This window comes from Stigmatopora nigra, chromosome 13 (genome assembly GCF_051989575.1).
Source record: "Stigmatopora nigra isolate UIUO_SnigA chromosome 13, RoL_Snig_1.1, whole genome shotgun sequence".
Lineage (NCBI taxonomy): Eukaryota > Metazoa > Chordata > Actinopteri > Syngnathiformes > Syngnathidae > Stigmatopora > Stigmatopora nigra.
In genome coordinates this window covers 2,114,234-2,690,949 of record NC_135520.1, presented here as the reverse complement: position 1 = coordinate 2,690,949, position 576,716 = coordinate 2,114,234, and the positions used below count along the sequence as shown (strand labels likewise).

Here is a 576,716-nt window from a genome sequence, read left to right as displayed (position 1 = left end):
TTATTGCATTGAAAAAGCAAAGAAACATGTATTTTTTAAGTTCGCAATCATTTTCATCTGAAGTTTTGATCTCGTTGTTCTGCAGGACTCCTCCAACTGGGCATTTTAGAAACTGCATGGTTTTGTTTACTCAGAATTTGGACTGCACAGGTCAGTATTAGTTAGCATTTTCGATAAATAATTGAGGTATAGTATTTGCACGATTTAAATGGGAATGCATAACAATTGCATTTATTTATAATAAGTTATAATGTAAATACTTTTATTTCTTGTAAAGTGTGAGAATGTGGGTTGTGTTGTATTCCTTTTACAGCAAAAAATAAAAGAATGTGCATGTGTATTATTGATAAAAGTCCATTTGTGCAGGTAAACGATTTGAAGAATATCTTGCTATTAACGTTCTTGTATTTGCATTAATTCTGAGTATTTATTAAATTCATGTTCAAATGATGTAATTTAATTGGTTTAGATTATTGCCTGTTTGCAGTTATTTTGGATGAGGTTATGTATTTTTAATTGTAGTTATTAGTTTTTAAGACCAAGTTAAAATAGAACTGTTTGACAACATTTTAAAAATTCTACTACTTGCTTGAGTGTGTGTGTGTGTGTGTGTGTGTGTGTGTGTGTGTGTGTGTGTGTGTCGAATGTATAATTCAAATAATGTTGCATTGACTTACAGATAGAGAATTTAATAAATAAATAAAAATGTTTCCATAAATAGAAAATGGTCATGTTTATTTTAAATGTGCTGTTCTAATGATCCACCTAACGTGTGTGTGTGTGTGTGTGTGTGTGTGTGTGTGTTTGTGTGTGTGTGTATTAAATGCTACTCCTAATAGGAGTCAAAATATTCTGTCAATCTAAATAAAAAAGTTTATTGAGCCTTTTCCCTTCCCAAAATTGAAATATAATTTAAAATCCAAATATTTTGCATTACATGTAACTTGGTTTTCATCAAGAACTGTATTATGTTCTTCTTTTCCCACAACCCCTATAAGTATTATATATTAAAATGCCTTTCTTTTAACACAATGTCTGTACAAACCCCATTAAAAAATCCCCACAGTTAAAACGTAATCTGCTATATATAAACCAATACTTACAGCATGTCAATTCCCCCTTTTCTCTTATGTTTCTTCCATACATTTACTTCAAATTTTCATTTGCTACCAAAATTCTTATTAACATTGCCATAATAACACAAAACACAGCCTGAAAAAAAACTTAAGGTCAACACCTGACACCAAAAAGCACCCCTCCCCCCTCCAGTAAATATTGATATTGGTTTAGTGTGACATCCCAGGATTCACTTCTTCTAGTGTAGTTGATCTTTAAATACTATTTAAATTGTCTTCATTGCACGCCATTTCAAAGTATATTAAGTCCTCTATACACACAACAATGCCTTTCCAGAAACCCACATTTTTTTCCAGTACAGTTAACCTTCATACAACTAGTTTAATATCTGCTCGGCCTGTGAATTTGTGTTAAAATGGAGGCTGGAGGACAGCAAGCTGCCTTCTTTTATAGGCCTGAGAGCCACTCTGAACAGCAGAAGCCGTCTAATGAGTTAGTGCAATGGTGCCATGTGAGACATGCCAGCTTTTTACCGGCTTGGGTAATTGCTTGTGACCTTCAATAAACGTATTTCATATGTCGTCATTTTCCCAGCAAGGAGTATACGGCCATTTGGTTTCCACAATCTTAGATTTTAGTAGTCGGGGAAGCATAAACTTGATATTAAGACTTTCCTTTAGTGCAGGGGTAGGGAAACTAGGGCTCGGGAGCCACATGTGGCTCTTTTGATGAGTGCATATGGCTTTTTTTCTAACTTATGAGCTAAAATATGGAAACTGCTGATGACGGAAATGAGATATTACATCTAGAACTGGTTTAATCTTCATTTTTTTTTTTGCAGTAGACTCTTCTGGAATGCAACAGCATAAGAATATTTTGAAAAATATTCATTTTTTTCACTTTAAAAGTGGTGAAATTACAAAAAAATGATAAAGCACTCGTTTACAGGTATTTATTTTGACTTTTAAATTTGTAATATGGCTCACAAGGAATAACATTTAAAAATATGAATTGTTTATGGCTTTTTCCATCAAAAAGGTTCCTGACCCCTTTTTTAGTGGCTCAAAAGTCACCTGCAAGTACAATTTACTTGACTGTCTGCGTATTTTAAACTATTCAATCTACAATCCAAATATTCCCATATTAAAATGATCCAATTTTCCTGAAGGCCTTCTTATAAGTGTTTTTAAAGCACGACTAATTGACTTTTACTGGCATCTGTGCTTTTTGTCTGATCATAATGACATCACACTGTCTGAATAGAGGTTTTTTTTTGCAGTTTGTGGCTAGCTTAAAGCTTAAAGCTTTTTTCCTATTGGCCTGCCCATTTGAATGCAACTGCCTGTTGCTAACTTACAATTGCGTCTGTTGCCAATTAGCAGAGGAACCTAATTACTTGAGGAAAATTCATCCACAGATGTTGCTGATTCACGCTAGAGTCGTCTTTGGATATCCGAATCCGAGACTTGGGGGGGGGTCACACATGGTTGTTGACACAAGCCTTGTACGCCATTTTCATTTTGCATCTGCTCTGATGTTTAATATTAACTTCTGACTCTCGTTTTTCGATATATTTCTCTTTAACTCATCACGCCGTCCTTCACGTGATTCGACACGTTCAATATTGCCGTCAATTCTCCACTTTAAACTGAAAATAAAGGAAATAGTGTCTCACAAATTGTTGCAATTTTGGAGTATGCGGCGCTACCTTCATGTTTAAAGAATGCGGGATCCATTATGGGAGAAGTCTGGAAAAGGCTATTCAAGGACTTCAGTGTGATATTGTTTTCCGCTAAACCAAAAAATCAAGGACTTGAATAGACCTTCTTTATGTCAGGAATACAAGTATTGTATTTACTTTGACAGCAAGTCCTTTTAACATTAATAGCCTTATGAAAACCGGGTGTCTTCTTTTTCAAACTCTGTATCAGTCAGTGGAAGAAAATGAATGTCATAATTGTGTCTGTTTGCGTTGGTTGCAAAGTATAACTATTTTTTTCCATTTTTAAATTCCATACTTGTCTCTAAACGTCATTTTTTAATCTAAAATGTAATGTATTATCCATCCATGTTGGTGCAATCGAGTAAGGTCGTTAAGATTTGACCAAAACTCTGCACAAAATAATTCTTTTGGAGTATAACTAGACATTTTAGGAGTATTTGTGGGGGTAAAGAGACTTTTTAAACAAGTTTGACTGTATAAAAATACAAGTTTGGATGATGTTGATGTGAAAAACATGATTAAATACCCAAAATAAATTGTTAAGCCAAAACTTTCATCTTAGAACAAGTTTTCAACTCCACAGCTTTTACTAACAAAGTATTTTCCCAGTAACAAAAACTACATAATACTATTAATAAGATCTTTTATCCTTTTCAGCCCACAGAAATATGTCCTTGTCCTCAATCAGTACTATAACCTAATTGAAACACATAGCCATATAAATACACTCCCTTATTTCTACTCTTGCCGGTTAGGCCAAAAAAGTAGGTTTGTTTTGGGTGTACTGTGTATTTTCCCGCAATAGCCCATGCTTTTGGGACGTCCTGAATCATGTAGATTATACATTCCCGTGTGTGGTCACCTGCCATGGAGGTATTCTGCTGAAAGCTGCGTAACTTGGCTCCAAACTCTGCATAAAGGACACTTGTTTTCCCCGTTGCCGATGGTTTAATTAACTCTGCGTCTTTCCTCAGTGAATTGTAAAGCTGTTCTGAAGTCTACATTCAACAGAGCCACACCTGTAAATGGACCTTTAAAGTGAGCATGGGCAGCTGACTGATGTTGGAACCTCAAACCCACTTGTTTATATTTTGGTTAAACATTGCCTTTCAGCTTTAATAAAAAAAAATACTATTTTTTTATACTAGAAGCACATATTACAGGAAATCCCCATTTCCCCCAGCATGTAGAGACCAAGCAAGAATAAGGTCAAGGCTGGTTTTTGTATGGGTAATGTTGGGGAATGCGCATGGTGCAATCTATTTAAGGGCGCACTAAAAAAAAATATTTTTTCTATATCAATGTATCCTTTTTATTAGATAAAATTACATTAAATGAAAGAAGAAGACTTATGTTTAGCAGGTATTTGATAAATTTGATGTAAATTTAAGGGCACACTAGAAAAAAACATTTTTATATTAATGTATCCTTTTGTATTTGACAAAAAAATACATTAAATGAAAGAAGAAGATTTCATTTTAGCCTGTATTTGATAAATTTAATGTAATATTGTTTGTAATTTGGGGGTATGAAATGGTTGTCCAGCCAGGTGCAAAATTATCCAGGACCCCCTTTTAAATACTTTATCTTCACGACTATAAGGCGCACTTAACAGTCTTAAATGTTCTCCAAAATAGACAAGGTGCCTTATAATCCAGTGTGCTTTATATATGGAAAAAAAATAAAATGTATCATTCATTGAGCTGCGCCTTATAATGTGGTGCGCCTTATAGTCGTGAAAATACAACTTGTTACTGTGGGGCACGTTTGGAGCCGACGGTGAGCGCAAGGTAAAGATCGGTTGACTCTACTAGGGGAGATGAGCTCACTCATCCTGGTGGTGAAATGTCTGACATGTTTGCACTGTGTTGGGGCAGACAGGTCTGCAACCAAGCCCGGACTTGCAGGCCAAGAAAAAGTCCCTCAATGCTCCCCCATTTTCCCAGGCGGACGAATCCCCTCCCCAGGGTTGCACCTTCCTTCTTTTTTAGCAGCTATCATACACGTCGTGAATAAATTGATGTCTATTGTCTATTGTTTTTAAGCCACCATTGCTCATTTATACTAACTATTTCATGCAATTTAACTATCTATAATTAAGCTATTGAAATTCCAGATGAAAAATTATGACCATATATATGTATATATAAAGTTTTTACTGTTATATAAGTAATTATTGTTATTATGTTAGAAAAAAAATCCAAATAATATTAATGATATAGTAAACTTCAATTGAACTATGTTCTATTGTACATAACTACATAAATATTGTGTCAATGTACCCAAAACTCATTATATTTGTCAAACTATATGGTATACGTATATATATACAGTACTGAAGATATATGATAAAATGTAGTGCCTAATTTTGTGGTAAATGCCCTCTCCTGGCCACAAGTTGTATCACAAAAGGAGGGAATAAAACAGACTCATTGCAAGCTGCTCTACCTTTTTTTCTCCTTTAGTGAACTTGAACCCAAACAAGTTCAAGCAAGACCTGGAGGACAGGTTTGATGGGCTACTGTTAATAGTTTTCGGTTTTCACACTCACACATCCAGCAGACTTCAAGATTGGAGACGATAAGAAAAGCTTTTAAATGCTTTTCCAATGTTAATAGCATGTATTCTCCAAATACGAATGGCGACTACTCACTGTCATACACTTCTTATGGTGACATTTCACTTTTGGTGGCAATTTAGAATTTATGGTCTGCAAACGGAACCCCGGATGACTTTTGGTTCGTCACCTTTTGGCACTGCGGGTCATATCAAGTTCTCAGCTGAGAGAGAATGCTTACATGGTGATAACATCAACAAGATGGAGCGACGTGATGACAAGTGTGCAGAATCCGTCTGCCCGACGAGGCGAGAGGTCACAAGTGATTGGAGTACACTTTATTAGTCAAGCCATGACATTAAAGAAATAACCCGAGTCGTAGTTAGACCGATGGGTGGATTTTTTAAGACATTTGCCAGCATAAACAATAACAAAATGTCATTTGTATGTATTGTATACACCAGGGGTGTCCAAATAATGGCCCGTGGGTTGTCATTTTTATTTTTTTACATATTTTTATATACCAAGTATAGGTTTAAGAGGAAAAACAACAAGTGCAAGCATGAGATTTCCATACCTGAGCAACTCTCTGGTGGATGTTTACATGTAAACATAGAAAGTATGCGGGTGTAACTATGGGCAAAAGTAATATCAATTATATATATATATATATATATATATATATATATATATATATGGGCCAGTGGTGTGAGTGGTTAGTGTGTTGGCCTCACAGCTGGAGGGTCATGGGTTCAAATCCAGTTTCAGTCCACCTGTAAGGAGTTTGCATGTGCAGAATCTTTAATTAAGCATTTTTAGTTACTTTTTGATTTTAGTTAAATTTTTGCTGAATGAAAAGGGGTGTTTCCATTGAATTTTTGTCATATTTTGATGGGGATTTGGTTGGTTGGGTGGCTTTCCTTGTCCTGTTCGTCTAATTGTAAGAGTTTCATCTGATGTGTTTTTATTTGTTTTGGTTCTTCTTCTCTTGAATGACCCAGATGTTTTTGATTGTCACCAACCTCTGTCTGTACTTCAAACCTGTCTTTGTGTACATTGGCCTGGAAGTATTTTCTGTGTATTGTTATAGTATTGCCATTCATCGTTGTGCGCCGCCCCGATCTTTGTCATCCTCCGGTAAGTTTGTATTTTTGTTCATTTTTCCCCAGTTTGGATTCTTTTGTATCCTTGTATTTCCCACTAAAACCTTAAGTTGTGCACTAGCACTTCCCTTTGTTGCGTACTACCTGCTCCAATCCACAGAAAAGAGTCATAATACAAAAATACTCAAACATGGATTTAAAAAAACACGGGTTTTAAATTCACAGACAGGATCTGATGACAATCGCAAAGACCCGGGTTACACAAGACAGCTTCTTTTCCATTTTTTAAAGGAAAGTTTTGGCAATTGTCCTCTACATACTCCAATTGTGTTAGTCACAAATATAAATTAAGGTCATGTCAATCACTCCAGGGACACTGTAAAGAAGGAAGGAATTCAGCAGATGGCAGTATAGGCCCACACATTTCAATGTTCTGTTGGACAATATTCCTTTTCTTGACTTCCTTTGCTCCATTGAATCTACAAAAAAATCCAGTAGGTGTCACTCTATGCTTGATATGTTCAGAAAGCACATCATTTCCTTCCCTAGGATCACTTTCCAGACATTCTCTCTTAATTTGGTGCTCAGTAGTAACTGGTAGTATTCATCTTTTTTACATGCTTCAAGATAATGATGAAACACAAACATTGTTTTACTACTTTCTGCTTCTTTCTGAGTTGCAGGGAATCTTACATGAAAGTGACAAGTGTAAGAATAAAACAAAAGGTAATAAATCAAAGGTTTCAGTCATCAAAAAATTGAAATAGCAAAAAAAAAACCAAAAACATTTGGATGCCTTAAAATTAAGCTGCTACTTCATTTTTAAACCCGCTAAATTACTCATACAATTCTAATAGGTCACTTTTTTCCTATGTGCAATAACTCATAATTGCCAATGTAAGTCTTTAACATGTATATATTATATTATGTATGTATATTTCAGCAAAACGCTTATTCTGTTTATTTATTAGGGATTTATTTATCTCTAAAATGCATTTTCCTCTGCCTGTACTCTACTCTACCCTACTCTACTATTACTCTACTCCTACTGTACTCTACTCCTACTCTACTTCTACTTCTATTCTACTCTACTCTACTCTACTCTACTCCACTCTACTCTACTCTACTCTACTCTACTCTACTCTACTCTACTCTACTCTACTCTACTCTACTCTACTCTACTCTACCCTACTCTACCCTACTCTACCCTACTCTACCCTACTCTACCCTACTCTACCCTACTCTACCCTACTCTACCCTACTCTACTTTACTCCTACTCCTACTCCTACTCTACCCAACTCCTACTCTACCCAACTCCTACTCCTACTCTACCAGGTAAAAATAAAAACAAGTCACGTTCTTTTTGTTTTTCCTCACCCTGCAAAATAAGTGGATTTAGCTGAGCAGGGAATGTAATATCACCATAACACATCTGCACAGGGCTGCAGCAAGAAGTTGAAAAGACACCCTTGATTAATGTGACACTATTAATAAAAGGGGGAAAAATAGCATTGACAGCAAGGCACACATTTCTCATGGAGCCAGGCATTGTCGGCCCCCTTTTTCTTCCCATCCTTCATCCGCTTCCAGCGTGAAAGTCGAACAAATGTGCTGACATTGATCCCGTCCTCACTCCCGGGCCTAATTTCATTTCAACCCGAGAGAGAGAGACGACTATCTGCAAAGGATCTTGACAGACAATTGTATTTACTATTTTCTTTTCACAAGCCAATAAAGGGTGAGCAGTTATTGCATCAGATTATATGAAAAAGCGTTTAATGATTCCAATTTATAACTCTAGACTGAATAATGATACGGCTAAGAGCTGACAGGCTGTGATAAATGAAGCCTCATATAAAACATATTTAGTGTGAAGAATTGCTGAAGATGATTTGCACAGTGATACAAACTCATGATAAAGAATAGTAAGAGCCACTAGAAGACTTGATAATGTGCTATTCATTTTTGAAGTGATTTTTGCTGGTTAATAAAAGGGTGCAAATTAAAAATATATTTATTGTACAAAGATGGGCTGGAATATTGCTTGATATCAATGTAAGTTGAGTCACAATTAAAGTATTACCCTTTATGTTAAAAGGGGAAAAAGGGGACATTTTTTGACTTTAGTTTTTTTTTTTATATTGCGATCATGGAGTGACTTTAATTTGCAAGCAGTTTTTAATATTTTCCTAATTTGTACTCATCACAAAACAACGCCCCCCCCCCCTTCGATCCTCAGGTGGCTTCTAAGATTGACATATCCGAAACACTTGAGAATCCCGCGCCTCCTTTTTTGTTTTCCAGGGTGATGAAGCGCGCCACCCTCAACCATCCCGTTTTAACTCTTCAATTAGAATGATAAAAGTGCCTGGCTGGCTGATGAGGAAATGTAAATGAGGAGGGAGAATATGGCTTTCATTGAACGGTCACAAGCTTACGTGGAGGGAGGCCAATTATCCGAGGGTCGTCATGTTGATGCCTGGAGCGCCCCTGAAACTGAGCCTCATACGTTTCCATCAGTATTCTGCTGGCATTTTAGTGTCATGTGGTCCATCAAAAACATAATTCACATGCGCTAATACATCAAAACTGGGTTTACAATGAGGTTTCAGGCCATTTTTTGGGCCCTTTTGTCATTTTTAGTTTATAAGAAGCAACCTTGTGTTACCCTGCTACTGCCACTAATGTCTTCTATGCCTTTAAAGTTGATCTCCAATGGGATTGGTGGCCTTTTTTAGTGTAAGAAGAAGACAAAAAGACATATTTATGTATGTACATACATAGAGTTATCACTTTGCAACCAATGTTCCCTCTAAAATACGTGCAATTGCACACTAATCTCGTCTTCTCTGCGCAGCAGCAATCATATGGCGCGCAGTAAATAAAATCCAAACTTTTTTATTTTTATTTTTTTTACCCCTTTCCCCATGATAGCGCCGTTTAGGCGTCAGCCAGTGGCAGTAGCTCTATCCACTCTTATGTTTTTCATGTTTTACAGCATGTTTTACATGAAAAATTAGTGGAAACATTGATATGCACCTGCTTATGGCAGGTGTAATACTGGTGTGCCCATAGCGAGCAATGATGATGTCACTCACACTGTTACTCAGTGCGCTTTAGGGAGGTTGTCTTTCTGCCAAAACCAACGAAAAATTAGAGAGAACATTGTTTTTAACAGATCAGAAACTTTTTTGGAAGTTTTTCTGTCCTTAAAAACTGTTTCTTCTCCCATCCCGACAACCCGAATGAGGACATAAAACCGTCCCAAACAAAGTCCATTGTAATGCTGTTGTTGTGATTTACCCGTGTAAAAGCCTCCATCCCCAAAGGCCTCCCACCCAGAACCTAAGTTCTCGCAGAAGACCCCAGGCGATGGTGAACAAGCGGCTTGTGAATGGCCCTAGACTGGCCTTTGTGTGGCCCTACACTGCAGTGTCCTTTTATTTACACAGTCTTTAATGCTGTATGTTTTCTTTCCCTTAATTGCGTTGGCCTTTGGTGGCCTCTGGTCAATCAATACCATCGCTCCAATGACATCACCACCTCTATTCAGTCGGTTTGACCTTGCCAGGTGATGGTGCTGCTTCGTGGGAGAGACTAACAGCTCTGTTTTTTTTTTTTTTCTCTCGGCGCTTAGCTCACCCGCTAACAACAATGTGTCCATTATTGATAAATAACACTACCGGGAAAAGCTCGCCGTAGAAGAAATCATCAGACATTTGCCCTTGGTGAATATTAAAGGAAAACTGTACATTTTTGAATGATCATTTACTTTTGGGAATCATGCTGGTATGAATTAAGTTATGGGAAGACTGTAGTTTGTTAATTAATTGATTGCATTAAGTAACAGTGGTCATAATGATTAAAAAATGCTACCTTATATTTATATACCCTGTCATTAAACCTACCTGCCTACCTACTTATTCTTAAACAGTGCAGGTGTCTCCCTCTATATTAGTGGTATCTATTTATTTTTTAATCTGAGGATGTTAATCGGGTTCAAAATGTATGTTATTTGTTTTTTAATATGTACTGTATTTTCCGAACTATAAGTATCTTTTTTTTGTACTTTGGCTAGGCAGGCAGCTTATATATGTATTTTATGTTTTTCACTCTGACCACCATTTTTGTCAGTTATTCCCTATTTTACTTTAACGTATAAGTATTGCTCACTGACTGGATCACATTATTTTCAGAGGATCGGAATTGGACAAAAAAGATTTTTAAAAATGTTGTTACATTTTTTATGTATTAATTCATTAGCCACCATTTATGGTAAAACGTGATCAATTTCTATGGCAGTCACTGAGTGAATATGAGTAAAATAATTCACAAGTGTAGAGAAAAAAAAACCTATATATATATATATATACATACAGATCATTTTATCATACTATACTATATTAAAAAATATATACAGAATGTTTCATCATACTTTTATATTTACACAATTGAAACTAACATTGCAAAACAAATGTGTGTCTAACTTGACTCACTGTACAAGTATATTTACATGTTTACTATGGTCAATACCCTTAAAGATTTTAACCCCAAAAGCAACCAGGGTTAACTAACCCGAGATATTTTCCTAGCCTTAATGCATCCCTTCTAGCTCTTACAATGTCAACCACGAATTCTCCCCTTAAAAATAACAATAAATACATACTTAAAACCTAATTTCCCACCACACAACAGAATAGTGGCTATACCTAAACCTCCAAAACATCCAAGTCCAGTGAAGAGGAATCAGTATCACCCAAAGAGTTTTCCTGACCTCCCGACACTGTAGATGAGGATGGTAGAAAACCAGTTGACATGCGTCCATGCACGTGTAAGAGCAATCACATTCATCATAAGAGCTCCCTCTCCTGTGTCCAATTCAGCGATGATTCTCTAGTGCAGCACCATGGCAATGTTTAGTCAGAGCGGGACATAATTATCTTTTTGTGTACTTTAATAAGGAGACATCCGAGTGTTCAGATGACAAGAGGAACACAGACACTACAAAAAAAAAACTCCCGTGCTGTGATATTACCTCCTCCATCCAATGTAATTAAAACATAAATAATGAAATGTGCCTTCAACTAAAATAACCGCTATGCAAATTTGAGGATCTAGCGAGTTGATGAACACTTTTTTTTTTTATGCCAAATGGGCGGCATTTAAAGTTGACCTTTGGAAATGTTATTTTGAATGCAATGTGATGGCGCTGTTTAATTTGAAGAGGTGCTTATCTGAAAGTCAACATCTTACTTCTGTTTTCCTGACGCATACTCACTCGCTGTATATTAGGCAGTAGCCTGGCAACCACAAGAGTCGGGTGTAGCAAATGGATATGTTTGCAATATGCCAGGCCCTACCGCACTCCTTACTGCTGACCCCGCCTGCCATTTTGTTTCGGTCCTGTGAAGGTGTCACTGATAAACGTTACCTTGTCTCAGCAGGTGTGCCTGGATGGAGGGCCCCTGCCGTACGGAAGAGGTCATCAACCCCGCGGCGTGTCCCTCTTTTATTTGAATAATGGGCCATTAGGACGGCTGGATGTCCGACGTTAAAGTAGTCGTATGTGTCTCTTAGATAAAAGACATAATTATCTGAAAGAGGGAGGATGTGTTTGTGTAGCCTTTTCCTCAGAATTGATGCGTGGTGTCACCGTTAGGGGGCGACAGAGAGAGGTTTTGAGGAAGGGGGCAGTATAGCCATGACATGCTAGTTGGGGAAAACTCAATGAACTCTTTTGTTTTTAAGTCTAGACTACTCAAACTGAAAATATTTATTTAGAAAATGATTATATAATAATAATACATCTTTAAGGGAAAAACTTCAAACTAATAAGAGGAATTTTGTACATAAAGTAAGAAAAATGCAAGGCTTCATTTAGCATAGGCCTTATTTTTCTTCTTCTGTTGTTTTCTTTTTTTGGACAACAAAATGGCGGCTTTTACTCGATATTAGTTATCGTTTAAGAGCGATTTTCCTTGCAGTCAATTGAAATACAGATAGGACATTTGGAGTGTTATTTATTAAATCCAAAATGGATGCCAATTAAAGATGAGTTCTTTATCATTTATTTGCCCTTGAGGGTTTTATCCACGCATTGCTATCACCTTATAAAAGCTTCATTTTACCCGCAAAGAATAGAATCCCATTTCATGACCTCCTCTTAATGTATTTCAATCCATCTTCACTGCCTGGAAAAAAAAGTTTTCACCTCAACACAAAACATGTTAATTGCTATCGCAGACCTGGGATAAAGAAAATATCTCCATGTTGATTATCTAAATATGTCAGCAACCCATCTGCGGGAAAGCCATTGAAATTACTAAATTGTGTATTCTCCTTTTCGTCTTTCACTTTGAATTCATTCTTAATCAAAAGGCTTCAGAAATGTGCAGATGGGTAATCCTTGTGTCTGCGAGGAACAGCCTGGTTCAAGGTGAATGTTTCACACCCCTAAGCCCTCGTGTTTTGCTCTATTGTCTGGGTTTGGTTCCCTAGATTCACGCTTTACCCAAATGGGGACTTTTGGGGAACACTAACAGACGTCAGGAAAGGCCGTAAGCAACTCCAACCCGGGCGTTCACTATGATGTTGTCAATCCGTTTAACAGGTTTCCTAATATATCAACACTTTAACACAAGTGGTTAAACTTTTTAAACATATTGAGGCATTTAAGGGGCTTGTCTACAAAGTTATGAATCACATTTTAACTTTTTGTGTTCTAATTTGTGTGGTTTTTATACCTGGATAAGCATTGAGTTTTAAGGCCTGGTGCTCATTAACATATTTCTGCACTATAAGTCGCAACTGAGAATACGTTTCTTTCACCAAATAATCAACAATTTAAGGGGGAAATATGTGTATAAGTTGTATTGAAGTATATACATTTCATTTTTGGGGTGTGCACATTTTTTTTAATGACCAGAAATAAGAATAAACATTATAATAATAGTAAAAGATGGAACAACTGAGAAAATGGCACCTGTTCATGTTAAACATATTAATATATATTTTTTACATTAATTATAGCCTAAATAACACAAGATAAGTTGTTGGAGTTCAGAGTTAGAAAATAATTTAAAAATGCAATCACGAGCCATTCAAAAGTACGAAAAAAGTGCGACTTATAGTCCAGAAAACACGGTACTTTCCTTAAATATTCTTAATACTTGCTTTGTTTGTGCATGATTTTTTTTTCTGGAGGCTTGTCATTCAACATTTTTTTATTATAGTTTCATATAAATCAAACAAAGCAGAGAAATATATATTTTATAAACTTTAAATATCATATATGTAACACTAGCTATGACATATCCTCCCCCCCAAAAAATAAGTTTGTGTATCATCCATTTTTTGATTTAAAGCACCCTGTATTTTTCCAGAATTATCTACACAAACCCATCAGAATAGAAATGACCTTCCAATCTCATGTTTTTAATTCACCACATTTCGTCCTTGCCATGTTATTCAAATGTATCAAAATCTTCCCCAGCCGTATTTTACTTTGGACATATACTGCGAAGGTGAAAAAGTCACCGTCTCGTCGAGGCTTTAAAAATATTTCCTGTGAAGATTCTTTGTGTAGAAAAAGGCAAGAACGAGATCTAGCAATAACCCGTCCTTGACTCCTGCTATGATTTATTGTTTTAAAAAAGATGGAAGAAATCTCAGTAGACTGCAGCAATGTGTATTTCTTAAGTTCTCCTTTCATAGCCTGGCTATGAAATCAATTCAACTCAGCCCGTTGATATCTCCTGGCCAAGCTACCTTGAGAGACTGCCCCTACGCCGCCATTGTAGATGAGCCTTTTCTTCACTCCCGGTTCTTCTTTACAACACCATTTGCTTCTCCACCTGTTTCAAAAACCTCTCCAAGGGAGATTGTTAAGGTTGTAGCGGTGATTTGATACCGCTCATCCACTTTCACCTTGGGAGATGGCTATTGTCCACTACGTTAAAGCCGACCTAGCAAAGTGACCTTCTTGATTGATTTGGACAAGAATGCTGGATGGATAGTCCCTGACTTGCAGTTAATTTGCAGCTTTTATGAGTAAAAATCTGCTCCTTTTTTTAACTGAGTATGATTTTTAACTTTGTATACAGTAACTATTGCCAGTTTTGCCTCACTGAAGAAAGGATTTTTATTTTCTAGCTTTCTAGGTTCGAAATATATGACATTAGAATGAAAATATACATTAAAAAACTGAAAAATGTCATGTAAAGATGTTGTTTTGTCACATATTGACCTCTAACCTGAATGTCTTAAGCTCTCAAAGAGGTTTTAGAATAAAAACTGATATTTGTCAAGTATTCAATACCTGAAAATACGACGATGGGATGGCAACATTTGACATTTTCTTCATTTCACAGCATTTGTAACAGCCTCACTTTCTATGTCACCTCTTGAGCGCGTAACGATGGTTCAAAAATGTTAAGACCTGCATACTTGAGATCTCCTTCCGTCTTACAACATGCACGTTGTCATGTAAGACATGCAAATAAATACTCAACAAATACTACCTGTCTCTTGGACAACAGTTCATCTCCTCTCCTTCAGTTTAAAATCTATTGAAGGACCCAAACACCCATTCAGTCGCCCCCTCATGGCGAGGTCTTTGCGTTCTCACACTACTACTAAACCTGGCTAAGTGCCTACATTTGGGGAGGTAAAAAAATTGCCCGACCTTTCCAAAATGGATCGCCTGGGTTATCGAAACGCCCACTTTTTAGTTCGAAACCCTACAAGCGAGCCCTTGGGTTTAATTGAACTTTTTTATACAGGATCTCGGGCCAAAAAACCATCTCGCTTTTCCTAGAGAAGCTCTTCTACTTTTCCCTCATGGAGTGGTCAATACATTAAAACATGAAGCGATTGATTTCGGAAAAAGCCGCGCCATGGGTGTCCTCGCCTTGCCGTTAACTAGGTTTCAAGTGTGCTCATCATCAAGCTTAAGGCCTCGGATTGATAATAGCTTGACCGACAGGGCCTATATCTTGCCCATCCCTTTTCAGGAGGTCTCGCATTTAACGCCCAGGGGCACTTGTGGTGAATCTCAAACAACACAAGAGCAGCTGAGTGGGAAGCTTCTTTCTTATTGGTGTGAAACCTATGAATACATCCCATCTCTAACTAACTCCTTTTGCCTTTATGTGGAATTTCAAACGAGGTATGAGGCCAATTTATTTATTTATTGCTATTCTCAGGGTCTTAGTGGCACCCTTGAACGCAGCCAGCCCTGGCCGGGGCGGATAATCTCGCTCTTTCATTCGTTAAAGTGCCAAAACACAAAAGTACGTCGAAAACACGAACTGGTGAGGGAATGACGATAGGCAACGTCGTTTTATTAGACGTTAAAAATCTAATAATTGTCTTGATTTTGCTTTTATGACCTTAAAATGTGTTCTAATAGCTTAACTTGTGTGTGTGTTATATTAGGGATGTTCAATTTTGTTAAAATATCATGGTTTTATGGTTGGTATTCCATCAAAATCAATGAATTGAATTTAATGAATTAAAATATAATGCGTTAAAGGTGTTTAACATCCTGTTTTATTTTGGTAGCGTCCTTAGTCAACTTTTTCAATCTTGTCTTGTCCAGATCACCTGAGTGATTACACCTGCATGTGAAGATATAAGGTAGGCTGAATTATGAATTTTTTTCCAAAGTATTCAGTTGTGGTTATTTAAGATAAAAATAAATACTGTATTTTCACAACTATAAGGCGCACCCTCAATGAATGACACACTTTATTTTTTTCCATATATAAAGAAAACTGGATTATAAGGCGCACTGTCTATTTTGGAAATACTTTTAAGAGCACCTTATAGTCGTGAAAATATGGTACATATTAAAAGGTTTATACATAGCCTTCTAGATCTGTGGAAAATTAGTATCACTAAATAAATGCAAATTCCAAGTTACAACAGGCATGCACAGTAAAGTTGTATTGGTTGTTTACTCCCTCTCTTGTATTTTTTTTTTTAATTAGAATTACATTCTTGTAGTTTCAGATAAAATTTTTAGATTTTTTAAAGCATTTTTTGGTAGTAATTCTGTTGTCTACCAAATCCCATTTAAAAGAACTAATATATGGATTAGAATCATTAGATTGAAGAAAATGAGCATTTCAATCATTTTAAAAGGTATTTTTTACTATATATTTAATATTCTTGTTTTCAGAATACATTTAGATAAAATATTTTATTTTGACTTGCAATATAAAGTTGCAAAAAGCACTATAAACAACATTAGCAATTTGATGATGAAGATATTTGCTCATATTTAGCTACATACTAAGAGCTGTATAAATGCTTGCCTGCATTCATGGTGAGAGCTGCACCATTCTTCAATGAATTAGTGTGGCCTGCCTGCTCATCAATCATTGTATCAGGGTATCTAATGTCAACGTGGCTGCGAGCTTGATAACATGCCACATCTGCTCTCCCCTCGGTGATTGCTTCTTGGTTACCGAGCCATTTATTAGAGAGCCCTACGCGCACAGGGAATAATGTGAAGATCAACCTGCCACCTCCTTATCTCCTTAACTGTAACATCATTCACCCACGTCGCTTGCAGATGGCCTCAAGAAACAGAGAGAAAATCTGGCCGGGCAGGTCCACGCGCCGCTGTTTGCGCTTCAGTCCGCTTTATGGCCCGATGAACATATGGCCGATATTTCGTCTCACGTCATAGAAGGGAAAGTAAACATTGCGCCATGCCAAAGGGTTTAGCGGGAGCCGATCCTCTCTATGCAAACGCTGTCGGACAATGCGGGGAGAGGAGAGCTTGCTTTCAGGGTATATAAACCGCATCAGTCTTATCTGTGCACGCACTCCTAAGTCTCATTAGGAGATATTTCATGAACCCTGAACGCCGTTGGTGGCGGAGACATCCTCAACCGACTACCTCAGGTGAGCCCGTTTGCAGTATGTGGTTTAGTTTGCAGTACTACCTCGGGGTGGGAAGCTCAGGGTACCTGGAGATGCCATACGATAATGATGATCTCATGATATGGTGATGCTTAGGCCAGGAAATGGTTATATGATAGTCCGTACTAGTACTCATGAAGAGAGTACTAGTTGTTTTTATTGTTCTGATATGGATTGCAATGAGTTGATTACCGTGACCGGACGTTTGGTCGCTGGTCTTTTGGTCGCCGGTCTTTTGGTCGCCGGTCTTTTGGTCGCCGGTCTTTTGGTCGCCGGTCTTTTGGTCGCCGGTCTTTTGGTCGCCGGTCTTTTGGTCGCCGGTCTTTTGGTCGCCGGTCTTTTGGTCGCCGGTCTTTTGGTCGCCGGTCGAATGGTGACAGAGAGTTTACTGTTGAAACCAGCTCTCAAAATTATATTCATGGGAGAAAGTTTAATATCTAAGAGAGAGAGAGAGTTTAATATAAAAGTAGTATATTTAATAGGCAGGCCTTCATATTTGGGATCTAGTCATCCTGTGGAAGAGGAGTTAAATATATATTTATATAATATTGATTTTGGAGGGCCCATTGCTTGGGTGGTTGGCATATTGGCCTCACAGTTCTGGAGTCGAGGGTTTGATCCTCACTGTGTAGAGTTTGCTTGTTATTATTATATGTAACATTCATGCAACAGCAAAAAAACAACCTAATGAACTGGATTTCTGTCGTATTTAAGATTAAGATTTCAAATATATACTTCCCATTATACCTTGCAAATGACAACACCAAATCATGCCTTGTTGCCATTTGTCCAATTTTGGGCTACCTCTTATTTGGGTACCCCCTGTTGTTTCCCAAAAGTGCCGGTAGGGACCGCTAGAGCTCTACAGATGTCAACAGATGTTCTCATTATTGTAACACTCGCCAAACGAGAAGGAACACGCCTTGTCTACATGAGCCTGACACATTTATTTCTTCCCTCTTTTGCTTATGCTCTCCTCCATCTGCTGAAAATTTAAACATTTATTTTAATCCCCCCCCTCTAAAAAAACACTTCATTTCCAATACAATTCTCTTTATAAGTTTTTTTTTTACCATAAGAGCATCTCTTGGAGATTTTTCCTTGCACACACACATAAATAAATGACAAAGAATGACTGTAAATACCATGAAATCCACCGTTACAAATAAACTGCTGCTTTAAACAACTGAAGTCATTCTCTAGGGGGCAAAGCTCTAATCTCACCGTGACATGTTTAATTATCACACCAATAGAGATGAATAAAGAAAGACTTTCCTTTTTGTGCCTGGAAGTGGTGAATTCTGTATTTAAAAATAAATAAATAAAATGAAAATCCACCCTCAAGCAATATGTCTACAGGCCATGGCTTAGCCACCTTTTAAATAGACCATAGCGGATTTACCTGCATATTAGATGTCGTCTTTAATCATAGAGAAGGGAAATCGGGTTTGTCACATTTATCATGAAACCCCGAGGCAGGAATGGTCATTTTTATCAAAGCCTAACTCTTCCCCCGAGGCGTTTAAACACGCTGAATTTCGGCGATTAAGAAGAAGAGAGAACAAACATCATCATTATGGATCGTCCTCAGGCATTTTTTTTTTTGCAGCATTCAATCGAAAGATGTATTAAATCAAAGATATATATTTAAAAAAGCTCTTTATTCTCTTATAAGGGAACAATTGCAGGCGTGTGTTTCTTTAGGGATGGAATTATAATTAAGATCCTTTGGAATATTTAGAGTCATTCTTTAAGGATGTCAATAAAGGGAGAAAGAGGATTTGTGTGGATTTTGCTAAAATTGACATTTAAATGAATTTAAAAAGATTAAATATACATTAATTGACTAATATAAAAATGTTTTGGTCCAATAAATGGTTATTTATAAGGATGGCAAGCTATATAATGTTTTTAAGTGAAATAAATACTGCATATTTTGTATTATATGTTAAGTAAAAGTCATCATGCAGAAAAAAATGATTTATCCATTAAATTGAGGCCCATTTTTTATCTCCCTTCCCCACACACACCCACACACTCACACACACTCATACACACACCAATAAACACCCAATAATTTGAAACACACACCAAAAAATATTTTCCTATCATTTTAATGACAAAAATCCCCACAAAACCCCCAAAAACTAACCATCACATATCAAACCACATTATCAAAATGACCTACAATTAACCAACAAACTTAATCCACCCACTTCCAACAATAACAATAATAATAACAAACAATACAAAGCGAAGAGTCCCTAAAAACAAGTGTTTGCACTCCCATCTTAAAGTAAACAAGTATCAATCTATCTCTCCAAGTGGTTAAATCCACTTAGTGTGCACTTTTACCTTATCCTCCACAACTGATCAAACATACACCAAAAAAAAAAACCCTCCCCAAAAAAACAAAACAAAAGTCCTTGTCCGGTTAACAGCACCTACTTTTTTTGACACCCCCTTGTCACGCTGCCACATACACACAAAAGCAAAGCTCCGTGACATAGGCCGATAAGCCTACACGGTCCAAACACGGACTGATCTTGGCTAAGCACACTTTTTTTAGGGGTTAAGTACGTAACAGTAGAAATATAACGTCCTCCTGCAAAAGGGCCCCGGCTAGTTTGGTCCCCGATGATGTTGCAGCTGCTTTTCTTGGGCCTTTTCCTCAGTGATACCCCCCTAAAAAATGTCTCTGTGCATGGTGTCCCCTTGTCACATGTCGGATTTAGTTGGGTGCGGCATTACTTGGTGGATCAGGTCAGTAACCTCTCTCTCTCTCTCTCTCTTTCTCTCTCTCTCTCTCTCATTGGGGCGTAAGAAGCGGCTGCAGTTCGTCCCTATAACCGGCTTCACTGAATGGAGCCTTTGTGGGATGTAGACATGAGATTAATTCGAGCAAGTCTGCGGAATATAAGGCCTAGATCAGGGGTAGTATAGGGAAGCTATGGCTCGGGAGCCATATGTGGCTTTTTTGGTGGGTGTATATGGCTCTAAGGCCTTTTTAAATCATATTTTCTCTTCATTAGAGTCTTCTGCATGCATTCTATCATTGATTAGAGACTGTGAAATGATGTTATCATAAGACTTGAGACTTTTTTTGACTTGCAAAGTGCTGGAATTAATAATAAATGCTCATATTTTGGTGTATTTTTTTAGTTTTAAATTCAGAGTATGGCTCTTAAGGAATAATGTTTGAAAATATGAATTGTTTATGGCTCTTTCGTCAAAAAGGTTACCGACCCCTGGCCTAGATCTACACACACATGCTAAACACCTCTATAAAATAGACTTGACCTTAATAAAATCAATTCTCATGACATTATAACCATCCCAAATGCATTGAATTAAACACATTTTGAAATATAATTCAATATAATTGGACATTTAGAGAAGAAGAAAAATACCATCCTACTTAGAAGCCTTCATAATATTATGGGATGTAAAATATGTGATATATTTAAATCATATTTACAAGAATAGACAGCTCGTTCCTTAATATCTATGCATAAGTCAAATAAGTTGACACTCCAAAAGTTTTCTTGTCCGTATATGCGCGTGCATGTGTGTGTAAGTGTGTGTATGTGTGTGTGTGTGCGCGCCCCCGAGGACTTTCCTAATACGGTGGGAGGATTGAAAGAAGAGATAGTCCATAGAAAGCAGTTGAATGCCATGACAACTAGGAACAAGCTTAGATTTATTCCAAACAGTTAGAAAGCATTGTACGCGGGGCGTCAATCATCTATTATTTGAGGCCCTGAAATAAATGCAAAAACTGCGGCTGCACAAAAGCTTCCAACAGGAGCCGGACATTTGTCTACATTTCCGCCATTGTCTGCAGCTTAGCAATCGGTTTGTATTTGTGTTTGCCCGGGTTCGACCACCCAGGATGCGTATACTGGGGGGACTTGCTCAAAAAAAAAAAAAACCTGAAACATTGTCACCCACATCACATACTAGAGGGTGGAAAGCAAAAAAAAGCGGCAGAAAGCGTCTTGAAGGGGAGGAAAAGAAAGTATATGAGCAACAATGATAGTCGTCTTTCTTAGTCCAACCCAAAAAAAAAGCTGGTGCCCTTGTAAAGAGGCTTTAAAAACAAATATTAGGATGCGGTGCCAAATTGAGAGTGATACCGGATTGAGGACATTAATAATGGGTTAAAAAGAGGGGTAAAAAACAATATAATAGGAGAAAATATAAGGATATGTTTTAGTTAAATGGTTTAGTCATATGAGTTGAAATAATCCTGATTATTAGGAAGAATACAATGATTATTAACAATGATCTAGTCCCATTTTAATAGCTCTTTGAAACGAGAACAAACAAAGCCCCTACTTCAACCTCTTGTCCTTAAGCCTTGGCCAAAATATTGACTCAGAAGGTTTACATAAATTACCCCTTAATATCTGGACAAAAGCAAACTGCATTGAAAAAAAACCCCAAAAAACAAATGCAAAAAAACACCAAAAAATGCCATTTTTTTACATCCATCCAAAGCGATGATAATTCATTGAATGATTGAACATCCTCGTCTCGGAATAAAGCAACTGTGAGTTTCTTTGTATGTAAATGTCGATGAGAAAAAGGCCCTCCCAGTCTTTGTAATTAATTGACACGTTATACCACTCATCATACGCTGAAGCACCAATGGTAGATGCTCGGATCTCCCCCAAAACCCCCAATTTCACATCTGCAAACACTGTCTTCATCCACTTGACTCCTAAGACCCGCCCACACGTGGCCAACCTTTCGGGTGTTTTAATGCTTTTCCACTGCAGGTTCAGGCGTGCAGTCCAACCTTATATGGTCGCATCGGACAAGGTAATGGCTTATTTGCCTCCTGCGCCTACCACCAGCCTCCACTGCATCCATGAGCCGCGCATCTAGAAGCACTTGAGCCACTTTTTTTTTTGGCATCCCTCCCTTTTGGACCCTCTTTTCCCCGAGCAGAACCGAATCCGAACCCATGCAAGCTCCAGTGTTGACTCCACTTTCCGCAGTGGCTCATCTACCCCTTTTCTCCCCGTGTTTGTTCTCCTAAAAAAAGAAAAACAACAAAAAACAACAATAACAACAACAAAAAACAGCGGATCGACTGACAAGAAGGGAAAAGGTGCCGACCGGGGCTGCAACTTTTCTTTTTTTTTTTTTTTGCTCGCCCCCCCATAGCAGAATATGTCGTTGACCAACACAAAGACGGGCTTCTCTGTTAAGGACATTTTAGACCTTCCGGACACAAATGATGAGGAGGGATCTATCACCGGAGCAGAGGATGACACTGAAGGTTCGGAGAGTGCATCCACGACAAAAAGTGCTGGAGTTTTAGTGAAAAGTCCACTGGAAAATGTGCAGAATCTGCCTATCAAAAACCCCTTTTACGACGCTGCTGACAATCCATATACGCGATGGCTTGCTACTACGGACAGTATTCAGTATTCATGTAAGTATAGCCTTGTTATCTAAAAAAAAACATTTTGTCATAGCTCATTTAAAAAAACGTGCGATTTTTACCAACTAGATTAAACATACTCGCTTTTTTATAGACGTGCGTTTTTTTCGCCGATTTCCGGGTCAATATATGCAAAAAAAAAGTGTATATTTCTTCTTCTTCTCTGGAGCTGGACATAACATTTTGACAGTGTTTCTCCCGTTTCTCGCCGCCGCAGTACACGGCCTCTCCGCCGGTTCCCAAGACTCGGCAAAATCCCCAGAACCATCCGCAGATGACGAATCACCGGACAACGATAAGGAAACATCCAGTAGCGGTGGAAGCGATTCGGGCAAAAAGCGGAAAAGGCGTGTATTATTCTCCAAGGCGCAAACCTACGAGCTGGAACGTCGCTTTCGTCAACAACGTTACCTGTCAGCCCCGGAGAGGGAGCACCTTGCCAGTTTAATCCGCCTCACACCGACCCAAGTCAAGATCTGGTTCCAAAACCACCGATATAAGATGAAGCGAGCTCGGGCCGAGAAAGGTATGGAAGTCAGTCATCTCCCTTCCCCTCGGCGAGTAGCCGTACCCGTTTTAGTACGGGACGGGAAACCTTGTCATGCCCTTAAAGCTCAGGACCTGGCGGCCACTTTTCAGGCCGGGATCCCCTTCACGGCGTATGGGGCACAATCGCTCCAGCATATGCAGTACAATGCGCAGTATGGTGCCGGGGCTACGCCACATTTCCCCACGGCGCATCATTTGGTGCAAACGCAACAGTGGACTTGGTAAGGGAGACAAACAGACAGATAAATTGACAAAAATACACGATAGAGACTTTCTCGTCTTTGGTTCGGTTCGATCCGGTGTGATCCGGTTCGGTTTGGTCGCCCTAGGCGTAAGTTATCGACTTTTTTGGGGCCAAGCCCCCCCACACACACACGCGCAAAAGCCACTTGCGGAAAACTTCATTATGTTCTGCAGTATATATACAGTACATAGTACCGTTTTTTGATCCGGGGCTCATGTGTGCACCGTGTTTACATGTTTTCGTTAAGAGAACTGGTTCCAAAATCGCCTTTGCCCCCCTCTTATAGAATTTATTGAGAATGTCAATGCTCTTCTTGTGAACTTTTTATGTTTTGGGAGGGGGGTAAAAGTATGTTGTGTGTTGGTTGTAGCTATATTTCTCACCCCCCATCCCCTTTCTTGCCCTCGTGTTATTATCAGCACGTACAAACCACTTTATAATTATAGAAATGTTAATTTCTTGCTTCTTTTATGGACCGAAAAATATTTATGGCCATGAATAAACACTGGCAACTTTTCAGATATTTCGCATCTATTTGTTTTTATTCAATGGAACTATTTTTTATTCTGGATTAAAGGCACCAAAAATGTTAAATCTATATTTTAATCGAATATCTAAACACTCCTATTATAATTTGTATACAATTCTGGCATGTGCATACATAGACAATGCATTTTTTTCTATTAAAATAAGCATATCAATCCTTAAAAATAAATAAACTAAAGGAAGACAAACGATTTAGATAGTGTGCCCTTCAGTCAAATTGAATCCAGGATAATATTTCATCTAAATCCAAACGGCCTCGCTAATAAAGCCTGAAGTCACTTGTGAAAAGGGAGCAAAATCCACTCACTTAATAGAAGAGTGCTTCTCAACACAAGAAGCTTTTATGTCAAAGCTCTTTCCTTTTTTTGTCAGCATGCCCGGCCTTGCACACTGCAGCAAAACTAGTTTAATGCAATAAACGTGCATGTTATTCTCTTGCAAAAAAGCTTAAAGTTGCAAATTTAAAAGAAAATCCATTATAAAATATATCAATGTGATATTAAGCATCATTTATACTGTTGCTTTTAATGTTGCAAACATAGATTATCCCACTATGGTCAATATTTAGAGTAAATATGAGTAGAAAAAAATGATATGGCTTAAAACCCACACACCCATGCAGGGAAAATATCCTAACAGATGTCAGGGCCGCCCATATCGTCACTGAACAAACAGCTAAATTAGACAGATTTGCTAATTATTTACCAAACCTTGTCTCAAGGGGGCTACTGCTTTTAAAAAAAAGAAAAAAATGGCCAACAGCATTGGTTAAAACGATTTTAAATCACATTTAAGAAGATAATATTGGATTTTTTGAGTCTTCTTTACATTTTTAATGGATTTTTTTATGGCAAATGCAAGAAAATAAATAAATGTGCAGAAATGCAATGCAAGGGATGCAAAAAAAGAAGATAAAGGAAGGATTTTTGGTTTTTTTTGTGGCGCCTGTCACTCGGTGTCATTGTCATCTTTTACTACACACGTCGTATCCATCCCATATGGGCAGCTGGGCTTTGGGAGTAGAAAAAAAAAGGATCTTTCACAAAACCCAAATTGTGTGGAGCTTTCAAATAAACCATTGTTGTCGCTCCAAGAAAAACGAATTAAAAATTCGTGCTATATCTATTCTGGTGTCTAAAAAGAAGAAGCTCCATTCACAGATAACAGGGAGTCCTTCTTTCTTGATAGAGCTAAGCCAACAAGAGCCCTCTCATTTCAGTCTCCAGTCGTCCTGTTTTGTAAAAGTCAAAGACGGATTATTGTCTATCCGAAGAAGCGTAAAAAAGTATTTTTAAAAACAACCGGACACAGTTCTTCCTTGTTTGCCTTGACTCTTCACTTGCAATTGTGCAAAAAAAATGTCCATTCATTCTAAGGGAATTAAATTAAATGTGTTAATATTGGCCTATGTGGATGAAAAGCATGCAATATAATTTGGATTACTGTTAAAAAGGCATTTTTTGCAGGATTTATGTGTTAATATAAGGTTAGAAAAACATTTTTCAAAGAAAAAAACATTGCCAGCTAAAATTTATGGCTTAAATCTGAGTAATATAACCTTGAGAAATAAAAATACACATTAAATTTAACATTTTAAACCTAATATAATCATGTGAATGCTTATTTTGACATTTTCTGGACTTTTTAAATAAGTACAACTTCTACCCTAGTGGTTCATTCATTTTAAAATATATGTTTTTGTAGTATAATTATTTGCAATGCACATATTTTTATTTTTTAAATGAATTTGTATGGTATTCAAGAAGCATTTTTTTGCATGCAGAGTTTAAACTGCGTGGATAACACTGTGAATGCATGTACTGTTAGTCTACTACAATACTTGAGGAAATACGCACTTAGAAGACAGTGCATCTTCGTCATCGTACCCATTTGAACCGTGACATGAATCTTTTTTTTTTTGCACCCCCTGTCACGCACATCGCCAAATAAACGAGGATATCAAAGCTATATAGACGGGATCTTTTTTTCATTTAAAGGAAGCTATCTGGGTTTTATTGCCTTAAAGGAGATCCAGATTAGATTCGACACAGTACTGATATTAAAAAGAGAGGGAGAGTGATGGAGAGAGGAGGCATGGCATACAAGTGGAAAGGTTTGATACCTATAATGACCACAAGATGGAAGCAGAGGTCTTTATTGGCCTTTATTTGTCTTGCAATGTGCTGTTATAGTATGTATATTTATTTGATTTGGGGGTGCAAATAGTTTTGGGACATGAATATATGCAATTTATATCATTATATATAAGAAGTATTGTTTTAGATTTTAATCCAGGATTCAAAAGGTAGTAGACAAGATAACAAAAGTGAAATGAGCTACAAAAGAAAAGAATGAAAACAAGTGGCAAATAGACATTTCCACAGTGGGGCGCAATAGGATAGGGGACCAAAATGGAGCCGTTTATTTCACTCCAGTGACAGTGAACAATAGTGTTGAAGTGTGGTCCTCTATGGGACGTCTTCAGTCAGCCAGAAAGCATCTCAACAAAGAGGAATTTGAGTCAAATGGCTACAGCAACAGGGGTCGAAGTTACTTAAGATCTCTCTGGTTTCAATTCATTTCTATATCCAACATTTTCACTTAGAAGAGTACAGCTAAACACTCACTTTAAATCCTTTAATATATATATACAGGGTGTCTCAAAAAATATACTCACTTTTAGAATAAAATGTACTCACTAAAGGTTTTCTGGTCATTCTAAAAGTGAGTACATTTTATTCTAGAAGTGAGTACATTTTTTGATACACCCTGTATACATATTATATATATACACACATATACACACATATACACACGTATACACATATATTCACATATACACACATATACACACATATACACACAAATACACACATATACACACATATTCACATATATAAACTTATACACATATATATGCACACACATATACACATATATACACGTATATATACACATATGCACATATATACACACATATACACACATACATATACAAATATATATATACACATATACACGTGTACGTATATACACACATATATACACATACATATACAAATATATATATACACATATACACGTGTACGTATATACACATATATATGGGGTGCTTGTGCCTTGTGATTGGCTGTCCCCCACCTCTAGCTAGAGTCAGGCTCCAGCACCCCCAGCGACCCCTAATGATGATGAAGTGGTGCAGAAAACTAGATGGGATGAGATATATATTTATATATATATATATATATATATATATATATATATATATATATATATATATATATATATATATATATATATATATATATATATATATATATATATGGAATAAAAATTCAGAACTCTTCTTTTGTTATGTTTCTCTGAATTAACACCAAAAGGGGGCCTCATTGAGTTAAAGGTTGCCAGAGCAGAAAGAGATCAAGAAACACCACCATGATGAAAAAGGAACTGACAAGTCTTTATTTGTAAGAGTTCAAATCTTTCTCTGAGGTCGAGAAAGACTGAATAAATATTCAAACTCATCAAAACAGAGGGGCAATACACAAATGTACTTGTGTTCCAGGGTTCCACTTGTCGGGAAAAGTCAACAACTGACTTCAACGATTACAAAGTTTTCAGGTGTAAACACCTCACCTTTCCATACAAAGTGTGGCGTGGACCTTTACAACTTGGACCAGGATTACTTAAATATATAGTAGTGTTGTGTTATATTAAAGGAAAACATAGTTTAACATGAATCAAAGCAGGAATGTGCATTGGAGATGTCTTCGATCAACTGAAACAAAGTTGCACCACTTGAGGTGATGTATTTTTTTATTTTTTCAACTTTTCTTATAATCCTTTCATGCACACTTATGCTACTTTTGAATGGAGAAATGATGGCATCTCATTTAAATGTTGAAAAACTAAGCTGTTGTTGAATTTATTCATGCATCAACGCCAATGCAATCCCATTTGAAGACAAGTCTCTCCTAATTTCACTTTTAGTATATAATAAATCTAAATTATATAAGGTATATGATGATATATATGATGATCTTTGCTAATGTTGATGTGTAGTATGTTTGCCTCTGTCTTTTCTGGTTGATTCTCTGTTAAGAATTGCTTATCTGGCATCCCGAAGGTAAGGGAATGTTGTTTTCCATAATATTTTGACTATAGTTTCAGTGCTATTTGATTTCCAAGCATACATTATGCTCTTTTAAACATTATTTTGTATTTCTTAAAACAATGAGTGGTTGGCATGTTGGCCTCACAGTTCTGGGGTCAAGGGGTCGACCCCCTGTGGAGTTTGGATGTACTTCGAATACTCCGTTTTCCTCCCACATCCCAAAAAATATGTATACTTAGCTAATTGATCACTCTAAATTGCCCTTAGCTCTAAGTAAATAATTTTTTTGCCTCATTATACCTTTTGATTGGCATCCCACCGATTCAGGGTGTCCACCTAGTCCTCATAGTTAGCTGGGATGGTCTCTAGCACCCCCGAAAAGTTGCTTAAGTCCTGTTTTCATACCAGAATTCACAATTCTCACTTTTTTGACAACCTCTACAAAATTTGCATATTTATGTTATTAATCTATCCTCCAAAACCCATTCCAAATTCTTTTGGACATTTTTTTGCTTAATTTTACACAATTCCCTATTATTTAACATGATCATGTCATGTGAAGTTAAAAATGGAAAACTCAAGCCAAACAAACAAGAAAAACTAGAGTCCAGTGCAACAACACTAGTTTGTTGGATCATATATTTCAATAAAGTCAAGATATGACTGAGAAAGACCGCACAAATTCCAACTATGTCCACCGCAATCTTATCTCCACCTACAAAGCCTACTTTTTTTTTAACCGAGGAGGAGATGCTGATGATGCAGTTCCTAAATGACAGCATTACCTGGGGTGGAGGTTTAAGTGCTGCGCATGACTAGCAGGCGGCTTAAAGCTGCTTTTGTGCCAACGGAGTGCATGTCAAGGTTCTTGACTTTGCTAAATGTTGAGATTAGCCAATCAGCAGAGTCTGCAAAGTGCATGGATGTGGATAGGTTGAAAACAAAGAGAAATTAATTTTAATACCCTCTTTCACAATGTGAGATCTATAGAAGTTTATCCTATGGGAATTGGACCCAATCAGGTCATTTTCAGAGGTTGTTTTTTGTCTAAAAGGGATGTTTTTTTTAAATATATTTACATTTTGAAGTATTATCTGCTGACTGTAGTTGGGTGGGTTGAGCTCCAGCACCCCCAAGCCAGCCTTGTGAGCAAAAGCGAGTTTGACAGAATAAAATAGAAAATGTGCATATACATCTCTACTTTATATTGGTGACGTTTTTAAGATTTTTAAAACGTATTTTGTGAAAAAAGGTTATCTTTTAGTGTCAAAGTTGTGAATTCAGCCTTGAGTTTACTTTATATTTCCTTAATATTACTTGTCAGTAGAAAATATATTTCTTTTATTCACACAAAAAACAGTTATGTAGTTAAATTCAAAACGCTAACTTTAATTTCCTGCATTTTTCCCATTAGAGACAAATAACACATTGTTAAACAATTGTTCAAATTTCCCAGTTACAAAATACAAGTTGATTTAACCCAGGTCATATTTTTGGGGGAAATTCATTTTGCTTTGCTGTCAAACGGTACTACTTTAAAAAAAAAGTTGTAATATTTTCTCTTTTGTGCTGCTTTTAAGTGCTTCTGTCACCTTGTTCAAAAACACAGATGCAATCATGCGCTGAGGTTCCCACATTTGAGTGTTTACGCTTCTCATTTAATGGATTGTCTCACCTTCTTCAACAACGGATGAACATGTGGTGCTTCACGAGGCAGAACCTAGAAAAAAAAAGCAACAAAAAAAAAAACAGGGGGGACTTCAGCCTGATAACGAGCAGCCGTCATCTGTTTCCGACACTCTCCATTCAGTTTCAAAAAAAATATACATCTTAAAATTAAACCTCCCTAAACAGCCCTGAATTTTCAGTATCTTCAAATATTAAAGTGTTATATACCGTTTTATTTAAAGATAAATCTCACAATTTTAGTTATCAGTCTTCAGTATTTACGTTGATTTCAATAGAACTTCAGTTCAGTTTATAAGTTTACCAGTTTTAACTAAGTTTAGGACATATAAGTCGACTAAATTGAGGCAAAGTGGAGTTTTTTGCAGGTTTTTTGACTACTTTTTTGTCCAAAATACAGACTTTTGTTCCATTTCTCTCAACTGCTTATCCTCAATCTGATTGGAGGAGAAATTAGTTTGCTCATTGCTCTATTTATAATGTTATTTCATGCCTATGTTTAATAAAATAAGTAGCATCATCCACTTACGGTTGATATTCTTTATCTCTAGCGGGGTGATATTTTTTATATAATCAACTTAACAAGTTTATTCTCAACAGGCCAACCATTGGCTTCCATAACAGTTACTCAATCACAACATGTGTGAGTGACATTTTGAAGGGTCTTGATTCTATGCACCGTGTGTGAATAAAGCCGGGCTTTGAATGTCTCCAAAGCTCTGATTTGTTGTTTACGTAAGTCCCTCTTGGCTTCTTTTGTTTTCCAAGAAGTAAGCGCTTGAAAGCTTTGCGCAATGGCCAGCTACTGTTTTAGTGACCAACGAGCATTTTGAAAAATCATCTGGATTTATTTGTTTAATTCCTTCCTTCTGTTTTGTACTGCAATTGCAGCCCATGACCCTTTCACGTTCAACAACCCGAATATGTTCATCTTGACATATGTGCCAAAAAATCAGAATATCTTGTGTAGAAACGAGTGTCCGGGCGTTTGATCGCTGGTCTTTAGGTCGCCGGTCTTTTGGTCCCTTTTGGTCGCCGGTCTAATGTACTTAGATTTTAAACAGTACTTAGATAGTAAACAATACTCGGATATTAAACAGTACTTAGATATTGAACAGTACTTAGATATTAAACAGCACTTAGATATTAAACAGTACTTGGATATTAAACAGTACTTAGATATTAAACAGTACTGATATATTAAACAGCACTTAGATATTAAACAGTACTTAGATATTAAACAGTTCTTATATATTAAACAGAACTTAGATATTAAACAGTACTTAGATATTAAACAGTACTTAGATATTGAACAGTACTTAGATAATAAACTACTTAGATATTTAACAGTACTTAGATATTAAACAGTACTTGGATATTAAACAGTATTTAGATATTAAACAATACTTAGATATTAAACAGTACTTAGATATTAAACAGTACTTTGAAATTAAACAATACTTAGATATTAAACAGTTCTTAGATATTAAACAGTACTTAGATATTAAACAGTACTTAGATAGTAAACTCTCTCTCATGAACATAATTTTGAGAGCTGGTTTCAACAGTAAACTCTCTGTCACCATTTGACCGGCGACCAAACGTCCGAGCACCTTAGAAAAGTAGTGATTGTTGGATAATACAGTGGTTCACATGCCTGACTTCGATTCAGAGAAGCTCGGTGGAGGTGTGTTTGCAACTCCGAATGGTTTTCTGTCTCTATGTGTCATGCGACTAGGTGGCGACCATTCTCGGGTGTAGTCCACTTGGAGAGGCTCCAGCACCACCCCACAATTGTTTCCGGAACACACACACATGCACACGGCCCATTTCCTGAGTGAATTGAGGTACTGACACGGCAGCTTTAAATCCCTGAGTCAACTTGTTCTTCACTCACATCGAAGGACCTCAAGTAGCATCTCCCAAGTGTTGATGTCATCATTTTTCTCAGAAGAAAAGAGCTCTTCGGCTCCTATTCTCTTTTTATTCCGTCTCTATTCAAAGTCTGCGCTTTGCAGGGTCTTTTTATTATTTTTTTACTTGTCTGGAGAAGTACTTTTTTGCAAAAAAATCTCATTTTGACCCATAAAAACTACAAAGATGAAATTCTTCTTGTTTCTTTTGCATATTTAGCTCCAAATATCTCGTTATCACTTTGAGTAGTTAGCTTAGAGGGAACATTGTTTGCGGGGTTGCTGGAGCCTAACTCTGCCGTCTTTGGCAAAAACCAACTTGTTCTTGAGTTTTCTGCAGATTTAGTTAAATATATTCATTTTTTGGTCTAAGAGGAAGAGACGAGAGAGCCAGCTTGAGTCTTCCATGGCATTTTCCGACAGTTGAAGAGAAGAGGGCAGCGAAGCATGTCAAGTGGCTGAGCAGGTAGTGTAATGATCAGACAGACAGGCAAGATGGAATCAATCCCCCTCAGAAACGGCGGACATGCACGGCGGCGCCAGGTAGCGCTGACTTCTCATTCGTGGGAAAAGATCAACTGGAACATGCATTACTAAAACATACCAAAACAACAAATAGGATAGTCTTAGTTTCAGTTAATGATTGTGATTCTGTGCTCCTGTGTTGAAAAAATTGCCATTTTTGGAGCTGCTTTATCCTCATTAGTGTCGTGGGGGGTCCTAGAGCCAATCCCTAGCTGTGTCCGGGTCACAAACGATGGGACATCCTGAATTTGTGGTCAGCCAATCGGAGGGCAGGATGAGACAAGTAACCATTCAAGCTCATACTAATAACCAGGGGCATGGAGTTTTATTATGGAATAAATTCCAAGAATATTGACTCAAATAAATGAAATATAGGTTTTATGATACTGATGGAGATATGGTAAATTGACAATATTCACTTCTCCTTCTCAGAAATTTTAAAATGATATATGCAATGATTAATCTGATTGAATTAAGTGATTTTGAAGCACTTTGTTTTCCCAGTTTACTCATGAAATCAATTATTTTTAAGTGTTGATTTAAAAAAAAAACACTTGTTTTGACATGTTTCAATTGGTGAAAATGACGCATTGTCTCAAAAATACTTAAAAACAAAGAGTACGCACACAGAATTGGAATTTATACAGTATGTAAAACAGCCTTTATATATCTTAAGTAATATTTACTCCAAATATGACATGGCTCTATTTCTCTGGAGACATTTATATTAACATAATTCACATTCAAGATGATAAGAGTCCAAATATGATGTCGTTGGTAAACAACTTTAATTGATTTTATTGAAAATATACTATTCATGCATAAATATTCCCCCTACAAGAAGAAATGCAATACATAAGTAACCCAAATATGACAAAAACATGATACAGAAATACTTAAAATAGCATTAGATACTATATTTGCAAATTCACAATATAATACATGTTCGATGCACAAAAAAAGTAAATGTGAGTGTTGATCTTTGTTTTCAAATGCCTTTGTACTACGGTCAAGATCAATACAAGTCATTTTGTCACATATTTATGAGAATTTATTCAATAGACATTTTCTAATTGCAAAATAATTCCAATTTGACAAATCCAAAGCACTGGGAAACTTTTTAGGCCTGTCTCTTGACGGCTGAAATAATAAAAAACATACAAATTAGCATCCCAACACAAGCATATTTACCTAAATTTACATATTGTATACAATCACTTAAACACCACAAATGTACTTATTGCAATTTTGGTCCAAGATGCATACAAATTCTGTTTTGGGGGAACCCTATTAGCATCATTTCTTCCATCAAGCCACATTAATTGTGAATGAATGAAAACTCCTGCAGAAGAATAAGATCTTCAAGAGGCCTGTCATATACTTTCTCCACTCGGGAGGACCTTTAACCTACTTAGCCGAGGGACAGAACTGTTTCAAGTAGGCCGGCATGAATGATATGCACCTGCCCCGCTTTTTACTCCCACGTTTCTCAACAGTTTGAGAGGAAAGAAGGGCATTTGAGCTAAACGGGGAGAGGTACGCATAAGGAATTTCCTTACAAAATACTTCTCTTTTTCTAATATTGACGAATTACGGTTGGAGGAAAGCGCTTGGTTTTGCTCCAAAACTGAAATTAAAACATGTTTTTTGTCTTCTGATCATCTATTTCGTCTCAAATTTTAGCTTTTAGGGCCTAAGTATTAACTATAAATGTCTTTTTTTAATCAATATAAACCAGAATTTGCTCCAAAATAGAAATTAAATGTGTTTTTGTCTTCTGCTCGTCCATTATGGCTCAAATTTTAGCTTTTGGAGCCTGTGTATAAGCTATAAATGTCTTTTTGTAATCAATATAAACCAGAATTAGCTCCAAAATAGAAATTAAATGTGTTTTTGTCTTCTGCTCATCTATTATGGCTCAAATTTGAGATTTTAGGGCCTAAATATAAGCTATAAATGTCTTTTTGTTATCAATATAAACCAGAATTGAAGTGTGTTTTTATTTTTTATCAGACTTTAATAGTAATGCATTGAAAAATGTGCATTTTTATATAGTAAATATTTAAAACTTTTGTTTTATTGGCTCTCACTGACACATTGAAAAATAAAATAATGGAACTAAATGCATTTATCATCATTATACAAACCCAGATTCAAAGCTTCACAATAAAATACACAATTAAGTAGTCATAAAAATATGTATATATCACAAAAATAAAAAAAATAAAAACTGCATGTTTACAGCTATGTATGCAATTTACACATATGATCTAATGAAGTCCTCAATCATTTTTTTGCAAAATTAAAACACATAATATCACATATATTGTGATTTAAATCATACAAATCAATATTAAAATAAGATTTTACCTTTTCTAATATGAATATTGCATTAAAATGGCGATTTTTTTCTCCCTTTTGCAATACTATTCTATTAATTGTTGAGAAGAATAAGTAGTCAAGTGTTAAGTTGGGAGTTGAGAGACAAAAGAATGCGTGCGTTTTGTAGACTGGTTTTTGTGGCAGGCAGGTCGGGACCTCGGCTCTTCACTCCTCTCTTAACATCTCTCACGGTATTCAGGACGGAGGACGGCCACGTTTCTTCTACTTGGAGAGGATTCGAAGGTCTAAGAGCACAATTGGATTTATAATGCATATCTCTATTATTTTCCTTCAATTGCACCAAAAACGGCAGGCGAATTCCCTTAAACGCGTAGATGCGCACTTGCTTTTTTTCCATCTTTTCTTTCCATATTTTGCTATTTTAACGATACAATATATGCAGTCATACACCTTTTATGTTGTTTAACATTAGCAACATGGTTATTTTAATGTTATTTTAAAAATAAGGCATTAAATAAGGTGAAATAGACCGCAAAAGTGTGCTTTTCATTATTAAACAGCGTTTCGTGCGTCAGTGACGTTTACAAGAATGCGAATTTCAAAATAATAGCCGTATTTTTATTCTATTTTTTCCCGGAATGCATTGCGATATTTTATTTATTTTGAGTATTTTTCTGCAAGATGTCAAATGGAGAAGCGTGCTGGACTAACCTTGTTCATTCCTGTTGACTTCTGGGAGACATGAAGCCCTTTCAAAATAGTGCTAAAATCAATTGATTACTTGATTTCTTCATGATTTGTGGTAAGAATTGCTCCGAGGAACGTTGTGCATGGAAGCATCCAGATTTTGAGGGCATCCTAATGTGGAGCAGTCGGGTCCTGCTCTCTGACTTGGTGAAGCACAAGGTTGAGAGCTTTACCTCATTTGCATAATATTCCAGTTCTCAACCTCAGGCCTCACATTCTTCTTTTCCCACAGCAAGTTTAACTTTATTTTTTTATTAACTAAGAAATAGCCAAGATTTAAAAGACTTTTTTTTTGTTATTTAGAGAAAAGTCCATCTTGTATGGAAGGAAGTGTATTGCATTGACTTGGAATAAAAGGTCAGTTTTTCTGAGTATTTGGAGTAAGTGTACTTTCATATTCACTTTATTTAAAAGTCACTGTGATTTTCTGAGAAATGTATTTCAGAGGTTGTTGTTTTGAATTGCTGCCCCCCCCCCCCCCCCCATGCCCCAACTTTTGGGTTATGTAAGAAGTTATAATGTTTTTCATAATTATTAGGGGTTTGCTTTTCAGATTTTTTTTCTTTACATTATCTGATTTTTAATTATAATAGATATATGTTTTTAGGAGCTTTGATTTTTTTTCACTGGTAAGTTATCAAGATATATGGAAGTATATATATATACACATATATGTATGTATATTTATATGGATATATATTTATATTTATATGTATATATATTTATATATGTGTATATATATGTATACATATATGTATATTTATATGTATATGCATTTATATATGTACATAAATATGTGTATATGTATGTATATGTGTATATGTGTATATATGTATATGTGTATATATGTATATGTATATGTGTATATATGTATATGTATATATATGTATATGTGTATATATGTATATGTATATATGTATATGTATATTTATATATTATACATACAACATTATTAGTTACATAAAACACCAAAAACAGTTGAAAAAAATATGAATTACAAATATCAACCCCTGCAATAACCTAATCAGACAATTTAAAAAAGAGTCACATGACTAGATTTACACTATATTTCTTGCTAAATCGAATTCTGTCCTTCATTTCAACAATGTAAAATCTACATTTTTACACCAACTTCAGTACATCCAGCAAATAAACCAAAAACAACCCCCAAAATAAGCCACTCCGTAAAAACCATGTTTCTTTTTCACTGCAAATTTTCCATGTGAATCCAATACACATCCCTTTGTGACAAATCCAGCTGTTTTTTTCAAGCAGCAAAGTATTGTGGTGCGTTTGTATCCCCCCCCCCCCTTCCTTCCCCCTGCAAGAGAAAACTCCAAACACTTGACAACAAATCTGATGAGGAAATACGTCTGCAAACCAGATCCGCTCCAATCAGGCGAACCGTAGACGTTTACGCGTTTCTTCAGTCGTCGCCTTAATTGATGGCCGACCATGACACGTCTTCATTTTCTCAATTAGGCTCTGAGGCTCTTTTAGCTGCCCTAAATTGCATTACGAACTCAAATGAAGAAAGAGGCCTGCAATTCTGTCAAATAATCGACACACTACACCTGCGCCTATTTTCTCCAATCTCATTGGTCTCCAACCAGAAGTCTGTGGACCAAAACCGGTCCTCAAGCTACCTAGTCCCGGTCCATCAGAGTCATAAATATTAACGTTTTTAATCTCGTCCTCCTACTTTAGAAAGAAAAAACTTGTTTTAGTAACAATAAATAGTAGCTAGTATGCTCGGGACTTGCTTTTTTTTGCTTTGTTTGTTTTTTTTCGCCATTTTGAACGTCATTCGTGCACTGAGCCCACCCCCACGCAATTTTCCCTTAAGTTGTCGCCATCCCAGTTAGCTGGTCTATAAAAAAAATAGAAAAAAGAGCTTTACCGGTCCATAGTGAGAAAAAGGTCGTGCCATTTTTAAGGGAAAGCAGAAGACACCCGTCCAAGATGTCCGTTTTTCCCGGTAGCCGGATGACGTGGTGGTGATCTCCCCCGGTGTATGTTAGGGGGGTCCCCTTGTTCCGATGGGGGTCCTCCCCTGGCGCCAGTTAGTTTGCTGAGAGATTACAACGTCAGGTCAAGACTGCGAGCAAAGCAAGTGTCATCAACGCATGCTGGCCGGCTAGGCTTAAGAGTGCAAGGATTAAAATGGCTGGTTCCCAAATTGCATTCGCAAAGCCTTTTGGAGTTGTTGCCTGGCGTCGTGTTTATTTTTTTCATTTTGGAATTGAGTTGAAACTTTTGGAATTTAGAGTATTTTTATTGGCAATGCTGGAAAAGGATGTTAATATTTTGTTTCGTCTTGGAATGTTAGCCATGTTTTTAATCAAATGTTGTTAAAATTAATGGCAGAAATGAATATATATGCAACAATACACTAGTTAACTTACTGTTTTGATACTTTTATTTAGTTTGTTTTGATTGCACTAACATTAAAGTCATGTTTTATGACATTTCAGGTAGAAAAGGGTCATTCCAGAAAAAGGATATATAGATATTATATTTAAATACACTCTTAAAATTGAATTGCAGACCTTATATATGACATTTGAAGTAGAAAAGGGTCATTCCAGAAAATGTATATATGTATATTATATTCAAAAATACTCTTAAAGTGAATTACAGACTTGCACTTTATATAAAATACTTATTCCCATTCATTATTAATATTCTTCTTACTGCAAAGCCTGTTGTTCTTTACATTAAATATTTTAATGTTGATGTATTTTAAAACATTTTGGCCATTTTGTAGGTCCGTTATGAAAAAAAAGTGCCATTCCTTTCAATATCATTGTTTCCTAAACACTGACAAGACTGCACAAATAATTAAGTTGAAAGTGTAACAAAAGACAACTGGAATTCTAATTTATTCCAAAAAACATCAAATAATATGAATATAAACCCCAGCAAAGTAATATCTTTACCTTCTGAGCAAATCTAACTTCTAATTTTGTATGTATGCATATATATGTATATATAAGTATACTATATATGTTCCTATATAATCATATTTGTTCACATGACCTTATAACTGCAATTTCATTATACCCAGACATATTATCTACCTCCATATGCCCCCCTCTAATGTTCCTTCAGCATCTCCAAAGTGCTCTCAAAGTTGGTTTCAAACCCATCTAATGATAAACACATCCCATCCTTCCTCATCTCCCACCAAAACAAAAAAACATACATATTATTTCCTTTTGCCTCCCCCCCATCATCCCCCTTTCTACGAAAGTTTAGTGAATTCTTAGCACAAAATGTCAATGACTATTGTTTGCTGCTCAAAGCTGGTAGCTCCGCCCCCCTTGGTGTTTGTCATAAACCTGGCTCCTGGCTCCAATAAACCCGGGCTAAGAGCGCCCTGGGCTCGCCTCCTTCTCCAAGGCGATCAATAGGATCTCAGGCGCACTCCAAGCCCTCTCTTACGTAGACACCCAACAAGGAGAGAGCCGATACAACAACACAACGCTCGATCTGCTCCATCATAGACCCAATAAAAAAAAAAAAAGGAAAAAAAAGGGAAAGAGAAAAAAAAAACTATCCATCTACCTGCTTTCCGAATCATGTCGTTGAGCCCAAAGCACACAACGCCTTTTTCCGTGACAGATATTTTGAGTCCCATCGAGGAGAGCTACAAGAAGTTTAGTGGCATGGATGGCGCGGGGAACCTAAGCTCTCCATTGGGAGCCTACCGACAGCCGCAGGTGTCTCAAGGCGGGATGCAGCAACACTCCATGGGCCACAACGGCGGTGTGACGGCCGCTTACCACATGCCGCACTCTGTGTCCCAGTTCTCCCACGGCGCCATGGGGGGATATTGTAATGGGAGCATTGGTAATATGGGAGAACTGCCGTCCTACCAGGAGAGCATGAGGAATAGCGCTGCAGCAACAGGCTGGTATAGCACCAATCCTGATCCCAGATACTCCACCAGTAAGTGCACTGGAATATAAACTTTACTTTCTCTCTTTCTCTTTTTAATTTTAAACATTTTTTCCTTTTTTTAAATTTTGTTTGCTCTCTTAAAACGAAAAAACTAGAATTTATTAAACACAAGTGGATCTAACCTGTTTAAATTGTAATATTGAAATTGAACACATATAGGGATGGTATTAATGCTACTCTATATTATTGTTATTATTATTATAATTACTATTATTGTCATTATTATTTGAAAGATATTTTTGCATGTGATTTTTAGGAGTTCCTTTTTATAACTAATAATTAGGCAACTATTTTAAAATGTTTATTTTATTTAAATGCTATATAACAATCAAATTCGTCTTTGTTTATCCCAGTTTTGTTAGAAATATTAAATTAAAGAAAAGGCCAAGATGTATTTTTAAATAGAAATTTTGTTATGGCTAAATTTGTTCATTATAATTTTCAATCATATTCAATGGCAGCTTAAATGTATTTTTCTTACTTCAACAATATACTACAACAAAATAATTATAATGGAATTAACTTTGAAAATCATCCCTTTTACAATAAAACGTGATAATTAAAACTAGACAAATTCACACTCCAACTAAAAATAAATCCTCATTCACACAAAATATTACCACTTTATTTAAAATAAACCCACATAACCCACATTATAATTACCCCAAATTAATACCCACCACTATTTCCCACCCAAACTTAACCAAAAAACACCAATAAACCATTATTTTTATCCGCACTTGCGCTTGTATATATTATTCAAATCCCCCGATTGACGACCCCTTCCACAGGTATGAACATGGCCGGCATGGGTGGCCTTGCAGGCATGGCAGACGCCTCCAAATCCATGCCGGTCTTACACGCCGCCCCCAGAAGAAAGCGACGAGTCCTCTTCTCACAAGCTCAAGTCTACGAACTAGAACGACGATTCAAACAACAAAAATACCTGTCGGCACCAGAAAGAGAACACCTAGCCAGTATAATCCACCTAACCCCCACCCAGGTCAAGATCTGGTTCCAAAACCACCGCTACAAAATGAAGCGTCAAGCCAAGGACAAAGCCGCACAACAACTACAACAACAGCAACAACAACAACAACAGGATGGCAACTTATGTCAACAACAACAGTCACAATCCCCAAGGCGTGTTGCCGTTCCGGTTCTGGTTAAGGACGGTAAACCGTGTCAGAATAACTCTAATACGTCTACGCCGAATCAGCAACAACAAAATCAACAAAACCAACAACAAAACGGGTCCGGTGTAGTGCTCGGTCAGCATCAAAATCAACAGGCGGTAAACGACTTGGACCTGGAGGAGATGTCACCAAGTCCCCCTTCGCTGCATAGTCAGCTCAGTATGGCCCAGATAGACACTTCTGCTGTAGATTATACCAGTAATATGGTCAGCTCGAACCTTCTCTACGGCAGAACGTGGTAGGATCCGACAAACGCGGTGTTTTTTCCCCCCTTTTTTTCCACTTTCGGATGACAAGCGTGTTTCTACACGGCCCGTGTGATGCGTTAAAATAAGAGAAAAAGTCAGACATTTTTTTTTGACATCTCTACTGAAAGGAAGTCTATTTTGGGACATGGCTAACCCTTGAAAAAAAGCAATTGAGACGCTTTTGGACACTTTTTTGTATTTTTTTTGGGACCTTTCTTCATGATGTTTGAATTCTAGTCTATGTTTGAGAGATAAAAAAAAAACAAGGATAAGGAATTGAAGTCACCATGCTGGGATTTTTTTTTTGTTATGGATATTGTAAACTAATGTATTCAATTAGAAATTTTAAATGAATTAGGGACTTGTATATTTGGCTAACAAGAATAATTGTATGATAATGGTTATTTGCGTTGACTTTTTTTTTTTTGGTTTCCCTTTTATCTTTTGTAAGTTAAAATGATCAAAAAATGGAGCTGCTGTACATGTTTCAATCCAAGTAAACAATAAGAATAAATAACTTGAAGTGTGAGAGCTATTTTCTGAACACGTTTTTTTCTTTCTCTCTTTAAGGAATCTGTTTTGAAGTGCATTTTCATTATGCTGAGACTGTGACCAAATTGAGAAGGAAAGCAAGGTCGATGAGGAAGCCAGTATTGTTCAGGTGACATTTTGGAGGACTGGATGGCTTTTATACGGGATCCCTGTTTAAAAAAAATAAAAAACAAGAACACAACATCTTAAAAAGTCATTAACAACCATTATTTACAGCAAAAACGCCAATATACTGTAAATCTATGCATATATTTGTTCATTATTAATTTGTTTAATCCTACTTTTCCCACAATTAGACATTTTAATTAACAGCATAAACTCACATAGCCAATTATTAATATAATAGCATAACCCAATTCATTTATTTCAATGACTTTTAAAGTATTTTGAACATAAATTAAATAAAAATATAAAAAATATTACTGAATATGTATATTATTAAGTGCTCAAATTAACCTTACAAAACAAAAAAAGTTTGTAATACAAATGTAAGCCTCCATTCTAAATCCCTATAATTAGTTTTAATATCATTCATAATTTCCAACATTTTCTTAATTATTTCCCCTCCAAAATATCAAAATAACTATTAAAAACCCACATTTCCCTTTACTATCCACACTCTTATCCCTACCAGTATTAATATTTCCTACATTTACCCGATTTATTGACCTCAAGAACACAATCAATCTCTTTTAAAGCCAAATAATTTCCTCCAAGCAACTCCACAGTGTTTAAGCTCATCAGACATGTCCTCCAAAAAAAAAAGCAACAACTAATAATAACATCCAACATTTCATTCCCTCGCGTTCATGTTTGAAAATAACTACCGGAGCCTTTTCCACTGATGACACCCTACGACGACAATGATGATGACTATCAGCGCGTCTCAATGGAGACCTTGGAGAGCCTCCATTTCCCCCCCCCCCAAACCCTTCACATACCTGGCAGCTGTATGTATATGCGCTATCATACCCCGCACTCCAAACCCGATCAGAGCCAATACGCACCTGACATTTGAAATTGGGCGCAACGAGTCCATCTAAAAAAAAGAGTCGGAGAAAAGCATTAAACAAGCAAAAATACATTCCTGGAATGCACTTTGATGCTGGAAGACGTTTCGGGTAGATTTGCTTCGAAAATTGAGGGCATGAATGAGTTGTCAACAAAGCTTTTTGATGGTGGAGCGCATGAAATGAAAGTGGAGGTGAAGCCATTCTTTTCTCTTTTCAATAGCCATAGTTATAGCGCTCTAATAGGCTATGCTTGGTAATCACTGCCTATTGTGTCTGTTGCTTCTGTCACATTATTTTGGGGCCGACCTCTTTTTTTTTTGGGAAGAAAATATGAGTGCGTCTGTCCGTCTGCGTAGCGTAATTGTCGGAAACTTTAGGGGGGTTTCGCCTATGTTTATAATACACACCTTTTGCAATGTTCATGGAATCATACATCTAGTGAAATTGCCTCTATTTATTTCCATAAAGGACAGATAGACCATATCTTCATGCCTTAAATGCCACATTTAGGTTATTATAGAGGCTGATTAGACAATGATAGGCTTTTTTTTCAATCTCTCCACGCATGCAACGGATTTTTTTGTCTATTCTGGGCAGGTAATTGCAGCTCACGCTACATAATGTGCATGCCATTTCTGGAGGCCCCACTCCCCCCCCCACACACTCTTTCCCTTTAGGGCCCCCCTCCCAACTCCCTTCTTTCCCTTTATTCTACTTAATATGTCAGAAGGTCTGATCACAGAGGAACCTTTTCAAGTCCTATTGATGTGTTCCTCAATTGACCACGGCGACCTAGCAACCTAGTGAGCGCTAATTGGACAAGGCTTAACATTATTGGCTGTATAGTTTACCTACCGAAATGCATCCTTGTATTCATACTTTCTTTTTTGGGGGGGCTTTTTGTTTTATATGTGAAGAGCAATGTTTTCTTTTATTGGTCTAAACTGAAAAACACAAACATTGGGAGTAGTTTGACTTAATATTTATAGTTAACATTTTCAGGTGGTCCTCACTGTGTGGAGTTGGCATGTTCTAACCGGGATTGCGTGGTTTTTATCTGGGTACTCTGGTTTTCTCCCACATGTCCAAAACATGCATGCTAGGCAGGCTGATTAAACAATAGATTGACCCCAGTGGTTGTCCATGTGTTTGTGCCTTGTGATTGGCTGGGTGTCCCGCATCTGGTGCCAATAGTTAGCTGGGATAAGCTCCAGCACCCTCTGTGAACCTTGTGAGGATAAGCGGTTCATAAAATGAATGAATGAATTTCTTTAATGATCATGTTTCTTGAAAATGTATACATGTATGTACTGTATATACCATACTTATTTATATATGTACTCTAAGCATATATGTACTGTATATACCATACTCATTTGTATACGTACTCCAAGCATATATGTACTGTATACACAGTACTCTGTACATGTGTATGCATTTATGTATTGTACATACAATACTCTGTGTATATCTACTGTATTTATTCATTCATATACTGTCTACAGTTGATGTATTTTGAGTGATTCATTGACTACTTGTTGGTTTAAAAACTTGGCTCAAAACTTTGAACCATAGTAACCTAATCCCATCTCAGGTCTGGGCTGTTAAAAATATTACATTTAAAGTACAACTCTGGGAGGTTGCCAATTTTTTTAGGGTAAAATAAATGGGAAACCCTTCTAATATGAGCTTGTGTCCTTTTAGATTTCAAAACAAATGTCATATGGTTCCATTTTTACTGTTATTGTTAGTATTGTTATTGGCGGTGGTTGTTGGATTTACCTGTAACTTGAAGGAGGGGCGGGGCCTCCACTAACAGGTGTCACTTGAGATGACGACATGGCGTGGATCACTTGGTTCAGGAGGACTTGCTTTTTTGTCACCAGAATGACACTAATGGTAAGCCACTTTGATATATTTGTTTTTATTTTTTAGTGGATAGGAATAATGTTTTGGCATTATGCTTGGTTTAAAACTGGCTTGCATGATTTTCTTGCTACTTTCTTTGCCACTTTGCTTGTTTGCTGCTTTCAGGAACATCAGTCAAAATGTTTGTTGAAGTTGTACTTATAATTGAACTGCAGAATCACAATAGTGCTCATGGTGGTGTTTGTTTTTTTGGTGAAGCCAAGTGCAGAAGTTAAAGCTATTCTGGTAGAGATTGATAAAATAAACAATTGATGGAAAATGACAAGTACTCAGGTGACAATAGTGTCAATATTTCTACATGGTTTAAGCACTGTTTACTGGTTCATGTTGACATGAATGAAACAGTAAGCTGTGGCTGCTTGATTTTGCTTTAAGTGAGGTGTACTTTTTATGTGAAGTAGTTAAAATGAGCCTCTTCTCTACCACTCAGTCTTTTTTGTTGTTGATATGGAGCACATGGCGTATTTTACGGATAATAAGAGCCAAACAGTGCCTGCCAAAAAATGCAACTTACTATATATAGATATGTATTTTTCTCTTTCATTGTGCATTTGTGGGGGTACTGGGTTCAAAACCAGGTCAGTCCACCTGAATGGAGTTTGTATGTTCTCTCTAGGCTTTTGCGGGTTTTCTTCAGGTACTCTGGTTTCCTCCCACATTCAAATTATAATTTTTTTTAGCTTTACTCAGGTTTTACTTATAGTCCGAACGAGACGGAAATAGTTACCAAACCAGACCCTTGACTTAATTTTCTGCCGTCTTAATTTAAATAAAATAATCTACTCCTTGACTTTTAATAGCAAAGCATTACAATGAATAAAACCCACAAAATATGCTAATATATGAGCTGATTATTTCATCCGAATTTTCCCATGCACCATTTATTATTATTTTATATTAACAAACCCCGCCAAAGGTCATAATTATGGGTTGTATTCGCTAAACTAATTTTCATACAAGTAAATTTCCAATACGGCTAGCTTGTATTCAACATGCCCATCCTTTCCTGAAAATGTTTGAGTCCTAAATATCTTGCAAACGCTTCATCATGCCAACCCTTCCATTTCTCACACTACCAACAACTCCCAGAACCAATTTTTGGACACCAACTCCCAACTGACAAGTATCTATCCTGCAAGAATAAAAGAACTAACTCTTTACTGGGCAGTATATTCCATCCCTGGAAGCATCCCTTATTAGAAAACCATGTCACATTCTCTCCTGACTGGCTCTAATGCCAATAATCCCTCCTCCAAGTCTCCATATGCATGTTTTTCACTTGGCCATAAGTATTTAAAGAAACTGTTTTCAGTTGCCACTAATAACTAGTGACCTCCAGTGACACAGGCCAACAATGGGTTTGTCAGGCCTCAAACGCACAACCAAAGAAGCTGATTAGGAACTGGAGTGGTTTGAAGCAAGAATCAATGGTTGCTCTGTCCCGCCGAGGCGCTTCCAGCATGGCGAGGATGATTGGGGGACCTCCATTAGTTCTGCTTCATTAAGTCGTGCAAACTCTTCTTTAAGATAATTAGTTGGGCCGACGACACCCCCCACCCTGTCCCCCCTGTGTCCCCGTCCAACAAATATCAATTGGGGCTGCACGGCGACCGCTCCTGCTGAGAAGCACGCGTGTTGAGACTGAAAGAAATGATATGGGGTAACTTTGCATTAGAATAGCCGATTGAGATGTGGATGTTTCCTGGATTTGGTTTTAGAGGGTATTCATTTGATTTGATGGTGAAACTGTTGCATTGATTGGTTGCTATTTAGCCTGTGGTGTCCATGTTGTTATTGTTACTTTAATGTATTTGTTTGTTCTTGGATTATGATCAAATTAAAATAAGTTGCTCTACTAAAAATGTGAGACTTTGCAATTTATATATTGTGTATTCTTTGTTTAGTCTGAAAAATGTGGCATTTTATAGTTAGTACTATAATTTGTTTATTTTTGGTCTATGAAAATCCCCCCAAAATTTTACTTAATGCATTCTGCAGTTAAACTGCGTATATATATTTTTTTCGATATTGTGCAACTTGTTTGACTTGTAGTCCAATTTATTTCAATTTTTTAAAGACATTTTATACAGCGCACAGTATATTATTGTTAGCTTACCATTTTAAATAACCATATTATTTTTGATAATTTCATATACTATGTAAGGCTCATATTAATGTAGATCTACAATAACATTTCCCCTTTAATTCTCTATAACTTCATCATAAATCAATGTACCATGCTACATTTGAGTCAAACTAATTCCAAGCAGAAATACACTACAGTTTACACATTCGACCCAATAAAAGCACATTGGCATAACAATTTCTCAAACATCTCCCGCGACTTCAAATCAAACACCGTGATAAAAAAAAGCATGACAGAGTAAAATAGCTATTGACTGTGACCATCACTTTTATTGCACCAAGGACAAGTGTTTCCGCCAGAGATTTGTAATCCATTCAAAACACCTCTTTTGGGGAGCACTACACATGATATAATTACACTCCATCCTTGGAATGGGGGGGCCAAGCTTTCCTAAACAATATGTCGGAAAAATATGAATGAAAGACTTTTAAATGCCAACTTAGATTACCTCAAAATGTTCCATTACAAATGTGAACATTTATAGGGTAGAAGTTCACCACTGTTCCTGTCCTTCACGACACTTTTGAACCACAGTGCCCCCCCCAACCATACTTATGGTTGCCATGGTGATGGCCAGCTGCCAATCTGCAGATTACTAGTTAATAGGGCTGGGCCTGGAGAGTAATGCAATGGATACAATCGGTATATTCTGAATGGGGGTAAAAAAACTTTCAATTTCTTCAGAGTTGCGTTCTAAAAACTTGCTATTTTATTCTCATTTAAAGCAAAAATGACACCAAAGTCAACAGATAACTCAAAGCAATCTCGCCTTGGTGACGCATATCAAATAAACTCCATAAATCCATCATAGTTCCTCCAAAAATACAAATATTTAACCCGTTTAATACAAACTCGCGTCTGTCCCAGTGGACCACCCACTTTCTTTTCAATGATCATCTCGCAGCAACCTGTCTCCACTCCGGCATTGAAGACAAGAAGAGACACTGACGGCTCTCCAGAGGGAATTACAATTAGAGCGCTTCCCTCCAATAAACTTCCAGACTGTAGCAAAAGCACGTGACCCCCCTAACACAAACAGGATTACATCCAAATCCTGCATTTCTTTACTTCTTCCTCCTCGAGAAGCCGCAGTCAGGGGTCAGAGAATTGCAGTGTGTCTATTGAAATCTGCAAATGTATAAATAAATGACTTGAAGTAGAAGAGATGAGTCTGAGAGGCTTCTGCCTTGCAAGCTTTTTTTAAAAATATAGACTATGTTGTTTAAAAACTCGTGTTTTTGGGGAGGATTGTTATTGAAGATGCTGTGAATAGCAAGGGTGTCAAATATAATGCTTGAGGGCTGGATGTGGTTCTTTATGGGGTTCGTTTTCGAGGTTTAATCTGCCAGACAGGTACTTTGTTTTCGTCTTAGGTCGTCAATGGTGGCCAAAAAACTGTAGTATAGATCAGAAACTTTCGTAGTGTAAATTCAGTTTGGGTTTAAGAATAACTTGTCTTTAATTGTATTAATTTAAGTCTTAATAAAATGGAAAGTATGCCTTACTTTTATATGTACAAGAGAAGGGTGAGAGGAAAGTGTTTTCATTGAGAGAAAATATTTTTGTAGTATTTAGGGAATTTTTAAAAACTATTTTACAAACTATTTTCCAACAGTAGCCAAAAACTGGAGTGATTTTTGCTCCTTAAATTAAGACACTTAAAAAAAGTAGTTGACATTATTTTTCCCAGTGATTTTTGTAAACTTTATGATGTAAACGCTTTTACTTTGTTGATCCAATTCAACATTATGCTTTATGATGACAACAATTCATCATTTGTTGGTTTAAAATCCACATTTTAGAGAGTTAGGTATCCATGTAATCTTCTCCCAAGCCAACATTGGCATCGTATTTACTCGTAATTTGTATTTTCTTCTCCATTAAGACCTCATCAGCACTCGCAAACCATTTGCTTGGCCCGCACCAATTAGAGTCCAATCCGCATAGGACAAAAGCTGGTCTTCAGAAGGGAATCACGCAGCAGCCAGAAGATTTGGAGTGTTTATTTGGCCCTCAGGAGCCAGCTGGTCATACCAAGGCACAGAAAGGCTACATTGACTCCACCCCACAGGGGGTAGTGGAGCAACCAAAGAGAAATTGGACTCTTTTTCTGCTTGCCTTTCCACAATGCAGTCCACCCAATCAAAGGCACAGATCCTTTTGTGTAGGTGGTCGCGACTGGACAAGAGGGAGAGGGCGGTAGTGGCTTTAGGCAGGCTGTCCCCCCCCCTCCTAAACCCCCATGTCCCCGTCTTCCCGCCACTGTCCCGTCTGTGTGTCCAGGCCGGCCACACTTCACAGCTAATTAGTGGTCAGATCCAGCGAGTCCTAATCAGCGTGACATGTTAAAACTGCCCTAATCAAGACTAAGCCGGGTTTGGCGTCTGTCTTACTCACACACACCATGGCTTTGCTATACTTACTCAGCTGTATTGATTAAGTCATCATATGATCAATACAGTGAAAATGGGGGTGCTTTTCAGTCTGATTTGGAATGTCAGTCATACAATGTTAGTGAATTCGATCGCTACTTACCGTATTTTGCTGTTTACTATAATAAATGATTTTGTTCTTCTTTGAACCTCCAGTTTGAGCGGCATTTAATATACCCCTGCCGTTTAATATACCCCTGCTGTTTAATATACCTGGGTATATTAAATGGCAACTCAGCTTTTGGGGCAAGATTTGTATGGTGTTCATGAGGGCATAATTATAGATATTTAAGTTCATTAAAATTCCAAGTCAGACTTTATTCAGTAGTAAGTACTTTTAACCTGAACAGTAAGTAGTTTTAGTCTAAAAAAAACGTTGATGCACCCCGTTACGGCATAAAGAGTGCGTAGTGGATGGTACCTTTCCATTTGTGCGCCTATTTAATATACCCTTGCCGTTTGATATACCCGGGTATATTGAATGGGGGGTATATTAAACAGAAAAATATGCAGTTCGATCTTTAACCGGCATTTGCAATCGCATCTTAGAATTTAACGAGGCATATTTTCTGACACTTGTTTATGAATGACCTTCCAAACAATACCTTTTAGCTCCCTAGTAATCTGAAATGATCTTTTGTCCGTTAATTGGGTTTTAATGTTAATGAGGTTTTAATGCAGAGACCCTCAAAGATGGGTATGAATATTAAGGTGTTCTACTTCATGCAGATTATTTTGCGGCCATCCAACCAGCCATGGATACGGCACCCTTGGAGCAAAACGACTACTTAAAACATGTTCAGGATGTTTGTATATTTGTCCCATTTCTGGTCATTGCCATTCCTTTTGATTCCATTGACATACCTGTCAACCTCGAACCATTTGTGATCTTACCAAATTTTGTTTTCGCCCTTACATATATGTATAAATACATGGAAAATCTTACCACTTTACTTTTTTGCAAAACAGACCAGAAACAGCTGATCAAATGAAAGTAAACATAAACAAGGGAACAGGAAACGGAAATCACATGGTGAAAGTGTTACAAAACGAAATGTTTATCATGATCTTTTTTTTTTAGCCAATCAGAGGCGCCGGTACATATATCACTTGGCAGACATGCGTTTCCGGGAAGAAACAATGGCGGATGGTGAAAAATGGCTAGAAAGTGCCTTAATTTATTTTTTTTTCTCAAAATCACCGTTTAGCGTACCATTTTCATGTGTACAGCGTACCAATATAAAAATGGGCTTTCAGTTGTACCAATTACGGCGAGAACGTACCAGTTGACAGGTATGCATTGATTTGGAGATTAATTTGAGATGGCGCTTGAACCAAAAAAAACAAGGTTTTCTACATTGACGGCCTGAATGGAAAAGGTAATTACCATACTTTTCAGTGGTATAAGGCGATAAATTAAAATCTTCAGCAACTTCTTAAGTGACAACTCATCTAATCAGGGGCACAATCATGAAGAGGCTTTGCTGTTTACTGATTGCTCTAATCAAAAATGGCTTCTTCAAACGCAGCTAATTGGTCCGTTTGCTCACCGCGCCGCCAGGCAAATGTTGAGAGGCTACTGTTGTGATTTGAAGGACCCAAATATCTCCCATTTGCATTGAGTGCTAGCAGAATACACTTGACTCCCACAAGTTATCAGCAAACCAGACAATTATTCATCAGGCACAAATTGGCACATCAAAGTCAAATCGGAGGATTACCATTAAGAAGACCTTAAAGCAAAGGCGGAGGAAAGACGACCGTTTCTGATTGACCGTGCTGCCCTTCGCCGTATCGTTGTTTCTTGACTCCTTCAAAAGTTACAAACAAGAAGGGGACGTCTAAAAGACTTTGGACAGGGAAAAGCAAAGGCTTGGAATTTTAACAGTTATGTTATAGATTACAACTGCACTTTGTTCTATTTTCTATCCGCAGTCTCGTTCATATTTTTGGCTTCTGTGGTCAAAATGGCAACCAACGAGTTGACCAGGAACCTTAAAATGCCCCAAAGTGCAACGAAAAGTTACCTGGAAATGCAAAACAATCAGCAGAAAGTGAACAATGATCAGGAAGAAAAAACAATAACAATAACAATAAGAAATGATCATTACTGACATTGACTATGATAAACATCCAATTCACTTAAACTGGCTGTGAATCCTCATCTTTTAGTGCATTTAGATACACTTTTTGGGCCAAAAATAAACTAGCCCACTTTATTTGTTGGACTATAAGTCACACCTGAGAATAATAAGAAAATAAAAAGCACAAAAATTGCATTTATAGGAGAGCAATTTATTATTGGATCAGAAACCAAACATACTTTAAAGTTGAAATAGTTAAATAGACAAAAACAGGCTAAATAGGACTCCTTTCAATCTAAAATTTATATTTTTGGGGGGTAAAAAGAGCCTAAAAAAACTTTTACATGCTTTCGTTGGCCAGAGAGGGAAAAAATATATATAAGTTGCACTTCAGTATTAGTTACAGCCAAACTTATAGTCTGGGAAATGTACTAATTGCCATTAATGTGACCCCTACAATGTAGACAAATCTACAGCTGACTCTACTCGGTGCATGTGTGTTTTTATTATTTTTTAACCCTCTGGTGCTACAGTGTACTTGTGTAATTTACCAGGATGGAAAAAGGTGTCAGTCCTATTTCCATCTTGTGTGTAAGAAATATGAATAGCCCTCCATGAGCCAGTGTAGAGGGAACCCAATTTTTATTGCACTAATTGTCAAAATACCTCTCAAGACTTGAGGGCACTCATTCGCCTCTTGTGCTTGGATGATGCAATAACACCAAACAAGTTTACAACCTCGGCGCAATAGCTTTCATTGTGTGATTTCATGCTTCCATTCATCACTGAGAGCCAACGCATAAACCTCTGAGCCATACCTCTGTGATCTAATATGTGCTTTCTACAAACTGTACACTGTAAAACACATCAAATCAATAAGGTAGCCTGTTCAAATGACTCCAACTCAGATTTCTGTCTAAACTATCTTTCCTAAAGCATGCTGTCCATCTTGAGTACTACTTAAAAAGTATTCTTTGTATTCATAGTTGAGGATGCTGTATTTGATTCACATATTTTCAGAGAGGAATTTTCAAGATATTTCATTGTAATGTTGGATTGGAATTTATTAGAAATGTCATTTTCAGAGGATTTGAATAGGGTAAAAACTTTTTTTTTTGCTTTACATTTTTAGATATGCTCTCAATAGCTGCCATTAATGTCGAGTGGTGTCAAAAATTATTTTTTTTTCAGTTGTGCACCACAAAAATAAGGTTAAAAACAAATTATTTAAATGTATATTATAGAAATAAACCCATAGAGCAAATTAACTTGGTCACCCAATGCGATAATTGAGTTATTTTAGTGGTGATTTATCCGACATTTACTTAATTTACATTGTTTATTCTTGTCAAAACAGTCCATATATCTATATACATTGTTATATTATACTTAGGGATTATTTTCTTACCTTAACCCAATAACTTCCAGCTAAATATAAAACAAAAAACCCAAATAAAACATTTCAATCTGCTAAAAATAGGGTGATCGGGCCCGATTTCCCCAAAAAATTGTATCCGATTATTTTCCCATGTGTTGTGTAGTTACCCCGATACAGTACTCTGAAAAAACCCCATCAATAAACAAACAACGACGGGCATTTAGTCACCTCGCCTCGATCCCTTAAATCAACGCTAATGGCTGACCCCCCCTATTCCCGTTAAGGGCTGGTAAGCATGCCACATCCTAGATAACAAGCAGTGTTAATGACAGGGGTCCCTACAAATCCCCCAGCTGTGTCTTGGGCTAATATGCTTTGATCACCTTTTTGTTAACATCTCTAGCATCAACAGATTGCATCCATCAGTGTCACATGATATTAACGCCACTTCCCGTGACTCAGCGGCATATAGCTTTACTTCTGAGTGGGCGAAGAAAGAAAGGGGAATAAAAAAAAGCAATAAATGCGTATAGATGGAACAGATGATCAGTACAAGCCCACAAAGATACTGCAAGCGCTACCTCACATCATTTAGTATTATTTGTTCGCTCGGGAAAAGATGCAGAGCAGGAAATGTGACTATATCGCGGACGGTCACAGACACGTCTCTAGTGGTAGTGGGAGAGTGTATCATGAATAAATTGTGGCGCGGTTCCCTGGAGATTGCCTTCAATTACAAGGCAGAAGGTGTCAATGCCGCATCCCGAGCGTGTGGAACGTGGAATTATCCTCCGTGCCTTTGCTAACTTGGGCCTACTAGGTTTAGGGGGATCAGAAAATGAAGAGAACGGAGGGCCAATTAAACAGAATGGATGTCCAATTCGGGTTTATCTGTTTTCCTATGCACTTTCAAAGCAAAAAAAAGGCTACCGTATTTTCACGACTATAAAGCGCACCGCATTATAAGGCGCACCCTCAATGAATGACATTTTTTCCATATATAAGGCGCACTGTATTATAAGGCACACTGTTTGTCTATTTTGGAGAAAATTTAAGACCTTTAAGTGCGCCTTATAGTCGTGAAAATACGGTATTTGTCCATTTATGTTTGTTGATTGACCCCCAAAAAATGCAAGCGCATTAAAGCAATTGTTTATCGGGAGTGAATCATGGTGCAGTAATGTATAATGTTGTATACATAAATTGCGAAAACACGAAGGTAGATAACCCTTCCATTACAGGATGCGTTTTGGTAGGCAGGGTTAAAGGATTAGAATACAGTGCATTACATTTAGCAGGTTAGAGAAACGGATTGACTTGAAAAAAGTTTTTTTTTCTAATTTTTGGCATTCTGCTCATATAATCATAAATTTGGAATGAGCCTTTGCCTGCTCCACCTAATCTACAAGGATGTCCCAGTGGAGAAAAATGACTTGCAATAGGACACCAGCATGAATACTAATTGGCCTACTTGGCTTTAACAGCTTTTGCATGCTTGTCTCATAGGACGTTGTAGAACACGGTGTCTTTCCATCTTTTCATATTAATTATCCCAAATGAAAACTGGGACATCAAGAGATGAGCACGAATGTGTGTATGTGTGAGAATCACGGGAATAGCTCTAAACTGGGACTCTTGGCTCTCCCTTCTAAATGTGGTTAATGAAAATGTGATTTGAAGCATCTCAAGCAGGAATCTGGCAATCTACGTTTTGGAGTTCTCTGGGCACGACTTCACTTTGACTCTCTTCATTACGGCTTAGCCTCATGGCCTTTTCCCCCACTACCTGTAATCCCGTATCATCACAAAATAAGACCAGATAGAAATAATAGAGTAGTGATTCATAGACTGTATTTCTGAGGAAGTGTGTTTAGTGTTTTTTTGGGATGTTTTTTGGAAGGGAAAGACAAATATATGACATTTAAATGGAAAGAAGATTCTAAAGTGTATCTTGGGAGAAAAATAATTGTATTTTTATGTTCAATCATAGAAAATCTGTTTTAAAATAATTATAGCATTTGTAGATTCATATAAAAAAACACAGAGAAACCATAGACTGAAATTGACTCATTTCTAATCAAAATTCTTGATTGCATTTTCTTTTAAATAATTTTCTGTGATTGCTAAAGATTAAAGAGGGAATATTACCAATAAATTAATTTCTACATTGCACATGATATCAATTGTTATAAGATAATTTACCATTTTGTGAAGGCATACGTCATTTAAAATAATTTATAGCCTCACATTAACATCTATGTCACATCTGGCGACCAAACGTCCGGTGAACCAAACGTTCGGGCGGCCAAACGTCCCGCGACCAAACATCCGGCCAGGGGCTAAAGTCATGTGACAATCTCTACTAGATGATAGCATGAGCAAAAGTTTGTTCGATGACTGCAGATCCAAGACTGACTCTACTATAATATAACACCTTAGTTTAAAAATACAATATAGTCTATCACAGAAATCGTACAAAACAAGTTTTTCCGATTTAGAGTCTGATTCCTTTTGTTTACGTTGGTAGCGGTCCTGCCTATTGCAACTGGATAATAAGGCTGTAGTCTGAACACATTTTCTCCTGGCCTTTTGTATGGCCGAATCTCACCTGTTTTTAGAGTGGGGGCAGAGGAGAGCCAACCTTCCTGGCCCGACTATGGGGACACAGCCGTTTTCTGTAACCCACTCTCATTCACAAACGTCATTCATATGGAAATCACCCGTGCACCTATTGTTCACCCGCTGCACTTTCAGATACTTGCTGAATCAAGTGATAAATGCAATGGCCCCATAGGAGATGTTCTCCATGTGATGAATAATATAAAACACAATATGTTCCAAATGATTATGCAAATAGGATTTAAATGAATAAACTTTAGCGGTTTTTGTTCTTCTAGGGGAGCTTGTTGTACTTGCTTTTCCATTCTTTAGAATGATGTCAACAGGTTTTTTTTACGGTTTCTCAGCTGACTGTTATTAAAAGGTAACCTCAAGGCATTAAGACATTAAAATACGAAACAAAAATAACATGTTTTATCTATAGCGTAGTGGTAAAATGAGTACATGGCATGGAATAGCTGCTTGAAGTAAATTAAAGGAAGCAAAATGGCGATCAGTTCCAGACACCATTATTCAGTTCCCAAGCATTTAAACTGCATAACCAGAAAAATGAGTTGAGGAATAAATGACTTCAGTTTGGGAGAATTTCATAAGTATTTTCATCCATAATCAAGCTGTGTTCATCTCATTTTATGGCTGATGACTTAGTAAACATCACACAAATTCAGACTTATAAATAAACTGCAAACTTGTGTTCAAATATAGAAAATAATAATACAAAATGTAATCCGAAATATAAAAATGAAGTGAACAAACTCATTACAAAAGTATCTACTGATATACTAATGGCTAACTTTTACATGGCAGTTTTGTTTGAGTATATAGTGGCATTTTGGTTCTTTTTAAATAATAACAAAGTCAACCATGGCTAACCTTAACTGTTCTTCTGTAATAAGATGGAGCATTGGATGGTAACATCAGTACATACAGTCCTATGGAGCTAACTAGCCAAGAGTGCGTTAGGGTAATAGATAGAATACACACCTCAACTGGAGTGTTGTCAAAATGGAACACTTACCCTAGTGACTAGAGACCTTGAACGCATCTTAAGTGGAAACGTCTTAATGATGGGCCATAGAGCAAAATTAAAAAAAAATTAAATGAGAAAATATGAAGCTTATTTGTCAAAAACATGAAATACAAAAATTAGATGCAGGGTTCAAATGGTGAGGAGAAAAATAAAGGCTCATACGGTCCAAAAAATATGGTAAACATATTAATACACGAGTATTTTTATATTTTGAATGTATGGATTGCATGTGTACTTATTTAGAGAGTTTATTTGAAGTTGTTTTTCTAAATGAAGCATTATATTAACTATTACTTTTCAATATGTGGGAAAAAGAAGCGTCTTTTAGTTCAAAAATTACTTTAGTTCACACCAAATTAACGAAATAAAAGTGGATGGTGAAAGTATTTAGTTAAACTGCACTGAATGGTTAAAGTAAGTGTTTTGTTTCAATACTCAAGGTTAAAAATCAAGATTATTTTGGACTAAGAACTGTGCTTATCAGTTGAAAAGAGGAAAAAAAACTGTTTAAGTCTAGTAAAATGTGAGTATATAGCCATTCCTTATCAACCGAGGGAAAAATCCAAGCTTTTATAATTAAAAGCACAGGCTTTTGTCTCTTAAGCACACATTCCAGAGAAGCTGGCGAAGAGGCCACAACAGAATGAATGGATTTTTAATTGAGGCCTATTTAAGCAGGAGATCCAAATGACCTTGCTTCAAATTATTATTTAATGATAAAAAAAATAAAAGAAAGGCAAAAAGAAAATTAAAGCCAGCACACTCAAGATCCTCGGTTTGTCCAACCTAAAGGAAACCTCTCACATGAGAGTAAAACTACAAAAATTAAACTCCTATACAAGTTCTACTCAAAACGGACTTTAACAGAATTTCAGGCTACTTTGTACTTTTTATACTTTTGACTTTAATGATGAGTGATGAGTATGTTAATACTTTAGTCCTTTTTTCAGTTTATGTTTCATATGTACTGTTAACGGATGCACTTTTTTATGTGTATCGTATCTTCTGCTGACCCCCGGCCCATCTGTCAAGTATTTAAAGTCAATGTGGCCCCCGGGCCTAAAAGTTTGCCCACCAATGGTCTAGTTTTGGATTCCGCAACCAAAAATTAGTTAAAAATAGATCTAAGACAACAACAATAACAAAAAAACAACAACTTGTTGCGCAGGATAAGGATGTTTTTATGTATTTAACTTAAAATATCCCGTTTCAGTTTCTTCCAAATCTATTTGTTGGGCTCAAGAAAAGGAATGCAAAGAAACTACATTAAATGTCCAATAACAGCCAATCAGTGAGGCCCATGAAGAGGTGGAATATCATTATGTGTCAAAAGAACCTAAAAATGCAACTTCACATTAGAACAATCTAACTCCACTTCCAATATTAGCAAATATGTTACTTTCAAGTATCTGTTGACATGCTCCTTAACATGAATATTATGTGAGGGTAGCGTTTTAGCAAACTCCAAATTATTCTGCTACAGTCACTTTTTTCGGTGCTGGGTCAGGGCCATCTGATAGCCTTACATTATGAATAATAAATATGCTGTTTTAATATTTACGGGCACCTGAGGCTTACTAATGGAATCCTACTGACATTAAATGCCACAGGCTTTTTTTTATACATCTCAGGAGAATCACACTATGCATAAAAGTAGAATAAAAGCTGCTCAATATATATAGATGATAATATTTATTGGAGAGTTGAATTTTTGAATTTTGGACTGGTGATAACAAATATTTCATAAAATATGTACATTAAATATGGACTTAATTATTCAGGTTCTAAATAAATTATGGAATTAATTAGCGAATAAGATAAAAAAGTTGAAAATATAATATTATAATGTGTTTGGCTTAATAACACATTTAAAAAAGTGCTTACTCTTTAACCTTTGCACATCCATATTCAATAAATGAACTTGTTATAACATTAATAAAAGTCACTTCGGCTCTAAAGCAGAAATCCTACTAAATGATTTATTTTTAATTTTTTTTTAATCATTTCTGTTTAACAGAAAGCAAAGCTATAAAAAAAACCTGTAGTAGAAGCAAGGTTACAAATTAATGTAGTGGTGAAATCAGTAAAGTAATGATTGTATATATAATTTGGACTCACTATTTTGGAGAAAACTGGCTAAAAATTAAATAGTTATCTTAATGTGAATTCAAATTAATTAATGTTAAAAATAAGTGTGTGGATGCTTTTTAATTAAAAATGAATTGAAGCAGTAATCTGTGAATTTTGAATGATTCTCCAGCATTTCATAAACTTTCTGACCTACTTTTAGGACATATAGCTTTTACATGGATTCACACTGGAAATGGATAGAATGTGCCAAATAGGCCAAATCGGTACATGCCAACAAAAACGTTTTTTTAGATCATTAAAGCCTAAAAAAAATAACAATAACCAAATGAGAAGCTGTCACTGGTCCGAAAGAAAATAAAACATTGTAATTAGTTGCAGTCCTAGGCAATGTTTGCAATTGCGCACTACTCATCTTCTCTGCGCAGCAGCAATCGTATGGCGCGCAGTAAATAAAATCCAAACTTTTTATTTTATATTTTTTATCCATTTTCCCCATAATGGCGCCGTTTACGCGGAAGCCAGTGGGAGTAGCTCTGTCCACTCTTATGTTTTTCGTGTTTTACAGCATGTTTTACATGAAAAAATTGAGAGAACATTGACAAGCACCTGCTTATACCAGGTGTGATACTGGAGTGCCCATAGCGACCAATCATGTCACTCACCTTGGTACTCAGTGCGCTCAGGAAGGTTGTCTTTCTGCCCAGACCAATGAAAAATTAGAGGGGACAATGATCCTAGGCAAGATATGAAGAAAAGCGTGGTTTATAATCCGTAAAATACGGTAGTTGATGAATGAGCAGTGTTAATTTGACTATTGTGCTCTTATCAAATATTCTGACTTGTGGTCAGAGTACAAATTGCAGACACCGGGTGTATCCATTAAAATAATCCCCGAGCATTTGCACAATGGGATGGCAGCTGGAAACCTTCAAGGGTGCATTTGGGCTGCGCTAACACTTTGTATTTTTGCGGGGGGTAGGGGGCGCTGGGACGGTCCTCTCTAGACAGTTCAAAGGTCAGGCGGCAGTGTGCCGAGAGGCCATTGTGTTTTGTCATTTAACAGGTGACTCACATCCCTGCACTCGAGCATGCCGGAGGGAGGCAGAGCACTCGCGGAATCAGAATGCATCATTTTCAGCCCTAGTGCAAACAAATCGCTTTAAAAGATCAGTTTAATCTATTTCGAGCTGCTATTATGAGTTGGGAGAGTTGTTCACATGAATAGATTGAAGCAGGGTTAACAGTAAAGTGTTAGGAAACGCTTCATATATACTTCAACCAGTGAGAGTTGTCACTTTTATTTGTTTTTAAGACACCGTTTACAATGGAGCGCGATGAAATCGTCGGTATGTTATAGAATGAGATCCGTCGAGGTGTCTGAATAGATATCTTTTTTTATATAAGTACCGCATTGTCCGGTTTCGTGTCAGCCATAGAAGTCGTCTGAGTCGTCGTCTTTCGTGTCAAAAGGTTGTGGACGTAAAGCTGCTTCGATATCGGAGTTGCTGTCATCTGACTCCTCCCACAATTCTACACAGGATACACATAAACAACAAAAACACGAATGTTTACAGACGTTTCAGATCATCGGCATACTTTTGTTCACCCGCTAAATTGACACTTTATAAGCATGTCAGAATTTGAACACGGTGAAGATAAAATGACCTTGAATTACCACAATGGAATTTTTTTACGGCGCTCCTTTTCATGCAGCCTTGTATGTTTATTTCAATACATTCAATACAATATTTTAAATGAGAATTGGCATGAATAAACAGGTTATACTTTGGTAGCATTCAGGATGGTGGTTGAAAACTGGAGGTTGAAGGAGTTGCTATTTAACAAGTAAAGAGATAGTCATGACACAAATTGCCTAGACACTTTGACTGGATAAAAGTACAGTAAACACTAACAAACCACAGAAACAGAAATCAAAAATCTGTATATATGAGTTTGCCCTTTAGAAAAAGACTTTTAAAATAAACCGAATATATGTTAGGCTGTGACTTGACAAGATAAATACCGTATTTTTCGGACTATAAGTCATTTTTTTTAATAGTTTGGCTGGTGGTGTGATTTATACTTGTATGTGGGAAATTAATCCCACATTATTATATTATTTCACATTTTATTTTTACACTGAACTACAAGAGCCTGCATTGATAATTTCAATTTTTGGGTTATCTTTCACGGGTTGCCATGACGAAACAGCAAACCCGCATTTTTGTTTTCATCCTACAACTTCCAAAGTTGCCTCATTCCACCGACTGTTATTTTCTGAATTTTTCTACTTACCTTTTGAGTGTAGAGCTGAATAAATCTTTGGATTCATCATTTCTTTCCTATAAACACAAAGGCACCCCATTATTGATGGTTTATGAAGAAATATACATAATGATTAGATTTATTTTGATATCACGGATTCTAAAACAAACACTGTCACATGAATTGTGTTTGTATATTTGGAGAGAATCATTTTCTATCTAAAATGATTGTAATTCCTAAATTGTTTTGTCAACCGCTTCAATACAAGCTACAAACCAAGATACAATGATTTAAAAAAATCTATCAATATTTTTTGAATAGCTGCAAGGTTTCAGCAATATAGCAAGGAGGAAATCATTGACTCCTGTTCTAATTGTGGACAAATGACTTCTACAAAGGCCGCCTTTGGGGAAAAAAAATAGTCAAAAGCCAGTGTTGCCAGGATCCATCCCATAGCTCCGCTGATACCGCCATGTAAATGCATGACCTCCTCAAACAGCTTTGATCTAACTTAATGCATATGCAATTAGGTCTCTGGATCCAACTGTAATAGGCCGACTCTTTAAAATTACATCATCAAGAAGCCCATTTATATCCTCAATCTAACTTAATTATCTCGAGCTTAGCATACATATGCAGGTAAAGCCATATGGAAAATTTGTGTGCTTCTACTTTTGTACAATAATTTTGTTTTCAAAAGAATGAAGATTTTAAATCAGGCCCGCTGACGTTGTCCAAATGTTTTTTTCCCCAAAACTTGTTTTTCGTGTTTTACAGCACCTATTTATTTTTAAATGACATATTAATATTTCTTAATACATTCCTTTTTACTTTGCTTTCTACTTTATACTTTTTACTTTAATGATGATTAGTATGTTAATACCTTAGTCCTTTTTTCTGTTTATGTTTCATATGTACTGTTAACGGATGCACTTTTTTATTTGTATCGTATCTTGTGCTGACCCGGCCCATCTGTCAAAATTTTAAAGTCAATGTAGTTCAATGTTATTCCAAAAATTCATACCTATGACAATATTGTTTTAATCCATTCCCACCCCTACCATATACATATATGTCCACCCTATCCACACATTTTTATATACTTTAACCAATTATAAAACTAAGTTAAGCATAAATAATGCTTACAAGGCATTTAACACCTTTTCAAAATGCAGACTGAGTGGCAGAAAAATGCTTTTGTTTACCCTAGTATTATTTTTTTAAGCAGCTCCCACCCACACGCAAATGTTAATAGCTCAACAGCACTTTTACACAGTGCAGCTTGTCTAAAGGTAAAGGTAGACCAATCACCTCATCATTCCCATCAACTCCTACTCCCATCCCGACTCTGACCCCCGCACAAACAATGTTTAGGCTAAGCTTGGATGTACAGTCCTCTAACAGGCCTGAATGGTAGCAGAATGTCAACCTTAGTGGGGGCAAAGAACGAGAGGCAAATGGAGTGCATTGTGAGTGGGCACAGTCTAACATGTGAGTGCTCTCTGCTGGCAATGTGTTTGCATTGCAAGTGAGAGGAAGCAGCATTTATCTTAACACACTCCTGAATGGCATCTAGTGGGGGACTGTATGTGCTGCAGAGATCAACAGTGACATACAATAAAATTACTATGCTTAATGTTCACAGCAATCAAATTAGAGCCTCAAATAAAGCCTGTAAACTCATAAATATTTCCCATTTTTTGATCATCTCAAATTGTGTACGACATATAACAACTTTTGTACGTTTTTTTTGTAAAACCGACCCATTTCGACTCTAATAAGGATTGTCTCAGTCACTTGTAGCAGACAAACCCGACATCGCCAACTTCTAATAATAATTAATAATAGTTTCCTCTTTCACCTGACCGCTTATTTACAATTATAAAGTCAGAAAAACGTATATTTTGTAGAAAATTTCAGATATTTATGTGCGCCCTATATGAGTGATTGTGCCGCCTTACATTTGTACATTTTTTATCGCTTAATAAGGGGAATCACAATAATTAATACAGGGAGCAATTGGGTGAGGTTTTGTAGATATATTCTCTGTCCATGTCTTTATTTTTACTGACAATGATTTATTATGGTAAACAACAATAGACTTATTGTCAGTGCATTTCTTTTTAAAGGCGTATTTTTATTTTTCTATATAACGAGTGCTGCCAATCTAACTGGATTGGATCTATCATTCTTTATTTGCAGCCATTGAGTTAATACATACAAATAGAGAAATACATTTTAACCCAATTATGATGATCGGGCCTGGTTTCTTATCACTTGATCGGATCTGGGACAGATAACACGATAAGTTAGGGCTACAAAAAATAATAATAAGTCAACCAAATAATGTCACCCTTTGCTTTCTCTTAAACGGGTATTGATCTCAACTCTTCCCTATCTCCGAACCTCCCATCAGTTCCTTTCTCTCAACTCTACCATCCTTCCCCAAGCCACAAATCCTCACACACACGTCAACCTACCCTCTCCCGAAAGAGAGCGTTTCTGATTCTACCACTCTGCAATGATTTGAGGTCGAATGTTTGAGCACGTCCCGTTGTCCGAGGCCAAGCTGTAAACCACTAATTGTTGTGTCAAGGTTTTTGTCAAGCAGGCACTAGGCGCAACAATAACACCAGCTGATGATGAGAGGATCTGTTCTTTCGCCAATGTGTGTGTGTGTGTGTGTGTGCTGACGATTGAAAAAAAAAAAAAACGGGAGGAATTTAAGAAAAGGTATTTGAAATGGGCAAATAAAAATAAGGAAGGGGTGGTCTCTCCAGAAAACGTCGTCCATAAGAAAGGAGCACAATGTTTCTTTGCACTAGAGGAAGCAGTGGCATGCACTTGCATACAAAAGGGGAACAAGTGGTCTTTACATAGAGCGCAGCTGCTTAGACTCACTCCTTCGTGCATTATTCCTTTCATCCCCACTCAAGCACAAAGTGATTTTACTTCAGCATTGAAAAAGACAGCCCGAGATTTGCAACGGACAAATCCGTTAATAAATGTCGCGGATCCCAATGTCTGCCCTCCTAGTTGCCATACAATACACACATTTGATATCCTAAAAAGACTATTCTCTCATGGCGAAATGAGCACGTATAAATGTGTTAAGAGTATCTCTTTGCATCTTGTATAGACTGCATGTATTTAATCTGTAAAGCTTATTAAGGCTTTTGGTCATTGCTATGCAAAGCAGCACCCAATGCTTTTTCTCTCGCTTTTCATCCGAGTGCAGTGTTGGGCCAATAGGACTGGCCCCCCGCCTCTCATTCTGCATTCATAACATGCAACATTTGCACAATGTATCTCCCAAAGGCCCTGAATAGAAGGCCTTAATACTCATGTAAACAACTGCAAACCAATTACTTAATGAATCAGTCCCCCACACATAATGAGGAAGCCTCACAAAGAGTTATAAATGCATTTTTTGCACCAAAGCGTTCGCTTTAAACTACAATCCCCTTTACTGTAGTCGTAGCTAAGCTCAGACAAATCATAATTATTGTCTCGGACAACACTGGCGAGGACATTTTTTTGTTTTTTTGTATTACGAGTCCGGCTCGGTGCTTCTTTTGATGTCACTCATCGGCTCGCTGACAAATAAATAAAGCGAATAATGAGGAAGAGGACAGGAGTCGGTTAAAAAAAAAAAGAGGGGGTGGTGGGGGTAAATAAATAAAATACTCAAGGATGGAAAAGAGCGAGAAAAGCGTGCGGACAGACTGTCCTGCAGTGTTACACTTCTCCTTGAGTATGAGGCTTCTGGACCACTTGTAGGTGCATTTAAGTGGAAGAAGCCACGGAAATAAGTGTGCCGCTTAGAGCTAACATCTAGGAGAAGACTGGGGGGTGAAAAAAAGAAAATGAATGACCAGAGGATGCATTTAGGGTGAATGTAGCACTTCTGATCACCGTTTCTAACTTTAAAGAGACGAGAGGGTCAATCATACTAGCGTGCATAAATCAGTGTGATGGACGTTGAATACAATCGACATGTTTGGTATATTTTTTCTTTGGTATTGTGTGAGTTTTGTCTAATATTTTCTGCTTCCCATGTAAATTAATAACACGGGGATAGGAGAGATCTAAGAGGGTCTGGGTCTGAAATTGGCTCATGTTTATTAAAGAGGGTGATCCGGGCGCTGTGGTAGACATCAGCGGCGCCGAGGAGCACAATAGAGTCAGCCCATTAGCCCTTCCCTGGGCTAATAGGAAGACGGAAGTACCGGCTTGCCAAGGCCGGGGGATACGTAGCTCTATAAGCCCCTCGCATCAACGTGCTGGCTAGTAATCACATGAAATCAGAGAAGATTATTCCTCATAACGTTTACGCAGCTATTACAGGAGAGCAAATGGGTTTGGTGGCAGAGAGGTGCTCGGAGGACTCTGATAGGCAATTGTAGATTTGATGAAGATGTGTTGAGATTCAAATGGCGTTCTATTCTGATGTTCTGTTTATCATTAAGCGTTCTTGTGTGGCCCACTTGGAGCTCCTGATTTGAGACGTTTCAATGCATTTGATGGGGGAAATTGAAAAAGACGCCTGTTTTTGTCAACACATTTTTGCAAGGAGATGCCCTTTTTTGGTGGGATGTGTTGGAAAGGAGCACCAAGATGGTGATATTATGGGAGGGAATTATGTTTTTTTGGGGTTGGTGTTTTGATATGGATTGGAGAAATGGGTTTTAGACCCTGTCAACTGGGTGAGAGGGGGGTCTTTTGTCTTTGTGAGTAAGTTAATGGGGGGTTCCCCCCTTGATCTTATGGAAATGAATGGGGAATTATGAGAGCGGCCATGCAAATGTACATCAACCACTTTGGTGTCTGGTGGTCCATTTCCTGTGGCATGTTGAATAACAACAATGTTCTTACCGGGGGTAAGGGTCTTGATGTGAGGAGCGTTTGGCCCGCCCACTGTCCACTTCTGGGCCGTGATTTATTCCTTAAAAGAGCAAACAAGACCAGATTAAAAAATATAAATATATTTTAGAAAAACAAATTAGAAAACATGGGTTGGGATTAAAAAGCAGATTGAAATGTTTTTACAGGGGGAGAAAATATTTTTAGAACTTTAAATATTATCGGCAATTTAAGATGTGTTTGGACTGCAGTTCATAAGGCACCAATTTGATTTAAAAAGAATAATTTGCAATTATTTTCCCATAGTGGCTGTTCAAGTACATTGGTTTAAAACAAGGGTGGGCAAACTTTTCTGCCACATTGATTTTAAAAATTTGACAGATTTGACAGCACAAGAAACGATACACATAAAAAAGTGCATCCGTTAACAGTACGTATGAAACATAAACAGAACAAAAGGACTAAAGTATTAACATACTCATCATTAAAGTAAAGAGTATTAAGTACAAAGTAAAGTAAAATGGAATGTATGAACAAATATTAAAATGTAATTTTAAAAAAGATAGAGGTGCTGGATTAAAAGGCCTAGCGGGCCGGATTTGGCCCGTGGGCCATAGTTTGGTCTAAAATGACGCATGAAAACAAGTAATTTCTTCACCTGTAGCCTAAGCATGATGATTTTATTCACCACCACATTATTCCGCTAATTGTAATCATGTCTTCACGGGACTTATCCAATTAAACGACACATTTTCAAACAAGAAAGAAGTCTCACAGTCGACTATGTAACGCATTCCTTACCTGAGGGCTCATTCACCTCTCCCTCTTCTTCCTCTTCAGAACTCTGCGGTCGTTCTTGCATGGCTGATAGCTTAAGTAACTGATATGCTTTTGTCTCTGTTCAGACACACACACACACACACACACACAAATGCACGTACGTACACACACAGCTCATCAAATATTTGCTTAAAAGCCAGGTTTCCTACTTTCAGAGATTTCTGTGTTTGATGAGCCAACACGCTTCAGTAACTGAGTCTTCAAATCTCAAAATGAGTGGGAGACTACACCATCTTAACTGATGATTGAAGGCAAAATAGCAATATCTCCAAGAGAGTAATTAGAAGTCATATATTTTCAGCAACCCCCACCAGGAAGGTGATGATTAATTTATATTTTGAAAATGTATTACTATCTTTTGGGTACAATATTTATCAGCTATAGAAAAGACACCTGTTCAAATGCAAGGTTTGTGTAAACCTGAACAAGTCCAAGATCAATAAATCCAAAACATTGTGTTCAAAATTAACCTTTTACAATCAAACACAGAAATGTAAAATAATAAATTAAAAAAACTTAAAAGAATTCACCAGTTTTCTGTTAATATGATGTGTTATATGAATATTTACATATGGAAAAAGTAAGAGCAATTTTAGGTAGTGTGGCTGCAATATAACGATAAAGAATGAAAAATTAATGGGGTATGAATACTTTCTATATTGTGGCATTCAACTGCTTATTATCCTAATTGTATGTAATGCCTTAGAAAAGAAATATGTATTGGTCTCATTTTCATCAGAAGAAAAATTAAAAACCGTGCATAAACTCTATAGTGGAATTAATATTGAACCAAAAAATTGACCTCAACGGCTATATAAACCCCCATATTATTACTATTTTTAAAAAGTACCAGTAACACAAATATTAGAAGAGTCACAAAACCCAAGTTTCCATGTTGCAAATCCTCATTGAGTCAGTTTTTGATCATTTTTTGTGTGTGTTATTCTTTGATTAGGCAAAACAAATGGCGTCATTTTTGCCGGTTTTTGCAGCAAAGGGTTGGTTGCTCACACATGAAACACTCAGTGGGAAATCTGTTAGCGGTGGGGAATGTATGCTCACTTTACATTTCAGAGCAGCAGAGGGATTGGCACACCATTTTTCTACTGGATGCCTTCACAGATAGTATTTTTTTTTTGCAAATCCAGCTGCCTTACCGCAACATTATTAGATCAGTATTTCACAACCGGTATGCCGTGCGCTATCCTCGTGTGTGCAATGGGAAATTACATTGTAGTAGTTATACTTCTTATTATATTTAAATCTCAATATTAAGAAATTAAAATTGAGCTATTATGAGTTTAAAATTTAAATGTGAAACAATAGGTTGTACTGTAAAAGATGAAAATTGTAACATTATGATGTTAAAGTCATTTTGTTGCTTATTTTTAATGCAAAGTAAATGGAAAGCACTTTTGTAATTTTTCTATTTTTACGTAAGTTTTGTTTCAGTTGAATCAAATTTTGTTGACGTAAAATCTATGAAAACATTACTTTTTTGCGGAATATTGGGAGAAAAAGTAAAAAATTAAAATAAGGTTGAAAAATTGCATTATTTTGACATCAGTCAAAATTAAAGCTGTTGGAAGACTGCGGATTTAAACTTTAATGACGTTAGATCGCTATGAAAAAAAATACTTTTTAAAGTAATATCACCTAGTGAAGTGTTTTTTTTTTTTTCAATGCAAAAAGTGTACCTCAGCTCAGGTTGCAAAACACTGAGCTAAATAATGAGAACCTTACGATAGATCTCCTACCCTTCCCGCTTTAACAGCTGGATAACTAAAGCAGAGTACTTTATTCCGGAATAATGAACGATCGATTTTCTTTTCTATTTTTTTTTCTCTCTCCATAAGACCTTGGGCTAGGGGGTAAAACCCAGCTTGTATGAGATCATTAGAGAGAACTAGTACTGCTCTTCAGGTGGGACTTTGACCCTAGTTTCACCTTGATCGTGCTACCAGCGGCAATACGTAAAAAAAGGCCCATTATTCACTGCAGTGGGAAGCAAACAAACCAGCGTATAAGGAAAAGTGTGAATGCTGGGATACTGGTGATGCCTTTTTTTTTTACCTCTAATAGGAACACTTTTCACAGGGCTTTCGTCGTGGCTCTCCTCTTCAGCACTTTGTAGTTCTGTAAGAAATGGAAGTGCATACAGAGATGTATTGGTAGGGGGAAAAATAGAGTGGGGATGGAAATGGGAATGCAGGCTCTTTTTTTTTTATTTAGCTCTGAATAGAATAAAGAGCTGTATGAAAACCAGGCCGGCAAAGAGATTCATAAAAAGAGGCTGAAATTGATTTCTTTCATAAAAAAAATGAGAAACTTTTTAGTGCTGTGTAGGGGTCATTTTTCTATGTGTGGAATGGGTAAAAATATTGTCGCTTCGTTATAATCTACATTGCAGTTCAATTAAAGATTTGTTAAAGAGTAAATGTGTCAATATTTCTATTGAATGAAAGCAATAGGAATTTGCTTTAAAGTACTAATATTGCACTTGTACTTTCTAACCAGCCAAGTTAGTGTATTTAAAAAAAATAAATATTGCAAGTTATTACAATTGAGTACGTTCCGAGAATAACAAGAAAGGAGGGACCTTGACGTTTGAGCTCGGTGCTTGTGATTGTTTAATTTCCCAACCGGTCATTTTATCTACTTTTTTGGGCAAAAATGGCCAAACAATCAAATTACTGGACTGTTTTTCTGAGTTTTTTTAAATTACTTTGTTAACAATGCCTTATATATTATATACATATGTTAACAATACCTTATATATTATATACATATGTTAACAATACCTTATATATTATTTACATATGTTAACAATACCTTATATTTTATATATATGTTAACAGTACCTTGATATTATATATATATATATATATATATATATATATATATATATGTTAACAATACCTTATATATTATATATGTGTTAACAATACCTTATATATGTAATATTTATGTTAAAAATACCTTATATTATATATATGTTAACAATACCTTGTATATTATATATACGTGTGTTAACAATACCTTATATATTATATATATATATATGTGTGTGTTAACAATACCTTATATTATATATACATATATTATATAAGTTAAATGAATAAGAATATTAAGCATGCCTTCTTTGTAAAATGAAATGCAGTTGTATTTCTACTTATGCAAATTTTGTTGCTGGAAATTCAAGACCAAAGTACACTTAAATAATCGTGAATTTTATTTTGAAATTGGTTTGATAGACTCAATGTATCGACTATTATAATGACGTTTTTAGTAAAATAGGTTTCTCGTTATTGGATCGATATTTTACCAAACGTAACATAATTTTCAGTCAAGTTGTTTGGGTATTTACATATACAGTGCAATTCTACTTACGAAAAAACATCAGGTTATGAAATCTCTCTTTCCACAAATTAATTTTATCAGTAGAAATACCACTATACTTAACTTTTGGTGCCATTTTCAGTCAAATACAATAGTGCAGTGAATTTGAATGACTTTCCCTGACCTTGAATCTGTTCCTTTTGCCTCCTCATGGCATCACCACCATGAGCCGGGCGAGAAGGAGACCCAGAAGAACAAGTAGAGTCACTCTCCTCATCTGCTGAGGGGCACTCCTCACTGGACCGGGAAAGAAGTGTCCTCAGCAGCACTTTGGCCTGCGAGCCGCACAAATTAAAAGCAAAGCATTAATTGTTCCCATTCAGTGAAGGAAGTGTTAAATTCTCCTCAGACCGATTAGACATTTCATTTACTTTGTCCACGGCTGCTCACACAGAGGTGGTGCAGCTGCAGATTGCGTATAATTAACACCAAGAGAAAATAAAGCCAAATTCTCTCACTCGTTTAAACTGAAAGATTATTTTGCACACTTTTCCTTCCACTCTCGCTCTCAATCACATTTTCTTTTTTTCTTCACACCCTCTCTTCTCATCCATGAGATTAGCCAAACGCCCAAGAATGCAATCATCCTGGTCTTAATGTGCAACACGTTCCGCATATCTTCCCTCTTGGCTTAGAGAATTGAGACAAACTACTCTCTTCCTCCCTCTCCAGTTCAGTTTTTTTTTATAAGCTCTGGGGGATATGAGGGTACACAATTAAGAGCCGCTGTTTCAGGAGGTGTCAGCCACTGACAGACTTATTTCCTACTTCTCATATTGGCCAAATCCAGTAACCACAACCCCCTCTATAATAATCAGCATCTATGTGGAGGCAGTACAATGCTACCAATCAGAATGATTGCAGCCGGTACTAATTTTCCAATGGAAATTCCTATCCTTTTGTGTGATTGAAAATTGTAAATTCTTGAATTTGAAAATGGTAGTGCATTTTTTTTGGACTATTAGTCGCACTAGCCAAAGAATACACAAGGAAGTGGGGAGAAATTCTTGCACTGTAGTCTAAATCGCTTTTTTGGGAGGGTAAATTTGAATTAAAATGGAGAACAACTGGCTAAATTGACATCAGTTAACATTAGATAGTTTACTGTTGAAACTAGCTCTCAAAATTATATTGATAAGAGTTTAATATCTAAGTATTGTTGAAAACAGTAGATATTTAGATATTAATCTCTCTCATGAATATCATTTTGAGAGCTGGTTTCAACAGTACATGGATATTAAACAGTCCTTGGATATTAAACAGTACTTGGATATTAAACAGTACTTGGATATTAAACAGTACTTGGATATTAAACAGTACTTCGATATTAAACAGTACTTCGATATTAAACAGTACATGGATATTAAAAAGTACTTAGATATTAAGCAGTACTTGACTCCTTGATGACTTGTTTGTCTGATTTTGTAGATTTTGTCATGGGCCTAAATATCAAGGATTTTACTGGTTAGAATATTCAAAGAGATTCTGTGAGTGTGTGTACACACAAGTTGCAGGCTTTCCATTTTCCAGAGTGGTAGCGTCGTGTTCCAAGAAGTGAATGGGAAGTGGTGGTTGCCCTCATTTGAGGAAAGTAAGCAGTTTTGAGAGACTACACACACAATTGAATCCAAGAGCCTCTATTGCAGTAAACTGGGCATAGTCAGGTCTACCTTGAAATCCTTTAAATGGCTTTCCAGGCAATTAATTGCAGGTCACAAGGAGGAAGATGACCAAATATTATATATGGTTGTTTCCCTCCTTGTACATATATGTATGTGCGTTTTTATTTTTTTAAAGTAGGCTGTCAGATGGATATGCCGCACAAGATGAAAGAAGACAGGCCAGAGGGTGTAATTTGCCATTAGCACATGGGTCAGGGTTTCCCTTTCGTCTGGGTCAATGTGTGGAGGACGAGGAGGCAGGCAGGCTTTGGCATCAAACACAAAAAGGACCAATCCCCCAAATAAATAAGGACTCGCACCCCCCGCCCCACACAGTGTATCAAAACCACTTGTGTGTACCAATGTGTGTGACTCCAACGCTACCTGGTGGTGGTATGTTGCATGGCGTTCCACCAAGAGCGGCGCGAACAGTTCGACCAAGCGCTCAACGCTGAGGACGCGGCTCTCCTTGAGCAGAAGGGCGTGCTTGAACCAGCGATCCCACAGCCGAGCGGCATCGGGAGGGAGGCTGTGGTGAGTGTGGGGGTTGGACAGATATAAAGAGGAGCCTTCATACTCTTAGATTTCATTTCAACATCATTCATTAGTTCTTACAAAAGGTCAACCGCCATACATTACCAAGTCAAAGTGTGTGTTTTAAAAAGGAAATTGGAAATGTGGTGTCATGGGTGTGTGTGTGGGTGTGTAGCGTTTTTTTCGGACTCTAAGTCACACTTTTTTTTTTAAATAGTTTATCTAGGCCAGTGACTTCTGCTTGTATTTTTTTCTCATTGACCACTGACAGCCTGATTTTCGTAACCGTACGTTTGGCCACCGGTCTTTTGGTACCTTTTGGTCGCCAGTCAAATGTACTTAGATATTAAATAGTACTTAGATATTATACTGTACTTAGATATTAAACAGTACTTAGATATTAAACAGTACATAGATATTAAACAATACTTGGATATTAAACAATACTTAGATATTAAACAGTACATAGATATTAAACAGTACTTAGATATTAAACAGTACTTGGATATTAAACTCTCTCTTAGATAGTAAACTCTCTCTCTCTTAGCTCCAGTAAAAATATACAGTATATATATTAAGGGTGGGAGCCTAATGGTGTAATTTATCTTCCGATTCATTTTGATAGGTATGGTAGAATAGAGAAAATTAGCAGACAATTTGTTGCCGCTTAACTGTTCACCCTTTAAGTGAATTAAGTTTTTACAAAGCAACTATAAATCCGGTAAAAGATGGAATACAATTGCGCTGGTGTTTTCATGAGCCTTACCTGGCTGCCATATGCTCAGTGTTGGACTGGTATGCACTCACGAGCTCAGCCGATAACAGGCAACCCTTCTCTGTGCCGATTGACAGCCTCTGGAGCTCATGAAGCACCACTGCACCGCATGCTTCAAGGTCCTCCTCATTCAAGCCTGCTTCACTTTCACAAAGGCTGTCCGACATACGTTGAGCAGTCAGCCATTGCCAGGTCAGGCGTACATGGAGTAAAATTGACAGCTGTTAACACCTCATAACAACAACACACGTGCCATAAGCATATATGAAGGTTTTCAGATGTATAGAGCCAGAACTGAAGGCTGTGACACAAGACAGCCACTTGATGACTGGAATTGAGAGTATTAGGATAAAAATGAGGAAAAGTAATGGCCTAAAACGCATCAGCATGCGATATACAGTAATTCCTCGAATATTGCGGTTAATCTAGGCCAGATAGAGCCGCGATAATCAAGATTTAAGGCCATATTTCATAGTAAATGTGCATATTTTATTTCCATTGACTGGAAATGTTACTGTCATAGTCGTTAATGGAAGTGAATGAGTTTTTGTGGATGAGATTGGTTAATAGCGATGGCAGTGTAGCGTGAGAATGCCCGTATTTGACGCATGTTGCTAAGCAACTCAAAAAGAATTAACTTAGTATTTTTTTTTACAACCTAATTTGGAGGAATTCTATTTTTTTCTGTATCTATGACATCGTTCCTGAGTCCGAGAGTCCAATTTACTTAAATATTGCATTGATATTGACAATAAGTACAAATTCCTTCATTTTTTCTATGGCACAATCTATTTTTTTGGATAGCATTTGACTTAAATGAAACAAAATTACCTGATAATTCGAGTGAGGTCTTTTTCATCAACTGAAATGTTCCCGTACACTCTTGTTTGTTCACCATGGAGTCGATCCTCAATCGAATCTAGAAGTTTGAAGAACCCATTGAGGGAGAGTCTGGGGGAAAAAAGGCATGCCATTTTTTAATTTAGTCCTATTTTTTGCAGGTTGCTTCTTGGTAAGATTGGCTCGAATCTGCCATTTTAAATACATAACATTTTTTTCTGTGAAATCTGCTAAGGTTTATAAATTGCATTTAGGTTATCACCCTGAGCCTTGAAATAGTCATCTTTCTCTACTTCACTTTGTAGGTGTTGTGTTCTTCGAAGAGTTAGAAAGTGAATGAGTTGTATTTTTCTTGCTAAACCCTCACTCTTATTGTATTGCTAACAGCTTTGGTGTCAAGGTCTTCAACTTGCTTTCATACTGCTGTTTATTGCAGTCGTAGGAAGGGGGTCAGGTTATGTGCTGCAATATCGCTTTATAGGTGTACAGTGCACATTTTGAAGTGAGGGAGGCCTAACTGCTATTGGTGTCAGGGAGGAAGAAGCCATGGTTTAAGAATAGTTGTCCCCATCACATATTTTTACACCCGAGTTTGAGTTCCAGGAGTAGCTTAGTTAAAAATAGAGAAATACATTTGGTTTTTACATAATTCCGATAAGTGGAAAAATTTAATCTGACCCGAATTCCTATCACAAGGTCAGATTTAAAAAAAATATATACCTACTGTATATAGTAATTTAACCACTAAGTCACAGTACTCTTTCCATAGGTGTTTTGAAAAATGAATATATATGTATGAATGTGTGCACATGTATCTATAGGTCTATGTATGTATATGCAGTATATATGTATATGCAGTATATATGTATATGCAGTATATATGTATATGCAGTATATATGTATATGCAGTATAAATATGTATATGCAGTATAAATATGTATATGCAGTATAAATATGTAGATGCAGTATAAATATGTAGATGCAGTATAAATATGTAGATGCAGTATAAATATGTAGATGCAGTATAAATATGTAGATGCAGTATATATGTAGATGCAGTATATATGTAGATGCAGTATATATGTACATGCAGTATATATGTATATGCAGTATATATGTATATGTAGTATATATCTATATGTAGTATATATTTATATGTAGTATATATGTATATGTAGTATATATGTATATGTAGTATATATGTATATGTAGTATATATGTATATGTAGTATATATATGTATATGCAGTATATATATGTATATGCAGTATATATGTATATGCAGTATATATGTATATGTAGTATGTATGTATATGCAGTATGAAGGTATATGCAGTATGAAGGTATATGCAGTATATATGTATATGCAGTATGTATGTATATACACATACATATATTTACACATACATATATATACATATACATACATAAAAATCTCCATTTTCAAGTCAAATAAACAGCAACAGACTCGATATCAAATTGTCTTGCCCGTTGTTAGCAGTCGAGCAAAACCGTCATGAAGTTCAGGCCCGGAAAGTTAGCGAAAAAATTGGCCATTATCTTCATGAAGAAACCTGGAGGATATTTCAAGCAGACACCCTCACTCACCCTGACCATGCAAGAGAAAAAATATAATGGGATAATCTAATGAATTGCCCGGGCTTTTTCCCTGATGCCAATTGAATGGAGGGAGCGATACAAACTCTAACCTCACAGAACAAGGAAGAAAAGCAGCAGAGGATGGAGACTGGATGCTCTGGGAGCTTTACATCAAAGCCTGCGTTTTTTTTTTTTTTCCTCATACACACAAGCCCTCAGAGTTAACAATGAAAGCTGCGGCCCCCACCGTTGTCGCCCCATGCACAGGCGAACTGTGGCGCCTATTGAGGTCACGCTAGAAACAGTACAGCAGACCACACAGAAACAGTTTTGCACCAATAAATACTTTATGCTTGCTGAAAGAAAAATAATGGTGTGCATTTTGTTAAAAATGTAGCAATGAAAATGAACTGTTCTATAGAATGGAAGAAGCAAAATATAGCTCCTCCCAGCAAGGGGGAATATAAAGGGGATATTCTTTGGTTTAATACTAAATGTTTAAAGGTAGAAGTTGCACTGTATAAATATACATTTTATACATATAAATATCTTTAACAAAAAAATGGCTGTGTGTTAAGACACAGACATCTATGTGTATGTATATATGTGCTAATATATATGTGTATATGCATGTGTATGTATATATATATATGCTTATATATGTGTGTATGTATATATGTGCTAATATATATGTATATATGCATGTGTATGTATATATATATGCTTATATATGTGTATGTATATATATGCTTGTATACATGTATATATATATGTATCTGTATGTATATGTATGTATGTGTATGTATATATGTGCTTATATATATGTATATATATGTATGTGTAAGTATGTATATGTATATATGTGCTTATATATGTATGTGTATGTATATATGTGCTTATATATGTGTATGTATATATGTGCTTATATATATGTGTATGTATATGTATAAATGTACGAAATTTCTCGAAAACGGGATGAATTAAGTTATCCAATCCAATCCAATAACGTTTCATTGTGCTGTGACTGACTAGTGACCAGTTCGGTATATAGTCAGGTTTGGAATAGACTTTAGGGCCCTTGGCGACCATTGACCGAATAACTGATGATAAAAATGGATAGTGAGCAGGTTGCACAATGCAACTGTATTTATGTCGGACTACAGGTATGTGGTTTTAAAAAATATCATTGGACTCGAGGCCATAATCACAATAAGGCTCTGCAACTGCAAGTGTTAGCCACATCCCAACCCTCCACAACACTCTGTGGTGCCACAAATTTCCTCCTCCACTGGGGAGTTCCTGAGGTCTCTCAAGCAGAAAATTGCTCTGTTACGGCATTATCATGGATTACGCCAATATGGTTGGCGGCAGGTCCCGAGGTCTCTTTTGTAAGATGCGTCACTGCCACCGCTGGTGCCGTGCTACACGATGCATGGCGGACTATCCACCATGAATCCCACAATGCTCTTGACTGGCTAAGATGAATTGGTATGCTCCTGTCATCAACAGCCCGCTGCAATATTCAGGGCTCTTGTTTTTGGAATATTCCTTGTAAATAACATTGTACAGAATTGGGAATGAATATATAATAAGACCTTGTTTATGGCGGTTAATAGGATCCAAGACCTGTCAAAATTGGTGAATAATTGCAATGTGGGAGTGCTTTTATGGTGTGTTTTTCATATTATATGAACTTTTAAAACCCTGTCTGTGGATACAATTGTCCCAAAACTAACTTTTTGACTTGCGATCTAATACTATTGTTTTTTAAGATGTTTTAAAAGATTGCAAAACCAAATATTACATACATTTGAGTTGTTTTCTTCAAGCTTGAAATGCCACCATGCCATTTTTCTTCAGATCCATTATTCCCAGCAATTTCCTCATCGTCCAGTTCATCATCTCCCGAATCAGATTGCGTAATAGAAATGGACAGATGACTTTCGATGCTCTCCGACAACTGCTCTTCAAAACTAGATTTTAAACTTTCTCTACCTGAATCAAAGAATAGAAGCACATAAAAACATCATTTCAAATCATCACAATACAAAAACAAATGAAATACTTCAATACATAACAGAAAAACACATTTCCAAACCTGAGAGATCTTCCGATTTTCTTGCAGAAGACGGTTGAGGCGTCGAGCAACTAAAACCTCTCCTTGGATTTTCCATTAAAGATGTCTGAGGAGCAATTTCTGCCACATTACCAAGTAGAGCTGAGGGATTCTGGATTGACTCATTGCTGCTACCTTGAGACTGATCCTTCTTTGGACTCTTCAAGGTCATCTGTGGTTTAAGTTCTTGTACATCATCGTTTTCAGAAGACTGAGTCGCAGTTTTAGCAAACTGGAGCACCGCTGACGTCTTCCCGTATTTGTCAGTCGGATGAAGACCATCGGGAGAATGCTTTGGATGTAAAATGTCATCTAATAAATGCAATCGGTCTGTGCAGGCATCCTTTCTGCCAACTGTGAAGTCCTCCAAAGGGCCACTTGGTAGTCGTTTGCACGAGGACAAGCTACGATTGGGCGATCCGTGCAATGCTTGGTCTGAGAGCACACTTGTGATACCCGTCGTGTAGTCTGTAGCTCTGGAGGTTTGACGGCCGACTGAAATGACCGAACATACGTCCGTGAAATCATCTGCTTTGTGAGAGAAGGACTTTTCCTCGAAATGGCTTTGTATGGATTTCAACTGCAAATAACAAAGCGGAATATTTAATAATCAACAATATAGAATGACATGCCTATGTATATTTTTCCCTTGATAAAATACAGTGTTCCCTCGGTCATCGCGGTTAATTGGGACCGGGACGGGGAAGTAGGGATTCCCCTTCAAAAATGCTTAATTTCAATTTAATTCCAAAAAAAAATATTTATAGATTTTAATTTTTTTAATTTTTTTAAATTCTTTATTTATTTATTTATTTTTAATGTTTTTTTACCTCCCTGTATACAGTACACCATACGGGTAGAGAGAGTGGAATTCATGTTATAACAAAAAAACTGTAAAATATGTTGTTTCAATGTAATATTTGTATTATTATTATTTTGTATTTTCCAAAAAAATCTGCAAAGCTCTGAGCCGCAAAGTAGCGAGGGAACACTGTCCAAACATTTGCAAAATAACTTCACTCGAGTTAATGAAGTCTATAGTAGTGCGTATTTTTTTATTTATTTTTTAATCTCAAGTATGTTAAAATATCCACTTTGAAATCTGAATGAGTAGAACGTGTTTTAGGCCAAGGTCAGAATTCTACTTGCTAAATCATTCAAAAAGAATGTCTTGGGATCAATGTTTTAACTTTTAATCGTATTAAAAATCCTTTACACAAGTTTTGATTCATGTCAATGTCACTAAGAGGAAATATAGGAGTCCACAAACCCTCCCTTCTAAACACAATAACAAAAAAAAACATAGCTTCTGTTTCTTTTCTGATAAGCGTCTTAAATACCAAACAGTTAGCTGCTTAATAACATTCACTGTAAACCATGCAGCCCACCCAGTAGATCCACAAAGTAAGTATAAAAAAAAAAAAAAAAAGAGGAAAAGTTAATTTCTTGGCTGAGTGATTCCATCGGTAGCTGCAGGGCAAAGTAGAAAGTGTCTCCCTAAAGTAGCAATTGATTCTTCTATCAATCTGCAGCATGCGTGTGCTCTTCCAAGGAAAGTATTAAATATGAAAATCATATCCCGTTATCATCTGTCTCCAGCTTTCAGCCCGGTAAGCTTCCCTTAATGAATGCTACAGCCTGAGGGACATGCACACTGCCAGCCAATGGCTTGTATGCATAATGGAAGAACGGTACCATTTTGCTCATTATAATATCGACAGAATGAGGAATAGGGGGGTTTTAGGGGGTTTGGGGGGCGTTTTTGCGGTTACAAGTGACTGCTCTAGACAGCATGCTCCATGTTATTACAAGATGTCTTAGACATTTCATCTAAAAAAGAGCTTTAACTGCTTTAAGTGAAAGCAGAAAGCTACGACACCGGCTTGTGCAGATGCTAGCGAGGATTAAATATGTGCCGTGTAGTTCAAATGTAGCAGATTTGCTCCGTTTTTTTAACTATTTATGTTATAAATGAATAAGCAGGGAAAACAGAGGAACTTTGTAAGCATGGATAAAGAAAAGCTCAATGACAAAAGCTTAAAGTACATGATGTTAAGTTCTTCTTATTCATAAATAAAGATGTTATATGAATTTTACCTTTGATTTCTGCTTTGTCTTGGTTTGTTCCAGAAATTTGTCAATTTTAGGAGAAAATTCAGCCTGAAATAGACATATTAGACACTGATAGAGTTCATGTAAAACAGGGAGATTTAATAGTATGCCAAATAAATAAAGAAAATAATAAAATGTGATGCTCATAAAACATCAAGAGGAAATAAACTAACTGCTAAGGGGGGGGGGGGTAGACAAGGACTAAACCTCTGGAGCACTTCAGTCTGTATATTGGCCAATTAACTATGTGAGTCATAATTAGCCAATTTTGTTAATTTGATATTAAATTGTCAAGCGCTGTTGTTGAGTTTTAAGCGATAATCTGACTGGCTCATTGTTTCCCCCCTCATTTGTTCATTTGGTTGTTGTGATAAATTGCACATTTTGAGTGTTTACTATCACATTGTGTGTTGTTGCCCTGTTAAAACTATGTGGATGTTATAGTGTGTTAAATTGCTTTTATGATGATAGTGATGGTAAAGAATATGACATCTTAAAAAATATCAAGTGCTAAGACTAATCAAGGATTGCTTGTTTGGACAAATATTGATGAGAATCAATGTTTTTTCAATGCTGAATATTAAAAAAATTGATGAAAATATGTGTGTGTGTGTGTGTGTGTGTGTGTGTGTGTGTGTGTGTGTGTGTGTGTGAGATTACCTTTTGTTGTTGCAATGCAAAAAGGTTTGGCCTGAATTGTTGCATGCTAATTTGAAGACACTCCACATCTCTCAAAAGCTCAAGGTTTCTCATTTTCGCTTGTGTCTCCCTGACACAGATTTGCTTGAGATAAGCATGCAGTTTGGAACCTTTTATCTGAGGGCTGAAAGCACACACAAGAGCTATTATTCCAAAGAAATTATTATGCAGGGTTCTTGTAAAAATAATAATAAGAGCAAGGTTAAAATTTAAAAAAAAGGTTACGCTCAAGATTTTCTAAATCAAATGCTATTTTCAACCAAGCTTTATTACATCTTCATAGAATCATATCACTAATAGTTTACTATTCATTTAATACACTGTAATTGCTGATTAATTCCATTTATATATATTCCATACTAATTCAATACATGATTAGGAACATTCCTTCAAATGAATAAGGAAAATAGTCAAAATACTCATCCTTACATTGCTTGTTTGTTGGGTTTGGCTTGATTAAAAAGTGCATTTTCCAACTGTAACCTGTGTTTCTCTCTGTAAACACACATACAATAGAATATGTCAACCTTTACACATACTTAACACCATAAATAAGCAATCTACGCAATTTATGAGGCAAAATACTCCAAAAAATGACATGTGATGCTGGCATACAAGATCTTGCCCAGCGTGCTTCAAAACATAGCCTTGATGCAACGTTGAACATTTTACCTGATAACTAATAAAGTGAAATGTGGTAAAAACATAACAATTTTAAATGAAAATCATCCGATGCACTATTTGGGGGTCGCTTTGAGCGTGCCCGGATAGCTTAGCTGCAGGTTAGCATGTGCGTTTTAAGCAAAAAAGGCAATGTTGTTAAAAAATGTAATTAAATGTGCTAAATGTAGCTTACCGTTGATGGATAATAGGTCTAATGGAGGTCATTCTCTCAAAATACTTGTTCTCTAGGGTTAGGGATGATGGACATTTTGAGATGCTTTGTCGCTGATCTGCAGCGGAGCCCCGACTAGCTGGAGGAGAGACGTAAATATTTACAATGGTTGCCATGAGCAACCGTATCCCAGAAGTCCGTGAAGTTAAACGTGGTCACGTGATTCTACTTGCACGAGCTAGAGCCGCGTGGTAAGAACTAATTCGCGTTCGTCAATCTTTTGTTTTTAATGTATATTAATGATTGTTTAAAAACAAAAACAAACAGATCAAACACTTAGTTATTTTATGCGTATTATATTTATGCCGAATACTGAATTTCAGATCGAAGTATTTTGCGAATTCATTCATTCGTGTTGTGTACCATGCATTTTTCTAAAGTTTGCGGGGGTGTTGGAGACAATCCCACCTGATGAGACCCTAGAGTGGTCGGCCTAGGGCATACTTTGTGAATCGGTGGACAAATTGCTCTAAATTGTTGATGAAAAGAACAAATATACTTAAACTTTTACATTCCTATCTAGGTATGTGTTTAAAGTTTTATTGCAATCAATTACATTGGACCAGGTGAGAGGAGCCCAAATTATCATCATATATTGCAAATATCAGTCATTTCCACCAGCAGCTGAGATCTAGGCTGAGCCAGGTATGGCTGAGGAGCCACAAGTTCCCACATTAGCTCAATATAATCACATTTTTCAAATTGATTTCAATAACAAACAAAAATGTAATACGACTAAAAGTAGTGACATCTAAGAATGCCATTGGCAAAATGAATGCCATTATTGTTATTAAACATGATTATTTCTTATAGGATCCATTTTGATAAAGGTCTTATTGGATGCTTTCATTTTATTTATTAAGAAGTGCCAGCTCATACTGACTAGTCTAAATATCAACCATCAAATTATTAATTTGATAACTTTTCCTTTCTATCAGATATTGAACATTGGCAGCATTATCATGTCATCTACTTTTTCATTATCAAAGTTCACCATTGACAGATGTCAAATATTGTATTAGAAGCACAGCAATGTGTCCTTTTATATTTCTTGTTATGGTTTGTCAAGTGCAAATCCAAATCAAGCAAATTCCCCAATTTTTGTCCAATTGAATTACTATTTATCTGCAGAAGTAGCATTTTTGTTGCCCTTTTCTAATGCTAATTTTAAATAAATCCCCCTGTTTGCCCCCTACTTCATTAACATCTGACTTCATTTAATTGAAAATAGTATTAGTAAACTTCTGCATGTATTGGTTAAATGTCAAAATGGACTTGAATATGAACTCTCATTCTCTACATATTTTTCCAACAAGTTGTGTTAAAGGTCAGTGGCAGTATTTGTCTAATGTATTGTTATTATTATTATTTTTTTTACCTCATAGTTAGATAATTTCTCTTTCAAAACAATTTACTCTCTGGTATTTTACAGAATGTTCATTAAACAAAATAATAATTCCATCCTCCAATAATACAGCCTAAATTATGAAAACAACGGTCTGTGTCCAAACATATACTGACACAATTGGTTTTTAATTATAACTGCAATTATTTCTTATGTATTAGAAAAGTTATTACCTGTGACAACAAAACAATTCGTATTTTTGCACACAGATTTGCTTTGTTTGGGCTCATAGGGCAAAGATTACATATGTATGACCATTGATATGCCCTGAGAGAGGTCACAATTCAATAAGAATTAACAGTTAGTAAATTAAATTTATATTCAGTGTGCATCTCTAGTGAATCCTCCAGATGAAAGTAGATACTCCGTTCAGCCCCAGCTAGTCAAAAACATCAGTTAATAATTTGATAGACACTTTACGTACTAAATTAGCATTTTTAGACAATGTATTTTATACTCCAGTGCGACTTATATATATTTTTTACTTTAATTATGCCTTCTTTGGCTAGTACGAGCTAAGGTGCGACTTATAGTGTGAAGAATATAGTAGTATATTCTACTTTTTACTGTCATTATTACTTTACTTTAGATTTCACTTAAAAAAATATAGTGCTATTAGTGGTATGTGTTGAAAATGCTATACTAGTGTTTTATTTTCACGATAGTGTTCATTCTCCCTATACTGTCATTTATTCGTGTCTATGTCTAATGACATTTTAGGCTACAAGAGGAAAGTAATTAGTTAAGAGCCATCGAGTGGATGAAAAGCTGCAACAAATCCCATTTATAATTTCATGCAAAAAGAAAGCTCACAGTTGAAAGGGTTGAAGCTGATGTGTAGTTTTATAAGTGCTTTTTTTTGGTTGTTAGCTTAAAAGAATATGACTGTTTATCAGTGTGACTTTAGAAGTTATTTGTATACATTTTCTATACCATTTATCCTCACAGGGGGTTGTAGATTTTAAATATATTAAATAAAGTTTTATACAATATCATAGAATGACTGCAGAAATATGATGCACCGGAAAATAGGCTTTCAAACAAAGACTAGAATCTAATGACAGTAAGTATTTGGTACCTCTTCTACCTGTTTTGATACTGTTAGTATTAAGTATGATTTAAGCAGATTAGCCTTGCTGTATCAAGGAAATTCATCAAAGCATTGTGCAAAACATTTTTGATTTCAGATAAACATTCCCTGCAGAAAACACAATAGCTGACAAAAGAAAAACGGGAGCTTTCACAGGTATTTTACTTCAAAGTACAGTATTTTCACGACTATAAGGCGCAACCCCAATGAATAACACTTTAAATTTTATTTTCAAATATGAAGCACACTGGATTATAAGACGCCCTGTCTATTTTGGAGAAAAATTAAGACTTTTAAGTGCGCCTTATAGTCATGAAACTCCTTCACAATCAACAAACAATTCCACCCAATCCCCAGAAATCTTAATCATGCATTTGTCTGGATAATATGATAATCCTTAGTACTGCCTTCAATCTTTTCTTATTTAACAAATTATACTTTAAAACCCAACATAAATGCTTGTGCACTCAAGATGAGATTTTTCTCCCATCAAGTACATGTCGCCAAGAATAAACAGCTCATTATATGAGCACTATTCCCCACAAGTCAAAGGCCCCTTTGCGATCCACCTTAGTCAAAAGGCCCCAAAGGGCACCAAGAAACGCACGCAAAGGTATCAGGACATGCTTTTGTTTATTTGTGCCCGGCACATCATCTCCCATCTCCTCGTAGGGTCACGCTCGGTCGACACCGCCGCCGGATGTCATTGCGCTTATACGGGTTTTAGTCTTCCAGGTGAAATTATCCTTCAATTGGAAATGAAAATGGAAACAGCAGAGTCAAGGATCAGCTCTGGCCCAGTCTTTCTCCTCTGTATTAAGCCATCACGGGTGTTGTAAGGCGAAGTCATATAATGAACCCCATCCCCGCCGTCGCCACGCCAATATCCCTGCAGCGCATCGTGCATATTGATTGGCGAATGTGAGTGATGAGGTTACGTATGTGTGCATGATCGCGCAAGCTCACCTATTTTTTTCTTTCTTTCCCCCTTCCAGCAAGGGAATCGTGTTACTCTCGGGCTGATTAGACAGCTCATGCATAGGAAATCACCACCGAGACACTGCTCCCCATCTGCCCGCAGCGCAGGTGAAAACAATTTACACATCGGTCCGCTAATGAAGACATTCATAGGGAGCGCGGGAAGAGAGCTGGCGCCACCAATGGCGGATAGAAAGGAAAAAAAAAGCCAGATCATAATGGGTCCGGGCCAATGCAGGCCACTAGCCTCGGATCACTGGGCCAAGCCAGCAAGCGACATATCAGATAACACATAATCACCAAGGTCGGGCTCTAATGAATGCAGTCACAGCCCACGAGGGCAGGCTTTTGCCCGCGCTAAAGACACTCGTAAACAATTCGGCTGGGTGAAACGCGGCAATAATATGTTGATTCAGCAGATAATGAGGTTCTCCCCTGAATCAATACCCCCAACTAACCCTTTCTCCCCGGCGGGATAGAGGAGAGTGGTGAGCCTCGGGTCGCCCCGGCGTACACCTCTACCGATGACCTTTACGTGGTAGTAAGGACACGAGGCAGTCTGAAGAGGACTGTTCTCGCATTGCACAAGGCGCCGAGTGTTAGAAGTTTCATTCGCGGCAAGCAAATGAACAAGGCAGGCACTGAATGCTAATGAGCGGCAAGCTATTTTCCACCTTTTTTATCTGCACATTATGCTCTTGACTTTGGAGAAGGTGGGAATTAGGTTGGACCTCAGTGTCAGGCTGCCTGATGGCTTCGCTCGGGAAAAAAAAAAAAAAAACCTGGGTAATTGAAGCCGATGGCTGCCGCGGAGGAGGTCTGAATTTGGAAATAAACAGTTTCAAGCACTGCGCGTCATTTCTAGAGAGATGACGGGGGAAATGGAAATGAGCTGTCTGGATCTAATGTGTTTTCACTGTGGTGGAAAAAGTGTGATCTTTCAGACAACAATTCTACTTGTTATGACTCCAGTGTCTCAATAATAACAAGACACTAAGTTGTTAAAATCGGAGATGGCAACTAGGATGTTCTAGCAACCGTGGAAAACTGAGTAAATAGACATTTGAGAAAAGGACAAACAATACTGTGCTGAAGATTAAATATAAGATGTTGGTGGCCAGAGAGAGAGAAAAACAAAACATATATAAGTCGCACTTCAGTATTAGTCGCAGGCAATGTTCCCTCTAATTTTTTGTTGGTCTGGGCGGAAAGACAACCTCCCTAAGCAGGTGCATGTCAATGTTCCCTCTAATTTTTCACGTAAAACATGCTGTAAAACACAAAAAAACATAAGAGTGGACAGAGTTACTGCCACTGGCTGCCACGTAAACAGCGCCATCATGGGAAAAGTTGTTAAAAAAAGTTTGGATTTTATTTACTGCACGCCATATGATTGCTGCTGCGCAAAGAAGACGAGAGTAGTGCGCAACTTCGAGGGAAAATTGGTCGCAGGCCCAACCAAACTATGAAAAAAAATGCGATTTATAGTAAAAGTGTGATTTTTTTGGTCTGGATTATACAGCAGTTTTCACATTTTATACCCTTGTAAATTCTCCAAACTACATCTAATCACTAACATTACAATCTGTTTTGATACACATTCCTCCCGTTCTAGAAATTGGCATCAATAGGTTAACTATTTAAAAGTTTCCAAAATGGCTGCTAGGCTGACCTGTCACCATGTTTGTATACTGTCAGCAAATGACAGCCCCAGATAATCTGGCATGTGCAAAAAATCTGCAACCTTCCACCGATGCGGCACGCAACCTTGATGCAACGTGGCGGGCAAGACCACAGGGGTTTCTTGGGTTCTGATAGCCTTCATGCTCATGAATAAAACAGGGGGTTTAGGGGGCGTCCTATGCAGCTAATTCACAATCTGTTTTTATGGTACTTGGCGCAACAATTTCTCTTCCCCTGCTTCAGGGCTGCTTATTGCACGGAAAGTGGATTCTCTGCACCACCTCATACAGATAGTAATTTGCCATAATCAGTCTGTGTGCACTGGTGAGTTCAATACGAGCGGAGACATATGATATACCGCCGTGTTTCTTCAATTTTATGCAAATAAACAAAGTAGAACAGCTTTGGAAATTGCCCGTCATTTTTGACAGGATATCTACTGGCATTTGCTAGTGGCATTACTTTTAAAAAGATATCAAGTTTTAGGTCTATTATTTGAGCGGACTATTTTTTGAGTTGTTGTTTTTTGCTGGTTTGAGTTACTCACTCAGTACAGACCAAAATATTGGAAGTTGAAGTCATATATAGCTTCTTATTCAAGTTAAAGGGGTTCTGAAGTACAGGCAAAAAGACAGCATATCATTTTATATCAAAATTACTTTGCAGGTACCAAAAATAATTCATTCTTTACTTGTCTCTGACTATTTTTTGGGGGAATCATTTGTAATATTTTTTTAAAAACCATGATGTCTTGCTGTGATTAATCTAATTATAAATTCTGCTTATTAACAGAAAATCCTGCTGGGAAAATGCAGCCATCAGGACCTCAAGCTAAAAGAATGGAATTGAAGATGGTAAGCATTCACAACACAACAGTAAATCAACTTCTTATGTTTTAAAAAACACACACACACATAGAAAATAGTGTTTTGTAGTTGTCAAATTATATTACTCTTTTACAGAAAGGCAGAGTTTTCATCCAAACATGAATTGCTTTAAAAACTGCATTTGATCTTTACTTGGTTTACCCGAAACTAATAATTATTTTTGCTTGACCATGTTTTCCTTGTTACATTTTCCCAAACTGGTCATTCCAATTCCTTTGAAGGGAAGTTGTAGGCATTTTTTTTTTTTTTGCCCGCTCCCCATCCCATTGTTTTCATTTCATACTGTTTCTTACGCACCATAATGCTGTTTAGGCAGGCAGCCTCCCTTGTTATAACTGTCTCAGTGGGGCTGCATCTGAAACTAACTTTCGTTATACTTACAATAACAACAAAACAATCTTTGCAGCTTGTTTTGCTCAACCTAAAAGATAAATATGCATATCAAAGAAAAACGGGAACAAATATATTCCCCTAATACAGTTTACTTCTCTTCATTGTACTGTATTTTAGTCCAAGACTGTACATTTCTTTCACTTATCATTGTTAATCATGAAGTACATAGTTCTAGGCAGAAAGACAACCTCCCTGAGCGCACTCAGTACCAGTTTGAGTGACATCATCATTGCTCGCTATGGGCAAACCAGTATCCCACCTGCCATAAGCAGTTCCCTCTAATTTTTCATGTAAAACATGGTGTAAAACACAAAAAACATAAGAGTAGACAGAGCTACTGCCACTGGCTGCCGGTAAACGGCACCATTATGGGGAAAGAGGTAAAAAAAAAATTTGATTTTATTTACTGCGCGCCATATGATTGCTGCTGCGCAGAGAAGACGAGAGTAGTGCGCAACCTAGTGGGAAAATTTGTCGCAGGCCCAACCAAACTATGAAAAAAGTGTGATTTTTAGTCCGGATTATACAGCAGTTTTAGAGGGAACATTGCAGTTGACTCATATTGACAGCATCTCCAGATCCATCACCAGATGCTGAGAAGTGAAGAGTCTAGGAAAACAAACAACTATAGCATCTTTCACATATCCAATCATGGCCCAATGACACTGTTAAGGACAATATTTGAATGCTTTCATAGCCATTTGTAACCGAATAGTATTCATTTGAATAGATACGGAGATATGGGTTAAATGTGTTGTGGATTTTTGATGCAGCTCATATGTGCTTTACACATGCACCAACAATAGGCAGAAGGGGACCTAATTAAATGCACACGGTTACTGTGTGGACTGCTGTACTGGAGCTGAGTTCCAAGCTGCCACAGCAACAGTTCATCGTGGCCAATTAGATGTGGCATCAAAGCCAGGGCAAGCGTGAAGCAGTGTGGGTTCACAGGCTCCATTGTCGTGTGCGTGGTTAGCAATCAGCCGGGCGCCCCGCTGGGATGTGTCGCTCGCTGTATAAAAACCAAGAAAGAGTCACCTGAAAACGGCTAGTTGAGGAGAGGTCTGTTTCACTTTCAGTTGTTGTGATCTTTCTTGCCTTAATGTAACTGGACCAAAGGATTGTGGGATATGTGAGGTTGAAAGTATCAACAGTTTTTGAATCCCTAATCATTTTTTTAGGTTTATTCATGAATTTTCAATTCAGTTATTTCTTTGTTTATATACCTCAATGCTGTTTATGTTAAAAGTAGTGAGATCCTGATCCGATACTTAGCATATGATGCGACTATTTTGGAGAGAAATGTATGGTAAACTGTTTTTAAGATGAGAATTGTTAGCAGTAAGATGAGATGGGAAGTGAAAAAGTCAAGATCGATACATTCCTAGTAGAAATAATGCAAATCAGTTTGCTACCAAAAGCACGAAAGATATTTAATGGCTTTGTGCCCCGACCTTGTGGCTGGCACTTTCTGATTGAACAACCTTAATTTGCATGGTTAATTTTCATATTGACTTGAGAGAGGCAACTAACTCTGGAAATTGGTATATTTTTTCCCTATCTTGACATTTTTCTGCAGCTGTGTATTCTGTTGCTCTGCAAATTAAACGTTTTGCAGAAAGAAAATTAACAAGGGGACTTTATGTTGAAATAAATTGAGTTAAATCACATTGGGGTCTTGTTCGATAGGTTCAGAGGTGACCTTGCAGGAGTCAGAAAAAAATAAAGCCCTCCATCACCCCTGTAAACTATGCAAGAATGAATGTTTGCTGGTGTGCAAATTTACAGCGCTGTTTACTGACTTTTCCCTCATAGCTAGAGAGGTAGGTTTGATTCAAAAATGGTTTTCATGGATAAGGGAGGCGTCTCTGTTGGAAAGCTGCCATTTTGCTTCTCAGCAGCCAATCTGCGCCTCCCTCATTGGACCTGGGGAGGTTAGAACATTATAAAAAGTGCAACAGAGGCCTCTGGGGAAAGCCTACCTTTTTTAGAAAGGTTGACATTTTTGCATGCAAGCTAAAGGTTACCCCTGTGGCGTTCGTAATTAGCTTGTGTGCCTCCCAGCCACAAAAATTCAGCGTTTGAGTCTTGACCTAGGCTAGATGTGCAGTGTTTTGTTATACATGTAGGTGCATGGGTTTTTCTCTATACTATACTCCAAACTCACCCTGCAAAAGTATTTTGATCTGGACCAAAAAAAACAAAAAAAAACAGGGAGTTGTCTAGGGGGCATCCTAATCCGATGCCCGAGCCACTTCATTAGGCTCCTCTCGGCTCCGAGCCCCCCCGGATGATCGAGTTTCTCACCCTGAGAGCCTGTAGAGAAAACAGGGTAGACTCTAAGAGGGACACAAAACCAGGAGGCATCCTAATCAGATGCCCGAGCCACCTCATCAGGCTCTTCTCGGTTTCGAGCCCCCCGGATTATCGACTTTCTCATCCTGAGAGCCTGTAGAGAAAACAGGGTAGACTCCAAAAGGGACACAAAACCAGGAGGCATCCTAATCAGATGCCCGAGCCACCTCATCAGCCTCCTCTCGGGGACATAGACCTTAAATTATAGAGGTAATGCCAGTCTGTGGTGTGCAAGACAATAGAATATATATTTTTCTTTTTTTCTATCTACAATTCCTAATAACTGATGATGAAATGTTAAGGCCTGATGATTATTGTCCAGTGTTTGAAAGGCTGAATTAGTGAATGATTAGTGTGGAGCAAAAATCTACTTCATTTTAAATTTGGTAATTATTAGTCTATGCAAATTCTAAAAGCAGCAGCGTAGCCACACTCTCAATTACTTGCAGCGGAATTCCATGAAGGCTATATTTTAATTCATATGCTGCAGCTGTTTTTGGGGCTCATGGAACTTATATTTGTAAGAGGTCTAGTGAGGAGTCACTTAACCATCCATTAGGAGTGCAGTGTTTTAGACACATTAATTAGATGAAAAGAGCAGTATTATACAGTTTAATTTCAATTTGATTGACAAAGAGAAAGCTAAGCTCCTTTGGTGTGTGTCATTTGGTTTTCTTTTTAAAGAAAAAAGTGCAATATTTGGAAGGCTATGTAAAGTTAAGATCTTTGAGACTGTTTGCAGTGCAGCGACATCTAGTGTTATTATTATCAATATAAGTTACACATATAAACTAACCAGAAAGCCCCAAAACCCTTCCAAAACTAACTGTAATTACTTATATGAAAATAGTCTCATAATGAAATGCAAATAATGAAACTTAAGACTTCAAAATAATTTGAATGGGTATTTTCAGGTTAAATTAAATAATGAATGCAAATAATGTGCAATATTTTTTTTTAAAACAAACAAAAAATCTACTACTGCATCAAACTATCATAACTTGGGAAAGGTTGCCCCCATCTGGCCAGTCAACCTTAAACGCTGCTGCTGTTTTTGTTCACTGCACATTGCCTCCTCTTTTCCACTGTCATACGTTTAAGATTGTTTATCTACAACTGAATTTTACATAAACTCAGTTTAAATCCTAAAATATAAAATAAATCAACTGGAATAGGTTCTAGCATACCCACATAATGAAAAACATTTTAGAAAATGAATGCATGGATATATATATATATATATATTATATATATATATATATATATATATATATATATATATATATATATATATATATATATATATATATATATATATATATACATACATTTATACATACATTTATATATACACACATATATATACACACACACATATATATATATATATATATATATATATATATATATATATATATATATATATATATATATATATATATATATATATATATATATATATATATATATATATATATATATATATATATATATATATATATATATATATATATATATATATATATATATATATATATATATATATATATATATATATATATATATATATATATATATATATATATATATATATATATATATATATATATATATATATATATATATATATATATATATATATATATATATATATATACACACACATTTATATATACAAACATATATATACACATATATTATATGGCATGTTGAGGCAACTCATATGAATAATATTCCTTGTTTTACTATTCCCCACTACAATAAATCTTCATGATGCGGAAGCTGCCGCATCGCACAACCATAATTCATCATAATACCAATCCAAATATTTGTATTCACATCCAAATGTGTTATGAACAGTTTGCTTCTTTAAAGCACGCCGGTGTCATTTGCAGAATGTCGGAGTAGTCGCCGCTTTTCTGGCGCACGGTCACTCTGGTGCTCATCAGTATGAGACTCGATGAGGTGAAGAAAAAGTGTAATGATGGACACGGAGCGCTGGGAATCAGCTGCTCAGTAAGCCCCCTTAATTGCTTAGCAACAGTCTTTCAGGGTCCCTCATTTAAGATCAAGAGTTTAGTGGACTGAAGGCGCCGCTTTGGAGAAATGGAGCTTGTGCCATTCGATAAGACGTCAGAGAAATGGGCTCTATCTTCCAACTCCTCGGCGCCCTCCTTCCACCCCCCCATTTTTCTCTCTCTCTCTCTTACATTCACTCGCCCACCGCCCCCAACACTTTCCTACAGGGATGATTATGTTACCTTTCAACTGCATGATGTATTCAGTTCTCTAGATTATTTTCTGTCATCGCAGTTAATTGAATTCTGTCCATCATATATAGACGTTTTCACATTTGCATAAAGGTTATAGTGGTGAAGAGTGTCAAACCTCAATTTAGACAATGTCACTCAAACAAATAGTATATCCCCCCCACCACCCTCATTCTCCATCCTTTGCTTTTCCGTAGGTGGAATTTAAATAGATGTATTTCAATCCTTATAGCCTACATAGTGTTAATGTGTATTTTTATATATTTATTTTATTTTTATGGCTCCCTGGCGTTATGTTATTGTGGAATAATCCGCATGGCGACACAGAACGCAGGTAGGAATCGCTGTCCTTCTGCAGAGGCTCATAGCAAACGCTCCCTCCTACTTCCCTACTTGTCGTCAAGTGCTTGTAACACCCAGCCAAACGTCGCCGCGTGAAAACGTCGACCCACAGTGAAGTAGGCGGAGTCTAAAACCTAGCAAATACACCAACATTCACGTGTAACGGACATAAACGGCTGCCCACTGAATTAAAACTCATTTTTCAATGGTAGTGATCCATCCAAGTGACAACACGATAATATGTCACATGTAGAAACATTGTCAAAATGAAGATAGGACTCAAAAATCCTTGACAGACATTTCACTTTTAAAGAATAAGTGTCTCACAATATCCAATTATGGCTACATTGGAGAATTGATTTGTGTGTCTTTAGCAGGCAATTTCCACATTAGGTTCTTTCAAATAAACATCTATTAGGTTTATGTAGCACGCCGGCGTGTGGTGACAGCGTGTAGCCGGAGTAAAAATAAGTCTGTCAGTTAGTCAATAAATGGGAGTGCAAAGGCGACGGTCAGATTAGAGTGCTTATCGCTTTTCATCAACTGTGAATGCTGGCTGAATTTGAAGGTCAATATCTGTGGATTCTTTGAGCCGAGCAGGTGACTGGAGAGTATAGATCGACTCTCGCCTTGCCACTGTCCGTTTTTGTGAGCTCATTTAAAAATTATTACACTTACAAGGACACAATACCATTCATTATACATTATATATATTTTCAAACTTGCAATACACAAACAAGTTGTGATACTGTGTGTCAAAAACCGGGCTTTGTTACTTGTTTACGTTATCAATGTATGTTAGGCTTATTATTTAGAGTAACAAAAAAATATATAGTGTGCTGGTATCAACTGTAGCATAATTTTTATTTGTATTCAAGAAAATATGTGGTCAAAAGCCCAAGCTTTCGAGGCCTAATGTTACAATTGTAAATGAGAAAAATAGGAAAAATACAAGCCAGGTAAAGGGTAAAAAATGTGGCGTTTTTTCAATAGAACCGCCGCCATCTTCAAGGCTGTTCATTATTGATTACATCTCCATGTCTCGTTCCGACAGCACAATCAAAACACAGGCAGATAAAGAACTATTTAAAACTTCCACAGGTAGCACGCAACTCGCTTTCGCTTATCCTCTGTCCCCTTCGGCTCAGTGAATGCGAAGCTTTAGTCGAAAATAGAAATTGAAAGCCTGATAAAGGAGGGTGAATAGGGCAGATGGTGCGCAGCTCATTGCTGCAACTCCCAGTGTTTGTGTTTGAGCTTAGCGAGCTGTACAAACTCTACAATCGCACAAAAGGCGATAGATAAAGCATCATTGGCACTCATGCGGTGTCAGACACGAGTGGATGCGGAACGCATGTGTATGCGCTGCGCAGGTTGCTTTTTCCAGACTGCGGAGGTGGCGCTTGTATATTGAAGGGTCTTGTCCAGTGTGTCAGAGGGTCCTTTCGGCTACTCTCTTCTCAGACAAAGCTTTGGTGAAGGGGCTCACTCTGGCAGTAGCAGGACATGGCTGCTGGGGGGGTGGAGAAGAGCCGCATCGGCACTCCAGACTGACTTGCCTGCAGGAGGAGGCTATCTGGAGCCCAACGTTCCCCTCCTCGGGCGGGCTTATACCTTGCACCAACCACAATCGCTTCCCGGAAGGAAGGCCATATGTACGACCTTATCGCGTAGAGTTGGAAATTCACGTTTGTTTATGTAGCCTTGAATCAAAACAATTGTCAGAAAGGAATGAGAGGAGTTCAGAGGCTTATACAACATTCACTGGTGCTCGGACGTTTGGTCGCCGGTCATTTGATATATAAGAGAGAGAGAGTTTAATATCTAAGTACTGTTTAATATCTAAGTGCTGTTTAATATCCAAGTGCTGTTTAATATCTAAGTACTGTTTAACATCTAAGTGCTGTTTAATATCTAAGTACTGTTTAATGTCCAAGTATTGTTTAATGTCGAAGTACTGTTTAATATCTAAGTACTGTTTAATATCTAAGTAGATTTGACTGGCGACCAAAAGACCGGCGACCAAAAGACAGGCGACCAAACGTCCAGTCATGCATTCACTGACCCGAACCCCAACGAGGGAAATTGAGAAATCTGGGTAATCGCCAGAAGTGGGGGATTGAATCTACAATAGATGTTGAGTGGGCAACATTGTATAAATTGAATAATGGTATATAATCATATGGTATTGTAAAATTAAAATCATTTTGTGGAAAAGTAGCAGTTTTGTGCCGTTTGAGGCAAATCTGCAGCTCTGGGGAACGTTGCCCCAAATGTGATGAAATCCCAAAAATAGTCATGGGAATTTTGCAACCTGAATTTGAACTGGGTCTGCATAGTGATACCCAAATGTGCAAAAAGGAGACAAATTATTAAATGTCTGCTGTAATAGACTTGTCCAAATGAACATGAAATGTGATGCATTTTGGCGCTTCAAGTTAAACCGTTGAAGAAATTGACATTCTGCGCTGAACAAAGCTGACGCATCCAGCGAGAGCTGTAAAGAAATGAACTATTTGTGAATGCATCTGCACTGTTATTGTGACCATTTTTTATTCACGCCGGCAAAGTTGTGAGCTCACCCTCGGCTTTTATTTACACGGTCGTCTTTCATCTGCTCGACGGGAGAGCCTGGCAAGCTGGAGATAGGTCCTTTCAGATACTTACAAAGGCTGCTTCAGCAGCTTTTTGTTGCTCTAAATGCTCCTTTCTTCCTCACATTCCAAATACCCTTGTTTCAAACCTGGTGGCCTTGATGAGCAAGCTTCTATGGAATCAATCAGCTGCGTCTCTGGCGCCAGATCTTAACATGATATATTGTTGGCCTTGCCTCATTGTTCCTATAGATATAAACCTCATCCAACTTATGCCTGAGATCCAATTTTCTTTTATGAGGGTTTTTTTTGTGTAGAGTGGATTTCAGAGAGGCCTCGTCATGGGTGGATGGGGGGGGGGGGGGGGGGGGGGACTATGTCTAGAACCCAACCAAGGCAGAAGAACCATTTAGGTTTTATATATATAGTTCTATGTCTACTAGGTCTCGGTCTAGTCTCGGTCTAGTCTCGGTCTAGTCTCGGTCTAGTATCGGTCTAGTCTCGGTCTAGTCTAGGTCTAGTCTAGGTCTAGTCTAGGTCTAGTCTCGGTCTAGTCTCGGTCTAGTCTCGGTCTAGTCTCGGTCTAGTCTCGGTCTAGTCTCTGTCTAGTCTCTGTCTAGTCTCGGTCTAGTCTCGGTCTAGTCTCGGTCTAGTCTAGGTCTAGTCTAGGTCTAGGCATATTTGTAAATAATCATGAAATAATAATAATACAAAATTAATTATCATTAAATAAGTAATAAGTAAATAAGTAGTTAATTTTTGTTTGTCTCTGTGTGGGTACTCTAGGACTAACTGGCAACCAGTCTGCTGGGATAGCTTTAGCTTTTTTTCAAGGTCCCTGGAGAAATAAGTTTGGACAACCCTGTTGTAGGTTCTAAATCATCTAACTTTTGTTTAGCTCTACCAGTCATTACATCCACCTTTCGTTGTACATCTGAAAGCCTTGTTTGTGAAAGGCAAACATTTATGGTGGACATATGCGCCAAGAACCATCGACAACATCTAGCAGCTTCAGTAAAACAACAACAACATCTGCCCTCCGTCTTTATAGCCTGCAACATATGTCACTTCTTTGGTGACAAAGCTGCTTGCGGCTCTCGTGCTGCTTCTCTCCGCCAGTCCAAACATACATCTTTAGATACCTGTCAGCCTTTATTATTCTGTCCTCTGTTGTGGCTGATAAGTGAAGTTAAAGTTTAATGAAATGCAGCAGCCTGGCTGCAGAAGCCCAGCTTTTATGATTTGTCACAGTCTGGGTGCTGGGAACCCTCTGCTATGTAAACATGGAGGCGCTGGTCACAGTCATTATGCACAAATGACAGAACATGGCAGAAATGTCACTCTGTACAAGCCACTTTTGTTGTTGCCTTTTGGCTGCTCCATCCTGAACCATCAACAAGAAAACAATTTGATTAGTGGGATTTTCCATTTTTCTACACATAGCTGCATGGCATTTTACTCATGGCGGTCATCCTAAAAATATGAACGGCAATATAATTGGCATAAACTTTGACACTTCTACTATTTCCTCATTCACGGTGTATTTTGCTTACTGGCTTGGTTTGGCCCCAGCACCCTTGTGAGGATAGCATATCTGTCATCTTGTATGTTTTTCCAGTATTTTATACTTTTTTGATCCTTTCAAATTGTGTACACTATAAAAACTTTAGTATGGGATTTTTTTAAGTACATTTTTTTGTAAAACTGATCTGGTTTTACCCATTTCGACTCTGATCCGCATTTTCTAGATGAAAACGTCATTGTCGGCTGCTAATATTGTCATGCTTTAAGTATTTTCACTATATAAATATAGCATGTCAGCAAGCAATGTACTCAGTCAAACTGTCATTGTCATACAGCGATATCCACAGAATCCTGAATTTAAGTGCATACTGATTGGGCACATTGTCCATTTTGTAGAAAATTTTAGACTTTTAAGTGTGCCCATTTGTCAGTAAATACATTCCATGTTGCATTTGTACATTTTGTATCTCTTAATAAGGGGAATTGCAATCATTAATAAGCAAAGCAATTAGCCAAAGTTGACAGGTATGGGATTAACTTTGCAGAAGATGACTAAATGAATTTTGCATGTATTTAATACCGAAATGAGCTGCACTTGATGACTGCAGCGGAGATGATTGGCCTTTTGACGGAGATCCGGCTGCACAGTATGACGTGAAATTTGAGGGCCACTGATTTGTTCTGCACTAGAAAAAACTCTAGGAAACTGCTTAGTCTCCCTCTTCACTTTTGAGCTCCTTTTTAGCCTGGACTGCAGGCTAGCTGAGAACAAGGGTCCACAGCTCCTTTGCACGTCCACCATACGCACTTCACTAGATGTCTTAATGCAGACAGGATCTAATTTAGCTGATCCGCTGACGTTTATCCTTTCGGTAAACTGAAGCTCCCCCCGCAACCTCATTTCCCTCACTATATTATGCTTCTGCCAGCAAAGCTATACAGGAATATTTTAGGCTCTTTTATAGTCTGAAGCTTTTCTATTTATTTGTTCCGATGAAAGATTTTTTTAATTTTGTCGAATGGAATATTGGTTTGTAAACAAAATGTTGTTATAGGACTCTAAATATACACTCAAATGTCTTTTTCTGAAACAAAATTCCACTAGAAAATTCAACTTGACCATATTTCAGACTATATATTGCAATTTTCAGGGGCATTTTTTTAAATTGTTCAGAAAACAAAAACATGATATGCTAAAATACCAATAATAATAACATTTTAAATGTTTTTGAATAGCATACAGACAATAACACACTATAATAAATATATAAGTTGCACTTTATTATGAGCCAAACTAAAAAAAAGTGACTTTTTTCCAGAAATATAATATTTGAAGGCACAAATGCATAACATTTAGCCAAAGGTCATCTTTAGTAATATAATAAATAGCTGCAATGTGTTGTTAAAACTGGACAGTAATGTAAAAGTACTACTAATGCTGATTGTAAATTTGACTCTGGTACCCTTGACATATTTCCAGAGGGAGTTTGTGTACAAAAAAAAGTGTACACCATCATCATGGGTCTCTCACTGTGAAGGTATCTGGTGGAAGAGGACTGAGGGACAGAAGCGATAACAGATTGAGCTCCTGATAAATTGTACTCTAATAGGTCTTCTTGTCCTTTTTCCCCTTACTTTTTTTTTGCCACTACCTATTTAGTGTACTTTCACCTGTAGCGGATTAGAACGCCTGATAAGGACGGGCAAACACGGACAGCTCCTCCAAGTAAGTACGAAAGAGGAAAGCATAGATAGAAAGAATGAGGAAAAGAAATGGAAGGATGACAAGCAAGAGAGAGGCAAAGTGGATATTCAAGAACGAGTACTTGTGTATCCATAGTCCCTCAATCCATGGTACACCTCGCTAACCCCAAACAAACATGAACACAACCTTCCACCATCTTTATTTTTGCCTGGTGGGCTCTTGACAATAAGGGAAGTTGTTTTTTTTTTGGTGTGTTCTTATGAGCTTGATGGGTTCAAGTGGTTTGTTGCAAGCAATGTCAAACATGGCCTAATTCTGTGTGGTTAACGGCTCGGCCTGACACGCACAGGACAGTGTAAACATGGATTAGCTTGACATCTCAATCATAGTTTGGCAGACTGACAGGCGGACTGTTAGAAGACTGACAGGAATGGAGTATTTTCAATGGTGCAAATGGGCCTTCAATGCCTATCATATGACGTCGTTTTAGTGGATTTATTTGAAGGAGATTGTCATTGGCAGGTCTTTGAAAAATTGCATTGTTGACGTCAACAATATACTGTATTTTCTGGACTATATGTCAATTTTATTTTGTAGTTTTGCTATACCCGTGACTAATACTTAAATGGCACTTAAGTGTATCTATATAGGTAGAATGCCAAATTACGAGTCCGAAATTAACACTTATTTGGGTCTTTTGCTGAGAAAATGTACCTCATGGAGAATCACTTTTTGTTGTTGATGATGATATATTATATATGTAATATAATATAATATATTTTTATTTCTGACAGCCTTTTGTTTAGTTTTTTCTTAGGCTATAGTTATCTGAAAACTACTTACACGAACAAACGCCTATTTAACTTGTTGTTCTTCATATTATTGTTGTTACTTTAACTTATGGTTGTTTTTGGTTTCTGATCAAATACAAAAAGTATTCTACAACTTTTATATGTATTTATGGATCTTCAATGTATATATATTCTTTGCTAGTGTGACTTATAGCCCAAAAATATTGTAATTGTGGTTATATCTTTGCAACATTGTGAACTATACTAAATTCTAATGTCTTCTCTTTTAGGTACAACCTCTGAACCTGTAAGGATTCTTCCACCAACCTGTTATGGAACCTTTTGGATCATTTAAAACCATTTGGAGGTGAGTCAACAGGTGAAATTGAGTTTTCCCATTTCCATGCACAGACACATGCACACACTGCCCAAAAAAAACACTAATCTGACCCTGTGTGGACTTCAGAAAGCTCATAGCTGGCAACCATGTTTTGCCCTGTAGTCTAATCCATCTACTTTAATTAGTACTGCTGTGATGTAATTAAAAGTTTAGTTTCCAAAGATTGATTGAATAGTAATGAAGCACAATTAATATAAGCATAATATAACCAAGGTAAAATGAGAAATACAAAATGATATATTCTATGAGGACAATTGTTTATGAACAATTTTAATAGCTGCTTTTGTTTGTGTGATTAAAAGAGTGTAATTATCTTCTGGATTGTAATAACAGATTTCTGACAACTCAGAAAACTAATGATTAATTGATGGCTTCAACACAAGGCTATATCTAGTGTTGTGTGATATGCTATTTGCTAAATTGATCCATGAAAAATAATTTGCCTGCAGTGAAAGAACCAAATTCACTTATAATTTACTCTTTTAAGAGAGGTTAAACTTGAAAAATACTGTTGAACTGCACTAATTTCTTTATAGATTATAGAAATTTGGGTCAATAAAGTACCACCCCAACAAAAATAAATTTTATATGACATATTTTTCGGATTAAGTTGCACTATATAAGGAGAAAAATATACAGGAATAAATATTGCTTCATTGGTGGGCATTACATGTAAATACACTTGTTTTTATGTTGAGAAATGCATTAAGTCAATTAATTAAAGGACTTATGGGTACTAAAACTTCCCCCAATAATTGCATTTTAACTTAAAATTCTCCGAGTTGTTAATTATTCAGCAACACATTGTAAAACTTAAGTTCAGATGGACAAAATTAGAATACACATCTATATTATTACATTGTAGAGCCTTAGAAAATCTGATGGTAACAGACATAAAAACCACTCCCACCATTATTATTCTTTATAATATAGTTTGTTTAGGTATGATTTTAGGTATGACCGTAATTGCATTTGATTGTGTGCTTTATTAGAATCTATTGTCACTACATTACTATTTCAATTGGTTCCATTTATTTAGGGACAATATTTTATATAACAATAAATCAGTGGGTGAAATTTGATATCACAGCTACGTTTAGACAACAGTACGCATCTGAGTGTCAGTGAGCAGCTTCTCTCAGATTCCCGCTCTGAAGTCAAGTGCCGCAAACAATATGCACTCACAGCAAGCCGCTACTCAACTCAGGAGACGACAAGCTCCATTGACAGTCCCTTTACTCCAACTATTTGTGATTGACAAAGGCCCGCTAGATAGGACCACGTTACTCAACATCTTGGTTAGCTCACAAACCAGCATATCTGTTTATCTCCTTGCGAGAGCAAAGAAACAAGCGGCAAATGGATTGCTTTTGTTTCCTCTGCAGGTTGTTAATCAAAATAGACAAGTATGCTGTGTTGTGTATGAGAACTCAGGGCTGAATTAATCCAGTCAAAACAATGCAAAAAGCCGCAATACTGTGTGTAAATATGGTTGAAAATTCTAGAGGCAACTACGGACTTCATTAATCAAGTTACTCCAAATAGTATAAAGTGAGGAATCGTCTTTTTTCAATATTAAGTCATTCATTTTCTGCTCTGCTCATGCACGCACGAGTCACAAGGGTGCTGGAGCTTATTCCAGCAACAAACAACCAATCAGACTCAGAGTTAGGGAGAATTTAGAGCACCAGTGTCAAAGTGGCATGTATAGATGTATATTAAATTTCCTGATTTTCCCCCTTTTAAATCAATAATTGTAATTTTCTTCTGTGTTTTTAGTTCAAAAATCATTTAGTAAAATCTAAAAATATATTTAAAAAATCTAATAAATAAAATCAATAAAAAAATGGAATATTCAGGTCTTTTAATCCACTTCATTTAATCCATTTATTAAAAAAAAATCGAAATATTATATCTAGAATGGCCCGGCCCCCAAACCAACCCAAGTCTTGGATTAGGGTCACACCATCAATAGTAACCAATTAATTAAACTTGAAGAATCCATATCCTACAGTGTGTTTTCATAAGGGTAATATCTCTGCTATCGATTAATCAACATTGAATACTATTACAGCAAAAAAATGTGATGTTTATATAGAATGGAAATGTGAAATCTCATATTTGTCCTTCCCACATCTTTGGAAAGAATGCGATTAGATATAAATAGTTTAGTTCTACTACACCCTCATTGACATTATCGCTTGTCCCAAGAGAACAGTAAAGACAGTTCACAGGGAAGCACACTTTCTTTATGATGATGTATATACCCTCTAATGGATGCAATGGATTATAATGAGTTGAAGGACATTGTTCAGTAGTGAATGACCCAGTTATACAAGGTAATAGCTCAGAGCGGAGAAATTAAAAGCCTGCCAGTGCTTTTAACATCCCATCACTAAGGAGCGTTTAGTGTAGTAGCTATTTACATTATGATATTATTTTTTGCACGGAATGGCAAAACTAAGTAACACTCTCTATCCACTTTAGTGGATACTTTGACACAGAATATCAAATGATTGAAGTAGGATGGATAAACATGGAGGAAAAAAAATAGGAAACTAAAACAAATATTATCCATAACATTAAAATGGCCCCTTAAGTCATTACGGTTAGAGAGATTAAATTCATCTCGTCACATATAAAGTATGACAGGTGCCTCAATAGGTTGATGCCAAGCAGCAAGTCAAGAAGATTAGCAGGGCGCTGATATCATTATTTCTGCCTATCAGGTATTCAGCAGGGAGGCAATTGTCATTTCTAGGCTTATTAGTCCACGCTTGTAGGAGAGAAAGTCAAGCGATAACGTTAACTGCGACAGTACAATGTTTCCCATCCCAAAGTGTTTTGGCTGTATTGCCTGTTTTGGTTCCCATGTCATTGACTAGGGAATCCATCCTGAATACTAACCATTCAACACTGTTATATTTTACTGCAGTTTAGCTCACAAAACAACCCAACTCGCTACAAATTTGGTCAAAGTAGTCATGAGGAAAATATTCGGATTAAACCAACGGAATAGAATACTTACTAGTTACTTCTATGTGTGTGTTTAGTTCACAGAGTTCAACATGGGAAAAAATAGATGCTTATTTTTGAGTCGCGTTTGTGTTGTTAACAATTTTGCAATAACATGATTGAATTTATTGGAATAATAATATTTTTATTATTAATATTATAATCAATTTTGACTTGGCGAGAACTGAACAATCTCGCCAAGTCCTTATATGTTTTTTTTCAGCTGAACCATGATAATTCATGAGTTCCAATACAAAACAGGGCAGGTGTAAATCCACCTTAAATTTGTGGTTTGATTCCTGAAAATGAGGCCATTAGAACCTGCCTACAAAATAGTGCCAGCAACAGCTTCTTCCTTGTTCTGCCATATGGCGCCAATTATCTGGACTGGATAAACTAAACAGATGTACAGTGTACAAACAGACTGCGCATAAAGAAAAGATGTTTGAAGTGAAAACCCTGTGGAATAACAGTGATTATAAGGATTCCACGTGCATTAACTCGACATACTTCTTGTACTAAGTAGCCAACATGGTGTTTTATCAAAACCATCCATGTTTAGGAATCACTATATATAATATAGTCATTTTCTGTACCGTTTATCCTCGCAAGGGTAGTTTTTCGTGTTTTACAGCCCTTCTATCTTTATTTAAATGAAATTTTAATATTTCTTAATACATTCCTTTTTATTTGACTTTGTACTTTTTACTTTAATGAAGAGTGATGAGTATGTTAATACTTAAGTCCTTTTTTTCTGTTTATGTTTCATATGTACTGTTAACGGATGCACTTTTTTATTTGTATCGTATCTTGTGCCATAAGAACCAACTGGGGGTTAAATCTTCGATATCAGAATTGTTATATAAAATATGCAATTGATAAAATAGTTGGGTAAAGATGAAAATATCACCACAAAAGCAGAAGCTATATTTTCTTGTGGTATTTATGCACTACTTCGCATTCTGTGTAGCCGTCCTAGAAGCGAATATTATTCTTCCCGACACCGTGTTTTTAATGAGTCTGCTTAAGAACATCATTATTTTTAAGTATCATTTGCTGTTAACAGTGGGCAATCTTGACAATAATCTGTTTTCTTGTTTCGCATCTAAAGTGAAAGCAGTGGGTGCCTCTTTAATACTCACAAAATCATTATATCTCAAAAAAAATCTTTGCAATGATAGAGAGAGAGAAGTAGAAAAAAAATGAAATGAAAACCCATTAATTGCGGGTAATTTGCTTGTTCTTCAGCTCACGTTTTTCCCTTTGCTGTACTAGTTGCTTTATTTGCATCGATGTCCCCCTCGGAAGCAGTTTGCGTCTTGAACAAAGGCGCTGGTGTATGTTAAGTGCTTTTGAAATCACAAGCGTTTTAGCCACAAGGGCCAGTGTTGATGAAAGGGTGTGAAACACAATGTGGAAATTGATTTCATTATCTTCTCATTTGGCCTTGGCAAAGCTCAGTTTTTATGTCAAAGTAGCAGATGTGAGGCTGTCGTCCGTGTTCATGTGTGTACATTTAGTACACTTCATGCAATGAAGGACTTAGAAACAAGAGACACTGGCATTGAGCTTCAGAAATTCATGCAAATTCCAGCAATGCTGGATGGAATACATTATAGGTGTTTGGTCTTGAAATGAGGGGCTTATGAAATTATGGGAAAAATAAAAAGGGACAATAGAGGCATGAAAAGATGATGGCGTACCGCAAGTCTGAGGGCTACAATGGCGTAACCAAAAAAAGGTACTTTTGAGTTACAAAAGGTCAAATGAATGATTTTTACTCCTTCAAAAACACATCTGATTCCACTAGAGACTGTTGTTGTTAAAAATACAAAACAAGTAGGAAAATAGGGACATTTATGTTTTTTTTTTACATTTAGCATCCTTAATTTTTGTCTCTTATAGGAAAAAAAATACTTTTTTTTAAACAGTCACTTCAACGTAAAGCATGAAATCCATCTGGCTAGCCGACTAGTATGCTTGTTCTGTGTCTAGGTTACAAAGCAGCCACAAAAAAATGGGGAATATAACAACAGTGGGGTTGCCATCTGTGGAAATAAGTAAAAAGGGAGTATAGACAATTAAAAACAAGCAAAATTTACACTTTCTCCTCATTTTTTGTCATCAGTGAGAATGATACATCAATATCAACATTAATCACTGCTAATTCAAATCCAAAACTGTGCTTTTCCTGTCCTTTTCATTTTAATGCTTCTTAATACATTCCTTATTACTTGACTTTATACTTTATACTTTTAACTTTAATGATGAGTGACGAGTATGTTAATACTTTAGTCCTTTTTTCTGTTTATGTTTCATATGTACTGTTAACGGATGCACTTTTTTATTTGTATCGTATCTTGTACTGACCCGGCCCATCAGTCAAATTTTTAAAGTCAATATGGCCCCCGGGCTGAAAAGTTTGCCCACCCCTGCACTATAAATACTGCTTTTTAATGTAATACTCCACAATTCGACCTAATACGTCCTGGAATACTTTCAACGCCAAAACAAGGACGTAGTAGATCATGTCAACAATCGTAAAATGTAAAATACCATTCCGAACTTTAGGCTACACCTTGTTGGAATGTCAACTTTATTGGGTGGGTGGGATCTACGCCACTGTCGTTCTGTCTGGCATTGAGCTTGGGAGTCAATTAAAGAAGCTCCAGCTTAACAGGGCTCTGATGTGTAGCCATAACAGTGTTATCACGGCTCTCTCGCTTGAGGTGGCCAGATCTCGTTTGCGACACGAGCCAAGTAAATAAATAGCCAAATGAGGGCACACAAAAGCACCCTACGTTTCCCCGGGCACCCATTATGCCAGGGGCGCAGGGAAAATTATGCCCACAACAAATTGCTAATGATCAGCCAGCGATGTCTTGTTAAGCGACATTGTTTCCCCTTTGTGTCTATGCCCCGTTCTCTATTTAACAAGCCATACCACTAAAGAAAAAAAAAAGCCTCAGAGCGACTCGGCAATGTTTTCCCTTTCTTCTCTGTCCCTCTTCTTTTGCATCCATCCATTTCTTCATCCTCTCTTCCCCCCCATTGCAGTTAATTTGAGTCTTTGCGCCTGTGTTTTTCCTTCCCCTCATATGCACTGCCACTCAGAAGAGCTGATTTGGCACATGAGAACATGCTAGAGAGGGCCCGCTCAGCAGGGAAGAGTCTTTTGATGCAGACCCCCCAGAGAATCCTCTACTGAACCGGCAGTACGTATCACAGATGTGACAGCTTTCATCTAACAGTTAACTTTTCCTAATTAGAGTCCCGAGACTAATCACATACGAGGCTATGTGATATTTCTGAGGTGGTCATAGCGCTTCTAGGGGGCAGAGCCCATCAGAGATCCAAGCATCGGTGATTGGGTGGGTGGGTGCCTGGTTTTATTTTTGGCGTTTTTTTTTATATGTGTGTATGTGTGTGTGTGTGGTTTGTGCCCTGAGTGGGTTATGGGCACACCTGTGCTTGGAGGCTCTGAATGCTAAATGGCAAGGGCTCATCTTATTTGCAAAGAAGCTGCCCCTGAATGTAGATGTGCAATTATAAAGCGGGAAAAGGAAAAACGGTTACGAGGGGGAAAAACATCTCATAATGAATAAGTCAACTCCTAGCACAAGCAATGGAAATTAGTCTTGGTGTAATAAATTAGCCCGCGCATATATTAAATGGGATGAACACCCCCGGGGCCTCATATTTGCCGTTTTGGCTGTTGGCGACGGTGTATTTGAATAAATCAGGAAATCATTTGCTCTAGGATCGAGAATAGACCATTCACCTAAAAAACCTTTAGTTGGGGAGAATTTAAAGCACACTGTGATTTGGGTGTGGTCTCTTTGTCTCATAAAAAGCCAAACGGGTTATTATTACATGCAGTATTCACCAGCCTCCGTGGATTTGCAATCATAGGATATTTTGTATTCTATTTTACACTGATTAGAGTTACCCATTTGTGCCGTTCTATTTCCCTCTAAAGCTGCGAAAGAAATGTGAAATTAGAACCACTGAGCGATGAGCGGGGGAGAAAATTTGCATCAAAATAATACACTACGTTGTTAACAAAATCAGATGGCACGTGAAAAAGTGGGCAAATTGCAACAAATATAAAAATGCAGAAAGTATTTTCGTCACTGTTTTTTTTCAATTGCTATTTTGGTGGGAGGGACTTTGCCAGAATATGAAATGGTTGGTTTTCTTATCCAGATAGCTCGTAGATACATACTTGCCTTCCTGCTTGTTTTATTGTGAAAGTGCCAGAAACGGTTAAAGGCAGATCCTTAAATGACTAGTGAACTCTGACCTTCATATGCATCACTTCACTCCGAAACGAAAGCCAAGCACAGTCAATAGAAAGCCCTAATGGGCCTTTCTTCATGCCAAGTGTGGTCATTACATACTCATTTCCTCCAGAAACCTCTTCAGGAATTTAAACGCTTGGAAGAATTCGCACAGTCTTGTGCGGGAGACCCAACGGGGCTCACGTTTTGCTCGATTCCCGAGCGTTTCCTCAACTTTATCGTGGTGCTCGGACGTTTGGTCGGCGGTCAAGTGGTCACAAGAGAGTTTACTGTTGAAACCAGCTCTCAAAATTATATTCATGAGAGAGAGTTTAATATCTAAGAGAGAGAGAGTTTAATATCTAAGTACTGTTTAATATTCAAGTACTGTTTAATATCCAAGTACTGTTTAATATCCAAGTACTGTTTAATATCCAAGTACTGTTTCATATCCAAGTACTGTTTAATATCCAAGTACTGTTTAATATCCAAGTACTGTTTAATATCTAAGAGTTTAAGATCTAAGTACTGTTTAATATCTAAGTACTGTTTGATATCTAAGTACTGTTTTCAATATCTAAGTACTGTTTTGAATATCTAAGTACTGTTTAATATCTAAGTACTGTTTAATATCTAAATACTGTTTAATATCCAAGTACTGTTTAATATCTAAATACTGTTTAATATCTAAATACTGTTTAATATCCAAGTACTGTTTACTATCTAAGTACATTTGACCGGCGACCAAACATCCGGTCACGCTTTTTCGTGGATCAAATTCGCTTTATGACACGTTTAATGACCGATTTTGCACGATTATCCCTTGCAGCCTTAGCGTCGCCCATTCGAAAACATCCATTCTCTTTGGTCTTATGTTTGTGCCATTACACCAAAACAACAGCTCGCTTGTTGTTTGACAAAAAAACAAAAAAAATGTTGTTTTGGTGAGCCGCTTGTACTCCTCATTAACATTATCGACCAAACCACACTGTTGATGAATAGTATTTTTTAACACCCAGGAGGCAGTGATTTAATTATGCAATTAGTAGCGTGGACGATTAAATGGCTTAATTAATAGCTGCAAAATGAGAATTTGACCAGGGTGTACAATATTTTTACTAGCTGTCTGGTTTGTGTGGATCTCTCAATAATTGGTCTCCGGCTCTTTTGTTCAGTATAATGCAGTGGTATGATGAGCAGGATGATGGCAAGACCGCTATTGAAAGACTTCAATACTCATCAACAGTTGCATTAATTTGGCTCTTGGGAAATTTGATTGACTCCCCCTTTCAGCACAGCATTCTGATGTAATGGCTAATATTTCATGTAATAACTTGCTAACTAGCTAATGACTCTACTTAAGGAATTAATCAATATGAATACGAAATTTTCTCATTAAGTGACAGTGGTTGTGGAGTTACTCTACAGCATATTAAGTAGTTAAATGCATGGTTAGCTATTTTGGAGAATCTGTCAGTAAATATTAATAATAATAATGATGAAAAAAAGAGATGGTGTGCTTGAATGGGTTTTCTAGATATAATATTTAGATTGAATTTTAATAAATGGATTAAATGAACTATATTAAAGGCTCTGAATATGCATTTTTTATAGATCTAAAACAATGTTTATTTGAGCCTTTTGTATATATTTTTAGATTTTATTCTGATTTTTTTTTAACTAAAAACAAAGAAAATATGGATTCAAAAATAGCAATTATCAATTTAAAAGAGGGAAAACCAGGAAATGTAATATAAATCTATACTCTTCATTTTAATTTGATCCTAAAACAGAAAGTCGGCACTCATTATTTACTTTCCCGGGCCATACAAAATGATGCGCCGGGCCAGATTTGGCCCCCGGGCCGGCACTTTGACACATATGGACAGCAAAATACGGTAGCATACAAAAAAGACTTCATCCATCATAAACAACAGCCCATTTTAATGTCAAATTTAAGACAGAGAATATAAGAAGCAGTAACTATCAGTTCTTAGGTCGAACGCATTATCTCCGTTAAGAGTGCCGAGCGCAAAAATGCGCATCGAGTGTCTTTACAAAAAACAAAAAAATATGCATAGAAGTGAAGCAGCAATCTTGAGGATGGCAGGCAAGCAGATCCTCTTGGCAATTTCAAGACATCTGCCGCTCCTGTTTGGGCAGCCGGTCGGTGCCAGCCAACACAGGCCCTAGAAGAGAGCACTGCTCCTCCTAAAGCCCCCGTGTGCTAAAGCCCAGAAGTGTTTGTCAAGCCTAATAAATATTGCACAGCGCTTCCTCTTAATCTCATTAATGTTTGTGCATGCCTGTTAGTGACTGCAGATGTAAACAAGGGATGAACATTAAATCCTTGGCAAAAAGGAAAGCATCATCTATTTTTTCTCCCTTGATATGTAACTGTCATCCTTTCATTTAATGGAGACAACGCCATGTAAAGTCGTCATTATCTACACTAAGTCGGGAACCTTTTTTGATTAAGAGAGCCATAAACAATTCATATTTTCCAATGTTAGTCATTGTGAGCTATACTACAAATTTATAAGTCAAAATACATACTTGTAAATGAGTGCCTTATCAATTTTTTTTGTAATTTCACCACTTTTAAAGTTGAAAAAATGAATATTTTCTAAAAATATTCTTAATCAAATGAGAGGATGCATTCTAGAAGACTCTACTGCCAAAAAAATGACGATTAAAGCAATACTAGATGTAATATCTCAATTCTGTCATCAGCAATTTCCATATTTTAGCTCACAGAGCCAGATTCACTCATCAAAACAGCCACATGTGGCTCTCGACCCATAGGTTCCTACACTATCGCACCTGAGTTCAGTTTTGTAGCGCCCGCCGTCATATTTTCATCCGACAAAGATGTCTGTTTGACAACATGCCCACATAATTACGGCTAATTTGTAGACCAAATATCTGCTTATCGCCGCCACTGTCTGCGACATCTTAATAATCCCTAACCTTCAACGCCTTTATGTATATATGTGTGTGTGTGTGTGTGTGTGTGTGTGTGTGTGTGTGTTAAATAGGGAAAAGGGGAGAACTGTGGGGGGAGCGTGACCAGGACCTTAACATGATTTGTGTGTTTAGATGTCATGGTTTAACAGTTTTATAAGCCAGCTCTGTGATAAGAATCATGTTATTAGGGAGTTACATATTTGACTTTTATTTCTCAATGGAAAGCACATTGGGACTGATTGTATTACAATAATGGTGTTAATAAGGGACCCCAGGGAGAAGTGGGAGGAGGACGGCCATTTGCATTGTCGCTGACTGCTCTATTAAAGTGAATGCCCCCCCACCCTAAGAGATGGACCTCAAGTCATACCTTCATTCTTCAAGGTTACAACCTGAGACCACCAAGGCTTGTAAACATTAGGTTGTTTAAGAATCATAAAAGTGTAGTATAGTTGCTTTTTTATGATAGGAAAGTCAAAGTTGTAAATCAAAAAATATATAAAGGATATATAGGATGTGTGTGTGTATATGTACTGTTGATATGAGTGTATGTGGATTTATTCATGTATTTGTGTTTTATTTATTCTCACCAGGCAAGTTGGATTGGACGTCTATTCCAGTTAATGGCAGTGGAATAAGATGACTTGATGGCAGTCTTATCAGTTGGAATGGATTTGAGATGAAGTGCAGTAAATAAGGTGAGAGCAACAAACCCCTATTGTTAGAAAATTGCATTATAATTAAATTTACAAAATTATTTATAAAAAAAATATTCCAGCTCCGGTAAAAAGTTAGAAAATAACACCCAACATACCTCAATTCATCACATTTAACTATTATTTTTATATATAAACCTTTGCTAATTTAAAACAAAATACTGCAATACTACTTTGTTCGTTTAGTGTGAGTACTTTGTTACCAAATGTGTTTATATGTTTCTTTAATCTAAGTATTTGCCTCTCCTGTTAAAGGGACTAGCTCCCTTTTGTGTTAAATCTAAAAAGTTCAATAGAAGATAAACCCAATTTAAGCTTCTTATGCGTGCTATAGTCAATGATATTTTCATTATTTACTCCCAGCCAATAAAAAAAATCGAGCAGTTGAAGCTCACAATGACTATCTGAAATTCCCATTAAGTCTCCAGTGAAACCAGTCCACTCCAGAGACCCCTAAACGCCACCAGAGACTGTCACGTAATATAATATGAAAAGCAAAAGAGAAAAATCAATACACAATGCAAATGAAAAGCACGCGAGTGGGATCCACTCAGTATGCATATTTGCTGTCAAGTACACTTTCTGACCTGCTGAATGGCGTTCGTCACCGAACTCGCTACTTTTGAAAATTACTGATGATCTCTCATGATGAGCCCTGCCCGCCACTATTTGTGATACGCTTGTGGCGCTACACGTGCGCTGAAAACACGCTGAATGCGAAAGAGTTTGTCCGTGAACTGAGAAGAATGTAGTCGCTTATGCCCTTTTTTGTACGCGCTAAATGGAAATGTTGATAAATACTTCCTCCTATTGAGCACTGGTTTTGTGTGCTGAATACAACAGCACCAGAGAGCTAATTATGAGCCAGGGTGAGGAGCAGGGTGGGCCGTTCGCTACTTATTTGACAGCCTTTCTTTCCATTGCGTAGAGATGTTATTTCTAGGATGTAAACATTTGCGCTTGTATTTGTTTGTGTGTATGGAGAAAAAGCAGCTTCTGAATGTAGTCTATGCTTTCAGCCCAAGAGATAAGTGCTTATAATATAATATATACCAATAGACTACAAGGTCATATTCAATATAGATGAGCAATTCTTTCGAAACCACTTTGCTTGGTTGGATTTGAAATCGTAGCTGGTGAGGTGGTCTTTTTTTATTGTATATGTGTTCATGTTGGGTCTTTATAGGAGTATTTAATTCTTTTTGGAGCTTTTTTCTTTCTGTTTTCAGTATGGATTTATTGTTATGCTGTGCTGGAGTGGAGTATGTGAGAATATTATGTCTGGAAAAGGGGAAAAATATTTAAATCTGTTGATTTGTATGATAACATCTAGGTCAGGGGTGGGCAATTGTTTTTGGCGTGGGGGTTACATTGACTTTAAAAATTTGACAGATGAGCCGGGTTAGGACATGATATGATACATATAAAAAAGTGCATCCGTTAACAGTACTTATGAAACATAAACAGAAAAAAAAGGACTAAAGTATTCACATAATTATCACTCATTGTTAAAGTAAAAAGTATCTTGGGGGAAAAAATAAAACCTTATTTGGACAACGTCGGTGGGCCGGATTATAAAGCCCAAGCACTGAATGATATATATTTTAAGGTTATTTAAACAAACAAATCTATTTTAAAAATTAGATAGAAAGCCATTTTTTGTTGTTTTTAGTTTGTTGCCGTTGACTACATCTTTGTGCTCGGCTACAAATAAACAACAGAAAACTAACTTTGTCCTTGTAGAAATACATATCACTTTATTTTTTTTATACATATGATATAACGTACGCCAGTTAACAAGTAAAATAGCATTCTATCCATAAGAAAACTCAACTTATTCATCACTGTGAAGCTACTGTTTTAAAAAAATCCAAATAAATAAAACAATAACATCATATTACCATTTTAAAAACTCTTCCAGCCCTATGCAATATACATCCTAATATCCATTCTAATAAATTCCGCCCTTCTCGCTTTACTACCCATTTAAACCAATTCGCTTCATCCCTTTCATCATCATTCCACACCATTGATGAGCTCTTATCTAATTAGCCCCTAGCTAAATATCCCTGTAAAAAGTTTCCTTTATTTTACAGCCGCCAACACGCGAGCAATATTACTCACGCTTAACTACATACTCTCTTGTTTTTCCTCTCGCTCCCCCCCTTACGTCCTTTCTCACCCTTTTTTTCCCTTCAGACGCGTTTCTGCAGTGAAGGACATTTGTGAATTTGTTTAAGGTCAGTGGTTATGATGTGAACTCATTATAGGAAAGGTCAGAGCCATACATAAATGTATACAAGGCTATACCGCAAGCGTGGGCCGTCTCCGAGTAGGATCTCAGGATTCTTAAGGAGCTCGCCCTGGGAAGAGAGAAGGGCAGACCTCACAGGAGGTTCACAAGACTGGACTGTCTATCACAGGCCTTTGGGACGACCAATCGGGTGTCTAGAATCGCTGATTATGCACACTTCCGAGACCTCGTTGGAGGTACTCCACGGGGAACGGATTTTTATACTCGTCGTGCCGAAATAATAATGTTGAACAGGGTGCCCGCTCTATTCCCTTCGGTGTTTTTGGTTCACGGCCTCACGCATCCCTCGGTTAAGACTCCTGTCTCTAATGACCCATGTCAAAGACGAGACCGCGTAACCGTAATGACATATCACATCTCATCACTTAGACCCCACACTGACAATTATAATCATGTGTATGGCTTTTCCTGTGGGATCAGGACATTATTATGGAAAAATTTGAAATGCTGATGTCACACATGGAGGCTAGTTCGAAGACAGACAAAAAAAATGGTGCCACATGGGGGGTACATTTACACAACAAGGATAGTTAAAACTGAATTTATTCCTGGTTTTTTTTTTGCTTTCATTTTACAAATGTTTTTATGTCTGGGGGGGGGATTTGGGGGGGTTAAATAATTTTTGTTGGATTAATTCCAACTTGTTAAATGGATTGAAAGGCCTGCAACATGTATACAAGGCCAGTAGTTGGCAACGGTACATCATTTGGATGTCAAAGTCTTATGAATGGCCTTTGCAAGCTGAACCTCGAGCCAGGAACGTTGTTCATTCAAAAAGATGGTGGCGACGGGCCAAAATATTCGCAAATGCAAAGCAATGTTTGCTTTTGTGGTGAATGGGGATAAAAAAAAGACTGATTCAGTTTGATATAGACAAGGATTGCCTTGTTTTTCCCTTTTGAAAAATGAACCGAGCAGTCCTTGCTTTAAAAACTCGGCAGTGATTTTTCTATGATGAATCCACATATTCAAAATACTTATATCGTTACTGTGGTACCTCTACTTACTTATTTGAAGTGGTTTTCTAACTTAAATTTTTCGTAAGTAGTCAAAATGACAATGTAAATGCCCTAATCCGTTCCACAATACAAAAAATATATATATAAATGTATACTAAATTGGAATTTTGATGAAAAGTATAGAATAAAGTTGCATGAGCACACTTGGAAAAACTTAGAAAGGAGACCATCTCAAAAATATAATATCAAATTCTAACAGCATATTTACATTTCAGCTGATGTTTGGATAGTTAACATTTGAATTTCTTTTGTATCTAGAGACAAAACTCTCCCATTGAACCTTAATATTTAAATGTAGAAATATTTATATATAAAGTTACCTCTGTAATAACTAAAAACAACATTTTACAGATATATATACAGTACAGTGGCAACTGCAGTATCAGTGTTCCTTACATCAAGAATTGTCCTTGCTCCTTAAAGAGTCATATCCTGCCGTGATTGGCTAAAGAACGTATGCTGTCTGTATGGGTCCTATGCCTTCCCTCATCTTTCTTACAAAAGGGGGGGATTTAAGACAGCCTCGCTAGATGTGTAAAAAGCCTTCCATCTCTGAAGGGGTTGGGGCACAGACCACCAGCATTCTCGCGAACCCCCCTCGGTCCAAGACGCATCCCGAAACAAAAGTGCATTGAGCGTCTCCCCAGTTTTTTTGTTCCTCGACCTCGATGTAACAACACCCACAAGGCAGTATAGTCGCTTCCTGTGCCTCACTTTGCGATACATTTATTGGCCTGTTCCATCAATGCCGTGTCCTTCAAGTTCCAAGATGGATGTTTACTGAATGGGTTAACCTTCTTTATATCTGACAAGGCGGCTATTGGTGGGCCAACACTTTGAGGGTGATCAACAAAGAGGCTTTTTGTTTTTCGACTTCGCTTTTTTTTTGTCTTCCCTTATGTGTGTTTGTGTGGTTGGGATAGAAAACTTTATTGTAAAAAAAAAAAAAAATAGCCTTTGACTTTCCCATTAGTGCTTTAACTCATTTTTTTTTACAATGTCGTTTTCTATTCTTTTGGTTGAGTTTCTAACCCGATTCCCTAGTCCCCTAGCCCCCAACCTTAGCTTTCCTCCGGCAGATTTAGCTTTTGTTGGCTTGTGTTAATAGGATTAAAATGGGTTACTACCTCAATCACAGAGAGATTCAAACCATCCCAAATGTAAGTATCTCATGGGGGTCGCGGGGTATTGTGGTCCTGTCTTCTTTCCTTTTGGGCTGAAGCTGAAAACCATTGCAAGATGGGGAGGGTGGCAAGGGTTTGGCCTCTAGGAAAATCCGCAGGATTATGTCAGCACTCATTACAATGTACACAAAGACCCCAGGATCACCGCAAGCACAAACGGAGCAGTTAAGTCAAATAGGATGGGCCAGGGGTTTCTTTGCTTCTACCCTGACATTGATTAGCCTTTGTGGTCCAACACTTCTCACATACAGCTTGTTTTTCCCTGACAAAATAGTGCAAAAACTTCAACTTTAAACCTGAAAGCTCCCTTTTAAGTATTTATATACACTGACATTTCACCATCAAGTCAAAAGAGTAAAAAAAAAAAGCACCATCATCCACTAATCGAGTCAGCTTTTGAAGAATACTCGAATATTACACACAGGCCGACTATTCCCCGCACCCATACTTAATTAGCCAGTGGATAAGAATAGAACAGGATCCATGCTGTTAATGTGAGGTCATATTGCTCTCCAACATTCCCGATAATGACCGAGTACAATAGAGTCGTGTCCATTAGGCATGTTGAAGTGTCCAGTTGCATATTTGCAACAACGTGCCACGCAGGCGTTCATCTCGCTCATTTGCATGGAGCTTAAACAAGTGAAAACAGGCAATTACGGGAATAAAACGTCATAAACATGGGAAGGCGATTAATATTCCACTTGTCGTTAGAGCACCACATGCATCCCAGTTGGAGTGTGTGTGTATATATATGTGTGTGTGTGTGTTTTTGACTGTTATGGTACCAAGGCTAGAGACACGAGGTGATATTTGCCAGAAACTGATGTTTGTATTCATTTGAATAGGTACTCAGGAACGGTGTCACACTCCATCTTCAGCACACACTTTTATAGGCAGCAATAACGCAATCGGGGAGAAATGGATGTTTTGTGTGCATTCACACAAACAGGCGCATATTCAACGTCTTTGGCTGCACATGAATGCCTTTGTCTGTGCACACTTGTGTTAAGCTATGCAAAATGCTCACATTCACTATGCACTTGTGCTCCTGCATACTAAAAAGAGCTGATGTACCAGTAGTTTGTTTATTGACTATCGTGATATTATCAGAGGGAATACAAGATACCATTTCTGGAGAAATTGTATGGAGGCTTGCTTTGCTTTGCTTTCTCTCCAATCATTTACGTCTTGGAGATTTATGGGTAATTTTGAGCGGGTATGTTCCTTTCAGTCAAAATGGATTGGATGTCTAGTGCCGGTCAAATGGTGAAAGAGAGTTTACTGTTGAAACCAGCTCTCAAAATTATATTTATGAGAGAGAGTTTAATATCTAAATATCTACTGTTTATTTCATGGGAGAGAGTCTAATATCTAAGTACTGTTGAAAACAGTATATATTTAGATAATAAACTCATGAATATAATTTTGAGAGCTGGTTTCAACAGTACTTGGATATTAAACAGTACTTAGATATTAAACACTACTTAGATATTAAAAAATACTTAGATATTAAACAGTACTTAGATATTAAACAGTACTTAAATATTAAACAGTACTTGGATATTAAACAGTACTTAGATATTAAACAGTACTTAGATATTAAACAGTACTTAGATATTAAAGTACTGGCGGCCAGACATCCGGTCATGCTGTCAATGGCAATGAAAGATGGGCATTCATATCTATATTAGTCGTAGTTTCAATAAATTGTATTTTTATTGTTGTTATTGGTGGTCAATTAGTTTTGGGTCAATTTCTTTTGGTTTTTAGGGTACATATTTCTCAATTGGAGGCATTCAGAGGTTACCTGTATACATTATTAATAATTTCTTGTCAATTTTAGAGGATTTCTGGCTCATTTCTTGATATCTTGGGGGTTATTTTGAGTATTTTTCCTGTTTGGCAACTGCTACACATTCCAAAGGGCAATTTAGATTGTTTAACCAGCTACCCCTGCATGCATGTTTTTGAAATGTGGGAGGAAACCGGAGTACCCGGAGAAAACCCACGCATTCAGGACCCACCTGGGTCACTCGGCCACACATTTTAATCACAACGGTTGAATTTCTTGAAAAAACTGACAGCCCTGCTGCCTTTTTCCATATCTGTTATTATTATTTACCTAAATCTGAAAATGAAATGACAAAATTACCCTAAAATGGCTTTTTGCAAAAATACCCACAGCATATACGTAGATATACCGCATCTATTCTGGCCCCATCCATCCTCTCCGGTCTGCGTATTCATAAATGTTACTGGAAAATGTCTTATTTTAGCAATCCTCCAGATAGCCCAGGCAATTTCCATAGCTTTAAATAATGTCAATCTCGCCAAACCCTGGATTGAAGCCCCTGAGCCGGAAGGCGCAATTTCTCTTTTGCCTACAGTCGGATAATTTTCGAAGCTACTGGCAACTTGGGAATTTTGCAGCCTTATCACTCGGGCTCAGCGAAGTTCACTGCCACTAATCGGCGCCGGGGATCATTCATTCAAGGATAGCATGATCTTTTTTTTTATAGGCACTGACAGCTGTCTGCACAGAAGCATTAGCAATGCAGATGAACTTGCCTAATAGGTTAATGTGTAACACGTGAAAACGAGTTTAATCCCAAACCAAAGAATCCTCCTACTTTACTCCTTCCTTCCATGCTGGAGACTCAATTAGTTGCACTGTGAATCCATGTAAATTTACTTAGGACATGTGCATGTCAGGCAAACCTCGGGGCAGCAATAACGTCACCCTGACAGGACCTCTGCCTGCTTATTTATTCCCGTTACTTACCTCACTGCTCAAATTATCGCTGCTAGCACGTACTAGGCAGAAAGTGAATAGCCTTTAGCCATGCGGATCCTGCGGAGAGGTGATAACTGAAACGATGTGAGCGGTCGCCATCGCGTTCTCAACCTAATTGGAACTAAGTGCCAGACTCATGTGGGAACAAGTATATGTGGCCATTGATATGCATGTTGGGATGTAGTTCTTATTTCACTATAAATTGGACAGTGGGTTTGCCTATTCAATTCCAAATGTGGCGCTCATGTTTCGATTACATCTCGCATCGTGCTCCATGATTACCTGTAATAGGCCCCGCCCATGTGGAGTTGGAAACCCTGTACACTCGATACGTTGATGGCGATCTACCAGTAGATTCACAGCCTACTATTGGTAGATGGTAGGACGGTCTTTTGGTTTCCTAAACCAGGTTATTATAAAGTTGGTTTGTCTTAAGCCAATCAGCTGGCGAGATTGATCCACTGTTATTGGTGGTCTCATTGGTCGACCATAACGTTGTTTGGATTGTATTTTTTTTGGATGAATACTTTTAAAAACTTCAGAATGCACTGAATCTACTAAACAAGTAGTATTGTGGGATTATTTTATATTGGCTCACAGTAGTAGTAGTGTCAGTGACCTGGAAAGAAGGTAGATTCTTAAAAAGAAAGGTTTGGACAATCTTTGTGTACATGATCGGGTAATGGATACAGTGTGTATAGACTTACATTATTCAGTATTAGAGTGTACTTGCAGTATATAACATAGTATGTATCATTTATTGGAGTGAAGATATTCAATTCTATTGGTTTGATTCCATTCACTCGTTTAGGCGAATGACCAAGCAACTGCACACTTCTTGTTTTTTTCTTTTTCTTCCTCTGCCGCTCCATCTGCCGGCTACTTTGTCCACTTTCCCACTTGACCCCATTGCATGCTGCGACTCGAATGACAAAAAGTGATGTTCTTGATACAAGCCGCTGTTTTGCATCTGGGCTTAAATGAGGTCACATAGTTTTGGTAGTATTTTCAATTTAAAAGAACTATTTTGGAGTGTAGTGATTTATAACAAGGCTGTATGATATCAAATAGTACTTTTTATATTGTTTTATCTCAAAAAAGCTAATTTTTAAAAGCCTCAATGAAAAATATATTTAGGTACAATCGTCGACTTGTTTTTATTTCCAATCGGTGTTATTAAAATGCGTAAATGTATTTTTTTTATATATATATGCTTACAGAAATAACACTAGCTGGGTACATAATATATGCAAATGTGTATTTTTTTAATGCAATGACGGTTGGACATTGCTTTGTTATTTAGCTTGTTTTTTCATTGTATTCCAGTCGATTCTATTAAATATTTCACATTGCGCATTGGCACTTTGTTAGAGAATAAAAAGATTTAAGTGAGCAGGGCCGAGGCTGATTTCTCCAAACAGGTAGCAAGTAATGAAAGACACACTCCATTGCCAATTGAGAGCAGAGTGAAATAATCACTGTTTTGGGTTTGGGAAGTGTCAAAACCTACCAATTACCATCCGTGCAACTGTTAACCCTAAAAAAAACAATAATGCAAAGACGGCAAAATCACCGAGAAGACAAACAGAACAATCAACGTCCACAAAGAAGCGGAATATGCAAAAAATGTAAATTCATTCACATGAGCACTGATTTCTACTTTTTTTTGTATAATATCCCAACATCTGTGGCATTAGCGTGGGGTCTTTATGTAAAACCTTGGAAAAAAAGGCACAATGTCCAATCTAGCACGACGTTTTCATCATTAGCGAGCCCCTAACTCGCGACCGCCCTAGTAGGGGAGGGCGAGACACATTGTGTGCCCTGGCTTGCCAAATTAATTCTTGTCTTGACATCTTAATTCTTAGTTCTCGTGTGTGGTCAAATCAGCCTACTATAGAAAAGCAATCAAGCAATTATTCCCAAATTATATTTGCCCAACACACACTGATTGGTTTTTCCTTTCTTATTGAGTAAGCTCATTAATTCTGAGCAGCTTGCTTGTTATGCCTCTGCCATTACTCCTTTCCCCTCTCATCCCCACCCCCCATTCTCACTCACTCTCTCTCTTTTTCACCCCCACACTCCCCCCCCCATACTCTTCAACATGCACGCTCACTCCCAAAGCCTCAACCAGTCAAACACTCCAACAGATGCAGCCTATCTTCCCACCCCAGCCTGCCGATGTTTTTTTGGAGATGACACACACTAGAAAAAAGCCCCGTGATCTGTGGCATTGTCTAGCCCGCCCCAATTACAATTCCCATCTCTGATTAACTTTGATGTGGAACCTAATGAGATAAGGCAAGCTTATCAAGGCAGCTGCCGATGGCTGCTCTCATTTTTTATTCCAGCGCACTCGCAGGCAAGTGACGACTAATGAGAAGGAAATGTCCGGTCGTGGAATTACTCGTTTGTATTTCATCAACCGCCATCTAAAAATGGCGTCAGTGTGTGTAAAAAAAACACTCCACGGAACAATGCGGTGATGGAATAAGAGTTAGCGACATGGTGTATTCCACTTCTCATCCTTTAACGCCTTCCCAACAGCTGCTTTTTTTTCCTTCTTGGGGCTTTAATGGGGCATATAATTGTTCGCCTTGTTTTGCTGAGGGGAAAAGAGGATTTGATTTTAAGAGTGTGAAATAACTCAAACAACGAATGGATTTTAGGAGCTTCACCTGAGTATAAGTCGCACTAGGCATAGAATTTTGAAATAAAAGGGATAAATATTTATATAAGCCGCATTTTTGGGGTGGACAGTTTTTATAATCTATCACAAACATAAAGATATTTAACATTTTTCAATTTATAAATATGTACACCATATTTAGTCCCTAATTTTATAATAGGAAATGAAATTAACCATAAAATAATGTCTAAAAGTCAACTATCAACTAATAACGATGTCCCATTCTACATGATAACCATATTGTTAAATTCATAGCTATCCATCAACTGAACATTTTATAATTTAAATGTTTATTTATTTAGTTCAGCTTCCAATTTCCAACATGAGATAAAATAATACACAATTTTTACCATATCCTATATTATGATTCATAGAAGACCGGGAATCGAACCCCCAATAAGCACAATGCAGAAAAAATGAACCTATTGAACATTAATGTATTTCCCCCTAATAAATCTCCAATTAAAAAATGAATGATATTGCAACCTACTAATTACTTCATTACCAACCCTAACTAAAATTGCTATTTCCTTATCTCTCCTCCACTAAAAAAAATGTAATAATTAATCCCCTTAACAAAGACGCTTGTTCTTATTTTATCACCACCAACAACAACAGCAGGAATCCTCCTTTTATATGAAATAATACTTTGTCTTAAAAGCATTTCATTTCCCCTTTCCCGTAAGTCGAACCGTAAAATTCTACTGCACGGACTCTCGGTTCGAGAGGCAGGAAGTGCGCACCTTTTGATTTGGAGTATAAAAGTAAATAACATTTGTACATCTAACACATACTCGAAGTGAATGAGCAGCCCCCCTGAATGTGGTTCTATGAGCAAGTGGAGAGCTCTACAGACTTTAAAGCCGGGGCCCAATTAAGCCTCGCCTCATCGGGAGAAGGCAGAAGAGCTGAATGTAGAAGATAATACCGTCCGGCTCTCTCACTGTAAAATTAGAGAGCGAGAAAAAGAGAGAAAGACGATAGAAGAAGAAGGGAGGAGAAAAAAAAACATCTTGATGAAGAGAGAAGAAAAAGCAAGGACAAGATAGTAAAAAAAAAAGGAAGAAGACGAGAAGAAGTTCCTTTGGGCAAATTCCCCTTTGAAACCGGTTAACCAAATTCAACTCTTCATTTTCAAGACAATTAATGGCACGCCGGCTCTTTCTTGTTCAGAACGGGCAGCGTGGAAACGAGGGAGAAGAGGATTTTCTTTCCTGGCTCTAAATTGCAGCCAATTGAAGGACAAAAGCCTTCTTCCCCCCCTTCACTTCGCCAGAATAGGAGTCACGCTCATAAAAGAGTGACAGTCGACATCCAAATCTTATTCAAGGACGACGTTTACGCATGCTAATCATAATCTGCAGATGTTGGCTACTGATACACTCATTTATCTATTATTTGTGTAGTGTGTCTGCCTATTTGGACCATTTGTGAAATGTGGACATCTCACAAGAAGACTTTGTATGAGAGCATCTCTATTTTTTTTTATTTATTTGGCTTTTCAAATACGTTTGCTCTCTTTCTATTCGAGTCGGTTTGAACTGAATCGGAAGGAAAAAGAAACACTTGACGGAAAGATCCGTGAAAAGAGGATAGGAAATATTTTCGGGCTATTTTTTTTTGCATGGTCGGTTTGAATGTGTTCGCTGGAGAGGCAAAGAAAAACACTTAGGTGTGTGTGTGTGTGTGAGAGAGGTGTGTGTGTGTGAGGTGTGTGTGTGTGTGTGTGTTTATTTCCCATTCCTCTTTAGAGACGAGGCCACGGCTCACTCATCCTTGTACACAGATACTCAGTGCAGTGAAAGATAAATTGCATGGCGTAATGAATTCTGGGATTGCTAAAGTACAAAGCGGTTTAATATGATTAAATGATTCACACTAAATTGAGGTGGAGCCTAAATCTAAAAAAAATAAAATAAAATGATTAGGATATTTTGCATTAGAGATTGTTCCTATAGGATAATTTTGTGTTGACCCCAAATTGGATGGTAATTTAATCCTTGCATTATTTTTATATGTATTTTAATTAGGGAAGACAGGGGATTTGAAAAGTATGTCCAATTTTGTTATTGATTATAAATTAATTTTAAAAATCTATCAATTGTACAAGTCAGTTGTAGGAAATAACCAAAAACTTTAAAATTGTGTGGATGTTAATCACATTTAAATTCATTTTAAAATACTTTCAACTTTTTTAGCCTTCCCATAGTAATCTTAACTTTTGTTTGCATGCCGGTCAGTATTTAAAATAATTCATATTTCCATGCACGTTTTTTCTGCATAAGAAAATCAGCACACCATACATTATATCTATTGTTAATGAGCAATATTTTCAACTTTTTAGAAATCCGACCAAAAGATTAATTATGCATTTGTCAGTCTCTGACCAAACAATTCAAACATTTAGGAAAAAATGTGTTATGATTTAACAGGACAAAAAAATGTAACAAAATCCCTCCATAATGAAATCATTATGATTTTGCAGCCTATTTCTTTACATACAAATCGTGTTAAAAACTATTGAAAATAACATTAGAGACACATAACTTCTCGAATAATCACTTTAATAATATTACTTCTTAACAGCAGTTTTAATTTACACACAATAAAAACAACAACACCATTATTTTTCCTTCTAGAAAAAAAAAATACACACAAAATCTAACTATCAAACTGATTCCGCCTTGTATAAATTGACATGCTAAAAATCTACAGGTGATCCGACTTCTGGACCATGATTTTGGCTCTTAACAACAAAATGACTGAGCTGACTATTCTTTCCACGAATTTCAATGCCTCTCAAAGGACTGTGAGCGCGTGTATGTCTGCTTGTCTGCTTTTTGAAGGCTATTCCTGGATGTTGTTCATCTGGCTCTCTTTGTTGACTTTGTCCAGCCAAATCTCTCGGCAGCTTCTGTTTGAAACAATGGCTCCTGGCGTCCTTCTCAATGTTAGCTAGGCCAATCAGAAAGCACAGGGAGGCAAACGCCACCGCGCAGCTGTCCTCCAAACAAAATGAAGGACTTCCGAGAGCCGTTGAGAGGGGCCGGGGCATTGGGTATGCCCTGAAGAAGCCCCCTAGCTGTGCTTCCCCCTAGCAAAATCATTCGTCCAACCACCCACTCGTACCTTGGTATATCTATCACTCATTCACCATCAAACGACTTCCACCCACCACCCTTTTTCGTACACGTTCAATATTTTGCTCACCAGGAAAAAATGGACGGAATAGCTTCAGTATCTCTCCTTGACATGCCTCGGTCGGTAGTGTGGCTTAAAGCAGCTCTGCATTTGATTGTCTGCCACTGTACATCCATTCATTAACATTCTATTTAAACACACAATAGAGAATGAAGAGGTTTCTACGGTTCCTTACGATCATGCCTGGTCACTCCGAAAGAAAAATTGAATTGAATTCTACTATACAATCGGATGAAAGAGAGGAAATATAAAAAAAAACGCCTCCGTTCCCATCCAATGGAGCAATTAGGAAGCTAAAGTCTGACATTTTCAACTCCTTACAAGGAAGGGAAATTTATCTACAGGACAAATATTTCAAGTGTTCCTGTTGTTGCAATTGAAAATGGTGGATTTGTTGATTGTTGAGAGAGACACAGTCATGCAGGGGATTTTTTTGTCTTTTAGCTCAGTGGTGGTGGTCCATATTCCTGGAATGATCTAATTATTTTTTAATAACAGTTTGTTATTGACTCCTATACATCCTTAGAGATTTTTTTTTCATATTTAGAACCCTATATTTAAACAGGGTAGGTCTAAAGCAGGTTTGCACTAAAAAACTATGAAAATTATACAAATAACATATGTTGTTTAACACTGAAACATGTTTACTTTAGTAAAATTTCAGACATAAATGTACTTTTATAAGTATTTTCATTCATTTTCTCCATATCAATGTACAAAAATTGCAGCTATCGTCTCAAAATATAGCATCAATATTAATCGTGAATCCTAATACCAATCATATCGCTGGCTATAAATCAATATACACCCCTATTATGCAGTCATGCAGGGTTTTTAAACGTACAAGTATCGCCTGCTATTCCCATGAAAGGTTACCCGCTACGTATTTACATCCTTGCGCATATGGCAACACACACACACTTGGGGTCTGTAGAATAAGTCTCGTTGACCGGTCGATGATGTGATAGGGTGCTTTGACAAAGGCTGAACATGTTGCTAACACGTTCCCTGTCAGCAGAGGGCCTGCATGGGGGCGGAAACAAAGCCTCATTAAAATACATACAGAGGCAGCACTGCTCCAGTGGGTGGGAAAGATGCTCCATCAAGATGTCGTTATAACAAGGCTATCTCCACCCACTGGTATGTATCTCCCTCACACTGTCCTCCCCCACGCCTGGACGGAACAATGGCGGGGCTCCCTTTATAGCCCCGTCCGAGCCGTCCCCCCCCCCCCCCCCCCCCCCCCCCCCTGCGAGGTCAGGGCCTAATCCTATGGGAGTTCTCGCATTGTGTTTCGGCGAACCGGGGTCAAACTGTTTCAAATGAGGTGGTTTAGTTAAACATCTATTAGGCCAGACTAGTGTCGAGTCGTGCTCGATTTATGCGTAAAGCTGTTGTGCTATACCACGCCTTTAGGCTACAAGTTACGTGGTGTCGGTAGGAGTAAATCCTAGGGCTATAAAAAATGGCCTTAAAAAATCCAGGCTGAGCTTCTGAGATGTCTCGGATGGGTTGTGTGTTTTCAGCCCAGTGGATATGTCATCTTCTTTTGCACTGAAAGGCACTGCGCTGGGCAAAAAGGGGGCGGGGTGGGGGGATGGAATTAAAGAGCAAAAAGTTGAAAGTTGGATCTGTGTTGCCGGCGCCACCATGTAAGCACCACGGCCCTGTTAGTGAGGCTGACATTCAAAGAGAGTTGGGATGAGACCACAATCCCACAACCTCCCGCTGTGAGGAGACATTTCCAATGGTGGGCCAAGGCTTTGATTCACATCTTGTGATCCAGGCTGGCGTTATTTTCACAAAACGCACACACACATATACGCCCACGCATGCTTACACTGAGAACTAATGCCCTTAGATGTCATTAAATGGATGGTTATTGGTTAACAAGTCATTTTTATCGCTATGAATTGTATATTCTTATGCATTGTTGACGAAGATTAAGGTATTGCATCCAAGTGATGATGGGATCAGTAGCATGTATTTAGTTTTGTTTTCTTTTGTTTTTTAACATCCAGATTCTTATATCGTGTTTTTTTTTGCCAATTGCTGTCTTTCCACCTGTTGTCAGTCGCAATTGCTCAACAGGGAGTGAAATTGATTCTTAATTGTTTTTGCATACTAAGTCGACAAGCTAATATCCGGAATACACTTTACCGTAATGGCCAGGTTGACTTCTTGAAGGGGGTGTCATCATCTTAGAAAGAAATTGTGCATGCACAATCTGACAAAGCACAATACTAAGGATTTGCTATAACTACTTTGACTGACACTCTAGTACACGGTTTGGCTAGCCTAGTTTACTTTCGAATCCACAACGGCCCGCTACAGATTTGCGTTCACAATTCGTATTGTTCTACGTTCAAACAACACCGTAACTCTGCATGAAAACGTTGTAGTATTCATGCCACACAGTAGGGGACAGTGCAGTTCTCCAACGTGACAGACCTAATACACACTCTTCTAAACGCGGGTTGGTCGTACAGACAACCTAAAATATGAATTTTACGGATAGACAATCAAAACACTGGACCTCAAAACATAATATTAACGTAATAACAAGTATGAGCTACGATAATCGAACTCGACAAATGTCCATGAAGTAGTTGTGTTTTGTATAAAAGGATTTGTGTACATAATACAGAGCCGTTCTAATAGTTTAGTAGTTGGTAGTTGTAATTTTTAAAGGTAGAAGTAGTTGTTTTTAAATGAATCCTGTCTTGTACAATGTCATTCAAAATTGTGCACTATTGCCCGAACTTTAGATGAAACTATTTTATTGCTTAGATTGTGCACCCGTTGAAGTGTCTATCAAGTGGATGTCATTTGTTTGCCGCATTGAAATAACAATATATGTAATGTGAGAAGCTCCAAATGGAAAAACAATACTTCATTTAAGGCTGGTTCAAACAGAAAATCCTTCAAATAATGTATGGCTCTCTACCACCACGAACAATAAGCAGTAATAGAGTTTTGCAAATAGACTAAATCAGTGATGGATGTCAAATATATGGTTCACGGGCCGGCTAGTAGTTCTGACCTGGCTCGAATATTTATTGACGTCTAGTACCGTCAATCATGGCCACTAAGTTAACTTTTTAGACCCAAAATAGACAAGTCCGACCCACAACAGATCAACTTGACCTGAATGTGGCTCGCTAACCCAACTGGCTTTGACACCCTTGTAGTAAAGGCAAGTCACCTCTCCAAATTACTCAAGCACTCTACTTTAATTTTGCTGAGCAAAGGTTATGGAATGGTAGCTTATTATTTCACACTCCCCGCAGCACATGCTTAAGATAATAACCAGTTAGTAGTAATTGGTGCTTACACCTTATATTGTCTATAATTGCGGCTATTGCGCCACCAAATAATCATTGGAATTAACGTCTTTTAGGGGTACAAATATTAGCGTGCAGCATTTTTACTGAAAGAGACTGTTTGAATCAATTGAATTGAATTAAGGTTCTGGGGAATGCCTTTTTAATACCATGTTGTGGTTTCAGTATACTAGCCCATAGACGTTAATGGAGGTACCAAATGGAGCATATTCACAGTCTTGCGTACGTCTACTTGAATAACAGGTCAGGGATTTCCACGCATAATGTTCGTATGTGTGCCTGAGCACGACTTGGAGTGCGTCGGCGAGAGGAGGCAGGTCTTGGATTCAATGCAGATCACGCTCCTCGTGCTTCAGCGGCTCTTCCTTTGTGTCGGCCCTTCCGTCAGCTGTTGACTTCCTAAGTGTCTCGGACAGCCGTCTTTCTGTCCGCTGCCTTGTCCCGCTCACATTTCTGAAGTCCGCTGACTGCTAATGGCCGTGTTCAGACAAAGAGCCCACTCTGTAGCCACTTTGCAGGACCAGGGACAACCAGGACGGGCTTTGGGGGGGGGCTGGGAGGAGCAGACCCCGGTACTGCCTGCCCCTCTATACTCGTGTCACGCTTGTGTGACTGCCACTCCTGTTTGAACTGTCCATCCCAATTAGTGCTAATAAGTCACTTTGTAAGGATGAGCAAGCATTGTGTACCCAAACAACCCCAGTTTCCACATGTAAACAGTTTTGTTATCTAAAATATCCTCCCTAACTGGTTAAAACCACTAAATATAACAGGGTAACTTAATAGTTCGTGTCATTGTTGTTTTCGTTTATGATGACGAATAGGTTTCGTTGACAGACATTTTTTTTATGACGATTACTTAATAAAAACGTTTCTGGGATGGTTGTAACATAACAAGACAAGTCCCAAATGTTAGATAGTTTCGTCATGTTTACCTTTTGTGATATTTGCTAAGCATGTGTACCGTATTTTTCAGAGTAATAGTCACACCTGAGTATAAGTCGCACTCTCCAAAAATGTCCAATAAAAGGGGAAAATAATATATAATATTTTTGGAGGCAGTTTCTTAATTGATCAGGAATCAAAAACAACTATTATAGGTTAAAGTAATAGTAAAATATAGAAAAACAGACAAAATAGGCACCTTTTAGAGAAATATAACCCTATTCGATTGTTAAAAAGTTTCCGTTTTCCAGCTCTGTATTTGTATTTTTTTAAATTATGGGAAATAATTTCTTTTTCCAGCGGGCCTGGGAAGAAGAAGTCGAGAACATTCATTTATGATTCCTCAAAGTAGACGACTTAGTCAAGCTTGGCTGTGCTCGACTGTTTATTGTTGCCGCTTGTTTATTGTCATGCAGAATGCATTAAAGGAAGATTTCGCCCTTATTTTAAAATGTGCTGCCGAAGATTAGAGCGCTTGCCAAACGTTGCGGAAACACTTAATTGATTTCCTTTGGACTGTTTACCTCTACTGTAGCCCTCCAAGAGCCAAGCACGCACTCACACACACACAAACACACACACCTATAGTAAAATTCCGGACTCGTTGACGTGGGTCTGCCAAGAGCCTCATTAGTATTCACAGCGGTGGCATTTGCCAGCCGGAGCGTTGCCGTGGTGATGCTGCCCACACAAGTGATGATAAATGGCGCTTTCAGCTCCTCTGCTTTCCGCAAAGCAGAGCCAGAGCTGAGGAGACGCTGGCTCGAACCCAACGCTTTGGCAAGGCCGCGTCCCATCGCCGCAAATTTTGTAGGTGCCGGGAGGCGGTGACTAAAAGGATTTTGTGGGCTGTTGTGTGTGTTTATGTGTGTGAAGTGTGAGGAGGAGGAGAGGGCAAGTGTTCTTCAACTGTCAGCAGTTAAAGGAAAGTCACCTTCAGTGTTGCAACAGAGTACTAATGAACAATAAGCTCGTCAAAAATCGCCTCAAAAACATGTAGACTGCATTTTACGGACTATAAGTTACACTTTTTTATAGTTTGACCGAGCCTGCGACTTATATATGGTTTTTTATTCATTTATGATAGTTTTTTAGGCTATAGTTATCTGAAAAAAACTGCCACATTAACCAATGCCTATTTTGCATGTTGTTATTGTGACTTTAAAATATGTTTTGACCAACATTTTAAAAAATTACCTTCCAAAAATGCGCCTTATACTCCAGTGTGACTATATCTTTTTATGCTAGTATTATAATTGTAGGTTTTCTTAATTCCACATGTTCCCAATACTGAAAGATCAATTCACCTTAGTCAATAAGAGCAATTATTCTTTGATTGTGCTATAAACGATAGCATCTTACAATCAGAATGTCACTGACTGACCTCTTCCAAGACGACTTCATTGTAATTCACCTCTAACCACCCTGCTCATCTCAGATATCTATTTAGAAGAAAAAAAACAGTGTCTATTCATATGCCATCCTACCAAAACACACACATACACACACACTATCGAAAAGTAACCTTTTGACCAGACAACAACACAACGTTATCATCCCTACCAAGTTTCCCCCTTCATTGTCTCGCTCTCTTCAATTCCCAACGAACCCGTTATGAAATTACAGTCATTCTCCCACCGATTCTAAGCAAGGCAACCCTTCTTAGTCCACCTGGGGGTGGTGAACAATCCCCCCTTCAAATACTAGCCTGACCCATCCAAAATCAAGCCTGATTACCCATCTCTAGGACACTAAGAAGCACCTTACTTCAAAAACGTAGGAAAGCCAATCACGGCTGGACGAACCCTCGTACGGTACGGCCCAGACTCCGTGCTCCCAGCCAGTGTGGGGGGGTTGGGGGGTCGAGGCTATTAAAAGATAAATGTATTTCCCTCTTCCATTATTCATGACGTGGCGAGGTGGGGTAGAGAGCAGGGAGCCAGAGGCTTAGCACAGCGGTGGATCTACCCGTCACAGGGCCGAGGCCCCCTTTTGCTCCCGTGAGCGGTAGAGGACCAAGCCGCATTGGGGATGAGGGGAGGGGGAGTCGGTAGCAGCTGCGATGAGAGAGAAGGAAAGATAGAAAGATAACACAGCAGCATGCCTACAGCCCACACATGCATTAAATGTCATCATAATGAATACATTGTCAAAGGCTGAATATCATATAAAAGGATGGGATAGAGTCGGTGCAATGGAAATAAGCAGGATACTAGTAGGGGGTTTTATATGGTAATTAAATGATTGGATCTTTTTTAAAAGTAGGCAAAAGTAGGGTTAGATAGATCTATAACTAGTGAAAGTGTAGAAAAAATGTATTATGAGTGTTTTGAATAAATAAAGGGGGATTTAATAGTGGTCGATAATTAAATGGGAAAAGTGTATGTAGACTTGTTGTGTTTATCATGTGGTGCAAAATTGAAAATGCGTCAGAACAGGATATAAGTCAGGAAAAACAAGATATTTTAGCGGATAAATTCAAACCGGAGGTTAAATTACCAGAAAAATCATTTTATATAGAAGAGAACTGAGTGTGGCTCATCTAAATCCAATTTCTCAAATTTAGTCAGAAACCCACTGTCTAACTTTTACATAAACATGAGAAATAACATTATTATATTATGATATCTCAAATTTGATCTGTATTTTATGTCTTCAATGTAGTGGGGTCTTCATACCGTTGCTCAATAACCTCTTGGGCGCTTATTAACTAAAGTGTTTGCGCAAATATTTTGGAGACATATAGGACTTCTACGCTAAAGTGATCTTTTGTGTGAGATAATCTGCAAGCCAAGAAGATTAGGATGACCTCAGTGTCACTCATTCGAAGATGAGACCAAGTTAAGAGAAGACAAACACTCAGGAGAGAACAACTATCAAACAAGCCTCCTCAAATGAATATTAATTAACACAAACTGCCAAAATTTTTGATCCAACATATCACAGTACAATTCTTTCTAGCACTAGGAATATCCAAGATCCCAAATTCATCATACAAACATATATTTGATTGACTTTGTGTGCCAGTGTTTATCGAGAATAAAGAATAAATAGGTACTAAAAAGAATAGGGGTGGTCCAAACACATCAGCACTCATGCTGTTTGCACACAAGAGGGCAGAAGGGTGGGTACGAAAGAATAGACGTTACAAAAAGAGTCGGGGGGACGACGTCGTAAGTGCACTTGGACGAACGAGTGTGTCGTATCCGTGTATCTATTTACAGGACGAGCGTGGTCTCTCTACCTTTCCACGCATCCCATCCTGAATTGTAGACAAGAAACAAAGCGCTTCATATTTGCGCTGGCGTGTCAAGGATTACTTGTTCCATTGAATGTGCGCCCCCATTATCTGCTTATCACTCTCTATGCTCTTTAATCTCTTTCTTGTCTCTCCTCAATGGTTTCCTCTCACTGTTTCCAACCCAATCACAAGCCTAGCCTTTCTCCCCTCCTTCTATTTTTTTTAACACTTACCAAAGTGAAAAGGGGAGCGGCCCGCCGCTTTTGGGCCACCTGGAAGTAGCAAACCCAGCTTTCTCCCAGGCCTGGCTCTCCCCCCCGCCACTAGCCAGCTGTAGCATTGTGAACGCCCCATCTCAGTTAATTCCATGCATTGCAATTGTTGCCGGGCCACTGTTTACAGCCGCCTCCCACTCCGCCCCGGCCGGGTAGCCTTGTCGATTGTCCCCGGGGGCCTCCCTTGTTTAATACTGTTTTGCAAGTTATTAAGCCCTGGAAGTCCATTAATCACAGTTCACGGGCTGCGTAAGCCCACACAAGGCAGGCGAGGATGGGGGATGGGGAGGCACACTCGCTCCCCTCAATGGGCTTAGACGGTGGTCCATTCAGATCCCTAACGAGATCATTACCACTAACTAAATACAAACCTGACCCCACGACCCGCTGGGAAATTACGTAGGAGCACCCACCCGGCCGGCTACACAACACCAACACCCGTCCGCCACCGGCGAACCTAACTCCGCCCCTTTTTTGTGTGTTTCGACGACGCCCACCCCCCTCCAAAGTCTTCCCAAAACAAAGTAAGCCCCAGACACCCTCCCCCTAGACTCAATCCCCCCCCTTTTCTATTCTCACTTTCTTGCCAATGGACGGAAAACTAAACCCGTCATCAAAAGAGGGCTAATCACTGCTGTGATTGTGGTAAACCAAGCCTGACAGACATTTCACTGAGGCCTCAATGGCCATCCCACCAGTCTTTCTCTCTCTTTTTAGCGGGTTTTCGTCCAATGAGCGACAAACACTACGGGCTTTTCAGATTACGGGACACACAGTGTCCAGTTTTAGGGGAGGGAAGACCACCTGGTTAGCTCATTTTAATACAAAACCAGTTGAGACTTCTCTACCCTTTTTTTCCCCCTACGACGCTAATTCCGGCTCTCGAATCGAACTACCGCCGTGAATTCCGTCTAATCCAGTGACCCGCACAGAACATTCCTGGTTTAACACTCCTCGGAAGAGGCTGGATTTAGACGGATTACATGCCTCTAGTTCTGCCCGATGCCACCTATAGCTCAAAATGGGTAGAAGAACCCAATGAAAGCCAATTAGAAAGATTCAATTTTTAAAAAGTATGTTTATTCTTGAACAAAATAACTTCGAATTATTTACTTCTCGAGATATCTCGAAGGTCAACGGCCGAACGAGTTGGATAACCAACGTAGGGGGGAGATGAGAAGTTAGTCTTTGTCCTGACTTTCACTTTAGCCCTTCAGCTTATGTTAAGATGTTGTCACTTTCACCATCTCAAGTGTTGCCACTTCAGATGCTGGAGCTTAGCATTTGTGGTGGGCTAGAGGGGGCCAAGAAAGAGCAAGTGTGGGAAGATTTCCATTTTAACAAGCGCAACTTTGTCACACTGTCACCTGATTACCATGCCTGGTCCTATTCAGAGCCTCCCAACTTCCTATTTCCTCCCGACGGCTCTTCAATGTGGTTCTCAAGACCTCTTTAAAGCACTGTTTCCCTCATTTCCTTCCCGTGATCAATTTGATTTTCACAGCTTGTTTCTTTCTTGTTGTGTCTCTTAATTGCTTCATTGCCTTTTGGAGTCATATGTAATTGGACGTGCCGATTTTAAATGAGGTGTTACATCCACCACTTTAATCTCAAGATATCAATGGCAAGCAAATGAAGGCTGAATTAAATCTTACTTCACTTGAATGTTGTTCATATCGCAAATATACCGTATTTTCTGGACTATAAGTCACACTTGTTGGTAGTTTTGGCTAGGCCTGAGATGTATACTCAAGTGCGATTTTTATTTGTTTATAGTTTTGCAAAAATAGGGTTAAACTTGTTACTTTAAAGGTGCCATTTTGTCTGTTGTTCCCAAATTTCCAATTACTTTAAATATTTCCCTTGTTTTTCCTGACTTCTGATAGATTTAAATAAGCGTAGGGAACCTATGGCTAGTAGCCATATCTGGCTCTTTTGATGGGTGTATATGCCTTTTTAAATCATTCTGCATGATTAGCAACATTGAAATAATGTTCTCAAAAGAATTCAGACTTATTTTTTTACTTTCAAAATAGTGAAATGAATCATAAATGCTCACATTTTCATGTATTTTTACATTTAAATTTTTAGTATGGCTCTCAACGAATAATATCTGAAAATATGAATTGTTTATGGTTCTCTTTGTCAAAAAGGTTCCCGAACCCCTGGATTAAAATGTATATAATATTGGATTAATATGTATGTTTTTCTATTTCTGTGAATTCTTTGGTTAGTGTGACTATACACAAAAATGCCACATAGCAGGACAGTGTTAAGAGTGTTATCCCTATGCTGCATTGATTATTATCATAAACTCATGATGACAATCTCTGGCATGATGAGTGATTTTAACCTATCTCCGGGACGCCCCCGAAACAAGTCATAGATCAGCAACCCCCGCGTAAACAAAAACATTGTGAGTGTTCTACATTTAAGAGCATACTAATTGCAGTTATTCGCATTTCAAGTACTTTTGGCTGCAATTTGCTCAAATCACCATAACTGCAAATTTTTCTCATGTAAACAAATCAACTTTACGCAGTGTAAAGATATAATAAATAATAAAATTCATGTCAGAATTCGAATTACGCGAATGAATTTATCTAACTGCATGTTTTGCGTTTCTGTGACACTTATTTCAAATGCTGTAACTTCAATGCGAGTTATAATGAGAACAATAAGAGATAAAAAAAATGAATATGCAATTCAAGGTTAAGTTTGAATTGCATAAAGACAAGTGGCCGCCATCTTTTTGTCTGGTATTCTAAAACCTACGGAATGAACACTTCAATTGCTTGTAAAATCCTACTTAACAAAACTGTTGTCAAAATAGTAATTGGTTACAAAAGTACATGACCTATTCTACTATTCCTACTGCTCTTCTCACAAATAATCTTCCATTTTTTTTGCTTTTTAACTTGGATTACAAGAACAAGTTGCACCATTCCAAAGTCATTTCAACACATTTTTGCCTGCATGAGCTTATTGAGGAATACATTTCACTGAAACTGTCACACAAACGTGGAAGAATTCCGACAAAATAAAACACTGGAGGAGAAACTGTCTACTCCAACATAAAGGACATTTTTTTAATTAAAAAACAACAATTTGGGGAGATTATTATATCACATCTGCTTTAGAAAAACTATCTCTACAAACCAGTTTTCTGTTTTCCACCAGGGACACATTACATTTAATCTGTACGTCCTAATAAAGATTGCAATTGCATTTATGTACTTCTCGATTTCTACTCATCATCCTCTTTATTTTTTTCTATCCGTCTTTTCTAGTAATTGCTCTCCTCGGACCAAAAAAGCGGCAGATCGGCGGTAACAAATAAAGCTAAGTGTCAGCGCAACCTATCTAGGTGAGTGTGTTTCTCCAGTGTTGGAAGGAAATGAAGCAAAAATGATGGAGTGTTTGTTTTCTGACATTTTGTCTCTCTCTCTCTGCAGCCTCATCAGGGCTGAGCCTCACAAACGTCAAGTGTTAATTTAGGGCTCCTACCGAGCGTGAGGCTGTCACGGGCGACGTTTGGAGGAGGGAGGTGAGCTCTTGCAGAAAATGACCCTTCTGCTCTGATTGTCTTCTGGCCCGCAGACTGCCACCAAGGGGAAAAACAAAGGCTGAGTGCTAATGCATCTCACAGCAATTAGAGAAGCTTACCTGGCTGCGTGAGCACAGCACAAAAAGAAACACACACAAATACACACAAAAGGCACACTCAGTACATATACAGTAGATACTAGCTCGTGTCAGCATTGCGTGATGGGAAAAACAAGTACTAATACGCTGAAAATAGTCATTAGATTCATTTTTTCGGCTTATAAAGTGTACCTGAGTATAAGTCGCATTCGAGTATAGGTCGCACCTGAGTATAAGTCGCACTCGAGTATAAGTCGCACCTGAGTATGAATTGCACCTGAGTATAAGTCGCACCTGAGTATAAGTCAAACAATGTAAAACGAAAAATATGGTGGTACCTCTTTTTAGAAAATTAATTGGTTTCAAACAGGTTTCAGAACTTGGATTATTTTGTAAGTAGTTTTCCAAAACTGCCAACTAAGAGTACCTCTACTATGCCAATTTCAAAATAAAATACAGAATTCTACAAGTATTTACATTTCAGGGGATGTTTTTTTAGTGGGGTTTGTAATTTTGTATTTTGAATTCATGACATATCTTGGAACATAAATTAAGCCTTTTGCCAAGTGGAGACATTTGTAAGTAGAGGTACCATTATATGTAAAAATGAAAGTATATAGTGCATTTTTGGTTGGGCAGTTTTTTTAAGTGATCAGAAATCTATGCAAAAATAGGCACCTGATAATGTAATATGAACTGTTCTTTTTGGGCTACAAAATCAACATAACAAAATTAACTTCATCTGAAATAAAAACTTGAACAAAATACCTTCCTAAAGTTAACAAGGTTAATAGTCTATACTAAATATTGGAATGCCATTAAACAGTGTAGTCAATACTATCTCTATGGGCAGGGTATGTTTTTCATATTTGTCTTAAAAGTTTGGTATTCCAAAAGTAACCAATTGTTGTGATGAAGAGCATTTAAAGGCTTGTCCTATTGGAAGTTCATTCTGTAATCACCTTGGTGGTTAAAAAAAAAAGCTCCCAATTTGTTTGTAAATTCTTTTCCATATCCTTTGTTCGCTCCAGTGTAGCGCAATTCAATCACTGGAGTGCTTCTGTCTAGGTTATGCAAATCTGCCATTCTCAGAATGAAGGCGTTTGAATGCCTAGTTCAATTTGTGAACGAAGGTTTTGACAGAAATGGACATTTTTCCATTTCAATGTGACGCTCTTCTACTGCTATCAAGGCTACCTTTTTTTTACTTGCTACTTCTATTAAGTGATTCTGCTTCTTACTATTTATTTTAGCCCAATGTGCAATGTTGCTTGGCTCATTCGATGAATGAAAAAATGAGAGGTCATTGCTTGTGTCTTGTGCTCAAGTGAAGAAAAACTTAATTTTAGAGTTAGGATCATGCACACTGGCATGAAGAAAATGGGATGAAATCGACCACTTGTTAGCCTGTTTTTGAAGGAATTTAGTCTTCAAAATGTGCATGTCTGGCCATTTGTGGCAGATAATATATTTGCACAGAAACAGCAAGATTAACGTATTGTATAGCTTTTTGCATGTATACTTTTTGAACTAAAATAATTGGCTTGGTATTTTATCTTTACAGAACTAATGACGATGCCATTTTTAAAGATTTTCTCACTCATTTTTTCACTTTACTCTCATTTTATCTATTCTTAAGCGCCACTAACACAAATGGAAACTTGTAAATGGCCTCTTAGTTTGTATAACTTTTTGATTTTATACTTTTTAACCAAAAAAATGGCTTGTTTTCCCTTTTTTGTCAATACTGAATTCATTTTTTACCCATAATTATTAATGGTGACATTTTCAAGTATATTTTAAAATCTATATTCGTATTTTACCTGTTCTTAAATGAATGGAAACTTAGAAACAGCCCCTAAATTTGAAGTTCCCACCTCAGAATTAATAATGGCGACATTTCCAAGTATATTTTTAAATGTATATTCGTATTTTACCTGTTAAGTGCCATTGGCATTAATGGAAACTCATAAACAGCCCCTAAATTTGAAGTTTCCACGTTCTTGAGATACATTTTTTTAGTCATCCAACCATCATAAGTTTGCCTAGACTTTGTAACCAGACTTTGATTGACAGCAGACCCTCGTACATCTCAGTCTGGTCTTTGAGAAGTCCAGATTTGGCACTGTGATTTCTACTTATCCCCAGGAGTAGGTCCGGGCAGCTCGTAGCTCGGCAGGAGGCTAATAGACTAACCCAAAGGAGCCCCCCTACCGAAGCTTGATGTATTGTGTCAATGTCTTGTCTACATTAAGGATCACATGCCACAATTTCGCGGTACAGCGGGGCTACTGGGCCCCCAGCCCAGACTCTGATTGGCCAGTTGATGGATGGTGTTGACAGTTACAAGCTGAGTACCAAGTGGAGCAACACAAAGGTCAAGGTTGAGGCTGCCAGTGTGGTCTGATTAAGAATGCGAGGGTCTCCATGGCAGGAAAATGCTGTTTACTACCCGCTAATTATGCCAAGTGCTGACAAAGGCTATAGTCACTTGAAGCTCGTTTTTTTTTAACCACCATTGTACTAATATATTCAACATTTTTGCGTAGAAAATGACTCAAGAACCATAGTATCATGGATTAAAACATCAGAAAATACCGTATTTTCACGACTATAAGGCTCACCGCATTATAAGGTGCACTGTATTATAAGGCGCACTGTCTTTTTTGGGGAAAATGTAAGACTTTTAAGTGCGCCTTATAGTCGTGAAAATACAGTAATTGCTTATTGACTTCCAGGTATGAAGCACTCACTACACAGTCACCTCTAGAGCCAGCCATTGTTGATGTTTTGGATTTTTTTTATATGAAATCTTGCAGTGGGTGGGGAGCTATATGATGGAAGATTTTGTAAACTAAAATGGCATCTCCATATTTAACAGTATTGTTTCAGTTCAGGTGTTTGTGTTTTTTTAATATCTGACAGTGGTGGTTTTTCGTTTTTGGTTTTCTGTTTTTTCCATATATAAGGCGCACTGGATTATAAGGAGCACTGTCTATTTTGGAGAAAATTTCAGACTTTTAAGTGCGCCTTATAGTCGTGAAAATACGCTACTCCAAAAAAACATTTATACCAAAGAAAAAAAACTATTTTTTTTGAAATGAAGTTTTTCATTCCTTCATTTTTTTTAGGCCAGAGTTCAAATCCAGTTACCAATGATGAGATAATGTCAAGTTCCACCAGGACATTCTTTTGTACGACCTGTTAAATAAAACATTTGTTCCCCACTACAGACTCCTGCGGCGAGAACGACTTGACGATGAAGACATTTCTTGTCATTTTCCTTCAGTACTTCAGTGTAATTTCTTTTCTTTTTTTTCTCTCCCCTGCCCTCTATTTTTCCCTCCAGAGCTTGCAGTATGTGGCAGTTGGAATTGTGTGTTATTACCCAGCAGGAGACAATATCATTACCACATATTTGCTGTCAAGGGTCTGCAAAGAATGGTGCTGTCTTGGGCCTCAGTGATCTAACAACCTCACACAGGGCTTCGGAATTACCCACTCCTGGCTGGGGGAAGTCAAACACTACCAGTTAGAGAGAGGAGTGAACAAAACAGAGGTAACCTCTCTTCCCTCTTCAGTCTGTCTGTCTTTCTCTCTCTCTCTCTATGTCGCTCTCTCAACAAGGTAAAATGAGAAGGACCTCCTATGCGCAAAATGGAGGATGTTATTCTCTGGCGGCTTGATCGAGCTAGATGTTTGCATCAAGTGCAGCCACGTAGGTGTAGGCAAGCTCTATATGGCATGATCTTTTCTCTTATTTTTTTTATTATTATTTTGCCTACAAGAGAATAGTTGCATCCCATGTGATGAATCAGTAATGTTGAGCAGAATTACTTATGGCTAATGACTTCTGGTAATCAGATTTTTATGGTTTGCCGATCCCCATTTGTCGCCAAAAAAGAATGCAAAATGGAATGTTCCAAGTAATTGATAAATCACTATGTATTAACATCAAGAAATGCTGTGTTTATGATATGTTACTGTCATAAGTAATGTACCTTCTAAGACTACTCTCGTCTTCTCTGCGTAGCAGTAATCATATGGCGCGCAGTAAATAAAATATATATATATGTATATTTTACCCCTTTCCCCATGATGGCGGCGTTTACGCAGCAGCTAGTGGCAGTAGCTCTGTCCACTCTTTTGTTTTTCATGTTTTACAGCATGATTTACATGAAAAATTAGAGGGAACATTGACATGCACCTGCTTATAGCAGGTGTGATACTGGTGTGCCCATAGCGACCAATCATGTAGCTCACACTGGTACTCAGTGCGCTCAGGGAGGTTGTCTTTCTGCCCAGACCAACGAAAAATTAGAGAGAACATTGGTTATAAGTATCTAAATACGTTTGCCTGATGGTTTATTGCAGCCGAAAATCATAATACAATATTACGTGATGTAAGGACAGTCTTTTTATGGTGTCTTCTTAATATTATTCTGTATTATTGCCAGTGAAAATACCCCCCAATTGTAACTTGCCTTTCTCCCCTATTTCATGCTTATATTGATGTTCCTACACTGTCAACTTTTCATATATAGTTGGCAATCCTCCAAAACTTTTCATATTGTGCACCAATCCCAATAATAAGTATCAAATTGCCACATCATTAACAATTACCAGCCTTTCTATCATGTTTTTTTTCTTCCCCCTGATTAGTTTGACACTGTTTCCACCGCAATAGCAGGTTTGCACAAAATATTTGGAGAGGTTTGAGAATGAAGCTAGCAGATTACGTCTAGAGAAAATAACTTCAGAATGGCCAAAGCTTGCCTTTCAGAAAGACTACTTTTCAGACGACGGCAACAATATCTTTCTTATGAGACAAATAGAATTGCTATCATTTCCGTTGACAGCGTACAACAAACACACGAGCAGTTTATGCATACTGAGTGACACAGCCATCTATTTTTTTTCCTGGAAAAACAGGCAATCCACACTCTTGCAATTGAACCACAAATGAGGAGTGAAAAACTGCCTCTCCATCTGCAATGTATGATTGCGCTTGCATATTTCATCACACTTAAAGAGACGACCCAAACAGACCCATATAGCCCATATACCTATAAGGCGCACCGCAATTATAAGGCGCACCCTCAATGAATGACATTTTTTCCATATATAAGGCTCACTGTATTATAAGGCATACTGTCTATTTTGGAGAAAATTTAAGACTTTTAAGTGCGCCTTATAGTCGTAAAAATACGGTAATTGCTATTGACTTCCAGGTATGAAGCACTCACTACTTTACAGTCACCTCTAGAGCCAGCCATTGTTAATGTTTTGGATTTTTTTGTATAAAATCTTGCAGTGGGGGAGGAGCTATATGATGGAAGATTTTGTAAACTAAGATGGCATCTGCATATTTAACAGTATTGTTTCAGTTCAGGCGTTTTTGTTTTTTTTTAATATCCGACAGTGGTGGTTTTTCGTTTTTGGTTTTCAGTTTTTTCCATATATAAGGCGCACTGGATTATAAGGCGCACTGTCTATTTTGGTGAAAATTTAAGACTTTTAAATGCGCCTTATAGTCGTGAAAATACGGTAGTAAAAAAATGGCCTATATATTATTGTACCTCCATAGTATAGTGGATTTTGTTAAGGAGTAAATGCAATGAAGTGTTTTAGACATTCCATTGAAATTCTAATCACAGGAAAGCCAGAATAAGGTCAAGCAAAAAGAAAAGAGTAGAGGTACTTCCAATTTACTGCTTAAAGTATAAGCTCTTTACAATTTTGCATGTAATTATTGTTCCAGCATTTAAGGAAACGCTAGTAATATCCTAGATCGTGCGTCAGTAAGACACGTTATCTGGTAAGATATGAAATTAGAACACCTTACAAACAGAAAGCACTCAAAGACACGAGCAGATGAGAAGATAGGAAAGCGTTTTCAAATCTTTGCCATTGAATTAACCTGATTCTAATGGAATTTAAGGGAGATAACATGGAACATGACTGTTTTCTTTCAAGGCGATATACAAAATGGAAGCGTTACAGATTGATTTCCATTTCCTTGGCCCCTCCGCGCATATTTTTATAATTTTAGATGATGCGATAAAGCATTTATAGTTCCTATCTTATCTTGTCACTTGTAGCAGTTGTTGGAGAGGATATGATTAGCTGAACAATAGCATGAGTAATGCACTTCATCAAGGCTATCCATTTTTTTTGAAGGTGAAAAGGACCTGGAAGGACCACAAAGAAAATCAAATGGTACCACAGTGTCACCAAAAATTGCCACAGAAGACATTCAAAGTCACGTCAAAGAAATGGCAGCCGCCGGACACGATTGGCAGGTATGTTTTTTTTTAAATCTAACTTTTTTGTGCTCCAACAAATTCCTTGCGCGAGACTATTAAGACTGTCTTTATCCTTCGAGCTGATTGGCTCCAGAAGAGCTAAAATTATAATAGTCTAGAGAAGAAAACCATCTAACCAAATCCGATCTTATTGTCGAGCGATCTACTCATAGTACTTTGCCAATCTACTGTTAGATAATTAATGTATTGAGCACCCCTGGTTTAGAGGTAAACATCCAAAAGTGAAAGCATGGCTCCGAAGTAGAATCTTTAGACTGGTTAGATGCACCATTAAACCCTTTAAAATCAGCTCCTCCCACCACTGACTAAAAACAAACTCTCATGGCGCCACTTATACGAAACAATAGCCCGTTGAGGACCTCTAGTTTCCTCATCATTGAACCTTAAAGATGAATGGCTGACAGATTGGTTTTGGACTCTGAAACCCACAAAAAATCCACATCATTCACATCCAGATAATCTAGGATGCCCAAACAGGTGCTACAACACCCCTCAGTGCACCGAAGTTCATATCTAAGAGAGAGAGTTTTATATCTAAGTACTGTTTAATATCTAAGTACTGTTTAATATCTAAGTACTGTTCAATATCTAAGTACTGTTTAATATCTAAGTACTGTTTAATATCTAAGTACTGTTTAATATCTAAGTACTGTTTAATTTCTAAGTACATTTGAGCCAAAAGGGAGCAAAAGATCGGCGACCAAACGTCCAGTCACGATGGGCATGGCGCTATTAGCCCAAGGGCCTTACTTTACACACCCTTGATTTACATATAGGTAAAATTTCAAAATTGCCACTACAGCGTTCGACCTGAAAACCCTAAAAACGGCACACGGCATATTTTTAAATGAATCCAGGTAGATTCCACGAGCCACACTGTGAGTGTTTGTACTCATGCGACATTTTGTGACAGCAGACCTCCCCGAGGAGCACTAGCAATCACTCCATTTGGCATCTGCCGCCGCACAGCTTATATTGTCATTCCCCAGTTTAAAGGAACCTTGAACAGCTTCAAAGATCTTTTCAAAGCCTTAATCCTAATAGGTCGCGGTTTGTTCTGTCACATCAAAAAAAAAAGGGGGGTGCGAGAGGAGGAGGAGGGAGGCATAATGCATCCGGGCTTGGCAAAGATTCTTAAGGGCAGAAGATTGGCAGAGGATTTGCGGGACTCCAATCGGAAATATCGGCCACAGAATGCCTGCTGTAATAGATATGAAATAGGTCTTCTCAACAGCTTGAAAGGCTGACATTTTCAGAAAGTTTGCCGGGAGAAGGCCCTTTTATTCCCTGCCATCTATCTACGTTTGTACTGCCACCTTGTCTATAGTGCAAGTTTGCAAGTGTCACTCTGACAGGTTACAGAAAAGGATTGGACATTTTCGATTTTTTTCTTCTTTTTTCCTCCCACTTTCCACTTCTTTGCTTTTTTTTTATTGAACGCAACCACTGAGAGACCAATTGAGTCAGAAGCTATTTAAGAAGCCTGTCTAACACCTGGCACTCAAGTTAAAAATATATATATTCAGCACTTCTTTCATAAGCCTATTCTAGCATAAATGAAGTCTGAGGCTTTTTATACAACACTCTTTAGAATTTATAACCCAATATTACTATAAACTATACATAAAATACATTTTTTTCATGGCACTTGTTGCTATAATTACTACTACAAGTATTTTTACTGGAATACCACCAGCAAATATAATGAATATAATATAATCTGGACTTGTTTTAAATGTTCCAGGCTCGAACTGTACATTTTTATGAATTATTATTAAGCATACAGATCTTTTATCTCAAAATAATAGCGTTTTCAAGTGAATTACTGTAAGTTAAAACTAGACACACCCAATTGTCCACGACTGGCATTTTTAGTCATTGATAGATTTAAGAAGGAATATCTTTGGATGCAAATAATGGGGAATAATTAATGAGGCAGCTGTCTGCTAAAATGTCAACCCATCTTGAGATATGTCATTATACGTTAAATGCATTTGGCATCTGTTTGGTGATGCTTTTTATGTGTAAAGTTGATTATGAATATTATTGCTCATATTGTGGCGATAAGGCAGATTTTTTTAATGACAAAAATGATTCGGGCACCATTATTTTTGTCTTCATGATTATTTTTGAATGAATGAATGTGACTGTGGATAAGAAATTGAACAAAATGCAGTAGTACAGTACTCGGACGTTGGGTCGCCAGGACATTTGGTCCCCCGGATGTTTGGTCTTCTGGAGAGTTTATTGTTGAAATCACCTCTCAAAATTATATTAATGAGACAGAGTTTAATATCTAAATATCTACAATGTAAGCTATAAAGTGCTTGTCAGGGAAAACAACTCCATTGGAAAGATAGGACACCCTTTCGGTCTGCTTTTGGTCCACGGGCCATACTTTTGTCACCCCTAGCCTTCTAATTATATTCTTATTTTTCATTATTTACTCCTTTTGTCCACTCATCCGTTTAGCCATCTCTCCTTTGCACTCCAGCAATCGTAATCTCTCTTTTTTTGGACACCCGTTGAATGGATTCCAAACAAGCCAAGAGCTGAATTTCTACTTTTAGTGTATATCAAAAAATCATCCCAGGTATTAACGAGATAAGAAAAAACATTGGCACGGCGCGCCATGTCCGATAAAGTTGAAATCGAGTCTGCCAAAGCATATAGTGAGACGTGCTAGACCATAAGTGTCACTTGTGTGTTTACTCCTCACCTCTCTGACACTTTATCAGCTCTGAAGGTGTCTCTGGTGGATTTGGCCTCATCGACCCGACAGACAAAGAGATCCGCTCTGTGTTTTAACAGCGTACAAGTGTCCGGCTAATTAGGTGCTCATGGGAAAGCCGACATTGATTTTCTGTCTGCAACCCCCAGTAAGAAACAAGGCTGTTTGTCTTTTTCTAATGATGCACAGCGCGCCATTGATAACGGCGATAAAAAGGCCAGAGGTGTAACATAAGTAAAGCTGAATGCACTATACCCGTGGGAACCCATACGTAATGGCGCCATTTTAACTCGATTAGCTTTTCAGGGAATATATCGGCGCTTTTTCTCGCTGGAGTAAACAAAGTTTTAGCTTGGTGTTGTCTGAGAAAAACATATCTTTCCAGGGAGGGAAAACAAACTAACATGAAATCCCTCTTGTGCTTGTTATTTCACAATCCCGGGGCTTTTTTCTGTTTTTTTGGGCTATGAATTACACACAAGACAATGTAGACATACACAAACAGTTTATACCGCTAGAGAGGAAGGGAATTTTACCCCGAGAACTTATTAACGACCTCGTATTTTCCCGAATCGTGGCCCCCGGAATATAAATCCAATTGTAGAAATGGTGGCAACTTATACACGTAGCGTCTCAGACATGGCGTTTTTCTAGAATATAAACTAGCCAAAGATGGCATCGTCTTTCCATAAATTCTACACGAGGTAGGGAACTTGGATTTGCTGGGCAGGCAGAGAATAAATAATGGTTTCAGTATCACGTCGGACACTGTTGCAGCCACCCGCTGATCCAGGCACACAGGTAGAGCCAACGGGGTGATATACGGCCATTCAATCTGCCAGGAAACTAATCAGTGGAAGGGATGAACTCCAAGCTTATCGGAGGGGGTCACGGATGTCGATGGAGGAGGCGGCGGCGTTGGGATAGCGGCTATATTTATTTATTTTTCACACGGCAGAGTGAGACTAACCCCTCGAATGGAAAAATACACCAGTCTCCACGTGTAAGGTTGGGAGAGCGGCAACCTCCGAGAGGTGAAGGAAGCTCAGTGTGAACCACCCACGCATGCAGAGACTGAACTTGCCGGAGTGGGCTCGACTTAACTATGATATCATATCTCGCTCGCCGATGGCGATGTGACAGCTGAAGTATGGGCCAAAGAACGGTGGGAGTTTTGATCGAGAATAATCAGACGATTGGGCATTTGTGCGAATGGTTATTGTATCGTGGAGGGGTTTGTGTTGCCGGGTGATACGATTTGTATTGCGAGGAATCGCATTTTTGGAAATAATAAAAATCAAATTGGATGTAAAACTATATTTATATCAATGTAATACTGAAACCTCATTCCACACTAAAGTATAAATAGGTTTGTTTCATGTCTGAACAATGTTTGGCCCTTATTTTACGAGGTTCGGCATCTGGGTGCTGCCAATGGGTGGATGGGAGTGGAACTGCAGTCATCGTATTGCTTATTTGCACCCAAAACACACGTTTCAAATGGACTTAACGTAATATTACGATATATTGCAGACTCACTTTAGTATAGGTTTGTTCTATGTTTGGACAACCAATGGCCCTTATTTTACGATGTCTGACGTCTGGGTGCTGCCAATGGGTGGATGGGAGTGGAACTGCAGCCATCGTATTGCTTATTTCCACCCAAAACACACGTTTCAGATAGACTTAACGTAATATCACGATATATCGCAGACTCACTTTAGTATCGTGCCAAGAGGTACCCCCCAAACCCCGCCCCCAACAACCAATTCATTCATTTAACAGATAAATGCCGTCTTTGAAACGCAAGGCCGCCGAGCATCGTCCATCTTTAAATTCAAGAATGTCTCAGTGTGTAGACACAATGTTGAATAGAAGCATTATTTCAAGCCCTTAACTGATCACCGTTGGAAACCAGTCGGTATCAGCTTTTAAAGGCACACTGCTGTAATTCAGAAGGTGATGCCACATCTTAACAAAATCCAATTAAAAAGTGCAGGCGTTTCAATTAAACGTCCCCCCGGCTTGCCGCGACGGTGTCGCGCCGCGAGCGAAATTGGAATCAGATTAGGGAGAGAACCTGAAGAACTATTTTTCAGCTTAATATGGATCACACATTTCCAAATGGAGGCTCCTGTCATGCACACTGCAGAAGAAAAATCGCTTTTCTTTGCCAGAACGCCTAGTGTAATTCTCCCGGCCTTATTAATTTCACAGCTGATTACCTGGAAGATACAAAATGCTGTCAGCAGAGAGTTTTAATTAAGTAAAGCATATTCTACACTGAGTACCTTATGTGAAACATTTGCCTTATAATGCTCTTGTTTTAATTACTTCAGAGTGCCCCCTCATTAACCTCCATGGAAATGTGCTCCAATCCCCCCCGTGTGCATTATGAATACGAAGCTTTAGAAATTGCTCCATCTTTTGCACCACATGACATATATGATGATTTACTTTATTAGTATAATTAGGCTATGGAATTATTGTATGTAATGTTGTTTTTATTTAGAGGTTTGGTTAAGTTCTGACAAATTTTTTTTTAGGAAAAAAGAGGTTTGTTAGGATGTTGTTGTTGAATATATTTGATAGATGAAGACACTGTGACGACCCCTGGTGGAAAATTAAAAATAGACTAGATGGGGTTTTGTTTTTGTTTTAATTTGATGGAAGTTGACAGATATTTATTCGTTATTTTTAATTTTCTGGGAGAAAAGAAATATTCCGCTATAGCTATTAATTATATAATCATACAAACTGTTTACTTTGAGTTTTAGGGATGAAGTACTTTTAAAAAACAAAACAAATACGGTTTTATATTATTGTCATTAGCGTTGCATGTTTTTAACATTAATTTAAACACACAGAATAATTTCACTATGTCCAATCAAATTACATTTTTAAATTATCCAAATATATATTAATAAACAATTGTGAAAATTGTTTGCAAGCTTTTCGTGCCACGAGATTGCCTGACAAATTTGCACTATTTTCCATTAGATATAATAATTTAGTTCATCCTCATAATTTTAAAATGATGAAAATAATTAAACACCACTCCAAATTATTCTTATTTTTATAATTTTATCATTATACCTCATTCTAGGTATATGATCAAATATCCCACTGTCCACCCAACACTTCTTTAATGTGGTTTAGCTGGATACATTAGCTTTTAATGGCACTTAATTCTGGAAAAGGGAAATCTATAACCACATAAGGAGAAAAGTCAAGTATTTCCAAGCTCTTTGTAGGAACAATTTAGAGGCGACAAGTGCTTTTCAAACCTTGGATTACACACAGACTGGTGGCTAGAAGACCACTTTACATTTGTGGGCTTGCAGTGCCACCCTTTGGTCACCAGGCATTTAACACCATTAAATCCAAGACCAGTAGTAGAACCACAAAACTGTATTTTTAGTCAATGACTGACCTACTAGTTAATTTCTGTATGCAAGGCCTTGTAAAATACCCCAGTAGTGAATGGTCTATGCCAGGGGTAGTGAACCTATGGCTCGGGAGCCACATATGGCTCTTTTGATGGGTGCATAGGGCTCTCTACTAACCTGTGAGGTAAACTATGGAAACTACTGGTAAGAAAGTGCAGGAATAGGAGTGTTATGTTGATATTATGGCATTGACACTAGCCTCAATGCCTTATAATCATATTTTTTTCATTACACTCTTTTGCATGGAGTTTTTTATTGATACTCATTGATTAGCAACAACATAACAATGTTTTTTTTAAATAATTCAGTCTTTTTGGACATTAAAAGTGGTAAAGTACCTAAAAAAAGGCAGACATTTTCATGTATATTGACTTTTAAAGTCGGAGCATGGCTTTCAAGGATTAATATTTAAGAAATATGAATTGTTTATGGCTTTTTTCCATCAAAAAGGTTCCTGAACCCTGGTTTATGCACATGAAACTGAAACATATGACCCCCTCCTCACATTGTAGTAGATCCAAGAAAAGATTTCATCTCGCTGTTGTTGTTGAAAGATTATCGATGGTCCATGTTATCTCAGATAATAAGCTGCACTTGAACAACAGGGCAGGTTTGCCAAGACTGAGCGATGATTACGGCGGTGATTACTCCTTCCTCAGAATGGCCCACTTCAGATAATGAGTGTCATAGCAAACTGCAGGCCAAAGGCGGATTTCACTCTTTTTACTCTTTAGCATCAGCTTCCTCACAACCTCTTTAGTTTCCTTGGAGCAATCTTTAATTCAAAAAAAAAAGACACAATCACTTCAACAACACTGGCAATGATCAATATTTTTCCAACCTGCACTTAAATCACTTGGTTTTTGCCTTGGTAATCATTTACAGAGTCATAATTTGCCCCTCTTGTTGTAATATTTAGAATGATTGTCACACTGGGTAGTTTTTATTTTTTTTGCAGCGTGGATTTACTTTTTCTTGTTTCAAATGGTTTGAGCGCCCTCCTGTGTTCACTCTAGCCATGCCTTTTAAATAATATATACCCCTCTCTCTCTCTTCCGAGCTGCTTATCCTCACGAGGGTGCGAGGGTGCCGCAGACTATCCCAGCTAAGCATGGGTAAATGGTTGGATAAATTATTAGATGTGACTGGTCAAAATGTATAGACATTTGATTGTTTTGGAGGGGGTTTATATTGAGAATAAAAACCCATTTAGCGATTTTACACAAAAGTACACTAAAGCATGTATTTGTTTACTTCTTAGTGAAGCTTTAAATGTCAATATACTTGTATAATGACAAAAGAAGCATTCAATTCAATTAAGAACATGATTTTTTTGGGTGCAGTTGCTGTTAGAAAGGAATTAATTTTTAAATAGTGCGTGTTGACATCAAAAAAATGAAAAGAGAACACATACAAACGTGCAAAATGTGCATTATGTATGTCAATGCTTTTATTATTTAGGTCTCACGTGACATTCCATTCCAGACCACAAGGCGGTGCTAAAGAGCAGCGATTCGTCAACCTCTAATATGAAACTCATTTTAATATATTTATATAATCAAAAAATCAACGCGTATTGATGGAATCTAGTCCATGATCTACTTTACCTTATTTAATTTGACATTTTATTGAGCAATTGCTGTTCTGATTGAGTGACAGATCTCAGTGTCATACAAAATAATAAGAAAAATAAAATAACACGTCACCCTATTATTTAAGTCCCCATCGTTTCCATATGAATTAACAACTATCGACTGACATTTGCAATCAAGTAGGCGTAACCGTGTAGTCAGACCACTCCTCGTTGCGAGACGCGCTTCCGTGTTTACACTCCAGCCAGAAGGGGGGAAAAAAAGAGGAAAAAACACCGGCGGCTCTCGGGCGAATGTTTACCGAGCAAGCATCGAGTACTGGTGAGGGAAGTGACAGTCACACTGGAGCCTCGGTATATGGTAACAATACAGGTGATCGGCTTCCACATTTGCATTTTACAGCGGGATGTTCACTCGAAGGGGCCATGGAGACGTCAAGAAATCTACACAGAAAGTTTTGGACCCAAAGAAGGATGTTCTGACGCGGCTGAAACACCTGCGCTCTTTGCTGGGTGAGTCAATTGTCATCGCGGTTCTCAATGCTGCACCACCGAGGCTAGATGCTATGCTAGCGAGAAATAGTCAATATTAACCCCGGATGCAAGCGTGTTATAGCCGGGAGCATTTAACCGATCATTGTGACAGGTTTTGCTCGGGTTCAAAATGAGTAGAGTTGCAGGGTGGCGTGATCCATCGCGTCCATCTATTTGGTTTGACGTAACAATAATCCATTGTGATGCAACGTGGATGCTAACCAGGCTGATGATGCTAACGACGGTGGTGTTTCTTTACGGGCATCGCTCTTCGTTTAAGATTTGCTTGACACAACCTTTGTTTTCATTCATTCCTTTGTCCTGGATGATGACATTGGGGGGCTCAAATTGACACAGATCGGGTAAATATGAGGGGATTTAGACTCCAAGATGATATCAAAAATATTGACAGGCAAGGGGAAGAGATACAACTTGGTGAAGAGTACCAAATGAGGTTGTTTTTTAGTGATGGCATACATCCATCAGTCATTCAAAGATGTATTGACACAGATCATAGTCCAACAACTGTCAATCTGTCAAAATCAGTGTGAGATTAATCATTGAAATGCATTTAATAATAAAATACTATTATTAGTTGACAGTGCAGTAAATGCATGATTGATGATGATTATTGATTTGCAGGATTGATCAATAACATATACTAGTGTTGCAATAATATTGAAACCAATTAATACATCCAACTATTTCTAAATAATATTACCTAATGTGATAGTCAATTGCATGCTATGAAATGTAGTATCATCCAAAAAAGACTATGCATTTGTACACGTGCAGTATAATTATAGATTATTTCAACTGAATTTAATATCAGCAATCCAGAGAGACAATTTCGTATAATAACTGTTAACATATGGTGGACTCTAACTATTAACCCTCAACATAGATAAATGTGGGTCAGTGGCAGACTCGGTGTGTATTTGTGAGAAAATGGAGAAAGTAAAATGCAATTACTATCGGGACAAGAAGGACTTTCTATCCCGGATCTCATTAAAACCAAATCATGCTATAATTTATACTTCTCAAGTATTTTGCATTGCAAGAAGCCCTCAATTAAAAGTTAAATTAAAGTTTTGTATAGTGTTTGAGTTCATTTTTGGGTAGTACATAGAAATCACTTGCATATATTTTGACCTGAGTGCTAAAAAAAAACAAAATTTCTTGTCTTTGTTGTCGTAAAAGCAGAATTGTTTGGACATTTTAGGGGGAATGAGGCCATGTACTTTTTTCTATGGAAGAGAAAAAGTAAATCTTCCATGTTTACAAAGCTATTTATTGGCCATGTTTTTCTTCTGCAGAAACGTTAGCGTGGGTTCAAAGTTTTTTAAGAAGTATGCACAGGGTTCTGCATAGCAGGTTATTTAAATCGAACACTAAATAGAAAATATGACCCCAATTTTGTGAGGTTTTTCACTATTCAGACTCACATGCAAACATTTGGGGATTTTTTGTATTGATTTTAAACACTGTAGTATCCAATACATTTGGAATATACTGAAATTCTGCAAGCAGAGTTCAATGTCAAGACTTTTTTTTTTAAACCCAAAGCTAAGGTCACCGTCTAACTTGGTGTTTTTCCTCCTCATGTGTGCAGTTAAAGATATAGCCCGTCTGTTTGTTCAGCAGTTGAGCTTTGCGGCTTGCGTGTTGTTTCCCGCAACACCCAACTATCACTGGTTCCACCGTGTTATTAGTGAAGTTAGGATTTCCTTCTGGTGCTTGCTGCTGGTTCCTGTGTGGACAAGCAACCACTGATGAGCGACACAATATAGCCTGACTAGAATCTGGACTTTTACCACATTTACCGTATTTTCCGAACTATAAGCTGCAGGGTTTTTGTGTAGTTTTGCCAGGGGGTGCGACTTATACTCCAGTGTGTCTTATTTGTGAAATTATCCACCCATTTCTATATAATTTCTTGTTATTTTTACACTTAACCTCAAGAGGGTGGTCTAAACATGTTGATAATTTAAACATTGTAAACTTTTGGCTTAAACTATGAGAAGGGCTTTCCAAAAAAATGTAAAAAAAAATATAGATCCATGTTTTTGCCTCTATTATTTTTCTTATTTTCAGTACTTTTTGATTTTATCAAATTAAATTGCCCCCAAAATGCAACTTATATATTGTTTCCCGTTCGTTTTGCATTTTTGCCTAGTGCGACTTATACTCAGGTGCAACTTATACTCCGAAAAATACGATAAGTGTTATTATTAACACTTTCAGTGCCTGTGACTTATTCTCAGGTGCGACTTATAGTCCAAAAAATACTGTAGGCATTATTATTAACACTTTCATTGCCCGCCATTCATTCTCCCAACACATTATTTAATTGCAATATCCCCATTTTCAATTCCCATACCCCCATAAACCATTAGGCCTTTTATCTTCCCCAGTTTAATTCTTTAAATGACTCTTCTGTGCCCGATTCCAAGATATATTGCCTGGAACTTGCAAGTATTGCTTTGCTTTCCCCCTCGTCTTCATTTTGGCATCAGCTTGGAGCACCTGCAGTGTCCTCTAGCAAAGAGCTACTGCTAATGAGGCCATTCATATCAGGAGCTCTTAGCTTGTGGTTCGAGCATGACATGGCATATCAATAATGCAGGTGGTATAAATGTCTTACACGGTCAGCTTCTACGAAAGTATATAGTATACTTAAAGTGTGTGTGGAAGAAAATGTTGTTTGTATGTGCAAATGAAGTCAAATGGAGATATATGAAGTGTTGACTATTGTGTAAATAGACGGTTGACTTTTTCTTGCACCCTGTAGTAAGTGACCTTCACCCTTTCTACAAACAAGCCCAGTGTGCACACTTCTAAGGCTCATTTATGCATTCTTCTCTAGAGTATTCAGTTCTGTGGCACTAATTATTCCTTACAGGGTTAGTTATTAACAAATGTTGTCATTAAATATGTCCCAGATGTGATTATTATGTGATTGAAAATGGTTTCTAGAGGATTGCAATCAGGTTACAAGGATTGGATCTTTAAAATTTATTTATTTATTTTCTAAAAGTGGTTGTGGTAGAAGTCCAATCATTTTTTATTGGGCAAACCATGATTTTTTTAAAAAACACGGTTATTTATAGGCCATAAAAATTAGGTACTGTATTTTCATGACTATAAGGCGCACTTAAGTGTTAAATTGTCTCTAAAATAGACAGTGCGTCTTATAATCCAGTGTGCTTGATATATGGAACAAATATAATGTGTCATTCATTAAGGGTGCGCCTTATAATGCATTGCGCCTCATAGTCGTGAAAATATGAAAAATTGTCCATTTGTGCAGGCCTGTTTCTATTGCATTGCATTAAGGTGGTATAATACTTTTCTCTTTTACAGATATTATTGACAAGAGCGAGCTGAAGCCATTCTTCGAGAGCAATTGTTCCCAGATTTATTTTATCTTCTATGAAAATTTCATTACACTGGAAAGCAACTTAAAACAAAAAGGTAGGCTCAGCCATTTTTTCCTTACTCAACCGCCGACATTCAATAATTAACTATCCTTGGCACATAATGTGACACAAAAAATGTCCCTTTCTTACTTCCCTCCTAGTGATATGATAAATATGTAAAATTGTTCAAAAGCATAGCCTTACACTTCCTGATTTTCACTACCACCCCGTCCAATCATGTTGAAACTAAAGTGCTTTGTTTTTGTTTGTTTTCAGGTATCAAGTCACAAAGGGAGGAGCTGGACTCTATCCTCTTTATTTTTGAAGTAAGTAGCCTTTACCCATCATTTAAAAACCCCTGTAGAAAAATTAGAGTCCATGAAATACATCTCAATTGTTACAAAAAGATGTAGAAGAAAGAGGGAGCTCGTTCCATTATTTTTGAGCTGTAAATGCCCTTCCCCCTCCTTTACAGAGCAGTTTAGTGCAGGTTAAAGTCCTCCAACTTGTTTCTCTTCCACTACATAGACAGCTTCAGTGTCCAGTACAAATACTTGGCTCTCCAATTGCATTTGCTATACGGGTTGCACAATATCAGATAGTAGTTTCCTATAGTACATTATGGGCTGTTCACTCAATGTTATTGGGAGAGACAGAATGCTCTCAATTGCACGTGGAGGTTTTGTTGTGGAATATATTGTTGAAAACGCTATGAATTTATTATAATTTGCTCATACTTTTTTAAATATTTAGAATTAATTGGTCCTTAAGTGCAATATCATCTTTATCAGATGGTTATTATCAATATATGCAGAGATTTAAGACAAATGTAAGACAATGTAGAGAATATTTTTTTATTATTATTATTTTAGCACCAACATTAGAGCAGAAAAAACATAATTTAGCCACTTTGTTCTAAAATCCACTATTTGAGGGGGGGGGGAGAAAATAATACTCTTCCACAGTACAATAATTGTATGAGAAAACACATTTTCCTACAAAAATGCCATCTGCAGGGGTAAAAATAAGTTATTTTGTTCATTTATTCTAATTAAAACAACAAATACGTAACTTTAACCTATTTGAATGACATTTGGACTTTTCAAAAGCCTTCTCAAACTTTCCAAATTGTCCTTTAATGTTCTTACTACTGCAACAAGATCATCTCTTTGACTATCAGCACGCAGTTTGACCTCTAACAAAACCGTTGATTTTTTTACCTCATGCATATGTATGAGGTCATTTTTTTCAAACAGAACTAATATTGAATACCGCTTAACCCTCATTTGTCCTTTTTTTAGCTCCTATCTGTGCTAACGTGCTTTTTACTTAAGCAGAGAGATAAGCGACTAAAATGATCTAATGTATTAAAAAATAAAAGCAAAGTTTGGGCAAACTTTTCGGCCCGGGGGCCATATTGACTTTAAAAAATTTGACAAATGGGCCGCCGGGTCAGCACAAGATATGATACAAATAAAAAAGTGCATCCGTTAACAGTACATATGAAACATACACAGAAAAAAATAATTTTATCATTAAAATAAATTAATTTACAATTCCCTTTTTCTAAATTTAATTTTATAATAATGATGTAAGCAGACATTGATAAGCAGAATCTAAAAAAACAAATCTCAGCATACTGTTGATATTTTAAACTTGGTGATCAGCTGTTGTCCTGTCACAAGACCAGACTGAACGTCTGTCATAAAAAAATGAAGTCTCCAAGCACGTGGATCTCCAGCATGTTTACACTCCCATGTGCCTGTTCATGACCTTTTCTGCTGACTGTGTAAAAGTAGCTCAAGCCTGCGCCACTATGAACGTGGAACACATAAATCTTGCACAATGACGGATGTTTGGGCCATATCCATTTCCCTGGATTTTTTTTCTTTTCTACAGGATATAACCTTACCATGACCCTTCCAGATTTGACTCAGCATTCTGAATTTCCCTTTGTCGGTTCTTCTAAACTCCTCGTTGAGATTGGGTGCCATTGTTAGGATGATAGAGATTACATTGAGATGATTTGGTCTGAACAAGTGGAGGCGTAATTAACATTGATAGGCAGTTGAATTTTATTTATTATGCTTCTCTCATCTATTGGTTAGTAGTAAAAACACAGTCTTTTGATCATTCTAGTTCTCTATCGCTTCTGACATTTTTTTATATTATATATATTAAACAGGACTTGGATATTAAACAGTACTTAGATATTAAACAATACTTAGATATAAAACAATACTTAGATATAAAACAATATTAAACAGTACTTAGATATAAAGCAGTACTTAGATATTAAACATTACTTAGATATTAAATAGTACTTAAATATTAAACATTACTTAGATATTCAACAGTACTTAGATATTCAACAGTACTTAGATATTAAACAGTACTTAGATATTAAACAGTACTTAGATATTAAACAGTACTTAGTTATTAAACAGTACTTGGATATTAAACAGTACTTGGATATTAAACAGTACTTAGATATTAAACCGTACTTAGATATTAAACAGTACTTAGATATTAAACAGCACCCCAACTTCACATTAGTTTTTCAAAAGAACGGATAGAGCTAATTCATATCCCCTGCCCTACTTTTCATATTCTTTAAGATTGTTATCCTTGTAACAGAAAGTCATTAAAATCAAATCTCATTTTAAAATAACAAAGTCCCAATGCACTTACTCCAATTTTAAAAAGAATAATTTTTACAGTGTTTGGGGTGATGCAAGGTTGTAGTATTTACCATTGTTATTCCCTTTGTTGAGACGCTCGCTTTTCAAAGAATTCTTAATGAGAATTAGCACCCGTGAGCCCATGTTTAACTAAAATCCCAAACACACCACCATTGGGAGAACCGTATTCCTCACCATGTTCGAGGCCCCGCAGCCTGAAACCTAAGCGCGGATCATGTAGATGCGCTTAGTCTGTATTCACGGTGCCGTAATGCTCCCATCTTTATGCTGGCGTATAACCGCAGATTACAGTAAACTCCGCCAACCTTCAGTCAGCCTTCGCCTGGTATCAACCCGTAAATTCTTCATTGTTAGGACCGCCATTCTGGCTCTGTGGGGAGTCTTTTGGAGTGAGCTTCTCTATCCTTTCCCACCCTTTTTTTACTGGAAGTGAGAGAAAGATGGTGCTATTGTGCGCGTGTCCATACATTCACGTTGGTGAAGGCTTAACCACGGCACCCTGCTGTGTTACTGCCTAGGATAATTTGCCCGCCACCCCAAGGAGACAGACTGAGGCTGAAATAGATCTTTCCAGAGTTGACTTAATCCTGTACAGGATCAATAGTGAGGTGTAGATACATGTTTTTTTTAGTATCTCTATTGTTGCCGGTAATGAATGGGATTTAGTTTAGAAGACAAGAGTGAGAAAAGGAAGTTGTTGACGGATGGAGTCACTCTAAACATTTTTTTTCATATTTTAAGTTGTCTATTAGTTCTTCAAGTTTGGATTTGATCGTCTGTCATATCTCATAACACTTGATTTTTCCTACTTTTTAATTTAGAGCAACTATTTAGTGTTTACTGATATTTGAGCTCAGGTTTATTCTTATTTTCTTTGTCTAACTGTATTTTCTGGACTATAAGTCATTGTTTTCATTACTCCATTGTGACCTATTTAATGTTTTATTGTATTTTTGACTAGTGTGAGTTATACTCCTAAAAAAATTGTATTTATCCAACGACTGACTTTATATTCCTTCTCTTAAACAGAAAATTCTACAATTTCTGCCAGAAAAAATCTACAACCGATGGCAGTTTCACAGTATAGGCAAGTACCACTCATTCCTTTTATACAAATGATATGTAAAATATCTTCTCTCTCTATAAATTGTGTATTATACACTACATTTTTATACCCTATTTTCTCCAAAACTAACAATTTCTTGGTTTATTTTCTTTTCAGGCTCTATTCTGAAAAAGATTTTACACACTGGAAATTCTTTCAAGGTAACAGCTATCTTTTTTTCAATATATAAAGATAAATAATACATACTAAGCTATTAGCCTACTGATGCCTAACAATAGGATGAGATCCACCGCCTATTGTTTTCTATAGGCATACTCACACCCCTTTTTTTTAATTCATAGCTAAATATCTTATTTTTTGTTTAATCTAGATCCGTTGTGAGGGGATCCGTCTCTTCCTGCTATGGCTGCAAGCCTTAAGGGACAATTGCGCTGAAGAACAGTTCCTTATATACGCCTGTTTAGTGCCAGGTTTTCCTGCAGTACTCTCATCCAGGGGACCTTGCACCCTCGACACAATCATTTACAATCCTTTCTCCAATCCACTTGACGGTGAGCAAATTAAAAACTAAATTTTTTAAACTAGACATGCTACAATGAGAATCTTTTGTGATGATGAATATAAATATGTGAACAGCTAAGGTGGTGCCTGAAGAGATAACCCCGCTCGTTCCAGCTGTGGTAGGCGAGAAGGTAGCAGATGACCAGACTTGTTTCGTCCTGGAAACTCTTCTTAAGTTCATGGTTACTCAGGTAGATGACACTTTTGCAAGGGACATTAGTTTTCAGATTTTTTTCCACTTCATTGTGTATTCTTTGGCCGGTGCGATTTATACTTGGGTGCGACTTATACTCTGGTGCGACTTATACTCAGGTGCGACTTATATTCAGGTGCGACTTATATTCAGGTGCGACTTATACTCAGGTGCGGCTTATAGTCTGAAAGATAAGGTGATATTAAAGGAATAAACCTATTGATTGTTACGAAAGTTATTTGGATGCTCATTCTTAAAATTCCTTCTACATTTCTACAAATGCATGCTGATTAGAAATGAAAAATCAATCTGTATTGGTTTTGTATTCAAACTATGATCATTTCATCAGTGAGATTTCCAGTTTTTCCATTTTTATTTATTTTTTGCTTCAACCAAACATAATTTTCCCTTTCACATGCTTTTTTTTCAAAGAACAATCCCGTCCATCTTTCATTTGGCAAACAAATTGTCACATATTGAATGATTGTGTATCCAACACCACTCCCTGTAGCCTGACCTTGTCAGTCTTTGTTCTGTCTACCTGCCAGGCATCCAGTTTAGAATGGAGGAACAAAGAATACCAAGAGACAGGCTTCAGGTTTCTCTTCAGCTTGTTCAAAAAGTACTACCTACCACATTTATTCCCTTCTTTCACCAAACTCACCAATCTCTACAAGCCTTTATTAGGTAAGGGTCTATATATTCTAAATGCAGTATTCCACCTCCTCCAGTCTCTTATTGTTTTGTCATTTTCCCATTTTTATATCCTATTTTTTTCCTTCCTATTAGACCTACCACACCATAGACCAAAACCCTTGTACGTGCCAGTAACCAGGAACAACGAGAGCACCTTCTGCACTAGGGACCAATACCTGGCACCTCGTGTGGCTTTTATTACCTGGCTGGTCACATTTTTCCTCAAGAAGAAGTATATCAGTAGTGCTGCAACACTGCAGAATACAAAGAATGGCCCTGAAGTCCTTCCTAAACTCATCCAGGTAAGAACTCTGCCCTCAATTTCCAACCTGACCCAATCACTACTAAAGGTAGTGATTAACTGGCTGTTAATACCCTTAAATGTCAATTTCCAGACTGTCACTGCTGGCAGTAGCGTCCAGGAAAAGGAAAAGGAGAAGACCTCAGATGGAGACACAAATGGGCCCACAGGGGAGCCTGAAAAAAGTCACTCCAACAGCAGTACACTCTCAGATCGACGACCCAGTGATTCCAGTTTATGTAGCATTGAAGAAGAACACCAATATGTCTATGACATGGTGCATGCCATCTTACTATCAACTAGGGACAATGTGAATTTTGTCAATGAAGTCTTCCACCAGGTGAGTTGCCCTGTTATTAATGGATTATATTGCCCTCTGCTGGCATTTGGTTATAAAAATAGAGCAGTTTTTATGTTGAGGAAATGAATTGGTTCCAAAAGTAGTTTTTTTTATGGACTTTTCAAATATGGAGGCAAATTTTACATTTATTTAGAATAACTCTTTAATAGTACCCTCTTAAAGTCTTTACAATTTAATAAGGTATACCAATTTTTGAATGCAATATGTATCCAAATGTATGTTGTGGCAGCTGAGTAAATATACATAAACACGCACGTAGAGGTATAACATAAAGTTATGTTATGAACACTCAGAAAAACTCAGGAAATAACGTTAAAGGCAGTTCAAATTGTGTTTTTCCTCTCTAAGGCTTTCCTGTTACCATCCTGCGAGGCATCGGCAACCAGGAAGGTGATCAAAGTTTACCGAACGTGGATACTACAAGAAAAACCCAGTTTTATGGCAGAGCCGGACAAAACTGCACTAGAAGACGAAGTGGATGATAGTGCTGAACAGACACACAATGTAGAGAATAATAACATGCAAGAACAGGTATTAATGGGCACATTTTGATTGACTCCAAAAAAATATATTGCAAGTTTCTTTCACAGATTGTATAATTCTGTCATCTTCAATGTGAAAATTGATCTTTTTTTTAAGAAGGAGAGTGGCTGTGTCCTTTTCAGATACTTGAGAGTCATGGCCATAAGCGATCATCCAGTTGGGGAAGGACGTACTCTTTCAGCAGCGCAATCAGTCGAGGTTTTCTCACCGAGGAGCAGAATAGGGACGTCAAAGCGGGCATCCAGCCCACATTGCAGGTACATTTGTCTCATAGCAATCATCCCACTTCAGTGCTTTAATAAAATATCTCTCAAATTGAAGGTGTTCCTGACAAACTCTTCCAATGTGTTCCTCCTTGAGCCATGCCAAGATGTACCCAAACTTTTGGAGAATCAGGTCGAAGTGTGCAAGTGTGTTCTGAGTATCTACCGACACATGATTATGGAGCACACAATGGATACACAAACCTGGTCAGTGCAGTGTTTTTTTTCTACCTATTTAACCTTTTTATTTCCACCATTATCCACTCTTTGTTCTATTTTATTCTATACAGGGAGCAGATGCTTCAGGTGTTACTAAGAGTCACTGAAGCAGTAATGAAGAGGCCGTCAGAGAACCAAAGAAAAGACAGCTTCGCCGGAAGTCTGGCATCCATCCTTTTTCGGGTTTGTCATATGTTTTACTTTTTAAAATTGACTTTTTTTTCATAACAAAAAAATATTTCAAAGCAAAGTACTGTAATTTCACGACTATAAGGCGCACCACATTTAAAGACGCAATGAATGACACTTTATTTTTTTCCATATATAAAGCACACTGGATTATAAGGCGCCCTGTCTATTTTGTAGAAAATTTAAGACTTTTAAGTGCGCCTTATAGTCGTGTATTCATATTGTTGTTGTTTTTTCAGACCATCATTGTTGCCTGGGTGCGAGCCAACCTTTGTGTTTACGTCTCTCGGGAGCTATGGGATGAGCTACTTACGGTGTTGTCCTCTCTGACCTACTGGGAGGAGCTGGTGAGCGAGTGGGCTAGCATTATGGACTCCTTGACCGCTGTACTGGCTCGCTCAGTTTATGGCTTAGACATGGCCAACTTACCTCTGGATAAACTCAGTGAACAGAAAGAGAAGAAGCAAAGAGCAAGGGGTGAGAAAGACACATTTATGGTTCATATTCATGCAAGTCACTTGTTAAAATGCAATACCCTATTGGGGAAATATACACTGTATTTTTTATGACTATAAAAAAATAAGAACAAACATGGATTTAAGTAAAAAAGTAAAATGGATCTTTTAACATATGTTTTTCTGTCACAAAATGACAGACTGCATACACACACACACCTCAAGGAAGATATAATAAAATACATCAAAAATCCAGATGATTAAATACCAATATAATGTTGTATTGACTCTTTTCTTATCAGGAGTAATTCAAGACTCCCAGAAAGCAGCCGCAGTGGCACGTTCCTTCTCACTAAGTTGGAGGAACCAAGGAGAACCAGGCGGGGCAGGAGTTCAGGAACCAATGAGGATTCGTTCTGCCACCACATCAGGTGCTCCTGGTGTGGAGAAGGCTCGAAGTATTGTCCGACAGAAAGCTTCTGGTAGGTGCATTTTTTGTCTTTGTAAGCAAAATTGATAAATTTCCTTAGAATGAGCTATTATAAGGTCCTTAAAAAGCATTGAATTAAAACCCATGTCATTAAATTGACTCAAGTTAATGACAGTAAATTTTAATGCCGATAGGAATACAATTGTGTAGATCTATGTACTATAAGTACACTACAAAGGTACAAACTTTCTCCAGAAACCTTTTTTACCATTTTACCATTTTAAATTCCGTAAAATTCCTGTCAATTATTAAGGAGTCACTGATCTTATAGTGAAGTCATTTCCATAATATTGATGTTTAATACTGCTCTAATTGGTCTTAAAGAGGTATTAAAACGCCTTCAATTTCACTTGAGGGCACCTTCTATTATTATTCCTACTTTAGTATCCAGGCCAAAGTCTGTTAGCAAAATTGTTTTAGTCTGTAATAGATCTTTAGTGTGTCTATATTCTTGATCCTCTGCCTTTGTGTAAAAAGCTGATACGACTAAGCTTCCCGCAGCTTCTACATTGAATGCATTTGAGATCTTTTTAACACGAGGACACATACAACAGACCAGGTGCCATTGAAAAGGCCAAAATCTAACGATGGAAAAGCCATGGCAGATGGCTTCCCATTGTCTCCCCTCACCCCCTTACATGTCATTGCACACCGAGACTATTTCCACGTCTTGACAGTATGTCAAAGGCCAGGCTTAGCACGCCCATTGTTAGCAACTCAATCCAGACACAGCAATGGTCCTTATCTGATGAAGATGTGGCAGGCTAATTATAAAATGAGAAGAGTAACTTACTAAAATGCACCATTTTTTTTTTGTTCAGGACCCAATCTTAATAGAAAAGATAAAAGCGAGACAATCCTATTTCTATTCCGCAATTACCCTAATGCTCTAAAATGACGCCCAATATGGAGCATCATTTGTTTCTGAAGGATTTCAGAATTTGTGTGCAGTTTTATTTCTATGTGTGTCATATACAAAAAAAACAAGCGCTTCAAATTCCCTTTCTTTTGGCTTAATTGGATTTCTCTTCCAGCCATCATCAAAGGCTCTTTTCCAAGGAACGGCCATGCATTCATTCATTGCCGAGCACTTTTTGATACTTTCGTTAAGAGTGTAATTAATACTCATTAATATGCATTCATGCCAAACAGTGCGGAGATGTAGAATACACAAAATATCTGTTGAAAGGAATAATTAAAGTGTACAATAGCCAAAGTACAAAATATGAGATACTTATTCAGGTAAATGCAGATTTTTGCTGCTTTGTTAACAAAGATGGCATCACAGTTTAGATTGGACCGTTTTATATATAAATTAATAATATTATAAGATACATTAGTGGTAGGGTGTTAAGATTGTTGTAAATTTGGACTGTAATGAACCTGTAGGTCTTGTTATGCTATATTTCTTAAGATGTATGTACTTAATTAGGACCATAGTGTAATTGAAGTGCAAATAAGGTAAAAAGGTCATTGTGATTATCGTATTTTTTGGAGTATAAGTCGCACTAGGCAAAAAAATCACATTGAAAATGGAGAAAAAATATAATTTATAATTTTGTCCGAAACTAAGAAAAAACATAATATACGTTAGTGTTAATTAAACAGGGAACAAAAAATAGAATGGGCATCAGTTAATGTAATATATTAACATGGTTATTTTTAATTAGAGCCTTAAAACAAATAATAAGACATATGTAACTCGCAAGCCCAGCTAAACTTGGATAAAATTGCATATTATAGTCCAGTACTTTTTCCTGGTGATTGTGGATTAGCTTCAAGTTTGTGTATCAAATTTTCTGGTTCATGAAATCAAGCTATTTTTATAAATGTATGGCTCCCAGAAAACAGCTTGCTACTCTTGTCAGAGTAACAAAAAAAAAGAGAAAACTACCACTTATAGTCCATAAAATCCGGTCTTTCTTTTTGAACCCACTGAACTCAACTCTTATTAAATCCTGTCTTCTTTGTTCTCTTCATTCTTTCCAATTTTTCACCTTGTTTTTCTCGCTTTGGGTGACGGAAGCTAAGCGAAGCCAGTCCATCAGCAACTGTGTTCACCTTTGCGAGGCTTTACCCACTGCTAAAAGTGTTCCTACACTGCTCCACACTGTGAGCTCTTTTTTGCCTGGTATCTCTTCTGGTAATTCTGCTTGCTCTCACAGGCTTTCAGGTAAACTCCATTCTGAGAGCTCAATGTATGCTTGTGACCTCCATCTCTCCTTAAATCATCACCAAGTCCTTTCTTCATCATAAATTGTATTCTATCTCATGACCTAAGTGTTTCCACAGAGAATCTTGGACTTTTGTTTGCATTCCCATCGCATGCGTGCATGTTTTCACTTTGCCCGTATGTTTTTAACTTATCAGGATTGGTATACAGGTGGTCATTTTGTGTTTTTTTCCCTAAAAAATGGCCAGATGTAGAAGAGAGTCAGCTATCAGAATGTGGGGAGGAGCTAGGAGGCGGAGATAGCCCACTTCCACGGAGCAGTAGCACCTCAGATATTACACAACAACTCTCTGACACATTACAAGGTATAAGCATGTCTTTATAAGATTTTAAATTGTAATTGTTTTGCCCAAGCATCATTCTTTCATTCATTCAGTCATTTTCTGAACTCACAATGGTCACCTGGGGGTGCTGGACCCCATCTCAGCTAACTACAGGCCCCTTGAATCAGTGGCCAGCCAATTGCCAAAGCCAAAACTTTGTAAATACCAGATTTGTCAGCATATCTTAAGTCCTAAATCATCTTCTCTCTTAATTCTGCATCCAGCCCAAAAGAGAGACCATTCACCTGCTTCTTGTGGTTCGGATAGTGGAACATCTGAAAGAAGAGAAGCATGTGAACCACCAGTTGTAAGGAAGCAATTCGTACTGTAGCATTTTCTTCATGGCTATCCAAAATAACTGCCTGACAACAACAATGTTTTTTTTCTTCATTTTCTTACCCTTTTAGATCCTGATCCGTCGAAGCAGCAGTCCAGTTGAGACAGAAACTAACGTTGAGGGCTACCATTACTTCGCCAGGGCCAAACTACGAGAGAAAAGTAAATATAAACCTCCCATTTCAGTACTTATCTTAAATATGAATCTCGTAATTACTTATGATTTGACTTTGTGCCGTTCTCAGGTGAAAGTATTAGCAGCGAGACATCAAATGGCTACCTGAACGAAAGCGAGGTCACCTGGCAAGCGTTTGACGAAGACGCTGACAACCAGTCTACCCAGTCAGCCCACATGGATGTAACCACTGACCCACAGAGCCAGGGAAATCTACTGCTAAGTCACCACGAGGCTCTCGCAGGTTACTAAATTGCTTTCTTGGGTTAACTCGGGGTTGGAGAACTCAGTTTAGAAGCCAGCACAGTTTATTTTGGGCTCAAAAAGTGAACTTACTAGAGACAGTTTTAGTGAATTGGACAGCTATTGTTGGGCGCTCGGACGTCAAATGGTGACAGAGAAGTTTACTGTTGAAACCAGCTTTTAAAATTATATTCATGAGAGTTTAATATCTAAGAGAGAGAGAGTTTAATGTCTAAGTACTATTTAATATCTAAGTACTGTTTAATGTGTAAGTACTGTTTAATGTCTAAGTACTGTTTAATATCTCAGTACTGTTTAATATCTAAGTACTGTTTAATATCTAAGTACATTTGACCGGCGAACAAAGGGACCAAAAGAACGGAGGCCAAACGTCCGGTCACGCTATTATTGTCTCCTATAAGTAAAGAGTTAATATCCATCACTTGTCATTTTAGGGGACATACAGGTCACTTCTGGTAAATTTTGAATCCTTTTCTATTGATTTTGGGAACTTTCTGGGTTGCTTATTATACATTTTGCATTATTTCCTATAGGTTTTGGTGGAATTGCCTTACATGTGTACAGTACAGTTTTGTGTTTTTTGTTTGTATGTGATCATCATGATATTTGTGTCTTTTCCATTCTACCTTCCCCAAACCCAATTTTGTTCCTCCTGTCCTTTTGTTTATAGGTCCCAACTGTGCCCTATCTCCCCACTCTCCACCCCCACCCCAATACCTCCTCCACCACCACCACTACTACCACCACTATCCTCAGAACCCCCCCGTGTCCCCAGCCCTCGTGGTGCACGCCGAGTGCCCGCAAGATTGCCCCCTGGAAGACAACATTCATCAGTCTGTCTTACACATGCCACACCACTTGGGTATTACTTCATAACTGCTATTCACACACTCCTGCCATTTTTAGTCTCTTTGCGTACTTTAATCCTCATTCACATTCCTCTTCATCAACAGGTTTAAATCTTTTGTACATTTAATTGTAAATATGCCACATAACCTCCTGTTATTTTACCTGTCTTGCTACATTTAACACTTTTCTTTTTCCCCATCTTCTTCCTCACACACTATCTCCTGTGTCGCCCACTACGTGGCGCTGTCGTCCTACCAAATCCAGAAGAACTCATTTAGTTATTGCTTGTTTCACATTTGGTTATTTTTGTTGTAATTCCCATTCATATTCATGTACCTCAACAGCTTTAAAGTATTAATATTTATTGAATTTAATTGTAAATATTCTTCATACATTACTGTCATTTTACATTTTTTGCTACACTCTAACATTATTTCTTTTCCCCATTATCTTCCTCAGCCACTCTCACTCCTCTGTCTCCCACTACGTGGCGCTGTTGTCATACAAACCAGAAGAACTCAATATTGCATGTTTTACATTTGAATATTTTGTTAGTACTTCAATGGATTTAATCAATTGGTAACAGTATTATAAACATTTTATATGGCTTTTCTGAATGTAACTCAGCATTTATTGATTGAATCCTTTATCTGGCTGACAAAATCTTGGTTATTTTTAATTAAAAGATACCAATTTTCTACTTTATTTCCCCTTTTTAACCACACAGACAGCAGCGAGTGTCTAACTGATGACGTCAGCATCATCGCAGGCGGAACCCTGTCAGGATGGCATGCCGATTCCGCCTTCGTCCTATGGAGGAGAATTTTGGGGATCCTTGGAGATGTTAACAACATCAAATGCCCCAAAATCCACGCTAAAGTCTTTTCTTATCTGTACGATCTCTGGCAAAAACTTGCCAAGGTAAAATGGGTGAAGGACTTGGAATATTTCATCTGAAAAACTCAATAATTTCTTCCAAAAACGCCATTTTTTTATGTTCTCACACAGATCCGAGATAACCTGGCTATCAGCATGGACAACCAGTCTTCTCCTCCACAACCTGCTTTCATTCCTCCCCTCCGTATGCTGGCCTCCTGGCTATTCAGGGTACCAACTTCTAACTACAACACCCCACATCATTAATTATTTGAAAGCAACATGCCAAAAATGCATCAAAAAATATCAACAATTCCTCAATATCTTCCTCAAATACTTTTCTACCTCATAATTAAGCAAAACTCCTACAAAAATACTTACTACTAACACAATTAGATCAACCACTTTTTGTGAGTCTGACTGCACCATTAAAACATCCATTTTTTTCTTGTAAATCGGCTATAAGAACAGCACTATTTACCTTTATGAATGTTTATTTTAATACAATTTCTTTCTAATAACCCACACAGGCTACTACACTACCATCAGAATACAAAGCAGGAAAACTTCAGGCCTATAAACTCATCTGCGAAATGATGACCAGACATCAGGATGTTCTTCCCAACACTGACTTCCTTATTCACCTCTTCCACGTCATGCACACTGGCTTCACTAGCAATGATCAGGTATGACCAGTAGGTAGCACCATCTTGACACCATTCCGTTAAAACTGCTTACCATTTCACTTTCAAACTTCAAATGTCATACCTGCCAGTTCACTATCAAACTGTCATACTGTCAAATGTCATACCTGTCAACTTTGGCCACTTTCACCCCTTATTCCTGATTGCAATTCCCCTTATTAAGTGATATTAAACCATTCAAATGCAACGTACCACATATTTACTCACATAGTGTGCATTTAAAAGTATAGAAAAATCAGTCTGTGCACCTTTTTTATGCACAAAATTCAATATTCTGGCACTGACCGTTTTAATTCCGGGGTACATTGCTTGCTAACACGCTATATTTATATATTAAAAAGGTTTCCACTTTTCTTTTAATGTCTTTAAATAAATAATAGCCAGCCAACAAACTTAATTCAAGAAAATTCTACCCTCTTTTGGCATCTTCCAGCCTTCTTTTAGTCACACCCTTCATCATATTTGAACTGATGTTCTCCTTCCAGACGATCCAGGGTGGAGATGAATGAAAGCCCCCCCACCCTTAAATCCCACCCAACCCACACACACACACACACACACACTACCCCCCAAAACAAAGAACGGGATATTTTGGATACAAGTATGTGTATGTATTTGTAGTTGCCCTTCTGGCTTGGTTTCTATTGCGCCTTGGCTGTGCGACAAGCTTATTAGAATGTTTTCAATATCGTTCAATAATGTTTTGAGCCCCCGCCGTGCATTCGTGATTAATTAAGGATTGACGTCTGTCGCGCTCCGTTAGACTGACAAGTCGGGCCTGAGGCCCAGAGTGGGTTGGCCTTGCTATATAAGTGTGTGTATGTGTGTGTGTGTGTTTTAAGTCTGTGAAGGAGCGGGAGGTCGGCCAGGGGGGGATCCCAGTCTAGAGTGGAGCAATGAGGGGGGCGCGCGCTGAGGAACAAGGCAACATTCTCTGGCTTTTGTTCCTGCTCCGTATAATGCGTCGTGGGGGTGGCAGGTAGGGGGGCCGAGCCATGCTGGCCACTGAGGCGTGCTCAAATTGGCCAGAGAAAAGAGTCCTCACGCCACACAATGGAGGACAGACGCACGCCTGCTTAACATAAGAAAGTGGCTCTTACTAAACCCCTCCTTCGTTCTCCCCCCTCTCCCCCTTTATGCCACACTACCCGTCCGCCCCAAAAGAGGAAAAAGCATATATTTGGATGTGTGTATAAATAGTCTATAGTAGGGTGTCCAAGATCGGAAAATTGCTTTTTTTAGAGGGTCGGAATCGGGTAAAAAAATAATAATGGGGGGTTTAAAATTACATTTTGGATTAACTGCTATTGACGGTGAAGGTCCAATCCGTTTTGAATGGGAGGTTTGACAGTGGTTGAATGATTAATGGTACGGAAATATAATTGATCACTACTTTTTAATGAGTTAAGAAAATAAGTAGCACAATGATTCAAAAGTTTAATGCAAAATGTTATATATAATCAGTGTGTTTTGCAATATTTATTCAAATTTATAATGGCATTTGTTTTTTTTTCGTATTGGCAGTGCTGAAATTCCTCAATGTAATTAGATTAGATTTAAAAGATCATTGGTGATGTAGGATGGAATCCCAGTGTAAATTCTCATCAAATTTACATGAAATGGGAGCAAAATGGACGTTCTCTTAGACCTCAAGTGACAAGTGGGACAAGGTCAGGGCTATTGTCCTGTCCTTATAGTCTATCCTATTCTGCTCTCATAAAGACATGACATGTCATGACAGCAGTAATCCATCCAAGGGGTCAGCTTTCTGCTCTCTAACAAATTAATTAAAAATTGATCTTGGATATTATTTTTCATTACTTGGAATTTTTTAATTTTTTTACTTTGACCCCCTATACTTTGTTGTCTTTTTTTTCTTAGATTTTTTCTGCATAATTTATTTCATAGATTGTATTTGAATTCATTTTTTACATTTTTTTTCATATTTTTCAGCAACTTGAACAGCGAAAAATTCATTATCAGTATAATTTTTTTCATGGCAAATCCGGAATAAAGTAGGATGAACAATAATTGTATTTTCCTAGGTGATGTAATAGCAGAGTGCACGCTGTCAAGCCAAAAGCTAGCAGGTGGACATGGTCTGCTCTCTTTGAAATGAGGTCAAATGAAAAGGTCTGAGGTGGCTCTATTCAGAGACGCATTAATGCATCTTTTGTTGATGCAGGAAAAACTAGGTCTATTCCTTCTGCCAACATAAAGCCACCCACGCGGGCCTCAATTCTCCTCAAAGCCACGCCAGCCCCAAAAACACTTTGCATCCTCTGTTTGCGTTTTCCTCTAAAATCCTCATTTCAGACAATCAAGCGACCGTTTGCTGCTCACTAATTACCTCTGACTGCACCACACATTATGTTTCAGAGTTCAATTACCTACAAAATGAGGCTAAAATGGACCCCCAAAGCTCTCCTTACCAATTTTCTGCAAGCAAACGTGTCCTGTTGGATACACTCGCCGCGTTACATCTTTGTGCGTTTATTCTTCTCTTTTGGATTCAGACGTACCATATTTTCACGACTATAAGGCGCACTTAAAAGTCTTAAGTTTTCGCCAGAATAGACAGTGCGCCTTATAATCCAGTGCGCCTTATATATATATATGGAAAAAAACTGAAAACCAAAAATGAAAAACCACCACTGTCGGATATTTAAAAAAACAAAAACGCCTGAACTGAAACAATACTGTTCAATATGCAGATGCCATCTTAGTTTACAAAATCTTTCATCATATAGCTCCTCTCCCACTGCAAGATTTTATACAAAAAAATCCAAAACATCAACAATGGCTGGCTCTAGAAGTGACTGTGTAGTGAGTGCTTCATACCTGGGATGGGGAAAATGTTCTGTTTTTTTTATGTTTGCTGAGGTGCCCTGCTGGTTGAGCCTAATGTTTGAACGGTGCGATTTGCACAGGTTTATAGCTAAGAGGACAGGTGTTTTCTGCCTGGACAATGTCTTTGTACACACACACACACACACGCATATCCACACACACACACACACACACACACACATGCATGAGCGAATGGAAGATAAGAAAGAACTAAAGACCACAATGCAGGCTTATATATGTCGTGACGACATTTTTTTCTGTTATATTCCAAATTGCAAATAGAATTAGTTTTATTCCGGTTTATTTTATAGTCCTGTTGACTGTTTATTCTTGTTTTACACTCCATATTCATGAAAAAATAGTGCTTTATTTTTTATTTTAATTTCCTTTGGTTTGTCTATAAATAATAATTGCTTTTCACATTTCTTTTTTTTTGATGTCTCGCTAAAGTTATTATTATTTTTTTCTAGGTAAGAAACAGTTTTTCAAGCCAAATTCACAAAGCTACTAAGTGCTTGTTTCTTATTTCTCAAGTATCTTTATCTTAATATATATTCAGTGGTTGTCAGCATTTATTGCTGATCTCGTATTCAAATCTTCTGATGCCATTTCATTTTCTCCAGGATACTTTGAACACCATTGTCCGTTCCTGCTCTCCAAGATTCTTCTTCCTGGGTTTGCCAGGTTTTACCATGTTGATTGGCGACTTCATCACCGCTGCTGCACGCGTTCTCAGTTGTGACTCAACAGAGGTATGCCTAAGCTTCATTGAAATCATGTTCCATACCTTATTAATGATTGCACAGAGTAAAAAAGAAAAAAATGCATGACAATATTAATAGTAGTCGGCAATGACGTTTTTGTCTGCTACCAATGACCGAGGTGATCCGGATTAGAGCCGAAATGGCTGAAACTAGATTGGTTATACAAAAAAATTTACTTTAAAATAAGTTACAAAAGTTCTTATAAGGCATACACAATTTGAAATGATTAAAATATATAAAATACAGTTAAAATGTCTAAGTTGACAGGTATGCAATCCAATTTTGCTACCAAAGTATTCTAAGTATCCTAACCCTAACCCTATTCTACACTATAGCTGTGTGCATCTACTGGCATTAATGTTATAATAAAAATTGTTATATTAGAAATTACTGCTACTTTTGGGTAAGAAGATGTTTTGATGGTTCCATTGCAACTCTATTGAGTAAATTGTGTTCTTGTCACTGATGTTTGAGGGCTTTTAGAGCAAAAAATACGACAAGCAGGGACCACAAGGTAGCAATTTACGACAGGGTAGCAAAATATGACAAAACCAGACCTTTTGGCATTAGACTTCCGCTAGTAAGAAAACAGTCTATTTCATATCGGCATTTTATTTCGTGAGTCATTGTGAGTACATCTGGTTAATATTTTCTTTTTTTCTTTTCTGCGCTAGGCTCCCAGGATGGAGGCTCAAACCATCCTCGGCTCGTTAGTGTGTTTCCCAAACCTTTACGCCCACATTCCGGTCTTACGAAGCGTAGCTGGCTCCGACGAGGTTCACGTTGGGAATGAAGATATTAAAGTAAGTTACTCAGTAAGGACTGTAAATCCTCCAGGGGAAATTATTTTCCTCATTTTACACAATTAGATAGGCTTTCAGACCATGTGTGACTTCAATCCCAAGATGGATATTGTAACCTATGGACTAATTGGGAGCGGAAGGACTATCCTATAATCTGATAATGTATGCCTTTGCACTTTAGGATTATCTTGCCAATATCCTGCTTGAAGCTGCTACAAAGGAACACTGTGAAGGGGCCAGGTATGTTATTTCATAGATTAAGTTATGCGTCTAAGGTTGTTATGCTACCATGTTGGGGTGTGACAATATGGCAAAATGGCGTGACCGGACATTTGGTCGCCGGTCTTTTGGTTGCCTGTCAAATGTACTTGGATATTAAACAGGACTTAGATATTAAACATTACTTAGATATTAAACAGCTCTTAGATAATCAACAGTACTTGGATATTAAACTGTACTTAGATATTAAACAGTACTTGGATATTAAACATTACTTAGATATTAAACAGTTCTTAGATAATCAACAGTACTTAGATATTTAACAGTACTTAGATATTAAACAGTACTTGGAGATTAAACAGTACTTGGAGATTAAACAGTACTTGGAGATTAAACAGTACTTGGATATTAAACAGTACTTGGATATTAAACAGTACTTGGATATTAAACAGTACTTAGATATTAAACTACTTAGATATTAAACTCTCTCTCGTGAATATAATTTTGAGAGCTGGTTTCAACAGTAAACTCTATGTCACCATTTGACCGGCGACCAAACGTCCGAGCACCTTTTGCTAGCAGATTCCAATCAAAAAGTGTATGTTAACTCATTGGCTGCTACCCTTTTAGACATCCAATCCACTTTGACTGGATCAATGCCACTCAAAACAGAGCATTCATATCTAGTCTAGGTTTTGGTGGCATTTACCAGCCCCTCCCTGTTAAATTTAGAGCAGTTATAAGTCATTTTCTGTTGATTTTCAGTCACTTTCTATTGGTTTAGGGACATTCTAATATTATTTTGTCATTGCAGGTGTATTGCTGTGTGCAGCCTGGGTTTGTGGGTATGCGAAGAACTAATGCAAGGGAATATCCATGAACAGGTTAAAGATGCCATCAACGTCTTGGGAGTAACCCTCAAGGTCAGTGACCAATACATGTCAATATTTAAAAAATATCTTCCAATATAGGATTTTTGGTGGAAAAAAAAACCTCAAAAGTAAAGTTGACGACCAAAAAAATGTCAAAAAGTTCATTTTATTATCCATTTATTTCGATGTAACGTTGATTGACAGTTGAAAATAATCCGTAGACTAGTTTTAGTGGCGAGTATTTTATTTTTCTCAGTGCCCTGATTCATTTGACTGAAGAGAACCAGAAAAGTAGTCGAGCCTTTTTTTTCTTTATGGAGAGGAGCTTGTTTGCCACTGTTATTTGGAGACTGTAGATGTGGGCCAATTTAGGCAGCGACAAGTCCCAGCTTCCTGCTCAAGTAAGGCCCCCCCAACAACCCCTCCATTCCATCTCTAATGGAGCAGTAATCACTCCCCTGTACAACTTGACACAGACTCCGCCAGCCCCAAAATAGAGGGTATAGGCAGGGTAAGAGTGTGTTGTAAAAGGGGGGAGGATGGAGGGAGAATGGCAGTGACAGTCTCTTTTCTAAAAGCAGGTGCTGAACTCTCAGGGCCTCTTTTTGTGTTTGGCCATTTCTGCACTCATTGCATTGTCTCGCCTCGTTACATGTTGAGAGGCATTCACCCGAAAGAAATGGCAAATTCTATTTCGGAACAAAGAATTTGGAATGACTGAAGAAATTCGCCTTTCGGGTGGGAGCGGTTCGACGCGCTGGTCTGCGATGAGTCTCTCTGGAGAAAATGAGGAGAGGGTAGAAATGGAAATAGGTTTTTATGCTGATTGGCTGGCAATGTGGTTGCATTGGAGGGTCAAATAGGGATGACAATAATGTGTCACTCAATATTGAATATCAATTGAGAATATTTATTAAGTTTTTTCATTGTTATTTACAATTTACCCTTGTGATCATTGTGAAGGTAAGTGGTATAGGAAATGAATGCATGATTTCATAATTCATGCATTTATTTTTAACACCACTTGTTCTTTTGTGGGTTGTGGGGTGCTGGAGCCTATCCCAGCTAAGGTTGAGATAGACTACAACCTAAATTGACAATTTGCAATCCACCGAGTGGGAATCGAACCCACTCTGGCCATATTGAAGTCAGGCAAAAGGACCACAGAAGGACTGGTGGCTTATTTACAATTCTTTAAAAAAAAATATATTGATAAAAAGTTTTACAAATCACTCTTGAGTATTAATAACTGCCTAATTATGGGGAAAAAGTGCAATATTTTAATTTAATGTGAAATACTGAACATGTTTTTGTTACTGGTATTAAGTGTACTGTTAGTTTTTTGTCTTTAAAAATTTATATTTATAAAACATTTAAAATATCACTCTTGAGTATTAATAACTGCCTAAAACTATTGACACAGATATTTTAATTGATTAGATTTACTGAGCATATTTTTCTCCCTGGTATTAAGTGTTAATTTTTGGAGAAAAAAAGTGCAATATTTTAATTGATTTGATTTACTGAACATGTTTTTCTTACTGCCATTAAGTGTTAATATTTTGTTGTTGTTTTTTGTCCAGTTTGGAAACAAAGCTGTGGCGCAGGTAGCCTGTGATGTGTTCCATCTACTCATCTCTCATTGGGAGCCTCTCCAAAATGTGGATCCAACGCTCCCTAAAAAAATCATTGAGGTACTATTTGCATCCAATACTATGAACTAAAAAAAACATGTATTTATTTCCCAATAATAGTCTAAATTGTACTTGACATATGGCTGCAGTTGCAGGATTTAGTCTGCAATCTTTGTCTCATTTGAAGCCCTTTAAAACCACTCTGATTACGGGCTATAGTATAAATATTGACTTGGCTTTACTTGACTAGTCCCGGAATTACTAGTTAGCTACTATAGGCCACAGCTCAGGGTACTTGGATGGATGCTCACATTTAAAACCACATTTGAAAAGATTTGTTAGAAGAAAAGAAATGCCACATTTGCGTTCTCCTTCCTAATGTCTTTTTTGTCCTCCTTTGCTTTGTCCCTTTGCAGATATTTGTAGCCACAATAGCCTTTTTGTTGCCGAGTGCTGAGCATTCAACGGTGGAAGCTGAGAAAAAGGTACACATTAGAAAAGAAAGGGTGGAAGATCTAAACGATCTATCGTGCTAACACTCATAAAATAACTGTTCTTTTCTGACCTTAGGTTGGCTTTATCCCCATTTTTTTCGTGATGTGATTTCTGTTTGTCATTATTTACATTTGGTATTTTTTTTTCAGATGGTGGTGTCCCTACTACTTTGTCTATTGGACTGGTGCATGGCTGTTCCCTTGAGTCTACTGCTAGAACCTATCACCACGTCTTTTCTGGACAACCATACATCCCATAAAGCCCCACTACTGGACTACATCTACAGGGTGAGTTGTCACACAATTTTAGACTTACCGTTTTTGACCCGAATATAAGACGAGACCCTCTTTTTCAAGACTCAAAGTTGAAAAAAATACTTTTTCAACACCAAATCCCCTTTTATTCACAAAATAATTACAGTACAACTTCTTTTTTTACCATCCAAACCACTAAATAGCCATTTTCAATTTGGGTGTTCTAAAAAATCCGGTTTTGGTTGCCTTTCTGAACAAGGCCGAAGAAAACACCACTGACTTTGTCCCCTTAGTCATTAAACATGATGCTTCCAATGTTCATGCCCTAACTGAAGTACACAAACTTCATATATATCGTGAGCTAAATCCCATTTCCCCCCATAAAAAATCTTTACGACCCTTCCATTGCTGATACATTTGTATTAGATTTGCTTGCATTCATGGCTCACATCCTTCATTTTTGCTCTGACCCTGAGGCCAAAATAAATGACGTATTATTCATTCCCTCCAGCCTAGGCAGATGTGGTCAACGGCAGATCTTTGTAAGGTTGTCAGCCCTGATAAGAAATGGTCCAATTATTCAAACAAGACCCTTTGTCCATTTGATAAGCTCAGACCATAAACGCTTGTCCTGCTGATTTGAATGGAATATGTCTTAATATGCGAATGACTGCAGCTGCTATAAAAGCTAAGACAATTAGCTGTGATTGGTTGTCTGTCAGAAGACAAACAACAAGAACCTTCTGGGTTCCATTGGAGATAATACCATACGTCTAGAAAGGTGTGGCAATATTACTATCATGTTCATAATCTGTGTAACACAGGGTATGCGCCAATTACACCAAAAGACCGCCCCTTTTATTCCAATACTGACAAAAAAAATATGATCACTTTTAAAGGAGTTGCCAGTCCATTTTTTACTATTTCCGTTCTTAAGTTTATTTCAGAATTGGAGAATATTTGGGCCTTGAATTTCCTGAAAATGAAGCCTTAACTTTGATTTCATACTGTTATGCTGTGTGAATACAATTGTAGTAAAACGGAAATCCATTTGCAAAAGCAACAGTGCAATAGTATACCTTTTTTTGGCTTACTGTTGTTCTGCTTAAGCTTCTCCATCTGCTCTTCGTTTCTGCCTCAGCAACCAGCTGCACCACCCCTCAGTGCGACCATGCTAGGTGTACATCTGTCAGGCGAAATTTCACTTGTAAGACTTGACTCTCGTGATAAAAATGCAAATAAGTATACAGTATATTTTATGAACATCCCCTAAGACTGACAGGATAAGTGTCACTCTTATACAAGGGTTTCCCAACTTAGTTTGAGTCACAAACCAGTTTATTTTTCATCCAAAAAAGTTAACTTACTGACCACCATTGAGCATCCACAACCAGTTTGACTGAATTAACCATCCATTGTCGTCAATAGCAACCGAACCAAAGAAAACCAACTATGGATGTCAATACACCTCAACTTAAGGGAACTTTCTCCATCCCCAACATATGTTAATCCAAAGCAACGACCTTCTAAATTGTTGCGCCTTCTACACGTACCTCCATAAACTACAGCGCACCCATTTATCTGGATTAGCCTCCGAAAAACTGTTGCTACGCAAAGCGTAGTCACTTAGTTGTTAAGCACAGACATTGGGTTCCTTTCCCCCGCCTTTTCCTTCTCTGTCTCTCCACCTTTCCTCAGAGGGAAGCTCTTTGGGGGGCTTTGCTGTAGCAGCTGTTTGGTTCAGGTCTTTTCACCATCAAGCTGCCAATCCCTCCCTCCGACCCCCCCATGTGCTCAAAAGGTCTACCCGGGAGATTCATCCACGTACTGTCTACATTGCCGCACACAACGCCGTTTCAGACGAAAGAGTCGGCGGCCCAAGTGAAAGGGATTAGCCTTCACATGGCTTTTTCCCCAAGTTGCTCTACTGTGACCAAACGGGCCCCTCATTTACATACATTAGACATACGATCACCCCCCTCCCTCATGTCCGTTGTCATCGTATAAATTACAGGTGTGTCCAGGATGCCTGTTTGCGGCGGCTGTTAAACACGCAACAGGGAAAAAAAGTCTTAATTAAATCAAAGCGTATAAACCTGTCGGATGGCTCTAATCGACTGCCCCGCTGTGCCTTATCTGGAGCTACCACGGGATGCTCGTCCATCTGTTATGTCGATCGATACCTTCTCACAATACAGGAGAGATGGATTAGAGGCAATAAAAACACCCTTTTTTTGTCCTCCTCCATCACGGCGCTGTAAAAAAAAAGGGATCCTCCCGGGAGGTTTTGTTTTCATCGTAGTCATTTACATTTGTCTTTGTGAAAGGCAGCATAACGGCTATTGATATGTCAGGATTTGGAGAATTATCGGTGGGTATTTTGGCAAGTGACACTTTAACTACCAAACTCTGGATGTGAAACATGTTTAACAGTGAATTTTGAAAGTGATTTAAACAATGATTTTTTTCAATATTGAATCAGGACTAGGTATTGGTAGATCCGCAAAAATATGTGATAGTGACCTACAATGTTTCCTCTAATTTTTTGTTGGTCTGGGCAGAAAGACAACCTTCCTGAGCGCACTGAGTACCAGTGTGAGCGACATGATTGGTCGCTATGGACACACCAGTATTACACCTGCCATAAGCAGGTGCATGTCAATGTTCCCTCTAATTTTTCATGTAAAACATGCTGTAAAACACAAAAAACATAAGAGTGGACAGAGCTAATGCCACTGGCTGCCCCCTAAAGGGCGCCATTATGGGGAAAGTTGTTAAAAAAGTTGGGATTTTATTTACTGCACGCCATATGATTGCTGCTGTGCAGAGAAGACGAGAGTAGTGCGCAATTGGTGACCTATCTGACAATCTTTTTTTTATTCCTTAACCTTAGGTACTTCACTGTTGTGTATCAGGCTCAACCCTCCACACCCAACAAAGCCACTACCTCCTAAGCTTGGCTGACCTGTCCCCTGACTATGACCTCATGTTGGGACAGGTGAAAAGTTTTGATCCACCGCCTTCCCAGATGACCACTAGTGACTTTCGCAGCTTGCTCACTGTAGCAGAGGGTAAAGATCCTTAAATTTTTTACTATTAAGTAATACCAAGTAATTTTTTGTATACATTTTTTGGATGGATTTTTGTCCGTAAAGATCCATAAAAAAATTTACTGTTCAGTAATAACAAGTAATTTTTTGGTACACATTACATTGCGCAAATACACTTGGTTTAATTATGGTCATTTTCTTCCTTAGAAATCTTAAATTGGCCTTTTTGGTAGTCAATTCCTGCAGAGTCCACCTACTTATTTTCACTACCGATGGGTTTTATTGGAGCTAAATACAGAATACTTTAAATCAGTGGACAGCTAGAAAATTTTAGACTTCTAAATAATTGCCGCCTTGCATTTGTACAGTTTTTATCACTTAATAAGCATTGCAATCATTAATAAAGGGAACAATTGGCCAAAGTTGAAATTAAACTGCCTTTTTCTTTCAGGAACACAGGTAGCTAAACTTTAAAAACATATGTATATATGGTCGACATCATCATCAAAAAAACAAATTGAAGAGTAGCCCAAGGATTTATCGCAAGCCTCTTAATGTCTTTATAGTTTACTCTGTATTCCTAGAGATTTTTGAAAGTGGGGGTCATTGAAAAAAAAAATGAAGTCTAAGTAGCCTGTCCATTTGATGCCGCTCAATTAAATGTCAATATCCTATTAAAAATAGAAAAATGGAAAATCATCTATCAGGGAATGTACCATTCGCATTAGTCCTCGTCCTCAAGAAGGCCCATTACAGGGTTCAAATAAAAACGATGCATTTTTCTTTTTTTTCTGACCTTGTGATTCCATTAGGCAAGGTATTTTCTACCTCTCTCTCTCTCTCTCTCTCTCTCTCTGTTATCTGCCCCCACTCCCACTCAGGACCCCCAACTTCTGGAAAAAGTCCCTTTTTGAGCCCAAGTACCGTATTTTCACGATAAGGTGCACTTAAAAGTCTTAAATTTTCTCCAAAATAGACAGTGCCCCTTATAATCCAGTGCGCCTTATATATAGAAAAAAAAACAGAAAACCAAAAACGAAAAACCACCACTGTCGGATATTAAAAAAAACACCAATGCCTGAACTGTGCAGATGCCATCTTAGTTTACAAAATCTTCCATGATATACCCCCCCCCCCCCCCCCACTGCAAGATTTCATACAAAAAAATCCAAAACATCAACAACGGCTGGCTCTAGAGGTGACTGTGTTGTGAGTGCTTCATACCTGGAAGTCAATAGCAATTACTGTATTTTCACGACTAAAAGGCGCACTTAAAAGTCTTAAATTTTCTCCAAATAAGACAGGGCGCCTTATAATACAGTGCGCCTTATATATGGAAAAAATGTCGTTCATTGAGGATGCGCCTTATAATGCAGTGCGCCTTATAGTCGTGAAAATACGGTACATGCAATATTTGAACTGAAACTATTTGAGAATTTTCAACCATAGCATCTGTCTGTGGATTTCTGGCACACAGCTGTGTAGTAGTCTTAGTGGAAATAACAAAACACTATCAAAAGGGCAAACCAAAGAGTGCCGGCCGGCCTAGTTGTATTCATGCCCCCCCCCTCGCCCCACCTCATATTGATCAAGTCACATCAAAGGACTGGCGTATCTCTAATGTAGCTTGGCCTGCTTTCTAAAGAGCTTTTTCCACTTTGATGGGGGATGATGGTATTGATAGCACTGTCACAATGCAAGAGTGCATCTTCTTGTTTTTCTACATGGACGCATAATGAAACCCAGCATGCTTTTTATCACTCCAGCGTAAAAAACCCGCGCCTTTGCGCAAATACGATTCGCCAAGCGGGGTCCCATTCGCTCGCTGGTGAAGATGGAGCTTCTCATTAGCGTTAAGGCTAGTCTAAACACTTGTCCATTATAAGAAGACTCAATGGGCTTTTCAAACTTGTTTCATATGATTAGATGCTATCTACTTAAAGCTATTGTGCCAAATGATGAAAGTACTTTTATTAGTGATCAAATTCTAGATTTGGCTGCACGTTAAGAGGTAATGGAGACAATAGAATCTCTGTACATGAAAAGTAAGCTTTACATGTTCCCTCAAATTCTAGACTGAAAAAAAGGCATTCCCTTAGAGCAGTTTTGGAACAAAAACACTAGTTTTTTTTACTGTAATTTCTAACAAAACGCCTTATATTTTACCCAATATTCCCTTTGGAGTAGCTTTGTTGTTATTGTACAAGTGTTACTTATGTCTAGTATTTTTTTTTTTAGACTTTTCTGGATAGATACTGTATTTTCACAACTATAAGGCACACTTAAAAGTCTTAAATTTTCTCCAAAATAGACAAGGGCGCCTTATAATCCAGTGTACTTTATATATGGAAAAAAAAATAAAATGTGTCATTCATTGACGGTGTGCCTTATAATGCGGTGCGCCTTAAAATGTGGTGCGCCTAATAGTCGTGAAAATACAGTATGTGGTGTTCTATATTGCCAACTAAGAGTTGAAAAAAGAACATTTTACATTTCAAAAAGTTCAGATGGAGTTGTCTTATCTCTTACTGTACATTAAAACAACAAAAACTTTTTAAAAACATTTTATATTCTTCCCATGAAGTAAAGTATCGTAGTTACCTTAATATATGAATAACAAGTAATCTTGTTACCTTTTCAGAGAAGTATTCAAACTGTTTATGTTTCAAAAGTAACTCAAAACTTCACTGCTTTTTGTGTTCATCCCAGAAAAGCGGCGTCGGAGCATGGAACAGATTCCCCTAACGGCGAGGATGGTCATGACACACCTGGTGAACCATCTGGGCAATCATCCTCTAAACGGAGGCCCGGCTCTCCTCCATAGCCTCGTGAGCGAAAATCACGACAACCCGTACGTGGAGTGCTCCGAACTGTCCTCCGAAGTCTTCAAAAGCCCCAATCTTCAGCTCTTTGTTTTCAACGACACCACGCTAGTGTCCTACCTGCAGATTCCGGCAGAGACGCCCGCTTTCGGTCCGCCGTCCTGCCCATCCTCACAAGTGCGCGTTATCGTCCGAGACATTTCGGGTAAATACTCGTGGGATGGAACCATCCTGTTCGCCACCGACCCAGAAGACGGAGAAGTTTTTCATTCTACCGGAAACACAATGGCACACAACAAGTTTTGCCCTACCAAAGGCCCCTCCCACGATCATTTCTCCGTATCCGAATCCATCCCTGAGGACGACGAAGTGGAGGATGTGGATTTCCTGGACAAACTTTTAGAGGAACTCGGTCAAACCAGCCCTGAGTGCCTCCCCAAAGCACAATTCAAACTCAATCGCCCAGCCCACTCGCCCTTAGGCATGAACTTGGATCAAGAACGTGCCATCATTAATGCCATTCTTCACCAGACTCAGCAGGAAGAGGAGCAAGTGAGAAGGTGGGATGGCGACGTGAGTTTTCGGGCATCCTGCCAGAGCGAACCGTCCCACCAGGAACCCAAGGCGCCTTTTTATTATTGTCGACTTCTGCTCAATGACCTCGGCATGAACTCCTGGGATCGAAGGTACATATACACATATACATATACATATACATATACATATACATATACATATACATATACATATACATATACATATACATATACATATACATATACATATACATATACATATACATATACATATACATATACATATACATATACACATGTATACATGTATACATGTATACATATATACATATATACACATACATATACATCCATATTCCTATACATATACTTAGATATTCCTATACATATACATACATATTCCTATACATATATACATATACACATACACATACATATACATACATATTCCTATACATATATACATATACACATACATATACATACATATTCCTATACATATACATATTCCTATAGATATTCCTATACAAATACATATTCCTATAGATATTCCTATACATATACATAAACATATTCCTATACCTATACAAATACGTGTACATACACATTATAATTTATTTTTAGAAACACTTTTATTGAACGATAAATCCTAATATTATCACAGTTTGGATAGATTGTCATACTCTTAGTATATAACATACTATTTCCATTTATGTTATCTTCCATATAGCCGACAAGTAATTCAATTGTTGGCTTATGACTCTTAAGAGAGTCATTCTAAAAGCCTTATTAATCCTCCTCTCCACAGGGTAAAAGTACATAAAGGTCTACCATGCACGGCCACATTTTTATGATGCCACCCGCAAATTAAAAAACTTGCACCTCTTAAATGTGATGGCATAACATGCGCACAGCTTGGGAGATTGCCACTTGCACCTGAGGCTTTTTCAATTAGGCTTAAAGGGAGTAGTTTGAGATTTTTTTTTTTTTTTTTTATCTCCATATTTGATCAAATAGCCATGAATTCTCTATAGTACTTTTTGCATATTTGCAAATACTTTCCCCCTTACAAAAAATACAATTTTGGAATTACGCTAGTGATATTAAGGTTTTATTTTTTTCTTTATTTACTGCACAAAAATAATAAATATGGACTAACTTTGTACTGTTTTTGGCTAAACAGGAAAAACTTTCATTTGCTAAAGAAGAACTCCAAACTTTTAAGGGAACTAAAGAACTTGGATTCTCGACAATGGTGAGTCATTTTTGTCATTTATTATTTATCTATATCAGTAATATTGTTGCTGTACTCTATTTTTCATATTGTGACTAACATATAATCTGTTAAAAATGGAAAATATTGAAAAATGTAGGCCTGATTTCCACTTTGAGTGACTACAATTTGTGTCTCTTTCACTTAAAATGTCTTCTTTTCTTGTCCTTAAGTCGAGAAACTCACAAGATCGCCGTGTTCTACATTGGTGAAGGCCAAGAAGACAAATGCTCCATCTTGTCCAACAGTTCCGGCAGCCAATCTTACGAAGACTTTGTCTCTGGGCTGGGCTGGGAGGTACTTATTAACAGATGTATTTGTATTCATAACAAAGTGGACCTATTTAGTCATGCAAGGTGTTAATCAGAAAATATATATTCATCAGGTGGACCTGGCCACACACTGTGGTTTTATGGGCGGCCTCCAGAGGAACGGCAGCACGGGGTTAACCGCACCTTACTATGCTACTTCCACTGTGGAGGCCATCTTTCATGTCTCGACGCGTATGCCATCTGATTCTGATGATTCACTCACCAAAAAGGTACCTCATAAGTAAAAATGGCAACCTTGGACCATTTTAGATATAATATTTAGATTTTTTTGTTTATAAATGGATTTAAAGAACTGGATTAAAAGCCCTGAATATTCAGTTTTTAATAGATCTAAAACAATGTTTATTTTAGCTTTTTTTAAATACATTTTTAGATTTTACTAAATGATTTTTGAACTAAAAACACAGAAAAAAATGATTAAAAATTTATAATTATTGACTTAAAAGGGGGTAAATCAGGAAATTTAATATACATCTATACTCTTCATTTTAATTTGATCCTAAAACAGAAATTCGGCACTCATAATTTACTTTCCCGGGCCGCACAAAATGATGCAGCGAGCCAGATTTGGCCCCTGAGCCGCCACTTTGACACAAAAGACAAAAAGTCCATTAACTGCAAAAAAATTGCAAAAAAATTACATCCAAGACTGCATTAAAAGAATTATTGACACAAACATAACATTAGACAAAATTCTGAAATTCTACAGTTTCCCACAAAGATCAGAAAATATAAAAACTAATACATAACTTTCTCCATCTAGTGCCAAAGCTAATAGATCCAATTAAATGTAGCCTGAATTGACTCTTCTTTGTAGGCCAATTTGACTTTTGACAGAAAAAGTTTAATGCAGTGAAATGACCACACAGTCCCGCTTGCCTTTATTAGTTGTCCACATAAAGACACATGTCCTTCAGCTTGGTGTTAAGCTGTGATCGGTAGGTGTGACTCCAGAGTGTGACCATTGATTAGTGACCCTGGCAAGCAGGCATGACGAGTCGAGAGTGGCAGCTTTGCGAGTGCATTTGCCGCTGGGGTAATGACTATGATTCTGCTATTCCCCGCCCCCCTCCCTGCGTGCTGTGACCAGGGCCCGGATTCAGCCATTATCTCTGGCCGCTCCAGCGGGCGCCGGACGGATGCCGGCAGGATTCTTTTATCCAATTTCTGCTGCCTCCGCGGGAGCGATCAATTGGCTTCTGCGGTCAGATTCAAGACTGTAGTACACAAGGAACAGTTAGCGCGTAGAAATGAGCCGCAAAGGCCTCTGCCCATGCTACCAATCTTCTCATACGGTACCCTGCTGGGAAGGGAAATTAATCAGGCCTCCCCCAGATCTAACCCTAGTTCAGTCCTGCATGGACCTTGTGCCAAAAAATACCCAACTACAAATTCCAAAACCTATACCGAACTTGTGCTTATTTATGGGTGGGAAATAGGCATTAACTTTTACAATTTAGGGTGTTTTTTTGCTGGGTTTTTTTCTGCATCAGTCTTTAAAAGTGTAATGAAGTCTTAAATCCAACTTTTTATTCTTCAGATTTTAAGTTGAAACAGCCAAATAATACACAATGAAGAGAAAAAAATAGATATAAGTTGGATTTTTTTGCGGCCAGATTTTTATTTAATCAGAAACTAATAACAAACATGAGTTAAAGTAACAATAGACTAAATAGGGTTATGTTAACATAAGCTTTTCGGATAATTATTGCCTTTTAAAAGTTGGTCCGAGTTGGGTTAGGGGGTTTATTAGATATACAAGTCGTACTTAGAGTATTAGTTGCAGACCCAGCCAAACTATGGAAACAAAGTGCGGCTTATAGTCCGGAAAATACGCCACTTGTCAAATAATCCTGGGCCTACAATTTTTCCTAATGTTTTTGGTAAATTGTATTAACCAAGGTCTTCAGAAAAAGCCATAAAAAGTCTTAAATTGTGCTTTTCCAAACCTGAAAAGACCCCCTTTTATCTATCCATTCCACCATAAGAAATACTTGCTTATGCTTTCTTAACCAAACTATATACAACCCATTTTTTTCAGTGCACTTTCAATACTTCCAATGGTTGTTGAAGTAGTAGGAATCCAAAAAGAAATAAAAAAATAGGCTTCATCTCTGCTTGAGTGGGATGTTTTCCATGTCAATTTAAAAATAACGCTTTAGTCCAGCCGTCTTCTACTTTACTGCCTGGGGCCAAAGAGACATACTGGGATGTTCTGTTGGTAAAAAAAAGGAGGATGAGTGGAGGTCAAAGCAAACAACCAAATCAAATGTGAAGAAGAAGGGGGGGGGGGGCACAAATTCCTCAATCCAATTGTGTGTTGTTGCGCAGCACAGACTGCCGCAGTAGCAGCTGGCCTCTGTAATGCATTTATGGAAGCAACTTGCCCAGTTGCGGTCAAACTGCGCATGTAGGTGTGTATGTGCTTGAATGTGTGTGCGTGATAGCCAAAGCTTTTTCAATCTGAAGCTTAAATTGGTAACCGAAGGTTGTTGTTTTAGGTAAAATAAATAGTATGGGTGGAACCCTTTTGGTGGAACAATTTACAATACAAAGCTCACTAAAATGATCTTACGATATAGCGATACAGAAAATATTGGTTCATAGGTCAGGAAATCATTCTGTATTATTGTTAAGTACAACTATTTAACAGGGGAAAAAAGTTTGGTGACTTTATGAGTAACTAATGAGATAGTGTGTTATTTTGTTGGTGGGAAATGGAGCTAGCACCATGGACAGTTCCATCTTTTTCTATATGATACATCCATTCTTGGCGAGAGTTCATCAATTGTGATATATAACTATGGCGATACAGAAATTGTCGGTTCATGGGTCTGTATTATTCTTAAGTACAACTATTTAACAGGGAAAAGAAGTTTTGTAACTTTATGAGTAGCTAATGAGATAATATTGTGTTATTTTGCTGGTGGAAAATGGAGCTAGCACCATGGACAGTTCCATCTTTTTCCTTACGATGCATCCATTCTTGGCTAGAGTATATTAATTGCGATATATATCACTATTTGGACATGTAACACCCATAAACAGGAGTCCTCAGTCTTCTCAGATCCTCTCATATTTTGCATCCATCTTTTATTGAGCCTCAACATGTAGGTGGAAGGTCAAAAGCAGCTAATTGGCTGGCCTCCGACACCCTTTGACTTCACATTCTTTTCATATAAATAAATAACCAAGTCCTATTTCTTTCCCCATTTGCTTAACAAGTAAATAAATTGGAGTATAAGCATCCTAATTAAACTTGTTACTCCTCTCATCCAAATGCTAAATATCTTAACCCAAATTAACACCACATTGCTAATTGTTCGAAGCAAATACATATTCAACATTTCCCTGAAATTATCCTAGTGACTGACTTGGTTTTAATACCTGCGAAGATAGAGAACGGTAATCAACATGCCGTGCGTTTGTTTAAGATTAAAGAATTAGCATAATTAAGGGCTCATAATAGAATGCACTAATTGCATTTTTGGTGGCAAGGGCATGTTTTCTAATGGCTCATTAGTCCCATAGTACATTGGCAGATGTTTTCATCTAAGCAGAGTCTTAATTTTCAGTGTCTATGACACCAAGTCAACAAAAAAAGTTGCTAAATTGTCCGTTTATATGCGATTTAGACTTATTTAGAAGATACAATACATGGTAGCTGTGTTTTTATTTATCTTTGGATGAAGCTCTTTACCTATTTCAAAAAGTAGCGTCAGTCAATTTCCTGCTCTTTTAAGTGTACACTCTTGTCCTGCCTGCTTTTATTTATGTTTCTGAATAGAGTGGTAATGGGAAGCAATTTATTCTACGATGGGTAAGTTAATTGGATTTGAATTATTGGTTTTAAAATGCTCAATTTTCTGCATTTTTGCTTGTCAATTTCAATACACGCTTAAAACACTATAAAAGAGTCAATCCTTAAAGGTAGACCTGTGTTTAATTTGTTTACAAAGTTTGGAAATTAATGATAAATACTGGACTTGTGCTTGTACCTGCTGTATTAGTTATTTTATATTGTTTATTAAAAAGGCTTTCAACCAGAAAAAAACATTTACAGCAACAGGTAAAATGCTGGAGGAAAATTTATTTTGCTTCAAAATAGAACACTGACCGGTTATAAATGACCAATCTACTATATAAAGTTAATAAAGATAGGAAAAATTATTGTCATATTTTTGGAAAGGCATTTTTTTCCACCAAAACATAATATAATCATGCGTTAAAATTTCAAAACACACAAAATAAAATCTAAATACATAGACAACAATAGGCTAAATAGCTATTTGTTAGCTTAACATGTTTTATAGCCTAAATAAAACAAGATAATAGTTTGTCATTGATCAGAAAGAAGAAGAAAAAACATAAGTCGCACTTGAATGTAAGTCGCAAAATAGGAAAAAGTCTTATTTATAGTCCGGAAAATACGGTAAGTCACATCCATATTTCTGTCTACAATTTTGGGTCCTAATAATAAAGCAATTGGATAAATAATTGCCATATCCTACGACATTAATGTTGATTGTCTACATCACTATTACAGGAAAATGAGTGCAGATGCGGTGGTGGCCAATCTCTTGATTAATTTGATTTTGTTTGTTTGGCAGCTTCGTCACCTTGGAAATGATGAGGTACACATTGTGTGGTCAGAGCACACCAGGGATTATCGGCGTGGCATCATTCCAACTGACTTTGGAGATGTTCTGATTGTCATCTATCCCATGGAGAACCACATGTATTTCATCCAAATCATGAAAAAACCACAGGTAAGCAACAGTCTTAGTTTTCTGTGCAACTATTATGCAAACACATTTGTTAAGTAGACTTATCCATGTATATGTATATGTATATGTATATGTATATGTATATGTATATGTATATGTATATGTATATGTATATGTATATGTATATGTATATGTGTATGTGTATGTGTATGTGTATGTGTATATGTATACGTATATGTATATGCATATATATGTTTTATTGTCATTATACAAGTATAATGAGATTTAAAGCTTTCAATACTAAATAGACATCGCTTAACATACTTGAAATGCTTAAAAAAGCATCACAAACTTTACTTAATTCACATTAATTTATTCTGTCTATTATTTCACTCACCCGTAAATCTATTTTACTCAACATTCCTCTTTTTTTTAATTACATTAACTGCTATGCAAAGTGTTGCTATTCAGAATGATATACATGCAAATAAAAGCTCTTGTGGGTAATATTAAACGTTATAGTAGCCTTAGCTTTTAATTAAATGCATTAATTATAAATAAAAAGACACCCTTCCCAAATTAAAAGCCTACCAAAGACCAGAAGCACTTTGTATTTTGAAATAAAATCTTAATTTGATGGTCCCATCATCCCATCTGTCAATGTAGTTTTGTGACCAATCAATTAATAATAATCTACTTTAAGTCCTTTTGTTGTATAATTTGACTTGCTATTATACTCTTTAAATTACCAAGTTGAAGACAGCAGGACCTTTTAGGAGGGACTTTGACATTCCCGTCAACTTCCAGGTCAATGACCATTGGGCCTCAGTGATTAAGGGCCGGCGTGAACAGACGCGTGTGCCCACACACTCGCTAGCCGCTGCTAAAATGCTGATTGTGGCTTTGTGTTTGTTGTGTAGCTCAATATGGGGGCATTGTTAGCTATTGATTGTCATTTTAATTTCATTTACCATACGTTGATTCTCATTCAATACATGCGCCTGTCATGCATAGTTAGACAGCATCCACTTAAGGATTGAAGCGCCTTTAAACAGATGGAAAAACGGTCAGTGTGAATTTTTTAATCAACCTTATTTATGGAATTTACATGGTTTCAGAGGATGGATTAAATTAACTTTAGCTCATCAAGCTATTGGCGTCTTGTTTTAAAAGTATCGACTTTGGTCATAAGATGAATCCGATCCAGTGGTGAAGTGGGTTTTTAGTAAAATCGTGCTTTTCAGGGGCTGTCAATCAAAATGTAAGCACTAGTAACTACCGTATTTTTCAGACTATAAGTCTAATCAGCCCCCTCAAAAAAATCTATCTATATATATATTTTTTTTAATATATAAGTCGCACTGGTGTGTAAGTGGCATTATTGGAAGGGACATTTTTTTATCAGGTCAGAAATCAAGAACAAACATATGTTAAAATAACAATAGTAAATGAACAGGCTCTATAGGCATCCGTTAAGATTACACTTAAGATAGCTTTTAAATAAATTAAAGAAAAAAAACAACATAACATGCTGTCAGAGAGAGAAAAAACTGATATTTGGTTCACTTGAGTCGCAGATAGCCTGGAAAATACAACCATAATAATAACATTAGTCATTTTTGTAACCACAGCATTTCTTTAGAAGGTACCATCAGGGCTCACTTTGATAGTACTATACCGATTATATATATTTTTTGGTCACATATCTTGAAAAAAGTTGAATTGGACTCAAAATTGAGCATGGGAACATCTCTACTTGTCTGTTTTTACATTTTTTTTCTCATGAATTTTCCCAGGTTCCATTCTTTGGGCCTCTTTTTAACGGCGCCATCATCAACGGTAAGCTGCTGCCAAGCTTAGTGCGGGCCACTTGCATCAACGCCAGCAGAGCTGTCAAATCCCGACTCACTCTCTACCAGAGTTTGTATCCTTTTCTTCTTACTGCTCCCTCCATAAACACACATTTTCCTCCCACCAACATAGTATTTTAAAAAACAAACATAAATATCAGTACATTTTCTAAAACCTCTCGATTTACAACCAAAAACAAAATGATATTTTCAGCATAGTCAGCGTCAGGGCAATGTACAGAGACTTGAATCTTGATCTTTATTGGCTGGTCAAATTTGCATACAGCTATTAAGCCTAGGCTGTTGCACAGCCTGAAGCGGCGCGGGGGACTACGTGGACCTGTTTGTCGTACGAGCACAGATAATGTGTCATCATCTATTACTGCCATTTTATAGAGCACAAGGAGGGCCCAAATTAGAGCCACATCTACCAATATTATACACACACACATACACACATACACACACATGTAGAGACCCAACCGTGTTCCGTTAAGGGCCTGACTCCAGCTGTAGTTGTCAGTTGGTTTAAAGGGAATGTAATCACCAATGGAGATAAATTAGCATGTGAATGCCAGCGGCACTGGATTGGGAGGGGAGATTTGAGGTGTGGGTGGGTGTGTGTGTCTATGTATTTGTGTGTGGGGAGTGGGGAGTGGGGGGGTGGATGTAAGAGGCTCCGGATGGCCCCTGGAGGGGGAAACCTGATCTCTCATAACACCCTGCTTCTTCTCGGACAGCATGTACAGCACTGCCTCACCGCAGCCCTTCAGACGGTTGCTATGGTAACTTTACCCCCCCAGTGTAGTTTTGGGGAGAGGGTAGCATCTATTGTTTTTATGTTGGAAAGTCAATGTTTCCTCAAAGTTGAAATTATTCAGTGTATAGTGTGTTTTTAGGCTGATAAGTCGGAGCAGATGAAGATTAGACAAAAATATATATGTTGCACTGGAGGATAAGTTGGATTTTTAATTGATTAGAAGCTAAGAACAAATATTAATATTTTAGTAGTAACATGGAGGACATGGTGAATAGATATGTTAATCTAACTGCTTTTTTTAGATAGATATATCTTAAGAATAACATAAGAGGGTCTGGTCAAAGTGAAGAAAAATATATATACGTACATATTATATGTCGTAGTTGAGTATTATTCAGTACACATTGAAGAAGAAAAATATATAAGTTGCACTAGACTAAAAATATATACATACGTACATATTATAAGTCACAGTTGAGTATTATTTAGTACACAATAAAGAGGAAAAATATATAAGTAGCACTAGACTATTGGCTCTATTTTCAGGAGTTCAGGTTTTTATTTGATAAGAAACCAAGAACAAACATTCATTAAAGTAATAATAGTAACTGCAAAAACAACAGGCTAAATAGGCATCTGTTAACATGTGTTTTTTAGATAGCTTTAACCTTAAAAAATAACCAAAACACAAAAGTCTTTGGCCCTAGTGAAAAAATAAACATTTATTAGTCCCACTACCCCGCCAAACTTTGAAAAAGGTGCGATTCATAGTCCGTAAAATCCGATGAATAACCCCCACGTTGCCTTACAGTCGAATGTGTAAGTATGTATCTGCTGTTGCACATCTTCTGGTCCTCACATTGTCTCCATCAGGCCTTGTGTTTGTATCCCCCGAGGCGTGCTGAGTGACAGATGTCTGTTACCCAACGCCAAGAGAATTAGCCCTGTGTGTCTCTCGGGGCCAAGCGGGGGAGGAGCCAAACGCATAGTTCCCGCCCCTATTAGCCTCGAAAGAAGTGTAGGGATGTTATGAAGAACTTTCCAGGGCCTTGAAATTCTCACCTAGCATTCCTTAGGAGAAACGTAGGCTAGTCAAGTTGGTCTAGAGAAGGGAGTCGATTTTAAGAGTTCTGTTGATAGACTTCCGGGCATTTTGCCGTCTGAGATCCGTGCCGAATGACGTGCCAGGCTCGCCAAACACGCTTGCCAGTATCCGCTTGTCCTTCTGCTGTTTGTCTGAAGTGAAGGTTAAGGGAAGTAATGAATGACTACTTTGGTCTGACCATGTCTATATACAACAAAAAAAATAAGGCTCAAGTCCTTGAAGGCCTTTCAGTCCACAAGCTTTCCCTTTTTTTCCCGACGCCGCTGTGCATTTTTCTATCTTCTTTTTTGATACGCGGCTCTTTTATCTTTCATTGTGGAACAATGGCCGCCGCCACCCATTTCCGGGCGAAATCCTCATCCTTAGTTTACCCCAGCACAATGCTTTAACACTCGGTAGGCTGCTCTCTAGCTGTGAGGCCACTCTCCAAGGTAATTAGTTGAATATTTCTTCAAAGAGAAGCTGTATGACCCCCATGTGTCTTGATAAAAGGCCAGAATGACGCTCCGGCCCCCCTCTCTCGCAACGTATCAAGGCTGGAGAGGACTCCGACAGTCTGTTGTAACACTCCTAGGATCTCTCGGTCTAATAGGATTTGTTGTAGAAAATGACCACCGGCTACATTTTTCCAAAAATACAGGCACGGGAGGGTTTTTTTTACAGATAAATCCTTCCCTACCCTCGACACATAAACTCTATGTACTCTTTTCGTCATATCTTTAGTAGTTCTTTTCTTTATGTGGAATCTTAGCTAGGTTTTTGTATCGTTCAATTTTAATTTACCTAATATCGCCTGTCAAGTGCAATCAATTATCCAACAATAAGCCTCTTACGGGCAACTCGTAATGTATCATTTATTATTTAAGGCGGCTGATGGAAAATGCAGCTGGCCTGGCTTTTTTGGGGTTTGTTTTTTTGCGCATTGTACTCTGTCGTTTTCAATTGCTTTTTAAATGCTTTTGACTGCTAAATGTCTGTTTTCATCCAAACGTATTTCCGTCATTTTATCAGCGACAAAGTGAATGTCATTTGTCGTCTCTTTTAAGGAGCGGCATGTAAAAATGAAGTATGAAGTATTAATGTATTTTCTCACGTTTAAGCCTTATTTGTAACTCAAAAAATGACTGAATCAAATGGTGACAGAGTTTACTGTTGAAACCAGCTCTCAAAATTATATTCATGAGTTTAATATCTAAGTACTCTTGAAAACAGTAGATATTTAGATATTAAACTCATGAATATAATTTTGAGAGCTGGTTTCAACAGTACTTGGATATTAAACAGTACTTAGATATTAAACAGTACTTAGATATTAAACAGTACTTGGATATTGAACAGTACTTAGATATTAAACTGTACTTAGATATTAAACAGTACTTGGATATTAAACAGTACTTGGATATTAAACAGTACTTGGATATTAAACAGTACTTAGATATTAAACAGTACTTAGATATTAAACAGTACTTCGATATTAAACAGTACTTCGATATTAAACAGTACTTAGATATTAAACAGTACTTGGATATTAAACAGTACGCGAGAAAATTTAGTAGTCTAAAAGGGGTGAATAATGTCTTCATTCAGTAGCCAAGATTCATTCCTCTCTTCAACCAGCACTTTCCTTCGCTCAAAATGATATTGTTAAGAGTAAAAAACTGTGTGTTTTAAAGATGACAAATTTCTAATAAGTGCGATAGTACAATGCTGACCTTGATTCGGAGACCTCGCCTTGCTATTGGACGGAATCAATAGTTTTTGAACACCTTCCCCCCAATCCTCGTTTGTGACACACAACCATCTCCAGGCACCGATCAATAACTATAATCTGTTCCTGCCCTTCGCCAGTCATGCGAGCTAGGTTTTTTTTTTGTTTGGATGGGGGGTATATCGTTTGTGGCGCGCGTGTGTGGTCATGAGATTAGGTCTCGTCTTTTCAGAGGAAACTTGAAAAGGGACAAAGTCGGCCATCATCTCTTAGTACCCCTCAATCTGAGTGCAATTTTACAAAAAAAATGGAATCTGGTGTGCATTTTTAGAAGACTTGAACTGGGTAGAAAAATACTTTATATTGAATATTATTTTTAATAGCTACAAGGGAACAAAAAGTATATGTTTTAATATTGAAACCTTTCGGATGGCTACTAAAAATCTGGTCAGCTTCGAACCCGGGCGCGAAAATATGTGATTGGGTCAACTCCAATGGCATTTTCATGCACTTTTTCCCCATTCTTTCCCCTCATCCAATGCATCTTTGTCCATTCTGAATTATCGTCTTTTGTAAGCCATGAAGATTCCTCACCTAACCCAGATGAAAGTGGGCTCCATGCCTGATAGGGTGTCATGAATAGGATCTGTCATGTTAGTGTTGTCTCACATGAATTATTAAGCACCCTTGATCGCTCTAATTTGCCAGCTGTTGTGCCATAACTGTATGCGGTCTCATGGATAATACAAGCCAATTCATATCACTGAGGACTCTGCAGTGCTCCAGCGGGCACAGTCAGATGCCAAACGCTAGTCCATAATACTCTGGGTGTGTTCCATCTTCTCAATTCATGTGTGTAACAAGTGAACTTCCTCCATTTTTTAAAAAAAAGCATCCGCTATAGGACAGAAAACATTACATTATTCAAACACTTGCGTTGCCAGATATGAGGTTGCCATGTTACACTCTATGACCGATATTTTCCCCGATTGCAGTTATTTTGTTACATTAGAGTGTGTGCTTGAAAGTTTATGCCATATTTGAGGAGCCACTGTGTATATGTGTGTGTATTTTGAAAGGGGGGTCTTCTTTTCCCCCACTGAATGTTTTAACCTAATCCTATTATCAGTGTAGCGCACTGCCTCTCGGTTTTTTTTCCCCTCCTTTTACCCTTCCCCCCCGTCTCACCCTTCTCTCCAGCTGACCAGCTGTTCCTGCCGGGACTCATGACAATGTCCGATGTGTTCAGATCACTGAGTACCACCATCGCGCCAACCTATCGGACCCCCTCACACTAATACACAACACAACCAAGTACATCCACTACTACTTCAAACCTTGTCGTAATTGACCGAGGTTGAGATAGTGGCGGTTTTATTTGGCGGAAAACTAGGGAAGCTTTGACAAAATGAAGAAAAAGGGGGGTGGGCTAGCTAGGGTCTGTCAAAGCAAGAGCCCTGACTCAGGAGGCAGTCCAGCTCGGATGGCATATGGCGTCTAGCGTCATACAACATGCAAAAGTATTCTCTCCCCACGCCCCCTCGTATCCACTCCCTCCCTTGTCTGTCTCTCCCCTGCTGCTAATGTAGAATGACTCATAGCATTACTCATTTTTTTTCTTTTTGCTAAACGCCCCCTCCTACACACACATATAAGCACCCGCACCCCAAAATAAAAAGCCCCCGAGGCCAAGCTCAGCTCGTCCTAAGGTTCACGGGTACGCCCCCTTTTTAAATACAGGTAAAGCGGGCGTGGAGCCAGACGGACCAACAGCAGGACGCAGAGCTCTGTTTGTTCACGCCCAAACGAGGCTGGCGTCAAACTGTGCCCTGAAAATGAAGGTGTTTATCATTGTAAAGTCAGCCTAATGCCAATTGGGTTTTTTTCTGGAGATTTGAAATATGACAATATCAAGTGTTCAGTATACTGATGATCTTGAACATCTTTTAGCTCCTCCCCTCCTGTGTCCGTCTGTTATCCATTCATGTCCGACATCTGTCCGTTTGTCCACTGTAAAGTGACAAAGAACAAAGTTGACGGTGTTTTGTTCCACGTTTCTTGCTGCTCGCAATTCACACTATTATGAATATAGATTTTTAAAAAAGGCAGAGTTCACATTATTAACTTCCAATTTGTATATATCGTATTTTTTTGGATTAAAAGTAACTCTTTTTAATAGGTTGGCTGGGCCTGCCACCAATAGTCAAGTTCAACTTGTTTTTTTTTCATCTTTCTGGCGTTTTAATGGCTTCTGTTAAATATATATACACATATATACATATAGATACACATAGATACACATATATACACATAGATACACATAGATACACATAGATATACATAGATACACATCTAAACATATATACACATATATACACATATATACACATATAAACATATATACACATATATACACATATATACACGTATATACACATATATACACATGCACAAACATATACACACATATACACATATACATATATACACATAAGCAAGGGAGCCCCAAAAATGCTCTTGCAAATATTTTATTTTGATATAAGGAAATTATATTAACTATAAATCAATCATTAAATGGCAGTGATCAGGAAACAAAGCAACAAATTATTACCTCTCTACTCCCTGAAATATAAATCATATTTCTCCCAATTATTACCCCAATAATACGTCACATCATTCTTAGACCTAGCCCACTCCTTCGCAGTACTTCAAAGCCAGGACATATCTGTCCGCTTTAAGTGATTAGCATCCAGCTAGCCATTCCATCTGTTCCCCTAGCCTTGTTTAATTAATGAACTTTCTTTCTCCGCCCTGTACGCATCCACCACTAGACTAAAGAAAAAAAAGCTGTTAACCCTCTCAGGTTATACCCCCCACCCCTTCACTCACTCACTCCACACAAACCCCCAATATTCCACATTCTCATTGATTACTTCGGTTTTGTTTTCCTCTCTTTTGTCTCCCCTTCTCGAAGTATGGGTTAATAAGCAGTTTTTGTTGTTGTTTTTCTACACCACAAGTCCTGGACTAGACACCAAGTCCTTATGTCTACCCATCAATGGTCCCCTGGACTATGAATGGCCGCCAGTCGGGGTGTGGTATTACGTTTCATTCCCGCTGGTCCTTTATTCCTCCTCCTCCTCCTAGGCGGGGAGTCTGGAAGACTTGGGAAACATTTGGCTCCGCCGCTATTCATCCACACTTCCAGCCATCCGAACAAACTCTTGTCTTGTCCCCTGTCCTAGCAAGTAAAGTACAACCCTCCCGCCCTTTTATGTCCCTTTTTTTTCTCTTCGGTGTCTCTTGTTACAAGGCAGCGGACAGTCTTTTGTCCGGTTAAAGCTGCCCCCTTTTGTTTGGCCTGCCTTTTTTTATCCTTGTGCTAATCGCCGTGGTCGTGTGCCTGAGTTGGAGCCCATATTTCACACTCGGCTCCCCTTTGTTCCACGCGCCGCCCCATGATAAGAATCCCAATTCCAGGGCCTCTCTGATATTGAAATCCAACAGCGGCGTAGAAAGAGCCTTCAATCATCCATTATCTGCGCTCTAGTGATTACCATTCAATCTCTCCGAGTCCAGCCTCCTCATCACCAGCCACCGAGCGGGGTAACCCACCTCCCCCCTCCTCCGAAAGGCCCACCACGTCCCCCCCAATGTCGCATTTAAACATATCCATAGATATTTCGCCTGGTGGAAATGTCACTGAAATGTCACTCGTCATTCTGCGACGGAATCTTTTGCTCTCTGATGTGGCCTTGGGATTTTTTGGAGGTCACTTTTTTGGTTCGTTTTCTCAAGGGATGAGAATTTTACCGTGCATTTTGCCAAGGCTGTGTTGTTTTAATAGCTTATAATTGGTTCTTTTATATAGGAATGAGTTGATTATTTATAAGTTGTGTGGTAATGCAGGTTTAAAAGGTTCAAAGGCAGAGTCTGCTCTCTGTTTGGCCTTGGACAATTGTTCCCTTTTGCAGTTTGATTGACAGGTCACATTCGAGCAAACTATCTTTATCTTTGGCCCAAAAAAAGGGAATTCGCTGGATATGATTGACGTCCAATCCGTTTTGACTGGAAATGCTTCTCAGTCAAAATGATTGGACCTTTAGTGCATGATGTCAGTACATTTTGTAGCACTTTCTTGTCATTTTAGGGTACTTATAGATCATTAACTATTAGTTTCAGGGGTATTTTCAGGGCGCTTCTTGTTTGTTGGTTACTTTTGAGTGATTTTGGAGTATTTGCTGGTTGCCTACTTTGGTTTTGCAGATTTTTTCAGTTCCTTGTTTTTCAATTGACTTAAACTAGCTCATTTTTCAGTACCATTGACAGCGCTATTTTGATTGATAGGGCCGAATGAAATAACTTATCTATCGTTGTCACTTTCTATAAATTATGGATCATTTCCTTTTGTTTAGTTTTTTGGAGGTGTATTTCTAGACTATACTCCGTTCATAGGTCCTTTTATTGACATTTTTGGGGCATTTCTGGGTTAGTTTTGAACCATTTAAAAGGTTCTTGTTAACAAATTGGCTGTTATTAATGGCGTTTTTACCACAGTGGGTGAAAATCCTGGTCTTACTGTGTTAAAACAAACAAAATCCTCCAATCGGACATTTCAGTCTATTTACATTGCTGTCCAAAATGGAACTTTTCTCATTGCCGGACAATGACATGTCAGACAAAGCAACCGCAAAGACAAAACACCAAAGTATGCATTGCTGCACGTCGCCCGCCCCTTCATCCGGAAATCTACCTTTGATGTGTTAATAGTCGCGGGCTATTTCATTTTCAAGTGGCAGCTCAAGGAGCAGCACGGAGACATATCGACCAAATCTTGTTGTCTCGCCACTGCAGCCGGCGATTGGGATTGATGTCACACAATAAGAACATTTTGTGGTTCGCAGAAGCAAACAGAACACTCATATGAGGTTATTATATCCTGGAATGGTTACATACAAGCAAGCAACTTTTATTGATGTCATCCTAACTGCAAATATTCATTGTTTCAGTGTACAATTTTGATTCTTTTTTAATCCACAATGCTTTTTGCTTACCATCATACTCACCTCTTCATTACTTATGTATAGCCTCTAATTACTATTGATGAGCTTAGCTGATTTGGTTACAAATATACCGCTTTTTTCTTATTCAAATCAGCTTTATTTACACGGGAGATCTCCAAACGAGGGGTCCTTACTATTACCCTTTGTACGAGTTGATATAGCACAAACAGCTAGAGCTACACCCACTTGTTTTTGTATGCACCGACTTTGACAAGATCCACTCATACTCCAAACCCCCCCTTGCCCCCCTACCCCGCATCATCATCACCATCCGTCTGTGTGTGGATGTATGGCACTTCCCGCTTCTCCATCTGTTTTTGTCAAGCCATGAAAAGGTCCATTGTAATCTGCAGGATGCACAGTTGACGTGCCGCAATCTTGGCTCCAGCCAATCAAAGCATTGCACCCAATTTATTCCAAGAGGCCCTAAACTCCTCCCATGGGACCGTCCGTCCATGTTCATATCCCTGGGCTTTCTAGCAGAAATTTTCAACCCAACTATTTTTCTTTTCTTAAACCCCTAGACTCAAATCCTTCTCTTTTCCCCCCAACGTCAACCCAAGTTTGAATAGAACTGTGCCCGTTGGATGATAGCGGGCTCCTGATTAACCCTGGAGTGACTAGCTAATGTCATTGAAGGAGGGCCACCTGGCTATGAGACTGTACAGTCAGCTGCCACTGAAGGGCCAGAATAGGAGACGACCAGGTGTTGGGCTCCGGCCCCCCCCTCTAATTGTTGCCATGTAATAGCCTGCTTGACTGCACAATATAGCCCAGGGGCTAGGATTAAGAAAAGCCCTTGCCAACACACAGCGCTATTTTGCTGCTTTTGCCCAAGGTTTTGTGCGACCATTCCTTCCAAGGACTCTTTTTTTTTGACTATTGATGAGCTTTTTTGTTTTGTTTTTTACACTGTTGACCAACTCACTTATTGTCCATGACATGTAGTTTCAAATGCTTGTGGTGGGTGAGTTGTGGGTGAGGCAGGTGCACCCTAATAGAAGGGTCTTCCATTCTTATAAATATCCCAAAGAATGGGGGGTGGTGGAGTTATTTCAGAGATTTTTGGGAGAATTAAATCGGCAGAGGAGAAATTAATTGTAGGAATTGATGCAGTTAAGTTAATAGATGTTTAATGGGATAAAATTTCTGTATAATATTGTGATATCCTTATGGAAGAAAATCAAAATGTTTGATTTTGGCTGTAGAATTTCAAGGAAATGCAAAAAAAAATGCTTTAATATATATATAATATATAAAAATATGCGTTAATTTCTGAAGTCATTCTTTTCTTGCTAGAATTTAGCAAAAAACATATTTTTTGGGGTCATTACCAGGAAAAATGCCATCTTAGAAAGTGAAATACTAAAACAATTTCACTTTTTTATAAGTAGTGTCCATCCTGAAAATGTTTCCAATTTAATCTCCTTCCATATTTCGTTATATATCACTTCAAAATCCATTCTCAACATTACAAAACTCATGTATTTCACCCTCATTTTCCAACCATGTTCCATGACAAAAGGGAAAATAGTTTTTCCAAGTCAAAGCCTCAGCTTGTCCTCCTCCATTCTTCCGTCTTTGACATTTTATTAAAAGTTCAAGTTGAGATCAGATAGATGTTCCCTTCGCCCTGCCAATATTTCCTCCCAAAAACTTTTCATAATCACCTGTTATAAGCTTGGATGGCAATCATACCCCTGACACAATAATATATCCACTCATTCACGTCCCTATGGTCACCATTTCTGACAAAAGACACTTTCATAGAGAACACTCACCTCACCACTGAGAGAACTGTATCTGTTAATCTTCATCCCTTTTGTAGCTAGCTCATCTTATTATGACTTTCTGTTAAAGCACGTTGGAGGCCCCTGTGAAGCTGTTGGATTATAATAGGCCTGTGTTTGATTAATCATGCCCACCCATTGTACTACACATCTAAGGCTGTCATGTTAATACTCATCAATGGAGACCAGGCTCCTTTGAAAAGGAGATGGATTACAGACGCACTTCATGTAAATGCACACGCTCAGCAGGCTTTGATGGCCGTCGTGTTGCGCGCAATCAAATTGTGTTAAACAAATATTGATGCCCCAGTCGTGTTGGCTCTCTGGGCACATGTAACATATTTACTCGCGTATAAGCCGTATCTGCGTATAAGCCAAACTCTTAAAATTGTTGAATTTTACAATTCGTCCTTGTCATCTTGTAGTTTTGTGCATGTCAAGTTTAATTTGTCCGCATATAAGCCGTACTCTCGATTCAGTCATCTTTTTTAGTGAAAAATACGACTTGTATGCAAGAAAATATGGTCTTTTCTTTTATTTTTTGTCATTTTTGCTTCCTATAAGCAGCCGTCGAAGGTCAAAACCCCAACTTTGTTGTCAGTCTTCTAATTTGTCCGCATATAAGCCATATCCTCGATTAAGTCATCTTTTTTTAGTGACAAATACGACTTATATGCGAGAAAATATGGTCTTGCTTTTTATTTTTCTTGGCATTTTCGACTCCAATAAGCAGCCATCAAAGATCAAAAACCCAACTTTGTTGTCAATCTTCTAATTTGTCCGCATATAAGCCTTACCCTCGATTCAGTCATCTTTTTTAGCGACAAATACGGCTTACATGCAAGAAAATACGGTCTTGCCTTTTATTTTTCTTGTCATTGTCCACTCAAACAGTCGTCAAAGGTCAAAAACCCAACTTTGTTGTCAGTCTTCTGATTTGTTGCTCGACAGGAATCGATTTTTAGTGTTCCCCAGTGGAATGGAGAATTGTCAGTTTTGTTTGAGAGATGCGGTGACGGCTTCTTCTAGCCCGGTCGTAAATAACGTTCCCATGCCAGCTCGCAGGCATCTGTTTTTCCTCCACGTCCGTGGCAAGGCTTTGCAGAATAACCGATGGGCAGCCATGATGTCACAGGTTAGAAGTGATGTCACGGCCATAATGCTCAGTCTCGCTGTCTGACTGCCAGATGGACGGTACAGAGGTGTTGAGGTTGGATCTTGGAAAGTCTTGTTGGGTGAAGCTTACGCCTCAAGAGGTGTAATTAACCCAAGCTCATGATTTGACCTAACTCCTTCGGGGCCACTTAGCTCTACTTTCATGTACCTGCTCCCAATTAGGCAATTGCTTAGCAAGTTTCTAAAGTGCGTAACCATGTCTATGTTCATCCACAAAATGGGGACAAACTGTTCTGCTACTTCATCTTAAGGCGTATTTTCGCCTGCCCTGTTTGGTCCAAACCTAAAAGGTTGCTAGTGTGCAGCTTTTTTGTTGGTTTGAAGCGAACAGCCAATCGTAGAGAGAGGTGAACTCAGTTTGCTTTGTTAGGTTCATCAATAATTATACTTTAATATAATTATAAAACAATACAGGGGGATATCTGATTCAATTATGTATATATTTAATTAAATTAGCATCTTTGATGATATTCTTGCAAGAGAAAATACATTCTGGCATCGCAAAAACAACAATCATCGCATATCATGTATTCAATTATAACAATTAAGGTCGGAACTCAAAAACAACTCCATTGGAAATTAAACAAACAAGCCTCCATTTGGCAAAACAATTCCATAATAAAGCGAAAAGAGCATCACGATTTACGACAATATACGAGTAATCACAAAGGAGCAATTTCTTAAGCGTCCTTCCAGGTCTGCATTCAGGGGTAAAGGTCAGTCATATCAGTCGATCAAGAAGCTGTCATACAAAAATGATAAAATGCACACATATATAATAGTATTACAGAATTAATCCAACACTTTGCGACCGCTCTGTGTTCTGGACCAAAGCTTAAATTATCAATTTCGACGTAACATGATGGCAAATCTTGTTTGATTAAGGCACTTCCTTTCAATATGTTGTTCTTTTCGACTCGTTCGTTTATCGTGACCTCAGTCTTTGGCTCTGGTGCGATGTTCTTCTTCTTCCCAAATGTCTCCCCGTAATCACCTAACACCTCAGAGGGCCTTTGCTGAGACAAGCTTCACACTTTCAGTTCCGCGCTGTGACAACAGGTACCGCTGGCACTCGCCGCTCGGTCTCCCTCCAATCAACACCTGCTCTGCTTTACCCCCTTTCTTGCTTCTTTTTCTTCTTCTCTATTCTCTTTTTCTCCATCATTTTCATGTGGTGCGCCCTCTCTATTCTTCTCATTTTACACTAATTTCTTTAAAACCTCCTTTAGTTCTCATTAGTCCACATCTAATGTACGATATAATTAATTTTTAATGCCTTTAAACACAGTGGTACTTCTACATATGAAATATTCTTGTTACAAAAAGCCTCAATGCGAAAAATACATGAAAAAAATCCAACCTACAAAATGTAAATACACTTTGTATATCCAGTATTTTTTAAAACCTGGCTTAATGTGTAATATAACCTTTTTGTAAATAATTTTCCTTTTTTTAAAATAGAAATGTCATACAAAATTGGTATACTTTATCTTTTCTGAAGGGTTTAATTAGTAGTATTTACCATTATGGAAAAAAATAAGCCAATTCAATGTAAAACATGTTTCTACTTACGAAAATACAAAGTTTCAAAGCCCTTTCTGGAACAAACTAATTTATTACATAGACACACCAATGGTACATCCATAATTTGCCATTGACAATGATAGACGTACACTCATGTAGTTTTTATCCTAAAAATAATAATTCAATCGCTCACACAGGCCCATCTTAAGTAAATACTAAGTAAAATTGCGCTAAAATGTATTGCTGAACCCCTTAAAGTAACATTTTATTAGCCTCAGCATGGTTTTAAACAACATATTACCTAAATTTACGTATTTTTTCTTGTTGTTGTTGGTTTTTCTACCTGGCAAGCCATCACTCGTGAGCACCACTTCCTCGTTGCAGCCTAATTATGTGACTCCTAAAGTCAATGGGACGAGGAGGTACTCGCGAGTTCCTCTTCTCTTCAAGGTCAAGCTGATTGGCCCAGGTTAATGGGCAGATGTGGAGAAGGGAGGTCAAGGACCCGTAGGCACACTCCACCTCGTTTCGAAACTGTCTCTTCACTACAAGAGCTCCTTTTACCGCAAGCGCTTTTACAAACAGGATTAACCTTGGTTGTAGTGTGCAAGTGTAGCTGTTATTTGCGGCCATTTTTGCTCTAGTTTGTGTTTATTCTGTTGGGAACTTTATCTCATTATCTCTTACTCAAGGTTTTATTTCAGTGACTTGACATGAGATCATATCACTTTTATCATGACCAAAATGATTGGGTTTTCTCTAAATTCTGTTCACGACAATCCAAAGCACTTTAAGTCATTTTTCAATTTTTTTAAACTGTTTCTTACATAAAGTCACAATGTTAATCGATGTAGTTTTTGAATGAATTGCAATCATGTTGGCAGGTGAATTGAATTGTCTGGAAAAATAGGTTTTGAAATAGTACATGACTGTCCTACTACTTTGAGTTGAGATTGAATATGAAACAACTACAGAGGATGTCAAAAGTCACTGATGGCGAGAAGCCTTCTGTCACTAGCCTGACTTAGCAACACAAAGACTGAGGGTGGATGGTCAAGACGCTCTCCTGGGAGTCCCCAGATCAGAGGTCAGCATTACGGGTGTGTCTATGTGGGCCTACTTATACACCAACCACTATTTGTGAGCATAGCTAGAAAGGACCGCCACATTGGGTGGGTTGGCCATGGCGCAAAATAGATCCCAATGGACAGTAGTTTTTCAGGACGGCTCCCTATGGAAAGAAGGGGATGTTTTGGCCGATGGGGTCCAGTTGGGACAGAGCAGCCTGCTAATGAAGAGCCATCTGAGGCCTTGATTCACCTTGAACATGGGCCATTGCATCTGCCCTGACCTTGGCTTTGATCCACTCACATGCTTGACCCATGCTTTCCCCAAGAGTTGATCTTCTACCATCTGGGCAGTGCACATCAATATGTATACATACATGCACATACTCAAATGCATATGTATGTGCACGCATGTTGACCCATATGTCTTGGGTGGCTATGGTTCGACCAATCTGTCAGCAATACTATCTTTTAAGCTGCATAATAATGCGTTTGGCTATAATTGACCTTGCACTTAGTTGGAATAACGTTCCAGTCATAAATCATTTCCTTTATTACCATCAGGCTAGTTTTAAAGGTAGCAAGTATATGAATTTTAAAAAAACATTATTATTTGGTCCTTCAGTTTTATATAAGAGCAACATGTATGGTCTGTTGCTGGTGTTTATGGTAATCAATGGCAGCCTCTCCATTCATTTGTTTGTCATTTTATGTTTATATTCGGTCACTAAATAGGAAATGACCAAGGAATGTGTTTAAATCAATGGGAAATGAATACAAAATAACTGCCAATAGACTGTAATTGGCCTAAAATAAATGAGAACTGACCTGTAAATGGCTCTAAAACCTGTAAAACTACAAATAAATACTCTAGTTTCAATACCATCAATCAATTTCAATGCCAAACCCGAAAAGCATAGACCTTAAACCCAAAAGCATAGACCTTTAACACTCAAATCTATACATTACAAAGCCTTTGGGATTAAATTCCCATTCCCTAATTCATCCTCACAAAATTACAGCTAGATTATTTTGACATTTTAGGTCTACAGCAATTATAAATGTCAATGTTTCGCCCCAAAAAATGACTGACAATAGACCCCCTTGATGTAAATATAATCCTTAAATGGCCCTTCTGGGTGTGTTCCCTGATTGATTGCCCTTCGTTAGTACATAAAGGCAGCAAAGACTGAATATGAACACGAACATGCTGTACTCCTAGCTAAGTAATTAGAGATAAGCAGAACGAGGCAGTAGCAGAGAAACAGAACACGGGTGAGTAAAGATTACCCCTTGCTGTGCATCAGGTTTGATTTTTTTTTTTGGCGCTATAGTCTTTTTTTACCCCTTGATAGAATTCTCCATTCACTTAGATGAACTGATAATTCTCGTATTCACACTTCTGGAAAACACCTTTTCTTAATCAACATTAAGTCTTTCGATCAGGGTCATTTTATTTGGTAAAAGTTTCTCCATTAAATCCGATGTAGGGCAGCGGAAGTAAGTGGTATTGGAAAAGAGGCATGTGTCAGAGTGAGAAGAGCGCCTGTTCCAGCTGGAGTCAATATTTGCTCTAGGAATCTCAATAACAGGCCTGCAGTCATCTGCATCTCTGATAATGGATGGCCATATGGCTCTGTTGACCAAACTATGTGCTGAGCCTTGCTGTCTTTCTCCAACATCATTTGTTGGCTTGGCTCTTAACTTCTCTCATTTCTTTTCATTTACTCCTTGTTTCACGTGTTTGTCCGACACTTATCGTTGAAATGGACACATTGTGTGCACTTTTACAAACAAAATTTCCATCTCTTTGTTATCTGTGTAACCCTCTAAATGCAGAGCCGTGGCCTAGGTTACCATGGCAGCAATGCTTGGGATGTCTATATTTTGTTCAATGGTTTATAGCTTGGATAGAAAGCTGTGTGTTATGACTTTAGGACTGATATACTGTGAAACATAATCGTTTTATGTTCAGTTTTCTTGTCTTTTTTCAATAGTCTTAATAGGAGTGGGAACTATTGGGATTTGTATGCGTTTCAATGAGTTTATTACTAGGAGATCTGAACTGGGAGGGTTTAATTTTCATAGAATCAACAAAAATAATCCAATGGATTGGATTTCTTGTGCCATTATTAACACTTTTTGAGTGAAAAATATAACTAGCAACCTGTTGTTTCCTTTCCATTTAACCAGCGACACTTTTTATCACATAATATCGATTCTTAGTCTACCTACCCCGATATATATCAACATTTCAACATGAGTATTTTCTTCCATATGCCGCCATACTGATACTACTACCTTCATCTCAGTTTTCTCTTTCACACTAGCCTTTGTCTTGAATGAACCCACCCCCACCCGGCCGGCCCCCATGTTTCCTTGTGAGCAGCTTGGCCATCTAACCGTTGGCGTGTTGTGGCTCAGCTGCCTGTCAACCCCACTTCACCATGCCTTCCTCAAAGCCTTTGGTCATGGCTGCCTTGGCCCCTGCTGTGGCGGCATGTGCCCAAAGCCGGCCTCCTGCCCACTCACTGTCTCGTTCCTATCTAACCAACCCAGACCGCCGTTTCCCTGCCCTGTCCAATGTATCTCAGCTCAACCTTGGCTTTACCTACACCCTACCCTACCGCATGCTAATGGAAATAGGACTTAGCTATTTGTATGTTTGGTTTTTAATGTCTTATTCTAATGCACTTATTCATTTTTCCCATATTTCAAGCATTTTTTGATCATTTACAATTGTGTACACAGTATAACAACTTTTGTATGGTATTTTTTGTAACGTTTTTTGTAAAACCAAGCTCGTTCTTACCCATTTCGGCTCTAAACCGGATCATCTCGGTCAAAAACGCCATCGTTGACTGCTAATATTGTCATTCTTTTAAATATAACGTGTCAGCAAGCAATGTCAGACCTGTCATCTACACAATCTTTAATTTAGTGCATACTAATTAAGCACCTCGCCCAATTTGGAGAACATTTTAGACTTTTAAGTATTCCCTATATGAGTAAATATGTGCATTCCTCCATTTTTTATCGCATAAAAAGCCTTAAAAATGGCAGAAATTGTCCAAGATTGCCAAATACACACTTTTGATGCACACTACACTGTCAATAGTCAGTCTCAATCCAGCTCTCTGTCGCCATGCCATCAGATAGATATCTTTTATTCAATAGTTTCCTTTAGCATATTTTACCCGGCCGCCGCCTCCATTCCGTAACAGATTTGGTAAGATACATCTTCAATAATAACATGATAATGGCGCTCAGAGCGTATTTCCACCCCCCAGCTGCAGCTATTTTGCAGCTCTGTATTTATTTGGAGTTTTCCCAGAATTTGAAATCCTCCAGTCAGCCTTCATTTCTGGTCGGCCAGGCTGTAGCCGCTGATTTTCAACCCAAATTTCAAATAGCCTCAATTTTCCCCATGATGACATGGAAAAGTGGCCAACAGGAGAGGGTAGTGGTCCACATGCACCATCTTGTTCTACCGTATTTTTCGGCATATCAGTCACACCTGAGTACTAGCCAAATCATAAAAATTGGAGTATAAGTCGCATTTTTGGGGGGCAATTTTTAAATAGACCAGAAACTAAGAAAAACATACGTTAAATAGTAAAATAGGGAACAACAGGCAATATAAGCATCTGAAATTATTATAACATAACAGCTTTTGGGATAACTATAGCCAAATATATACTATATGAATAAATACTATAAGAAGCTGTTTAAAAAAATACCATGTTAGATTTGAATGGACCCTTTTTTTGAACAAAAAACTAAATTTATTACATTTTACTTAGTGTATTATGGTTATATTAGATTTTAACCCTTTGGTAGTGAGAGATGTCCACTATCGCTGTCAATAACATAAAATATATTTGCAATTACACTGTTTAAATTGTGTAATATTCACATGGTTGCTTGACTGTTATTTTAATTACACTAGCAGAAAAGCACTACATTCTTTCACTAGTTTCAATTGTAGAACATATTTTCCTAAAATGCAATACTGTGCACCCAATTTTGTATCCATCAGCGTCTGTTTCCGAGAAAAGCATTTTTTCTTTTGCTATTTTATATTCCTTAATGAGCCTCCAACAGCTATGAAGAGAGAGCCCTCTACCTGGAAGCAATTGTCCAGAATCACCGAGAGGTCATGACGTTTGAAGACTTTGCCTCGCAGGTCTTCTCTCCCTCCCCCGGCTACCCGACGAGTGGGACAGGTGAGAAATGACCGTCGATATGCGTCCTTCCGATCCTTCTCTTCATTTCGTCCCCTCATTTTCTCATCCAACTCGTTCATTTTCCTCCCTCATCTTTAGTTTGGTCGCCGGATGTTTGGTCGCCGGTCAAATGGTGACAGCGAGTTTACTGTTGAAACCAGCTCTCAAGTTTTATAGTTTAGTTTAGAGTTTAATATCTAAGAGAGAGAGTTTAATATCTAAGTACTGTCTGATATATAAGTACTGTTTAATATGTAAGTACTATTTAATATCTAAGTACTGTTGAAACCAGCTCTCAAAATAATTTTCATGAGAGTTTAATATCTAAGAGAGAGAGTTTAATATCTAAGTACTGTCTAATATATAAGTACTGTTTAATATCTAAGTACTATTTAATATCTCAGTACTGTTTAATATCTAAGTAGCTCTCAAAATTATATTCATGAGAGAGTTTAATATCTAAGAGAGTTTAATATCTAAGTACTGTCTAATATCTAAGTACTGTCTAATATCTAAGTACTGTCTAATATCTAAGTACTGTCTAATATCTAAAAACGGTCTAATATCTAAGTACTGTTGAAACCAGCTCTCAAAATTATATTCATGAGAGAGTTTAATATCTAAGAGAGAGTTTAATATCTTAGAGAGAGTTTAATATCTAAGAGAGAGAGTTTAATATCTAAGTACTGTTTAATATCTAAGTAAATTTGACCGACGACCAAAAGTGACCAAACGTCCAGTCACGCACCTGCCGACACTCATCTTCTCCGTCTCTGCTCTTTTTTTCCCCATCTTTACCGTTGAATATCAGACTTGAAAGACAGAACTCCTTAAGCCACTTTGTGCACCGTCTTTACCGCGAATATGAGCAAGTCCTTGTTAAATGGCTCTCGGGCCTCGGCGTGCGCGCCAACGTGCGGGCGCGCACCGCCATGAGATCATTGGCCGACACTTAAGAGATCCATCCGGCAGACGGCGGCTCGCAGATGTCAGCACGGGACTCTTATCACTTCATGATGAATAGAATCCAGTGCGTGCCTTATCTTGTTCTCCCTACTCGTAGCAGCGCTGATCGATCGGCAGCTGCACGGAAATCAATACGCCATTGCACTTTTCTCCTTCGCTTGGTCTCAACGAGTACTCTGGAGGGAGAGCAGGATACAATAGCACACCGCTGGGACTCTTATTTTTTTATACGTGTTCAAATTTAAATTAAAAGACAGATTTGTGGCATTGAGTAGATCATAAAAACACTTGCGGAGGTATGCACGTATCGGTATTTACATAAGGAACTTGCACCATTGTGCCTCTAAAAAACTGGACTCCTAAATTTAGTGCATTGCTTTTTTTAAATTGAATTGAATGCATTTTATTGTCATTATACAAGTATAATGAAATTTCTACCTGGTTTTAATATCAGTCTTTTTGTGATATTTCAATTTAAATGAGGCATATCAGTCATATGTTGCTCTAAAATATGCTTTTTAAAGTTAATATTCCAATATTTATTTGACAGTATATGCAATCCTGGCCAAAAAAAAAATGTTTTTATTCATGATTCAGTTTTACATGGAAAATTATACTGTAATTAATCAATGATAAAAAAAACATGTATACATTGAATTGACTTTAATACTTTTTTGTCATTATACAAGTATAATGAGATTTAAAGCTTTCACCACTTAGTACTCAAATATCAAATTACAACAACAATCAAACAGACAAATAAGGAATCAATAAATATGAAATAAATAAATAATAATAATAGTAATAGACAAATAAGTGCTCAACATAATAAAAAAGTAGTTCAATTAGTAGTCAACATGCTCTTAATCCAGTGATAAATACAATATTCTAATGTTAATAGTCACACTACTTGCCCTTTTCTGTCAGTTTTACACCTCCATCCAGTTTGAACCGGTATTAGCTGAATTAATTTAGTCATTTTTTCCAGTTCTTTATCTCCCATCATGCGTTTATGTCTATCCCTGCTTGTTTTTTTCTGCGTGTCCATCTTTTCGTGCTACTCCGCTTACCATTGCTGCCACTAACATGTCATCCATGCTTCATAACAGCGTGCAGGCGTTGGCCAGGAATGGTTTGGGACATGGAATACCCTTGGGCCAAACTGGACTGTAAGAATTTTGCCTTGCCTCCTTCACCCTCGGCATGATACCCAACCAGTACGCCCACCAACATCCATATGTTCATTTTAGGTCACCCCCAAGCCTCATTCCCATTAATAGATATATCTGGGGGAGATGTAGTTTAGTGGAAGCCCCTGGTAGGGGTCTATTGAAAGTGCATATGCTGCATGATATGTACTCCGTTCCCCCGCAGTGACTTAGTATGTTACTGTGAAGAATACTTCCTTTTTGTTCCATCTGGATGTGTCTGAAACTTCCACTGTCCATCTTGCCCTCACCATGCAGTATAAAATGACATCTTGCATGAATTTAAACATGAAAATTCACCCATTTTACACTTTGGAAATGACTTTTCTACAAGAAAATTCACTGAAAGTGGGAAATCAAAGTTGTAGTTATTGTTATGGAATGTTACTAGCACACCATCGTAATGTCTTAGGTAAATTTGGTTAAAATAATTTATTTGTTCGTAATACGTTCTATCAGTAGGTAAGATTTAAGTGAACCTAAAGTTCTAATAAGCAATTTTTTGCTTTTATTCTTCGTGGAATGGAACTTTTTCAATTGGCTTTTATTTTTCCATCCACAGAATCTCACTGGTGTGTAAAGTCAGTGCCAATTTTGGGCCTGAGACGCTGAAATATTGTCTCGTCATAAAGCGCACTGCTTTCAAGCATATTGTTGCCATCCAAATTTAGGCCAAATCTAAGGCAAATTTAGACCAAATCTAGGTCAAATTTAGGCCAAATCTAGGTCAAATCTACGGCAAGTTTAGGCCAAATTTGGGCCAAATCTTGGGAAAATTTAGGCCAAATATTGTCAAAATTTTACAATTGTACATGGCACTAATTCCAAAACAAAAAATCTTAAGTCACTCCACAACCTCACCACTCATGCCGTCCAACCATCTTCCATTCACTGTATTCACTTGTACCCGTCCACGATTGTCTGATATCATGCTCTCTACTCTCTTTCCCTTTTTTTTTTTTAGATTAAATTTTTCTTAACGGTCCAAAATACTATGTATAACCAAGGTAAGCACCCGGCCGGGTCAGAGCCACGACCTACCTACCTACCCTTCGCTCTTTTCATGCATCCTCGCATTTGTAACTCAATTCCAAACCCCGCCCGCCCCCCTACCCTTCATCTACTACTAACCAATCTTTATTTACTGATCACACTGACAAAGGGAGAGCGAAAACCAAGCTGTTTGTTCATTGGGCGTCCTCCTGTCGAGGCCATGCTAGTAATTGAGAGCGCTGGCGACAATTAGCACCTGACTAAGTAGCAGCATGAACAATACGGCTACACTTCTGGCCCTTGCTTCTGCATGCGGAGTGCCTTTTATCTCCTTTTCTTTTTTTAAAGCCACCTCCCCCCTTCCTCCATGATTTTACTCCCATTTTGAGTTTGCCCGAGGCGACTCGGAGACCAACACCTGCCACACTAGAAGACATCTTTGTCATACGAAGCTTTATTTGAACCGCCACTGAAGGAACCGCTAGGTCACCGACCACAATTTTTCCGGCGTTCCCTCCGCGTCGTAACCTTGGCGATATTTCCACTTCCGAGAAACTCGGTAGAGCTAGATGTGGAAACGACAACGTCAATTTCGACAACTGGCTGGAACTTTCAAGACTTAAAGTCATTCTTACATGAGCAACGGCAATAATTAAGCAATGCGTTCCAAGAGATATTGCAGTTGGTTTGTTTTAATGGGCCACTAAATGGATAGGGAAGCCTTGAGTGGGTGAAGTGGTACCGCAATCACAAACAAATGAGGCGACTTCCTGTCTATCATTTGCCTTGGTGGTAGATTCAATTTTCCCATGTAATGAGTGTTTACTGTAGGAATTAGTGTTGAAGAATACAGGAATGCATTATACGAACTGGAAAACTAAATGAACGTGCCAGCTGACATAAATGGGAGGGTTGGTGACAAATGAATCTTGCCATCCTTTAGTTCAAATGGATTAGCATATCTGGCAACCTCGGTCAATTGAGCCCCTTATTAATGATTGCAGTTCCCCTTATTAAGCAATCAAATGCAACATGGCATGTATTTACTCACATAGGGCGCACTTAAGAGTCTTAAAATTTTCTCCAAATTAGACGGGGTGACCAATCAGTAAGCACTAAATTCAAGATTATGTAGGCTGTCTGGGTACATTGCTTGCTGACACGCTATATGTATACAGTTAAAAGGCAGATTGGTTAAAAGGGAATATGTGTGCATATCATGCTTAAACCATGACAATAATATTATAAAAAGATGACATTTTCGGCTTCCTAACAGTGACTGAGACAATCCGGATTAGAGCCAAAATGGGTAAACCAGATTGGCTTTACAAAAAAAAATCGTCCTAAAATTGTTTTACACTGCAATTTAAAATAATTTTAAAAACGCTTATATATTAACAAGTATTTATTGGACATATATTGTTAAACTCATTGAACTTCAGAGCAGAATAACAACAACAGCTAATTTTTCTGTTTATTTGTTATACTCTAAAATAATTTCCTGACCCACGTATCGAGATATTCTGTACATCGTTATACCCAGAAGTTCCCGCCCCTTAATTCATATGCAAATCAGAGAATGTCCGGACCCCCACCCACCCAAACACATACATACATACGTACACACCTCCCCTCTTCCAGCCCCTGGATGCTACCGGTATCCACTGTGCTGCTGAGTGTCTGTTACTCCAGCCATCTGCCATTCCTTTTAGCCTCTGCAACTCGAGATGTTCCGCAAAAAAAAAATGGCAGCAAATAAAAGGCCAGAGAAAGAAAATAGGCAACCAGATGCTTTCCCAACAAAGCCAAGGAGTTGTTTAAACTCTCCTCATGGGGCAAAGGCGGGCAGGGGGTTACCAGTAGACCGAGTTGGGTTTGATTGTCCTTACCAACATGTTGTGCCCACCACCTCCCTGCCTTTTTCCATAATTCTCCATTGGAAGCTTTTGGGGACAAAGTATTTGACTTGAAGGTCGCACACAAAACAGCTCACAGCAAGACAGAATTGAAAACAGGTGTATAGTTTGACCTGGAATCGTTAATGTCTTGTTTTTTCTCTTGTGAGAATCTGGAACTCTCAATTCTTTATGATTTCCTCAGCATGTGAAACAGCGTAAACTTTCAAAATAAAGGGTTTGTAAGCCAAGTAATGAAACATGAAATTAAATTAAACATCCCCTGTAATGTAAATACACTTCCTATATCCGTTTCTTGGTTTTTTATTTTTTATTATTATCATGATACTGTTGCTTTCCCATTGGCTATCACCCAACACCTCGCTAGCCTCCCATTGGCTAGAAGTTGCGTCTCCATGATGTTGGAACTGAAGTAACTTTTTAGGGCCAAAAATAAACTGGTCTAACCCACATGAGCTCTAGTTGGCATGACGGTGCGCCATCACAATTCCCGAAGCTAGCAACCCAAAGGTTAGCCGTGAACTGTGGCTCAACTGGAGTGTTCTGGCTCGAGGGCAGGACGGCATGTACAGAAAAAAAACACAAAAAACTGCGATAATTAACTTTGTCGTCCATAGTTTTGTTTTATAACTCTTTCTCCCTTTGCAAATTTTTCACCTGCAGGTTCCCTCTCCAGTAGCACCAACACGGAAGTCTCCGGCACCCCGTCCACGGATCCCGTAGACCAGGTTTCCCCCACTATGCCACGGGCCGCCAGAAATCGAGTCTCTGGAAGACTCCGCCGATCGGCGAGCGCCATAAGCAAATCGTCCAATTGAGCTGAAATTCAGACTCCAAAGTCTTATTGGTCGATATTATGTTATTCGCCCGTTAGCTCATTGCTAACGGGCGAATAACATAATTTGTAGCAAAACTGGCAATCGGTCACTTTGCTTCAGCTTTGACTGTGACCAGCACTATTTTTATTTTATTTTTTTTGTGTCCTCTTATGCATTTTGAGGAAAGCAATCCTGTGAAATTTCACCTTATTTTTTGGCAGATTTTTGTCCAAAGGGACGTTTTGTCGTTAAGTAGCAGCAGCTCTCGCTGTTTTTGATACGAGAACGGACAATAGGGAGAGTCCTTTCGAATTGGAAGGCATCTGAACGTTAGTGTATTTTTCTCGTCGTTGTTTTAATCACTTTAATGTTCCTCTGTTTAAACCGATTCAGATAGATTGTGTCATGATTTGATTTATGCAACTCTGCTGGAATGAGAAAAGACTGCGTTCGTAATTGCATTGTGATGTTGTTAACATGGGCTCGTGTCCGGTAATCGAATAAGTTCCTGCTGTCTCTTTCCTCCTCGATTAGTTAGCCTGGCCCGTGACATTGACATTCCAGCATTCAAGCAATTGATTTTTTTTTTAATACCTCCCCATTTTCCTCCCCCTTGACCAACAAACATTGAAACGCTCAAATGTTTATTTCTTTACATTTTACTGTCATTCCAATATCAACATTCCCCTTCTACCCCGTATTTTCCGAACTATAAGTCGCACTTTTTCATAGTTTAGCCAAGCCTCTGACCAATATCTTTTATATTTTTTCTACTCTAACCACCAACAGCATGAATTACGATTTTTTTTTTTTAGGGTAGCTATCCAAAACCACTGTTAACATGCAAACTATTTTGCCTATTTTGACAGTTTTTCCCTATCTACTACTAGTTAAACATATAATATCTGTTTTTGGTTTCTGACCAATTACAAAAATGCACCTTATATCCCGTTGCTCCTCTTTAATATTTTCTCCCTTTCATTTTTTTCCACAGGTGCGACTTATACTCCGAAAAAACACCGTAACTATTTTCCCCGTCTTGTTTTATACTCCTCACGCTAACGACTATCCGCAAAACATCGTCCTCACAGTTCCTACTCTGTCCACTCTTTGTAGACAAACCACCATTACCCTTTACCTTCTCCTTAGCCATCCCTTTATTTTTTTTAGTCCTTATCCCTCGCGACCCACGACAAAACAAAGCCAGATGGATTCAGAATGGCAGCTCCTCTTAATTATAGGCACTACCCTTTTCCCTAATGTCTTTCACCTGCAAATGGCTCCTCCCCTCTCCATTCCCATGACGCTCAAGGGCGACTTTGGCTCGGCATGCCTGAGGTGAACTCTCTGAGGCCTCCGAGCAACAGCCCGGTTGGCGCTCTTACCTCTCCCAGCTACTTTGGTTGCCATGGTAGTCAGGTGTTTTCTGTACACCGTGAACAGCAGAGGTAGCCTCTAAGGGCTCCGCCCTTAGCTGCAGTTTATTCCCATCTGGTACGTGAATATGCCTTACTTTTCCACTCCTATTTATTTATGGATAAAGCAGCTACTTGAAGCTGGAATTGTTTTTTTTTAACTGCTTTTTTTCCCTATTTGCGAAAGGAAAAAAACGCACAAATCCGTCCGTTAAATCACTTGAAAAAAATGTCTAAAGATTGTAGCGTAGCCATGACGTCCGTGCACTTCCAGGTGAACCAGAAATCAAGTGGCTGATTGATTGTTTTTGTGGGTGGCAAATTTTGAGGGCTTTTTGAGCATCTTTGGAAGATAAATAGAGATAGTAAATACTTGTAATATATTATTTGGATATGAGAATAAGAGAGAGAAATCTTGAAGATTTCTTCACTCTTCAAAGTCAGGATGTTTTTAATGATCTTTTATTAGCGTTGTGAAGAAGGTTTCATTAAATGGAATTTAAAATTGGATATTTGCTGTTTTTCTTGAGAAAAATAGGAATACCATATTTTCACGACTATACGGCGCAATGCATTATTAGGCGCACTGCTGACACTTTATTTTTTTTCTATATATAAAGAACACTGGATTATAAGGCGCTAGTGTCTATTTTGTAGAACATTTAAGACTTTTAAGTGCGCCTTATAGTCGTGAAAATACAGTAGTGTGTAGTTTTTTTTGTTTTAAGTCCGGGCTTTGCGACCTAGCCCAGGTCTGGTTAGGAACAGCAGGAGTAACCTGACCCTCCTCCCATCTGTCTCCCCTGCTGTTAAACCTCATTTTTGGAGGAGGCCTGAATAATGGAGGCAGCCTCACTGGGAGGTGCAGGTGCAATAGCTCCAAGCACCTTCGGGTGCCCTGCCTCGCCTTTTTTACCCCCATTAAGTCGCCTGAAAAAAGCACTTGACTGTCATTTTAGAGCCCAAACTTGAGAAAGAAGCCTAATCTTACCTCATTTTCACTCCTTGGCTCTGGAGATTTAGGGCTGCGTGTTCTGGCTCCAAACGAGACATTTTGTTAAGATTTTATGTTACACGTGCAGTCTTGTTAGATTTAGATTTGTATATTTAAATAGGTTATTTTTTTAAGAAGACATTAAATGTCTAGTGAGTTATTTTTTTTTTTAATTTGCATTTAAGAAATTTGATATTTTAGTGTTTTTTAGTTAAATCAAAATGAAAATAAGACAAACGCAACTAAAACCATTTTGTAGAGTTTGTGTTTTTTAGAGCTAAGTATTGTAATTATTTTGTTTTATATCTGCATTATTTCAATAGTTTGATAAATCCAAGACTATAAAAAGTTTTATTTTAAATGCTGTTTTATGCATTACATTCAGTGGACTGACTGGAAAATGTACTAAAAAATCAAACTGTTTGTTTGAGTGCAGTAATGTTAATTATCAAACCTTAATTTAACTATTTTAACAATATACTGCTATTTCACAATCCAAGGTAAGTTTATCTGAGTCTTAACTATGCATGTAAACATTAATTATCCATACCAAAGAAGTAAATTCTAAAATGAATTCAATTATTAAGTGTATTATTCGTCATATTCAGCCTATTAACACAGCATGTATTTTTATGTGCCTTGTGTTAACTGCTAAAGGGAAATCAAGTTTTTCTCTCTTAACATGTTTAATAACAGTAAAACTAAATACATTTACTTTTTAATCCTATTTTTATCAATTCTTGTTGCTCACACTTAGTAATATATGTACAAAATACAGTAATTTCAAATATTCTCATTCCACATCAAATTGAAAGCTCTCAGACACTAAATTGTCCTTTTGAAAATATTTTTTATTATTATTGTTATTATTTCGATAGACAACAACAATATACACATACAATCAAAGCGCTATAAAAGCCAACATTTAGGAAAAAAATAACGTCCTTAAAAAAAGATTGCATCTAAGTTAAGAGCTTTGTGTTTTTTGTTTGTATTTTTTTTTCCTTTTTTTTTTATTTTACAAGAGTGGTAGATATCGATGATTAGAACCCGACCCACCACTCTTGTCATAACTCATAAATTAGTCCAAAAAAAAATTTAATTTGGCTAAACGACATGTAAACTGCCAGAACGATTCACAAAAAGGGGAAATCACAACAAACACATTAATAAGTTACATAAAATCATTCGAATAAATAAATAAATAAACATGATAACCCCCGAAAAAATATTGCAACAATCTTCAATTGTAATAATGATGATAATAATAATAATAAGAATAATATGTGCCAGCATTGTAAAGGAAAAACAATCTATGTTGACTCTTTAAGGCAGTTGTACAGCAAGATTTTGGATGAAATGGAGGCTATTTCGGACTAAACTAAAGGCATTTATGGTTTCTACTTCACGGACAATCCTTCAGTCACACATTTTTTTGAAGACAAACTTGATCATTTTGTCATTCGTAGTCATTTTTTTTTTTGTTTATAGTAAGAACGAAAGAAAGGCTTTGACGGATTTCAGAACAATTCTTAGGTCTAGAAGCTATCGTCGAAATACATGTGCTGTCCTAGAAAAAATACCCTTTAACAGTCAAAACTAAGCTTCTCCGTAAACTAATTTGAGGAAAGATTTTTCAAATAAAGTTGAAATCGAAGGAGAATCGCTCAACAATCATTGATTGGCATGATTGGACTGACTTTTTACCTGTTTTTAACTCATTAGCCAACTTTGACGTCAATAGACGTCCAATCCAACGTGTCCCATTGGATTAAACGTCCAAAATGGCCCTTTATAACCAGGCTTTTCAGTTTAAACGAATTAGACGCCCATTTTTGTACAATTTTAAGACATCAGCTGCCTTTGACAACAATGGACGTCCAATCTGTCCCATTTGATTGAACGTCCATTGCTGTCAATGGCGGCAAAAGACAGTCCTTCACTGTCAAACCTCATGATTTGGACGCCTATCGTTGTCTAGAACTTTCCTTTTTTCATGTTGATGTTCTTCTTCTTCCTCCAGATCCAAAGGCACGAGTTCTGTTTTGTTTTTGTTGTTGTTGTTGTTGTTGTTGTTGTTTTTTCAGCAAGCTGGCCTCACTGGCATTTGGAGAAGGATCACCTGGCGGTTCTCCGAGGGATGGCACTTGTTGATGTGCCTGGTTAGCCCAGGTGAGCTATACAGGGTAGCCGGGCAGTATTTGCACGGGTATGTTTGGGACGAGTGCATGAGACGCAGGTGGCGCTCTTGGCCCGCCCGGCCCGTGAAGCTTTCCCCGCATACGGGACACAGCAGGCGGTCTGCGGGGCTCAGGTTGAGGGGGCTTTGGTTGGAGGCATCCTCCGGAGAAGAGGAGGAGGAGGAGGAGGAAGAGGAAGAAGGGAGCGGTGGTGCCTGATCCGCCGGGAAACCCTGCTCCTCGGCTACTTTCTTCTGCAACACCTGGTGTCCCACGATGTGTTTTCTTAGGTATGCTTGCCGTTTGAACCTCTTCCCGCAGAAGTGACAATCGTACGAGCCGTCATCCGAACCGGACTCGGATAGACTAGGACTCGGGCTGTCTCTATCGCTGATGTCTTTGGCTTCTTCCAGGACGGCTTTCAACCCCGTGGGGGGCATTTTGGTGGCCACTTCGGCTTTGACGGAGGGGGGATTTACCGATGCCGGGACACCGCTGCTTCCTCCGGTTCCCACTGCAACCCCACCACCGCTACGGGGCTTGTGCCAGCGGCGATGTGAAGCCAGATTAGCCGGGCAGCTGAACATCTTATCGCACTCCGGACAACGGTACTCGACACGGACGATACGGGAGCATTTGTGCTGAGCCAGGGAGAAAGGATCGGCGTATGCTTCCTTACAAAGCTGGCAAACAAACTCACCCAGGGGCTTGTTGGATCCGGACGCGTGCGCCCTGGGCTTCGCTTCTACCGGACCCTCTTTGATTTTCAGGCCCAGTACCGGGGAGGTGGTCATCTCGTCTTCAAAGTTAAGTTTTCGGATGGCTTTGGGTTTTTTAGGAGCGCCTTTGGATTTGTCAGACCCTCCTGCTGAGGGTCTCTTGTTGCCGGCGAGGCGGTTACTCGGAGGAGCCGAAGTGGAAGCTGAGGCCGGCCCCGGTCCGCTGGAGCTGCTACTACTGGTGCTGATGCTGATCGTACCGCTCCGGCTACTGTTGCTGGAGCCCATCTTCAAGTCAACCGGTGCGTATAGGAGCTGGTCCATCCCGGAGATAGAGGCAGGAGTCGGGAATGACTCAGCAGAAATAGGCGATCCTAGATTGAAACTACGCTCAAAATACGCCCTGTCGTGCTCTTTGCTGATAGGCCGAGTCGGACTGGATAGGGCTTGGCACGCCGCCTCGGGGTTGCCGAATTGAGCCGGCTTCTCCGCCTTGGGCACCGGCGCGAGATCCGGGGACGTCATCGCTGGTAAGCATGGCTGTAGCCGGCTTGGGAAGCCACTTCGGTTGAGGTGAGGGGGTTCCTGGAAGTCGTCCTCGTCCGGTCGAGTCCTGTACGAAACGTGCGTGCACTTTTTGTTCCTTTTGACTAGGAATCCTTTGGGCATGTTGGCTGGGAGCGGCGAGAAGGCACTTGAAGAATGTAATGTCGAGTATCCAGGGTGCTGGGAACAAGGGATATACACAAAAATCGGGGAATAACACCTAACGATGGTGAGACTTTTTTTTTTTTATCTCCCCTCTCTTCTATCCCGGCTCTTACTGAAATGTTTTCGTCTAGAAGGCATAGCTCCACTCTTTTTATGGCGGAATGATGCTATTGTTCTCGCCCCCCTTGGTCGCAGCATCCCTGGCCAATCAGATGTCTCGTTGATCCCAGTGGAGTGGAGGGTGGGAGGTTGGGAGGTGGGTTGATGGGGATGTGGGAGGTACCCCCCAAAGCCAGGCAGCCATCCAGTCAGGCTGCTTTACTTTGGGTGGATTTCGTTGGAGGCTGTGCAGATAGCTCAGCAGATGCCCTGGCGGTTTATTGCATTAATGTGGCCCCTCCTTGACAGAGGAGGCACACGCCGGGGCCCTCCTCTTTTTACGCTTGGATGGCTCCAGATACACGCACACGCGCCGTGGCTTTTGTGGCTTTCCTTTAGGGGGGGGGGGGGTGCATTTGCACAAGGTAATCTGCAGACTTGACTCAAAATGGCTTGAGAATAGATGAAACCAAAAAGACTTTGGTTGCATGGTATTGGATGACTATTAAGTATTTATACTAGGATGTTTTTTGTTTGTTTGTATTTGTTTTAGCATGCAATGGTAAAAGGTGGGGGAGGTGGGTTTTTTTCTAGGGCACGTGTCTTTCTCGGTAGTTTAACCCCATCTATAAATCAGACATCTTGCTGCATACATAAGTAATAAGAGGACCCTCTGGTCTTTGGGTTGGGTACAATAGTCATGTCTGGCTATCTTGAAGTAGACTTGCCTATTTCTATTGTGATTTGCTTGTGGCTCATTAGTAGTTAAGAAAGGGCAAGAAAAGTGTTGTTTATTTGTACATTTTTATCTCTATTTAACTATTTTTAAAGCTTGTAGGTAATATGACCATGTTTGATCATTTGAAGGGGAAAAAATTGAATCCATAGATGTGGAAATCATATTTTGGGTCATTCAGGTTGTAATATTTATGTTTATTGTGCAAATATGGCTTATATCAGGCACGATTTTGTTATTGGCTTGCAACAAATTCACTTCCAGCTCAAGTATACAGAATTTATAGTATTTTCAGAGTATGTGCTGTGGTAGTAAGCAATCAAAAAATGACTATATTTAAAAAAAACTAATTTCTTAGACATCTAATGATTTAAATGGCAGTTAATGAGCTAAAAAAATTGACCCATAAATTGTTATAGTTGAATTCACCATTCTGTGGAATTCAAACTTTCTATTTGTAAGCTACACTTAAGTTATTTTTATTCATTTTACACATACTTTTGGGCTTTTTCCCCCCTTAGTCTGTCGTGCGCCACTTGGCCCAGAGAGCATTCTTTCCCCCTTTCAGTCAGCAGACCAGGGAGGAATTAATCTACGTCGTCGTACATTGTTCCTCTCATTTACATAAAGCTGCAGTATGACCAAGTCAAATAATTACACAATCGGAGCTGAGCCTAAGGCCTGTGCGCTTTCCTCCTCTCAATGGGGCTATGTGTGTGTGTGTGTGTCTAAGTGTGTATTTGTGCGGGGGAGTGTACTTACGAGTGTGTATCACCTGCCTGCAAGCACACACCTCTTTCTGTACTCCTTAAATTACCTTAAATTGAATTTTTAAGTGTATTTTCCCTATCTCATGTCCAAAATACCACTTTTTTACCCCATATGGTTATTTCAATTTATTTTTAAGCTTTGTTTACATATTATTTTCCCCCCTTAATGGCTTTTTTTTGTATTATTTTTGTCTGGAATGGGAGTTCTCATTTTTTTTTATGTTGATAGTTGGATGGCGTTACAACGAGTTCCTCTTTCTGTCACGCTATGTCATTTTGAGGGAAGCGCGTGGGCCGCTGCAGGCCTCGCAACGTTTGGCGCGTGCTGTCCGGGCTTGTACTGGAAGCCCAAGCCCAGGCCGGGGTTCCTAATTAGCATACAGCTGCAACCAAGAGGCCTCCTCGAGTCTGTTGTCATCCCCCCCACTTTTTCCACCCGCTTTTTTATGGCCTCTCGGAGCGTTCACTTTAATTACTGCACTGCAAGATATGCCTTCTTTAGGTTAAAGCCAGGTTTTCAACAGGTGCCGGTTAAATCTTTATAAAAGCCTAACCCCGCCCACAAAAGTGTGTTCGTTCAAAATGGATATACAACCTAAGAAAAAGGAGCTTTATTTAAGACTTTTAGAAATTGTGGTTCTTGTGAATTCATGCTTTTGTAACATTTAAAAATGTTCTTTTGGATTTGTTGATGTCGGTTTGTGTGATACTTGATCACAAATGTGGTATATTAGACTAAAATGGTGTAAATTAGAATCAAATGTGGTATATTAGACTCAAATGTGGTATATTAGAATCAGATTTGGTATATTAGAATCAAATGTGGTCTATTAGAATCAAATGTGGTATATTAGAATTAAATGTGGTCTAGTAGAATCAAATGTGGTCTATTTGAATCAAAAGTGGTCTACTAGAATCAAATGTGGTCTATTAGAATCAAATTGTGGTATATTATAGTCAAATGTGGTCTATTAGAATCAAATGTGGTATATTAGAGTCAAATGTTGTCTATTAGGATCAAATGTGGTATATTAGAATCAAACGTGTTATATTAGTGCAATTCTGTGTAGGTGGAACAAAAATGCATGACTAATATTAACAGTCATCTGCTACCAGTGACTGAGACAATCCGGTCTAGAGCGGAAATAGGTAAAACAAGACCGGTTTTACAGTAAAACATACCTAAAAAAAATCCTGTACAAAAGTTGTTTTACATATACACAATTTGAAATGCTAAAAAAAAATTCTAAAATACAGGAAAAAAAATATATGTTGCCAGATATGGTTCTATCAAATTAATGACATATTTCTTCCTCGTTCAGGGGTCTTCTGAACCAATTGACGTCCCCGGTTACCAAGTCTTACACTCCATAGAGGAAACCACTCATATCTGCGTCATCACCAAGTGAGAAAATCAATTCACACTGCATCAAAGTCAGGTGAGATACCACACCATCAGATTCCGGTTCAATTTCCCTTCCAGGAATTATAATGAGTTCACTACTTTAAAAAAAGAAACTATCATATCTATACTATTTCCTATGAAAGCCACTTTAGGCTGGCAATCAGCTATTATTTTTCACCATTATCTTCACAAGGGTCTTGGGGGGTGCTGGAGCCCATCCCAGCTAATTGCGAGCGACACCCTGAATCAGAGGCCAGCCAATCAGAGAGCTTTAGAAGACAAAGTACAAGAATTCACACTCATGGGGGCCAATTTAAAGTGTATGTCGTTATCACTTCAATCTAATTTCCACCAAAGCTTGTCTAACATTTTAAGTTGTGGTGATTTCACGTCCACGGGCCTTTATTCCCGCCACAGATGAGTCGAAATGAGCGATGGCCGAGCCAAATTGAAAGTGCAATAGGACAGGGCTCTAATTGGTGCTCCCTGCATGGCTGCCTTCAATGCATTGTCAATCAATTAGTGTAATGGATTAGCTGAGGTCTTGTTCTCGCCGCTCCCCTTCCGTGGAGAGAGAGCTGGCGAGGGGAGCCAGATTTAATAAGGCCGGCCGAGGATGCGGCACAAACACTCCCCTTCAAGCTGAGAGCCAGAGCCGCTAGCGACAAAAAGATAACAAAAGTGATAAAGTGGAATGCTTGCTGTTGCTTTAGTAGACATTTGCCTTGGAGAAAAAGGCCTCCTTTTTATTTGCTTTATGTAGGAAATGGGATGTTTAGAATTGGCAACTTGTGTACATGCTTGTTCTTAAAGTGAGGTGATACTCAATTATGGGTTTCCAAGCGCAGTTGACTACAGCTTTCATTTTTTTTTTGCATGGAAACAGGGCCTCTCTAAAGGTTAAAGGTCAAGACTAGACAAAAAGGTAGAAATCAAAGTAGGAAATTGTAGATTTTCTAAAAGAATTTGCATATATAAATGGAGATTACAAGAAAATACTCCAATGGAAGTAATAGAGCAATGTTGTTTTTTATTTTATTAATTTTTGTGCTGTTGATGGACAATTTCTATTTGTTCAGCTATTTTTTTATATCTTATTATGCCATTTTCTTGCTTTTAGCCCTTCATTTTTTGACTATTTTTCAATATATAAGTGAAAATTGTTTGGCAGCTTAGAAAACATTTAAATACACACATAAACACAAAAAAAACACTTAAATTTATCAATAAAACCTAACTTAACTTGATAGAATAAAAATTAAAAAATAAAATTGCTTAGAAGGGATGTTAGCAAGGTATTGGAATCAATATTATCATACCAATTTCAAAATAAAATACAGGCTACATAAAGTACATTCATGTTTAAATTAGATTTTTTTGGAAATTTTCCATTCCATCACTTAAATTCCTTCCATATCTTCACACTAAATCTCCCATATAGGCCTTTCACAACCCCAAAATTTCCTATTTTCCACTTAAAATCTTTCAAAATGACGCAAATGCATCCAAACGACACATTTTCTCCTCTTCCACAAATTATATCGCTTAAAAAAAAGTCCTATCTGGACTCCCACGGGCACGTTTATCTCTAATTTCCGCATCAGAAACATCAGAGCATCTCTAGATAATCTCTGCGGTCCATCGGTTGTTTGGGGGCGGGGTCCCCTACCAGAAAGCATGCCATGGAATGTTAAACACTAATTCACCTCTGAGCTGCCGAGGCGGATCAAGTGATTGTTCTATCTGGGAGCTGATTAAAACGGTCCCGGCCTTGGCCGACTCCCCCCCTGCGTTCACCTCTGACGTCCGTCGCATTCATTTCTGTATTCATGAGGCGTGTGGGGTGCTCGGAGGCCGTATTATAGATAATAAGGCCAGCGGGCTTCGCATTTGCTGCCACGGGTCCCGGCCGTGGCTCATTCAATTACTCCACGAGAGTTCTCAGAGGCGCAGCTGCACAACGGGGGTGAAGAGCATCATATTGAGGTCCGTGCGTGTAGGCACTCGCACGCCAACGCACGCGGTTGAGGCACTGTATCCAGAGATTGTCGTAGTAGAGATTTGACCTACATTTTTAATATGGCAACCAGAAGATAGCCCCGATTGGTAAAGACTAACATTGAATAAAATGAAAATCTACAGAGTGACAACATTATTTTGGTCAAATTATAATGTCCATTGTTGGCTTTCTTTGGCTGGAATATTCTGCCTCCTTGGACCCCGACCCATGTACTGAAAACCGAATGAAATTTCCCATAATGCAATGTGGGTGTATAATTTTTAGCTTTGGGCCAAACTAGGAATGGTCACTTACACACATGAAGTAAACTACTCGTCTACTCGCTAGCAAACCAAGACTCGGACCGTCTCCTTGGCCATCCCATAGTTAGCTGAGATAGGCTCCAGCACCCCCAGAGACCCTCATGAGGATAAGCAGTTCAGAAAATGAATGAATACATGAATAGTATCTCCTTTTTTTTATATACTAGTGCTGATCCCACACACTGTGTATAGTGACGCTGTCTAGTTGCTGTCCATGGTGCTGAACTTGCTGATTTCAACAAGCATGTTAACCTTAAAATAGATCACATTTCTGATTCTGAGTTGACATTTTTTTAACATTATTTCCAGTTTTGCCAGGTATTTAATGCTGTTTTTCCCCCTTATTCATTTAAAATAAATAGTCAATAGGCAATTTCAATTTTAAGAAGAAATATTTTACACTTAGAAGCTCAAGCATCCCCCAAAAGCCACAACATGTTTATTTGACCTTTTCATTTACAATATTCCAAACAAGGCCTTCCCCCCAGAAAGTGAACACACTCCTCATTAGACAACCTCATTTGCTTTCCCCCGCATAATTGTGCCGTTTCCTTGATTATTAAATGATCACCCTAATTAGGGGAGAATAATAGGGTTAATCAGACTCTGCTCATCACACTTATTGCTCTTCCTTCAAAAAAAATGAAAGGAAAAGATACAGCACTTGATTAATAATATCAGCCTTTTCATCAAATGGACTACACCCATAACCACCCAGCCACCCCCACCCCCCACCAAAATTAATATCACGTTGTAAATGGAAGGAAGGAGCCGGCCGGACACAGACAGATGAAAGATTTCACTCAAATTAATTAAGCGCTAATTATGCGGTAGGAGTTGGGAGCAATTTGCATAATGAACTCTATCAAAAGAGATCAGTGGTGAAGAGCTGTCTTTCTCTGTCGAGTTTCAATGCCGCCTTCAGATGATATGCACAAGGCTGAACTACATTGCATGAAAAGGACGGGGTGCCGGGGTTAAACCGTTTGTCCCAACAACCACTCATTCTATGTTTTTTTGGGGGGTTTCCGGATAAATTGAAGCTTTCCATTCACTGAAATAGGACAAATTGGCCTATGTATTTTCTTCGTACCGTATTTTCTGGACTATAAGGCGCATGATTACATTCATGTTTCGTGTTTATTCTTGGTTTTTGATCAATTAGGAAAAAATGCAACCTATATTCCAGTGTAATTTCTACATAAATATTTGGCTAGTTTGGGATATACTGAAAATTATGGTATTTTTTGGCTGCCAGTGAACACTTTAGACATCCTATCTGTTTTGGATTGGTTTAAAATTGATTGGACATCTGACCAATATGTTTTTATAGATTTCCTGGTGCTAATTTATAGACTTTTCGTTAAAAAAAATAATAATTTTGCCCATTCTGATCCAATGCTGTTACACACCATTAGCAACAACATAATTTAATAGTTATTTCACTATGTATTTTTATTGTGAATTCTTATTGGCTGTTCAATATATGTTATTTTATGTGTATATTTTTGTAGTTTTGACTTTTTCTGGTAGATTTGCCATCTCTTTGTTCCCAATTAGCAGTTTTACTAGTGTTGTTATGAAAATTAAAGTCTTTATTAACCCACCTTCAACAACTTTCCATTGATATTAATTCAAATCATTACTTTATAAAGCAAAGTAGTCCAACTGGGCGCCATTACTAATAAATTCCCTAATCTACCAAGATATAATAAGAAGAGATTCCATCTCTAAATCTGAGCTAATCATGAACAACCTGAATGCCTTCTCCAGGGAGCCTTAAAGACCCCCCCCCAATCACCTCCCACCCCCAATTGTTGCTCTATCATGTTATGACTGATCTGGAGAAAAATCCATCTCTCTCCATCTTCATCGTCATTTAATCGTCATCGGTGTGTTGTGTACGTAGTTGAGTAGGTAGAAGTGATTTGTACCGTAGCGGCAATCATACACATGAAGCCTAATCAAGGTACGCCGCTCGTCGTTGCCCTTCAAGGACCTCGATAGGAATTACAAAGACTATGATTAGTTAATCAAATGAAGAAGCCTATGTCCTTTTATTTGTGTATACACCTTTTTTTTAAATGGAAATTGTATGTTGGTGGTACTTCCACAAGGGCACATCTACATGTGAATGATTCTCGTTGAGACTCGCTAAGATAGCTCAGCTCGCCCAATTATTATCATGTTGCGGTATTGTGGAGATTTGGGGATGTGGGATGGATGTAATCACTATGGATGTGATGGGAAAAAAAGAAGGTCTTAGAGATGATTGTCAAGATAGTGTTATTGGATAGTGGCTTGCTGCAAATATGAATACAAATATGCGATTGGGCCGCTGGTTTGAATCTTTTTGGGGGTATCTGAAGTCACATAATTCATACTGGAGTGAAATAAGGAAATAAATCTAGTGTAAGTATTAGATTCCTATGTTGCTGTTGTTATATATTTGAGGAGAAGAGTTTAAATGTTTACAGAAAGGAGAAAAAATGTGTGATTTTATGGGAATATGTGGAGATATCCAAATAGTAGACTGGTATACACAATACTGTATTTTACAAGTGAGTTGCGTTATGTATGTAAGGCACCAAATGGACCAATGGGTTAGATGACATATATATAGATATATAAATATATACAGATATATACAGATATATACAGATATATACAGATATATACAGATATATACAGATGTATACAGATATATACAGATATATACAGATATATACAGATATACACAGATATATACAGATATATACAGATATATACAGATATATACAGATATATACAGATACATAGAGATACATAGAGTTACATAGAGTTACATAGAGTTACATAGAGTTACATAGAGTTACATAGAATTACATAGAATTACATAGAGTTAAATGTAGATGTATATAAACATCTATAGATATATATATATTTTCTGATTACTGCTAGTAGAGATTGGAAGCCTCTAAAGATCCACTTTCACATTTTTAATAGTACCAGAATTTTCTGTCACATATATAAATTGTATTTTAAAAGTGCAATATCATTATTTGTTCAGAAACCAAGCACAAATATATGTTAAACTAACAATACTAAAATAGACAACAAATGACTAAATAGTCTTCCAATAATATAAGTTTTTCAGATAACTATAGCCTAAAACCAACAGTCTCTCAACATCATAAAAAAAATCATAAGTCTACTTTAAATTTTCATCACAAGCCCAACCAACCTATAAAAAATCGTCCGACTTATCACCCGGAAAATACAATTTTCACTATTCCAAGTGTTTAGACTGACTCCAATCCTATACTGTCATTGTCTCCAGGGCCTAAAGGCAAATCCTAGCACACGTCCGTCTGTCACATGCATTGTGAGCATCATTCCTAAAGAGAAAAGAATTTCTCTCTCTTGTTTTGTCATAACTTCCTTCTAAGGCCACACCAGACTTGACCTACCCACTCCCTTTTTAAATCCGTTCCTATTCTTTGTCCGCAACAGCCGCCCCGCGGATGGCAGGGGCCTCCCCACTAAAGTACAGGGTCGTGGTCTCCCCAATCCATCTCTGTCTGCCCCAAACGATTGATGAGGATTTAGTACTCGATCCCCTGAGTTGGTGGGCTTCCATTTTGATGAGCATTAGGTGGGACCTCTTTGATTTCTTGGCACATGGCGAGTAGAGACCAGACTGCGATTGGACAGCTGCTGGGGGGGGGGGACAGTGGAGTGGCCCTAAGGCAAGGGGGGGGGGATAGGACCTGGGCAATGGGGGGTGTCGCATAGATTTTTTTTGAAGATAAAACGTGTCAAGGTGTCAAAGACCCCCGGACAAAATAAAAGAAAAATCTAGTCTATCTATAGTCCTATCCATCATTGGGCTATCATGACAGTTAATGGCTAATCATTTTATTTTGAAATGGATAAAGGATACGATAATGAGTACTAATCGCCAATGGAAAACCATCTGGGTGATGGATAGTGAGGAATATGAAAAATTAGTTTTATGAGTTGAAAATTTAGAGCGGTATAGTCGTTTCATATAAATGAATTGACATTTTTTTGTATAATTCCTACCCTTTGTGTATAACAATTCATATTTTCCAATGTTATTCCTTGTGAGCCATACTACGAATTTAAAAGTCAAAATACATACATGTAAACGAGTGTCTTTTCAATTTTTTTTGTAATTTCACCACTTTCAAAGTGGAAAAGAGCCAGATTCACTCATCAAAAGAGCCACATATGGCCCCCAAGCCATAGGTTCCCTATCCCTGCATTAGAATATATACATACCATATTTTCACGACTATAAGGCGCACTTTAAAGTCTTTAATTTTCTCTAAAAATAGACAGTGTGCCTTATAATCCAGTGTTCTTTATATATGGAAAACAAATTAAAATCTGTCATTCATTGAGGGTGCGCCTTATAATGAGGTGCGCCTTATAGTTGTGAAAATACGGTGTTTATATATGAGATCAAATACATGTGGTCGCATCGTGTCACCCGTTCTTGAATAGAAGGTCAATCGGCGACCTCATTTGCCACGACATGAGATAAAATGTGGCAAACCCATCTGTCTCATGTAGTATGGCAAAATGATATGCAAAGGTTATGGTTTGGATCATTTCAGGCCATTTCTGTGATCACTAACAAGAACATCCAGAGGCGGTCCTGGCTAATTTTGCTCCCATGGGCGGTCCTAGGTCCCAATATTCCAGCAAAGCTATTTGGAGGCTCAGGAATCCATGACTGAACTCTTCTGTGTGGATATAAAATTACTGGAAATGATCCAAACATTTTGGTTATCAGTATATTGTTCATTATTGTTGACTTGGGTCTTTCCACACACATCTGCTGGGGGGGGGGGGGGGGCATTGCACTGATACGCAGACCTGCCGTCTTTGTTTGAACGGGAGTTAATGGTTAAACGGGAGTGTGTGCATTAGTGTACGGTGGAACCGGTTGGATTCCATGAAATGATTAGACATCCCACTGTGTAACTTTTGACCACTGAATCCACAGTACGCATTGAATTACTAAAATGTAAAAAAATAATACACTAGTGATACCATGATCCCTATTTAGAATATTAGGTTTACATTAAATTTTTCTTTTTCAAAAAATAACTTCCCAGAAATAATAAAAATATGTCACACTGGACTATAAGTCGCATTTTTAGGAGGACTATATTACCAATCAGGAATCAAGAACAAAGATAAGTTAAAGTAACAATAATAAAATGGAGAACAACAGTCAAAATGGGCATTTGTTATCAGATATTTTTCTGATACTTATAACCTACATACTAAAATGGTGCCAGTCAGATTAAAAAGACCAAAAAAACTTAAATATTAGCTCCAGGCTAGGCCAAATTACGAAAAAAGTGCAACTTATAGTCCATAAAATACATCACTGTGGTTAATTCAGGGTCTCCAAGTATACTTAAAATCTTCTATACATTTTTTGCTGGTCTTTGTATGAAATATGACTTAAATTGTCTATGTTACGGTCTTTTAAATGTCTCAAAAAGTCTTGATTTTAGCTTGTTGGAACCTGTTAACACCCTGTTAATATCCATTCCACCAAAACGCTATCTCGTACTAAATGTAAACAAATCTGTGAATTCCCTTAACAAGCTCGTCAACCCGTATACCTTTTTATTTTTCACTCTGGCATAAAAAGAAGGTTTTGAAAGGTTCTTTCACATTGCGTATTCATGCAGACCCGGCACATTATCAGTGACAGGAAGTTGTGTCGACCAGGTGAATGCGTAGCCAGGAACCTGATCTGCTGTTGACAGAACAAGGGACAGGTGCTCCTACCAAACTAATCCATACATGCACGCTTGACTCAGGTCGTCCATTAAGCTAGATTGCTTCAAAGCTTTAAAAGACCACTCTCTGCACTTTACCTTTACTGTTGCCACGATACCAAACTCTAGTAATTCCACCTGGAATGTTCAACATTAGTTTCATTGACATTGCCAACATTTTATCCCTAAATCATCCCACTCCAAAGTTAACAATAAATTCATCCATCTTTATTAACTTGAAAACCGACGTTCAATTTGTTGTTAGCAAACCAACTCCTAGTCGTCCAGATAAAAGTTTACAGGCAGAACGCTGACATCTGATTGGTCGAAAAGGTTCGAGCTCACCTGTTAATCACAGCTCAGTGGATGGTAAACAAGGCTTGGTCGGACCTACGGGGTAGAAAGAAGCCCATCTGGTGGTCCGCATTAACAGCCGCCTCTTTAACAATAGCTTCCAGGAAAAGGAGAAGGGTACAACAGGTCGTATCAGCCAATAAAAAGAGGCTATGCGTGACATTTAGCGCCTGATGTTCGACTTAGTGCGGACAAGGTTACCTATTGGCCGCGGGCAATAAAAAACGAAAGCAATCTGGCCTGGCTTGGAGTACAAACACCTTGTTGCTCTTATAATTTACAATATGCGCTTGGACCGTGTACGTTTTATTTTCAATAATGTAAACAGACTGTCTTCTTCTTTCATTTCTGCTATTTTCCTGCCTAGATGGCTGAAATAGGCTCCAGCACCCCCTATGACTCTTGTAAGGAGAAGTGGTTAAGATGAATGAATGAATATCAACAGTCTGGTTTCATACAGCTTTGGGTAAGAAGTTTTCTTTCATAGTATTAATTGTATTGCATTCCATTGATTGCTTTGAATACTCAACTTTCAGTACCATAGACAGCGCCCAGTCCAAATGGTTGGACATATAGTGCCGTCAATGGTAGAAGCCAATTAAAAAATCTGAATTTGTGCATAGAAGGGTTAAATTACAAATGGGGGGGGGGGTCCCCATTGTTGTAGTATATTGACTCAACAGTGCCACCTCGTGTTTAGTATGTGTGAAAAAGTGACTAAAAAGGAAATATTTACTGTCAATATACAGAATTTAATCATCAATAACTATTTTGCTGACGTCTATTTAAAAAATGCCCCACAAGGCAACAATTCAACATGTCATTAAACAAGTTTATTACCCCACTAACCATTTTTCCTTTTCTTTTGGCCTACTATTGCAGCAATCTAGCATGTCTTAAAAAGAGACGTAAAGAAGACAAATGGGTGGTGGGGTGTGTGTGGGGGGGTGCTTGAGACAAAACAGTAGAAATGGTGGGGTGGAGTTTGAATAGCAAGCAGTGGGCTCTCTACAGCTGCTGGCACTAATGAGCATAATTACCACAGTAATAACATTAGCCTATCTGAGGGAATGGAGGAGAAGCACAAGTGCTTGTATTGATGTGTGTGTGGGTTTTGTATGTGTGTGTGTGTGTAGGTGTGTGTCAGTAGCCGCTGACCATCCCATCTTGCTTGCAGCCTCAATCTCAATATCTCTTTGTTAGCCCACAATAATTGTGTTTGGGCCTCATATCCGCCATATCAGATTGGAGTTTGTACAAGGTAATTAGCAGAGGAAGGGAAGCCTCCACACCAGGAGGACAAATGCCCCTCATGACATCATGGCGTGCAAGTGTGTGTATGTGTGTGTGTGTGTGGGGTGGTCATCCCATCCCATCCCATCCCCACTAACCCCCACCACCATCTTGTCTGCCTCCGATTCATCTTTCATGTCATTAAGTATCGGAAGAAGCGATGGAAAAGGGCAGAAGGGCAGCAAGCCAGTGAAAGTTGATGACATTGAAAGGCTACAGAGTCTGGATTAAGAGTGATGAAGAGAACAAGGGTCTTGAAAGTGATTTGAGATAAAATGGAGAGCCGTGTTGTCGCCGCAGGCCCGTAATCTCCAATCAGCTTTGACTAACAGACGAGCACGGGGGGAAAGTTCTTGGCGTTAATGCAGCTCGCCTTTCAGTGGGAGTCGCTACATCCTGCTGGGAGTCAGGGGGGGGATGAGGATGGGATTAACTGGCACTCTGGTGGAGAGAGATGAAGACAATCAGATGGGGACCCTTCGGACGGTCACACCCTTGCTCCTTCCATCCTTTACTTGTATCCGTTTACTTTTAAAGGTGACTCTCCTTTAAAAAAAGACAGAGACATTTCATTGCACACCACCAAACTAAAAGTTGCCACGATAGGTTTACATCTATATAGTAGAATCCTAAAATATTATACTACTACCATATTTTACAGGCTATAAGTCGCACTTTTTCATAGTTTGGCCCTAACCCCTACATTTCTTATTTTTATAATATGTGCTATAGTTATCCAAGAAACTGTTATATTACTTTAACAGGCACTTATTTTGTCTTTTTCTTTCTATTTTACTTTAACATAATTTTTATTCCTTATTTTTGATCAATTGGAAAACTACCACTGGCTGTAAACTGTGTGCACACGCCATCTACTGGCAAACTTGTAACCTACAAGCAGTACAGGCACTATAAATCCATGTGTTGGACACATACCATCTTCCATCTAACCCGTAACCTAGCAACGTCAGCATCAATATAACCCCAAATAAATCCCACCTGATACAAGATATTAATTAATTTTATAGATAAACATATTCACATATTTCATGAAATAAGTGGCACAGAACTATCAGTCATAAATTTCGCCAGACTAATAAAATAGAGAAATATAATGAATGTGCTACAGCACACTACAGGCTGTGGAAAAGTGCGCGCCTGCCCTCTACTGGCTAACTTGTAACCTACAGCCAACAACAAGTTTGGCATGAATTCTTCAGCCATGACTAGGAATATAAATAATATATTTTCAAGCATTTGGATGGTAGTGTTTATACTTTAAATGTATATTCATGTATGTATTATGCATGCCCCTTCAACAATTTTCTATCAAAATGGATTTTCTAGGTGTCATTTAGTCCAGTATTTACTTCAGTAACAACCAAGTCTACAGAGTGAAACGTGGCACTTTGGTTTTCTTCTTGCCATGTCATCATATTTACAAGTGTATACTGAGTACTCTGTGTATTTACAATCACCTTTCTGTATGAATGGGGAGAAAGGGCGTGGCTTTTCCACGTGTCATCTGACGTAAGGCCCTACTAGAACCAATCTGAGAGGAGACAGTTCAGTGCGTCGTGTCTCAGTCAAGTTTTCAAAATAAAATGTTTTTAAATTATGTATGGAGAACTTTTCATGATCATTCAATAAATCAACATCAAATATTCAAATAAATATAATATATTTTATTTGTATTTTAAGGGTGTGAGTTTTTTTACCCAGTTGTCGTGGTTTACAAATTATTTTTGTTTTACTTTGAAGGTTGTAAAAAGCAAATTACATTTCAATGGTCAACTTTACACCAGTCCAGTTTGTCAGGAAGTGCGATCGTCCGCAAAAGAGCGACACATTACAGATTAAACTCTATACTTTCCATCTCAAATCAACATCAACGGGCTATTATCTAAGTAAGTATACACTAGAAAATGTGCTTTGTTTCATATGATTTGCCGATTAAATTGTGTGACAATCACAATGTTTTTCTTCTGGTGATAAAAATCTACTTTATTTTTTTAAAATATAAAATTAGGGGAATCGAGGAAATTAAAAATATATATACACACTGTAAAGCCTAAACCTAAAAACAATATACAGAAAAGTAAGATTTTACGTCACAAATTTTGCCCTTTAAATGATATTTAGGAAAATATAATGTTCGTTCATTCTGTAATATAACCTAGTGCGTATCCAGGGGCGTAACAACCGTTTACGTGTCCAAAGGTGAAAAGGTCTACATGCCCCCCTCACCCCCCAAATATCTATATTTGCAGATAAATAGTATGTTTACTGAAATGACAGAGTGCTTGTTAAACATACTGTACATCCTGGTTACCCGGAGCAGTTTGTGGATATAATATTTTCATAATAACTTGCAGAGAATGGCAGGGAAGGTACTGGTCACAGGTGGTGCAGGCTACATTGGGAGTCACTGTGTACTGGAGCTAATTGAAGCAGGATATCAACCAATTGTGGTTGATAATTTCAGCAATGCCGTGAAAGGTAAGTTGCATTTAGTTGGTGTAAGTATGTTTTTTTGGGGGGGCTACGTTAATGTCATGTGATCACAATGCATTGTGGATGGAGGAGAAGGGGGCATGCCGGAAAGTATACTTCGGATCGAGAAGTTACTGGACACCAAGATTGAGTTTCATGAACTGGATCTTCTGGACAAAGCTGGTTTGGATGGAATTTTCAAAAAGGTCTTTTAATTTTAACTTTTTCTGTTTCAAGCAATTTTCTTGCATTCCATTTTGTAGAAAATTGAACATAAGACTGAAAATTGGAATTCACAGCATTCTTTCTTGGCGGTGATGCACTTTGCTGGCCTTAAAGCTGTCGGAGAGTCCTTACAACAGCCTTTACGCTACTACAGGGTCAACCTTTCTGCTTCTATGAACCTTCTTGAGGTCAGTTCAACCTAGCTAAATCCACACTCCGACTTGTGGTTACTAATAGTCTGTTAATCTAGCATCATCTAGGCCTTTTAAAGTCAAGTAAACCCTGTCTGGTCACCTGAACTGTCTTTCCACCTGTGATATGACCATGTAAAACCACATTTTCAGGTCATGCAGGCTCATGGAGTCCACAATTTGGTCTTCAGCAGCTCGGCAACGGTTTATGGAGAACCACATCATCTCCCAATTGATGAGGAACACCCGGTTGGTAACTGTACCAACCCTTATGGGAAGACCAAGTACTTCATAGAAGAGATGATCAGGGACCACTGCATCGCAGAGAAGGTATCAACCTGGACGTCACTCGTTTATGGACAATTTTTGCTCATATTTTGATGTGTCAACCACCTGAACAGAATTGGAACGTGGTGTTACTGCGATATTTCAACCCTATCGGTGCTCATTCTTCCGGACTCATTGGAGAAGACCCTCAAGGCATCCCCAATAATTTATTGCCATATGTCGCCCAGGTACATGTGTTTTTTTTTTAATGTTTTTATTAATTGTGGAAGATAACTGCATATTTTTTGGTGTAGGTGGCTGTTGGAAGACGGGAGTGTCTTAGTGTATTTGGAGATGATTATGACACAGTCGATGGGACAGGTATGATCATTTAATAGCTCGAGATATAGCAAAGAACGATATTTTTAGGTAGGTTTTGAATTGGCTACTTTTTACAGAAAAAATGACTTATTGAATCTAATAAAAAAACATTTTTTCTAAGGTGTGCGAGATTATATTCATGTTGTTGACTTGGCAAAGGGACACATAGCATCCCTGAAGAAACTGAAGGAAAACTGCGGGTGTAAGGTAACAGGACACTTACATACAGGGTATATAATATAATATAATGGAATAATGCTTAATATTTTTTAGCCAAGAGGAGTCATCTTGGCTGACATTAATTTGAACTTTAGAACAGCCGTTTTGGCTCCAGTATGATATCTATCCAACGACCTTTCTTTTTGTCATGTGACTTGAATAAATGGGAGTGGCCAATGTTTCTTACCACAGGGAATGGTGGTGAGGTCTCTTTTAAAAAGACCATTCTTCTCCAGAGTTTTTCTATTGTTATTTTAAACAAATTTAGCTAATCTTGACAATATATCTCTGTTTAGCTATGAATATCAATAAAATATAGAGATATTTGGATAGTTTGTGTACATTGAAGGTCCATTCAATGTAAAATACTGCATTAGAACGTAAAGTATGTAAAAGACTGCCTTGAGATAAGGCTTTTTTTCTGTTTTAGATTTACAATTTGGGAACAGGAACAGGCTACTCTGTTCTCCAGATGGTCAATTCCATGAAAAAGGCATCCGGGAAGGAAGTGAGTCACAGAGGAAGTCTTTCCTCTTCAAAATAAAGTCATCCTATGAGTGAAATTTGATACCGGGATCATATGACATTTTTTTAGAGAGTTGAAAGATGCCATCTTTCTTTTCGAGCAGATTCCTTACAAGATTGCTCCACGTCGAGGAGGAGATGCCGCGAGCTGTTACGCCGACCCCAGATTGGCTGAGAAAGAACTCGGTTGGAAGGCAGAATTTGCACTGGAAAGAATGTGTAATTTTCCCGACCACTGTAATCTTAAAAGTCCACATTGGAAAAGTATTGCATGCCAAAACTGATATGGTTTGTCCATTTGTGTGTAGGTGAGGATCTCTGGCGTTGGCAGTCCATGAACCCGACTGGATATTCCAAGGCGAACTCTTCTTGACACCATTCCAGTTTTTAAAAACTTAAATCAAAGGGCCAAAGCAAAAACTTATTTTTTTTCACATCATGTTTAATAATATACTTGGGAAGCAGGATTGTTTTGTGATTGATATTTTTTTAATGGGTGGAAAAGCAACCTCAGAACTGAAGTATACTGTATTTAAAATCAATGTTAGTCATGCAATTATATTTTTAATTAAAATGAAACATGAGCTGTTAATGTGCCAGTGCGAATAAATACACATTCAGGTGGATGCATATAAATGTGTTATACATACTTACTCTCATAACTTTCCTTTTTAAACTGTGCCATTATCAGGATCTGATTGAAAAATATTTTTCATAATCATCAATGTTTGCACTTCTGGTATGATGTACTGTATATTAATATTTCCTCTATCATCTCCAAAACTTGACCATCACAAAAAATAACAATAAAAATAAAGTACCTTTCTGTACCTTACATTAATATTTCCTCTACTCATCTCCAAAACTTGACCATGCCAAATAATAATAATAACAATAAAGTACCTTTCTGAACCTTTTATAATAATATTTCCTCTACTTATCTCCAAAACTTGACCATGACAACAAAAAAAATAATAATAAAGTATATTTCTCTGATCAAAAGCCTGTTTTCACATATATTTTGTCATATACTTCATTGATAAATCTTCCCAGTACATACACACACACCTACATTTTTGCGGGTCACTTTAGTAAATGTATTTTAAAAGGTTGTTTTAACCACCAAAATTGTATTCATTCAACAAATAAATACGATTGCGCATGTCTAAGCGTGGCACTGGGGCTTTAAATGGCTCCTTGAACCCTCGGGCACCCAGTTAATAAAACACCCACGTCAGCACAGCGCTCCAGTCTCTCTCGCCGGGTTTCGGTCTTTAGGGCTGAGCAGGAAGTGGCTGACTGTGGACCCTGATCGAGAGAAGAAAAAAAGGCCGAAGAAAGCCTACGGGGAATCCACAAAAAAAAAAACATGGACATTCTCAGCGACGAGGGGGAGAGCAGACTCTATCGGGCGTCGGGCGAATCCAATCACCAGTGAGTATCGATGGCTTTTTAGCACGGGTATTGCTCCGAGGGGCGTAAGCGGGTCCTGACGACGCCTCACGCCGGGAGAGAGTCGCCTTGGTCGGGTAAGCCAAGCAAATCCTCCCGCTGATCGCCGGACCTCCGATGGGAAGTGCTGGGGTCCACTTGAATAAAAACGGGTGTTTTAGTACGTTAGCCCGTATACGGGTTTACCCTGAAATGAAATGTATGTTCATGTTGGATAACGTTAGGTTCCGATAGGAGGGTTTTTTTTGTCCATTGTGTGCTGGTCGGCGCCTGAAGTGGGCGTCGCTCCAGGACACAGTGGGCTGCCCGCTTTACCCTCGTCGGACTACCGCACTCATACGGTGCTTTGCAGCCTTCTCGTTTGGATTTGATGTTCATTTCAATACGGATACTTCTTTTTTTAATTCCGATTTGCTTTTTATAGGAAGATTTGGGGCACAGTTGGCTAATACGGGCAACGGGCGATGCCATCCTGTCAGGCAGAATCGCATAATTTGAAATGAATGTGTGTCGTAGGCAACATGGGGATGGGAAAATGGGTTACTGTTTAAAAAAAAAGGAGGAAAAAAAGTACAACTGCTGGGCTAGAGTAGGGTTTGGTGGATGTATTTGAAGATTTAAGATATTTTTTTTATTTTCTCGCCCTATTTTCTTTGTAGCCTCCAAAATTTGTCGTCCTCCATTAAGGGTGATTACAGGGATTTGTCACCCGAAGCTCACTGCCTTGTGTCGGGTGTAGCCCGGTAGGTGACGCTCTTTGATGGAGGGTGGCTTTAGCCAATGGGAGGGCAATGTAAGGGCCTATGGGCGGGGCGTCTTTAGTGTCATCCAAGTGCAGAAAAAAGCATTGATTATGATAGGGAAATGCACTCATTTAAAGAATTACTAAATAATATTTAGATGTTATATTGTCAAATAATTTCTCTAATCACTTTATGGTCGTATTATATTGTAGTGATTGTAGTAGATTGTTGTGATTGTGGTGATGCATTTTGACAAACCCCACAATATCAATATGTAATAAACAATGTCTGTCAAACTGCCATAAAACTGATTTGTGTTGGGACATGTTAAAAAAGCAATGCCTAACGCACATAAAAGATCATTTTCCACCAATGTGTCCTTGGTTTTTGGTTCTGACAGCTGATTTTAGCTCATTTTTGGCTGCAGAATCCAAAAACAGATCTGTTTTTTGTCTAGCAATTGTAAAAAAATTGCAATTTACATTGTGAAAAATTGATGCATTTCAGGCAGCCTCAGCGATGGTTCAACACAGCCGACATCACAGCAGCTCACCAAAGCAACCTCCTGAAACAGCTCAACCAACAAAGACGCCAAGAGCTATTCTGTGACTTCAACGTATTGGTCGACGGCCATCTCTTCAGAGCCCACCGCAACGTCCTTTGCGGGAGTAGCGGCTACTTCCGCATGCTTCTAACTCAAGGCCCAGACGGCATGGCGGAATCTGCCAATGCCTCCTTTGACTCTTTCACCCCAGAGATCTTCACCGTCATCCTAGATTTCATCTATTCGGGTCATCTAGACCTCTCAGGTCAAAATGTAATAGAAGTAATGTCAGCAGCAAGTTACCTACAAATGACTAACGTCATCAACTATTGCAAGAATTTCATCAAATCTTCTTTGGACATCAGCGTTAAAGATGAAGACAGCGATCGTTGCCATAGTTTGTCAGAGACGTGTAGCTTTACCAGCACCGCTGGAGAGGAAACCGCCGATCAGCAACCACCACCGCCACCCGAACCGCGATCTGACAGTCCTCCACCTGCACTTTGGACCAGGGACAACTCCAGATCCCAGTCTAGCTTCATGTGCAAGGACTTGGAACAAGATATTTCCCTTTCAGCTGTTAAAACCGAGCCTAGTAGTCCCAGCAATGACCCCAACGCCGATTTAGAGGACCCTGAAGACCCTTTATATACATTGCCGGTACCAGAGAGACGGCGTTCCCGTGGTGCGAATAAGAGGAAGGCTAGCAACAACTCCCACTCGAACCAGCGAGAAGATTCAGATGCTCAAGAGGCCGGCGCCATGAAGGTGGAAAAGGCGGATGACCTTTATGCCAATTTGCCACAGATTGTGGGTATTGTCGCACAGTTTAATGAAAACGGTAAGATGAGAAGTTTGGAGAATATTGCATGAACTGAAAATGTCCATTGACAAAAGTGAACAGCTTTTCCTTTTTTTTTTTTGCAGATTCCAATACTGTTATGCGTTTTAAATGCCCTTATTGTACACATACGGTGAAAAGGAAGGCGGACCTGAAGCGGCACTTACGTTGTCACACTGGGGAGAGACCGTATCCATGTCAGGCTTGTACCAAGCGATTTACTCGCCTGGAGCACCTTCGCAGCCATTTTGAGACGGTATGTTTTTAAAAATTACATAGTATAGTGAGGCTTATTTTCTTTTAAAAACGGTTTAGCATAGTAGGGTTGCTTCTCTGAGTGTGCATAACATAATTTTTAGTTTGTCAAGTAGAGGTACCACTGTATCTGACATTAAATGTTACTACTGTATTAGTATAGTCAATGGAAGCTTGTCTTAAATTGACAATATCTGTGATCCGTTATTCTTCAGATTCACCAAGCCAGGAAACTAGTGTGCAGGAGGTGCAAATGCCCCGTGACGGAAGACTCTGGCCAAGTGGTGTGTGAGGGCACACGTCGTTATCGCATGTGCCCACTTTGTGTCCACGAAGTGGGCCGCGACACCGTACCAATGGATAGCCTGGACGGTAGTAGCGAGGAGCCGGCTCTACTTCTGGGCGTGGATGGCGAAGAGGAGCACAGTAACCAGGCCTGGATGGCAAACGATGAAGACGACTTGGCTGAAGACTCGGGGGCTGACCTCATTATTCAACAAGTGGACGATAGTGATGAAGAGCTGCAGTGAACTTGGACCAAAGTGGGCGTGTCTTTCTTTTTGTGTAAATATTGGGATCCAATTTGTTAATGGCGCCGATGAGTACCATGAGGGGTGCTAACAAAGACTTTTGTGTCAATTGCAATATCTTACCCAAGTTATTAGAGTTATATGCATCATCACATTTGATTTTTAGCCCCTCCCATTGCCCCCTTTAGGCACCTCCCAGTTTTATTTCATGACTTTACTATGATATGCTATGTTAGCCATTTATTGTAATACAACTGGCTGATCGATTATTTTTTTTTACTTTTATGACAAGTTCCTTAAAGTATATGCAGTATTTAAAGCATGCGTATTGAGTATTTTTTTTTGACTGTTTAAATGGCAAACTGTTAAACTCGATGTATATAGAATTTTTTCTTTCATAACTTCTGAAGATTCTCCGTTTTGATAAAAGATGATAGTTGAACAAGAACATATGAAGGACTAAACAAAATATGAATGAAAATGATTTTTCTTTCATTGCTTCCATATAATATGTGCTATGGTATTTAGCCAATTATACATAGTTTTGTTCCTTTTGTTTGTTTACTTTTGGACACATTAAAGATATTTTTGTACACTTCCATGGCTGAAAAGTCTTCCATCTAAAACAGTATCTGAAATAATGCCTCCTTTTTTGAAGAATGTTGAAGATGACTGAGAACTTCAACTTGATTCACGCTAAATCATTTTGCAAACATAGTAAACTGGCTTTAACTTGTAGTACTATTCTCAATTCTATCGGAATAGTACATGAGATTTGCACAATTGGGTTGTGACCGCCAGACGGCGCACGAGAGCTGTTCTACGGCTTCCAAAATTCCCCAGAAGAAGGTGTTCCTAGTAGAAACCGGTCCAATATGGCGGCTGCATGGAGACTTGTAAACAAATGTGTTTTTAGCTCCTCCGCCATGGGACAACATTGTTTCTTGTCATCCAGCTCTGCTGCCAAGGTTAGAACGCCTTTTTGTCGGCTTCACTTTCCATTATGTTGTACCGATCGTCCTTAAAACGTCTACTTTGCGTGATTTGTTCATTCTATTTAAACGCGATCACCTGTATTGACACCATCCACAACATGAGACAATGTTTAAAATAAACACTCTTCTTGCTAAGGTCAGCTTTCGGTTTTTTAAATTTAATGGTGTTCTTCACTGATAAATTACAACGTAGAAGATGTCTATCAAAATTGATCATGTTTATTAGCATGACTCATTGAATTTGACGCACCTGGAAAATATAATGCGCACATTATAGGTAATGTGCAGTATATTTTATCCTTCAACTATTCATAGATAATGTACATTATACATAATTAATGTTCCCAGTAACGATCAGTCATTGTCATTTATGAAAGATCTTCAAATTGCTCACAATTTCAACATTGTAAGACTACATTGTGGTACCTAAAAGGGTTTTTTCACCTCATCTAATTTGATTGCAATTTAAAATGGAAGAAAATCTGAGTGTTCATAGAAAAGATCCTAATTTTAAAAAAAAAATGTAGAATAATGTTGACTTTGCCTTTAAAATGATATTCTTTTACATCTAGGCTAGTGTTGGAGCAGGTCGACCTCTCCCGAAGAGGGTAAAAATAGTTGAGGTGGGACCTAGAGATGGTCTTCAGAATGAAAAGGTAATGTATAATATGACATTATATTTTTAAAAAATCCATCAAATGTTTTTCAACAAAAAAAAAACTTTTTATCATTTCAGACTATCGTTCCAACAGTGACCAAAATCCATTTGATTGATATGCTGTCAGAATCTGGGTTGTCAGTAGTAGAAGCCACCAGCTTTGTTTCCCCCAAATGGGTTCCACAAGTAAGTTTTTTTCTTCTAAAATTATTCATTAGATCTCGTGTAGGCTGGACCATTTTAGATATAATATTTAGATATTTTTTTTTATAAATGGATTAAAAGAACTGGATTAAAATCCCTGAATATTCAGTTTTTTATAGATCTAAAACTGTTTATTTTAGCTTTTTTTAAATATATTTTCAGATTTCACAGAATGATTTTTGAACTAAAAGCACAGAAAAAAATGATTAAAAAATTACAATTATTGATTTAAAAGGGGGAAAACCAGGAAATTTAATATACATCCATAATCTTTATTTGAATTTAATCCTAAAATAGAAAGTTGGCACTCATGATTTACTTACTCGGACCGCAAAAAACGATGCGGCGGGCCAAATTTGGCCCGCGGGCCGCCACTTTGACACCGGTTTCCTAGACACCCATTAACAAGTTTCCATGTTGCTGTTTTAGATGGCAGACCAGGTGGAGGTGATGATGGGGATCTGTAAAAAACCTGGGGTGTCGTACCCTGTCCTCACCCCGAACCTCAAGGGCTTCCAGGCTGCTGTGGGTTTGAATCCCGTCTTCCTTCATCTATTCCTTGATCCTACTTTAAGGTCACCCTGGTTTTTCCCTACTCTGGCTTGACTACAGTTGAAGGCCGGAGCCTCGGAGGTGGCCATATTTGGAGCTGCGTCTGAAATGTTCAGTAAGAAAAATATCAACTGCTCAGTAGACGAAAGTTTACGGCGCTTTGACGAGGTCTTGAAAGCGGCTAAAACGGCGGGTGTGAGAGTAAGAGGGTACGACGACTAGGAGACTCGGAAAAATTATATTTTCTTGTATTGTGTGATTCATTTATCAATGCAACTTTGTTTTTGTTGACCCAACAGATACGTGTCTTGCGTTCTTGGCTGCCCGTACGAAGGCAAGGTCGCGCCGGCAAAAGTTGCACATGTAAGTTTTAAGTTGACCTTAGTTATGAAACACATTACCATTGAAATATAATAGGTCCATTTTTATGTCACAATAGAGTATGGGTGTCAAAGTGGCGGCCCGGGGGCCAAATCTGGACCCGCCGCATCATTTTGTGTGGCCCGGAAAGTAAATCTGACTTTCTGTTTTAGGATAAAATTAAAATCAAGAGTATAGATTTATGTTAAATTTCCTGATTTTCACCCTTTTAAATCAATAATTGTAATTTTTTAATCATTTTTTCTGTGTTTTTAGTTCAAAATAATTTTGTAAAATCTAAAAATATATTTAAAAAAAAAAACCAAAATAAACATTGTATTAGATGTATTAAAAACGGAATATTCAGCGATTCTAATCCAGTTCTTTTAATCGATTTATTAAAAAATAATCTAAATATTATATCTAAAATGGTCCAGCCCACGTGAAATCAAGTTGACCTGAAACTGGCCATTTGTCAGTTAAGTTCATGTAATGAAATACTTAGTACTTAATGATTTTGCTGTGTCTGCAGGTAGCAAAGTGTCTGTACTCCATGGGCTGCTATGAGATTTCGCTGGGCGACACCATTGGAGTTGGCACACCTGGCAGCATGCGGGAAATGCTGACAGCCGTGAGCCGTGAAGTGCCACTCGACGCCCTGGCAGTGCATTGCCACGACACATACGGGCAGGCCCTGGCTAATATTCTTGTGGCTTTGCAGGTGGGTTCATGAAACTACATTCCATAAAGTAAATTCATCACTTATAATACATTTAATTCAACTGAATCAAATTACAGAAGAAACAAGAAAGGTGCAATTATGTCCTCCAAATTTCTCCATATTTTTCCTATTGTTGTTTCATTCTCTTTTGCCTTTAAAGATGGGAGTCAGCGTGGTGGATTCCTCCGTCTCCGGCTTGGGAGGTTGCCCGTATGCACAGGGTGCTTCAGGGAATGTTGCCACGGAAGATGTCGTCTACATGCTTCATGGACTTGGAATTCAAACTGTAAGTACCCACCGATGACTTATTTTTCAATCAAAATTTGACAGAAAACCATGATTAACAGATAACACCATCGTATAATTCACACAGCTGATTTATCATAACATGGATTCATATTTCAGATATTTTTATTTCCTTTTTTTCCCAGGGAGTGGACATCACCAAACTAATGGATGCCGGCACTTTCATTTGTCGAAGTCTCAACAGGAAAACCGGTTCCAAAGTGGCTCAGGCAACCTGCAAGCTGTAGGAAGTCATCTCATTGGTCAGGTCTTCCCCACATTGCACTTTGATCAGTAAACAAAAAGACTTTTTTATGTCCCATATGTCAAAATCTACCAAAATGACTTGTTTTTGCCATAATCCATTCGCTTAAACAGTGCCTTCCATATTTCCAGGCTTGTTAATTTTAACAGAAAAGGCCGGGCTTACATATTTTGTTGTATTTGTATATTTTATAACCTGTCTGACAGGCACGCTTAGATTATTAGCTGCGGATTGGAACATTGTACATACTATAGTATTGGAACCATGTCATTGTGAGAAGTAAGAAAATAAAATGATTTAAAAAAAAAGACCGTGTTTAGTGAGGATTTTATTCTTTTCTTTTAAAAAAAAGTCTGTTTTCCGTATTTCCCTTCTCTATACAACTACATATTTGTTTCTGTGTACTTGTAGTCAAGAGCTTCAAATGGCAATAAAGAAAAGTGTAGCCATATTGGCGTAGTGGTTAACTCACTGGACTCCCATGTGGGAGATCTGGGTTCAAATCCCGTGTGGGACACTTTTTCACATAGTTGTTTCTGTGGATTTCTTGTCATGACACTCAAATGATTACAGAGAAAAGTTTAAGCCTCTTGGTGGCGTAGAGGTTAGAACACTGGGCTTCCGTGTGGGAGACCTGGGTTCGATACCCACTGTTGACCTTTGGCTGATCACCGAATCAAGTAGTCTGGAAAATGGAACGAGAAGGAAAAAAAAAAAAACTTTATAATTTATATTTAACACTTAGTCATACTTTTCAGTAAAAGGTTATATTCCGAACTGCCTTCGGAGAAAAAAAATAGAATCATATTGTACAGATATGTGACCAGCACTCCTAAGGAAGTTATTATTATTATTAAAGCAATGAGGAGACATTGAACAACGCTGTACTATAAACATTTTCTGTAATGAACCTGAAACTGATGAAAGAGTCTACGATAATAAAAATCCTTGATCATTATGTTAAAAAAAAAAGAACAGAGTTATTGTTGGGTTTCTTTTTTTAATAAATTATATCTAAACCACCACCAGATAACTTGTTTTTCTTTCCTGCATAGGAAAAATGGATTTTATCATCCTGATAAAGCTTTGGTTATCAGGGAGTTTTAGATGTAAGTATTTTTGATTGGTATTTTTATTGATGTATAGGGGAATTCCATAGATGAGCAGCAAGATCCTCACTTTACTGTATGAACGTGGTAATTGAAAAATTACGCCACGCCACAGGAGGGCAGTAGTTGTTGGCTGCAACAAAAAAAAAACAGCTATTGTGCGTAGGCCAACCAGCTGTTTAAATTTGGCACATGCGCGGTACCTCATTCTTTCAGGAAGCCATTTCTCTTCCGGCGGTCTAGACACATCCATCCGAACGAGGTAAGTTCTCTTGCGTTTTACGGTCCTAAGTGCGTTTTATCACGCCATCGTGAGACTTTTTAGTAATCGATTGAGCCCAAAACGCCGGTTAATCTGTTACTTTAATGCCAGCTTCAACACACCGTCGACAATTGAAGTTTGAGATCCTTTTCCTATCCAGATGTGTGCCGCATCTGACTAGCTATTTTAGCATTAGTGACACGACGACACTTTTCCTTTGGCTTTAACCGTATTGTCCGTTTTCTGTCCATTATTCCGTCGTGTAGAAATACTTTTAATCTAATCAAACAAAGTCGAGATGTCAATGTAAGTATAGTTAGTTTGATGGTTAGATGACATCCCGTGGCACGACTTGTGTTGTATGTAAACAGATTTCACACTTAACATTATTGATGCAAAATAGTTCTGTCAACTTTCTTATAACTGTTATCGCTACTGTGTATATTTAATCGCCTTATCTGTACTAAACGCCTCAATTTTTAATTGTTCTGATTTCACTCTAAACATTATTGATTCAAAAATAGTCTACTTTCTTCTAACTGTTATTGCTACTGTGTATATTTAATCACTTTGTCTGATAAAGGGAAAAGAAAAGCACAACACGGCGCACTAACTTATTTTCATTTATTAGCTTGATCGTATATTACTAAGTTTTTTTGTTAAATTTATCAACATGAGTATAGTTAGTTTGATGGGTAGATGCTCTCCTTAATTACATCCAGTGGTACAACTAATGTTGTATGAAAAGATAGATTCCACCACGAGTGCCATTTCCAATTTTTAATTGTTCTGAATTCACACTATAAAAAATATTGATACAAAAATGGTTACGTCAACTTTCTTCTAACTGCTACTGTGTATATTTAATCGCCTTGTCTGAAAAGGGAAAAGAATAGCACGTAGCTGTCACTAACTTATTTTCATTCATTATCTTGATTGTATATTATTAAGTTTATTGTAAGATTTCTCCATTTTGCAATAATAGTCTTGCAACTCCCAACTAGTTTGGTTAAATCAAGTTCTCTCTTTTTAGCATCCAGATGCAGTTCTTCCAGATGGCCCAGAACACACGCCCTCGAGGTTAAAGGAGAGGAGATTGGGCCAGGTCAAGGTAAAATTAATTCAAAAGAAAACATTAAGCCTTTTTGGTGAATCTTGATTCTCTATATTAAGTTTTGTTTTCTTCTTTGTACACCTCAGGTCTATGTCACTTGTGACTTATCTGCACTTCAGAGATGACTGGCAGGCTTCTCAAAGGTTAACGTATTTGTTTATTGCAAAGTATCCAAGTCTTCTTCCAAACTAAATAAAAGCTTTAAATATTATAATCTTGTGGAACTCCATGATGTGATATCTGATCTTTATGGTGAGGTTTCACTGAACATAAGTTGGTGTTGTGACCTTTTATATAGGTAAAGTCCACAAGGATATTATTAAAGATTAGAAACTTCATTTGTTAAAGTAGATTTTTCTTAAGTCAATTTCCCAAGTACAAGACTAGTGTTTATTCCCCTTGGTTTAAAAAAAAAAATCCTAAATATATTAATTCTCCAGCTTTTTAAAAAAATATATTCTAAGTGTTAACTGCTCCAACTTTCTTTTAAAATATGGTTTATTCCTTCAGCTATTAAAAAAATGTTAAATTCCCCTTAAAAAAAAATTAAATCCTAAATATTTTATTTCTCCAGCTATTTAAAAAAATATTCTAAGTTATTTGCTCAAACTTTTTTTTAAAATACAGTTTATTTCTTCAACTATTAAAAAAAATAAAATCCTAAATATATTATTTCTCCAGCTTTTTAAAAAATAATTCTAAATGTTTATTGCTCCAACTTTTTAAAAAAGTATTATTCAGGCCCCCAACTTTTAAAGAAAATATATGCTAAATATATAAACCCGTTTTTGGATATTCAATTTATTCTCCCAGATTTTTTTCACCTAAGTGTTTATTCCCCCAGCTTTTTAAAAAATATTTTCTAAGTGTTTATTGCTCATTTTTTTTCTAAGTGTTTATTGCCCTTTTTTTTGGTTCATTTTTTTTTTCTAAGTGTTTATTCCCCTTTTTTTTGTTCATTTTTTTTTCTAAGTGTTTATTGCCCTTTTTTTTGGTTCATTTTTTTTTCTAAGTGTTTATTCCCCTTTTTTTGTTCATTTTTTTTCTAAGTTTTTTTATTTAATTTTTTCTAAGTGTTTTTTCCAAATTTAAAATGTTTACTTGTAAATAAAATATTTTAACTTTGATTGTGACTTGCATCTTTTGTTAAAGACAAAACACATGCATACATTTAAAAGCTTTTATTTTGAAAAACTTGAGCAAAATGAAGTAATTCCTCCAGTCACCAGCAGGAAATACAGGAAATAAAAGCTCCAGCTTTTATTTTGAAAAAGTTTGTAGATTGGTTCCCGTTGTTGGTCCAGCATCGTAAAAAATCGAATCTTCTCCACCCCCTGGTGGAGAAGATTCGAAAATTGAAAAAGGGGGGTTAGTACACAGTTAGTTCAAAAAACAATGAGAAGGGCTCACCTTTTATTTTGAAAAGATGAAGTAGTTCCTCCTGTCACCAGCAGGAAATCCAGAAAATAAAAGCTCCAGCTTTTATTTTGAAAAAGTTTGTAGATTGGTTCCCGTTGTTGGTCCAGCATCGTAAAAAATCGAATCTTCTCCACCCCCTGGTGGAGAAGATTCGAAAATTGAAAAAGGGGGGTTAGTACACAGTTAGTTCAAAAAACAATGAGAAGGGCTCACCTTTTATTTTGAAAAGATGAAGTAGTTCCTCCTGTCACCAGCAGGAAATCCAGAAAATAAAAGCTCCAGCTTTTATTTTGAAAAAGTTTGTAGATTGGTTCCCGTTGTTGGTCCAGCATCGTAAAAAATCGAATCTTCTCCACCCCCTGGTGGAGAAGATTCGAAAATTGAAAAAGGGGGGTTAGTACACAGTTAGTTCAAAAAACAATGAGAAGGGCTTACCTTTTATTTTGAAAAATGTCACTGGTTCACATTGGCCATCCAGCAGAGAAAAAAAATAAGGCACCTGAGCCTATCTGTTCAATGGTGGAATTCTGTAAAACAAGAGAGGGTCAATATATCAAGTTTAGGACAACTTTTATTTTGAAAAATGCATAGAGCAATACTGGCTTTTACACCAACACCAATCTATGCATTTTTCAAAATAAAAGGCAAGACCTTGCATGTGAGGTTTTACCTGACTTGGGTGGAATTCTCCCAATTCAGGTTAAACCTCACTGGCAAATGGTTGAGTAAAAAATATATTCACAAGGTCTTACCTTTTATCTTGAAAAAAAAATACATAGATCAGTGCTGGATGTTACACCAGAATTAATCTACAATTTTTTTTTCCAAAATAAAAGGCAAGACCTTGCAAATGTTTTTTAACTTAACCATTTGCAAGTGAGATTTTACCAGAATCAGGGAGTGGTGTAGTCCATCTCAACTTGGGTGGAATTCTGGAAACAAAAAAAAGGGTCAATATACAAAGTTAAGTGAAAAAATGCATATATCAGTGCTGGATGTTACACCAGAATCAATTTATGCATTTTTTAAAAATACATTCACAAGGAAGGTTTTACCAGAATTGGGGAAATCTTTTATTTTGAAAAAAAATAAAACATTTGGGGCTAAATACTTTTGCCTCGAGTTTTTCAGTCAATAATTTAAAATCTATTCATTCTTAAAATGGTTGTTTTTCTCTTACACCAAGAAAAAAAGTTATTTTACCATACAAGAGTCAAAAATGACCCCTGCACTATGGTTGAATAAATGCCTCACTTAAATTTTGTCAAAACCACATTTAAAACTAAAAGTTAAAAGATCCAAGCCCTGAGGTCTTTAAGAAAGTTAATGGGGTAAAAATACATGATTGTTTTAATCCATCAAATATTAGCGGTTCCACTACATGGCAGATTATTTATTTAAATTCCGAAAAATGTGAAAAGCTACTTCTCTATATGCCACTATAGTATTTATTTTAAAAATTAAATTCAATATGCATAAACCTACTTTAAATTTTTCCTTTATCGCAACATGTCTGGTCTACATTAACCATGATAATTAAGGGATTACCGTTTAGCCTAGAGGTCTTTGAGAAAGTTAAGGGGCTAAAATTATATAATTTATTTAAGTGCTCAGTGCTACTGCATGGCAGACTACTTTTTTAAATTCAGAAAAATGTGAAAAGCCACATTGAAACTCAAGCAGAAGCTACTCTTCACTTGCCACTATAGTATGTTTATTTAAATTAAATTCAATAGGGATGACCCTAATTTAAAATTTTCCTTTATAGCAGCCATGTCTTTTCTACATTAACCACGATAATCAATGGATTACTGTTTAACCCTGAGGTCTTAAAGAAAGTTAAGGGGCTAAAATTATATTATTTATTTAAGTGCCTAGTGCCACTACATGGCATATTACTTTTTTTAAAATCAGAAAAATGTGAAAAGCCACACTGAAACTCAAGCGGAAGCTACCCCACTTGCCACTATAGTATTTTTTTTAATTAAATTCAATTGGGTTGACCCTACTTTACAGTTTTTCCATTTATCACGGTCCACATTAACCGCGATAATCGAGGGATTGCTGTTAATTCCTTTCGCATCCACTAATGCATTTGTGTGGGTGACTCCACAGATTTTTGCAATTAAAAAACGCAAAGTCATTTAGTGATTTCATTCAAAATTTGAATGCATCATGATGAAAAACGAGCCAATTGCGCAAATCCTTGAATACTGAAAGCTTAAGTTTAAATATTAAACGGAGAAAATCGGAACTATTCAAAAGAATACCCCCTTTGTTATGGCGTCGACCAGTTGATCCTTTCTGGTCGTTTCGGCCACATTCTTGATGTTTCCCAGTAGTCGGTGGTGCTCGTTGAGGGACTGAAACACACAAAGAAATGATTAGTTTTAAAACAAAGAGCGATTGGTAACGCAATGCAGCCAATTTGTTTGCAAACATTTTGCTGTCATGGCTGCATCACGCTAACGGAGCATGCTACCGTCAACGATCACTCATAAGATGAGAACCGAGGCTTCGAAATCCCCAAACGACGACATACAACATGTGCAGCAACGTCTTGTGAGAAGTTTGTCAGCCATTCTTCGTCATATTGTCAGCTCTGAGCAGCTCTGCAGTGCACGCCCGTGCAGCCTCAATCGCCATTTTGCTGTATGACATCGACTATTTAAACTCTAACCTCGGCCACGCCCATTAAACATAGACAAACACAAAATAGAACTTGTTTTCATAATAACGTGCATTAGTCAGTGTGTGTGTGTGTAAAAGGTTATATTCCGAACTGCCTTCGGCATAAATCAGTGCTTCTCAAATAGTGGGGCGCGCCCCACTGGGGGGGCGTGGTGCGATACCTGGAGGGGCGCGTGTAACCCTGGGGAACAGGATTTTATTTGGCCGTACTAGTATAAAGTGTAATTGCGCATCCACTCCAGTAGCTGGCAGTGGCGCTCTCATTTATTTTTTATTTCAGGCATTGATGCACTTAAAATCTTTTCTGTTGCAGACTTAAAACAAGATTTAATACTGTTATTCTTTGTAAGTTTGACTATATTTCTTTCTCTTTTCCCTTTCTTTAATGTTAATAAGGATAAAATGTTGTACTTATAACAATTTTATAAAATGATTTTATTTATAGTCACGGTGGGTAGTGGGGGGGATAAAATGTTGTACTTATAACAATTTTATAAAATGATTTTATTTATAGTCACGGTGGGAAGTGGGGGGGGGGCGAATAGTTTTCTTCTTGCTAGGGGGGGCCTAACAGAAAATAATTGAGAAGCACTGGCATAGGTGTTGAAACGTTTTATCCAAGGAAATTGGGTGAAACACTTTTTTGGATAAAATGCTTCATCCACCACTGAATACTTATACACATAAACACTTAGGCATTTTAACTTATTCTTTTTAACTGAATATTTGGAAAATCTTTGCCGGCACTGAGAATTGAACCCAGGACAATATTAAACTGTAGTATTTGTTGCTTTGTCTCTTTTCATACCCAGATCACACTTCGTCATTTATTGTAGAACTTATTCTTTTACCTGAATAATATTGGGAAAATTATTGCATGCACTTGGATTCAAACCCAGGACCACAGATGTGAGAGACTGATGACAGTGATAGTGTAGTCACTTGGTTGGCGCGGAGGTTAGATCACTGGACTCCCATCTGAGAGACCTGGGTTCGATTCCTTCCGTCGTCATTTGGCTGAAAATACTTGGAAAGAAGAAATGGTCAATGGAATAAGAAGGATAAAAAAAAAGAAAATACTTTTTTATTTATATTTAACACTTAGTCATACTTTTCAGTAAAAGGTTATATTCCGAACTGCCTCCAACTCGTGCCCCACTTATACATAGGTGTTGAAACATTTTATCCTAGGAAATGGGGTTAAACACTTTTTACTCAAAATGCTTCTTCCACCACTGAAGACTTATATACTTATACACGTAGAACTTATTCTTTTAACTGAATGATATTTGGAAAATCTTTGCCTGTACTGGGATTTGAACCCAGGACCTCATAGGTGAAACACTGATGACTTAGCCACTGGGCCACCAGCCTGTGGAAGAAAGTAGTAATACTTATACTTTTGTCTCATTCATTTAACTGAATAATATTTTGAAAATCTTTGCAGGCACTGGGATTTGAACCCAGGACCACAGAGGTGAAAGGGTGATGACTTAGCCACTGGGCCACCACCTTGTAAGCAAAAATAGTAATACTTATACTTTTATCTTATTCATTTACCTGAATAATATTGGGAAAATGTTTGCAAACACTTGGATTTGAACCCAAGACCAAAGAAGTAGATGAGTGATGACTTATCCACTGGGCCACCACTCTACAGGATTTCACAGTAGTATTTGTTCTTTTGTCTCTTTTCAATGCGAAACGTGGAGTAGACTTAGAATGTTAAATTATTTTATTATGTATAAAAAAATAAACAACTTAACAAAATGACATATCATTGACATCTAATGGCATTAAACTTTTAGCCAAGTCGAGCACAAACAGCAACATTCCTTTTGACTGATTTAAATCAACAGCAGTTTTGGAGATGGCCACATTGTGTACACAAAGACAAAAATGAGCCAAATTATTTTCCTACTTGTTGACTTTGAGAAGGGAAAGTACTAACTCCAACTTCCCCATCCCTCCCAAAAAGAGCCAGTAAACATACTTTGAGTAGTACTGGCAAGTCCACATTTCAGAAACATGAGTACTCTTCACTTGAACTCTGCTTGCAAATCTTACCAAAACATTGCACTTAAATTGAAAAGCTGGATGAAATGTACAGAGGTGATTTTGGCCATTTCCGGGTTGCTTTTTTGTGGCATTTTGTGGTTCCTTGTAAATTTTCTCTCACAAATGCCCGGTTTTGTTGTGGAAAAATAAAAGTACTATAATGTGTATGTACACAAGATGAATTATCTACAAAGTCCTTGCCAGGCAGAACAACCACTTACCGGGCCGGATAGGACACCCTAGTGGGCCGCTTCTGAACCGGGGGCCATATGTTTGACACCACCTACTCCAGTCTCCTCTGTTTTACTCACAAGGAGTGGGAGTAATGCTTTGAAAGGTGACTTTTGATAAGCTTTAAAAAACGTGATTGTATTTCAAAGCAATTCTGAAAAAAATGAGAATTAAATACTGTGGTACCTCTACTTCCGAAACATTGTGGTTTTGTAATATGGATTGTTTTTCGTTTCCTGGTGAGGCTTTTTGTATCCTTGTGAACCAAACTATGGCCTGCGGGCCACATCCGGCCCGCCAGGCTTTTTAATCCGGCCCACCAACATTGTCCAAATGTTTTTTTTTCCAAGATGGAAGCCAGTGGCAGTAGATCTGTCCACTCTTACTGATTTTTTTGTGTGTTTAACAGCCCCTCTATCTTTTTTTTAAAAGACATTTTATTATTTCTTAATACATTCCTTTTTACTTTACTATGTACTGTATACTTTACTATAATGATGAGTGATGAGTATGTTGATACTTTAGCCCTTGTTTTCTGTTTAAGTTTCATATGTACTCTTAACAGATGCACTTTTTTATATGTATCGTATGTCGTGCTGGCCCATCTGTCAAATTTTTAAAGTCAATGTGGGCCCCGGGCCGAAAGTTTAGCCCACCCCTGTTGTAGTCACATTCCCAGGTCGAGGTACCACTGTATTTTGAATGTGGACATGCAAACAGAAGCTGGTAGGATCTTTAGTTTTGGACACTGGAGAGCTCACACAGCTCACTCCAATGACTAAACATACAGACTACAGTTTGGCCCATAGCTCGTAACATGTCTTAGAATGAGTCATCGCCTGAGCCGACCGAGCAGGGCGCTTTCCACTTTTTCCAGTCTAAGATTTGACTCAACAAGGAGTGGAGAGATTCGGAGCAGAGGCCCGAATCTTGTCCTCCATTTTGAGTCTAGAAAATGCATACTCTGGCTTTTGGGTCAAATTGGAGGTTGGAAGCTTTGGGATAGATTTAAAGGAAGGAGGCTTATCCTTTATATCCACTTTAGTAGGACGTCGGATAGACTGGCTGAAAGCGCCATCCGTAAAGTCGTCCATGGGGATGGTGATGTTTTTGTGACGCCTCTTGTTCTTTTCGACAATTTTCGCAATTCGATTGCCGATGAGGTAAATAATCTCACCGATGTTGAGGATGATGCAAAGCGCTGATGCGCCCACCATGAAGTAGGTGAAGACCTTTTTCTCGGTAGGATGGCCAATATAACAGTCCACCACATTGGGGCATGGCGACACCTCACATTTGACCAAGCTGGGTAGGTAGAAACTATCATAAACGTAGTGGAGAAGGTAGAGAAAAGCCGCCTCAATAGCGGTCTTAACAAAGAGGCTAATTAGATAAGTCCACCATAGGCCACCATGTTTTTTCCCTGTGTTGCGGTAAAGTTTGGCTTGCTCGCCGTGCTTGGCTTTGTATTTACGCTCGCGTTCGTCCCGGTAGGCTACGTGCATGACTACCAGGAAGGACGGGCAGGTGATGAAGATTAATTGTAAGGCCCATAAGCGAGTGTGCGAGATTGGGAAGAAACGATCGTAGCAGACATTGGCACATCCGGGCTGTTTGGTATTGCAGTCAAAGTCCTTCTGTTCGTCGCTCCATACCCGCTCGGCTGCTACCGCGTACACCAATACTCGGAATATGAAGACCACCGAGAGCCAGATGCGCCCAAATGCTGTGGAATATTTGTTGACGCCGCTCAGGAGGCCTTGCAATGTTTTCCAGTCCATGACTTTGCTCTTCGATTAGGTTTTTGGGGTTTTTTTTGGGGTCTTTATGGGTTGGTAGCTGAAACAATGAGAAGACATTTGGACTCGTGAAATGATATACAAGTTGTACCTTCAACAGTATTTCATCAAACTCTCATTATCTCATTTTCTGAACCGCTTTGTCATCATTAATGGAATGTGGGAGGAAATTGGAGTACCCAGAGAAAACCCATGTATGGCTAGGGAGAACATGCAAACTGCACATAGGGGGACTGACCTGGATTTGAACCCAGATCTCACATTGTGAGGCCTAACCACTCAACCAATGGACCGCCGACTAAAATTTATATTATTCAAAAAGTTTGTTTTGGTCATCACAAGTTATAAATAAAAAAGAAATAGTATTTACAAAGTATATCTCTGTCAATGGCAGACAATGAGATAAAAAAAGAAATAATTAAACTTGTGGGGTTACTTATATTACATTAGGAAAGCCCACATTTCATATCAAGAGTACAGAATAATTGATTTTAATTTGTGTATTATAAAGTTTTATGTATAGAAAATCTTTGAATTGTCAGATTTATTCTGGAATAAGATTTGCATGGTAATGATATGAACTACATATTTATATTTCATTAAGTTAATTTAACTACCATCGGTATTGGACACTTAATCAATTTTGACTTTATATTCAATATATTTTGTTTTAATTAACATTTGATGTATTTGTTGATTGAAAAAATATAAACGTTTATTATTAGGAGAAAAAAATGACAAGTATAATGGGGAGCTGGCGTTAACAAATTAAACCCAACATCATTCCATATAGAGTTAACTTTAACTTTATGTCCAAATATAATCACCAAAATGATTAAAAAACGACAGCGATTTCCCGATCTTCCACTTTTATATATTAAACGCCAACTGTATTAAGAACATGTCAATCAAGTCAACAACGCACGCAGTGAATTCTTCGATTCAACCGCACGGATGAACGAACGATAAAAATCGAGCTGTCGTCTTACCCAAAAAAATCTCCGTCATTCCATCTGTGAAAAGAAGATGTTTGAAACGTGTAGTCGACACGATCGTCGACGATTTCAGCGTCCTTTTCCGACAGGTAGACAAACGATCGGCTTGTCTGAGAAACGCGTCTGACCAGGTGGGTGTGGTTATCTACATCCAAAAAAAATGAAGAAGAAGAAGATCAAGAAATAGAAGAAGAAGAAGAAATCAGATGTTCCTCCCCAACCCGATCTGAACCATCCCACCTTTCTCTTTACTTTTAAACATACTTCACTATAAAACCAAAACTTTAAAGAAGCCATTCATCTCTCCCATTTCTTTGGGTTTATACAAATATTAGTTAAAATATCTTTTGTGTCATGCATGTTAAGTTCTTTTATCAAAACTTGTTTCCACTTGCATCACTAAGACACACCCACATTTTTTTTACCTGAGCCAGAAGGTAAGGCTGTTGTGTTAGTTTACCTCTGCGTCATCCATAACTAAGGCTTGGCTCATTTATATTCTGAAGGTTCGCAAGGGGTGCCGGAGCACATCCCAGTCAGCAGGTAGGAGACACCTTGAATCTGTGGACAGCCAATCACAAGACACGAGGAGATTGACAACAAATCATAGACAATGGCAATTATTTTTTTTGTTCTATTTTTGAACCGATTTCCAAGGAAGGCTCGGCTGGGGGTGCCGGAGCACATCCTAGCTGACTGCAACTGAGTATAACTACATGACGACGTCAATGTTTTTGTTACACCTCTAACAATAATTGGACTGAACTGGAAAAAAATACTGGAACAAGTACTGACAAAATCTATTGGCTGAAGCCAACCAGGAAGCTTTTTTGCATGTTTTGGACTCCCCCACATTCCAAAAAAATTCCACCACAGTCACTACTACTCCTACTCATGCTTATACTACTACTAAAGTACACTCTATTTTGGTGAAATCACCTAAAAATGGAAGTTAAAAGAAAATATCAGCCAAAAAAAGCCATCTTTTTTTGCCCAAAAACTACCAAAACAAAGATCGACGAATCAGAAGAAAGCAAGCATGGTCTTGTCCGAGTTGGTTTATGATACTAACCTGCATTACCTGAATTCAGACATAATACACCTGAATCAACCAAACATGTCCGCATTTGTTTTTGGAGATGTTTATCAAATTACTCAGGTACAAGAAACATTTTTTTACTCAACCAAGCCCATAAATTTATGCATCAGTAAAAATGATACTGATGCCACACGGAAATCGGAGTCACTCCCTGTTCCTGACAACAAAAGAACCAGGAAACGGCATCACTTCTAAGAAAATAAGGCATATTTCCTGCAAAAAAAAACACACTATAAAACACCACTGTGAGCTAAAACTCATAAAATATCATTTCCGATGGTTTTATGACAATCGGATAGACTTTAACGATATGAAATAGAGGCCTTTTGCACTCCCAATAATGAAAAACTGGTCTAGTCAGTCTTTTGAGACACACCTGAAGGAATGCACAACCTTACAAAACTTCTTACAGCGTGTTGGAACAAGATCAACCCACACAACAACGTCACTACAAAATGTTGAACTGGAAGACTGAGGACACATAATAAAATAAATTGATACAAAGATACCGGGAAGTCAAATGTTTCATTCCAATTAGCCTCGAAAAACTGCATTGTTTTGTTTTTTTGTTTTTTACATTTGTCATGATGAGACTACTGTATTTTCCGGACTATAAGCCGCCATTTGTCATACTTTGGCTGTACATACAATGACTACACAAGTGAAACATGCCTGTTATGTCAATTTAGGCTAGTTATCTCCAAAAAAATGTCTATTAAATTCGTTATACTGCTTTTCACTCATGTTACTTACTAAAAAAATGTTCTTAGCATCTATTAAAATAAAAAATGAGCCTCCCAAAAATTTACTTTTCATCTGGTGCAACTTATACATTATATGTTAATCCTTAGACAACATAACAGCTTTCTTTTCCTTTTTAAACAAACACACCAGTCTAAATAAAGAGAATAATTGATTGAGAATTCCTTTTCTGGGTGTGCCCACACGTCAGTGAGGATGAATCAAACCAAAGAAACCAGAGTACCGCCCATTTTTTTTCTTTTTCATAGTACCAACTGGCCCAAAGAAGTAGAACCCAAAAGAAAACTTCTAAAAGCAAAGACGGGCTTCAACAAGTGAAAACTAATGCATTTAATAACAATACCTATATAAAACATCAAAACTGTATAAACACAAGCATTTTTCAAACAAAAATGGTCATAAATTACATACAGTGTAAACAATAGACGTAAATTATGGACAAAAATATTGCGAAAAGGCCACTCAGTAGTAAATAAAAGCGGAAACAAAGTACAGTATTACTCTTTACAACACTTTAATACAAAAATAATTCGTTTTACTATGGTTATTCAATCTAAATCTTATTTATGTATAAAAACTTGAAGATTTAGAGGGCGTTAAAGGTCAATCCCAAAAGTTTTATGCTTATAAATGTGTGAGGCAGATGAAAAGACGCCATCAAATAAAATGAAAACATTTGGAGGTTTGGCATGGTCCAGAAAGGAAAATTTTACGCAGAAACCACGTGGGCGTGCATTTGCGACCACATTCTCTCCAAAAAACACGGACTGAGTCATAGTCTCCATGCTGCTTCACCCCCAAATTGCCTCTCAAATTGCCCCTGAAAATGCTACGGGTGTTCAAAAAATAGATTCGGAGTACAACATCTTCTTGGTGGAAATAAACGATACAGTGGGTGCAATTGCACTCCCATCCACTAGTAAGCAGCAATAACTGCAAAGAGAAGTGTTGACCAAATTGTGTTCCGTTAAAAGAATTTAAAGCCAAAAAAACTAATGCTTATAGTTTAAATGTGGTGTTCCACTTATATAATGTTGCATTAATTATGTAACTTGAATAAATTATATATTTTTTGGCCTAATAATAGTTCGTATACCCAAGCTAATGTTATGATCATCGTTTTTTTATGTTTTGAATAACTATCTTTAAACATGTTTTTTTACCTCCATATTTTGAATACTGCATTTAAGCAACTTTTTTGCACTAAAAATGGAGAAAATTCTCATATGATGGTCATATGTTGTTCAAACTCAACAAAAAAAACATGTTTACTTTGTTAGCTTTAAGAAATAAATGGATGTAAATGTATTTTTAAGCCCATTTTGATGTTTTCTTTAAAAATAATATTCAAAAATCGCAATTATCGCCTCAAAAACATATCCTGATGACCTCATCCTATCATAAACAAACCACCAAACTACTTTGTGACCTTATATAAGGCATGTACCTCAAAATTCCAGACCATAAGAGCCAGTACTAGTCTTGTCAAATCTTCACCTGGAAAAATAAAAAAAAACCCAAAAAAACCCAAATAAAGATCAAGACTTGAACTCAATATACGCCGGGGCTGGAGATTGAGGCAGGTTCTCTTTAGTCTTGGACAAATGGTTGGACACCAGCAAGCTGCTCCCACTATTGGGAACAATTTCATGGGGGTGATGACTCCGGGTAAAAATCTCCCGGCAGCGTTTTCCCACCAAGTAGAACATCTCCAAAATGGAGAGAAGGACGCAAGCCAGGCTGGTAACCACCATAAAGATGGTGAAGATCCTTTTCTCAGTTGGCCTAGCGATGAAACAGTCTACCTGGTTAGGGCAAGGTTTTTGCGCACATTTGATGAGTAACGGGAAGTCGTAACCTTCGTAGATGTGGTAGAGAAGGTAAACAAAGGTAGTGTCCACGCAGATTTTGATGAACAGAGTCATGAAATAAGTCCACCAAAGTCCTCCTCGCTTCTTTTCCGTATTCTGGTAGAGTCGGGTGCAGTTTTCACCGCGCTTGAGGCGGTTTTTCCGTTCGCGGTCTTCCCGGTAGGCTACGTGGAGACCCACCATGAACGAAGGGCAGGTGACGAAGATGAGTTGCAAGGCCCAAAGCCTTACGTGGGAGATAGGGAAGAAATGGTCGTAGCAGACGTTGTGGCAACCTGGTTGAAGCGTGTTGCATTTGAAGTCCTTCTGCTCGTCGCCCCAGACCTTTTCGGCAGCTACTACGAAAACTAAAACCCTAAAGACGAAGACTACGGAGAGCCAGACTCGCCCGAATGAGGTGGAGTATTTGTTCGCCCCGATTAGGAGGCCCTGGAGGAAACCCCAGTTCATTTTGAGAAACTTGTTTCTTTATTCCTGAGGAGGGAAATGGAGATACTTTAAGTACTGACAAGAGAATTGTGTTTTTTTGTGGTCCAGTTTTTGGTTGGTAGGTAGGAGTTGGTTTTGTATTATTTCCTTGTAGTTTTAGGGTATTCAAATGTCATTTTATGTAGATTTTGGCTGATTTCCTATTGGTTTTTGGGGAATTTCCAGACTCTTTCTTTGCATTGGTTGCCTTAGGCTAATTTTGGATCATTTCCAGTCAAAATAAATTAGATATCTGGTGTTGCCAATACCAGCCAGTATTCCCGGTTTAATTAATTTTGATATTTATTGATATAAATGGCTAATATTTAAGATTTTTTTACAATCAAAAATAGTCAAAAGTAGTCTAGAGTCAATAGTTGAATGGATGTACCAAATATTATATATAAGATTTTAAAGTCCTTAAACTCACATGTACATATACCTTGGAATTATGGACCAAAACAGACCCCAGATCAGTTTTATTACAATATTGACATGAAAAAAAAATGAATCTATCTTTTAACCATTTAAAACTCACATATTTTACTATAGTTAATGAATTTGTCTATTCTGATCTCCGTACAAAATATACAGTAATCTTAAGATAACTAACAAATAATGAAACTGATTCATAATTGGGGAAATTAGCATAAAAATGTGACCTAAAACTAACAAATCTTTATTTCTATTATAACTCAGTTGCGTTCAGGGAACCCGTTCGTAGTGGTACGAATGAACGAAAACCAAACATTTACACAAAGTAGGCATATTTCGATAGTCGACGCGATTTTCTCGAGCCCACATGAAAGTTTAGGAAACCCAGGACAAAACCATATCAAATCCATTCGTTGTATTAAATATGATTTGCGTACTTACAGTGGAACGCAGAAGAGTAGAAAACCGATGAAGCTCACCGAAGGGGGAATCTGAACGCGCTTGGTAACTGGACCGACGAGTGGGAGGGTGGAGTCGATCCCCGATCCATCGCCGTGTCTTTACCAAAATCCACTACTGTTTAGACTGCTTTCCTGTCCAAGTGTTACATGACTAAACTATTTCACCATGTTACTACGATCTAATATATCTACTTTTTCCATATTCCGTCTCAAAGAGCGCTCCAAAACTGCTCATCCCCTTGTTTTCAACGCAAAAATTACCTCCATTAACAATTCAGGCAAGTTTACAACAACATAAAACACAACTCTTAAGTATTTTTTGTAATACAATGAGAAAAGAAAGTACTATAATGAGGATAATATCAATAAGAAGTCATTCCATAATAATGTTTCCTGGATTCCAATACTCAGGCAGATATTGTAGAGCGAAAAGACGCCCTCCGGTGGAGATTTGTTGTATTACATTATTTTAGAAGATTGGCTCTTGTGATTTTTTTTTAAAGCAAACACTAGTGCAGATTATTCCAATTGAATGCTAAACATGCACAAAATCCTGCACTAGTATATACTTGTCATTCAGTTAATTATGGTTTGTATTTCACTTTATTAATTATACATACATGGCCATCCCATTTTAATCAAGTCAAAATATGTGATGATGACAAGTCTCAATTATATTTAAACTGAATATACAGTAGGGGATTAATATATAACTAATATAATAAACATGTAGTTCTAAGTTCAATTGTTGTGATTTCTTTATTTTGAAAAATAACAAAATATTTACATGGCAAAATATTTGGGGTTGTTTTGTGGCTCCATTCAAACAAACACAAACAAACACAAACTGGAATATAATGTTGTGTTGCATTCAGGTGCATTCTCCACAATCTGAAATTAAAACTTTCTGCTTGGTTTTCCCATCTTTTGTCCCCTGAGCCTGCAAAAAAAAAAAAAACATTTCTTAGGCAAACAATTGCTGCCAACCTTCCGAGTCAAAAAGATTTGGACGTGCATCACTCACCTCCATTGCACGGACCACGTCAATCCCTTCCACCAGTTCTCCAAAAACCACATGTTTACCATCCAGCCAGTCTGTTTTGTCAGTGGTGATGAAAAACTGGGAACCATTGGTGTTGGTTCCAGAATTGGCCATAGAAAGCTGCCCTATAATGACCAGAAAAAAATAAACACTAAAACCACGAGAAGGCCCAACGGATGCGTTTTAAAGGAGAAACCTTTACCTGGAGCGGTGTGTTTGAGGACAAAGTTTTCATCGTCAAACTTGCGGCCGTATATAGACTTGCCGCCAGTGCCATTGTGGTTGGTGAAGTCACCGCCTTGACACATAAACTGTGGAATAATGCGATGGAAGCTGCTGCCTTTGTAGCCAAATCCTTTTTCGTGGGTGCACAGGCAACGGAAATTCTCTGTCGGATAAGTTTAGGTTTAGTTAGGTTCACGATGTGGTCAAAGAAAAATGTTGTGTATAAGCTACATTAGAAAAACTTGGACCGTCAATAGCATGCATGGTGTTTATGCATTTAGTTTTTGGGCAAATTATACAAAAAAGCTGTTAAAATGTTACATTACAGGTGCCTATTTTGCCAGTTATTAATTCCCTATGCTACTATTGCTTTAAATTATAATATTTGTTCAAATTTTCTCATCAATTAAAAAAAAACTGCCACCCAAAAATGCATTTCTTTGCTAGCCTTTACTCGGGTGCGACTTATATACCGAAATACGAATATACAAATTATTTTGGTTGCAGAAAATCCAATTCATTTGTATTGTATTTGTTTGTGATATATTTTGAAGATGTGCCACTTAAAGCTTTGCACATAGCAACAAACAAACCTGCTGTCATGGGAACAATATCAGCCCGAAGTAGGAAACGGAGTCTCCCTGCAGGTTTGTTGCCAATCTTAATGTCCATATAGACTTCTGGATTCATTCTCCCCTTTTTAGCAGGTGGCTCAGCCTGGAACAAAAAAAAAATAATGTTAAATAAGCTTCCATTCTTATTTTGAGACAAGTCATCCAACCTCTGGTGCAGCGGTTTTAGCCGCATCTCCCGTCGCCTCCGTCTCGGCTTCTTCTAAAGTTTTCCCCGAGAACTTTTTCAGCCAGTCGTCATCGGACCACACTAAAGAAAGACAATAAGGATGTAATCCAAAGCAAATCTAAGTTAAAGACAAGAGTCCTGTTTATTATAGTGCACTAACCTGGTCGAGAGGATCCCTCTTTGATTCTCATTGGCTTGGCAATGTTTACACGGACTGTCCGACCAAAAAGTTCTGATTCGTTCTGAAACAGACGGAAGGAATCGTAAAATAGCGTCCTTCTGTCTTGATAAAATGTTAAAATAAACTCACCATATTATCAATAGCTGCAGCTGCATCCTAAAAAACACAACCAAGTGAAAGTCATATTTACTACGAATGTAAACATATCAAAACGCCACATTATTCTGTTTATTTGATAATAAAAGATAACTATAGGACAGATCTGTTGATAAACAAGTGTAAGGACATACCTCTACTAGCTCAAACTCAACAAATGCAAATCCTCTGTGCTTTTCTGCAAATTAAGCATAACTGTAGTTTAGCCACCACAATTAAACTTGCAAACTCATCTAGTACAGAATACTGAATGATAACTATACCTGTCTCATAATCTAATGGTATTTGGATATCTGTGATGTCCCCAAAAGGTATAAAAGCAGCATGTAAGACTTTCTCGTCCACCTCCTCTGCCAGCCCACCTAAAAGTTGTCCAAAGAAGTACACAAATCACAATATTATTACACGAAACTCCTTTAATTTACCACCGATTCAGTGACATTTCCATTTTAAACTGAGACGACCCAATAGTTGATATTAGCTAGTTTCTACGCGATGAGTCTATTTGACGGCAATCCAAAATAATTTTCATCTTACGTGCACCATAAAAGGTTATTTTAATGATATGATCTTGGATTTTAAAAGCCTTAGTTAAAATTACTATGTTAAAATGGAACAAAAACTCACCGACATACAGCACTCGTTTGCTAGCCGCCATGTTGGAAAGGACCTCGCTTAAATTTTGACGCGCGCTCTCATTGGTGGAATGAACCGAATCGTGGTCAGCCAATCAAAAGGCGCTATAGCTTTACACGTAGAGGATAGCCTTGAAAATGAAGGCTAGACGCATATAGCTAGGGTGAACGACGTCAGCAATGCGCGGCCATCTTAAGGCAGACATCTCTGTCATAATAGTGTGTGTATGTGCAATGAATATTACTAAGAATATCACACAATTTTGCAGCCTTTTATCACTTTATTGAGCTTACCCCCAAAAACATAATTAGCCAAACCCCCAATTTCAAATCCATTGGAACACTTTCAATTACAGAAAAATGAAGAGGGCTATTTGAATGTCTTTTCTTGACACTTGCATGACTTCATAATGTTTAGTATGCAGATGATAAGATTTTTTTATAATAAATAATTATCAGTCACTTTCTTACAAATTATTTGAGTTTTTTTAAAAATTATTTTCTCCTTTATTTCTTTATTCTTCATTAAAACTGCTCTAAGCTTGTCTGGTTTTAGTGTAGAATCTCCCCTTCTCCCAAAGCAATTGTGACCTGCAACATACATAGAGCCAATTTGTCAGTATTTTTGGACATTATGGTATCATAACCGTTAAAATTACCTATTCAGGATGTTGTAGCCGGTCCGCTATTGGTCATGGTGCCTACTTTCTGAGTGGCATCTTTCTTTGCCTGGTGGGCCTGAAGTACTGCAACAGCTTCTTCAACCTGTTTCATAAAAACAAACAAAAAACAATTATAAAAGTAATAATAATTAATAGCAGAAACAAATCGCATAGTAGTGAATTCGCGATAATCGAGGGATTACTGTACCTTTGAACGCAACGATTCGTGAGATTCCAGCATGTGTAGCAGTTCCGAGTTGTCAATCTCGAGCAGCATGCCCGTAATCTTTCCCGCAAGGTTAGCGTGCATGGCCTGAATAAGCGGGAATAGACGCTCCCCTATTTGGAACAATGACGCAACATTAGGGAGAATAATCATGTTGAATGGAGAAACTCGGTTGCGTCCAGGTTGTTACCCAGCATCTGCTTCTGCTCCTGTGGCGGCGCGGAAGCCAGCATGGACGCCGTCAAGGGCTCCTGACCCTGAACATGCACGGCTGGTTGAGTCTGGAGTGGACAAATGAAACACAACCACATAAAGAAAAGGCATCACTTGAGATCTGACAGCTGCCAGTTTGGCTTTACCTGCTGTAAAGCGATAGGTTGCACCACCTGGGGATTAGGGTTGCGCACACCTGTGGCGTATTTGTAAGGTGGCATGGACCTGGGGCCCGGTACTCCCATGGAAGGACGGGGACCGACGGGTTGCCCGGAACCTGTCCAAAAAAAAGAAAAAAAAAATATCATTTTATCCATGTATTCTCAGTTGCCACTCAGGGCCAGTTTTAGTATAGGCAATGTGGGCAAGTGCATGGGGTGCTGTCGATTTGGGGGCGCACAAGAGCCATCCAATTTTTTTTTTTTACACATTTAATATATGATAGTACATATATAAGCACATACATATATAAGCACATACATATATAAGCACATATATACATATACATACACATACATATATAAGCACATATATACGTGCACATAGATGTACATGCATTCACAATTTGGCCAAGACCGATTCTGAGCCAAAATAGTCTCTTATTGAGTGGGTCAGTTTACCTCTTGGACCCTGCGTGTTGCTGTTTGGAGACATATGTCTCAGGTTGCCACGAGGACCCGGCTGGCGCAGTGAGTTGGGCATCCCCTGGAAACCGCCTAGGTTGGACCACAAAAACGAAGAAGTGTGATTGGCCCAATTTTACAAGGCTAAACTGGATTGAAAGTACATGTCAAATTCTTAAGATCTGTGTTGTATTATACCCACCTTGGCCCCTACCCCCTTGTTGCCACCGGGGATTGGGTCGCATTTGGGCCATCTGATTTGGTGCGTAGTATGTGGTTCTATTCTGGGCCTATAATTAGTAGAAGAGAATAATGCATAGTGAATTTCAATAGGCCTGCTTTTTTTAAAGGTGTATTCACACCAGGAAAATATCCATAGTTGGCTTTTTTTGGTTTGGAGCAAAATATATCTGGTCCAGTTTTTGTTTATTTTTCATATTGTAATTTTTGGATTGGACAAAATGCAGCATTCAATTCAATACTGTTATCCAAACTACATTTCCCATCATGCCCTTGGTTACAAAAGCCTGTTACGTAAAGAAACAGGTGTGTGATTTCCGCAAATAAAACGTAACATTCAAAATGAATTGGATTTGATGACTTTTCAAAACCTGGTGGATTTCCTTATTATAATTTTGACTTTGATTCTCATACCTGCGGCACAGTTGGCATAAAGTAACCACTGGTGGGCTGGAACTGATTGATGATGGCGTTAGCCGGCATGGCCCTCATGCCGGCTATGCGTTGCATGTACTGGTTGGTCAGATGAGCTTTCCGTTCCTCTTTGCGTTGAGCAAGCGCCACGTAGAGAGGTTTGGACCCGACGATGCGACCGTTCATCTCCGTGACGGCTTTAGTGGCCTCCTCGGGGGAGGAGAAGCAAACAAATCCGAAGCCCTTGGAGCGACCTTCCTCCACCATCACCTGATAAGACATTACTTATTGTAATATATATAAAAAACTATGTTTATTTGAGCTTTTTTTCTTAAAGGAAAACATCTTTTAATCATTTTTTATTTCAAAAGGAAACAAAATATTTTGTATCATGTACAATATTAAAATGGAAAACAGAAATATTATATATTTATTTTTTAGATTTTACAAAATGCTACTTGAACTAAAAATCAACAAATTGGAGTACAAAATTGAAATTATTGATTTAAAAAGGAGAAATTAGGAAATATAATATATACCTATACTCATTAGAGTTTAATCCTAAAACAGAAAGCCAGCATTCATGATATACTTTTTTGGGCCACATAAAATGATGCAGGGGGCCAGATTTGGCCCCCGTGCCGCCACTTTTGACACCAGTTATGTAAACAAAAACAACAACAAAATGAATCTCATCTTACCTTAGCACTCGTAATGGACCCGAATGGTGAAAACTCCTTCCTCAATTTTTCATCATCGATGGTGTCATCCAAATTCTTGATGTAAAGATTGACACCCTGAAAGGTCAAAGGTTAGAAGGCAGGCCATTTTTTTAGGGGGGACTATAAGTAAAATGGCCAACCTGATAGCGGCTAATTCGCTCTTGTTTCAACATCTCGAATTTGCGTTTCAGTTCGGCCTGTCGCTCCATTTTCTTTTGTGCTCGTCCAACAAAAACTGTCTTGCCGTTGAGATCTGAGCCGTTCATTTCCTCCACGGCCTAAAAATGAAGGTATAATCGATGAAAAATACACAACAGATACATTTAACGTAATTCCATGAGGTGAAACTACCTTGTTAGCGTCCTCGTGTTTCTCGTAGCTAACAAATCCAAATCCTCTAGATTTGCCAGAAGGATCTATCATCACCTTCACACTCAATGTTTTGCCTGTAGAAATCAAATCCCATTAATAAAGAACCAAAAAAATACAGTTCTGTATCAATAGTTATTTTTTATTCATTTTTTTTGAAGTATTAGCTCATTGGCTGCCATTGACTGTGTTGGATGTCCAATTTAGTTTAAGTGGGAGGGTTGGCAGTGATTTAATGGTGATTATTTAATGATTATTCAAGGCTGAGAAGAAAAATTACAAGTTTCAAGGACAGCTCAACTATGAAAAAGTGCAACTTATAGTCCAGAAAATACGGTTGCATGATTTTTACAATATTTGGCATGATGACAATATGACATAATCTCTTTTTATTGTCTGGAATAGATTTATAACTAACTTGTAACATGTAAATAAGTGAGAAATACTATTTTATTTTGATGATAAACATAACAGAGTACTATGAGATACATAAAAAAAATATATTCAATAAAGATTAACCCTGCAGCAAAATATGGAAAATAGAAATTAGGTCATAATTTGGCATTTTAAGGCATAAGAACATTCTACATTATTTATTTATGATTAAGATTTGGTTTCATTTACTCCGAAATGCGTGTTTTAGTGTATTCATGAGGTTTGTTTTGAATGTGAAGTCTTAGGTTTCATTTTCTAGTAAAGCCACTATGAGCATGTGGATTATCAAGTGCATCAAAATAATTGTTTTATATGTTTATATGTCCATTTTTTTTAATAAATCGAGATTATCTTGAGGTGTGTAATACATTTATTTTGACTTTACAAGAAATGTTTACTTTTACAATATCCATTATCCTCTTTTCTTTATAATATACATATCCTTTAATATCATTTTAATTAGAAATATGTTGTGCATTTATGACTAAAATCCATACCAATTTTAATGTAAAAATGACAATAGTTAAAGCTCCCCTTTGGAAATGATAAAAACACTTTCAGTTTCATTTTGCAGTAAAAACAACTCATAACTTACCAAGTAAATAATGTCAAAAAGAAGAGTTATTACAAATTAAACATTGTCTATACATTGAATATTGAACTAAATGCTACTTACAATATTTTACACTTTAAGCATATTTATTAATATTAGTTTTAGCATGGAATACAAAGACATACATTTCTGTTTATATTCATGTTTAGGTTTTATAAGATATTCTTTTATTCAGACAAAATATTTCCTCCCATTCAATAAAAGTAAAATGCTCTTACCTTGTTCATAGTTTGTGAAAACTGAAACAACAAACGGTCACGTCTTCTTAGAGTGTTAAAATCAGCTGATTAGGTCAGCAAACCTTCAAAATAAAAGTCCCCACCCACTTGAATGAAGGTTTAAGCTTTCAGCCATCTCTTACTCTTATTTTGGCAGCTGAATTTGATTTAAAAACATATTTTAGTCACTTTTATGGGTGTATTTGTATACTATATATGTTTTGCTATTATTTTAAAGTAACTTAGAGTGTAGAGCCATACTATGAATTTAAAAGTCAAAATATATACATGTAAATGAGTGCCTTTCAATTTTCTTTTTGTAATTTCACCACTTTTAAAGTAGAAAAAAATGAATATTTTTTAAAAATATTCTTATTCTCATGCCAATCAATGAGAGAATTCATTCTAAAAGAGTCTACTACTGCAAAAAATGAAGATTAAAATACTTCTAGATGTAATATCTCAGTTCTGTCATCAGTATTTTCCATATTTTAGCTCACAGGTTAACAAAGAACCAGATTCCCTCATCAAAACAACCACATGTGGCTCCTGAGCCATAAGTTCCCTACCCCTAGTGTATGTAAACAACACTAAATACTACATGGAACTTAAAAAAAACATCTAAAACATCTTACCATATTTATCAAAAAGCTCCTTGAGGTGCTCGTCATTCATTTCATCACCAAAGTTCTTAATGTAGACATTTGTGAATTCTTTGGCTTTGGCGCCAAGCTCGGCCTCGCGTTCCTTGCGAGATTTGAAGCGTCCTACAAACCTGATTGAGAAGAAAGAGCAACAACACTCTTTAAAAACAGCCCGGACATATCTGCTATCGTACCAGGATCCGATCCAATCCTATCAAAACACCTCCACTACACAAGATAAGTCAGCAATGACGAAAACATCCATGGCGGCGCTGTTAATAACATCGAAAACAGGCAAATACGTTGGCATGCTTGACATTGACAAGCACCTGTACCCTCTAGGTCCCCAAATGAGGATGATGATGAGGAATTGGATGAAGAAGGGTTGAGGAAGAGGGTCTGGCATGACAGAGGAAAGCTGAGGAGGACCAAATGTTCTTATATATACCTTGCTATGATGACCTCTCCCACTCTGCCATCCAGTATTGCATTCCTGCATTCGATCCATCACTAAAACACACAAGCGTGGTCATACACACAAACACACAGGCGGCTGACCAGCGGGGGGCCCTGTTGAGGCTGTGTTGGGGCCGTTTTTTGCTATAGGCAATGTGGGAGATCGCACAGGGTGCAATCTACTTGGAGGGTGCACCAAAATTTGAAATTGTACAGGTCCAGTGTAGTCAGGAATCTTTATGATTAATACAAGATATTATTTATCCCAAAATGTTTAAATTGGGAGTGCACTAGCAAGACTATAATATTTAGCACGCTGAATACAATACTGGAGGCTATATGAGGATATATGATTTTTTTTTAGATTTCTAGGTTCATAATTTGGAATTTTTTTTGTATCTAGAGACAAAATTTTCCCATTGAGGCTTATTTTAACCTAAATATTTGTATGTAGGGACATTTGTAAGTAGACATTTGTAAGTAGAGATATTTGTAAGTAGAGGGACCACAGTATATGCAATAAATATGTTATGCGCTTGAGGGATTTAACTTAACGTCAAACAGACTCACTTTTTAATACGCAACTCGATCAAGCACAACTATTTACAGTCGTGGTGGTCCCGCAGTACACCTTATTGGCCACTATAACATCATTAATTTATTATATTCCTGTGTTTGTACATTAAATGTGTAGTGTGTGTGTAAGAAGGTTGCCAGGACTGCTTTTGGCTGCAAAAAAAACAACTTTGCTGGTAGAGATGAGCAATTTAGTCGGTTATCAATTGGCAAAAACAAAGGATGCACTTATTAGTCATATTATTTTGTCACCTACTTTAAAAAAGCAGTAGACTTACTACACACAGATGCTCAACGGAAGCGTTAGGGGTTGCAAATTCCAAACTGAACACACCAGGTCGACGGATGCTACGTCACTCATGTTTTTAGGACACGTAAATTGATAAAAAAAAAAAATGAGACACTCACACCTTGCGGTCATTCAAAAGCATGCCGTTCATTTTCTCAATGGCACGGTCTGCGGCATCTTGCGTCTCAAAGTGGACAAAAGCGTAGCCTTTGGAGCCATTTTCATCACACACCACCTAGTGGAAAATGTCAGGTATTACACATTGGCTTCATATTTTTAAGTGATTTTTTTTTTGTTAACAAATACATTCATTTATCCATTTTTTTAGGAAATCGTTACATTTTGATTGGTTAGACATAATCCACTGTTAGAGAGGTAATTGTTTACCATGATTTTTTTAGCTGCCATTGACAGTAATACATGTCAAATTTGTTTTTTTTGGTTGAAAATGATCAGAATCCATTTTTTATTGTGATTTAGTTTTAGTGAATTTTTTCTACATGTGTGAAATTACTCTACCTTGCAGGATAAGATGTTTCCAAAGGCAGAGAAGGTGTCATACAGCGCTTTGTTATCAATAGACTTGTCAAGATTTTTGATGAAAACGTTGCCCACTCCAGACTTCCTAAGGGAGGGATCTCGTTGGGACCACATGATTCGGATCGGTTTTCCTTTCACCACATCAAAGTTCATGGTGTCCAAGGCTCGTTCAGCTGGTTCGGGGGAGAATAGGGGTACTTGTTTATATAGAAAACACTGGCTTGGGATGGCCACAAAAAAACGTTAGCTTTTTATTTTTAGCTTGGTGCTAACATTAGGATAAAATAATACACAAATACAAAGCTCAAATGTAAATTCAAACAAGAGACATTTTTGTAATTACATGGAAGACAAACCACGACCCAACCACGTTTGGTCGCCGGATGTTTGGTCGCCGGATGTTTGGTCGCCGGACGTTTGGTCGCCGGATGTTTGGTCGCCGGACGTTTGGTCGCCGGACATTAGTCATTTTCCCAAATGACTAAAAAAACTTGAATGTTTACTTTTTTCATGGTCAAACTGGGAAAACATCCAGTCACCCTACCCAGGTTTCTGATAAGACCCACAACCTCCAACTTGTGGTGAGAATCCGACATCTGCTCACATCCAAGACATTTTCTCAAGCCAAAACAGTTTCTGCTGTCCAGAGCTTAATTTTTTTTACTATTTCTGGGATTCCTAATTTGGGACAGTGCCCCAACATCAATGTGGTCGTATGGGCCTAACACGCTTTTGTTCAGTCACTCAACATTAACACGCAGAGGCCAGGCTGTCCAACAAAAAAAAAAGGAAAAGTGTCTGGTAAACAAAACAGGGCTGCCTTGCGTCTGCTGGCATCAGCAGTTTGGCTTCCAATTGTACTTCGCAAGCCGTACGTTCAGCGTGTGATGTCAAACTTGCCCTTTGACACTCCAATCTTACCTTAAAAAATAAAATAACCACTATTAAGGTGACTTGGGGGACAACCATTGAAAGGGAAACCATTATTTTAACCAAAATTCTCTTCAAACTCATTTCATCTCGTTATTTTATGTAACTTATTAAAGCACAGGCACTTTTTTTTGCAGCTTGGAGAGATGTTCTATATTTAGAGAGGGGTCCTCAGAGGTATGTGCTGGCATGGCGTCTGAGTGGAGAATTCTCCACCATTGATGAGGAGAGGCATACAAAAGTGTGTCAGAGAAGTTCCAGGCTGGAATGGCACAAAATTAATGTTAAAAAGCCTAACTATGAGTTTTCCAAGTCCATGTGGGATGGATAGAATGTGTGGCAATAACAACGTGGGTACTAAATTAGAAAATTATATTTATTTGTGTGTTTTTGGTGGAAATAAACAATAAGTGGGTACACTTGCATGCCGTGCAGTAGGTGGCAGCACACTGTCGACTTGTCATGGATTCTGCTGAAATAACTTCACAAAGAAGTGAGATTAAAATTGGGCATTTTGATCAAAAATCAAAAATTCCTTCAATAATTCTAAAGTTAAGACACTTAAAGTTTAAATGTGCAAATAAAAATGAGTGCTCTGCCTGAGTATTGTTATTTTGTTTATTTTTATGTTTGTGTTGCTTTGTAAAAACGACTGTTTTAACCTGCCATTTAAAAAAAAAAGTTAGTTAATGAGTTCTATAGATTTGTTGAGGTGTTTTTTTTTAATGAATGACTGGAAACTGTGTCAAATTTCTGGGATTATTTTTCTATTTTTTAATTTTTTTGTGACACCTCTTAAATTCAACAATTCTAAAGCTCACAAGCCTCCATTTTTCTTCCCCAACGCGCTTTCAAATGGGTCAAAAAGTCATGTTAGCATTTCTTTCCATACAGCAAACATGTGTCACGCAAACACGTGCTGTTTTTGCCTGGATTTGGTCGATGGCCACCACCCCCCATCTCCTATACGCTTGACAACAAATGGTGTCTTCTCAACCAGAGTCTCATCTTACACTCTAAGACCAAAACTTCTGTTCGTAAGCTGGTTGTAAGGGGATGGCTTTACCGCCTTTTGCTTATACAGACTGACTGGAGAGTAGATATGTTGGGACAGGTGTTCCCATGAATTACATGACACAATCTCAACAGTACACACACAATGTGACGACCACCTGACATTGTTGCTCAAGCTGGAATCATGACTGTCATATGATTTAAAAAAACACACATAAACAATTTGAGGGACATATAATATGGATACAGGGAATTGTGATGAATTATTTTAAGAAAAATATAAAAATTTGAGAATGCATTATATGTCTGTATAGGGGAATGAGATACATTATTTTAGAAAAACACACCATAAGAGACTAAGATGAATTATTTTAGGAAAAATAACTGATAATTTGCAGAATACATCATATGTCTATCTTTGTAGGGAATTAGATATATTATTTTATTATTTTAAGAAAAGAAATTAACGATTTGAGAATGCATTATATATCTATATATGGGAGAATGAGATGAATTATTTTTGTAAAACATATGGATATAAGGGACTAATATGAATTATTTTAGGCAAAAACACTAACAATTTGCAGAATACACTATATATCTATAACTTTATAGGAATGAGATCAATTATTTTAGAAGAACAGACAATTTGAGGAATACTGAGATAAAGTATTTTAGAAAAAAATACTACGAATTTAAGGAACATACCATATGGATAAAGGAGAATTTAATGAATTAATTTAGAAAAACACAAACAATTTGCATATTACATCATATGGATACTGTGATTATTTAAAAAAAACACACAAATAATGAAGTGTCAGTGATCTCAAAGCAGCAATATCAGACTTTTTGTGGTCAAAAGTTACATTTTATACAATAATGAGGTCAATGTTTATGTAGGTCAAACTAGTTTTAGAAGGTTATTTTGTTAATGAACTTTAAATGCCTTAGGGATGAAAATTCCACATGTTAATAATGGATGTTAGTTACTGTGTTATTAGACAAGAATGGGGGTGCTTTCTTACCATCAGCCGGTTGAGAGAAGTTGACATAAGCGTATCCCAAAGATCGGCGTGTGATCATGTCTCGGCAGACCCGAATTGACAGAACCGGTCCGGCTGGACTGAATTTCTCGTACAACATCGCCTCGGTGATGTCGGGGTGCAGGTCGCCCACATAAAGAGAAGCCATCGGATAACTCCCAGTCGCTGTGTTCATGTCTCAATTGACCAAATTCAGTGGACGTTTTTTTAGGACGAGCAATACTGGTCCAAAAAAATGAGGGATGGAGCAAGGAACCGCACCGCAAAAAATAAAAATAAAAAATAGGAAAAAATAATATTCTTTTTAAGACCTGTGGTCTTCTTTTTGTTTTTTGTTTTGTAATTTTACGATTTTTTTGTGCTTAATTTTAATACTTGGTTTGTTTTTATGGTTTTGTAATTTTATATTTTTTTAGGTATTTTTCAAAGTTTTTCGAGAAAGGTGAGTTGGACACTCACGGTGGTTTTGTGGCCGTGGAAAGAGAGTGCATGGGGGTAGTGTGGGTACTTTATACGCCGTGAGTCGTGCGTGTGTGGGGGGAAATGGTTGCAGGGTCAAACTTGGGGTAGGAGGAGATATTGATATCATATTGTTGCAACTAGATGCCGAAAGGGGGCGTAAGCGGCATAGGTAAGCAGTACTCATCTTAGAACAGTGAACTTCTCAGGTGTACTCTTTAAATTGAGTGATTATTCTTCACTAAAATACTAAATACTTGATAAAATCTGCAGAGATTTTTAAAATATCTTATCACAACCTGGTTTTAAGTGAATAGGAGTTAGTATGGATTTTTGTGAAATGTGTTCAGCATTCATAACATTTAAATTTATTATGTGTATGAAAAGCTAAGTTGGTTTGGAATTAAAGGCATTTGTATGTATTACAATGTACACGCTTAATTGAAGGGCTTTTGTTAATAACACTGACACAAAATGGCCAACATGTGATAACAGTGTATGGCATTGGATCATAGCTCACATGATACATCTAGCTTTATGTTACAAATGGCAGGGGGCAAAACATAGGCAGCATGTAAATATATATACTTAGAAGTTTACTATAAACATTAGGCCCATTAAAAGAATCTACATCTGACTATTATGATTTGGATGGAATATTTTCATAAAGTGTGCATCGCTATAATCACTGTCAAATAAACAGGTGTTCGAAATAGTGTTTAAAGTAATTACTGCATTAATTTTTTGCTCACATTTCCACAAACCAGTCCAGCAAATGTTAATACAAAGCTTTTTTATTAAAAAAAAAGAAGAAATCAACTTTTGTCACATTGAGAACCAGCCTATGCTGGTTATTATATCTGAATAAGAATACATAGACATTGTCATCTTCAAGATTTTAATTTAGTCTTCTTCGGCTTCCTCCTCACCTTCACCTTCATCCTCAGCAGTGGCGTCCTGATATTGTTGGTACTCAGAAACCAAATCATTCATGTTGCTTTCAGCTTCAGTGAACTCCATCTCGTCCATCCCTTCACCCGTGTACCAATGCAAGAAGGCTTTACGACGCAACATGGCCGTAAACTGCTCGGAAATACGCTTGAACATCTCCTGGATTGCTGTGGTGTTGCCAATGAACGTGACGGCCATTTTAAGGCCACGGGGTGGAATATCGCAGACGGCCGTCTTGACATTGTTGGGAATCCATTCCACAAAATAACTACTGTTCTTATTCTGGACGTTAAGCATTTGCTCGTCCACTTCCTTCATGGACATTCTCCCTCGGAACACTGTAGCGACGGTTAGATAGCGACCTTGACGTGGATCACACGCCGCCATCATGTTTTTAGCATCGAACGCCTGTTGTGTGAGTTCGGGGACGGTCAGGGCACGGTACTGCTGGCTCCCCCTGCTGGTTAAGGGAGCGAATCCGGGCATGAAGAAATGCAAACGTGGGAAAGGAACCATGTTGACGGCTAGCTTGCGGAGATCGGCGTTGAGCTGGCCAGGGAAACGTAAGCAAGTGGTAACCCCGCTCATGGTGGAGGACACTAAGTGGTTTAGGTCTCCGTAAGTGGGCGTGGTCAGTTTGAGAGTGCGGAAACAGATGTCGTAGAGGGCCTCGTTGTCGATGCAGTAGGTTTCGTCTGTATTTTCTACCAGTTGGTGGATGGAGAGGGTGGCGTTGTAGGGTTCTACCACGGTATCGGACACCTGGTGATAAAAACATGTTGTGGAGGTTAAAAAAAAATACATTCTACCATATATCACAATTACAAGTTCAATAGGAACATCATCAGGGACCCATACCACCCTTGGTCATAATCTGTTCCAGCTGCTGCCCTCTGGCAGACGCTATAGGTCTCACAAAGTAAGGACAAATAGGCTTAAGGACAGTTTTTTTCCCACATCTATCGGACTTTTTTTCTGAGAAAATGTACCTTATGGAGAAGCATTACCAATTTTGTCAGTTTCTGGGTATGATGACAATTAAGCTTTTATCGATGTTTTATCAATGATGATGACAAAGCCTATGTCAGATTATTATTATTATTAAATTAGTATGTATACCCCTAATATTTAGCAATACAAATCCATACTGGACCAAGATGGCTTACCTTGGGACTTGGCACGACGCTAAAGGTATTCATAATCCTGTCAGGGTACTCTTCACGGATCTTGCTGATGAGCAACGTGCCCATACCCGATCCGGTTCCGCCACCCAAAGCGTGGGTGAGCTGATACCCTTGCAGACAGTCGCAGTTCTCCGACTCTTTACGTACGACGTCCAGGACGGAATCCACTACTTCGGCTCCCTCGGTGTAGTGACCCTTGGCCCAGTTATTACCAGCACCGCTCTGACCTATTGAGAAATTGGTTAGCAATCAGGCTAACCTCCATTTCAAAGCTAATCACTTACCAAACACAAAATTGTCAGGTCGGAATATTTGTCCAAAGGGTCCGGATCTCACAGAGTCCATGGTGCCGGGTTCCAAGTCCACAAGAACAGCACGTGGCACATATTTGCCACCTTTATGGAAATAATGAAACATGTTAGCGAGATAGAGAAATATATAAGAGGAAAATTGTTAAATATACCTGTTGCCTCATTGTAATAAACATTTATTCTGTCTAACTGCAGTTCACTGTCTCCATGGTACGTCCCTGTTGGGTCAACGCCATGTTCGTCACTGATCACTTCCCAGAACTGGAAATACAAAATGGCAACATTTAAAATAAACATTACTATACTTATTGTAACTATACATTATACTTATTGTAACTAAGAATTGAAAAATTGATCTAATTTCTATATTGTACAACCAGATTGCAGTTGCTTTCCACAACTGAACATGTATTAATGTCTATTAAGTCTAAAAAATATATATTATATTCATAATTAGGCTTAAAAATGTATTATTCATGTGCATAAAAACAGTTTTTGCATGAAAAGGCCATTTTTGAATTAATTTTTCATGCAGTAATTCTCAGCTGTTAGTGATTTAACATTTAAGCGGAATATCAAGTCAATTTCCAAAAAAAATCCCAAAATGCATGCAAAAATATGACCTAAATTACCTTAGCACTAACATTTAAGCAGAATTTAAATGTTAAAAAGTGACAAAATACATTACCTTAGCATCAACAGTTGAGAATAAAAATAAAAAAAGACAAAATAAATTACCTTAGCAACAACATTTAAGCAAAATTAAGTCAATTTTCAATACCCAAATGCATGTAAATGTTTAAAAATGACTAGTAAATACATTACCTTAACACCAACAGTTAAGCAGAATATGAAGTTAATATCAAATACCCAAATGCATGTAAATTTAAAAAAAAACATTACCTTAGCACCAACATTTAAGCAGAATATGACGTCAGTATCAAATACCCAAACAAACAAACTGCCAAAAAAATGCATGTAAAAAATAATACCAATAAAAATAATAATAAAAATTACCTTAGCACCAATCTGGTTTCCACACTGGCCTGCCTGGATGTGAACGATTTCCCTCATTGTAGATAATTTAATATATAATATATATATATATATATAATCTATACAAATGTAACAACGTCTAATACTTGAGAGGATCTGAAATCAAATCCTGTCTTCTCCTCTTCTTCTTGCAGTAAGTATTACTATTTATGATTGCCAATTCTATTCTTTATTTTGACCCAGTGTATATGTTTCCTTACTCCTGCACCCCCAGAAGATCGCGGACCCCGTTGTCTCTGTAATAGAGATGCACGCAAGCACGTATTTGCGTGCACGAAAGTGACGTTTAACGTCGACTCTTTTCATGAACTCATGTCAGAGGCACTTTAAAGTAAGCATCGATCATATGTTTTTTTCGCCATTCATTAATACAGAGGCTAATTAAAACATTACAGCATGCAATTAGTCATCAAACGTCAAACAACGTTGAAATCTGTTTGTCTATGTCATGTATGTCATCAATTAAAAATATCGTGTGTGTGACGTCACATCAGATGAAAACAACCATTACTATTCATTATATCGATAATTACGTTTTCTGCATAAAATAAGTGAAAGTTGAAACCACAGCTGGTATTTTTATATATATAAAATATCCCATAAGTCAAGAATATCCAAAAATGTTCACTAATTTAAGTGAATCTGCCCCTTCTGTGTTGATTTATTTTAAATATGTTTTGTTTAATCATTTAGTGGCTGTGCAATATACATTTCAGGGTATTTTTAACTATAAAAATCAAACATAATCTGCTCTCCACCATCAGATACATAAAAAAAATACCTGGCCTGATTATTTATTAAAATTAGTACACTATTTTAAGCCACTATTACATTTTGCATCGTTTGAATATTAAAAACGTGCCTAAATATAAAAAATACTACTTAAAAATTGATTTACTTGAAATATATTGTTCATAAAACCTAAATAATCGTGTTTTAAGATTAAATGCATGCTTGTAATTGCATATAAAAGTTGATAAAGTAAAAAATATATGACACTGAATCATTTATATTATGATTCTTGTATGTATTGACTAGTTTTTAATGCATTGACTAGTTTATATACTTTACTACACAAAGAAAATGAATGACGTTTTAAAAATAAGTTATTTTTAAAACTTGTTAAATAAAACCTCAATAAAATGCTTCAAGTGTTCAATATCAACATGTATTTCTACTGCAATACTTTATATAGCTGCTGTGATACAATACTAATTATTTTTAGTTAAGTTATGTCAGTGTTATGTCAGCAAAAATGATATATTAGGGACACTCACTTATACCTTTTAGACGTATACTTCAAAAACGTCAAAAATATATTAATACGTCTTCTGGGTAAATACGTTTTGACTTCTTGGGCTTGCCATATAGTATCCATTGAGCGCGTGCACGATTCAAAGCTCGTGCACGTTCCTAGTTTCTAAACTACAAATATACAATAAATCACATTCTGTTTGAATAAAACTATTCCTTACCTGGTTAATAGTCACCAATGGGGATTTTACTTTAAAAATGTGATATATATAAATATATTTATATATTTTTTATTTCGGTGTCAGGGGGCGGGGCTTCTGTTCAGGTTAGGAAATTGTAGGTGAGCCACAGTTGAAGAAAAAAAAAAACAAGTCATCCTCCATAATGCGTCTTTTTAACTAAATGCTGTCAGAAATGATAGCAAAATACTTTTTATTTTCTCATAGTATAAGAGAAGAGGATATTAGTCATGATGAACTGTGGTAGGTTTACCTACTTTTTGTCTTTTACCTGAATTGACGGTGTTACAGTGCTGTTTTAAGGCGTGGCTTTTTCTTTTGTCCTTTTCAAGGCACAAACTGGGTTAAATTGTATTTACTAAATACAACACTTTCAGTGTTTTACTACACAAACGCCCAATGAAAGGCTAAAATGTAAAGATGACCCCAAATGGGCCAAATAATATGTATATATTCAGTATTATTGTGTTAGTACAGTGCAGTATTTGGAGGTTTATGAAGTATTAATGAAGTCTAGTCCATTCCAAATCATCTAGAAGTGCATTTTTTTCTAAGACTTTTGTCTAATCAGCTTTGAAAATTAGTTTGCATGTTCAAGTGTATAATTTTTTGCCTCTGATTTAAAAAAAATGCCAAAAATTTAGGCAAATTATGTGAAAATTAGGGTCAGTTTTTGCTATTGGCAATATGGGCGACCGACTAAGGTGCAATGTATAAAGGGGCGCATGAGACCCTTTGATATTTTTACCCCCCAATTAAATTGCTGGTTGTCTAGAGTCCAGATAAATGTCATTGTATAACAAAATTGTGATGATAGATGATGTATTTGTTTCTATAGGGGTTTGCTGTGCCAATCTCAAAGACAACAAAACCCTGATGAAAATGGGTTTGTCACTGGTGCTGGTGGGCCATGTCAATTTTCTACTGGGGGCACTGGTGCACGGCGCCGTGCTCAGGCACATCAGCGTGCACGCCGAGGCTCGCATTCTGGTCTACTCTGTGACTAATGTTATTGCTATTGTGGCAGGATTGATGGTAAAAAATATAAAAATGCATGTTCTAAATGTGTATTAGGACTGAGAGTTTAAATGTATATTTTCTTGCTTCCCAGGGAATTATTGCTGGAATAATAGCTATTGTTTTGTCCAAAAACAAGAAAAGCAGGATTTTGGTGAGACATGATCACTTCTCTTATCTCATTATTATGATGTCATAACTCAAAATAAAAGCAGACTCATACTTAAAGAGAAAGTACACAATAGTACAACTACAGTTAAATGTCCAAAGCTAAACACAATACTCCCTTCATAAATTCTATTGAAATAAATCATAATGCAACAGTTCCTGCTATAAATTTATGTTATAAATTTATGTAAACATATCTTGACTAAAACTACATTATTGATATTAATTTCAATCAGAAACACTTAACACTTCTCAAAAATAAACAAATATATAGCACTTAATAGCTTTAGTGGTGATTGTGCATAGAAGAGATCAAAGTTGAATCAATTTGTTGTCTATATTATCTTTCTATTACTTAAGAATGACTTTTTATTTTGTGATTTCCCTGCAGAAATGGGTCCTCCTAGTATTTAGCTTCCTCGCAGGCCTCTTAGCTGTTGCTTCCACGTTGGGCCTGTTGGCTTCCGTGGTCACCGCCATTATCCACAAAGGGCGGAGCCTATTGACGCACTGCACTCTCCTCAAGCAGGATTTGGGCTCTTCCAGTATTACCCATGAATGCCCTTTTGACCCCACTCGCATTTATGTAAGGATTTAACATTAGCAATTGAATTATCTGTCCACTGATAAATAAAATGTTTTTTTTTGTTCTACCAATCAGAGCACCACAATTATTTTGTGGGTACCACTCATCCTAATGTCGGTGGTGGAGATGGTGTTCTCTTTCCGCTGCTTTGCTGTTTGTACATCCTTCTTGTATCTGTGCCCATGCAGGCGGAAGCCCACCATTGCAAAAAGGGTAAAAAATAATAATAATAATAATCTTAAAATGTGGGCATTCTCGATTGATTTTGGTTCTGTTTTACAATTGTATTTTTTCAGGTCCGCATTCAACGGGCAGCCATGATTTCAAGTCCGCCTCCATCGGAGCAGCTGACTGAGATTAATCCTGTGAATCCTGTGGAGCAAGATGAGCTCTTGGCAGAGGGTGCTGGAGCAGAGCAAAGCCATTGGCTTTGAGGAAAATGTTCCAGAAAATAAGATGAATTGGCAATTTTATCAAAGTTGAATTTATGCCACATTAAGATTAGAAAACCAATATTTTATGAACAAGACTAAATTTAAGTAATAGTTTCTGAGGATTTTCCAAAATTATGAGTTTTTAAAATGTATGGATTTGAGGAAGGTGGTAACTACTTTTTGACAAGAGTACATTTTAAAACTGCATTTTATACTTGTTAAAAGTGCTATTTTATAGTGAATAATATTGCAATGCATGTGTTTTCATTAAACTGCTTATAGAAAAATACTACATTCTACCTAGGCCAAGTTTTATTGATATAAAATTCATTTGAAGGAGATTAAAATGCATTACTTGAGGAATGTTCTTCATTGGAATACCAAATATACTGTACATTGATTTCCCCCTTTCAAAATGATCAACACTGAATTTTCCACCTTTTTCTTATTTAAACATTTGATACTTTTGCTGGGTTTAAACAAGCAGTACACAAACTAAATACTTGTCAACACATGTACACAAAAAAAAAAACAGGAGGAAAAAGACTACTGAGACAAAAAGTATTATAGAAAAGGCTCTATTATACAAACATGCAAGAACTATACTCTCAAAAAGGCACAGGACATAAACTGGGGACTGAAAAGACAAAATAAAATAAAAATCCAAAAGGGCAAAAAGGGTCAAAGTATCTATGATTTTAAATAAATTAAATTCATGAGATATAAAACCATAACTGCCAAGCCATTAAAAAGTTGTATGACAAATGGCAGGTGTTGGAGCAGAAAAAGTTAAGATAAAAAGCATAAGCACTTATTCTGACTTTAGCTCATAAACAGTAATATTGGAAAAGTGTCCAAAGGGAAGAAAAAAATAATAATAATAACAAAAACAAAATCCTGCCCCATTTAATAACCTATTCCACAGAGGCAACTCCCCCCATTTAACCACAATGTATAAAAAAAGACAATGTTGCTTTAAGAATGTTTCTTCTCAGTGTTTCCATCATTGTGTGGGGACGACTTAAGGTGTCTTCGACTCCTCTTTTGGCCTAAAGGAGCATGTCACATGATTAAAAATGACGTCTTGGACACCATTGTGTGTCAAAATATTTTAGTTTCCTCACTTTGATGTGTCCATTTTCTCGTCCTCTGGTGCTTTTTCTTCATCTTTTATTTCTGTTTTTAAAAAATTAAATATTACCCCATGAAAGATTGATATATTGTTCATAATGTGACAAAAAAATAAAATTTAAAGGAATGAATGACATTTGAATTTTAGAACTGTATTTTCCGGACTATAAGGCGCACTTTTCTTTCAAAAACACGTAAAAGTAACAATAGTACATTTTTCAGATAACTATAGCATTATAAAAAAAAGAAATAAAAACAAAAGCTAGAAAAATAAACAAGTCAGACTTGATTATTAATTGTAGGCCCAACTAAACTATGAAAAACTGCAATCTATCATCCAGAAAATACAGTACTTGCCAACATAATTATGACAATGAGGTTATACTTCCAATACACTGAAATATTTCATACCAATATTTGCAGTGGAAGGCAATGATGAAAAGTAAATAACTTATGAATCGGAGCATGAAATAAAACACAGTGCTAGTCAGCTAAGTGAAATGAGAATGGAAAAAAATGAGTAAATACCTTTTGTTTCCTCCTCACCTTTCTTCTCCTTTTCCTCACTCTCTTTCTCCCCCTCCGTCTTGGCTCGTTTGGCCTTCTTGAAATTGGTGGTGTTCCTGCGCCCTCCCTCACCTTCATCCTCCGAATCGGAGAACTCTTCCTCGCAGGCTATCCTCTTATCGTGAGCACGGACTGAACACAAACATGGCGACATTACATTCAACCTTAGCTAACCCCTTTTTAGCCTCTCATTTAAGATGCATTCATACTGGAGACACGCTTGTTTGGATCTTCCTCTTCTTCATCTCCACTATCCTCCTGTACTGCATCTTCTGGGATGGCCTGCATTTGGACGCCGGGAGCGTGGGGCAACATGCGCAGATTCTCAAACAGACGTTGCCTAAAAAAAAATAATAATAATCATAATGCAGGTTGCACGTTTGGGGTCATTTTTTTCTCATAGGAGTCTACAAATGCTGGTTAAGTAGACTTACTTAATCTTTTCCAGGTAATCGTTGGTGTTTTGGTTGGTCATGTTGGAGGGGCTGATATGCAGCTTGAAGTCTGGTCCAAAGTACTCAAAGTAGTCATTGTATGGGAGTTCTGGGAAGGTGAAAAAGTTGCAAAGAAGCCATTTGTATCCATTAAAACATCCAATACTTATATAATCAACCTACTTTTCAGTGAGCAGAAAGGACATTTTGCAATACACAATAAATTCGCAGATATTTAAAGTCTACACAAGCTAATAATACCATTGTATTCTCACATTCCCCCAAAACAAATCTTGGATGACCACTTACCATTAGGGATGGAAGTATCAAGTGCAACAGCGGTTTCGTACGTCCAGCAGCGAGCTACATTTCGAATGGTGTAGCCGCCTCCTCCCAGCATGAGGAGGGGTAGGTTGAAGCTTTTCATGTACTCCACACACTTGGCATGTCCTAAGAAAACATTTAAAAAGCCATTAGCGAAAGAAACAGTAAGACCACAAAAGCTATTTGACTACCTTTAATGGTGAGGTTAAAGCAGCCCAGTCTATCGCCTGAAAGAGAGTCTGCTCCACACTGCAAAACCACGGCACTGGGCTGGTACATCTCCATCACCTTGGCCATGATCTGCAAATCGGCAGCAGCGACCAGTCACAAACACTTCCTTCAAATCAAAGTGGTGTTTTTCCATTGTGAACTCACAGGCTTGAATATGGCTTCATAAGACTCGTCATCAATTCCGTCTCTCAGAGGATAATTGACGGCGTAGTATTTTCCCTTCCCGGCACCAATGTCCTGCAATGAAGGAGTCAAGTGTCACCAGAGAATTTGGGAGTATTTGTTTGTCGTGTACGTACTCGAAGGTCACCAGTCCCAGGGAAGTACTCGCCATACTTGTGGAATGACACAGTCATGACACGATCTGTGGTATAGAATGCCTCCTCCACGCCATCTCCGTGATGGATGTCAATGTCAATATAGAGAACTCTCTGGTGGTACCTGAAGAAAAAAAAAATACATTAAGAAATGCCATAATTTGCAATTGCAGCTGGTGATTTTCATCTTATTCAATGTTCTGGACGAAAACTGAAAATACACTTTTACCCAACTGATTTTCAAGTTAAAGCTACTGTGTTATCCGGACTATAAGTCGCATTAAGTTAAAGTAACAATAGTAAAATGGAGACAAACAGGCTAAAAAAACATCGTGTCATGTGACTATAGCCTGAAAAAAATAATTAGTTCATAATCGGTATGGAGTTTTTGATGTACTCACTTGAGTAACTCCAATATCGCAAGAACGATATCATTGACGTAGCAAAATCCAGAGGCCTCAGATTTCTTAGCGTGATGCAGACCACCCGCCCAGTTGATGGCGATGTCCGTCTGTTGTTTATTCAACTTGACGGCACCGGCTGAAGTGGAAAAAAAGGTGACCATTCACAACCAGATTTTACCACAATCAAAAAACTAAACATAGAAATAGCTTATACGGTGTAGACTTACCAACAGAGCCACCACCTGAGAGTTGGCAGAACTCAAATAAGCCATCAAACACTGGACAATCTTCTCCTACATTGACTAAGACACACAATAATATAATTGAATGGAGATGACCTTTCTAAAAGGAAAATCAGTGAGCGATAATTCAACTCACATCGCTGCATTTGCTTGCTGTACTCTGACATGTTGTCTGGACGGATGGAGCGCAGGAATTTGATGTAATCGTCGCTATGATACTTGGTCATTTCCTCACCACTGGCTTTGTGTGGACGCTAAAAGACAAGAGAAAATATTAGAAACTCTCAAGACCCCCAAAAAACAACAACTCTGATGGTATTTCAGACCCACATATATCTCCATTTTCCTGTAGAGGCCATAATTGAGCAGCAAGTTGTGAGTCATACGTATGCGATGGGGCTTCATGGGATGACCCTGACCATAGTAATAGTTCCCAACATCACCTGAAAATGAATAAATATAAATAAGTTATTTTCAACATTGATGAGAATTGCATACTTTACACGGATGAGGAAATATATTTCCGTGTGCATTGAAATAAAACCGTTTTTTTTCAAATCAATTTGATTTATAAGTGATTATGCAAAATGGGAATCCATCCGTATAAAATTGTTTGTGTTCAAATCGAATAGTTAATGCAGAAATGTGCTTCCTTCAACGTTGGCTAGATGATCAATGAGCTACATTGACGCTAGCTACGTCTTATGTTGACAATGAATCGCTCGCATCGCCATTGTTAGCTCAAGGAAGAGATCAACTCTCAACAAAATGGATCGAATGTATTTAATATGCACTAATGACATACGCGATGGTATGCTAGTGAAAATTATCATCAAAAACGACGATGTAAGTGTTATCCCGTGTGCCCGAACGTGACAATGAAGTTCGAGGCAGCTAGCTACCTAGCTCGTGTTAGCAAATTAATGAAAGATTTGTCGGCGATAAATCGGCCATTTCGGAAAGCAGTGAGGGATGATCGCAGATCACACGCGCACAATAGAACTTACCATCGTAGTAGTAGCAAACTTTTTTCTTGGTTCCTTGACTAAGCGCCATTTTATTCCTTTTAGCTCGCCTTCGACTGCTCACCCGAGGGAGGCTGCAGCGACAAGAAGAGGACGGACGATTTGTAAAGCGTTCAAACGGATGCGGAATACGCGCAGTGTGGAGGGATCTCGAAGACCTCAATGCGCACGCGCACCCAAAATAAATAAATAAATAACATGCAATCCAGGACTAAACTGTCCGTGAGTGCAAATGTTGTTGTTTTTTTATTTTAATAAAAATCCAATGACTTATTAGTGATACGGAAAATAAATATTAATTATTTTACTGTTCAAATATTCCATAATATACAGAAATTTAAGTTGACAAAGCTCCAATTAAGCCAAAACCGCCCTTTCAAGTAGTTATTCTTTTTCCCATGTTAAGAAACTATTTAAGAAACTATTCTTTGAATAACTCATGTTTAAAAAGATGGAAATTATAACGATAAGGAAAATCTATTGTTTGACGTCATGTGATGAGGTCATTTGGAGACGGCACGCGTTTATGACGTCAGTTAAATGCGCAGTGGTTTCTGCGGAGTAACGACGTACCTGGAACGATGTGGCAAAATAACGGTGTAAAAGTGATCAAAACGTGGGGGATCTTTCTGGAAAGGTATCTTCGGGAATTGTGGAAGATGTTTGTTTACCGGCAATAGTTTTCTGTACAGTGCATGTTTGCAAAAACAAAATTAAAGGATCTTCAAAAACCACCCATTGTTCTAAGGTGTGCATTTAATTGTCACATGTTTATTAAAAGTGGATTGAAATCGCCCGCAATCATCGGAGATCTGTTAATGGGGGAAAAGTTATCGTGTGTGGTGTAGTTTCTATGGTGACTGACGCACCTGCTACCCACACGCGACTCGAACACTCGATTAGCAATGGATTCCTTGCTTTTCTTCTTTTAGTTTCTCCACGTGTCTCGGGAATCGTTACAACCGTTTTATCGAGTTGAAATTGCGTGTTAATGCTGCTAGATGGAGTCGGAAAGCCAGGATGCTGCAGAAAGTACTGAGCAAGAGGGGGACGACAAAAATGCTGGTTAGTAGTACTCCACATCTACAGATACTACTAATGCCAATCTAATACTAGCGTTTTCCATTTAAAGTAGCCACGTTTCTCTATTCAGATTAACTTGATTTTCTTTCTGCTTATGTCTTCTCTCCAGAAACTACTGATGTTTCCAATTCGGAAATAGAAGATGATAGTAAGACTCATGACAATACTCAAGAAAACAATGGTGGCACTGATGAGAACGATGCTGGTTTGTACTTGACATATATTTGCATGAGAAAGTATGTAAGAAAACGATATTTTTTTAACCAAGTGGTATAACAGTAACATTTAAAGTTGATTATCATAGAAATTATATATGATACAGCGAGTGATCATTGGGAAGTTTTTGTGTTGGCCGTTTTCATCGATTCACAAAATATTATTTGCCATGAATAGTGTATTTTTGTAAATGCATTGTGATTGACAGGTGTTTTGTCCATTGACATGCCTGATTTTTTTTCTGCCTTCAATGACCCTGAAACCTGTTTTGTCCACTCATGTTCAGTTCCTAAGCAGGAAAATGAAGATGACACTAAGACCAATGACAACAACCAAGACCCTGATGTTCCTGGTGACGAACCCAAGGAGGGTGATGGTGACGCTGACAAAAACCCAGAAGAAGACAAAAATGTTGACCCTAATAAAGAAGATGTAAACAAAGACGGCAACACAGAAGGCAAGAATGACGAAGAAAATCCTGACGAAGAGAAAATTGACGAGGAAGAGGTTGAAATCGAGGTCATTCCACAAATAGATCCCTTAGTAATTTTACGACGGCTTTGTGAGGTAAAACTATCATTTATTTTAAATTGCAGTTTTTGCTTTTGGTGAATTCCATTTCATCGGATCTGTATTTTTTCACATAGAAATTTATTCGCCGTGTGGATATTTCGGGCATCACCAAAGAATCATGGCAAGAGGAAAATATGAAATCAGTAGAGAAGTTTATTGAGGATACCTCGATCCCTACCTTGGTTGTGTACTTAGACACTAACGAGACACTCCAAGTGGAATACACAATTCCCACTCAGGTAGTGTAGCCAAGTCGCATCATTCACTTTGCTTCCAATTAAATGGTTATTGGTTAAATTGGTAATTTTGTTGAAAATTCCAAAGCCCTATAAATCCAGCCTAAAATCCTATATCCTTATATTTCAGGTGGTGGCGGAGCTGGCCTACTTTATCCGTGAGCCGGGTACTGTATTGACCTCAGAGAATTTCTATGATGAGGTGGAGTGCGGCACGGTACAGGGCGACCCCGCCGAGAGCTTGCTTCACTTTGTGACCAGTTTGCATTCCGATGAAATCGACATCAGCAGTGACTGGGAAACAGGCATTAAGGACAACTACATTAATGGCATGCATAACTATCTAGCCATCCTGACAGGTGAGGGGATGTCCAACATTTTTGATTGAATTGTGTTGAATTGCATTGCATTGCATTGCATTGCATTGCATTGCATTGCATTGCTTTGCATTGCATTGCATTGCATTGCATTGCATTGGATTGCATTGCATTGCATTGAATGCTTTTATTGTCATTATGTACAAGTATTAGTATTATACAAGTATAATGAGATTCAAAGCTTTCCCCACATAGAGCATGAATAACAACAACAAACAGAAAAATAAATAAACACAGGTAATCAATATATTGTAATGATAAATAAATACTCAATAAATAGTCATACATAAATAAGTGATCAACATAATGAATAAGTAGTAGTCATGGGTAGTGGTACAAAGTGACTAAAGTGGGAAAAAAATATGTCTTGAATAGGTCCTAGGTGCAGAACTGAGTATGAGAGTTGAGTATGGCGGCAGCTCTTTGGAAGAAACTGTCCTTGAGTCTGTTTGTCTTTGCTGTTATGGCTCTGTAGTACCTTACAGAGGGCAGCAGGTTAAAGTGGTGGTCTTTTATGGTCTTCATATTGTGTGCAGTTTGTAATACCTAACCCTTTCTCCTCTGAAAAGACCATGTTAGTAGTAAAGAAACTAAGACCGTGCTGTACATCCCAATGGAAGGCCTGATTGACAGTGCCGAGGAGAGCAGCAAGGACACACACTTAGTGCAGAGGATGGAATGTAAGGATTGCATGACAAAAGTTCTTCTTAGCCCAACTGGTTGTGTAATCCCTTCTCTCTCCCTGCGACTTTAGCTGTCTTAATCCACTGGACGGACCAGATCAAGGAGCTGCTGAATGTCCAAGAAACCTCCAGGAGCAACAGCAGAGGTCCAATTCAGGAGATTGCATACTGGGAGAGTCACTCCAAAAAGCTTAGGGATATGAGTAAGCAGCTGCAGAAGCCAGGCGTCAAGCAGATTCAACATATGTTGGAACTGGCCAACTCACTCTATGTCAAGCGCTTCCTAAAACTGGCCATGGAATTACAGGTGGAGTCTCAGTTCTAAGACTCGGGTGTCAAACTTAGTTTGGTTGGCGGGCCTACTAGACCTGCTGGACCAGTTTATTATACTCACAGTGAAAATAGTTCTTCTCCGCTTGATATAAATCCAAAACACTGGAGTTTTAGTCCAAGTTACTTGTCTTCTTGTGGCTATGGGTCCATTGTCTCCGATATTTAAGGGATTACTGGCCCTACGGCTGTAAGTTTGACACCCCTGATCTATGCAGTTTTTATGTTTTTCTAAATAGGACCTACTCATATTATAATTTGTTCCCCAGGATTCGTCCTTGGAGGCACAGTCCAACCTCAACTTCCTGTCCTTATTGTCAGAACCGTGTGAAGAATTGCGTACCGTCCCAATAAATGAACTTGCCCCCAAGTTGCAGCACATTATATATTTAATTCGCATCATTTGGACCAACTCAACCCACTACAACACTAATGAGCGCATCACTGGGCTCTTCCTTAAGGTACACATTAGTATTTTTGTAATTCCTCATCAGAATCATCTTCCACATTGAAAATGCCCTAGAATTTTTTAGTTATTTTCAAAAGGCTAATCATTTTGTGTGTGTATGTAGATGAGTTATGAGATCATCAACCTATGTATCAAAAGCATCTCACTGGACAAGATTTTTGAGGGCTATGTGACTTCCAGCAAGAAAGAACTGAACATTTGCATCCAGTGCTGCATGACTTGGAAGGACATGTACTCGCAAACATCTGAGCTGCACCACGAGTAAGGCAAAAAAACGTCCAATTTGTTAATACTGTTATTATAATACACATCTCCATCCTTTCTGTGTATAAGGAACTCTAAAAAAGGGTGGATGCTGGACCAAACAAACATTTTCGTCCCAATTGATGCCTGCATTCAAAGAATGAAAGACTTGCTGGAGGTAATTTGGGAATGACATCCTTTGAGCTGAATTTGTCCTAATTTATTGTCTTTTTTTTCTTCCTCCAGGTATGTAATACTCAGCAGCAGTTTGCCCGTTGGGAAGATGGGAACCAGAGACCGTTACCTTGCTTCAGTGGTTACCAAGGCCCAGAACTAACCCTCTCCCTCATGAAGATCGAAGCCAAGTTTCAGCAAGGCCTGCAAATGCTACGCTCCATGGATCAGGCCATCCTTGAGGTGGAGAACAATTCATGGCATATTGAGTTCAACAGGTAAGGACAAAGCTATTTCGCACTAGTGTATATGATTGTCCATAAAAATTTTGTGTGTTTGTGCTCAGGTTCCGTGCATTTTTAAAGGATTTAGATGTAATGCTCCAGAACCTGATCACCTCAGTATTCAAGACTGTGAACTCTGTGGAAGAAGGGCTTCGGCTGATGGATATTTTTAAGACTATCTCTGCCAGAAAAGTGAGATTTAGGCTATTTTAGAGACATATAAGAATTCACAATATATGTATGACAAAGCAGAGTTAATCGCACCTTGAAGTAGAAAGAAATAACAAATTCTGAGTGACATCAAGATTCTTAGAGGTTCTTACAATTCTTACCACAGCTTTAAGAAAGAATGCCATGTCTTCCCGGACACTTTTTGTTAGCAGTTAAAGTGGCAGAATTTCTGCCAAGTGAAGTAGTTATGAAATAGTTGTGTTGAAGTTGTTAGGCTGGTTGTATAATCCTCTGCTTGTATGTGTATATAATATCACCATGCATTCTTTGCCACAGTCAATCAAGAGCAAAATCGACGAGATGGTGGATGGAATCTATGCCATCTTCAAAAAGGAGATCAGTGTGACCATGAAACCTATTGATCAGAAGATGGTGTTAATCCCTGACTACTTGCCACCTTTGGCAGGCCAAGCCCATCGAGCAAGGGCTATCAAATTCCACTTAGAGAGCCTTATGGATGTGAGTTTGAACAAATATAATTGCATTGGTGACTTGCCTAGCAATAACCTTTCCGTGACCATCAGGTGATTCAGAAAATCCCCATTCGGGCTGAGTCACACAATTGCAGGCAGGTGAGGGTTCACTACCAGCAATCCATCCAGACTCTGAATGAATTGGTGACACAGAGGTTTGCAGAGTGGCATCAGAGTCTGGAATTGCAATATGTCAAAAAACTGGAGCGCCCACTTTTATTCCATGGCAAGGACAACAGGATTGAGGTCAATTTTGACAAGTAGGGGTCACTTAAAAATTATTACTCTTCATTATACTATAATAATATACACTTCTAGTTTCATGGTTGTTTTTTCTCTCTCCCCAAAAACTGCTTTCTCCTTTTCAGCAACCTTTTGAATCTCTTTAGTGAGATTAAGTTATGGAGTCAGCAAAAGTTTGATGTACCAGATTATGTGTCTGAGATTTATCAGGATCGTGAAGATCTGCGATGCCTGAGAGAAAGAGCGCTGCACTTGGCTCGAGACTATAACAGGTCTGGAGAATCTCAATGAATTTCACCATGTCCTTGTCGCTTTGGGTCATAACTGGGTCACTTTTTTTAATGTGGCAGGATCATTGGAATGCTTACCCCCATTGAGTTAGGGCTGTTTTCCAAGAAAATCCATGACCTGGATAAAAAGATTCAGCCAGGCTTCACCAAACTATTCTGGATGTTTAAAATATCTTCAAACACCTTTGTCAAGGACTGCATCGTACATATTTCCAAGGTCAGAGTTCATTCTGTTTTAACGTTAAAATTGAGATTATGTTAAAAAAATGATAAACAAATATAGTTTCTAGACCAAATTTGAAGGTCTTCACCTCGTCTCAGTTCGAATTCCCAAAAGTCTTGACCTTGTCGATTCAACACTGTCCAGCCGGCCTAATTTGTGGAAAACATTTTTCTAAAGACCAGATTAACTAGAATATTGATAGTGATGGAAGGGATATCAAATTCTGCAATATATTTCCAGGTCCAGGTGATTGTTGACGGTTACAAAGCATCCAATCTGACCATCACCAACCTTTGCCATCAGATTAGCGAAACAATGTTGATTCGTTTAGATGGGAAGACTCTATACAGGTATATCATATTCAAAATCCAGCACATCTCCACCATAACCTTCAGAATCAGTAAGTACACAATGTTTTTTTCCCTACGGTCTTCATTGTTTATCTTCCCTTTTCAGGAATTGGGAGTTTGAAAACGACCAGAGGACTCACCGGCAGAGACAACACGAAATACTACGCACTGCCCTTCAGCGCATTATTGACATCATGACTGATATTCACAACACTTTCGCAAAAGATGGACGTGAGGTATGTGCAGTCATAGTCTTTTGGTTGTCAATGTCTTTGAATAAAGGTGTTTATCTTGGACTTTGTCTTTGGAGTGTATATTGGACTTGGTGTGATAACCCATAAGGAAGTCAGGTTCCAATAAATACTGCCATACTGATACTCTAGGTACAGGAACACTGGGTTACCTACACAGACAATGTAGACCAATTGCTGGAGGATGCTCTACGAAGCAATGTAAAACGCTCCATGCAGAAGCTATCACAGGCTATCAATGGAGACCGCAAGTCCTCACCCACCCCTTTGTTTAAAGTACTGGTATCCCTACGCCAGCCAGATCCCCAAGCGGAACTCAGGGTACATACATTGTTAGCTCTGATTCATAATGGTATTTGCCTATTTTTACTGTATAGAAAAGACTTTCATGCATGGGAACCTGATTTTTTTTCATAGGTTGAGTTCTCACCGTCTCTTCGAGAGTTGTGTCAGATCGTAGACATCCTACCCCAGATAATCAATACCGTCTCCAAATTCAAACGATTACCTGAGCTCCTTTCTGGCCATCCGTCTCACAAGAAACCCATACACGTCAAAATTGGTTTGGGGCATCTTATATTTTCAGTTTTTCACTGTTAACCTACCTTCTTTTTGCTATCTGCCTTTTTAACATTGTGTTTTTTTTATGTTTGAAGAGCATGATCAGGAAATAAAAGCCATACAGTCAGCAGTCGGTGCAGGGATGGCATCCACAGCTGGCCGGCTGAGGGACTATTTAATGACTTGGGACAAATACCGAGACATTTGGGAGACTAACAAGGACTCGTACATAAAACGTTACCAAAAACTCAATCAACCGGTTGCTTCTTTTGATGCAGATATCCACAGGTAACCGCTTTTGTGTTTAGTCAATTCTTGTTTTTATCCTCACACATTTAAAAAAAACACTACAAATCTCAGATATACAGAAATAGAAACAAGTATACAGCAAGAAGAGACAGTGACCAACTTCCAGTTCATTGTATTGGACTGTTCACCACTTAAAACCTCATTGGTACAGCACTGCAGCCAGTGGCAAACCAAGTTCATGCAGCTTCTCCTGCGCATTTCTGCTCACGCCCTCAAAGACATGCATGCCTCTATGAATAGGAATTCCAAGAGGTAGCTCATCAGACCAATGGGTGATATTTTGCTTTGTTTGGTTGAGTTTTATTTGACATATCATCTGTTCTCAGGTTGAACGAACCCAACGAAACTCTGGCGCAACTTAGTCAGAGTATTGGACTGCTGGAGTCCTTCCAACTCAATTCGGCTAAGACAGAGAGTGATATTCTTCTGATCCATGAACAGTTTGCTGTTCTGGACAAATATGGCTTCCCTCTGGATCAGACAGTAAGAATCGTCGTGCTTGGACTAGCGCATTAGGATTCAGATAAGGGAAAATGAATGGGGAACCTGTTATTGACTAAACCTGCTTCAGTTTTTGATTTCTTTTGCCACTACAGGTTCAGGATCTACGAGGGACATTGAACACCAAGTGGGAATGGTTCCAGCAGGTTCTGGTTGACAGTGATGTCATGCTGCAAGGCCAAAAACATAATTTCAAGAGTGGTTTGCTCAACTCATCCGATGAATTAAATGAGAAGGTGTTTGAAGCTGTACAGGAGTTCAACACTACAGGTTACTAGCACTTTCTTTCTGATTCACCAAGTTTGTGTGGTGAATTGGACTTTAATAGTCCCTGTACATGTAAAAAAACAGGATTTACTCATTTGATTGTCCTCTTTAGGTCCATTTGAGTCTACCTATAACACCAATGAGGCTCTGAAGTTAACAGCACAGCACTACAAAAATCTTGAGCTTCTAAAAGAGGAAGACAATCTAATTCTGCAAGGCTTGAGCTTCTTCAAGATAGAACAGGAACCTTCCAAAACTATCCAAGCTCTAGAGAAGGTCTGATATATCAACAAATATATAATTCCAAAACAATAAGGTGTCTAATTTGAACTCTGTGGTGCAGGATATGGACTTCTTGCAGCAAGTCTGGGATATCACGCTGGAGTGGGAGACCAACTGGAATAGCTGGAAAGGGGGCCAGTTCTCAACACTTAGGACTGAGAATATGGAGAATACAGCACAGGACATCTATAAAATCCTTCACAAACTTCAGAGGCAACTCAAGGTCAGAAATTACTTGATTTTAGCTAGAACCCGTTTGGGTTATAGAATAAATTACTCGTACTTTAAGTAGCACTGTGACTTGTAGTACTTGCATCTTTGTTTAGTCAGTTTCAGTACATTCTGGTCTCGGGAAAGTCTAGGTCTTGGTCTGTATCGTCACAAATCTAATGCCAAGGCGGACTCAGTTTTTATTTTGCCCCTGCAGGATAAGAACTGGGAAATTGTAGATTGCTCCAAGAAAAAAGTTGACCAATTCAGACGAATCATGCCTCTTATTGCTGATATGAGAAACCCAGCCATGAGAGAGAGGTAAGTAGAGTGTCTGACTTGACTTGAAGGCTATAACTATGTTTTTTATCAACTGACACATCTCACTTAGACACTGGAAGCAGATTTGTGATGAGGTGCAGAGTACATTTGACCACACAAGTGTTGACTTCACCCTGGAGAAGATCATTGCTCTTGGCTTTGACAAATTCTCAGACAAGATCAGTGACATCTCAGGGGCTGCCAGCAAGGAACTTTCTATAGAACAGGTCTCTCTTATATAGACCATTCTCATAGGGGGGAAGGTATCTACTGGTTGGAAGATCCATAATTTTAACATCATTTCTCTTGAAGGGTTTGCAAGATATTATCCAAACATGGGAAGACTTGATCTTGGATATTATACCATATAAAGAAAAAGGTCACTTTCGTCTAAGGTGAGGCTAAAGGTAGAATTTAGAAGCCGGGGGAACTTGAAGTGACAAATTGTACCTTACAGAGGCACAGAAGATATTTTCCAAGCCTTGGAGGACAACCAGGTGACTTTGTCTACCATGAAAGCTTCTCGATTTGTCAAAGCTTTTGACAAAGAGGTGGACAAGTGGGAACGTCAGCTGTCCCATGTGATGGAAACCATCGAAATGGTCCTGACAGTACAACGCCAATGGCTCTATCTTGAAGTATGAAAAAAACGCCAACTCCTGCCACTTTTGTTTGAATTTCTATCTTTTATTTATGGTATTTATCTTCACATTGTTTCCACTCTTCCAGAATATTTTTCAAGGCAAGGACATCAGGGAGCAGCTTCCCGGAGAATGCAAGGACTTTGAAGCAATCAGTAAAAGTTGGAAGACCATCATGGGACGACTCAATGAAACTGGCAATGCACTAGAGGGAACACACTTTCCTGGTATTTCAAAAGGCTTTTATTTGATTCTGATATTTGGTTAGGAAGTACTGTGTATTTGTTAATATCTGCTGTTTAACTTGTTTCTGGCTTGGAACTGATCAGGCTTGATGGAGACTTTAACCACCATGAATACTAAGCTAGAGGAGATCCAGAAGGCCCTGGATATGTACCTTGAGACCAAGAGACAGATATTCCCGCGATTCTACTTTTTGTCTAATGATGACGTTCTGGAGATCCTGGGCCAATCACAGAACCCAGAGGCCATGCAGCCGCATCTCAAGAAGTGTTTTGACAACATCAAGAGTTTGCGCACAGAAAAGGCAAGTCACCATCTGAGATGAGGCAATTGAATGCATCTTTACAGTGTAATGCTGACATTGTGGCTTTGTATCTTCTGCAGGTATCCAAACGGTTAGACGCTACAGCCATGTACTCATCTGACGGAGAGCTTGTGGAATTTATTAAGGCGGTACCACTGGACAAGCCTGTGGAGGTACAGTAGTCTCGAGAAGGCGGATAAGCAAATACAGAAATGATAGGGAACCGTTGCTTGTATTTTCTATAGATTTGGCTATGTGACATTGAGAAGGCCATGCGCAGTACTCTTAAGAATTCTTTGTACGACTGTATGATGGCACTCAAGAAGATGAAAAACCAGAGGGATAAGTGGACCAAAGACTGGCCAGGACAGGTAATTCCGCCCAAAAAGTAGGAATTCAAATGTTCACTTAACATGCAGCATATCTTTTGCATTTTTAGATGCTCATCACGGCAAGTCAAATTCAGTGGACGACTGATGTTACCCAGTCTTTGGTGTCCTGCAAGGAGCTGGAGGACAAGGGCCCCCTTAAAATCATGATGAAAAAGCAGGTTTGGATTTTGTGCGCAATCTAATGCTATTTTTATATACTAATAGATGGAGTTGCATGGTTGACTGTCTTTCACTTACAGGTGTCTATGTTAAGGCGATATTCTGACATGATCCGTAGCAATCTCGCTAAGGTACTGCGTCTAAAGATCGTTGCCTTGGTTACTGTGGAGGTCCATGCCCGTGATGTCATTGCCAAACTGGCCAAGGCGGGCTGCAACGATGTAAACGCATTTGAGTGGCTGTGCCAGCTTAGACTCTACTGGGAAAAGGTATACTGTAAAAAAAGCACATTATAACCATCTCGGTCAAGGTTGGCAATCCAACTTCTTAGCAAAGAAAATTAAAAACAAATAGATGCAATATTATATCTCCTGAACTATGGTTCTATAGGGTTGAGACAACTATTTAGCAACCTGGAGGTCACAAATGATGAACTTATCCAATGGTTGCTCCAGCATTGACAGTTTTTCATTGGTCTCTCCCCAGGATGTAAACAACTGCATCATCCGACAGACTAACACACATTTTAAGTATGGATACGAGTACTTGGGGAACTCAGGACGCCTTGTCATCACTCCACTTACAGACAGGTAGCTATAGCAATGATAATATCAATCAAACCCTTCAAACAACTGCCATATTTTACAGATGTTACATGACCTTGACCACAGCCCTCCATCTCCATCGGGGTGGTTCTCCCAAAGGGCCTGCTGGCACAGGGAAAACCGAGACCACCAAAGACTTGGGCAAGAGTTTAGGAATGTATGTCATTGTGATTAATTGCTCTGAAGGTTTGGACTACAAGTCCATGGGCCGCATGTTCTCTGGGCTGGCACAGGTAGGAAGAGCAAGAGGTGGTATTGTCTCTCCTCCATGCAAAAAAAGCAATTTCTTGCCTCCTACTCCACCAGACGGGAGCGTGGGGCTGCTTCGACGAGTTTAACCGAATCAACATCGAGGTGTTGTCCGTGGTGGCTCAGCAGATCCTTTCCATCTTGTCTGCCCTATCTGCACTGCAAACTAGATTCCAGTTTGAGGAACACAACATCGCCCTGATGCCCTCATGTGGCGTCTTCATCACAATGAATCCTGGTCAGTTAATAGTTCTAAAAAAGCTTATCTGGAAAGATATTGTATTTCTATGTTTTTTCTAATATTTTCTCAGGCTATGCTGGTCGTTCTGAGCTTCCGGATAACCTCAAGTCCATGTTTCGTCCTATCTCAATGGTCGTACCAGATTCTACTCTCATTGCTGAGATCATATTGTTTGGGGAAGGTTTTAATGACTGCAAGGTACTGTCATTGAAAAACCTGGAAACATTTGAAAAGGAAACGTTTTAACACATGACTTCTTTGGTTTTGGCTTTCAGCTATTGGCAAAGAAGGTGTTTACACTTTATTCTCTGGCCATGCAACAGCTGTCCAAACAGGACCACTACGACTTTGGCCTACGTGCACTCACCTCTTTGCTTCGATATGCCGGCAAAAAGCGACGTGTTTGCCCCAATGTCCCCGGGGAAGAAGTGAGTCTTGCATACATTGAAACTGTGCTTTCCTTCCTATTTTAACCTGCACCATTTCTGTCCCCAGGTCCTGCTCATGGCCATGAAAGATATGAATATTGCTAAATTAACATCAGCTGACCTGCCCTTGTTCAATGGTATTATCCAAGACTTGTTCCCTGATGTGGAAACACCTGTTATAGACTATGGCAAGGTCAGTTAGGCTTCATTCAACCATATTTAAGTGCACGGCTATTCAAAAACTGACACTAAAGCATAAACAGAACAGAAAATTAATATAGTTTGTAAATAAAGTAATAATTAGTGCATGGAAGGGTTTATTAGAAAGTTGGTTAACATAGTGGATATGCTGGTTATTTTTCTTTTAGCTCAAGGACGCCATCCAGGTGGAGCTTCGTCAGAAAGGCCTACAGATCACCCCTTTCACATTGACCAAAGTTATTCAAATGTACGAGACCATGAACTCCCGCCACTCTTCGATGTTGGTGGGAAAGACAGGCTGCGGGAAGACTGTCACCTGGAAAACCTTGAAAAATTCGCTCATTTCCTTGCACAACAAGGAAGAACCTGGCTACGAGCTTGTGCAGGTTGTGGTTTGTTGTCTTTTTATTATTTCTTCTTGGTCTCATGTCTTGAAAGTCTGATGACTATTCTTCTTTTTTTGGTGGACTTGGTTTTTATCACCTAAAAGGATTACCCATTGAACCCCAAATCCATGAGTCTGGGAGAGCTCTATGGTGAAAATGACCTCTCAACCAATGAGTGGTCTGATGGCGTCCTTTCCTCTGTCATGAGAATCGCTTGTGCAGGTAAAGAAGGAGAAAACTTAGCCGTTCTTTTTCAAAACATTGACAAATTCCTTCACAGATGAGAAACCGGACGAGAAGTGGATCGTATTTGACGGGCCGGTGGACACACTGTGGATAGAAAGCATGAACTCCGTCATGGATGACAACAAGGTCCTCACACTAATTAATGGAGAGAGAATTTCCATGCCAGAGCAGGTATCTCTGCTCTTTGAAGTGGAGAACCTGGCACAAGCATCCCCCGCAACAGTGTCCCGCTGTGGAATGGTCTACAATGATTACGTTGACCTCGGGTGGAAGCCTTTTGTTAAGTCCTGGCTGGACCAACGTCATAAGGTGCTCAACTAGGTCCACAAATCTCTTCTAACAAGACCTAAAGTCCAGCTAAACCAATGTTCTGTTTCTCCAGGCCGAGGTAGCACATTTAAAACCTTTGTTTGACAATTTCATTGAAAAAACGCTGCTCTTCAAGAAGAAAAATTGCAAGGAGTTGATCCCCATCACTGAACTCAATGGCATTGTGTCATTATGCCGACTCTACGAGGCTCTGACTGTAAAAAAGGTTAGTCATCGAGAGATGTTTCATCTCATTTGGTAAATGGGGTAAATGTTTGAATCTCATCTCCAGGTTAAAGTCGCCGATAAAGAAAATCTGGCTCGGATCGTCGAGCTTTGGTTTACCTTCAGCCTCATCTGGTCAATCTGTGCCTCGGTTGATGAGGAAGGGCGAAAGAGGATGGATAATTTCTTGCGGGAGGTGGATGGCACGTTTCCTATAAAGGTCTGAGTTAGCCCATGACATCAATACTCAGTTGTATGAATCAATGTTGTTTGTGGATGGAACAAATTAAAGTTAGATCTCATTACCTGTTGTGATTACACAAAACTATTAGTACAAAAATACATTCAATATAGATATCTAAATTGTTAAATTCATCCTGTCAATTTTCTCTCCTAAAGGACACAGTATATGAATACTACGTAAACATGGAGACCAAAGCCTGGGCTCCATTTGAGAATAAACTGCCCAAATCATGGCGCTTTAACATCAAGTGAGTATTAAAATGGTATTCCATAGCAGGAAAACTCCATTTAAAACTTTCCCTCTCCTCCAGCGCCCCATTTTACAAGATTATGGTTCCAACAGTGGACACGGTTCGGTACAACTTCTTGGTAACAGCAATGGTGAATTCTGAGTACCCAGTGCTCCTGACCGGACCAGTTGGCACTGGGAAGACCTCAGTGGTCCATGGGGTCTTGCATAGCCTGGATACTGCCAAGTGGTCCACACTCACAATCAACATGTCTTCACAGGTTAGTGTTGAAGAAATGTCAGTATAAAGGCTTCTCCATTGTATGATTATATGACTCCCTATTTTTGTGTTCAATCAACATCAACAGACCACCTCAAACAACATCCAGGCTATTATTGAAAGCCGTTTAGAGAAGAGGACCAAAGGTGTATACGTCCCCGTTGGGGGCAAAGACATGCTATGTTACCTGGATGACCTCAACATGCCAGCACATGACCAATTTGGCTCACAACCGCCATTAGAGCTGATGCGCCTCTGGATCGACTACGGCTTCTGGTTTGATCGGCAGAAACAGACGACAACTTACGTTAAGGTGAGAAATGGTACATTGTTTGCAAATACAAGAACAAAGAACTACATATGAATGTGATTTTCAGAAAATGTCGCTATTGGCCTCCATGGGACCTCCTGGAGGAGGAAGAACTCATATTTCTGAACGCTTACAAAGCCGTTTCAATCTCATCAACATGACGTTCCCTAACGTAGGTCCCTTGCCACAAGTTTGTAGTCCTTACTCAGGAACTAAATTGAAGTCTATCATTCTGCCAGGACTCCACAATCAAGCGCATCTTCAGCACCATGATTAACCAGAAGCTCCAGATTTTTAAGGAGGACGTCAAGCCTTTCGGAGATCTTCTAACTCAGGCTACTTTGGAGCTATATTATTCCGTTACCACTCGTTTTTTACCCACGCCAGCTAAAACACACTACCTCTTTAACCTCAGGGATATCTCCAAGGTATGTACAAATGTTGGACTGATTTCTACAAGGATTGCAAGCTTTAAAGTTTTCCCCCACTGTATTTTTTAAGGTATTTCAGGGTCTACTGAGAGCCCATCCAGAGTTTCATGATAGTAAAGTCAACATGGTTAGACTATGGATCCATGAGTGCTTCAGGTAATAGACTGACTCATTTTAATGCAAGAGATTAAACTGGCATTGACATCTAATGATATATTTCAGGGTTTTCTCCGACCGACTTATCGATCATAGTGACATGAGTACATTTACTACAATCGTAGGGGAAAAAATGGCCTCCCATTTTGATCTTGTTTTCCACAACGTTTGCCCTGACAAACAGCCTCCAGTATTTGGTGAATGAGTGCAACGTACATACAAACCAAGAGTTAATGTTACCAAAACGTTGACTTGAGACTGTTTGGTTGTGTGCTTAGGTGATTTCCTGACCGATTCGGGGGTTTATGAAGACATTTTGGATATGTCAACTCTCAAGAAGTATATGGAAACCCACCTGGAGGAATATAACCTAACACCCGGTGTCGTGCCCATGAACTTAGTGCTTTTCCGGGACGCCATTGAACACAGTGAGGAAACAGTTAATGCTATGACTAGCCACCATGAGATTTTCTGAAACGTTTTCTTGACCGTATTCGCAGTTACCCGCGTGGTCCGTGTTATCAGCCAGCCGAGGGGCAACATGCTACTGGTGGGCATCGGGGGCTCAGGCCGACAGAGCTTGGGTAGAATGGCGGCCTCCATTTGCGAGTACAAGGTGTTTGAGGTGGAAATCACCAAACAGTACCGCAACATTGAGTTCAGAGATGGTAAGCTGACACAGAAAGGCTATCCTGCCCCTCGCAAATATTGACCAAAGTTTTCTCTCAATGTATTCCAGACGTTAAGAAACTCTACCGTCAGACCGGTGTGGACAACAAACCCACTATGTTCCTGTTCAACGATACCCAGATTGTGGTCGAATCCTTCCTGGAAGATATCAACAATATTTTGAGCTCTGGAGAAGTCCCTAATTTGTATAAGCCCGATGAGTTTGTGGAAATCTGCAACTCCTTGTCCGACGCTGCCAGGAAGGAAAACGTCTTAGAAACACCAAATTCTTTATTCGCCTTTTTAATCGAGCGGGTTAGGAGCAACCTGCACATTGTTCTCTGCATGAGTCCAGTGGGAGACCCCTTTAGGTATCTTCACTTTAAATCTGTCTTTTGTGAACATAGTATTCACTGCCATTGGCCATGCTAGACATTTGTCTTCATCTGTCTCTCAAATTTCAGTGTCTTTGGATTATTTCTTGTTCTTCTCATTTGTTACCACACAGAAACCGTATCCTGCAATATCCGGCTCTTGTCAACTGCACAACTATAGACTGGTTCTGTGAATGGCCCAAGGATGCACTGCTAGAAGTGGCTGAGCGCTATTTGGCAGGATTAGATCTGGGATGTGAGGGGGTGAGGACCACATGTTGAGTCAAAATAATCCCCTCAAGTGTTATGTTCGTTGGCCCAATAAGATATTGATGCCTTGTTCATCACATTGCAGGGCAAAACCAAGGTGGCATCCATCTTTGTGACTACGCACCAGTCGGTGATGACTTGCTCAGAGCGGATGAAGGTGGAACTGAAAAGACATAATTATGTGACGCCCACCAACTACCTGGAACTAGTTTCCGGCTATAAGAAGTAAAGGCCCAAAAATGGAGGCCTTTCTCTTTGAAAGGCTTTCAGACCTGTGAAGCATTGCCTTTCTTGTTTTCAGGCTCTTGGCAGAGAAGCGCTCAGTATTGGGCGACCAAGTGAACAAGTTGAGAAATGGCCTTTTCAAAATCAGTGACACCGGCGAGAAGGTGGCGGCCATGACTGTGGAGTTGGAAGAATCTAACAAGCAGGTGGCCGACTACCAAAAGGAATGCGACGAGTACCTGACCGTCATCGTCCAGCAGACAAGGGAGGCCGACACACAGCAGAAGGTACTGACTGACGGATACCAAATGCAGAGGGGACAAAATACAGATCAGTTTGAGGTCTTTTGTGCATAGACGGTGAGTGCTAAAAAGGAGAAAATTTCAGTAGAGGAGTCTCAATGCAAAGCTCTGGCCAGTGCTGCATTAAAAGAGCTGGATGAAGCTCTGCCAGCCCTGGACGAGGCCACCAAGGTATAGCTGTATGCTGTTTGCACCAGTTCCAAGAATTTCCTTCAAATTAAACCCCTTTCCTCCCCAAAAACAAAGGCTTTGGCGTCCATCAACAAACAGGACATGGTAGAGATTAAGAGCTATACCCGTCCACCTGCCCTGGTAGAGAAAGTAATGCTGGCAGTCTTGACTCTTCTCAACAAGGAGCCAAACTATGCTGAAGCCAAGAAACAACTAGGTGAGGAGGACTGTTGTGTTCTGGCATGTCAATTTGAGAATTAGCAATCACAAAAATGTACAGTTCAGATAACTGGAAATATTTTGTGGCAGCTGATCCCAACTTCCTCAAAACTCTGATCAACTTTGACAAGGACAACATATCCGACCGCATATTAAAGAGGATCGGAAACTATTGCAGGCAGCCCGACTTCATGCCGGAAATCATTGGAAAAGTGTCTCTGGCTGCAAAGTCGCTTTGTATGTGGGTCAGAGCCATGGAGGTACAGCTTTGTAGCCTTCCAGCGATAGTATTGGACGGAACTAAACATTGAGAACCCTTGAAATGTTCCAGGTCTACGGATGTATCTTTAGAGTGGTGGAGCCAAAGCGGGAGCTGCTGCATGCCGCTGAGACCCAACTCGCCGGAAAGCAAGCCGAACTTTTAGACTCTGAGAACAAATTGAAAGAGGTGCTATCCATGGCGTAGAGCATACGTTAAAGAACAGCCAAAGTCAAGCTTGTGCCTTGTGCTTAGGTGGCGGACATGTTGGCGCGGCTGAACAAACAATACGCAGAAAAGGTTGCCACCAAGGAGGAATTGAAGAGGAAGTCAGACGAGATGGAGATCAAACTGGATCGAGCTGACAAGCTGGTGAAAGGTCTGGCTGGGGAGGGTGTCCGATGGGAGGAGACTGTAAAGGTAGGAAGGGTCATTAAGAAGGGTGTGGGGATCGAATTGTGACCTATGATTGGTGATACAAATCATATCGCCAAGATATGAGGGAAATACTTTTAGTTCATGATAGTGTCTGTGTTGCAGGGTCTTGAAAAGAACATGGGCTACCTGGTTGGAGACTGTTTACTCGCAGCATCATTTCTCTCCTATATGGGCCCCTTCCTTTCCAATTATAGGGTGGAATTGCTTGAAATCTGGATGAAAGCAGTAAGAGACACTTTTGATTTGCATGGTTATTGACTATTCCATTTGTACATGTCCATTTTTGACATTCATGATCTTCTAGGTCCAGACGCAAGATATCCAGTGCACCCCAGGCTTTAGTTTTGCCACTTTCCTCTCAGACCCCACAGCAGTGAGGGACTGGAATATTCAAGGCCTGCCCTCTGATGCTTTTTCCACTGAAAACGGCGTCATTGTCACCCGTGGAAACCGGTCAGAACCTAAACAAGAGAAAGATACCTGAACAGGTTTTTTTGTGGTTGTTAAATCATGTCTTTTTTTTGTTGGCGTCAAGATGGCCACTCATGGTAGACCCACAAGGCCAAGCTATGAAATGGATCAAGAAAATGGAAATGGCCAAAGTTAGTCATGACTCACAATGTTGAATACTGCTATAGTTATATGTATATATATAAAAAGATCACATTGACTAATGGAATATTTGTCTGTGAATGTGTACAGGGCTTAAAATTAATAGATTTTCAAATGCCGGACTACATGCTCATAATGGAGAATGCCATACAGTTTGGAAATCCTGTCCTGCTGCAAAATGTGCAAGAGGACTTGGACCCAGCTCTCAACCCAGTTCTCAACAAGTCCCTGTCCCGAATAGGTCAGACACAGACACACACCGTCATATAAAATGAATTGATTCGAGATAAAAGTCAATTTTAAACTCTGTTCTCAGGTGGCAGGCTATTGATGAAATTGGGTGACAAGGAATTGGAATACAGTCCAGAATTCCGTTTCTACATCACCACCAAACTATCAAATCCCCACTACGCCCCAGAAATTTCTACCAAAACCACCATAGTGAATTTTGCTGTCAAAGAACAGGTCTGTGTTTGTCACTCATATTTTACTCTGGTCCTTATTCCTTACCCTATGAATATCTCTGATAGGGACTCGAAGCCCAACTCCTCGGTATTGTGGTACGTAAGGAACGACCAGACCTGGAAGAGCAAAAAGACAACCTGGTGATGAGCATTGCCTCTGGAAAGAGAAGTCTACAAGAGCTGGAGGACGAGATTCTTAGGTTAATTTGCTTGTGTTTCTATTGCTTCTTTCTGTGTGCTAAGTGCTCGTTTTTTTAACATTTCAGGCTGCTGAACGAGGCAAGTGGCTCCTTGCTTGACGACGTGCAGTTGGTGAACACATTGCAAACGTCCAAAGTGACAGCTACTGAGGTGTCGGAGCAGCTGGAGACCAGCGAAGTGACCGAAATCCAGATTGACACTGCTCGAGAGGTCTGACGCAAATCTTTGCACCGAATTTTTCGGACTATAAGTCGCATTAGCCAAAGAATACACAATTAAGTGGGAAAAAAACAATATAAATCGCACTAGAGTATCAGTTTATTCTTTGGGAGGGCCATTTTTTATCTTACCAGAAACCAAAAACTAACATGTGCAGTCCTAGCCAATTTATGTAAATAAGTGCAACCTATAATCCGGAAAATACAGTAATAACGTGAATTAATGTCAGATTTTTGGACTGAATGGATTTTTTTTTCACACAGGGTTACCGTGCTTGTGCTCAGCGGGCCTCCATCCTCTTCTTTATCTTAAATGACATGGGCCGTATCGATCCCATGTACCAGTTCTCACTGGATGCCTATGTCAACCTGTTCAACCTAAGCATTGAGAAAAGCAAGACCAGCTCAAAGCTGGAAGAACGCATTACCAACTTGAACGACTACCACACTTACGCAGTGTACAAGTAAGACCAACAAAGAGCGGTCCGCCAATGAAGCCCACAAAAGCTGCATTCATATATTTGACTTCATTCTTCACAGGTACGCCTGCCGTGGTCTGTTTGAGATGCACAAACTGCTCTTCAGCTTCCAAATGTGTGCCAAAATCCTCGAAGTGGCCGGCACGCTCAACATGGACGAGTATAGCTTCTTCCTCCGTGGTGGAATTGTAAGTAAGCGTGTTTGTGTGGTCTTGGTGCGAGCGTAAAAGCCTACCATTGGTGTTTCCAGGTTCTCGATAAGCGTGCTCAAATGGAAAACCCTTGCGCCAGTTGGCTTGTGGATTCCAGCTGGGACAATATCACAGAATTGGATAAGCTGCCGAACTTTCACGGCATGATGGCCTCATTTGAAAAGTATCCAAGGGACTGGAAGCTTTGGTTCACCAGTGCAGAGCCTGAGAAGGCACCACTACCAGGTTTTAATCCTCATTTTTGACAGTCCATTCATTTCAAGATTTATCGGATTCATTTTCATAATTAGGCTGAAAGTGCATATATACACATACATATATAAGCACATATATACATACATATATAAGCACAGATATACATACACATACATATATAAGCACATGTATACATACACATACATATATAAGCACATATATACACATACATATATAAGCACATACATACACATACATATATAAGCACATATATACATACACATACATATATAAGCACATATATACATACACATACATATATAAGCACATATATACATACACATACATATATAAGCCCATATATACATACACATACATATATAAGCCCATATATACATACACATACATATATAAGCACATATATACATACACATACATATATAAGCACATGTATACATACACATACATATATAAGCACATATATACATACACATACATATATAAGCACATATATACATACACATACATATATAAGCACATATATACATACACATACATATATAAGCACATATATACATACACATACATATATAAGCACATATATACATACACATACATATATAAGCACATATATACGTACACATACATATATAAGCACATATATACATACACATACATATATAAGCACATATTTACATACACATACATATATAAGCACATATATACATACACATACATATATAAGCACATATATACATACACATAGATGTACATGCATGCATAAACTTGTCCATCTCATGCAGGAGACTGGGAGAATAGTTGCAACGAACTCCAAAGGATGCTCATCGTCCGTTCCCTACGCCCAGACCGTGTCTTGTTTTGCGCCACCACCTTCATCATCAACTATCTGGGCCCCCGCTTTGTGGAGCCACCTGTACTCGACATGAAAGCTGTAAGTTTACTCTTGCATATAAAACAAGAAAAAGAAAAATAACAAGTTCACTATTTGATCACTGCCACCCTCTCCCACGCTTCCCATCCCACTAGGTCGTGGACGAATCGACATGCTTGACTCCTCTGGTTTTTGTCTTATCTCCTGGAGTGGACCCCACGGGGGCTCTACTGCAGCTGGCTGAGACAACGGGCATGAGCAAATCATTCCACGCACTCTCCCTTGGTCAAGGCCAAGCACCCATTGCGAAGAAAATGATCGAAGAGGGAGTCAAAAAGGGTATGTCTTTTACAATCTAAACCCATTTTTTCAGTTAGCGTGAGGAGAGTTCTTAAAACTGTCCTAGGTCACTGGGTCTTTCTGGCCAACTGCCACCTTTCCCTCTCCTGGATGCCTGGGTTGGATAAGCTGGTGGAGCAGCTGGAGGTGAAGAAGCCCCACTTAGACTTCCGACTGTGGCTCAGCTCTTCCCCGCATCCAGAGTTTCCCATCAACATTCTCCAGGCAAGCATCAAGATGACCACAGAACCTCCAAAGGTAGAACTTCCGTTGCTGTACGACTACCAAAACGAAGGCCCATAGGCATACACCTGTGTTCGTACTTGGTCGTCCCTCCAGGGAGTAAGAGCCAACATGAAGCGCCTCTACCACTTGGTGACCGAGGCCCAGTTCACCAAATGCGCCAAGCCAGTCATCTACAGGAAGCTGCTCTTCTCCTTATGTTTCTTTCACAGCATTTTGCTCGAAAGAAAGAAGTTCCTTCAATTGGGCTGGAACATCATTTATGGATTCAACAATTCAGACTTTGAGGTAAACAGGGTCAATGGAAGAATGTAAAAAAAATGCTGGTATGCTAGAAATCTTACTTCAACCTGCTTCGGAGCCTAATGTCATTCATTCATTCATAAACCATATTTTTCGGGGGTTCTGGAAACTATCCCAGTTATATACAAGGTACAACCTGAACTGATTGCCACCCAATTATAGACACGATTTAAAATTATGCCCAATGACTGATTACGACAGGTGAGCGAGAATCTTCTCAGCTTGTACCTGAACGAGTATGACGAAATACCCTGGGACGCCCTCAAGTATCTCATCGCGGAGGTCAATTACGGAGGACACGTAACAGACGACTGGGACAGACGACTTCTCACCACCTACATTAATGACTACTTCTGCGAAGCCGCCGTCACTGAGGCTTCTTTCAAGTAAGAACTCTTTTTCTTCGTCCAAAGGCGCAACTCTTCACCTATATTTCCACAACTCTACCCAGGTTGTCCTCTTTAGCCGCTTATTACATCCCCCATGACGGACCCCTGTCCTCCTACAAAGACTTCATCAACATGCTGCCAAGCCACGAGCACCCAGACTTATTTGGCCAGCACCCTAATGCTGACATAGCCAGCCAGATCGCAGAGACCAGGACCCTGTTCGATACCCTTCTCTCACTACAGCCCCAAGTGACTACCGCTAGCACCGCGGGGTCGGGACCCAGCCGAGAAGACAAGGTGACTAGGCTTGTTAGTCTAATTAGAATATGCAATTACCCAGTCAAATACGGTTACAGTTTCAGGCCTTGCCAGGTTTTTTTGTCAACTGTCAATTTGTACCACATCAAGGTATTGGACCTGTTGGCAGACGTCCGCCAGAACATCCCAAAAGTGATCGACTTTGATGGTGCCAGCTCATTGTTTCTTGATCCTTCGCCCCTTGATGTGGTTCTACTGCAAGAGATCCAGCGGTATAATGCACTGCTGACCATGATCAAGTATGGCGTCCGCAGACAGAAAGTTGCAATACGTGCAATGCCAGAGAAGCTTAATGTATCCTATTGAATGTTTGTGTGTTAGGTCATCATTAGTGGAGCTGGAGATGGGAATCAAAGGGTTGGTGGTAATGTCAGCTAGCTTGGAAGAGACCTTCAACTGTATGTACGATGCCAGAGTTCCACCGCTATGGGAAAAGGTACCAAAAAAGTCTGTTTTTCACTGCTCAGATCATGGGTGTCTAACTTAGTTTGGTCATCAAGCCACATTCATGCCAACTAGAGCTCATGTGGGTCGGACCATTTTATTTGTAGCCCAAAAAGTCTTTTGACTGATCTGGTAGAATTGCCGCTTAGCAAAGAAAGATGATGTAGAGCGACCTGTTGTTGTTCCACCAGGCGTACCCTTCGCTCAAGCCCTTGGCGGCGTGGACCCGTGACCTGTGCCAACGGGTTCTTCAGTTTTCACGCTGGGCCGAGCTGGCCACGCCTCCAATCTTGTTCTGGCTTTCCGGCTTCACCTTCCCCAATGGCTTCCTCACTGCCGTCTTGCAGTCTGCTGCCCGGCAAAACAAGGTACATCTAACCAACACTCACTTCTAGCATTATAAAAAATGGTAATTGGTAATAAAAACAAATAATTTATGACCCCTAATAGGGTTATAAATATTCCCTATAGCTAAAGAACAATAGGGGTTCTCTATTAACCTTTAATATTATTATCCAAACTTGTTGGAAATACAAAAGTTGTAATTCTCATTGTTTAGTAAAAAAGTGAACTTAAATATCAGTGGTACTACCATTCTTGAAGGTTGTAAAAAATGAATACCTGTCAAACTCTTGTATAGAGATCTCAAGGCATCACTACACTGTAAATTGGACATGGTCTTTATGCTATTGACTAGATATAGAACTGCAAACTAATGCCGCCTTCCTATATACAGGTATCCGTTGACACACTGTCTTGGGACTTTACAGTCTCCACACTAGAAGAGGCCCATATACAGAATCCACCCAAGGTAACCCAATTTCCATGACTCGTGTCTTCATTCTTTGACTCGATGCCCAACGTTTTGCATGTCGGTTTTCAGGATGGAGTATATGTACGAGGTCTTTTCCTGGAAGGGGCTGCTTGGAATAAAAAAGCCACATGTTTGGTGGAGGCGGCACCCATGCAGATGGTTTGTCCCATTCCCGCCATCAACTTTAAACCCATGGAGAACCGCAAGAAGATGGCTAAGAGTAAGGGAGTATTTCTTTGGATTTTTTTAAAATATTTTTCCTTTCTGAACCATTTCACCTCTGTGGTTTGTAGACACGTACCTTTGCCCTTGCTACTACTTCCCCATTCGATCAGGCGGGGCTGGCAGAGCCTCGTTTGTCATCGCCGTGGAGCTGAAATCAGGTAGCGTGAATCCTGATCACTGGATCAAGAGAGGCGCAGCGCTGTTGATGAGTTTGGACACTTGAAGCACTTGTATACTCAAGTTTTATTGCTTCATATATATTTTCCTTTTGGTGCCTTTATCACTGAGGGATTCATTAGAAATGTGGGTTGTCTAAACTTGTTTAGACTCCTACCATTTTTTTACTAGGCTAAATCCATGGATAATAAGCCATTATATGTCTTATCTTGACAATCAGAAACAAAGAAAAGTAATATCTCATGTCTTTGGAGAGCAGTAGATATTATTTTTGGGGGAAAACCAATGCTTGGTTCCCCAACTGAATGGCATTATACCATTAATGGCAGCCTATGAATCAAAATAGTTCGAGAATTTGAAAGATAATGTATTTGACACGAGAGAAAACCAAAAAAACGTCTTTAATTCTGCTCGTCATAAAAAGATACATTTTATCCGAAGCTTAAGACCAAACAAATGATCAGATCAACAGTTTGCGCTAGGAATGGGAATGTGAGATTCCCAGTCTACAACTGGTACTGACGTTCTGTGGCAATAAAGAAGTCTTCCAACAAATTTCTCAGGTATTCAAAGGTGGGTCTCGTCTCTGGGTTGTCCCTCCAGCAGAAACACATGAGATTATAAAGTCCATCTGAACATTTTTCTGGCTTTGGCATTCTGTAGCCTCCCTCCAAGCTCTCGATCACCTCAGTGTTGGACATCCCTGAAGATGGATAGACGCCCATCATGGATAAACGTGAAGGAATTGGCAAAAGGACTACCAAGACGAGGACTTACCAGGGTATGGTATGCGACCGTAAGTGATTACTTCTGTTAGGAAGATTCCATAAGACCAAATGTCAGACTTTATAGAAAATGTTCCATAATTTATAGCTTCTGGGGCTGTCCACTTGATGGGGAATTTGGCTCCTGTAGACACGAAAGTTAGTTACCGTATTTTCACGACCTTAAGGCGCACTTAAAAGTCTTAAATTTCCTCTAAAATAGACAGTGCGCCTGATATATGGAAAAAACAGAAAACCAAAAATGAAAAACCACCACTGTCGGATATAAAAAAAAAACACAAACTCCTGAACTGAAACAATACTGTTAAATATGCAGATGCAAAAACATCAACAATGGCTGGCTCTAGAGGTGACTGTAAAGTAGTGAGTGCTTCATACCTGGAAGTCAATAGCAATTACTGTATTTTCACGACTATAAGGCGCACTTAAAAGTCTTAAATTTTCTCCAAAATAGACAGTGCGCCTTATAATACAGTGCGCTTTATATATGGAAAAATGTCATTCATTGAGGGTGCGCCTTATAATGCGGTGCACCTTATAGTTGTGAAAATACGGTACATCATAAAGTACTGGCAACTGAGATTGCCAGATATAGGCTATTCAATTTATAAGGAAACTTAAATGGATGTTGTTACCCTCCCTTGCTGTGTAATCGGTGTCCTCGATGAGTCTGGCAAGTCCAAAGTCTGCCACTTTACAGATGAGCTCATGAGACACTAGAATGTTTGCAGCTCGCAGGTCCCTATGAATGTAATTCATCTCCTCAATGTAAGCCATGCCATCTGCTACCTGTAGGGAGCAATACAACATCAGCCAGCGTCAAATCTACTTTTAGCCTTGTGCTACTCTACTCATCTATATAAATATATCAGGCATGCTTGCCTCATGACTTCTGAGATCGAGGGTCCAAACCTCAATCAGTTCTGGCCTTTCCTATGCAGCGTTTACATGGTGTGGATTTTCTCCGGGTATTCCGGTTTCTACCCAAAAACATGCATGCAAAGCTAATTGATCAGTCAAAATTGTCCTTAGCTATGAGTGATTGATTAATTCCGTCCTCTACTGCTGCCTATAGTTGGTTGGGATATGCTACAGCACCCCCTGGGAACCTTCCTCTGAAGGGAACATGGATGAATGTGTGTGTACATCCTGTTAGTGATGAATGAAAGGCAGACTACACCCTGAAGTGGTTGGCAGTTAACAGTAGGAATTTTCACAGGTCAGGTTGAAAAGACTTTTTCATCCATCCTTGACAGCACCTCTTAACGCTACCCATGTCCTCCACCCACAAATGAGACAGCTGAAATCTACCTATACTTGAACTTTACTTAGTTTCTGTCCTTGAAATATACACCCAACATTTATCTGCTTTCAGGCTATTTTTTTCTGACCATATATGCACGATATATAAGAGCTAAAGTCATAAATTCCATAATTTGGGAGGATTGAAAGCATTTGTTTACTTGCTCTACAAGACTGGCAAAGAATGTCTCTCATAGGTGTCTTTTCGGGGAAATACTTGCCAGAAAGACACCATTTAGGAAAGTCTGTTTGTTTAGGATTTTTTGTCATTCACATGACACTACCAGGGCAGTATTATATTCTTATGCCAGTCATTTTCATATGATTTGTCACTTGTTCAGTTGAGTTTATCCAGTTGTAATATTTATATCTCTGCACCAAACTAACGGTTCATGCTTAAAAAAAAATAAAAAGGGTATAAAATAACTTAATGGAGGGAGAAAGAAACATTGTCTTACCTGGGAGGCCATGTCTATCAAAGTTTTCATTGTCAATTTGCTCCCCTGCTTTGTTTTAAGGTAATCCAGCAAGCTACCTGTCAAAAATATAGACATCGTTAATTCACAACTACTTTCTATAGAACATCAACTTATCTTTTTAACACAATTTGGCCTCAAAGGCAATAACAAGTGAGTTAAATTTTGGGAATTCCCATTCTTTTCCAATGGCAAAAACAGGTCAAACATTTTTTAATCCAATTTTTTAATCCAAATTGAGAAAATCATGCCCTAAAAAGTCGCTACCTAAATTTGAGGGGGGAAAAAACCTGTAAAACTCCCTAAAACTACAAGGAAGTACTCCAAAACACCCCAAAAAAGTGACTTAAAAAAACAGGACCTGGCTTGCTCGGATCCTAAAATCCCCCAAAAAGTCATTTAATATGTAAATCATTGCCCACCATTGACAAAAATAGACATCCAATTTATATAAACCTTGACAGCACTCAGCGTCCAATCCTTTTCCAACTGAGCCTAAGTTCCTAATTGGACATCATTGAGTTACCCATCCATTAGGTTAACCAAACCCTAAAATCCCCCAAAAATGAATAGAAAGTGACTAAAAAACCAACATGAATTGATAGAAAAATCTCATTTCATAGCTCTAAAATACATGGACGTACTTGGACCAGAATAGCAATTCCTACTAGGGAACACAACAGCGGAAGGAAGTTTAAAGAGCATCAGTCAATTTGATCCTAAGTCGACACTGTACTTCCTAAGACTTTTTTTGAGGGATTTGGTTAGAAAAGAACAATGCCGTTACGTGCCAGCCTGCCACGTCAACACAAAAGGAAGCAGTTTTTTTTTAAAAAAAGGCAACGGCAGGAAAGAAGAAGCTAACTCTAGCATTGTAAGGCTCTTTGTCAAGGTCGCACAAGGATAAGCCTGTTGTTTTCCGTCTCCCTTGTTGCCCATTGGGCAAGAAAAGGACAATACGGAAAGACGGGAACTGTCCTTTCTCTTCGCGACAGAAGCGGCGATTGTTTCCTGTCTACACGTGGATTTCACACAAAGCCACAATTTAACGGAAAAGACTCAGTTGTTTCACAAGCTAGTCACAAAAGAACGCCATTCAGTTTAGATCTGCGCCGTTGGGGGTGTTTTTGGCGGAAATTAGGGGTAGAATTGGGCCACATTTGATTATAGAGCGAAAATATTTTTTTTACTGTCCTTTGTGTATTCTTTAATTGGTGCATCTTATAGTCCGGAAGATACGGTATGTGTTTTGGGGGCAAAAAAATAAAAATGTGACTAACTGTGTTGACACAGACGGATTAAAATAGTTTTTCCTTGCCAGAGGTCATTCTTTATTAGAGTATTTTCTAATTTAGTTGGAAATAGCACTTTAACAAAGCGGTATTTAACTATTTTGCTGATCTTTGGATCTCATGACGGGTAACATGACTCATGTCGAGATTGTGTTCAAGCATGTGTTCTCCCTTTTTTTTATAGCATAAACTGAAACCCTATCGACATGTTTGATCTTGAATACAGATGACAAAACAATGAGTGTTTGTCTAAAATGGTGAGTGAGAATTTACTTGAATTTTTAAGGTACTGCGTTTCACCTTTTTGGGGGTTTTGGATTCTTCTTCATGGCTTTTTTTTGTAGTCGACGATTGATTTCACCTGTTGTGCTCTCAGCCAATCCCTGCCTCTCATTTCGACTACCTGCTCCTCATTCTCTCTCCTTTGTCAAATCATTTGTTTGTTACATTATATTTTGTTTTTTGAAGGTTTTTCTTACAGAATTCTTAACACATGTCCATACCTGTCAACATGAGGTAAGACTAGAATGTTTTTAAGTCATTTTTTTTTGGAAATACCCTTCAATTTTTTCTTCAGTGATACATTTGTAATTCCCCTTAATGCCAAATTTTGCAAACATACCGTTTTCCATGTACTCTGTCACAATTAAAATTGGTTCATGGCTAACCACTGCAAAAAGTCGGACCAGGCGAGGATGTTGAAGGTTCTTCATCACATCGGCTTCCGCTAAAAAAGCCGTGGTTGACATTGTACCAATTTTAAGACTCTTAATGGCGACTTTACGGTCATTTTTGTAGAGCCCTGAAAATGACAAAAAAATGACATTGTCTTTACAGCTTATATATACTCATAAAACCTATAATGTATATTTTTTAAACACTTTTAGCTTTACATTAGGCATTTTTCAATGGCATTAATATGAACAGAAACTGTAAAAATGTTCATACTTGACCTACTTGATCATTAAATCATTCAATGTCTACAATTATAGACGTCAAATCCAAATTAATGATGATTTTATGACCTACAAGATTTATTACTTGTTTCCAGTTATTTCCTAAGTGCACAAAAAAATCTGTATTTCCAGAAATATTGAACTGACATTTGATTTAATTTGTGTTTTTATCAAAAATAGTTGAGTTGAAGCCGAGGTCATGTGAGGAAAGGAAACAGTCTTCCAATTAATGACGTGACTCAGATTATCTAAATACTGTAAAGGCAATTTAGGCTCAAGTATTTGACCCGTAGGTGAACTGGCACAATGGATGGACACGCTTCTATTGTTTCAAGAGAATTCCTTAAAATGCGGCGTTTCCCTTAGAAAGACAGATTAATGGACGACATGTTTATGCTCTTTTGTAAAGGTCATTTTCTTGCGGTAAAGATCTCAAATGAGAATTTATTACGCATTACTAGCTCAAAGAATATTTCACTTTTTGTTTACCACCATCACAAAAAAATGTTAGGTAAAAACAGCAAGTTTTTGCGACATTTTTTGGGTCATTTTTTTGACACTATACTGAATTTTTTGGAAAAATAAATAAAATAGTCATGTATTTCAAGAGTGAGTCAAATCTGAAAATTCTACAGTAATAAGTATTAAAGTACTATGTTTTACCCCCTTTTTTAATGCGCATATTTATGGATCAGTTAATTGTGATACTATTTTATCACTAAAAAAATTAGTATAAATTCATTTTGGTGGGCTTTTTTTGATCCAAAAGAAACAAAAAACAAACTATACTTCAAATAATAGTAAACTGAGGAACAACAGACAAAACAAACCTGCTAATGTATCATTAACATTTTTTTATAACTACTAAAAAAACAACATAACAAGCTATATGAGTAAAAAAGCCATATAGTATAAGTATAACTTGTGTATAAGTCTCAGGCCTAGCCAAACTAAGAAAAAAGCATGAATAATACTCATATATATAGTATATAAATATAAAATGGAAAATAAAAAACGTACCCATCCAGACTTCTCCAAACTGTCCAAAACCAAGCTTAGTAATCATTTTGAGGGATTCCCGTCTGATCTCCCATTCGTCTCCCCACCACGGTTTCTGTGGAGCTCTGGACTGGCAAGGTCTCGCCAACTTGGTGCACAAACCATCCGCATTACCTACGCCAAACGTTCCAAGGCCATGCTTTTTTTGGAAAACGATTTTTTTTAAAAGCTTTATAGTCAATATCTTACGTACGCGTGTGATGCTGGACCAGCTCCGTTAGCGAACTGAAGGAAATCTTGTTGGTGATGTAGAAGCCACCGCAGTCCAAATTGCGGATTCTGTAGTGCTTCACTACATCGCCGTTGTCTTGGTCAAAGTTCCTGATGGATAAGGAGTAGGAACCTGGAACAAACCAAAAAATGGGATACAATATTTAAGTTCCAATTTCAATAGTAATATTGGTGCTAATATTGAATGGAATGCTCGTATTGTCATTATACACGTACAAAAATTTGATTTAAAGCTTTATCACAAAGTGCACAAATAACAACAAACCAATTTAAATAATCAATCAAAAATGCTAATAAATAAATAAGTCTGAATTAAATAAGTATTGAACTTAATAAGTAGTGGTCAACATAGGTAAGTAAGTGGTCAACATAGGTAAGTAAGTGGTTAACATAAGTGGTCAACATAGGTAAGTAAGTGGTCAACATAAGTGGTCAACATAGGTAAGTAAGTGGTCAACATAAGTGGTCAACATAGGTAAGTAAGTGGTCAACAAAGGTAAGTAATTGGTTAACATAGGTAAGTAAGTGGTCAACATAGGTAAGTGGTCAATATAGGTAAGTAAGTGGTCAACATAAGTAAATAAGTGGTCAACATAGGTAAGTAAGTGGTCAACATAGGTAAGTGGTCAACATAGGTAAGTGGTCAACATAGGTAAGTGGTCAACATAGCGAAGTGGTCAACTTAGGTGGTGGTCTACACTGTAATTAAAACGGCACTTGTATAGTTATATATAAAAAAAAAGGGAAAGATACCGATGATTCGTTATACTACTCCGTTGGGTTTAGTCCAGTGTATTTAATTTTTTTTTTTTTTAAACAAAAAATGCTATGGCTTTTCCACACGTGAGCACGAATCCATCACCTGGTGTTGTCTCACTCTCCCGAATCAAGAAGGAGCCTTTTGTGTTCCCAGGAGCCAACAGGAGCCTCATGGAATCATTTCGTGAAATATTCCGAAAGAACCACCTGTCACATGCAAAAAAGGGCTCAAAATTTGCTGAGGACAAATGACTGGACGTCCCATGTGTAACATACGGTTCCGTCCCCACTATGTTCATGGCGATAAAGTTGTATGGGACGTGGCCTCTCTGTCCTGTGGTCAGGGACTCTGCCAAATACCATTCGGGGTCATCCCTGAATAGAAAAGAAAAAACATAAAACACTAGTTAGATACACCCGTTTTAATATTCAAACCATATCAAGTATTTTCTATGGTGAATATATTTTTTATGAAGATCTGTTTCATAGATTTGCTATAAAAAATAGATTTTTTGTACATTGCTCGATTTTCAGCCCATTTTTATTAAAAATTGGGCCTTTGTGGATATAATAAATTGTTGTTTAAGCCTTCTGATTGGCTGTCAATCAATTCAAATTGTCACTGGCCTACTGCCTATAGTTGGCTGGGGTAGGCTCCGGCACCCCTTGTGAGGATAAACAGTAGGGAAACTGACTTGTAAGTCATTGAAAAGACTGTCTTACTAAAATATGAATGTAGTAGGCAAGTATGACACTTTACTTGAATTGTGAGGTATTTAAAGTATAGTATGGTACTAAAAATTAATCAATACTTTTGATTCTATTGATTATATTAGACCAAAATTAAACATTTTTCTTAGAAATTACTATAAGTTGACATAACCTCAAACATTAGTCGCCAAGTCAGTCTAATGTGGGTAAAGGCTAAAATTATTTGGGTGAGTGCACAACCACACAAAGAACTCCAGCTAAGAGCTTGAAATTCTTCAACTGTTCTTTTTTTTCACCTTTAAATGAGCAAAAACTTCCTTTGCCAGGCCCAGAGAAGCCATTTTTTAAAAAATGCATGACTAAAAGCTTTGAGTTGTTATAAAAACAAGAACTTACCTGTTAATTATCTTAAGTTTTTCTCCTTTCTCAAATCCCAGTTCGCCATCATGGCAGGCTTCGTAACTGTAACAAGCCACTGCCAAGTTTTCTGCAAGAGGATTATCCATTAGTGTTAATTCAAATTTTCCAAATGGCTGACCATGAATGACCGATCAAAGTTTTTTTGATTATTATTTTTTTTATCTTTTAATCTAACTAGCCGAGCATTAATGATTCAAAAGGATTCATACGGCGCACTAATTATAAACATCTCAGTCAAAAATCATTTACCCTTTTTCCAAAAAAATCTTAGGTTGCCATAATATTCATTCATTTTCTGAGCCAATCATCCTCACAAAGGATCGCCAGGGGTGCTGGAGCTTATCCCAACAGACAACCAATCATAGCTAGAGGCTATTTAGAGTCTTCAATTAGCTTAAAATGCATGAGGGAGGAAAATGGAGTCCCCAGAGAAAGCCCACACAAGCCTGGGTAGAACATGCAAACTCCATATAGGAAAATCGACCTGGACTCGAACCCAGGAACCCCGCACTGCGAGGCAGACCCGTAAACCACTTGACCACTGGGTCACAAGAAATTATATAAGTAATTTAATTTGATTTATGGTGAAAATTAGTGACAATGGGCATCTATGATTTTAAAAAGTATTTATAAATTATATAGGCTATGAAATGGGCATAAGTTAATTAACAGTTATATCTGGTTGAATGTTATAAGAGTGAAAATTTTATTTTTACCAGGTAGAGAAGATAAAGATGGCGAATCCTGGGGTGGATTTGGAATGAGCTGCTGGATATACTGGCAAAAGAAAACAAGAAAAGGTACATTGTAGTACTTGAACAATCATTTAATATTGAGTACATAGTGTCAACTTTGTTAAACTTCTCAGCAGAATTTAAACAAATACAATCTCACACTTTTAGGGTTTTCTACTAAACTTTTGGAAACTTTTTTTGAGTGAAATGATGTCAATAGTACACTTAGTTTTTTTCGATTTGAGTTTTGTGGGTTTGCACATCCTGCTTTGCTGCGTGTTTCATTGTCAGGCAATTCAACGACTTGACACAAAAGCTATTGCTTTTATGCTTTTCAGATTGGTGTTGATTTTACCGTAAAAATGGACATTTATGAAGTCAACTTACTGAGTTGCATGATTGTGGAGGGACGGGACAAGTGCAGTGCTCACACATTTCATCACAATTGTCCTCCCATTCGTTGTCTGAGTAGTCGGTACTGCAGTTGCATCCCATATTTTTCTGCAAAATGATTATAAATACAAATAATTGCAGTATTTTGGGCAATTATACTCTAGAACAAACCTAATAATCTACATTATGATGCGATTTGTAGTACTACAATTATGAAGTTAAATATTTTTATACTTAAATCAAATTCTTGCATGAAAATATTGCATTGACTTGTGTTTTATAGCATAAATTCTGATAGTTATTATTCTAACATTTACAATACACGCTTTAGAAATGCCTTTTCATGCAAAAATTCTGACAAAAAAACAACTATCTTATAGTATTAGTTGAATAGTTGTCCATATTAGCGACCACTGGTTAAATAGACAAAACTTTAAGTATTAAGGCCTTAAAATGTGTTTTTATTTGTATTTTTTTCAGTATCACAGAGTTCCTATTGGATTAAAAACAGGTCAGTGGGCCTATTGCAGTATTTGCCCCCCTTCCCTCCCCACAAAATTCTTAAAGTCATGGGAAAACCTTAACCTAAGCTAACCCTTCATGGACTAAGACTCTAAGGAAGAAATCAAAGGACTTTTATCCTACTTATTTTTTCCTTATACTCTAAGCGCAGAGCTTTATTTTTCTATTCTGGGAAAGTCTAAATTTTCCAATGAGGCGCTTCTCTTATGACCTTAAGGTCAAGGTCTTCCAAAACAATTAGAATTTTCTTCTTGGCTGCACGTCCTGATTACATAACCAAAAAAATGTATTAAAATATCAAATATAACCCCCCCCCCCCAATTTGAATAGAACTATTGGATAATTTTAATCATATTTTACCATTTTATACCACTTTTTTAAAAATAATTATGCAGCACTAAAATAAGGTCCCACACATATTCATTAAAAAAGTATTTTACATATACACACTTTCATATAAAATTATAATAAGGTAAGTCACCCAATGTGATGAATTGAATGATATTTTAGTTGTAATTTCTTGACATTTTCTTTTATTTTTTTATGTCGCTATTTTCTGAAAGGTTTGTTTGCATAGTGTAGATACAAATATTATAAACCCAGCTATATGTATATATATATATATATATATATATATATATATATATATATATATATATATATATATATATATATATATATATATATATATATATATATATATATATATATATATATATATATATATATATATATATATATATATATATATATATATATATATATATATATATATATATATATATGTATGTATGTATGTATATCATATATATGTATTTATTGCTATAGTTATTTTACCTTTTTATTTTAACTCATGAGCTGCCATAGAAAGTGATCATATTTCATAAGATTGAGGTCAAAAGATTTGACTATCAAATTGAATCTATCATCATCAATGGCAGTAAAACACAAATTGACATATTATATAACATTCCATCCAGTTTGCACTTTTAGTTTACATACCTTTTCTATCCATATAAGCATTAAAGTAAGATACTCACCTTTTTTGTAGAGGAACATTAGTTGAGTTCAGGTCTCTCCATTGTTGTTTTATATTAAAAAACAATCTTCAACAACCTTTTCTTGCCATTGAAACAGTTTCATCCGTTTGTCTCGAAATGTCAGACAAGTTATTACATAGATGGTGGAGGAGAGTTTCATGAGAACTTCCTGTCGTTGAGAAGATGGGGGTTGTTGCTCTGCAGTTGTTTAACAGGTGCTTATCGTGCAAGCCTTTATTCCATTAACACAACAATTCACTTATGCATTTGACAGTTAAAAAAACTGATTTATTGTGTAAATACTATATATATATACAAAATGACAACTATGCCAAAAAAATAGTTTTTGTCATCTCCCCCCTGTCACTGAAATACACTCAATTAATTCATTTTAACTTCCGTTTATCCTCATGTGGGTCGCGGGGGTGCTGGAGGTTGTTAGGAGGGAACTTTCTGAAGTTGTTGCTAGCCAATGGTAGACCATAATGATCATTTGCTCATCCTTAGGAAACCTTTAGAGAAGCTAATCGACTCCTAAACTACCGCCCATTGCAAATACTGAAAATACTCGTAAAATGTAATTTTTCAATTTTTAGGCTCAAACTACATCTTTATAATAAGAAAAATATACATATACATTATATATACAATAAGTAACAACTTGAATAATTACAAATATAATAGTGATTTGGAAAAAAACACATTTATAAATATTCACTGTGAAAATCCAATATAACAGAAGGCAAAACTACATAGTTTAATAGTACAAAGGATTTTTTTTTTTAAATATATGCACTATTGTGTCTCTAGGCCGCAACTTTGTGGTGAGCATGCCTTAGCAGGAAGTCTTCATCTCATCTGAGACTTAAATGTATTTATTTTCTTTCTAAAATACACCAAAACTACACCTCAACAAGCAAAAAAATCATATACTACAATCTGCTTGCTTTGTTTCATTTTAACAAAGGCAAAAAAACGATTTTGCTCCTGAATGGCACCTCATGTGTACTAAAAAAAGTGGGTCACCAACACATACTGTAAAATAATATCCTACTTCAAAAGTATACTCATTTTCTTCCAAATAAAAGCCGCCTGAGCTCAAGTATCTCACAAAACCCAAATGCGATACTAGCTAGTTAACTTACATCAGATTTTCCGACTTCCGCCTCCCACGTTAGCCAATCGGCATCGGTTTGATAGACCCGAGTTTACCATTCCTTCCTCATAGCGTTATTACCGCATGGCCGCTTTTAATGTGCGTCCTGATGAAAGTGAGTTTCCTGATAGGTTTATCTACCATGTGCTTTATTTCCACTCAAGTATCAGCTTCGGCTCTTAAAGTAACAATGGAAAGATCTGGGGAAAAGGTCAAGGGGAAAATATCTGCGGGGCATATTGGAGTGTCAAGAGAAACATAAGTTGACAGTGTTTTTATTGTAAAAGTACCCAATGTATACAACAGCGTGACCTGGATATATTTTACATAGAGGATTTATTGTACAAAGAGAAACACGTATCACATTCAAATCCTGGTGTATGCCATGTTGTAATTATGTTTTTTTTTGTATGAAATAGGCCACACTCTGATAAAGTATTTTTTTTTGGGGTGGGGGGCCGAGAAAATTGTCTGCCCATGGCGCAAAATTTGCTAGATCCGCCCCTGTAATTTACCATTGAAAAGTGGCCAAAAAAACTAAAAATTGTTGCTTAAAGGGATTTTTTTATTCTGATTTTGCAGACCAAACCAATCACAATTCAGCAATCCTGTGACAATCTGACAATGTATTTGTGGGGGGCTTAATCGAATAGCCCATGGCGCAAAAATTATTAAATCCGCCCCTGTAATTTACCATTGAAAAGTGGCAAAAAACTAAAAATTATTGCTTAAGGGGAATATATATTTTTATCTGACTGTGCAGACCATACTTATTGCAATTCAGCAATCCAGTGACACTGACAATGTATTTTTAGGGGGGCAGGAAATTGTCAGCCCGTTGTGCAAAATTAGCTAGATCCGCCCCTGTAATTTACCATTGAAAAGTGGCAAAAAAACTAAAAAATGTTGCAGAAGAGGAATATTTTTTAATCCGATTTTGCAGACCATACCTATGACAATTCAGAAATCCAGGGAGATAGTGTGTAAGCATTTGCTACACGTATATATGCCACAAGACATGATCCCGCATAGAACAAACAGCTGAGAGAGATGCTCCCTTTTGTTGACAATGTGGACCTCCCAAAAAGTAAACAGGACTCCATCTTTGAAAACTCGGCACTCGTAGGGTAGAAGAAACGAGACGTCAACACATGGAGAAACGTCTAGAGTTCAGGTTCATTTTAGTGAGGCCCAGGTGTTTCAGTGGGGTGGACAATGCAAACGTGGCCTTCATGGGGATGTCGCACAGTAGATCAGATTCCTCACCGCATTCCTCCAGCTCGTAGGTGGCGTCGTCCAGCATTTCCTTGTGACGTTCGCAAACTTGCTCCACTTTCATTTTGTTGATCTCGGAGCGGAGACGGATTAGTTGACGGGCCAGGTGGTTGTCCTGGTCTTGCATCTCCCGCTTGGTATCGAACAGAAACAAGGTGGAAATGAAATACACATTATGGCATCAAAATGCTTTAAATTAGATGAATACATTTGACTTTTGCATGGTCAACGCTTACTGAAAATGTCTGAGAGATATTCATTTAAAAAGTTTATTCATAGGTGGCCCGGTGGAGCAAGTGGTTTGCGTATCGGCCTTACGACTCGCAGGTCGTGGGTTCAAATCCAGGTCAGGTCCACCTATGTGGAGTTTGCATGTGGGTTTCCTCTGGATACTTATTCATATCTATGTTGACTACAACCTATTTATTATGTCAACTAGTACTTATTTATATACGACTTATTGGTTATTTATCTGTTCATTTGTTTGTTGTTGTTTTTTGTGCACTTCCCTACTAATAATTTATGTTCTAACCTTTTCTGAACCGCTTTATCCTCATTAAGGTCACGGGGGTGCTGGAGCCTATCCCAGCTGAATCAGTAGCCAGCTGATCACAGCTTATTTATGTTGTTGACTACTTATTTATTGATTATTTACCTCTTTTTTGTTTCTAGTTATTATTTCAGCACTTCCCTACTTATATTGTTGACTATACTTATTATATAACTATTTATTGATTATTCATTTATCACTCCTTGATTATTTGTTACTTTATTTGTTCCATTCAATTCAAATGTATGGCAAATGTATCTCAATTTTAGCAGGTGCAGAAAACACATAAAAAAACTAAAAAAAAATGTTTTTAACAGACTCACCAGTTCTTTTCTGAGAAACTGCAAAGCATCATCAATAGTGTCGAAACCACAAATGTTCCGAGGAGCGTCCTTAGGTGAAAAAGTGCTCCCCTTGGTGGTCTCCGTCCACGGTTCGCTCTCCAGCCTCTTCTGCCACTCCAGATAGGAAGGTCTCCGGGTCTCCAACTTTAGTTTCTCTGTCAAAGCCTTCACGTTATCCAGATCCAGACTTTCATCTGGAGACGGTTTGGAATCCATGCGATCGTGCAGAGAAAATGTATTTATTCTTATTCTATTATTTTTTTTTTTTTTGCAGGAATTGTGGACGCTGCAACAGGTCTGCACGCCCTTTATAAGCTCTTAACCGTGACCCACTGGACCGCCCCATTTCTTGGTAATAAACAGAGTGAGTATACGCCTATTGAGAGTTTACTTGGAGATTATAAATGATTTTCTTAAATGAAGTTCTATGGAAGCTAAATTTGAGTATTTTGGGGCATTTCATAGAGGTAATATATATTGGTATGTCTGCTCTGATACAGATTTTATAAAGAAATCTGGCAACCTTTTATTAATATTGGACAACAACAACAACAAAATATGACATGGCAACATTCCAAATGTATTCTAAGTTTAAATTATTTTATTTATGATGCAAAATTATTGTGGTATTTTATGAACAATGTGGAACAAAACATTTATCCCAAAGGTAAGTGTGTATACAAATAATACTTGTTGGTGTTATGGTTGAGAGCTTTTTTTTATAATGTTATTTGTGGTGGTCATTTGTTATTTTATATTTTCATCCCCTTTTTTATTAACTCTTCCTTTAGCTTTTAAAACATATATATTAATAAATATTGTGGCATTTGTCATTTTCAAGGTCTATTTTATGAATAATAACCACTTGGTTGTTTAAATATGACTTTAAAACAAATACATAAATGAATACAAATTCTTATTTGTACTTTTGTCGTCACCTAGTGGTTACCACTACAAATTACTATAACATTTTGAGTACATAATACTCTTCTACAATGTGTATTTTGCCTTAATGACGTTTCTTTGCATGCTTTGCATCTTTAAAGAACTAATTTATCTACTTTCAATGATAACATAATGAGTCAATACACTACAATAATAAAAATAATGCAAGTTCTTCATTAAAATATCCCTTGTATTTCTGCAGGTGATCCTCCAAGAACAATCTACACAACTCCTTGACAAAGTGAGTAAATTCTTCTTAATTCTACTCACCTAAATCATGCAACAGCTTGCAACAATACTGAAAACTTTGCATGTTGAGACCTATTCTCAATTTATGTTCTTATCATGAGTCAAACAGAACAGCTGGAGCAAGGGGAGGAGAAAAAGGAGGAGCAGTAGAATAGTTTTCCTTTTTCTTTTTTCTTTTTTTGAGAGCAAGGAAGTGATTTCACTTTTCAAGCATTGCCACTTTCAAACTTTCCTCACGTTCGATTTGCGTCGGATGGAGTTTTCTGAGCACATCAAGACCGCCAACGTTGAAGATGTTGTCCTCCATCAGCCTTTACGCCCCCCCACCAAGGGCACCCTGTGCATCACCGGCCACCACCTGCTGTTCTCCGACAGGGAGGACGACAATGCCCGACCGGTTCTTCTTCTTCTCCTCCGAAACATCGACGCCGTTGAGAAAAGGTCAGGACATCCCTATCGAGTAGTTTTGGAGATGACGTTCTCACACTAAAATGGTTTGGCTTTTAATCCGTACTGGCCTGTAAATTGTGGGTGCTCGGACGTTTGGTCGCTGGTCTTTTGGTCCCTTTAGGTCGCCGGTCAAATGGTGACAGAAAGTTTACTGTTGAAACCAGCTCTCAAAATTATATTCATGAGAGAGAGAGTTTAATATATAAGGGAGAGAGTTTAATATCTAAGTATACTGTTTAATATCTAGGTATACTGTTTAATATCTAAGTATATTGTTTAATATCCAAGTACTGTTTAATATCTAAGTATACTGTTTAATATCTAAGTATACTGTTTAATATCTAAGTATACTGTTTCATATCTAAGTATACTGTTTAATATCCAAGTATACTGTTTAATATCCAAGTATACTGTTTAATATCTAAGTATACAGTTTAATATGTAAGTATACTGTTTAATATCCAAGTACTGTTTAATATCTAAGTATACTGTTTAATATCCAAGTACTGTTTAATATCTAAGTATACTGTTTAATATCTAAGTATACTGTTTCATATCCAAGTACTGTTTAATATCCAAGTACTGTTTAATATCCAAGTACTGTTTAATATCCAAGTACTGTTTAATATCCAAGTACTGTTTGATATCCAAGTACTGTTTAATATCTAAGCACTTTTTATTATCCAAGTACTGTTTAATATCTAAGTACGGTTCAATATCTAAGTACTGTCTAATATCTAAGTACTGTTCAATATCTAAGTACTGTCTAATATCTAAGTACTGTTTAATATCTAAGTACACTTGACCAGCGACCAAAAGACCAGCCACCAATCGTCCGGTCACTGTAAATTGTCACAGTCTCCCATAACTAACAACATTGTTCCTCAAATGTGTTTTAAGCAGTGTGGAAAACATAGTGAACTACATGGGCCTGTTTTCTAACACTGGCCAAAGTGACAGGTTAGAGACTAGTTTTGTTTTGCAATGTGTCAGCAGTTTGTTGCACCTATATAGCGCACAGGAAACATGTTTATCACCGCAAGTCTTCCTCACCCACGTTATTTCAGCTTCCTACTATACTAACTACTCTTACTTGTCCTCTGCCGCAAAGTTGTGCAAGTCCACATTCTGTGCTAAACTAAATATGGGGAAGCGGTTATATATATCGACTTATGTTGGTACTCTTTTGTGTTTAGGGGTACAGACTCTTCAGGGACCCTCATCATCAAGTGTAAAGATCTACGGGTGATCCAGTTGGACATCCCAGGCATGGAGCAATGTCTTAATATCGCAAAATCTATTGAGGTAGATTGAACCGTTGGCTTTTGATAACATCATTATCAGAATTATGACATTGTCTTCTTCTTTTTTTGTTTTCCTTCAGACCTTGTCCTGTCTGGACTGTGTGGTGGAGATGTACCCCTTTTTTTACTGTCCCCCAGATGCCAATCTCAAGGAAAAGTGGGGTCTCTCAAGCTCTGGAAGGCATTTTGCTGAAATGGAGGAGATTGTAAGAGTGAAAATACTCACACACTATGTTTTACTGGCATTTTTTTTCGTAACTGTCGTGTAATGGTCACATGACAGGAAAATGGCAAGGAAACAGAAGGTGGTTAGGGTAAAAAAAAAAGCTTATCCGCTGTTTTAAACATTTACCCACCAGCAATAACATACAGTAATCCACTGGTGTCAAAGTTGCGGTCTGGGGGCCGAATCTGGCCCACCAAATCATTTTTTGTGGCCCGAGAAAGTAAACATAAATGCCGACTTTCTGTTTTAGGATCAAATTAAAAAGAAGAGTATAGATATATATTATATTTTCTGATTTTTCCCCTTTTAAATCAATAATTGTAACTTTTTACTCGTTTTTTTCTGTAGGCAAACTAAAGTTTTTTTTTTACTTCTCACAAAAATCTCTGTTTTCAGCATGAAAGGTGGAGACTGACCACTGTGAACCAAGACTACTCAGTCTGTCCTTCTTACCCACCGGCTGTCATCGTCCCCAAAGCGATCAACGACGACGCCATTAAAAAACTAGCAAAATTCAGACAAGGTGGACGCTTCCCTGTCCTCTGCTACTACCACAAGAAAAACCACATGGTGAGTTCTAGCTCAATTCTTTCCTCCAAGGTCTAATAATTTCAAAGACAAAACATGTTTTTAGGTCATCATGCGTAGCGGTCAGCCCCTGATGGGGGCCAATCGGAAGCGTTGTATTGAGGACGAGCTCCTCTTGTACACCGCCATCGAGGGTTCGGATAGCGGTTTTATTATCGATACACGCTCAACTCAGCAGGCGCAACAGGCCAGGATGATGGGCGGCGGATTTGAGTCCAAATCCTGCTATAGCCAATGGAAGAGGCTACATAGACACATGGAAAGGTGAAGGAATGGTAAAACTTATATGTATTCTTACAAAAAAAGCCACCTAAAACTATCCACATTTTAAATGTCAATTCATGTGTTCTGCACATACTAAAACACTGCGCCCACTAAAGGATAATACAAGAACTACAAATTTTAAAGAAAATTCATATTTTTTTATACAATGCAGCTTTCTTCCCCGGGCCGTACTAAACCACCAGATGGGCCGCATCCGGCCCGCTGGCCGTATGTTTGACACCACCTGGTCTAGTCCAAGGGTGGGCAAATTTCCGGCCCGGGGGCCACATTGACTTTAAAAAATTGACAAATGGGTCAGCACAAGATACGATACATATAAAAAAGTGCATCCGTTAACAGTACATATGAAACATAAACAAAAAAAAAATAACTCAAGTATTAACATACTCATCATTAAAGTAAAAAGTATATTCTGTGTACATTTGTGCAGGGGAAAACCACTCCAGGAGAGTCTCATCAAATTGGTGGAAGCCTGTGGCGACAAGTCTACTAATATGGACCGATGGCTTAGTAAGCTTGAAAATTCCAAGTGGTTGTCACATGTGCAAACTGCCCTATCAACTGCTGGGCTACTGGCAGAATGTGTGGAGAGGTAGGAGCTAAATACCCTTAATATTCCTCAATTTTTTTACCCATTTTTCCATTTTTTTTTTGTGCAGGGACGGTCACTCCGTTTTAGTTCACGGCTCAGAAGGGACGGACTCTACCCTGCTTATTTGTACTCTGGCACAACTCATTATGGACCCCAGTTGTCGTACGCTGGAAGGTTTTCTCAAACTTGTGGAGAGGGAATTTGTAGAGGTGTGTGCATGATTGTGTTCCAAATCAAATGTAGTTTTTTTTAGGGATTGGAAAATCTGCGTGCGATTGGCTGGCAACTAATTTAGGGTGTCATACACATATTGGCTTGGATATCCTCCAGCAATACTTGAACGGAACTGAAATGTCATTTATCATAGCTATATTTAATTTATTGCTTACCAATCTACATATTCATGTATTTTTTAATTTTTCCAGTGAATCTCAGTTTTTTTTTAATGCAAAAAAAGTACAAAGGCAAAAAAATGCAAATTACATACATAAAAGTCTAGACTGATATACTTTAATTATGCTAACAACCCTCAAAATACAATTTAAATTACTCAAATAAAATTTGCTAATTGGTAACTTGCTCTATAGTCTATTACCATCACATACAAAATACATAATACTTTTTGTCTTTAGCAAGTATATCAATTTTTCCATGTATTATTAAAACTACCGCCTTACCAAAACACCATTGTAAAATACTAATTGAAATGTCCTAATTGTCCAAAGGCAGGACACCCATTCCAGCAGAGATGTTCCCATTCTGCCTTTTCCCACGCTCGTCTCCAGCAAGAATGTCCAGTGTTTTTGTTGCTGCTGGACTGTGTTTGGCAGTTATGGTGCCAGTTCCCCCTGGCCCTCGGATTCTCCGAGGCATTACTCCTAAGGCTGGCCACTGAAGCCTATGCTTCAGACTACGGCACCTTCCTCTGTAACAGTGATAAGGAACGGTCAGAAATGTTTTTTTTCCAACAGTAGTTTACATAATTTAATCATAAGTCATCTCACTATGCCATCTTGATCTTTAGCTGTTCTTTCCAAGTGAAGGAAAAGACTCATTGTTTGTTTCGGGCTCTACTGAAGACCAACGAAAGAGAACAGTACACCAACCCGCTATATGAACGGAATGAGTTGGCTATTTGGCCTTCAGTACATCCACAGTCCTTACAACTATGGAAAGGTGAGTTGGGATCATGTCATTCAGGAATTGGTATATTTTGGCATGATTATTTTTCTATGACAATCACTTTGCAGGCTTTTTCCTAAGATGGACCCCACAGAATCATCACCTAGAATTGGTCCAGGAGGAAATAAGGAATATGGTCATTGATTGGGGGAAGCTGGAACTCACCTGATGACTGTTTGTCAATAAAAAAAGTCATCAAAAATAGTGTGCGCGATATTTTCCTGTTTCCGCGTAAGTATTCTGTCAACATACACTAGCTAGTGTAGTACTAAAAGATATGAATGATCACCAGTTTGGGTTATGACGTCACAACCAGAATTGCTGTTGTTCCCTGACAGGTTGTTTTTGGTGGAATGATGATAAACCTAAAAAAAAAAACTTCATGGTCCCCAAATTGAACGATGTTGACATTACAAGTACATCTGTGTTTTTTTATGACCATAATATGGATAAAGAATCAGTACACGTAGGTATTTATTTTATGTCATGACATAAGTACTTTGATCAAATACTAGAGTTGATGCAGTTCCCGGTACTACCACCAGGATCGCATACTTCACAAGATAGTGTACAGAACATCACTATAACAGCACCACACGTCTTCACTCAGCGGTCTTCTAAAGTCCATTTTCTTCGACGATGGACGCGGGGTTCTTCCGCGTAAGTTGTTTTATAATTGTTCTTTTGAAAACATGGGTTTCTGGATTCTGCCGTGATATATTCCTAGTTTGATCTCTATATTTTGGCCCGGCAGCTATTGAGTTACGTTGTAGTTTTGGGCACCGGCTATCAACTGGTAAGAGGTAACGTTAATATTGGCTACATATGCCGATCTACTCTTTTTGAAAGGGATCTGGTTAATAGGCGAACTGTGTAACATTGTGATCCCAATATGTGAACTATACGATGCAGTAGATGTTGAATTCAGGGGACATTAAAATAAAAATGACAACCAAGTTTGCTTGACGGCGACATAGTACAAGCTTGATAAAGATGGCGCCCAAGAACTGCATCGTTTCCGTCTCCATGAGTGCGTTGTCGCAACGCCAAAGTCAGAAAATATACAAGCAATGCAAACATCTGTCTTTAAACCAAACACACGGAATAATTATTATTGTGACACAGTGAAATACGAAGCAGAAGGCCATCGCCTACGTTCTCGCGATTTCCCGCAAGTTTAGTTAAGCAAGGCGCTGGTTTAGCTAAGCTAACCTAATGCTATCAATGCCATATGTCTAAATAAGGGTCATAAAACAGATCAGGGTCACTTGAACATTTGATCACATTCTAACTAGTCCCATTGAGGTGGAACATTTGAGATCGCAATTCTGAATTTTGCGATATTTCCCTTTAAATCGACATCAACGGCACACAGTACTACTATATAGGCCTTACATGTGTCGTTACCTAGACGTGGTTCGATTAGCGAAATGTACTCGATTCAGACTACGAACAGTTAATTGGATAGACTACAATCCATTTCAACTGGGATGGCTAACTGTCAAAATAGATTAGAAGTCTATTACAGTGAGTTAAAATTTAGATCCCCACCCTCAAAAATAAGGATGTAATAGTGAGTAACAAAAGGGTACGAATGCTACTGACCAGATTATTTATGCATAGAGGAACGCAGTGGTTATATATTTGTATACTAGTTGTAATCATCTTACACAAACAGGTGTACACTTGCAGGTGCATAAAAGATGACATCTGCATGCAGGATATTTTTTAACATGTGCCCAATAACCCTTTAAAAATTGTATTTTTGGAAGTAACCCAGTTATGCAAGCCCGCTGCAAAACACACCCAGACTCCCACATATGCTCCTATAATTTTACACTTTTGATGCAAATTGGTTCACATTGTGCTTTGACATGATGCACTAACATTTGCTAATGTGTTCACACAGGGCACGAGTGCAGAGCAAGACAACCGGTTTAGCAACAAGCACAAGAAACTGTTAAAGCAGCTGAAATTTGCAGAATGTCTCGACAAGAAGGTATACATCATTTATAAATGTTTTCTTTTTGGCTCAAAAATTTAAAGGGACAGCTACCATATCATGTACATATCAGTGTTTAAGGCTGAATTAGTCTGGTTTAAAAATAAATATTTTTTCTTGTTATCCTATAGAGGGTAAAATGCCAAGTTTATTTTGGTTGGTTATTTGTTCCCATTGTTTTTAGGTGGACATGACCAAAGTGAACCTGGAAGTCATAAAGCCATGGATTACACAGCGGGTGACCGAGATTTTGGGGTTCGAAGATGATGTCGTCATAGAATTCATATTTAACCAGCTCGATGATAAGGTAATGCTTTTAAATGTGTTTTTCTTATTTTGACAAAACTGTGTATTTGAGGGAAGAGCTTTCACATTTAAAGAAGGGAACTTTTTGTGTTTATCCTAGTGGAACTGAGTGGTTGAGTTAGCTGTTGGTTTGATGACATTTTGCTGTTATATAACAAAGTGACTTTATTCAACATCCTTCTAATGATGATGTGATTTATGATTTAAAAGGCCTGAACCAATATGGATGTTATACCTTGCATCAGAAGTATAGCACCAACACCTAATTAGCTCTCTCCTGAGCCCAAAGTCACTGAGCCCAACTCTCCCTTCATGATGCAGTGTGTGTTTTGAGGTGAGTTATATATAGGGATCAGTAATATTCTGCCAGTGATAGACACACCTGAAAAATTATTTCCTCCGTAGATTTATTCAACTCAAATTTACAGATCCCTTAAAATTTAGTTAGGGCTATAGGTTGAAGGAAGTCTAATAACAGAAAAATGCAGTTCAAATTATGAACGCTATTAACCGATCCTGGTTTTAATACAGATGGATGTATCTGAAAACATCCTGTACTGTATAATATACACAATTTGGTATTGTAAAAGTATTTGGTCAGGGAATGTTGGAACCAAACATCTTGTGGCCCGTGTTGGTTAATTCGTTTCCACCAATCGTTGGACCTTTTCATCTGCTTACCCCGCCAATATTCCCTCTAATTTTTCGTTGGTCTGGGCAGAAAGACAACCTCCCTAAGCGCACTGAGTACCAGTGTGAGCGACATGATTGGTCGCTATGTGCACACCAGTATTACACCTGCCATAAGCAGGTGCATGTCAATGTTCACTCTAATTTTTCATGTAAAACATGAAAACCATTAGTGGACAGCTACTGCCACTGGCTGCCACGTAAATGGCGCCATCATGGGAAAATGGGTAAAAAAAAGTTTGGATTTTATTTACTGCGCGGCATATGATTGCTGCTGCGCAGAGAAGACGAGAGTAGTAGTAGTTTAGAGGGAACATTGTACCCCGCCCCCAATCACCCCTTTGTTTTTTTTAATTTTTATTTTAATCTCTATTGAGCCAATGGTGGCTTTAGGTTTGAAATTAGCATTTCAATACTGGGAAAGTTTTTTTTTTCTGTCACATTGTCAACAAGAGGAGAGAGCAAGATTTACAATGGAAATTCCTTCATATTTTTTGTGAAAGCCTGTTGTCAATCTATCCTTTTAGAATGAGGTAACTATTATAATGTGTGCATATTTAAATGCCGGTTGAATTTGATAATTGGTACTACCCCAATGGTAAGGAAGCTTTATTGATATTGTTGAATAACACTTTTTTTTTGTGTTGCTCTGTACTCATTATTGCTTGTTCGTCTCTTGCAATTTAGATAAATGATATAACATTAAGATCAAGGTGGTTGAGTCTCAAGCAGTAGTGAGGCGGAAGCAAGCCAAGGGAGCTCCATGCCCACTGATCCCACGGGACTCACTGAAGACACCGGAACTGTACTTAAAAGTTTTGGGTTTTAATGCACTTTGTATTGTGGCAATTTGTCAATCTCCTCTTGAGTTCTAAACTGTGGGGAGACTGTAAAAAGGGAATATGGGATGAGGTGGGACACAACTATTTTAATGTACATTACTTATGTAAATTTCTTCAACACAAGATCTGATTTTTAAAAAAAAAATTCCCAATATTTACAATCTATACATGCTAGTTGCAATTAATGCATGCAAGTTTTGACCAAGTTCTTTCCTCAGCATACACATTCTTAATTATGCCTTGGATTTTTCAAGAAACTCATTTTTATGAGTTAAAAAAAATTCAGAGATTTACAGAACCTCATTTTCCAAATCCAGTAATAGACTATTGCTTTGACTACATTTTAGTAATAGATTTTTTTTGTTTGTACCGTTATTGGCAATCACAGGTATAGTTTATGAACTTGAAGGTAGGGACTCACAATTCAGAGTTCCAATGATGTCTCAATGATGTTTTTGTTCCATTATTTCAATCAAAATGTTTTTTTTTTCTCTGTCTTTCTCTCTCTCTGTTCGTTTTCATTTTTTTTGCAGCACCCGGATAGCAAGATGATGCAGATTAACTTGACGGGTTTCCTGAATGGAAAAAATGCCAGAGAGTTTATGAGAGACCTCTGGCCCCTGTTGCTGAGTGCCCAGGAGAACATTGCTGGAATCCCAACTGCATTTTTGGAGCAGAAGAAAGAGGAAATCAAGCAAAGACAGGTAATGAATGTTATTAGGACTGTTGAATTTGTCAATTGCAATATAGATATCATAGCCTAACATGCTTGGTTTGTAGAGTGTGCTTAGTTAATCATTGACATAATATAAATAAGGCACGTAAGCTCCCCGTCATGTTAAACAAATTTCACAAATTCTCTGTCTATAAACCTTTAAGCACAAATATTCAGATTAACATGCACATGTTAAGTTGTATGTTGAAAAAAATATTTTTAACTGTTCATTTGATGTGACAAAATGCAAATATAGCTCTAATTAGGCTATTCGGATTTTTACATTCCCTTATAATGGTGAACACTATTTAACTGCCTTGTAGATATCTTTTAAATCAAAACAATTGTTAAAGGTGACAATATTCTCTTATTTTTATACAGCTTGAACAGGAAAAACTTGCATCTCTGAAGAAGATAGAAGATGAGAAAAAAGATTCAAGAGAAAGGGCTCAGTCAAAAAGCCCCAGAAGGTAAAAAACGGACTATCCAAAATGATACCTGAAAATAGCATCTTTTTTGTTTTGACCCTACTTAATGTTAATGTTAAACTCTATCCAGACGCAAGACAAGGTCCCCCTCGCCACGACGTAGATCCCCAGTAAGACGGGAAAGAAAACGTAGCCCCTCACGCTCTCCAAGGCGCAAAGCTCCTGTACCTGGGTCACCTCCTCAACCTTTAATGCAGCTTTCCACAAAACCTGTGGAGCAGCCAGTGGAACCCGATACAGCAGGAAGAGCTATGCCAGAAGCAGTCATCCAAGAAACCTCTTCAACCAGGCATGTTAACAAACAAGGCTTGTTTAGCATTCTTTTTTTTACTATGCATCATTAAAATGAACATTATTATTTTTTTCTTAGTGAAGTGGTGATGGAAATGGTGAAAGCAGACTCTGTTCCCGAAGACAAGGAACCACCACAAGAGAAAAATAAGAATGAGGAAAGGCCAAAATCCAGAGAAAGGGAGAAGGACAGCAGAAAAGAAAGACCTCAACGCCGCTCCCGTTCTCATTCCCGGCACCGTAAACGTCGTTCTCGTTCAAGGTTATTTTAGTGTTTTTGTTTAATGCAATTTTAATTCAGTTAGCTACGACTCGCAGTCAGATTCTATTGTCTTAAAAACGATTCTGTCAAAGGATAGAGTATTTGGACATGTTACTCAGTTGTTGATCCTTACTTTGTTGTTTTTCAGATCTTACTCTCCACGTAGAAGGCCAAGTCCCAGAAGGAGAATTTCTCCACGTCGAAGGAGCCCACCTAGACGCCCACCTCCCAGCTCCAGAAGCAGATCCAGGCGTTCACCTGTCCGCAGGTTAGTCATTGCTAAAACTTTGTGGAATTAAAATTTGTGGAGTTTAATTAGAGTTGTGGATGTTCCACAGGAGGCGCTCTCGCTCTGCTTCCTCATCTGGCAGCAGCTCTTCTCACTCTCGCTCACCTAAAAAAGTCATGAAAAGGTTATCCAACACGCCACCACGAAAACAGCCTAATTTTCCAGAGGCTTCAATTAGCCCTCCCAGAAAAGACAGACGCTCACCATCTCCGAGGGCCAGGAGGAGCAGATCATCTGGTATGCTTTTCAAATTTGCTTGCATTCTAAACTATACTCTTTATTTTTTTTATTTAAGAAGTATTACAGTTATGAAAACAGGCAATGTGAGTAAAGTACTACCATAGTTAGGTAAATATTTAAGTCCAAATATCAGGATTTGAATAAGCATCTGTAAAGATGTTGCTTTTTATGGCGACCTGTCACTGATGGTAACATTCATGTTCTATTTTTTAGAGGATGACAAAAACGACAAAGGAGCAACGGCGGATTCTGTGCAGCAGAGACGACAATATCGCAGACAAAATCAGGAATCATCTTCAGGTAAAATGACTTTCCCTGAACCGCTCCTATTTTTTACCTAACAAATCTTTTTAACTTAAGATTCAGGATCTTCCTCCTCAGATGAGGACGCATCAAAAAGACCAAAGGGGGCACCGGCAGCCAGAAATGGGGATGTTAAAAGGAGGCGCAGCCATTCGCCATCACCCAGGAGGCGACGCGGAGACCCTTCTCCACTGTCAGTCCCATTCTAAAATGATAGTCTTTTTGTTTGTGAATTAAAGTTGAATTACTGGTCATTTTGTCTACCTTTCAGGAAAAGACGTTCACCATCTCCTGGTCCCCGTAGACGCCGTTCACTTAGCCCCCCAAGACGTCGTAGGTCCCCTTCACCTCGACGAAGGTAGTGTTTATAGAGATTTTTTATAGATTTATATAGTTTTTCTAGCAACAGACATTTTATGTCATCTATAATTCCGTTTAAGTATTTTTTCTGGTTCTTCGCAGGTCTCCTTCACCTCCCCGTAGACGTTCTCCATCCAACCGCCGTTATTCGCCTCCCATCCAGCGTCGCTACAGCCCCATACCTCCTCAGAAGAGGAAATTATCAAACTCTCCTTCCCGACGTGCGTCCCCAGGGCACAAACGCCGTCCTTCAAGATCCCCCAAACGCAGAAGTTCTCCCATGCAGCAGCGGAGGCGTACACCGCCGCCCTCTTCCGTATCCCCGCCCAGACACAGAAGAAGTCCAGTGCCCCCTCTCCGGCAAAGTCGAGATGCGCGGTCACCCGGTGGGGCGGCTAACCGTCGCTCACAGTCACCCGTGAACCGCAGTCGAAGCCCTGCGAGGCAGTTCGAAGGCGCCAACCAGAGGAGACATTCTCCACATGGCGAGAAACCTATTCGAAGAGTCTCACGCACCCCAGAGCCGCCGGGCAATAAGAGGTTAAGGAACCACACTTAATACCAATGTTCCCTCTAATTTTTCATGTAAAACATAAGAGTGGACAGCTACTGCCACTGGCTGCCGCGTAAAGGTCGCCATCATGGGGAAAGGGGTAAAAAAAAACAAAAAAACATATTTTATTTACTGCGCGCCATATGATTGCTGCTGCGCAGAGAAGACGAAAGTCGTGAGCACCTTTTTTTAATTGCTAAAGTTGCAGTATTTGAGTTAACAAGTGAGGAATAAGTCAGCAACTGTTGTCTTTAATCCAATTGAATGAAGCAAATGTTTTATTTCTCTTCTAATGAATTTACATTGTGATTTCATTGTTGTTACAGACTTTCTTCTAGCCCCCAGCCTTTGAGAAGAGTTCCATCCAGATCTCGATCCGTTTCTCCACAAGCGGCTGTGGTGAAGCACCCCGACCAAGCGTCTCCTTCACCCTCACCGTCTCGATCGAATAGTGCGTCCCCCACACCGGCTAAAAAAGCCAATAGCGGCTCTGTTAGCCATTCACCCAGCAAGGTATTCTATATTGTGTTGATCCTAATTTCTATTCAGAAGTTGATGAGGTCAATCATATATTTTTTGCATTACCTTTCCTCATTGTTTTACGTGCTGGATTGCAGAATTCGGATGTGGACGGCAGTGGCAAGAAGAAGAAGAAGAAAAAGGAGAAGAAACACAAGAAGGACAAGAAACATAAGAAGCACAAGAAGCATAAGAAAGAGAGGAGCAGCAATGCAGCCAGCGGAGAGACACAGCAGAACCAGGGTGGGGATGAAGACGGTGAATCAAGAAAGGTTATGTCTGTTTGTCAACTTCTGATGGCGTTTGCCTAAATGACGTGGAACGGCGACATGCTGCATTGTTGGTTGACAATGGGGGAAGATTCTTGCCATGCACACGAAAATAACTCCTTTTCTTTCTCACCAGGAATCCGAGAGCGAAGTGGAGGATACGTTGGATGACCTCGAAAAACATCTAAGAGAGAAGGCCTTACGTTCCATGAAGAAGGCCCAGGTTTCACCCTCACAAATGTCCTAAATTGAAAGAGGGAACCTAAATTCTCTTCTGTTAAACCCTGATATTTGATCAAGTTGATTTCAGTTAGAAAGTTACAAACTGTTAATTTTACTTTTTTTTTTTTTTCATTTTTAAGGATTTGGTACATTTTGAGGTGTTGCATTTGAGTGTGGTTTGTCACTTTGAGCATAACTGTAAAAAGCTTGTTGTCCATAATTATTCCTTCGATTTAGTATAGGAACATATAAATTGAGGGTTGGTTTAAAGACACTTTTTTTTTCTTTTTTTTTCCCCTCCCAGAACCAAAATAAGAATCCTTTTCAGACGTGATTGCATGTGCAGTGAATTGTCTGATATGCATGAATGACAGGAAGCTATGTCATATATTAGAAAACCTGCACATAGGGTTCTTTCTATTATTCTTTAAAGTGGAAGCAGGCTCACTGCTCTTAGAAAAAAAATTAAAGTCCTCATAGCAGTTCAAAATTGTATTTACAGTACCACTTGTGTTTGTGACCCCCCCCCCCCCCCCCCCCCCAGGAGGCTTTAATTTATCCTTTTTTTTTTACATCCTTGCATCAAGCTAATTCTTGTCAGACTGCTTTATGTATTTAGTACCCATTATCTGTCTGGTCATCCTTTCAGAATTAAAACTGTTTTTTATGACCTCTCTCAATATTTTAATACTTTTTTCCACATGCATGTTTACAAATATGGGTGACAAATTTAATTGCATTGATCATAATGAGTAAAAAGATTTCAAAACAGGCTTTATTGATAGAAAAAGTCATTGTTTAAATACCAAAAAAATATATTTGTGTTTTTTTATTTTTTTTTAACTTTACACTGAGTATAGAATTTATCCAGAAGATTCATGACACATTCTATTTCTACTCAATGTCTAAGAAACCAAATGAAACATGTCTAAAAATTATAAGTGAAATTATAAACTTTTGCAGGAGTAAATAACCCAAAAGATGAGTTCAAGTACATGTAAAAAAAAATTGAAAAACTATTCCCTTTGCATTTGCACAGAAAAGATCAACAAATGCATATCCCTTTTATTATTATTATCCATAGTATTTTACTGGCTTTAACTTTACAACTTTTCTATTTTGGACGCAAAGTGCTAATCTTTCCCATTTTTTTCCGAGGACTCATCGCTTTCCAGTGACGTCATCCCAACTCGTAACGAATCCGACGGACGGACGATCGACACCAGAACGCAACAGTGCGCCCAGCCCAACCCAGCCCAGCCTCACTCTATCTCATCGGCTTTTGTAATCGCCAGCAGCCGCTGACGGCTCTCCAGCCAGACCAAGTGCAGCGTGGACCGCAAGTCCCCCAGATCGGCAGTTTACATCGGGCGTGGTAGATCTGAATAAAAGTCCTTTCTCCTTCCAGCTAAACTTCGAAGAAAGTAGCGGTCGCCATGTCACTGTCGGTACCGCAGAACGGCGTCAAGTCGGACAACGAGCCTGTTATTGAGCTGTTCGTCAAGGTAAGCTCCCGATCGCGCAAATTGTGGATCATATATGGGTTTAAAACAACTGGACTCTGCTCGGATCGGGATTTTTTGGGGGGGGATCGCCACCGCTGGATGAATGCGATGTTAGCCTTTTGCCATGTGGTGGGCTGGAACCATTTCTCGGGGTAGCGTCACCATGTCCACCGGCTATTGTCTGCTTTAGTGGAGCCTTCCAGCAATTAGAGCGCCATACATTGGTCACCCCCGCGGTGACATAATGGAATGGTCTGACCTCCCTTATGGGTAACGAGGCTATGCCATCAGATGTTGAAATTTAGGGGTGAATTCATCACTTTTCCAAACAAAGAGTGCCGTTTCCATAATAACTTGCATTGTTGGTGGCGCTTGATTATAATTATTCAAGGCGATGATGTGCACAATTCCCTTCATTTTCAGTGAAATCGCGACTTTTCATTGTTTTTTTGCGTTTACTTAAGCAGAGCGGCTGGATTTGAATGTTTGGCGCATTGGATGCTGCGTTCAATGACAAGCCAGTGGTCATGTTGAACTGGACTAACATATTTGAATTTTTAGGCATAGGTATATGTTCATTAATATGGGCGATCCTTTATTAAATTCATCAAAAAAAAACACAATTGGACGTCTATTATCGTTAATGGCATTGAAAGTGTTTAGATGGGCTAACATAGGCTTTATGAGAGAATAACACATCACTGTTAACCCTAATTTAGGCTGTTTTTTATTGGATTTACAACTGCAATTAGGTTCAAATGTATGGAAAAAGTGTTGCTGATGTAAATCGTGGCTTTTGTTGGGGAAGACTTTGTAGGAAAACATTGCTCTCTGAGTCTACTGGAGAGATGATGTCATCCATGGGTCAAGTTTACACATCATGTGGCCAACTATTTCCTTCTCCGCCTCCTTCCTTGGACTGTGTACTCTTCTTGTATATGCGATGGAAGGCTGGGCACTATTTGACTAATCTGTCATAAAAAAGTATCATCCCTTTCCCATTTTAGATATAATATTTCGATTTTTTTTATGGATTAAAAGAACTGGATTAAAAGCCCTGAATATTCAGTTTTTTGTAGATCTAAAACTGTTTATTTTAGCTTTTTTAGATATATTTTTCGATTTTACAAGATGATTTTTGAACTAAAAATGATAAAGAATTTGATGATTTACTTTCCCGGGCCACACAAAAGGATGCAACGGGCCAGATTTGGCCCCCGGGCCGCCACTTTGACACCAGTGTCTTAGGGTTACTGTGGATACATATTGGCCTCATTTCTATGGGTAACTAGAACACATCCCAAATGACTTCCACGTACACCTTGGATTGGTCTCAATTTAACTAGACATGCAAAAAAGTTGTCCACATTCTCACTTTTTATTTAAAGTATTCTCTTAATGTACTAAGTAGCATATTTTGGCAATGTGAGAAGAAATTGGAAGTACCCGGAAAAACACATGGAAATACCACTCGCATAGATTCAAATTAAGATTCAAGAAGTAGTTTATTACAACGTTTATTTTGATATCATATAAACAAACCTAATAAGCAAAATCAGACAATAGGAAGCTCAAACAAAACACCGGACATAAAAATCATTGTTCCTCTCTTATATTGCGTAAGACGGTTAAATTACATGTTTGTTTGATGAAATAACTTGGCTAAAATGCAGTGTCCGCATTAATAAAATGACGAAAAGTCCAACCAGCTTCTATATTAGAAAATACAACAACAAAAAAAGATCATACAATAGACAAGATAAATAAATTGGTATCAGTTTGCAACGTGTGATCATGTGACTTAGTCTTGTGATATACTTTTTTACTGCAAACATAATAACCTTGGTCTTGCATGACTGCAATTTGTGCCTTACTTATAAATCATTTCAATGTTTTTAACTAGAAGCCATAAACATTTTCATCATGTATATGTTTTATTCTCTCTCCCTTTTCAATAGCTACAGTTAAAGCGACATACACCATGAAATTGTCAACACATCCTAGTACTATTTTATGGTGTTGACCCAATGGGTGAATTATATTGTGATGTACTTGCTGCTTCAATTTAATGTACTGTATTTTCACTAATACAAGGCGCACTGAATTATAAGGCACACTGTCTATTTTGGAGAAAATTTAAGACTTTTAAGTGCGCCTTATAGTCGTGAAAATACAGTACCTGGTAAGTAAAAGAATGTAGTATTTTGTTGTTAAAAGTATACACGATAGCCAAATTTACAGCTGGACAGTTCCACGTCGACCTTGAAAAAGATATTAACGTATAATGTAGTGACGTCTCATTCAAAATTTCCACTGCAAGTGATTTTTTTTAAAGTACCTCGGCACAGTAGTTCTGTGTTCAACTAGAAGTTAAGAGCTTTCCATTGAGTAATGTAAACATTAGTCAAAACTTTTGTGGCTATTATTACTCCCATGGAATAATTGGTCAATTTAATCCAGACATAAGTGCTTAATGCATTATTGAAGTGGAGATAGGAAATAAACTTTAGTGTAATTTGGAGTTTTCTAATTCTAATCTAAATTATAGTCTCTAGTACCAGATTATAGGATAAATTCTGAGGTCAGTTGTAGATGGGCTACATTCCACTGTACTGTAATATGTACCTCTACATACAAAATGTATTGTTTTGCAGTAGTGGTTTTGTAATTTGGATTTGAAAACAAATATTCCACTGTTCTTGAATTCACTTTTTTGGCTGCCAAAGTTAAAAATGATTAAGTTTACACACTTAAAAAACAGTGTTAGAAATCTGTGATGTCATATTGTGATTGAAGGGATTTAGTCAAAGGGAGAGCAATTCTATTGCGCTACTTTCAAAATAAAATGCATAATGCCAAAAAGTGTATTAACGTTTTAGGGGATATTTTGCTTTTCGGAACTTGAATTGCTTTTGTATCTTGGAACAAAGATTTCCCATTGTAATCAGACTATTTCATAAGTAGAGGCACTACTACTCTGATTTTCTATTATTCACTTTTTAATATTTATTACCATGCTAAATCTATGAGCTTGCAGAGAATTCAGGCAAAAGGGAAGAAGTATGCTCTTGTAATTGCTATTGAGGCGCTTGTCCCAAATGGAAATCCCTACTGCATGTCATATCTCGAAAGATGAAAGCTGCTGAGTACTTCATTTTCAGCTCCTTATTCGGTCAAAATGTGGCCTGGACTTGTTGAGCCGTCCACCCAATTTTAGACTATAAAGTGTGTTGGCTAAGGGGAGGGAATTGGGGGGGTCTTGGCTTTTCAAGTTACTAAATTTAGACTGTGAGCGTAGACTTGGGTGGACCTTCCCTTGGCTCAAAAGCCATCATTGTTCTGCAACTTTGAGGCCCAAAATGTGGTCTGTATTAGGCTTTGAAAATGATTTTTAATTCTTATTGAAGATGGAAGGTCGATAAGATAGTGAAGTTAAGTAACTTTTTAGGTCCATGTTTTTGAATTTCATGGGAAATTATAGATGAAATTGAAGAAAATTCATATTATTTGGCAATAAAGTCCATAATGTTTCATGAGTGAATAAAATACCATTTTTTTAGGGTTATTGTGCTATCAAAACTCTTGAGTTTAAGATTTTTTTTGAGAAATTCTGGGTAACCGTTGCTCATTTTCAGACTTAACGGTAACTTAAGTTCTAACTAGGTTAAACATTAATTTTGCTCTTATTATTCATCCCTGACTTATTTTTATGAATCCATAAAGTCAAAAAAACAATATCAAAAAACCCGGTAACCTTGTAAAATGATCCAAAAAACAAAAATGCATGAATCCGAGTTTTAAACACAATTCTGGTTAGTATTTTATGACCCTTAATGACCATGTTTGACAAAGAAAACCTGGTACAATTCTTTTTTTTTTTTTACTTCTAATGAGCAAGCTTAAGCATGACTCACACTCTCCATCCATTCAGTAGCCATATCCTTTTCCTAATGTTGATCTAAGCTTGTCAGACTGTTAGCAATCATGACGTGTCTTGAGTTGCCTCGCATTTAAATATTGCCTATTTTGTACATCAGACACTTTAGTCAAGGATGATGTAACTGTCTGCAATACTTGCCCAGCCAGATCTTTTCTAGGCAAACAATAGGCAAAAGCCAGTCCTATTTCTTCTACTTCAGGGAAAAATCTTCTTCCTTCCCAGTTGTGAACTTTAAAAGGACTTCCAAACAAATGTCTTGTCTTGTCTCCACGTTTTGTTGGAGTTTGAACTAAAGCCTCACTTCAACAGTCTGCCAGGAACGGAATGGTGACGTGCCGAAACTCCCGAACAAAAACAGCTTTGTGTTGTTTCTGTATAGAATGTTCTGTAGGAGCTCTTTTTCAATGTCAGGCTTTTTTTTAGCCAAGCTCAGATCTTCCGAGCAACCTCGATGGAAGGCCTACCATTTATTTTCTGATACCTTCACAATCCACAATATAATGGTCTTACCTATTTCTTCATCTGAATTACCCCCAAAGGATCATGGGCAATATTCCCTCAATTTTTTTGTTGGTCTGGGCAGAAAGACAACATCCCTAAGCAGGTTCATGTCAATATTCCCTCTATTTTTTCATGTAAAACATGCTGTAAAACACAAAAAACATAAGAGTGGACAGAGCTACTACCACTGGCTGCCACGTAAACAGCGCCATCATGGGGAAAGGAGTATAAAAATAAAAAAAAACATTTTATTTACTGCACGCCATATAATAGCTGCTGCGCAGAGAAGACGAGTAGTGCGCAATTGCAGAGGGAACATTGATTATGGGATTTAAATTTGACTTTTAAGTCTTCTAAATGAGAACACAGCTTTCTGAAGTTCAACCTGACCAACAACATCATAACATAAAGTAAACAAAGATCTTTCTTTGACGGGTCCAATAGGACATTTGTGGAATAGTTTGTCCCTCCTCCCGTCCAATCGCAAACCCAGACCCCCCTAGACTCAACAGAGGGGCCCAGAATGAGGGGAGAGGACTGCAAGAACTGCAATAACGTCCTCTAAGGACTCTTTCTTAGTTCTTCCCAAGTTGTATTGATTATTCCTCCTTGCCTGTCAAATTTGTACTATCTGCCTTTTTTAATGCTTCCCCATTTGCTATAATTTTCTTGTCTATCTGCCCTATTTGTCTTCAGTAGTAGAACTTCATTCGATTCTACCACAGCTGCGATAAGAGCTTTATATAGAAAACGTGGAGTGGACAGTGTCATTATCAGCTGCTCTTGGTTTTTTAACGAGGTCTTGGCTTTGCAAAAAAAATAGAATTGCCACTATTTTGATTCATTTGTGTAATGGTCAAGATCACTTATTTTTGCAGCATTGACAATGTGCATGTGAATGTAACATATAAACAATTTTTTTGTTGCAAAACTATAGTCTAAAATCAGTACATGACAAGGTCTTTGCAAACAGTGTGAAAAAATTAAGGCGTAAATTGCAAGGAAGGATAATTCTGCAAAAAATTGGACTTACAGTTGTTTGTGTATGGTTAATGCAATGGAAGTTCAACCTTTCATTCATACATTTGCAAAACTGGGTTGTATTGAATTGTGAGTGAAAGGTGTCATAGGGGACAGTACAATGGAAGCCGGCAGATAAAAGTGTGTGTGTGTGTGTGTGTGTGTGTGTTAAATAGAGGACAACAGCAGACAGACTGTTCACACCAAAAAGGAATTTGCAAACAAAGTCTTCCATTCATACACACATTTGAATTTTGATATTTTCTATATTTAGCTATTCATTAACATGGTTATGTTAAAAAAAATATCAATCTTCCCTTTTTATGTTTTGCCCAGTCATATATTTGAGAAAATTGTCTTTGCAATATTCGATTTGTGTTAATTCTGTGGCGGAAATGAGAGATTTTGGACTGAAATGATTGCAGATAATGTTGTGGGATGTATTTTTATTATGAATAGCATGTTTCTGATTTAAATTTTCTGTGTTTATTGTAGGCCGGAAGCGATGGAGAGAGTATCGGAAACTGTCCTTTCTCCCAACGACTGTTTATGATTCTGTGGCTTAAAGGTGTTGTCTTCAATGTCACTACCGTGGACCTCAAAAGGTACGTCCCTTTTTCTGACAAATACTGATGTAACTATACTAAAATGGAAAACAACAGGCTAAATAACATCTGTTAACATGAGCTTTTCAGAAGAAAAAAACTGGATGTCGAACAAAGTGCGCCTTATAGTCCAGAATATACATCCTGTAAATTATTAGACTCTGACTATAAGCTGCATCCACCAAATGTTATTCAAGAAAACTAAGAAGAACAATTTGTAGTCTGAAAAGTAGTATTTTGTTGAGTCTAATGGGTGTGTTTTGCCCCGTTATCTGGGGACTTTTGAAATACTTTGATGTGGCCCCACCCTTGACATGATGACTGCCTCCCCACTGTTTATTTGGTGTTCCCATGACCCTTTCCCAGACTGAAGAAAAGTGGGAAAACATGCACCCAAGCTCTTAAAATGCAACAGATTCAACACACTCACTGCCCATTTAACTCATTGTTTTTTATTTTTTATTTTCTATCATCACACAATATTAGAATATTCCTCCCATTTTCTAATGACATAATGGCCATTGTAATTGTTGCATCTGATAACTCTTGGCTTTTGAATAATGTATGGACAATTGGATGTAGTTTTACACCCAAGATCTGTAAAGGGATATTTGCACAGCAATTTGCATTGAGTGCACTCAACCTTAGCTTCTCCCTGGGAGGGATGTGTCATTTAATACAGTTTAGTCAAATCATGTAACGTAAAAGGCAATGGAGGATGTTACTTAGTAGTTCCTGTAACAAAACTCTATTATAAAATAGCCATATTTTTCTTTAAAAACTCATTTGAGAACACAAGTTTTTCACTGACTGTCAAAGTAGCAAATTATTTCAAAATAAGGCTTGTTTACTGTGTGTGGGTGTGTGTGTATATATATATATATATGTATATTTGTGTATATATATGTATATTTGTGTATATATATGTATATTTGTGTATATATATGTATATTTGTGTATATATATGTATATTTGTGTATGTATATATATATATATATATATATATATATATATATATATATATATATATATATATATATATATATATATATATATATATATATATATATATATATATATATATATATGTATACATGTGTGTACATGTGTGTATATATATGTATATGTGTGTACACGTGTGTACATGTGTGTACATGTGTGTACATGTGTGTACATGTGTGTACATGTGTGTACATGTGTGTACTTGTGTGTACATATGTGTACTTGTGTGTACATGTGTGTACATGTGTGTACATGTGTGTACATGTGTGTACATATATTAATATTGCCTGAAATGACCCATGTTTTTGTGAAATATTTAGTATAAAGAATGAAGTAAGGAGCGTGATATCATTGGCCAAGGGTGGCACTTCCCTACTGCATGCCACAGGGTTGAAGTTATTTCCTGTTTTTGTATTCATGGAGGCCTTGTGACAAATCTTAGGCTTTGTACTTTCTACCTCAATTTGAGCTATTAGTCTATTCTCCAGGGTGTTTGACAATATAGTATATAATATGTGACTGTGTGTGTGTGTGTGTAGACACTCATTATTCAACACATGCTCATTTTTTTGTTTGCGTGTCAGTGTCATCTGCCAACAAGGACATCTGGTTTGAAATGCAAATGTGAGCGCGAAGGTCACAGAGACTCACAAACTCAATAATGAAAGACCAGGTGGTTAAAAACATCTGTTTTCGATCCATTGTCACAAAGTGTAACCTGTTTTCTGAAGACCATTCAAATGGTCACATTGTATTCATAGGAGTGTCGATTTGCAAATGTCAGGGTCCTATCAACAAAGCAGATGGTTTGGGTTTTTAATCTTCACCTCAAATCTTTTTTGCGTATCTTTCAGGAAGCCTGCAGATCTGCAAAACCTTGCACCAGGTACACATCCTCCCTTCGTCACCTTCAACGGCGAGGTCAAAACAGACGTTAATAAGATCGAGGAATTTCTCGAGGACATTCTCTGCCCACCCAAGTGAGCATTTTTTGGAGCTTTTCCATTAACAAGGAGCCTTAATATTGCCCAAAAACCAACAGAAATTAACCTGGAACCTCCTAAAATCTACCAAAAGCAACAAATGAACACAAATCATCCCAAAAATTGCCCCCCAAAAAATAACTAATCCAAATTCACAAGAAAAAATGTCTTTAAATACCTTGAAATGACAAAAACGTGACACAAAAATGATCTAATTGGCAACTATAAATCTCCAATTCACTTTGGATGCTCATTTTTTCAGTTCCATTCCCCAGTAAGTTAACTTTTTTGGGCCAAAAATAAACGGATCCAACCCACTATAAGATATAGTTAGCATGAATATGGCTGTTAACCAAACTTTGACCAAAATTGGACACTATTTCTAATCCCTGTATATATTTCAGGTACCTCAAACTTGGCGCCAGACACCCCGAGTCAAACACAGCTGGTATGGATATATTTGCCAAGTTTTCAGCCTTCATTAAGAACTCCAAACCAGATACAAATGAAGGTAAAAAACACTTTTTTTTTAGGTGAAGCAGCATATTTTTCTACACTGTTCACTTGATGAAATGCCTCCATCGTGTGGTTGATGAATATATCCCCAACCTTGAAGCACTCTTTGACCCACAATTCCATGCAGGACTAGAGCGCCAACTGCTGAGGACTTTGCAGAAACTAGACGAATATCTCCGCTCACCTTTACCCGATGAGATCGATCACAACAGCATGGAGGACGTCAAGGTCTCCCAGCGCAAGTTTTTGGATGGCGAAGAAATGACCCTAGCTGACTGCAATTTGCTACCAAAGCTTCATATTGTCAAGGTATCTACCACTTTAAATGTTGAGGTAAAGTCATTTAAAACATGCTTTAAAACACAAAAAAACATGAGAGTGGACAGAGCTACTGCTACTGGCTGCCTCCTAAACGGCGCCATCATGGGGAAAAGAGCAAAAAACAAGTTTGGATTTTATTTACTACGCGCCATATGATGGCTGCTGCGCAGAGAAGACGAGAAGGAACATTCCTTCTTATCTTCTGATATTAAAACCTGTACTTTTTTCAGGTGGTGGCCAAGAAATATCGAGGTTTTGACATCCCCAAGGAAATGACGGCTATCTGGAAGTATTTAAATAATGCCTATACTCGTGAAGAGTTCACCAACACCTGCCCCAGCGACAAAGAAATCGAAATTGCGTACCAAGATGTAGCTAAGAGGCTGGTCAACTAAGCTCCACCCTTCACGTGGACTAACCGAAACGCTAAGACGAGAAAAAGAAGAAAAAAAAACTCAACATATCTTTTTCATCCTCGTGAAAGCGAGTAGATCATTCTGAAATCATCACCTTTTGTATCCTTTGATTTGCCGATGATTTGTCAAGTGAGGAAACCGGCCGATTCTTAACAAGTGCTTATCAAAGGTCGGGATTAAGTGACCTTTGCCACCCCAAAAAACAAAAATGAACTCTAAGAAGCTTTTTTTTTTCTCAGTCTTTCGACTCGTCACATGTTCATTTTTCAGTATTTTTGACAGAGGCAAATCCAAACCTGGATTGGTGAAATAAGATCTCGTCATTTTTCAGGTACTGTAGATAACTGATAGCCAATCAGGTGGAAGTATTCCTACCTTTTTTACAGACTAAGAATTTAAGGTCTAATATCTTTATTTCATATGTAGCCTAAAACCATATCTTGCCTGGTGTGAGTTACCGTGGAAATGACGATGCCAAATAGGATTCTGTTTAACCCGTTTCCAAATCGAAGCTTGAGTAGCAAAAAATTAACGGTTTAGTATAAAAATCAATGTTTAAGTTATCCGTTAAATCAAATCAAAACAAAATCAAGCATCAAAACCATTTTTTTGTCTACTTTAAAGTAGCAAATAGCTAAAAAAAAAAAGTGCTTTAGCATAGCGCGATTATAATGAAAGTTTTCTACCACTTTTTTCATGTTTTGGTGAGGAGTCACATTTTGCTTCAAGGAATTGTAAATATTTTTCTTGTGTATATTTCATACATTTCACGGTCTCGGTTTGATGAAATGGGACAGATTGATATTTTAGATGACATTTCATCTCTGCTTTGCTTATTGCAGCAGGATCATTTTAAAATCGACATACCTTTGCCATTGCGTCGATATATAATATCAAATCTGTCTTGTTTTCGTTCATATTTTTCACCCTAAACACCAAATTTAAATAAACTTGTAATTGACAGTTTTATTGCCTTTCCACTATATACAATTAGATACAAGAATTACATCACACACACAAAACACACTTAAAACTCCGTTAAAACTTTAGGCCACTCCCACTATGAAAAAAAATGCATGCTAGGCTAATTGTATGCTAAATTTCTCTTAGTTATGAGTGTTTTTCTGGCCTGAAAAATGGTTAACACCTTAATAATATATGCATTTTTATTGTTTTTTTGTGCTCTAAACATCCATTTTTATTTAATATATCTCCAATTCATATTTTTATAACCATAATCCCCTCCCCATTAAGACAGTGGAACATTTTTCCTCATGGCATTTATATATATTTTTTCCCCTTCTGCACAGCTGCATTTTTGCACTTTGCAGGTTCTTTTTTATACAATACATTTATACAGCTGGTTAAATATTTACACTGTTGAAGTGGCTAGTTCAAGGGTACACACTGTGATAGTCTGGTTCAGTTTTAGGCCTGCAAAGTGCACAAAAAATCTTTACATATGGACTATGCTCATTTGATATGCTTACATTTAGAACCCATTTTTTGTGGTGGGCAACTAGGCTGACAAAATTAATTAATATGTAGAATTGACAGGTTTTTTTGATTGTGCTGAGCGATATAGATTATTTTTGGGAGATTAAAATTAGTACAAATCTTCTCTTTGAGCCTCTTAAGCACTAATTTTCTCTTGTAGTGGATTTTTCTACTACATTTATTTACAATTTTTTTAATCAGAAAAGAGACAAATATAACAATTGTTTTAACATTTAGTTTTTTTTATTCAAAAAACAAAAAGTAAATATTGTGTTTTTAAAATCTGTTTATTCAAAAAAGGGTAAAGAAGAAACATTTGAGATTTTTTAAAAAGAACATTTTAAACTAAAAACACAACAAAATGAAAAAATACAATTTGGAACAAAAAAAATGTAATTGCAATTATTGATTTAATATTCACGATGAATTTATATTCTACATTTGAATTTAATCATAACTTAGAAAGTCGGCACTTTCTTGGACCGCACACAATAATGTGGCGGCCCAGATTTGGCCCTAGGACCGCCACTTTAACACCTGTGGTTTAAACTATGCGATTGGCCGGCAACCAATTCAGGTTTTTTTTTCAGGATAGAACAAATCCAACTATTTTACTAAACTCTGTTCTAAATGTGTACTCCGATAGCCCGAGAGCATTTTTTTGCAACACAATGCACACGGTGTCCTTTTTTTGGCCCTTTCGGAAATGTTAGCCTTCAGACGTGAGTTACATTGGCATCACTGTTCTAAAGTTTTCATCTGCAGCTGGTTAGAAGAGTGCGAAGGAAGGCCTGCCTGCCCTGAACCTCCAGCAAAGGTGTATTTTTCTTTCAAATACCTTAAAATCATACTTGCTGTCATTAAGCCATCAATCATAATGTATTTCTTGGCCGCCACAGAAGGCTTTTGTCTAGTGAGCCTATAGAAGTCATAAATAACGCTTTGATAGCTCGGCACGACACATCAGGGCGCCTCGGGTAATTCGGAGTGGCACGTTGGTGGAAAGTACGAAACCTGAGAATACTTTTACGTTTTTTAAGCTCTTAAAATCATTTCAAATGTTCTTAATGTCAGAGTTTCAGCATCTGCTGTCAAGACTAGAATCAATGGCGTATGTGTTTTATAGCTTGTTTTATTTTTTTGGTGGGCGCGCTTAAGAAAAACACCCCAATTTTACTTTTCGGTAATAAACAATGTAATTTCGTAGACCAAATTATCTATCGGACCACCCAGTGGCGCAGTAATTTTGATTTTTTTCTATTCGGGCGCCATTAAGTGAAAGTTTTGTGATCAAAATTGCACTTTACTATTCGTAGTCTAACAAAATGGTGCTGAATTAGTTAAAAATGCCCCCAAAACCTACCAGAAATGCCCCAAAACCTACCAGAAAGTAAATCCAGAAATGCCCCCAAAACCTACCACAAACTAACCCAGAAACACCCCCAAAAGCTACCAAAAACTAACCCAGAAATGCCTCCAAAACCTACCAGAAACTAACCCAGAAATGCCACCAAAATGCACCACAAACAAACCCAGAAATGACCCCAAAACCTACCACAAACTAACCCAGAAATGCCCCCAAACCCACTATCACTTTTGCCCCAAAAATAGGCCCATCCGACCCCCTCGAAATCTCCCCGTCACGAAAACGGCCCGCCAACCCAACTCGAATTGAACACCCCTGATTTAACCCTTCCCAATTCTAGCGGTCTGATCTTTTTGGTGTCGCATCGACTCCCAAACCACCGAGTAAAAGCCCCGCTTATCGGGCCTACAGTCAACCAGTCAGGGTGGCTTTTGTGGGCTCACATTGTTTATTTTAACCCTCATTAAAATGTGGTGGGGTGGCTTTCCCTCTCAGGGGCTTGGTGGCTACTGTGGTAGAGAGATAGATAGGGGCTGTGGTAGACCCCCTTGGGCTGCTTTGCCCCCACCCCGACTGGCCACTCACCCCGTGCCGATCTTGTAGTTCCACCCTGTGGCGGAGCTGCGGTTAACTCCGAACATTCAAAGCTACCGCAGTACACCATATTTCCTCTAGAGGGCGCAAGAAACCACGTAATCTTGCCGTTTTTTTGTTTTTGTTTTGGCTCCGCGTCCTTTCAGCTGTCAGCACTTAACCGAGAAGCAAGCGCGAAGACGTTTGTCTTTGAAAGGGGGGGACAAAAAGACATGTGGGTGGTATAGCTTCAAAGTCCCACGTCCATAAAAGACATCTTTTAAAGTCTCGTGTCAACCGTACGCTTGTAAGACACTTGGTGACATCACGTTGGGGATTGTTTAGTCTCTTTGTGAGTGTACAAAAGCCGCCTGTTTTATTTTGTCTCTGACGGGAAAGCTGTTTGACATTAAAGACTTGGCAAGGGTTGGAAGCCACGCCCATTTCTTTAACTTTACCTGGCAGATTAGGTTTCTGAGGTTACATATCGAGCCTGCGGTGAATATCTTTGTTGAGTTAAGAATGACTGACACGTGCGTGGGTGGAAAATGGACATTTGTGTGTTCCTGGACCCAAAATTCTCTGGAATGGTAGAAACTGTGTTGTTATGTAATCTGCAATTCCAATGAAGTTGGGATGTTATGTCGATGGAAGGAAAAAGTTAGTGTCCCCATGTTGAAAAAACATATTGAGGAAAGAAAAATAAGGTAATTGGAATAAGTGGTCTATTCTGGGCCGGTTTTTGCCAATGTGCGCAACTGCTTAGGGCGCCATCTATTTGAAGGCGCATAAAAGCTCATTTCCATTTTTAATGACATTGATTTAAAAGGGGGGAAATAAGGAAATTTAATATACATCTATACTCTTCATTTTTATTTGATCCTAAAACAGAAAGTCTGCACTCATGATTTACTTACCCGGGCCACACAAAATGATGCGGTGGACCAGATTTGGCCCCCGGGCCGCCACTTTGACACCTGGTGTAAAACATCTAGTGTCAGTTAAGTAGTACTGCATTCTCTCTAAAATTTGGCAGTACATTTTTTTCCTCCCCATAGTTATAATTTCTTATGATGATGCCATTTTTCTACTTATTCAATTTGATATTTGTGGTGTAAAGTTGGTGCCTTTTTACATTGATGTTGATATGTTGGCACATATGTCCTCTTTTATAGGGTCAAAATTAGGGAGATTTCTTTTGTTTTTTGAACGGCTGCCTGGATCTCTTTCCAAAACCATCTTGTTTTTATAAAGGATGTGTGTGTGTGTGTGTGTGTGTGTGTGTGTGTGTGTGTGTGTGTGCATCCCACTCTTTTGCCTTTTTTGCAGGGAGCAGCACTGTGGTTTCACTGTTTCAAATCACTGTAATTATTGAGTCGGTCTGGCTTTCACATGCTGCTATATGATATTCTCCACATAATAATCTACCAAAAAACTCATTTCATAAATTTATATCATTAAAAAAATCTTTTCAATTTATTTCAACAACATTTAAACTCCTTTACAATTACTTTAGACCATCTTTACACCATATTTAAAGGGAATGAAAGGCTCTGCTTTGATTAGCTGCAAATTAATTCAACTGTAATTTTACTATACACTTGTATATTGTTGTTATTATTGTTATTGGTGGATAGTCCAGTCCTCAAGGACTGTTTTGGGTGCAGGTTTTTGTTCCAACCAAACCAGCATAGACGTTTTTAGCCAATTAGATTGCTGCTGAAACAAGAAGCACCTGACTGCAATTCACTGATTGCACTGCAATGATACCACATTTCTTCCATAGAGGTTGGAATGAAAGCACATTTTTTGTGGAATAGTTTGCCCACTTTTCCTTTAGAATTGTTTGCTTTTTTTCATCAGGATATTTTAGGGATCGGACCAAAAGGACATGGATGAAACCCCGGTGCATTTGTTACTTCTGAGAGTCAGCATTTTACGTGAGTAGCAATTTAGATGCTTTGTTTTTCAATTGTTTTAATAACCAACATGGCTTCAGTAAGCATTGTGTATTGACATTGCTTTGCATTGTTTCTATGATGTTAGTAGGAGGTCTCATTTTAGTGAATACTTTAATAGATACTTTATATACAGCATTTGTACTGTTGGCATATTTGCAACAGGAAAGTCTAGAGTTCTCTAATTGAATTGAATTTAATGTTTTTATTGTCATTATATGAGTACTATAAACACATTTCAATAACAAACAGACAAATAATCAATAATTATGTAAAATAATACTAGTATAAATATGAAATAAATAGGTAGTCAACATAATAAGTAATCACAACATAAGTTGGAAAGTGCACAAATAAAAAACAAATAATCCATAAATAATCAATAATTAAGTAACAAATATTAATAGTATAAATTTAATAAATAAATAGTCAACATAAGTAATCAAATCATAATTAGGCAAGTGCACAAATAATAAACAGGCAAATAATCCATAAGTAATAAATAATAGAGTATAAATAGTCACAACATAAAAAAATAAAGTAGGGAAGTGCACAAATAATATCAAACAAACAATAAATAATAATTGATAAATAACATGCAGGGCAGGGATGAATTAGACTGACTTAGACTTTTCTCAAGACAACAATTTTTTGCAAAGTAACTTTTTCGTGACCTTTTGACCCCAACGACAACCAGTAAGTTCATTAGCAATCGATCTGACATCCTTCAAGCTCACAACTAGGTTACGTAATTAGACTCCTTGTCTTGAGTGCCTAGTTTTACCCACCAAATGCCAATTCTCCCCGGATACGCTCTGTTTTCCGACCCTGCGTCTGTCTTTAATGCGGCAGTGTCTCTGTAATCCATCAAAATTTCTAGTTACCATATTTTTCCACCGAGAGGACTGTCACTTGCCGGGAAAGCCCTGTCTACACTTGGATGGTAAAAAGCTGCCTTGGCCTCTATTGCGGTTGCTTACAGTAACACAAGAAAAAAACGTGTACCTTGGACTGAGACATTTCAACATCCAGATTCGGTTTCTAGCATGTGTGGGTCTCTGGTTCAGGTCCTGGGAGGGTGTGCAGGGTGTTGAAAATCACCACAGACTTAGCGGTTCTCGAATTGTGGTTATGTCAGACCAGGGAATCAAGTGGAAAAGTTGGGGTCCATAGTAGTCCAGTAGCAGTTTTTTTTAATTCTTGCTGAGATTTTCCAGTTTTCTTAGTTTATCACCACTACCATCTGGACAGACGGACTTTATTTATCTGTGGCACTCCAGGACGTTGCTTGGACGTTTGGTCGCCGGTCTTTTGGTCCATTTTGGTTCCCAGTCAAATGGTGACAGAGAGATTACTGTTGAAACCAGCTCTCAAAATTATATTCATGAGAGAGAGTTTAATATCTAAGTACTGTTTAATATCTAAGTACTGTTTAATATCTAAGTACTGTTTAATATCTAAGTACTGTTTAATATCTAAGTACTGTTTAATATCTAAGTACTGTTTAATATCTAAGTACTGTTTAATATCCCAGTATTTTTAAGTATCGCAGTATTTTTTAGTATCGCAGTATTTTTTAGTATCGCAGTATTTTTTAGTATGGCAGTATTTTTTTAGTATGGCAGTACTTTTTTTAGTATGGCAGTATTTTTTAGTATGGCAGTACTTTTTTAGTATGGCAGTACTTTTTTAGTATCGCAGTATTTTTTTAGTATGGCAGTATTTTTTTAGTATGGCAGTATTTTTTTAGTATGGCAGTATTTTTTTAGTATAGCAGTATTTTGTTTAGTATAGCAGTATTTTTTTTAGTATCGCAGTATTTTTTTAGTATCGCAGTATTGTTTAGTATTGCAGTATTTTTTTAATATCGCAGGATTTTTTTAATATCGCAGTATTTTTTTAATATCGCAGTATTTTTTTAGTATCGCAGTATTTTTTTAATATCGCAGTATTTTTTTAATATCGCAGTATTTTTTTAATATCGCAGTATTTTTTTAATATCGCAGTATTGTTTTAATATCGCAGTATTGTTTTAATATCGCAGTATTGTTTTAATATCGCAGTATTGTTTAGTATCACGGTATGGGTTAATATCCGATTACTGTTTAATATCTAAGTACTGGTTTCAACAGTAACCAGTTACGCCCCAGAACAAATATTCCACCTAACACACTTAAATTAGAATAGCTGTCACCAAGTGACCATATTTACATCACATAGTCTGTCATTCCAACCTCTGACGTATTGTGTCTTTGCTAATATTGACCTACTTTTGCACTTCTTCATGACATTTCCATTGACGGGCTTCCAGTAGCTGCCCATAAACAGCATCTAAACCTGTAATAGCGCCACTGGCACTCAATTCTTGTAAACTATTTTACCACCCAAGCGTGTCCCGGGCCCCCCACCCTTCGATAGCTCTGGCAACCCAACCCAACCCCCTCTATCCACTACTCACACTCACCAGGCCGGAGGTAGGTAGGAAATCAAACCAATTACTGTTGTATTTAAAGAAAATTGGAGTAAGGCCGGAAAAGTGGGAGTATTTCCAGAAACCGCAAAAAGAAAACTTGCAAAGGCCACTGTTTGGCATAACATAGTGTGACTAGAGCAGAATGGAATGACACTTATTTGACAATATATAGTATATATATAAGAGTTTTACATTGACAGGGCTGGAAAAATGGCAACCCAAAGTCCAGATCTGCAAAATGTAATCAATTTTAAAATCAAATTTATGCCTAGTTTGTGCAGAAATTAGAGAAAATATTGTTTTTAAACTAAATGAATCCTTTCATACCAAATTGGTACATTTTTATCATTTTTAAAGGGTTAAGTTGGGCGTATCTTGCGGATTATAGAACGAAATACAGCATTTAAAATGTGTCTCTAAAATCCAATTTCTACAATCAATTAATTTCATAAGTAAAAGTATTACTTTACCCATCTTATGTCATAAATTAAGGTTTACTTCAATCCCAAGAAGATTTTTTTTCCACCTCCTGCTGTGATGTGATGGATTCTCCCTACTTTACCTCTCCCATGTCGCCCTCTGATCCGCCCCCTCAGTGTACTGTCATCTTTTTTGGAAAATCCCCTCATTAACAGTCCTTCAATGTAGCGTCTTTGTTTTCCGCCCCCTACCCAGCTCTCTTTGTTCTCTGGCCAATCTGGCCTTAAGATCTCCACACGTAAAAAGCAATTATTACAAAATATGAGGGCTCCCTATAGGACAAATGTTCTCACTTGGTCTTCCAACTTGCCTCTCAGGCACAAATGAAGGGAAATAGGAGGAAGGTATCCTATGTTTGTGGTTGTTTCAGTACTACAGATGTCAGATCAGATTTTTCTAATGTCAGATAAAGAGGGTCTTTCTATTAGAAAAGGACTTGGAAGCGATTTACCCAACTAAGATACAGGTGTCAAAGTGGTGGCCCGGGGGCCAAATCTGGCCCGCAGTGTCATTTTTTGTGGCCCGGAAAAGTAAGTTATGAGTCTGTCTTAGGATCAAATTAAAATGAAGAGTAAAGATTTATATTAAATTTCCTGATTTTGCCCCTTTTAAATCAATAATTGTAATTTTTAAACATTTGTGTTTTTAGTTCAAAAATTCTTTTGTAAAATCTAAAAATATATAAAAAAAGATGAAATAAACATTTTTTTAGATCTATAAAAAACTGAATATTCAGGGTTTTTAATTCAGTTCTTTTAATCCATTTATATAAAAAAAAATCTAAATTATATCTAATTCCACTGGAAAAGCCCAGTCAAATTAAACTTGTAATTTCTGAATCAATTTTTTTAGTTTAAAAATCATTTTGTAAAATCTAAAAATATATATAAAATAAGATAAAATAAACATTGTATTATACCTATAAAAAAAACTGAATAATCCAGTTCATTTAATCCAATATATCTAAAATAGTCCGGCCCACATGTTATCGAGTTAAATTTTCGGATATCCATCCAATAGTCTTCTTCATTTCTGTATGAACGCTAACATATGCCCCTTGGCCAATCCCAAGTGACTTAAAAAAACAGACTTTAACAATCATTCTCATTTGCTCGCACACTTGCGTGAAAACCGTCAGTGAGATAGAGCGATAGATAGAAACATTGTTTATGTGAACCACAATTTAACATGTTCCCCTGCCCCGAACAGGAAGTGAGGAGAGACCCTTCCCTCTGGGATTTCATATTTTTTCCCTCCATGCCGTTTTAGCCAAGACGCTAAAAGACGTCTGGCAGCACGTGGCGCTCATTTCCTATTTTTTGTGGGAGTAAAAAAGCAAAAAAAGACAATTATTATGTCATTTCTCATGATTATGCCTGGGAAATAACTGTATTGTTTCTGGGAATCTGACCTGCTTTTTAGTAAAACCATATTTTAGCTTGTTTTTAACCAAAAAAAACAACAATGACAAAGTTCTGTTCCGATTCATCTAAAGTACTCAATGAAGTACTTTTTGAGAGTAATTGGGGTAGAGACCCTAGTGGCCATTTTGTAACATAGCAATCTTAAATACCATCAGACATTTTTTTTTTTTTTTTGGTTTTAACCCGTGGGATTTTTTGGTGGTTTTCGGCCAATGGCGTATCATCGTTTGAGGAGTTTTAGTCAAGCTTTTCTGGTTTTGCGTTCCTGGAAATTTTATGCTTGAATGACCACATATTGAGGCAATATTCACATTAGTATTGGTATTAAAAAACAAACAAAAAAACTTAAAGGATAGTCATGCATTTTGTTTATATTTCGTTCCGGTTGTCGTCACAAGGGCGCCGGAGCTAAAGTACCTGGAGAAAACGTCAGAACCCATCGGGGGTTGAACCCTTGATCTCAAAACTGCGAGGCGGATGTGTTCATGTCGATTTTAGTTAAATTGACAATTCTTAAATGTAATATGACATTATTAATCATTTTATACAGAAAGGATTTTAGTAGACAACATGTTTAGATGGTTTAGAGGACTGGTGTGAAAGATGCGGCCCGGGGGCCAAATCTGGCCCGCCGCATCATTTTGTGTGGCCCGAAAAGTAAATCATGAGTGCCGACTTTCTGTTTTAGGATCAAATTCAAATGAGGAGTATAGATGTATATTACATTTCCTGATTTTCCCTTTTTAAACCAATAATTGTCATTTTTAAATCTTTTTTTTCTGTTTTAGCTCAAAAATCATTTAGTAAAATCAAAAAATATATTTAAAAAAATCTAAAATAAACATTGTTTTAGATCCATAAAAAACTGAATATTCAGGGCTTTTAATCTAGTTCGTTTAATCCATTTATATAAAAAAAATCTAAATATTATATCTAAAATGTATGTCAACTTTTTCCCCAAAACAATATTAGGTTGCCTAAGGACAGTGCCTATCCCAAAGTCCAATCAAAAGTCAATGGCGGCTTCCCATTTGAGTGCCCAATTGACCAATCATATCCCTTCAAAATAAAACACATAGATCAAAACTTAAACTACTTAAACGTGATTAGTTTTTGTTCTGCCAGTGCCTCTTCTGGCAGATCCTCCGGGTCCAATAAATGGCAAATCCACGGAGAGGAGCTCCACTGTGGGAACTCGGCAGTACCCAATCCTTCCGTCGTAACACTGAGTGGTCTCTATAGACCCGACATCGATGAGAAAAACTACCTTGGCTTCACGAACTAAGTTTCTTTCTCTCTTTCCGTTTCCCGTGTATTGTAGTAGTAGTCCTTGAAATGGCCACAGGCCGGCAGTTAGTGTGAGAACGCTGACATCACAGTTGTGGTGGTTTCTCAGCCACCATCATGGATCTGTGGGAATCTGTCTTTTGGACCGCGGCCTGCGTTCCCACCGCCGGTCCGCTTAGAAAATAGACTTCTGGTTGTGTACCATGTTTCCAAAATGAGCTGGTGCTAGCCCTAGTCTTCTCAAGGGTCTCATGAGAGGTCAGGCAAGGGTAGGGACATGGTCTTATAGGCTTGAGATAGACCTAGACTCAGACTTGGACTCAGACCTTACCTGGAAAAGAACTTTGTTTTCCTGCTCTTATGTTTTTTTCGTTGAAAAATAATATGCTTTACGCGTTATTGTATTGAACATTTTTCCTTGAAACATTTTTGCTGTGTTCAATTATAAAAGACCTCAAAACCCAGACATGGCGGCATTAAGTTTCAATATTTTAACTATTGCTAGATGGTATTGTTTTAAGCGCTAAGAAAATAATGTTGAAGAATGTAGCCATAAAGCCAAAAAAATTAACTTGGGTGGGATTTTGGGCACTTGGGTATGTTCACATTGTTGTAATACTTTCTTTATACTTTTTAATTATTAACAGACATTTAAGAAAGTGTATTTTTTATATGTATTGGTCAAAAATTAATGTTTTAATCTTTTATTTCTTGTAATATAGCAGAATAGGGCTTAGAATTAATGAAAAAAAAAGCTTGTTATTAGAATTTTTTGAATATTGGAACTTTTAATTCATTTTCTGAAATGCTTTGTCGTCATTAGGGTCGCAGAGGGTGCTGGAGCTCATCCCAACTGACCTGGATTTGAACTCAGGACCTCAAGAGCTGTGAGGCAGACATGCTAACCACTTGCACCACCTGACATTGGAAGTGGTTTGATAACCTGACTTTTTTGTAAGTAGACATATTTTTCATTAAATTAGCATAATTTGTACCACAAACTTAAATACTACCTTTTAAACACTTTTAAAATGATAAAAGTAATCTAATTTTCTAGGAAATATGTATGCAAAAAGATGAGTAACTTATTTATTAAGCTATTAATAAGACATTTTCTAATGAGGTTGAATTATGAGTGGCAGCTGAGTAAATGTACACAAAACTTAAAAATTTCAAATATTTTGTCTGGTGAAATCACCATTTTCATGATATTATAAATATATATAGTATAGGAATAAAAAATGATAGGGTGAGTAAGAAATTGTAACATTTGTTTTTAATTACAACTTTTAAAAACTACAATTTCTGCAAACTTTACAAGCACTCATATGGAAACATGGTTGATATTAATACATACAGGAATTCTTTAAATTAACATATCAGATGTACATGCTTTGAGCATACCAACAAAAAAAAAAACTTAAAGTTTTTGGTACGTTAAAAACAAAAAATAAGGAAATTCTTTTGAAAAGAAAACAAGTAGGTTTATGGCCCTCAATCCAATATAAATTAAAATACAATTCACTGGTACAATTTTTTGGCTTCCTCGTTTGACATTAAAAATCGACATAACTTTGACCACACATCTTCGACATCATTCACTATTTTTACATATGTAAAAGCGTCTTTTTTGGTGTCAACAAGTGGCGGTTGTCACTATCGCTGAGTTTTTTTCTTTTTTTCAGAATAAAAGTCTTTATTGGGAAGGATAAAGGGAAGATGCTTTCTTCTGGAGCCAGGAATGAGACATAAGATGTGAGTAACCCAGTCAACACCCTATATTAATCGTGACCGGACGTTTGGTCGCCGGATGTTTGGCCGCCGGACAGTTTGGTCGCCAAACGTTTTAGTGGCGACCAAAAGGGACCAAAAGACAGGCGACCAAACGTCCGAGACCTACAAAAGCAACCCTAATGGGCCCAAACACTCCACAAATTGGAATAGAAAGTTGCATAACATGCAAAAAAATGTTTGGCCCTTTAATCTCTTACATCGGAAGCAAAAATTCAGAGTCGTTGAGGAAGACAATTAGGCGTACCAAAAAATCTGGTGTAAATTAGTACAAAAACAACATTGCGAGCCATTAAGGCATCAACATTTTTACAGATTATTTGGAACTTTTATGTTTTTGCCACGTGTGTATGTGTGTGATGTTGATATTTACATGGATGTTTTTTTTAGCAAATATGTACACGGAAATGCACAAATGTTGCGGGATTGTAAATTAATGGTATAGTGCAAAAAAAATTAACATTTATTAGCTCTTTGGCGACAGTTGACGACAATATGCGTCCAATCTGTTTGGATTAGGAGGGTTGGCAGCCAATGAATAATCATTAATTCAATGAATATGAAGTGTATTAATGAGAAAATAAAAGGAGGCGGAGTGGGGTGTTGGCCAGAGAAAGAACTAATAGTTTTTTTTAGTCACTGGCGTCCAATCTATTTGAACTGATTGGACGCCAACAGGTGTAACACATTTAAATTCTTAAAGAACAAACATGATTGGACGTCTATCACTGTCAATGGCAAATTTGGGCAATTTAAGAGATTTAAAGGCTTGATTATTGATAAAAAAGTGGGCGTGGTTCGTACAGAATAAAGATTTTTAGTGCATCAAAGCTACATTGGAAGACAAAGTAATAACATTAAAGCTTCGTTTTCCTCATAATTTAGTTGCAATATATTACACCAATTCCAAAATGTATATTAAACAATAAAAACATGATATGCATATACTGTAAAAAATATATTTGTTAAAAAAAAAAAAAAAGGATGCAGAAAATATGCGTTAAGGTTTTTTTTCGGGAGTTTGCGCGCACGTTTCCTCCGAATTTGGCTCAAATAAATATCAAAAAGTAAACCGTGGCATCCAGTTTCAAAACTTAATTCGTACATGAGGACAAAAAAAAAATGGCTAAAAAATTTAGACGGCTAAAAAAAGAGCAAACCGTCTTGCGTACATTTTTTTGGAATAAAATTGTCCCGTTGGAAGTCGATTTCAAAGATGGCATCATCGTTATCTTCGCCATTTGCATAATAAATTAAGTTCATATGAGCATATAACGATGCTCTAAATGCAACCAGAATATTTTTGGTAAAATATTTGACATCATATTTTTTTTTGCATAATCCGAAGCCCAAAAAAGGTGACCGATCTTCATTTTGGACGTCTTAGTTCATGTCTAGTTGCTCTCCATCTTTTATCCAAAAAAAAAAAAAAACGTTCCAGCGTCCAATCCCAGCAAAACCTGAAAATGTCTTAGCGCAGTGCAAAAAAAAAAAAAAAAATCAGGCGGATTTAAACAAAAAATGTCTTATTTTCAGCAAGTGCTACAGAAAGACAAACATGCATGGTTATCTCTTGATTGGTAGGCTTCATTTGTTTCTTTTTCTTACAGGGTCTCGCTTTAGGGTTTTTTGTTCATGGTGGTCTTCAATAAGGTCTCCAAACGGATTCATCCAGGCGTCCCGAGGCGCTCATGGCGGTTGGAGAGTTGCTATGGCTACCATCAGCTTCCACACCCTCGTTCTGGGTGTTCAACCCCGCGTTCATCAGCCCGTTGGCGCCACCAGCGCCCGAAGCCCCCGAGCAGGAGAGAAGACGGGTGGGGGAACGTTCACCCCCGGCGTTTGCCACCATGGAGAACTGGTAGGACCCCGATCCGGTGCCGTAATACAGGTAAGAGTTGGATTGGAAGTTTTGGCTTTGGTTGTTGGAGTATGGCGGTGGTAGGTAGGTATGGTATCGGGTTGGAGCCGACATGCTAAGGCCGCCGATGCCTGTGCTGGAGGTGTTGGTGGGGTAAGGGAAGGCTCCTGGGTAATGTATGCGGGGGTCCGAGAAGCGTGGGTCGGTTAGGGGGGATGGGAAGGTGGTTCTTTGCTGGAATAGGTCAGTTGTTCCTGTGGGTGGAAAGCAAAATTGGAGGATGAGAAATAGTGGGATTTGGACCCAAACATGCCTGCACTTAAGTCAGGTAAGTGAACCTCTACACCACACATTTGCATGTTTTTAAACTAATATTTTGACGAAGTTGGGGTGAAATGTAAAGTTATGACTATGAAATGTGGTTAACAATTTTGGAGCACTTTGTCAATGTGTCAATGAAAAATCTACACTAAGTTTGGTTGAGCTAAAATTAAAGGTATTACTCAAAATATCAAATCTCATGTGCTAGAATGGTTGTTTCCACCAAGTGTGACCCTAGTGAGGATAAAGCAGTTCAGAAAATGGATCTTTTAGTGTAAATTTATTTTCGTACGTTAATAAGATGTTTTAATTAGGTTATTTTATCTTTGTTGTGTCCCTGGCTGAGTATATTATAGTTGATTTAAAACGTATTTGAGTAATGTTAAGCATATGTAAATAAAAAAGAATAATAAAATTTAGTTTGTATATGGAATTGTAACCAGCTGTCAAATTATATTTTATGTCAGTGTTTGAATGGACATTTTGATGCACAAATGTCCAATAAAGATGTGATTTATGACCCACAGCTCTGATCTTGATTTTCTTTTGTAGGAAGTAGAGTGGCCTGGAGGGTATTGAAGGAGCCAGTAAAAAAGTCCTACTATACTATGTCGTTTTTTTAAAGGTAAAAAGTCCGACCATACTATGTCGTTTTTTTAAAGTAAAAAAGTCCTACTATACTATGTCGTTTTTTTAAAGTAAAAAAGTCTGACCATACTATGTAGTTTTTTTAAAGTAAAAAGTCCTACCATACTATGTAGTTTTTTTTTAAGTAAAAAAGTCCTACTAAACTATGTCGTTTTTTTAAAGGTAAAAAGTCCTACCATACTATGTAGTTTTTTTAAAGTAAAAAAGTCCTACTATACTATGTCGTTTTTTAAAGTAAAAAAGTCCTACCATACTATGTTGTTTTAAAGTAAAAAAGTCCTACCATACTATGTAGTTTTTTTAAAGTAAAACAGTCCTACTAAACTATGTCGTTTTTTTAAAGGTAAAAAGTCCTACCATACTATGTAGTTTTTTTAAAGTAAAAAAGTCCTACTATACTATGTCGTTTTTTAAAGTAAAAAAGTCCTACCATACTATGTAGTTTTTTTAAAGTAAAAAGTCCTACCATACTATGTAGTTTTTTTAAAGTAAAAAAGTCCTACTATACTATGTCGTTTTTTAAAGTAAAAAAGTCCTACCATACTATGCAGTTTTTTTAAAGTAAAAAGTCCTACCATACTATGTAGTTTTTTTAAAGTAAAAAAGTCCTACTATACTATGTCGTTTTTTAAAGTAAAAAAGTCCTACCATACTATGTAGTTTTTTTAAAGTAAAAAGTCCTACCATACTATGTAGTTTTTTTTTAAAGTAAAAAAGTCCTACTATACTATGTCGTTTTTTTTAAGTAAAAAAGTCCTACTAAACTATGTCGTTTTTTTTAAGGTAAAAGGTCCTACCATACTATGTAGTTTTTTTAAAGTAGAAAAGTCCTACTATACTATGTCGTTTTTTAAAGTAAAAAGTCCTACCATACTATGTAGTTTTTTTTAAAGTAAAAAAGTCCTACTATACTATGTCGTTTTTTAAAGTAAAAAAGTCCTACCATACTATGTAGTTTTTTTTTAAAGTAAAAAAAGTCCTACCATACTATGTAGTTTTTTTTTAAAGTAAAAAAGTCCTACTATACTATGTCATTTTTTAAAGTAAAAAAGTCCTACCATACTATGTAGGTTTTTTTAAAGTAAAAAAAGTCCTACCATACTATGTAGTTTTTTTTAAGTAAAAAAGTCCTACTATACTATGTAGTTTTTTAAAAGTAAAAAAGTCCTACTAAACTATGTCGTTTTTTTAAAGGTAAAAAGTCCTACCATACTATGTAGTTATTTTTAAAGTAAAAAAGTCCTACTATACTATGTCGTTTTTTAAAGTAAAAAAGTCCTACCATACTATGTAGTTTTTTTTTAAGTAAAAAGTCCTACCATACTATGTAGTTTTTTTTAAAGTAAAAAAGTCCTACTATACTATGTCGTTTTTTAAAGTAAAAAAAAGTCCTACCATACTATGTAGTTTTTTTTTAAGTAAAAAAAGTCCTACTATACTATGTCGTTTTTTAAAGTAAAAAAGTCCTACCATACTATGTAGTTTTTTTTTAAGTAAAAAAGTCCTACTAAACTATGTAGGTTTTTTTTTAAAGTAAAAAAGTCCTACTATACTATATAATATACTACTGACTAATCTTGGGGAGAGGTGGCCCAGTGGATAAGTCATCAGTTTTCCACCTCTTTGGTCTTGGGTTCAAATCCAAGTGCAAGCAAAAATTTTCCCAATATTATTCAGGTAAATGAATGAGATAAAAGTACAAGTACTACTATCTACTCCCACAGGGTGGTGGCCTAATGGTCAAGTCATCAGTCTGCCACCTATGAGGTCCTGGGTTCAAATCCCAGTGCAGGCAAAGATTTTCCCAATATTATTCTGTTAAAAAAATAAGTAAAAATGCCTAAGTGTATAAGTATATAAATGTTCAGTGGTGGATGAAGCATTTTGAGTAAAAAAATGACTAAGTGTTTCACCTGATTTCCTAGGATAAAACGTTTCAACACCCATGTATAAGTGGGGCACGAGTTGGTGTTGTGGGTTGCACACTCGCCTTTGCACCGAGAGAACGTGAGTTCGCTTCCCGGTGTCGGCGGTTCACTGACCAAGCAAGCGGTCGAGGGTCGGCCGAAGGCCGACCCGAGAACGCCTTTCGCACATACAGGTCCATCAAGTGTCTTCCGAACTGCCGAAGGCAGTTCGGAATATAACCTTTTGCTGAAAAGTATGACTAAGTGTTTAATATAAATCAAAAAGTTTTTCCTTTTTTTTTTCTTCTCATTCCATTTTCCAGACTACTTGGTCCGGTGATCAGCCAAAGGTCGACTGCGGGAATCGAACCCAGGTCTCCCAGATGGGAGTCCAGTGTTCTAACCTCTGCGCCACCAAGTGGTTTACACTTTTCTTTGTAATCATTTCAGTGTCATGACAAGAAATCCACAGAAACAACTAAGTGAAAAAGTGTCCCAACCGGGATTTGAACCCAGGTCTCCCACACGAGAGTCCAGTGATCTAACCTCTGCGCCAACCAAGTGACTACACTTTTCATTGTAATCATTTGAGTTTTGTTGAGTACAAGCCCACAGAAACAACTAAGTGAAAAAGAGTCCCGGCTGGGAATCGAACCCAGGTCTCCCACACGGGAGTCCGGTGATCTAACCTCTGCGCCAACCAAGTGTCTACACTTTTCATGTAATCATTTGAGTTTTGTTGAGTACAAGTCCACAGAAACAACTAAGTGAAAAAGAGTCCCAGCTGGGAATCAAACCCAGGTCTCCCACACGGAAGTCCAGTGATCTAACCTCTGCGCCAACCAAGTGACTACACATTTCTTTGTAATCATTTCAGTGTCTTGAGAAGAAGTCCACAGAAACAACTAAGTGAAAAAGTGTCACAACCGGGATTTGAACCCAGGCCACCCAGATGAAAGACAGGTGAGTGAGTTAACCACTACGCCACAATTTGGCTACACTTTCCATTGTCATAATAAAAAAAGCCTTACTATACTATGTCATTTTGTAAAGAAAAAAAGCCTTACTATACTATGTCATTTTTTAAAGAAAAGAAGCCTTACTATACTATGTCATTTTTTAAAGAAAAAAAGCCTTACTATACTATGTTGTTTTTTTAAAGAAAAAAAGCCTTATTATACCATGTCATTTTGTAAAGAAAAAAAGCCTTATTATACTATGTCATTTTGTAAAGAAAAAAAGCCTTACTATACCATGTCATTTTGTAAAGAAAAAAGCCTTTCTATACTGTCATTTTTTAAAGAAAAAAAGCCTTGCTATACTATGTCATTATTTAAAGAAAAAAAGCCTTGCTATACTATGTCATTATTTAAAGAAAAAAAGCCTTACTATACTGTCGTTTTTTCAATAAAAAAAGCCTTACTATACTATGTCGTTTTTTCAATAAAAAAAGCCTTACTATACTATGTCGTTTTTTCAATAAAAAAAGAAGCCTTACTATACTATGTCGTTTTTCAATAAAAAAAAGCCTTACTATACTATGTCGTTTTTTCAATAAAAAAGCCTTACTATACTATGTCGTTTTTTCAATAAAAAAAGCCTTACTATACTATGTCGTTTTTTCACGAAAAAAAGCCTTACTATACTATGTCGTTTTTTCAATAAAAAAAGCCTTACTATACTATGTCGTTTTTTCAAGAAAAAAAAAGCCTTACTATACTATGTCGTTTTTTCAAGAAAAAAAGCCTTACTATACTATGTCGTTTTTTCAATAAAAAAAGCCTTACTAAACTATGTCGTTTTTTCAAGAAAAAAAAGCCTTACTATACTATGTCGTTTTTTCAAGAAAAAAAGCCATACTATACTATGTCGTTTTTTCAAGAAAAAAAGCCTAGTATACTATGTCGTTTTTTCAATAAAAAAGCCTTACTATACTATGTCGTTTTTTCAATAAAAAAAGCCTTACTATACTATGTCGTTTTTTCACGAAAAAAAGCCTTACTATACTATGTCGTTTTTTCAATAAAAAAAGCCTTACTATACTATGTCGTTTTTTCAAGAAAAAAAGCCTTACTATACTATGTCGTTTTTTCAATAAAAAAAGCCTTTCTATACTATGTCCTTTTTTCAAGAAAAAAAGCCTTACTATACTATGTCGTTTTTCAAGAAAAAAAGCCTTACTATACTATGTCGTTTTTTCAAGAAAAAAAGCCTTACTATACTATGTCGTTTCTTCAAGAAAAAAAGCCTTACTATACTATGTTGTTTTTTAAAGAAAAAAAGCCTTGCTATACTATGTCATTATTTAAAGAAAAAAAGCCTTGCTATACTATGTCATTATTTAAAGAAAAAAAGCCTTACTATACTGTCGTTTTTTCAATAAAAAAAGCCTTACTATACTATGTCGTTTTTTCAATAAAAAAAGCCTTACTATACTATGTCGTTTTTTCAATAAAAAAAGAAGCCTTACTATACTATGTCGTTTTTCAATAAAAAAAAGCCTTACTATACTATGTCGTTTTTTCAATAAAAAAGCCTTACTATACTATGTCGTTTTTTCAATAAAAAAAGCCTTACTATACTATGTCGTTTTTTCACGAAAAAAAGCCTTACTATACTATGTCGTTTTTTCAATAAAAAAAGCCTTACTATACTATGTCGTTTTTTCAAGAAAAAAAAAGCCTTACTATACTATGTCGTTTTTTCAAGAAAAAAAGCCTTACTATACTATGTCGTTTTTTCAATAAAAAAAGCCTTACTAAACTATGTCGTTTTTTCAAGAAAAAAAAGCCTTACTATACTATGTCGTTTTTTCAATAAAAAAAGCCTTACTATACTATGTCGTTTTTTCAAGAAAAAAAGCCTTACTATACTATGTCGTTTTTTCAATAAAAAAAGCCTTACTATACTATGCCGTTTTTTCAATAAAAAAAAAAGCCTTACTATACTATGTCGTTTTTTCAATAAAAAAAGCCTAGTATACTATGTCGTTTTTTCAATAAAAAAAAGCCTTACTATACTATGTAGTTTTTTCAATAAAATAAGCCTTACTATACTATGTCGTTTTTTCAAGAAAAAAAGCCATACTATACTATGTCGTTTTTTCAAGAAAAAAAGCCTAGTATACTATGTCGTTTTTTCAATAAAAAAAGCCTTACTATACTATGTAGTTTTTTCAATAAAATAAGCCTTACTATACTATGTCGTTTTTTCAAGAAAAAAAAGCCATACTATACTATGTCGTTTTTTCAAGAAAAAAAGCCTTACTATACTATGTCGTTTTTTCAAGAAAAAAAGCCTTACTATACTATGTCGTTTTTTCAATAAAAAAAGCCTTACTATACTATGTCGTTTTTTCAAGAAAAAAAGCCTTACTATACTATGTCGTTTTTTCAATAAAAAAAGCCTTTCTATACTATGTCCTTTTTTCAAGAAAAAAAGCCTTACTATACTATGTCGTTTTTCAAGAAAAAAAGCCTTACTATACTATGTCGTTTTTTCAAGAAAAAAAGCCTTACTATACTATGTCGTTTCTTCAAGAAAAAAAGCCTTACTATACTATGTTGTTTTTTCAAGAAAAAAAGCCTTACTATACTTTGTTGTTTTTTCAAGAAAAAAGCCTTACTATACTATGTCGTTTTTTCAAGAAAAAAAGCCTTACTATACTATGTCGTTTTTTCAATAAAAAAAGCCTTATACTATGTCGTTTTTTCAAGAAAAAAAGCCTTACTATACTATGTCGTTTTTTCAATAAAAAAGCCTTACTATACTGTCGTTTTTTCAATAAAAAAAGCCTTACTATACTATGTCGTTTTTTCAATAAAAAAAGCCTTACTAAACTATGTCGTTTTTTCAAGAAAAAAAAGCCTTACTATACTATGTCGTTTTTTCAATAAAAAAAGCCTTACTATACTATGTCGTTTTTTCAAGAAAAAAAGCCTTACTATACTATGTCGTTTTTTCAATAAAAAAAGCCTTACTATACTATGCCGTTTTTTCAATAAAAAAAAAAGCCTTACTATACTATGTCGTTTTTTCAATAAAAAAAGCCTAGTATACTATGTCGTTTTTTCAATAAAAAAAAGCCTTACTATACTATGTAGTTTTTTCAATAAAATAAGCCTTACTATACTATGTCGTTTTTTCAAGAAAAAAAGCCATACTATACTATGTCGTTTTTTCAAGAAAAAAAGCCTAGTATACTATGTCGTTTTTTCAATAAAAAAAGCCTTACTATACTATGTAGTTTTTTCAATAAAATAAGCCTTACTATACTATGTCGTTTTTTCAAGAAAAAAAAGCCATACTATACTATGTCGTTTTTTCAAGAAAAAAAGCCTTACTATACTATGTCGTTTTTTCAAGAAAAAAAGCCTTACTATACTATGTCGTTTTTTCAATAAAAAAAGCCTTACTATACTATGTCGTTTTTTCAAGAAAAAAAGCCTTACTATACTATGTCGTTTTTTCAATAAAAAAAGCCTTTCTATACTATGTCCTTTTTTCAAGAAAAAAAGCCTTACTATATATACTATGTCGTTTTTCAAGAAAAAAAGCCTTACTATACTATGTCGTTTTTTCAAGAAAAAAAGCCTTACTATACTATGTCGTTTCTTCAAGAAAAAAAGCCTTACTATACTATGTTGTTTTTTCAAGAAAAAAAGCCTTACTATACTTTGTTGTTTTTTCAAGAAAAAAGCCTTACTATACTATGTCGTTTTTTCAAGAAAAAAAGCCTTACTATACTATGTCGTTTTTTCAATAAAAAAAGCCTTATTATACTATGTCGTTTTTTCAAGAAAAAAAGCCTTACTATACTATGTCGTTTTTTCAATAAAAAAGCCTTACTATACTGTCGTTTTTTCAATAAAAAAAGCCTTACTATACTATGTCGTTTTTTCAATAAAAAAAGCCTTACTATACTATGTCGTTTTTTCAATAAAAAAAGCCTTACTATACTATGTCGTTTTTTCAATAAAAAAGCCTTACTATACTATGTCGTTTTTTCAAGAAAAAAGCCTGACTATACTATGTCGTTTTTTCAAGAAAAAAAGCCTTACTATACTATGTCGTTTTTTCAAGAAAAAAAGCCATACTATACTATGTCGTTTTTTCAAGAAAAAAAGCCTTACTATACTATGTCGTTTTTTCAATAAAAAAAAGCCTTGCTATACTATGTCGTTTTTTCAAGAAAAAAAGCCTCACTATACTATATCGTTTTTTCAATAAAAAAAGCCTTACTATACTATGTCGTTTTTTCAAGAAAAAAAGCCTTACTATACTATAACGTTTTTTCAAGAAAAAAAGCCTTACTATACTATGTCGTTTTTTCAAGAAAAAAAGCCTTACTATACTATAACGTTTTTTCAAGAAAAAAAGCCTTACTAAACTATGTCGTTTTTTCACGAAAAAAAGCCTTACTAAACTATGTCGTTTTTTCAAGAAAAAAAAGCCTTACTATACTATGTCGTTTTTTCAATAAAAAAAGCCTTACTATACTATGTCGTTTTTTCAAGAAAAAAAGCCTTACTATACTATGTCGTTTTTTCAATAAAAAAGCCTTACTATACTATGTCGTTTTTCAAGAAAAAAAGCCTTACTATACTATGTCATTTTTTCAATAAAAAAAGCCTTACTATACTATGTCAATTTTTCAAGAAAAAAAGCCTTACTATACTATGTCGTTTTTTCAATAAAAAAAAGCCTTACTATACTATGTCGTTTTTTCAAGAAAAAAAGCCTTTCTATACTATGTCCTTTTTTCAAGAAAAAAAAGCCTTACTATACTATGTCGTTTTTCAAGAAAAAAAGCCATACTATACCATGTCGTTTTTTCAAGAAAAAAAGCCTAGTATACTATGTCGTTTTTTCAATAAAAAAAGCCTTACTATACTATGTAGTTTTTTCAATAAAATAAGCCTTACTATACTATGTCGTTTTTTCAAGAAAAAAAGCCATACTATACTATGTCGTTTTTTCAAGAAAAAAAGCCTTACTATACTATGTCGTTTTTTCAAGAAAAAAAGCCTTACTATACTATGTCGTTTTTTCAATTAAAAAAGCCTTACTATACTGTCGTTTTTTCAAGAAAAAAAGCCTTACTATACTATGTCGTTTTTTCAATAAAAAAAGCCTTTCTATACTATGTCCTTTTTTCAAGAAAAAAAGCCTTACTATACTATGTCGTTTTTTCAAGAAAAAAAGCCTTACTATACTATGTCGTTTTTTCAATAAAAAAAAGCCTTACTATACTATGTCGTTTTTTCAAGAAAAAAAGCCTTTCTATACTATGTCCTTTTTTCAAGAAAAAAAAGCCTTACTATACTATGTCGTTTTTCAAGAAAAAAAGCCATACTATACTATGTCGTTTTTTCAAGAAAAAAAGCCTAGTATACTATGTGGTTTTTTCAATAAAAAAAGCCTTACTATACTATGTAGTTTTTTCAAGAAAAAAAGCCTTTCTATACTATGTCCTTTTTTCAAGAAAAAAAAGCCTTACCATACTATGTCGTTTTTTCAATAAAAAAAGCCTTTCTATACTATGTCATTTTTTCAATAAAAAAAGCCTTACTATACTATGTGGTTTTTTCAATAAAAAAAGCCTTACTATACTATGTAGTTTTTTCAATAAAATAAGCCTTACTATACTATGTCGTTTTTTCAAGAAAAAAAGCCATACTATACTATGTCGTTTTTTCAAGAAAAAAAGCCTTACTATACTATGTCGTTTTTTCAAGAAAAAAAGCCTTACTATACTATGTCGTTTTTTCAAGAAAAAAAGCCTTACTATACTATGTCGTTTTTTCAAGAAAAAAAGCCTTACTATACTATGTCGTTTTTTCAATAAAAAAAGCCTTTCTATACTATGTCCTTTTTTCAAGAAAAAAAGCCTTTCTATACTATGTCGTTTTTTCAAGAAAAAAAGCCTTACTATACTATGTCGTTTTTTCAAGAAAAAAAGCCTTACTATACTATGTCGTTTTTCAATAAAAAAAAGCCTTACTATACTATGTCGTTTTTTCAAGAAAAAAGCCTTACTATACTATGTCGTTTTTTCAATAAAAAAAGCCTTACTATACTATGTCGTTTTTTCAAGAAAAAAAGCCTTACTATACTATGTCGTTTTTTCAAGAAAAAAAGCCTTACTATACAATGTCGTTTTTTTCAAGAAAAAAAGCCTTACTATACTATGACATTTTTTTAAAAAGAAAAAAAAACACTTGTGCATTTCAGCAAATTTACACAACAAAGGATTAGGTCATGTCTGTCAATATTTGCCATACAACAATCAAAACATGTTTTTCCTCGAATCAACGTCTTGTGATTTTTCTTTGGCCTGTTAATGATAATTTCTAGTCTTTTCCCACAGCCTCTGAAATCTGACTGATCTTCAAAGAAGCACAACACAACACCTACATGTCTCCACTCCCTAAAAATACAGCGTCGTTCGTCATAAAGGATTCCGTCTTTGGCCGAGCTATGAAAAGCGGCTTTGTCAGCAATGACGGATGCTTTGTACAAACACAGACGGCTTGTTGGACAGTTGTGTGTAACTCGTGGGGAATCCGACTCAAGAGGCAGACACAAAGACAACAAAGGAAACGGTAAAGACCCAAAACAAAAGACGTCTCAAGACCCCAAGACCTGCCAAATGTGTCCCACATTGACCCCAACAGATGACTCAAGTCCGACTCTAGTAAAACCAGAACCAACTTCCAGATGTGGTTTCATTGTGAAAGCTAGATTGTACCTTAACATTTTAACTATAATAAAAGCATTTCCAACATGGCTGACGTCAACAACATTTTGACACATAATAAAGTACTATTGTCAACAAGTAAAGTGTCCATTTTTTTGCTGTTTTCATGAACAATTTTGTATTTTTTCAATTGCTTACCTTTTCATCATGCAAAAAACACCTAAACTTGTAGAATCAATGCATAAACATATTCTCAAGGATACTAATCAATCTCAAAAACTATAATAAAAGCATGGGGGATGCGTAATAAAGTTCTATTGTCAACACGTAAAGTGTCCATTTTTTTGCTGTTTTCATGAACATTTTGTCCTTTTTTTCAATGGCTTACCATGTCATCATGTAGAAAAAAACAATGCATATATTTGTTTCGTGATAAAAACAAATATTGCCTTTGCCTCATTTAGTCAAAAGTCGCTAACAAAGTTACAAAAAAAAATGTTTTTGCAGAAGAGTTTGATCTGAGACGATTCAAATTCTCACCGTTGCCCAACTTGTTAAGTATGTTAATTTTTTGGATGCAGGCAATATGGCCATTCGCCATAACTGTAAACGCCCTGAATGCAGTTGTACTCATAATAATAGAGTTCCTCATACCTTGATAACACCTGCCGTTAATACACACACAAAAAAAAACTGGCACACATTCACACTGACGGATGTCATTTGCTTGTCTGCCTTTGTGGCTTTCATATGTCCAATATGCCCACATGACTGCAAGTGTAAAATATGGATTTGAATGGTAGAAAAAAAGGGATCTTGTATCAAGGGGAAGCAAGCAGTTGCATGCTTCAGCCCTGAGGGGAGAATATGCCACATTTGCGTGCCACGCGCTTGTTCAAATGTCTTTTCCCCATGTCTACAGAACTTTTCACATAAAAAAAAAGATTCCTTTTGCACTTTCCAATAGTCCTGCCTTACAATTTTTGTAGTCAAGTCATAGTGGGGGCTGTTTCTTTTTCCAGAGCCTACCAGGCGCTGAAGTTGGTATCTAATTTCACGCAAGGAAAAATTCGAGCCTTCAGCTGCTGTTGTTTCGGGGCGAAGTAGAGTCAGCCCACTAATTCCTACCGGACTCCCTAAAAAGAACTCCCGTCTGTCTCTCTTCATCTTCCCGTGTCTGAGCTATTTTTAGTTTTGAGCGAGCATGATTTTGAGCAAAAAAAAAAAAGGCGGCTCCGATGAATGGAGTCGGTGAAAAAACCTGTCGGCTAAATTCAACCACTGCCTTCTTTCAAGGGAAACTAAACTAGACACGTATCACAACATCTTAATAGGCTTGTGCATTCTCAAAGCTCTTGGCTTCAAGCCCAAAGTAGAGCTAACTACCACCCAAATAGCTCACCGGCACATTAGCTCCCTCTAGAGGAAGGTGCCTACGTAAACAGTCTCGGAACGGAACGGGAAAAATTTTGTAGTCTGTCTTTTCTCTGTACAAACCGCGGTGCATATTTTCCTGCTCCCACCCATTATAAGTACAGCCTTGGCTGTTGTGGCTGTGGTAAGTGTGGTGTATCGTTGGCAGAGAAAAATCGACACCAGTAGTAGCTGCTTGTAACCTCCGCATCCCTTAAACCACACATGATCTCCATTAGGGCTCATCTGAAATGTGTTTGCAAGGACAGGCAAGGAGATGGACCCCAGAGGGGCTTGGGCACAATCCAAAAGTCTGTGATGTTCACAAAAAAAAACGACTAGCAAGGAACCAGAACTAGTAAATATATATATATATAGACTTGGTTTAGAACACAGTGTTCCATTGCACTTTTCTTCTGAAGAATAGCAGCACAGACTTATTTCATTTTTTTTGGGGGGGAGTTCTTGGCCTCTGTTTTTGCTTAGATGAAAAATAAGACCACTAGTTCATAGTGAAGCGTGTAACCCAGATTGGAAAGGAGGTTTTTGACTTATTTGCTTCTGGGGAAGAAGAAAAGAAATGTTTTTTTTGTGTGTGTTCGCACTAAGGCGCTGTTGGGAAGGACCACATGTTTGCGGGATGGTTGACAATTTTGACTGTGACAATGTGGATGGCTTGCAAAAGGGAAAATGCAAATTTGGGGAGCTCACCTGTGATATGTTTACATAGGCTCGATGCAAACTGTGACGGACAAGCAAATTAGTTGAGGGAAAGTCGTGAGAGTGGAACGGGAAGCATTTTTAGATCGTTTTCTAACGCATACTTTTCTTACAATGAAAAAATGTTGTACTGTACTGAGTTTTTAACGACAGTTGTAAGCTCAACCTTATATTGAAAGGCTTTTTAAAAAAAGTAACCATGTATAGTAAGGCTTTTTTCTTAAAAAAAAAAAAGCGACCATGTACTTTAAAAAAAATGACAATGTATAGTAAGACAATACAAATCTTTTTCCTCATACTTTTCTTACTCCCTATGCCAAAATTGAGTTTTTACGACAGTATTAGAGGTCCAACCTCCTATCTAGGGTTAGCAAGTTCCTCTGATTAACTGGTTTGGGTAGCTTGAAACTTGCCTGCCGTAATAAATGCAATTAATGCTGATAAGTGGGTGTGGATACCGCGATGACATAGCGTTTCGACCCAGGACAGCCAAGTAAACACAAATGATCTCCGATTGTTTATTCAAGTTTGAATGCTCGCTTGAGGCAAATGCATAATGTTGAATGCAAATGATAGTCATGTAGCGCAAACCATTTTGGATGATGAAAACAGCTCATTCATTCATCCCCCAAAACAGGGCTTGCTTTATATTAATATTAACCTCAAATTGTAATTTACTTGTTTATTAGATCCTCATGTTATGCTTCCCACGAGACATAGTGTCATCTCGTTGTTTTTTTTTGTTCAATTGGTCAACAAAAGTATTTGTAGGTTTGAAGTTTATCCTGTTTTGTCTGCGTTTTGGTCATAAAAAAACGGGGTGTTTTGTGGCACTGTGGTTTGCGGTGAGTTCGAGGACAAATTAGGCTTTTTTTGACACAAGTGAGAAAATCTAAAATTGCCGAGAAGCAAAATGAAAGAAAGAAAGGAGTGGGCGGAAGAGATGAAGAAGAAGAAGAAAAAAAATAAGACAAGCAGGGTGGCGGCGTCCTAGGAATGTTCCGGGTTGTTCGTGGGCCCTACGGGCAAAAATGAAACAGACTCCAAAATTGTCAGAATGGCACACCCTGTGTTGTGCCCGCCATTCCAGTCTCGACTATAATTCTTGCTTTTACTCCTCTGGCCATTTTTTTATTTTTTTTTTAATTGGGATGGAATTTAAATTTATATTTTAAAATCTCTGATTTTATAAGTGATGCTTCTGGGCTGTGCAAATAGTTTTTTTTTGTAGGTATCTAGCGTTGATCTTGACTCACCTTCCTTTCGTAACATCATTTAAAGTTAAGTTGTGTGTACGTATTTTTGCTATGGTATATTAGTATTTTTGAAAGGGGTTAGAGGCTTTTTTTAAAAAAATGAGCATGTATAGTAAGGCTTTTTCCCCAAAAAAAATTGACCATGTATAGTAATTGTTAAAAAATGACCATGTATGGTAAGGCTCTTTAAAAAAAAATTACCATGTATAGTAAGGCTTTAAAAAGAACATGTATACTGTATAGTAAGGCTTTTAAAAAAATGACAATGTATAGTAATTGTACAAAAAATGACCATGTATAGTAAGGTTTTTCCCCAAATGTCCATGTATATTAAGGCTTTAAAACAAAAAAATACCATGCATAGTAAGGCTTAAAAAAATATCATGTATACTTTAGAGGCTAGTATTAAATATCGAGAAAATTAGGGCAAGTCAATGAAAAATATGCCTCTACTTGAGACAAAAAATCCAAGTTACAACACTACTTCTGAAACCAATTAGTTTAGTAAGTAGAGGTACCACTGTACAGATATGGGGAATCTTGAAGAGTTCTTACCAGGCCATGGTCTGAGGTCCTCTTCCACTTTGCATGTCTTCAGAGAAGGAGTGTCCATCTGATCTTGCCACAGAGCTGCTGAAAGACAAAATTGGTATCAACATGACATGAGATTCAGTAAATCATTATTTCAGAATTTTTTGCAAAACCATGCGTAGGTGTTGTACAGTATGCACGAGGTGAGGAAGTCGACCTTTGAGCAATATAAAAAAAGCTCAGTCTGGGGAAAAAAAATCCGTCAAACTGTTTTGGCATGCAGTGGTTTGGACATTTGTCTTCCTCTCAAAGACGGACCTCTGCTGACTGAGCAGTGGGCAGTGATGGCTAAGTTTTTACACCAAAGTGAGAGTAGCCTTGGAGAAAACATGGCTGATGGATGCTTGGCAGATATTTTAGGGTCTTGCAGGTGAGACAATGGCGTGGCAGTGGAAAGCGAGGAAAAAGCCGGGCTAGTAAAACTGTCAAGAAGCAAACGTGGTGGGAGGACACGCTGGCCCAACGCGTGGGACCCTGCTTCGCACTCAACGTCCACACCGCAAAAGGGCTGACACAAACAGCTTGTGTTTGCTCTTGGTCTGAAATGATGCATTTGAGTCAGGTCGGTCTGAGGAAACCTCAACACACATAACTATCTTTGATATCTAGTCTATGGAAAAAGTATTGGAGCGTGACAATAATAGGTAGTGAAAAAGAATTGGAGAATTTCTCAAAAATCAGCGAATGAACCCGTGGGGAATGTTTGCCATTAAAGTACAAGAGTAGATACTGTCCCATCCACCACTAAAGGATGCCAAATTGAAGCATATAATTTCAGTATGGGCGCCAAATTGAAGCATATCATTTCAATATGGGTGCCAAATTGAAGCATATAATTTCAGAACATGTTTGAAGTGTCTGAGATCAATGTATCACTTCATGAGCAGTGTTTACAGCTTGTTAATCTTAAGCGGAAATAAATAAAAGTATCACACTTTCTGCCATGTGAGTATTGCCCATGTGCTCATCGAACTGTTGAGATACAAATGAGGCATGTCTGCGAGGGTGCTGGAGCCTATCCAGCCAACATAAGGCTGCTGATACTTATAGTAGTAGACAGTATCGATACTAGTATGGAACACGACTTGCACGAACATTTCTTGGTGATTACATTGCTATGGCAAGCTAGTAAACCTGCTGCTGTGTCAATTAGGGCCAATAAGAAGAAGGATTTGGACCTGGCATGATGTTCACCACATCGGGTTAGATCCCCGCTTCCCTTTAGCTTCCTGTTCAACGTACAAAATCGGCACTAAAGCCCACAATGGCAAATTCTTACATATAAATGGCCTTATTCAGACAGACTCTCAAGCAGCTGGTGTGATTTGCTCAAGAAAATAAACATTTCCTTCAAATATTTTGATTGGCCAGCAGACAACATCAATAGCAGAAGTACAGATTACCCCTGTTAATAAAAAAAGGCCCACCCCTGGGTGGAGCCTATAGGGGGGGTAGCTATATAGGAAACTACATGGCTAATAGGGCACGATAAGCCTAGTTTTGAAGAAGAAGTAAATAAACCATGATAGTTCTTATGGGCAACGAATGGGAAGACATTTGAGCCAAAATGGTGACCATCCTCATGACTAAGGAGTCCGCGATGCCTGACAGATATGAACCGTGTCATTGAGAAAGAGTCAATGCCGGTCCTTGTGCCGGCTTCCTCTTTCACTTAGGCCTTAGGCGTCTGGGCAACGAGAAAATGCCAGAGCGTTAGCTGGCGAGAAAGAAAGACGCCAACCGGGAGAAAAAAAACGTGCGAGAGATGGCCTTGGCTCAGCTATGTCGGACATTTGATACGTCTTTTGAGCCCTCACTTAAAACGCGAGTAAAAACAAACCCGTGGGCTGAAAATTTGGGAGTTCTTGACACAGCCACCACCCCCTAAACCCTGGCACTTCCTCTTCCCCCCGCCCCAGACTCAATAGAGACCGTTCATAGTACGCTATGTAGTTTCTATAATTGCTGAAACGTAAAACTCACTCTTACCCTGATGTGAAATTACAACTTAGACAAAGAAAAGAGGCCCGAAAAAACACAACTAGCTCTCACTTTTCTACGTTTTTAGAAAAAAAATGCTCACCACAAAAGAGGCTTCCATTCACATCACAAATAAACTTTATAGCGACCATTGACATATTAAATAAATACTTTTAAGGACTCGTTTTGGTAGAGCTGGCCTCAGATGGCACGTTTCCTGCTGAGGTTTGGCAGCCATCTTCTAACAAGATGACGGACGGCTACGCATTTAAGTCCACGCCTTAGCTACCTGATGGTGCAAATTTCCTGTCTCGCTCATGCACCTAATTGGCTGATCATGTCACTCTAGATGTGGGAATTACTCTGAGGGTTCTTGGCTACGGTGGTAGTTGAGCGCCACCTCCAATATGGGGGGCCAGTCGGCTTGTTTATGTGGAGTAAACACTGTGGTCACTGTGGACGAGGCAGGAGGGGCTTGCTTATGTTAGCCTTGCTTCTCCATCAAACAAGATTTTCTGGAATCTGGTCTAGAGGTAATAGCTTGAGCAAAATGCAATTTAACCATGTCAGCCATGCTTTCACCTATTTCGAGAACTTTTTTGATGGAAATAGCCATAAACAATCCATATTTTTTTAAATGTTAATCCTTGAGAGCCATGTTCCGACTTTAAAAGTCAACATATATGAAAATGAGTAACATTTTTAGTCATTTTACCACTTTTAAAGTACAAAAACGCTCTGAATTCTTTTAAAAAACATTGGTAGATTGATGCTAATTAATGAGTATCAATGGGAAAATTTATTGAAAACAGTGTAATGAAAAAAAATGATTATAAGGCATTGGGGGTAGTGTCAATGCCATAATACTAACGTAACGCTCCTATTACTGCGCTTTCTCACCAGCAGTTTCCATAGTTTACCTCAAAGGTTAGTGGAGAGCCATATACACCTATCAAAAAGCCATATGTGGCTCCAGAGCCATAGGTTCCCTACCCCTGGTCAAAGTCAAGCCAACTAGATCTGACCTGGGTCAGATGGATTTATTTTTGGCCCAAAAATAGGCACAACCTTGGCTTTTTTAATGACCAAAGGGTTAACATTTTTCACCATTTTTTTTTGTACAATTTCTGCATACATGTTTCACAACATTTTTCCAGTCCTTATCAAAGAAATTGTCTTGAACGTATTAGATTCTTCAGAGAGAAACAGGCATGTACAGATGTTAAAGGAAAACCATGGTAAATGATACTAACTCAAAAAAGGGCCTGGATTTTCTTTTGGATTTGAAATAACTATGTTTCCTCTTGTAAAAAAATGTTTTAAAACCCACAACTGATTGTTAGAAGCTTTGCCAAAGGCGTGTTGAGTTCATTTTCTGAATTTACCGTGAAAGAAAACCTGCAATCATTTCTACTTGGATGAAAATGACATTGTAAATCTAACATGTTTAATTAAGTACTAGTACTAGTATTTATCCCAGGTTTCTCAACAACAACTTCAAAACAACATTCCTAATGTTTTTTTTCTTAAACCAACAAACGCAAAGCTTAAAACTTTTTAAAATACCATTTTTTTTACTAAACAGTAAAGTAAGTCCGTAGCGAAATGTGAAAATGATTAAGTGTTACCACCCTTAGACACATTTAGACGTAGACAATCCAGAATAACAATTTAAATCGTCAGATGTGCTTGACTGCACGAGTCAAACCGTGAATTTCAAACCGCACACACACAAACACACCCTCTGCGTTTCGCTCGGAATGAGCTACATGTCTAGCAGGCTTACCTGCAACCGCAAAAGAACAAAAACAAGCAGTAAGCGCAAAGTCTGCCAAGGTACAGGAATCCTGTTACTGCATGCACTGTAATGAGCTCTTAATTACCCTGTCTGTCTGGGAGAATTGTGTACAAGTTCCCTTACTGCCATAAAACTGAAGAGGGTTTAGTTTTTTTACACAACCTATAAGGCTACATTAAATTAGAATATAATCATTTAATACAATGGTATCTCTACTTACAAATTTTCCAGGTTTTTCTAGCAATTTTTGTCTCAGGATACAAAAAAAAGTTCCTAGTTACCAAATTAAAACATAATTTAATAAGATTCTGTATTTATTTTGACATTGTAGATCAGGGGTAGGGAACCTATGGCTCGGGAGCCATATGTGGCTCTTTTGATGGGTGTACATGGCTTTTTTTAAATCATAATTTTGCTTCATTAGGCTCTTCTGTATGCATTCTCTCATTGATACTCATTGATTAGCAATAAAATCATAATTTATCTTCATTAGGCTCTTCTGTATGCATTTTGTCATTGATTAGCAACATTTAAATAAAGTTCTCAAAATAATTCAAACTTTTTTTGTACTTTCAAAGTGGTGAAATGAATAATAAATGCTCACATTTTCATGTATTTTTACTTTTAAATTCTGAGAAGAGCTCTCAAGGAATAATGTTTGAAAATATGAATTGTTTATGTCTCTCTTTGTCAAAAAAGGTTCCCACCCCCTCTTCTAGATTATTTCCCACTCTGCTGGCTTCCCATTGGCTAAAGGAAGAATAACTGACTAGATAATATTGCCCAACTTGACGAGGAATGCCTTGTGCATTTTAGGAAAATGATGTAAAGTCGTCAAAAGCAATTGTGGTTGGATAGATATTCCACTAAATGACACATGATTTGAAGTAGTATGTTTACATGCGTATGTTTACTCAGCTTTCACTCGCATTGGATGTCAACTGCATCTCTACTTGAGAAAAATCAAAGTGACAAAACCACATCTGGAAGCACTTCAATTTATAAGCAGAGGTACCACTGTATATCTCCATTTAGCAGATGTTTGAGAAACACTATTTCCACTAAAGAAAAAAACTTGAGCCAAAAAAAAAATGATGCAAGGAGACTTTAAGAGTAGACATTAAACTCCAGTTTTTAACATCGATGATTCAGACAAGCAAAATAGCGAATAACATGTCTGGCTGTCTGCTATTTGTTTATATGTAAACGCCTCCTTTAAACGGGTTTGAAGAAAACATAACTTTAGGGTTTCAACTTGTAAAAACTGCTCCGGCTCTAGTCATCCTCATACTCTGATTAAAAATACTTTATTCCTAGACTTCTGTACTTTATATGAAACACCTACACCAGGATAGTTATTCAAACCCAACAATAACAATGAGTATCCAATTCAAAGGCGTAACTAAGGTTAAATACAGCAGCTACAAAGAAGGTATAAAGTTAACTAACTCCTATTGGGTAAAAAACTAGTTTTACTATTACACTTGTGTCTCATTATGATAACACTTTAAGACGAAAGTGGGCGGTTTACAGGTCCTTTGTTTAACTATTTGACAGCGCTTGTCCTGTGGTATGCCACCATCATGCTAATACCACATATTAAGGCGTGTGTGTGGCTTTTTGTAGCCGTTCCCTTTCACTGCTTGTAAAAAAGGCCTCCAGCCTTCACAGCAAGTGAGGCTGTTCTCTTCCCTCTAATGATGATTATGCTTCAAGTGTATATATTAACGCAATGCCCACAAGCCTTTTTATAAGAACAAATCGTGTGTGGCTTTGGAGTTGTGTTAGAACTAGTGTTGCCGAGATAGATAGGACGTTTAAAACATTTTTGGGGAGTTTGTTTAACATCTTTTTCTATATTCATTCATTTTATACACTGCTTATCATTGTCAGGGTCATGGGTGGCTAATAGTTTTTTCATTTAACGTATTTACTCGCGTATAAGCCGCGTCTGCGTATAAGCCATACCTTTATAATAGCCTTAAAATTGAATTTGATAATTTTTGTTGTATAAGACGCCCCCTGATTCACAAATTTGCTTATTTACGGTTTTAATAGGGAGTAGAAATGTCTTAGTTTGAAGGAAACATCTTTAAAAAAACATTAAACATAGTATTTCCGAGATATTGTCTAATTTATGCGCATATAAGCCGTACTCTTGATTCAGTCATAATTTTTTGGAGCGACAAATACAGAGTAGATGCAAAAAAATAGTCATACTAAATTACTGGACGCTAAAATGAATTTGTCAACCAGTGGTGCAGTGTTCAATTTCACCTGACTACGGTACAGGCAGCGTGGGTTTGATTCCTTCTTTATGCATTCCCTACAACTGACTAAAACAAATCTACGATTTCCTGGCAACCAATTCAGAGCCTACAGTTAACTTCCATAAGCTCCATCACCCCCCTCCCCTCTTGTAATCAACAACTATACAGAAAACAAATGAATCATAAAACATCCTTACATGTACTGTAACACAGTAGTGTTTGTTTTCCTGATAAATCAGTTTCCATGTTTTGTGTACAGTACAAGCTGTACAAGAGATCTGCATTAACATCAACATGGAGTCTCAGGGGGGGGGGGGGGGGCACGTGGGAGGTGTACAAAAGTCCTCATGTTATCCTTAGTCAGCTACCAGATACTGCAAAACCGACAGCGCGAGTCCATTCTGGTGACTCAGTAAGCGTAACACAAGGCCAAAGAGTGGTTTACGATAGGCGTAGATAGGACGCCGCTCACCCACGCAAGGCCCCGCGTTGGCAAACAGGCGCCCCTGAACATGGCAACCTGCTGATCTCAAAGTAATGAGATTCATTAGCCGTCATGAGAACTAAAGAGTAGGCGGGTTAGAGGAGGAAAGCAAACGCTACGTGTTTAGTCTACGTGAATCCAGTCGTGGAATCTTGTTAAAGAGTCTCCGGTATATGACGGAAGGGCGCACAGTCATCTTCACCCACGCAGCTGTTCACAGTGTACGTACACGTCGCAGTACCTAAGTCTGAGGGGGAAGAGTAGCGAGCCCCCATTGGTATTCAGTTCGTCTGAGAGTGACGTGATTGCCAAGGTAGCGAGTGGCTGTTACATTCCCGAGGCTGTCCTGCGTGGGGAGGAGAGGCCAACCTAGGCAGACACGCCAATTTGGAGTTGGCAGAGGTTGCCGTAAGCACCTGCCCGCCGACGCAGGGCATGTGGGGACAAAGCGAAGGCGAGATTGCTATGATTGGAGAATGGGGGTACATAGGGAAATTGTGTCTTGGAATGGGTAGACTTTTTGGATTGGATATTGAGTTCAAGGTGGATAGAGGGATGAAATATGTTTAATAAAAAAGAGAGAAGTAATAATGGACTTTTCTTTTGTTTTTGTGATGTTTTTATATAAATTGATTTTTCTTTAAAAAATATTTAATCTTTTTATTTGACAGATTGTTTAATAGTAATTAATAATGACTTTTTTTTCTTTTATTTTTATATGGATTATCATTTTAAAAATATTTCCGTCTTTATATTTGACAGCTTTTTTTTAACTGTAATTAATTTAAATCCAGTAGAAATATTTATTTAAAATTCTTATATTTTTTCTCATAATTAATTGAATTTTCATGTATTTATCTATTGTTTTTTAAATGTATTTTTTCCTTTTTTCACCAATTGACATTTTAAATGCTTATTTTAAATGGATTCTTTAAAAATTGCTCAGTTTAATATTCTTTTGGCACATTTTAATATTTTAAAATATTGAAATCTTTTGTCTTAACATATTTTTTCCATTTCCTTTTATTTAAAAAGGATTGCCTGTCAGCCATTTAGAAAACAAAGCGTCCCTCCCGTCTTGTTGAACGGCAAACAAACAACCCTTTTTCATGTATTAATAATATCATGTACATCATTACTGACCTGGTGTGGAACTGAGGTGGCTTTGTGGGAGTGGCCGAGGATTATTGTTGACCGGACCAATTCGCATACTTCGCTGGTAGCGCTCGATTTCCGACAGCCGGTCTGAAAACTGCTTCTGGGAGTCTTCCATTTTTACTCTGTGGCCTAAAAGACAAAAGTTACACACAATAAGAAAAATCATTCCAAAAAACCTTCTTGTCAAGTGTCAAATTCAATTTGTGATCCATATTCATCACAACCAGACCTCATAATTCAAAACACAATAATAACTCCATACCACTTTAAATCTGAATCAGTCACAATGGACAATGTCACCATGTTTTCAACCTCCAAATGCAAAAATATTGTCACAAATGTGGCAGACCTTGAAATACAGACTCTAGGTTGGCAAATCCGCACCTGCAGTCGTGTCATATAAAGATAACGATATAGACAATTCTAGAAACATCTTTCCAAGATGTTATTTTCTTCAAACTGTACACAACAAGGCGATGACAACCCCAAGACTTACCGTATTTCCAGGACTATGAGGCGCACTGCATTATAAGGCGCACCCTCAATGAATGACAAATTCAAATTTTTGTTCCATATATAAAGCACACTGGATTATAAGTCGCCCTGTCTATTTTGGAGAAAATGTAAGACTTTTAAGTGCGCCTTATAGTCATGAAAATACTTTAGTCACTAGGAAACACCCACACTCAAACTAGAAACGTCTTCCCGAGATGTTATTTTCCTCAAACTGTACACAACAAGGCAATGACAAACCCTAAACTTACCGTATTTTCCCGACTATAAGGCGCACCACATTTTAAGGCGCACTGCATTATAAGGCGCACCCTCAATGAATGACACATTTGAATTTTTTTCCCACATATAAAGCACACTGGATTATAAGTCGCCCTGTCTATTTTGGAGAAAATCTAAGACTTAAGTGCGCCTTATAGTCGTGAAAATACGGTAGTCACCCAGACCCAAACTAAACACCATCATTTCCATCAACACCAGCCGTCATAACCATACCAAAAACCCCGAAAGACTAAAGCGCCCCTTCCCCTTCGCAAGAAACCTCTTACAACGGCTTTTAACTCGCATGTCGGCCAACACGAAGACCGCGCGCGGCCACTTTACATTTATCTGGACACACCTTAAATGTCCGAGTCCGGATGAGGGTTATTCCCCCTAATGGGAGGAAGAGATTTTAATGTAACTATCAATGCGGCAAAACGGCGTGTGTGAAGCGGCATGTATACATTCTGTGGTTTTCTCCTTGGCATCTCTGCAGACTGGCCTAATGCGAAGTAATGGCCGGATTTGAATATTTTATCACTATATAAAGGGGGCAAGGCAGACGGACCGATATGGATTTTGCCCGCCCTTTCTCTCCCTGACCCATGGGCAATATATCTTCACTCGGAGGCTGACCCTTGGGTAAAGTTTCCTTTCGTTTACCGCTATGTCCATTTGGTGGTCCCCCCTCTTTACTAACAATATAGAAATATTAAGCCAGCCATACATACATGTGCAAAGTGTTGTGTGTTGGATATTGTGTGAAGTGGGTTTAGGTCCTTATTTTTTTAAATGCAAGCCCCCACTATGTCTCCGCCACAATGAGTGTGTGTTTGAAAAAGAAAGCCTTGCTAATGACTCAAGTGTCTGAGCAGACATGGCAGTTGTGTTTATTTTTTGGGGATTTGATTCCACTCACCAGGCCAGGACAGGCAATCGGAGACACCAAATGGACAGAATTACAACTAGTGTTTATTTGTTTTTTTTTGTTTTTTTTTGCAGTCTTTGAAGCACTTTCTCCAAAGTTTCATAACGTCACTGCAAATTATTTTGAATGTGTGTCAGATTTTAATATGTGGATTTTCATGATAAACCCTAAGCCTAAAAGTTTAAAAAATGAAAAACTGTTCTTCCTCTGGCCAACATGCACCCTCCCACCAATTAATTTCTCACTACTGGATATCCAATCAACTTATTCATACTCATACCTGTCTAAACAAATAAAATAAATATAAATATATATATGAATATATCAATGCAAACTTATTAAGTAATACTATTACCATCATACAGTATTTGTTTTTACACATGCAGAATTTTATATGTGGATTTTTATGATGACACCCCATCTGAAAACCAGCAAAAAAACTAAAAAACTGTTCTTCCTCTGGCCAACATGCATCCTCCCACCAATTAATTTCTCACTACTGGACATCCAATCAACTTATCCATATCTGTCTATAAAAAAAAATCAATAAAAATCAATGCAAACTCATTAAGTAACCCTATTACCACCATACAGTAGTTGTTTTTACATGCAGTTCTCTTTAATCGGACCCCACAAAGCAAGGCCGGAATGCCGCCTCCGCCTCACCCCCCCATCCCACACGCCCCCTCACATACTCTGACACATGCACACAAACATCCACACACTGTCTGTCACCCACACTGAGGCTACTGTCTAGTCTGGGGTGGGGGGGTTGCTGCCAGAGGAGGAAAGCCTCCCAAAAATAGCCGCAATATGTGTCCTTGTGTTGTTATTAAGAGATTTACACCATCTCAGAAGGATCAGGTCAGGGAAATGATACATCCCAATGATCACTGGTTTTTCGGGGGTGGGGGGGATAGGCGCCAATTTCTAAGGCCGGGAAAAGAAAAAGGATAATTGGACAGTTTTTGGAAGGCCACAAGAGGAATAGTTTGTCTATTTAGTGATCATTCAAGCTGGCCGCAAGCACACACTTCCAGGGGAAGGTGAGTGGAGGGTGAGTGGGAGATATTTTGGTGTGGGGGGGGACCACAGACTTCATTAGAATGACGCCTGGAGCTCATTAACACGAGGGCCGCAGACGCTGTTAACACCTCTAATCAAGCGGGGAGGTTGCGTTAAACGGCCCCTCTCGTTCACCTTCTCAAATGTTTGCCCAGACTCTCTCTCGGCTGGGGCCGACCTGCCAGCAGACCATTTCTGTCTACTTGGACGCTTCCTACTTGGCTTTAGATTTTGTCAAAACACACACATGAATTGAGGATACATGCTTTTCAATGGAATTTCAGTTTTGAGGGAGTGGGAGAGAATAGAGGTTATATTTGAATTGATATTTAATATAAGGCATTGGTGGAATATATTGGTACGTATATGAAAGTAGAATTAATGGGGGAAATACAGCTAAATAGAACAGGTTAAATTAAATGTACATTTAAAAGTGAATGAATTATACATTTTGGTTTTACAGATTTTTTTCAGGTAGTGGGAAAGAATAGAATATGTATATTTGTATTATATAGGTATATAAAAGTATAATTAAAGGGAAAAACAACTAAAAACAACAGACTAAATTAAAAGCAGAGCAAAAAATGAAAAACCATTAAATAAAAATAAAAAATATGGTGTAATCTAGTAGTAAAAGAATAATTAGATGTATAATAATGGTTAAAAAAAATAAAAACATAAAAATATGTTCATATATATTTAAATTAAATATTGTTCAGCCAACCAGTTAAGATTAGACTCATTATAATTCAAATCAAAATTAAAAAAGCTATAAAAAAATATTTTCTTTTCCGGACACTCCTCTCCACCCCAAAATAAATAAAATATTCCTTTCAAGTCTCAAGATTACTTCACACATAAACCATTCTAAGTAAGGCTGATGACTCTTGTCATAGTAACGGGCGTGGCCTTATCTAAAAATATATCAAAAAGAATTATTCTCAAGCAACCCACAACATCCCAGCAAAAGAAAAACAAAGTGTTGTTGCTAACGAGCTCATCCAAACTCAAAGAGCTAAAGACACGTGGCTGACCTCGACGTGTCTTTAGCTCTTTGACCCCAGGAGTTGAAGCCACGGTTTGACTTCTACTCTGCCGGTGGCTTGCCCGAGATACACAACGGCCCCTTTTCTGAGGGGTTTTTGTGGTGGGATGAATATTTTATGTGTCAGGGTGCACTTAGGAGAGAATGCCCTGTTTTTCTTGCTATGATATCATAACCACAAGATAGAGCTGGGAGACACATGAGGCCTAAACAGTGGCGCTCAATATGTAGCCAAGCAGAAATGGATGTTGTAGATTTACTAGCCTCCTTTTTCAATCATCTGAAAGCATTAGGAAAGTCTATGAAGAACAAATAAAACACTTGATATAAAATGTCTGGTATTAATAATGTACTGCCAAGAAGGAATAGGCGTGTTACTTTTGTGAGTGTTATATTTCCTGATCAGGTTTTATCTTGGCTGCAAAATAACTTCCTTTCTAGAAGTGAGCGTTACATGTTTAGGGGCGGGGATGCAAAAAGTTGCTTTTCAGAAGACGGGTTTTCAGTTTGTCGTTAGCGTGTGTTTGATTCAAATGGATTGGACGTCTTTTGTCGTCAATTTTGGTAAATGAGTTTGTGTAGATGGCTTTTTTTGTTAATATTAAAACATTTAAAGTAGGATAAGGGTTACTTTTTAAGTGGTTCCTATACACGATATGATTTAGGCTAAAAAATATTAAAAAACAATACACCAATTTTTTGCATAAGTTATATTTACTATTCACAATTTAATCATGGGAAAATATTTAACTCTATTAATCGATAGTCTAGACAATTTGTAGTATAATTAGATAAATAGACAAATAGATTGTCTATTGGGAAAACCTGGATTAATTTTAAAACTCATGCAATTAATTAAGATTAAAATTGATTTTGGTAGGATTTTTTAATAATGTTTTTTTATGTTTATTGTAATTTCAGGCAGGAAAGGATTAAAAAAATAAACCCAGATATTTAACACTATTAATCGATGGTCTACACAATTTTCAGTTCAGAATCAGTTTTTTAAAGGGCGCCCCCAGATAGATGGCGCCCTTGGCGGTTGCCCATATTGCCTATAAGGAAAACCTAGATTTACGTAAAATTTGTAGGATTAATTCAAATTAAACTTGCTATTAGTATAAGTTTTTGGTAGTGCTTTTTGATGTCTATTGTAATTCCAGCCAGGACTTGGTTAAACACAAGCCCCCATTTAGTCAGATGCTTTTTTCAGGGGCAAACTGAAACTCTATCTGAACAGCAAAGGGCAATACGTGCTTTGGCCCCTACCCAAGTAGACTCCGAGTATATCTGAAGTGTAAATATTTGCATTTGCAATATAAATGGAGCCGATAGGCAGCAGATAACAGTTTCGAATTGAAGTGGAGCTCCCGAATCGCACGTTGAAATGAAAGCTATGTCTGGAGCGCGGCTGGCTTAATCGGAAATATATCGCATTGCTATTTACAGACATTTTGTGCCAAGAGTTGCCTTTAAAAAGGCTCAGCTGGGAAACACCACCACGGCAGCTTTGTTCAAAGTGGAGCAACAGTTGAAACTTCCGTTTCGGAGGAGGTTTCGACATCTGTCGAGTTAAGTCAAAGAGCAGCGCACCTGTCTTTCTTTTCCCCAGGCTTGGTCCAACCTCCCCCTTGCTGGTGTTTCCCCCTTTTTGGCTTAAATTTACCTTTTTTGTTGTTTTTTAATGCTTTGGCTCCAAGTGGATTGTATATTTAGGTATTTCCATCAGGGTAAATCAAAGTTCTTGTTTTGAGGCTGACCCCGAAGGATGTGGTTTTTAACCCTGGCTTGGTGATTGTGGCTGTCTCGTCTAGAGCCTTAAATGAGTCCACACTTGCCGCATGGTGACTTGGTTACGCAACTCGCGGCCTATTTTTTGAAAGCCAATTGCTTTTTATTAAAAGTGGACCAAAATGTAGGTTATTTCACAATTGGGCGATGAAGGCGCATTTTTTAGCTTAAAAAAAGATCGACATGTGGTAAACTAGTTAGTAAGAGGTTGGATCGTTACAAAAAAACTTCTACTACTAGCGATAAATTCATTAAAACAGGACATCATCAGGAAATGGTGAAAAGTACTATTTTTTTAAGCTGTCGGCCATCTTGGGTAAGGCAACCAGATAAAAACATGATCTTAAAACGTACATAATGCACAGCATTAGCACATTATTTCTTAGTACTCCCTGATGACCTCATTCTAGTACCTTAGTAGTACTTACCGTATTTTCACAACTATAAGGCGCACCGCATTATAAGGCGCACCCTCAATAAATGACACATTTTAATTTTTTTCCCATAAATAAAGCACACTGGATTATAAGGCGCACTGTCTATTTTGGAGAAAATTTAAGACTTTTAAGTGCGCCTTATAGTCTTGAAAATCCGGTAATATTAACGTCTAATGATTTTTATGTTTGATTGTTGTAGTTTTTTGTCAGTATCTCCTCCTTCTTCACCATAACATTGCGGTCCCTCAAGCAGAAGCGCCTCAGTCTCAAGGGACAAGCATAGTGTGAAAATACCCTCCCATCAACGGAAGTTGCTACACTCGACTTCATGAGCAAAGCGCTTGGCCTTCCTTTTCTGATAAAACGATAAAGTTCTAACTACTAAATTTGTGGGCGGAGAGAAAGACGACTCTACGGGGATGCAGGTTGAGGCACGCCAAGAGAAGAAGAGCGAACGGGGGTGCTAAAATGCACCCAGATTGCCCACCAACACAATCAAACCCATAGGGTCAATTACTATTAACCAACTACTTCTTGGGCTGTCAGTGTATAAAATAAGTTAATGATAACTTTAACTAGCCCTGAAAGGATGAAATAAATATTCTTATGGTCTAGTTTTTAAAAGGGAGGAACTTAACGCACCGAAAAATGAGGCCTAGCTGCCAAACTGCGGTAAAAGAAAGCGCTGCAAATGTGAATTTGATGCCAGTCGAGGTGTCAAATGCCTTCTAACACGTTAGTGCATACATACTAACTCGCCCACAGCTTTGTACGCTTCTCCGGTCATGATAACCAAGTCAAGGTGTGAAATATCAAATGGCAACATTTTTCCACACTACAGTTAGAACTCTTCTTTTGTGGTATTTTTGCCAGAACTCCCCTCAATGTTTATAAATGACAAAAATACCTATTATTTAAAGCCTAAGGAAATAAATGTTCAATCCACATCAAGGTAGCACAAAAAGACCTTTCCTATTATTATAGCAGGTGCAAACTAACACTGGTGTCAAAGTGGCGGCCCCGGGGCCAAATCTGGCCCGCTATATCATTTTGAGCGGCCCCGGAAAGTAAATCATGAGTGCTGAATTTCTGTTTTAAAATCAAATTAACATAATAATAATAAACATTGTTTTAGATCTATAAAGAATGAATAGTTAGGGCTTTTGATTCAGTTATTTTAATCCATTTTTATATTTTTTTAAAAACTAAATATTATATCTAATTAGACATTAATGCAGCCCATGAACCAACCCGAGTCTGACACCCTTACCCTAACACAAATAGACCTACCAAATTTTATGACCCCCAAAAAACTCATTCCGACTCCATAGAACAACAAAAATGTACCAAAAACTCCATAAAATACATTCAAATACCAAATATCTAAAATAATCAAGGATTCAAACTCTAGCCTAAGATTTACACAGCACAAAACTAAATTATTACGACCTTCTATCATACAAAAAACAAAATTTTATCACCCATTTTAGTGCCAAACTACAACATCCGCCATATAAAAAAAAAAAAATTCTACACAACTAACATAATATGTAAATCAGTCCTGTAAACTTCTAATATAACAAATTTTTTATTTTATTTTTTTTTTGGTTAGGTCTCAAACGCCCCCCACATAGTGCGCACCATAGGCGGTCGCCCACATTGCCCAAAGCAAATCCTGGCCCTACCCCAATTCTGACTAACGCCTTGACTTGAGAAAACGGTTTATTGTCATAACACGACCAAGTAAAAAAACATCCCCCCCCCCCCTTACTCACGAGCCATTTATTTTTCTAAATCCAAATCGGAACTTTTATTGAATTAGGCCCTGAAAGCTTGCAATGGGTCCCTCCTGTGTATGTGGCTGGTGGTAAATATGGAAGTACCAGGACACACAGAGCGAGTATTTTACTTCTCCTCGTAGGTAAGTAAACAGGAAAGACGCTTGGCTGTTACATTTAGCGGCCGGGAGGAGCGGCGTAGGAGTCTCATTCTCTGAAAATGTCCTTTTTGGCGGAGTATTGGCATGATTGCTATGAATTCAGAGTGTTGTCTGAGGCTTCTGTAAATAATTTGCTAATTCATAGTGTGTCTGGGTGTTCTATCTGGCGTCAGCAAATATAGGCTGGAAATTTTAGTCTGAGTGGAAAAAGAGAGGGCACTCCAGCCTGAGGCTATTGTGGCTTTCACAGACATCAGATGGCTTAAAGAGCACATATTACACACTTTGGCGTCCTTTTTTTTGTTAGTTTTTGGTAGATGAAGCATCTCTTGTCTAATAGGGAAAGGAGATGGCTTTCATAACTGTTTTGTAAGGTCTGAGTTGAAGATTTTTAGGCAGATTTTGTGAAGAAAAAGTTGTGTATGCTACACGGAAGCATTTTTGTTCATCTTTAATTATCATCAGTTTAATTAAAAAATTAATGAATACTCTGTTCAAAGTCCTGGCCAAATATTTCAAAAAGTAAATTACAATAGACTGACGCACTGCCATGGACCGTGTAAGCCAAAGTGTCAAAGTGGCGGCCCGGGGGCCAAATGTGGCCCACTGCATCATTTTGTGTGGCCCGGGAAAGTAAATCATGAAAAAATCTTTATGTTTTAGGATCAAATTTAAATGAAGAGTATAGATGTATATTAAATTTCCAGATTTTTCCCCTTTTAAATCAATAATTGTCATTTTTTAATCAATTTTACGGTGTTTTTAGTTCAAAAATCATTTTGTAAAATCTAAAAATATATTTAAAATAAATCCAAAATAAACATTCTTTTCCATCTATAAAAATGAATATCCAGGGCTTTTAATCCAGTTATTTTAATCCATTTATATAAAAAAAAAATCAAAATATTATATCTAAATCATCAAAACCAATTCCACTGTTAAGGCCCATTCAAATTCAACTGAATATCTACCACTATTAACGAGTTAATAAAAAAAACCTGCATAAACAAAAAAACAATGAATCATCTTATTTTTTCTTGAAAAGCAAAAATATCAGAAAAGTGTGGCTCTAACCAAAAACCTACATATCACAAGCATCACTTATGCTTGCCTTATCTCCTATAACTGAAGTCAAATAGGTCTCAAAAGGAGAAGGAAGACGAACAACTTCAGAATATCCGGGCAGATAAACATCTGTACAGTGTTCTCATTTACATCACATAGAAAAATCCTCTTTTTCCCCCTTATTCTACAAAAAAAATTATACCAAAACCCAAAAGAGCGTCACTATTTTCTCCAGTACTTGAGTCAGCATAGCACCCCCACACCCACACATACACACATATGACACACCCTCCCCTGGCACTGACACACCCGCAGGCCTTTCTTTCAAAGACACCCATCTCCATTTTCAAACATCAAAGTTGCCTTTGAGAGAGCAATTCGCACCCAAGCCCAGCCTTTCATGGTGATTTGTGGAGCAGGGGCGTGGCCATGGAAGCACCTGGCAGGTGCACGAGTGAGTGCCACCACGTACACAAACACACACTAAAACACACACATACACAAGCAAAAGCCATACAATCTTTTGTTGACTTTATGAAATGACTGCAATATCATAGAAAAAAGAAGCAAATGTCATTGTGCATCTATTTGCATACTTTGTACAGTATGTGTGCCAAATGCAAATAAATATCCTCACACAGACACACACACGTTCAGTCATGTTTTGTTGCCTGTATTTATTTGACTGGGTGTGCACGGCTACCTATAACTACAAAACTATAAAGCCAGTAAATGTGTGTGCATGTGTGTGTGTGTGCCAGTCAGTGTACTATAGTATAGCATATAAATATTACTGTATTTTCTCGCATATTAGCCACACCGGAGTATAAGTCGCACCCTTAAAATTGCCTTAAAATCAATGAATTTTGCAATTTCCCTCGTATAAGCCGCACCCTTAAAATAGCCTTAAAAATCATTGAATTTTGTAATTTCCCTCGTATAAGCCGCCCCCTGATTCACAATTTTGACCTAAAAAGTGAGTTTTGTGCCAAATACAGTTAATTTTTTTCTGGAATTTCATTCACAGACGTCAAAATATTGTTTTAATTTTTTATCGAGCATGTCAAGTCTAATTTATGCGCATATAAGCCGTACCCTCGATTCAGTTATCAATTTTTTGAGTGATGAATACTGTGTACATGCAAAAAAAATACGGTATATATTTAAAAGAGTCCTGACGTACTTGAAGCTCAAAAATCTGCGAGGCGGACATGTTAACCACTCTACCACCGGGTCGCCCTACATTTGTCATAACACCCCCTATCAAGCATTAGGAGCGTGTCCACGTTCAACATTTTGAAGTTGATTTTAGAACATTATGTCACTATCCGAAAATACAGCGAGCCAGTTTTAAAAGCAAAAACAAGGTTGTGACTCATCTAACGTTGACTGGGGGGCTGCACATCGTAGCCCCCCTTTACTGGGGGAAGCTATGAGTGTAAAGCTGATCTCATGCATATGAGAAGAAGACCCAAAGATATCATTTGTGTCAAGCACAAGTACAAGCAGCTTTTTGTGAGGGTCTGTTGGCGTTTTTTTGGTGTCAAAACTGCTTCTAAGAAGTAGAAGAGGGGGAACATTGAGTTGCGACAGTTGTGTTTCTAGTTTGGCCTCAGCAGAAGTTTGATAATAATACGACGGGGGGTGACGCATGCCGGACGTGTGATGAGGAAATAAGCAGTAAGAGACATGAAAATACTGAGATGAACATTTTACTTGTTTTGCGTTTTGAGGACGTTTGTATCGGGGAATGTCAACAATATTGAAACACGTGCTGAAAAGCGTGTGCCTTTTCGGAGTGAGGACTGCAAGAACTGGATTAAAAACCCTGAATATTCAGTTTTTTATAGATCTAAAACAATGTTTATTTTAGCTTTTTTTTTAAATATATTTTTAGATTTTACAAAATGATTTTTGAACTAAAAACACAGAAAAAAATGATTAAATAATTCCAATTATTGATTTAAAAGGGGGAAAATCAGGAAATTTAATATACATCTATACTCTTCATTTTAATTTGATCCTAAAACAGAAAGTCAGCACTCATGATTTACTTTCCCGGGCCACAAAAAAATGATGCAGCGGGCCAGATTTAGCCCCCGGGCCGCAACTTTGACACACAACAGTGTCACCTTTTAGAACAACCCAGTATAAAAGCAGCATGGCGCCTCCACTGGAGCTTTTACCATTTCCACAGACTCACAAATCGGGATTCGAACCACCCCACACGCACATACTCGCTGTTTATTATTATCTAGCCCCGCCCCCTCCGCACTCGCTGTTCTCTTGCTACAAATAGCGTGCAACCATGCCGCGTAGTCGGGGGGTGCCGGAGACTGAGCCCCCACCATGCGGTACTCGACACCTCTCTCTAGGGGTTGTGTTTTGACTGAAGTAAATCCCCCCCCTCAGTGGCGCCGCCCCCCAAAAAATATCCTCTCGCTTAAAGCTCCCGTTTGGTGCGATCCGAAAACCCGGCACGTTCAAACCATGAAAAAGAATGGAAGCTTTAAAAGGCATGTTGTCAACATTTGGTGGGTCAAGGTGGGTAAAATAAAGCTATGTTGTCACCAGGGATGTCCCCATTTTGAATATCTAGCCTGATCTTATACTGAGGAAATGTATTAAGTCTTTAAATGTCTAAAAAACATTTTAGCGAAAATTAAAAGTCTGTAAATAGCAAAAAAAAATGCACATGATGCCAAAAATAAGTGCCAAGATCCCTCTGCAAAACAGCTGTTTGAATGTAAACAAAAAACGAGAGTAAACAAATTTTACTAGGCTTTTTTCAGCTTTTAAGCAGCAAAAAGTTTCGTTTTTCAGTTATAATTAACATTAATTGTCTTAGAATGCTAGTATTGGTGTGTTTAGATTGGAAAAAGTCTCCCTAACATTGAAAAATTATGTAAAGAAAATGAATTAAACTTTCATATATTAAAAGTGAAATTGAATCTTTCAGAAGTAGAAATTTTACCAGCATTGGGCATCCAAAGGATTAAAAATAACATCTACATTAATTTTCCAACAAAGCTATCACATTATTATAATCATAAAATGAACAACCAAAGGTAGTCATATTGAAAAAATAAATTTAAATTAAAAGTCTAAGACCAAGCCAAACTATTAAAAATAAAGTGCGCCTTATAGTCCGGAAAATGCAGGAGTATAGATATTGTTATATTGAAGTAACTTTAGTACACTTGTAAGATGATTGTATGCTTATAAAATGTACTCACGGCGTGGTTCACGTGGTCCATCGACTGTGACCTTGATAGCGCGGTGATAAGTGGCCACTTGAGGGGGTCCGGTGAAAACAGTGATGGTCAAAGTGAAGCTTTTTCCTGCAAAAAAAACATGGCGGAGTGTTTAGATTCAGTTTTTACAAGCACGTAAATGTCATCGATTAAAAGCCTTTGTCTTTTTTTTAAATGTTTTATTGTTTCCTGCGGGATTTTGGTGTTGAAAAATGATGAATGGGAGCGAAAGGGAATTTAGGACCACCTTAGTTGAGGGTCTGATAGTGGTTAGATCATTAGGATTGTTGAGGGAATTTGATCCAGATTGTCTGAAAATGCTTGCAATGATCGTTTATTGTTCACCAAAATGGGATTTTATTCCCATCTGTATCTAAAATGGATATTAGAAAGACATTTCATGTTAAAATAGACACTGTGGGAAAAGTAGGATGGTGTTAATTTACTGCCTAAATCTTGTGTGGGCTACTTTATAATTCCAAAACAATTTTTGTGCATTAACTCAAAATAAAAACTATAAACAGGCCAGAAATACTTTTAATGACATTCTGGAAAATTTTATGTGGGATTTTTTGAGCTGTTTTTATACAAATATCTGAAATTTGAGATAAAAAAATAATAAGTTTTAATTTCAAGCAAAAAATATATATATTTAGGGCCCTTATTATGTCATTGGTATGAGTATTATGGGATTTGTGTGTTATTCTAAAGCAGGGGTTGGGAACTTATGGCTCGGGAGCCACATGTGGCTCTTTTGAACCTGTGAACTAAAATATGGAAACCAGATATTACATCTAGAGCTGCTTTAATCTTCATTTTTTTGCATTAGACTATTCTGGAATGCATATTCTCATTTATTAGCAACTGCATACGAATGTCAAAAGTAGTTTTTTCCACTTAAAAAGTGGTGAAATTACCCATTTATATGTATTTAAGGAATAACATTAGAAAATATGAATTGTTTATGGCTCTCTTCATCAAAAAGGTTCCTGACCCGCTGTTCTAAAGCAATAAAAAAAATTAACATTAAATACAATTTTATCAATTCTATACAGTTTTTGCTTCTTATCTCATCTGCAATGTGTCAGCTTATGAATTGTGAAAATTTTTCAACACGTGATGCATGAGTGAGTTCTGCATTATGTGCATTTACAAAATTTTACTTAAAAAGCAGGACATTTTAAATTATTAATATAGTATTTTTTTTTTTTTTTTTTAATGTTGAAGGTGATTTTTTGGATGATTTTTTTTGTACCTCGTCCGCTTCTACCAACAAAACGCAGATCATTGAAACGTGCCACTTGGTTCTTCATCACGGCCGAAGCGTTCCTCAGCTCGGCCGAGTAGTTCTCATCATTCCCCGCCATGACGGTGACCAGGGTCCCATCGGGGACGTCACCCAGAGCCACGACCTACGCCAGGGGAAGAAACAAAGAAGAAGCGGGCGGGCGGGCGTCCCGTCATGGTGGAGCCACAGATTTTGCATGTGGAAAACAGGCATCCCACATTTAACATTTTCTCATGTGTATTCTATTAGCTTCCAGCTTTTCATCCACATTTCTTTTAAATTCTTACAGGGGGATTTATATATTTAACTTTATTGACGGTGCTGGATGTCAAATCCATTTTGACTGAGGTTTTTGTTCATTTAGTTAAAATGGATTGGACTTCCAAAGCCGTCAATGGCAGAGAAATGAGCATTTATTGCTATTTTTTTAATGAATTGGAGTTCGAGAGCTGTCAATGGCATTGAATTGTGAGCATTTATTGCTATTTTTTAAAGTGAATTGGACTTTTTGAGCTGTCAATGGCACTGAATTGTGAGCATTTAATGCTATATTTTTTATTGAAGTGGACTTTAATAACATGCAATGAGTTAAATATTATCATGGTCGAGTTTAGAGGGGTTTTTGGTTGAATAAGAGTATTTGTATATTTTTTTTAATCGGATTAATTTAGTTTTCTTTCGACATTACATTTGTTGATAAATATTTTTAGATTCTATATTTTTTTCAAATGCAATAATTATCAATACTAGCCCATGAAGTATATTTTCTATTAAAATGTGTATTTTAACATTTTAATATAAAACCTACATCAACACTCATTTTTGCATTTAATGCCAAAATTAACTCTAATCATCATTAAAACGCCTAACCTTTTGCATACCTCCATTCTCTAAAAACAACCATGCACATTTTCTTTCTCCTCTGCAAAAAACTTTTTAGCCACAATTCCACACAAACAAAAACCATCACATGTAGTAATCCTCCACGATCGCTTCATTAAAACAGGTGCTAAAACGCAGGTAAATAATGTCTATCTTCCCACGCTTTTTTTGCAAAACACAGACAATTAAATCGTTAAAATTACCTTAAAAGCCACAGGCAAAGTTTTGTTGCACCTCCAATGTGACGGGAGCACCGAGCAAAGAAAATTGGGGCTGTCCGTCCGCACTAATTCACCGGCGTGATCCGCCAGGACATCCACCACGTTCCGGGGGTCGGCTCGAGCCCTTAGCGGGCCCGGGGTTGCCATAGCTCCGGCCCCGTTGCCGTCCACAAGCTTGCTACAGGTGAAGGAAGTAGAGGGCGGTGTGAACCGTCTATTGGTGGGCGGCTCTACGGGAATATGCATCACAACAACGGGTCAACGTCAAGGTGACCGAATGGAAGCCCTGGAGAACTTTCTTCAAAGATGGAGACCCAAAAAAAAACGGATGATCGACTACTAAATCATCTGCCGTGGAAAAGTTTGTTGTTGTTGTTTTTTTTTTTTTAGGAAGAAATCCAACTTTGGTGTTAAAAAAGAAGTCCGGTTGAATGCTTTTGGAGGAGAAATGAGACTCCGATTTAACTGTTATAGCAAGAAAAAATGATAAATTGGAGTTTAATGTGTCCTTCCACGCGTAAAAAGTTGATCCGTTTTCCGTTTTTTTGAGGAGGAAAAAAACGCACCACGGTTGAGGTGCCTTCAAGGGAGGTTTGAGTCCGAGTTATCCGATGCGGAGGAAGGAAAAAGACGCTCGGAGACGTCGCGATGCGGAATGGAGAAGTCAAGACAGCCGCGTATTATTTTAGTCGAGTCAACTTGTGTCTTTCGTGGTCGGAGTGTGGGGACGATTTCAACCAATGAATTTTCTGGGTTGGGCTTTGGGAAGACCAATCAAAGTGGCAAACACTGCTGAACTCGAATGTAATTATGTATTCATTCATCCACGTTTTAGAAATGTGCCTATAAATGACAGTTTTCACCTTTTTAATTAAAAAATAAAATTAAAAAGCTTTATTTTGAAGGGAGAAGAGTATCCCTCAAGTTTTAACTGTATCTCAAATGTCTATTTACATTTAATTTTCATATTTTAGTTTAAGTAAAGCAAAATAAGTTCTATACATTCATTTTTTTCAACAAATAACAATAAATAGATTTTTAAAAAGCATTTTTGTTCATTATTGTGTTGTCTTCATCTTCACTATTAATGTAAGTAGTTTTTTCAATGATAAAATAAGCAAATATCATACATAACTACAATTATAAATCACTCTTTTTATTTTTTAGTATTATTTTTAACTCAATTATACTATTGAACGTGAAGAAAATAAATTCTTTGAAAGCATCATATTAATTTGCATGTAGTTCTTCTTACAACCGCTAGTTGGCGCATTTGGCTTTAATTTCAAATGGCATCTGCATGCGTGGAAAAGCCTCTTCTAAAAAATAGATAAATCAACCAAAAATAACGTCTGCTCATCCTAATAAATGCAACTATAAGTAATGTCAATTTTATCAAATAAACTAAATGCTATATATGTCATGGCATCTATAATAGAATAGCATCAATTCATTATTAAGAATTAAACCAATTTTAAATTATTAATAGTTGCATTCGTTCAGTCATTTCAATTTACAGACTGAAAATTATAAGATTATATTTTACAGAATCGATAATTGCATTAAATACTCAGATTTGTGGTAATGTTTGTCCTTTGTAGTTGTTTTTTGAAATGTTGGATGTCTAAAATTATGTTAGAGATGCCATTTAATGAAAGTAATGTTGTTTCATGTTGTTTTTTTTATATTAGAATTATTCATTTTTGACTTTAGAAACGAAATCTTTGATGAGCAAAGATGAAAAAAATTTAGATTCATTTACAAAGTTGCTAAATAAGAAGAAGATTTAACTGCTATACTAATTAATTTAAAATCTTTAACCCTGGCCTTTTTAATGGCATGTTATGATTATCCTGCACGAGATTTTATCCATCACATAAAAAACAAAACAACAACAACAAAAAATCATTTTTTAAAGTCAAAACTTGCATGAAAATGAGCAGCAATGTCTAACATCCAAAATGCATCATCTCAGTTAAAGCATAAGACATATATTTATCCCCTTCAATTTTTTTAAATGTAATATTTTAAGGCCAAAAAAGTAACAATGTAAAAACGCTAAAATGTTATTCCTATTTTGTATCAATTCAAATAAGCCTATATTTTCCCCAAAAGTATTAAATTGAGATATAGAGGGAACACACAAATACATCCATAAATAATTTTCAACTTACCTTATGCAACATTTTCAATAACAATGATAAATAAAAAGCAGTTTTTAAAGAATATTGCAGTATAAAAAGGAACACCATAGCTACATCATCACATGCTGCTAACCAGATTCATCACCCTAACTTCATTTTTAATGTATATTAAATCTATTTGTGACTAGTACTTATTTACATGAGCACTATATAAATCTTTAAATCTCATTATACTTGAATAATGACAATAAAATAACTCAATTTAATTAAATAATTGCACCCTGCAGCCCATCCAACATGTCATTTTCCAAAAATTCTATTCATTTCAATCCATTTGACGAAATAAAATAACAATTATCCTCCATCTACCACCCATGTAGGAGAAAATAGCCAAAAAACATATTTTTAACTAGTCTCAATCCTATATCTGTCGCCATTCTGAGTAGCCGTTATCTCCCATTTAGCTTCCACAGTTCTCTCAAAAAAATGTGGAGTAAAATATAATTTGACCGCCACTATTTTTGATTAAAACTGAATGAGGACAATGTTAATACTTGAGCTAAATTGTATTCTTTGGCCTTAATGTTCACTGTCAGATTTCACCGTGCGCATTTCAGGCCACACTTTCTCCAGTTTCAGCCGCGTAGGATGGACGTAGCCCGCCATGGACGGCTCTGAACGATTTTTAATGATTTAGGTGGGTCAGGCTTGAAATCAAAACCGAACCGCTGAAGGACATGCAAAACCTCAAACTCACCTCAGACTGGCCTCAAAATATTTATGTCAGCTAGTGTGTATATTTGTGCAATATTTGCAATATGTTTGCCATATTTCATGTCAAGTGGATTAATATTCGGCATCAATAAAGTTTTTGTCTATTGTAAAGATGAGACTGTTTTTTGAGGAATAATTTTTGTTATTTTTTGCATGTTGATTTGAAGGCTTTAATTGTCATTATACAAGTGTAACATTACCTAAAAAAATGGAATAAAGTTTTCGGATGATGTTTTTTTTTAAATATTTTTGTTGTTCATATCAAGGAAATAGATAGTTTCATGCAAAAAAATTTGTAACGTCCAATCTATTTTGACTAGGAGGGTATGAACATGTATTCAGACAAAATGGATTGGACGTCTTGTGCCCTCAAAGTCCAAAAATATCAAAATAAAACGAGCCTGCTTTGCGATTTGAATGAATTGGACATCTAATCATTAAAAAAAATATGTTTTTTAAATCCAATCATGAATCATAATGGGGTTAAAATACTTTTTTTTCTCTACACGTCCAAAAAAATCATCAGTCAAAGGTCTTAAGCATTATTTTTTGACCATCATTTCGGAAAGGGTTAACTCAAAATATAAAGGAATCAAAACCAGAAAAATGAAATTAATACTACAATTGTCCACTACTGCCATCCAAAAACCAAAACAAACCCACAAAATACTACACTTTGGCTTAGTAAAAGAGCAGAATATACATAGTCATTTTTCACTAAACTCATTTTTAAAGAATCCGACGTCTCCTTTTGTCACTACCATTGAACGCATAAAAAAATTATGACCAAGATATGGAATAATTTCAGTTGACGCTAGTCCTAAATGCCACCCACTTTGCCTCAAAGCCACTTGAAAGCCACTTTGAAGATGGGCGAAACCCCAGCTATGTGAATCCTATCCTAACATCACATTTTCGATTAAAAAAAAATATTAACCCGTTTTCAGGGCTATTTTTTAACCGCCAGTACATCATTTTTTTTTTAAATGATTCGGGCGGCTAGCTATTCATTTTGGAAAGGGGTCCGCGGAGCCAATTAGACCTAGTTTGAGGTTAGGGCCATGACCTAAGACAAAGATTCTATCTTGGGAGAAGTTGCGGGCGGCCATGGCACATTTCTGTACATTCACAAATTACAGGGAAAGCTTTGGCCCTCAACCCACTGAATACATTCCTTCCCAAAAGTGCCTGCTCAAATTTCATCCGGAGGTTTGGGCTCAGCGGAAATATGAGTGCTGCGAATGGACAACTATGAAATGGAGTTTTATTCCGCTTGGATTAAGTTAGGACCACTTCAGGGCTTGTCGTATTTTTTTTATTTAATTATTTTTTTTTTTTTAGTATGAATGATGAATTTTGTGGTGACTTTGGAACGTTGAACTTGTTTACCCGCCAGTACGTTATGGATTGGATATTTTCCGCTCCATATAATGGCAGGGAGTGTCTTTGATTATATGATGGAATTCATCAAAGACCCTAAGACCAGCAGGTGATGGGAAATTAGGCCATATGGCATTATTTTCTGATCTAGTTAAAAAGATCATGATTTAAAAATAATGTTATTTTGAAGTCTTGGATTTTTGAACTAAAAACACTGAAAAAAATGATTAAAAATGACAATTATTGATTTAAAAGGGGGAAATTAGGAAATTTAATATACATCTATACTCTTCATTTGAATTTGATCCTAAAACAGAAAGTCGGCACTCATCATTGACTTTCTCGGGCCGCACAAAGTGATGCGGTGGGCCAGATTTGGCCCCCGGGCCGCATCTTTGACACCTGCGATTTAAAGTAACTAACAATTTTTTACAGTTATATAATTTTATAGTTCAGAGCAGTTTTGACAAAAAAAATATAAATATATATACTATATATATTTAAAAATAAATCTTATTGTACTCTTTAAGGTCTATTGAATTGGAAAGTACTCTGCCGATGTATTTTTGACATCTGGAAACATGTACAGTATATTACATTATATCCACATTCACCCTGGAAGCGGCATAAAAACAGTTCTAACTCTGGACTCCAGTGGAGCTCGATGCGGTACATTAATAATGATAATAATAACTTGGATTTATAAGGCACCATTGGTGGGAGAGCAGAAATAAACCCCACTGCACATCTATTTCTGTCAAGGGGATAAGAGTGGAGTTGGCTAACCGGGAAGCATTTGACACACGTCTTGCTTCGCTCATTTTTAAGATTTGTTGCTCCTTAAAATTGGCCGGGAAAGTTTTGTTTCTCAAAATTATGATTAAAATGTAGGAAGACATACATTTGATCCAAGAATGGGAGAATATAATGTTTGTTTTTGGGTGGATAAATATGTTTAAGTGCTATTTATACTTATATTCATGGTGTAGTCTTTAGCTGGTGCGACTTATAGTCCGGAAAATACGGTAGATATCAATATTTGGTGGCTAAATAGGCTAAAAGACTGATGAATTGGGATAAGACAAAACTCTGGGAGTGGACATGGAGCCTATTGGCCTCATGCATCTTTAATACTCTGCTTCTGTTCTATAAAAGGTGCAGAGTGGAGCCAAGGGCTTATTAAAACCTTCTGAATCAATTGAGCAAAAATAATGGCTGTTGGGGGACAACTCCGCCTATGTTTAGATTTCAATCTGTAACGTCAATTGATTTTTAAGGGTTTAATTTTGATCGTGCTAAACGTGTTGCTCTGTCTAATATGTTATTTGGTGACTGCTACCATTTGGCTTGTCTTATAAAACCTTGTAGAATGTTTAAGTAAGTAATCATACGTAAAAAAAACGAAATTCAAACGTGATGATAGCATATAATTTGCCGTAAAAAATGGTTAGACAGTGAACAGGGCCGCCCTGGCGTGATGTTTCGTGTCTAAATGGGCATTTAGGAATGACATCATTGCTGTTTTGCAAAATGTCATTTTGTTTTCTCAAATGTTGGAGCATGATGAGCCCAATTTTCCAAGTCATCTTTTCTGAAAATGCACGCAATTAACTAGCAATGGAAAATGGGTTGTATCCACATTACTGAGAGTTCACATTTTGTTTGGGAAAAACTACACTTTTAGTCCTCATAGGGTTGCATTCAAACTTCATCCAAGATACGAAAAAAATCCAAGTTACGAAATCACACATTCTCCAAACTGTAAATACACTTCCCTGATGCTGTATTAATTAATTCACATTTAATTAATTATCAAGAGTGTGTTTAAATGCATGTTTACGTATATTTACTCAGCTGCCACTTGCCTATTAACCCCATTCAAAATTCCTTTACATTTCTTATCCATTTTAATGTCTTAATGAAAAATTTTCTCATCTTTTTTCACTTTTTAGCATAATTTTTCAGCAAAATTACCATGATTTTACCATTTTTTTTAAGCATTTAGTATTAAAGATGGTGCAAAAAATGATGCAAATTCAATCTAAAATACATCTCTACTTACAAAAAAAAATCCAAGTTATGAAACCACTTCATTTCACAAGTAGAATACTCCACTATATTCTTCTATATAGTTGAATATTGTCTAAAAAATACAACAGGTGTTGAATAGTTACAGTACTTTAAAAGACTCTGGTTTGGAAGAGATCCCCTCAGATATCATCATTACCTCCCAAAAATGGCTTCAAACTCAAACTGTGTTTAAGCTCCGGTGTCACGGTGACTCCACCCTCACATGGTCCATCGGGTACATTGGCCCAATGATGACAGTTTGCAGTCTGTGATGTGGTTCCTCGGCCTGTTTATTCTTTGGAAAACCCACTAAAAGTAGCGCTGGAGTATAAGCTGACTAAAAAGGCCCCCATGCTATAATAGGAAGACTTTTAGGCAGACTTTTGATTTGGTGGCTTTATAAATAAGACCGCGCCTTTCTAAAACCGCTGCTTTTCCATCTGTATTGTTTCAAGCCAGGGAATCTATTTCATATCAGTGTTACTTCATAAGATATAACTAAATATCAGTGTCAAAAAAGTTGCACTAAATGTTTTTATACACACTTTTCTATCTAAAAAACAGATTAGCTATAGTAAAGTATGGAATGTTTTGGTTTTTTTATCTTCCAATGTATTTGCTCACAATTCAAGAATCCGTATAACTTTTGCATTCAAATGAACGCCATAAATACATCAAGTTCTTCTATTTTTCAGCTGTGGTTTTCATGCAAACTATAATCATTTCTCATCTTTCTTTGTCTCTTTGTCTGTCTATATATTTGTGTGTCACAACAACACACACACACACACACACAGTAAGTATTTCTCCTTGGTTGGCGAGAGCTTCTGATGCAAGGACGGCAATCTGTAATCTGTAGTAATTGCATGTTGCAGAAAAACATTTTTCCGCTGTGGTAATGGCTGCAATATGTGCAGTTGCGTTGCCAAAGTGACAGCACCCCCACCCCCGACACATAAACACGCTCACGCCACACAAGATCCTGACTCACTCTGACTCTGCCGAATGTCCCACCAAAAAAAAAAAAAAAATGGGGAGTTTACTTCTCAATCGTGGCCACGAGCCAGAGACGCCAAAGGAGACAAGTAACAGCTTTACTGTGACAATTTTGGGGATTGGGTAGGTGCACAACAAAAACACACCTGCAGTACTGCCGTCTTGCATTTACCTTCAGCAGAAAGTTTGCAGTTCCTGCCAGAAGACCGTTTAACTGCCGTGCAGACTAAAGTCTGTGCCAGCTCCCACACCAAGATCAGGAAAGGATGTTTGAATAGTGCTTCACACTTGCCTTAACTTTAACTGCTAGCTTAAAAAGTCAGCTGGGTTCAGGGGTGCAAGATTCATTTCATGGTTTCATATTTGAACTATTTAGTCATATATAAAAGATAAGTATGAAAATCTGGGACTGAATCATTAAATAGAAAAACGGGATACAGATTTTGAGGGACTCATATACGTCCAGTTTTATCGTATTTTTCGGAGTATGAGTTGCATTGGAGTATAAGACGCTTAGGCCAAAGAATTCAAAATATATATAAGTTGCACTGGAGTATAAGACGCTTATGTCAAAAAATATATAAGTTGCACTGGAGTATAAGACACTTAGGCCAAAGAATAAAAATATATAAGTTGCACTGGAGTATAAGATGCTTAGGCTAAAGAATAAAAAATATATAAGTTGTACTGGAGTATAAGACGCTTAGGCCAAAGAATGGAAAATATATAAGTTGTACTAGAGTATAAGACGCTTAGGCCAAAGAATACAGAAAATATATAAGTTGCACTGGACTATAAGTCGCACTATATGAAGTATTTTCTTTCTTTTTTCAAGGCTGTAATTATTTCATAAATAATGTAGTATATATAATTCAACTATCTGTATGATGATATTCTAACCAGTTACAGTTATGTCCTATATAAGATGTTAAGGGGTATGCCAATTGAATTTATTGGTATTAGGCACCCCACAAAATTGGGCATGAGACAGATTTGATTATGAAACCTGCAAAGAGTATTTCAAAATAACATGAGACGTCTTCCACAAAAGTATCGCACACGTATTATTCATGTTGTTTCCTTGAAAAAGTGAGTCATATTTGTCAAAGTTCCTCATGATTAGTGGAAGTTGAAGCCACATGAAATGGAAGGCATGCAGTGAGAGTCTGTGGCTGAACTATTACAAGTATTCATCAAGCCATGGCCTCCTTTCCCACCACGTTGACACGTGTCAAAGTATTTCATATTTGAGGGCATCGCTGACCTGAATTGACGCTTAGGGTAGTAGCGGGATTCTATGTGGCTTGACCTTTAAACCTCACTCTGCCTAAGAAAATAATCCTATTAACAGCTGTGTCATCACCCATTGCTTCAACATGAAGCCACCAAATAGCTTTGTGGACATAGTGTTGAGAACACGGATTATTACGTGGCTAGAAAGTGGAAATCCACTTCAATCCGGGCCGGAGTAGAAGAACTTTTAACTTGGAATGGATTTTTCCAGATTTTATGTTTTGTAACTAGAATTTATTTTGGATCCTGAGACCAAACTTTCCCATTGAGGCGATTTGTAACCGGAATATTATGTAAGTAGACGTTCGTAAGTAGAGATGTTTGTAAGTAGAGACGTTTGTAAGTAGAGACGTTTGTAAGTAGAGACGTTTGTAAGTAGAGACGTTTGTAAGTAGAGACGTTTGTAAGTAGAGACGTTTGTAAGTAGACGTTTGTAAGTAGAGATGTCCGTAAGAAGAGACGTTCGTAAGTAGAGATGTTCGTAAGTAGAAGTTTGTAAGTAGAAGTTTATAAGTAGAAGTCTGTAAGTAGAGACATCCATAAGTAGAGACGTTCGTAAGTAGAGACGTTTGTAAGTAGAAGTTTGTAAGTAGAAGTTTGTAAGTAGAAGTTTGTAAATAGAAGTTTGTAAGTAGAAGTTTATAAGTAGAAGTTTGTAAGTAGAAGTTTATAAGTACAAGTTTGTAAGAAGAAGTTTATAAGTAGAAGTTTGTAAGTAGAGACGTCCGTAAGTAGAGATGTTTGTAAGTAGAGGTATCAAAATGCTTAACCATTCACACATAAAAACACAATGAATATGGAGATCCAAAGCTCCCCATCAACACTACTACCTCGCCTACTGATTAGTAATACTCAGAGACATTTATAGGCACACAGTCATAGACACCAAGATTGCAACCAGACTGCAGTGTGCAAAGCTTTTCCTCTCTTGGGCTGCCACAGCCATCCAAGCTCGAAGCAGTTGAACTTTCCTGTCTCTAATGGAGTCTTTCTGTCAGATCAAACGACTCTCACTGACGAAGAGAGGAGACAGATCGCAGCGCTGGAAGCCATTCAGTCTGACAACCCAAACACATTTGACTGGCAACGCGGCTAGCCTTGCCTTGCCTGTACTCTGCTAACGTTAGAGATTCCATACAAATGCCAGGAGAAAAAGCGGGGGGCAGCATCCTGACGAAAGGCCCCCATTGCAAAGCTATTCCTTGAATGAATTTGCATGCGAGCCAAATATTAGGAAGCACGCTTGACTTCCAGCAACCACCGAGTCAGTAAAAAAGGGAGTCTGTAAACCACATTTTTAGCAGTAGACAATGCCCCTTTGTGCTCGTCCCTGGCTGGAGGAAATGCTTTAAACTGAGAGATAAGAAAGGGAAGATGCAAGAGGAGGAGAAAGGAAGATATATGGTGTGGGATGAATGAAATAGTGTCCGTGTTTGATTCCTGGTCAATGGGGTTAACGTCAGTTAAGTCATCTGTGCAATGGATTTCATTCTGGCACTTGTAGATATTTCACTGCTCAAATTCAATTCAGGGTGACCCCCGCCTGGTGCTCGTTGTTGGCTGGGATAGGCTCCAGCACCCCCCATGACAGTTGTGAGGATTGGCAGTACGGGAAATGAATGAATGATTTTTTTATAGGGCTGATTGATTCAAGTGCTGACTTGAACTATGACATTTGCCCATTCAATTATTTTTGGGGGTTGGGGGTGCTGGAGGCTATCCTACCTTTTGGCATTAGGTGAGAGACACCCGGAATGGATTTCTAGGCTGGCACAATTAGAAAAATAACGATTTAGGATCACTCTCATACTTAGGGAACACTTGAGTGTTTACTTTGCATATTTTTGGGTACATGGAGTATCGTACAAATATTTTTTCAAACTAGGAACATAAATAATATTGTCCAGATATAGACTGTACAAAATGATTCCACTGTGCTTACATTTCACTATTTTGCCATTCTGATGTAACGTTGGTGATGACCAAAGCAGCAACGGTTTCCAGTATAAAGACGGCCTGCGAAAAGCATTTTTGTTAAGTCACCTTTTTGCCAGTGTCAATCACAACTCACCACCATCCTATTTACAAAGGCAGAGTTGGATGTGGTAAGCCCATTTCCAACATTTCACCAATCATCATCATCAGTATTCGTCCCTTCCACCTCCTCACATTGCTGTCACAGGGTCATCCCAGGTTCTGTCACACTCATTTAAGTGCAAAAAAAGCTTCAAAGCCCCCCTACCAAAGATTGAATTTGCATTAATTTCCGTCTTCATCTGACTCACCGCAGAATCCCTCCAGATTCCGGCAGTGGACCCCGACACTGGTTTCCTGACAAGCGTCCATGCCACTTTTCTCCACAGAACCGAGACAAAACTCTCGGAAAAGTACTTGGCAACCCCTCTGGGCTTTTAATTTGAAGGAAACAAAGGCGTGGCGACGACGCTGAGCCCGATACTGTCATGCCTCGCAAAAGTAATATTTGGCAGCAAACGATAATTGTCAGTTATTCCAACTGACTTCTATACGAAAATGAACCATCTCCACATGTCACAGAATTCCATTTTTTTTCTAACGTCAGAACAAAGAGCGACGATTGAGTACACAGCAGTTAAACTTACAAATCTGGGCTCCATTCCCAGACCCGAACCCAATGGAATACCATACCGCCTTTAAACGGCAATGGCTGTAGACCCCGACTTCATTGGATTCCAGGAAACCACCCGTCTATCCAAATTGAATTGACTAAATGTTTCCTCACATTATGTCCGTCACTAATCAACCGTGGCGTCCCCTGTACGCTGTTAGCACCTCGATGCTAACTTTCCCTGGTTGACTCAGCATCCCTGGAGAGGTTTGACTTCTGGCTAATCCCCTGATTGCAATGTTTAGGCCCAGTTTACTGCTGTGCCGCGACTAACGACAAGCTAATGACACCGCGATGACAAGGAGGCGTTTGGGAATCCAATCAGGAGCAAGCGTGGAGTCTGGCAGCCTGGTGATTAGGTTGAACAAACTGTGCTGACTGGACTGTGCGGCAACATGCTGATTAAAGAGTTTGTCAATCTATTTAGGAAAGTGTGTATCTGCCAGATCGGCAGTGTAGTAGGGTTTTTTTTTTTCAGAGTTAGAAAAGCAGTACTTTTAAATATTCAAAATGAGTTAAATGGGTAAACAGGAATTTAGAGGATGTGATAGGCAGGATTACACACTTTCGTCAAAGACAAAATAATGTCAAATACTGTATTCTGTACACAGATTGTAATAAAGGACGAGTATTAGGAGTATAATGATATATGGAAATATGTAATATATTGTGATACTTGGTTTTCCAGAAGGTCTGAGGTCAGAATGAGAAGAGCTACTGTCCTATTCAGAAAAAGAATGAACAAAGCCAAAAATACACCACCATTATCAGATATTTAAAAAAACACACAAACGTCTGGAATGAGATAATACTATTAAATATGCAGACGCCACCTTAGTTTACAAAATCTTCCAACACTAAGCTCCTCCTCCACTGCAAGATTTTGCACCAAAAAATTCCAACAAATCAACAAGGGCTGGCTCTAGAGGTGACTGTGTAGTTCCCTTCAAAAATTGTGCTAAATTAGCCAAAGCATCTTCTCTCCTTATACCTGGAACTCAATACCAATTAACATACATGAACTCCCATCTCTGAACATCTTGGCAAATCATCTTCAAGCCTGGCTATTAGACGAACCAAATTGCGATCACAAAACTGTCTAAAATTGCTACCTGTTTGTATGTCATTGTTTATCTTCAACCTACACAAAGTACTAAAGATGGAAATACCCTTTGGCTACAGTCTTATATATTTAAATATCTATGTTCATTAATATGTGCTGTCTCTTATCAAACAAATCAAACTCAAACTTAAACATGGAAATTGTCTTTTTTTGACAAGGACAGAACAGTTACAACCCTGTTGAAAACAAACAAGTATACACCATAGTCAGCTAAATTGCATCCAAGCAGAAGCCACACATTTGTAACACTGAAAGGGAAGTCCCTCATACTTTTCGGGTTCAAACCTCTTATGTTTTGTTGGTTTCACCAAATTGACACATGAGTAGACCATATGCTTGTCCTGACTAGCTATTACGGTCAAGTCAGACAGTAGTGGCCAAAGAAGAAGAAGAAAAAACAACAAAAAATTGCCGCAGTCATCATGTTGACAAGCATCTGTCTGTCTACCTGACTCAGCATTTCGGGAAGAAAAATCATGCGTGGGTGTCGTAGCATTTGCTGTTTATGAGGACATATACCATAAAAATTCTTGTGACCAAAACGTACGGCAAACAGACAGCGTGACCTTACATTTCTAGACAGAAATTGGAGAAGACATTTGTGCTGGACAACTGTCTGGGAATGTCATTTATATGTTGTCCTTGCTTGGACATCAACAGGTGAACAACTGCCAATTGTTACATTTTAGGTTAGTTTTCAAGGAGTTAAAATACAAAAGTATGAAGCTTAAAAAGTTCAAAACTGTAGCAAACTGCATATTCTGGATCTAAAAAAATAATAATAAATACTACAATGTGTCTGATCAGATAAACCAGATAAAAAATCCATAATAAAGGGAAAAATTTCATATATAAGTCGCACCAGTTGCATTTTTGATAGCACAATTTTTGATTAGATAAAAAAATGAAGACCAAACATGTCAAACTAACAAATAAATACATTTTTATCTACAATAGCATAATTTTTAATGACGTAACAGTACTTTTTTCAAATTTCCTCATGATTAAAAAGCTCAAATTCCTCCCCAAAACATTTTACGAGCAACCAAACTGAATTGGACACCCCTACTTTACCACACCATCCAGTACGTACATTTCCAACACAGTGACTATTATTGACATAAACACATTCTTCACAGTCTACGGAATCCACATGGCATAAACCTTCATCAGATTGGCGTCAAGGAATGCGTTCGCAGACCACCAGAAAATTGTATTTACGACTACACTTAGCACGACTCGAACCTTGACCTACGTAAGACCCAAGATGGCGGTTTTGAGCCAAAAGCTTCGAAGGGTGGAGGCGCCTTTTAACATTAGTCAACCACATAATCAGAGCGCCTCTTTCGTACTCTTTACCTAGTAGCCATCTTGCAAGCGAACCCTGAAACTATTCCCCGTAAAGTCGTGTTGACAGACAGTGAAAATGGCGAGACAGACCGAAAGGTAAATAAGTCCCTCCAAAACGTTTACAGACATAATCAAGTCCAGAATGTTTCTTCTATCCAATACGCCTTCAGAGTTTTATAAATAGATATTATAGCCAGCTCAAGTAGAGAGTGAATTTAGCTTTCCTGTAGCTGACATGAGTTTTCTATTATTTGCTTTTACTTTAAAATATTGAAAGTGTTAATATCTAGTTACAGTTTTTAGCTTACTCAGCTTGGGCCTCACACTCTTCAAGACTTCCAATCAAGACCATTTATTTATGTCAGTGAAATAATTTTAATCAAATTGTTATTCCGTTTTTGCCTTTTGCCAAAGAAATCATGTTGAAAAATATTTTTTTTGTTCAATGTGTCAGTGGTTCTTTATTTTGGAGCTCACCATAAATCATCAACATGCATTAAAAGTATCTTTTTATCACACACAAAGTCTATTTAATTGTCCTAACTCTTCAAAATAAAGCACCTCTCACCTGACAAAACAACAACTACTTTTTACTACTACATATTAACATCTACTCATATAGAAAAGTACTATGTCAAATACATAAACCCCTTTTGTAACCTAATAATAGAAGGTTATTTTATTTTGGCAGATAAAATTTCCCCAAAAGTATAACACGCATGTATTTAACAAAAAATATTATTATTATTCAATGCGTTTTAGGTTACAAAATAGCATGAATGACATCATTGTATCAAATTTTCTGGACTATAAGTGCCATTTTTTTAATAGTTTTGGTGGATCTGTTAGTAACAATCAAGTTGGACATTTTTATGTTGTTATTTTTTATCACAAAAAATGTTATGTTAACAGATGCCTAAGTAGTACATTGTTCTCCATTTTGTTACTTTAACAAGTTAGTTCTTTGTTTCTGAGTAAATAAAAAACTGCCGTCCTAAAAATACGACTTATATATTACGCATATTTTCAACAAATTAGCAAATCATTACCCTGTAAAAATGTATAAGACTCACTGGAGTATAAGTCGCAGGGTTCAAAGAAGGGTGGCAATTTATAGTTCTAAAAAAAAGCCTAATTTGGAACAATCTTCTCCAATTAACTGTGAACACAAGAAATGTTCCAACAAGAGTATCTCTTAATAGCTGCCTGGATGATGGCTATATTTCCATGAGCTCTACGTTTCGCCTTATTAAAGTCAAAGTTTCCTAGTTTCAGTTTGATCCGAGTTTCAAAAACAGGGCATCTTTTGCCAAATTACAGTGCCAGTGAAACGCAAGTTGTTAGGCTAACCACTAGAGTTCTACTTACATGAGGTCTCCTTATATTTGAAATGGTTTCAGATTGAGCCAGAGAATTGAATCCCTTTTTGGCCTTTGTTCTCATACAGTTCAGTTTCGGACTACTGACATTGTAAATTGTAAAAGGATATTGTGTATTCACTAATGATTTCCACTGTTGATTACAGTTTGACATACCCCCCCTTCTTTATTCAACTCTGTTCTGTCTCCAACCCAGTCTGGGACGCCTGGAAATCAAAATCAGGTGCCACCAGATCACATTATTCAAGAAATGAGAAGAACTGAGTCAGTTAATGTTGTCCAAATTTAAGATCGAGTGGTTTTAGAGAAGAAGAAGTAGCCAATCTCGATTGGGAGTTATCATGTTTTTTGTAGAAGCTTTAGTGAACCAGTCAGATGACAAGGATTGGTCTCATGTGAACCACAGATGTACTGTTTACTGATTTACTGACTCTGTGAGGCTCCGTGGATTTGAACATAGACTCTGCAAACAATTAGGAGCTCTTATGGCTGCCTGCAATTAACAAGGCAAAAAAGGTCTTAATGCGGAAGGTGATTTAGCTCATTTCTTCTGCCTCCGTTTGCGGCCTGGACAAAAATGGATACATACATGACTAACGACTTGATTTTGCTTACAAAAGCCCTTTTTTAGCATCTTAAGCAATAAACAAATAAAATTATAGACCGTATTTTCTGGACTAAGTCGCACTTTATTTGTATCTATCTTGGCTAGACCTTCCCTACAGCATTTTATGTTATGTTTTTTATTTTTCTACGCTATTGTTAGTCAAAACACTGCTAATCCGACATCAACAGGTGCCTGTCTGTTATGTCTGTTCTATATATATACATATATATATATATATATATACATATATATACACACATATATATACATATATAAACATATATATATATATATATACATATCCATATATATCCACATATATACATACATACACATACATATACGTATATATATATATACGTATATATATATATATATATATATATATATATATATATATATATATATATATATATATATATATATATATATATATATATATATATATATATATATATATATATATATATATATATATATATATATATATACATACACATACGTATATATATATATACACATACATATATATATACATACATATACACATGTATATATATACACATACATTTACACATGTATATATATATACACACATACATATACACATGTATATATATATATATATATATATATATATATATATATATATATATATTTATATATCCACACATACATAAACACATGTATATATATATATATATATATATATATATATATATATATATATATATATATATATATATATATATATATATATATATATATATATATATATATATATATATATATATATATATATATATATATATATATATATATATATATATATATATATATATATATATATATATATATATATATATATATATATATATATATATATATATATATATATACATACATACATACATACATAGACATATACATATATATATATATATACACGTTCTTTTAAATATGGTATTGGTGCAAGACTATGCAACATATATTCAAATGGCAACCTGTTTGTATGTAAGAGCTACATGATGGAAATTACCATGACAACAAATGGCTATCTCATTAAGGCTCGTGCCAATATAATGCACTCACCTCACCACATAGACCAAAAGTACGTCCTGGAAGTAAAGCAGCTTGATATGTCTCCCTCTTTTATTGTATTGTTTTGTTCCGGTAAAGAGCCCAATCACACCAAGCTTGTATTCTACTCGAGAGTGTGTGGTGAGAACACCATAATAACGTTACTCCATCAAGCTTAAAGGAAAAAATACATTTTTGCATCTACTAGTGAATGAACAAACGCATCCCGATTCTACAAATATTGTTGTCAAAAAAAGATACACCGCATTTAAGTTCGAGTAAACAAAGTCTTCCAGGGGAGGGGGTTTGACGAGTAGGGGGGCGGGTCAACACTCACCTCTGAGTAGACTGTTGCTGTAGTTGGAGAAGGAGTCAAAGATGCTATTGGACGCCATACCACAGACCGTCTCTCTTGACTTGACCTCCACCAACCTTGAAGAAGAAGAAGAAGCAAACTTTAGAGGACAGCAGTGATTGCGCCAGCTTACTGACAAAAATCGGAGCTTCCTGACTACCACAGGAATCTCCAAAACCACAAGCCAATCCGCGGCATGTGTTAGCACTGGAGTTAAAACGCGGAGGTCAGAAGTTGTAAAGAAACACTATCAAGTCCCAGAACCTATATGTCTTTCCAGGATATTCCAGGTGAGCTCACCTGAGTTGGAGACGACCCGGAGGTAACAGTTCTTGCCCTGAAACAGTCTGAAGTTTGCAAAGTAGCCTGATTTGGCGGTCCTAGTTTCTCTCGCCCAATCTTGGTACCCCGACGAAGGCGTTAGCGCTAGTAAAAAGCTAAAAGCCACAATGCATCTGCATCCTCCTCGCCATCCTCCAAGCAAACTCTCTCTCTCCGTGAGTGGTGGAGCCCACGTCACATGTGACGTGAGGTCACTGGGCCTCTCCCTCCCCTCCTTCCCTGTTTTTTTTTGCCTTTCCTATCATCTTTTGCATGTTTTTCCAACTCAGTTAATTTTTTTTCCATCTTTCGCTCACTTTTTGTTGGGCATTGACATTTTTGGAAACATTCTATTTTCTTGTCACTCCAAACCGGGGCGGCGGCCTTCGCCATTGTGGTCTACGCTGAGGTTTTTGGAGTAGAGAACCCTCTGTTGAGGGGGGAAACATTGAAATGGTTTAGGCCAAATGTATAACAAAGCCAATGAAATAAACTCAATATCGCTTCTTGGTGCTCAAGTTTAATGTTTGTCTGACTCACTGCACATCTGTGTTTGGAACAACTAGTGGTTTTGGGGCCTAGAAAACCTCTATTCTCACTTATGGCTTTGATAGTTTCGTAATGTTGGTCAAATTAGAAGAAACGGTAGCAATAGCATTGACGGATTATGGCGTTTTTTCTCAAAATGGAAGTATTTGAGAGGTCAGAAATGAAGATTTTGTTATTTAACATTCATGATCAGGAGGTAGTTGACTTTGGGAATGTTGACATTTTTTGATGATAACCCAATGAGCATTGAGCAGTACCATAGAAGAAGAAATAGCTTGTGATCCATTTTAAAACAGTCAAGAGCTCTCTTTCATAATCAATAGTTTGCGACCTTTGTGAGAAAATAAATAAATCATATTTTGCTCCTCATAATTGTGATTGGTATTCAGTACTAGCTAGTTTTTGGATCTGGAAATGTTTAGAACAAATACAGCAAGACAACCTATACATCCCTTATAATATGTGACTTACTTTAAAAAAACACAAAAACAGTTTTTTTTTTGTTTTTCGATATCTGAAAATTGAAGTCAGAGGGTATGAAAGCTCTCAATCAAAAAGTCTTAGATATATATTAAAAAAAGATATTCAACCAAAAAATGTTTCAAAAAAACTGAAAAATGAAATTCAACCAAAAAAATGTTTTAAAAAAGATATTCAACCAAAAACATGTTTTTAAAAAAAATGAAAAATGATATTCAACCAAAAACATGTTTTAAAAAAAATGAAAAATGATATTCAACCAAAAAAATGTTTAAAAATAACTGAAAAAAGATATTCAACCAAAAAAATGAAAAATGTTTTTAAAAAGATACTCAACCAAAAACATGTTTTAAAAAAAATGAAAAATGATATTCAACCAAAAAAAATGTTTAAAAATAATTGAAAAAAGATATTCAACCAAAAAAAAAAAAAACGTTTCAAAACAACACACTATCCCAAGTGTACTTTTGCAACATCCCTGCCTGCACACGCGTTCGAGCCCGCATAACATCAACGCAAATCACTGGCCTTTGCAAACGTGTGGTATCCTCACTTCCTCCGTCTGGTGTCTCCCAACGACACAATGAGTACGTCTGGCTACGGGAGAGCATAACCAAACCACCGTCTGGTCACTCATGTGACCCACTTCAGTTCCGACGGTTTCATTTTCTCACTCCCTGGCGTACAGATGCCAGCCCACGGTGTGTTCTGCTAATTGCTGGACACCAACGCGGCGCGGACCACAGCCCGTGTTTGTATGTGTACGTACAGTACCACGTTTGGAACCAATGTGTGTGTTGTGTGTGTCGGAGAGAGCTCTTCCCGGTCGCCCGCACTGCCCCTTAAATGAGCAGTTGCCGTGGGGTTAGGCGGCAACGCGGCCTAAATGACACGGCGCGTCGGCAAGTGTGGCCGAATCGTGAGGCCGCAGTCGTGGCCCCAGGGCTTTTATCAGCGTGGCCGCCTGGCCGCCGTAGGCCCGCGACTTAACCTCACACGCGGCCAGGCTTCCTTTTCTGACACCTCGCTCGCCTTCCAACATGGCTTCTGCGTTTCTGCTAGATCACAGGTGTCAAAGTGGCAGCTCGGGGGCTAAATGTGGCACGCCGCATCATTTTGTGTGGCCCGGGAAAGTAAATCGTGAGTGCCGACTTTATGTTTTAGGATAATATTAAAATGAAGTATAGTATAGATGTATATTAAATTTCCAGATTTTCCCACTTTTAAATCAATAATTGTAATTTTTAACCATTTTTTCTTCGTTTTTAGTTCAAAAATCATTTTGTAATATCTAAAAATGTATTTAAAAAAAGCTAAAATATACATTGTTTTAGATTTATAAAAAACTGAATATTCAGGGCCTTTAATCCAGTTAATTTAATCCATTTATAAAAAAACAAATCTAAGTATTATATCTAAAATAGGTCTGCAGTGAACCTAATCTCAAGATATGTTAAATTTGCAACTGAGTTAAGGCTATTATTTACAGGTTAAAAGCGTTAATAGTCTAAGAAATTTTGGCTAACAGTGCATGAGACCTTTAAAGAAACATTCATGGCTACAAATGGAAATTACAATGATAATCATATTGATCATTTAAATAAATCTTACTACTTATACTCATATCATGTAATTGAAATGAAGGGGCCACTAAGACTATATCTGTATACTATACTATATCTGATTCCAATCAGATTCCTCCATAAATCCAATTTTCAGGGCTCTATTTTGAATCCAAATCAAATCTGGACATTGTTGAAACCACCAAATATGTCACAAAAATCTGAGCATATCAGATAAGACACTGCTTGGTTCAGATCCATCTCGCAAAAATCAGATTTCTGTCCTTCATGACAGTTCGGACTACAATTTTTTAAACTAGGTCTACAATGCCTTGAGTGTCTGTGTCTGTATTTCAACTGCACCCAAGAAATTTCCCAACTACAGAATAAAATAAACTTCTAACCTAACCTAAAAATCATCTGCCATTCTGTACAAGACCTTGAAATATCACCCTTGGAAATATCTGTCTATAAAACGACAAAAATAGACCAAGTTAATCTAAAGGTGGCAATGATCCAGTCCAAATCGCAAATATCTTCGGCATTGAACCTGTTCGTGCTGCCTGAAATGGTCTTTCAAGGCCTTGGGCCAAAAGTAGGAAGTTAGCACTCGGTGTTTGATTCAATGACGGCCACTCTATTATAAAAGCCTCCCCAAGTCCCACGCTGCATTCCACGTTTATGGGGAACATATGGGGAAGCCTACAATTTTTAAACCACAAAATAAGCCCCTTTGCAGCTGGACGTACGACCGCATTGGGTCCTTTTTTTGAGTCGCGAGCCACACCCGAGAGGCGTAGGACCACTGACAGTGATTAAACCACCACAGTTTTCTCAGCAAAAAAACAGGAGTTATATTGAGCTTAAATACAGGGGCTTGATAAACAAGGGAAAGAATTGAGTGAAAGACAGCCGCAATGATCTTCAGACTATTTCCCCCCCGCCTTCAGCAAAAGCTGTGAGATTTTGTTTCAAAACATGAAGCAGATGTTTACCTAGACAAAGAAGAAAAACACACGACCCGGCTTTCTTCCTACGTCGATTTCCAGACTCGTTACGATTATGCCAAGGCTCATTCTAACACAAAACTGCGGGATGTCCCGGATTGGTTGAAAGCGGAAAGCCACATTCAGTGTTTTGCATTCCGCAAAATGTGATAAACAGCAGAAAGAATAACAAGCAAAGCGTGTATTTTTACCTGAGACTCACACAATGCATGTGGGAAACATTATTTTAAATGTGGGCTATAAAACCAATGATCCAATGGCTGCTTTCCCGAGGTTCATATCCCATTTAAACAAGCACAGACGAGACTACTGTACATGTCTCGGATTTGGACGCAGACTGAACTGGACTTTAAGCAAATAAAATTGGAGTTTGATATATTTAATAAGGGACAAGACATATTAATGAACATATTTATACTAATGTTAATAAACATATATATGTAGATATGTAAGATTGTAACATAGGGCAAAATTCCATCTATATTCCCTTTTGTAGGTTGAAGATAAACTGACAAACATACCCACACACCCACCCACAGTACAGTTTTTAACAGCATTATAATCACAATTTTGTTAATCGAACAGCCAAGTTTTAAGATAATTGTCAAAATATATCATATAAAATGCTTAATTCTAAATTGATCAATGCTGTATTCTGTCATTTATCCATATTTGAGCTTTTAAAATGTTTAAAAGGCAAATTTCTTCGCTATGAAAAAATTAAACTATGAGATAAATAATAAATGTAAAAAGCCATCATTTGTACGCTTAAGTCAATGAATCAATTGTGTATTTTGATCTATGAATTGTGATAATTATTAATTAAATGGCTTACTTTAGCTGAATACTGAATGAAGGGAACTAGACAGTCACCTCTAGAGCCAGCCATTGTTGATTTCTTAGCCCGGGATGCCTTTTTTTCGGGCTAGCTTACTAGCTAGAGTCCGATCTGAAGTTTTTTGGCCTCTCAGGCACTTTTTAGCTCATTATTACGATCCATACAAAGCCAAGTGTTTTTATTTTTGTCCACAAGTGTAATCTAAAGTTTGACGTCGCCTGTTTAGATTGAAGTAAATCTGAGAATTTCAAACAAGTGCAGCAAAAAAACTCATATAGTTTTGTCTTTTGGAAGGGTTTTGTCTTTGGCACTCCCACGTGTGGTGGTTTTAGTATGCAGTATCACGCTTGGAAGCTAGCGATCACCAGACCCATTATTTATTTATCGGCTCCAGCAGACATGGCGACTGGGCTAACCGCACGGGGTGGAGGAAGCACCAAGGTTGTTTCACGCCGCACACAACGCCAGCCCAAGCGTACAGCGTCGTCTTAAGCGTGGTAGTCAAAGCTCGTTGACCTTTACGGTAGAAACAGGCTGTTCAACTCAAAGTTGTCATGTGTATTTGGCTGAGTATTTACAGGTAAAAGTAGTACGTGCCAATGTCTTAACTTGAGCTTTTCCTGTTATTTTGTAAGAATGCCAAAACAAATACTGGAGATCCGGATTTCTTTTTAGTCAAACTGTGCAGTGAAAACGTATTTGATCATTTATGGCTATGAAATAAATTGTGTTTTTTTTTATAAGTAATTAAACAGGAAAAACATGTTTTTTGGGTGGTCCAAATTAAGGTAAATTAATGTTATCCTATGATGATATAGTTTATACTACAAGTCAGATGGTAATATATACATGTTTCGGATTTGCACCAAAATTCTAATAAAATGCTGTTTTTTTGTTATTTATTCATATTTGAGCTTATGTGTGTGTGTCTATGTGTGGGTCTGTTTTTAAACCACTTGTTTTGTTTTTGTACCAAAGTGGTAATGTCACACTTTTGGTTTGAGGCACAGTGGCACCACATCACGACAAGAGATTGACGGAGGGTAAAATCACATAAAAAAGCGCAAATCTAACCAAGTCCCACGTTACCCCAAATGCTCCGACACACTCACCCCCCACAAACCAAACCAGAATAGAGAAGCCTACGGTCTTGCCGCAAACAAACCCAAACTGGTCCCAGTGACCTCAGAAACGTATCATCACAAAACTCAGAACTTTTCCACCTGAGTCCAAAATTCTAAATGAGAGCTCTTATTTTTGAGAGTTAACAACATGTGCACAATCAATGTTACTCAGAAAGATACTTCTTGTGGTGTAGACATGGTTTTTGTATGTGGCAGACAAGCAGGAAGTTGTACTGCATTTAATGCAGATACCACATAAGCACAATACTTTTTTTCAACCACTCAAACAGTATTTAAAGGCAATACTTTATATTAATTTCCAGATTTTTTTGGACTATAAATCTCTCAAGGCACAGCATTCCAAAGAATACACAATGTAGAAAGAAAAATATATATATATAAATTTAGCATATTTGTATGATTTGTGTATTTGGAAATGCAAATTTCAATAGTTTTTCAGATAACTATAGCCTAATAAAAATGACATAACAAATCAAAATCAAAAGCCTTTATTGTGTATTATGACAATAAAGGCTTTTGATTTTGATTTGTATAATAAAAACAACATAACAAATCAAAATCAAAAGCCTTTTATTGTCATCATACACAATAAAGGCTTTTGATTTTAATTTGTTATGTCGTTTTTAATAGGCTATACTTATCTGAAATATTGAAAAAATGCAGTCTAATCATGACATTTCCAGAATATTGGAATTTATGTACAAAAATACGCGATTGAGACCTTAAAATACTATACTACTATACTAAATACTATGCTACTATACTAAAATACTATACTACTATACTAAAATACTATGCTACTATATTAAAATACTATACTACTATACTAAAATACTATGCTACTATATTAAAATACTATGCTACTATACTAAAATACTATACTAAAATACTATACTAAAATACTATACTAAAAAACTATGCTACTATACTAAAATACTATGCTACTATACTAAAATACTATACCACTATACTAAAATACTATGCTACTATACTAAAATACTTTACTAAAATACCATGCTACTATACTAAAATACTATACTACTATACTAAAATACTATGCTACTATATTAAAATACTATGCTACTATACTAAAATACTATACTAAAATACTATACTAAAATACCATACTAAAATACTATACTAAAATACTAAACTAAAATACTATACTAAAATACTATACTAAAATACTATACTAAAATACTATGCTACTATACTAAAATATTATACTACTATACCAAAATACTATGCTACTATACTAAAATACTATACTAAAATATTATGCTACTATACTAAAATACTATGCTACTATATTAAAATACTATGCTACTATACTAAAATACTATACTAAAATACTATTCTAAAATACTATACTAAAATACCATACTAAAATACTATACTAATTTACTATACTAAAATACTATACAACAATAGTAAACACCATACTTTAAACAGGAAAGTTTTTTTTGCATTCAAAATAGAAGACAGGAAGAAAAATGTAGCATCTGTAGATGATGATGGCGTGTTTGTGTGTGCGTGTTGGCTACACGCTTATTGTGAGCGACTTTCGGCAGGTGCGCGCTGACATACAAAGGGGGGCTTTGCGGTTGTGGTCTCGCTTGCTGTGCAGACAAGCGAGAAGGAACTGACTCTTTTTTATTCCTTATTCCACATTACTGAATCTGTGTCTACTCATTTTAATATTTCATGCAATACTGCAAAAAAAACATGCAAACTACTCATGTTTGCAAGTTTTTAAGTTGTCTTTTCATATAATGAAGATGATTCTATATTCTTTTTAAGTATTTTTCGAAGTAGGGTATTTTCCGGACTATAAGTCGCACCCGAGTATAAGTCAAACTTTTTAAAGAATACATGAAAAAGGGAAAAAATATATATAAAGTGCATTGAGTAAGTTGAATATTGACCCGTGATGTGAAAAGCATTCATTCATTTTCTGAATGTGTTATCCACACAAGGGTTGCAGGGGTGCTGGAGTCTATCCCAGCTAAAAATTCTCAACACTCTATAAACATGCAAACCAAACTGGAATCGAACCCACGGCCCAATTGCTGCGAGCCCTATATGCCAACCACTACTCCACCATGTCAAAAGCAATTTTTTTTTCTTATTTATTTTTAAGAATTCATAACCAATGTCGTTGCACAAATGTTGTTGTTTTTTAAGGTCACCTGTTGACGTCACGGCTATTCTTTTAGCGACAATGTACATTTTGCCTGTCTCAAATCAAGAAGGCAGAAGTGAGAAACGGTTGAAAAGCGCGACAAGCGTCTTCCTGTTGTGTGTGTATGTGTGTATTTTTTTATGTGTATGTGCCAAACCCCAGACGACTGTCTCAGTCGCTCGCACGCAAACGCCGTCCGGGGAACCATGGCAACGGCAGGTCTCCACACATAGAAGGCGGAAGTGAGCCAGCGCTGAGGAAGTTATTGGTTTTTTGATGGCCATCGCCGTGGTTTCATGAGAAAAACCTTGCCTCAGTCGGTGGTTATGCAGATGCTCAGACGGCGTGGGAACGTCATGTCACAATGATGATACTAGTGACACCATTGTTGCGCCTGAAGGTCACGTCTGCGAGGACTGATTATCACAAAAGTCACGTATTTTCCAGACTATAAGTCACAATTTTTAGAGTTTAACTGGGCCTCCAACTTAAAGTCGAAGACGTACTAAACAATGGACTGCTGATAGTATAAAATATTGTTCAATATGAAACATACAATATGCTACCTAATGGAAGTAGCATTACTGTCTGAATATAAAAACTTATCCCACAATGTGGGAAAGGTACAATAAACTATAAACGACCATGACTTTTTTGGTGTCATAGGAAAATAAATCCTTGAGTATAATTGTTGTACAAAAGGTTTCATTGTACTGCAATTTTTAAAAGTGTGTAATAAAGTTTAAATGAAAGGATCCCATGACATGAGGCACTGTGGTACCATGTATATTAAATTTTCTTATTTTCCCCCTTTTAAATCAATAGTTGTCATTTTTAATCAATTTTTGCTGTGTTTTTAGTTCAAAAATCATTTTGTAAAATCTAAAAATATATTTAAAAAATACTAAAATAAACATTTTTTAAAATCTATAAAAAACGGAATATTCAGGGCTTTTAATCCAGTTCTTTTAATCCATTTATATATAAAAAAATCTAAATATTATATCTAAAATAATCCGACCCACATGAAATCAAGTTGACATTAAAGCGGCCCATGAACCAACCTGAATCTGACACCCTTGATTTAGAGCGTTTAACCAGCTTTTGGTTTGTGGGTACCCAAAGAAAACCCATGCGAGCCCAAGGAAAACATGCAAATTCAATACAGTAAAGGCCACCCAGGGATCAAACCCTTGACCCCATGAACCAACACAATCCTAAAAATCCAAACACCAACTACAAATTGAATCATTTTTTCAACAAATCACTAAAAAAAACAAACACAATACATGGGATAGGTTAAATTAACAAAATTGTTAACATTATATGAAATTGTCCTGATTTTACATCCCAGTTTTTGAACATTTCCCCCACTTTTCCAGCCAAACCAACCCTGGTCAATGCCTTTGATTTTGTGGTAAGGCAGGTCAATTTCTATTCAGGTCCATTACATGGTCCAATAAAGGGCCACTCTGGTTTTAAGGCTCTGGTTAAAATCGAAAAAAAAAAAAATGCAGGCTTTTAGAGTTACTGCAGAGGAAAACCACTACTCCACGACAATGAATATTTTACCTCGCTACCGGCAGTCGTACAGCATTTAGTGACCACAGACGGTGTTAAGTGTTCCTGACCAGAGGCGAAGAGGGCACTTAACAAATGATAATGCCCACTATCAGTCAGTGCTCAGGGCTACCACCACTGCGGGCTGAAAGCTCCTTGGTGGCTGGAGCCCGACCACTCTGGGCCTACCACTGACCGACTGGCCACCTTAACCGCACACTCCACAGCCTGCAGCAAAAAAAAAAAAATACACCTCGACTTCCTATTGGGGAAAAGACAATCTGGTGAACTGGGTTGAAAGACAGCTGTCATTATGGTGGTGGGTTAAAAGCCACTGACCCCAACACAAAGTTCAGAGTTTCTTGATGGTAAGGTTCTTTAAATCAGTGGTTTCTGACCACCAGTACGTGAAGCAGTCCATCAGAGGAAATATTAATGTTTTTAATTTCGTCCTACTACTTGAAATAAGAAATCTCACTATAATAACAATAATGATAATAATAAATATATGCTAGTAGGGTTAGGACTTATTTTTTGATGCCATTTTGGATGATGTCTATGCAACCCACACTATTGTCTTAAGTTGTCGTCCTCCCAGAGTACCCAGAGAAAACCGGAGTACCCAGAGAAAACTGGAGTACTCAGAGAAAACAGGAGTACCTGGAGAAAACCGGAGTATCCGGAGAAAACCGGAGTACCCGAAAAAAAAAACAAGTACCCGGAGAAAACCAGAGTACCCAAATAAAATCAGAGTACCCAAAGAAAATCAGAGTACCCAAAGAAAATCAGAGTACCCAAAGAAAATCAGAGTACCCAAAGAAAATCAGAGTACCCAAAGAAAACCGGAGTACCCAGAGAAAACTGGACTACTTGGAGAAAACCGGAGTACCCTGAGAAAACCAGAGTACCTAAAGAAAACCAGAGTACCCAGAGAAAACTGAAGTACCCGGAGAAAATGAACGGTCATAGTATTTTTCAGACTATAAGTCGCACAATAAGAGAGAATATAAAATACAGTTGTACCTCTACTTAGAAAGTCTTAGTTTATCAAACACAAACTATGAAGAGAAAAAATATACAGTAATACCTCTACTTATGAAAGGCTTATGCTATCAAACAGTGAAGGGGTGATGAAAGAGTCAAGAATAGTCTAGCTACGGCACCCCTCTGTGTGGTCCTCCTTCTTCTCGACTGCGTGTTCTGTTTAACTCTCGCTTAAGTGTTTTAAAGTGTTACAAGTGCATTAGCGCTGTAGGTCACGCTTTTGCTTGGCTAACCTCCGACCCCTCCGGCAACCCCATTTGCTACTGCCAGTGAGCTCACGTCAAGGGGATACGTTGCCGTGTTTGGAGAGAAAGCCAGAATGGCCTCGGGGGAAAGTGATGTTAGCGGCTACAAAAAAAAGGAGCAACTCCGTAATCGTCTCCTCTCGGATCCTTTAATGGCTCCCCTCCGTTTGGTGTTAGTGATCACACTAGGGGCGACACTGAATTATTTAGGAGGCTACAACTGTGATCACACAGATATGCTCACATATGACACACTTTGTCACCAATAAACACCATCGCGCTACAATAGGACAAAACGGGAGGGATTTTCTACCAGATTTTTTTCTCTAATAACATCTGCGCTCATTTTGTTTTGTTTTTTTTCTTCGACTTGCTGAATTTGGAGGTTGCGAAAACATTTTGTATGGAAGAATGAAAGATATGACATTCTGTCACCATGACACGGTGGTGTTGTTGCTTGTTGGAACAAAAGTTGATAGTGAAAATGCAAGTTTCACATGTTTTGTTATGGAACTTTAAATTCTGCCATTCCGGTGCTTCAGCTTATATTTAAAACACTCAGCAAAACATGTTTTTGTGAATGAATAAATGTGTGTTTAAACACAAAAAGTATTCTAAAATGGTCTAAAACAGGAGTGTCTAACTTACCTAATTCCTACTGTACATATAGTATCAAAAACTTTCTTTTTTTTTCAATATAACTAGAATTTTTGTTCTTTTAAAAATGAGGCCTTCAATGGAAGTCACTGAGTTAACAAGTAACCTTAAAATTAGATTAGATTAGATTTTATTTTGTTTTAGATTAGAATTTGGGAGATTTCCTTGGTTGCAGTAGCAATACAGACACAGAAGACATTGTAGACCTAGCAAAAAAAATGGAGCTACACACAGGAGGTCTACAAGGACTGAGACTGAGGTTACCACAGTAGTCCCTCATTAGTCTGAAGGTTTTAAAAACCAACAAGAAGTAAACCAAGTATGCCCTAAAATGACCAAAGCAACCAATGAACAGGATACAATGACCCCAAATTTCATCCCTCAATCTTAAAGACGAAAGAGTACGAACTAGATACGTGGCTCAGTTAAAATTGTATGACCCTAACCTGCAACAAAGCCTGTTTCCTCCTTTCCACTTGATCCTCAAACCAAAACCTATACACAGTCAAGACCCACAGACTTTAACCACCCTCGAAAAGGGTTTACAGTCACCGACTTCTATCGTTAGCAACGGGGTGCGGTAATCGAATCGAGCGGCGATTGAACATGTCACTGATGGCTGAACGGGGGGTCCCCAGGGTACCCGGGGGAACCTGGGCCTCAGAGGCCTAGAGGCATCTGTCTTTGTGAGTCTGGGTTCACCTTCAGCCCCTTAAGAGGCCCGTCATAGTTTTCGTTGCAGACCCAGGGGTCAGATGGAAACGTACACTCATAAACAGCATCTATTATTCATTGGCGTACAGCCTGCTGATAAACACACATCGCACATTGACGACGGCAGCTGTCCAGTCTCGGAATATGATCTCAACTTCACCCAAGTTCATCATCTCACGACACACCTCATTAAGAACACGGGAATGGGCTAAAAGCATTCATTCAAAATATGTATTTGGATGATATTGGAGGGCTTAGATTAATGTCAATGTATGTATATGTGTATATGTGTATATGTGTATATGTGTATAGGTGTATATGTGTATTTGTATATATATGTATGTAAGTGTATGTATGTGTATATATGTATGTACGTGTATGTATATGTGTATATGTGTATAGGTGTATATGTGTATTTGTATATATATGTTTGTATATGTGTATATGTGCATATGTGTATACGTGTATATGTGCATATGTGCATATGTGCATGTGTATATGTGTATATGTGTATATGTGAATATTATCCATGTGTATATGTGTGTATATGTGTATGTGAATGTGTATATGTGTATGTGTATATGTGTATATGCATATATGTATATATGTATATATGTATACATGTATATATGTATATATGCATATATGCATATATGCATATATGCATATATGCATATATGCATATATGCATATATGCATATATGCATATATGCATATATGTATGTGTATATGTATATGTATGTATATGTATATATATTAGATTTAGGTTTTATTTATCAGAGCATGTGGCTGAACGGCGTCAGAAATAACATCTGTGCTGCATCTGTGTGCCCCCTATTTTTCATTTTTATTTGATTCATTTTAAACTTGGTCGCCCTTTTTACTGAAAGTGAAAAAGTCACTGCCGATCGCTTGTAAATATTCCACTTTCTTGTTGTTGTTGTTGTTGTTGCCTTCTCAAATCAACAAAGCCAATCATTGGGGTCGCAATGAGTCATTTGAGTATTATTAAGTCCTCTGTTGATATCAAACAGGGGCACTTAGAACTTTTTCAACATAGTAGTTGTCATTCCAAAATGTTATTCACTTTGTGTGGGCCCACCGTCGACAGGGTGTTATTGGACTCATCATCCATTAGGGTCCCCCAAGGCCCCATGATTATACACACCACTAAAGCACGTTCTATCCAGATTTGGTTCGATGACATCAGCGGCGGATTGTTTGTTTGCTGGTGGTAGACGGGTGGATGGGTGGGTGGGGTAGATATGGGATATTTGTCCTTCAATTGGCAATTCAATTATACACCAAAGTGGTGCTCCTCCGCTCATCTCGGCCGACCTCGCCCATCTCTACAAACTCTTTGCTGCAGCCCCCTTTTTTTAGCTCCGTTTTCTCCCCAATCCCACCCAAGCTTCACAGCGTAAGTGGCTCCCGCTAACGACCTCTAATGATTTTAATTGTCCGCAATCATGCACAGCAGTCATGAATCTCGGGGAGAGAAACAGAGGGTTCGTCATATGGTGTGTGTATGTGTGTGTGTGTGTGATCCTGGAACAATTACATCCAGAACTCCGCGGGAACATGACTCCAAACTCAAAAGACAGAATAAGTGTGGCGTCCGTGTTGCGGCATGCTCAAATTTTTTGGCTGTGTCGTGGCATTTTCTGCAAGAGGAGAGTGGCTAATATTTTTTGTGGGATTCGACAGGCCGTTTCCAACTCAAACCTCAACTCAAATGTCGGATAAACACTAACCTTCTATCTCAGAACTGTGAAGTGGACCTGCTAAACACTCTATCATTAAAATATATGTATTTTTTATCAATAAAATAGTGGTTGATGGTTTAAAAATATATAGAAAGTATCAGTGGGCCGTGGAAGAGTGGTTAGCAAGTTGGCCCCACAGTTCTGAGATAGTAATTGTGTGGTTATCTGACCTTCCCATGTGGAATTTATATGTTGTTGTCCCTGGGCCTGCATGGGTTTTCTTCGGGTATTCCGTTTTCTTCCCGAAAACAAGGCTAAATTTTCCAAATTTACGAACAAATAATTGCAAATGGCTTGCAGACAACTAATAGTGCCCCCAATCTATTGCCCGTAGTTGACTGGGATAGGCTCCAGCACCCCCTGCGACCTTTAGAAAATTGAACAAATAAATATATAGTGTCATAAAAATTGCTACTGTTTAGTAACTTGGCCTATAACACCTTAAAGGTCTTAAGAAAGATTTTTTTAATGAGCAAAAGCAGTTAATTTAGGTTAATAAAGGTCATAAGGGTCAACTTTCTGTCCTGGAAAGGGTTAAAGAAGAATTTCAGCCTGGAAATTAGCATGAACTAGACAAAAAGAAGACGTTGAGTGAAACATGACGGCAAAGCAAATGTATGAAGTCCAATTGAAATGCAGACTAAATATAAACGCCCCTGTGTGCAGACATTCCTCCTCACTTTGTGCTTCTCTAAAAGCCTCAAATATACAGTCTATCCATCCACATCCTGCCTTATGATAAAAATATCATTTGCAACATGGACTGATTCTCAGTGGCAAACACGGCGAGGTTGTTTGGGGTTGATTTGAGAGAGGGGAGGGGGGCCTAGCTTTTAGCTACTGCAGTACTCTGCCAGAGTCGCCTGAAGTGGGACCACCCAGGACGGCGTCAGGCACTTGGCAGGGGTTCAGCACGGTTGGTCGGCGGGCCGACTGGCAGCGAGTACCCAGCATTGGGGCACAAGGCAAGAACTGGGATTCTGAGGTCCTGCCAGGGTCCGCCAAGATTTTAGACTGGACCCACAAAGGCCACTTCAGTGATAGAGTGTGTGTGTATTTGTGTGTAAGTGTTGTAATGATTGTGTGTACCCCTCCATGTAGGTCTGCTGGAAAGCTCAAGTACAAGGAGGTATTTTTAGTATGTATTTTTCTTCAATTTAAGAGACCTCCCATATGGAAATGAAGAGGTTGAACCAAAAAATATTTATTCATGAGAAGTTCATGCCTCAGCAGTCTAGTATTGTTTACTCTACTTATGAATATTTCTACGTATGACATATTTAGGCTTGCAAATGTCACTGAATCAAAATTTCACCAAATGTAAAATTATTTTAAGTTATTAAATTGTGTATTTACATGCATGTTTATGTATATATTTTCAGCTACCTAACATACACACTCACCCAATCACCCCAATGGAAAATATCATTATGCAATTTCATGCTTTAAAAATTATCTTTTTTTTGCATACATACATTTTAGCCAAATTTAATAATTTATCATTTGGGATAGTACTAAAGATGGCAGAATAAATTATGCTAATTCAAAATACATACTTACTCTACTTACAAAAAAATCCAAGCGACAAAACCACTTTTGGAACAAATTCATCTCATAAGTAGCAGTACTACCTTCCTAGAATCATATAAAATACTTCAGCGCCCTTTCTGTATACATCAAGCTCTAAAAAAACGTTAAGCCGTCCCTGTGATGGTTCAATGAACCTACAAAACAAAGACTTTCTCCCCCGGTGTTTATGTCTTCCAATGGGGTCGGTCATTTCATCGTAGCACTTACAGCTTATAAACTCCTTTGACAAATTGCATTAGTATTTAGCTTCTCTCAGCAGTTTACTGCCTAGCTGCCAAAGTATCATTTATCACCCTCTAATTCACTTTACTAGGTAAATTCACTTTGGCAGGTCTATTGGGTCTGTCGGCTATAAACCTCACATTGGTGGAGAAGGACTGATTCAATATCCAACACCTTTACAGGTAAAAATAAACATTGTTGGTATTGGCGAGTACTAAAAATGATAAAATAAAGGTACAATGCTGTGTATTAGGGACTTTTTAAGCGTGTTAAGGATGGGATATCTCCATTACTACAACGGACATTATTCAAGTAGTCTGTTAAGAAGGGAGGGTTGACAGGGGAAGTGTGTACAGACTGATAAGAAAATCCTTTGAGAAGAGGTGAGATTGCCAAGGGAGAGCAGAATGCAAGAACTGTTAACTTGAATAATGATATGCGGGATAGAAAATTGTCAGTCAGCATTTTCTAGAGTCCTATACTTTAAATTTATTGAAGTCGGCTATTGTAATTGAATTCGAATTTAATGGGAGATTATTTTTTAGTACTCGTACTAGTCATGTATTTGATCAGTAGTAGTACAGTAATCCCTCGATTGTGGTGACTGCATTTATGGCGAATAGTACACGATTTTGCGATTTTTTTTCTGCTAAAAAAAATATATTTTTTAAAATATTTATTTATGTTATATTATTATATTTTTTATATTTATGTATTTATTTTATTTATTTTAGGAGTGACCCTACTTCGCGATATTTTGATTATCGCCATGTCTGGTGTACATGAACCGCGATATTTGAGGGATTACTGTCATATTTTCACAGAACTTTTACCTTCTACATCTAACTTGTTTTATTTGAGTAGACCTCAAACACCCTCATGTCTCTAGTTGCTGTACCCAGAACCCCCTGACCCCTCCCTCAAATAAATCCACTTTTCCACCCCCCTGCTTTCCTGCGGGTGGCTTTCTTGAAGATTAACAGATCTTCCTCAAAATTTACATGCACTCAAAGATAAATGTCCATGTAAGCGCTTACTGATCCCTCCACAGCTTTTTACATTCTCCCCACTTTTCACTTGGTCCAATCAACTTTCTTGTTTCCTTCTTCTCTGTCACTTAAAAACTCAAGTACACCCCCCACCCCCATTTTTTACCCCTTTGCCACATTTCCCATTCATTGGTTACTATTCTATATTTACTATCCCTAATCAACGAATGACACATTTTAATTTGTTTGCCATATATAAGGCGCACTGGATTATAAGACGCATTGTCTATTTTGGAGAAAATGTAACATTTTTAAGTGCGCCTTATATTCGTGAAAATACGGTATATAACATTCTCATAGGCTACTGGAGAGAAGCCAGGATTACCGGAGGCTTCTCCTTGATCCAAAGAGATGCTGATGGTAGTAACGCATCACGGCCAACCATATGCCTTGGATTCATCCTTCCCTCCCACTTATGGCGTAGTGTCATGATGGGAGTAAACCATAAGTATAGGTCTGATCTTTTGGGTGAATCACTACTCCATATGTGTGTGTGTGAGAGAGAGAGTTGCGTCAGGGCTTTTGTTTGCCATCTTGTATACAAGCTGCGCCTTAAATTACGTATTACCACTTCATGGATTTATAAGAGTGGCCTATAAAAAAATGAAAATTAAAAAAAAATTGAATTTTTACATACCTGTCAACCTCCCCATATTAATGATTGCAATTCCCCTTATTAAGAGATTTTAAAAGAATCTACAAATGCAACATGACATGGCACACACACATAGGGCGCACTTAAAAGTCTAAAATTTTCTACAAAGTGAACTGGGTGCCCAATTAGTCGGTGGACTAAATTCAAGATTGTGTAGCTTGACTGTCTGGGTACATTGCTTGCTGACACGCTATATTTATATAGTAAAAAATATTTATATAGTAAAAAAATATTTATATAGTAAAAAAAAAGTCCATATCATGTCCATAGCATGACAATATTAGCTACTAGTGACCGAAACGATCCAGATTAGAGCCGAAATGAATAAAACCAGATCAATTTTACAAAAAAAAACATACTAAAAAATCCCATACTAAAGTTCTTACAAGACATACACAATTTTAGCCAATGAAAAATACTTCAAACCTCCAATAAACAAGACCCCAGTTATTCATTTCTCCTACAATACGAACCTCAACTCATTCTGCCCAGTCAGGAGTCTTCAAGTTGATATTACAAACCGCAAAACCCTCCCCTCCCACCTCAACAAAATCACGTCAAAAGCAATTAATATCTTTAATACCTCCGTCGGCGCCGACCACCAAGTCTTCGATGGGCGTGCCTCCATTTTTTTTTTCCACCTTTTGAGTTTGCAAATCTTTCCCGGCCAGCAGTTTCCTCTGTTATTATTTCCGAGTACCATTTTGGACTGCTGTGGTTTTCAAAAGGGGGAACGGGGCAGAGTGTTGTGGGTAGAATGCACCCCTAGTCGCCTCCCCCAACCTCCTCCTCCAATTATTAAGTACTTCTCTAGTGGTGGTAAAGCCTGCCGTGTCTAATGCATCAAAGTACCTGGACACAAGGTCTGAAAGATCAGTTTTTCGTTGGTCTTGCGGAAGACTTTCAGATTGTGGTTCTAGTTTTATCTAACTCTACAATGTCTTTTCTTGAGTCTGTATCGGTTTTTGATACTGCAATCAAGATGGCGCCGCTCAAGTGGCAGCTGTTATCGGTAGCTTCGTCTGTTGTTGCTCGTTTCGCGTTTTTGCTGTTTTTCTGTCTTTTTTTAATTACATTTTAGTATATATATTTTTAACTAGGTCTACAATGTCTTCTGTGTCTTGCGTCTGTCTTGCTACAACCAAGAAAAGTCCCCAATATGAATATGAAATAAAGTTCTAACCTAATCTAACCATAAGTACTTCTTATTTATCTGGATGTGAAAATTGTTTTATCAAGGCTTTGTCCAGGTTCACTTATTTTTACGGTTTTTCGGTTCTTTGAAAGAACTGATCCAGACATTTTAGTGTGTATAATCTGCTGAAGTGGATTTTATCCCCTTAAATTCTTCTCATAACAACAAAAGAGATTGATCCATCCAATGAGTTTCTTACACACACAATTAATATAATAGTATGCGGTTTTTGGTAAGGTGTTTCTTTTATGGCTACGATTTTTCAAAAAAAAAAAAGGAAGAGAAAGATGAGTTTTGACTTCTAAGCCATGGTTTCACAATATTTAGTTTCTCCACATTTTCATTCATTTCTCTTGGCAGGCATGACCAGTAACTGAGTGGAAGGTCTTGGCAGAAGGTTCGATAAAAAGCCTCATGATTAAAGGGGGCTAAAATAAGTACTGTATATAGTTCATCATCCATTCAACACTGGGAAAAGAAACAGAAAAACGAACAAAAAAAATGTTTTTCTTTTCCTCGCTCCTCTATTCAACTGCTCTGAAGTCTAATCCGTAAATTTGCGTGATGTATTTACTTTTAATTGACTTTGCGGCCTGTGTTTTTATGATGCGTGCACTTTAGGAATAGCATTGCTTTGGTTTTATTTGCACAAAAAAAATTGGAGGTTCGTAGTTATTCAATACTAGTGAGGAAGGCCACACACCTTGGTGTACTGGGCGAGTACGCTATAGTGGTTTGGCACTGGGACCCAGTGAATGTGTGCTTTTGCTCTTGGTGAGAGTTGGCGTCCCAGTTAGAGTGTCGGAGATGGCCGTGCGTCTCCGTCGGGCTTTTAAATGGCGGCCATACGGCAGCTGTGCAAACATTCAGTATGCATTAGGAGAGAATAAGTGCCTTTACGTCGGGAGATCTGGTTCTGATGTTTTGGGACGGTTGTTGTTTTAATGGCGGTGGTCTTAAGCGGGTGATAGCGCTCGAGGGGGAGGGATGGAATATATCAGGGGTTGGAGGCTGAAATGAACTTGAAATGTACTTGTGTACTTAAATAAATTGGGATGTGGCTTCATTGCTTTTTAAATATAGTGGTACTTCTACTTACTAATGTGTCTAGATATAAAATATTCAGGTTAGGAAAAGCCACAATGGGAAAATTCAAGTTATAAAATGGAAAATCTTCCTTAAAAAGTCAAAATATCCCCCCAAAACATAAAACTACTCCCTGTATCCTCTATTTTATTTTGAAATTGGCCTAATAGAATTGCTCTCACATTGACTATCTCCCAAAACCTTGCTCTCCTCCTATTGGCTGTCTCCCAATGGAGGTGAAATTAGTTAATTCATCATTTTAAGGAAATTTAAGCACCATTATTACTCATTTGAAAGCAAACGAGGCTGCTAGATAGTCTCTGTAACTGCAAAAAAAAAAGATTGATTCAATCTTTATCCCACTGACAGCACACATATAGGGAAGAGTCATAATTTTGTGCACTGGGGAGATTAAATTCCTGTATCGCTGTCAGCTACATTAACTGACTTCCTGGATCTCAATTCAATTAGCGCAGCAGCATTCTCTAGCATTAATAAATCAATAATGACGGACTGGTGATAGGCGTGCCGTCGCTTGTCAGAGATGCTTTCTGTTTTGCAAGCAAAAACACAAACTTATCTCTTCCAGAACATCCAAACTTTAAAAAAATAACTACTTTAGTCCATTTACAAAAGGACATTCAGGCACTCTGCGTTTTTTAATGCAAGAATTTGACCATTTAAGATGAAAAACATGCATATTTTAACACACAAACTACAAATTTGTCTCTAATCTAAGTGAGTTAGCATAACATTATACAACTTTTCGTTACTAATAATCATTTTTTAGCGGCATTTTGCTACTCAGCCCAGTCATTAAAGTAATTGTAGGGTTATTGCAGTAAATCTTTTCTTAATACCTCATCAAGGGATACAGCCAAGATATGTTTTCCGCAAAAAAAATAGATAAGTTAGTATTTTGCAGTACTTAAATTCCAGCAGCTGCAAGGAAATGTCTGCGACAGCAGAACCAGATTTTTGTTTGTCAGTGATGAGGAGGACATTTTTGCATTCCTATCCAGGACTTTGGAATTATATTCTCTGGAATATAAGTCGCGCTTTATTCGTTGTTTGCCTGGACTAGCAATAAATACTTTTACATGAAATTATTTTTTTCTCTCTGAGCACCTGTAATGTAATTTTTTCAGGCTACAGTTATTAGGAAAAGGTTAACAGATTCCTATTAGTCTTTGTCTATTTTAATATCGTTACTTCAACGTATTTTTGTTGTTTTTGTCTAATGAAATTTAAAAATTCCCTTCCCAAAAGGCGATTTTTCAATTTTTTCTCTCTTCTTCGTTGATATTATTTGGTTCTTTTTTTAATTATACTTTTCCAGGCCATCTTTGTTTACCTTCAACTTTACTCACTTCTTATTGGACAAACAAATTTTTATCATGTTTCTCATCAGTTCCTGTCACCACTCATTTCTCCCCTTAACTATTTTATCCCAATTTTCCCATGACATATTTCTTCTGTCTCTCTCATACGTCAATTCCCGATTCCCTGATTACACAAACGATGCGTCACCGTCAATCGCCGGGAGCTAATTTACCCAGTTGGCATGATGAGGCCATAGATAAGAAAATTGATTGGCTTGCCTTTCGGACAAAGATATAAGAGTAGTAACATAGCATCAATTTTAGCAATCAGTCCCGTCTTTCCTCCTTCCTCTCCAATCCCCCCCCATCCGTCTCCCCCAAAACTCTTCCCAGAAGTTTTTCAATATGGATTACGCTACACGGCTCTCTCTGTAATTCAAGGTGAAATAAAACTCTTTAAACCCTTCACTTTCCACCCTATTGGATTCATCTGTGAGAAGATTGTAACGTATAGAAGGACAGACATCAAACTAGAGGTGATTATGTCATTCCTTTGATGCCTCTATCTACCCTGTTTCGACTCCCGAAACTTGATTTGGTAGTAACGGTCTACTGAGCACGTCCTCCTTCGAGTCCCTGTCTCTGTAAATGCGAGCCCACCCCTTGAAAAAAAACAAATCGTAGGCCTTCATTATCTCTAGTCGGGGGCAATTTGGGGAACATAATACAGCACTAGGATTTAGGAGCAGGTTTTGGACCAGTTTAAAGCATGTGGGTAGCAGGATTTAAGACAAGCTAACCCACCGACCGGTCCATTCAATTCCCTTCAAAGGCATATGGTGCAAATTTGATCACCAGGGAGGCGGGGGGAGAAAGGGATATTCATGTTGCTGATCTTCAAAATAAGAGCCAGGCTGTAAAAAAACAAATCAAACTTTGCTGGAGTTTCTGGGAGTGATTAGGGTAAAAGAAGAACCAGCTGCCCTCTTGTCAAATGCATCTCAATCTCGGCTACATTGGCTCAAGACCACAGACAATGAGACAAGACACCGATCCAATAAGGTGGTCCAGGTTCAGGGTAGAAGTCATTGTTAGGGCAGGCTGTGTATTGTGGATTACTATCTTGCAGAGTTGGCATGGAATCAAGTGTTAGGCCAAGTGTTCTGGGATGGTCTGCCAATGGATTCAGAGGTGAAGACCAATTGGATTCCTTGCTATGTTTGAACAGAATAAGCATTATTAAATGTAGAAAGGATTTACTTAACATTCCACTGAGATGCAAGAAGAGTACCTGTATCCAGAATATTTGGATGTCTAAGAGGCAATACGCTCTAATTCGGAGTACTGTACTTTGCAGTTTTGCACGTTTTTTGATAGTTTGGCTGTCATGCATGACCTTAACATCATTTTAAGTATCATTTTCAATTCTAGTACGTTGCTGCATGCTAAATATTTCATAGTGCTTTTAATTTTTTTCTATTCAGGTCACTTTTCAATTACTGTATTTTCACGACTATAAGGCGCATTGGATTATAAAGCGCTCTGTCCATTTTGGAGAAAATTTAAGACTTTTAAGTGCGCCTTATAGTCGTGAAAATATAGTAATAGGTATTCTCACATGTTTAGAGAAGAAAAAAAATAGGAAATGGAGTAAAGCACACATACTAGATCACATATTCACAAAATTATGGTTTTAGGGCACTCGTGTAATTCTGAGTGCCAGATCCTGGGGCGGCGGATCAAACCCCCTAGCGACCCCGTTCTGGCCCACGCACCATAGGTTTGACAAAGTTTAGCAAAGTCCACACAAAGTGGATTTGAACCCAGAACCCCAGAACTGTGAGACGTACACACTAAACACTAATCTGCCAGGCCACCTACCTTGTATTAGTAGTTAAGAAAAATTAAAACATTTTTGCAACACCCTACTTTTACAAATCGGGCTAAAAACACTTACAAAAGTAATTTTGTATGATAGATAAACAGCCTGACGATGTTTGACAATTCCCAAGAGTTCTGCCCATTTGTTTTCTGTTCTCGGTTTTAGCTTTACACATGTGTGTGTGTGTACTTAATCTTACCGACCTAAATAAACGATTGTGGAGCCACCGTCACCTTTCGCAACCACCAAAGTCAAGTGGGGAATTCATTTGATGGAGAGCCTTGCTTAATTTGTTTGTGGCTCCAAAGAGGCTTACGACATCCACGCTTACCCCCGTTCCATGCTGATAAATGTTCTGCTGAGTGCGGGGTGTGGGAGGGGAAAACTGTATGGAAGCTGGCCAAAGACTTTGGGCTATTTCACAGCTTAACTACATTACGCCAAAACCCTACACACACTTCCATGCATATTCAGCTATTAAATCCACATACTAGTATATACAGTCACTTCCTCACACACATACTGGGTGGTATTTATTGAAAGAAAAATGATGAAGTAGGAGTTTTTTTTTCCTACAACTCCAAGGGGAAGGATATTTTCCTTTCGTGGGTTACTGTGGACCTCCACTAGGGTGTATCTAGGCTTGATATCGCCTCTACTTTGCATATCTGGCAACTTTGGCCAATCGCTACCCTTATTAATGATTGCAATTAGATGTCGCTGAATGATGCTGACAGCTTGACTGTCTGGGTACATTGCTTGCTGATGCGCTATATTATTTACATAGTAAAAAGGCAAAATTGACAAAATTAGCAATCGACAAGGATGTTTTTGTTACCACCAGTGACTGAGACGATACAAATTAGAGCCGAAATGGGGAAGATGAAATTGGTTTTAACCAAAAAGTACTTTTTTTCCATTCAAAAGTTGTTCTACGCCGTACACACTTTAAAATAATTTTAAAAACAAATATATTGACAGGTATGACTTTGCACCCTTTGTAGTTTGATTTTAGTTAGAGCTCATGAGGGCCGAATTAGTTTATTTTACACTAAAAAAAGTTTACTGATGAGTTCAGTTTGTGTTTCTTTATTGACATTTTAGGGTCCTTTTGGACTTTTTGGACATCTTCAGCTACATCCTTTTGATTTTAGGACAATCTCCAAACTTCCTTACAAACTCCTTGGCTGCCATTGCTTTTATCATTTTAACCACTGATGACCAAAAAACAACTCTAACTACATATAGCAAATTTTCAAATGCACAATCTCCCACACACTCAATCCCACAACTCCCAAAATACTAATTCTAAAACTCACATATTGAAAAAAAAACTACATATTTGCTTCTGCAAGTACAGTAACAACCATCTACAAACTACAACCCAGCCGACCGAATGGCCCTACCTACCATCCCACTACCTAGCCCCCCAACCTTACTTTTCCCACCACCACTACAAGACTCTAACAACTTCTGATTATCATTCCAGCAACCATCTCCCGACAGGGCACACAAAAACGGAAATCGGTATCCACCGAATTGCCCCCGCCTCACTCCCCACAGCACTAACATACACACCCACCCACCCACCCACACATATACACAAACGCATCCACTCTACTAATGTCAAGAGCGGGCAGAGTGCGCGCCATTGGAACACACACATTTACTGGGGTTGATGGCAAACCACAGTAGTGGAGTCTGCGGCAGCCTGCATTTCCTTTAATATCCTGGATAATGTACAGAGAGAAGCCAGCGCCCCCCCAGAAAAGCCACTGGACCCCAGCCAGACTTCCTAAACTACCGCCACAAAAGTCTTATGTAATGTTTTGATCACGACAGTAGGCAGTCTTTTTGTGCGGGAGATGGAAATTGCACTTTTATCTAGACGTGGAAATGCCTGGACTATTTAAAGGCTTCCATTTGTCCCAATTTTCTTGACACTTGTGCTCAGTTTCATGGTTGCATTTGTTCCTGTAGTGGATTTCTGTGCATTTATTGTCGGTTTCGTGGAATTAAATCTGAATTCTTTGTTGAAAATGATATGGCATTCTTTTTTTGCAGAAATTGCGGCCTTAAACGTCTATCGTTTAATCCTAAAATTATATATAAGTATGGGAACTGAATGCAGATGCAAAAGTATCAAATTTTTTGTATTGAAGGAGGTTTTTTTAAATGAAAAAATGATGATATGCTTGTGCATGAGTCTGGATTTTATACATATACATATAATTTAAATACATACCATACATGTACATATACACAAATTGCCCACCAAAAATGCGACTTATACTCCAGTACGAATTGTATATATATTTTTAACCTCTTTGTTGAGAATTTTTTGGCTAGTACAACTTACAAAATACTGAATGAATTTTATAATCCTGCATTTTTTTTGTTAATTAATTTAGAAGTAATTTAAAGTGATAAAACGAAAAACATAGCGTGTTCAAATACTCTAACCACAAAAAGTTTATCTCGACTTCATTGGAAGACTCTCATCGTTCCATTCACTTGAAAAAAAAGTATAACTCCTCCTACCGAGTAGGTTAGTTTCGAATAAAAAATCATTGTTTTTAAACGACACACACGGAAAATTATGATATTGAAATCAAGAGTGTATGCCGGGAAGGAGAGTCAGAAAGCAACACTAGAAGGGAGGCGGTCTACATTAGTGTTGAGGGGCCGAGTAGGTGAGGAAGGAAACCGCAATGGGGGGGTTTTGCAACCGAGGGGTTCTGTGTTTCGCTTTTAAAGAAAGAAAAAAAAAGCTGTCTCTCGGAAACCGTTAGACAGACTTGCTAACCCTCGCTTCCTCACCCCAAATCGCACTTCTTTGCATGACAATAGCAATGATGTATTGACATGTGAACTTTTTTTTCAATTTAGATGAAGTCAGGACTTAATTAAGACGTATTCAACGTCAATGGGACCACAATTCTCATCACTAGCTGCTTTAAAAAGTGGCGCAAAAAAGTCTGATGATGAAAAATAAGATACTAATCATAATTGAATACTGAAATTATGCCATTTAGTAATAAAAGAAATCACTGTCTTGCAGTTGCTCTACATATAATACTGTATAAGTACTTCAATACTATACTCAGTACACATATAATACCGTGTAAGTACTATACTCTGTACAGATATAATACTATATAAGTACTATACTCAGTATATATAATACTGTACAAGTACTATACAAAACTATACTCAGTATACATTTAATACTGTACAAGTACTATACAAAACTATACTCAGTATACATATAATACTGTATGAGTACTATACAAAACTATTCTCAGTATACATATAATACTGTATAAGTACTATACAAAACTATTCTCAGTATACATATAATACTGTATAAGTACTATACAAAACTATACTCAGTATAAATATAATACCATATAAGTACTATGCAAAACTATACTCAGTATACATATAATACTGTATTAGTACAATACAAAACTATACTCAGAAAACTATACTCAGTATACATATAATACCATATAAGTACTACACAAAACTATGCTCAGTATACATATAATACCGTATAAGTACTATACAAAACTTACCTGTTCACTTAGTTTAAAACACTGCACTCATCATATATTTTTGTGTTTTTTTAAAGGTCATAGAGTGATAATTGGAAGGTCAAACTTACAGAAACGGTGTCACGGCCCACTTCTTGTTGACCTTGGTCATGTGACAGAGGTAGTTTAGTCTTCTGGCCTCATATTTTTCCTTTTGTGAGGCGTCTTAAGCCGGGTATGGTTTCCGAGCCACAAGACCAACCGCAACGGTCCCTGTTAACAATAGCCCAAAGTTACAGCTGCTATCATCACATTTACATACAACAATTAAAACATTCCAGCGCTATATACAGCATATTGTTTTTTTCTTTTTAACCATATACTTATTGTTTGATAAATATTGAATTTTGCAACATTATGACTCGGTGGTAACGTTATTTTTGGCCACGTGGAGAGGAACATCTGCAAAACGCTCGGGTAATTATATCGGAGGATGTTGAGCTGAGTAAGAAGTATAAAGGAGTAAAATGAAGGGGTTTACAGGAGGAGGGCAATATGGAAGAGGGGGGTTAGAAAAAAAATGACGGCGAAATGACTGCCAGATTTCTATTTGTGAATCTTGAAAGGCTAGTGTCTCTGCTGCCTTCTGTTGCTGCTATTGCTGCTTCTGCTGCATATGGGATGTGGGATGAGAGTTCTGGCAAATCAAAGGCAGGCTGGATAAAGATCTCTGGAAGCTTATGCTAGTAAACAGGCCCATAAAAGCCACGGAGTGGGAGGAGCCTCGAAGAAAAAGTTGAACATCTGCCCAACGCCAATAAAGACGGAGGTCCTGCAGGGGCGTCATTTTTGCGCCCTAAAAATCATAACTTTAGGGAGAAAAGCCATGTTTCTATAATATAGAGTTTAAATTGATGCAATCAATTTTTGAAGCGAATAAAAATCTGCTATTATATAGAGGACATGTGTCAAAGTGGCGGCTTGGGGGCCAAATCTGGTCCGCCGGATCATTTTGTGTGGCCCGGAAAAGTAAATTATGAATGCCGACTTTCTGTTTTAGGATCAAATTAAAATGAAGAGTATAGATGTATATTAAATTTCCTGATTTTTCCCCTTTTAAATCACTAATTGTAATTTTTTAATCCATTTTTTCTGTTTTTAGTTCAAAAATCATTTAGTAAAATCTAAAAATATATTGAAAAAAAGCTAAAATAAACATTGTTTTAGATCTATAAAAAACTGAATATTCAGGGATTTTAATCCAGTTCTTTTAATTCATTTATTAAAAAAAAACAAATCTAAAAGTATTATATCTCAAGTCAACCTTTCCAAGTACTTTAATTTCAACCTAATAAATCTCTCATTAGTCAGAACAACCCGTGAGGTAAACAATTCTATCCTTATTTTTAAACCTGAGGATATTAGACGTATTGGCTTTGAGGCCCAAGTAAAGGTGTTGATGCCAAACTATTTTATGTGAAACCCAGTAGCATTCCATCCTGGACAAACCACCTACAGATTGCCCAAGGAAAGGAAAAGGGGGTTGCAGGAAAAAAAATGGCCGCCAGAGGAAGCTTCATGCTGTGTGGCTTTTGCGTGTTGTTATTTTACCTTTTGGCCAGTTCAAATCTTTCACACCGCGGAACTACGTACACCTCATATTAACACTATGTATTAAATAAGCACCATCAAATCCAAATAAACAAAAATAAGTCTAATATTTTGTATTTTTATTTGGGCAAGGCCACAGGGAAAAAAGTATCCGAGCTATTCTATGCTTAAGTCAATCAAATAATAAATTACGTTTGTCAAAAGTAAGGCTTGCGGGCCAGAAGTGGTCCACTAGGGCTTCCGATCCGGACCGCAAAAATGCATTTTTTTTTTTAGCTCATTCACATCAAAAGTTGATATTTTCTGGAAACTGGAAATGCTCTAAAATCATCAAAAATCAACGGATGGACATGAACCGGTCTGGAAATTCCTCTAAAAACCAAAATAAATTATCCAAAATTGACCAAAAAATTGCCCTAAAGTGACACAGAAGTGACATAAAATGACATCCCATTGACAACAGCAAATATCCAATCCACATTACCTGGCTATTAATGCTCATAAAACAAATTGACCCCAAATAAGTGAACTTTTTGAGCCAAAAAAACAGCCCACCTGAGATCTAATTGGCATGAACGCGGACCACCAACCAAAATGCTCCAAATTATTATACACACTGACCAAGTAAATACAGGAAGGCATAACATTTTGACCTTTTAAACCTTAAAAAAAACAAAAATAGTGCAAATAACGACAATAACTGGTGTTGTTTGCTTAACTTCAGAACGGCAGTGACCTGACTTTGTCCTTGTGAAGCTTTGAAAGCGTCAACAACAAAGAACGCTCTGTGAAAAGTGAGAAGAAGCACTGCCCTCCAGTGGTGTACACCTCTAGAAAAAGGGGGTTATACAACCACACTGCTTTTATTTTAGCTTTAAAACGCATTCCATCTTGTAGTCAAGAGCTCCTAGTATTTTGTACAAATTGTAGCTTGTGCATCTTAAAATGTACGAACTTAGGATTCTGAAAATCCCAAAATAATCAATAACGGACTTTGCATGCCTTGCATTTTTTTGTCTTCTAAGAATGTCCTGCACGTTCAAATTTACAAACATGTACGCAACAGGGATAACTTATCTCATTCAATTGCTTCCAAAGGACATATGACAGAATAACATGATAACATAACCAGGACAGCGTAATCTATTTTGAGTTTTCTTTTTTTGGCAGCTTCAATTAACTTAGGAAGCATACTTTGGATTTGTACAAAAAAAACTATTCAATTTTAGCAAGTGAGATTAAAAAAACATGTATCTAAAATTCATCATTGCAAACCATAACTAAAAAATAACTAAATACAAAAAATCTACACATTTTCACCACAAAAAACCCTTGTTTGACAATGTCCAAAAAATATACACATGTATACACATGTATACACTTGTATACACTTGTATACACTTGTATACACTTGTATACACTTGTATACACTTGTATACACTTGTATACACTTGTATACACTTGTATACACTTGTATACACTTGTATACACTTGTATACACTTGTATACACTTGTATACACTTGTATACACTTGTATACACTTGTATACACTTGTATACACTTGTATACACTTGTATACACTTGTATACACTTGTATACACTTGTATACACTTGTATACACTTGTATACACTTGTATACACTTGTATACACTTGTATACACTTGTATACACTTGTATACACTTGTATACACTTGTATACACTTGTATACACATGTACACACATGTACACACTTGTATACACTTGTATACACTTGTATACACATGTACACACATGTACACACATGTACACACATGTACACACATGTACACACATGTACACACATGTGTATACATGTATGCACATGTATACACATGTAAACACATGTATACACATGTACACACATATATACACATATATACACATACATATGTGTATATATGCAAACTTTGTCTACGCTTTCGTTTGAATGACCTTTTCCCCCCCAGTAGGCATCGTTAACTTTCCCCTGTGACAAATGAGGAGGTGTTACACGTCGGAAAGGTCACGCCGCTGCTCTTACGGCGGCGGCGGCACGCAGCTCGCCCCAAATTCAAAACATATGTTCTCATCGTCTGTAACCCCCGAAAAGGTGTTAACTCAGAGTTCACCACCTCATTTAAAGGCATCGGCGCTCCGTCCAACTGGATCACCAGCAGCCTACAAGCACTTACGCCAACGAGACAGTTTTTGTTATTAAAAGGGGAAACATTTTAGTTATTATATTTAGATTTTTTTTACTAATGGTAAAAGAACTGGATGAAAAAACCCTAAATATTCAGTTTGCTATAGATCTAAAACCGATTAAAAATGTTTTTTTTAACTAAAACCTGCCAAAAAGAAAGAAAAATACAATTTGGGATGCAAAAAAATTGCAAATATTGATTTAAAACCAGGAAATTTGCCTTATTCATTTCTCCATTTGAATTTAATCACACAAACATCAAGTCGCCACTCATAATTTACTTTCTCAGGCCACAAAAAAATGATCCAGCGGTCCAAATTTAACCCCCGGGTCTCCACTTTAACACCTGTACCCTAAACAATCAAACACAATCTCACAACCATCATAAAAAAAACTATATATTCCTCCTTAGTATAAGTCACATTCCCAACTATACCATGAACAAAAACTACCACTACAGTTACAATTCAGCCAAAATGGCTACCCTCACCAAAGTTATCTGGACGTTAGACGCCACTTTTCTTTTCACCGGCCTGATGGATGACGACAGGAAGTTCGTAAAAGACAATCTACCCCGCCCAAACTCTACATTTTCTTGTGCAGGGAGTGCTGAGTGCACGTAAGTGCTCCTCCAACCACAACTAAGTATGTTCTCTGGACCTGACGACTCATACTGTGGTGGGCAGTATGGCTATAATGATTGGTTCGGAGTACAGAATACTTTGCGTGTTTGTCTTTTTATGCGAGTGTGTGTGTTTGTGCCCGAGTGTGGACAAAGTGGTGCGCAACATAGGTTACCCACATGGCTTCCACAACATGTAAGCCGGATCTTCTGGCCCTAAAAGTGGTGTGTTTGGGGTGCCTCCCTTCCATTCCCAAGATGCCACTTTAAAGCTTTATTGAATAACTGGACTATCCTAATTAATGGAATATGAACTCAAAACCACTGATGGGAAAAATATTGAAAGAGGTTTTAGGACTGATTCGACGCCATGTTTTTGATTAAAATGGATTGGAGGCTTAGTGATGTCAATGGGAGTCATGAAAAAAAAAAAATATTTATCATTTGTATTCAAATAAATTGGATAAATTGTATTTTAGGTGTAAGTAAAGCACTCATTTGTTGGACAGATTATTGTAATATTATAGTGTTTCTGTATTTATTAAAAAACAAATATGTTACATGAGTATTGTTATAGTCTTTGTGGAGGACATTTTTTTTTAAATTGTCACGTAAAATTGCCAAAAAATATATTTTTTAATGTAGAATAAGTTGTATATCAACCTATGTTTCGCTAATTATGATAGAAGTATATAAATATTATACTGTTTCTGCATTTATTTAAAGAAATATTTCACAAAAATATTTGTAGAGTCTTTGTGGAAGACCTTTTTTTTAATTATTACATGAAAGCGCCCTAAAAAAATTCTATTTACAATCTGGTGTATTATAAACTATTATTATAGCGGCATATAAACATTATGGTTTTGTCAAAAAGTCTATGTAGCTCCAGTTTTTTTACCTAGTTCTACAATGTCTTCTGTGTCTGTATTGCTTCTGCAAAAAAGGAAATTTCCCAAATACGGGATAAAATTAACTTCTAATCTAATCTAAAAATGGCAAGACACCTAAAGTATCTTTAATATCAACAAAAGTTTACTAATAACCATTAATCAGTGAGCAATTTATGATCACTTGAATAAAATAACGGCCATGTGAAAACCCCAATTTGGAGATAAGTCACCTTCAAATACTGATTTTGTTGCGGTAATCCAAAAGCCAAAGTCCTTAAGGAGCTTTTAAAGCACATTCCTCAGGTATTGGCTAGAATCTTCTCAACACAGCATCTGGTGATTAAAGTTACAAGTATTTACTAGCTTAAACGTACATGTATTTTGATCTGCGGTACAAGGTGGCCTTCCCTGTGAATAGAGGACCATTTCATATGGTCAACCACTTTGATTCGTTCCACTGAATGCTTCTTTTCAGCCGACATAGTTACTTTGAAACAGTGAAGGAGAGGCATATAAAAGCAGCTCTTCAAGTCTTAGAAAATATTTTGGGAAACCAAAATAGACTGCTTCTAATGAGAGAGCGAGACAGACAGGGTCAGAGAGGGAGGCAGCTATTATGGATGGATGGGCGAAGAGCTATTTAATATCACTTTTTAAAAATGTACTGTGAGTTTTGCACATCAGGTGTCAAATATATGGCCCGTGGGTCGCTAAAGGGTTTGATGCAATATTAAAAAGAACAGATATTCACCTGAAAATGCCCAAAATCCAGAAGAAAGCAACCATTGCAGTCGGGAATTCCACCAAAATCAATAGGAAATGTTGCCAGGTTTATATAAAGTGATCTGAAATGACAAGAAAGTGACACAAAATTAACTAACAATAATATATTCATTTAAACTAGCCGTGTATCTAAACGTCAATGGGTGACACAGTAAAGCACAGGTGTCAAAGTGGTGGTCCAGGGGCAAAATCTGGTCCGCCACATCATTTTGTGTGGCCCGGGAAAGTAAATCATGAGTGCTGACTTTCTGTTTTAGGATTAAATTAAGTATAGATGTATATTAAATTTCCTGATTTTCTCCCTTTTAAATCAATAATTGTAACTTTTTAATCATTTTATGTGTTTTCAGTTAAAAAATCATTTTGTAAAACCTAAAAATATATTTAAAAAAAACTAAAATAAACATTCTTATAGATCTATAAAAAACTGAATATTCAGGGCTTTTAATCCAGTTCTTTTAATCCATTTATATTAAAAAAAAATCAAAACATTATATCTAAAATGATCCACCTCACCTGAAATTGAGTTGACCCTTGCAGTAAATTAACTTTTTGACAAAAAAAAAACCTCAAAATGAACTACCCCAGCCCACACAAGACCTACTTTACCCGGCAACCCAACATTTTAACCCTCCATACCTATAAGGACCTGAGAGATTTAAACTTATTCGGCCCTCTGCCTTCCTTTATGACTATTTGCTTCCAGAGAGGACTTTTGATTGCCTCTAAAAGTTTCCTCCAGTCTCAAACCAGCATAAACCAGGTACTCCTGTTGAAATCGCCTCTATTAACGAACGAGCGACGCCCCCTGGTCTACTCGCCCGTCCCTGTCAAAATATTTGCACGCTACGCGGATGTGTACGCTGGCGGCTTTGAAAGGGAGATACTTATGTACCCGCCATGTGTGGGCACCGCCTGGCGACCACACAAGCACAGCCATCTCACCTAGGCAGGATGAGTTCCTGTCTATCCCTATGTATACACCCACCTACCTGCAGCAGAATCAGACCACCCAAGCAAACCAAGACCCATGTGAAGGCTACTTTATGCCGCCAGACGGCCCAGGCTGACCACAGTGGCGCCCCTCTGACACCCATTCGCGGCTAACGCTACATACAAGACGTCCATTGCGTGTCGGAGGATCGAGCTTGATAAATATGTCGGGGTTGTGACTCTTCGCTTTATATTCTGGTGACCACAGGCATGGTTAACTGGGTTCGTTTGGTTTAATTACTGCTTAACATCAGTTTGTTTCATATTTTGTACCTGGTAAAGCTCAGCTAAACTTGTGAGGGTTGAGTTGATAAACCGAAGTGATGATTTCATAGCTTTTTTGCATTGGAAGATGCTGGATGATATTTAAGGGAATTTGTGTTTTGATAGAAAATGAATGAGTATTTTTCTGGGTGGTTTTGTGGCTAAGATACTCGGTATCAGGATTTGAGACGGCTATTTTGGGAGTATCGGATTTGGTCATAAGATCCTGGATCTCGGATCTGATACAGTAGTATATAATATTGGTATAAATTTAATAGAATAGTGAGTGTTTTTAAAGTTTTTTTTCAATTATCTCGGCCATGTTTGCTCTACATTAACCGCGATATTCGAGGGATTACTTTAACCTGTTTTCAGAGACTGTTTTTAGAGAGTTATGGCATCAAACTGAACCGACAAATCTGCAAAAACATGAGTCATTTTTACAGGAGGCTTTGCCATGCCACGCCTCACCTCGTTTCCCATGGCAGCTGTTTTACCTTTGATAAACGACTTTGGATGTTCTCAGCTATCTTGCCTGTGATCAAACATTTATTCCGGCACGCTCAATGGAGTCATGCCAGCGAGGTAACGCCTGTGGTCTACAAAAAAGTATCAAATACCCCCCAAAAAAACGAAATCCACATTTCTACACAACAGAAACATGAGTAAATCCTTCATTTCCTTCTATTTTTATGTAGCCTATCCTATTACGTGTTAGTTGGACCGAAATGCATAGAAGCAGTCCAGTACTTGGAAGCAGTACTCCAACAAAACTTTAATTACTTAATGCAGTAGTCTTTAGAAAATAACAAGGACTTAGGAATCAAATCCTAAAACCAAACATGGTGAAAACCAGGTAAACACAGTCTTCCAAAATCCCAAAATGGCTAACAATCACACGGGTTTAAATACACAGACAAAGGTTGATAACAAGTTACACACAGCTGGCTACAAGAAGAAGGGAAGCCTGGAGGGACATAAGAGGCAAAACGCAAACCAACCAACCAAAACCTTAACATACACCAAGTTATGTACTCTACTAAGCGCTATTTTTACAAAAAAAAGCAGTCAATTTTCTGCAAAAACCTAAAAAAAAGTGACAAGATGGAGGCAAAGAAACACTATGAAGGATGAGATCCAAAAAGAATTTGGTCATCCCACAAATATGATGAAATCAGTTCCATTCATTCAATGACTGCTTCATTTAATGCAACCCTTCTCCTCGCTTGTTCCCGATTGGCCGATCGAGATGTGTGGCCGGTGAGCTTCCCCTCCAGAGGGGATCTAAAGGGATAGCTCTCTATCCTTCTTGTTACAAATAACTTCCTCTGACATGTTTGGGCATGCTGACAATGTTTTGACTGAAAACAGCTTTCGGGCTTGGACGGAATACAAGCTTTCAACCCCAAGGGTGGGCTACTGCTTCAACTGCTGCTTTATCCCCCCCCCAAAAAAGTAGAAGGCCCAGAGTTCAACCGTGAAAGCCCAGGAACGAATATGATGTAACGTTGGAGGTAGAGGACGGAGACGCGTCACTTTGTTGACATGTTTTTTTGTTCTGATCTGCTGCCACCGAATCAGCGTCTGTGGTCTTCGAACGGTTCCAGTTGTTGCTTGTGATCTGTGTTGTGGTTACAAAACAGACTCGGATCCAGGTCGGAAATCATTGAGCCCAACACGCACTTGGGCTTTGCGCTGTCTGCTAATTCTTTGATGGGGAGTCGTCGTAAGGCTTAGATGTTTGTGTGGGTGGCTTTTCTATTCAAAGAAGTGCTTAGATTGGCTTAGAAAAACCGCAACAATGGGCAAGACAGGTTGGGGCTAAGGGGTGGGACAGTACTATATCGAAACGGTGATATATTGAGATACTTTGTCAGGTTATCGATATACTCTGGCTAAGAAGATGGTATTTAAAAAGGTGTTGGTCTTATTGTCAAGATTGCAACTGGTTCTACTTTTGAAAAATATGGACAAAAAATCTACTGATTCTCTGATTAAATCATGCTTGTAGTTTTGCGAGAAAAAAAAATATAGTATGCACAATACACTAAAAATACAAGATGTATTTCAGGTCCAGCTTTTTTCCACCTATATAATTATGACCCTTAATTAAATTATTTTTATGGATGTTTTCCATGTGATCAACAATTTTAATAAAAACTGAAATAATGTATTTGCTAGATCTCCAAACTGAGTCATGACCTAAAGAAAAATGGGTTCCATGTTTGATGTCTGGCTAATTGTCAAGATTGCAACTGGTTCTACTTTTGAAAAATATGGATTTCCAAATTCTTTGGCATAGGAATTTAATCATTCTTGTAGTTTTGGGAAAAAAAATTATAGTATGCACAATACACTAAAAACATTTATTTTACCTCCATCTATTTTCCACCTATATAATTATGACTCTTAATCAACAATTTTATGGACGCTTTACATGACCAACAATTTTAATAAAACTGAAATAATGTTACTGACTTTTTTAGGTATTTGCTAGATCTCAAAACTAGGTTGTGACCTTAAAAAAATGTTTTTTGTAGATGATATCTGGCTGATAGGGGCAGTTCCTTCAATACCAGATCTTCCATCTATTTTAACATTTACCCTCTTTTTTTTGAGGCGGTCTTTAGGGGGCAAGTCTTCCCGATCGGGCAATCGGAACACTGGAAAGCTCCCCTCAAGTGCCTAATCAGAGGAGATGGTGAAATCAATGAGCTGGATGAATCCTAACAGGAATTTGAAATGAACACCAGGCGCGAAAATCAATGCACGTCTCAGCCCGTTGGTGCTCGTACGTACTTTTCTAGCGTGTTGAAGCTGTTGTTCGACCTTGCTGCTTAGATTGGACCTCTATTGAGAATGACTGGGAAAAAAAATATGCATAAAAAATGTATTCATTGGAGGTCTAAAGTCAATCAATGGGAAATATTTCCAAAGCTAGTTAAGTTGGATTAAAGGGGGGGATTGCTACTGTTTCGACATCATTTGTGACGCAAAATACTTTTGACAACAAACGGCCACGTGTTTCTCGAATAAAGGAATTACAAATCGTGCATTTACAGCCAAATTCTTAGACAGCAAAAGAGTGAGCAAAATTTGGCAACTTCCAAGACTTTCAAGGTAATCGTGTATGCTTCAAGTACTCTTAATTCACCGTCATTACTGGACTATAAATGAACCCTACTGCCGATAGCCTGTTATGTTGTGTTTTTTTATCTTTAGTTATTCAAAATACTGTTAATATGTTACATTAACCTGTGGTTATTTTTGTATGTTCTTTCATAGTTTACAATTATTGCTTGGTTTCAGATTGATCCAAAAATTGGGCTCCAAAAATGCAATTTGATATTTTTTTAGATTAGATTAGATTAAATTAGAAAACTATTCATCCCGTATTCAAGAAATTTCATTGTCACAGTTGGGTGAGAATACAGACACAGAAAAAGATATTTTAGACATAATTATGTAATAAATAAGTACATAAAAAGATAAATATATAAATCTAAATATATATATATAAACAAATCAGTAAATATATATTTATAGAGATAAATAAAGTTTACTGTATTTACACGACTATAAGGCGCACCGCATTATAAGGCGCACCCTCAATGACTGACACATTTTAATTTTTTTCCATATATAAACAACACTGGATTATAAGGCACTCTGTCTATTTTGGAGAAAATTTAAGACTTTTAAGTACGCCTTATAGTCGTGAAAATACGGTAGTTTGTTATTCGGTTCTGGTGTCCGTTTAAACCAGTGATATGGGATCCTTTCTTTCAGGATGTGAGATGACAAAATAGCTTTCCCAGAATCTGTCAGACTTGAGCAAGAACAACGCTTAATCCATCAGCCAATGGATCGGTGAGCTTTTCCTTTGAGCGCTTCTGAGAGCAGTGGGGGCTCAAATTGATGTTCCGACGCCGGTCATTTGGCTGACGTGTCGCAAAACACTCATTCATTCATCCATGCAGTTTGCCTCTCTCCATTTCCTCTGAATCATTTGTCTTTATTTGTCATTTTATCCTTTTCTCTCAAACACTTTTTTTCCCGGAGTTCTAATGAAGAGTTTTTAAAAATGATGACATGCTCCAAAAGGTCAGAGCTTGCAAATGAAAGACATATTTCCGAGGTGACGCGGGACAAAGACTCCGTTCAAGACTCCAAGCGGCGTCGAGTTAGACAATCTGAGTATTTTAACTGACTTGAGTCCGATTATAAACAGGCCACTTTACATGGAATGTGATGTTTTTAAATCGGATTTCATAATAATGTGGTTTTAAAAGGTCACATGTCTTCTTTAGGGACTCAGAATGTGAAGATGGTGCTAAATTTTGCTCAAAAACAGGTGAAATGGAGGGATGTGAGTTGGTGGTGTCCAATGGGGGCGCTATAGAAGGATTTGATGGGATTTAACAATTCAAAAAAGACAGTAGACGTCCAATCATAGCCATTTTTTCTCATGAAATACCTAAGAATGGACAATGGTTGTCCCCTATGCCAGAAAAAAATACTCCCTTAATAATAAATAAGGTGGACGGGATAATTATATATTTTAAAAAGGTTATAAACTGAAGAACAATGGGATCTAACTAATACCCAAAATGTCCGACTATGTCAAGCTTCCATAAATCCTGAGTTGTACATCACTAATTCCATTGAGATATAATACAATATTGTTTTTTTTAGACACGAAAAGATATCTATTATTATGAAAAAGTCTGTTATGATTTGATATCGATCACTCTCAAGGGCCTTAGATTGATTTAATGCAATATTATGTATCTGTTCACATTTAACACAATAAAGCTGCCTGGGTACAGAATGCAAGGTTGGATTGTGAGCCGCAATTTAACCAGAGTTTGACAAAAACTACTGAACAGTGTCTTAGTGGATTTTAACTTTGGCACCTTTCTTATCCTTCCCTGCCACTCGTATGTATATCTCCAAACAGGAAGGAAACTGGTGTTGAGAAAGAGTCGACCGTTTATCTCCCGATCGTATTTCGTCAACGTTGTTGGAAAAACAGAAGTAACGACTTAAGCTGCTCTAAAACTTGGCTTGTAGTTGACATTTAGTTTTTATTCAAACCAATTTTTTTTGCAATGGGCAATTTGAGCGACCGCCCAGGGTGCAATCTGTTTGGGGGTGCATGAGCAGATCCACCTAAAAAAAATTCAATTGTATTGCCAGTTATTTTCGATGTTTATTACCCAAAATTAGCAAAATTGCGTTGTTTTTTATTTGAATTTGCTCTATTATTACATTACATTACATTGGTCGTTTTTTGGCACATTTTTAGAGTCGAAATTATATTATTGCTAAAAATCATATTGTATTAAAGTAAAACTGTTTGTATTTAAGTATTTAAGCATGCATTTGTGGAGGTTGGGGTGTATTTTGGTGTTGGGGGCACCAAAATAGCAAAAACCGCATCTAATCTGGACTCTTTTGATCAAGTCTCTATATTTTGCAGGGCGCTAGAGTATAAGAGAAATATATTTTGTGTCACTCTCAGCTTCTTAAGGTGTTTACACCAACTGAGTATTGAATCTGGTAGTCATTTCCGTAGAACTTTGGGTAAAGACCGTGAATGGGCCAGCTCCTATTAAAACATATTTTTTCAATTATATGATAATTAAACTAATTAGAAGTTGTTTATGGCCCGGCGCACGGGCGCTGCCCACTTGGAGCAAAGGCTCGACAATGTGGATCTTGTTTGGTCGATGTTTGAAGCGGTTCGACTGTTTGGAGTGTCCTGTAAACTCTCTAGACTTTTTTAAATGCTTGCTTTTGAAGCTCTTTGCTTTGACTCCCGCTTTGACTCCCACTTTGACTCCCGCTTTGACTCCCAGTCTGAACTGGGCGATCCGGGAAGCCCAAGGGGGACATTATCCAATTAAACACAAAAACACGCTTTCACTTTAGTTTTTTAAATTGGCATTTTGTCAACTGTAAAGCCTCCACCGAGCCTGAAAAATAAACTGTATTTCTGTTTTTCCATCAACTAGTTACTCTTCAATAAATCCAGTTATTTGGATAAATAGAGTGTGCGCATTAGATAATGATTTTGGTTGGATTATTCAAATTGGACAACGTATATGCTTACTAATATACCTGTAAATCTGTCGAATATGCCAATTTCAACGACTAAAAAACATTATTTCCCCCCATATGAAGCCCCTTATTAAATTAATAATTTTCTTTGGTGTACACAAGGTCATATCAGTAAAAAAATATATAATTTTGGGGGGCATGTTGCTTTTTTAAAGCTACAAATGTAATAAAAAGGCTCAAAAATTAATCCCACTATAGGCAAAGTGACTAATTTGGTTCATACAAAAACATAAATATGTAAGCATGAAAATCATTTATGAATCAACGCAAAGTTAATCCAAATTTAATTGAATCTATAAGTATAAAAAAGGTATAAACACAGAAACTATAATCGCAACTCACTCTAAAGTTGATTTCTTTTCCTCTCATTAATGCATGAAATGGAAAAAGCCAATCAAAAAAGTTCTTCTAGTACTTTATATTACCACACTGTGTACTTAACATTGTGAAAAAGGGGAGTTATAATCCAATTTTGGGTGGCATGTAAGTTACAAGTTTAGGGTGTAATGAGATTTTTTTTTTCTCCTCTCTCTCTCATGCCATCTCCCAGACTTGTCCACGAAAAGAGACAAACGAGACAGTGTTTACGAGTACATTCCTGGTCAACATTTCAAGGAAGACTTTCACAAACCACTGGTAAAACTGTTGCTCTCCAGTTAATGGTTCTCTGTTCACACATGAGACCAAAGAGAACAAACAAAAGCACTTATGTTGAACACATAGGAAAGAGAATATTTGATTAATCCTAAACAAGCCCCATATCTATCGTAAATACCTATATTACTGTAAGTGTCATTAATACGAGCGAGAGGAAGACTTTACGTCTGATAAACAGCAAACGGCTTTCCGTCCCCCCCGCCCCCAACTAAAATCGTTTAATGGCCAGATTGAATCAGTAAAATTCAATTGTTGCATCCGGAAGCGTCTCGGCCCTGAAGAAACACGACTTTGAGTCAGCGTGGTAGAGTTTTTCTTGTTTTGTTGCATCAGTGCTGCTGCACATGGACGACATGAAGTTCTATTTTTACCCGGCGACAATAAATGCCTCATTCAGCCCCTTGCGTATATCGGCCCCCTTGGCCACCCGCCTCAAAACCTCAACTAGAATATATCTGCATCTGTGTGAACAGCACCGCAGGAAGGCTTGCAGGCTGTTTACACGGAAATGCGCACTGATACATATTTGCATACACGCATACATACATATGTAGAAATGTGTAAATATATGTGTGTATATATATGTATATATGTGTTTATATATGTGTATATATATATATATATGTGTGTGTGTATATGTATATTTATGTATATATATATATATATATATATATATATATATATATATATATATATATATATATATATATATATATATATATATATATATATATATATATATATATATATATATATATATATATATATATATATGTGTGTGTGTGTGTGTGTGTGTGTGTATATATATGTATGTATATATATGCATGTATATGTATGTAGATGTATGTATATGTATGTATATATCTGTATATGTATATTTATGTATATATGTATATATATGTAAGTATAAATCTATAGAGGTGTGTATATGTATATTTATGTATATATGTGTGTATATGTATATTTATGTGTATATGTGTATATGTATATTTATGTATATATGTGTATATGTATATGTATGTATAAATCTATAGAGGTGTGTATATGTATATGACCATAAAAAAACTGTCAAATATAAAGCTTGTACTGTTGTAGTACTGTTCCTAACATTACCACCAACACAAATATCTCACTAACTTGTAACTATTTCACAAAGTGAAGGACATTAAAAAAAATTTAAAAAAACATCAATGCTCGCATAGGATCTTGATGAAAATGCAATATATTATGAAAAGACACACTTTCCCCTGCACGCACATACAAACATGGTAAGATTTGGTCCAGGCCTGCACAACCTATTGACAAGTTTTGAGGAATTTAGGAATGGAATGTGCAAGAAAATTTGCCCGCCAAACACGGACAGACGGACGAAGCAGCCGCCCAAAAAGTCTTAGCTTGGCCTCACACTTCTTCAGGAGTGGAATGCCGACAAATAACTCTCCTTTTAAAAAACAACTTGGCTTCAATTAAACAAATCAAAACTCCACCAGCATTCAGAAATGATATATGAGAACATTTGACAAGATAATGGCTGTCTCATATTGATGATCCCCTTTCATATTTAATGAATTACTCTTTCATAACCACCCACCATGCAAAATCTTGAACCAGGACCAGAAGTTTTTGTCCCCAGGCCGTCTTAACTTGGCATTAACTTCATTTTTTTATGATTATTCATCTCAGCTGCTTTAACTTTTCCACAGACTCCCATCAAATCAAAGTTTGCCTGGCGGATTGTTTGAGATATTTCAGTGTTGTGTCACAGTTGACGTTCCCTCAAGCTTTTGAGAACTAATGAATGAATGAACGGAGGGGGTGCTTGAGTGGGGCTGTTTCTGTATTTTTAGTCATGTGCGTCTGTGGTTTATCAAGCCCAGCCCGTCTAAAGGAAGATTTTTTTAAGAGTCGGGCCACACAGAATTGCTGACAGGGGTTGCTTTCATTTTGGGAAGAAATTAGATTATATGAAGCAACAAGGTCAAAATGAACTACGAACGCTTGCTTCTGTCTGGTGGATTGAATTCGAGAGCAGCTTCTAGACAGTCTTAACAATTAAATATATCTAACCATTGTATAATATTACTGTTTTCAAGTTTTGGTATGTAAAAAAGAAGCCACGGATTTTATTCAAAAATTGCATTACTTTTAAAATTGGATCAAATACATGAATAAATTTATGCACAGACTTTTAAAACAATACATAGTGAAAAATAATATGACATATAATATATTTAGATGTATGAACAAATACATATAGATGAAGATTACACTAAAAGACCAAACTAAGGAAGAAAAGGGCAATTTTTTGAGTATTTCAGATAAAATAGAAGGTCCAAATATAGGATTACTATATTTTTGTACTTAACTAGCTTACAAATATTAGTTTTTTTTGCACATTTAACTTTTAACCATTTCATCTCTCATGTACTCATCAAAATACTTATTTTAAACCATCATGCCTAACATTTTTCCCACTTTAACTACCAACACATTCAAATTTGCACCTTAACCAACCCCCTATAAAACTACCGTATTTTCCCAACTATAAGGCGCACTTAAAAGTCTTACATTTTCTCCAAAATAGACAGTGTGCCTTATAATCCAGTGTGCTTTATATATGGAAAAATATTAAAACACATCATTCATTGAGGGTGCACTTTATAGTTGTAAAAATACTCATACATTTGCCTCTAATTTGCTGTTGCTGCATTTTCTCTTTATTAATAGCATTAAAGATTACAGCAGTCTTATTTATCCACCTGATCTGCTTCTATTTCACTGCTCTTCACAGATTGTGCCAATTTGCATGACCCATGTAATGTGGATACAGCTCCCCGGCTATGATTCCCCACATGAATATTTAATTAGCATCAAAGTGTGTTTTCAAAGTATAGGATAACACCACCATCTCTCCCTCCAGTCACAATAGAACTGATCGGGGATCTGTTGAAGAGCGCGATGTGGTTCCAAAGAGACGACATCCCGGTCATTTTATCCCGCCCCGACACCTGTAGCGCCTCTGGCGAGCAGTAAATCACGTGACTGTTTCCTCGGCGAGAAATCCTAATCCGTGAGAGTAAAGAAGTCTCCCCGGCTCGAGAAACCCGAGGCTACGACATTAAGAATTCAAAATGCCAGAAAGCGGTCCCCCCGCTCCTTTTGTTTTGTCATCACTGCTCCATTAGTGTCATTTTATTCCGCACCTCCGCCCCTTCGCCATGTTTGAGTCAATATCGGGAACACCGGACGGTTTCTTCATAAATGGTCACAATATACCCGCTTCACGCCTGTGGACTCGACAAAGGTCGCGGAGAAACGATCCAGCGAGAAAAGTACATCATCCTATCGCATACCTGTCAATCTGGGCCAATTATTATTAATGATTTCAATTCCCCTTATTAAGCAATTAAAAAATAAATGTATAAATACAACATGGCATGTATTTACTTACATAAGACGCACTTAAAAGTCTAGAAATTATCTCCAAAGTGCCCAATCAGTATGCACTAAATTCAAGATTCTGTATGACGTTGACAGTTTGACTGTCTGGTACATTGCTTGCTGACATGCTATATTTATATATTAAAAAACTGAATATCATGCTTATAGCTTAACAATATTAGCAGGCAATGATGAGATTTTTTGTTTGTTTGCTACAAGTGACCAAGACGATCCAGATTAGAGCCGAAATGGGTAAAACGAGATCAGTTTTACAAAGAAAACATACTTTAAAAGTTGTTATACTGGGCGGAGCTAATGTAGTTTAAAAGGATGACTATTTAGGATCATTTTTAAGCCTTTTTTGTGATTTTTGTGAAATGGATTTGTGTCATAAATATGCTTTAAACTATCAAAAATGAAGGAATGAATGAATACTGCATATGATGATGGATTTACAGCAAAATTGGTTATTCCAATCTGGCAACCCTGACCAATACCCAAAATACTCCCCCTAAAAAAATCAAACAGGCTTTTATTTTCAATAAAAATAGAATTAAAAATTCATAAAAATAAAGGCAATTCATTCCATGACATGCGCAAAAAAACAAACAATCTGACCTACAAATTTAGATCTGGCAAACTAATGCAACCAATGTGCTTTATAAAAGAACACTCCGTTCACTGGAGTAATCAGAAACAACAAACTGTTTGTCAAGCGCGTACATTTCCTAGAAAAAAATGCTAAAAAATATCACAGATGCATAATAAAAAGTGTGTACCATCAGGAAAATAGGATTATAATTACATTACAGAGCAACAAATGAATTAATCCTTTACTTTCCAGGTTACCTCATCCTTGAAAGTCTGTTTATATATCGGCGGTCATTCAAAAAGTTTCCTGGAAGTGACCATAATTACATGCTCTAATAAAAATACATCAAGATTTCCAGTTTACATATACTGGAGGTTAAAATGTAGCTCTGTCTGTATTCAACTGGACGTGAAATAAACATTTTACAGTGTTTTAAAGTCTTTTAATAAGACTAAACATGGCTTTAACCCACACTAATAACCTGGAACTGATATTTTTAGTTGTATTTTATTCCAATCTTTCATTTTCCTTGCATTTATCCCTTCAAATGTCTCAATTCCCTCAATGCAACGTTAAATAAGAATCAATCCTTCTTTGAATCTTTGTTCTGCATCAATAAATACAACAAAACAGCATTAGCAATAAATTCAACTCTACGCAAGACCGTGCTGTAATCTGATAGAATTAGTATCTATGTTTTTTAAAGGTTTGGCCATTTAGGTGAAATTCTAAGCCGGACAGGGAGTAATTTGGACAGAGAGAAAATTGATTTGGACCATCAGCACTTTCTCATTTTCAAACAGCGCCTGTGGCTAAATGAGTTAGCTTTTTTAAACACATTACACAGGTAGCTTCTTCTTTCCTCCCCAATGATTATGTGTCCACCTTGAGAAATTGATATTTCTTGCAAAGAAGAAAATTATCATATTCTATGACTCCAATGAAAAATTAAGGATGGAGAGTCAAGACCAAGTGAAAGACAGCAATTTAGAACTGTTTTCTAGTTTTTTTCCAATGGCTGGGGTGCGCCTATCAAATGTCCTGAGCTTTATGGAAATGGTGGTGCTGTCAAGTTTCATTAACCAAATTATTAAAATGGTTTATCACTGTGACCTTACTATATACACTGAATTTTTTTAACACTCTACATGATCTTTTCTTAAACATCTAAAAGCCTTACTATACATGATCATTTTTTTTAAACATGTTAAAGACTTACTATATATTGTCTGTTTTTTTTTGTAAATAATTGGGCAATGACAATACTAACTAAACCATGTTGGAGAACTGAAATACTTTAAAATGTTCAATTCCTAAAGCCATCCACTATACATATTTTAGTATACCAAATTGTTTTTAAGGCAAAAAAATACTACCCATGCTCATTTGTAAAGGCAAAAAAAGTCTTACTATACATGATAGTTTTTATTTAAGGCAAATAAAAGCCTTACTATACATGGTCAATTTTTTTGGGCAAAAAAAGGCCTTACTATACATGGTTATCATTTCAAGACAAATAAACGACAAGTTCTCCACTGAATTAATTTAAACCCCAAAACAGATTGGACATCTAGCTATATCAATAGCCCTGAAAGAATAGCACTCTATGCATTCTATTATATGTTCTATGTTCTCCTTTCCCTTACTTTACAGAGAAGCTGCTAATTGGCCAAAACTGAAGAACTGGAAGCCCTTAACTGGACGGGTTTGGGGGAACCTGATAGCGACCCCTGTCTTAAAGAGGCCCTTCACCCGTCCAGTACCTCCACTAACATGAATCCATGTTCTATTCATCCCGACACGTTTGCTCACAGATACTTTGGATGGACAATCGCTCTCACTTTGCCTCATCCCTTTCCCAGATCCTCTCCTGGGTTTTTGTGGGCGCCGTGCCCTCATGAGTGGCCGGGCGATACGAGGCATTTACTGTAGGGCCGGTCGGTCGGTCGGTCGGCACGCCGACAACACCGACAACGGGCTAATGAGAGTGAGACAAAGCCACAGGCCACAGATATCCAGTAAACAGCAGACCGCAAGATGCAAGCTCTCTCTTCCATTTCAACATGCAGGTATTGAACACTACCTTTTCTTTCTTAGTGCTTTCACTTACTTGCAGAATTGAGTACTATGGGCAGATATTCAATGTTGTCTACTTGTCTTTTTTACAATAACAATGAGACCCCCCAATTGGTCCGTTTTTGCACTCAATTCAATAATTCCAGCCACATTCTTGTATCAGTTGACCTGATATTATTAAGACTTAATAAAATAAATTTTGGCACACATAGGAATCTTAAATTCAACCTACATACACTTGCATTACTCAATATGAACGCTAGATTGAGCTGTTTACTCGGACGGTGCCAGAAGAATTTCAGTATAGTGGTACCTATACTTACGAAATATTTAGGTCAGAAAAATACTACGTTTGTACCTTTAATAAATCATTTTCTTATCTATTTTCTCCATTTTCTTTCTTTCTCACACATTCCCTCATTCATAAAATTGTTAGGTTTTTTTTAATAGGCAAAATGTAACATTTCTATTCGAATTTTAACAAGTCAACCTACTAAGTGGTCTGTACCCCAACTATACTCTTCAAATTCTCCCCACAAAGAATTCCAGCTCAAGTCAAAGCTTGGAACAATATTTGATTATTGAGTCGGGCATTAGGAATAATCCATCTCTGGTTTGTCTAAAATACTCTGCGGCCATATGCTTCCATTTACTTGAGCTCTCAGTCCTGAGCGGGGGTTAAGTGAAACTACCTGCCGCTCCGTGTCGGGCGATTATTTGCTTTTGTCCGCAGCACTGCCGGATCATAAAACACTTTCACCGCGCACACTTTCAAAGTCCCTCTGGTTCATTATCCTTCCGTCTTTAAAGGCCCTTTTTTGCGACTCCAGCAATGGCCGACATCTTACAGGAAAACTATTTTGCCAAAAGATGTCCAACGTCATCCCTATTCAATCATTCTACTTTTTTTTTTTTTTTTGCAAATCTGGAAGTGATACAGTAAATAATAAAAAATGAGGTTTCCACTAGCAAATGGGATGTGACATGAAAGAGCAAAGAGGCCTCTGGTTTCCTGTTTCAATGACTGTTAATTAATGAAGCAGACAAAAGGTCATCGCTCTTCTACGCTCGGAGAATGCCGCAAATAATTTTGGGATTGGGTTGTAGGAGATTGGGTTGTAGGAGATGGGGTTGTAGGAGATTGGGTTGTAGGAGATGGGGTTGTAGGAGATTGGGTTGTAGGAGATTGGGTTGTAGAGGAATGGGTTGTAGGAGATGGGGTTGTAGAGGATTGGGTTGTAGGAGATTGGGTTGTAGACTATTGGGTTGTAGACTATTGGGTTGTAGACTATTGGGTTGTAGACTATTGGGTTGTAGACTATTGGGTTGTAGACTATTGGGTTGTAGACTATTGGGTTGTAGACTATTGGGTTGTAGACTATTGGGTTGTAGACTATTGGGTTGTAGACTATTGGGTTGTAGACTATTGGGTTGTAGACTATTGGGTTGTAGACTATTGTGGGTTGTAGACTATTGGGTTGTAGTCTATTGGGTTGTAGACTATTGGGTTGTAGACTATTGGGTTGTAGACTATTGGGTTGTAGACTATTGGGTTGTAGACTATTGGGTTGTAGACTATTGGGTTGTAGACTATTGGGTTGTAGACTATTGGGTTGTAGACTATTGGGTTGTAGACTATTGGGTTGTAGACTATTGGGTTGTAGACTAATGGGTTTTAGACTATTGGGTTGTAGACTATTGGGTTGTAGACTATTGGGTTGTAGACTATTGGGTTGTAGACTATTGGGTTGTAGACTATTGGGTTGTAGACTATTGGGTTGTAGACTGTTGGGTTGTAGACTATTGGGTTGTAGACAATTGGGTTGTAGACTATTGGGTTGTAGACTATTGGGTTGTAGACTATTGGGTTGTAGACTATTGGGTTGTAGACTATTGGGTTGTAGACTATTGGGTTGTAGACTATTGGGTTGTAGACTATTGGGTTGTAGACTATTGGGTTGTAGACTATTGGGTTGTAGACTATTGGGTTGTAGACTATTGGGTTGTAGACTATTGGGTTGTAGACTATTAGGTTGTAGGAGATTGGGTTGTAGACTATTGGGTTGTAGACTATTGGGTTGTAGACTATTGGGTTGTAGACTATTGGGTTGTAGACTACTGGGTTGTAGACTATTGGGTTGTAGACTATTGGGTTGTAGACTATTGGGTTGTAGACTATTGGGTTGTAGACTATTGGGTTGTAGACTATTGGGTTGTAGACTATTGGGTTGTAGACTATTGGGTTGTAGAAGATTGGGTTGTAAGAGTCTGCAACCGTTGCCATCCGTTCGTATCGCTTCCAAAGTCCGAGGCCGGCTGACCTCAGGCCAGATGTGGGTTAAACAAGATTTGTAAATCCTCCATCATTTTCTTTTTGACGCCACAAGGATCCACGAGGAAAACAAAGATCAAGGAATTTTCACCCTCTATTAGCGAAGAGAGGCCGCCGCGCATATTGAAAGTCTTCCAAAAACCGCAGATGATTAGTCAACGTCTCCCCGCTTGACTTCATTTGCGAGATTGTAAGATCAAACGGCGGCGTGGATCCACTCGGATGATCTATAATCACTCAAGACTCCGGCCAGATCATTAAACGCTGTAGTATGAATGCCTTTGCCCCATTGCCAGTTCCAAATTTCTGTTCCCTTTAGCAGACGCCACTGGTGGGGAAACATTGGCGCCTCCCGTAGACCGTGATTAAAGCAAATGAAGGAAATAAGATACAAGGAAATTGAAATGATTGGTTTTTCTAGCAACCACCGCGACTGGCAAGGCCCCCGGAGTTTCAGAACGGGAACAGCTGAGCCAATACGGCAATTGCCATCGACTGTAAATGAGGGTAGACGAGCCAGCGGAGAGCCTACTCGATAATAACCACGCCAGACAAAAAATGACATTGACTATACATTCCCATTTCAGCCCAAGGGTTTCACCGTGAAACACGGTCAGCTTTCAAACAGAACTGAAATCCCCTAAACAATGTCTGGTTTTGATCACGGACAGACATTGACGTTTCTGTCACATAAGAATGTTATTCCCGGGGAAAAACGGCGTTTTGAATTCAGTTTCAGGCGGAGGCAGACAGTTGGAAATGCAACCAAAATGGGACTAAAGCCTTGGACTTTAACTAGATTTTCAGCAAAGGTGATGAATAAACCATATCTCAGTCTATGGGATAAAATACTAGATGAATAAAAATGGTGGCCATAATTTAGATGCATTTTAAGATAAGCATCACTTATAAGATAGGCTTATATTAAGAAGTAATTACTCATTTAGGGTAAATTATTTTCCATTTGAATTTTAGTCATAGGATAATGTGGACGCCTCACATTTCTGAGATCAAGGGTCAAATCCCCGGTGTGGGTTTCCAAAAACTCATTTCAGAGAGATTTTTATCAAACATACACCATCCACACACCCACACATTTAAGGCCACTTAATTTGCTCAACTTTTATCACTCCTAAACTCAGTAAATAATTCAATAAATAAGTATTATATTCATCAATAAATAAATTATCAATAGAATCTCACTTTTCTGTTTTCCAAGTGCCCTTGTGGGTTTTCCATGGGTACACCAGTTACCTCCCACCTCCCAAAAACATGCATGCTAGACTAATTATAAACTTAATTGATAAAATAATTCAATAAATACGTCCTATATTCATTAATAAATGAATTACCAATAAAATCTCATTTTTGTGTTTTCCACATGCCTGTGTGGGTTTTCTCCGGGTACACCAGTTACCTCCCAACTCCCAAAAACATGCATGCTAGGCTAAATATAAGCTCTATTGAGAATATAATTCAATATATAAGTCCTATATTCATCAATAAATGAATTATCAATAAAAACTCACTTTTATGTTTTCCAAATGCCTGTGTGGGTTTTCCACGGGTACACCAGTTACCTCCCATGTCCCAAAAACATGCATGCTAGGCTAATTACAAGCTCATTTGTGTGATTAGTTACTTATTGTGCTCCTACAAATGGCTGGCGACCAATTCAGGTCCAACACTTACTCCCCACAGTGGGTTGGGAGAGGCTCCAGCACCCCCTAACGAGAAAATAAATGAACAAATAATAGCTAAAGTGATCTCGTCACGCAATCACAACAGTGAGTGAGGTTACCATTATTCACATGACCCAAAAAAGTCCATGTTGACACCAACAGGTTGAAAAGATTTACACCATTCACGTCACTAAAAGCAACACACAAACGCCCTGACACGGAAAGTATGACATTTTGACCAAAAACCTTGAAATGATACGTTTTGCTATCCTCCCACCCCAACTCGACAGGGATGCGCTTTTATGTGTCCAACGACTACTTCTGCCACGGGCTTCCCCGCTGAGTACTCTGTCAATAATTAGACACTTTGGAAAAAGCAAAGTGTCTCCTTGCAGACACAACAGCGGCGAATTGCGTAGGAAGAAATTCCCAACCTCAAAAATAACACGGGCTAACCAGAACTGGGATGGTGAATCTGTCAAATGGCAATTACAGACTTACACTAAAGTGAAAGAGGGGTGCTATCATTTGGAAAACATACTTTGACAGTCCATATGGAGTAGCAATTTCAACTATAAATACTTTATATTAGAAAATAAATGTACATTTACGTCAATTTGTTCCCAAAACTTAATATAGGACGTTTTTTGTCCAAACAACATATGGCTTTCATTGTATAGTAATATTTTCTCCGTTTTTAATACTTTAGGGCAGACTCAGGTGTGCACCAAACTCAGCTGAGACAGGCTCCAGCACCCCCAGCGAGTCTAGTGACAATAAAGCGGTTCAGAAAATGAACAAAAATCAAATATTAGCATTCTCGGCTTAGCAACTACCACATGACCAAAAAATAGAATAAATATTTTTAATCAAGTGAGGTTGTTTGGGTATTACTAGAAGTACTACGAAACATGAATACTTATTTTTGCAATAACAAATATTTCTCCAAAGGTTCTTTGGGCAACACTATGAGTACTACGAAAAAGGAATACATAGTTTAGCAATAACAAATATTTCTCCAGAAGTTGTTTGGGAATTACTATAAGTACTACAAAAAATTTATAAAATTTTTGCAATTACAAATATTCCTCCAAAAGTTGTCTAGGCATTACTATAAGTACTACGAAAAAGGAATACATATTCTTGCAATAACAAATATTTCTCCAAAGGTTGTTTGCCCATTACTATAAGTACTACAAAAAAATGAATCCATATTTTTGCAATAACAAATATTTATCCAGAAGTTATGTGGCCATTACTATAAGTACTACAACAAATAAATACATATTTTTGCAATAAAAAAATATTTCTCCAGTCCTAAAAATATAATTCAACCAGAAAATTTAAAAAAACTTTAATTTAAAAAATAAAAGCAATATTTAAACAACTATACACATAAATAATACACCCCACCAAAAAGCCATTGTGTAATTTGTTCCTCTTAATTTAGTCTCATCACCTGTTTCCTTTTGAAAAGCCACATTTTGGGCACCATGTACTTTTCCACCTTGCAGTACAACTACAAAAGAACTACAAAAAGTCTGCGGGTAAGCATAACCAAAAAAATGAGGCTTTTTTCTCTCGTTTTTGGAGGATGGGGGTTGGGGGGGGGGTATACACAGAGGAACCAAAGTTAACACACATTGGGCTAAGTCAAACCATCTGCATGGAAGTGTGTCTCGCTGTGGGGCTTTGCGTGGGCGTGGTGGACGTCATGGCTGATCGCCAAGTTGGAAGCTTCACAGATTCATACGAGGGTACAAAATGTCGCGGGCGCCGTCGGCCAAACCGAAACCGCCGTGACCGTAAGGGGGAAGTGACATCATGGGGCTATGGTTTTGGCAAGCGGTGATGATGGCGTTATAATAATGATGGCCTGACACTTGAAAAACTAGCCAGAAATTGGTTAACCGCTCAGGAAAAAAAGAAGTGATGAGGGAAGAAGGTGACTGTTATTTAAGATGCTTGTATGCAGGTAGAGAGGGAATTTTTGGGGGGGGAATTGGGATTATTAAGTGGTTTTATTTTTATTTTTGATTTTGCCTAAAGCAGAAATTCTTGGCACATTTCATGGTAAGTTCCAATGACAAGATTGCGGTGGGGAAAAAAGCATTGGATAAGCCCGAAGTGCTTTGGTGGGTCTGTAAAATGTCATATCAGTGTTCAGATAATATGATTTAATTTAAATAATATAGGTTTATATTAAAGACTTGAAAGGATATGGTGATTTTGTGACTTTTAAGTCATGAATCTAGTTAAATAAGCTCTTATTTTAAGGCAGTCACTATTAACAATAACAATTTCTATCAAGCTGACCTGATATTTAAAAAAAATACTTTGTATAGGCTATTTTTCTATTTTTCCTCTTTTACCTAACATACTTTAGCTATAAAGACGGAAATGTCCCTAAACGCATCATAGCATCATTAGCCATAAATACAGAGATGTCCCTAAACGCAACACAACATATTTTTAGCCATAGACAGTGATGTTCCTTAAACGCATCATAACATTATTTTAGCCATAAAGACAGATATGTCCCTGAATGCAACACAGCATCTTTTTAGCCATAAACACAGAAATGTCCCTAAATGCATCATAACATCTTTCTAGCCATATATACAGTGATGTTCCTCAAATGCATCATAGCATCTTTTTAGCCATATAAACAGAGATGTCCCTGAACGCAACATAGTATATATCATTGTATGTCATTGTTGTGTCATGGCAGATTTTAAAAACTTTAAATATCGGTTCATTTCTCACAAATAATAATTATTTTTTTTCTTACCTGACTTGTCGTATGATGGAAGCCTTCTTCAGAGAGTCAATATGACATCTCTTTATTATTTCATCCATGTTCCTTGTCTGTGGGTAAAAAATACAGTCAGAGAATGCTTAAGAAGACAAACTTAACTTAATTTTGCATGGATACGTTACCTAGGCACAAAATGGAGCCTCTTCACTTTTATTTTTTAATCATCACAGGTAAAGAATCATTAAAATTTTAAATATTCTTTGAGACAAATATATATATATATACTTTTCCAAATTATTTTTTCCACTTTTTGCTACTTTTAGATGCAAAATTTGAAATATTTCAATAACTTCTGGCTACAATTTAGCTATAAAACAATTTTTCAATGCTGCAGGCTCCCTATTTTTTTCAATTGCATATTTCATTGAATTTTAAAGATGCTGAAACACTTTACATTCATTGCCGCTATTTCTCCTGAAACATCCCAAACGTGTATTTATGGGCAAGATTCAATATTATGGCGACGTCTGAGCTGAATTCGATAGATTCCGCTCTTTCCGCTACGCCTCTGCTGCAATCCGATATGACAACAGGAGACGGACGGCGTGATCTTTCTCTCTGGCGCGTTGCTTTCTCTAACTTCATCACGAGGGGTGCAGCAGCCGGCCCCCAGGAGAGTCTGAAAACACCCCGCTCCATTACTCAGGCCTGGCCGATAACCTGGAGGTGGAGGGCTCCCTTATGGAGGTTTTTGGTCCTTAATGGACTCTGTTAAACACACTCTCCCCCCTCATATATGACTTTTAGGCCATTGTTTGTCAAAAAAATGCCTTTCAATTTCCTAAAATCGGTTCTGGAAGAAATAGGTTTGTATTACATACAAAAAAAGAAAAATAGTAGTAAATATATTGAATAAAAACATACATATGTAATGTCCAAATTGTGAAAATTGCTATTTATGAATAAAAACATACATATATGTATAGTCCAAATAGTGAAAATTGGTATTTATGAATAAAAACATACATATGTATAGTCCAAATAGTGAAAATGTGTATTTTTATTTTATTCATTCCTTTTCTGGACTGCTTATCATCCATCACAAGAGTTGGCGGGGGTGCTGGAGCCTACCCCAACCAACTATAGGCACTTTAAGGGACACACCCTAAATCGGTGGTCAGCCAATCACAGTGCAAAAGGAAAGAAAGTAAACTAATCATATATATACAGCTCATTTAGATGATCAATTATCTTAGCAGGCATGTTTTTAAGGATATATGAGGAAACTATAGTACTTGGGTAATACCCACGCGAGCCCTAGTACAACATGCAAACTCCACCCACCTGGGATTGAACCCTAGACCCCAGAACTGCCACCCGATGCCCTAAACATACTCCTACCAGGATGCGATTTTGATTTACTCATGTTTTAATACAATATTTCAATCTGGTATATGCCTGCCTATTTGTCTACAGGGGGTTATGTTGTGTTTCCAGAGGAGAATAATGATTTTGATATATGATGTTATTATTTGAAGCATTATTTTGATGTTATATGCTCTTATATGTTATCCTTTAACACTGATCACAACCAAAACAAAGATAAAATATCAGATTAGAAGGATCGTTTATACAAACTTACTCGGTTCGGCTAACGTGGTCGAGGACCACAACAAAAAGGCTGATTTTTGGGCAGGCAAGGGCTAACGAGCCAATAGATATCAGCTGGGTGACATCAGAGGAATCTGATTGGTCGACGCAGAAAAGGTCAGGTGGAAACTACGCTGACTCAAAGTACTCTGGAATAGGTTTTTATGTCCCTGGACATCCTCGTGATAGTTTTTGTTTCGACTGATAAAGGGAACAATTCGTTACTTTTCTTGCACAGCTGTTTGTCCTGGGGATTATCAAACTTTATCAATAGTGCATTGTTGGCTCAACTGACAACTCCAGTATTGTGGAAGAAGAAAATCATTTTTTTCTACCGTTACACTTTTAATCCTTTCTCATGGGAAGTCTCTGCCCTAAAGGCTATCATGGGGAGTAGTGCTTTTCATTATTATTTTTTCACCACTCAGTGCATTAATCTAAAATAAAAACCCTTTGGTTGTTTTCGGCAAATAGAAACCAAGAAACGTTTTTACTTTTGACGATTCACCATCTCGTGAAAATAGCTCTTTTTACGTTATATTTCACACAAATGCAGCATTTACTTGTCAAAAAAATCGGGAAACTGTCTCCCTCTTCGGGTTAATAGTAGTATAACACAGTCCAATACATAGTGTCAGTATTATGACAATGGAATGGGACATTCTGTACTACTACTGTGATTTGTGATACAATAATTCATTAGTAAACCTCCCTAACCCTTTTTAAAAAGAATATTTGTCCTACCAAAACTATTAAATACTACTCAAGTGTATACTCCCTTCTTATTGTCCCACTTGGCTACCCACTTATTAGCCATCCCAACTTTTTATGGCTGTCCTTAGAGTTGATATTGTTGTTGCACTTTTGTTTTGATCAGTAATTATGATCATAAAGACGGTGGATCATTACATTGGATGACAACTCGGGAGACGTCCACGCGCCCGCAATGTACGAGCGGCGTCCCTGTGGTCGCCGCTAGTGGAAAAACCATAATGGCCTTTAATTGGAGGTTTAATTGGATGTGGTGAGGGCAAAAGCATGGGCTACAAAACGGGTGGTATTTGAGTGCACAGATACGCGGGTCTTCTGTGAAGTGAGTTGTTGACAATCATCAAATTGACTTCCCGTGAATGGTAAAAAGAAGCAAGTGTACCGTGTCAAATGCTAAACTTTATGGAAGATATATTATTAGGCTCTTTTAGCCTATGGGAAAAGGCCTCAACTAGTGATTCCAAGCAACATATACATGGGTATTTGTATTGAAAGAAAGATACTGCGAATAGCAAAATGCCCTCTGGAAATGTAGTAAAGCAACACAAGCAAGCATACACATCAATAGGAGGCATTTTGTCTGCCGGAATGACTGATTATCTGATGTGAAGAGCCGTTCCGGATGAAAATATGTCGGAGATATTAGGAGATTTAGCTAGGCTAGCTGTTATAGTCTTAATAAGATACACAAATGTGATTATGTTGCTGTTAAATAGGCTCCTGATGCCCTTGTGAGGTTCAGAAAATGAATTAATGGGGGAAAAAGACGTTCTATTCAACCAAATTATTAATAATTCGGGTTTTTTTATGATGCTATTGTGCTGTAAATGTACTTATACATATAGTACAGTAAACTTTTCCATTTTCTTTCAAGCCCTCAGACGTTGGCGGCATGTCTGGAAGCAAATTAAATATTTTTGCCTGGTAAAATACACAACAATTAACCGTATCCAATGACAAGACTTTTCCAAAGTGTTTAGTAGCAGCCTCATTTTCCAAAATTATTTTGTCTCCCAGTGCCACATAAGTGGTCAAAGTGGGACAGCCTCCAGCACCCCTGCGAACATAGACAAGAGGCTGTAGTCAGCGTGGCGACACTTCAGGAGGAGTTCCTCATCTTGGAGAGGCATGTTTGCTTTGGCCTGGAATTAATAACTTCATTTAGTGCGGAAATGACAGGAATAGTAATTAAGGAAATGGAATGATTTTATTGGCCATGGTGTTTGTATTAACTTCCAGATGTGAGGCAGCTGCTTGTGCAGTAAGCGCCTAAAATCCCCCCGTCCAACCCCCCATGTCTCATTCTGGATCAGATTTAATTAAGAATAATTGAACAAAACCAAGTCAAGTCAGTCTACAATCGGACGATGCAGTTTTTTTTAAAGTTAAGTCTGTTGCTGTTTTCATGAATGTGTCCCTCAAGTGCAATTTATTTGCAGATATTATGTTACTAACATTGAAAAGTGATTGTTCAGCAATTTTGGGTGGCCTCGGAAAGCACATGTGAGATCCATATCATACGCCATTAAAGTTCACGATACGATAAATGGCGGTGACATTATTCCCATATTCCGTTTATTGCCTGGCACAAAGCCTCCATAAGTTTAGAATTATTATCCAGAGAGTCTTATGTTTGAAGCTTGGATATAATGTGCCAGATTCATATAGAATACAAAATCCAGTAAATTTTGACATTACATAAATTATGCAAATGTGGAAATTTAGATAAATAGATGATAAATTGTTAAATGTTGATGACTTGCCCATTTTTTCCTGGCCATTTTCCACTTTTAAAATCAGTGCACATTTTGTGATGTTGCTTTTATTGTATTTTATTTTTTTAATAGACAAAGTGAGTCCATTACTGTAGCCAAAGATGGCTGTGATGTACTCCCATCTGGTTTCCAGCAAAATTCATCACTCCATTAACAATATCTGTGATCTCAAGGACACTTTAATCCGAGACTGTAACCTCCATTTAATTACATCCTGCAAAAGAGCTCTATTAGTGTGCAATGCAATCAAATGCGGATTGCATCCATTTGGCAACTCAAATATGTTCAAATGGCTCTTTAAAGTGTTTACTTTTCTCGGGGCCTCGTGCATGTGGTCCAAGAATATCATTAATACATATGCTTTGTCTGGTTTCAGTTTAAATTATTAGGATAAGACACAAAATGTTTTATTATTTAATTACGTATTTAATGAGGAATATAATCAGGATAAAAAGAGTAATGATGACGTCATTTGGTGAGGGGTTAATGGGATTTATTTTTAATTGAAATATGATGAATTTATAACAATAAAAATTAAACAATATATTTAAAACGCGATTAAGTACAAATCATGTCAATGTAATGTTGTTATTAATATTATTAATCATCCGAGCTAATTCCTATACGTAATATAAAGCCATAAATATAAACATTGTGACGTATATAAACATTGACCAATAGAGAAGACGAGAAAGCAGAGGGGCGGGACATAGGACGTGGAACAACATTCTGAAAAGCAACAATGGATTTATTTTTATTAATTAAAATAATTCCACAACGCATCCAACAACAAACCGTAGAAATGACCCAGAGTCGTTTAAGAAAACTTTAATAAAATAAAAATCTTCTGTTGCGCAATTTCCGTTCACAACTTCCGACTTTTCTTTTCTCCTAACGCGATCATGGCGTCATGCATTGAGGTTTGTGTGTGTTTTTCTGTTAATTTACCCACCATTGACAATCCCGATTGTATTGCACTTATGTTTTCTTGATAGTATAGGATAATCATTAAATTTTGGTGGTAATATATGTACTTACTGTGTCATGATTGTAAGCAGTTTGGTGTGATTACGTCGCAATGCTAACTGCTTCTTAGCTGGCGTCAATGTTAACACAACACGTCCTCTTCCTAAACGATCTACAAGTACTGTTACTAAATATGTATTACAGATATATTAATGTTCACCGTATATTTTTCAGGAGAAAAGTACACCAGTTGAGGGGGATCTGACTGAAACCCCTGCTTCTTCAAAAAGAGAAGACAGACTTCGAAAGTTTCGAGAACTACATTTTAAACGGGTAAAACTACACTATATTATTACCCATCTATCACACAAAAACAATCACATAAAACATTTAGGCACCTTTATACATGATTTTTTATCATTGAAAAAATGCCTGACTTGTATGTAATGTGTATATACATTTTTATATATACATACACACACAAGGCTCACAAGCCGCATGCGGCTCTTTGCTTCTTATATTTTCCTATTCTTTGACTTATTTCATATTTCTCTTATTTTTCTACAGAATGAAGCTCGCAAGCTCAATCACCAAGAAGTTGTGGAGGAGGATAAAAGACTAAAACTACCCGCTAACTGGGAGGCTAAAAAAGCCAGACTGGAATGGGAAATTGCCGAAGATGAAAAAAAAAAGGTGCGTCATCCTCTAATACATTTCATGACAGATGTAGCAGAACCACAAGTTGTGTTGCTCAAGCAAAAATATTATTTGTATAATATTTAATATTTCTGCACTTAATATCTCGTTATATATTTTTTTTCAAAGGCTTGTGCTGCCAAAGGTGAAGACTACAAACGAGTGAAACTTCTCGATATCACTGCCGGCGATGCGGAGCGATGGGAGAGGAAGAAAAAGAAGAAGAATCCTGACACCGGATTTGCAGGTATTAATCCATTTTTTTTAAAAAATATCTAAAAATTATATCTAAAATGGTCCCCTATCTAAAATGTACCCCTACAAATGCCTCCTTCAACCTATGCATTATTGCTAGCTTGCTATATACACATTAGCACCAACTAGCCTTAGTGTTAGCAACTAGCTTATTACAACCATTGACCTCACAACAATAGTTTTTCTCTATGTCACATGACCTCTCCCCTTTTGAACCCAGGTTATGCCGAGGCCCAGTTCAGGCAGTATCAAAGACTCACCAAGCAGATCAAACCAGACATGCAAAACTACGAAAAACAACGAGAAGAATGGTAAGTATCCAATATCTACATCCATCATAACTTAGAATCATGCTTTTTTTCCAAATCTAATGACAAAATGATCACATTTTTTGTTCATGTAACCATATCTGCTCAACCCTAATCAATCCTAAGGATTTAGCTCAGCTTAATCGCCACGGTATTCTTTCCATCACATGCGCACAAAGTACATCTTGTACACAAACGACCAAAGCCTAGTTTTTTAGCCCCCAGGATACTTTTATCCCGACGCTACGCCGTCATTTAAAGAATTTCAACTCCAAATCTCCGTCATGCACACGAGGGTCAAAGAAAAGCCTGTAGGCTTTTCCTGCCTTTTTTTAACGTCGCCACCCGCATGCCAAGCGTGAAGGATGCACCGGCTCAATTTGCCCCTAGCGGCCAATCTCACAATGGCGGCATAGAAAAGGCAGTTGGGGATGCTAAAAGGACGATTAGCAACGGCGCTCAAGTTCATATTTCTTGTGCTTTTTTTCTTTTTTCAAACCCGTAGCGGCGAGGACTTCCACCCCACGTCTAATAGCTTGATACACGGAACTCACGTTCCTTCCGAGGAGGCCATCGACCGCCTGGCGGACGACGTGGAGAAACAGTAAGTTGTCGTTAAAAAACGCCCAATTACTGTATTTTCACGACTATAAGGTGCACCCTTAATGAATGACACATTTTTATTTTTTTACATGTATAAAGCACACTGGATTATAAGGCGCCCTGTCTATTTTGGAGAAAATTTAAGACTTTTAAGTGCGCCTTATAGTCCTGAAAATACGGTAATTTGGGACCGGTATAGAAGTCCAATCCATTTTGATTGGGAGGGTGGATGAACAAATTAGACTTAAACATGGGCCAAACAAGAAGCTTTAGTTCAGCCTACATTGCAATTCTCAGCCTTAACACTAGAGGGAGTAAGTTATCATGATGGTGATAGACGTCCAATACAATTTGAATCGGATTCAACTGTTTACATCATCTTTAAATTAGAGCGCTAAAATGCTGTTTTGTCAATGCCACAGAATCGAAAAACGCTCCAAATACAGCCGACGCAGGGCCTACAACGACGACGCCGACATCGATTACATCAACGAGAGGAACGCCAAGTTCAACAAAAAAGCCGAGAGATACTACGGAAAATACACAGCCGAAATCAAGCAGAATCTGGAAAGAGGCACTGCTGTTTAAATTGAAATCCTCAACTCTTAAAACCCAATTCAACTCAATGTTTTGTTTTTTTTCATTGCCATTTATTTAGTGAATCTTGTCTGTATCGTATGAAGGCACCCTTTTTAAAATAAACAAGTATAAATCACTTTTACCGAGTACAGAACACAAGTTATTTTGTGTTTGGCATGTGGTCTCATGACTGACATTTTGAGCGTGAGAATTGACTAGCATCAGAAAACATGGAACCTCGAGGCTCTCCGGCTGACAAATCTGTTTGATGTAGGTGCACCGCGATGACCAACAACAAGAGTGTAATTCAATTCATTATCGTCTACCCCATCTTTGCGTTTGACCAACTTGCCCCGAAGCGGCTACACAAGCCAAAGAGCCTTGTGACTGCTAAAATTAATGGCGGCTCATTCTCATGCCCCACTCATCTAAATCTGTTTAATAATGGAATGGCACGCCATGCAACCTCTTGCGAGGGCACGTGGAGTTGACTGACCTTTCTTTCAAAACGGTGACATGACTTTTTTGCTAAAAATATTCAATACTTTCAGCAAAAATGACTCATTTACACATTTTATCACATTTCATTCACAACCTTATATTAATGTACCTCAACATTTCTATTTCAGCATTGTGCTTTTTAACAGCATAATTCATTGAAATGTGACATTTTGCAAATTGCATAGTTGGTTTAAAGATATCAACTAATCCTGAACAGTTAATTTAGCAAATGAGTGGCAGCACGGTGCAAATTGGTTACCCCACCCGGCTCACAGGTCAAAGATGGGGGTTCAAACCCCTTGCTGTGTTTAAATACTTAATTATATGGTAATAAGTGTGCTTACTAACAAATGTAGATAAATGGCGAGCCTTTGTGGACACGATGGAAACTGCAAGATTTTTGGCTGGCTGAATTACACAGTTGCAGTTCAAAATCCTGGAATTACTTCAAGGTATGACACATTGATGATAGGGTGGGAAAACATTAAAGAGTAGACTGTAGTCGGTTGTCTTGAAGTCTCTGCAGGGGCAGGCTTTAATCATGTGTTGTGTTCATAGTTCATTATTAAAAGCTTGTAGTTGATTAACACAAACTTTATGACAATGGAATGTGAAGTTAACTTGTGGTCATTAATTATCTTCTCATAACTAAGGTTTGTTATGCCTAGGGCACCATTTAAGGGTTTATACAGTCCAACTACTGCAAATATGTATTTTTGTTGCCATGTTTTGGCACCATTGGCTAGACAAATGACCACAAAATGATCACTATTATTTGTATGTTGATTGACATTAAGGAAATAACATGGACACAAGTTCCCTTTTCATCAATAAATACTTTATTTGATTGTACAGGAAAAAAATGCAGGACATAGGGGGGGTGGAAGAAAAAAAAACATCCCACCTGAACGATTCCTTCACTTCTTCCAAATTATATCTCAATTCATCTGAAAGAAAACGTGACTATGAAACAACTGCTTCTTATGTACAAAAAAATATTTACAGCGTCCTTTTTTGATATTTCCATATCTATTTGGACTTTTTGCGCCCTTGTTTACGTGCCCTGGAGGACTGCTTGTTTGCCACTGGGACCCAATGGCCGTAGGGCATGCTGCTCTCGTAGATTTCCTCTTGGGGTGGTGGTGGTATTGTTGTTGTTACCTGGACCTGGGTGGGTGGTACTAAGATGCTCGGTTTAGCCACACAATTCTATGGAAAGACAACAAATTTCAATTAAAAACCACCTATAAAAAGCAATTACAGATATAACTTACATTGATACTGAAAGTGATGGTTTTAATGGTCATTTTTGGGCTGATTATCATGGCTTCCACTTCACTGGTCTCCTTCAAAAAGACAAGAAAAGCAGAGAAAGTTAGATTTTCGTATACTAACATATTCGACATTAAACTTTAAGTCTAACGTGGCTTATGGAAAGCACTTGAACGGCTTTAAAAACCACATGCACATGTATTTTTTTTACTCTCACTGTTGTCGCAACCAACTTCTCAGCAGACGCCTCTCCTCTACCAACTTATCTTTGGCATATGGAGACGACTTCTTCATCTGGTCTAGTTTTCTTGACAGGAATAGTCCCTATAAAGCTCACGCACGCCCGCCCGCGTTCCATCAGCAGGCGGTGGCTTCTGCTAAATAACGACGACCCATTTCAACTGCAAACCATAGATACATTTGTCATGTCAACACATTGCTGCCTATAGAAAACGCAGCCAGTTAGTCCTCTACAAAAAGAGTTGTTTTCACGGGTGTACATTTCACCTATGTGTGCCATTTACGTGCACTAATCCAGGACAAGAATCTTCAAACAACCTTTTACGCAAACCCAAGTCACATGACAGCCTTTTACTCCCAGGTGCCGATGATTGAAGGAGATCGCTGTCATGTTATCTACGAAGACAGGAATAAATACAGAAAGTATGTGCATTCTCGCAGTGTACCAAAAAAAAAGGTCAATGCAAGAAACAGGGAATACATCACAATGTAATGACTCCTGTATTGGCAATTTCAATTTTATGGTGTGTTGACTTAACACACAAAGTGGGGTTTTCCCCAAATGTTCTTGCCAGGGCCTTTAAAGCCAAAACTGGCTCATTCAAGGCATAATTATAGCTATAAATGGTTGTATACTGTTGTTACATAGTACACTTCAGCCTCATTTAGCTTATTTGGCTGTTTCTACTTGAAATTTTTTTTAAAGTACTGTCGCTGATACAATATGGCAAGGAATGCCTTACATTTTTGTCAATGTTTATTTATAACTAACAAACTCTGACCATTCTTACGGTTTGTGTGACGCTTATGCAAGGTTAAGACCCACCTGTGGTGACATCCTCTCAGGACGCGGTCTCACCATTGGCAGCCTCCATTCAGGTTCCTCAATTTGCTCAGTGAGTATGGGTTTCACACTTGCCGGAATCTCCAGTTTCCCAACTCCCAGCAGTTTCATGGCATTGGTTTTTGCAGCTTTCAAGAGCTCCCTTTTATCTAAAAAAAAAAAGAACCAGCAAATATCCGTGTTTAAAATACACAATATCAATGCAAAAAAAATTAATCTGATCTGTTAAAAGTCGTGACTGGTCTTTTGGTCGCCGGTCAAATGTACTTGGATATTAAACTCTCTCATGAATATAATTATGAGAGCTGGTCTCAACAGTAAACTCTCTTGTGACCATTTGACCGGGGACCAAACGTCCGAGCACCGTTAAAATTACCTTCCAAACTCAGGCCGGCTGCACTCCCCGACAATCTTGATGGGCTCCTATGGGATCTGGATGGCGATTTCTGTAACCTATTAAATCGAGCACGGGGCCTGCTGTATGTGGACCTCGAACTGGGGCGTCGCCGATACCTGTCCATTGAGGGCGAGCGACTGTGGGAACGAGAGCGCGCACTGTGGCGGCGGGAGGAAGAGCGGCGATGGCCGTCTCTCCGGTGACCGCGACAGTGGGAATGTCTGTGGCAGCGAGGATGAGAACGGGACCTGGAACGAGAGGAGGAACCGCCACTGGATGAAGATCGGTGACGGTCTCTATCGCTTTCGATAGATGAGGCAGGGCTGCTTTCATAACTATTCCTGGAGATGTAGGATGAGGGGCTGCCCTGATCAAAACTTCCACTTTGTCCATCTTTCTGGTGAGAAACGGCCATTGTCGGGTGAGTGTCTTCTCCTTTGGTCATCTTCTATTTGGAAAGAGGAGGGAACAAACAGATTCATTTATTTGTCTCCAAAAAAGATAAACAAGCCAGTCAACTAATAATAATCTGTGGTGGGGGAAATACAGGTTACGTAAAATAGCATTAGCCATAGCTCAAAACATGACGTGTCTCGTAACTCTCTGGACCGTGTTTGTGATAGTCTTGGACCGGTATATAAGTATTTAAAAAAACATTTAAGACAATTCCGTAAAAAAAATGACACGGGGATTCATGAGTACAAAAAAAACATCTGAGCCAGCAGTTTTCAAACCGGTCTGTGCCGGAAAATTCCAGGTTACGCAAGATAGCATTAGCCTTAGCTTAAAATGGCGTGGTCGTTTAGAGTACATTTAAAAATAGATACATATAACATTTTAACAGCAACACGAATTTCGACGATTACAAAAAAAAATAACTTTGTGACACTGGCCCAACAAATTTTCAATTAGTTTTAAGCTTTTGATCAGATCTGTACTGGAAAATTACATCTTACGTAAGCTAACATTAGTTAAAAACATGACATACTTCCAATGATCTGACCAGGTTTTTCGACCAGAATACAAATCAACATTAAAGACAAATCATTACCAGTAACCCGTAAATTCGCGATTATAAAAAAAAACACTTTGTGACTCTTACCCAACTGTCGCTTGCTTGTGTTGCAACTGTGGCGTATCAAGGTGACGACGTTAACAAATACAGACTATAATCACCCGATGAATTTAAACTATTAATTGCTTTTTGGGATTGTCAATATAACACGAGGTACGCAGTAGACTTGCTGGTATCCGAATGAAACGAGACTAGTTGTCCAACGAGTTTAACTTGATCTTGTGGAAAATTCCAGTCACGTGATTCTTCTTTGTGACGCCCTCTTCTGGTGAGATCTTGGAAATTATTTAAAGGCGTCGTCATAAAAAAATAAACACGTCACAACTTCAAAATAAATATTGTACCATTTTCACTTCATCGTGCGCCTATTAATACTATATTTGGTGTATTTATTGTCTTAGTATACTGAAAAAGAAGTTTATAGTACACGCCAAACCGCACAGTTCAATTCATGTTTTGTTTTTTGAAAACGGGAAAAACAAAGCCCGGAGAATGTCTCGCGATAAGGCCTGGGATACGCCCAGGCCTCGCGACTTTACAATCTTGTTTTGTCAGTGCGTTATCCAAGGTCAGATCTCGCGATATCTGATATAACCGACTTAAATAACAACGCGATCATCGTACCTGGCTGCTACTATTCGAACTTCATCTTGCGTTCTCCTAACGAACCTAAAAATTACCCAAGCATGGATATTCTAACTGTCTTACCTTCCAATTTTGGATATGTAATATTTATTTACATCTACAGCTGGATTATGCTTGCATATCTAGCGATAAAAGTTGGAGGAGCCAGGAAGAAGTATGACGTTAAGGTAATTGTTTTCCCTCCATTATGCAAATAAGAATAGAGGTGCATTTTGTTGTTTGTGAATAAATGTCATATTTTTTTTCTTATGGAATAATGACATGATTTTTATTGCAGTATCCTACAATGTACAGTGACAAAGAGCAAGTTTTCAACTGTATCCAAAGAGCCCATCAGAACACCCTTGAGGTTTACCCACAGTGGCTTGTTTTCCAGACCATTGCAGCCCTTGTTTATCCGGTTTGTATTATTTATTATTACTTTTTTACAATTTTAAGACACTTGTCTCGACTCTAAACGTCAGCCGTGTGGGGAAGCAAAAGTTAATGTTTGCACTCTGACATGATTTCTAATGATAACGGACTCAAGGCAAAGGCACTGTCACAATGACAAAGCACATTTTGACTGCTATGAATGGTGATATTATCTTTTTTTTAATCTCTTTTCTTTAGTTATTAGCATCTGTATTTGGAGCTATTTGGGTTACCAGTCGGTTTTCATATGCCTGGGGCTATTATACTGGAGGTAAGTCTGATATTTCCTTATTATTATGTTATATGATTGGAAAATAAATCACAAAAACAAAATGAAATGCTGTCTTTTTTTGTTACAGATCCTGCTAAGAGAATGAAAGGTGCTTATGGATACATTGGATACTTTGGTGTCATCGTTCTGTCCATATCTGTGGCCTTGCAGTTGCTTCACGTTTTTTAAAATCACACAATATTCCTTTCCTTTGTTCAGTTATACTGAATTGCATGTTGCTTTAGCGTGTTTCATAACATGGAACTGTTGAAAAAAACATCTTGTGGTAAAAAAAACCAATGCACTATAATGACTGATACCAAAATCACTAGTAAATTCAAAGGAAAAGACAACACCTTTGTCAGTTGTAAACATTAGAAATAATCTTGTTTTCTTCCAGTGTGTAACATTGGAGAACATGTATTAGACTGATATAATCAAGAAAACTGCTTGCTTTGTTGCTTGTGAATGCTGTCATTTATCTAATTATAATTAAAAATATGTCCCATACTTTATACTTATCATATATCACATTGGAAACATAGCAAATTAAAATAACCTTTATTGATGGCTTTTATTTGAAAGTTCTTATGTCTCTTGTGGTTGTAACTAATGTGGATCTTAAAGTTCTCGTGTAGTTCACATGACGGCTGAAAATCCAAAGCTGTAAATACCAGGAACTGACCTGGAAAAGACCACTAAGGAAGGATCAACTAAAAACCCTGTCTGGTACACTAAGATAAACTCGAGACAAGGACCAGGAACTACACAACATTTGGATTACCCTTTTTTCATTATTTCAAAACTGTACTAGATTAATCAACTAGATTTTATATTCACAGAAAAACATTATGTACGTATATACTTGTGCATTTGTCATCCAGTTGTGTATTTTCCCAAGACCATTGAATGCACCATTATCAATAGCTGCTCAGTGTTCCTAGCTCAAACGACTGTGTGGGCGAACTACGCATGCGCTTGACCGAACTCTCGGAAGCAAAGTCGGGTTGATCCAAGGGGTTCCACATCAAAAACACAAAATTAAGGTACTTACTCCTCTCAAAACGACTTAACAGTGCGTAAACATCACGCCTATATATGTCCTCTTTTAACACAGTCGCTGTCGAATGCGATTTAGATTGTTTTTAGAACGTCTTAGCGAGGAAGGAACCTTAGAGGAAATGTTTGCTAGTATCAAAGCGACGAACAAAAGAATCCTACGACGCAGTTGCGGGTTTTTTCCGCCTATTAGACTTATTTCCATTAAATACTTTTGTATACATGTCTAAATTATTTTTTTTAATCCAACGAATGTTGAATATTTTTTTCTTTCTGCTTTACAATTCGTGAACACGCAGTTTTTCCTTGTAATATTTAGCATCATCTGGACCGAATAGTTTCGAATCAAGCTAACGTTGGTTTTGCTTGTAGTAATTCCGGTTTAGTTATTCAGTTTTTTTATAAAATGGGAATAAAATGACTCTTGTTGACGTTTCTTCCTCTTTTTTTCAGAGCCATGTCAGGATTTATTGACGGAATTCGGTGTGGAGAATGCGACTGCAATGTGGATTGGGGTGAAAGACGTAATACTATCGCATCTATAGCTGCTGGAGTTTTGGTATACATATTTCTCTTTTTTTCTGCATAATTTGTTATTTTTCATATCTCTGTACAGCCACAACCCACAGTGGTTTGACCACAAACACATGAGCAATGTTTTTCTGCCTTTTATTTGTGCTGACGGTGAAATCTGGATGTGCAACAACTATTTATATGTCAAATTAAGTGTCCTAAAATGAAAAATGTTGTGTTACACCATCCTTAATAAATTTCAACATATGATAATGTTGTGATCTTGTTATTACAGTTCTTTACTGGCTGGTGGATCATCATAGATGCTGCGGTGAAATACCCAACTCAGGCAGAATTCCCACATGCTTATCACACATGTGGAGTCATCGCAACATTGGCTTTTCTCATGTAAGACTAGTCATATATGACCATATTACATACCCTGAAAATTACCTGACTTTTGTTCACTTAGGATAAATGCTGTTTCAAATGGCATCGTGAGAGGTGACAGCTACAGCGAAGGTTGCATAGGCCAGACTGGTACGTCTATTTACATAAACACATTAACTTTATTCTCTAAAACTGCATGGCTGAAAAAAAAACTGTTCAAAAACTTGATCGAAATACATATAATTGTCCTAGTGTTAGGTTGATGACTCTAACAAAGTCATACAAAATTCAGAAAACCCAATAACAAATCTGTGACCATTGCAGGTGCTCGTGTGTGGCTTTTCATTGGGTTCATGATGGCTTTTGGATCCCTCATTGCCTCCATGTGGATACTTTTTGGAGGTTTTGTTGTCCCCCGTAAGTCAATCTTAAGTTTCTGCATAACACACTAAGTTTCAACAAAGTAGTGTGAACAAAATACTTCCCCCAAACAAAGTATTTAGTCAATGATTGCCACCATTTTTGTTGTTCTTGATTTTTCCAGAAAAGCCCATTGTGTACCCAGGTATTGCAGTTTTCTTCCAAAACGCATTCATTTTCTTCGGGTATGTATATATCCATTGACCTGAAATATTTCCTGATCTTTTTGAAGTACTTTTGCTAACATTCCTCATGTTTTTTTTGTCAACAGGGCTCTAGTATTCAAGTTTGGACGTACAGAGGATTTGTGGCAATAACATTGTAATTTGTCCATCCTTGTTCTATCTACACTGCTTTCTTTGTTGTATAAAACAATATGTCCCAGGCTTCAGTGGTTATTTATCACCTTTTACGTAGCCTTTTTTTAGCATTCAAGATTGACATTTAATTTATATTTATGTCGCAATTTTAAAAAGGCTAAATCATAACCAAGCACAATGACAGATGAAATGGGGCACATTATGAAATGTGTATCTTATATGTTGACGATGGTATCAAATGTGTGTTTCATATGTATTTTTGGGAATTGTAGGGCCAAATCTCCCTTTGTGTATCCTAATGCTTCCCTGTTGTTTTATATAACCTGTCATATGAGGGAAAAAACAATGCATTTTGTGATGTATAAAGTCATAACCATGAAAATACATACTGACAAAAACTGTCGTGATAGATTACATCTCGACAAAAGAAGATGAAGATAGCTCGGAATCTTAGGCAAATTTATTGTAAAATACTATACTAGTCATGGTTTGACATAGCTGAGTTGAGGTCACCATTTGTTACAACTGTCTGGTTGATTTACTTGCTCTATGTGCATCCATTTCTTATGTTTATACAATGGAGCCAGGATTTGGCTACTGTGATATCATTAAAAAAAATCATGTTGAGCAGGAAAAACTGCGTTTGTCTTTTGTAAATCTGATCCAGGGTCAGACTTTTTCGATTATTTGCGTAATGCAAGATGCTCAAACTGCAAAAAAACAAAGTTTTGGCTATAGTACGTTTCAAAATATTAAATTTACGGTATATTTCTATGTGATGACAGAGCCACTGTTTATTTTCTCATGACAAGACACCATAGATATGATGTAAACAAATCCCGCCTTCTCGTGCTTCTGATTGGCCAATGAGCAATGCCCGATTTGTCCACAAACAACGGGATTGGTTAAGCGAGGAGGCTTTACGCACGCCACTGCTCGCTAGTGATGGCAGAGGGGAAGTGTTAAAGCCTTCGCCTCGCAAAATAAATGGCTCGCTTTGGTATCCGTCAAATAGAGAACGCTCGGTGGGTAGAATGATTGGATATTCCGGCCGTCTGCCAACAAGATCCACGTAAAATACAGCGCGGCCAGAACACTGAGCCTGCGCTAAGAGCAAAAGAGGAGGTTCCCGAATAGAGTCCTTTATTTATTTCTTTGTTGCCAGTCGGGAAAAATAATTGCGGCGACCCAGACTACCGCACTTTATTCGTTTTCATTGCCTATATACTCTAGAAAACTGGATAAGATTACGGCGGTTGCTCGTAGGCCAAAGCCAAGTGGAGGAGGATGAAGCGGCGCAATGCGGACTGCAGCAAACTCCGACGGCCGGTAAAACGGAATCGAATCACCGAGGGTATCTACGGCAGGTAATTCACGGGGAATTTAACTGACGTGTCGTCCATATGGTTACATATTGGAACGCTCGTCTAAATGAATAAGTGCTCCTAATTGTAAAATAAAAAGCAGCATGCCTGTCAATGTTTATATTGATACAAATACATTGCTAATGCTAACTAGCCGCTATTAGCTCAGTGTATGCTAGTTATACGGTTTTCCTCGGTAACAGCAGCTAGCTGGGTGAAGCTAGCACTAGGCCAGACAACAACATATTTTAAACAAAACAACAAACATGTCTAATAAAAACCCACGTTATTACGTTTAATAACGTCCGTAATGGACTTTTTGGACTGGGCTTAATTGACACTGACATTTTATACTGTCAGCTCAGGCCAGTTGACATCTGTGGGCCAAGGATACTAATTCATCCGCTTTGCTAAAGTATTTTGTAGTCACAAGGGTAAAAGCTTGTATAATTTATGACAACATGTCACTAAATGAAATTGTGTTATAGGTTTAAGGGTTTTGTCCATATATGTTGGACTGTTAGGTCAAAATAAGGTGGAAATCGATTGGTTGGTTGGTTCACCCACACCTGACAGGTCCAACCTCACTCCACTTTCTATATATGAAGTGAGGCAAATGCTAAAGGGCAATGGTTGCACATGGTCCAAGTCCTTGAAATATTGATAAGGTATACTGTGCTACTTCCAATGAAATAACTCCAGGATTTCACATTTTATCACTCAAGTCAAGTCTATCCAACTTCCACTTCAGAAACTATGACAGAACATGCAATGGTATATTTCATCATTAACAGTGCACGTATATCCGATTGAAATCTTTGATTTTCTGTCAGTGTCAATCAATGGTCCCCAACTCGGTACCCACGGAAGCTTGGTTGTGTTCTTAAAATAGCTCAACTATGGTGGGACATTTATTTCCAAGGTATGGTAGTGGACATTTGGAAATGCAAAAATACAATTTGGCATATTGACGTTTATTTGATCATTATTTGTAAGTATTTTTGAAGAAACTTTCATAGGTGAATTTGAATTTTCAAGTATAATAACAAGTATTTTTTGTTTTGTGTGCCATCAATGAATGACATTATTTTTATACATAAAGCACATTTTTAATTGCGCCTTATACTCCGCAAAATACACCAATTTTAGCATATATTTTTGCAGAAATTTTGCAAAAATTGGTAGACTCTCACATTAATCATTGTGCACGTCTCAATTAAAAAAACTCAAAACTAGGTCAAATTTGTGATTTTGTATGTGTATTTTTTCGTCTCACACATCCTCCATCTTTGCAGTACTTTCCTGTACCTGAAGTTCCTGGTGGTGTGGGCGTTAGTGCTGCTGGCCGACTTTGTTTTGGAGTTCAGGTTTGAGTACCTGTGGCCGTTTTGGCTCTTCCTCCGGAGTGTGTACGACTCTTTTAGATACCAGGGGCTGGTGAGTAAATATTTTTTGAACTTTATACATTTCCATTGTTGTCATGTAATTACAAAATCTGCAATTAGTGATTCATTATAATGTCTTTTTATTGAATGGGTTCCAATCACATATTCTACCCTCCAACAGGCCTTCTCAGTATTCTTTGTGTTTGTGGCACTTACTTCGGACTTCATTTGCCTCCTCTTCATCCCAGTGCAATGGTTATTCTTTGCCGCCAGCACTTATGTGTGGGTTCAATATGTCTGGCACACAGGTAACACCCGCTTCTATTTTTCATAGTTTAATTGAGTGCATTTTATAAATAAATGAGCTCATAATGAGCTAGCATGCTAACTATTTTAGCATCCATAAGATTGTCCTTATTCCATTGACCAATACCATTTTTTGTCCTCAGAAAGGGGAGTGTGTCTACCCACCGTGTCATTATGGATCCTCTTCGTGTACATAGAGGCAGCCATAAGATTCAAAGACCTGAAGAACTTCCATGTAGATCTCTGTCGTCCATTTGCTGCTCACTGGTGAGCCACTGTTGTGTTTTAACTGTTTTAGGGTTGAAAGTATCTTCATTTGCTTCCATTTTAAATGTAAATGTTGTTGCAGCATTGGCTATCCTGTGGTGACGCTGGGCTTTGGGTTTAAGAGCTATGTGAGCTATAAGATGCGCCTGCGGAAACAGAAAGAGGTGCAGAAGGAGAATGAGTTTTACATGCAGCTACTTCAACAAGCTCTGCCTCCTGAGCAACAGATGCTCCAAAGGCAAGAACGAGATGCAGAAGAAGGTGAGATTCAAACACGTGTACGACTCTGTAATATCCACTTATACAACAAAATGAGATATTTTCAAGTCAGATATTAAAAAAAAAACACAAGCGCCCAAACTGGAACAATACTTTTATATATATATATATACAGATGCCACCTTAGTTAAAAAAAATCTTCCAACACAAAGCTCCTCCTCCACTGCAAGATTTTGTACCCAAAAAAAAAATCCAACATATTGACAATGGCTGGCTCTAAAATGGTGCATTTAAGTTTAAACACCCCCACAGTAACTCATGCGTGATACCTTCCATAAATGTGGTATGTGAGTGCAATCAGTGAATTGCTGTCAGGTGCTTGTTGTTTCAGCCCAACCCCCGCTGGTTAAACTCTGTGTTTTTGGAACAAAAGCTGCACCCATCCGCAGTGGTTCTCCAGGACCACTTTGCCCGCCACTGAATTTAACCCTAATAACAAATTAGATCGTGGCAGGTTGGCTCAGTGAAATGTGGAAAAAGTTTCTGTTCTATACAGTCAGAATATAATTAGGCAAATATATTTAGAAAAAAAATTGTGAAATTGTACATACATATTGCAACACTTTCATATATATACAATATATACATATTGCAACACTTTCATATATATACAATACATACATATTGCGACACTTTCATATATATACAATATATACATATTGCGACACTTTCATATATATACAATATATACATATTGCAACACTTTCATATATATATACAATATATACATATTGCAACACGTTTCGGCTTCACAGCTCTGGGTTCCTAGGTTCAAATCCGGGTTGGTTCACCTGTGTCATTTTTTACATGTTCTCAGAATGCAGTGTTTTAATAATACACATGTTCTTTTCTTCATTCATTTGTCCTCACGGAAGCCGCAAAAGGAATCTCCGAAGGGGACGCGCCGCCAATTTCCCAGAACGGCGCCCCCGCCAACAAGAAGAACTCAACGCCTTTGCCGGAGTTAGAGTATCGAGAAAAAGGGAAGGAGGGGAAAGGTGGTGGTGGTGGTGATGCTAAAAAGCAGCACAACAGCAACAGTAACAGCAATAGCATCCTGCCATCAACAGTGGACTCTAAACTCCAAGAAATGGAGTACATGGAAAACCATGTGAACAACAAGAGACTGACCACTGAATTGGGCAGCACAGAAAACTTGTTGCTTAAGGAGGACAATAATTCCTCTTGCTCCTCCTCTTCATCTTCCTCCTCCAAAAATTACAAAAACAGCAACGCCACCACGCTCAATTCCTCTCCACGTGGCCACAGCGCCACCAACGGCAGCGTGCCCTCTTCGACGCCGTCCTCCTCTTCCGCCGGGAAGAATGAGAAGAAGCACAAGTTAGCGGTGGGGAAAGGGACCTCCGGTGGCTCCAACAGAGACCCCACAGACAACTGTATTCCTAATAATCAGCTGAGCAAGCCAGAAGCACTTGTTAGGTGAGCGCATGACAAGTATACAGACAATGATCATTTCCCAAAAAATCACCCATAATCCCTCGGTACCACCAGACGTTTTTAGATTAGAACAGGTGTCAAAGTGGCGGCCCGGGGGACAAATCTGGCCCGCCGCATCATTTTGTGTGGCCCGGCAAAGTAAAACATGAGTGCAGACTTTCTGTTTTAGGATCAAATTAAAATGAAGAGTATAGATGTATATTAAATTATCCGTTTTTTCCCCTTTTAAATCAATAATGATAAATTTTTAATCAATTATTTTCAGTTTTTAGTTCAAAAATAATTTTGTAAAATCTAAAATATATTTTAAAAAAGCTAAAATAAACATTGTTTTAGATCTATAAAAAAACTGAATATTCAGGGCTTTTAATCCAGTTCTTTTAATCCATTTTTTAAAAAAAATAAAATAAAAAAAAATCTAAATATTATATTTAATATTTATATATATGTATATACTTTTTTCTGATAGGGGTGACCCTACTTTGCGATTTTTTTGATTATCGCAGCCATGTCTGGTCTACATTAACCGCGATATTTGAGGGATTACTGTATTTTTTTACCTGTGGACATAGGGTGGTGGTGGTAGTGGGGGGAATAATGAATACATATTTCTTTCAAGTCAGCTCAAATTCTCCCTCTTTGGGACAGATTGGAGCAGGACGTGAAGAAGCTGAAAGCTGACCTGCAAGCAAGCCGGCAGGTAGAACAAGACCTGCGCAGCCAGATCGGCTCCCTTGGCAGTGCCGAGCGCTCCATACGTACCGAGCTGGGTCAACTCCGCCAGGAGAACGAGCTGCTGCAGAACAAGTAAGTGGCTTAAGGATTTCACTTTGCCAGGCTTCCGGCTTATTGGCCCAAGGCGGGCGTATCGTATAAATAAACCGTAAAAATCCACCCGTTTTATGTTTTGTTAGATGACAATTTCACTTTTTTTGCATGAATTATAGGCTCCATAACGCCGTGCAGGCCAAACAGAAGGACAAGCAGGCCGTGGGCCAATTGGAAAAGAGGCTCAAAGCCGAACAGGAGGCCCGCACTACGGCAGAGAAACAGCTGGCCGACGAAAAGAAGCGGAAAAAACTGGAGGAGGCTACGGCAGCCAGGGCCGTAGCCTTAGCCGCCGCTTCCAGGTAGCTTTCCACGTCCAAAAAATGTGGTTTCCAGCCAACTGACATTCTTCCAAATGTCAAATGACGAGCTGGTGTCCTGTTTTTTCAGAGGAGAATGCACAGACACACTGCGAAGGCGAATCACAGAATTAGAAACAGAGTGTAAGAAACTCAACCTGGACAACAAGCTTAAGGAAGACCAGATCCGAGAGCTAGACTTGAAAGTCCAGGTAAATACATGGGGGGGACCCTCTTTTTGGTAGTTGCTGTTTATGGTCATGTTGTTACTCTCACTCTGATTGGGTATTTATTGTTTCAGGAGCTCCATAAATACAAGGAGAATGAAAAAGATACAGAAGTGTTGATGTCGGCACTGTCGGCCATGCAAGACAAGACCCAACACTTGGAGAATAGCCTTAGTGCAGAGACCAGAATTAAACTGGACCTCTTTTCTGCATTGGGGGATGCCAAAAGACAGCAAGAAATTGTGCAAGGTTTGTTATTTTGACCATCGGGTTTTTTCATTTAGCTCATTTTAAACCATTTTTAATCAATTTTTTAAATTGGATTAAAATAACTGGATCAAAAGCCCTAAATAGTCAGTTTTTATAGATCTAGAGCAATGTTTATTTGAGCTTTTTCTATTAGAAAGGGAACATTTATTTTAATTTTGTTTTTCATTTCAAAAGGAAACAAAAAATATATTTTTTAATTATGTTCAGTATTAAAGCGGAAAACGGAAAATATCTATATATTTTTAGATTTTACAAAAAAAATGGATTAAAGAAATTGCAATGATTGTTTTCAAAATGAGAAAATCAGGAAATCTAATGTACATCTATAACCATTTGAATTTTATCCTAAAACAGAAAGCCGGCACTCATAATTTTCTTTCTCGGACCGCACAAAATGATGCAACGGACCAGATTTGGCCCCCGGGCCGCCACTTTGACACCCAAGGCAGCTCATCACCATCCAACGTCTTTTCATATCACCCCTAAATTATTACACAGAAGGGATTGTGTGTTGTGCTACCGAAAAAGTACAGTTCTGATGGATATGGAGAAAAACTATTGTCCATACTTTGTGGGACCTATAGCATCTTCCTTAGAAAAATGTAGAAGAAAATGACATCATTTTTTTTTACTGTTTCCCCATCTGTTCCTAGGTCAGATACTTCAGAAAGATCAAGAAATAAAAGACCTGAAGCAAAAGATAGCCGAAGTAATGGCCGTCATGCCCAGCATCTCATACACAACCGACACCAGCAGCATGACACCCGTGGCTCCCCACTACTCCTCAAAATTCATGGACACCAACCCTTCCGGTTTGGATCCCAATGCCTCAGTTTACCAGCCACTCAAAAAGTGACTGTCTTGTCCTCTCACCACCTTTTCACCCCCTTTTTTCCCCCGTTCTTTTTCATTTTTCTTCCCTTTCTCTTTTAATCTGCTCGGCATGTCTGCGGCTGAGAATGTTTTTCTCCAGTCTTTCTTTTCTTCTCCTCGCCAGGTCAGAAGGATGTTGTATTGTGTGTAGTTAAAACAAAAAAAATGGAATTGGACCACATCACTTATTTTTTTTCTTTTTTTTCAGTGTTTAGTGAAACCTCACAAGATTTTTGGAGTGTACCTCCAAGTGTGCATTTCAAGGATTTTGCTCTCAACTCCTGGCCATAGGCTAATTGCAATTTGGCACATTTTTAATTTATTACAAAATTCCCATTGTACTCCCCATATTTCGTTATCTCAAGGTAATCCGGAAAAATTCAAGGAATGTAGTGCAAATTAAGCACAGATTCAGTTGCATTTTATCGTTATTATTATTATTATTTTAATCCACCGCCAGATTAATAGTAAGCAATGAACTCTGCCATTAGTGGCTTGGTGTTAATTGTTTTTAAGATGTGAAGTTCAGTCCATTTGCTAATTTTTTTGGGGGATGATTTAAGGTGAGAAAGATCTTTGTTAAGGTTCTCAATATTGGAGAAGAAACTCCTCTTTACTGTTAATTCAGTTTAAAAAATGTACATTTCAAAATCAGTTCTCATGCCATTTATGGAAGCACTTCATCTTTTAACAGTGCAAAATCTGTCCATATTTCAGTGTTTCAGTATTTGCTTTGCGATTTCAGTGCCTTCCTTTGGGTGAGGACTTAAAACTGAATTTAAAATACAATTTAAAAAAAATAGAATTGGATTCTACAGACACAATTGTTATCTTTGGGGCTGATTTTTCTTTCTGAGCAGAACATACACCCACACTAAAAGTCTCTTTTTCAAAAGTAATGATTTAAATTTCAAGAAATGTAAGATTTGTATGTCATTTTCAGCCCTAGTCAAAAACTTCATCAATTTCTTGCTCCTAGAAAACATCCAAAAGGGAAAAAACCCTCAAATAAGCCGTGCAATGAGAGCAAAAGAGCTTTGAAATGCCAAAATATTAAAATTACTTTAAAACTACTTCATCCATCCTCCTCCTCAGTTGTCGTGCCAAGAAAGCAATTCTAATTTCCCCCTAATTAAGCATTTAAGAATGTATTTCAAATGCAAGTTTGTCCATTATTCAATCAAATATTGCACGGGTTGATGAATTGTTTGAAAAAGGGACCCAAAAAAAACACCAGATTTCGTCTCATGAATGTTTATACAGTATTTAAATGTGAATTTTCCCAAATTCACTTTTCCTAACGACATTTTCTTTTTTAGCAAATGGTTTAAGTCAGTTAAGGTTTCACCATCATCTGAAATGGTCATTGTTGTATATGTGGGTTTTCACCTTCAGTATATGTATCTATTTTTTGGGGGTTTGATTGCTGTCATTTGGCTTTTTGAGAAAAGTGTTGTGAAAATAAGTCTAGACAGTTGTTGGTTAACAGATTGTTGAAAGTAGAGAAAAGTGGTTTTTGTTTGTTTGTTTGTTTTCTATGCCCAGTCACTGCTCTTCTACCCCCCGCCCCCCATCTGACCTCTGACCTTGGCTGCGCTCTGGCTGGCTGAGGTTTACAAGGAATAAATGTTTCTTTTTCTTGCAGAGTAGCAGTCTCCAAGTTTGCTTTGTTATTGGCTGTGGTCTTGTAAAAAGTATTGGTGTAAAAAAAACTACTATTCACATCATATAAATTATTTTTGTATAGGTAAACAAACATATTTATGGTAGCAATAATAAGGCTAATCATCCTTTTTTTATTATTGTGACCACTGGCTGCATCATGCGCAAAATTCGAGGGACAACTGTAATTATGATTAAGCCACAAACTCCAAAGTGCGTTTACACGGTGCAGCCACAAGACGGCGACAAAGACAAGTCAACACAGACCGACTGTTTGACAAAACACATTTAAATGGACATTTTTGATACACATTTTAAAGCCTATTAAATTTGGTTGGCATTTTTACTTTTTAAAAATTTGCTGGGCTAATTAATAACACTTCTATTTGACTTAAATTGACGATGAGTTACACTAGGGTGTTCCCTTAATGATAAGGTCTTTAATATTGTTGGAACGGAATGTCGCTTTTAGGGATATTGTGTAACTGTTCGTCACTGTCACTAGTATAAGAATGGATTGGGAGATGTTATGCAAGACTAGGCGTCCCTGTGGCGTGTCTCTTTTCTCGCAAAGCTTGTCAGCCTCTAAAATCCTGTTTTACTTGATTTTTTTTCTCCACCTAAAGCTCTGCAGGGATCATTTCTTGACTGACCATAGTGGGTAGAAACCGAGGAAAACTCATCAATCTACAATCTTATTATAAAATTGAATTGAATTAAAAAGACATACATATGAACTACGCATTTGCATTCTAAAATAAATAATTGAGCGTTTTCCACACAGCTCTTAATTGGATTTCAAGGGAAACCCGAGCACCGCCCTCCCGGGATGCCCGAGCACATTCCTCAAAGTCCAAGCACCGCCCGTCCGGGATAGACGAAACTACAGTCGAAACTCCCCACTCACGTTTTTCCTCCAAACAGCGTCACGCACACGATCAGGTCAATTTACATTTGTAACACCGCCCAGGGGGCCGAGCGTGTTGATCCACTGTCAATCCAACAACCGAACGGAAAGGACGAAAAACAGATGAGAAAAGTTCAGGGGGAACCCTGTTTTAAAATAGGCGGGTGTTTCCGTACATTTTAACGGGGGTTTGCCCCACTTTTCCACCGCGCAATGGACGCGTTAAAATCCGCCGGAAGGGCGATAATACGAAGCCCCAGCATCGCCAAACAATCCTGGTCAGGCGGCAGACACAAAAGTGAGTATACATTCATTTCCTACTACGCAGCCGTCCGTTGATTAACAAGCGGCAGCTGGTGCTTGTTTGTTAGGCAACACGTCAAGCTAGCAACCGACAACCATCCACTGACCGGTGCGTGCCTAAATGTTACCATTCCCCAGGTATACACTTGTTAGGGCAACTTAAAAGTAAACGTGGCAGATATTTGACAGCCCGGAACTAAATGAACACACGCTTGAAACTTCTTCAGCCATTTCAAGTGAAAAATGTGAATTTAACGCTATGAACTTGAGTCCAAATGCGCCCTGGATTTCTAATCATGGACACCCGTGGGATCAGCAAACCAGTAAGATGATACTGCTAATATCTTATTCGTCAAGTATCGTTTTCGTATTTCTCCAAACATGTTTTTTTCCCGTGTAAAAATCGGCGTTTATATCCGCCACGTTGCGTCCGAGATTTATAACATGGAGGTAACAGACTGGGGAATTAGTGCTCGTATTTATGGCAATTTTAGCCACTGCTGTTGCTAGGCGATGCACGTTTCTATGTTAAAAAATGACCCTAACTTAGTATTCTTTAGCTTAGTGGTTTGCTATTTACGGAATATAATCGTCATGGAAGCCGTTTATCATATTTTTAGTGTATGCAGGCATTCTCATGGTTATGGTTGCACAAAGACAACCCATTTTTTTGTATTTGTTCACGACAAGAGGAATGACCCCGTCGTGACCCCACTAAAAACCACACACGTGATGGGGGCATTGAACGAGGTGATACACGTGCAATGTATTGTTTTGATGATGGAAGATGATTTGCATGTTTAGCAGGGATGAAGTGACAACGGGGGTCTGACACCGTGCTGGTTTGTCAATGCTTTGGCAGCCCCAGAAGACCTGGAAGATCCTCAAAGACCCCCATAAAGACCCCCAATCATAATGTTCTGCATAATTAATATAATTGATGGTGACTGCCATTGGCGCTAATAGACTATATGTTTAAACTGGGAGGCTACTAGCCCCTCCCAGTTCAGAGAAATTGTCGTATATAGCCGTCAGTGGTTGTAATAATGGATTTAAATGTATATTTTGTATTTTATCCATGATCTTGTATTGTGAGTGTCTTTTTGTTTTGTTCAAAATGCAGGGGTACGTCTACATTTGAAATTAATTGGTCGCAAAAGTGGTTTTGTGCTTTGAATTTTTCGTAAGTAGAGTATATTTTACATGTAAAAACCTAAATGTGTGTCAATGCTAGCAACTAAACCCTGGAAAAATTATAACTATAATACATTATTATTTTATACAATTTTGAGGTAAAATAAAGAATAAATAATCTTTTAAAGTACATTCAAATCCTTATTAATCTAATCCGATGTGAACATGTAGCAATATGGTAGTAATATGCAATATGCTCCTGTGCAATAATCCATGTTATTATTATTTAATTCTCTCCATGCGAGTGTTAAATTAATAATCTATTTTTCAGTTTCTAACATAGTGTTCATAAATTTTGCAAAATTATTAAGTAAGGCCCTGGTGTGGGTTTGGGTGTGGGCCTTCCCTTATCAGTGAATAAAATTCCCTTCTCTGTCATCCATCTTCACTGGGATTCTAACTCCTACTAACCGTTATATCTTTTAAACTATTCCTTCCATTTCATAATTTGACCCTTGCACACAGTCACATAGCTTTGTGGTCGACTGTGTGGAAATGTTTGTCGTTTCCTGCTTATTTTTCTCTCACTGCTCAGATGGATTTAGGCAGTTTGGCGAGTTGATCCGACCTCAATCTAATCTAATCCCCCTCAAATGAAAAAAAAAGGGATTTTTTTTACAAGTTTTAGAGTCGAGTTGAATAGGGCCATTGCTCACTAGAGATGTGTGTGAAGGGAAATGCTGTTTTTAAAAAAAAAATAATAGCCTTGTCATGATAAATCCTGTTCTCAGACTCAGGCTTATAAATGTTGAAACTGAAATTACACGATAGGAATTGTTCTAATTTAGGAGATATCTGAAGGATTAAAAATAATTTGGGAACAATTTAATGCTAGTAGTTAGATCACATTTTACATTAGAAACTGTCATTTGGCATTTGGCACTTTACGAAAATCTTACTGTAACAAAAAATAGTTCAACATTTTAACCCAAAAAAGTGTTCAGGATTAATATATAACTTGAAACTGTCTCTGACCCAGACATGAGTAAATGCTTATCATAGCATATCTTCCTTGGTGTAATCATTAATGGACACACTAATATAGGAATTGGCATTGAACCAAAAGATACACTGACAAAAAAATCATTTTAAATAATAAAACTGCTTGTTCTGATTAAATACTTGAACAACAGGCCCTTATTTTACCTATGTTTTGACCTACTAACATAGACATCTTGGCTCACCATCCCACTGAGAAAAAAAAATAGCCTGTCGACCATATGTGTACACATATTGGCCATATGTGGTCTTGAAACCCCAATATGTTGGCCACTGAATTAATAAAAACAAACCACAGGGACTTTTAGCACCAGATAATACATTTATTTGTACTGTAGTCTTTGCGTTTTGAGCTGGAAAAGTTCAGACCCACCCAGCAATTAACTTTGCCGTGTTATTTAGACCAGTCTGAATGTTCAGAACCAAGGAAGTATGCTTTAATGTACATATGTATCTATTGTATTGTATGGAAATTAGGGTCTTTGTTAGTTATGATGGGAATAAAAAAGAACAAAAAAGTATGTTTCTATCAGTTAAAAAAGATAATGAAAACACTGCCTATTTAAACTAAATCAGAAAAACAAGCAGATGCATCTACTCAATTAAACACATGTAAATTATGTGATTAAATAATTTCAATACACGGAGGAAGGAAAAAACTGACTATTTTTCTGTCGTATTTTAATAAATTCATCAAAAGGCAATTTTCTGCATGGACTGTTTCTGTAATTACAGAAGATAATCATATTCGCTGACTAGAATAGACAAATAGCAGTGGGATAGGGTCTTTAATACAACTGATTTTGCACAATCCTTTCAATAAAGCAGTTCAGTGACGCATAGCTAATTAAGAGGACAAGTCATTTAAGATTTGTTCATGATTTAGTCAATGCTATCATGTTTATGTCGTATTGGAATTCCCTTCTAACATGTTTTTTTCTTTTCTCACTAAGAGAAATAGAGCTTGACTTTGACATTGGATTGTGTTTGTCTTATGCAGAGCTTCCAGAAAACTGGACAGACACGAGGGAGACTCTCCTGGAGGGGATGGTGTTCCAGCTCAAGTACTTGGGGGTCACCATGGTTGAACAACCCAAAGGAGAAGAGCTGTCCGCGGCTGCCGTCAAGAGAATAGTGGCCACGGTGAGATACACATTTTTCACTAGAAAAGTGTCCCTTTAACTCATTAGCGGCCATTGACAGCACGAGATATCCAATCCACTATGACATCCATTCTTGTCAGTTTCAGGGGCATTTTCAGGTCACTTCATGTTCATTATATTGCCTCGAGTGAATATTTTTCTCACGCTTGTCCTATTGTTTTGTCTCATCTTTTGTCATTCAGGCGAGAGCGGGTGGAAAAAAGCTACAGAAAGTCACACTAACCGTTTCCCCGCGTGGAATCATCCTTTACGACAGTGCCTCCAACCAGATGATAGAGAATATTTCCATTTACAGGTCAGTTCGCCCATGTCTTTACTTGTCTTGTAATGAGTGAGTGAGTGAGTCAACTAGGCGGGGCTCGGTTATTGAATATTTTCAGTCTTTGCTTGACTTCATCCCCAGATGAAAACGCCAATTTTCATCACATGCCTGAACTTATCCGTCACTGGATTGCTGAGTCACAAAACAAAAGTGACGTGCAACCATTCCTACAAGCAACAGTTTCCTTTTTGAGGCTTTTTGTAACTTGATTTTTTTTTGTAAGTAGGGGTATTTCTAAGTAGGGGTATTTGTAAGTAGGGGTATTTGTAAGTAGGGGCATTTTGTAAGTAGGGGCATTTGTAAGTAGGGGCATTTTGTAAGTAGGGGCATTTTGTAAGTAGGGGCATTTTGTAAGTAGGGGCATTTTGTAAGTAGGGGCATTTTGTAAGTAGGGGCATTTTGTAAGTAGGGGCATTTTGTAAGTAGGGGCATTTTGTAAGTAGGGGCATTTTGTAAGTAGGGGCATTTTGTAAGTAGGGGCATTTTGTAAGTAGGGGCAATTTGTAAGTAGGGGCATTTGTTAGTAGAGGCAGGACCATATTTTTATTTCCTCATTTTCGTAATTACATAATGTTGATTCATTTTTTGATTTATACTCTATACTATTTATACTATGAATAAAGCGGGACCAAAAATGGCTGCAGACAATTTTAGACTTGAAATTGGATGCTTGGATCCGCAGTATAAATCTAACCTAGCAGCCTTGGTTGTATATCATCGAAAATCTATCTGGATGTTAATGGCGCAGTTTTATGGCATTTATCTCTATTAAATCTGCTCTCTGCAGTGTTGGGATTTTTCCAAGTTGCTTTTTACTGCCGTCTTCGTTTGAGATGAAATTGATTTGAGTGCTTTTTGACAATCTGGCATCTGATTTTTCATTTGTTTGCAGCTTTTGATGTCAAGATTAACTGTGATTTATATTTAGCTCAATTAATAACCATTAACTTTGCCATTGACAGTTGTAGACCTCAAAACTATTGTCGTAAAAGCTTGCAAGAAATAATCATATTTCACTGCCATGGCGTCCAATCCAGTTTGACTGGGAGAAAGCCATCAAACGGCCATTAGAGATGGACTATCCTAATATTCTCTAGGAAGGTGCATGATCAATAAAATGCATTGATCGGACGACTAGACATCCAATTTCCCAAACCCCCTATTGCAAACATTTGCCACTAAATCTCATATTGCCTCACCGGGTTTTTCTCGTGAGCGCTTATTGATTTTGAATTTGTATACCCCTACATTCACAACTCTTGATTTCCCAAGAGCATAAAAGATATCCAAGATACAAATAGATTTTTGTCATTTCAAATCCGACGGATCAGTTAAAGAAAACCCATTCGTAGATTGCACCAAAAAAATGCATATCTAGGCTAACATTGCGATCTAATTGGTGCTTTCCTCAGTCCTTAAATTGCCTGTGTTTGTTTTCAGAATATCCTATTGTACAGCCGATAAGATGCACGACAAAGTCTTTGCCTACATCGTCCAGAGCCAACACAACGAGACGCTCGAGTGCCATGCCTTCCTCTGCACCAAGAGAAAAGTGGTAAATAATCCACACTATCTATATTTGGAGGTCTTCAAACAAGTCAACCACACCCACTACTTCCTTCCCCTCAAATTTGCCAAAAGGCTACATTACCCTGCAGCTAAATAAACATGTCACAATGACCCATCCTCCTCTTCTAAAGTGTCTATTTTGTTAGCAATGGTCACATGTTCTCTGTCAGAACACTACTTTAATAGCCATGCTGTGGATGGGAAGCCTTTGAGTTATGTAATACTTATCATTTTCTTCTCATGCAGGCGCAAGCAGTAACTCTAACCGTGGCACAGGCTTTCAGAGTGGCGTTTGAATTCTGGCAGTCTTCCAAGGAAGGTATGCATGCTTCCTTCCCCTTCCACTAGTGCCGAGAGCCCAATGATAAATGGGCGGATTTCCTTTGTGTTGTTGTTTTTGTCTTTTAACCAATGAATGTCAATGGCAAATTCTCATAGAGAAGAACTAGGCCGTGACAACTAAGGGGGAGGGGCCTCTGAGTACTTGATAATACAAAGGCTCATAATATAAATTAAGGGTATTAGACTTTAATGTAAACTTGATTTTTTTTAGATATAATATTTAGATTTTTTGGAATAAATTGATTAAATGAACTGGATTAAAATCCATGAATATTCCCTTTACACTACTATGTTGTCACCCCCCGCAGAAAAGGAGAAAAGAGCCAAGGCGGGGCCAGACGGCGAAGGAGTCAACAGCACCAAAACTGGCGGCTCGACGAGTCTCGGCAGCCTGACAGGAGGTCAGTCACCTCACCCGACAACTAAATTCCAACACTTGCACAAGGTTGACTTGCGTTTAGGTCAAAGGTCACTTGAAAATGACATTAAAGCTTCAATGCATGTAATACCTATTGAGTGTTATACAAGCTAAAACGAGTTTTTATACTGATATTTTTCCTGTGACCTCATTGTTGAGAGGGATGCTTCTTCTCTTTCGCATTGTCAAGTGAAAGCTATTGACATCTATTTAAGCTTGACGTCCTTAAAGGCATCGTTGGCTGAAAAAGCCACTGCCAATGGCACAATGGCTGCTTATCCATTCATGTGTATGCACATGTCCTTTCCCTGTCACTCTAAATATATCAAATATTACATGCCTTTTCATCCTTTGTCATAAAGTATGTATTTTGTCATTGACATTACAGGTCTACAATCCATAATGCTTTCAAATGCAGATATTTACTTATTAGACTAGAGATATCTAGATTTTACTTGGATTGTAAGCACCAAATACAGTATAATTCTCATTTTTATGACATATGTCAAGTCTTAGGAAGATTATTTAAATAAATAAACTTAGCTTGAAGCTTTGCCGCCCTATAGTAGTGCATGTGGAGTTTAGTAGTAGCATTAGCTAACTTAGCTTTGCTGGTTTTGCCTGTAAACTGATAGTCAGCCCAGATAAGTGCAGTAGAAATGGTGCTTTCTGTTTAAAAAAAACTTTTAACTGTTTTGAGTTGCCATTAGCTTAAAGCATCTTCAAAATCAGGCTTGACACACTTAATTGACGCACATTAATCACCAGGCGAGTACATCTAATTACAGGTCAATCCAGCCATAGGGTACTGTTAGTTTACTTTATGCTCACATTATGCACAGATGGCAATCTGACTGAGATATATTAGATGCTTTTTAAAGGGGAAATGTAATCTAGCAGCAATAGGATCCATAAATGTGGTTTGTTTATCTTGATGGGATGCAATTCAATATGTTTTGGCATAGAATACTTGCAGCAAATATGTGACATTGTCCTTTTTTGTTGGTTTTATTTTGCAGAAGTGGCTCCAACACAACTTTTAGATTTGGCAGAAGGAGACAATTTAACCTTGGTCCACTCAGGAACAATACAAACAGATTTGAATCCCTTTACGGTGGATAATCATCCCACGGAAAACAACAATACAGTATGGGTGAGACCATAACACTACGTTTATGCTATTTTTTTTATGATAAACACGAGAAGGGAAACTTAAATTGGCGATCAGAGAAGAAAAATACCTATTTATCTTCCACAGCCTTATTTTAAAATGGAAAGAATTCATTTTTCTGGTCCCTGGAGATACTAAAGTGAATAACAGTTTTATTCTGCAGACCCCAAACTTTTTGTCTGTCACTAGGAGGTGCCTTTGATTGAACGGTCGCCACCCTGCCACCTCCCTTTTTACTCGGGAGTGCCTCCCATCTGTTCACATACATGCCTGATTAGTTAGATGCAGAGATGGTTGTCCTTCTGGAAGGTTATTTTTTTTCCCTACAGGTTCTTTGTCAATATGTTGATGATGTTGGATGTTTGGACAACTTATGACCTTCATTAAAGAATTTTCTCCTTTTAGTGCTAACCAGCTTTGATGCAAAACTGCTTATAAATAGGAAAGAAACAGTTTAAAGTGTATATAGCACATAATAACAGTCCATTTTTTTTTAAATGACAGGTTGAAACATTAGTTTGAGCCACCATAAAGACAAAAGACACAAATTACTTATTGCATTGAATTGATAACAGAATTATGAGATGTAATAATGGAGAATATATTTTTTTATCCACTTTTATCAACTATGCTCAGATTAAGAGAAAAACTCATCATAATTCTGTCTTTCAGGAGCTCGAGGATGGTCTGGATGAGGCTTTCTCAAGGTAAGAAGGAGGATTTTAATATTATATTTAAACTGTAGGATTACTAAGTACTCTAAATACCTTGAGCATTTTTAGTGGTACTCGTGTTAATATGACTTGTTTTAGCCTTATAATGTGAATTGAAATGATCTTATAAGTAGACATAAATTGCAGCCAATGAGGTAAGGATACTCTTACTATTACTGAACAATCAATATTTCAAAAACAAGATAAATGTCAGCTACATTCCCTGCCTTTTGGAGAACTTTGGTCAATGCGAGTTTTTTTTTAATTTATATAGTACATATATACTTACTGGAGCCCCTTTGCCACTTCAAGACCATTTTTTTTGTCCAAAAAACAAAACCTGGTCCTCCTTTTATACAAAAAAACAGTGTCTCTGGACAGAAATATGTCCCTGACTTGGATCAAACTTGACTTGCTGCTATTTACCTTAGCAAGCAATTAAAAGCAGGTAAAACTGGACAATTTGGGTGATTTCTTTTGAACTCTTACCTGACCTTTGACACTTGCCCCTTTCCAGCCGCAGTCTGGATAGCTTTGAATCCTGTTCAGGTAACGATCCATAACTATTTTTGTGAAAACCACCTCATTGTCCCCCCCTACTCGTTTGTCCGGATCTCCATAATTAAGACTCCGCCCAGAACCGTAGTCCAACCACCAAAACTCATTTCTCATACTTCATTTTTTCTTGGGCTATTCCACCCAGACACAAAAAAGCCTCATAATTTAACTGGTCTCCAGTCCATCTTCATATCCATTTATCGACATTCAAAAGCCTCTTCAACTCTTTGGACTCCTTTATTTTCAATTTTCTTTTCTTATTGTGTCCCTTCCCAGACTCGCTGAGTCTCGCACTAACCCCCAGGTCTTGGACATTGGGGTAAACCCTCAGGATTTCTCAACTGACGAGTGCCTGTCCCCGGGAAAATGGGACCAGGAAGACACAGACTTCCCAGCACAAAAAAACTCCCCGGGGTTCTAATCAAAAAAAGCCTACGTAGACACCAGCAAGGGGGAAAAAAAAGACCAAGACCACATGGGTGGGATTTTCACCCCCTACTTTCCCCACCCCCCCGAAGTCTCAGACTCCGCATCTCCTCCGTCGGAAGAGGTTGACGCGAAAAGGCTTTGCACTCGAAACGCCAAAGCAATAGGAATCCATTTTTTCCCCCGTAAAAATGCAGTCGGTCCTTGTTTGTTACAGCTCAGTGTATCTCTTTTACGTCTCGTTACCCGTTTACTAGAAGTATTGCGCTTGATTTATTATTATTTTTCCCTCTTTTGTTTATTTTTGTTTATTCATCATGGAGATTGTGGGGTGACAGGACTTATACTCGAGTTTATTACAACAGTTAAGGTTTCACTCGATGATTAAAGTCATCAAAATGCCAATATTTACTCATATTGGGCAAAAAATGGAGTTATTACCCTGTGTGTATTTTGGTTGGGCAATGCAAGCTTTAATAAATAGTATGAATGGGATGTTTAAGTGTGTGTGGAAAAAGTAGAAATAATGACAATCTCCCCTTCACTCACCCCCCCACATGCAAAATATATTTTTGCACTGTGCATGATGTATCCGTGTTTAAAGCACATCTTTCATGTAAAGGGAATTTTACGTCAAAGTTATTTATGTCATCCATACTTTGAACTGTGGAGTCATTTTTTTATTATTGACATGCCTGTAGCATTTATATAGCTGCTTAAATTGATCATATGAAGTTTACCACAGAATTGTTGGATGATCATTGAAGTGTGCATATTTACAATTATATATATATACATATATATATAAAGAGTATTCCATATTTGTTCATTTATTTTGATATATTTTAGGTGGTCATACTTTAGTTTTATTTTGGGTACTTATTTAGAATTAATTTTCAAAGTGCATATGTTAATTTGTTACAGTATTGAAATACCATCTTATTTTGAAAGTTTAATTAGGTTTTATTATTTTCATAAGTGGGCATATAATGGACTGTCTAAAATACAGTATTCTAATATATTTTACATTATATTGTCCATCCAGACCGCAATTAAAGCGACAACCTTTATTACCAATAAAATACCATTTTGGTTTAATATCATAATCAAATCCGAACATTTATTTTGGCAATCCAAAATGGTTAAGAAAATGAGAATGGCCTACCAAAAAATTAGACCTTAAATGTACATCCAACTTAAACGCCATTGTCATTATTACACTAACAGCAAATACAATCAAAGTACTTCAAGCACAATGTAACAATTATGGTTTGAAATTAAGTAAAATTGAACAAAGCTGAATGTATTTCTACCAAAAAATCTATAAACATGCTTGAACACAGCAAACCATAAAAAAACACTGCAAACATTTGGTATTTGAAAACAAACAAACAAAAAAACACAAATGCATTATTTAGAAACTTGGTGCAAACCAGTAAACACATGCAAATGTCTTAAGAGTCATCATAATATTGTTAGAATAAAATGACAATAACGGTTTGAAATTCCGTAAAATTTGCACAAGGATCAAAATGCTTAAGCTAAATATGAATTTCTACCAAAAAATCCATAAGCAAACACTAAAAACACACTGCAAACATTTGGTATTTGAAAACAAACAAAAATACACGTAAATGCATTATTTAGAATCCTAGTGCAAACCAGTAAAAACATGCAAATGTTTTAAGAGCCATCATAATATCGTTACAATAAAAAGCTCATCATCTCTAAAATATTTTCTCCACCTTTTCAAAGCGCTTGTCTGTGGTTTGCTTCTGAAACCATTCGGTTAAAGAAACTTTAGCCCGGTGCATGTTTTCTGCTCTGTACTTCCTGAAAAACAAACATTTTTCTTTAATATCGTCCATGCCAAGAGTTAAACCCAAACGATTCGTACCTGTGTGTGAGGTCAGAAGGATGTTGCCATGGTTTCCCGGAAGAATCGCACCCCACTTTCCTCATCAGATGCCAAACTTCGCTTACAGCATCTTTGCAAAAGACATCAGCACTGTTAGAAAAAAGTACTCAAAGTAACATTGTGGTACTTCTGTCCCATATACGCCATCTACACTGCGTCAGTTTGAAAAATTATCCTGTTTACTAGACCAGGGGTGTCAAATATACAGCCCATGTTCAAAACCAATAGAAAATGTCCCAAAATTTGTTCTCTTTTGACCCGTTACAGACAATATTGCCTTCATTTTTTTCTTTTGTGGCTATATTACCTCCATAGGGATTGGCTCCTTGATGGATATGATTTTGAACCGATTGGATGTACATCTTTTTTTCCAGTTCCCAGTTTTCCTCGGTTTTGAATGCCATGGCCCTAAAAAAAAATGGCAAAGTACTAAGTACTGTTTAATATCTAAGTACTGTTTCATATCTAAGTACTGTTTCATATCTAAGTACTGTTTCATATCTAAGTACTGTCTAATATCCAAGTACTGTTTAATATCCAAGTACTGTTTAATATCCAAGTACTGTTTAATATCCAAGTACTGTTTAATATCTAAGTACTGTTTAATATCTAAGTACATTGGACCCGTCGCCGAACGTTCTGCTTCAATGAAGTGTAAAAAGTACCCCAAAAAACTGAAATTTTCCGGTTGGTACTAACCTGGCAGCAGTGGAGTCTTTCCTGGTACTGGGAATAGATACTGGTAACCGCTTTGTGCCGAGATCTTGATGGGATGCAGCTTGTTGACTGCTGGAAGTGCCTTGATTGACAACCTGAACTGTAGACTCGCCCTTAAAAGAAAATGAACATCAGATAATGCACAATCCAATGCAATTTGATCCATACATCAGTTCCTCCATTTCTTACTGGAACCTTTAAACTGTTGACCAAGTTGTCGTCACAATCGGGAAGATGTTCCGTCTTACTTGGCTCCACTTTATTGTACATTTCATTCCCACTCACACATTCCAAAATGGACTTGGTGGAAGACTGTAAAAGCAAGACATCGGGATTCTGCTCTATTTTTAGATCTGCGCCCAACAATTCTCCAGGGGAACCCAGAAAAGAAATTTTAGACGTCGAATGGATCTTCTTTCTATTGGAACGGGAGTCAACCGGTGTGAAAAATAACGAAAAATAACCGTTATCCTCGTCTTTAACGTCAGGATCAGAACTTTGGGGTTTTTCAAGAGGCCTTTTAGCGAACCCTGAAACACGAGCATGCAAAATAGGCGAGTATTGGGCTCCAGGAGGGGTGCCGTAAGCTAGGAAAGCATCTTCTCTTGGTGTTGACGTCATTGGACGGAATAGTTTCTTTGCCGGAGTCTGATTGACGCTTTGGGGATTGATATTTTCCACTTCCCGCTTGGTGGCGCCATTGTTGACAATTGTAATTTTCAGATTGTTGAAAGAATTTGAGTTGTTTCCAAAGGCAATTGCCGATAAAGGCTGAAGTGCTCTTGTGGAGATGTTGGACTCCATCTTGTTTTCCCACCTTGTCTGTTAAGAGAGGTTTAAGCGAAATAATTACATTTTATTGATCAATTAGGCAAATTAATAGGCACCCGTGACTGTAATTCCTAGAAAAAATGTGTGGAATTGTGAGTTAATCATTCTACATTGAATTAAAATAAAAATTTCAGTGGTAGACATTAAGTTTATTCAAATATTTGGACGTCCATTGCTGTCAATGGCAGCCAATGTGTTCAAATGCTTTATTTAAAGAACAATAATATTTTTAATATAATCATACAATATCACTAAGATGATCAATGCTCCCATATCCATCAACAATATTCTACACAATTTTCTGGCATAATTGCAATATTTTAATTAACTAAAATTACCTGTTTAATATTCAATGACGTTCTTAAATATCCAAAAACAACAACGTCACCCTTTGCTTAGGTCAGATCACATTAGGGGATTTTATCATATTTTTTTTCATGTTTATGACTAAAAGAATACTCTGATCGTCATGATTACTTGAAATGGTGGAGAAAATAATGTTAGTAACACATTTGGTTAAATTTGAAAGTTGAAACTCAAGCATAAAACTTATTTTTTGGGGCAAAAAGTAGTACTTCATAGTGACCACATTAGCCTGGTGCTACCATGTCCAATTTAAGCTAGCACAGATATTTGTTTACTTTACCATGATCAACAGGATCGATGCCAGGGAGCAAAAACTTACAAGACTCGTCGACTCGTCCCCAATTTAATAATTAATAAGAGCACAATTATTCCACCGGAGGGGCTTCGTGGAGCGTGGATGAAGTGAATGGAAGACTAAAAGTAAAAGTGGCAGGTCATTCAGCCAGCCACACCTTGTCAATTGGGGGTGTTCCTCAAACTCACAACTTCAACTCTTAACGCTTTTTGACGCATAAACTTAAAAGAAATAAACGGGCAGTTCAATCAAATTCATAATATCACAAGATCCATGGGAATCGATACATAAATGCATGTTTAAAAACGTCTTTTAATTAACATTTGGATGTGAACTGCCCTCTATTGGCAGACGACTGAAATTGCATGTCCCTTCTAAAGTACTTACTGTACATATATGAAATACATATACTATTCTAAAATGAATTAAAACACATAAATTACATTTTGATCATCAGAAATACACACTTGCTGTTCAAATTTTTAAATACGGCTATAATTACAACATAAAATAAAGTGTAGAAAAGGGGATTATGAAATAAAACTGCAACATAAATAAATAATGACTATATATATATAATATCTTGAAAGATTAATAAAACAATATTACGCATACTCATGCTAAAATTTAATTATTAGACAATAAAGAGACCATTATGGTAAAATACATTATACTTTAATACAAAATAATTGCATAATACTACATATAAGCTTTTTTAATGAATTTTAATTGACACATTTTATAGAAGGATACTACTATACTGCGATTAATACTACTACTACTATTAGGATACATATATAATTATATATATACCTTTTTCCCCCTGTATAAACAGCATGTATGTAAGTATACATAGTATCCTATTAACTGTCAGTTATTTCTGTATATATACAGTGAGCGCTCATATCTGTAGGGGGCGCTACAAAACCATAATATTTTTATCATTACACTATCAAAATTCTTGTGCATTCAGGAGCCCAGACACTTATTGTGGAGAAAATATTTGATACTTTTTTATTTGAAGCAAACACAAGTCAGAATACATTGTTTAGCTCATCATTGAAATTGTGTAACCTTGTGCACAATACTTCATTAAACCATGCTAGCCCTCATTAAGCAAATTTATACCATTAATATAATTGAGTTGGGTTTAATAAAGCAGTTTTATTTTATCAAAAAAAGCTCTTTCAATGATGGGTCTCAATGCTAAAATTATTTCTAGACAGTTTTATGATATTAAGAAATGCTAACTGCTCAAGCCAAATACTAAATTGATACAGTATATAAATTATTGTGTAAAATCAAAACTGTCACACTAGCACAACATAAAACTTCCGTTATTATTATTCGGAATTAAAAGTCACATTTTTCTAACCACTCTAACAAACTTACTGAAATAGAATATAGTGAGTTTCAAATATGAACAAATATACTCCGATACTAATGTGAGAATATATTATTAGTAGGAAAAGAAATCAAAATATGGATTAAGTATTGATATACAATATGGCTGCTTCATACCTGATTGCTGTCTTTTTCAATATTGGCTCATTTTTTTGCAACCTTCTCTTTATTTTATTGATACCATTTTGAATTGAAAATATTCATGACAAGCCCTTAAACCTCGATGAAATATTTTCATGTCAAAAGTTTTTATGATATAACACTTTCTTTTTACCATTTAATAAGTAATATGTCAAAAAACATAGCATGCCTGTAGTCCGATCTTCTCTCATCTCCACTTTCAGTATTTATTGCTCAAGGAATCTTCACTAGTGTCTCTACAAAGGCCACTTCTTTGGAGACCAATCCAAAACGTCTGTTCAAATTCATTATTTAAATCAGGCACACCTGGGTCAAGTCCTTTTTTTTTTACCCAGAATGCCAAGATATCCATCACTCATCAAACTATTTTTTATTAGCTCCTCCCCCTGTCAGGTTCACGTTGGATTTCCTAAAACGAGAAACGCGACTGGTCGCCTGATGAGGTTTAAAAAGTACCTCAAAAAACAGAAACGTTGTTTTGATTTTTAGCCAAGCTAATTCATTAGCCTGTTTTTTTGCTCATTTTAGGGCATATTCGATATTTTCTGTTGGTTTTGGGGCATTTTGAAGGTTTCTCATTCACTCATTGGCTGTAAATGGCGTTTTTTCGGCATCTGTGTGCAAAAAATGAATGCATTTTATTCTGTATGTACAGCGTAAATGAAGAACAAAGCGCCTGTCAGGCAGAACAAGCTCAAACCGGACCCCCTAGCGACACCCCTGATCTAGAAAATGGGATTAAATCCCACCGCCGCCGAGTATTTAGACGCAGTTGAGGACGCCACACAAATCAGGAGGCAATTAAAGACAGAAAAGAAAGTGGGAGAGCGGATGAAAAGGTCCGCTTTTTGTCCCGCGGGTTGCTTTATCGCCGCCAAGTCCTCCGCCAGGACCGCTTGGCCCCGATCCGAGCCTCCCACGCGGCACCTTGCTTGTCAAACATGGCCGATCTGCTCAATTCTCATTGCGGCAGCTCCTCGGTGGTCTTTTTAGGCCGGCCGATTGCTCGGAAGGAGGCTTAAGCACCCTTGGCGAGCGTGTTTTGCCCAAAAAAAAAGGCCGCCAAGTTTCCATTGCGGGGAGAAGTTGGTCACACTTCAATGATGTTGACTGACGGCTGTCTATTGTTGTTCTTGGAGAGCTGGAGGGGAGAGAAGGGGGTGGGGCTTAGTTTGGTGTGGTTAAGATTTTAATTTTAAATAGTTATATTTTACTTGTTGACTGACAATTTAGGCATTAAATTCTTGGGAATATAACATTGAGAAGGAGGATGCCATTGTACTGGATTTAGTCAGTTGTTCACCGCTTGTCTAGGGTCATGGGGTGCCGGAGCTTATCTCAGCTGACTTTACTTTCCATCTTTTTAGTCACTTTTCTACCTACTTAATTATATGACCACTTATTCAAGTTGACTACTTATCTATGTTGACTACTTATTTATGTTGACTACTTTATCTATGTTGACTACTTATCTATGTCGTTTATACCTTACTGCGCAAGAGCCCCCCCGTCGGGTGTTCGGGAGTACTGCATTCTGATGAGTTTTTGGCTTTATCCTTGTTGTTGTTGGGCTCGTTGTCTTTGATGATGTCATACTGCCGGCAGAAAAGCGCTATCACGCCTAGAAAGAGGAAAGGGACATTTGACTGGAGAAGATGTTGATTTACAGTGAGACCTCTACTTATGAATGCTTCTACTTACAAATGCTTCTACTTACAACATTTTCAGGCAAAACACTGTTCCAATATACGAAAACATTTTTCATACAAAATTAGGACACTTCTAAAGGGCATGTGGGACAAATTAGGGAATTTACAAAACAAAATACTGCTTTATTTTTTATGAAAAATCCAAGTTCTGCATTTTGTAAGTAGAGGTATTACTGTATATCACTTAAGATTTTTTTGGTGAATCTCTATAAATGTGTAGTCTATTTTTAACTTACCTGCCCACATTATGAGCACCACCACAATGATGATGAGTTCCCCTGCTCTCAATTGGTTATTTTGGCCCACCTCCTCCATCGTTACTTCGTCTGTGAGAGTAAGAAGGCAATACATATAAAGGCACTTGTCAGGGAATTTCATTTTTGGGCCTCACAATAGTTAAGTTCTTGGAGCTCATAATTTAAAGTTGTTGACTTGTGTTTTTCTCATGCACCCCCCAAATAGATTGCACCCTGTGCGCTGGCCTTCATTGCCCATAGCCAAAACCGGCCCTATATCGACGGTCCAAAAAAAGCACTTTTCCACGGCTTCAGGGTTTTTACCTTTATCCTTAGAAGCCCGAGTCTCTGCCTCCTTTGGCGTTCGGAAGTGTAACGGTTCGCTTTGCGGACTGGTTCCGAACATACTGATGGATTGGACGTGAACAATGTAGTCCGTTCCCTCCTCTAAATCCCATAATGCACAGGAGTGCGTGGTGGTGTTCACTTCCTGGATGAATCGGAGCATACGCACTGCTTTTTTCTGTCGATACATAACACAAGAGAATTTTGGAGTAGATTAACCCACACACACACACACACATAAACAGTTTAAAAATTCTACTACACATTGATTATATATATATATTAAATAAAAAATAATTGCAACATTTGGGAAACACACCTACTTTACCATACTGGGATTGTCTGGCTAAACCATGGGTGTCAAACTCAAGGCCCGAGGGCCAGATCTGGCCCCCGACCTCCTTCAACATGGCCCGCTAGACCTTTTAAAAAACACTTGGAACTGATTTATAATGCAAATTCTATGGCAAATTTCTCAGGAAACAAACATATGTTAAAAGTAGAATGTGTCAGGCAATTTCCTATCTTGCATTTGAATCACCTGCTGCGTGATGGCAAAGCCAATGACCGGCTCTCCCTCGGGGATGTCCCATGTCACCAGAGCAGAGTTAGCCTTCAGCGCATTGATGCTAACGTTGATAGGGGGGGACAGGGTATCTGTTAAAAGACAAGAAAAATACTTGTTTTTTTTCAGCTTTGATTGTTGTCTGCTGTAAACTCCATCACATTTCTGATGGTAAACAACAATAGGGCTGCATTATAATCATCATTTAAAGCATAAGTGCGCCTTATAGTCGTGAAAATTTTCTAATCTTTTTTGCATATATACTTGAATCTGCATTTATATTTCATACACAATTGGGATACTTAAATCATTTTTATATGTAATTCTGATAAAAATGTACAATATGCTTTTATTTTGAAAAAATACAAGCTGAATTTCGTAAGTAGAGGTAACACTGTACTTTACTTTATACTTAACTTACTAGTATTTGTACCGTATGGTGAAGCGATCTAAGTCCCAGATCAAACACATTATTAGGCTCTTTCATTCTGTCTATTTGGTGCTCTCATCTGGAAAGACACACGGCGAGTTAACCTTTGAGTCCTCCCGGGGAGCGCCACTCCAACGGGGACTCCATGGAATATTAAAGGCCAACTCTGTAGATTCACTATCGCCCCCCTGTAGATTTTATATTTATTTCTTTTCTTCTCTCTCTCTCTCATCCAAAAGCAACGCACGACTGCCAGAAATATTGCCGCTGGAAGCCTTAATAATAAAAATGTCAGTTCCAATGTCCCTTTCCAAAGTTTTAATAAAACAAACCCAAGCTAGGTCCATTCAATATTTTACTTTGAGATCTTTTACTTAGCTGGGGATAGGCTCCAGCACCCCCTGTTGTGATTTGTTAGAAAAGTAACAACCCAAATTAGAGTAATCACTTCAGGTGATGGCAAATATGAGCATTTCTGTAGAAGGAAATTGACAATAAATATGTTTAATATATCATCAAGATGGAGTGCTCGCCAAAAAGAGTCGTGAAAATTGAAGCAATAATTTCGGCCCCAAGTTGATGGTTGTGAATATTGTTTTACGCGCCGGCTAATTTCCTCTTGCTAGCTTGTTATTGAGCGTGCGTGTTGTGTAGTAGTCGCTTTGGGCTTTGACACACATCCAGTGCAAAAGGCCGCTTGCCTCATCTATATTTAATGTGCCATGATTGAACCATCAAGGTTTTATGGCTAAGAGATTGCCTTTACGTGTGTCAAAACAGACCTTGGTGCACACATACAATTACACACACAATGTATACAGTGATCCCTCAAATATCGCGGTTAGTGTAAATAAATGTTAGATAAACTAAAAACTGCAAAATAGGATCATTCCCGTTATTTCTATCACAATAGATATGTTTTTGCGCCTATATAGAAATACTAGTACTATTATCAAACTGTGTATATTTGTTAAATATTATAGCTGTAACTATATCAAAAGACTGTAATGTGAGAATATTGAAATATAATGTGTGTATATATATTCAGGAATATTGGAATATAATGTGTATATATATATGCACATTATATATATAAATATATATATATATATATATATATATATATATATATATATATATATATATATATATATATATATATATATATATATATATATATATATATATATATATATATATATATATATATATATATATATATATATATATATATATATATATATATATATATATATATATATATATATGTATATATATATGTATATGTATATATATATATATGTATATGTATATATATGTATATGTATATATATATATATGTATATATATATATATATATATATATATATATATATATATATATATATATATATATATATATATATATATATATATATATATATATATATATATATATATATATATATATATATATATATATATATATATATATATATATATATATATATATATATATATATATATATATATATATATATATATATATATATATATATATATATATATATATATATATATATATATATATATATATATATATATATATATATATATATATATATATATATATATATATATATATATATATATATATATATATATATATATATATATATATATATATATATATATATATATATATATATATATATATATATATATATATATATATATATATATATACATATACATATACATATACATATACATATACATATACATATACATATACATATATATATATATATATATATATATATATATATATATATATATATATATATATATATATATATATATATATATATATATATATATATATATATTTATATATTCATTGTATTTACTGCATAGTGAAAATAGTTCCTCTCTAGTTGATTATATATAACAAAAAAAATTTTTGTACAAGTCTTTACAACTTATTCTAGGTTTCTCCCGCCTGCTGCATATATTGGCATATATATGTATATATCGATTTTATTTTTATTTACTATTATACATTTTTACACTTCTAGCTTACTCTGTACCTTGCAACCATTCACTCATTTGCTGTCATTAACCAATAACCGACATCAAATCAATTTGAACCGAATGATCATAGTTTTGGACAGACGTTCAATGTATCATAAATACCCGATTTTTTTTAATTTTACCCGACTGCAATCCTGTACAAAATAGGTAGACACTCTTCCTTTTTTAACTGGGTCGTTCTCCCTTGAGTTACATACTGACAGGTTTATGAGCAAGGGGGTTGCGTACATGATAGAAGGGAACAAGTGGCCACATTAACGCGGACATCCATCAATATGAATCCAATTAAATCTCCCAAGAGACACAAGTCACATAAAGTGCACTCCCGGAAAATATAGTTTGTATACCACCTCGCAAAGATCATCAAGAGTTTTTCTCTACAAAAATCAGTCCATTTAATTCTATATCTACAGCGTAAATGAGCTACAAAGTCCCTGACAGACAGAACCACCTCATTGGCTAAATCGGACCCCCCCTAGTGGACCTCTAAACGCTAATGTGGAATAGTAAGCAAGTCTATAAAAGCCCTAAGATACAGCAGGCCTGAGTCATTCATTATTTGTGCTGAACTGCATTATTCAAGCTAAGTTTAAATATCGTGACGGACAACTGACTGACAAGTTAGCATCAGATCATAGCATAGCGCTCAAGTGCAAGGTCATAACTCCATTTATGTCCGCCTCAGTGAAGCGGCAACTCAGGGAAAGCTTTTTTTTTTTATGTGAGCGGAATGTCTGGCAAATGTTACAAACGGGCTTTGTGGGAATTTGAAAGGACATTTTCAAAATGGCCTCTTATCTCTTCTCTGCTTTGATTGAGCTCGGCGGGCGGTAATTAACGGCTACGGCGGAGGGAGGGGAGATCTAAGTTATGCTAAGGACGAGATGACGTCAAGGGGTTCGGTTTTAGATCCACGATTTTGACAAAAAAAATGGGAAAAATATTCATTTTTTTACTCCCAACACTAAACTATTCCGACTCTAAAAAGCTTCAATTTGTCTAACTAAATGTTTACTGAGCGCTTACATGTTTAATCCTTTATTAATTTATAGTCATACTTTTCTCTATTTACAAAATATTAAGGTTTCGAAAAGCTTCAATGGGAAAATATACCAAAGAAATTCAAGTTAGGTTCAGTTCTTTGGTTTTTTGTTCATTTTGACTTGTGTTTATGTGCATATTTTGTTAGTTTTATTTATTTTCTTCTTCTTTCATACAAATTTAGTAGATTTGGATCTTTTTCAAGAGGTTTTTTTGGTAGTATAACAAGGACCCTCTGCCTGTCTACTTACAAAAAAAAATCCAAGTTATGAAACCACTTCAGGAACCAATTCATTTCCGAAGTACAAGTGGCACTGGAGGTGGTTACTCGCCATTTTAGGTCAAACTCAGATGACGATATCCGGCTAGCCAATGAAATCTTGAGAAAAACCAAAGAAGACTTTAAAAAATTCTGTTTTTTGGAGACTGGAATCCAAAGATTGAAAAAAAAAACAATATGTGAAGAGGATCCTCAATGGAAGGAGCCCAAAATGGGTAAAAAAATCCAAGAATATAATATAGACCAGGACCAGGATCAGGACCAGGACCAGGACAGAGACCAGAACTACAATACCCTCCTTCACCTGTACAAAGCATGTGGAACAAAAATCTATCCTCAGGCTTTCAAGACTACTTTAATTGAACCCTTTACAAAAAGAAAAACAAAAGCCTGAAGCCATTTTGGCTCTGTTCTTCCACCTTCAAATCGGTTGAATGATTAATTGTTTTTTTTTTGTTTTTTTTTTGGTCCTACTTTTGGGGAAACAGTCCAAGGAAAATTGCCCGTGAGGATTTATAGACTCATTGAGAGTTAGGGAGTCAATTTCCATTTTAAATGGAAACATTAGCTCTCCTTTCCCAGGTTCAACCAGCTGTTTACGAGTCACCATAAACAAAGACGCCATAAAGACGTCAGCACGGTGTAAATATTACAGTCACACTCCCACTCGCTGTAGGCAGACCCCCACTCAGGGTTATTACATCAACCGTTCTTAGACTTTGAAGTGCTTGCTTGTTGTTTCCCCCCCAAAAAAATCACCACCCTCGCTTTTACGCTATTTATGAGCCAGTTAAATCCAAATATTTTGTCATGGACATTTTGTACATCATTGACCTCTGTCTCCTAAACGGACAAAAACCAATAAACATTGCTTAGAAAGAGAGAAAGACATTTTCAATGTCGTAATAACAACAACAAAAACATCAAGTGAAGCGCCTATAGATAAATAAAAATATTTACACCAAATGCACATTTGTGGTTGAGTGCGAGCATTTTTTTTTTGAATTTTGTCTTATTGTTTTCTTTTTTTGTGTGTGTCTTTTGCAGTTAAAAAAGCAGTCAGTGAGTTGACAAAGAACTGTAAAATGGCCCAAAAGCAGCAAGAAGTCATCTTGGAATGCAACAAAACCAGTGGAAAATAAACAGTGCACAAGAAACTGCCTGGAAATTCCACCAAAAAACATTTAGAAAGGATCTAAAATCTACAGCAAGAAATAACCTGTAAGTACCCTAAAATTACGTTAATTTCAGACCACTTTAGATATAATATTCAGATATTTTTTTTATAAATGGATTAAAAGAACTGGATTAAAATCCCTGAATATTCCCATGTTTTATAGATCTAAAACAATGTTTACTTTAGCTTTTTTAAATATATTTTTAGATTTTACAAAATGATTTTTTGAACTAAAAACACAAAAAAATGATTAAAAAAATTACAATTATTGATTTGAAAGGAGGAAAATCAGGACATTTAATATACATCTATACTCTTCATTTTAATTTGATCCTAAAACAGAAAGTCCGCACCCATTTACACTCTCGGGCCGCACAAAATGATGTGGCGGGCCAGATTTGGCCCCCGGGCCGCCACTTTAACACCATGTGATTTAGAGACTTCAATCAGCCTATTTGCAATATGGAAACATGCCAATTCCACACAAGAAGACTTTTTTTGAAAATATAAAATATGCCCAAGTTAATGTGCCTGTCAATACTATAACATTTTAGTACAAATAGTATATATTTTTTTTCTGTCAGGTAACAGGCAGTTAGTAAACATAACTTATTGATAGACAATGCATTTCTTACAGAAAACTGAATTTATTTCTCTGTAGTGGTGGTGACAGCTCTTCCCTACAACTACTATTAATATTCCAACATTTGCACTTTTATTTGCATCATTTCCTGACAAAGTCAAACATTAAAGAATAGTCAATAGAATTGAAACCTAACAAACCAACTCAATCCATCTTTTACTCAATTTTGCATCGCTTTTACAAACAGCGTATCTGGGACACGCCACTGTAAGCTCACACACCCACAAACACACACTATATATCATATATCATATCTATATAAACGTCATTTACGCTTCCTATAAAGCCCATTGAAGCTATAGGCCATCAAAATGCAGTCCACAATTGGTGCAAATTCTCTTTACTCTCAAAAATGTCAATCCAATGCTTTCCCACAGGTTCCAAACACAATAAAACCCGTTTTCCCCATAACATAACCCCCCACCCATCCATCCATCCATCCATCTATCCATCCATCCTTCCCGACAACCGTCAAATACCACACACTCACGGCTACGCTAACCCAATTAACCATCATAAACTTACCCGCCGAGACCCCCCAGACGCCAAAACAGCCGAGAACGAAGAAGAAAAAGCGCTCCATCTTTCTCGAAGCGGACGTACACCGGCTCCCATTTCAGTCCCCCCCACCCCCAGCCAAGGAGACGCTCCAGTCGGCGTAAGAAACCCGCCCCCCTACCCCCGAGCTAACGGACTGGGGGGAAAAGAGCAGCCGGTGGTCCCGCTGGATTCTTCCTCATTCAACACGCTGCAAAAGCTTCTTCTTCTGTGGTGCTCCAAAAGAAGTCTCGACATACACCTGATGATGATGATGATGGTGAGGATGAGGAGGACCACGGCTACTGCAGAGTGAAAACGTGCCGCCGTTCCACTTCCTGCTCGGAATAAACGCTTTATTCCAGCAGTTGAGAACCACTCTTATACTAAAGTTCACCTTCTTCCAATGAAATTCGCATCTTTAAAGCCATTCCAATGATTTTTTGGATTCAAAAACATCCATGTAAGCTATTTTTTCCCACTGACTAGCTCTTTCTTCTCCCTCCTTCTATTGCTCCACAATCTTTCAAAAAAAAAAAAAAAAACATCACTGCCCACTCACATTAAATATGCATGCAAACCCACGCTCCGTTTCCACAGCGCCGCTTTGAAGAGTTTTTAACCCCCTCTTGAAAATATCCTCAGTTTACCACCCCCTCCCTAAAAAAATATACAATTGAAGCCACCTCCATACTTTCCGAAGCCTGGAAAAGTTTTCTTACCGTACCTGAACTTCCATTCCATCCTTTTTTAAGAAGAATATGATCATGTGAAAGGAAGGAGGGGTCTTCTGGATGGTGTGCTGCCCGGCGCTGCGAGAAAAATGTTTTCCACGTGCCGCCCTCCGCCTCAATTCATACCCCCGCCGCTTGTGACGTGCTACTGGCGGACATTATTATCGTCTCGCTCTCCTGTCACACTTTGGGTGAGCGTGGGGGTGCTGTGTACACAACAACAACAATAACAACAACAACAACAACAGCAAGGACAAGTCAATAATAGCATCAACAATGCAAAAGCTAAGCACCTACAATGATCATCTAACCCTGAGTCAGCAGAAATACTAGTCATGAAGCAGTTTAAATAGCGCTTATCCTCACAAGGTTCACAAGGGGTGCTAGAGTCTTTCATAGCTAACTACCCAGCTAATTGCATGACACAAGGAGATGGATAACTAATTATAGATAGGGATGATTTAGTATATAATTAGCCTAGCATGTATGTTCGAAATCAGAGTACCTTGGAGAAATGGAGAAATCCCAATTTTTTTCTTATTTTTTACTTATTGTTTTATTTTTTGTGTCTTTTGCAGTTAAAAAAACAGTCAGTGAGTTGACAAGGAAGTGTAAAATGACCCAAAAGCAACCAGAAGTCATCTGAGAATGCAACAAAACCGGTGGAAAACAACCAGTGCACAAGAAACTGCCTGGAAATTCCACCAAAAAACATTAAGAAAGGATCCAAAATCTACAGCAAGAAATAACCTGTAAGTACCCTAAAATTACACGTCTTTGTGTATCGTCTTCTTCACTCGCTTATCTCACTCGCCATCTCCAAACGCTTTCCACGCCGCGCCATTTATTTCCTTCCTCGCCACGCTCACGAGAACGTCCGTGCTCAGACCCAGACGAGGAGATTTAAAGCGGCTTTTCGGGTCACGGCCACTCGGTCCGTTCTCAGCGAGCGGTCAGTCCGCCACAATAATGAGCGCCATGAATCAAGGCGGGGAATGAGACAGGCGCTGGATTCAGCACCACGGTCAGCACTTCTGCCTTTAAGTAACCTTGCCAGACTCTCCACTAAGCGGCCAATAAAACTCTTTTCACGTTTGCTGCCGTCAAATGATTGGATTCGGCCAAATTGTTACACTGGCGGGGTAAATAGCTCGCTATTCCGTAACAGGAGGCCATTTTGACTTTACTGGCTCATTATTTCTTTAAACTAAAACTTTTCAAGGGGTAAAAAAATAAGCAACACTTACCGTATTTTCACGACTATAAGGCGCACCCTCAACGAATGACATTTTTCCATATATAAGGCGCACTGTATTATAAGGTGCACTGTATTATAAGGCGCACTGTATTATAAGACGCACTGTATTATAAGGCGCACTGTATTATAAGACGCACTGTATTATAAGGCGCACTGTATTATAAGGCGCACTGTATTATAAGGCGCACTGTATTATAAGGTGCACTGCCTATTTTGGAGAAAATTTAAGACTTTTAAGTGCGCCTTATAGTCGTGAAAATACGGTTTATGTAGTTTTCTGTTGTCTGAGTATACCGGATTTGTCGGACTATAAATTACATCTGAGTGTAAGTCGCACTAGCTAAAGAATAGGTAATGAAGAGGAAATATATTTATACTTTTTAGAGTTCTACCTCGATTTTAATTCAAATTAATATCTAAATATATGGTCAAGCTCTAATTTATTTCAATACTACCCACTTTACCCTTTAAAAATGCTAAAGGTATACACATTTTCAATGAAATATGTGAAAAAACACACAAAAATGATAAGCAAATTAGTTATCAAACCTCTAAAATGAATAAAAAACACAGCCTAGTCATTTTTTTGTTTTGTCCATGTTTTTTTCTAAGCCTGCGTGGTTTTTATCCGGGTACTCCGCTTTCCTCCTAGATTGCCAAAACATGCATGCTAAGCTAACAGTAATGTCAATAATGTCATTACTGAGTATAAAGACTTAAAGTAATATGTCATATAATAAAAAAAAATCTTCCTATACTTAATGGCTTTTCAAAAATTATGACCTTTAACCTTTGACTATAAACAAAATATGGGAAAATTAGCCAATGGAAGAAACAAAATTTGTGAATAATTCATCATTTTGACTCCACTCAGATTTGTCCTAATAGCATTGTTGAATTACAAGAATTAATTGAGGACAAATGGAGTCTTCCGTCTTCCAAGAGCATGACTTCAAGTACACTTTCAATGTTATAGCCCAGCATATTAATCATTCATAGAAAGCCCTATTGCCCACACATCCTGGCCCGGCCGGCTCATGCCAGATTGGCGCTCTAAATATAGATCCAATCCCCCCCCTCCTCTCGCCCACTCACCCGTCACCCCCATTCTGTCTCCCTCCCCCTGCCAGCATCCTTACACCTATGCTAACATTGCCGGATTTTGTCATGCTAGCACACTCAAAGGCGCTTATTCGGCAGCAATTGGACGATTTAACGGGAAACCAAACTGAAAGACCGCCACATGTGTCAAAGTGGCGGCCCGGGGGCCAAATCTGGTCCGCCGGATCATTTTTTGCGGCCCGGGAAAGTAAATCATGAGTGTTGACTTTCTGTTTTTTAGGATCAAATTAAAATGAAGAGTATGGATGTATATTAAATTTACTGATTTTCCCCATTTTAAATCAATAATTGACATTTTTTAATCCATTTTTCCTGTGTTTTTAGTTCAAAAATCATTTTGTAAAATCTAAAAATATATATAATAAATCTAAAATAAACATTGTTTTAGATTTATAAAAAAACTGAATATTCAGGGGTTTTAATCCAGTTCTTTTAATCCATTTATGAAAAAAAATCTATATATTTTATCTAAAATGGTCCATAACCATTTTTTTCCAGATAATGATAAAAAAAAGCTTAACTTGGTTGTCAGAAGCAGAGAAAAAACAACACATATTATTAATAAATCACACTTAGTAGTACTATTTAAGTAAGTAATTAAAAAAACGTAGTAGTAGGACCCACCACATACTCATGCCATCACCTGATTGGCTTATACAAATGCCACAGATGGATCTTTTTCTTTTTTTGTCCTGAAAGTGACTGCAAATTCCAAATACTTTCAACTACAACAGCATCTCCATCACAATTGGAAATGTGGAATAATCCATCTGCTGTATCAGGAAAACAAATTCCTTTAAAGGCTGCCAAAACAACTATTGCAATTCTTTGTATATTCTGGCAACAATTCTAACAAACTATTCTAAAAAAGTTGCATCCTTTGAAGGCTTGGGCCAACATCTTCTGGCAACTTTTAAGCGTTGTTTGGTCCAACATAGTACGCAACAAAATGCTCTCATCATAACATAATTCATGGGAAAATAGCTCATATTAGGAAACTAAGCGGATTTATTTACCATCAAGGCAAACAGCTTTGGTTCCTACTGTTTATATCACTCAAGCTAAATTGAAAGTGAGCACTTTTGCATTGACAAACACCAGAATGGAGACAGTTTTCTCATTTCAGTCTCAGCAGGAAGACACAATTGTTTTCTTTTCCTCACAAATGCTAGCTCGGAGGCAGCGCTAAAAGTTGGAGCTAACTACAATTTTTAATCGCAATGCCTTGATAAAAAAGATGCAAATTAAGACCATCTGTTTTATGGAGGGAGAACGGCAGAACTTGATTTTTTTTACTTCCAGAACAAATTTTTAGGGATGTGCAGATCAACTATTTGCCGATAGATGCTTTTTTTGTCATTTCAACGTTTTTAAAGTAGAAAAAGTCTCTCAATTCTTTTGAAGTCAAAGTATCCATAATATTAGATTATATTACATTAGATTAGATAACTTTATTCTTCCTGTATTGGGGAAATTTCACTGTAGTAAGAGGGTGTGAATACAGACACAGAAATATATATATTTTTAAATAGCTCATAAATAAGTTAATACATAAATCAATAAATATATACATAAATAAATAAGAGTGTTGCTGATATATATATATATATATATATATATATATATATATATATATATATATATATATTTATATATATATATATATATATATATATATATATATATATATATATATATATATATATATATATATATATATATATATATATATATATATATATATATATATATATATATATATATATATATATATATATATATATATATATATATATATATATATATATATATATATATATATATATATATATATATATACACACATACACATATATTTAATATACATATACATACAGTTGAAAAAATATATTTTATGACCATCACATTTTTGGTTGTCAAAGACTATAATGTTCAATTTTGGACGACCACATTTTTCTCAGAAGTTGCATCATGTAATAAGATAATTCTTTGATTTTACACTCATCAGATCCCAATTAGCCTAAATAACAAAAATAAAAATAAAAAAGCAAGCCTTGCAAGAGTTTAAGTCTCAGGAGGTTGAGTTAGTGCCGACGTGACGCTCCTATTCGGGACAAACTTCCCTTCACTAATTTTAGCTCAAATGTTAGCATAAAAGCCACATGCACTCGTAGCTCCCGGACCATAGGTTCGTTACCCCTTGCACAATTAAGAACACGATTCGACACATATACTTCAATAGCCGTCACCAAAGAGCAGCACGTGGGTTTCACCTCCAACGCTGTTTTTTTTGTTGAGTGGGTCAGAGCGTCTCCACAGGCCGGCCCGCCACCACAGATGGCTCATTAGTCAAGTGTTTGATAGAATCCGCTCCATAATTCCCATCCGACTGCCATCCTTCCATCTTCCTGTCAACACTTCACCACCTGCTCACCCCCAAAAAAATCCCCCAAACCAAAGTGCATGTAAACCAATGTCGAAACTATCGCTATTTCAGGAAAGTCTTTTTTTTTTTTCTTTAGATGTCGGACTATGAATCCAAAATATGATCATATAAGGGTGTCAAACTCGGTTCGCGGCCCGCTTTAATGTCAACTTAATTTCAAGTGGGCCGGACCATTTTAGATATAATATTTAATTTTTTTTTATAAATGGATTAAAAAAACTGGATTAAAAGCCCTGAATATTCAGTTTTTTATAGATCTAAAACAATGTTTATTTTAGATTTTTTTATATATTTTTTTTAGATTTTACATAATGATTTTTGAACTAAAAACATTAAAAAATGACAATTAATGATTTAAAAAGGGGGAAAATCAGGAAATTTAATATACATCTATACTCTTCATTTTAATTTAATCCTAAAACTGAAAGTCAGCACTCATGATTTACTTTCCCGGGCCACACAAAATGATACAGCGGTCCAGATTTGGCCCCCGGGCCGCCACTTTGACACATAAATCATAACACATACTGTATGTATTTTTCAAGTGGCGCCATCCAAAATGAAGAGCAAAATACATCCTGTTGTAAAAGTAATATCAAAAAACACCACGTTCGTGTAGCAGATTGTTTCATTAATGCGGCAGGTAGGTCACCCCTGTGCACCTACCGATAACTGCCTCCATTATTGAGCACGGAACGATAGAAGATAAATACATCGTGGAAGTCATAAAATGACAAGAAAAATCCATGAATTGCCGCAGTATCGCCGTACTTAAGATAAGTTAAGGACCTCTTTGTCCTCGTCATTAAGCGCCTGGATTAGATTCTGTCCGCCTGTCGGCGTCCTATTAAAAAGTTCCAAAGTACTTGTGTACCTCATCCAGGAATTTTGGAGAAACCCAAAGTTAAAAATTCCACGTCGTAAATAGTTTGGCCAGAAAACATCGCCGTTCAATTGAATTAATGAACTATTTATAGCGAGATTAAAAGCTGTAGCGTTTTAGTGGGCCTAACCCGAGGGCATCGCTAAAAGGTTTTACGGTGCCAAGCAATATGTTAAATGCCTAATGTTTTCTTTTAACACTTCTATTGTTTGCTCAAGATCCTTGTGCATATATACACCGTAGGGCAAGGGTGTCAAAGTGGCGGCACGGGGGCCAAATCTGGACCGCCATATCATTTTTTGTGGTCCGGGAAAGTGAATCGTGAGTGCTGACTTTCTGTTTTAGGATCAAATTCAAATGAAAATTATAGATATTTATTATATTTGCTGATTTCCCCCTTTTTAAATCAATGATTGTCATTTTTTAATCATTTTTTTCTGTTTTTAGTTATAAAATCATTTCATAAAATCTAAAAATTACAAATTTTTTTGCTAAAAGCCTTGAATATTCAGTTTTTATAGATCTAAAACTATATTTATTTGAGCTTTTTAAATATTTTTAGATTTTACAAAATTATTTTTGAACTAAAAACAGAAAAAAATGATTTAAAAATGACAATTATTGGTTTAAAAGGGGAAAGTCAGGAAATTTAATATCAATCAATACTTTTCATTTTAATTTGATCCTAAAACAGAAAGTCGCCACTCATCATTTACTTTCCCGGTCCACACAAAATGATACAGCGGGCCATATATGGCCCTAGGGCCTCCACTTTGACACATGTCCTGTAGTATATTTTCCCATATAACGAAATGGCAAACAGTACTTTACTGCATTGGTGAAAGGAAAATGTACCTCTTCTATGTTAATAATATTCATCTCGGAAATTGAGGCCTCCCTTGTCGTATGTATAACTGTGGGCGGAGCCCAAATAAATCAAGTTCCGGGCAGAGTATAGTGAAGAAAAAGGACCCCTTGTAGAAATACCCAAACAAATATTCCTAGTAAAGAATGCAATGTCACCCTAAGGATGCCAGTAGAATAAATAGAAAACATATTCATTATCAATTTTTTTAAACAAAATGGCTTCATCGGTGCTGTAAAAGCTCCTAAAAGCTCAGCTCCCTAAAACATGTCGTCTTCTCTTCAAGTTCTTCGGAAGAAGAAGAAGCTAATTAGCATTCAAAGAAATGTGAAGACACTAAATGAGTCCATTAGAAGAGGTGATAATACCGTGTTAATGGCTTAATCGTGCTACCCATCGACGCCTGCTGGGAACACTTTGATGGGTTTCCACGGCGATGAGTGGGAGGGATACCCCAAGTCACTGTCAACTATGGTGGGTGGGATGGGCGCCCCCTAGAGAGTTCACTTTAGTTCAAAATATTCATCTCTAGCGTCTATTCCTGATCAAAACAAATATTCCCATTGATGACTAGCTAACATCAAAGAATCAGTTGATGCTATGATGGAATTTTTAAATAACTTATCTGGTCATCTGACCTTTTGACCTTTGAGGACGCCCCAGAAAATCACTGATTATGCTATTAGCTAGTAGCGATTCATCCATTACAACAAGGGTGTCAAACTGTGGTTCGCGGGCCGAAAGGACATCAACTTGATTTCATGTGGGCCGGACCATTTTAGATATAATATTTAGATTTTTATTTATTTATTGGATTATAAGAACTGGATCAAAAGCCCGAAATATTTTTTATAATTTTTATAAATATAAAACTGTTTATTTGAACTTTGTTTTCTTAGTAAAGGGAAACATCTAATAATTATTTGTTTTTTAATTTCATATAAAAACATTTTTTAAATTATATTCAATGTTAAAGTAGAAAAAACGAATATATCTTTATATACTTATTTTTAGATTTTACAAAATGCATTTTGACCTAAAACACCAATAGAAAAAATATATAAAAAATAGAAATTATTGATTTAAAAAGGAGAAAATCAGGAAATATAATATTTATATATAACATCTATGATCTTCATTTCAATTTGATCTTAAAACAGAAAATGATTTACTTTCCTGGGCCGCACAAAATGATCCGGCGGGCCAGATTTGGCCCGCGGGCCGCCACTTTGACACCCCTTGCATTACAACGAGATTTGATGAAAGTAAACAGATTTATTATAATTCATATCTCATTGTCAGCGCTCTAATCTGCTCAAATGGAAAAACAATCTTACTGTCATCCAAATCAAAGCCCATCAGACTTTGACAAATTTGGCCCGTTGGTTCACTTAGCGCCCGCCATCTTTGTATTACCCAGAGTGCATTTTGTCATTGGAAGACGCCAGGAAGGGAATGGATTTGTGACGGATGCCAAGCAAAGAACTAAATTGCAATGAAACAATGGATGAAGGATGAGGATACAAAAAAAAAAACGTAATAATGCTTCCCCAGTCATAAAGTTTAAAGCAAGTAGTATCCCCTCTTCTACACAGTTCATCTAGCGGTCAAGTAGCAATTAGCATAGAGCGCTATGCCTGCAATCCTTTGGGGGGCTTTTTATCTCCAAGCTACACGTGGAGTAACGTCATAGTCAACGTTATTATCTGCGTTTATGTTTAGCAAGCATATCACTTGTTTGGGCTTAATCCAAAATAAAAGATAGAGACTCACAGGTTTAAAAAAAAATAAAATAGACGTGTTAATTAAATCACAATGCTGAAAAAAAGGAAAGAAATAAGAATTGTATTGCAAGGCTTCCTCTCAAAGGCTGAGTGGAGACCACTGGCGCCCCCTGTCCAGCATGTAGAGTGGCACAAGTGGGACATGGCCTAATTCTGGGAAGCTGCCATTGTGTGCGCTTGCATTTTATTGCCTTCAAATGTGTTCGTTGGAGATAAATTCATGCCGATCTGGCAATCAAAAAAAATGATGAAAAAAAATCCCACATGGAAATTTCCCACAGTTAGGGTATTGAACCCTCGACCTCAGAACTGCGGGGCCAAAGAGTTAACCACTTGGCCACTGGATCGCCTCCCAAACTTAAAGACATTTTTTCATCTGTCTACTTTTAGACAAAAATTATTATTATAAGATGATGAATAGGCCAAATTCCATTTTTAATTATTTAGTAAATATCGAGTAGATCTAAGTCAAGGCTAGTGGACTCTGTTTCAACTGGGTTCCTAACTTTCAACTCTGGGAGATATTTTAGAAAGTGGCAATGTGTAAAAGGCTGGTTCATCATTCTCATACATTCTCCTCTTCTTCCCTCAAGGTGATGAACTTGAAACGATGGTCAGAATCCAATATTTCGCTCATCTCTCCTCCTGATGAGCAAATATGCCTCATCAGCTGTCTTCACCACATTATTCGTTGGACAAATGAAAATGTGGGACATAACATTATGGTAAGTGCCTAAAGCCATCAATACAGTTGTTTAAAATGTTTATAAAAAGTACATGTCATATTTAAATATATGGAGGGGCATAATAAGGAAAAAAACTTATAATTAACACTCTTAGACTAGTAGATATTCAACCATCCATATACTAATTAAATTGAAAAATATATAGAGGTATACGTGACTTTTAAGTTAAAAAAAATTCAGTAATACCTTGAAATAGAAGCTTAATGCATTCTGTGGCCGAGCTCATATATCAATTTACTCGTGTCTTAAATCAAAATTTCTCATAGAAAATAACTAAATACAAATTAATTTGTGAAAAACAAGATATTTCAATGGAAAAACATATTTTTATGTGTTCTAACCTTCTCACAAAGTAACAAATACATATCTGCTATTGGTTATGTTATGATCTTCAATACTAATAATGTATGTGCCAATGTTTAAAAATAAAACTGAAATAATGAAAGTCGCCGCTAGAGGGTACAAATATTCCTTCAAATATACTCAATTGTAAACGCAATATAAAAACAACATGCAAAAATATAGGTAATGTATTGACATACTTTATCAACATTGAGTATATTTTTCAGTTTTTCATCCCTTTCTGGAATGATAGACATCTCTCCATTTAAAAAATATATTTATTCAGCTTCAGGAAGAAGATAAAATACTTTATTGGCTATTTTAGTATGCGGGTCAGGGTAAAAATTATATTCTGTATTCTGGTGTTGTAAACAACATAAATGACTATATTATGCATTAATTACGTCTACTAAATAGTCTGAGCACATTGATTAGAGAGTAATGACTCTTTGGGAAGTATTACAAAGCATTTTAGGGTACTTACAGGTCATTTACAGTCAATTTTGGATGATTTTCTATTGATTTTGAGGGACTTTTTGCGAAAATATGGTTGTTGTTGTTTTTTAAAAATACTCAAAAGGGAAAGAAATGCAATTGTGAATGTAGATTGTGGTTGTTGTAGACTTTATCGTCCATATTTCAAACAAATTCTGGCAAAACTCTTATTAAAATCCCAGTATATTTTCCCCGAATTCCACTCGCAGACGGCAACGCGCTTCAAAAAAGGGAGGCTGGACTTGGCTAACTAAAAAAATGGGAGGCGGGGAGGGCAGAGGGCACCGTCTTACACGAGTTTCCTCTTTCACTCATGCCCAATAAAGTTGTGAAAGGGAAAGAAAATGAATAGCCAGGACGGGGTCACCGGGGGAGAGACAATTGTGGCCGAGCGAGGAGGGGAGGAAATCTAATCAGTTTGGAGATGCTAATTTTATGGAAGACCAATTAAGGAGAGCTTTTATGACACATTTCTGGAGAAAGCAAAACACCGCACTCGTCCCCCCCGTGGCTATGGGATCTTTTGTATAGGCCGGACACCCCCACCCACCCCCCAAACTAGACACGCCGGCCCTCCAGCTCGGCAGCATTGGGCCCAGACTCTAATGGGCTGCCGCCTCCTTTTTGCCTGTCCTTACCCACATTGGGGAAATGAGGTTGTGTCTGGTTGTTGTTCTGATTGTCACAGTACAGTGAAGATAGGAGGGCTGGCAGGGGCCTTAGCACAAGATACGATACAGATAAAAAAGTACATCCGTTAACAGTACATATGAAACATAAACTGAAAAAAAAGGACTAAAGTATTACCATATTCATCACTCATCATTAAAGTAAAAAGTATAAAGTAAAAAGTATAAATTAAAAAGTATAAAGTAAAAAGTATAATGTAAAGAGTATAAAGTAAAGAGTATAAAGTATAAAGTCTAAATTATAAATTATAAAGTATAAAGTATACAGTATAAAGTATACAGTATAAAGTATACAGTATAAAGTATACAGTATAAAGTATACAGTATAAAGTATACAGTATAAAGTATACAGTATAAAGTATACAGTATACAGTATAAAGTATAAAGTACAAAGTATAGAGTACAAAGTATAGAGTACAAAGTATAGAGTACAAAGTATAGAGTACAAAGTATAGAGTACAAAGTATAGAGTACAAAGTATAGAGTACAAAGTATAGAGTACAAAGTATAGAGTACAAAGTATAGAGTACAAAGTATAGAGTACAAAGTATAGAGTACAAAGTATAGAGTCAAAAGTACAGAGTCAAAAGTACACAGTCAAAAGTACACAGTCAAAAGTATACAGTCAAAAGTATACAGTCAAAAGTATACAGTCAAAAGTATACAGTCAAAAGTATACAGTCAAAAGTATACAGTCAAAAGTATACAGTCAAAAGTATACAGTCAAAAGTATACAGTATGAAGTATCCAGTAAAAAGAATAAAGTAAAAAGTATAAAGTACAAAGTAAAGTAAAAAGGAATGTATTAAGAAATATTAAAATGTCATTTAAAATAAGATAGAAGGACTGTAAAACACGAAAAACGGGCCATATGTGGCCCGTGGGCCATAGTTTGCCCATGTCTGAGCTAGGCAATGTTTAACTGGCCAGCGGCCCACTCGTGGCCCCGGCGCCCCCTGTGCTTTTGTGGGACGGGGTTAATCTTTTAAAGAGCGGAGCTGGGGCGCTGCTCTCCCTCCTGCCCACCACGCCTGAAATATACTACCGCAAAGTCACTAGAGTTGTACGTTTACGGGCCCTTTTGTTCCAGGGTCGTGTACAATCAAAGCACTGCCTGGGAAATGAGGATGCTCCTTAACAATAACAACATAGAAAAGGGGGGAATGTGGTTAGAGTTATGATGTTTTCAGGAAAAAAAATGGTGGATTTGTGGATGTGTACTGTTGTGGAGATACTTGTTTGGTGGTCTTGTATTATTCTTTTGCTATATGCTGATTTTTTTGTTTTGCTCAGGCTTTTAATCTGTAATTGATTCCCTTTCACCGCATCCCGTATTTTACAGGCCCTCGTAAACATGTATTGATATTTAATGCGGCGCTCAGCAGGAAAAAAGCTTCCAAAGTCTGTAGAAAAAGTCTTTTGGAAGGACGCGGCTTTTTGAGACGGAAAAAAAAGACAGACAAAGAATAGTCATGACAAAGGTAAATTGGCCCAGATGCAGCATCTGGGGAGCAGACTGTGAACTTTGACCTTACCTGGCAGATCAGTGGAGTACTTTCACTGTACATTCCTCAGATACAATATTCAATTCCCTTACAAAATGTAAAAGAACACTAATACACTTTTACATTGTATTTCTAGCTTAATCCAGAATTAAATATATTTCAGTAAGTGCATCTCTTAAGTTAATTTTTATCTTTATATTATGACAGCACCAATTTTTAGCTGCGCAAAAACATGGTAAGGTAGTAATAATTGGGTTAGTACTACTTATTCGAGGGATTACTGTATTACTTTTTTAATGACTCAATACATTGGATTTTTATTAATTTTTTTTCGCTATTACTGCATACTTTTTCCTTTTTAATGGCTCAATTCATTGGATTTGTAGTATTTTTTTGCTATTAATGCATCACTTTTTTTCATTTTTAATAACTTAATACATTAGATTTTTATTAATTGTTTTGCTATTACTGCTATTACTTTTTTTCTTTTTTTAGTAACTCAATACATTGAATTTTAATTCATTTTTTTGGCTTTCAAATCATTTTTCTTTGTATTTTTTGGTGCATTCAATAATTTTAGCCTTAATTTTGCTTCAAATAAAAAAAATGGGGCATCATTTAAAAGTAAAAAATAAAAAAATAAAAGTAAAATAAAACACTAACTTAGTTTTCATTTAAAAAGCACATCCAATTTTCATAAACTAAATTTCCAATAAAAAACTAACCCAATTTTAATCCAAAACAACTCTACCTTTTTACATTCTAGAACCAAAATAGCAAAACACGTCTCCGTCAAGCTAATTTGCAGTTATTTCTCCGACTAAATTGCAAAGCCAAAAGAAATCAATTGTCTGTCGCTAACGAGCCCGCGTCCTTTCCAAAAAAAAGGGGGGGGGGGGACACACCACTCAAAAGAAAGCAGACACGCTTAATTCTCCGGGTTTACAGAAGCCCGACCATTGATCCGCCTCGTCAATCACCAGCCAATGAGGACGGCCGGCGGCCGCCGACACTCGCGTTTTTGTTTGCGTTGACCCCGAGGTCGCCGATAAGTAGCCGAGGACTAAGACTCGCACAAAAGGGGTCCGTGGTGTACTTTCTACATACAGTTACGACAGACACAGATGGGACAGAGACATGTGTATGTGTGTGTGTGTATGTGTGTTACCATGACGACGGAGGTAATAGACTGAAACAATGATGCTGACGGAAGTAGCGCTCGTGCTCGGCCTTCGGGGACCTAGATTATTGGGTGGACATGTCCGCGCTTATAGTATCTTGGATAACGGGGGTGTCGGAGGGGGTTTGGGGAGGGGGTTAAGGGGGGGGGGTGCAAAAAGTGGCAGAAGTTTGCAGACTGGCTACACAATGCCGGCCTCACGCTTCAATGAGTGGCCAACTGTTCAAAAGTGGGACGTGCGGGTGTGTGGCTCGTGGGTTGTTTGTTTTTGTAGTATTGCGTGGTAGGAATGTGGTATTATGGGTTGTGGATTTGCTCTATTGTTGTAATTTGTACGTTTAGATTTGGTGGTGAGATAATGGAGTATTGTTAGAGATGGTAGTAGTTTATTTAAAGGGAAAGGTGAGTGAATATATAGAGAGTTTACTTTGTGGAAATAGTTTTTTAATGTATTTGAATGATAAATGTTGGGGGGAAGAATTTGTGGGATGAGGTTTTGTTGACAAATTATGTTGATTTAAACAAATTAGATGATTTTAAGTTAGAAGGTTTGGTCATTAGAGCAAATTAAAGGAACCTTAACCACTAATGTTCAGTTTAACAGGCCACCAAAACAACTTCTCTTCAAAAAACGTTTTTAATCCAGATTATGGTGACAATGTCACCAAAAAATAGCAAATACTTGTATTTTTATTTAGCCACAAAAACATGTAGTATGGTAGTAGTAGTAGGGGTGATCATACTTCGATTGTCTGGTCCACATTATCCGTGATATTCAAGGGATTACTGTACTTCACATAATTTTAATATTACATATAATATTATTCCTTCTGTTTTAGCAGAGCCATTTAACCAAATATTGCCTGATCCATTCTTATTTATTGGACAGTCTAATTAATGTATTTTGACTCTCTGAGTAAGAAAGTGACATTCGGACAGGCTACAAACTGAGAGTTAACATCTGGATCTTTGGACCCTTTGCTTCCCAGTGAGGGGGGGGGGGGGTGCACAACCCCCCCCTCAGCCCCTTTCACTATCTCGCCCTCAGGCCGCCATTTCCACCCTCTTCCCCCAGGGTAATTGTGGGGTAATTTATGAAGTTTTATCAGCATGCTCCGGGCCAATGTATGGGATAGCCTGCTGACCGGCTCCATTCAATCCAACAAGACAAGGCAGAGACTCCTTTTATCCCGCTTATAATCGGCACTTCTTCACGGCCTGCCGTCTTTTTCTCGCTTACCCACAGCGTGAAATCCTCCACGACTTCTCGGAGATGAAAGTTATCGGCCTTTTAAGTGACTCCTAAGCATGCTAGAAGATTTTCTTAGCACTTTTTTGTGTTGTTGTGCCTTTTTGTCTTGCACAAACAGGGAATGGTCAATCAGAGCTAACTCGTTAGCATAAAAATATGTGTTGTGTCGTTTGGACATGTTGTGAAATTATTTTATATCGCTGAACCCAGTTTTGGGGACTTGTTGGACATCCCAGAAGACTTTTTGAGCTTGTTGTGCCTTTTTGGCTTGCACAAACAGAGCAATGGTGGCTTGGATCAATCACAGATAACCAAATACAAGATTCCCCGTTAGCAAAAACATTTGTTGTCTCATTTGGACACGTTGTGGAACTATTTCATATCGTGTCTTCCAGGCTTCAGTACTCGTTGGACATCTTAAAATATTTTCCGAGTACTTTTTTGTTGTGCCTTTGTGTCTTGCACAAACAGAGCAATGGTGGAATGGCTCAATTACAGCTACCATGTTAGCAAAAAACATGTTTCGTCCCATTTGGACACATTGTAAAACTATTTTATATCTTGTCCTCGAGGCTCCCGTACTCGTTGGACATCCCAGAATATTTTCTTAGCACTTTTGTGTTGCGCCTTTGTGTCTTGCCCAAACAGGGCAAAGGTGGAATGAATAAATCACAGCTCTCCCCCGTTAGCATAAACGTCATGAAACATTTTTATATCACCTCCCCCCCTCTGGCTACTTTTTAACAGTTAATCGAGCTAATCAGATTCTACCCGCAGTGTCTTTTTGTCTTTCTCAAAGCCTTGATATTCCCAAAAGAATGGCGCTAAACAAAAGCAGCCGGCCGAGTTCTCGACCGCACGGCCAGATTAAAGCCACTGTAACCACGTCGCCACCGCTCAACTTGAACAAAAGCCACCCGAGAGCAAAACCAAGCCTTTAGGTCCACACCGTAGGTTTGTCCTTGGTCTTAGGACTTTACAGAGCCGTGATAGGCCCTAATCTGGCTTGATCCGCTGTCGCTACAAGCAGATGCCGCCGATAATGCCCTCATTTTCTGGTAGCCCGATCGCTTTCATCGGCCTGCACCCCACCGCTTGAAAGAAAGAGGCGCTCTCTCAAAGCTTCCGAACGTCTGTCACCGACACCCTCGGATGGGACGCCGGGTCCCCGAAAGGGGCGGCGCAGAGAAGAAAGTCAAACAGCCAAACGAAGGGGTTAGAAACTAGAGGATTATCTGGCAACGTTATGCATTCATTTGTAAAATTCAAAAGCTCTGGCACCCTTGTGTCTCTCTGTGTGGCCCATTGCTTCTGCAAACACATGAATAAGAATAGGAGAGGATTGAAGAATGACATTTATTTGCCTCATGTGTATGGGTAGAGGCTAAGAGACAACTTGATTATGTTTTCAGTTCATTTTGGAGGTAGATTTGCTTTTGTTTTCTGGTTTGTTGTGGGTGGTATTGCAAAAAAGAAGGAAAATGCTATCCAATTTTGATTGTAAAGTGATGTAAAGCTAGGGTTCATTTTTGATGCAGAGTTGCTTTGTTTTCTGGTATCTTGTGGCTAATAATGCAAAAATAAGTAAGGAAAACCTAATCCAATAATAAGGAAAAATAATCAAAAAAATTGGAAAAAATAATCCAAAAATAATCAAAAAATAGGAAAAAAACAGTCCAAAAATAATCAAAAAATAGGGAAAAAACAGTCCAAAAATAATCAAAAAAATAGGAAAAAACAGTCCAAAAATAATCAAAAAAATAGGAAAAAACAGTCCAAAAAGAATTTTAAAAAAGGAAAAAACAGTCCAAAATTAATCAAAAAATAAAGAAAAAACAAACCAAAAATAAAAGAAACCAATCTAAAAAATTAGAAAAAAGAAATCCAAAAATAGGGGAAAAAAACATCCAAAAATAAGGAAACAAACTATCCAAATATAAGGAAAAAATAAGGAAATCCCAATCCAACTTTAATCGTAAACCGACTCAAAGCAACGGTTCATATGTTATGCAGTCATTTTTCTGGTCTCTCGTGGCTCATAATGCAAAAAAAAAATCAGGAACCCCAATCCAACTTTAATCATATCCCGACTCCAATCTAATTCCATTGATCAAACACATTGAATTGGCAACACAAACCGTTGAAATCTTCACCTTTAAAATGTCTGAAAAGCCAGCGGAAGAACCAAACGGGGAGCATTGTGTCCGACAGAGTTAATTAGGATCTGACCCAATTAGCAAGGGGGAATCCGGCAGCCATGTTGGCGCACGGCCTAACGATGGGAAAATCCATATGCTCCAAATAAACGGCCCGTGTTGTCGCTCGAGGTTCTCCAATTATAATATCACTACTAAAAGAGGCTGTGGGGCCCCTGATGGAGCTCTAGTGGGGGGTCCTGGGGGGCCCCCATTCTGTCTTTCAGACATATAAACACACACACAGTATATAGTATATCTTACAAGGACTCACTGTGTAAGTCAATGAAAGCGTCCCCTGGCAAACACGGTTTTAGACGGAAGATTTGCGGTCTGTTCTTTTTTTGGAACGATTGTGATCCAGCGACATGACGCCCGACGTCGGGTCAATCAAAAACAAGATTTCCACTGTTTCATGAGCCCGAAAACACTCATCTGTTTTCAATTTGGCCGTTACAGGAGCATTCAAGTCACAATTCAGAGCTTTTTAATAGAATTTGGCTATGAATGAGACCCAAAATGGCTGCCAGATGGAACAAATGTGCATTTGTAAATGTGTAACTCGTATGGGTTGTTCTGTTTGGTAGCCATTTTGGGGCAAATTCATACCATATGTACAGAATCATTTTTTTTTGACAAGGATGTCATAAAATTGGATTTTTATGAGATGTGTGATCAAAAAATGTCAACAAAAACATTCAAATGCCTCAAAACCAACACTTCAAACTTCCCAAAACTAGCAAAAACCTGACTAACAAAGAAAAATCAACCAAAAATTTACCCAAAAATCACCCAGAAATGCCCTGAAGCTATCAAAAAATAAGCAATAAACAAAATGCCACCCAGAAATTACCCAAAAAATCCCCTAAAATGATGCAAAATTCCTCAAAAGTCACTTTAGTGGCATTGAATTATCATTATATCAATACAAGAATATTAAAAATGAAGACTACAATAGCCATACAATCTAATACAATAGCCATATAATATCTACAATAATGTTTTTTTGTCCTATATAGCAAAGAATTTCAAACATTGTCAGAAAGCGAGAGTGCAAGTGTCTTTATGGTTGAATTAAGGCAAAACAATGGTCCCTCTTTAGTGCCTTTTTAACGATGGCCCCCTTCACTTGTGGTGGTGGGCTGCCGATTTCGCAGACCGTTTGGAGGGCCTCAGTCAAATTGATCTGACCTCTTTTGTCCGGGCTTCTGCTTCAATTGCATCTAGTCTGCCATTAACGCCACTCTTTTACACGTCCAAGCGCCTCATACGGTGCTTCGTGCCTGTCCCGGTGTCGCATGGCTACCGTATGTAAATAAGGCCCGGCCGGCGGCCATCGTAAATTTGACGACGCTCAAAGCGCTTTCGGGGGGGGGGGATTGTCTGACTCGTTGCGTGTCTACCACATCACTTTGACTTCACTTTGTCGCTAATGTGTTCAAATTGGAATGAAAAATAAGGCATGTTGGTTCATAATTCATCTTTGGAATAGTTGTAGTACTAGTAGTACATTTGACACATATGTTATTTAAGAAATTTGAGGATTTTGTATAGCAGTTCGTTGGTTGAGTGGTTAATGTGTCAGTCCTGCAGTGGTGGGGCTGAGGGTTCGATCCCCGGTTCATCCCAATGTTTGCAAGTTTTTTTTCAAAGTAGGATCATCCCTATTATTACTACCATAGTGTAATTTCTAAATATTATTTATATATTTAAAAAATTGTAAATACTTTAAATACTGTACTCACCATGAAAGTTGTTATTTTCATTTTTAGTTCATTTTACCAGGCTAAAATGATAGTTATACATATACATATACATATACATATACATATACATATACATATACATATACATATACATATACATATACATATACATATACATATACATATACATATACATATACATATACATATACATATACATATACATATACATATACATATACATATACATATACTTATACTTATACTTATACACATGCACATGCACATGCACATACACATACACATATACACACATACATATACACAATTTGTGTCTAGAAATCAAGTTTTCAACATTTCAGTTAACTCAACCTTTATATGCAACTTAACACTTTTTGGTTAATGTGTTGTGGGTCATCTGGGATGTTGGAGGGGGGGGGTCTCAGTTGGATGGGGTGGGGGGCTAAATGTGGGTGTGGGAAGGTTCAACGGGGATTGTACGACAGCATGTGTGCGTCCGTGCATGTGTGTGAGTGTGTGTGTGTGTACTATATGTGTTAGGGGGTGAACATGTGTGCCCTCTGCAATTGGCTGTGCCTCTAAGTGTCTCATTATGCGACTTATTGTTCCTTTGTTGCACTGCTGGTATAAAAAGAAGCCGGTGGGCTCAGAGGATGACACTTTACACGTAGCGCTCATAAGATTGACAAAAGGGGAAGGTGAAACATAACGAGGAAAAACACACGCCAATCCGGGACAACTGGAAAGAATTTTTTCAAAAACAAGAGGTCGGCCATTTTTTTTATTTTCCCTTCAACCGAAAATGGATTCGGACGCGGGTTCCACTTCCAGCCGCTCATCATCTCCGGACTTGATCGTGGATGACTCAGCTGGGAACTTCTTCTCCAACAAGATGTTTCAAACATACTGCCGAGAAAGTCCGTCCAACGGCGAGCCCGACCAAAGCGGCGGTTGCGACGGCGGTTGCGGCGTTGGCGGCAAAACCAAAACCAGAACCCAACCTAGCAAAGAAGAAGTCCAAGACTTGCGACTCAAAGTCAATAGCCGGGAGAGGAAGAGAATGCACGATTTGAATCAAGCCATGGACGGTTTACGTGAAGTCATGCCTTACGCTCACGGCCCATCTGTACGCAAGTTATCCAAAATCTCCACTTTGTTACTCGCCCGAAATTACATCCTCATGCTGTCTAGTTCTCTGGAAGAAATGAAAAAGTTAGTCGGGGACGTCTACGGGGCCAACGCGGCCGTCCAGAGTCGTGCTAGCATCCCCGCCACTGTGTCAGCGCACCTGTCTTTGCATCCTCTGGCCCAATCCCTGCACTCCTTGCATCATTCTTCTGCCACGGGTGGGACGACGGCGAATGCGCTACCGGCAGCACGCTCGCCGCCATCCGCCAACTTTTTGGGTTTCCATGCTCCTCCTGTCCAAGGCCTACAGAAAGAACCCCTTCATCTGATTGGCTCGTACAGGCATTTCCCCGGAATGGCCTGCCCGTGCGCCCTCTGCCAAACTTTGCCAACGCCGACATCTTCGTTGCATAGCTTGGCCATGAACAAATAAGATGTCCAAACATCAGTACATATTGTAAATACATTTTCTATCATGCAAATTGCTGCTATTTTTTGTTGTTGTGGACTAGTCTCTTCTGTATTGCTTTAAGAGAACTATTCTAAATGCACAAGAGACTTTATCAGAGTAGCCAATACTGTAATTTATCCGGAAAAATGGAGAAACAATGGCAAAAATGTGTGTGCGTGTGTTTTCATAATGGATGTCTATTTTCATAAATTAAATTTGTTATGAGTGTAACATTTGCGTGCGGGGATTTTTGTCTTTTATGTTAACACTTACTCAATTTTGAGTTGTACGTACATTGGGAAAATGGTTGTAAAAATGACAAAGAAAAGGACAAGATCGGGAGTGTGAGGATCGGTCGCACACCAGCTTGGGAGCGACCTCTCGGGAAGGGACAGAAGGGCGACGACACAATGCCAGCGTGATGTTGGTGAGCTGAGGGAACATCAATCTTTACCTCAACAGGGTGTAGCAGATGAAAGGAGCACGCAGGCGCCAGGAAGGCGCCTCCTCGCTTTTGTGTACCACAGGACAGGCCAGGGACGAGGCTATGTCCTTTAGGACAACTATTTGTCACTGTCTCAAAATGGCCTTTTTAAAAAAAAAAATTGCACACAAAGGGTAACTTGCACCATAGGGCAAAAAAGTACTTTGTTTGTCCCCCCCCCCCCATATATATATATATATATATATATATATATATATATATATATATATATATATATATATATATATATATATATATATATATATATATATATATATATATATATATATATATATATATATATATATATATATATATATATATATATATATATATATATATATATATATATATATATATATATATATATATATATATATATATATATAAGGTAAATTTATATCAATTTATTTTTCACTTAGTACAAAATATATATTATAACATTTTTTTAGTTTTTAGTAGGATTCTAAGTATGTAAAAAAATTAAAGTAATAAGACTAAAAATTATTTATAATTCAAGTAAGAGCTATGCAACAATATTGAAGTAAATCACTGTTTATGTGTTGGCATTTAAACTTAAAATATTAGCGTTTTAGCTTTTGATTCTTTGAAAACAAATACGAATTGTATCATTGTTTCGCTGTGTGCTGCCGCCTAGTGGACTGGAGTAGGATCATTTACAGCATAAACACACTTGTCAAGATCATTCCAGATAGATTTTAATACAACAATTACACAACCATCATTCTCACAAACTGCATTTTCTTAGAACATCCTCACCCCAAAATATATTTTGTCCCCCTCATTCCCCAAACCCATTTCCCTAATAAGCCCGCACTTGATCAGACGATCAACTCACTAATCCACCAATCGCCACCAAGACGATTCAGGCAATCAAGTCCACAATGAGTAGCCTTCACTTAGCAACAAATCAAGCGTGTAAAATACACGCTTCTCCTCCCACGGCCGACAGCCGATCTACGAATCAGCCCAGAAATGAAGAGATGTACTAACTCATTCTCAACCACCTTTCCACTCGGGCCTCCCTCCCTCCCTCCCTCATTCTCTCTCTCTCGAGAGCCCCCTTGAATGGACCCGAAACAATGGCCGTGCGTGGGACACAAAGCCCGGGGGTGTCGGAGCTCTCGTGCCTGAGACACGGGCCCCCTCCATTCAATCTACATTTCATCATGGTAACAAGCGCTGTCAGGGCAAAAAGCCCGACACCCCGGCTGGCCACAAAGGCGGTTAGCGCTAATATATGAGGCCATTGACACGCTAAGGAGCCCCCCGTCCGGGTCGGGGAATTGTCAGCTGTGGGACGTCTCGGTGGGGGGAGGCAGCTGCCGGCCAAACTAAGCGCCGGAGCTTCTGGCGTGGGGACCGCCGTGGCCTGCGTCATCTGCTGCCCGTTCCCTCGACGCCCTCCGGGGGCCCCCCCTTTTTATCGGGGGGCACAGGTGGGAACGGGAAGCGCGCCACATTGCCCAGATTAGCGGCGGATGGCCTCCCTCTGGTCAAGGTGGATAATTGGACACGTCGACTGGCGCAAAAAAAGCTGGTGTTTTCTGATCGGAGGCAGATGGTGTCAACCCACGGCGTGGCATCGGCAATCTGCGCCACGTAATGGATATCCTGGTTGAATTGTGTAATATGGTTGACTACTCTGTGGGTTGCAATTGGGAAATCGATGTGGGGCTTTTACTGGTAATGATGAATAACTGACTCAAGAAAAAATGGAATTCATTTTCAAACTATGTCAAATTTACGTGACCGGACGTTTGGTCGCCAGTCTTTTGGTCGCCGGACAAATGGTCGCAGAGACTTTACTGTTGAAACCAGCTCTCAAAATGATATTCATCAGAGAGAGTTTAGTATCTAAGTACTGTTTAATATCCAAGTACTGTTTGATATCTAAGTACTGTTTCATATCTAAGTACTGTTTAATATCTAAGTATTGTTTAATATCTAAGTATTGTTTAATATCTAAGTACTGTTTAATTTCTAAGTACTGTTTAATATCAAAGTACTATTGAAACCAGCTCTCAAAATTATATTCATGAGAGATTTTAATATCTAAATATCTACTGTTTCAAACAGTACTTAGATAGTAAAAAGTACTTAGATATTAAACTCTCTCTCTCACTTAGATATTAAATCTAATAATATTAATGCAATACTTCAAAATTCATTCATTTTCTGAATTTCTTCATCCTCACTAGGCTGTCCGGGGGTGCCAGAGTCTATCCCAGCTGACTTCAGGCACCCGAATTGAGGCCCAGTCAATCGCAGAGCACCAGGAGACAAAGAACGACCAATCATAGGTAGGTTTGACAATTAAATTATCAACCTGTGGGCCTCGGGAGATCATAAAAAATTCTGGTGGACTGACCTGGATTCGAACCCAGGACCCGAGAACTGTGAAGCAGACACACTAACCACTCCACCACCGGATCACCTGATCCCAAAAAAATTTATATGATATTATCATGTCTTTAAACAACACAACCTAACCTCTGCCAAGTATAGTATATTATAAATATTCCAAAAGTTCATAGTCTCACAATCGTAGTAATTTCATATCACCAGTCATTAATTGCGTGATACTGTTGACAGATGGATCGTTAACTGATTCAGATTGTGATCACTAGAAGACAAGCACTTGTCTCATTTGGCATATTCAACCTACATTGACAGAGTTAATTGGAAGGCAAACAAAAAAACAAAAAAAAACACGCAAAGCAATAGAAAGACTGGACAAAAGGATACATATTGCCGGACATATGCACACATGGTGGAGCGTCTGGACCAAGGCAGTGTCCAATTAAGTGACAACACATTTCCAGGGCATTGTTGTCTGTTTTTTTAAAATATTTTAATTATCCTTATTTTGCCAACAGCCCCCCTACCACTACCATACGTACACACACATACACAAACACAAATACTAATGAGTAGAGAGCCCAGCTGTTGGGGGTCAGGAGACCCCAACACACACACTCACCTGCACACACACACACACACACACACACACACACACACACACGACATACGTGTGTATGTTAATTCAAAAGACACTGACCTAAACTTGTACACACATCAAATGGACATGTCTTTTCATCAACCAGCTTAGTTTATTTTGCAAATAAAATTGCATTCATTTTCATTATACAAGTATAATGAGATTTAAAGCACAGTGCACATTAGCAAAAAACAAAAAACAGACAAATAAATAATCGATAAATAATAATAAAACCTAATGAATAAATAAAGTAGTCACCATAATAAGTCAACAACAATAATAAGTAAGGAAGTGCATAAATAACAAATAAAAATAATAGTAATGATAATAATACTAACAATACGTCAGTATATAAGTAGTAAATAAACTGTCATTATGAAAATAATAATAATAATAATAAATATCTCTAGATACAGCTTTATTTTCGCAAAGGCCGGAAATTCTTCGTCTTTTAGCTTTATTTTGAAATTTTATTGACTTCTGTCGCTGTAGAAATCGGGCAATGACGACATCAAAATAAATTGGACCCACGAAGTAAAAACAACAAAAATAATCTTTATATCTATATACAGACAAAAAAATGGATTAGAATATCTGATGTAAAATTATATTTGTATAAAATTATGCTTGGGCAGTTATAAACAAATCTCGTCAGCTGCGTATTTTTATGACGCAACTGGGGTTAGAGTTCAGTCAATACAGATGACGTCAACCCCTAAAGATGGCGGAAGGGTGAGTGTCGAGTCGCACATTTGTTATACTTTTTAAAGTTGCTTTTAACGTAAGTGCATTTACCAGAGCCTTATATTTAAACGTATTCTCAACGTATGTACTTGCTTGACTGATTTTTTTCTGAAACTCGTGATCTAACTGCCAACGTGCAATACGTCCAGAATCTTCTTCAGGAAGTGCGTTTGTTTACAAAATTTAGCCCGGCTAGCGTTAGCTTAGCTTGAACGTGTTTGCTCTTCGAAAACAAACATCGCCGCTTATCGAACGATCAAATTGAATTCTGCTTCATGTTCCGGCTTGATTTTAATCGATCTAGTTCAAAGTTTGTGCTCAGTGTCGATTATATATTGCACAGTTATGCAATTATTTATTTTTGTCCTGAAACCTTGTATAATACACAGCCACGAATTATTAGCCAACTGAAGCAGGTTGTGTTTTGAATATTCCACGATGTCATTGGAACAAGGGGCTGATTTTAGGTGCGTTCTGCTTTATTTAGTGTATTATTTTATTCGGCTAATGTGGATTTGTTATGATTATGATTACAGGGAAAACTGGTGGGGAGGCTGGCTTCAACAAAGCTTCCAGGCCGTCAAAGAAAAGGTAATAATTCATCATTTTTTATTACCAGTAATACCGTCTGGTCATAATTTACCGTTGTAAGCTCTTTGAAAGATTTAATTTAATGCATTTATTGTCCTTATACAAGGATATCGCTGTTTCTGTCTTATTTTAGTAACATTAGTCCAGGCTCTCGAGCCACATGCGGCTATTTGCTTCTTATTATATTTTGTATTTACTGTGGCTCTTTGCCTCATTTCATGTTTATCTTGTTTTTATTCTCTGTTAACGCACTCAAATTCATCAGGGCCCATTAAAAACAAATAAATTATCATATTTAAAATATAATTTCAAAGCACGTCTATAGTTCTCCAGTGGATTTTTCGCCCTAAATAGCATTTTTTTTTAAATGTTATTCAGTGATTCCTAACACAGTTTAAGCCTTTATTCCAATTGGAATAACTTTATTTTTTTTCCACAGTCATCTGAAGCTTTGGAGTTTATAAAGCGAGACTTGACAGAGTTCTCCACGGTGGTACAGCATGACACCGCCTGTTCCATCGCGGCCACGGCCACCGCCGTCAAAAACAAGTTAGCGGTAAGTCCTTCTTGAATAGATTCACATTTTTTAGCATTTATTTTTAACTGTTTTCAACTGCATCCAGGTTGAAGGCTCATCAGAAACCACAGAGAAGGTCAAGAAGAGTCTGTCAAGTTTCTTAGGTGTCATAACGGACACGCTTGCTCCGCCCCCTGATAAAACCATTGACTGTGACGTCATCACGTTGGTGGCGACCCCGGCAGGAACGACGGAAGTGTACGACAGCTCAAAGGTAGACATCCAACCTTCAATTTGGGACTGTTTACTTGTTGGCTGCCATTGACGCCCCATTTTCAATTTCTTCTCCTCACAGGCACGTCTCTACAGTCTCCAGGCCGATCCAGCCACGTATTGCAACGAACCTGACGGTAAGATTTTGACCCTCTCGCACAAAACCATTTAATTTTGGATACATTTGTGCTTATATAGCCTCAGTTAAAACACACAGAAACCATTAAAGAATGGACATAGACTGATTAGTTGAATAGAATACTTTTATTTTCATTATACAAGAATAATACATTGAATAGTTTCACAAATAAATACATAAATGAGTAGTCAACAACAAATAAATAATCAATAATTAAGAATAAATTGTCAGTAGTCAACAACATAAATAAGTAGTCAACATAGATAAGTAGGTAAGTGTACAAATAACAATAACTAATAATAAATAGGAATAAATTAGTCAACAACATAGATAAGTAGCCAACATAGATAAGTAAGTGGTCACATAAATAAGTAAAGTGCCAAGACTTCATGCTTTTATTCAGAAGGGTAAGACTTTCAAAGTAGGACTTGCAGTATTTTAAAGTACATTATTCTTCAGGACCCCCGGAGCAGTTTGACAACTGGCTGTCCGACTTCTGCATGGAGGAGAAGAAAGCAGAGATCTCGGAGCTCTTGGTCAGCAGTCCCTCCATACGAGCACTGTACACAAAAATGGTAGGTTCAACATTTTAGTTTCTTCAAATTAATACAGCTTGGTTGTCAGTTTGATTTGGGATGTTTTATTTCAAGGTTCCAGCAGCCGTCGCTCATTCAGAGTTCTGGCAGAGGTACTTCTACAAGGTTTTCCAGCTGGACCAGGTACATACACACCCCTCTTTTGATTCATACCCAATCATTTGTATGCAACTCCCACCATGCACTTGTATCAAAGTCTTTGGTGCTGCCTGTTGCTTATTGACAAATTTACTCTGACTTTAAAGGGAGAAATATCTAGCCAAATTGTGGCCTAGTGGTTAAATCACCTGTCTTTCGTCTGGGTGGCCTGGGTTCAAATCCCGGTTGGGACACTTTTTCACTTAGTTGTTTCTGTAGACTTGTAGTCAAGATACTGAAATAATGACAAAGGAAAGTGTAAACCACTTGGTGGCGCAGAGGTTAGAACACTGGACTCCCATGTGGGAGACCTTGGTTCGAATCCCGGTTGGGACACTTTTTCACTTAGTTGTTTCTGTGGACTTGTACTCAACAAAACTCAAATGATTACAGTGAAAAGTGTAGTCACTTGGTTGGCGCAGAGGTTAGATCACTGGACTCCCATCTGGGAGACCAGGGTTCGATTCCCACTGTCGACCTTTGGCTGATCACCGGACCAAGTAGTCTGGAAAATGGAACGAGAAGAAAAAAAAAAGGAAAAACTTTTTAATTTATATTAAACACTTAGTCATACTTTTCAGCAAAAGGTTATATTCCGAACTGCCTTCGGCAGTTCGGAAGACACTTGATGGACCTGTCTGTGCGAAAGGCGTTCTCGGGTCGGCCTTCGGCCGACCCTCGACCGCTTGCTTGGTCAGTGAACCGCCGACACCGGGAAGCGAACTCACGTTCTCTCGGTGCAAAGGCGAGTGTGCAACCCACTACACCAACTCGTGCCCCACTTATACATGGGTGTTGAAACGGTTTATCCTAGGAAATCAGGTGAAACACTTAGTCATTTTTTTACTCAAAATGCTTCATCCACCACTGAACATTTATATACTTATACACTTAGGCATTTTTACTTATTTTTTTAACAGAATAATATTGGGAAAATCTTTGCCTGCACTGGGATTTGTACCCAGGACCTCATAGGTGGCAGACTGATGACTTAACCATTAGGCCACCACCCTGTGGGAGTAGATAGTGGTACTTGTACTTTTATCTCATTCATTTACCTGAATAATATTGGGAAAATCTTTGCTTGCACTTGGATTTGAACCCAAGACCAAAGAGGTGGAAAACTGATGACTTATCCACTGGGCCACCTCTCCCCAAGATTAGCCAGTAGTATATTATATAGTATAGTAGGACTTTTTTACTTTTAAAAAAAACCTACATAGTATGGTAAGACTTTTTACCTTTAAAAAATGACATAGTATAGTAGGACTCTTTTACTTTAAAAAAACTACATAGTATGGTCGGACTTTTTACCTTTAAAAAAATGACATAGTATAGTAGGACATTTTTACTTTAAAAAATGACATAGTATAGTAGGACTTTTTTACTTTAAAAAAACTACATAGTATGGTCGGACTTTTTACCTTTAAAAAAATGACATAGTATAGTAGGACTTTTTTACTTTAAAAAAACTACATAGTATGGCAGGACTTTTTACCTTTAAAAAAACGACATAGTATAGTAGGACTTTTTTACTTTAAAAAAACTACATAGTATAGTAGGACTTTTTTACTGGCCCCTTCAATACCCTCCAGGCCACTCTACTTCCTACAAAAGAAAGTCAAGATAAGGCCTTTAGGTCATAAATCACATCTTTATTGGACATTTGTGCATGAAAATGTCCATTCAAACACTTACATTTCAGGAGGAGGCGCGGCGAGTGGCTCTGAAGCAGAGGGCTGAACAGACTTCCCACACGGAGACGCTCGGATGGGAAGAAGAAGAAGAGGACGAGGAGGAAGAAGGTATGCTTGGAATAAATTGACTCCTTTTCCAGCCTGAACCACCTTTACTATGGTTTCTTTTCAGATGACTTTCTTGGAAGCACGTCCTCGTCTCGGCTCAACTCCAGCTCCCCCAAACCGCCGCTGTCAACGACGCAGCTGAGTCACGGCGAGCCATCTCAGAGCGAGGAGCGCGACGCCGCCATTTCCGTCAGCAGCGACAGTACGAGTCTACCAACGCAGCTGGAAGCACGGCCTGACCACCTCGTGGGCGAAGTGGCGAAGAAGCTGGACCAGGTCACCGTAGACGGCGGTGTGGAGCAGACGGAAAAACCTCAGCAGACTCACGACTCGCCTCCTGAAACACAAACGGAAAACGCAACCCGGCCAAAAGCAGCTGCGCGGACCTCAAAAGTAGAGGGTGCTAAGGACGAGGGGGCCCAAGACCTGAGGGTGTTTGAGCTGAACTCTGACAGCGGCAAGTCAACGCCCTCTAACAACGGAAAAAAAGGTGCGTTTATCCCAAGATGTTTAGTTTTTATCCCCCAATAAGTGTGTAAATTTAAGACTATATTGTATTTGGCCAGCAGGTTCCAGTACGGACGTGAGTGAGGACTGGGAGAAAGACTTTGACCTGGACATGACGGAAGAAGAAGTTCAAATGGCGCTGTCGAAAATCGAAGCATCCGGAGAGGTTGGTCTTTTTCTCCGTTGACTTTCTTTTTCGTCGCCTATTAATGAAACTGTTTTTCTTTGCTTTTTGGTAACAGTTGGAAGAAGACTGGGAGAACTGGGAATGAGAGATTGTGTCTGCGGCACCCACCAACCAACTTATCACATCCCCGGCATCCGAGCTCATTCGTAGAAGATGAAGAAGCACGTCGTGAAATCTTTGTCCACGCCGCCAACTTGTCCGTTGAACCGGATGGAGGTTGGCCTTGGGGTGAGTGACGTCACACGGGAGCTCGTCAAACATGAGAAAATGACGCCTGTCGCCGATGGAAATTGTATTTTAGGACATCTTCTCCAACGGCAAGTAAGGGATTCTTGGAATTTCTTTTCTATGTTACGTGATTGAACATACCGTATCTTTCTGCTAGCTTGGCTGCAGGCTAAAAATAGCATCCGTGCTGCTCGTTATCGTTGATAGAGAAAATGCCACAACAGTGGTTTTTGGATTAATATTATTAAAGAGTCATTTATTAAGTCTACAATTTTCTGTCTTCATTACAGTTGCTTTTTACACAAATGCTAACCTTTCACAATTATTTCCCTGTCATGTTATCAAACGTCCGGGGGACCAGACGTCCGGGGGACCAGACGTCCGGGGGACCAGACGTCCGGGGGACCAGACGTCCGGGGGACCAGACGTCCGGGGGACCAGACGTCCGGGGGACCATACGTCCGGGGGACCATACGTCCGGGGGACCAGACGTCCGGGGGACCAGACGTCCGGGGGACCAGACGTCCGGGCGACCAGACGTCCGGGCGACCAGACGTCCGGGCGACCAGACGTCCGGGCGACCAGACGTCCGGGCGACCAGACGTCCGGGCGACCAGACGTCCGGGCGACCAGACGTCCGGGGGTCCAGACGTCCGGGCGACCAGACGTCCGGGGGACCAGACGTCCGGGGGACCAGACGTCCGGGGGACCAGACGTCCGGGGGACCAGACGTCCGGGGGACCAGACGTCCGGGGGACCAGACGTCCGGGGGACCAGACGTCCGGGCGACCAGACGTCCGGGCGACCAGACGTCCGGGCGACCAGACGTCCGGGGGACCAGACGTCCGAGCGACCAGACGTCCGGGGGACCAAACGTCATATACATAGTCATTTGTCCTATTAATGAAATACAACATTTTCCTTTTCGTAAATGCTTTTTGTTAAAGTAAAATCAGTGTTATAATTACTATGAAGCTTCTGTTTGAAGGCCCATGACTTGATCCATCCACTGAGTGTAATGCGAGATGGTGGTGTAGATTCCCGGCTTCTTGATCTGCCCACACTTTTTGCCACCGTTGGAGGTGATGCCCACCACCACGCTGTTGTACAGCAGAGGACCACCGGAGTCACCCTACAGTTGGAGATGTGGAAACAAATAAATCATCAAATTGGTGTCCCTTTTGCTTACTTTCTATGGATCTTAGGGTGCAATTCTGTCCTAAGATGGCCACTTACATCACAGGAGTCCTCTATCCTGTGTGGCCCGTCGCACGGCTCGGGGCACAGCTTGTGAGCGCAGATCATGTTGTCGGTGAACTTCCTCCCAAAGTAGTCACTCCGCCGGCAACGGGCCGAGCTCAACACGTCCATGACGGCTTCCTTCAGGGCGTCGGGTCTGGAGCCCAGGTTGTCCGTGGAGCCCCAGCCGGCCGTCTCCACTTCAGCGCCCAGGCCGGGCTCTTCATCGCCGGCTCGCAGGAACGCCACCGTCCCAACGGCTTCTGTGGCGTTGAACGGGCGGTCCAGCTACGGCCAGAAGAAGGGAATTTAGGCGAAAAAGACCCCAAATGGTGCACGTTCACGTACCTTAATCAGAGCAATGTCATTGTTGTAGTTATCGGGGTCAAATTGTGGGTGATTGTGGAGCTCCAGGATGTCAAAGGTTTGCTTTGTGTCCTCTGCTTGACTCAGAGAGTGAGCACCCAGCACCACCTTCCGGCCGTTGGCCCTGTTACAGCAATTTCAAAACAAAAAATGATGATTAAAATCAATATTTCTAAAAAAAAGCATGAATGATTGTCTCTGCACGAACTGGACATGAAGTGATATTTTTTTGTATCATGATACAGAGTTAACTAAACCAAAAAATGAACTTTTGGGATTTTAAACATAGCATATTAGATCTATGGGGACTGTACTGTCATAACATGGCTGACAAACCAGTGGAGTTAAGTACTAAACAAACTAATAGAAAATACATTAACTTTTTTGGGCTACTAGTAACATTTAAAACGGCATATTTTGATGTATCTCCATACGATCGTCAATTTTATACATCACACAATTCCCATAATAAATAAAATTTGATTGCTTATTATTTAATTTCTCACCCGTTGGGCATACAATGCACGGCCGTGACGATCCAGCGTTCGGCGACGGCAAAGCCTCCGCACTCGTGCTTCACGGCGTCTCCCTCGACCGCCTGGATGGACGCCATGTAAGGACGGGAGTGGGGTGCCGCCTCCCTGCCCCCGATGATGGCCTCCCCTGAGCGAGGGAGAACCGTCACATTGGGGGTGCCGAAGTTCGAGCGGCGAGCGGCCGACTTACCTGGCACCACGAGCGCTAGCGCCACTATCCCTGCGACCAGCGGTGTCATCATGGTAGAGCTCTGGCGTGGAATTTCACATAGTCGCCATCTTTTAAAGGCTTCGGTGGAGGAAGTGTCGGTTTCCTTTCCGGGAATACAAAAAGGAAAAACAGGAAGGCAAAAGCAATAAGTCAACTTGATGAGCTGAAAAGCAGAATTATCTTGCTATAAGGCTTTTTTTCCTTGAAAAAACGACATAGTATAGTAAGGCTTTTTTTCTTGAAAAAACGACATAGTATAGTAAGGCTTTTTTTCTTGAAAAAACGACATAGTATAGTAAGGCTTTTTTTCTTGAAAAAACGACATAGTATAGTAAGGCTTTTTTTCTTGAAAAAACAACATAGTATAGTAAGGCTTTTTTTCTTGAAAAAACGACATAGTATAGTAAGGCTTTTTTCCTGAAAAAACGACATAGTATAGTAAGGCTTTTTTTCTTGAAAAAACGACATAGTATAGTAAGGCTTTTTTTTTTTGAAAAAACGACATAGTATAGTAAGGCTTTTTTCTTGAAAAAACGACAGTATAGTAAGGCTTTTTTTCTTGAAAAAACGACATAGTATAGTAAGGCTTTTTTTCTTGAAAAAACGACATAGTATAGTAAGGCTTTTTTTCTTGAAAAAACGACATAGTATAGTAAGGCTTTTTTTCTTGAAAAAACGACATAGTATAGTAAGGCTTTTTTTCTTGAAAAAACGACATAGTATAGTAAGGCTTTTTTTCTTGAAAAAACGACATAGTATAGTAAGGCTTTTTTTCTTGAAAAAACGACATAGTATAGTAAGGCTTTTTTTCTTGAAAAAACGACATAGTATAGTAAGGCTTTTTTTCTTGAAAAAACAACATAGTATAGTAAGGCTTTTTTTCTTGAAAAAACGACATAGTATAGTAAGGCTTTTTTCCTGAAAAAACGACATAGTATAGTAAGGCTTTTTTTCTTGAAAAAACGACATAGTATAGTAAGGCTTTTTTTTTTTTGAAAAAACGACATAGTATAGTAAGGCTTTTTTTCTTGAAAAAACGACATAGTATAGTAAGGCTTTTTTTCTTGAAAAAACGACATAGTATAGTAAGGCTTTTTTTCTTGAAAAAACGACATAGTATAGTAAGGCTTTTTTTCTTGAAAAAACGACATAGTATAGTAAGGCTTTTTTTCTTGAAAAAACGACATAGTATAGTAAGGTTTTTTTCTTGAAAAAACGACATAGTATAGTAAGGCTTTTTTTCTTGAAAAAACAACATAGTATAGTAAGGCTTTTTTTCTTGAAAAAACGACATAGTATAGTAAGGCTTTTTTCCTGAAAAAACGACATAGTATAGTAAGGCTTTTTTTCTTGAAAAAACGACATAGTATAGTAAGGCTTTTTTTTTTGAAAAAACGACATAGTATAGTAAGGCTTTTTTCTTGAAAAAACGACAGTATAGTAAGGCTTTTTTTCTTGAAAAAACGACATAGTATAGTAAGGCTTTTTTTTCTTGAAAAAACGACATAGTATAGTAAGGCTTTTTTTCTTGAAAAAACGACATAGTATAGTAAGGCTTTTTTTCTTGAAAAAACGACATAGTATAGTAAGGCTTTTTTTCTTGAAAAAACGACATAGTATAGTAAGGCTTTTTTTCTTGAAAAAACGACATAGTATAGTAAGGCTTTTTTTCTTGAAAAAACAACATAGTATAGTAAGGCTTTTTTTCTTGAAAAAACGACATAGTATAGTAAGGCTTTTTTCCTGAAAAAACGACATAGTATAGTAAGGCTTTTTTTCTTGAAAAAACGACATAGTATAGTAAGGCTTTTTTTTTGTTGAAAAAACGACATAGTATAGTAAGGCTTTTTTCTTGAAAAAACGACAGTATAGTAAGGCTTTTTTTCTTGAAAAAACGACATAGTATAGTAAGGCTTTTTTTTCTTGAAAAAACGACATAGTATAGTAAGGCTTTTTTTTTTGAAAAAACGACATAGTATAGTAAGGCTTTTTTTCTTGAAAAAACGACATAGTATAATAAGGTTTTTTTCTTGAAAAACGACATAGTATAGTAAGGCTTTTTTCTTGAAAAAACGACAGTATAGTAAGGCTTTTTTTCTTGAAAAAACGACATAGTATAGTAAGGCTTTTTTTCTTGAAAAAACGACATAGTATAGTAAGGCTTTTTTTTCTTGAAAAAACGACATAGTATAGTAAGGCTTTTTTTCTTGAAAAAACGACATAGTATAGTAAGGCTTTTTTTCTTGAAAAAACGACATAGTATAGTAAGGTTTTTTTCTTGAAAAAACGACATAGTATAGTAAGGCTTTTTTTCTTGAAAAAACGACAAAGTATAGTAAGGCTTTTTTTCTTGAAAAAACGACATAGTATAGTAAGGCTTTTTTTCTTGAAAAAACGACATAGTATAGTAAGGCTTTTTTTCTTGAAAAAAATGACATAGTATAGTAAGGCTTTTTTTCTTGAAAAAACGACATAGTATAGTAAGGCTTTTTTTCTTGAAAAAACGACATAGTATAGTAAGGTTTTTTTCTTGAAAAAACGACATAGTATAGTAAGGCTTTTTTTCTTGAAAAAACGACATAGTATAGTAAGGCTTTTTTTTTTGAAAAAACGACATAGTATAGTAAGGCTTTTTTCTTGAAAAAACGACAGTATAGTAAGGCTTTTTTTCTTGAAAAAACGACATAGTATAGTAAGGCTTTTTTTCTTGAAAAAACGACATAGTATAGTAAGGCTTTTTTTTTTGAAAAAACGACATAGTATAGTAAGGCTTTTTTCTTGAAAAAACGACAGTATAGTAAGGCTTTTTTTCTTGAAAAAACGACATAGTATAGTAAGGCTTTTTTTTCTTGAAAAAACGACATAGTATAGTAAGGCTTTTTTTCTTGAAAAAACGACATAGTATAGTAAGGCTTTTTTTCTTGAAAAAACGACATAGTATAATAAGGTTTTTTTCTTGAAAAACGACATAGTATAGTAAGGCTTTTTTCTTGAAAAAACGACAGTATAGTAAGGCTTTTTTTCTTGAAAAAACGACATAGTATAGTAAGGCTTTTTTTCTTGAAAAAACGACATAGTATAGTAAGGCTTTTTTTTCTTGAAAAAACGACATAGTATAGTAAGGCTTTTTTTCTTGAAAAAACGACATAGTATAGTAAGGCTTTTTTTCTTGAAAAAACGACATAGTATAGTAAGGTTTTTTTCTTGAAAAAACGACATAGTATAGTAAGGCTTTTTTTCTTGAAAAAACGACAAAGTATAGTAAGGCTTTTTTTCTTGAAAAAACGACATAGTATAGTAAGGCTTTTTTTCTTGAAAAAACGACATAGTATAGTAAGGCTTTTTTTCTTGAAAAAAATGACATAGTATAGTAAGGCTTTTTTTCTTGAAAAAACGACATAGTATAGTAAGGCTTTTTTTCTTGAAAAAACGACATAGTATAGTAAGGTTTTTTTCTTGAAAAAACGACATAGTATAGTAAGGCTTTTTTTCTTGAAAAAACGACATAGTATAGTAAGGCTTTTTTTCTTGAAAAAACGACATAGTATAGTAAGGCTTTTTTTCTTGAAAAAACGACATAGTATAGTAAGGCTTTTTTTTTTGAAAAAACGACATAGTATAGTAAGGCTTTTTTCTTGAAAAAACGACAGTATAGTAAGGCTTTTTTTCTTGAAAAAACGACATAGTATAGTAAGGCTTTTTTTCTTGAAAAAACGACATAGTATAGTAAGGCTTTTTTTCTTGAAAAAACGACATAGTATAGTAAGGCTTTTTTTCTTGAAAAAACGACATAGTATAGTAAGGCTTTTTTTCTTGAAAAAACGACATAGTATAGTAAGGTTTTTTTCTTGAAAAAACGACATAGTATAGTAAGGCTTTTTTTCTTGAAAAAACGACAAAGTATAGTAAGGCTTTTTTTCTTGAAAAAACGACATAGTATAGTAAGGCTTTTTTTCTTGAAAAAACGACATAGTATAGTAAGGCTTTTTTTCTTGAAAAAACGACATAGTATAGTAAGGCTTCTTTTCTTGAAAAAACGACATAGTATAGTAAGGCTTTTTTTCTTGAAAAAACGACATAGTATAGTAAGGCTTTTTTTCTTGAAAAAACGACATAGTATAGTAAGGCTTTTTTTCTTGAAAAAACGACATAGTATAGTAAGGTTTTTTTCTTGAAAAAACGACATAGTATAGTAAGGCTTTTTTTCTTGAAAAAACGACATAGTATAGTAAGGCTTTTTTTCTTGAAAAAACGACATAGTATAGTAAGGCTTTTTTTCTTGAAAAAACGACATAGTATAGTAAGGCTTTTTTTTTTGAAAAAACGACATAGTATAGTAAGGCTTTTTTCTTGAAAAAACGACAGTATAGTAAGGCTTTTTTTCTTGAAAAAACGACATAGTATAGTAAGGCTTTTTTTCTTGAAAAAACGACATAGTATAGTAAGGCTTTTTTTCTTGAAAAAACGACATAGTATAGTAAGGCTTTTTTTCTTGAAAAAACGACATAGTATAGTAAGGCTTTTTTTCTTGAAAAAACGACATAGTATAGTAAGGTTTTTTTCTTGAAAAAACGACATAGTATAGTAAGGCTTTTTTTCTTGAAAAAACGACAAAGTATAGTAAGGCTTTTTTTCTTGAAAAAACGACATAGTATAGTAAGGCTTTTTTTCTTGAAAAAACGACATAGTATAGTAAGGCTTTTTTTCTTGAAAAAACGACATAGTATAGTAAGGCTTCTTTTCTTGAAAAAACGACATAGTATAGTAAGGCTTTTTTTCTTGAAAAAACGACATAGTATAGTAAGGCTTTTTTTTTTTTTAAAACGACATAGTATAGTAAGGCTTTTTTTCTTGAAAAAACGACATAGTATAGTAAGGCTTTTTTTCTTGAAAAAACGACATAGTATAGTAAGGCTTCTTTCTTGAAAAAACGACATAGTATAGTAAGGCTTTTTTTCTTGAAAAAACGACATAGTATAGTAAGGCTTTTTTTCTTGAAAGAACAACATAGTACGGTAAGACTTTTTTCTAAAAAAAACGACATACTACTAACTTAATGAAGTAGCAAGTAGTAATCTTGATCAACGCTGCCCTCTGCAGGAAAAAACAACAACAACACAAACTGCATTCTCAACTACTGAGTCATTTCAAGTTTGAGTCTGTCTGACATGTGCTTATTACAAGTGCTGATTACTTAAATGCATGCCAATTCCAATGGATTGGACGTCTGTCAACGTCAATGGCAGATGATGATTTCAATGTAACAATGTGTAAAATAAGGTCATTAAAAACTCCTTACCAACCAACACAGGCCAACCAGGATTGGACGTCCATCACTGTCAATGAAGAAGAGTTCATATCTGGAAAAGAAAATTAAAAACATTTTAACAACAGTGCAATTTCTTCCTCACTAAGTGTCTTCGGAGGGTCTTTGATGCTCCAACTAATGACTTGTTAACTAGTATTTAAGCTTAATGACACACATTCATCACGCCAAGTCATAAAAAAGGGCGTGTGAGCCGTCAAGACGACGTAAAGCGGCTTAAAAAAATAAAAGACGAGAAGCCCGGAGGAGAATTTGAAGAAGAAGAAGAATTTTGGGGTTCGGAATTGGGTTGGTTGTGCTTTTATTTTCCTGGCGATTCCAACGACAAGCTCCTTCTTGCCCGACCTTCAAAGCGTAATTGACACCTTTAAGTGTAATTTCATGGTTTCACTCCACCTGCCTTTTGATGTCTGCTTCGTGTGTGAGCCAGTGGTGCATGCTGGGAAGTTTTTTTTTGGCAGGGTTCGTTGGGGAAAGCTCGAATGGCGGGCCACGAGCGGAGAAATAACCAATAAACATTCCAAAGTATAAGTAAATTGTGAAAAAGTTGGGTTATAAGCTAGCCATGACCTCATTTTAATGTCAATTGCAATGATTTTGATGGGAAGGTTGCCCCTACCAAGATGGCCGACCGACGGAGCCCCTCCAACATGGCTGACCGACGGAGGACATGTTGGTAGGGGCCATGAAAAGTCTTTTCATGATAACTCCGATAGGAAGGAGAAATATTACTATGTATAGCATGAATAAGATTGTGCATGAGCGCCATATTGGATGTGGCTCAAGTCGAGGTATGTCACAGTTGTATTATAATTTTATTTTAACTATCATAATCATATCAAAAGATAGGTTGACATGTAATTTTGCCTCATTTCTCAAACTAAGTTTTACAGACAAAAAATAACAACTTGTGTAAAAGTTTTAAAAGTATTTACAATAGTACAACTAGTAGTTGGGTAAAAATATGGAGTACTTTTTCCATTTCATTGGGAAAAACAAAACAAACATCTCAATTAGCTGACACGAGGTGACGCACTTTGTTCCTGTTTGCCACGCGCTGACAGGCAAATGACACCCGAACGCAACATGAATCACGGGCAAGGAGACAGCCGGAGACACCCCTTCGCCGTAATGACCCACTCCCACCCGGTGATAATGACCCACCTCGTTACGGCTCCGTTAGCGCACGCCGCTGTCTGACTTATTTATTTTTTTATTAATAATGAGGCAAAATTGCATTTCAACCTAACTTTTGATATGATTACAATCGTTAAAATAGCATTATATTATAATTGTGACCTACCTTGACTTGAGCCACATCTAATATGGCGCTCATGCACAATCCTATTCATGATTTACACAGTAATGTTTCTCCTACGTTGTCGTGAAAAGACCTTTCATGGCCTCTAACAACATGGCCTCCGTCGTCAGCCATGATGGTAGGGCCTCTGTCGGTCGGCCATCTTGGTAAGGGCAACCTCCCCATCAAAATTACTGCAATTGACATTAAAATGAAGTGTGGACAGTCAAGTAAATTCATAATAAGCTAACTTCCTAAAAAATATATATATATTTTATATATTATAATCTTTGTGGCACTGACGATGACGAATCTAAGGGAAGAGGGAGGGCTGGCAGTTAATGAACAATCTTTTATTTACGTTTTTTTCCCTATTTGTTGACTTATCCGTTTGTTTTTAACCGCTATCTGTGTGGTATTCCTATTTTTTTCAGAGTATTGGTCATGTAGAGTTCAGAGCCGTCCCCCCTTTTCCCCGGTCGGGTGCCGCACCCCGCCCCGCCGCGCTCCCCCCCGACCCCGGGCCGCCCCCGCAGGCCCCGGCGGCCTCCGGCTCGGCGGCGTTCCAGTTTTTTTGTGTCGGAGGAAGCGCGCTGTGTTCCCTTGGCTGGCCTTCCTTTCCACGCCTGACTCCTCTGAAGCCTCACGCCGGCCCGCCGCGAAGCTGACGGAGCGTCGCGGTTGGCCTCGCCGTGCACCTGCGCTGGGATGAGGGCGGGGCTAGGGGGCTTGTTTCCCAGCTTCTGTTCCTTCTCGTTAAAGGGACGGCTAGCTTACGCGACCTTTAGGTGAAAGACGCTAGCCTTCAAGTAGAGTTAACCCTTCGTTTTCAAAAAGCTACAATTTTGGGCCCTGTTGATTGGATGGCTTTTCTGGGGGTAACTCTTCTCGTCCTGTTAAATTTGGGGTTGTTTGCTATTCATTTTTTTCACCTGTTGATCTTGCATTTTTTCAGGGTATTCTAAGGACACGTCCTGTTCATTTCTTAAAGCCAAGTCACATTATTTTGAATTTGTCGCTTCCTCATCCTGTTGATCTTAGTCCATTTCACTTAAGGTTCAATTCCAGGTCACTTAGTTTTGATTCCTTGGCATTTTTTGTGGGTTTGAAACCCTGAGTAGACCCAAAAACTACCCCCAGAATCCCAGTCTACCGACACAAAGTTTTTTTGGGATACAGGATGATGAGCCCCCCCCCCCTTACGCCCCGCCCCTTTGACCCCTCCCCAATCAAGCGATTCCTACTTTGCCATGGAGGCTGCTTTCGGCCTCTGGATGAACCTTTCCCCGAGACCCCCGGCCCGGAGGGGGCTGGATTAAAACTTGTATCTGTGTGTGTTTTAGTCATTATTCCATCGGGACACACACTGACTGCCGGGGCGGACTACTGTCTTTGTAGGCGACATTATTATTATCATCATCGAGCATGCTATATGTCCAATTCATGTGGAAAGGGAGGGGCCAATCAGCAAAAATTTAAATGGGATTGGCCAATAATGAGTGACTTACACTTTGTTTTTTTTCTGTTACATATTATACTGTCTTCTATCTATTTGTATTCAGGTAGTATTGAAAAATGGAATTAATTTTTTTCCAGAATCAAACTAGTTTAAGATCTGGTGTCATATTTTATAACTGTAGCTTTTGGGTTCAATTATTTTCGTGAAATATGTTGAAAACTATATAAAACCTATTTTTTTCTTTTTTACACAGTATAAAAAAATATTGAGAAAATTTTGGAGTTTCCAATTTTGAGTCTCTTTTCTTGTCAATTTTGGGTTGCTATTAACTTAGAGGGGATATTCACCTAGTATCCAAAAACAAGTATTATTTGGAGTATAAAAATGTACTTTAAAATGGCAGGATCACAACTAAAGTCCACCAAGAGAGCAATTTTATCATGAAAAAATTAAAAAAGTGCTTACATTTTGTGTTTTTTAAGCAGTTCCTCTGATCCATCCCTGTTTCCTCCTCACTTCCCATGATGCACTTCACCATGGTGGCGCGTGGGTCACTTCCTGGAAAGGCAAAAAGTCATATTTTGGTCAAAGCAAGACGACGACAGGCCATTGCGTTTTGTTTTGTTTGGGGCGACCACAACGGGCCGACTTCAACTTGACCCCCCCGCTGGCGTTTACCTATATCGGACCACCACCCCAACGCCCCCCCGTAGACGTCCAGACGAACAACGGTCCCGGGTGCGCACAATAGCCATGTCTTTGTCAATTAGCGCTAATAGCTTATTACACAGTGTAAAGTGACAGCGTGATTTGGAGGCCCCAATTAAAAGTGTGTGTGTGCGGTGGGAGTGTCAGGCGGGGGGTGCGCGGATGAGGCCAACGATGCGCATTCCGCCGCGACCCCGCTGAGAGACCCCGCCCTCTAATAGTTGAGCCAACGCTGCCTGTTGGGAAACATGGAGGAAACAAACCACAAACAGTAACCCTCGCTACACGGTTAGCATAGTGTTGGTGTATTTGTTGCTAGTGTACAGGTGGCAAAGTGACAAATTTTATTTTAAATTTTTGGGGAATTTAAATCAAAATGATGTAGTTTGTAATTGTAAAATATGGAATAAAAAATCAATTTCAAAAGACTAACTGATTTTTTAGGAATTTAAATAAAGTATGTAGTAACAGTTTAAGTTTTTTTAAATGAACCAAAAAAAAAATGAAAGAATATTTTTTTCTTTAAAAAATTGAAAAAAATAACATGACAAATATATACAAAGGATTTGGATCAATTCCAGTTTAATTTTAGCATTTTGAAGTCACTTTCTGTTTATTTTGGACCTTTTCTGGATCAAAAAAAAGTATTTTTATTTTTATTTTTGTAGATTTTGATGTCACTTCCTATTGATTTTTGGGACATTTTAACATCATCACATCCTGTTAATCTTGACTCACTTTCTGGGCCTTTTTGGCTTTAGTTTTCCCTCACTTATGGTATATTTTGTAGCATAAGAAACCTGTTTATTTCAGGGTATTTCTAGGTGATTTCCTGTCATTTGTGGCTAGCATGGCGGACGGGAAAAGGATTTCATCTAGCGCGGCGGCTCAATTAAGCGGGCCGGCCGGGTCATCTCCGGGTGAAGGTGTTATTCATTATTTTTCCGCCTGTCGGATCCTATGAGCGGCGGCGGCCGGGGAGCAAAAGGGCTCGCCGTTCGGGGGACGTCAAGCGCGCTCAAAAGCTTCTGCTCGGACCCACCGAGCGACCCACCGACCGACCCGCCCACCCACCCAACCACCCGCCAGCCGGACGGCCGGATTAAGAGCAACAAAGCGTGGCTCGCACCTGCGTCCCAGCCACAGTGGAAACTCGCCACGTTTCCTCACGTTAAGAGACTTTAATTCTTTTTCGTGTGGTTGCCAGATTTGGCCGGCATAACTACGGCTTTCCTAATCTTTGCATTGAACTAAACTAAAGACTAAATATTGAAATTATATATAATCTTGCATATTTACATATATATATACTCATAAAAAGGTGTTGTGCCATTTTAGATATAATATTTAGATTTTTTAAAAATTGGATTATAAGATCTGGATCAAAAGCCCTAAATATTCAGTTTTTTTCATAGATATAAAACTGTTTATTTGATATTTTTTCTTATTAAGCGAATAAATATCTAAAAATTATATTCAATATAAGTGGAAAACTGATTTACTTTTAGATTTTACAATGCTTTTTGACCTAAAAACACCAAAAAAAGGATAAAAAAAATTGCAATTATTGATTTAAAAAGGGGAAAATAAGAAAATATAATATACATCTATAATCTTCAATTAAATTTGACCCTAAAAAATAAAATTGGCACTCAAGATTTACTTACTCGGACCGCAAAAAAATGATGCGGCGGGCCAGATTTGGCCCCCGGGCCACCACTTTGACACCTGTGGTTTAGAGTGTTCAACCAGTTACTTTGACAAAAGTTGAAAACCACGTTAAGGTCAACTTAAATTTATTAACATTACGGCTTTGTGTTTTTATTGTGGGTTTGTTTGGTGCCAACAGTGCAAACAGAATGAATGTGTATCACCACCACCATTGTATTTGATGCTGTTTTGTTGTCCACACAAAAACACACAAACACTGTTAAGTAGGCAACACCTCTCACAGGGTTTTTCGGGGACACGTCGGCCCCCCCAAAATGTAGGCCCGAGCGACAATGGCGCTTTTCAAGGTCAACCTATGGGAGACTCTGCCAAATGACAGACCCAGGGTCAGTGGATCTGTTGGAAAAGGGCAAGTTGCAATATTCCACCAGAAAGCTCTATTAAAAGGTTATGAAAACAATTCTGAGCTGGCATAAATAAACCGACTGAAAAAAAAAATGAATCAGACCATAGAGAACAGGTTATAACGTTTATTAATAACCACAATTTGAAGTGCCTGCGTGTGTGTACAGATTTAAAAAAAGAAAAAAAAGGATAGAAAAGTTAAAGGATTGTCTCACCAAATCCTGAGAAAATACAAACGTAGAAACCTTTATTCGCAAAACAAAAGCTGTTAACAAACTACAGTAGAAAAAAAACAATGCCTATTCACATAAATAGCATAAATATTTCCAAACTATAACTTACAAAAATATACTTTTTGTTTCCTTTGAGGTGTAGCGCTGTCGTATCCGTCATAAAAAGGGCAAAAGAAAGAAAAAAAATCAAGCGTGATGTTTACTGCATGTGGAGGAGACATTTTGTCTCGGTGAGGTAACGTGAGGCGACCAATCCCCCCCTCCAACGACCTAACCGCCACGTTCCCTGCCCCCCCCCAAAAAAAATGGAAGGCAGCTTTCGGCAGGTTGAAGCACGTTTGGCCGCCGTAGAAAAAGAAGAACAAATCAAAACAAAGTTCCCCTTCGTAGTACTATTTTACAAGTTCAATAAGTATTTTGAAGTTTATTTTTTTGGTTATTGCGTCTTCCTACGAGGGCATATTGTCAAGATAATTATATATGCGGGAAGGCCGAGCCACGGACTTTCATTAGAGGTATTACACTGCGTGGTTTGTCGGCGGCTCGGCGTGATCTTTACACGGGTTCGATTTTAGTACGATTTTTTTTGGCCAAAATCGATTTTTTTTAAATATTTATATCTATTTAAAAATACCCACAATGTAGCCAAATATTCTCCAGATTTTTTTTGTAATGTTTATTGATTGAATGATATTTTTTTTGTTATTTTAACAAATAACAAAATAAAATGTTTAACTATTTTAGTCCAAATAATCCTTCTGTTTTGAATATGAACATTTTTGTCTGTCAGATTCCCTGTTTTAAATGAATTGGACTCCTAGTGACAAACTCTTTCGGATTATTTTCCGCAAAATTATTTTACGTATTTTGCCGTTTGTTTTTTTGCAGTTTCTTGTGTATATTTTTGGGGGAATTTTCCGAACTAGAGCTCAGTGGTCCCATCTCGCGGGTAAATCAGGCTGTTGACACTGAATCCATTGTAAAGATGGCCGCTAAAATGTCCGCTCTGCCCCCCCAGGGCGCCGTAGTAGAGGCCACGATTGAAGGACAACCCCTCGCCGGCATGCTGGGACGCTTGGCTACGATAGGGTACCCGCGGGGGCCCCGCGGAAACCTCATCCGAGGGTCCGGAGTTGGGCCGCGCCCCGCACGCCAGAGAGGACATGCCGCCGTAAAAGTTGCCGTAGCACGAGGCCGGCTTGACGTTCTCCGAGGGGGAGGGGGGTCCGCGAGCGGGGCCCGCCACGCCATCTTCCGTCTTGCCCGGGTCGGAGCGTCGCTTCCGTTTTCGCCGGAAGTTGCCGTTGTCAAACATCTTCTCGCAGTTGGGGTCCAACGTCCAATAGTTTCCTTTGCCTGAAGCGGGAAAATTTGCCCGTCAAAGTTGAGTTCAAGTGGATTCTCGTGAAGAAATGAGGACTCTTTAAGAAACTTTCTAATCAAGTGGCGTCTGTTTGGTTGCTACCAACCCTCGCATGTCAAAGGGATTTGGCATCTAGGACTGTCAATAGCAGCTATGGAGTAAATTGAGATTAATGATTAAGAGAAACTAGCTTGGATTTTGTTTGAATGCTAATGCATTGATTTTGGAGGGATGGTCGCCTCTACAAAGATGGCTGCCACTCTGAGGCCATCTTGGTAGGGGCCATGAAAAATAAAAACATGAAAGTGCAAAAAGCTGAAGAAGTGGAAAAAACTTCTACATTAGTTGTTAAGTTAGATAAAGTTATGAGCAAAAATGCTTTTTTAAGCACAATATACGGTGGTACAAATTAATAAATTTAGATTTTGTGACGCTTTCCTAGTGAGGGGGAACAAAAATATTATCTATTTACTAATGCTCTACAATAGTTTCCATTATTCAACAGTTGATTTTTGCAAAAAAAAAATAGCGATTCAATTATTACTTAAATTTTCGTTAACACATCTACATGGCTTGAAACATGTCAATTAAACGAAAATGAGAACTTTAATTTCAAAATAATTGAATGTTTTAACAAAGTCCAAAATCCAAAACTTATTTAGAACACGTTGTTGCGCTTCGAAATGAATTGCAACGGTAAGTTAAAACTTTTGTAGTTCTATTTAGTATTTAGTACTGAAGTGGTCAACTAGGGGAAGATTGGTCCTATTTGGCAACTCTACATTGACAGTCCTAGACGCCCAATCCATTTCAAATGGGAAGTAAGGCTGACCACAATGTGATGGCGTGCGTGCACCACGTACCGGGGTCATCCTCGTCACGAGGCACCTTCTTGAAGCAGTCGTTGAGGGACAGGTTGTGGCGGATGGAGTTCTGCCAACCGGCTTTGCTCTTCTTGTAGAAGGGGAAGTTGTCAGCCACGTACTGGTAGATCTGACTCAGGGTCAGTTTCTTGTCACGGGCGTTCTGGATGGCCATGGCGATCAGGGCCGAATACGAGTAAGGCGGCCTCACCAGCCTCAGCAGTTCCTCCTGGCCTGCCGCCGACAGCCAGCCCGCCGGTTCTGGGCCCAAGGAGGGCGGACCGAAGGCCGCTGGGGAACCGCCGCCATGGAGGTAGGGTCCGGCGCAGGGGGCCGGCGCACCCCACAGGTAAGACGGTCCGGGTGGGGGGGCGTACTCGCACACCTGTGGGTTCTGGTTCTGCTGTTGTTGATGCTGTTGTTGCTGCTGCAGCTGTTGCTGGTACACGTCGCAGTACGTGGCCATGTCCGACCGCCGCCGCTGCTGACGGCGCTCGGGGTCGATCTTCAGTCCCGCCGAGGGTGGGAGGGAAGTTTTTTGCGAGGAGTTTCCAACCAGCCAGAGAGGGGAGGAAAAGAAGTCCCACTCCCCAAGGAGCCGCGGTCCGGCTTCTCTGCGCTGGCAACAAGTGGGCGTGGCGTAAAAAAAAACTTGGAGGCGGGGCCAGAACAGGGGGAACGCCTACATTCGGGTTTTGGTGAGGACTTGTTGAAAATAGTGACCGGTGATTGGGTTTTGTATTCTGGAAGCATCATTCGTTCTTCTATTTTTTACGATGGCAAGGGTCGCGGGGGGTGCTAGAGCCTGGATTAAGTTGGGTAACAGGAAATCCCAACCTGAGGGCCAGCCAATCGCTGAGCAGAATGATAAATTGTCACTGGGAGGTAGGGACAATTGAGAGTGATCAATTAGCTTAGCCTGTTAGCATGTTTTTGGTTGATATGTGGTCACTTCTTCGTCCCTTTGGAGCATTTCCCGGTCAGTCATTGGCTAATTCATTTTTTGAGGTACATTGTTGTTGATTCTTGATGATATACTTCAGAGTTGCAGGTGGTCAAACTATTAATTTTTGAATTTTTCCTTTTTGTGTGGCTGGCAACCAATGAGTTAATAATGTTTTTTGCTAATTCCAGTCGATGTTTGGATTCGTAGCATTTCCAGTGGAATGAAAGGACAAGTTGAAATATGGAGAGCTGTCATGCATCTTCTTCATTGTCACCCGTAGCGGTAAAACGCCGGCTTTTAACACTCATTAGAGCGTCTGTGCGCCGCCGACAACATTTTTTTGGGATCCTCGCCGCAAAGTTGTGCTCAAGAATGTCCCGATGGCATATTTGGGAACGCCAGTCGAGTCTGAGTCACCTGATTTTGCCACTGCGGATACCGCGGAAATATTTTGAGGGAAAATAGCACACCCAATTGCATTGGAGTTATTTACGAAACCAAAGTTTTTACAAAGCGTACTTTCTATGTATTATGTACACTACAGCTCAGAATTGTTTTACTATTTGACCAAAATGTTTCAATGGAGCTTTTCTTGTTTGTTGGCGAACACCGCCCCCTAGCGTTTTCAGTTGGGCACTCTGCAGAGTGCTTGATGACCACTAGATGGGGGCATCTACCCAAAATGGCAAAACTAATTTTTGGACTCAAGGAGATACATTTCATCAATGCGGAACAAAAAATGACGTCAAAAAGTAGTGCATTACTTGCGCATCTCCTTTTAAATCCATGAATTCAACCGAAATAAGACGAAAAATAAAACCTCACCAAAACAACGAAATATTAATTCGTCCATCTATCTCTCTCAACTCTGACTTCCAGCCAAGGCCATTAATTAACGCTTTTACTACTAGACAAGTCAAGTAAACTTTTCCAGACTGTCAAGTAGTTCCGCCTTAGCATGAAAGAGGGCGCTCATATTCAAAGCATCCAGAACAGGGCTGTCAAAATCGGTTTGGTTGGAAGGCCATATTCATACCAACTACATCTCATGTAGGCCAAAACATCTTAGCTTTAGCTCCAAAAAGTGAACTTACTAGCCGCCATTTTGAAAGATGAGCAAAACTTTGGACTATTCCCTATTAATTTTCATCTTTATTCTTTAAAACAAGGATGCTCACAGTTAACCTACCTTCCTTTCCAACATGGATTCTATAAGTTTAGCCTCTTTGTAAAAATACAGTCACGGTTAACCCTTCCTTATGTACATTGTTAGCTTGCGGTATTTAGCATTTATCTCTCAAAGTTTCCCACGTCGTAGTGACCCCGTTCGCCATGATAGCCCCCAAACTTATCGCATCTCCTTACCTGTACATGTTAGTAGAACAGGAGTCTCATTCAGCTTCAAGGTCAGGCTAAACAACAGTAGCGCTAATGACGCGGTGGTGTAGTGGTGGAGGGGGGTGCCGTTTTTTGCACTTCCTTCTCCCCTCCTACGCTTTGGCCTTTACAAATCCGGCAATGAATTCCAAATGGCTGTGAACACAAACAAATGGAGGAACAATTTTACTCAATGACCTTTGACCTTTCCAATCTGAATATAACGCAAAATATTATTCCAAAACAAGCTCTGGATACATTAATTCTGTAAATAGAGATACCAACACACTTCCGTTTTATGTTACAAACACTTTTTGTCGATTGATGGTGCCATTTAAAAGCTTCTAAATTCCTGTTGGGTGGATTGGGGGGGCATTTTGAGTTACCCCAGACACCCAACAAACTTTGTTTACTCTCCAGACGACGTCTTAAGAGTTCGAAATAACCCCGTCTGGTGTCCGTCCACCCGTTAGCGGTGGCATCCGCTAAGCGTCCCGTTGCCAGAGCGTTGGAGACGCCCCGTTGCTCGATACCTTGCTTTAAAAGGAAAACCCAAAGCGGGCTTTGTTTGGACTCAAGCAAGCGGGGATGGATGATGTGTGTCTCTGCCACTCGGAACGGCCTATTAAATCTCCACCGCCTGTCACAACAGTCCCCGCGCTAACAGAACAATTTGACCCGGGGCGCCGTGGGCCCTTAACTCCTCGGCTGCCTAAGAAAAAAAAAGTACACAGATTGAACTGGTTTTGAGCAGAAACTTTGACATGTTAGGAGACTGAAAGCTCAAAGCGGCCATGTTGGTAGGGGCAGGGTATGTACATGATGTGTTCAAGGGGGTCTGCGCTTTATGATGATGTCACAATAATGGTTGGATTACATAAAAACTGTTTGGCAAAAGTTACTGTCAATGATTTTTAAGGACAAAAACAGTCAAATATAATATATAAATGAAGTAAAAGAAAATACAGTAATCCCTCGAATATTGCGGTTAATGAGGGCCAGACATGACCATGATAATTGAAAAACAGCAAAGTAAAGTCAATTCTATTAAAAAACTATATATAAAATTCAGTGCTAAGTCCTAGTAGCAAGATTTTCAAAAGGCTTGTGGGGGTGCTGGAGTTTATCCCAGAAAATTGTGGACAGTAAGTGGAGGACATTCTGAATTGATGTCCAGCCAATCACAGGGCGCAAGGAACTAGCTATGGAATATTTAGCATCAAATTAGCCTAGCCTGCATGTTTGGGGAATGGGGGAGGAAAGCGGAGTACCCAGAAAAAACCCACACAGGCCCAGGGAGACCATGCAAACTTCACAGAGGAACATAAAAACATTAAAAGACCTTATTTCCCCGATTTAATATGGCTTTAGGTTGGCGGCCATCTTGGTAGGGGCAACATTCCCATCCAAATCAATGCATTTTCACTGGATTAAAATGCCAGATATAAAAAAGATGCCCAAAACCAGACAAATCATGCCTGTCCATCAATCGATTGTGTCTCCAGTGTTACGAGACCAAAAGGTGGGATTGGAAGTTTTCTCCCTTTGGCCCCCCCCCGACGCAAAAAGCAATTTAATTTTTTTCCCCTTTTTCAAAACGGCATCAAGCAAAGAGCGGCGAGGAGGAGACGCTTTAAGGGGCAACTTCATCAAAACGGCGGCGGATTGTGGGAGAAGTCAGGTCGAAAGTCTCCCGAGAGAAACGGTCGCCGATTACGAGGCGCAGGAGTGGCGACCGCTCGCTTTAACGCACAAGCCAATTACTTTTTTTTCCACTTGAGTAGAAACAGTGGCAGACAGGAAGACACAAGTAAGTCATAACAAACATTTTACTCATTGAAGGTGATGGGACATCTATCCAAAAGACAAAAAAATATATAATCTAACAATGTTTTTGCTTTTTTTTAATTTAAATGAATTCTTTTTCCATATTTGCCTGGCTATTTTAACTTACCATTTTAAATGACATACCGTATTTTCACGACTATAAGGCGCATCACATTTAAAGGCGCATTGTCAGTAACAAGTGGCATTTCTTTATTTGACACACACAAAGGACGCACTGTTTTTAAAGACGCAGTCAGGCATGGCAAAACATCGTGACCGGACGTTTGGTCGCCGGTCTTTTGGTCGCCGGTCAAATGTACTTAGATATTAAACAGTACTTAGATATGAAACAATACTTAAATATTACACAGTACTTAGATGTGAAACAATACTTAAATATTATACAGTACTTAGATATGAAACAATACTTAAATATTATACAGTACTTAGAAATGAAACAATACTTAAATATTATACAGTACTTAGATATGAAACAATACTTAAATATTATACAGTACTTAGCAATTAACAGTACTTGGTTATTATACAGTACTTAGATATGAAACAGTACTTCGAGTTGAAAGAGTACTTCGAGATGAAACAGTACTTCAAGATGAAACAGTACTTATATATTAAACAGTACTCAGATTTTAAACAGTACTTACTACGAAATTATTTTTATGTTTCCCAGCTGTGCATTCAAATCAGCTAACTAGCTTATTTCTCACCAAAATAAAAGGCAGGGCTATCAAGATATACTTGTAACCTTGCGTGTTGCGAAAATAATCAGTAGTTCTCATAAAGCTGACATTTTGGAAGGAGGGAAGGCAGGAAGTGGCATTATAGGATACCGATAAAAAGTGAAAGGAGGCTTGAAAGGGAAAAGATAAGTTTTTGTGAGGGCTGTTATTAGAGAGAAAAAAAATGGAGGAAGGTCACTTTGTTCACTCATCTTGTTGTTTTTGGACTTTTTGCCTTCAACTAGCTTGCGTAAACATTTTCTTTCAAATCATAGTGAATGTTTACTAAACAACGACTTTCAAGAAAAACCTTCCTTTTAATGCATTTTAGGTTATAAAATATATTTGGAATACACAGAAAATCGTCCTAAAACAATAGGATGACTTAAAAAAAATAGTCAATAAATATTTATGTTAGATTTAAAAATCATTATTGTGGATAAAGAGCAGTATTTATTAGTTTTTTACATCATTGTTATGATTGTAGTCAACATTTTTGATCTAAAAAACAACAAGGGAAGATTTTATATTGTAATAATCATCATTGTTGTTACTGTCTATTATTAAGTTTTCAGTGTTTATTATTAAATAGTATTTGTTATTTTTATATGTATATTGGAAATGTATTCAACAGCTTTTTAAAAATTATTTTGTTTAATTAAAAAAAAAACTAAAATTAACCAGTGACCATCTTAACAGAAGTCAAATTTGATTAAAAAATATATAAATTCTAATAATTGTGTACCATATTAACTTTATTTACTCATATTTATTACCAAATACATAATTTAAAACCAAACAATAAAATAAAAACTTGATTTTCTTTCAATTGTTTACATGCATTTATATCTTTTAACTTGTTTTTGTCTTTGGAAAGAAAAAAAAAACCCTTTCATGGAATTCTTTTGTTTTGTAGTCATAAAAAAGTCCAAATAAAATAAATAAAAGAGTTGGCGTCTGGCGTGCTTGTAATTACGTCGGGCCGCCGCAGCCTTGCGGCTTACGTCGGTCGGCGTGCCAGGACGTCCCGAAAGAGACGGCGGGGCTGACGCCTTTGAGGCCTGCCAAGCCCCGCCGCAGAATCCGTCCCATCATGCTCCGCGGGGGTGACGTGTACGTGCGACATCTGACAAAACAATCTTTTCCTCCCCGCTAACTTTTACGGCCCGTTTAAGAGACTCTGACATTGGGGAAAAAGGGGCAAATTGACACCTCACCTTTGATATGTGACACGTAGTGCGTGTAGTTCCATGTCAGCGGGAAGGGGGCGCCATTGAGAAAACCGTATATCTAGAAAAAAACAAAATGCATTGTTTTAGAATCAGAAACATTCATTCATTCCTTCATTCATTTTTTTATCCCACTTATCCTTACTTGGGTTCGGGCAGATATGGGCAAACTACGGCCCGCGGGCCACATGCGGCCCGTTAGGGTTTTTAATCCGGTCCACCGATGTTGTCCAATTTTTTTTTTTTAATATTTCTTAATAGTACTTTATACTTTTGACTTTAATAATAAGTGACGAGTATGTTAATACTTTAGTCCTTTTTTTCAGTTTATGTTTCATATGTACTGTTAACGGATGCACTTTTTTATATGTATCGAATCTTGTGCTGTCAAATCTGTCAAATTTTTAAAGTCAATGTGGCTCCCGGGCTTAAAAGTTTGCCCACCCCTGGGTTAGGGGGTGCTGGAGCCAATCCTCACCAAGTGGAATTCTTTTCGAGCCATTTTTATAGGAATTATAGTTAGTTCAAGCTAATCAATTAGCAAATATATGTCAAATATTCCAAGATTTTTGCACTAGGAACATTTAAGCTACGTTTTTTATTTCATAAAAATCGTTTTTTAAGTATAGCGAACATGGCAGCCATTTTTCCAGCTGTCTTAATCTAAACCAAACGCAAAGCGTCGCACGTGACAACACGCTCCTCTGGCACCCCCCCCCCCCCCCCCCCCACTGCACGGCGTTTAATTATCCCTCTCCAAAAGCCGGCGCTCCATTAGTAGCCGGATAATAGCGCCCCCACCCCACAACAGCCCTTCGCCATTCACGCCGCGGAGAGAAGCTGCCCTTTGAGCTCCCGTCGGCCCGACGGGCCGAGGTCTTCGAGTTCTCACAATCCCTCTCGGCCAATGGGAGCCAGGCGTCCGGGCCGGCGCCCAATTACAAGGCGCAACGAGCCGAAGGGCGACGGGAGGGAGCAATGGCTATGGCTAATTTATTCAGATTCCCCCGGGGGAACAACTCCTGGAACGCACCCCATTTTTTTCGTTTTTTTTATTGGTCGACACCTCCTCCTCTTCGTCCTCTTCATCCTTTTCTGTGGACGGACTTAAGAATGCCGAGTATTTCTTTTTTTCAGGCACTTTTAATATGTCCCCGC

The 576,716-nt window shown here is 37.7% G+C and overlaps 34 protein-coding genes and 7 long non-coding RNA genes across 62 annotated transcripts in view; 22 read left to right on the top strand and 19 right to left on the bottom strand.

Moving 5' to 3' along the window:
• The first annotated feature begins 16,038 nt into the window (after window positions 1–16,038).
• nkx2.2a (NK2 homeobox 2a) lies at window positions 16,039–24,158 on the top strand. 3 transcript variants are annotated; one of them, XM_077731283.1, is made up of 4 exons: window positions 16,039–16,097; window positions 22,172–22,833; window positions 23,033–23,368; window positions 23,482–24,158. In XM_077731283.1, exons 2-4 carry the CDS (start codon window positions 22,569–22,571, stop codon window positions 23,640–23,642), a joined length of 762 nt encoding a protein of 253 aa, XP_077587409.1. In that variant the 5' UTR covers window positions 16,039–16,097; window positions 22,172–22,568; the 3' UTR covers window positions 23,643–24,158. The 3 variants fall into 3 exon arrangements, with proteins under 3 accessions (XP_077587409.1, XP_077587408.1, XP_077587407.1); XM_077731282.1 differs by having other exon boundaries at window positions 23,060–24,158; XM_077731281.1 differs by having other exon boundaries at window positions 23,033–24,158.
• Window positions 24,159–37,498: 13,340 nt separating this feature from the next.
• kiz (kizuna centrosomal protein) lies at window positions 37,499–80,905 on the bottom strand. 4 transcript variants are annotated; one of them, XR_013328414.1, is made up of 17 exons: window positions 80,749–80,905; window positions 80,322–80,387; window positions 79,854–80,016; window positions 79,179–79,241; window positions 77,064–77,661; window positions 76,774–76,960; window positions 73,359–73,478; window positions 72,519–72,683; window positions 71,603–71,747; window positions 69,682–69,832; window positions 68,232–68,294; window positions 66,120–66,215; window positions 65,331–65,400; window positions 60,486–60,532; window positions 59,598–59,720; window positions 58,853–58,924; window positions 37,499–37,580 (listed from the first exon to the last, which is right to left on the bottom strand). XR_013328414.1 is itself a non-coding variant. In XM_077731807.1 (16 exons), the coding sequence occupies exons 1-15, from the start codon at window positions 80,901–80,903 to the stop codon at window positions 59,617–59,619; spliced, it is 2,193 nt and encodes a 730-aa protein (XP_077587933.1). In that variant the 5' UTR covers window positions 80,904–80,905; the 3' UTR covers window positions 53,546–58,924; window positions 59,598–59,616. The 4 variants fall into 4 exon arrangements, 3 of the variants coding, with proteins under 3 accessions (XP_077587933.1, XP_077587935.1, XP_077587934.1); XM_077731807.1 differs by lacking the exon at window positions 37,499–37,580 and having other exon boundaries at window positions 53,546–58,924; XM_077731809.1 differs by lacking the exons at window positions 37,499–37,580; window positions 79,179–79,241 and having other exon boundaries at window positions 53,546–58,924.
• nkx2.4a (NK2 homeobox 4a) lies at window positions 38,861–41,451 on the top strand. Its single transcript, XM_077731252.1, has 2 exons — window positions 38,861–39,460; window positions 40,264–41,451. Exons 1-2 carry the CDS (start codon window positions 39,091–39,093, stop codon window positions 40,908–40,910), a joined length of 1,017 nt encoding a protein of 338 aa, XP_077587378.1. The 5' UTR covers window positions 38,861–39,090; the 3' UTR covers window positions 40,911–41,451.
• Window positions 80,906–99,096: 18,191 nt separating the features above from the next.
• On the top strand, window positions 99,097–141,131 carry LOC144206814 (uncharacterized). Its single transcript, XR_013328438.1, has 6 exons — window positions 99,097–99,174; window positions 110,063–110,167; window positions 134,488–134,564; window positions 134,653–134,744; window positions 138,192–138,401; window positions 141,023–141,131. It is a non-coding gene; the product is annotated as an uncharacterized LOC144206814 (long non-coding RNA).
• Window positions 141,132–149,057: 7,926 nt separating this feature from the next.
• On the top strand, window positions 149,058–215,417 carry ralgapa2 (Ral GTPase activating protein catalytic subunit alpha 2). The gene is made up of 41 exons (XM_077730873.1): window positions 149,058–149,452; window positions 152,837–152,947; window positions 153,169–153,218; window positions 156,624–156,681; window positions 156,817–156,860; window positions 157,031–157,211; window positions 157,297–157,412; window positions 157,963–158,101; window positions 158,204–158,412; window positions 158,506–158,751; window positions 159,121–159,303; window positions 159,438–159,572; window positions 159,637–159,785; window positions 159,869–159,980; window positions 160,226–160,463; window positions 160,744–160,923; window positions 162,958–163,104; window positions 163,353–163,469; window positions 163,712–163,794; window positions 163,895–163,985; window positions 164,069–164,242; window positions 164,933–165,124; window positions 165,839–166,032; window positions 166,120–166,218; window positions 166,518–166,673; window positions 170,165–170,293; window positions 170,980–171,108; window positions 171,290–171,348; window positions 172,142–172,250; window positions 173,783–173,893; window positions 174,250–174,318; window positions 174,478–174,615; window positions 177,476–177,653; window positions 180,342–181,140; window positions 182,174–182,245; window positions 182,437–182,560; window positions 182,649–182,804; window positions 187,206–187,364; window positions 189,119–189,246; window positions 207,470–207,591; window positions 213,338–215,417. The coding sequence occupies exons 1-41, from the start codon at window positions 149,347–149,349 to the stop codon at window positions 213,490–213,492; spliced, it is 6,147 nt and encodes a 2,048-aa protein (XP_077586999.1). The 5' UTR covers window positions 149,058–149,346; the 3' UTR covers window positions 213,493–215,417.
• A 2,550-nt stretch (window positions 215,418–217,967) lies between these two features.
• Window positions 217,968–219,767, bottom strand: insm1b (insulinoma-associated 1b). The gene has a single exon (XM_077731906.1). It carries the CDS (start codon window positions 219,467–219,469, stop codon window positions 217,985–217,987), a length of 1,485 nt encoding a protein of 494 aa, XP_077588032.1. The 5' UTR covers window positions 219,470–219,767; the 3' UTR covers window positions 217,968–217,984.
• A 14,324-nt stretch (window positions 219,768–234,091) lies between these two features.
• On the top strand, window positions 234,092–237,530 carry gale (UDP-galactose-4-epimerase). 3 transcript variants are annotated; one of them, XM_077731752.1, is made up of 11 exons: window positions 234,092–234,201; window positions 234,670–234,793; window positions 234,872–234,993; window positions 235,087–235,200; window positions 235,357–235,533; window positions 235,605–235,718; window positions 235,785–235,851; window positions 235,973–236,058; window positions 236,501–236,578; window positions 236,700–236,814; window positions 236,904–237,530. In XM_077731752.1, exons 2-11 carry the CDS (start codon window positions 234,673–234,675, stop codon window positions 236,966–236,968), a joined length of 1,059 nt encoding a protein of 352 aa, XP_077587878.1. In that variant the 5' UTR covers window positions 234,092–234,201; window positions 234,670–234,672; the 3' UTR covers window positions 236,969–237,530. The 3 variants fall into 3 exon arrangements, with proteins under 3 accessions (XP_077587878.1, XP_077587881.1, XP_077587879.1); XM_077731755.1 differs by having other exon boundaries at window positions 234,881–234,993; window positions 236,904–237,529; XM_077731753.1 differs by having other exon boundaries at window positions 234,878–234,993; window positions 236,904–237,528.
• A 259-nt stretch (window positions 237,531–237,789) lies between these two features.
• On the top strand, window positions 237,790–241,561 carry zbtb8a (zinc finger and BTB domain containing 8A). The gene is made up of 4 exons (XM_077731751.1): window positions 237,790–238,029; window positions 239,298–240,175; window positions 240,262–240,431; window positions 240,646–241,561. The coding sequence occupies exons 1-4, from the start codon at window positions 237,965–237,967 to the stop codon at window positions 240,958–240,960; spliced, it is 1,428 nt and encodes a 475-aa protein (XP_077587877.1). The 5' UTR covers window positions 237,790–237,964; the 3' UTR covers window positions 240,961–241,561.
• Window positions 241,562–241,778: 217 nt separating this feature from the next.
• hmgcl (3-hydroxy-3-methylglutaryl-CoA lyase) lies at window positions 241,779–245,382 on the top strand. Its single transcript, XM_077731280.1, has 9 exons — window positions 241,779–241,928; window positions 242,528–242,611; window positions 242,692–242,799; window positions 243,247–243,342; window positions 243,430–243,578; window positions 243,669–243,732; window positions 244,262–244,450; window positions 244,611–244,736; window positions 244,882–245,382. The coding sequence occupies exons 1-9, from the start codon at window positions 241,836–241,838 to the stop codon at window positions 244,981–244,983; spliced, it is 1,011 nt and encodes a 336-aa protein (XP_077587406.1). The 5' UTR covers window positions 241,779–241,835; the 3' UTR covers window positions 244,984–245,382.
• Window positions 245,383–248,651: 3,269 nt separating this feature from the next.
• Window positions 248,652–251,608, bottom strand: LOC144206793 (uncharacterized). 4 transcript variants are annotated; one of them, XR_013328430.1, is made up of 8 exons: window positions 251,447–251,608; window positions 251,175–251,267; window positions 249,793–249,836; window positions 249,575–249,663; window positions 249,340–249,431; window positions 249,118–249,263; window positions 248,896–249,041; window positions 248,652–248,819 (listed from the first exon to the last, which is right to left on the bottom strand). It is a non-coding gene; the product is annotated as an uncharacterized LOC144206793 (long non-coding RNA). The 4 variants fall into 4 exon arrangements; XR_013328429.1 differs by having other exon boundaries at window positions 248,896–249,263; XR_013328431.1 differs by having other exon boundaries at window positions 248,896–249,263; window positions 249,575–249,614.
• Window positions 251,609–254,392: 2,784 nt separating this feature from the next.
• Window positions 254,393–257,122, bottom strand: gjb3 (gap junction protein beta 3). 2 transcript variants are annotated; one of them, XM_077731857.1, is made up of 3 exons: window positions 257,104–257,122; window positions 256,673–256,823; window positions 254,393–255,723 (listed from the first exon to the last, which is right to left on the bottom strand). In XM_077731857.1, the coding sequence occupies exon 3, from the start codon at window positions 255,663–255,665 to the stop codon at window positions 254,775–254,777; it is 891 nt and encodes a 296-aa protein (XP_077587983.1). In that variant the 5' UTR covers window positions 255,666–255,723; window positions 256,673–256,823; window positions 257,104–257,122; the 3' UTR covers window positions 254,393–254,774. The 2 variants fall into 2 exon arrangements, with proteins under 2 accessions (XP_077587983.1, XP_077587982.1); XM_077731856.1 differs by lacking the exon at window positions 257,104–257,122 and having other exon boundaries at window positions 256,673–256,848.
• A 1,723-nt stretch (window positions 257,123–258,845) lies between these two features.
• gjb10 (gap junction protein beta 10) lies at window positions 258,846–261,918 on the bottom strand. Its single transcript, XM_077731851.1, has 2 exons — window positions 261,755–261,918; window positions 258,846–260,884 (listed from the first exon to the last, which is right to left on the bottom strand). Exon 2 carries the CDS (start codon window positions 260,858–260,860, stop codon window positions 260,078–260,080), a length of 783 nt encoding a protein of 260 aa, XP_077587977.1. The 5' UTR covers window positions 260,861–260,884; window positions 261,755–261,918; the 3' UTR covers window positions 258,846–260,077.
• Window positions 261,919–262,514: 596 nt separating this feature from the next.
• ppie (peptidylprolyl isomerase E (cyclophilin E)) lies at window positions 262,515–264,905 on the bottom strand. The gene is made up of 10 exons (XM_077730974.1): window positions 264,807–264,905; window positions 264,443–264,541; window positions 264,314–264,357; window positions 264,153–264,179; window positions 264,003–264,084; window positions 263,823–263,923; window positions 263,635–263,758; window positions 263,019–263,204; window positions 262,799–262,941; window positions 262,515–262,714 (listed from the first exon to the last, which is right to left on the bottom strand). Exons 1-10 carry the CDS (start codon window positions 264,835–264,837, stop codon window positions 262,646–262,648), a joined length of 906 nt encoding a protein of 301 aa, XP_077587100.1. The 5' UTR covers window positions 264,838–264,905; the 3' UTR covers window positions 262,515–262,645.
• Window positions 264,906–265,075: 170 nt separating this feature from the next.
• pabpc4 (poly(A) binding protein, cytoplasmic 4 (inducible form)) lies at window positions 265,076–275,543 on the bottom strand. The gene is made up of 15 exons (XM_077731705.1): window positions 275,027–275,543; window positions 272,034–272,227; window positions 271,634–271,749; window positions 270,185–270,324; window positions 268,266–268,360; window positions 268,055–268,192; window positions 267,894–267,989; window positions 267,193–267,462; window positions 266,741–266,828; window positions 266,536–266,631; window positions 266,062–266,192; window positions 265,893–265,983; window positions 265,685–265,815; window positions 265,474–265,579; window positions 265,076–265,405 (listed from the first exon to the last, which is right to left on the bottom strand). The coding sequence occupies exons 1-14, from the start codon at window positions 275,217–275,219 to the stop codon at window positions 265,478–265,480; spliced, it is 1,881 nt and encodes a 626-aa protein (XP_077587831.1). The 5' UTR covers window positions 275,220–275,543; the 3' UTR covers window positions 265,076–265,405; window positions 265,474–265,477.
• Window positions 275,544–276,279: 736 nt separating this feature from the next.
• LOC144206558 (tubulin beta-4B chain-like) lies at window positions 276,280–279,243 on the bottom strand. The gene is made up of 5 exons (XM_077731588.1): window positions 278,967–279,243; window positions 278,102–278,210; window positions 277,923–278,033; window positions 277,621–277,865; window positions 276,280–277,216 (listed from the first exon to the last, which is right to left on the bottom strand). The coding sequence occupies exons 1-5, from the start codon at window positions 279,021–279,023 to the stop codon at window positions 276,407–276,409; spliced, it is 1,332 nt and encodes a 443-aa protein (XP_077587714.1). The 5' UTR covers window positions 279,024–279,243; the 3' UTR covers window positions 276,280–276,406.
• A 1,209-nt stretch (window positions 279,244–280,452) lies between these two features.
• Window positions 280,453–283,598, top strand: tmem54a (transmembrane protein 54a). Its single transcript, XM_077731352.1, has 6 exons — window positions 280,453–280,741; window positions 281,337–281,533; window positions 281,610–281,669; window positions 282,075–282,269; window positions 282,345–282,482; window positions 282,566–283,598. The coding sequence occupies exons 1-6, from the start codon at window positions 280,729–280,731 to the stop codon at window positions 282,701–282,703; spliced, it is 741 nt and encodes a 246-aa protein (XP_077587478.1). The 5' UTR covers window positions 280,453–280,728; the 3' UTR covers window positions 282,704–283,598.
• hdac1 (histone deacetylase 1) lies at window positions 283,266–287,759 on the bottom strand. 2 transcript variants are annotated; one of them, XM_077731351.1, is made up of 14 exons: window positions 287,361–287,759; window positions 286,684–286,796; window positions 286,490–286,607; window positions 286,339–286,413; window positions 286,109–286,247; window positions 285,690–285,831; window positions 285,535–285,627; window positions 285,351–285,459; window positions 285,145–285,285; window positions 284,836–284,944; window positions 284,611–284,741; window positions 284,381–284,533; window positions 283,828–283,879; window positions 283,266–283,752 (listed from the first exon to the last, which is right to left on the bottom strand). In XM_077731351.1, exons 1-14 carry the CDS (start codon window positions 287,407–287,409, stop codon window positions 283,725–283,727), a joined length of 1,452 nt encoding a protein of 483 aa, XP_077587477.1. In that variant the 5' UTR covers window positions 287,410–287,759; the 3' UTR covers window positions 283,266–283,724. The 2 variants fall into 2 exon arrangements, with proteins under 2 accessions (XP_077587477.1, XP_077587476.1); XM_077731350.1 differs by having other exon boundaries at window positions 284,363–284,533; window positions 287,361–287,756.
• Window positions 287,760–288,902: 1,143 nt separating this feature from the next.
• dnah2 (dynein, axonemal, heavy chain 2) lies at window positions 288,903–312,843 on the top strand. Its single transcript, XM_077731532.1, has 85 exons — window positions 288,903–289,244; window positions 289,325–289,489; window positions 289,617–289,845; window positions 290,433–290,543; window positions 290,618–290,853; window positions 291,146–291,337; window positions 291,449–291,606; window positions 291,679–291,766; window positions 291,835–292,040; window positions 292,109–292,238; window positions 292,554–292,736; window positions 292,802–293,010; window positions 293,119–293,265; window positions 293,344–293,500; window positions 293,747–293,856; window positions 293,963–294,092; window positions 294,240–294,428; window positions 294,525–294,669; window positions 294,764–294,956; window positions 295,029–295,229; window positions 295,304–295,460; window positions 295,574–295,748; window positions 295,858–296,021; window positions 296,089–296,250; window positions 296,455–296,558; window positions 296,629–296,785; window positions 296,871–296,953; window positions 297,016–297,196; window positions 297,288–297,426; window positions 297,529–297,746; window positions 297,827–297,919; window positions 297,992–298,117; window positions 298,186–298,296; window positions 298,378–298,566; window positions 298,784–298,887; window positions 298,946–299,135; window positions 299,209–299,389; window positions 299,463–299,590; window positions 299,668–299,820; window positions 299,888–300,013; window positions 300,189–300,407; window positions 300,512–300,629; window positions 300,688–300,962; window positions 301,036–301,188; window positions 301,255–301,407; window positions 301,587–301,678; window positions 301,742–301,940; window positions 302,028–302,252; window positions 302,317–302,421; window positions 302,489–302,677; window positions 302,751–302,836; window positions 302,903–303,033; window positions 303,115–303,264; window positions 303,337–303,504; window positions 303,576–303,876; window positions 304,014–304,143; window positions 304,235–304,374; window positions 304,451–304,661; window positions 304,731–304,847; window positions 304,923–305,064; window positions 305,157–305,326; window positions 305,398–305,514; window positions 305,581–305,745; window positions 305,866–305,988; window positions 306,068–306,216; window positions 306,299–306,365; window positions 306,466–306,616; window positions 306,692–306,840; window positions 306,906–307,039; window positions 307,106–307,250; window positions 307,523–307,722; window positions 307,799–307,925; window positions 307,988–308,174; window positions 308,948–309,096; window positions 309,192–309,375; window positions 309,443–309,633; window positions 309,715–309,906; window positions 310,123–310,307; window positions 310,373–310,607; window positions 310,719–310,867; window positions 310,950–311,064; window positions 311,264–311,440; window positions 311,809–311,883; window positions 311,956–312,106; window positions 312,180–312,843. Exons 1-85 carry the CDS (start codon window positions 288,903–288,905, stop codon window positions 312,332–312,334), a joined length of 13,608 nt encoding a protein of 4,535 aa, XP_077587658.1. The 3' UTR covers window positions 312,335–312,843.
• lck (LCK proto-oncogene, Src family tyrosine kinase) lies at window positions 312,677–323,101 on the bottom strand. The gene is made up of 13 exons (XM_077730736.1): window positions 322,969–323,101; window positions 321,401–321,514; window positions 320,996–321,056; window positions 320,256–320,346; window positions 319,425–319,523; window positions 319,252–319,355; window positions 318,352–318,501; window positions 318,120–318,272; window positions 316,766–316,945; window positions 314,834–314,910; window positions 313,709–313,862; window positions 313,066–313,197; window positions 312,677–312,991 (listed from the first exon to the last, which is right to left on the bottom strand). Exons 2-13 carry the CDS (start codon window positions 321,506–321,508, stop codon window positions 312,795–312,797), a joined length of 1,506 nt encoding a protein of 501 aa, XP_077586862.1. The 5' UTR covers window positions 321,509–321,514; window positions 322,969–323,101; the 3' UTR covers window positions 312,677–312,794.
• A 1,151-nt stretch (window positions 323,102–324,252) lies between these two features.
• On the bottom strand, window positions 324,253–326,590 carry fam167b (family with sequence similarity 167 member B). Its single transcript, XM_077731948.1, has 2 exons — window positions 326,273–326,590; window positions 324,253–325,532 (listed from the first exon to the last, which is right to left on the bottom strand). The coding sequence occupies exons 1-2, from the start codon at window positions 326,507–326,509 to the stop codon at window positions 325,269–325,271; spliced, it is 501 nt and encodes a 166-aa protein (XP_077588074.1). The 5' UTR covers window positions 326,510–326,590; the 3' UTR covers window positions 324,253–325,268.
• Window positions 326,591–327,616: 1,026 nt separating this feature from the next.
• Window positions 327,617–332,318, top strand: LOC144206790 (myotubularin-related protein 9). The gene is made up of 11 exons (XM_077731949.1): window positions 327,617–327,928; window positions 328,841–328,897; window positions 329,134–329,242; window positions 329,322–329,447; window positions 329,864–330,037; window positions 330,102–330,319; window positions 330,771–330,932; window positions 331,000–331,141; window positions 331,658–331,878; window positions 331,957–332,108; window positions 332,183–332,318. The coding sequence occupies exons 1-11, from the start codon at window positions 327,741–327,743 to the stop codon at window positions 332,281–332,283; spliced, it is 1,650 nt and encodes a 549-aa protein (XP_077588075.1). The 5' UTR covers window positions 327,617–327,740; the 3' UTR covers window positions 332,284–332,318.
• A 327-nt stretch (window positions 332,319–332,645) lies between these two features.
• On the top strand, window positions 332,646–341,145 carry srrm1 (serine/arginine repetitive matrix 1). 2 transcript variants are annotated; one of them, XM_077731345.1, is made up of 16 exons: window positions 332,646–332,774; window positions 334,024–334,113; window positions 334,301–334,423; window positions 336,488–336,658; window positions 337,051–337,139; window positions 337,228–337,446; window positions 337,528–337,710; window positions 337,859–337,978; window positions 338,049–338,236; window positions 338,453–338,539; window positions 338,621–338,735; window positions 338,814–338,900; window positions 339,005–339,442; window positions 339,782–339,968; window positions 340,073–340,246; window positions 340,380–341,145. In XM_077731345.1, exons 1-16 carry the CDS (start codon window positions 332,754–332,756, stop codon window positions 340,488–340,490), a joined length of 2,403 nt encoding a protein of 800 aa, XP_077587471.1. In that variant the 5' UTR covers window positions 332,646–332,753; the 3' UTR covers window positions 340,491–341,145. The 2 variants fall into 2 exon arrangements, with proteins under 2 accessions (XP_077587471.1, XP_077587470.1); XM_077731344.1 differs by having other exon boundaries at window positions 338,600–338,735.
• A 504-nt stretch (window positions 341,146–341,649) lies between these two features.
• clic4 (chloride intracellular channel 4) lies at window positions 341,650–352,240 on the top strand. The gene is made up of 6 exons (XM_077731684.1): window positions 341,650–341,970; window positions 347,927–348,036; window positions 349,893–350,018; window positions 350,426–350,532; window positions 350,665–350,846; window positions 351,089–352,240. Exons 1-6 carry the CDS (start codon window positions 341,902–341,904, stop codon window positions 351,251–351,253), a joined length of 759 nt encoding a protein of 252 aa, XP_077587810.1. The 5' UTR covers window positions 341,650–341,901; the 3' UTR covers window positions 351,254–352,240.
• A 2,121-nt stretch (window positions 352,241–354,361) lies between these two features.
• LOC144206481 (uncharacterized) lies at window positions 354,362–363,285 on the top strand. Its single transcript, XR_013328373.1, has 3 exons — window positions 354,362–355,417; window positions 356,378–356,650; window positions 363,156–363,285. It is a non-coding gene; the product is annotated as an uncharacterized LOC144206481 (long non-coding RNA).
• A 732-nt stretch (window positions 363,286–364,017) lies between these two features.
• LOC144206441 (uncharacterized) lies at window positions 364,018–366,831 on the top strand. Its single transcript, XR_013328358.1, has 2 exons — window positions 364,018–364,087; window positions 365,734–366,831. It is a non-coding gene; the product is annotated as an uncharacterized LOC144206441 (long non-coding RNA).
• Window positions 364,831–446,948, bottom strand: runx3 (RUNX family transcription factor 3). Of its 2 annotated transcripts, none has more exons than XM_077731433.1 (8): window positions 446,855–446,948; window positions 420,099–420,193; window positions 402,901–403,148; window positions 401,783–401,939; window positions 400,510–400,614; window positions 388,215–388,358; window positions 380,504–380,578; window positions 364,831–366,238 (listed from the first exon to the last, which is right to left on the bottom strand). In XM_077731433.1, exons 1-8 carry the CDS (start codon window positions 446,893–446,895, stop codon window positions 365,769–365,771), a joined length of 1,335 nt encoding a protein of 444 aa, XP_077587559.1. In that variant the 5' UTR covers window positions 446,896–446,948; the 3' UTR covers window positions 364,831–365,768. The 2 variants fall into 2 exon arrangements, with proteins under 2 accessions (XP_077587559.1, XP_077587558.1); XM_077731432.1 differs by having other exon boundaries at window positions 380,504–380,581; window positions 446,855–446,918.
• Window positions 446,949–478,713: 31,765 nt separating this feature from the next.
• syf2 (SYF2 pre-mRNA-splicing factor) lies at window positions 478,714–481,491 on the top strand. The gene is made up of 7 exons (XM_077731435.1): window positions 478,714–478,867; window positions 479,148–479,246; window positions 479,481–479,606; window positions 479,739–479,856; window positions 480,085–480,175; window positions 480,678–480,776; window positions 481,198–481,491. Exons 1-7 carry the CDS (start codon window positions 478,850–478,852, stop codon window positions 481,361–481,363), a joined length of 717 nt encoding a protein of 238 aa, XP_077587561.1. The 5' UTR covers window positions 478,714–478,849; the 3' UTR covers window positions 481,364–481,491.
• Window positions 481,492–482,671: 1,180 nt separating this feature from the next.
• Window positions 482,672–485,938, bottom strand: rsrp1 (arginine/serine-rich protein 1). 2 transcript variants are annotated; one of them, XM_077730966.1, is made up of 5 exons: window positions 485,711–485,938; window positions 484,588–485,053; window positions 484,194–484,360; window positions 483,130–483,201; window positions 482,672–483,064 (listed from the first exon to the last, which is right to left on the bottom strand). In XM_077730966.1, the coding sequence occupies exons 2-5, from the start codon at window positions 485,051–485,053 to the stop codon at window positions 482,885–482,887; spliced, it is 885 nt and encodes a 294-aa protein (XP_077587092.1). In that variant the 5' UTR covers window positions 485,711–485,938; the 3' UTR covers window positions 482,672–482,884. The 2 variants fall into 2 exon arrangements, with proteins under 2 accessions (XP_077587092.1, XP_077587091.1); XM_077730965.1 differs by having other exon boundaries at window positions 484,588–485,056; window positions 485,711–485,934.
• A 329-nt stretch (window positions 485,939–486,267) lies between these two features.
• Window positions 486,268–487,482, top strand: mgst3b (microsomal glutathione S-transferase 3b). Its single transcript, XM_077730967.1, has 4 exons — window positions 486,268–486,495; window positions 486,606–486,728; window positions 486,941–487,013; window positions 487,102–487,482. The coding sequence occupies exons 1-4, from the start codon at window positions 486,370–486,372 to the stop codon at window positions 487,200–487,202; spliced, it is 423 nt and encodes a 140-aa protein (XP_077587093.1). The 5' UTR covers window positions 486,268–486,369; the 3' UTR covers window positions 487,203–487,482.
• A 425-nt stretch (window positions 487,483–487,907) lies between these two features.
• On the top strand, window positions 487,908–490,352 carry tmem50a (transmembrane protein 50A). Its single transcript, XM_077731082.1, has 7 exons — window positions 487,908–488,059; window positions 488,526–488,631; window positions 488,881–488,993; window positions 489,058–489,125; window positions 489,300–489,392; window positions 489,520–489,580; window positions 489,667–490,352. Exons 2-7 carry the CDS (start codon window positions 488,530–488,532, stop codon window positions 489,710–489,712), a joined length of 483 nt encoding a protein of 160 aa, XP_077587208.1. The 5' UTR covers window positions 487,908–488,059; window positions 488,526–488,529; the 3' UTR covers window positions 489,713–490,352.
• Window positions 490,353–490,655: 303 nt separating this feature from the next.
• On the top strand, window positions 490,656–498,915 carry maco1b (macoilin 1b). The gene is made up of 11 exons (XM_077731591.1): window positions 490,656–491,082; window positions 492,375–492,516; window positions 492,646–492,772; window positions 492,914–493,037; window positions 493,120–493,298; window positions 494,192–494,756; window positions 495,423–495,581; window positions 495,722–495,904; window positions 495,993–496,113; window positions 496,203–496,377; window positions 497,052–498,915. The coding sequence occupies exons 1-11, from the start codon at window positions 491,003–491,005 to the stop codon at window positions 497,252–497,254; spliced, it is 2,058 nt and encodes a 685-aa protein (XP_077587717.1). The 5' UTR covers window positions 490,656–491,002; the 3' UTR covers window positions 497,255–498,915.
• A 942-nt stretch (window positions 498,916–499,857) lies between these two features.
• Window positions 499,858–509,839, top strand: ldlrap1b (low density lipoprotein receptor adaptor protein 1b). 3 transcript variants are annotated; one of them, XM_077731845.1, is made up of 10 exons: window positions 499,858–500,138; window positions 503,337–503,479; window positions 503,682–503,794; window positions 505,262–505,376; window positions 505,637–505,709; window positions 506,041–506,133; window positions 507,170–507,303; window positions 507,994–508,028; window positions 508,552–508,583; window positions 508,869–509,839. In XM_077731845.1, the coding sequence occupies exons 1-10, from the start codon at window positions 500,054–500,056 to the stop codon at window positions 508,913–508,915; spliced, it is 870 nt and encodes a 289-aa protein (XP_077587971.1). In that variant the 5' UTR covers window positions 499,858–500,053; the 3' UTR covers window positions 508,916–509,839. The 3 variants fall into 3 exon arrangements, with proteins under 3 accessions (XP_077587971.1, XP_077587969.1, XP_077587970.1); XM_077731843.1 differs by lacking the exon at window positions 508,552–508,583 and having other exon boundaries at window positions 499,860–500,138; XM_077731844.1 differs by lacking the exons at window positions 499,858–500,138; window positions 508,552–508,583 and adding an exon at window positions 500,207–500,466.
• A 906-nt stretch (window positions 509,840–510,745) lies between these two features.
• On the bottom strand, window positions 510,746–513,323 carry kop (askopos). The gene is made up of 6 exons (XM_077731531.1): window positions 513,131–513,323; window positions 511,843–512,475; window positions 511,636–511,766; window positions 511,244–511,344; window positions 510,916–511,006; window positions 510,746–510,851 (listed from the first exon to the last, which is right to left on the bottom strand). Exons 1-6 carry the CDS (start codon window positions 513,131–513,133, stop codon window positions 510,746–510,748), a joined length of 1,065 nt encoding a protein of 354 aa, XP_077587657.1. The 5' UTR covers window positions 513,134–513,323.
• Window positions 513,324–514,145: 822 nt separating this feature from the next.
• fndc5a (fibronectin type III domain containing 5a) lies at window positions 514,146–524,549 on the bottom strand. Of its 2 annotated transcripts, none has more exons than XM_077732059.1 (6): window positions 524,454–524,549; window positions 517,522–517,637; window positions 516,960–517,158; window positions 516,636–516,725; window positions 516,178–516,311; window positions 514,146–515,831 (listed from the first exon to the last, which is right to left on the bottom strand). In XM_077732059.1, exons 3-6 carry the CDS (start codon window positions 517,141–517,143, stop codon window positions 515,781–515,783), a joined length of 459 nt encoding a protein of 152 aa, XP_077588185.1. In that variant the 5' UTR covers window positions 517,144–517,158; window positions 517,522–517,637; window positions 524,454–524,549; the 3' UTR covers window positions 514,146–515,780. The 2 variants fall into 2 exon arrangements, with proteins under 2 accessions (XP_077588185.1, XP_077588184.1); XM_077732058.1 differs by lacking the exon at window positions 524,454–524,549 and adding an exon at window positions 523,715–523,850.
• Window positions 524,550–525,074: 525 nt separating this feature from the next.
• LOC144206000 (uncharacterized) lies at window positions 525,075–547,337 on the top strand. The gene is made up of 3 exons (XR_013328260.1): window positions 525,075–525,212; window positions 533,412–533,543; window positions 547,235–547,337. It is a non-coding gene; the product is annotated as an uncharacterized LOC144206000 (long non-coding RNA).
• Window positions 543,628–544,510, top strand: olig4 (oligodendrocyte transcription factor 4). Its single transcript, XM_077731685.1, has one exon. The coding sequence runs from the start codon at window positions 543,752–543,754 to the stop codon at window positions 544,508–544,510; it is 759 nt and encodes a 252-aa protein (XP_077587811.1). The 5' UTR covers window positions 543,628–543,751.
• Window positions 547,338–548,715: 1,378 nt separating the features above from the next.
• On the top strand, window positions 548,716–554,030 carry bsdc1 (BSD domain containing 1). Of its 4 annotated transcripts, none has more exons than XM_077731622.1 (11): window positions 548,716–548,766; window positions 549,315–549,369; window positions 549,809–549,925; window positions 549,993–550,160; window positions 550,242–550,296; window positions 550,758–550,873; window positions 550,949–551,017; window positions 552,738–552,837; window positions 552,902–553,327; window positions 553,407–553,510; window positions 553,587–554,030. In XM_077731622.1, the coding sequence occupies exons 1-11, from the start codon at window positions 548,756–548,758 to the stop codon at window positions 553,614–553,616; spliced, it is 1,251 nt and encodes a 416-aa protein (XP_077587748.1). In that variant the 5' UTR covers window positions 548,716–548,755; the 3' UTR covers window positions 553,617–554,030. The 4 variants fall into 4 exon arrangements, with proteins under 4 accessions (XP_077587748.1, XP_077587747.1, XP_077587745.1 ...); XM_077731621.1 differs by having other exon boundaries at window positions 553,404–553,510; XM_077731619.1 differs by lacking the exon at window positions 548,716–548,766 and adding an exon at window positions 548,854–549,245 and having other exon boundaries at window positions 553,404–553,510.
• A 408-nt stretch (window positions 554,031–554,438) lies between these two features.
• Window positions 554,439–556,209, bottom strand: cfd (complement factor D (adipsin)). The gene is made up of 5 exons (XM_077731623.1): window positions 556,091–556,209; window positions 555,871–556,027; window positions 555,347–555,488; window positions 554,996–555,286; window positions 554,439–554,891 (listed from the first exon to the last, which is right to left on the bottom strand). The coding sequence occupies exons 1-5, from the start codon at window positions 556,140–556,142 to the stop codon at window positions 554,727–554,729; spliced, it is 807 nt and encodes a 268-aa protein (XP_077587749.1). The 5' UTR covers window positions 556,143–556,209; the 3' UTR covers window positions 554,439–554,726.
• Window positions 556,210–561,410: 5,201 nt separating this feature from the next.
• On the bottom strand, window positions 561,411–571,813 carry LOC144206074 (uncharacterized). The gene is made up of 3 exons (XR_013328292.1): window positions 571,751–571,813; window positions 564,662–564,754; window positions 561,411–561,471 (listed from the first exon to the last, which is right to left on the bottom strand). It is a non-coding gene; the product is annotated as an uncharacterized LOC144206074 (long non-coding RNA).
• foxi2 (forkhead box I2) lies at window positions 567,566–571,141 on the bottom strand. Its single transcript, XM_077731356.1, has 2 exons — window positions 569,440–571,141; window positions 567,566–568,569 (listed from the first exon to the last, which is right to left on the bottom strand). Exons 1-2 carry the CDS (start codon window positions 569,903–569,905, stop codon window positions 568,136–568,138), a joined length of 900 nt encoding a protein of 299 aa, XP_077587482.1. The 5' UTR covers window positions 569,906–571,141; the 3' UTR covers window positions 567,566–568,135.
• LOC144206072 (uncharacterized) overlaps window positions 571,812–576,716 on the bottom strand; it is an 18,832-nt gene continuing 13,927 nt past the window's right edge. Inside the window, exons 4-5 of the long non-coding RNA XR_013328291.1 lie at window positions 575,547–575,619; window positions 571,812–571,918 (exon numbers count right to left, since the gene is read on the bottom strand). This is a non-coding gene — a long non-coding RNA (uncharacterized LOC144206072). The remainder of the gene's footprint in view (window positions 571,919–575,546; window positions 575,620–576,716) is intronic.

Bases quoted from the DNA above. Each gene is read 5' to 3' on its own strand.
- lck (XM_077730736.1), bottom strand. From the start codon at position 321,508: ATGGGATGCAACTGCAGTACCGACTACTCAGACAACGAATGGGAGGAC. The intron at 313,863-314,833 runs GTAAGACAATGT...TGCTCCCTACAG, and splicing joins TGATAGACATGGCCTCCCAG to GTAGCAGATGGCATGGCTTA. The intron at 313,198-313,708 runs GTAACAACATCC...TCGTGTCTACAG, and splicing joins CGATTACACAGCAAGGGAGG to GAGCCAAATTCCCCATCAAG.
- zbtb8a (XM_077731751.1), top strand. From the start codon at position 237,965: ATGGACATTCTCAGCGACGAGGGGGAGAGCAGACTCTATCGGGCGTCG. The intron at 238,030-239,297 runs GTGAGTATCGAT...GATGCATTTCAG, and splicing joins TCGGGCGAATCCAATCACCA to GCAGCCTCAGCGATGGTTCA. The intron at 240,176-240,261 runs GTAAGATGAGAA...TTTTTTTTGCAG, and splicing joins CGCACAGTTTAATGAAAACG to ATTCCAATACTGTTATGCGT.
- fam167b (XM_077731948.1), bottom strand. From the start codon at position 326,509: ATGGATTCCAAACCGTCTCCAGATGAAAGTCTGGATCTGGATAACGTG. The intron at 325,533-326,272 runs GTGAGTCTGTTA...TTCGATACCAAG, and splicing joins AGTTTCTCAGAAAAGAACTG to CGGGAGATGCAAGACCAGGA.
- ppie (XM_077730974.1), bottom strand. From the start codon at position 264,837: ATGGCGGCTAGCAAACGAGTGCTGTATGTCG. The intron at 264,542-264,806 runs GTGAGTTTTTGT...GACAACTTTTAG, and splicing joins CAAACGAGTGCTGTATGTCG to GTGGGCTGGCAGAGGAGGTG. The intron at 264,085-264,152 runs GTGAGTTTATTT...CGTCTGTTTCAG, and splicing joins CTGCAGCTATTGATAATATG to AACGAATCAGAACTTTTTGG.
- hmgcl (XM_077731280.1), top strand. From the start codon at position 241,836: ATGGCGGCTGCATGGAGACTTGTAAACAAATGTGTTTTTAGCTCCTCC. The intron at 242,800-243,246 runs GTAAGTTTTTTT...TTGCTGTTTTAG, and splicing joins CCCCCAAATGGGTTCCACAA to ATGGCAGACCAGGTGGAGGT. The intron at 244,451-244,610 runs GTGGGTTCATGA...TTGCCTTTAAAG, and splicing joins ATATTCTTGTGGCTTTGCAG to ATGGGAGTCAGCGTGGTGGA.
- LOC144206790 (XM_077731949.1), top strand. From the start codon at position 327,741: ATGGAGTTTTCTGAGCACATCAAGACCGCCAACGTTGAAGATGTTGTC. The intron at 329,448-329,863 runs GTAAGAGTGAAA...CTCTGTTTTCAG, and splicing joins TTGCTGAAATGGAGGAGATT to CATGAAAGGTGGAGACTGAC. The intron at 332,109-332,182 runs GTGAGTTGGGAT...ATCACTTTGCAG, and splicing joins GTCCTTACAACTATGGAAAG to GCTTTTTCCTAAGATGGACC.
- ldlrap1b (XM_077731843.1), top strand. From the start codon at position 500,054: ATGGACGCGTTAAAATCCGCCGGAAGGGCGATAATACGAAGCCCCAGC. The intron at 503,795-505,261 runs GTCAGTTCGCCC...GTTTGTTTTCAG, and splicing joins GAGAATATTTCCATTTACAG to AATATCCTATTGTACAGCCG. The intron at 507,304-507,993 runs GTGAGACCATAA...TCTGTCTTTCAG, and splicing joins AAAACAACAATACAGTATGG to GAGCTCGAGGATGGTCTGGA.
- cfd (XM_077731623.1), bottom strand. From the start codon at position 556,142: ATGATGACACCGCTGGTCGCAGGGATAGTGGCGCTAGCGCTCGTGGTG. The intron at 555,489-555,870 runs GTGAGAAATTAA...TTGCTGTAACAG, and splicing joins GTGCATTGTATGCCCAACGG to GGCCAACGGCCGGAAGGTGG. The intron at 555,287-555,346 runs GTACGTGAACGT...TTCTGGCCGTAG, and splicing joins ATGACATTGCTCTGATTAAG to CTGGACCGCCCGTTCAACGC.
- runx3 (XM_077731432.1), bottom strand. From the start codon at position 446,895: ATGACCAAGGTCAACAAGAAGTGGGCCGTGACACCGTTTCT. The intron at 403,149-420,098 runs GTGAGTGTTGAC...ATATTCCCGTAG, and splicing joins CAGCAACAGTCTACTCAGAG to AGCCGCCCACCAATAGACGG. The intron at 401,940-402,900 runs GTAATTTTAACG...CCCCTGGCGTAG, and splicing joins CTTTGCCTGTGGCTTTTAAG to GTCGTGGCTCTGGGTGACGT.
- foxi2 (XM_077731356.1), bottom strand. From the start codon at position 569,905: ATGGCCACGTACTGCGACGTGTACCAGCAACAGCTGCAGCAGCAACAA. The intron at 568,570-569,439 runs GTACGTGGTGCA...TTCCCGCTTCAG, and splicing joins TCGTGACGAGGATGACCCCG to GCAAAGGAAACTATTGGACG.
- dnah2 (XM_077731532.1), top strand. From the start codon at position 288,903: ATGCCTGATTTTTTTTCTGCCTTCAATGACCCTGAAACCTGTTTTGTC. The intron at 296,559-296,628 runs GTAAGTAGAGTG...CATCTCACTTAG, and splicing joins AACCCAGCCATGAGAGAGAG to ACACTGGAAGCAGATTTGTG. The intron at 300,014-300,188 runs GTCAGTTAGGCT...TTTTTCTTTTAG, and splicing joins CTGTTATAGACTATGGCAAG to CTCAAGGACGCCATCCAGGT.
- LOC144206558 (XM_077731588.1), bottom strand. From the start codon at position 279,023: ATGAGGGAAATCGTTCACATCCAGGCAGGCCAGTGTGGAAACCAGATT. The intron at 278,034-278,101 runs GTATATTTAACA...ATTTCCATAAAG, and splicing joins TTATTACAATGAGGCAACAG to GTGGCAAATATGTGCCACGT. The intron at 277,217-277,620 runs GTAAGCCATCTT...TTTTATCACCAG, and splicing joins GCGTCGTGCCAAGTCCCAAG to GTGTCCGATACCGTGGTAGA.
- insm1b (XM_077731906.1), bottom strand. From the start codon at position 219,469: ATGCCCAAAGGATTCCTAGTCAAAAGGAACAAAAAGTGCACGCACGTT.
- syf2 (XM_077731435.1), top strand. The intron at 479,247-479,480 runs GTAAAACTACAC...ATTTTTCTACAG, and splicing joins GAGAACTACATTTTAAACGG to AATGAAGCTCGCAAGCTCAA. The intron at 480,777-481,197 runs GTAAGTTGTCGT...TCAATGCCACAG, and splicing joins GCGGACGACGTGGAGAAACA to AATCGAAAAACGCTCCAAAT.
- srrm1 (XM_077731344.1), top strand. From the start codon at position 332,754: ATGGACGCGGGGTTCTTCCGC. The intron at 337,140-337,227 runs GTAAAAAACGGA...AACTCTATCCAG, and splicing joins CAGTCAAAAAGCCCCAGAAG to ACGCAAGACAAGGTCCCCCT. The intron at 339,443-339,781 runs GTTAAGGAACCA...TTGTTGTTACAG, and splicing joins GAGCCGCCGGGCAATAAGAG to ACTTTCTTCTAGCCCCCAGC.
- clic4 (XM_077731684.1), top strand. From the start codon at position 341,902: ATGTCACTGTCGGTACCGCAGAACGGCGTCAAGTCGGACAACGAGCCT. The intron at 341,971-347,926 runs GTAAGCTCCCGA...TGTTTATTGTAG, and splicing joins TTATTGAGCTGTTCGTCAAG to GCCGGAAGCGATGGAGAGAG. The intron at 350,019-350,425 runs GTGAGCATTTTT...TATATATTTCAG, and splicing joins GACATTCTCTGCCCACCCAA to GTACCTCAAACTTGGCGCCA.
- bsdc1 (XM_077731619.1), top strand. From the start codon at position 549,217: ATGTCATTGGAACAAGGGGCTGATTTTAG. The intron at 549,370-549,808 runs GTAATAATTCAT...TTTTTTCCACAG, and splicing joins TCCAGGCCGTCAAAGAAAAG to TCATCTGAAGCTTTGGAGTT. The intron at 549,926-549,992 runs GTAAGTCCTTCT...AACTGCATCCAG, and splicing joins CCGTCAAAAACAAGTTAGCG to GTTGAAGGCTCATCAGAAAC.
- gjb3 (XM_077731857.1), bottom strand. From the start codon at position 255,665: ATGGACTGGAAAACATTGCAAGGCCTCCTGAGCGGCGTCAACAAATAT.
- kop (XM_077731531.1), bottom strand. The intron at 511,767-511,842 runs GTAAGAAATGGA...TTTTCTTTTAAG, and splicing joins TCAACAGTTTAAAGGTTCCA to GGCGAGTCTACAGTTCAGGT. The intron at 511,007-511,243 runs GTAATATAGCCA...TCTTTTGCAAAG, and splicing joins AGGAGCCAATCCCTATGGAG to ATGCTGTAAGCGAAGTTTGG.
- kiz (XM_077731807.1), bottom strand. From the start codon at position 80,903: ATGGCAACCATTGTAAATATTTACGTCTCTCCTCCAGCTAGTCGGGGC. The intron at 80,388-80,748 runs GTAAGCTACATT...GTGTGTTTACAG, and splicing joins AGACCTATTATCCATCAACG to AGAGAAACACAGGTTACAGT. The intron at 72,684-73,358 runs GTAATTTTGTTT...TATGTCGGACAG, and splicing joins GACCTCACTCGAATTATCAG to CCTTTGTGAAAGTGAAGCAG.
- gjb10 (XM_077731851.1), bottom strand. From the start codon at position 260,860: ATGAACTGGGGTTTCCTCCAGGGCCTCCTAATCGGGGCGAACAAATAC.
- mgst3b (XM_077730967.1), top strand. From the start codon at position 486,370: ATGGATATTCTAACTGTCTTACCTTCCAATTTTGGATATGTAATATTT. The intron at 486,496-486,605 runs GTAATTGTTTTC...TTTTTATTGCAG, and splicing joins GGAAGAAGTATGACGTTAAG to TATCCTACAATGTACAGTGA. The intron at 487,014-487,101 runs GTAAGTCTGATA...TTTTTGTTACAG, and splicing joins CTGGGGCTATTATACTGGAG to ATCCTGCTAAGAGAATGAAA.
- olig4 (XM_077731685.1), top strand. From the start codon at position 543,752: ATGGATTCGGACGCGGGTTCCACTTCCAGCCGCTCATCATCTCCGGAC.
- nkx2.4a (XM_077731252.1), top strand. From the start codon at position 39,091: ATGTCGTTGAGCCCAAAGCACACAACGCCTTTTTCCGTGACAGATATT. The intron at 39,461-40,263 runs GTAAGTGCACTG...CCCCTTCCACAG, and splicing joins TGATCCCAGATACTCCACCA to GTATGAACATGGCCGGCATG.
- tmem50a (XM_077731082.1), top strand. From the start codon at position 488,530: ATGTCAGGATTTATTGACGGAATTCGGTGTGGAGAATGCGACTGCAAT. The intron at 489,126-489,299 runs GTACGTCTATTT...TGACCATTGCAG, and splicing joins AGGTTGCATAGGCCAGACTG to GTGCTCGTGTGTGGCTTTTC. The intron at 489,393-489,519 runs GTAAGTCAATCT...TGATTTTTCCAG, and splicing joins TGGAGGTTTTGTTGTCCCCC to AAAAGCCCATTGTGTACCCA.
- ralgapa2 (XM_077730873.1), top strand. From the start codon at position 149,347: ATGTTCACTCGAAGGGGCCATGGAGACGTCAAGAAATCTACACAGAAA. The intron at 152,948-153,168 runs GTAGGCTCAGCC...GTTTGTTTTCAG, and splicing joins AAGCAACTTAAAACAAAAAG to GTATCAAGTCACAAAGGGAG. The intron at 159,304-159,437 runs GTATTAATGGGC...TGTCCTTTTCAG, and splicing joins ATAATAACATGCAAGAACAG to ATACTTGAGAGTCATGGCCA.
- maco1b (XM_077731591.1), top strand. From the start codon at position 491,003: ATGAAGCGGCGCAATGCGGACTGCAGCAAACTCCGACGGCCGGTAAAA. The intron at 492,773-492,913 runs GTAACACCCGCT...TTTTGTCCTCAG, and splicing joins TCAATATGTCTGGCACACAG to AAAGGGGAGTGTGTCTACCC. The intron at 496,114-496,202 runs GTAAATACATGG...TTATTGTTTCAG, and splicing joins AGCTAGACTTGAAAGTCCAG to GAGCTCCATAAATACAAGGA.
- pabpc4 (XM_077731705.1), bottom strand. From the start codon at position 275,219: ATGAACACAGCGACTGGGAGTTATCCGATGGCTTCTCTTTATGTGGGC. The intron at 270,325-271,633 runs GTGAGTGTCTCA...CTTCTCAATCAG, and splicing joins CTTTTGAATGACCGCAAGGT to GTTTGTAGGACGCTTCAAAT. The intron at 266,829-267,192 runs GTATGAGAATCA...TACTAATTATAG, and splicing joins TTATGCCAACTGTGCCGCAG to GCCCAGAATAGAACCACATA.
- nkx2.2a (XM_077731281.1), top strand. From the start codon at position 22,569: ATGTCGTTGACCAACACAAAGACGGGCTTCTCTGTTAAGGACATTTTA. The intron at 22,834-23,032 runs GTAAGTATAGCC...ACATTTTGACAG, and splicing joins GGACAGTATTCAGTATTCAT to TGTTTCTCCCGTTTCTCGCC.
- hdac1 (XM_077731350.1), bottom strand. From the start codon at position 287,409: ATGGCGCTTAGTCAAGGAACCAAGAAAAAAGTTTGCTACTACTACGAT. The intron at 286,414-286,489 runs GTGAGTTGAATT...TGTGTGTCTTAG, and splicing joins CAGCAAGCAAATGCAGCGAT to TCAATGTAGGAGAAGATTGT. The intron at 285,832-286,108 runs GTGAGTACATCA...TTTTTTCTTCAG, and splicing joins GCGATATTGGAGTTACTCAA to GTACCACCAGAGAGTTCTCT.
- tmem54a (XM_077731352.1), top strand. The intron at 281,534-281,609 runs GTAAAAAATATA...CTTGCTTCCCAG, and splicing joins CTATTGTGGCAGGATTGATG to GGAATTATTGCTGGAATAAT. The intron at 282,483-282,565 runs GTAAAAAATAAT...GTATTTTTTCAG, and splicing joins AGCCCACCATTGCAAAAAGG to GTCCGCATTCAACGGGCAGC.
- rsrp1 (XM_077730966.1), bottom strand. From the start codon at position 485,053: ATGACCAAAGGAGAAGACACTCACCCGACAATGGCCGTTTCTCACCAG. The intron at 484,361-484,587 runs GTAATTTTAACG...TTTTTTTTTTAG, and splicing joins AGCCGGCCTGAGTTTGGAAG to ATAAAAGGGAGCTCTTGAAA. The intron at 483,065-483,129 runs GTAAGTTATATC...GTCTTTCCATAG, and splicing joins CCATCACTTTCAGTATCAAT to AATTGTGTGGCTAAACCGAG.
- fndc5a (XM_077732058.1), bottom strand. From the start codon at position 523,772: ATGGAGCGCTTTTTCTTCTTCGTTCTCGGCTGTTTTGGCGTCTGGGGG. The intron at 516,726-516,959 runs GTAAAAACCCTG...TTACTCTCACAG, and splicing joins TCGGGCTTCTAAGGATAAAG to ACGAAGTAACGATGGAGGAG. The intron at 515,832-516,177 runs GTATAAACGACA...TCTCCCCTCCAG, and splicing joins GGGGGCTCTTGCGCAGTAAG to CTCTCCAAGAACAACAATAG.
- gale (XM_077731752.1), top strand. From the start codon at position 234,673: ATGGCAGGGAAGGTACTGGTCACAGGTGGTGCAGGCTACATTGGGAGT. The intron at 234,794-234,871 runs GTAAGTTGCATT...AATGCATTGTGG, and splicing joins TTTCAGCAATGCCGTGAAAG to ATGGAGGAGAAGGGGGCATG. The intron at 236,579-236,699 runs GTGAGTCACAGA...CTTTTCGAGCAG, and splicing joins AAAAGGCATCCGGGAAGGAA to ATTCCTTACAAGATTGCTCC.